General features: G+C 41.9%; 5 protein-coding genes across 12 annotated transcripts; 3 read left to right on the top strand and 2 right to left on the bottom strand.

Annotated features, from left to right (window-relative positions):
- Positions 1 to 83,101: 83,101 nt before the first annotated feature.
- HTR2C (5-hydroxytryptamine receptor 2C) lies at positions 83,102 to 307,936 on the top strand. Of its 3 annotated transcripts, none has more exons than XM_033072282.2 (5): positions 83,102 to 83,868; positions 229,410 to 229,790; positions 263,164 to 263,806; positions 293,345 to 293,545; positions 304,249 to 307,936. In XM_033072282.2, exons 3-5 carry the CDS (start codon positions 263,422 to 263,424, stop codon positions 305,079 to 305,081), a joined length of 1,419 nt encoding a protein of 472 aa, XP_032928173.1. In that variant the 5' UTR covers positions 83,102 to 83,868; positions 229,410 to 229,790; positions 263,164 to 263,421; the 3' UTR covers positions 305,082 to 307,936. The 3 variants fall into 3 exon arrangements, with proteins under 3 accessions (XP_032928173.1, XP_032928175.1, XP_032928174.1); XM_033072283.1 differs by lacking the exon at positions 83,102 to 83,868 and adding an exon at positions 222,124 to 222,281; XM_033072284.2 differs by lacking the exon at positions 229,410 to 229,790.
- Positions 307,937 to 308,042: 106 nt separating this feature from the next.
- Positions 308,043 to 341,129, bottom strand: IL13RA2 (interleukin 13 receptor subunit alpha 2). 2 transcript variants are annotated; one of them, XM_033072287.2, is made up of 12 exons: positions 340,980 to 341,129; positions 332,657 to 332,723; positions 332,179 to 332,291; positions 331,130 to 331,273; positions 328,231 to 328,382; positions 324,916 to 325,069; positions 324,223 to 324,343; positions 322,294 to 322,475; positions 321,088 to 321,245; positions 319,680 to 319,824; positions 319,002 to 319,104; positions 308,043 to 318,092 (listed from the first exon to the last, which is right to left on the bottom strand). In XM_033072287.2, exons 4-12 carry the CDS (start codon positions 331,209 to 331,211, stop codon positions 318,050 to 318,052), a joined length of 1,140 nt encoding a protein of 379 aa, XP_032928178.1. In that variant the 5' UTR covers positions 331,212 to 331,273; positions 332,179 to 332,291; positions 332,657 to 332,723; positions 340,980 to 341,129; the 3' UTR covers positions 308,043 to 318,049. The 2 variants fall into 2 exon arrangements, with proteins under 2 accessions (XP_032928178.1, XP_032928177.1); XM_033072286.1 differs by lacking the exons at positions 308,043 to 318,092; positions 332,657 to 332,723; positions 340,980 to 341,129 and adding an exon at positions 332,761 to 332,872 and having other exon boundaries at positions 319,019 to 319,824.
- Positions 341,130 to 348,362: 7,233 nt separating this feature from the next.
- LRCH2 (leucine rich repeats and calponin homology domain containing 2) lies at positions 348,363 to 390,917 on the bottom strand. 3 transcript variants are annotated; one of them, XM_033072204.1, is made up of 22 exons: positions 390,632 to 390,917; positions 377,554 to 377,698; positions 375,341 to 375,467; positions 374,444 to 374,549; positions 374,209 to 374,345; positions 373,851 to 373,984; positions 373,638 to 373,725; positions 373,238 to 373,349; positions 372,826 to 372,923; positions 372,648 to 372,715; positions 372,323 to 372,427; positions 370,585 to 370,662; positions 366,823 to 366,891; positions 365,486 to 365,534; positions 364,175 to 364,291; positions 362,242 to 362,286; positions 361,793 to 361,843; positions 360,694 to 360,751; positions 359,924 to 360,036; positions 357,914 to 358,051; positions 357,540 to 357,617; positions 348,363 to 355,618 (listed from the first exon to the last, which is right to left on the bottom strand). In XM_033072204.1, exons 1-22 carry the CDS (start codon positions 390,915 to 390,917, stop codon positions 355,499 to 355,501), a joined length of 2,322 nt encoding a protein of 773 aa, XP_032928095.1. In that variant the 3' UTR covers positions 348,363 to 355,498. The 3 variants fall into 3 exon arrangements, with proteins under 3 accessions (XP_032928095.1, XP_032928096.1, XP_042635650.1); XM_033072205.1 differs by lacking the exon at positions 370,585 to 370,662; XM_042779716.1 differs by lacking the exons at positions 361,793 to 361,843; positions 390,632 to 390,917 and having other exon boundaries at positions 377,554 to 377,660.
- Positions 390,918 to 401,981: 11,064 nt separating this feature from the next.
- Positions 401,982 to 414,016, top strand: LOC117002870 (UAP56-interacting factor-like). 3 transcript variants are annotated; one of them, XM_033072378.2, is made up of 9 exons: positions 401,982 to 402,080; positions 404,353 to 404,496; positions 408,205 to 408,347; positions 409,611 to 409,735; positions 410,558 to 410,639; positions 411,072 to 411,115; positions 411,198 to 411,272; positions 411,945 to 412,056; positions 412,813 to 414,016. In XM_033072378.2, the coding sequence occupies exons 1-9, from the start codon at positions 401,999 to 402,001 to the stop codon at positions 412,906 to 412,908; spliced, it is 903 nt and encodes a 300-aa protein (XP_032928269.1). In that variant the 5' UTR covers positions 401,982 to 401,998; the 3' UTR covers positions 412,909 to 414,016. The 3 variants fall into 3 exon arrangements, with proteins under 3 accessions (XP_032928269.1, XP_032928268.1, XP_032928267.1); XM_033072377.2 differs by having other exon boundaries at positions 410,555 to 410,639; XM_033072376.2 differs by having other exon boundaries at positions 410,555 to 410,639; positions 411,945 to 412,996.
- A 2,892-nt stretch (positions 414,017 to 416,908) lies between these two features.
- LOC117002989 (cyclin-dependent kinase inhibitor 1C-like) lies at positions 416,909 to 422,851 on the top strand. Its single transcript, XM_033072575.1, has 5 exons — positions 416,909 to 417,534; positions 418,285 to 418,321; positions 419,414 to 419,475; positions 420,445 to 420,565; positions 420,956 to 422,851. Exons 1-4 carry the CDS (start codon positions 416,909 to 416,911, stop codon positions 420,458 to 420,460), a joined length of 741 nt encoding a protein of 246 aa, XP_032928466.1. The 3' UTR covers positions 420,461 to 420,565; positions 420,956 to 422,851.
- The last annotated feature ends 143,030 nt before the right edge of the window (positions 422,852 to 565,881 follow it).

Genomic DNA, 565,881 nt, shown 5'->3' with positions numbered 1-565,881 from the left:
CTCAGAGTTATAGTTACTGTAGAACAGCATTCCCCCCCCTTTCAGCATGTAAAAGCAGCTGCAAGATCATTGTGTTAGGTCATGCTGTGGAACGCAAAATTGATTTGTTGCTTGAGCTGCCTCTCTCTCCTCCTGGTTTCAGAAGCCTCCCATGAAGTCATTTCCACTCACTGATGTTACTGGGAAGCCACAAACTTTGTTACAGCGTTAGTGAGGCGCTAGCAGCTGTCCAGAGAGAATAAGAGCCTGCAGCAGCGTTCCTGTCAAAAAAGAGCTGAAGTGCTTGACAAAGAGAAGCTCAACCCTCAAACTACAACAAGGACCTGTTAGGATACAGCCCAGACTGCAGAGCACCGTAATCACTTGCTTTGTATTAAAGTATTGACACAGACTCTGGTTGAGGTCAGCCCTTGCTCAAGGAGTGTCCGTTTGGACCCCCTGTGAGCCTTTCCACTCCTGGGGCTCCATCCTCTCTGTAAATCCAGGCAGAGAGAACAAAGCTCTCTTGCACACCTATTTTACCGTCACCTTCTTGTTCTCATCTGAGGGGAAGCAACAGTTCTGTGAGTCACAATGTGCTGGAGTCATTAATACTCCCACCGTACTTGCAGTGCTACTGTGTTTTTTCTCTTAATACCTGCAAGCTGTTATTAGACAGGTTTGCAGAACTATTAGAGCCTGTCCTGCAGCCTTTAGAGAAACAGTTCATTATATTAGATACTTCTGTGAAAGCCAGTTTGCCCTGCATGTAACTGCATTCTGCACTTTATAGAATCCTAAACTACTAAGTTAAATACTAAAAATGAAAAAAACCCCCAACAACAACCACAAAAAGGAAGCCCCGAAGACCAAGAAAGGGCCCAAAACAGCCTCACTTACCAGCAGAAGCAACTCCTTGTTTCACACTCTCTACTGTATGGAAGCAACAGCTGTTTGCCATTGCCAAATTTATAGGAGCAGCCTCCAGAACTGTGCTAAGGGTGGGTTTATATAAGGGCCCTGGCTAGGGAGTGGTCAGTGCTGGAACTGTGGGGTTTGTATGTCCTTAGGGGGTTGGTGGTATAGCTGTGCTGTAGTGAAGTCAGTAAGTAGTGTTGCTAAAAGAGGTGTTTTAATTATAACGGTAGCATTTTAGGTCTAGAAGAGTTAGTTTATCTACTTTAAGTATAATTTCTTTACTATTTGCACTTATGATTTGTTGTCTTGTACCTATTTAAGGTCTTTTCTAGCTGCAATCTTTGGGTACAGACTCTTCTGATTTATTAGATATAGCTAAGGTATTGCAGTTCTTAAAGAAAAAAAGTTTTAGTACTGTCTAGCATCTATTTTCACTGTTCCAGATGCCTGCTGTGGTTTTCTGTAATGGCTCTCTTTTAGTTACTAGTGTGTGAATTTTCTTCTGACCCTTTAACTAGTACAAAGGGTAGTAGAGGATTTCTAGTTAGTTTTTATTGTTTTCCTCTGTATTTTCTCAGAGCTGATGTGTAATCAATGTCTCTGGGGCTCAGCTTTTGGCTGCCTGTGGTTTCTGATATTCAGTATTTATGATCAAAATACTTATTTTGGGGGACAAAGGTGTCTGCCTCAAGTGGCTGAAGGTATTTGTGCACTTTTGAGCATAACACTTCCAAGTTTTTCAAGTTTGACTTTCATGGTTTGTAACCTGTAAAAACTGTGCTGTAAGAGATCCTTGCTGCTTTTTCAGGTGGAGTTGTTGGCAGTATGGGGAGGCTTGACGTTGTGTCTGAGCTGTTCTGATGAAGAGTTACCACTAGAACATGCAGTAGAAAGTTTTTTTTTTTTTTTGTAGCTGGTTTTCTGGAAGCTCACCAGGTTGTTCCTACTAAATTTTAATTAATGGTTTGAAATAATGATAGACTAATAAAATCATGCTTCTAGGTGGTTTTGCTTTTGAGTCAGTAAAAGCTTCACAGATTCAGATGTTACTAAGACCAGTTAAATAGTAACTTTGGAGGTAATGTGCTTAAAACAGCATGTCTATGTCTTTAGTTCTTTTTTTCCCCCCCAGTTTCTTTATATTTCCAATTCAATTTCATGCAGTTGTAGCTTGTGCACTTAAAAATGTGCCAATTGCTTTCCTGCACAATGTAGCTTTTGATAAAATTCCATTTTATGCTTTTTTCTAAGTTGTTTTTGGGCTTTGCTGTTAAGTATTTGATCCTGTGTCCAGAACAGAATGCCTTTTGTATGGGGAAATAAAACCAGGCTTGTAGTTCTTGCCTCCTGTGTTGCAGCACACATGCACTAGTACTCAGTGAGAGCCTGTAGGCATCCCTGTGTAGTCCTTTCTGGATAAGATACACAGAGACCCAATGGCAGTTTCTAGAGCTTACCTTATCTGAAGAAGGTGCTTGAGTGCCCAGAAGAGTTCTGTTCTTCTTTGGCAGAACTGGGCTGCTCTGTGGCTTACAAATGCACGGTGGGCTTAGGATTTGTGCAGCTGATGCCGAGGGTAATCTCCCTTCTTGATTACTGCAGGGTGATGCTGAAATAGGAGGGTTAGTTGCCTGAAATCCTGAACTCCAGCACTGTGAGGAAAAGAAGCACACCTGGGAAAAAGATCTTACACAGCAAACCCTTCAATGGCTGAAATGGTCGTTGAGATGAAAAATGCCCCTCATAAGCTTGCAGCTGTCATTGAAGCTACCACCACGACTTGTACCTCATTGCATTAGAGCTGTAGGATATGTGCAGCTATGGGAGGAAGGAGATTGTTGCCTCAGGTACTTGCACTTGTCAGGTGCAGTTACTGACAGATGGCTGTGAGGAGCTGAGAATATGCCTGGCTCAGCATGGAGGGCTTGTCTTGGCACTTGAGTTGTTTTGTCACTGTCAGCCTTTGTTTCTAGGTTTTCTGCAGGATTATACAGAAGTAGAGCCAGTACTGCATATATTTGAGACAGCCTTTACATGTGAAGTCTGGCATGGAAGAAAGCAACATGCTGGTTGGCAAAACAAATTAAAAAATGGTAGGGAGAACACAGGGGAATGTTTTTATGATGCATCTGAAATGAGCAAACCCCAACAGGGATGCAGTGGAGGTTTGCTGGGAGGTTTAGTTGTGTGATAAGATATCAGGAATAAAACTGCAGAACTTAGATGGGTGTTGCTGGGGCCTTGTGTCCAGGTGGAATTGCTTGGCACTGGTGTGTTGGGGGTGTTTGCCAAGGATGTTTTAACTTCTCAGATCAAGGCTCTTGGCTAATGAACATAAAGTCAGCAGTTTAGAAGGATTTACTGAAGTAATAATGTATGTTTTACTACTTTGTGTGCATTGTGTAGATATTTTATGTTATGTTAAATTCAGGATGAGCCTCCCTGGGCGTTAGTCATTTGGTTAACAAAGCTAGGTAATGTGACCATTAATATCTCTGTGAAACATTCTAATTTTTTTCTGAAGGTTTTTTCTGTTGTGTGAAGCCTAGAGAAGTCTTATGTTTTCTGTTTCTATAAAACACATGACAAAACAAACACCCCCACCAAACTCCAAAACACAAACACACAAAACCCAAACTTGCTCTAAATCTGTTCTGACTTAAGCAGAGGTGGCAGGTAACAGCCTGACTGCAAATGCTAAATTAGGTGCTTTTGTCACTTCAAAAATGTGGTTGCATGCAGTCACAGAGGGATTTGGAGTAGCTCCCTAAATGGCAGGGGTCAGGTAACCCAGATGGTTCTTTCTGGCTCTTTAATTTCCTGCCCCAGTGTCTTGTGTTAATGAAGTTCCTGGGTTGTCCTTTCATGCTGCTTTTAGATAAATGCCTTTTACAGCCCATGGGGAATCCTTGAGGAGTGCAGGTGGGATTATTGAGAGCAAAGGTGATTTTTTTGGTGCAAGAGCACAGGCTGTTCCTGTTGGTATTCCAAGTCAAGGGACTGTTTTTGCCAACCTGTGGTGCCAGTGGATGCAATAAAGTTCCCTTGCTGCCTCTTGAAGTATGTGGTGTGGACCCTGCTTGTGCAGCAAGTACCTCTCATCTGTCAGGTAGTTGGCTTTCACTTTTGTGAAAGAAGTTGTGTGTGTGTGTTTGAAAGCCAGGGCCCTAAAAATCTGACTTCTGCATCTTGAATTGTATTCCGAGTATATAGGAAGAAACTTGTCTGGGATTAAATGGAATGTGAAATGATGTTTAGCTGGGAAAAATATGGATTTACTGCTGGTGATCAGAAGGAAAACAGTTTCTGATAATAAAAATAAAGCATTGTGTTGAAGAAACTTAAACAGATACTTAATGGTGCTTTGATATGCAATGTGAAACATGCAAATGAGGTTGCCAGATGGCACATGAGAAACTCTCATTGATTCCAGCAAAATAAATAACACTTCTTGCAGTGGAAGTCAACAATGAGCAGAAATACTTACAATGCATTTTTTACAGTAGTAGGTTATTAATAAATAATAGATTCCAGGCTAATCTATCACTACCAGAGGGAGGTGCCATCATCTCAAGTATTGACAAAAGTTTTGGTTTTGGGTTATTTAATTTTTCAATTCATCATTAAGCAGTAAAATTAATGACTCAAGCCCCTATTTGAATGAAATTGTAACCTGGGTCCACTCTACTTGAATAGAAGCCCTCAAAACAAATATGAGTAGAATATTTCAGACATATGTAACTAGAAGAAGTATAAGTAATCTTGGAAAGCTGCCAGGACCTTAAAAAACCAGATGAGGTACTCACTCTGCATCAAAAGGCAGATCATACTGATGACTTTGAGAAAGCATTTTTTCTTAGTGATAAATTGAAATTTTTTTCTTATCCAGAACTTCTATACTTCAAGGAGCAGCATGCATTATTGCTTGTATTATTACTTGATTGTACTTGCCTGGAAATTGCCAGGATGAAGCCATTGAACTTCCTGCACACTAAGCAGTATACTTACTCAGCTCAGTTTTTAATCTGTTAAGAAATGCATTATTTAAAATTAAAACCTATTGAATATATAGTTAATTTTCCACCCCTATAGTCTGTGATAGGCTGGTGTAGCTTTTTTTTGAAAGAAATATATTTGAGTAATTGCAGAGGTATTTGGTAGTTTTCTCAGCAAAGTTTAGAAGTGTTCATTTGCCTTCCTGTGCCATCCCTGTGTGTGGATGAGTTGTGCCACTGGAGGCAGCAGGCTGGGTCTGGGGGAAGGCACTGCCAATATCTGTGTGTCCCAGCTGATGCTGCTGGAGAAACTGTTCTCCAAAATGCTGGAGTGGCCTTTGTGCTGGAAAGAGAAGGCTCCTGGGGAAAGGTGTGAGAATGAGATCATCATCATGGGCTGGAGAGGCAGAAGAAAGAGCTCTAAGCCAAACTCAGAACACAGGACAGCACTTACTGCAGGCCCAGATGGATTCTTTTGCAGCCCAACTCTAGCTGATCATGTGCACCTGTGTGCTCTGAGCATTTGTTAGCAATTTTGAGAGAGGCAATCTCTTTTGATTCATGGACCATCATCACACTGGGGATCTAACTCTCATGATTCTTGAAAATAATCACAGTGCCTTAAGATTGAAGAGTTTCAATGAAAGGATCCCTGAACTGGAAATAGGTTTTGTGGTAGGGAGCTGCTGTGTTGAAGACCTTATCAGGCAATTTTTTTGTTATGGAGTCTGGTGACCTAATGCCAATTCAGGGTTTGGTTCTTCCTGAGAGCTGGAGCAAGAGTCTCTTTAAGGTCTCCTACAACCCAAACCATTCTATGATAAATGTCTCACCATTCAGGTGAGAGAAGCCTCAGCAACCTGTGTTTAAACAAGAGGGCAGGCAGTCTCTGGGGTCTGCAGGGACCTTTCTGGGAGTACAAGCTACTGCTGGTGGTATGTCCATATGGGAGCTGCAGTGCCAGGGGGTGGATTTTTGGGAAGAATGATACTGGCAGGTGCAGCCAAGGGCCCCGCTGCAGTGGGCAGATGGTCATGATTCACTTCAGCACTTGAAGTAACCATTCAGGATGCAGGCATTATCTGGGATTTATGTGCCAGCAAATGACCAGCCATCTGATCTTTAAATCTGTTTGAACACCTAAAGATTAGAGAAAATGCACTTAGGAACAGTATGAATTTCTTAGTCACTGAAACCGATGAGATCAGTACCTTTTGGTATCTTAGTCTAATCACTGGGCTCTGCTTGTCACACAGTTCTGTGTTCCTTTCCCATGATCACTCTTTTATCGTGGTTCTTCTTGATACTGTTCTCCTTGTTGAGTGCTGTTATTCTTTTTTTTTTTCGCACAACACTGATGTGAGCATGAAAATCCAGATGAGCCAGAAACAGATGTCAGCTGAGTGTTGTGCCAGTGTGGCCAAGCACTGCAGCACTCTGAAAGTGCTGTGCTCTTAGCACTGTGCACCCTCCTGTTCTGCACATGCTGTGACAGACACCTGTGGTACTGGCTGGATGACTGGACTCAGACACAGCAGGAGCTGATGCTTCAGCAGGAGGACCCCAGATTACCTGAGCACAAAGACTGTGAGAGTAAAAAGCAAAGGGAATCCTTTGTTCAGGCTTCTTCCCTGGAAGCACCAGCTGGAACTGGATTTGTGTTACTGTGCCTGTGAGGAATCCTGTGTGAGTGTGGGGTGTGCAGGGAGCCAGGTGGGGACCCACTGGGTGTCTGGAGCTGCCACTGCAAAGGAGCTTCAGTCCCAGCAGTGACAGTCTGGGGTGGTGCCACTGTGACCCAGGAATGGCACCTGAAGGGTCAGACAGGGAAGTTTCCTTAACATCTGGGAAGTGTGAGGACACAGGGCCTGAAATGGAAGCTGACAGGTACACTGTCTTGAGGGTGGCTGAGTTTTCCTGTTTTGCTTCATTTCTCTCCCTAGCTGTCTCTCCCATTTTCCTGGTTCCTGTAGGAAACAGGTCCCTAGGATCAGGGCTTTGTACCTGGGCTGTTTGCCTTTGGAACAGAGGTCCTTAAGATCATTCTTATTGTTCCCTAATGTGCAGATAGTTGCCAGCACTGCTTTTATACTAAAAATGTACCTTATACGTATGTTATGCAACAAGTATCACTGTTTTTTGTACAAACATGGCAGTGCTGAGGATAAGAATACCTCTCATGTCCTGAAGTTCCTTATGTTTCCCTGTTTCTTGAGCCTACATAGGCTCATGCAGAAGTTTTCTGGAGCATGTAGTCTACCTGCTGATCACAGAATGATGTAAAGTGAATTATTAATGATATAAACTGCTTTGAAACTAGCTGAGCCATGAACCCAGGGCAATAATTTCTGTGTTACTCCAGGGTCAGGACCTAAGGGTGAAATAACACTGTGTTAATGTGGTGATAGTATAAAGATCAAACTGTAGTATCCTGGAGTTCATAAAGAGGCAGCAGCAGAAATGAAATAAAAAATAAAAGGAGCAGGCCCTACTTGTTTCTCTCCTTGGATTTGCTGTCAGGTTTGTGATGAAGCACCAGGGCTGGAACTGTTTTGCCAGAGATATCAGGCCTGTCTGGGATCCCCACTGTTTTATTTTTCTCTTTTTTCTGGTCTTTTACTTGATTTGCCTCTTAACCTTGCACATTACACCTGCCATTATGCACAGTTGCTAAACTGCTGTTCAATTTACCCCAAGTGCAAGATGTTTTATGTTGAAATTGTTCAGCTAAACTCCTATGTTGTTTCTTAGCTTTCATCAGCGCAAGTTGCTCTCTGGTTTGCAGTGGGGAGCCAGATTCAGAGCACTATTGATGTGTTTTCCCTGCTTGCAAGGCAGGGGAGACACAGTCAGGCATTTTAACCTCTCTTCTGTGAAGACATTGTAAAATATAAATAGACAATCTTCAAACACCACTGGTGAGTGTATCTTGAGAGTTACTGAATATATTATTCTTTCAGGAGTCTCTTGAGTAAATTGTTGAATAAATTGCATTCTCACACTGTGGTATTAGACTGCTGAATAAAACAACATAACTACATGCTGCTTTGATATTTTTATTAGTATTAGCAGGAGATTTGGGAGCATTTACTTATTTGTACTTTATCGTATGTTTGTGTTGCACCATGCTGTGCTAATTCAAAGGTCCCAAAGTGAGTAAAAACATAATGTACTACTTTTTGCTAGAAGTGTCATTGCATTAGGCACTGGACTAATCCCACCTGAGATGCTGAGTGGCTCTGAGTCATGAAATTAAAATGGAAATTTGATGAAAGGTGCTGAATTTACAGAACTCGTTACAGTGTTTGCAACCCATCATTTATAAGCCAGCCTTTTTTTCCTCTTGAAACATATGGATGACAAATGGAGAGGTTTTCTTCAGCTCTTCCAACAACCAGTGATTAAATTTACAGAACTGCTTTTACATTTCTCAGCTCTAGCTGATATAATAAAACATTTTATCGCTGACTGGGTGGTCCCCATGGTACTGAGCTGTATGACAGTTTTCAGCATCAGGCCAGCTGTTGTTTTTATTTCAGACTAAATCTTCTAAAGATGAATAGCATGTAAAATTAACAGTTTCTTGCCAGAGAAGTTTGGAAAGTCACATAGATTTTTGTTCAATCCTAGGGCAAATCTATAACTTGGAGTAGCTAGCCTGAGAACATAGTGATGGATTATCATATTTGATCACAGTTGTGCATTAAGAAGCCTGACGTGATAGGGAATCATGTGTCGTCCCTGAAAGAGATGCTGCATTGGATGGGGAGGGATTTCAAGTGTGCATTTTATTTGTATTTCAAATGCTGCTCTTCAGAGTTTGTTGTTACTAGGAGGCATCTTCCAGTGGTTCAAGATACATCTCAGGATAAACAAATTCTGACATATTTATATTTTTCCCTCTTGTTTTTTTTTTCCTCTCCCTTTAAATAAATTCTTGCTAATGAAAACCTTCTCCACCTCATAGTCACGTGCAAAGATGGAGCTTCTGAAGTGAGTGTCTAGAGGCTGGGGACAGTGGAGTGTGACATGGCATAGCGTGCAGCATGATGTGTTCTCATGCCTCAAACACAGAGATTCTTCAGGGAATGGCTGAGTCAGGAGCTGCTCACAAGACACAGCAGGGAAATGGCACTTCCTGGACAGTGCAGGGGACATGGACATTCTTACCCTTGTTTATAATAGTCTTTCTACTTGTATAAATTCTGCTTCATAAAAAAACTGGAGTGGAGAGTGGCTGTATAAGGAGGTCAGAGCAAGGGCAGCTGTGTAGCATCCTCTGTAAGTGGTTGGCTCTGCTGCTTCCAGCTGCTTTGCTCTTGCAGTTAGGTTCCAGCTGCAGCAGCACACCTGAGATCTGGTGTGCCATGGCCTGCTGGAGGTTAGAGCTGCTCCTTAAAGCCTTGCAGGCACTACTGAACAAGCTCTGCTTCTTACAAGGTATAATACCAACAACTGACTATTAAGCAATTCTCTGCCTCAAGCTTAGAGCTCCATCTGGATGTGAACTCGTCAGAAACTTTGTGTCTCAGAGGATCTGGTCTTGTGAGAAGTAGCAGCTCCTTGCTGTGTCTGCTTCTTTCCCTGCCTAGGGAAGCTGAGAAGGACGGGACTCTTGACTCTTTATTCAAGGACAGAATTGGTGTCAATTTTAATTTTTTAATTAAAGCATACTTGCTCAGTTCTTAAGTTAATAGCAGCAACCATGTGATCTCACCATGAGAGATTCACAGTCAGATCTTTTTCTTATTGAAACCTGTTGTTGTAAAACTATTCCTCAAATCAAGGAATTATTCAAACTGAGCCTGTGCTTTGGGCTGGCCATGTGCATAATTCCATTTTTATTTAACATGATATGTGCCTGAGGGAGACATTTCAAAAACTGAGAGCACAGGATGTTTAACAGCTCCTTCCACCTATGGAAATTCTTCAAGTGATGTCCTGAACAGGATAGTGAGGTCTGGGTACATTTATCAATAACAAGCTTTCTTTATTTAAAGTGAAGTGGCTGCAGCTGCAGTGCTTCAAGTGAGGTATTTCCTCTACACTGTGCGCAAGGGTAGTGAACTCTCAACTGAACAGGTACAGAGAAAGATGACCAAAGGAATAAATTGTCTGTTCCATGAGTGACTGGAAAAGCCTGGCCTGTAAAACTTACCAAAAAAGGTGAGGAGTGTCGCTGCTTTCCTTGGTACAGCAAGGAGTTAAGTACCAGCGAGAAACGAAAAAGTCACATTGGAATACAGCATTTCCACAAGTACAGGTAGGTACAAATAAATCAGGCATAATTAAATCAGTTAATAATCAGCCTAAAAATAGATTGCCCCAAGAATGTCTGTAAAAGTCTTCTACTAAAGGCAAAGGAGACACAAGTGTTAACTCCTTTGAGATGATTTTTGGACAGTTCAGGAAAAGGAGGGTATGATATGGAGCCTGCAGTGGTGGGGGCTCATTCTCAAGGGCTGGGAAATTCTGCAGCTCTTTACTGTGACAGCCAGTATCTGGCGGAGATATTTAAGCTAAAACATTCTCTCTTGATCTTTGAATCAAAACTGAATTAAACTCTCAGTGGGGATTGGGAGAAAAATGTGAAAATATAAGTGCCTTCCAAATGCTTCAGTTACTATTAAAACAGGCAGCAAAAGATTGTCAGCCGCATCTGGCAACAGCAAGTGTGGGGGATGCTAATATCTGTCCCATTCCCAGTAATTTTTTTGAAATACCAACATAGAATAACACTACTTAATAAAACTTCATAATTCCTCTCCCTTTAAGCACAGTTGAAACCAACTGAAGAGTTGCTTTGGGAACAGTAAGTCTTGTTGTGTGGTGTCCCTTTCCAAGGTTTTGGCATGAGACACACAGATCCTGTGAGCTTCCCAGGCTCACACCAGCATCACAGGGGCTGTGAATGAGGGGGATTGCAGTGTGTTTATTGCAGCCTGGGGACCTCCATGCTGCCCTTGATGGCTTGTGGGCTCTGATGTTGGTGCTGGCTTCTGGGTGAGATGGTGTCCCCTGGATTTAATGGTTGGGTGTTGAGATAATGGCATAAAAGCATTGGCTCCAGTGCATGCAGGAAAGGAAAGGCTGGAGTCTTCATGGATTCTGGATAGAAATCAGTTCAACATGCACAAAGGCAAAGGGAAATGGCCCAGGTGTCAACAGCTCTGGATTGAAATGGCTGATTCTGGACTGGCTGTGGCTGATAATGTTTTTTTGAGCAGTGTGTTGAGGGTGAAAGCTCCAGTGGCTCCTGACCAGTGTGTTGTGCTCTCCATGAACGTGGCTTTCTGGAGGGAGAGATGAAATGTTGGAAGTTTTAGCTTGCATCAGCCAGGATGAGGAAACTGCACTTCCTTAAGAGTGGTGTTTGGGTGCTCCCTATACCTCATCTGTGTGTGGCATTTAACAAATAAGCACTTACAGGGAGCATCCTTCATTGGGGATTTCCAGGTTGGTTCTATAGGAGTCCCCTGTTAGCCATGTTTGCTGCTGTCTGACTTAGTCTTTGGAAGACAAAAACTCTCAATCCTTACCCACATCTCTGAATTTCTTTATGCAACAAAAACCAAGCTGGGACAGAGGTGCTTGAAGATGTCTACGAGGAAGCAATTTAAAAGGGAAAGCACTACTCTACAAGCTAAGAAACCTTATACAGGATTCTACTTGATGATGACAAAAATCCTTTGGCCTGATCCCATGGTCTCAAGTGGAGAAGCAGCTTTATCCTGAAGTGACTTGCTGTGCTTAAGTTCAGTTTAGTCTGTAGTTGTGCTGGCAGGAATGCAGGAGCACTGGAAGGTTGCTGTGGGATGCAGCACAGGACCTTGATTATCCAGCAGAAGTTGGCTAAATGGTGCTTAAGATGCCTCCTAGTTACTCAGTGATAAAAGACAGCTACAAAGACCTTGGCTGGCTTAGGTTCCTAATTAAAAAGTGGGGGTTTTGCAGTGGGAAGAGATATAATCAATGTAAAAAGTTAAAAAACATTCCTATGGTCCAATCAGTGACTTCAGCAGAGTGTGGACACCAGGAATGTGCCTACACAGAATGTGCTGCATGTTCTTAGAGTACATCTTCTGGTCATGCTGCTTTTGGGAGATGAGTTAATTATTTTTTAATGAAAGACTTAGTAGTATTTTAAATCTACTTATGGATGTACTTTTGATTCAATGAATCAATTATATAAAACTAGTAATCAAGGGCATGTGTGCAAGGACATTTCTGGGTTTTATAGCTCAAGTGCATCTCAGCCATTAGTTTCCTTTAAATCTGCAGGTCCTACTTTATTAAAGAACTGGTTTTGATGTCTGCAAACATGCAGGTTCTTTGATTACAGTCTTATCTTCAAGACTGCTGTTTAAAAAAAAAATTCTAGTAAATATGTATATTCATACACCTCATCCATTTCACAGCCAAAGCACCATCATGGAACCTGTTCAAACAAACACAGACTGAATAGGGATAATGTCTTGATAAATACAATTTTGCTACCAGAGAACAGTGGGAAGACCTCAGTCTAAATATCCCCTTGGAACAGGCACACAGGCTGTGGGAGTCTAATGTAACTCTCTAGATGTTGTGCAAAACAACTTTACATATCTGCTAGATAAAAATAGTGAAATAACAAGGGACAAAAATTATGCACCAGAATTGCAGGATTTGTGAACAGAACTGTAGGTAGAAATGGATGGATTCTTTTGGTTTGCTGCCACCTGCCTAAATGAAAATCTGAAAAACCTGTCAGAGAAAGATGTGTGATTTTTGGCCTGAAATTTGTGACAGACTAATGTAATAGCTTAAATGTGAGGGAAAAGAATATTTTCATGGGGTTTGTGTGAGACAGGGTGTTTTAGAAGCTTTGAGCTGCTGTACAAAGGGCTGGATTCATTTGGTTAAGTAGATCCTATTGCTTTGAGCTGCCAGGTGGGAACTGTAGAAGGTCCTGCTGTTCCATGGTGCTCTGTCATAACTCCCAGTAATGATGCACCCCATGGGCAGGGGCTGAGGGGTTTTCCCAACTGTTATTGGATATCTTCTGATTTAATAAAACAGCTTCAGTAGCAGCATAATGTGGTTGTTTTTGATCAGTGTACTGGAGGGGTTTTACTGCTTTAACAGATTAAGATACCATACTACAGAGCTACTAAAATCAGCAGTTCTGCCTCAACTCTAATCTTGCATAATTGCAGATTTCTGGTCCTCTGTCTTCATGGGAGCACTATTTTGACATGGCTGGTGTGGTTAAAACCATTGCAGTTGTCAAAAGAAATGAGATCAACAAGTGAAGTGAAAAACATGTCTTTCCTTCTAGCTCACTTGGATTGTGCCATGTGGGACCATATGTCACTTGACCTTTATTTCCTTCAGCTAAATAGGATCAGTTATAATGAAAACAAGTTCAGAAAATAGATCAGATTGCTACACAGCTTTGGTTAAAAAAAAAAAAAATCAACAAACTTCTTGTTTCAACTCTGAAACATTTCTGTAATTGTATCTGTGCATTTAGGAATCCCTTCATTTCTGTGGCTACATTTTTCTGCTTCATATACATGGAAATTTGAGGTTATATGTGCATAAAGAAATACTGTGATAAGTAACTTGAATTTTATGTGGGCAAAGGAGTTTAGCAGCAACCCATACCCATGGTTAAAACTCACGTATTTAGATTATAAAAGATATTTCTATTACGGGATTCTGTAGTTCAAACATAAGTTCTAGAGCTCCCAACAGTTCTGTAATTGAGTATACAAGTTGCTGACTGCCCAAAGCTACAAGTGTGAAATGTGAGGGAGCTGTGGCTTATCTCCTGAACTGTAAGAATAGTAGAAAAATAGGCAGACTTTCCTGGGTTTAGAAGTTGCATGCTTTTTTGAAATGAAAATGCATATTTTCTGTTTTTAGCCTCCTTCATTCCACTTTTCTATGAAAGCAATCCTTGTCATAAAAACACCCCAAAGAAGCCCTGATGCTGTATTAATGATTTAAGACTCCAAAAGGGACCGCAAAGCTCTGAACTCCTGGGTAAGCTGGATACATTCTGCCAATAAGTTTTGCTTAGTAGGAGAAATCTTGTGGTTTTCAGTCAGGGGAAGGATGGTATAATACAAAATGATGTAATCCCACAGACACATCTGCAGAGGCTGCATTGCCTCTGGATATGCTCTTTCCTGTCCATAGAAAGCTGCTGTGGATTTTTTCACCTGTTCTTTGGAGTGCTGTTGAGTCCAGAACAATCATACTGTTTCTGGGGGGCAGAATCCAGCTTTTAAATGCTGTGTGTGAGTGTCATTATCTGTCTTTAATACCCTGCTGAACTGCTGTGTTGTGAGTATAATTATGTTCATGGGATGGAAGCTGTCGCCAGTCATAAATACCTGCTGTTTTGGTGAAATGGATAATGCAAGTTTTTATGCAAAACAAAGATCTCAAAGATGTGTGTGATGCTTATAGGTTGCTCCTAAACTAATGGGAAGCATTTGAAATGTCAACAGCACTGTAATTCGTGGCATTGCCTTGACTCAGCAGTTGTCAGGTTCGAGTACAAAAAGGTGAAACGCACTTGTCATCTGCCTTGCTGAAAATGTGGTGCCTTTCAAAAAGCAAAATGATTCACAGCACAGTCTGACCTGGTCTGGAAGAGTCGTGATGTACAGCAGGAAGTCCAGCTGGAGGCCAGTTACTCATGGTGTCCCCAGGGGTCAGTGATGGGGCCAGTAGTGCTCTTCGTTCCTGACCTGGATGACATGACAAAGGTATTGCTGTGCAGTTTTGCAAAGGATACAAAGTAAAGAGGAGGGACTGGGGTGCCAGGTGGTTTCCCTGCCATTCAGAGGGGCTGGGACAGGCTGAGAAATGGGCTGACAGAAATCTCATGAAACTCAGCAAGGGACAATGCAAAGTCCTGTTAGGCAGGAGTAACCCCATGTAGCAGCACTAGCTGGAAAGCAGCGTTGCTGATAACAGACACATTCTAGTGGATGCCAAGCTGACAGTGAGGAAGCAATTATGGGAAAGAAGGCCAGCAGCTCCTGGGCTGCTGTGGGAAGAGCACTGACAGCAGACCAAGGGAGGTGACCCTTCCTCTTTGCTCTGCCCTGGTGAGTTTGTGTCTGGAGCACTGTCCAGGACTGGGCTGCCCAGTACAAGAGACACACATTGTGTGAGTCCAGTGAAGGCCATGGAGGTGAAGGGATTGAAGCATCTTGCACCCAAGGAGAGGCTGGGAGAGCTGGGACTATTCAGCCTGCCAAAGAGGAGGCTTGGAAGGCTTCTTACCCATGTGTATAATGAATGCCTGATGGTGGGAGAAGTAAAGATGATGGAGGCAGACTCTTCTCATTGGTGTTCAGTGAGGCAATAAACACAAGGCAATGAAATAAGACGCAGTAAACACAAATTGAAATATAGGAAATTAAACATATGGTTTTTTTTTTTCCTCTGAGAGTGGTTGAACACTCGAGGTGGTGACTCAGAGGCTGTTGAGTGACCATTCTTGGAGCTATTAAAAATTCACCTGAACAAAGTAATCCATCAACTCTGACACTGCTCTGTGCAGAGGATCCAGAGGTACCTCAGCCATTCTGTGATTCTGCCTGGATACAACAATGTGCCTAAACCCTCCTGTGAAAGGTAGCAGTTGAGTAGGTGCACTAACAGTCTGAATAATCCTCTATTACTGTGAGTAATCATCTCTACTTCGATTTACAAACAGCCCTTTATGCTCCTGGGTGACGTTAATCTATTATCCTATTGCTAATCGCTCCGTTTGTTAGGAAGAGATAAAACTTTAGATAAAACTTACTTCATTAGTTACCAGTTAACAAACATTGCAATTAGAATCCTTCTAGCAGAAGGGAACATAGCTTTGTTGCACACAATTGGAGTGACCATGTGAAATAAGAATTTCATGACATGAGCATTACAGGGAGGGAACTGTGGCTGAAACCAGACCCCTTACAGTTCTGATGTGAATGACTGCTGGAATTGCATTTAATTTCTGTGTTCTGAAGCATTTTCCCCTTGGTGCCTGCAGTCTGCTGAAGAGCCTGAAGAGAAGCAAGCACTTGTGCACTAATAGGTTATTTCTTATTAAATTAAACTCAAGTGTTGCAGGAGCACTAGACTAGATGAGATCTGTTGGATCTCTTAGTTTTAACCTTCTGAAGTGGTTCACAACTGTTCTGCAAAACTGCTTTGTAGAAAATGTGTTTTGCTGTGGTGGAACTCTTTGGTACTTTGGCACTTCCCCCTTACCTGCCTAGGGAACTCTGCAGCTGTTAGGCTAAATCTGGTTAGTTTGTAGTCACATAGTTGTCTCCTATGCTGTACATTATCAGAACACCTCTTAACCACTACAGTTCCTTTCCTTGTGCTTGTTCCCTAATAAATTTAGAGGGGGAAGTGTATTGGATTTACATGTCAAGATTTGGTAAAATGATCGGTTTAATGTTTGCAGCTCCAGAAGAGGTCTTATGGGAGAACTGTGCAAAGGTCACATATAATCCCTGTTTCATGGTCTTAATATCTTCTGAATTTTAGTATTTTGCTGTGGCTGGACTACTGCCCCTGTAATTTCTCTATTCAGATTAAGGGCAGGTTGGAGGGGGCTTTGAACATCCTGGTCTAGGGGAAGGTGTCCTGCCCATGGCAGGGGACTTGGAACTGGATGATTTTTCAGGTCCCTTCCAACCCAGACCCTTCTATGATTCTGTAATTTTCTCAGCAGTGTGAAGTAAATTAAAATTCCGGTCTCACTGTTCATTTGTTAACTTCTTATTTTAAATGAGTCAAGAGCACAAACCCCCAAAATCTTCTTGGTCTTAAATGTCAGGTTTGAATATAGTAATTCAGAGTTAGTATTTAAATGTGTCAGAGGCTTAGTTATTTGTTCTCTGCATTATCTAGGAGAGACATGGAAGTAAAATATCTGAATCTCTATTCACTGCTCAGGCATTCATAGTCATCTGTGAGTTATTAATTTCATCTAGAAATTGCCTTCTCAATAGAACTTTTTAAAATAATGCTAATGAGATTGGTTTTACTGTGTGTTAATATAATTACAGATTTGAAAACTGGGCCTGAACTTTCTTTTTATTTCCCCCCGCATTAAAAAGGACCCTTTCACTTCTCTCAAATGAGGTGCATTGTCACTATCTAAATTACACTGGCTTTTAATAATTATTTTTAATATAATAGCTAGATGAAAAGGGTCTTCTACTGCAAAAAAGAAATAGTGAGGAAAGGCATCAGATGTACATTTTTAGTGTGCTAGAAGTTTTCGGAGAGTCTGTAAGGTTACCTAGTTTGTATATTGTGAGCAAATACATATACTCACTTTTTTTTTTGACAGAATAGATTTTAACTGAACTTAGCAAAGAAAAGGCTCAAAAAACCCCCACAAAAACTTAGTGAACTTTAGTAGCTTTCCATTTAGCTGAGTTGTTCTCGGAGCTGAGTCTCTCTCTGGGCTTTTTTTACAGCTGGGTGGCAGCATTTCTGCAGCAATTCATTTGTATCTAAATTAACTGCTCAAAGATTTTTTTTTTATGGATCAGATGTTACATGCTTTTTTCCTCTCAGCTGTGATTATTCTTTTTAGAGCAATATAAAACTTACCAAATATTAGTTACTTATCTGTGATAGTGAGTCCTAATGATGCTGCTCTGAAAATCAGTAGGTGCAAGATTTTACAAAATGAACAGGACTTTATAAAGCAGCACAGCAAGGACTCATTTACTGGCCATTCTGCCTCCTGCTGCTTGGTGTCCTCCCTTACATTCACAGTCTGTGTTCAGGATTCCAGCTCAAACACTGGTTTGCTTCATTTATTCACACTTCTAAAGATGAATTCAAACACACTGCCTCAATGGTCTGAACTGATAGAGTTTCCCCAATGCATTTTCTATTTATATATGCTGCTGCTCACCTCCATTGGTAAATTAAATCTTAATGTTTATGCTGAATTTTGCAAGCTTAAACTTTAAGATTTTATTATTATTTGTGTCAGAAGGAAAAATTTCCCACTACCGTATTTACTTTATTTTGAAATTACCATGGGGCAATGGCATATCTTTTTTATATGTCTTAAGCCTTTACTATAAAGCTTGCTTTTCCAGGTCATTTTTCTATCTGTCCTTTGAATTCATTCCTGTGTTATTCTACCCTTTGTGCAACTCCTTTTCTGAAAGGGTGTGGTTTTCCAGCAACATTTTACTAGGGTTATATACAGAATTACTGCCATTGCCTAGGTTTTAACAGTTATTCTGCACTTTGTGAAGGGTGCTCCAGACGTGCCCTGAGGTCAGTTGAAGCAAGTTACTGTGTCTGTGTGCTGTAATCCTGCCACCACTACCTGGAGTTTGGCTGTGTTAAAACAGGTTTAGATGGATTCTGACTAGTTGGCAATTCACATTCTCCTGTATCTTTTATTACCTGTCTTCATTTTTATGGTACTGAACTTTGTGTTAGCTGCAAACTTCATTAACAAAGATTTTATATTGCTCATAAAAATATTCAGCAGCACTTGACCAAGCCTGTTCCAGTGCCCACCCATCCTCTGGGTGAAGAAGAAGCCCTGGCTCTGGCACCTGTCCTGTAACCATTTTTTGACTTGGCAGATTAGACTGCCCTTTCCTTTCCCTTTGACTGGAAGGAGTGATGAAAAGGCTACCTCCACTCCAGAGTCATTTACTGCTGCTCTCAGAACTCTGTAATCCTTCTTGATACCTCTTAGACTGTATCTGGTGCCAACATTATATGGAATTAAATCTAACAGAAGAAATTTAAATATATGTCAAGATAGCTTGATCTACCAGATGAGTAATCTTGTCAGCTTTACAGGTTTGTTTGAGAAGATTTAGAAAGGTGTGGAAAGATTACGAAACCGTGTTGTCTGTCATTAATTACATTTTAGCTTTTAATTCTTTTTTGTTATGAGATTCACAGTAACTGTTCTGTAGACTAATATGTTATACAGACTTTAACTCCATGAGTGTCCTTGCCATTTCTACATCTTAAAACTACTCAGGGAGTCTCTTATGAAATTCAACAGTTTATTTGATTTATTAAACATTGGAATTTCACAGAATCAGAGAATATTTTGGGTTGGAGGGGACTCCCAGAGATCATCGAGGCCAGCTCCGGGCCCTGCACAGCACAGTCACACCATGGCCCGAGAGCATTGTCCAAGCGCTCTGTCGAGCTGGTGTGTGCCCACTGCCCTGGGGAGCCTGTTCAGTGCCCCACCACCCTCTGGGGAAGATCTGCTCCTCATATCGAACCCAAACCTCCCCTGACACAGCTTCAGGCCATTCTCCCCGGTCCTGGCACGGGTCACCACAGAGAAGGGATCAGTGTCTGCCCCTGCTCATGAGCCAGTTGTAACTGCAGTGAGGTCTGTGCTCAGCCTCTTCTCCAGGCTGGACAGACCAAGTGACCTCACCTGCTCCTCACAAGGCTTCCTCTCAAGGCTCTTCACCATCCTCGTGGCCTCCTTTGATGCTCTCTGACAGCTTAATGTAATTTTTTATATTGTGGCACCCCAAACTGCCCCAGAACTCGAGGTGAGGCCACCCTGGTGAGAGCAGAGCAGGACAGTCCCCCCACCACCGGTGATGTACCCCCAGGACATGGATGTCCCTCCTGCCTGCCAGGGCACTGCTGACTCATATTCAATTTAGAATCCTTCTCTGTTTGTCTGAGTGGTGCTTTACAGATTCATAGATGCAAATCTTTTGGATGTGCCAGTTGGAAACCACGGAGTCTAAATGGGTTCCTCCTTCTGTCACAGACAGTAATCTTTGTATTGAGTGTGTGATAGGCAGGACACACATATCTGTCTAAAAAAAGAGTCCACAATTATCTACTCTACTTTTCCTTAGTCTATATCCTTGGTTAGGATTTTATCAACTGCATTTAAAAATAATTCATCTTACTTTAATTTTGTTCTCACTGTATTTTAAAATGCTTCACTTCCCTTAAATGCACCAGTTTTATTTTCTCTAACTATGTTGGCTATTTTTATCTTATTGGTTTGCTTTAATTTCCTTCCTTTTAAATCCTTCTATTGATCACGTGTTTGAACTCTTAATTCTTGTTTGGCACTGCTAGTTTTTCTGTCCCACCATACTTACTGAGTTTTATGTCTGCTTTGCCATTTTAACATCCTCTGGCAGAAAGATGAAGTTGCCAGTTTCTCTCTTTACATTAGTGTGTTCATGGCTTTCTAACCCATTTGCTATTTTTGTTGTGTCTTTTTATGGCAAATAAATGACTATTAATGCACTCCAGAAAAATACTGAATATCCACAACAAAATTGCTTAGCTGTCCTAAAAAAATATATTTCTCTTGCACAAAGACATGATTTATTTTTTCTTTTACTAATCCATCAGGCTGGGATTGTGCTTTCAATTAAAATGGCTTAGCTGAAGTAATTAGGATTTGTTGCTGTCAGCATGGATAAACTTGATAAAGAAAGAGACTAAATTATCTCATAGGGTTTTGTCTTGACTGTTTTTGTTAGCAAGTCTAGATAAATAGCTTGGAGCCATTATTGCTGAAAAGTCAGTTAGTGGCTTCAAGTTACAGCTGAATGCTGGCACCATTGTACAATATTTGATATGCTACAAGACACTCTCTTCTCTGTGATACAGTGGTCATCCCACAGCCTGTGGCTCAAGACAGAATACTTTGAAAAATTGCTGACTTAAATGTCTTAGAGTGAACCCTTTCCTCTGTTCCCACACTGTGAATATGATTCTTTCTGTTTTGACAAGCTGAAATTTCTGTTGCCTTTTCCTCTGTCAGGCTGGCTGCTCAGGGATGCCCTCTGCTCCAGCTGCTTGCCAGTCACTCCACTGCAGAGCTGCTTTTCTTCTGTGAGATGGGTAACTCCTTTAATTCTCCTGACTGCACAAGGTGCTGGGCAGTCCCACCTGCAGGGCTTGCTGTGTCCACACACCACACCACAGCAGCTGTGGGTTTCCCTGGCTGGGCTGTGTGTGGTGTTGTGGATCAGTGTGTAAATTCGTGGCACTGCATCAGGAAGATGTCTGGCACAGACTTGGAAAGGTGATGGACTCATGAGTAGAAGCCACTTGGTGTGGAATGGGCAGTCCCATGGGAGCACTGGGCATTGTGGCCAGACTGTGTTTGCAGGGGCCAGTGGGATCAGAGAGTGAGGAATAACTGCTCAGAGCTTGATGTCCATGCTATGTGCATTTCAGATTGTCTGGGATTTTTTGGCTGTATTTTATTTTTTTTAGCTTCAGATTAGCTCTAGACTGAGTTTGTGATGCAGCTGGAGAGAGTTTCTAGGCCATGTGCAGCTGATTCAGTTCCCATGCTCTGAGATGCTACAGTATGCATCAGAGCACTCTAGAGGGGGTTTTTGTGAGGTTCAGTTCAGAATTGCACTCCTGTGTGCAATGAACTACAAAGGTGTTCCCAGTAAAGTTCCTTGGCACTGCTGCAGTGTGCATGATTACCAGGACTAAATTCTCAGACTGCAATAGATATCTCTAGTACCTCTGTGTAGCAATTACTGTGAAGTACTGAGACTGTTCTGAAGCTTTTTCTGTCAGGTCCAAGTTAAATTGGAGTTTGTATTTAGTTTTTTGTATTTGTATTGTTATTTGAGTTCATGAAACCAAATTGCAGGAACATAACATATCTGGGTTTTGGATGAAAGTTCCCCCAGTTTATATTCTAAACCACGGCAATTAATCTGCTTAAAACCATATATGCTTCATAAATATCTTGCATGTGTGTTGTCCTCAGGCCTACTACTATACAGCATCACATCCACTATTCTTTTATAATGCACCTTAGCTCCCAGACATTACACCAAGTAATGCATTATTCACAGCAGAGTAGTTGTATGAGTGTTTAACTGAGGCTGCAATAGATCTTTTACACAAATGTTATGTCTTGTTTCCTTTTCCATAGCAAATTTTTGCTTTCAGGAATGTGTGAGAACAGCAAGAGGCAGGCAGTGGGATTGCAGTAGTGCAATACATTGGCCTTAGAGTCCTCAATCCAAGACTGGTTCAAGCTTATAATTCACCATCAGAGCTGCCATCCTGCTATAAACATGAGATCTGGGTTCTGAGCATGTGCTGGGTTAACCTTAACTGGCTGCCACACTCCCACCCCTTTCTCCCTCACCTCCCTCAACAGGGCAGGGGTTAGAAAGAAAATGAAGGTTTTGCTTTACAGGTTTGTTTGAGAAGACTTAGAAAGACATGGAAAGATTATGTCAAGGTAAAGATAGGGAGATCACTCACCAGTTACTGTAGTACCAGTTGCTGTTTCTGCTTCTTCACTGAGGGAAGTGATGGCATAGATTTAGAAAATTTTACTGAAGGATTGGATACAGAAACTATCAATATTCTCAATGATCTGCAAATATTTTAAATTGACTACATCACATAATCCTAATCCAAATATGAAAAACCCAAAATCCTTTATTGAATAAAGGACTTCTTATCCATAAATTAAAGGGCTTAATTAAAATCCAAAAAAGGACTGTTTATCCATAAATAACAGGGCAGATGACTAGTGCTTCCTGCACCCTTTATGCGAGGAAGAATCTTCCTGAGGACAGGGCTCTGAATCAGTGATGCTGTTTTGCCTTTCAGAGTTGCTCAGTCATGGACTTCTGAAAAGTTTTTACTGATAAATATATTTCTTGTTTAAACTTTTTGTCCTGTTTTTGATGATACAGGTTTCAGAGTTGTCACAGGCTCTTTATGCACTAACTTCTACTATGAGATGTCTCATAATGAAGTCTTGGAGATACCACTGGACAATCCCAGTTCTCAAACTGACCACTTCAGTTAGTGGGAGAAGCATTTTATCTCATCAACTTTCCAAACTTGTCTCAAGTTTCAGGCTGCTACCAGATGTCCTTGCATCTCTATATGTGTAATTTCAAAGAAGTAAAAAGTAAGCAGGAGTTCCTCTTGCTGACAATTTAAAAATCAGGACGGTAAATTTTATTTTAGTGAAGTGTTTACAAAACTAGAATAAATTTACAGGGGGGAAAAAAATCATCAAACAAAAGCAGCTGTTCTGCAGAGAATATGCCTGTCATTAATCTATTACCTCACATTGTGTTTCTCTGCAGTGCCTTTTGGCAGCATCTCAGTCCTCTGCTTTTGGGGCTCTGTCTTTTAAAATGTATTCTGCTCTGGTCCCCTCTCTAATTGCACTTGAACGTTATCAGGATGCTGTTGAGCACTAATGAGTCTTCAAAGAAGTGAGTAGGGACTTTCACTTCCCTTTTGTTCATGCTAATTAAGTTAGGGAAATTTTATATTGTGCCTTGATTAATTCTGGGAATTTGTAAGAATGCAAATGAACATTGTTTATCTGGGGCTGATTTATCTTTTGATATGCAAACACACTTTGATATGCTGATTTTCATTAACACTATTACCTTCCTCTCTGAGAAGGACTTTGAATTCCAATTGCATCCAACTCCTTTCTGCACAGAAATTGTGATTTCTGCTGCTCATGTCTTATAATTGGATACAAATTCCATAGTGTAGAAGTTATCTTCTACAAATTTCTTCTTAGTCCAGCAATATCAGGAATTTAATCTTGTTTTCTCTAAGTCAAACTGTGATCTGTACTAGTTAAACAGATGGCAACATGGTTCTGGATTCTCCACAGCTATGGTCCTGGGAGGTCTTGATCATGGCTGGTTTTGCTTAATCTGTACCTTTTTTTAGTTAACTTTTTTTTTTCTGGACAGACAAGCTAGAATTTATACATGAAAAAGATGCAGTCAGTTTCTTTGTAGTTTCTTTGCATCTGCATGGGGCTTCTCACTGAAAATACATACGTAGGGCTGCTCATGATGCTACTTTTATTCTTAGTTTGGCTCTTAGTATCTGTTGAGTGTTCTATTATAGAGCACAGAGCTAGATAATGTATTCAAATGTTGTGGATATAATAAAGAAGGATTCCCTTAAAGCTTTTGCTTTCTAATTATACTCTGGTTTAGCCCACAATGTGTCCAGACATCTCTTCCTTACTCTGAAAGACACCCTAAACACTAGAAAGTGCCAAGGAAATTAAAGCACCCCGTCTAAGTAAACAACCACATGGCAGAGTCCATATGTTCTAAAATTAAGCATATCTATGTTTAAAACAATATATTAATTCTGCTACTAGAAAGGGAAATCAAACCAATTCCCTTGGGTGGAAAGAATCATGTTATATTTTGAACGACTATTAGCATAATAATCACTTCTTGTGGTATTTTTCAATTTGGTCTTTTGAAGCAAACCCTGGAAGAGTATTTGCTCTAAAATAATTGTATCACAGACTTTAAATGCAAGCTGCTTTTAGTGATGCTGATGTACCTTTTAAGCTGCCTCAAGTTAATGCACTGCCCCTGAATGAACTCTGCATTTTGTATGAGAAAGTGAAATCCAAGCTTTGTGTGCTTTATGGAGGTGACCTGCTGCGGATTATGCTCCGGGCCACGCGTGATTCCCCAGACATTCCTCCCTGCTGCCCTCTAGTCCTTCTGTCCTATGTCCTTGCTGGCCTCAGGCAGGGTTTCCTGCATTTACAGGGAGCAAATCTGCTGATCCTGGGACCCAAGGCAGAGGCTGAGTCTCCTTGTGTTTCTGGGGCTTTGTGACAAGGCTTACGAAATGATGAGCACTGAGTGTTCCTAGGAAGGGGCTGCATCTTTTAAGAATTAAGACTTAGTTACACCAGAGACGTGGAGATTTCCAACCAAATTAATCTGTGCCAAACCTCAAGGATTGTAACTCAAGGCAGTAAGAATTACAAATTTGCATAATTATTTTGGCCGATTTTGCGGTTAAGAAGGATGTTACATTTGGATTTATTTTATTCTCATTCTTTAGGAAAACAATTTTCTGGCTATAGGACAGATGAATCTAGTGAAGCAATTTTGGTCAGGACAGCTGATGCCAGTGAACAAGATGTGTGTTCTGGGCTTAGTAAAAACCTGCTCGGTACTCATAAAAAGCCTAAACATGCACCTGTCTGGAAGCCTTAGCAAAATGTATGGAGAAGTATTTTGTGAGGTTTATTATTTTTTTTTTGACAAGTTCTATTGCTGCTGTGACTTAAATGAACGGAATCTATCTTTCACAAGCAGGTGTTTCAGTGCCCTCCTACCCCTTGTCCTGTCTTGTGTTAATATTCAACTTTTAGGTAGGAAAAGTCTTGAAAGGCTTCAGTTTTTCAAAACACATATACCCTTGAAATTAAACATATATATCTACTTGGCTGACTCAGTGCAAAGTGTTCTCATCCTGAACTGAGCTGTGCTGTCACGCTGCTGGCCAAGGTCAGGCGGCAGTGACTGTGGTGCCAAGGTCTCTCCTCTGGCCTCTCTTAGCTTCAGGAGGAAATCTGACATTGTGAGCAGATGCAGCTGCTGGGCAGAAACCTAAGTAGCAGAGCAATGGTTTATCCTGGGATAGCATAGATGGAATTCAGAGAAGTGGTTAACTAAAATCTCATGGAAGCAGAGAAATAATGGTGTTGTGGTTTCTCCTCAACACCCAAAACTGAGAGCTCTGCTCCTTGTCCTGAGCTGCTGATAGATTTGTGTATTGTGTTTGTGTGACAAGGTGTTTTGGAAGTGGGGGGGTTACAGGGTTGGCTTCTGTAAGAAGCTGCTGGAAGCTTCTCATGTCCCATTGCCCCATTTTTCTGTACTCTTCTCTGTGTATCAGTTCAGGGCAAGTGAGGAATAACCCACTGGTGGGTTACTGAGTCTTACTTTTGTGGGTAACTCCTGCCTTCCCAAGACTTTGGAAAGGAGGTGGGGGTTCTGTGCTTGGCAGGGCAAACAGGGAAACATCTGTTCTGCTCTCTCAAATAGATGATACTATACTGAAAAATGCCATTACAGAAATATCAGTCACACTCTGACACATCTCCATTCAGAACTGTCTAAGTTTCTAAGATAATGACTCACAGAGTGTGACATTGCTGTATGTTTGCACTTCAAGTGTACCTTCTAAAATGAAGTTGTTCCTGCAAACAAAGTCCTTTTTAACATATTAAGGCATTATCTGTAAATTGACAGATTCACTGAGCTGGCAAAGCACTCACAGGGAGCAGCACAGAGGCACCCCAGTGTTCATCGTGCACCCAGTCACTTCAATCATCCTGGTGTAAACCACAAGAATTGCTTGAAATAATGTAGAGCTGTTATTCAAAAAGCAATTCATTCTGCGACCAAATACCTCTCAAAATATTCTTTTGCAAAGCAATAGAATAATATGAAGCAAGAAATAGTGGAAAGCAATGAACTTTTGATGTCAGTTTATTTTGAGCAAGCATTTCAGCTTCTGCCTAAGTATGTATAAAATGACAGATTGTTTACTTTTATTTGACATACTGTATTTTTCATTTTAAGTTTGCTTTGTAGCACAATGCTATAAATGCAATGAATGACTCAGTCAACCTATACTCGCTAAAAGCTTTTTAGCATATTTAATCATTGTCTGTTTGGAGGTAGCACAATTTATGTGCTAAAATACTTGTGTTGTGATATAAATTATGCTAAGTACAGTGGTTGAAGCAATCAGACTAAAAGTTGATCTATGTAGTGAGTGCTCTGCAGAAAGTAAAAAAATTTTTTTTTTGTTGAATATTTATGTGATCATGTCAAAATTATGCTTTCCCTTCTAGCTGAGAGCAGCCAGCAGTGTATTTGACTTAATTACTCATGAGGTGATTTTCCAAGTGCCCAGCAGAGATTATCAACACTGAAGGCCAACTCCATTTTCATTACCTGTTTTTTCCTGTGTATTTTGTTTCTTAGTTAAAAGAAAGGCACATTCAATGCTAGTGGTAAGAGCTGGGATTAACACTTAAAGCCTGCCAGGCAGAGCTGAGTTTGAGCTTGAGCAGAAGGTGAGTAAAGCATGCAGAGGTGCTCCTGGCTCTGCCACTGTCCTGTTGGGAGGGAGTGACTCTGACCACTCTTTTTGTTCCCCATGTTTTGAGGTGCTGCAGCAAAGCAAGCATACAGTTACTGTGTGAGTAAAATCCTCTGAGGACTGGGCTCTTTTGCCTTGTGTCCCTATTATCTCCTATAAAATGTACCAGGAATCAGAATTTAATCTAAGATATCTATTTATTCCTTAATTGGTCTAGCCTGCCAACTGGATGCTTAGCCACACTGGCAGCTTTTCTGACAAGCATGATTATCCACCAGGGTCTAGATAGAAATCGCCAAATAATTTAATAGAATTTGCTGATTAGCCACCTGCTTATCATGGCTTTCTTCACAATTGAAATCACTGTTGTGCTGATGGTACTATACAAACTTCTGTGGAATAGTGAAGATCACTGCCAGAACTGCTTAGATTTGATCTGCTGTGCTGTAGACAACAACACTGAACTAAAAAAATATTTGCTTGATGAATAGCACATATATGGTATTTTGTCTCATAAGGTTTGCTACTTGTTTATCTTCACCTGAATTATGTCAGTGGATTTTCAAATGTGGAGAAAGAAGTATTTGAATTCAGCCCCCATTCTAAAGCCAATGTGGGTGCTTCTGGGTTTGAATGATTAATCCCTCTTGGTCGTTGTAGTGGTTTTGGTTTGCCAATTTGAGATTTCCTGGCCAATGCACCAATTTATGTGGTGGTTCTAGTGCTGATCAAATCACTAGTGCACCCACTAGATTTTTTTACTCATTTCCTGCTGTGTGATAGGATTAGAAGGAAGCCAAAGCAGGTTCAAACTTCAAAGAGTATAAAGCAGAACTTTATTAACAGGACTAAAAGAAAAATATAAATGAATCAGAATCAAACCTTTGGAACACTTCTCTTGCCCCCTACACCCTCTTTTCTTTCCCACTGACAGCGTACAGAAACAAATCAGTCAGTTTACCATCTCTAAAATAGTCTTTCTGCAGTTCACTTAGGGAGAGGAGTCTCTCTTGTCATGCTATGGAGACTTCTCCATGAGAAAACAGTTCTCTCGTGGCTTTTAGTTTTCATGAATAGCAGCCACCTAAATCTGCTTTGGGAAGTCCCTCCCACAGCTGAGTTTATGGGGCATGATAACTTATGGGGTAATATTTTAAGGATGAACTGTTCAAAAGCAAAGGTTCTCTTCATCTATCTCTGAGATCATCTCCGGGAACAGAGGTGGTGTTCTTCCCTGGGGCCAAAGGGTCTTCATCACTCTTCTCTCTGTGTTCAAACTTCTCATGGAATCACAGCTGCTTCAACATCTGCTTACTTTAGCATAGATCCCTTTGCTCATCTCTACAATGTGAGTGCTTCAACCACCCCACACTTTTCAGTGAGTTACAGGGAAAAAACATCTAGGTATCAATCATATCTTCACCATAGCCTTACAAGAGAATTTCAGTCCAAGCCAGCACATCTTCTCATCCTCCCATCTGGGATTTTACTCTTCCTTTACAGACCTGGATGTCTCTATGTTGTTTCTCGGTATGTCTTCACTCTGTCCTTTTCTTTTACTTGAGGAAGAGAAGCTGCCAAGGTCCTTACAGGGAACTCTTTCCATAACTAGTTCCTTTCCTTCCTTACCAAAAAATAAATTAATACAAAACCAGCACAGTTGTCAAGAATTTATGTACTTATGGAGGAAAAAAAACCTCAGTGTTATAGTAAGCAGTACTCCAGCCTCATTTTCTTCTAGTTTGTCCCAAAACAATCCTTAAGCATAATCATCCAAAAGTGTTTGTACACTTGTAAAAGTGTTTTGTATACTTTACAGTGAGTAAAGAAACATATTTTCTTTTCTATTATGTGCAAGAAGGTTAAGTATTTAAGGAAATACTTGGTTATGATAGTGAGTATACTAAATGGGATTATTTAAAAAAATGTTGTGATGATTGAGAAGCAGATAAGTGATACCACTTACACATTTTTATCAGGAAATTCAGATGGGATGAAGATTTTTAGAACTGTCAGGCTGCAATGGGTGCAAGGAAAAATCACATTTAATTGCACCACATCCCACATTTATTGAGTAAAGTACTGGAGAGAAGTGTTTGTTCATTCCTTCTCTAATGGAAGTTGGCTGAGGGGGGGTGTGCTGATGTTTGGCTGGTTTGGGTTGGGTTTTTTTGTTCACGTCTAAAACACTTCCTAGAGCTTTTCTGTAGGTTTGTCAGAGCAGTCAATGACTTTAAAAGTCTATGTGACGTCTTCCTGTGCCTTAGGGAGCCAAAGCGAGTTTTTTTGTTAATAGCTCCTGTCTGCATTCAGGAACTGATGCTGTTATCTCCAAAATCAAAGCAAGAGATTGCATTTCCTTTCAAGGAAGCAGAATATGGTTCTGCTTTGTTTGTTTTTTGGTAATACACAATGTCTGAAGCTAAATGCATATGAAGTATCTTCACATAGGCAAATGAGATTCAAATACAGATTGCACTGCAAACCGGCCAGCTTTGATTAGGAGATGAAATACAGGTAAATCTCTTTGGCTTCCCCTGAAAACTGAAATTACTGTTCCCTACTTAAAAGGCATCAGCTAAAGAGCAACTGGAACAAAAGAATTGTTATTCCTGTCTAAAATGGGGAGTTATTGTCAGGCTTTTCTTATCATCATCAGAATCGGTTTTATAGAACAGTACAGCTGTCTAGATGATACATAGAATTACTTCCTTTTTTCATTATCAACTTTTTCTTTTTTACAGACAATATTTCTTTTGTTTTTGCTTTGTATCTCTCTTGCAGATGTTAATTGTTTAATTCTGACCTCACAATCCATTTTTGCACAATATTGAGTAGATTTGGTCTCAGTATATAGCTGAGATAGAAACTCATTGTTTCTTTGGGCAAAAATGAGTGTGTTGAGGTCTGTGATACAGCATATTGAAAAATCTGAATGCAGAACCCTCCATTAAAGCAGCTGCAAAATTCATTCATCCTAATCTGCGAGAAGACCTATCAGAGGCTTCAGTTGTCACTGAACTTGTTTGAATCACATCACAGAGTCAGAAACCTTTCTGAGTGCTGTGACAGACTGTGACAGAACTGCTGCTGCTGTAACTTGGAAACAAAGCACAAACATAAGCAGTCCACAACTGCAGTTTGTTTACTGAGGAAAACTTATTTTTGACATTTTAAGTGAACATCTTGTTGCTGGGTTTGGCTTGATTCACTGAGTTCTAATTGGGCTCCTCAGGGGAATCTGATGTTCTACATGTTGAGTGATAAAAATGTTTTCAGAGAGCTTTTATGCCAGCACTGAAACTTTAATAGTTTATTCAGTCCTGGAAACAGGAGGGAACTACTGACACATGCAGTCATGTTCTCTGGAGCAGTATTTCACAGGAAAGCAAGAGCTTCCACTGACTTTTATATGTGAAGTAGTTTAAATGTTGGAGAACTACAACAGTGCCTGCAAAACCTGCTTTTAACTTTATCCAGTTTCACAAAAGGGAGCATTGCCAACTGTCCTCGCTTTGTGAAGTTTGGTTGAAAAGAAAATATTCTGTTAGTTTTCATAAGAGCCCAAAACAGTTTCTGAAAACCTGCCTGTCTTCCCTGTTCAGAGAGAGGATTCATCACTATTGACTCTGTTCCTAATGTGGCTAAAATCAGTTCTCAAAGCCTTTGTGAGTTGCCTTCAGACTCTGGAACCGCTGTTTGAGGCCCAGTGTTGCAGACAAAACTACATTTTCCTCTACTTTTTCCTCTGTCTCAGTGTTTGGTCCCCAAGTTTAGTCCTTGTGCCTTTTCCCCTGCAAATAAAATTTAAAAATTGGCATTAGTATGAGCCAAGGACATTGATAGCCCTTATTGTAAATTAGCCAAATCTTGCCTCCTCTGCTTATAAATTTTGAAAAGATTTTGACTAGCAGACAATATCTGATCCCCTCAAAAGCCATAAATGCAAGATATTGTGGATTTTTCATTACCTTTTAAGAATTATGAGCAATATATGATGATTTTGGTTCTGAAACCTTGCCTGATGATCACTTGCAAACTGAGGTTCTTAGATACTCACTCTGAATTCTGTGCCAGTTGCATCTTTTCTCACACTGCTGCCAATTTTTTCTTGATCATAAAAAGTCCTTTAAAATCTGGCAACAAATCTTCTTTGTTCCTGTTTCTGAGCTTAAATCAAACTCAGAAAGGTTTTTTCTTTTTTTTTTTTTTTAAAGCATGACTCCGGCATTAGTCTGTAAAAGTTAATTGTTAAGGTTCTGGTTTAACTTGAATTTTCCTCTTTCACATGGAGCTCTGTTAAGGCAAACTCTTGCAACAAATATCCAGGAATCATTACAGAATATGCCCAAACCTGTCAGTTATCTTAGTCATGCTATAGTGCAGTTTTTTGAAGAAAAAACCCAAACTGTCTGGAATCTTAAAATGAATGACTTGTGATTTTTTCTTTAAGTGCATCTGAGTTTGAGAGCTTCTCTGGTGTAATTTCAGGTCAAGTGTCAGCATAACACCATGAAATCTCCATAATGCAATGTGAGTTAAAACGATGTCTAGATCAGACCTGTAGGTCTCTACATTGAGCAGGTACAGAGAAATCTGAATGTCTGGGAAAGTTTCTGTGTATATTGTAGTGTAAGCATTCTGTTTTTAGTTCTGAGGTGGTAAGTTCAACGTTTTTAAATTAAAAAAATGGAAAAATTCAAGGATGGAAAATAGATTTCCCCCAGGAATTTAATGAGAGTTAATGAATCATGCTATTAAAAACAAGGTTGGAGTTCAAATCCTGTGTTAAAGCAACATAATAAGGGGAATTTTGTTATAACTGTAAACTCTTGGTAGATGGTTTTACCTTAGGGCAGAAAGTTAAAACTGAAGTGAGACTACTGATCTTTGCTACAAAGTGACTTCAACAAAAATGCCCCAAATCAAAGGATAGCAAAGTTATTTTGCAGAATGAATGGTTTCATCCACTTAGTCTAAAGCCTGCTTTAGGCCACTCTTGTGTGTTTTGTTTTTTTATGCTCTCTGAAATTTTACAGGCACATTTTCCCCCACTCACCAGTTTTACCCCGTACTTTGGACTTGCTGTTGGACTCCAGAGCAGAGCAGGGGCACCGTGGGCAGCAGCAGTGCCGAAGGCTCCTGCGGAATCTTCTCTCTGCTTCACTTGCCAGTGGATTTACACATTTTTCTCTGTTGCAGATTTAATTTCCTCCCCATCATCATAACTTGTCTGTAGAGGATGACAATGTTCAACTGGACTTGAAAAGCAAAAGGAATCATATCCTTTTACTGCCTTACAGGCTCGTATCACCCTGATGTCCCTTGAAGGGTTCACACCTCTGAATAAAATTTTGATGGATCTCTTTGTATCACCAACTTAACAACTTCGTATTAGGTTATTAGTCTTCAGGTTTTGACAGGACTGTGAATATATTTTGCAGTTCTCATTTGTGCTGAGGTCTCTGGGGTCCCATGTAATGTTCACAAAAATCAATAAAAAGACTTTTGTTAATTCTTCTGTTGCATTTGGATTCCTACACTCGAGGATACAAAGATTTTGTAGGCCTCAGGGTTTCTTGGTTTTAGGATTTTATAATACAGGAGTTGTCACATGAGATAAAAGCAAGGTTCTTCTATCTCTGCACTCTGTCTCTAGCAATAGTCAGGACCAGTTTTTGAAGGGAGAACATGAGAAACATTGCTGGAGCAATAAAAGAAGAGCTTCCCCCAGAGGATTTTGTTTCCTCCTTCCATCTGTGAGGAGCTGAATAAAGACTTGAAGCAGGAGAATTTACACTCCTCAAAGTTTTAAATCTTATGACTAAAAATAATTTTTTCTCATCAAACTGGGGATATTTTGCCCTCCGCTCTTCCCCTGTTGTTAATTAAATCCTCTTCATCTGTCAATAGAATGTGAGGTTTTTCTTAGTATCCCATATAAATGGTTAAATCTGTTTATTTTATAAAATGTCCTAAATTCTGCATCATTTGCATTTATATCTCACTTGTTTTGTTATGTGTATTTTTCTTCCTCTTTTTTTTTTGTGATGTATTTTTCATAAGCACATTTTTTATACCTTTTTAATTTATATTTACAGAGCTTAGCAAATCACAACATGTTTCAAGCAATCTGTCTCTGCTTCTGCTGAAGAACAGTTACTGATTTGGTGAGAAGCCAACACTTTTAAGGTGGGTGATAAAGTTGTGCTCTTAAATCTATATATAAACGGGATTTTTATATACTTGTTATAGGTTATCTAGTTTCTAAGATACTTGCACTATTCTGTTGGCTTAGTGGTAGCTCTTGATCCATGTAAGCTGAAGTTCTTCTTGTATCTTGGGCTCAATCTAGAACATCAGAACAAAAATGCCTGCCCTTGGTTTCCACATGGCTGAGAACACAACATGGGGCATTCTCACAAGCAAAGCACAACTTGCAGCTCAGTCTGTGTGCCAGTGCAATAGCTCTTCTTCATGGGCATAACTGTTGAATTAGTGTCCTGCAAGGAAAAGATAATTATGTGCCTCTTTGTATATCCAGTAACTGATTTTTAGGAGTGAACTGAATCCCCTTGTGTGCAATGGCTCGGTTTCACTGATAAACCCAGGGAAAGCTGACCAAGGTATGATTCTGATTTGTCATTTTTATGCCTTAGACGATCCTGATGGGAACCTGTTGCTGTATGGGGCTGTGGAACGGTGAAAGAGCACACAACAAGACTTCCTTCATGCAGAACAGAAGCAAAAACCAAAAAGCCCTTTATTGAAGAGATCACCATACTTTTTATATTCTACGTCATGCAAGTGAGAAAAGATTTGATTTCATTGGTGCAAGGAAAGTTAACACCCCTTATCACATCTCTCATGCATCCAGCAGGTGTTTATCTTTTTTATAATTCTTTCTCTTTTTATGTTTCCCTTTGAGAAAGCTTCAAGGCTGGGAAAAAACCCCAGCTGGGACTGAGCAAGCTCTCAGCCTGGGAAAATCCTAATGATGGAATTTTCCCTGAGCATCCACAGGAACCCAGTGGTGGAAGTGAGAAGAGGTGAACAGCGCATAACTCACTGTTCTGGCCACTGTGGTGTTCAACAGGAGTTCCCTGCTCTCTGCCTGCCAGGATGCTGCTGCTTTTTGCACAGACCATCTCCTGTGAGGTGCTTGAGCCATGGGAATGTGCTGATCATCTCTGTCCCTCCCTCCTGCTCTCTGGAGAGCCCTCCTGTGTGGCACTGCTGCTTGTGCTGCCAGCTAGCAAGCAGCTGTCTGGGGATGGGCCAGTTTTCACATTACTGCAGGCTGTTATATATTCTGTGTGGATCCACTCTGTGCCTGCAATGTCACAGAATCATGGAATAGTTTGGGTTGGAAGGGATTTTCAAATGTCTCTAATGCACATCAAAGAGGTGGCTTTTTAGTTTCATGTAAATTGAATAGTGTGTGGATTAAGAAAAAAATAGATCATTTTTAATCACATAAGAATTGACCACACAAAATTGAACTGAAAGTTGGTCTAGCCCAATATCCTGGGATTTTTTTTTGATAGCAGACAAAAAAAGATGCTTGGAAAATAATCTAAAAATGGGACAATGGTGTAGTGGGACTTCCTCAAGGATGCCTTCCCTGTCCCTGGAGATTTGTGGCACCTTAATGGGTGGCCTCTTTCTATTTAATTGGTGGGGAATTTGGTGAGGTGCCACCCACAGAAGTTCAGGGACTTAACAGGGAACCTCATCACTGAGACTGTGTGTACATCAGTATCCTGGCACTGGTATTTGTTACTATCAAAGCAAGACCTTGTCTGATAAAACAAGGTATGATTGCTTGATATACAAAACATTGATTTCTGTCTCAGAGGAACCTCGACTCATGTTTTTCAGCTTGTTCAGAACACATACATAGTTACTTTCTTTTATCTTATATGCCATGCAGTTAAAAAACCATGGGTTTTTCTAAAGGAGGAAAACACTGATCAGAAGAGTGCTGTTACAAGACAGAAAATGATGCTCTGTTCATGTTTTGACTTTTTTTCACATTTGGACACTGAATTTAACAACCTCTTGACTTTTTCTTCTTAAGTCAGCACTACACATTTTTTTGTTCAATTAAAATAATGTCTTGGAGCTACATGGCTTCAGAAAGGTCATGTTGTAGAGCCTTATGCAGAACAACTGTCAGTTGATTCTCCATTCATTAACTCTGCAGAAGGAGGTTTTTCTTTCAAGATAAGAAAGAAATCAGTGGCACAAAGTTGTTTTTCTTGACTTCTGATTCCAATTTTTTTTTGCCCATAGTATGCAGCTTGTAGCAGTTTCTACATGCAATCTGTGTGATATGTTCTTTTTTCTGTTTTTTGCCAGAAAGACTTTTCAGGTGAGTCTTGATACCACCATCACAAAGGTTTCTCCTTCAGTCCAAGCTCCTTCAGGAGTTTACGTGCACTTCTGGGTCAGTACTAGACAATGCATTCATGGTTTCAGGAGCAGCAATCCCACCCCACTTGTCTTCCCATGGCCAGATTTCCTGGAGAGGTTGGGTGATGCTGGATAATTTGTGCTCCTGCCTGAGGTGATACAGGATCCTGGTGATGCAAGGGAGACTCAGGAATTTGTTGCCTCAGAGCTTCAGGAGCTGTTGTTTAACCAGCTGTCTGTGATATTTTAATTTTGGGCTCATTCAATCCCAGATATGAGATCTTTATAAGAAATACTTATCCTTCATTTGCTTTGAATGTCTTTGGATATGCTTTGAAAATTACATCTAATGTAAATCCATGGAAGATTTTAGACTTGAGAGAGTGAACAAGGGACAAATATTTAGCCTACAGCCTTTTTACAAGCAGATTTTTTTTAAAAAATTGATTTACTAGGTTTTCTACAGGAATGTGAAACATGGCTTTTCCTTTTTAACCTCTATTGGTCAGAATTTTTTCATTATTAGATTACTTCACTTTGAAATTTTATAACATGGCAAAATAATGTATGACTAGAACACTCAGTTATCAAATTTAACTCTCATAGGGAATAAATGAGCAAAGGCCTCAGCAGAACTACGAATCTATTTATTTTTGCAAGGTAATAGAAAAAGCAGTCAATATTTTTTGCTGTGCTTGTGCAATTTTGATTAGCAGCTTTTAGATGTGGATTACCTGGATGTGGCAATGATAGTTCTGCCTTTTGCCAAGTTTTTGCCAAGGTTAATTTGGCTCTGCTTCTGTAATCCAAAGCAAATGGAAATTTTCAAATACAAAACATGTCAGAGATCAACTCACTGGCTAACATAATTTTACATGAAGGATAACCTGTTGAGACAAAAATCATCAGTAAAATGATATAATATGGATAAAATGGTGTCAGTATGGAAAATACCAGTGTTTACTAAAATGTAATGGTTGATATCCTTGGCTTGATTGCAAAAATTTTTCATATTTCCCTTGATTTGTTGCAATGAGGGTACGTTTGGCTAGGCTGTACATGTTTTATCACATTTATTTACCACTTCTGGCAGCCAAAGATATCAGTGAAATTTAACTGACATGGGTAAATCAACGAGAAATATATCCTGCTCCAAGCAAAGGACACTGTATTTAGCACAGATAAAATCCTCTGAAGTGTGAGTTCTTAATTCACTGTATTTGCCCAGAGCTTTGATTCAGTTCCTGGCAAATTTACAGGTATGACATGATGGACCATTGCAGAATAGCAGGTTTAATTTTCTGATTTGTTGTTTTATCACTTTTCTCATTCTTTGGTGTGGGATTGAGCAAGTGGCTGTGTGGAGCTGAGTTTCATAATGGGGTTAAACCATGGCACCAGTGCACAGAAATCCAGGAATTCTTGTCTTCCAGTACAAGGAACAACTGGAGCCAGAGAAACACCTGCACTTCCTCCTGTGAGTCCTTCTTTGCACAGTGAGGAGAGGGGCATGACCTCAACTTTGGCAAGGATCTCACCCCTTGTTCTAGCCATGGCCCATAATGCTCCAGAACAAATGGCCTTTTGAACATTTTGATTTCATTGGATTGACATTTCCTTCCCAAAACCAGGACATTTCTGACTCCTAGTCCCTACTACAAGCTCAGTTTGCTAACTTTGTGCATAAGAAGTAGGAAACTTGATATCTACTGCAAATTACTTACCCTGGAATGTAATACAGTGTGTAGTGACATGAATTCATATCTTAATATGGTCTGCAGTGCTGAAAAATGCTTCAGATGTCTGAATATAGCATTGCAGCAAGTTCTGATGGCAAAAACATATTGCTCTTCTCTTATTTAATCTAATACTTGCTCTGTGACAGAAGGTTGCTTTTTCAAGCTATGAATCTTCCTGGTTTGGAAGATATAAAAATAATACTTTTACTGGTCTCTAGGACCTGCCAATAAATCAATAATAATTGGATTCTTTTTCCTGATACATTTGATCAATGAAGTGAAAAAATTCACAGTTTCTGTTTAGAATAAATCATCTTTATAAAAGCCTGATAATTCACTAAGTTTCTGTTAAGAATAAACCATCTTTCCAAAAGCCTGACCTTTCTGATGAGAAGATATTTTATCCTATGAGATTTTTCTGTGTGAGTGCAGTCCAAGTGTTCTCAATCAATTGCAGTAGTTTTCCAATTTAATAGATGATTGCTGGGTCAATGTCACATTTGTAACCATTGCCTGAAGATGTTTCTTCCTCTTGTCATCAAAGGAAGACATTAACTTCATAATATTTACATGGTTTAATACTTTAAAGGCTGGACATTTTACTCCAGAACAAACTGGGAACATTATTTTCACTTCTGAGTGTGGAGGTCAGGACTAGAGCAGATGAAGTGTTTGGAAATTCTGTGCCAATTGCTACAATATGCCTTGGGGTTTTTTGTTTGTTCCAGCAGTCTCTTAATTTTAATAAATTGGATAAGATCTCATGGAGCATGACTGGTAGAGTAGCTCAATCTGCAATGTGTCTTGAAATCCCATTGCCCTGGGAACCCCATGTCTCCTAAGCAGCTCCCTAGCAAGCACCCTGTGATGCAGCATTGCCAGCTGCTCTGGTTTTGCTCTCCTGATTAGAGGTTTGTTACACCACAGATGCTTACAGATACTTCAGGATCTTTGGATAGCAGTGGGAAAATTTCTAGCATTATGTAGTACAGATCACTTGTGGCTTGCTAATACCAATGGATTTATCCTTGGAAACAAAAGCTTAGTATCTATCTTTAAAGCATGCTTGCATTACTCTTACAAATATTTCCCCCCCCACACCTATTTGTTTATCTTATTTTTTATTTAAAAAAACCCCCAAACTCAGAATGTGTTTAACAATCATTCTTACTGTTTTGTGCTGTTAATTCTCGGAAAAGCAATGGTTTTTCGTAAGTCTCTGGAATGTTTGGTTGTATTCTGTGGTTTTGCTGAGAAGGGTCCAACAAAGCACGGCCCCACATCCCCCGTGGGCATTCCTTGTGTCCCAAAGCCGTGTGACTGTGGTGCTGTGACACAGGAAATGCTGTGGCTGCCACCAGGCAGGTTAGCTCGGGTCAGTGGGACAAAACATCTTCCAGCTTGGGGCAGGCTCTTGTCCTGCTGACTCAGAGCATGGGGGTGACCTCGAATAACTTCAGTCTCTGTTTGCTGTCAAGGACTCTGATTGCAGATTTATTGTGGTCAGAAGGTATGAGTGAACTTAAAAGCAGGTAAAGATGTGAAATGTGTAGGCAGATGGTGTGTGAACTACTTCTACCCCAGGCAGGGCAAAGCCATATTTTGGAGCATTTTAGGGTGTAGAAGAAAATCGTGGCTACTCACTGCTACAAAAGCAGACAATATTTGGAATTTAAACCATTTCTTCTTTTCAATTCACCAGCCTAGCAAATGCTGTTGTCAGACCAAGATGCCTCAGGGATGCAGAGGGACAAATAAATCCAAATGAAGAGGAACAAATATTCATAGAGCTGGAGGATGTGGAAGGTCCTGGTATGTTGGAAGGAAGAAGTACAGTGTGAGATAAAGTGAGGTTTGATCAATTCTTGCACACAGAATCAGTTTAAGGCAGAGGAATCTGCAGCAAGCTGCCACCCCAGTAATTGGGTTTCTAAAAGTCTTCCATTAATACAAGGTGCCAGAGTGCTTTAGAATTTGGAAATTGAGACTCCTGGTTAATTTATATTTTTTGTTTTCTGTTTCTGAGGGCTGTGGGGTCAAAGAACATTATTTTCCCAGAAGGAGAGAGGAAAAATAGTAAAATTAATATTCAACATGCATATTCACAGTATATGAGAGCAGATGATAGATGCTATGCATATGTGTGAAAGCTGGTGTCAAGAACTTGTGAGTTTAAACTTAAGAAGGACAAGGCTTCATTCCAGCATATGACTTTGTTCAGCTTTTTCCTCTGTACTGAAGTAGTTGGGAGCAGACAACAATTAGAATTTGTAAATATCTCCTCTTTCAAATAAACAAAAAGGGATGACAGCAGCTTCCAGTGCCCCCTCTCAAGTTTGCACTGAAAATTTAAATAGTCTTGAAGCATTGTTGAGAAAGCATGTAAAGGAAAAATGCTTTTCCCCGTTGCTTTGCTATTTGGCTTTACAACAAAGTGTGTTTGGTTTTGTTAGTAGTATGGATGGATTAGCTATTAATGCTAGAGTTTGATATTATTTATTATTAATTTATATATTTAATAGAAATATGAAACTGTCAGCAGCTTTCAAAAAGAAACAAATGGAATGCTAGGATTTATAAGGAGAGAGAAAATAAAGCAGAAAACTTTGTGGTCTTGGTGTACCTGCATCCTGAATACTGTGCCTTGTTCTGATCCCTTCTCTGTAAAAAGGATATAAAAAAATGAATCTGTCAACAGAACTTTTTCTCTAAAAAGGAAACTAGATGATGCCTGTCAGTAATGTTAGAAGCTTAGGAAATGACAAGGGAAGAGAGATCATAATTTTCCCAAGGGTTTTTCTTCTGCATGGATCCATAATTTATATTACCATTGTAGGGACTTCTCTTAGTCCCCTTAGTAATTGTGGGTTTGTTTACCAATTACAGAATGCAAGGATAAATCACTTTGATCACATCCTAAATCTTCCAGGTTGTCGTCTTCCCAAAGCAATTTACTCTGCTTCTGTTGCCCAGCCTCAGGATTCCCCTTAAAAATCTATTTCCACTTTAGAATTTGTAATCCATTAGTTCCATTCTGCTCTGCCACATAAGCAAATCTCACCCAGGACCTTGCCTAGAAAGAACTGAAAGGATGTACAAGTGTAAAATTCAGTGTCTCATGACTAGCTAATTAAGACTTCTTTTGAATTTGGTGTATTACTTTTACCAAATGTTAAACTCTGAAACAAGTGCTTCCACGGAAAAAACGTTACTTATCAGACACAGCATTTGTTACTTCAAATCAAGTTTTGAATTTCATGTGGTATGGGACTAATGTTCAAGAAAGTGCTTTTATTTTATGGATTCCTTTCTTTAGATTGTTGTGCTGCATGTGAAAATGATCTGTGTATCTTTTTACTACCAAACACATATTAAGAGCTCTATTGCCTGTTTTACTGTTATATCAGTATAACCTCAAATATTGGTTTAAGGGCTTCTCTTACTATAAAAAAGCAAAATAAGGGTATGGAAATATATGCAAGATATGCAAATACAGAGGAAGTGAAGAATGTTGGAGAGCTGTGATAGCTCTGTGGTAGGCTATAGAATCTCGTGGAGTTGTCACTGCCAGGGAGCCCATCCTTGTTCCTGAGATCGTGTTGGCAGCTGCCTTATGGGCTGTGCCATTGGCACCTTGCAATAACCCGAGCCTATTTGAAAAGTTCTGTCTGTAAGAGTTCTGGGAAAAGTCTGGGGACTCTTTTGAGCAGCTGGTTTCTGAGCTGCATACTGGGCTTCAAAGAACTGGCCAGCACAACAAAGCAGAGGGGGAGTTGTAGACCCTGAAATCTCAGCCTGGAGGCTGCAGATGTAAGATAAGCCATGTTCTGCTTTGTTACACTGCAGTAAGGAGCTGAGTGCTGCTACTTCTATAAAATGAAGCTGTGATGTGTGTGTGATGTGACTTGTCCCCAGCACTGCAGAATGCAGCCTCTCCCCTCTGCCAGGTGTGCAGAGCTCTCTGCTGTCATGCTGCTTGCAGGGATGCTTTCATCCCTTCTCTAGGGGCTTTTTTTGTGCCTGCCCCCTTTTTCTGCCTTTGATGCAGCTCTTTTAGACCTACATTGTGTCATATTTGAGAGTAGATCCAGCCACAAAGTCTTCCTAGTAACCTGGAGTTGAGGAAAGTCCATTTTCAAAGTTGTAGTTGTAGGGTTATAGAGTCATTTATGTTGAAAAAAGCCTCCCAGCTCATCTAGTCCAACCATTAACCTGGAAGTGCCAAGCCCACCACTAAACCATGAGCCCAAATACCACATTTACATCTCTTTTAAAGCCCTCCAGGGATGGTGACTCAACCATTTCCCTGGGCAGCCAGTGCCAGTGTTTGACAACTCTTCTGCTGAATATGTGTCTTAGAGCAAACAAATTGCAATTTGTGATTCATTGGCAGCAGATAAGAAAGGAAGAAGCAGTAATAAATTGATAAAGCAGTAATAATCCTGGCTACCTCCAAAATAAGAAAAAGAAAAATGAGGTTTTTTCCCCGTTGTTTTATTTTGTTCCATTCTTGATGCTTTTGTGTCTGGCAGTAAATTGCCACTGCAGATCACACCTCTGACTGTATTTCAGTTGTAAGAAACCTGGACCTGAAAGAAGTGTGATTTTCTGGAGTACTGGAGTGACCTGACTGCAGAATGTGCTAGCACTCTCTGTTCTCACTTCTGCAGTCAGACTTACTAGATTTGTGTGATGCCTTCAGGTATTACATGGACATTAAAGCCTTTTCCCACCATTTGATAACTTTCCTGATGGGCAACATGAAGGACAAGCAGAACCAGCTTTGCCCCCAGGACTGCTATAAAGTGTTGGAAACTTTGCTGTACTTCTACTCTCTGTGCTTGAAAAATCTTGCAAAGGAGACCCCTTTGCAAAATAAAGTTACAGGTTGGGCTCTGAACTCTGAATTACTTATTGTTCAGTATCCCTGCACATTCTTTCTCCTGTTAGAGGCACATGATTCCTCTGTGTGGAAAAGATTGTAGCCAAAGTGGTTTTCTTGACTTCATCAAACTATTCCTTTTAATTTTTCCAACCTGCAGAGAGCAGTTACTCTTTTGGTGGAAGGAATCTAGAGATGAATCTTGGATTGCATCAAAGAGGAAGAGGAGAAAGGACTTGAAATGAGCTACAGCAAAAGACAAAAATCCATACAAAATGTCGTTGCTGGGGGTAGGTCTGTCATATGCAGATATAAATAATCTTCATAAATCCAAATAAATGTCTCTTGCCTCAGATCTCTTGCCTCAGAAAGTTTATCTATTTGTTTCTTCACTTAACAGTGAGGGAAAGCTGAGATTTGAGATAAGAGCTTTCAAAAATAAGGCAGTTGAACCTGGGAACACCTCATCCCAGGGACAAATTAAGAATATTTTCTGCTGTTCTTGGGGGTCATCCTGATAATGTGCCAGGCTGCAAGAGGAACAACCTTATTGATTAAAGTGCAATTTTGTTGTAGTGAGTGCAAGCAAGAGGTGTCACTCTTGCAATAACAAGGTAAAGAACACAAACACAGCCCTGTTGAGGAATACTGTGCACACACAGTAAATGGAGAGGTATTCAAGCATAGAAACAAGGTGGAAATGGGAATAGGAAAAAAATCCCACAGGGATATAGAAATGGGCTTAGTAAGAGTAGCAAGAAGTATCTGGCTGTGCTTCTCTTCTGGGCAAGAAGGGGAAGAAAGTGGGAGAGAAACATTAACATTAAAAAGCATTTAATGTTAGATTCAGTATAGAGGGGATTGATGGACTAATCTTCCCAAATGGACACTGACAGATTAAAGTGTCTCTGGACAAACCTTAGAGGGTTTTCTGCAAAAAGGCACTCTGACATTCCTTGTCAGGACTGTAGCAAATGGATTTCAGTGGTCTGTATTTGAAAGAATTGGGATGTATGCTTGATTGGTGGCTTCCTTTAGAGCAGTTTTTTCTGCAGTATTTTAGAAAATCCAAGAACTTTACCAGATTTGAAAGCAAGTTTCAAATCTGAATTCTCATTAGTTTCTCAAGAAAATGCTTTAAAGCTTTGGGATTTTTTTTTCAAATTATTATTTTTATTTAAGGTTTATTAATCTCTGAAGATATTTTGCAGAAAAATTCTTTTGCTTACACAAACTTCCCATGAAACCCTGCCAGATTTACTTCAGCTTGTCTGGTGGGGCTGAGGGTCAGTGTTGACACCACTGTGTTCAAGGTCTAGATCCTGATCCAGTGAAATACAGTCAGGGCTCTGGACACAGCTGTCCTGGGAGATGAGGGATGCACGTGTTCCTGGGAGAGCAAAGTGCTTTATTTACTTGAAAAAGCTCCTACAGTTTCCAGAAGATTATTACTCACATTTTGCTCCTGCAGGAAATAAGGCATCCTTAAGGCTTTATTCTGATTCAGAAATCTTTTGAAATATCAGAATTGCTCTCAGAAAAAAGTTACCAGCCTTGTCTGGAAGCCAGTGATATTTGTCTGTATGCTTTATCTCTCTGCATTTGGCATAGCTTTGAGCTGGATATATTACTTGTTTTTTAATCTTACTATTATATAAAATATTGCCTTAAAAACTGGATAACTTTCCAGTAGTTATTTCCAGTCAGTACTTTGCTTAGACTGGATTTGTGCTTGTCACAGGATAACAGCCTTGTACAAACTTATATTGCCATAAAAAAGCACCTTCCTACTGGCTGGGCCTTGCAGAGGAAGGCTGCTTAGGGTATGGTTTGTGGGAGAATCAGTGGAATAAAGGAATGGTTCAATCTGATGTAAAATCCTTGAGAAAGGTTATAAGGGGTGATGGAAGCACAAGAGAGCCTCTGTTTCTCTGATTTGCTTTTTAAAAGGAAAAGCTCTAAATGCAAAAAATGCAGTTCTTGTTCTCACAAACCTTTCCTTCCTTGGTAACAGTTTCCAAGCTGAACTGTTGATTAAAACCAAATCAAAACTCACTTTAGTCTTTGAAATCACTTGACAGTTTTCCCTCTCCTGTTTTAAAGTCTGTATGGGTGGATTGATCTGTCTGGTTAATGCTGTTTCTGTAGTAACTCCAGTGGCAAGAGGTCTCATGCTGGGGTCAGTGGCCTGAACGTGGAGGGGCTTCCAGAGCAGGGGTAATCCTGTGTCACAGACCAGACTCCCAGGAAAATCAGGCTGTGCCCATTAATTCGAGTGTTTGCCTCCTGCTGCTCTGCTGTGCCAGTGTCAGCAGCACCAGGGGAGGTGTTGCACAAATTCCCCAGCACTGAGTGCAGGGACATTGTAGGGGTTTTATTTTTGCCTTGCCTGCTTCAGCTCCATCTGTGTTTCCTATTGGAGATCTGCAGCTGTATGGATGTTTGCAGAGAATTCCTTGGCAGCATGCAGTCAAACAGCAGCCAGGGAAACACACTTGGGATGGAGGAGTGATCCCATCTTTCTGAAATGACTTGTTTTCCTAATCTCATGGTACTGAGTCCAGAAGGACATTCAGAAGGAGAAAAATTGGTGGCTAGCAATGTTTCTGCTTTGGTTTAAGTGGTTACTAAAAAAAAATTTGTTTGGTTCTGGTGTTTTATTGCATTCAAGTATTTGTGTACTTATTTTATTTTTCCTATTTCCCAAGTGCATGGAAAGAATTTTAAATTTAGTGCAAAAATGTATCTTTTTTGCTAACGTGCAGACATGCATCTGAAAGTGAGGTTTTTGATATTCTGGATGGTAAGGTGAGAGCATGTTAAACAAACAGAAATTATATTTGACTGTGGGTGAGTGAATTTGTCTCAAAGTTATTGTATTGTTTTTAAAACAAATTTCTCTTTTCTTAAAGCTGTCTAGATTTTCAAAAGGAGCCTTTACCTTCTTCTTGGTCTAGTGATCCTAGTTTGCAGTCAACTCAAAATTATTCCCAAAATTGACACTCATAAAACAGTCCACAGATCTTTGCATAAGGGAGTCAAAAACATGTTTCTGTCTAATTCAGGAATTTACTGTCCAATACTTGAATTTACTGTTATTAATGGCACAGATACTAAGTGCCAGAATTCTGCAGTAGCAGAAATCTCTGACAGTGCCATGGCACAACAGAAGTCATGAGCACCTGCTTCAAAGGTGACTGCACTTTTAATTTTTGACCCCAATTTCTGGTGGACAGAAGTCTTGCATCTAGGGAAGTCTTAAATACAAAAAATTTTCTCAGAGAAATTAAATTTGCAATGATGGAAAACTATAAATAATAATAATAAAATCCCAAACAGCAGAATTTGATTAAAAGCGAATGAGGCAAACAAGTCTCAGTCTCTGTATGTCCAGGGTTTCCTGGGAGCCAGGTTGTGTGAATTTTATTGCACACAGATGGGGAGCTGCTGGTGTTTGAGTTGTGCCATGGCCTCAGCTTTCAAGGAATGTGGGAGCAGGACTCAATACAGGGAGTGCCTGAGGCAGGGAAGTCTGACTCTGCTCCACAAAAATTAGCTGTTGCTACTCCTGACTGCAAATTCCAGGCACTCATGATTCAACATGCACATAAACCCCTGCAGGATGCTGGTACTCGTTCTGCAGCCCAAATGTGTTGTCAGACTCATTGGGAAGTGGTTGCTTTTGGTGTGTTGGTTGTTTGATGTGGTGTTCTACTATCCCTGATAAAATCAAACGTGGAGTTCTGTATTTGCTGACTGTCCAGCTTCCCTGAACTTCAACACTCAGCAGAGAAATCAGGCTTAACTATTTGTCTCTAATTGTATTTTTCTGATGTATGATTGTGGAGATTAATTGGGATTTCTGTCCCATTGGGGAGAATCCATCTGCTGCCTCTGGATGGCAGGGATGGCTGATGGGTGCCCCCACAATTGTTTCCTATGGTAAGCATGCATGTGATGTCTGTTTTCCATCTATGAAAATCTACAAATCTTTGAAGCTGTAGAGAACAAAGTATTCTGGGCTGACACCAGGGACATGGAGGAGATCTCTAACCAGACTAGAGTTTTGTTGAAAACTCCCCCATTCTCCAAACTGAGGCTTATACTGACACCAACATTTTATTGTGGTTATTCAATTTGTTTTCCTTGGTGTGGAAGAGATATAAAACTGAGTATGCAAAGGATGGAGAAACAAATATGATACTAAATATACTAATACCTACTATAGAAGAAGCTTTCCTTCTTCAGGATTAATTATGTTGAGAAATGAATGTGAAACATTTGTGAAATGAGTCATTCAATTTTTCAGTCCTAAATTAGTTGGCTTAACTTAGGAAAGTACATTTTATGTTTACTAATGTGACTGCAGCTATGAAGAACATGGCTAAGGAAGCCTCTGTGATGTTACTGCTGGCTAATTTGGAAAACATTTCTATATGTGACTTCCATATGCATCTCTGCTGGGAGGGGAAATGAAAGTCTGATTGTACAAGTCCTTCATTGTTTTGGGACACTTTTGAATGGACTGAGGAATATACTCAACTTTGAGAGGAAAAATTTCCCAGCTGTGCTGAGTAACCCTAATATGCTTTCAGTAGTCTTGCAAAGTGTTATTCACGGGGATTATTTAGAGGTACATCACTCATTCTTGCTTCCCAGGCAGAAGGGGCTGCTTGCACAGAAGCCAAACATAATTTTTAATATATAGTTTTATCTCTTCTGAGGTAATCATCAGTGTTCAGGAGGCCCTGGCAATAAATACTGACCATTGCTGCAGAAGCCAAGGTCTTCTTGCTCTTTGCACTTTGGAACTGGAGAACTTGATAAAGAGGAAAGGGTGAAGAGGGCAATAATGCTGCTGAAGTTTTCTCTTTTTCCTGCTCTGGAAGAAAGGCATCCAAGGTGCTTTCCCTATGGCTTTGGAGTCACAGAGGAAAGGCTGAACTGATTGTTTGAACTGATAATTGATTTTTCTAGAGAACAGAAGGCCAAGTAGTGACTCATGGGCTAAATCCTGTTTGCAAAGCAGTCTTCTGACCTGAGAAAATGACAAATGGATGGTGGCTGTGTGACTTATAAGCTCCTCAGCATAGAGAAGTAGCATTGCTGCCAGTCCAGAGTGGTTCACATTGCTTCGGCTTCTGACATAAAAATAGTCCAGTCTTGGCTAAGCAACCAATTCCACTTTCTGGGATGATTGACAGCTACCATGGCATGGAAATGAGCTGCCCTGGCATCACTTCAGGTTTTAGTGCAGGTCCTGTAAGGACCTTGCCAATCATTGTCCTCAATTGTGCAATAAAGAACAACATCAAACTCAAAAAAACCCAAAAAACCCCCCCAAAAAACTATTGAAGTATTAGTATTTAAAATGGTTGCTCATAACAATCACTTGAGCATACAAAGAGAAGCAAGAAAGCTGCTTTGTTGTGGTTAAAATAAACCTCAAACCAAGGTGCTGATAGCTGCAGTGATGGGCAGAGCAGGAAACTGAAGATTAAAAGAGGTCCAGTATCGAAAGCTGCTTCAAGTGAGTTGTCTGCATGTGCCTGATTTTACAAGCTCAAGCTGTAAGTAACAAAACCAAAATAAGCTCTGTTTGTTATGAATCAGTATTGACTAAATGATTTATAGTGTAAGTAGCTTGTACAAGTGGCTGCAGATGCAGGTGGTTTTTATATTGCCTTTCTCGCTGATTGGAATAAGGTCACTTTGTCTCCATGTGACATTGGTTTGGATTAATTACAAATTTTCTATATACTCCTCCATCCTTGAGGTGCAGCGTGGTAAGACTTTTGGAGGTGGAATGATTGACACCAGAGATTAGCAGAGTTAAAGGCAGCTTTTTCATTTCCATCGACAAAATCACACCCTTCCTTGTTCTTCTGCTTGGCTAGTGCATGTGGGTGGCCCAGAGTTTGAGAAAACAATTTTAGAATTGAACAACATCTCAAATATTGATTCTAAACTGGGTGTTGCTGCTGTGGTTGTTGGGCAGGTGACTGTGGCATTGCAGAATGTAGCAGGAAATGAGGGGCCAGGGAACTGGTGCACCAGGTTGTCCATTCCTTCATCCATCTGAGTAACTCCTCTTTTCTTCAGGCCATCTCACCTCCCTACCACAGCAGTATTTCAAGAGTAGTAGAACTTGTGTCCTTTTAATTTTTTTCTAAGAAGGAAAAAGGAGCAGGTCCTTATTTTTGTTCCTGACAACAATAAAAAATTGGAAGCTTTGAGATTAATAAATCTGGAAAAATAAAACTATGCGCTATAATAAAGCACTTCTTAGCAATGCTTCTGTCAAGTATTGTAGAATCACAATATTTCATGATGTCATTTCCAAAATAAAATTGTTACTTTTTCAGGTTGGGTTCACTGTTTGTTGTATGAAAATTGTTTAGCATCAATACACCAAAAAAATCCATGTAAGCCATTCAAGGTATCAGAACTTCTAGAAAGGAAAACTATTACTAATTGTGGACTTCTCCCAACCTACATAAATTCTATTTTTGAATATATTCAACATAATTGCTCATTATGTAAGTATGTTAAAATGTACAACACCCTTACCATGTCTTCCTTCATTGAATGTCATACTGTGAATTACAAATCTGTTAATGTAGAAGTGTAACTTGCACATTCCAAATGCAAAGATCTATTTTCTGTTCCAAGTCTGTTATGAGACCATCTGTGATTGCCAGTTTGTAAGAAGTGGATAGGAGCAATATGAGCTTCCATGCAGGTTGTACATAAACTCTGCACTCTTTCTAACCACTGTAGCATGCAGTTTGTCAGCTTTAGAGAACATCGACCAACTTTTTGTCTTAAGTTATGAAAATTTATGCAGTATTTATGTTCCAAAGCTTTTTCATAACTGCTTTCTGACTAAGAAACCATTAGAGCCCAAATTACAAAAATCATAATTAACTGGGTATGTGGTATTGCTGTCTAGCAGTGATCTCTTTATGCAAGAGATGTGGTCTGCCTTACAAATGAGGATTTAGTCATCCTCTAAACTGGGTTAATAAAGGGAGAGACTCTGTCACTGCAGGGTGATCAGGTGTGATGTGGGTTCAGGCACTGGAGCAGTCTCAGCAGGCAGTGCAGTGCTGTGGACCCAGCCAGCACAAACCCAGCTGTGAGGCAGAGGAGCCCTGGGCTGGACTCTGTGCAGTCCCTTTTCTGGGTGTGCTGCACTGGCACTGCTCTGTGTAACCCATTTGTGCTGCAAGTGTAGCCAGCCAGGCACTGCTGAGCTACCAGAACTCACAGAGAAACTCTGGCATTTCTCCTCCTTTGCAAGACAGAATTATTTTTTTTAGAGTGACAGTTGTGCAATGGTTGCTTCTTTCACCTTATTTAGTTTATATTTTTTCCCCTTTTCACCAAGTGACAAAGCTGCAATGATCCTATGGATTGGCTTGGATTTGTGAAAGTCAAAGTACATGGCATATTTTAAAGCAAAGGATGGTGTAGGCTGTTGCCCACACCCCAGCATGTGTGTTTCTTAACTTTGACCAATGAGTTAACATCTCCAGTGCAGCTACATGGAAATATTTGAGTTAAAGTATATTTTTGCAGAAAGATAAAGTCAGGTGATCCCAGAACACTTGCCTGACCTGCCAGCTGGTAGAAACACCATGTTTCTCTCCAGCATTTCCATTCAGCTGCAAGAGGTCTCTTGTTGCCTATCAGAGTTCTAATTTTGCTGGGGAAAAAATGAAAAATGTGCGTCAATGGTGCCATAGTCTAAACTATTATGAACTGCAGGGTTTTTTTAGCATTTCTTAGTCAGTGTGGGTTACCACAGATAATAATAGTATCCTCTGCACTGTGCAAGATTGCTCTCAAATTTTAATGGCTGTTTTGAGCTTATTGGGGATTAGCAAAGAACCTTGGTGTGGGCTATATGAGGTAAAGATGAGTTTAGGATACATTTTATTTGAACATTTCATCAGACTTCCACTGAACTTTTTTAAGGATTAAGACATCTGACCTTCCACCCCCTAACTCATCTGTCCATCCAGCAGTAGCCCTCCTCATCCATGGGAGCAGTATTTGCTCTTCCAGCACCTCAGAAATCCACAAATGTTTGAAGCATTGATACCTTTCCCCTGATGTGTTTCTTTTTTTTTTTTTTTTAATAATCAAAATAACTCATGAGCTCTTCATTATAGCTTGACAGTGGCCCCATCTTCAGAAGCAACTATAAATTATGCATCTATTTTAGCCTTGTTTCCTGAGGCAATTCAATTTTTTTGGAGACATTGTCAGTCTGTCCCTCTGTGTTCACCCAATAACTTTTTAACCTGTTGTCAAATTACTAAAACCTGACAGAGAGATGGATATTCAACTTACAGTATCTGGAGGAATTCCATGAAAGCAGATGGCTAATTAAAGGAAAGCAACCCAATTAGTGTCCGTAAGGGAAATGTTTCATCATGTGCTTAGCATTTGAGTTCTTCATGGAATTTACATTAAATATCCCAAATATAACAAAGCTTTCATTAGTGCCAGAAATGTGTTACACATTTTGGAGTCACAAACCTACCAGTACTGTTAGTTCTGCAACTCATATTTTCTTGTTGCCATTAACTATTTGAAGGAAAACAAACAAAACTAGTTTGGAAGTAGATTTAAGATTTGTGTTTCCAGACCAACTACTTCTTTTACACCATTATTTTTGTATTATTATAGTAAAATATGAGGATCAGTGTGCCCTGGCAGCCAGGAGGGCTAACTGTATCCAAACCTATTTGTGATATTGATTATATCTTAATTATTAAAAAAAAAAATCTTAATTACTCCTTATAATTCCTCCCTTTTTGTTATATGTTATTCTTTTTCTTTTTCCCCCTGTCTTCTCATGAAATAAATCAGCTTGTGTTTTTATTCCACACTGCCCCAAACCAGCATCCTCCAGCACTTGTGCTTTTCCAGAACACTTCAGGGAAACTTGGGCAGCGAGGCCACTGCATTTTAGAGGCCTTTGAAGTGTCTGTAAAATGACATTTCTGATACAGCAGCAAAGATCCTTTTTGTCTGGCAGGTACTGGGTAGCAGAGAGGAGGAACACCTGTACTTGTAGAGTGTGGTTTCAGTGCTGGTGTTTGAAGCCAGTCTCGTTAATTCTTGACTGCTCCCGTCCCCATCGAGCTGGGTCCCAGAAAGGAGACATCAGAAATAAATTAGTTCCTGTAATTAGGATGCCTGACCTTGCTGGCAGAACAGCAGCTAATGCCTGAGGATTGTAAAAGCATGTGCCAGTCCTAGAAGCAAGTTTCTTGATAAAACTGCAAATTGTTCCTGTGGCAGGGAGTGGAGCAGAGCCCAGGGTGTCAGGGCGCATTTTGGGCACAGTGTGCAGAGCTGGGCTGCTTTGGCAAACCAACTGCTTGGAAAACGGGGAGCTTTGAAGATGCTCTGTGGAGCTGGGATTGCAGTTCTGCTGATCTGATTCGTGTTTCCTTGACAATAGGTATGAAATTATCAGAAGCCATCATTCTCTTCAGTTATGAGATATATAATGGTGTAAGATCAAGATGATGCTCTTTACTGCCACAGAAACAAAATGAAGACTTTTGCAGAATTGTGCTTAGTGAGTAAATCTCTCCAGAGAGATTCCAGAAAAATTCACATTGCCATTAGTTTACTGGTGTGGTTCTTGGGTAAAGGCAATCTTTGCCGTGCTGGAGAGAACCATATCCCAATATTGCCTTTTCTTTTGAGAAGGCAGAGTCCCAAAAGCTAGATTCTAGGTAGTATCAGACCATATCTCCTGGATTCACCTGTTAAGAGTGTCTCTTTCTAAAACAACTGTAGAAAAAGAGACCTTGAAGCCTGGGAGATGATATTTTCCTGAATTTATCAACGTTCCTGTTTTAAATCTTGCTGTTCTGGTGAGCCTTGCAGTGCCCTGTATCTCTATTTTTTTACGCTTCTCATTTAAGTGCTATCTTGTGATAATGAGTTGCACAATTTAATTGCACTATATAAGGCCTGATTTTTGTTTATCAAGTTAATAATTCACTTTGAGAGAATGTTACATTTTTCTTGAGTCCTGGGACCCGAGGAACAGAAGAGAGAAGTCCAAAAATGCTTTAAATTGGTTAAGACCATCTAGAAGTTGGGAGGGTAAATCTCCACAGGTGCAAGAAGTGCTATTTAGGAAAATTTGCTTTATTTGAAATGATGCTTTAGCCAGCATCAGAATTCTTCTAATTATTTTGACTGATGATAATACAATGGTGCCTCTGGGATAAAATATGAAAGCATCTTCCAGCATCCAGTACCTGTCCCTTGCTTCAATAGCATCAATTGATCTTGACTCTTCAGGAATCGGTGGAATTGCAGCTCCTGTGTAAAATCAGAGAGTGGGAAGTTGAAAAGCTTTGTTTCTGCTCTGTTTTTTTTTTTTTTTAAACTTGTCTTTTACCAGCCTGATTACCAAATGAAGCAGGGCCAGTTCTCTACTGTTTTCATGTCCCTGTGCCAAAGGCAAAAAAAAAAAAAAAAGTATTAAAGTGGAAGTTGTTCTCTTTCAATTTATAATCCCTTAATTTACACTCTGCACAGTTTTGAAGACAAAAGGCTTCAGTGCATGAAAGTATCTTGTTCTAGGTTACTCTCCTTTTTGGGGGTTTTATTAAGTAATTATGTTAATCATCGGTCTCCTGACTTCTGGTTCTTTCCCTTTTGCATCTAGGTAACAATTGTGAAGGAACAAAAAATAAGCATAGGTATAAATTTCTTACTCTCTTGATCTTTTTTAACATGCCATAATAATGGGGAGATTTTAATGATAATTAGTTAGGAGGGGGGAGGTTAGTGATTTTTTGTTTTGTTTTTAATGTAAAATAGCTATTAGCACCCTGGAGCTTGATTCTTTTCTAGATTTTACACTGGCTGTGAGGAGTTTTCATTCCCTTCTCTTCTGAAGTATGGTAGCATAGAAGAATGGGTTAAACTTAATCCAAGTTATTTTTGCAGTTTGAAGTGAACACAGTCTCATGGAGTAATAGCAAAGCTTTGATGCTGAGATTCTTTCTCTCAGGGAGATTATTTTAACTCAAGCCATGGTGGCAACATGGGTATCAAGCGGGTGGGGGAAGAGAATTTCCCATGAAGTTACCATTGTTGTGTATTTTGCTCCTAACCTCCCTGCATAAAGGGCTTTTTAAAATTTTATTTTATTTTAAAATTTATTTTTAATTTTTTTTTTTTGGGTGATATTTGCAATGTGAGGCTCATCAGCTCTGAAACTTTCTTCAGAAAGCTTGACAGGCCATTTCTTCCCACTTGATTAACAATTCTCTTACCTCAATCTATGCATTTTGTTTCTAAAAGTTATGAAAGTCAAAAGCACACATATCCAGAAACCAGTTTATTGTCATTGCTGTGCTGTGTGGCTGCCTGAAGGTACAGAGAGCTGGCACCTGCCTGGGCACAAGAGTTCACACAGCTTTAGAAATGCAGCTTTAGAAATGTAGTTCTAAAGCTGTCACAGTCTGTAGTCATTGAGGGGACCTTAAAAGCAGCTTTACTGCAACCCCCCACAAACTCTAATGTGGTTAGGAGCTGTACAGAATAAGAGAGAAAATGAATTTTTGTTATGGGGTTTCTGATGGAGTCTCTCTTGTACGTACTTTAAAAGCACTTTTGTGAAACAGCCTGGTTCTTGAGGGAGCTTGTTCAGAAGACACGATGCTCTTCGGTTGTGGAAGCAGAGGCCAGGAGCTGGAGGTGCTTTCTGTTGGATGTGTGCCTGTGAGTGCAGGGGTGGATGGCAGGGCTGGGGGAGCTGAGGTTCTCACCTGTGCTGCCATCAGGATGGGCTCAGTCAGTGCCCCAGCAAATCCTGCCGTGCCACCCCCCGGCTGTCCCCAGGGCTGGGGGATCAGTCACTGCAGGGGACTTGGCACAGCTCCTGAGCCATGTGAACCCGCCGTGTGCTGCACCCAAAGTAAAGGACAAGCCTTCAAGTTCCTAATTCTAGCACATAAAATTTGGTCAATGCCTCCCCCTTGTGCATGTGCATTAGGATACAGCTCGTGTTGTGCGGTCCCCTGCTGTGGCAGTGTCTCCCTCCTCGCTCAGGAATCATCTGGGGCTGAACTGGGGTTTTGCAGCACCTGTGGCTCCTGATCCTGGCTCTCTGTTGCTGAACTGGGAAGGCATCAGTGACTGTGGAATTACAGAGCAAAAGGGAGGATTTGGAATAGTTTTAATCTGAGCAGCAATTCCACCCAACGCCCCGTGCCTGTGCTATTTAACTACACATTTTCAGTGTGCATGCACATGTGCCATAATGCTGTGGAATGTCCTAAATAAACCTGAAAACTATTCTGTGGTGTTTCTTCCACAGTCCTCATAAAAGCTGTTTCTCATAGTCTGATCAGGTCTGTGCACAGATTTTTATTCCTTTCTCTTAGCCTGCCATCATCACTGATGGCTGATGACCAGTGATTCAATGAAATGCTGAATCTCTGTAGCAATTCAAGAATCCTGTTGTCAATAATAACTGGCTGCATTCATGTCCAGAAGACCTGTAGCCGTGTAGAACTGTGCATTGTCATTTCTGACTAGCATAAAATAAGCTTATGAAACTTTAATGCAGACCTATTGCTCAGAGGAAAATCCCCCTACTTGCATCAGGATGCTGAAATGACACAGCTGTTCGTTTGTATAGTCACCTGCTCTCTCCTTTGCCTGACAGAATTGTTGGAATCATGGCTCTGCTCTTTATTCCCTATTTCTGCTAGTAAATCTTCTGTGACAGGAGAAAACCTAAATGTATTGTGTTGGTGTAGGGAATTAGAATATTATTTTCTTTTTGTTACTGTTGTCTAGCTAGAGACATGTCTTTCCTGTCACAGCTGTTTCCAGTGAAAAACACACATACATTATTTGGTTATAATTTCTATTACTATGATGTGAACTGTTTGCACTTCTAAATGCTTAAAGGACAGCTGGAGATATTTGATTCTCAGGGCTGAAATTTTTACATACCTGTTACACAATATTTGAAACTCAGACCCGTTAACAGAAAAATCTATTCTGAAGTATAGACATACATTTTGCAGCACGGTTTTAATTCAGAGTATGCATTCAAGTGTTAAAGATACATCATTTAAAAAATGTATTTCATATACATCTGAATTTTTTCTTTTCTTTAAAGCTGTCATCACATTCAAAATTAATACAATGTAAATTCCAGAGTACTTAATGTCATTACATAAGTAGAAAGTTCCAAACATGATTGTGTTTATATTGATTTTGTTTTTCTGGGGATTGGATTCAGTGCATTAAAACTTTACACAAGAAATCAATCTTTTTTTTCCCCACTTACAGAGTCTTTTCTAATGACTTTGTTTACAATGTGACATTAAGAAAAGATGTACTTTCTTAGCTGCTTTGTAAAAGCTGTTTTGTTTTTTTTTTTTTCCTCACTATGATCTTTCCACAAAGATCACTCGGGAAGGGCAAGAGTTAAGCTGAAGTACTGGATTTCCAAAAATACAGGACAGACTGAAATACATCCCTTGGAGCTGCCCCTGTCCCTTGTGTGTACCAAACCCCTCATTTCATGGAGTGCATAAATCCAGAAAAACACATTACTGATCCCAAACCAGAACACATGGGTGTTCTGCTGTCATTTCCAGTGATGTATTTCATAACTTAAACATGAATTGTAGCTTTATATCTAGTCCATTAAGGGAAAAAGTAGCATTTCTTGTAGCTTCTCTAATGTGTGGTGACACTGTGGAGTTTTCATGGCAAGATGATCAGGGGTATTTTGCAATGGATTTATCTATTCCTATCTTCTTCACTCAACTTTTAAATTTTTTTTTTTTAAATTCTGTGGGGTATTTAATCTGTTCAGAGCTAAAGAATTGGATAGTTTAGGAAAAAGGAGCCTTGATGGGAAACTGCATTTCTGAGGCAAATATCAGATAAGATGTAGCTGTCAGATCTTCTAATTAGATAGGAGGAACTTCAGCAGAAAAAGAAGTCTTTGTCCCCCTTGACATCCATGTTAAGAAGTATTTATGCAAGAATTGAGTTTCTGCTGCAGAGAATGGAGCTGATGTTTGTGCTTCCATTTATTCAGAAGTGGACTTCTGGTAATGCTCACATCCTTGAGGAGGGCAGGTGGGACTCACCAGCAGCTATTCTGTCTTTAACATTGGATTATTGATATCCTGGGGAAAAAATGTAAATGTCATGTAAATCATTCCACATGAAGTTCAGTCCAGTGGCAGTAAGAAGTCTCATTATTTTGTTCTGGCCTTTGGTAGTCTCAAATGTGTACATAATTCCAGTAAAATAAATGGATGCCCTTACAGGCTTTTGGCTGTTTAATATATATTTCCTACTTCAATAGAACTGAAGCATTACAAGGACTCTACCCTATTTTTCAAATAAATAGAATTGTCCTTTTTTTTTTTTGTCCTCTATGCTGAAAACTCATTAATAATAACCATCAGCACTGAGTTTTCTTAACTCACCTTGACTGAGAACAAGAGACTCCACAGTCGTTAGAAGGTCTGTAGAAATGATGCAAATTTACCAGAAAATTCTTTTTGTAAGTATTACAAAATTAGATTACTGCTCCATTTGGATGAAATCTTTCAAATATATAAAATAATATCTCAACAGTTCATGATGTAATTTGGTATCAAAATAGCAGAAATGAGTGAATGTCACTCTTCCTGGGAATTACTTTTCTAGAACTCAGTAACTCACAGCTAGAAGTACAGACTTTACAGGTTTTTTTAAATCATGGTCTACTGGCACCTTTAGCTTAGATGCTGAAAATATATCTTTCTTCAAGTAGTTCAGTGAATTTCTTAAACTGTTATCCTAAATTTTAGATGTTGTCTCTCTCTTATTTTATTCTCACGTCTATAGCTTTATTTAGAATTACATTGTTTTCTGTGATTGTTAATGTGTTGTGTCTTCTGCCACTCATTTTGTCACTTCCAGTGTTCTGGTTCCAATATATGTGGTTTCCAGTGCTAAAATTATATGTCTTCAGTTGATTTGCATTCAACACTTGCCCACTTCTTAACTTTAATAATATCCCTGGCAGTGCTAGGTTTGCAGTTGGACTCCATGGCCTTAAGGTTTTTCCCAACCTAAATGGTTCTATGATTAATTTTTCCTTGTGAGTAAAGGCTTGTTGCTACTATAGAAAAATGTATTCTACAGAGTTGTAATAATTTAATTTCAGGCAGATTCTCTGATTGTTTGACCTTTTAAGTTTGCAGATACTGTGCTTATTTAATGTTCACTGTGTAGTGCAGGACAATAAATTATCACATCTTCTTCCCTGCTAAAGATATGTTATTTTCCAAAGTCTAGTGAAATGTCTGAGACTGAAATCACATAAGGAATTCAGTAGCCACATTTTCAGCATTTTAAAGTACATTATCATAATTAACTTCTCACCATATCCTTGAAGGACAGAAATGAAGTAATCTTGTCGTAACTGCTAGCACGTGCATTTTACAAATGTTTCTGTCTTTCTGTGGACTCTTGTTTGGAATGGATTCTCATTTGGGTTTCTCTGACAGCTTCCAATGCTGCCATCATGTCTGTAACATTAGAAGTTCACAGTGGTGTCTGTACCACAGCTGAGCTCCGATAGCCAACTCCTATAAGCCTGCTTGCAAGAGGCACCAAAATCTTCAGGTGGGACCTATGGAAAGCAGTGGATATTTCAGGTGAGAACCAGCTTGTCCTTGTGGAGAGCAGCTGGTGTGGAGACCAGAAGCAGCTTGTCTGATTTCTTGTATTCAGCCCTGGTGCCCCAGAGATTAGGAGAGAAACCATTTCTAAGCCATGAGGCACCAAAGCTTTTTCCTGTGCTTTAGCAGACTGTCCAACCTGGCACTGCTGGCAGCAGGGACAGCCTGCTTTACTTTCACAGGATAAATGCTAGCAGAGATTCACTCTTTCAGACATAACATATGTTTTGGGGGATTCAGAGGCAACCCCCTGCATCCTCAGCATTGAAATGTGGTAATACCTGCCTGCTGCTTGGGCGTTATTAATGTTTAGCCTCCTTATGTGTGGGGATTTCATTTCCTGAGAAATATCCTAGTAGAGAGTGACTAAATGGGTCTGACTGCAGGAGGACACTGCCCCACCTCTCCCCAAAGCCTGACCCTTGGGAAAACCCCTTTGCTAGCATGGTCCAGTATCTTGCTGAGTGGCAATCCCTGTTGGCAGACGCAAGGGATGTTTCAACCAAGGGCATTTGATGGGACTTTCTCTCTCATTGTCCATTTTCACTGACGCTTTCTACAGCTCCTGCACTCCCTGCCCATCCCCAGGGACCTGCCCTGTCACAGGGCATGCTGAGTGGCTCTCTGACAGCTTCCACAAGTGTGGGAACATGCAGCCTCCAACCCTGTGTCAATAGAGGGTCTGCTCCTGCCCCAGCCTTCCTGATAATCCGCCCATGCTGCTGGGCTTGGCCTTACTGAGTGCTCCAGTATCTTCAGCAGCTGAGGAGAACAAGTTATCACAGTGCTCATTAATGGTGCTATTAGCCCATGCAGGTCTAGCCAGCATGGCCATTAAACAGCTCTGAGATTTTCTACGGGTCATGAGAACTTCTCCCTGATTAATAGTGGAAGTTAGAACTTAAGGGGGGCTCCCCTAGAGAGCACAGTTTCTTTTCCTGAATTAAATGAAGGTCATTTGGTTCCTGAGGTCTGACCCAGATTTCCACAGGATGGTAGGCTTGCAAATCTTGCAGTGTTTAGGGACGGACAGAGTATTTTTCATTAGAACAGTACATCCGCTTTTAATGAAATTACTTTCCTTTATGTATGTGCATAAGTGTCTGCAAGAACTGAAGGTCTTGGAGACTGCATGTACTGCAGAATGCTTGCATCAGCATCTAGCATGTAGTCTCCATATAAAACTTGTGCTATAAAAACTGCCAAAAAATATCTATAGTGTTTGCTTTGGGTGAGTTCCAGTTTCTGTTCTACCCTGAGAACAAGATTGCAGGAGAGGGAGGGGATTGCATAGCAAATTAGTCCTTGAAATGCAGTGAATTGTAGGTCACTTTACCATCAGGCCACTGTAATAAAAAACTTAGTCATTTTAAACTATTTGTACCAAGGGATCCAAGCTGTGAGATGCATGGGATCTGCAGTACATCTAACAAAACTGTGTTCAGTGTACTTTGCCTTTTCCATTAAAGAGTTCTCCACAGAGCATTTTGTTTTAATAACCGTCCAAGTCATGATAATAAGTAAGTAAACTTAATCTGCTTTCTCTGACATTTCATTGTGGCACAGAATAAGTGTACAATGATAATTTATTTCTGGCTATGGAAAGACAGAAATATTTAATATGTCTTGGAGAAGTTTTAAAAAATCAGCTTAGACGGAAATTACAAATTTGTTAAGAAGCTCTTTTGGGTTTTAGATACATGCCCACTGGGTATGATATTTTATTTAACTTATAAAGCAGAGTAAATATTACAACTTGTTAATATTCTTACACTTCTACTGAAACCAGCAGACTACCAGTTATGCTTGGGGACAGCAATGAAAATAATTTTGAGTGGCACAGAAATGTTTTGTTCCGTGTGCAAATAACCCTATGCTACTTTTTAAAAAGTTTTTAGGCAGCAAAGGCCCACATCCAGGAAAACCAGAGACAGAAACTCTCTAAGGGGACCTGGCATTGCTCAGAGTTATACCACTGCATGGGAATCCAACCTTTAATTTTTCAGCCCACTGCTGTGCTGGCTTGCTCTTATAATGTGCCATGAAAAGCTCTTGGCATGATGACTACTCTCTTTGGTGCCTGTGACCTGGGAGGCTTGGTTTTGTCTTTTCTCAGACTTCCACATATTGGATTTTGGGTGTATGGGGTTCTAAGTCATCTGTGACTCTAAGATGCTCAGAATTCAGACTGGCCACAGCCCATAAATAAGCTCAGACATCTTATGCCTGTGCTTAAAGCTAATCCATGGCTCTTTGCTTGCATCAGAAACACAAATACAGATATTTGGGAGTGCTGCAGAACAGACAGAACTTCCCTGCCTGTGTCAGAAGTGAAAGGTTGTGATTTCACTACTTTCTGGTCTCAAAGGGAAGAGTATTCTAGTTTTCCTTCAGATAGAGGGTTTTCAAACTTGTTATGAGCTGTAGGTTATTTGAAAATCTACATGAACGTCCCAGAAAATTGCAGTTTTTTGCCAGCACAGGAAACTTCATAGAGCCAGGGTGGCTGCTGCTGCCAGTGCTTTTTTTTTTTGCCAGCAAGGACACTCAAAGAAGCTGAATTTGGGAATTAGTTCTGCAAAGATGTCTTCTCTGGTCCATCCCATAGCATGCTATGCCTTTGACATTGTCTTCTGACAGTGGAAGTAAATTCTGACCTTATCTGTAAGTATTGCTCCTGCTGAGTGATTGAGATTGATAACAAGAGCCTGACATTTTTTCACGGTTAATTAGTTTAAAATGAGAATAGCTCTTGTATTCACTGCTGACTATCAGAGGCAATAATTACAAGAGTATTTTGTATGAAGAATCCATATCCTGTTACCTTGGGCTGCTGCTGCTACCCAGCTAAACGTTTCAGGGAAGACGATTTGCTTTTCATGATGATCAGTAAAAATAGATTAATGGGAGAGTTCTTTTCAAAGGGTAAAAGGAGGGCAGGCTCCTGCAGGCAGCACTCATGGCAGTGCACGTGCTGAGCGGAGAATGTGCGCACAGACTGGGGCTCGCTGCCTTTTTGGCTTTGTGATATGAAGGCTCCTTTTCCAGGAGTGTCTCAGCAATTCCGAGGTGAATCCCATGTCTGTAACTGATTAAGCCTTTTTGCTCTTAATAAGGTGAATGTTAGACTTAGGGCTGCCAGATTTCAGAGTAGAAACAAACTTTATTAACTGGGCAAAATAACAGATACCAGACCCTTGACCTGCAAGGGAAAAGGAAATAAACCACCAAATTTAAAACAGAAGGATGCAACTTTCTGTCCAGTCATGTGGGCTTCCTATTACCTAATTCCTGAGATATTAAGGCATGCAAATGAAGTGATCTTCATTATGTACAATGATATACTTGTGAAGGAATGCATGCCTTGGGAAGCTGCAATTAGAATTTATATAGCAGTGTACTTTGACCAGTTGCTAATAAGTTTTCCAGTATTGGCATGAAATTAATGTAGATTAGCTAATAATAATAATAATAATAATAATAATAATAATATATTTTCCATTCCCTGAAGTACTTCTCATTTGGTTCCTGTGAGTGGTGGGATTATATATGATGCTGTTAAAGGGCACTCTGAAATGAAGTGTTCTAGAAGAGTGTGTTTTGATGGCAAGAGTTCTTGGTCCTGGAAGTAACTTCTGATAGAAATGCCATTTTACACTGAAATAAGTCTCATGTAAACAGCACCAGAGAGGGTCAGAAGTTTTAGTTGTCTATATAACTTAAACAAAACTGTCACCTGCTTTTTATAATAATTTTTTTCCTCCTAAATATGGTCAAAAGGCAAAGGAAATGCATGAAGTCTTTTTATAGTTGAGTTAGTTTCATACATCTTCTGGAATTCATGGAAGAAATGCTCCTTAAACTGCACTGTATCCTTAAAAAAACCCTGCATTTTGATTTAATCTAGCTTTGGTGTGTCTCTGAAAAAAAAGGAGGACCTATTATATATTTGCACAAATGAAGTGACTTAGCTTGGAACTATTGACCTTTGAGAAAGGAAGAAAAGGAAATATTTCTTCGTGGTTGTCTTCCATATAATGAGAGATCTGGGAAAGAGACAGTGATTCGTAGTCATCAGAGGTGTTTTTCTCAGCGCTTGTTGCCTCTCTGCAATAGGTATCAATTTGGTTAGAGTAACTTTGAAAGGAGTCCAGGAGATATTAAATTGTTTTGCTCCAATTGTGAATGATACCCACTGCTTTCTCAGCTTCCCAGTCACAGACCAAGCTGGGATACAAGTTTGATATTATTCTGTTCACTTCACAGCGATCCCATTGTTGGATTTGGACCAGGTTTCACTAAAAAAAAATTAAAAAAAAAATTTGACCCCATCACTGTCAACTGGTAGAGTATGAATGAGCCTTTCAAATGTTAATAACCTGATAAATGAATAGAGGAAAAAATTAAGGTTTTGGTGGGGTTTTTTCCTTTCTTAATCATAGTCTTAAGAAGATTCTCCATTTATTAATATCAAGAGTTGGCAAAAAGAAAATTTGTCAGAGGCATTTTTTTGGAAGAGATATAAGAACACTTAAATCAGTTTGATGCATATTAAAAGATAACTGTTCACAGCAGAGTATCTTTAAGAATGAAGGTTTATTGTACTCTTCATTTTCCAGAATTACATGTGCATTTTATGAAAAAAGTGATTCAATGTGATGTACCTGCCTTGGGAGGTAGGAATGGCTTAGAATTTGAACAGAACCTTGAAAAATGTGTTCTGAAAACCTGTCCTCTGGTGCCCTTCCCACCTGCCAATCTTAGCTGCAAGAGAATACTTTAAAAATATTTTATTTCCCAGACTGTGAACCATTCTGTGTAGATGACAAAAAAAATCCTTAGGAGCTGAACCGCACTTCCAGATTGTGTCTCTGCTGATTAAGCTGGGATTTTTAAAATCATGACAGCATTTCATTGCATAAAGTAGCAATTTCTCCTTGTAGCCTTTTCACTGAGGTGTTTGATATTGCTCCTGAAAGCCTGAATTAAAGAACACTGACTGGTGGAGATAGACAGTCCTTTTTCTTCACCTTCAGTTCCTTTTACACTGGGAACAACTCAAGAATTCCTTTAAACTTTCAGTCTTGGTCGTTTATATTAGGTATCCCTTACTAGAGCTAGAGAAATTCTGAATTTTTGCACCTTAAATAGTGCTGTATTCACAAAGCAAAGACCTTCAACTGGATGGGGCATCACTGCTGATTCTGCTCTCCTGGAGAGGAACCTCAACGTGCCTAACTTGAACTGGAGTAAAAGGTTAACACAAATTGCTCTTCTCCTTATTGAATCCAAAATAATTATATGGCAAATCCTCTGGCCAGTGACACATCCTCTTTAAAGGCAGCTGGATTTTTGTCCTGAACACCAATCTACTTTCCTGGGACATGGCTAGTTTCTGAAAATGAGATCTTCCAGAATTTCTTACTCGCTTTCATAGTGAAAAACAGAGATGACTGTAGGGAATGGGGTTTTAAAAAGCTCTTACAGTATCATCTACAGCTGTATCAACAAAAACTCATAATGTACAAATCACATGAGCTTCAGTGGAGTCTATTTATCACTCTTGGCTGTTCTGCATCCCCTCAGCTAGCACCCTTCATAATGAGCTGCTGAGATTTCCATGGTGATTTGCATTCTGACTATCTATAACTAGTGAGGTCAAATCTTTCTCTTAGCTTTATCTTTTAGCTGGTTATATTATTGTTTCCTGACTGCAAAACCACGTGGGTGTGTCTCTGGAGGGCCAACTCAGAACTGAAGGATAGCTGTAGGGCAATGTGTGACTTTTGTAATCACTACTGGACATGGAAGGTTTGCAAATGTGTTCTTTTTAATGCAATTTAGAAATCAATAGAATGGAAAAGCTAATTTTTAGCTGGTGTCTGAAGAGGTAAGAATTTGTGGACCCTCTGACATAAGGCACTGAGAGGCAGGGATGGAAAGTTGTAGTGCATCTGTCTAATAGTTCATTTTCAGGCATGGAGAGTCAACTCACTGTGTGTCCAATTTGAACAGTGCATTGGAATCCACTTGGTGTGGAGCTGCTCTCTGAGAAACCCCTTGGTGACACAGAGGGAGCACAGAACATCTTGAGCATTGCTTTAGGGCTATGATCAGCCCTTTATTTTTGCAAGCTTGTTGTTGGAAACTCAAGAAACATCACTATGTTAGATTGGCAAATTCCTCTCCTGACTTTCCTTCGTGCTGATCTGCTGAGTAAACTTACTGGTGGCAACAAGGTGAGTGCCTTTATTGCAGACAAACATGGAATGAGATCAAACCACAGATCATTGGGTTTTGATCAGCCCCAGAGGGAGCAAGTGGGTCTGACACCTCATGCTTGGCAAGTGGTCCACACCTACATGGGGGCAATGTTTGCTTTTGTGGAGTCCAGACTTACAAAATCAGAACTGCAGAGCATTTGCCCATAGTTATTTTCAAGCTGATGTTTGCAGGGAGGGTTGAAAATGTGGTGTGACTTACTGTGCATGACAAACAGCACTGCTCTGTAGGCACAGTGTGCTTTCTGGGAATCCAAGCAACCTGGGGGGTCTTTGGGAGATGAGATTTGAAATGGCTTCAGTGCAAAATTATTCTAAGTGCTTAGTGTTTCTAAAACTAATTATTAATCACTAGTAAGCAGTGTTTTCACCTGCACTGAGAGACTGCTGGCTTACAGAAAGGCTGAAGGCACTCCCTTTGCATGCCTCTAGGTAAGGGAGCTTTGGTGGTTCTTAGGAAGCTGGCAGTGTTTCTGGCTGAGGATGTTGTAGTTCCCTGGTTCTCTTTGATTTTCTCACAGCCTCTCCCCTGAAGCCTTGCCCTCAGATCTCCCTGTGCCACTTCTCTCTGGGTGGACTCTTCAGCAGCACTTTCCATCCTGTGCCTTCAGCTGGAGACTTGTGATGTTCACTGGAGCCCTCTCTGGGAGGGTGGCTGTGCTCCCCCTGTGGATGCAGTTTAGTGGGGAAAAGCCTGTCCTGGGAAAGCACTTCTCTTTATTTCAGACACCCCTGTTTAGGAGGAGCATATCTCAGAACCAATAAGCAGTGCACAGCTATATTTAGGTGCTGGACTGCCATCCTTGCCATCACTGAGAATGACAAATTTAATGTTTTTACTATGGGTCCACTTCAGAATTTTGTTTCTCATTTCTCAGCTCAGACATGAGAGAATCACCTTCCCAAGTCCTGTTACTATCTCAGCCCTCTTGAATCAAGTCAGACTCAAAGCTTCCCCCCTTGAAGCAGAGAAGGGCATAAATGGCAGCCTTGCTCCTTTGCTTCCTGTCAGTATGTGGGATTAATGTTACTTCTCAGTGACATTAATTACCAGAGAATAAGGAACACAGACAGCTGTGCTCCAGCCATTACAGACTAGATCTTTCAAAAGTGAATATAGCAATTCTTGATTCTTCCATACCTAAGAACAAATTTGCCATGCTGGAAGTCCCTTGTCATTTTTAACCAGCAGGTATATTAAGGAATGACAGGAATAAGTATTATTCCTTCCTTACTTACAGAGAATTCTTTTAGGGTTTTCTTTATGAAGTAATTCTGCAAAGTCCAACTGCCAGTGCATCACAAATATGATTTGGAGCCCAGTTTTGTATAGATTTGTAGTTTCTAGGTTGCTGTGTCCTGAAGTTGTAAGGAGTGCTCTGTTCTGCCCTCGCTGCAGTACTCATGTAAGACTTATGCCTGCATCTCCTGCCAATGAAAGTACCTCAGCAACCTCTCTTGGCAGCTGCAGATCTGTACTTCCTCCATCACTCCTCACAAAGGCAAAGTCAGTACTTATCCCCTTGGCAATAAATGGAGTTAAGCAATGAGGTGATAAAAAGTGTGGCAAGCACTTGACCCCAGAGCATGTCCAGGCCAGGAGGGCTGATTGTGGACACTAATGCCTCAGGACAGGTTTGCATACAACACCTGCTGAGCAGTTTTAAAAATATATATAGAAAGTTTTGTTGGCAAAACACTTTTCTAAAAGTTCTGTTAGCTCTGGAGGAAGATGAGCAGATGTTCACTCTGGACTCCTGTGGCTTTCATTCCTGGCACATGTCCTGTTGCAGCTGCTACTTGGGTGGCTGCAGGTCTTTGAGAGGTCTTGTTTCCTGCAAGCCCTACGCAGAGGTTTTGAATGCTATAGGAAGTGTTCCCCAGCACTGTACAAGAGTTGATGTTTGAATACTGCCCACAATTTGATCCAAGCACGTGGATCATGTTGCTGGAGCTGGTGGGCTCTCTGCCTTAGCTTTGGAAGCTGTTAGTGGCACAGATTAGCTGGTATCAACCTGCTAAAGGGGCTGGATTAAGATTCTTCCTAATGCATTTGGGTTAATCCTGTGTCTAGATGATACTGCCAGGGTCTGAAATCTGCTCCCAAGGTGCACACATTCTGCCTCTGTCACAACTCATCTCCCTTCTGCTCGTCTCCAGTTCTTGTTTCACTGCACTGTGTCCCTCAAGATTTATTTGTGGTGACTTTTTTTATTCTAAGTTTAGGTATTTTAGAACAGAATAAATAATCATTAAGTAGAAATAACTGTTTCATATTAGCTAGGACAGGACTAGCACTTTCCTGTCCAGAATCTTGCAGAGCACCTGTCTGCAAGGGAAGCAAGGTCAGGGGGGTGTCACTGCCACCTGCCCAGCAGCGAGTGGACAACCTTGATGTCTCCTCCATCATCCCAGCTCTATGGCCCCCAGACAAGTTTACTGTTCACAGCATTCCTGGCATCATCTCAGGAAGAATGTAGGATTGGAAATTTGGGCAGATCAGTGTTGAAGATAATATGCATTCCTCTGCAAAGGCAAAAATTTATGTGAACTACAATTATGAATAAATCTAGAAATTGATTGCCACAGAAATAACTGAAAGGAAAAGAACAAGTTAGTTCATTTGTTCATTAGGCTTTGTCAGATCATTTTCAGTAAGAAAGTTGGGGAAGGTTTCCAAAAATTTTGGAAAGATGATTTCAAATTTCAGCAACTATCTAGAAAGTTAGAAATCAGGGGTGTTATTTGAACTGCTTTTACAGTGACTATATTTGTGATATTAAAAATCTTTCCGTCTTATATGCGTGTCTGGAATCCCGCTATCAATTTTCAAGATGAAAAATCCTTGAAATTCATATGTGTCAGAAAGATTAGATTTTTAGTTCTGACTGCTTCCTCACATCATTCTTTCTGTCGATATTTGTCTCTAATTTAGATGGTGCAGCTCCTGTTGCCTTCAAATGTGAAGGATTATCAGATTGGATGTCCAGTGATTCTGTGCTGTACTGCCAAAGTTCATGTACAAAATCTAAACACAACGTATTTCTGAGTAGGAAAGTTACATATCCCTGTTATCTAATCCTTCAAACTAAATAGCTTCAGCTAAAACCTCTTCTTTAATACCAGGCAACAGGATGGTCTGAGCATAAATGAAATTAGAAAGTCGCCTACTGCATCAGTGTAAATTTGCCTACTATGCATCATGGATCAAGTGCTCTGAAATATCATCCCTGAGAATGAATGAGCTGAAGTCACCGAGCCAAATTCATTCTGGGTAGAGTGTCACATTAGGCTATTCTCATTCCTAATGTAGCTGTGAATTTGGCCCAAACCAAAATCCCTATAAATCAGAAGGAACAGAAAGGACAGATGCTGTATCTTGAAAGATGCACTCCTCTGGAAACTGTAGCTCCCTCTCTTGCCTTTTCATCCCAGGGAAGCAGATGGTTTCTCACTCACCCAGCTATGATGAAAGCACAATGGGTAAAAATAAAAGCAGAGGGCTGGATTTCTTTCTTGGCTGAGCTGCCTGTGGTGCCACGAACCCTGGTGGGAATGCAGGAAATGGAAATGAGTGTGAAGCACAACCCAGAGATCTACAAGAGAATTTGTATAACTTCCACTCCTGGAAGAGTGAGGGAGTATGCATGTGCTCAAAAAGAGAGATGAATGCACCCCACTCTTATGTCTCCTGGCCCTGGGAGATTGCTGGCCATGATGAACAATCCTCAGGAAGCTGTGATTCTCCAAGCGCTGTTCTTGCTCCTCCTCATGAGTAAGCAGGAAGATCACTAGCTCAGATTTTAATTAACAAGGGATTTAATTAACTTTTTGGCTCTTTGGTTTAATATTCCAGTATCTGTGTACATCCAGTTTATAAAACAATAGGGGGGAAAAAGTGTGCTTAGTCAAAAACCAAGCAGCAAAGAAGACCTCCTCTTCGTCATGTTCTTCATTTCTGAAAAGAAATATGAAAAGCATGTGGTAACTGATGTTCAATGCCAAGCAATGCTGAATTGACCCATTTAATTTTTGTAGAATTTGGAAATAAAGATCTATGGAAGCTTTCCCAAATACTTATTGAGAGGAAATAATTTTCTTTTTAACTTAGGCTTTTTTTGCTACACTTTGGTAAGAGGGGAAGTAAACATAAACATCATCATCATAGTAGTAACAGCAATAATTATAATAATAGTAATGCTACAATGATTCAAGTAAACTGCTGCTCAGTACATTTGTGTTTTCCTGTTCTTCCCCAAAGCTAAACTAACAAATTTGTTCACATCAAAGGGGGATACATTATTCATGTCATCCTATGTCCTGTGTGTAATCAGATGTGACAACTCAAGGTAACACATCCATTAGGACAAAGCAGGAGCAGAGATATGTTGATGAAAGAGGGAACATGCATCCAGCTTTGGGCATGGCTGTTTGGTATCTGGGAATGACAGGAAGGCTATTTTGGAACTTCAGAGCTGAATTTGGAGATCATGTGCTGTAATTCAGATTGTCTTTCAAAACCTTCTGTTTGTAAGTATGCTAATTGACATAGCTTAGTACTCAGACACTCACGGATGTATGACTCAAAGCCTTTTAATTGTGCCATCTGCCATTAGCCCTGTTCTGAGTGTACTTGGTCACATGCAGGTGATGACAATGGAACGAGGCTGAAAACTGATGAAGAGATGTGATTTGAACTTGTGCTAGTCTTCATGCTTCTGTTGATCCAAAAAGGACCCAATTTGTTCTGAGCTGCTGGTGACACTTTGTGATATAGTGTCTTGCTTTCATCCTTTTATTAGTTGGTAGTAGTGAGCAAAATGTTAAATCAATAGGTTATCGCTTCCAGCAGGCTAAAGGTTTTTGTATGGCTTTTGTAAGTTGTTAATATATGGAGCCTTGCATTACGAGTGAAGCATGAGCCTTCGTTTGGAAGATAGGGTATAAGTCTGGAGAGATTAGGGATCAAGATAAAACCCATCAATCTGTAGGAATGAGAGGTTTCTAGGAAGAAAAGCTAAATTCTGGCTCAGACTTGGAGGAACAAGAGCAGGGTAAGGAGTGGGGAGCAAGTCCTCGAATGATGGGGAAGCACCAGGGCTCTGCATCTGCAGGGATGGTTGAACAGCACCCAGCTCCTCACTCCCCCACTGCCCACTCTCCTGGGAACTGATCTGCATTTCAGAAGAAGCTGGGGTACCTTTAGGGCACGAAAGTCAGGACTCTTGCTCATCCCCAAGCTCCCTGAAGCTCTGTTGGTGCTTGGAGTGTTTGCTGTCAGTTGGGTACAGCACTCTGTCACTCAGACACACCAGCAGGTGTGAGAGGAATGTGTGAATGGAACAAGAGTCCTGGGTTTCACATCCCCCCAGGTAAGCCCAAAAGGCTCTCAGCCCCTGAGCAGGGTCACATGTGATTATATTCTTCCAAACAGAAGTTTTGCTAGCCTAAGAACATCCAGTGGGGAATTTCCACAGGGTGCCTAATGGAACTTAAATATTCCTTGCGACAAGGAAGATAGAGTTTGGATGCTGTGTGGAGCTAAGAAAAAGTAGTAAAGCATCAGAATTTATTGCCCAGGGAAATTTAGAGTCTTCACTGGTGAAGGTCAAGTTAAACACCTCTGGAAAGGCACAGGATTACTGGGGAAGGGGGCAGCCCTTGATCCTCGGAGCAGTGCCTTCCAGCCAGAATACTGTGTGCTCCCTGTATCAAGCAAGGCTGTTTTAGCACCTCCTCTTCCCAGTTTTCTTCTCTCCCAGTGCAGCAGCCCATGATTTTCATTCTTCCTAGTAAGATAAATATTTTATGTTTCTGACTGTTTCCTCTGAATTCTTTTCCATTGGTTCTGGTTCTTTCCTGAGCAGAGCAGAATGAAAGGATTGCTCTACACACCTGGTTTCTCTGTACACCTTGACCTGCTTTTCTGGGGTTTTTTTAAGTAGTATTGTAACACTACTTCGTGATGATTTTGTGCATGGTGATCTTGTGGTCTACACATGCACAGTATAAAATACAAATGTCAGAAATAGTAAGCAGTGTACAAAAAGAATCTGATTTGGCTTTTGTGTTTGTGGGGATTTTTCCTTTTTTTTCTTAATGTGGCAGATGGTTTCTATGCAGGATTAAGTCTAGATAGCAAAGCAATTATACTGTATATGTCAAATTTCCTCCTGGGTGTATTTATAGAGGTATTTCTGAAGCAGAATGTCTCCAGTCAGATTATTTAAAACAAACCAAACATCTTCATTGAGAACGAGCCGTAGGATTTCTGGACTCACATGTGTGCAAGGAAATACACCCAGGGTATTTTGAGAACAGTTCATATCTCATTTAGGGCTGTATTAGCTTTCATGGGATATCCTCTTGTTTGGCAGTAGTCAGATAAACAAGAAATGAAATAAAACTGCAGTGTATGAAATATTCCAGTACTGATATTGAGGGGTTTATTAGATTCATAGTGCATTTAAAGATCAGTAGAAAACCTCAGGCACTTGCCAATCAAACGAACTTGTGAGAGTGCCACTGCTCTGCTTTTCTTCTTGGTAAATGATGGGGACAAGCAGAGTCAGGTGAGTTGCCAACTCTAAGGGAAACCTAAATTTATATTGTAATTCAGAGATTGGTGCCTGAGGAGAGTATAAAATTATTTTCTTCAGGCTGTTGGTGGAGGAAGACAGATACAGAAGAGCAATGAAAGATGTGCTCCCACTTTCAGGAGTTATGTATTTCAGAGTACTGTGAACATATTGATTGGTAGACTTTAATACCAGATTCATTAATTTTTACTATATAGTGCTGAGGGGTTTTTTCCCCTTTTCTTTCTCTACTGCATTACAGAAGCTTCCTGTGTCAGTAATTAGGCACATGCATATTTTTCAGGACACTTGTTCTTGCACTTCTACATGTCACTGCTTAATATTAATTTTCTGTAAGTTTTTTTTTTTTTTTGAGGTGTCTTGCTGTGCAGCACAGTGTCTACCTCCCAAATGCTTTTTGGCTGCTTCCATGTTGTTTTTTTCTTTTTCCCCCTGTTACATCTTTCTTTTAGAATTGTGAACTTCTGATATGTGTTCAGCATTCCAAAAGTAGTTCCACCAGTGTGATGTAGGAACTGAATGTGTTCATGGTCTTCCTTTGGAAGTTGTCTTTTTCCTTGAGAAAGGAACTCGAGGCAGCCTATGAGTTTGAAGCTGTAAGTGCTGTGCCAGCCTCTTCCCTGGTGTCCAGATCCAGCCTCCAGCTGTCTGTCTTGGAGAGAGGCAATGTGCAGTGATGAGCAGATCTGCCTGGTGGGCGGTGCTAATGATTTCAGTGCAGTCTCATATTTGCTCATGGTTTGGAAAGAAAGAAACATGGCTAAAAGAAAAACTTTCAGCATTGGTGGCAGAAGTTATTGCTGGAAATTCTCTGGTAGTTGAGGTATGCTCAAAATCTGCTATAGCTTTAGCAAAGGTGTGTGACTCTTTTAAATATTAAAAAGAAAAAGCCCTTTCAAAATCCTGCAAACTACGTGGTTGTTATTGCAAAAGAAAAGCACTTTTCCCTCAAATGCCATGGTAATTTTCAATTAATTTCATATGGTACTGTCTGAGTAATAAAGTTATTAAATATTGACTGATTCCCTACTCTCCCACTGCTCTCAGTGTATCTATGAAGGGTTTCCCAGAGGAGCTTTTGACAAGCTTTAAACAATCAACCATGACAACGTGGAGGAAAAAGTATTGTTTAGCTTGCTAATCTCCTAACTCTTGTGATTTCAAGGCGATTTTAGTGCTTTTATCAGTGTGTCCTAGTTCCTGTTTCCCTTTTATAATCATTGTGCTAGCTTTGGATGTTGACAGGCTGTGGTACCTCATGGCTGGATGGTCTGACTTAAAAGCCCTGAGACATCTTGTTCCCCAGATACTACTCCTGCAGAGAGGTCCCTGCCAGTTTCCCAAGGCCATCCATATGTATGTATGTTTTTGCTTTTTTCCATTATTTTGGTTATATGATATTTTTCATGTTCTCATTCTCCTCCTCCCAACAAAAATCTGCCCACATTTCCTTGGAGGTTTGTCTGCCTTCTGTGGGAGGATTTGAATATTAGTTCTTCATCTTTTTTGTGTCCTTCTGTTTTTATTGCTCTGTCCTTTTGCTGATTTATGGCATATATGGAAGCCAAGATGCAGAAAAGAACATAAGTCATATAAAAAGAATGCACAAAGTTAATCAAGTTATTTTTACCTGTCCCCTGTCTAATATCTTGACATAAATGCAGATATTGCATTGGGTGATTGAACGTGCTTGTCTTATCTTTGCAAAAGGTTGCCACATCTTAGCGGAAATAATTATCTTTTGCACAGCTGTGGTGATAATTATAGTGTTACAATGAGTGCAGTTTCCTTGAAGTTATTGTGCTTAGCAACAGACCTGTTTCCTCTGTTTTCTGAGATTCAGCTGATTCACATTGATCTATTTTTCTTACAGGGATTAACTTTGGGTGGGAAAAAAAATCTAACTTGAGATGTTCTACAAATCATGCAGTCAACTTCCGTGTGTGTGGGAAAGCTGCAAGGTCAGAACAGCTAGAGTGTAAGGGTTTGTTCTCACCCTGGGAAAAACAACTTTCTGGGCATGATGTCTGCCCTGCCAGACTGCTGCTTGAGTCAAAAAACCAGCCATGAAAAGATGTAATTCCAGCACTGCTTGTATGCAGTATGAATGCTTTATTTTCAGTGTCTTCACTTCTTTCTGTCTGGCTTTAACAGATAAAAGCCAAAGACAAGCAAATGGCACTTTTCTGTTCTTTGTTAGTTATGGCAAAATACAAGAACTTTTTCTGTAGTAAACTTTTGAAATAGAATGTATTTCACAGTTATTTGCTAGTAAAATGTGCTGTCATCTTTACAATAGCAAGCCTTAGAAGAAGGAGCAAGCCTAGGAAAAAAAGGGACTTCTGAAATATGAACTCTGAGGGTATTAAATAAATCACTGTATGAATGACTGAACAGTCGTGTGCTGTTCATGGTCAGCTGATCTCCTTTCCATCCCTGCTTTTATTAAATGCCTTTTACTTTGTGCTTCATTTGACAGTAGATATCTGTAGATGGGATTAGGTAATTGACTGGATGCTGTGTAAACCCGGGCAGTTTAAAGCAAATGCTGTAGAAGGTCTCCAAAGTCTATTCTACCATTTCCATTAGCCTCTGTAAAATGTTCTGATCAGATCAAGATGCATAAGATATTATATGTTAAATTATGCAGCCAGCTGGCCGACTGTGCTGCTGGAGCCTGGGGGACTGACAAAAGCTATTGTTAGGGCCAGCCAGAGGTGCTTCTTCCAAAAACCTCTTTTCTGTTGTTGCTTTTTGAACTTTGCATATTAAAAGTTTTTCTGTTCAGCCTCTCCCCAAAGGCTGGAATTTAATTTTTTTTTTTTCCACAGGATGATTTCATTGATGGCATGAAACCAATTTAAAATAAAAGAAGCAGAGGACTGCATTTCCAGAGGATTTTTTTTTTCTTGGGATTTATGCTTTTGTGGCATTAAAAGCAGAAACTCAGTCAGAAGACAATAATCAACTGGGGCACTATTTGATAGAATCTTGAAGGAAAAGAAAAAAGAGCTTATTTGAAATCTGAATGTTTTAGTAATTTAGGGATAATCGAGAATCTGTAATGAAAACACCCCTTATCACAGCAGTTCCAAGTGGGTATTTAAAAAGAAACCGGCAGTGGAGGAAGAGCATATTAACATGAATGCAGCAAGAAGCAAGGAAATGAGGTGCACAGTGAGGGCACCCTAACACAAATTTGTTTCAAGCTTTTTTTTGTCCAGTGCAAATTGGGTCCTGACTGCCCTGACATACAAAGCAGACTGACCAGTTACATCTCTTGTTTGGTGCAAGGGCTCTTTGCAGCCAAAGCCTGGGTCTGGAGCTTTTTTTGGCACTGCCTCTGGAGAGGAAAGCTTTCTTGTCTGGAAGCCACAGTTCCCTTTCTACCTCAATGCTTTATTCAGTATCTCACTTGAATGAACCAGTCTAGGAAATATAAGATTCCTTTAATGTAATTTAGCAAAGAATGAGTTTTTAAAGCAGAGCAAGCAGAGGATATGTTCAAGAATGTGATGTGGAAAAGGAAGTGCTAAAATTCTTTGAATGAATCTTGCTAGTCTGGTCCCTGTGCTAAATCTAGAAACTGTACTGGGTTTATGTTTTCTGCTCTGATGCTGCTCTATAGGAAGCAATGAAGTCCATTGCTCTGGGTCCTACAGCTTCAGACTGGTGCTTCTTTTCCATGAAGACTTGTGCTGTTGTTTGACGCAAATTCCTTTGTGTCCTGCCAGACTGTGTAACCGTGCAGCACAGGTTTTCCTTTGTTTACTGCCTATTGGCACCTGGAAAGCAATTATCTCTTCCTGTCCCCAGTGCCTACAATGCCCATGCTTCCCTGCCTCCCATGGCTGACTGCTTGTAAAAGGAGAGTGCTGTACCCATCAACAGGTGTTAGCAGCATCTGCCACCAACGTGGCATCGCCCCATCAGCCCAGCAGCCTCCTGCCAAGGAGCTGGCACTCATTCCATCACACACACTCCCCAGCTGCATGCAGAGTCACTCTCCAGCTCGTGCCCTGATGGCACTGGCATGTGTCTTGGTGTGAGCCCAAAGCCACCCAGGCAGACGGGCTCAGGTGCTCCACGTGTGGGCAGCAGGGATGGTGCATTTGTAAAACAGGAGCAAGATTCCCATGCAGGAGAGCTTGGACTCACCTTTTGAATCCCCGTGGGTATCAGAGTATGCTCTGATCTGTGTTTCCTTGACTCTTTTTGCTGTTATTCAGTGCTGTGACTAAGATCTATATCAGCTCTTTTTCTTATCTCTGCAGAAGGCCTAATCTTCAAAATGCTTTTTCTATTTTGTTAGTTTTCTTTGAAAATGGAAGTATTAAATGTTAGATTGCTAGTGTATATACAGAGGAGCCTGCTTCCTGAGGGTAATACGCTATACTGAGGATGTGTGATGGCTTTTGTTGTGTTTCTGCCATGTCTTTGTTGCTGTGCTGTTTCCCTGTGGCTGTGTATTTGTAGAAGGCAAGGTGCTTTAGGTTCTTTTTATCACAAATCCAAGTAACTTGTGCCCATCATTCTCTCTTTGTCTTTCTCAACAAATTTTGTGTTCCTAGAGCCTGGGAATGGCCCCTAACCAGAAATGTTTGAACTCGGAACTGGCCAGGTTGGCAGTGTGGGTTTGGAAAAACTCAGTGTTGTGTGAATTCCAGTCCCATCTAAAGTGCCCCAGCTGTGAGTGTGTCATTCACTGCAGAAAAAGTGTAATGACCCTTCTATGAGAAAGTCCATGGCCTTGAACTACACATCATGTGAATGAGAGTCCTAAGTCTATTGAAGGGAGTGCAAACCTTAAACTTCTTGTGACCCCCTCAGATCTTCTTCAGGGAGAAACCAAAAGAGAATATGCCCCAGACAGATCAGTCTGGCCCATAGGACCAGCCATTTGAATGGCAGTAAAGTTTCTCATCAAACTTCTGACCCAAACACTGGAAAATATCCCCTGAATGATTTATTTTTTGGTTAATCGCATTATTCAGAAGAATGGCACAATAATCCCTCCTGGATGTTTTACTTCATGATTGCCCCTTCTCCAAAAACTTTCTGTTTTGTCTGTTGTGAAAAATATTGTTTGTTGTTTGCCAATTTCTTTTGTTAAATTTAGTGGAGAGCCAGCCACAAAAAATTAGGTGAGATGTAGTAGTTGCATTATGTTTGATTGTCTTCCTTTGGAATTGATATTCCAGAAACCCTGTTTTAGTGTTTGTAGTGCTTAGTGACTGAGCAGAAACTTGTAATGAGATAACAATGCTCCAGTTGGGACCAGCAGGCCTTGGAAGGTATGAGTTGTTAGGCAGAATTTGCAAGGGGTGGCCTGAACACTTATATTGTCCAGGCAATTTTGGATCAGTCATTTAGATTTCTGCATCAGCCTATAAGATTTTACTTGTATTAAATACTCATCTGAGTTCTGGTAGCATGATAAATCTGGAGGATTCTAATGGACTTTTAAAATATATGTGATGCTTAGCAAAGTGCTATCTTCCCCCTCATTTATTTGTAAAATCTTTTGCATTCTTAGTAAATGTACCCTTGAGAGATTAGCTGAAGCCCATATTTTTCCTATGGGAGATGGTGAAAGGAATTAAATGGAAGCATTAGTCTGAATTGTAAAAAATAACCAGTTGATCAAACTGAAAAAAGTGGCCATTCTTAATCCTGAATAATTCCCTAGTGCTAATACAAGCTTTCCATGTGCTAGGTGGAGCTAGCATGACATTTTTAAGGCAGCAATAGAGAAACCCATTCCTGCTATAAAAGGACAATGTGTTTATATATTTTAGATCATTCACTACTAAAATTAATGATAGGTTTCACCCTTCTGCCAAAGCTTCTTTGTAATTTTCTTTTTAGCCCCGGTTCAGATAAACCTTTTTAGTGCTCCTGGGTTAATGTGTCCAGGCTGAGCAATCACAACGCACCAGTGAGTATCCTGCAAAGGGGCTGGGACACAGAGTGCTGCTCTGGCCAGCTGGGAGGTGCTGGGCTGACCCCTCAGCCCACTCAGAACAGCAGCCTGGGACAGGGTCAGTGTGCTGGGGCAGCAGAGAGCTCAGGACACCACGTGTGCGGCAGTGCACTGACCACTGGGCTCCTCTGCAGTGTTCCCCTCCTCCCTCTGTTACCCACTGCCTAAGAGAGTGTGAAAGGGAGGACAGGGGGAGGTCAGGGGCCTCACAGTGTGTCACAGGTGCAGAAGGGGGTGGTGTCATCTCCCTGTACTCCAGGACATCTCCGGGGGCACAGGAGCACTTGGAATTCCTGGGGAAACTGAAGAGTGTGCAGAGCTGTCCAGGCAGGACAAGGCTGAAGTGAAGCTTGCTGAGCCATTTCAGAACAAGCTTTTGACAGCTGCTGTATGAGAAACCTCCCCTTCAGCCCAGCATAAACAGGTCTCCCTTCTCTGCTGTGGTGTGTCAGTTGTGATATCTCACTCCTCTCTCACTTTCTCAGCTGGGGTTTTTGGACCTTGCAGGTTTAAATAACACACTCTTTTGTGCTCTGGCTCCATCAGGTGCTGCCCAAAGCATAGATAAGCTCATGCTGCAGCTGAGAGACAGAGGGACACCCCCAGCATGCAGGTTCCTAATGCAGTTTTGTGTGAAGAGGAGGCTCACTGCTTCCACAGTCTGCTAACTGCTTTTTGATGCTGATATTGGTTCCCCTTTCATAAGGTCTTCAGGGCTAATATGTTATACCCTGCATCAAGAGAAGTCTTGTAACTGGTATTTAGGCCAGTGGAGTCCCAGGGAAGGGATGCTGCAGGGCAGACAGCAGCAAGGCAAAGGAAATGTGGGAATTGTCCTTTGGCTGCATATCAGCAGAAGTGGAACAGGAAGTTGGAGGTGTGAATCTGCTGGTCCCAGCATGGGCTTGAAAAGTTTGTTCTGTGATGCTTCCTGTGGCCTTCTGAACACCAACAGTATTTATCAAATTCTGGCAAATGCATAGGGTAGCATCCTTTTAGAATTCTTCCAAAATTCTATAAAAGTAAACCAGATACAAATAGAAAATTGAACTTGGCTATGAAGTTTTGTTGAATTTTTTAATGAAAGAAAGAATTTAATTACAAAGAAAATCCCCAGAAGGAAGATGAGGTGGGGAAGGTGCCAGAAGGTGTCCAGTGACCTGTACCACTGGGTGCTGGGGTGCTCCCCTGCCTTTCTGGATCCCTTTCTGCAGCTCTGGTCTGAAGCTGATGGCACATGAGCCCCTCATGTGAGTCTAACTAGTACAGTGTCTCTTCAAGACCTCACAGTATTTGCCTGGTATTTGTGTATCACAGTTGAACACAGAGCTTGCTCATCATGGTTGTCTGGACAGATCTTTTTGGAGTCTTTGTTGTTGCAGGCAGAAGCTGATGGGGACTAAGCTGCATTGGCATTTTTCAAAGCACCTCCCAAATATGTGTGGAATCTTGGGGTCATTCTAAAGAATGGGTTATGAACTTGGTTAGCCCAAAATAACTCATGAGCCAGCACCAGAGGAAGAGGGAGAACCCATGTTTCCCAGGTTCCCAGTTGCAATAGGCATTAGTTCCCTGTTTGCTCAGCAGAGAGACAAGGACCCTGGCGCAGGAAAGTCAAGAGATTTAAAAGTAGCATGTTCTTCCTACGACTTATCAGCTGTTCACAGCACATATGGCCAGAAAGGAAGCTTAAATAATTCAGTCTCACTCCTTTTTATCCCAGCTCAATTTAACCTAGTTGTCCTACAGTAAAGCTATTACCAGTGCTCACCTTCCTAAAATACTTCTAAGCTTCACTTTGCCTGCACCAAGAAACAGAGGATCGATCTACTTCCTGTAGTTTGGGCTCTGTATCCATGTTTAATCATTCTTGCTCCATTTAAATCTCAGCAGAGTTTGTCTTCCAATACCCAGGTGGTCACTTTGCTACAGCCTGTTTTCTCTTTGGCACCTTTGGGTTTTTTTTATTCGTAGCTGCTACCTTTCTTTTGTTACTGAATCAGAAAGAAGCACCACCAGTCAGAGCCATAGTCCCCCATTTCTGAATGATGATTTGTCTTCTTTGAGAGCTTCATTTTGAATAGATTGATTTGTACTTGTAGATAGCAGAGTTGATTTTGGATATATATAGGGTTTGGCCCAGATGTCTCTGACTACAAAGGATATTCAGTAGATATGAGATTATTGTCTGATGGACTATTTCTGTGACCCTATTCTATTGTTTAATTTCTCAAATACATTTGAAAATTTCAGAGAAATCAAGACTGACTTCTCAAAAGTAGTTCAAGTAGGAAGCCTTGATAAAGGTGAAACCAGCTAGCTTGTAAAAGGCAGCTAGGGGGACATTATAATCCCCAGGCTGGCCAAACATGCTCTTTTGACTCTATGCCAACACATTCATTGAATTCTGCAAACCTTACTCAGAGTGTAAATACTCTCATTTCTAAATCACAGACGCAAGGAGAGCTGTGGGATTCTAATGTCCAAATACAATAAAATATTTTCAAGCACAACATAAATACTGATTTAAAACAAAACAAAAGAAAACCTCAGTAAAACCACAATACAATAGTACACAAATACAAATCTTAAAGATTCATAATCAGTAATATCTGCTTCTAAATAGGCCAAGTCAAAAGAGTGGGGTTTTGTCTTGCAGATAGTGTGTTTAAAAGGATAATTTAGGTATCTAATGTCCTTAGCTTTTCCCTACAGTGAACTCCCATTCTAATCCCTGTGTATCTCCTTGGGGTAAACGCTGCTGACTGGTCCTATGATGTTTCCAGTGAGGTGCTGCAGCCTGGCAGTGTGGCTTGCCTGGATGCTAATGCCTTTTCTGAACTTCTGAAGTTTTTCCAATATAAATAAACCTCAAGGCTGGTGGCTCACCAGGCTAATGTGTGTGCAAGTGTTCAAAACTGTAAATGCTTTAGTTGCTCCTTTTGTAAGTTTGGCTGAGAAGTAGTTTCTGAGCAAGCTGGATACTAAAGCTCAGGGCTGTTGCTTCCCACACCCATGCTCAGGAATTTGCTATTGCACCTCTCTTCTGGCTGGAACCCCTCACTGTCAACCCCGTGGTTCTGAATGCAGACATCCATGGGGTCATGGCAGGTGCTCAGTACCTGGATATTGGTGGGGGCTCATAAGAAAAAATGAAGAGTGGTGATACAAAATGTTGGGAGCTGCTCTGTTAGGCAGCCTGGAGGAGAAGTTCAGGGAACCCTGGGGTGGCAGGCTTGGCATATTCCAGAGACTCTGTAATTTATTTGTAGCCAAGACCTTGTAGAGAATACAGAATTAGAGCTTCTAAGAGAAGCTTTCACCATTTGTCAGATTTTTTTCTTGGTCAAAATTTTCAGTTTATGGTCTGTAGAGGAGCTGTTCGCTGGAATGAGTATGGCTCTTACTGCATGCAAGAAAAGTGGATGCAAGGGTTGGGAGGGACAACCTCCCTGCCTGCTGCTTACCCAGGGTGTCCTGGCTTCTTCCAGTGCAGCTCTTGCCATCATTATCTGCAGGAGTTCAGGTGCTTGCCTGGGCTGGCCAATGCAGTGCTTCAGTGCATGAAGTGCATAAGTGAAACTCCAGCCACCCCCAACACTCTCCAGAAGGCTGAAATGGTTGTGCTGACATTGCTTTTCACACTGTAGCAAGCCCTTTCCTCCCACTTGTAAGGGTTTTCAGATGTGACCTGAAGGATGAGCTGACAATAGATGTATGAATGATTTACGTGATGTATGAATTGTTTACTTACCTGCTACAAACCAACCACGATCTTTTGCAACTTGGTAACAGCAGGGGACAAAGCATTTCTTTGAAGATGGATTAGTTTTCATGTACTATATGAATGCAGTAAAAGGATAATTATAAAGAGAGGTCAGATGTTGAATGTCAGGAGTAGAGCATGAGAATTTTGTAACATGTAGGCTGAGGTCAGTATTCTGGGATTTCTGAGCAGAGATAGCCACAATATTTACAGGACCCATGCAAGTGGGTACAGTTTCATCCTGCCATGCCTCCATCTCTCTTGTTCCTGCTGGTTTTATTATTTTTTCCAAAGTGGCCATTTAAACTGTGCTGTTATTTTTGAAGTCCTAGTAGGATCAGCATGCTGGATGCTCTTGAATGCGCCTGCTGTCTCTTGTTGCTTGTTTTGTGTACATGGACACATCTACCACCTGAGAGCTCTGAGTTTCAAAAGGTTTTAGAGCTGTTATTCCTCAGGTATCACACAGCAATGCACTTGAAAACATATTTCTGAAAGTTGGGAATAGTTATAGTCAGGTTTCTGACTTCCAGAGTTCTTTTTCTTTTATTTTCTTTTTTTTTTTTTTCTTTTTTAAACCCCCACTCTAATGGTGGCTGTGTTTCTTACAGTTTACATTTACTTATTATACATTTAAAGTCTTTGAGAAAGGCTACTTTGCAGTGTGATGTAATTAGAATACATATATTTGGTGGAATATGCAGTTTAGTGTAATTGTGATGTGAATTTTGGGTCTAGCAGTTGTTTGCAGACATCTTTAATGATTCAGCTTTCTGTAGTATAACACTTCACAATACAATGGCTTCCTTAAACTCAAATATTTTTTAGAATGAAGTCTCATATTACACTAAATCAAAAAAATTCTACCCATGCAAACATGTGCATAATTTTTAGTGACACATCTGGTATCTGACAGAAAGATATGACTCTGCTGACCTGAGTTTCTCATGCCAAAACACTCTGTTGTACAAGATGAAATAACTCAAATGAGCATTTGGTCTTATGAATTTAATAGGCAGTCATTTCCTCTGAATTTAAAGTTTGTTGGTCCATCAGGTCTTGCAGTTTAAAAAAATAATAGCACCTGTAGACAGAATATTTCTATTGAGGGTGTTGCAGAGGACTGCCTTTTTTCAGGACACATACTTGTAGTGATGTGCTGGCAGTCACTGTGCTCTGTTTGCATACTAATCAATGAGCTCAGGAAGCATTAAACTCGAGAAATCCTCAGCTATCTTCTGGAGAACAAATTTGATCTTTGATACTCAGGGGAAAAACTTAAGGAGTATAAAGCCTTAAGTGTCTCTGCCTAGCATTTTGATTACTACTTATACATGTTTTGTTGGTCTGGTGTTAAAAAGACTTTCTTTAAGATATGCAATGCTTAATAAAGACTATTTTGAACTAATTCGCTGTGGTATTTTTGCACAAAGCTGCATGGCCTGGAAACAGTGAAACATGCATTGCACTTGTTTCATCAGGGGATCATGTTTTAATAGCCCCTCTGTACTAGCACTACAGGAAAGTATTTGTTTTGCTGTGATGTATTCTTCCATCAGTGGTAAGTATTTGCTGGTTTTGTGTTAATGGTACCTTCCCTTTCAGACCATTTTTCAGGAAAGCCTGAAGTTACAGGATGCTTAACTTACTTTTCACCATAGCAATTTCTTTTGGCTTTGTGTGCCCAGGCTGAAATATCCACACTGCAAATAGCTTCCCTCACAGTGATGGAGGCAGGTATTGATCAGGTTAATTTTGGTGTCTCCATGGCCTTGGAGAATCAAAGGTGCTAACGGGTTGCTGTGTGACGCAAAGCGCTTAACGAGGTTCAGGGCTTCACACCAGTTTGTCCTGCTCAGAAAAGCATGTTATCTATGGCAACAACTGCTGCTGAGAAAAAAGTGAAGATTTTTAATAGGGCAAATCACCTGTTTTGCAGACTTCTGAGTTTCAGATGCCAGCTGTTAGGGGGGCAAGTGATGTGGGCTGGACTTACTGGCATTGTTATTGTTGTGTCTGGGCTGTGACGTGATGGAGGGCAAACCAGAGTATCCCAAGGCACTCAGAAGAGGGGATGAGGAGAAGCCAAGAGAGAATGTGTGGCATTCAGCTGGTGCACAGCCTGCTGGTCTCAGCCATGTGGCAGGAGGGAGGTGGCTGTGGCCCCACATGTTACAGCCAGTCCAAGACCTGCTGAACTCAACACAGCTTTAGGATGTGTGACACGTTGGGTTTCAGCTCCTCAGCTTCTGGCTGTGCAGAAGGGACATCCTTGCTGTGTAACACAAGGTGCAAAACTGCACCTGCTGCTGTGGTCCTGGCCAGTGTCCCCAGCAGGAGCAGTGCCGCTAACCTGACTGTCCTGCCAAGAGCAGAGGGACACCGTGCGAGTATCCTGGGTGTATTGAGCCCTCCTTGCCTGCTGGAGACAATGGCTGGTGCTGTGTGGGATTTGGTGGTATGCCCCATGAGCGGCTGGGATGCTGCTGGAGGTGCCAGGGACAGGGGCTAGCAGCCAGGCTGGGTGGCAGGGGCTTGGCTGGACTGCCAGGACAGTGGTGAAGGTGTGTCAGGCCTCACTCCCAGCCCCTGATGTAGGGACTCCTGCTCGCTGCTCCTTCCCTTCCTGACTCCTGCGGTGCTCTCTTTGCCGGACAGCTCCTGCCTGGGCTTCTCGGCTGCCTGCGGAGGGTGAGAGCCGGCACTGAAGCTGTGGGCGTTTGCATCCCCAACAAGCACATGTGAGCAATGTGCCTTTAAGACTAGCAGGAGAGCAATAGTATCTCCCTCCCTCCTGTTAATTGTAGCATGTTTTCAGCCATGCTTTCCAGTCACATTCGCAGGCTGTGAGGGAGCAGCGCTGCCGCTCGCCGGCCGGAGAGGCTGTGCCCGCCCGGTGGTGCCCGCAGGTGATGGGGCAGCGCCCGGCCCCGCACAGCGCTGTGCCAGCCCCGGGAGCCCGGCGTGCCTGACCTGGGGCACGCTGCTGGGCTCGCCACATCACCTGTGCTGCTCTCGTGTCCCTCGCCTGCCCGGCCGTGGCCTCCAGCCGCAGGGTCAGACCTCCGGCCGCCCCACCCTCGGCGGGGCTCCTGCGAGAGGTGCCGTGCTGGATCTGGGGATCTGCAGTGGGTGATGCAGTGTTTGCTGCCTGCCTGGGGCTGCTGGGGGCTGCTGTGGGATCGTCTGCCTCCCCGAGCACAAAGTGACTGCAACTAGCACGAGGTTGGGACTACTTCTCGGAAGATGCCCTGCGTGTCTCCGGTCACTCCTCTCCGGCCTCACCGCAGAATATTTGGAGTTGCTAGCTTTCCTCTGCAGAGGGGGGACAAAGGCAGAGGCCTCCAGAGGGTTAAGAGCATCTGCTTTTACGCCAAGTGTTTGAGCAGGAAATAATCTGCAGAGATACATGTGCAGCAATCCAACTGCTGCTGCTCTCTCAGGCTGCCGCTGCTGCAGTTCGCTGGGTGAGAGGAGCCGCGCTGCTCACAGAAGATGCTTTCTTGGTGTGTCCGAAGCTCCAGGCATGGCAGCAGAGCCCCGGCTGTCTGAGCTGGGGTAAATGTCTCCATCCAAGAGGAATTATGTTGACTTGCTGGCTCTGTCGGCTCGCGGAGGTAGGTGCTGCTGCCTTGTGCAATATGCCATGATCTTTGCCGAGGGGATACAGTCCTCTCCTCGGTCTGGGGTATAAAATTTTTAAAAATTTTCCATGGGAACAGGGCTTAATTTGCAATCTATAATACCAGACAGAAAATACGTGTGTGATTTCTTGCCTGCAGCAGGGAGGAGAGGGCAAAGGATACCTGAGTGATGCCTTTTCTGATGGGCAATAAAGTTGTTGCACTTAATTGAAACAAACTGCCCTCTGTCTCAGCGAAATGCACCTGAGAGCTTTTACTTCTTCCTGCTGTGTGACCTTTCCGTGGGGTTGGCTGCAGTATGTGGGTTATGCCTCGCTTCAGGAGCTGGGACACAGTGCACTCTACAGGTCCCTTCATTCTGCTCCTGTGGTCGTGGGGAGGACAGAGGGCACCCACACGGAGAAGGAAAATGCTGCTGACAAGCAGTTGGTGTTTTTGAGGAGTGAAATTATACTAAGAGGGAGAAAAAAGGTGATCTTCCCCGAGGAGAAGGAATGTTGAGGTCCTTAAGGGTGGTTGATCTTGGTGTCCTGAAGCAGAGAAGGAAATTTGTTTTAGAAGCAGCAGTGTATGAGTCTGGGGTTTGTGTTTTGCTTTCCCAGCCCTGTGGAGAGTTCTGTTCAACTCTAACTACTTTACCTTTGCTCGAGGATTTTTTGCTCCAATATCTGGGAGAAAAAAAAATCTTTCAATGCCATCAAATTTACTTAGGCTTGTTTTGAAAGTTGCCTTCTTGAGAAATCCCTAACAAAATCAACAGCAGCTAATACTGTTACCTTCTCACCATCAGGGCGTATTTTTTTGGTTTGTCTTGAGACCTCCATGGAAGCATTATTCTGTGAGGATTAAGCTGAAAGGAAAGTTTCCAGTTTTCTGTAAAAGCAGAGTGTTGGGCATTGGATATCTCTTTGACTTTGTTGGCCTGGTTGACTCACATGTGTAGGTTTGCCTGTTGGCTCCTGAGTGCAGACCCTGCCAAGGAAACCTGGCTGTGCAGAAGAGGAAAGTGCTGCCTGGATCACGCACCTGCATCATATGGAGAGTGGTTTGTGTTTGTTTTTGGCATTGCAGAGCTATTGATACAGCACAGCCAACAGTGCCATTGCTGTGTAACAGTTTCAGAAGTGTTTCTGTGGCATCCTGGCAGAACAAATGTGTCATTCATACTGCACTCTTCAGGAAAAAGAGCAGCACTGTCATCTGCACTGTAAATCTTTTTAGTCACTTTTATTTTCTTCACTCAGGTAGCAACATATTCTTAACTGGAACGTGAGCATTTTTGTCAGAGCATTTGTAGTTGCCTCCTCAGTTTCCCCAGGCTGTTGTGCTGTGTTTGACCCAGTACTGACATATCTCATAGAGAAGCCTGGAGTAGAATCTCCCTCCCTTTTTTGTCTGTTTATTTGTTGGGGTCTTTTTTGTGTAATTTGGACCCAAACACAGTCAAGAACATGTTTTCTTCTCTTTTTGCAAGACCAGGACACTTGTGTGTCCTCTGAGATTCTGTAGAGATCTCTTCTGCTCTGCAAGACCTCTGTGTTGGAGCTGGAGAAGCAGAAGTAGTGTGGTGGATTTGTTGTTATGCATGAACCAAGAAGCCACAATCCCTGCCAGGGATGGAGGCTGTGATGATACCTGGGAAGCAGCTGCTCTCTCTGTCCTGAGAAAGAGGATCCCTTCTCACCCACATACTAGATGATATCCAGTGTTCCATGGCAACACTTATTTCTCCCACAAAGAGGAGAAAATCTCCTGGCTTCACCTGCAGTGGTGAAAACACAAATGCACAAACATTCAGTGGAGTCTCACCAGTGTAGAATTGATAAAAGGTCATCTGAATGACTTCTCTCTGGAGCAGCACTTATAAAAGGTGGTGAACATTAAGTAACACCATTGCCTGTGCAGGAAACACTAGAAAAGAGTATATATTAGTCATTCCATTTACTGCTGTTTGCACACAGACAGAATAGTGATTAGAACTGGCTGAATCAAAGCAAAATGGTTCTTAAGATTTCAAAATTCAGAATTGATTAGGGCACTTGTTGGCCAGCAACTATTTTGGTCATCTTTGTGCCTCTATTCCAGCAAGTGTCTTTTTCAAAAGGTGCTTCTACAAGAACAGCAAAATGTTGGGGCGTATTTCCACGTGTTGTGTTCTGAAGGAGTGGATGGGGATATCTTCCTTACAGCCTTACTTGTATCTACTCAGGAAATCAAACCAGTATATTTGAACCACTGATTATTTCTGAGCAGCCTTTCTGCTCAGCAATAAAGTTCTGCATTAAACTCTAACCACGTGGAAGTTGAGAGCTATTTGTTAGAGTTAATAATGGTAATTTTTAAAATTGTAATTTATTAACTGGGGACTGGCCGGAATTTTGTGTCACACACACTGTACTGGTCACCTTCCTCTGCCTGGCAGTCACCTGGAGACTGAGGGCAGGGACTCCCCACTGTGCCCCTCTGCAACAAGGGGCTAAACTTGGCATTCTTAGGGGTGCAGTGATGGCCTGGCAGCAGAGATGCTGGGATCTTTGCAGGTTTGCCCTTTTGGAGACAATGCCTACCCTTATCCATTGGGTCCCGTGCCATGCTGGAATAGCTGGTGAGTCATGTGCTGCTCATCAGTCACAGGTGGTGCAGGAGATAGGTAACAGAGCAAAGAAAGAAATATTTGCTAGGGAGTGTTTTCCCTGGTTTCTGTGGGGATTTAAACAATGGCCTGCACTCTTTCAGCCTGCACTCTTTCAGCAAACATTGCATTTTTATGGTTTGTATGCTGCTTGTAAACCAGCTACAGGTGAGTAAAGCCTGTGGTCCAGAAACTGTTGAGTTGGAGATAAAACTGTTCCTTTCTGAGAGTGCCTGGAGTGTCTTCAAGAGTCTGTGCTACTGCATTCGAAATCTATCTGGCTTTGTACCACTTATAAAATGCACTCACGGTAGGTGGTGGCATCAGTCTCCTCTTAGTGAATGCAGATATTTATATTATGCAAAAGGTTTTCTCACTTTGCTGGATTCAGATGATGACTGGAGATACCGTTCTTGTTAGATAAAAAACTGAGTCTGACTTTAGAGGTGAATTCAAAGAGCAATTTCTATTTAATATATATAGCAACAAATAGGAGCAAAGCTGCTTAAGGAGTACTTTAATGATGAATCATTATATTGCTCTCACCAGTCTGAAAGGCAATAAAAGTAAAAATGGAGTGCTAGGATTTAGTTGCTTAGAAAATATACAGAAAGGGACCTGTATTGTAGAGAGGGTTTTATACCATATCAAAGAAATGTTTTGAGGTGCAAAATTATCAAGTGACTTTGCACCCCAAAGATGAAGCAGCTGCTATCAAGCTAAACAATAGTTTATTGTTCCACAAGGTAATTTTCTTTGGTTGTGACTAACCAAATTTAATAATTTATTGCTTTTTTTTAAACCCCTGACTGATTCCCCCCACCCCCAGATCAGGACAGATGCTGTCATAATGCTTCTTCAATGCTATAATTTTTATTACCAATCCTAATTAAATGCTGTAACTTCTGAAAATCAGATTAATTTGAACCATCAGCCCAGTGTAAATGCTGCTATCATCAGAGATCATAAAATGTTCAAGGCACCATAATTCTACTACATAGCTGCAGTGGCAAGTGTCCAAGGATCTGGCTACCTTTGTTCAGCTGACACAGACTGAAATGTGTGCACTTCTGAGCAGTGCAGCATGAATAGAAATGATACGTTCCTCAGCTGTTGAATGGCACACTCTAGTCATAAGTCAACAAACATTAGAGAAATGGCATCACCCCCCCTATCACTATAATACTCCTTCTGTGCTATAAATATTGTACGAATTCTGTGGTTTCTGCACAATCAATAAAGGGGAAAATAGAGGTGGGAGGTTGTTGCAGCAAAGCTGCACTTTATTGGTGAGCCAGGACACGATACGAGTTAGTCCCACTGCCAACCAAGATGTTTCCATCCTTGGGCCACGGTCCATGAATTCAAGTTGCACAGTAACTACTTCAGCTAATTTGCTCTACAGCCAGGACACACTCTGATCATCACTTTGGTCTTCTGGACAGCAGGACGCGTTCTGGTAACTTGGTTCCTTTATGACCAATTTCTGTATTTTGAGATGTTTTTCCTCCACAGATATTAGGTAACAAGTAATAAATTCTGATTCCAACTCAAGCAAAGTTGGTCTCCTTGCTCTGTCCCAGCTTTATTTGTTAGGTGTGACAGTATGGAAGATCTCACTGGTCATTACAGATGTAATTACCTGGCTCTGACAGACAGAAGGGCATTAATCTGACACTGCAAGCATTTTTTTTTGGAGCTTCATGTTTAGATTTTCTTTGCCGCAGAGAAAAACGCACTCTGAAGAAACCATTACCCTTACAGTAAGATGAGATGAATTTCAGGCTGGAAATGCTCAGTCCTCTCCAGTCCCACGGATGGAGCCTGTGTGACTGGCTCAGAGCTGGCTGTGGGGAGGTGGCAGCAGCACTGGGCGAGATGAACCCACCCCCAACAGCAGCTGGTCTCAGCCCACATTCAGCAAACCACCAGCCCCCCCTGGGATGCCCCAGGCTCCTTGGAAGGGTTAAACCCCCTGCAGGTTTAACTCTGCCCTGCTGAGTTGGGTGCATTGGCAGCCCCTGTGATGGAGTGGGGCTGTGAGGTGTGTGCTGCTGTTTGCTTCTGCGCATCCCCAGAGCACGTACCATTGTGCTTCTGCTCACTGGGACCTGATACTGCTACTTGCTTCTAGAAACCATCTCTTTAATTGGCACTGCTAGTCATGCTTCCCTCTCCTGTTCAACAGCAGCTTTATCTGCCAGACTTGTGTGTTCCAGGGTTTATGGTGAAACCAAAGAGGGAGAATCTGTGTCAGCTACAGACTGATGTGGATAACACATGTTTGTGTCAGTGGGTGTTGTGGATCTTCTGCTCCTGCCCTCTTCCCAACTCCTCAATTGCATGCAGGCAGTTACTGCTCCAGAGAGACCAGCAGAGTGAGATTTGTGCCATAAAGAATTTTATATTTGAGATTTACCTATCTTGTTTCAGTCAAAATGTGGAATTTTGAGCATGTTTTCATGCCAAGAGTTGCAGTGTTTGACCACAACTTTTCTTTTTTAGCATATACAACATTCAGGAAGTTCTGGGCAGACATTTATGATTTTAGAACTGCTATTGCTTGCAAAGCTAAAAAAACCTATAAAATGCAGAAGCATATTAATTATCCACACTTTAATATATATGGTGGTTTGCACACAGATATTGTGGACATTGTTATCTGGAATGCTAATGTTTCTAATGGGGGCTACTGAAACTCTTACGGTTATGGATTAAATTTAATATACACTCACTTTGAAAAAGCCAGTATTTTTATATTTTATGGTACCCAGTGCTATGTACTTGGCTTACAACAATAAAATAGCTGAATACTGAAATAAATGTACCAAACAGCTCTCTTGTCTTGATGACTTAGCTGCTTTTAAATGTTAAGAATCTCATTCTCTATTTTCTAAAACTGTGTGCAAATGTAAAACCTCATGTAAGCAAGTAGGTCTGAGCACTGTGGTGTGATAATGGCAAATATTCTCTCCTCAGTTCTGCAATGCATTCATGATCCTTGGGATCATCCTGATGACATAGGCTGTAGAAAATTTCACCCAGCAATTCTCCCTGCCTTTCAGAAGAATATTCAGGCTTATTTAAGAGTGTAGATACTGGATTTCAAAGGTATCCTCAGGGTAGTTGTTTTGGTGAGTAATTATTTCTGGTGATTTATAAAATAATAAATCCAATCTGTTTATTTTCTTGTTCCATAAGTTGAATCATCTTCGTCCTTTGTCTGCTTAATTAAGGAGCCTGCTGGTAATGCAAATCATTTCCCATGATGTGGACTAATAATTATTCAGCCTTCTTTTTTGCTGAAGATATAATATAATTTAAGCCCTTTCCACACAATCTGTTTTCAGGCACTTAAATTCTATGCATTTCTCTGCGGTTTTCAGCATCTTTTTGAGCTATGGGCATTAGAGGTAGCTTCTCTGGGAAAGCAGAATGCCAGATTTTACTAATATTCTCACTAGCACCATACACAGAAACATCATGACATTTCTAACCTTGCGTCTCTTCAAACATCTAAATGTGTCATTAGATCTTGTAGCTCCAACATGGCCCTGGGACCTTGTGTTCCATTTATCTGCTCTGACTCCCATATATATTTTAAATTCTTCAACTTTCAACAGTTCTCCCTTCTGTAAGTGCATTCTTTGATCTTAGACAAGTAGACTTGTGTTTTCCTCTGTAACAGGGTTTGATCTCTGATAGGGTTGGGCATGTGGAGAAGACTGAGTTGTTTGACTGTTCTTGTCTGAGTTTGGCAATATTTATCACTTAGGCCAGTTCTGAGTTGCATTGGGCTGTGAAAGTTGTCTCTGTAGGCCCAGTTAAAAGCACTTCCAATCACTGATGGTTCCTCATTAAAATTACATCTTGTCAATTATCAGTGATTTTTAAAGTGTGCTGTAGTAATTTCAGGTAATGATATTCTTACAGTCAGTGTGTGGTGTGTCACTGAGCTGCTTGCAAAAAACAAGTTTGCAGTGCTGGCACAGCTGTTGTTTCCACCCCCCCACCCCCCATCCGTTTATTAAGTAGATTAAAAAATTTGAGGATTATTCAAAAGGCTGATTGAGGTTCCCATCACAGGCAGTGCAGGAGGCCCTGCAGTCACAATGATTTCTGTTGCTTTCAGGTTCAGCTTCTTGGTGGCCACTGGGTGATGTTTTCCAGGACAGACTGAACAGGTTGCTGTAAGGTATTCCTAAAATCCATGACAAAGATAAAGCAAATTACAAAATCTGTTTTTGAGCACTCTTGTTTTGCTATGCTTTTTGTTGGTTCTGAGTTTTCTGCTGGTGTTTAAATACTTTTTTTTTTGTTTTGTTCCTTAGGAGTTCAGTCCTCAAGCAATTGCTCTGTGATGCTGCTTTGGGTCTCATGTCCAGGTGACCACTTACAGTTGCTGGACTAATATTTGTGGCCCATCCAAAATGCTCCATGGCTGGCTCCTTGCCTCATCTATGCCTTTTCCTTGATCATCTTTTTCCACTGTTCTGCCCTTGAGGTACTTCCCTTCTAGCAGGAATACAGAGTAAAATCTTTCCTCTTCCAATCACTGTGGAGTTGTTTTCTATTTCTGATCCCCTCAGTGCTCACCCTCGTATTTGTTATTTATTTAGCACCCCTTGACCTCATCTCTGAGACTCTATGATTCCACCTTGATTACTTCTTCCTCTCTCTTTTTGCCACCTTCATTTTTTTCACAGTTTTCTCTTGTGCAGTCCATTTGTTTCCTTGACACTAACAATTACTGACAGCCTGGTATCCTGTCTCCAACAGTGGCAAATAGCAGATGCTTAGAGAATAATGTAAAAAGCAGGGTGAGAATATAATAATCCTAATATATCCTGGCAGGAGTGATCCACGTCACGTCTGCCCGACTGTTGTGAATGTGTTTAAGCACAGCCCAGTGGGGGCTGTACCTAACACCATGTGGGTGAGGAAAGGACAATTTTACAAGATGGCAAATTTTCTTGTGTAACTACCTCTTTCCAAAAGTGCTGGCCTTTCCTTGTGCCACTGCTTTGCTTAGCTTAGCACAAACAGCCACACACTTGTTTCTGAGCCAGTCCTGAGGTATATTCACAGGACTCCTTGTGCCTGGTCGAGAAGGAGCTTGTGTTCTCTCCCTTCTGCCTCCTTGAGATGGTTGTAATGTGGCAAGATGAAGGGAAAGGTCCTTGTGTTTGGGTATGAGCTCTTATGTGATTGTGCTGCTTGACAGATTCCTCTGGTGTTCAAGCTCTGACTGGTTGCAATACAATCTGATAAGTGTGATGCTGAAAATCTATGAAAATCATTGCCACATAGGGAAGGGAGAGATCCAAAGCAGCAGAACTTATGTGGAGGGTCTGGGGCACTTTTCTCTCTGCATCTTTGTGGTCGCTTTGGGGTTTATTCTTTATTTACAGCTTATTTGTTTTCTCCAGTATTCCTTCAAACCTGAAACAAGGTCTGAACTGTGTGAAGGAGGTAGAAAAATGTACCTCAATTTTATAAATGCTAGGTTTGAAGTTGCATTTGAACATACCTCTGTTAGTAAGTAGAATATATTATCCAGGGGTCTGAGCAGCTAAATAAGATGAGTGATGCTGCAGGTGTTAGACCTTTATCTCCTAGTCCTTCATCCGATGCTTCTTCTGTTACCATCACTGTCCAGCATCCAACATCATAGTTCAATTTATCCTCACCTGATGGCCAGCTGGACTGAATTTTTGAGAATTGTATTCAGAGTCTTATTTTTTTCACATATTTGCTTTTGTGGTTATCACTTTATACGTTATCCACAAAATTTTTGGAGTCCCTGGAACTTCTTTAGGATAACATGTAAAGGACCAAAGGGAAGACAGGAGCACTTTGTTCACACGACTGCTTATCAGCACCCAGCTCTTCCCTGTTTGACCTCACCAGTAAGGAAAAGGGTTCTTCTGTTCATGGAGGAGAGCCCACAAGTCCCTGCAGCTCTCACTGCTCCAATGCTTGCCATGTGATTGCTGGATAAGACTGGGCATGATTCTTCCAGTCTATTTTCTCCCCTCTCCTTGCAGAAGCAGAGGAGAGTCTCCAGTGAGCTGTGCCAAGTGATGCCTGCAGTGGCTGTAGAGGATGTTCAGAACAGGGTGAGGCACACAGTGTGCCTTTCCCAGATGGAGGTTTCCAACTTTGTGCAAAGTTGTACACGCCAGAGCTCAGGAGTGTGTGCATATGCAAATTAGCTCGTTAGAAATTCAGGGCAGAAAGGCACATAGCTCCTTTGCTGCCACAGGGAACTGTATCCAGAGACTCAGGGTGGAAATATGCCTCCTGATACATGTTTTAGTTCTGTATAAATCATCTGTAAGTATAGCTCACTGTATTCATTTAGCTGGTGACACTGTTATTTAGGAGTGATACGAAACAGTCACAAAGTAATAAGAAATGCCTGAGAAGAAAATATGTGCCAAAGCTCTTAGGTGTAATGCTAATTTAAATAAAACATGGGCTCTGTTGGGGCTGAAGAATATTTCTCCTAGTAATCCTAATAATATTTAAGCCATGGATGGTTAAAAGTTATTTATTTCCCCCCCACCCCCCCCAAAATGAAGATGCCATGATTATTTAAGAATGTTTTAGACTGCCTTTTAGGTTGAGTTTATTCATTCTGTTCTTAAAAGTATGTTTTATTGGTATCTTAGCAGCAGGGACACCTGTGCTCATCTAATGTATGCAAATGTAGCCCAGCAGCTTACACCCCTAAACACGATGGAAAGCACAGAGAAGTTCTGCTCATCATGCAGCCAAGTCAGACATGGGCGAGGGCATGTTAAGCAGCCTTTACCTTAATGATTGTTAAAGCAGATAGAGTGCATAGAAAAAGAATGTGAGTCTTTGTAAAAGCTGAATAAAAAGAAATGTTGCAAAAAAAAAAAAAATCTCCAAATTGTACTTTAAGCCAAATTATAAATATGCTAAAAGTAATAGACATTTTACCTAGGAGGTGTTTATTGCTCTCACTCTTTATTTCTCTGGAGGTTATTCACAGTGGGGGCGTAATGCTGTAAAATCCTTTGCTGAAGTGATAACCTTGTGCTACTTGCAAACAAAATTTGGTTAGAGTTATTGCTGCTATCTCACAGTGCAGATACTTTCTAGTTGTGCTGTAAAGATTAGAACAAACAAGTCTTATTATCTTGAAGTGCTCATTTATTAATATGAAAAGACAAGTGTCATTTTTTTAATGTTAGATGACTGGAATTTGGGTTGGAGCATGGTTATGATAGGTCATGTTGATGTTGAGGAACACTCCTGGTGCAGGAAGGCCCCTGTGCAGCTGCAGGTTGTGGCCTGGGTGGGGGAAATGGCCAGAGCCCCAGGGGCTGGGAACCAGCACTGACCCTTCACCTGACAAAGGACAGGGACTCTGGTGCTGGCTGGGGTGCCCTGGCACTCCGAGGCGCTGCAGGAGCTGCTGAGCAGCAGCAAGACCCAGAGTAAAGGTCACCTTGGAATGGGTGCACAGAGTGTGAGGGCATAAAAGCCCAGGGATTCCTTTGCTGGAGTCTCTCCCTGGAGACACCAGTTCCAGCTGTTATCGTGTCCTGCACCACAATTAAATGATTTAAAAGAACCAGGTATTTGGGGACTCTTCTATGGGACACCTGGGGTTGGGCTAGTGAGGGAAACCTGTCTGTGTGTGTGAGGTGTGCAGGGAGACCTGGTGAGTGACTGGCCCCAGCAGGGACAGTCTGGGGTGGTGCCTGTGACCCCAGGAATGGTATCTAAAGGGTCACACAGGCCCTGACTTCATCAGGCCATGGAGTGCTCAATGAAGTCCTCAGCCTGAGGAACAGTATTTTTTTTTCAAAGTGAGATGAAATTCTTTAGTTTGTGGTGTACCCTGAAATTAATAGATGCTGTTAACTGGAGATTTAAACTTTGTCCCTGTCTGCTGCTGACTGCAGATTTTATGACAGTTCTCTATTTATTTCTCTAATTTGTGTTGTATGGTTTGTGTTCCTTTAGTCTGTCAAAGTAGGCTGGAGAGACTTGGACTTCCACCTAATTTTCTGAAGAGATGCAATGGATAAGGTATGGCTTCCCCCTGGCTCTTTCATCTGTGGCAGGGCAAATATTATGTCTGCCTGCAGCACTTGAGTGAAATCTCCTGTGGGTTGGGAAACAGAAGGTGTGAATACTGTGTTAATGATGCTAATTTGGGAGAAGAGATAGCCAGGAGGGCACGTTTTCTCCCTCCTGCTGAAGCAGTAAGCACTGTGTGCTTACAGGGGCCTCTTCTGTTGTGGTTTGGGCTGCCTGGGCTCATATGATTCCTCCTGTCCTCACAGCTCAGAAATCATGGTTTTACAATTCACAGTTTTAGAAAATGTTTATCTTAGTAGGAGAAGATGACTTACAGTGATTGTTTTATTGTTCTGCCATGTAAACTCTTCAGTAAATGCATATGATCATAGAACCCCAGAATTATTTAAGTCAGAAAAGACCTCCAAGATCATCAAGTCCAGTCTTTGACCAATCACCACTTTGTCAACTAGGCCATGGAACTCAGTGCCAAGTCCACTCATTTCCTGGATGCCTACAGGGATGGTGACTCCACCACCTCCCTGGGCAGCCCCTTCCAACAACTCCTTTCGTGAAGAAATTCTTCCTGATGTCCAACCTGAACATCCCTTGACACATCTTGAGGTCCCTTCCTCTTGTCTGTTGCTGGCTGCCTGGGAGAAGGGCTGACCTTCACCTGGCTGCAGCTGTCAGGGAGTGGTAGAGAGTGACAAGGTTACCCTGAGTTTCCTTTTGTCCAGGCCAACCCAGCTCCCTCAGCTGCTCCTCATCAGACTTGTGCTCCAGACTCTTCCCAGCTCCGTTCCCTTCTCTGGACACACTCCAGCCATTCTGGGTCGTTCTTGTGAGGGGCTCAGAGCTGGACACAGATTTGAGGAGTGGCCTCACCAGTGCCCAGTCAGGGGGACAGTCACTGTCTTGGTCCTGCTGCCACACCCTGGCTGGGACAGGCCAGGTGCCAGTGGCCTCTTGCCCACCTGGCTCATGTTCAGCTGCTGTTCACCAGCACCCCCAGGGCCTTTCCCACCAGGCACTTTCCAGCCCCTCTGCCCCAGCCTGGAGCTGCAGGGGTTTGTTGTGACCCAGGGCAGGACCTGGCTGACCTCACACAACTGACCCCAGCCTGCCCAGATCCCTCTGCAGAGCCTTCCTGCCCTCCAGCAGATCAACACTCCCACCCAGACTGGTGTCGTCTGCAGACTGACTGAGGGTGTCCTCAATGCCCTTGTTCAGATCATCAGTGAAGTTGATGCTGAGCCCCAGGGAGCCCCATGAGTGAGTGGCTATCACTCGATGATGGTGTGTGTGCAGAGGGTGAGAGACAATTTTGCTGTTGTCCCAGGCAATGAAAAGGTGCCGGGGCACAGATAAGCAGACTGAGGGAATTCCTATTTTTTCATAAGTGGAATCATACATTTCAGATTTATTTTCTAACCAGATATTTTTAAACCTATCCAAACTTTAGGGTGTTGTTTCTACAGTGGACTGCTTAACATTGCCACTCTTCCTGAGGGTACATAGTGTTTAACTCCCTACGTTTTATTAAATTTCCAAATACAAATCTCTATAGGTATTTTCACCTTTTTTGTAATACACTATTTTTACAAAATATTTGGAAAGCTCATATTTCACTAATCAATACGAAGCTCAGCATTAACATCTGACTTGTGTAGTGACTTGCAGAGCAGTGTGAAATGACTGCATTAATCTCACAGGGTGTTTACTGCTTCCAGTACTGACGTTTTGTAGGGAAAAAGAAAGACCTGTGTCTCATGCTATGCAGCAAAGCTCATTATTCTGGTGGCAGGTCTTGGGGATTCTCTGTATTTCCTTCAGGTCTGCTGCCTGTTGCACGCAGGCACATGTTTTGTTGAATGAACTTTCCTGACCAGTAAAACCAGTGAGGTCCATCACAAGCATCCCTTGGCTGTAGCACTGGCACACATAAAATAGCACGATGGAAAATGGAGCTGATATCTGTGCCTGCTTTGTGTTTCTGGATTTCACTTTCCTGAGCTCCCCCAACGGGGATGAAGCCAAAAGAAATGATGTCACTTTGTAAGACAAACAAATACTTACATTTCTGTGGAAGGCTTTCCAATGGATCACTTTTCAAGACTTTACAAGCTTGCCTAGTCATGTAGCTTTGATGCTCTGTTTGTCATCTGACTATTAGCTGTGGTTGAAGGAAGAACTAACTCCAGACTCTAAATGAAAGACTCTCAGTATATCTGTCATAAACAAGCAAAGAAACAATCCCCAATCTCTTCTTAGTCTCTAAGAAATGTTGCTCTACAGCTGCATCAGTGTTTTTTTGTATATTCTATGTCCCGAACTATTCCAGAAGATTATTTTGATCAGGAAATGACTACCAGGCACATCACTGCCCCAAGCAATGATGAATTCACAACCCTTTATACAGTCTGTAAGTGAGTTTTCCATGTTGTCTGACATTGATGCAGAGCACTTCATCTCCCAGAGATGAGGAAAAAGCTCACTGAAAACACTGTGAATAATAATTAGAGAGCTATATTCACCTCTGGTTTCTTTTTGAGATTTCTGTGAGAAAAATGGATACTGAGATAGAATTTTCTCTTTTGCTCTGTCTCTAAGGGACTTCTTTTTTGCTTCTGGCTGATTGAGGAAAAATGAGAAAATGCTGAAATTGAACACTAGACTTCCTAATAGTATGAAAAGCATCCTAAGGGGCTTGGATGTATGTCATAATGGTGGTAGTTTCTTTGATGATAGGTAGCTAAGGGGTCAAGCTTGAAAATCTTGATACAATTTTCTAAGATAGTTCAGTTTTGTCAGGATGACAGATTTTTGATTGGAGACAAAATATAAGGAATGAGGGGTTTATTTTGTGAAGATGATAGGAACAGGTATCTGTTTTTGTACAACAGACTCTGTTATCCTTTTCTTGTTTTGCACAAATGTGGATGCTGACTCCAGAAAAGATGAAGATCCAAGGACAAAATATTGCCTGGAGCAGTCAATGCCATCTTTTACAATGGCTGTGCTGCACTATAAAAATGTGTTGCAATGGCAGTGTTGGGGTGCATGTAATTCTGGAAATGCATTCACGTTTTAGTGTCTTCTAAGGCAAAATTGCCTGTTTGTTAACAATTGCTTCACAGTCAGGAAAACTTTTGAGAGTATCTGTGTCTACAGATTCAGTAATCTGTTTTCAGGAGTTTGGGGTAGTTAATGCTTGGGGTAGAGTTCTGCACAGGCAAAGGGTTGATTTTTGGGGTGATATGGTTCATGTCTGTGCAGTCTCTGAGGCTTGACATAGAATATAACAACTCCAGATTAAACATTTTCCCAAGTTGGTGACTTTTATGTGGATGGTGATTGTAAGCAAACAGGGGAGGATATTAAAAAGAGAAGCTTTATGAGGATATTGCGAATAAAAACTACGTGATATTTACATAGCAGCTACATCCTGTTAAATGCCTTTAAATATCATGTAACAACATCTCTCCAAATACCAATTACTGTTTCACTGTAAATGCAGTGGTTGAGGTGGACTCTGAGTCTCAAAATGCTGGAAGGTTCCTTAAATTAAAGACACTGGGTCTTTCAGAATAAATATTTTACTGCTCAGGTTTACACCAAGTGATTATCCACAGCACTGAATAAATGTGTGAAATCCCAGAAGCTGTGTGCAGTATCATACCCAGGAAGGTCCCTGGCAGCTGTGAAAACTCTGCTGGCAATCAGCAAGGGGTTACATCCTCAGGAGCCACAGTTTCCTACACATTATGTGAAGAGGAGGAAGGAAAGAGAGGTGCTGACCCTCAGTGCAGGAACTTCTCAAGCTGGCAGCTGAATATCTGCCAGAACTGAATGGAGGAAAATCTCCTTTGTCTCCTTTGAAAATTTACTGAAAATGTCCCTCAAAACAGCTTTAGCCCACACTGCCCTTCATTCAAAAGAAAGATGATAACTTTGTTTTCGGTCTTCTCATTGTACTCAGTGAAACACACAAATGCTGCCAGAATGCGAGTGGGCATCATGTTCTGAATGTACAATATTCTTTTTCTAAGAGGCTTTATTTTATGATTTAATTATTACATGACAAGGGTTTGTTTAAAGAAGAAGGCAATTTAATTGGATTTTCTATTTTACATGCAGGATGTAAAGAATTACTGGAAGGTGTTTCTCATAATGTTTACAACTCTCCTTTTATAACACGCATTTACACGTATTTCATGGCTGACACAGATGTACATAGAGAAATAGTACATATTTATAGACTAAGCTTATAGTTTAAGGCAAATAAGCAGGCCTTGCCTTTAGTAGAATGTTTTCCTGCATAAGGACTCTGATTTTAAATAGTGTGGATAATGGTGTCTTTGCTATCCGAGGAGTGTATGGTTATGACTCATGGTGTCATAAATACTACGGCTATTACAGTGAGCATCCAAGTGAAATTACACAAAATTATATATTTGCCAGGGTTCTTTTCTCTAACGGCCAAACTTCAAAATAGAAAGCTTTATTATTCATTTTGATGCGTCTGAACTACTGAATGTTCTTGCTGGCCCACTAGACAGTTTAATAGGGCTCCTGAACATCATCAATAATTCATGCATCTCTTAAACAGGGATGTGGTACTTGTTGTTCAACTATAATCTGAGTGTATTAAATTGTGAGCTACTATAGGATGGTCAGGGACGTGCTCAGTGCTGGGCCTATACCTTATAGATGTGCAAAGTTCTTGGATCTGAACACCCTGAGAGTGTGGTGCTCCCAAACAGGGAGCTCTCTCCTCTTTGCCCTCCCCACAACTGTTGCTTTTCCTGAAATGGAGGCAACTGTTAGCCAAGGATGGAGTGAACGTCCTTCATGCAGGTTGAATGATGTAAATAGAGTAAATCATCCCCAGCATATGACTCTCAGTGCTGGCTGGACCAAAACTGGTGGTCCAGGTGGAGGGGTGGGGAGGAAGCCTTTGCATGAAGGTTCAGGTGGCATTAACAAAAGTGAAAGTCAAACTGGAAGGGATTGTTCCAGTTCAATACAGAACTGAAAATCCAGTGATTCCTCTAGGATGTATTAGTTGATATATGTGAAGAAACCTAATGGGATGTGATTTTTTTTTTTAAAAGTATGTCTTTGACTTAATTTTTTTTTTTCTTATATGTCACACACACTGTGACACCCCTTGTGCTAAATACCACGTCAGATAGAAGGTGTTACAATCAAAGAGGATGAGAAAGGCTAAGGATGAATACAAGCAAGGCTATCCCTAGGGGTCTGTCACCTTGCCATGCTCCAGGGAGGTCTGCTGGTAACACTGGCTGTCTTTGATCTCCTTTTGCCCCTGCAGAACTGAGGCATGCACAGCACTGAGACACATGGCATATCTAGGATGGGCGTCTTGGCAGAGCTGAGAAGTCACTGAGTTCTTTCTGTAGCAATCCAGGCTTTTTCTGCAAGAACCTTCCTCCTTCAGACTTGTGCCACTTGAGCCATGCTCATGTCTCAACAGGAGTTGAGTATGAAGTTACAAAGAACTCAGAAATTATGGGTTTATTGTCTTGTGCAGATATTTCTTAGAAACTCTTGGCAGTGTTATTTTCGACTAAGAATTTGTTGCACAAAGAGGAGTAACTTGTCAGACAAGTGCAAGAAAACAGTACATAAAACCATTCAAGTGAAAGTTTTACTGTAGGTGGAATGAGTCTTAAGTCAAGAATTTCTTCCCTTTTTGAACTTTTTGTCCTATTCAGGCTTCTAAGAAAAATCTCATGCTGACTTGTTGAGTTCTGCATTGCTGTCTGGATAAGGGTCGACGTGTGCTCCTCTTTGTTCAGGATGCAGAAGACTCTGAAGAACTCCATGGCCTTGAAACTTTCAGGAGTGAAGCTATAAACACCAGGCAAACATGAGCTGTGGTGGTTTGAAAATAGCTTTTTTGCAGCTAACTTAGAGGCTGATAATGCAGCACAGGGTTGTACCTGTGTTGAGCTGGGGGGCAGAAGGAGGCTGTTCAGCTCTGTACAAGCCTGGCATTGCGTAAGGCTGGGGGAGATGCAATTTCACTGCACGCTGGCTCAGTGTGCCTGATGCCTTATGCATAGGGTTTCTAGCAAAAATGGGCTAGAGCTCCCATTTTTCTGTCCAGACTGCAATGAGGTTAATCCTAACAACATGCTGTTCCTCCTGGAAAGAGCTTTTAGGTGGAGGGGGTGTTTGAAAAGAAAGGTGATGGTTCTTCACTTGCTTTTGGCCATAATGGAGGAATTTAGATCTCAACATTTCTCTCTAAACTGCTGCCTTTCAGTGAACCTTTTCCTGTCTGGGTGAAGTGGTTGGGTCAAATGAAAATTCTGGCTCTGTGGTGAAAGAGCAGATGATGGCAGTGGTGGCAGTGATTATCAGTCATCTTGCACCTATGCCCTGAAGTGATGGCTGGTGGAAAAGGGAGGGTTGCTCCACACCAAGGGTTACTGTGCTTGCTCATCTGGGACACACAGCCTGGGCAAACCCAGTTTCTCAATAGGCTGCCAGCAGGGCATCTGAGACCACAGCTCCTGTACCACATTGAAAGGAGGAAGTTGGAACTACCAGCATTTGAACATGTTTCCAAGGCCTTTGATTTTGACCCAGGAGGGCTGAGTCTCACTGATCGTGACTGAGCTCCGAGCACTGCTGCTCCTCTGCCTATTGCATGCATGGAGCTGCTGCTTATGCAGTGGTACAGGTTGTCCTGCTTCTGTCCAAACTGCTCATCACCACTAAAACAGCTCTGAAATGTGATGGGATGAAACCATTTCAGGAGGAATTATTTTATTCCTATTTTCCTCTCTCAATGCTGTGACAAGCACTGGAGTTCCTCCAGACTGTCAGTGGGCTACAGCCTGGGACCCTCTTTCCAAATCTGTTTTCTGCTTTATTTCTTAGTGTCATGTTTTGTTTCCATGGTAACTCCCCAGCCTAACTCAAGTTATAATACTGTCAGGTGCATGAACAATGCTGTCATTGAAGAGCATCCTCAGCTCTGCATGTTTGCTCACCATGTGTTCTACTAGACAGTATGGTGTCAGGACAGGCTACATGGTCACCAAAACTTGATGGGAGCCTGAAGGCTTTGGAAGAGCTGCTGAAGCTAGCTGTTGCACCCCTGGAGAGAAGTTTCCTTTGGCTGGTGTTCCTTAGAGCTGTTGTGCCCACAGCGACTCTATTCAGAGGAAAAGAGGAATATTTTGCCATTTTCAAAAGAATTAGCTTGGGCTATGTGCAAAAGCTGTCTGCAAAATTCATATTGAAAAGAATAGATTTACAGCAGCATCAAAAGAAGTTAAACAGAAAATATGTTGTTTCCAGGAAAATCAGATTAACTACAAACTGTACCTTGCAGCGAAGAGCTGACTTCTATCACAGAGCATGGAAGTATGTGAAGCAATTTTTGTGTGCTGTGATGAATAAGAGCAGATGATTAGCATCAATATTTTTAATTCTGTTTGCACCCTGGAATCTGCTCATGGCAATAGCTTCCTTCTTTCAGCCCCATCTCTGTTTTCATTGAAGAGCATAGATATGAGAAAAAAGCTTACTTTTGTGGAGGCAAAAGTACTGTACCTAAAATAACAGTTTTCCTTTCCCTTGTGAAATTTTACAGATGCTGTTTTATTGGGAACCCCATTTTCAAAGTGCCAGCAGGACAAAACACAGTGCACAAGAAAATTTGCAACCCTTTAAGGCAGAGCCATTAGACTGTGAGATAAAATGTGGCTCTGCATCTCTAAAAATAATATATTTGCATCTCTATAAGAACTTCAATTTTGGTAGCCAGGAATAGTCTAGGCATCTTCATTGTAATTATTAAGAATTACTAGCTTGCACAATTACTGCTTTGAGGGAGATGTGAATGTACATGGTATTTTAGAGGACAGGGAGAAGTGAAGAATTTATTGCTATTTAAAAAGCTGAAGTTTACTTGTTTGCTGGCAAACAGTATAGGAATTCAAGAACTGTCAAGGTGGAGAAGGCTGTGTGTTCATCTTGTTTGGTGTCTCTGCTGCATGCTAAGGAAGGGGGAAACCTTGTCTTAGCAGAGGTGAGAGAATTTCTCCATTCAGTGAAAACCAGAAGATGGAAGACAGCAGAGATGCAGAGCATTTTTTTTCAGTTTTTAAAATTTTCTTTATTTTTTTTAATGGCTGTTACTTTACATTTGAAAAACCCTAAAAAGAAAATCATCAGTTTGTAAAGAGATCAGTGTCAGGAAGTTCTTTCACATAAATCTGCAGCTACTCTGGTTTAGGAACACATTTTGGTGCTCAGAAACTCCTTTTTACACTGTCAATCACACAGCCATAGCCTGAGGAGTGCCACAGAGCCCCCTGAGCTCAAGGAAAGGGACTCATCATTCATTGCATCTTGTATCATGTTCAAATAGCAGAATTGGTTCTCCAAGGCCTGCAGCCTGGAAGGTGGGAGCAGCAGGAGTTTCTGCAGTGTGGGGTGGTCAGGCCATGGATTTGATGATTTTCTGCTTATATGATACAAGAATAGTAATGTTTTCTGGAGCTATTGAAAATGCCCACAGCTCTGCATCTTAGAATGGGTTTCACATACCAAGTAAAACTGTTTTCCATTTTCTGTGCTGTAAAACTGTATCTGTGCACTCTGGTTCCATAACGGGATGGAATCTTTCCATTCAGCGGTGCAGATCAGCTCTGCTGGCTTTTTGTTTCTCGTTAGCTTATTGCAATGATTAAAATAGATGAGATAGGATGTACTTTTTGCATGAACACTGCCAGAACTGGCAGCCCTCCACAGGGCTGTACTAACAGGTGCAGATACTCCTTGTCAGCACAAAGGTGTCAGCTCACCGTTCCTGACTGCTTCTCTCATGGCTGGGTGTGAATGCTCCTTCTGCCTCATGGTGTACACCGGCATTTGGATATCATTTTGACCTCCATAAGTATCTCCTGCTGCAGAATGCTGCTGGAATAAGCTCAGAACATGCCTGTCTTCTGGTCCTCCAAAAGCCCCATTTTTCACAGCACATTTTCTTTTGAAGTCTGATTCAAAGCCCATTGTAATTGGTGTAGTATCCTATGCATTCTAATGCAGCCAAATCAATGGTCATGCATTTAGGAACGAAGAAAATTGCTTGCATCTGCAGGGTGGGAGGATTCAATCTTAGAGTGCCATGATGTTTGAAAGGGTCTTGGATGTCAGGCTGAAACCCAGCCACGTGTGAGCTCCAGCTTTGTGTGGCTGGATGTGGCCCTTGGCTGTACCTGTGGGGGAGGGATTGTTGCTCACATTCACCCTGCTGATGACACAACTGCTTAGACATTCAGCCCCTCTCTGATGTCAACATATTTTAAAAAAGAATTATAGAAATTCGTAAAGGGCTCAGGAAAGTCCTGCAAAAGTGACTGGGTGTCTGTAAAACACTCATTTTTTAACGAGAGGCTCAGTCTAGTTAAAATAAGGTTAAGAGGATACTTATCGGAGCTGTATAAACACTGCGGCAGGAGATTTATGGTTGCAGGAGGCTTTTTAAACTAATAGGCAAAAGTGGAACTGTATAAATCAGTGGATGGAAACTAAAATTGAGCTAATACATGTTGGAAGAAGTGTAGCCCTGAAAAAAATCCTATCTAAGAACAGAATGGGTCTTTGTCACTAGAAGTCCTTAGGAATATATCTATTTTGAAGGTCAGAATATTACTGACTTCCAGGGTAGCTGCAGGAGACTCTTATTAAAGATTTCTGGTTATACTATGTGCAAGACCTCATTAAATATTTAGACTCCCTACTCTTGGCCTTAAAACTTAAGTACTTGGCAGTCATTGATGTGAGGGAGCTTTGGAGAAAATCCTTCCTAAGTTTTAGACTGAATATTAGGAAAAAATCTCTTCCCAGAAAGAGCAGTCAAGCACTTGAAAAGGCTGTCTGGGCAAGTGGTAGAGCCACTGGAAATACTTAGATATGGCACCTGGGGGTGTGGTTCAGTGGTTGGCTTAGCAATGTTGGATTTATGGTTGGACTTGATGATTGCAGAGTGCTCATCACACTTAGGTGAAAATTTCCATAAGGATCCAGACTCCACTGGCCAGGATTGCTCCAGGATCCAATGATTTGAAAAAAAAAAAAACTTAGTTGGTCTGACTTATTGTTTTTGTTAATAACTTTAAACTGGTGTTTCTTGGCATATATTTTTGCTGGAGAAGCTTTTAGATGTAATGTTTTTAACTATATATAAAATTATCTCACTGGTGCTTATGAATGTTTTATCCCAAGAGCAAAATCTGTAGCTAAATATTCTGGGCAAGTAATGAAACTGTCTTTAAAGAAAACCTTTGAAAAGTACATATTAAGTAAGTGAAGAAAGGAAGAATCAATGATTTTTTTAAAATTTTCATTTGCAGCTCTCAGTTGTAGATATCTTAGATGTTGCTCACAGATTTAATAGGTATGAAATAATAAAGTGAGGCTCTTTTTCCCAGATTTTACTCACCTGTAAACAACTGTCATCAGATTTACAGTACACTGAGTGTGTGGCAATTGGGATTTTATACTAAGATCACAGTTTTGAGATTACAGCTTCTTTGGGGACAGCATTTACTAAGGCAAAAATAAATAAATGTCCTGTGCATCAATGTCCTTTGAGGAGCACCCTCCGTTTCTGAGTTCTGTCAATACCACCCTCAGCTGAAAGCACCACCCATGTAGGATCTCATCCCAGCCCCTCACAGACAGATTTCTACCCATGACCATGTGGCATCAGTTTGTGTCCTGCATCTTCCTTAATTGCTTGTAAATTCTATGCTTTGGAAAGCAGAAAGTAGTTTTGATTTTTGAAATGCAATTCTCACAAGGCAGACTTACCTTGAGAAGGGGTAGGCTGAATTCTTGCCTTGGAGATTTTTAAATTCACTAAAAATATTTAAGCTTCAGCAGAAGCAAAGGGTCTGGGTCAGTTCAGCAGTGTAACAAAATCCAAATGGGTGACATTTTTATGCCAAACAGAATTCTACTTCTGGAAAATAATAATAACAACAGTATTCTACCCTGCTTGATCTGCTTTAAAATGTTTCATTTGCTTTAATAAAGCCTTGGGATGCCATTGTGTGGCTGATGCTATTAATGTTGAAGACCAGTGCTTTTAACAATAACAATGTCTCTTGAAGTGCAGCATATGGGCACTATAGGAGTAAGAATAATATAAATTTAACTAAACTGGCTCAATGTGCCCCCTCCTGCTGGGAAAAAAGAACCAAACAAGCCAGAAATGAGAATAATGAAGAAGCAAAGCAGCTCATCATAACAAAAGCACAACGTGCAATCAACTGCAGCAGTCCTTGCAGAGAAACTGCCCAGAGATGCTTCCAGAGAATAAAACAGATGCAAGAAATAAAGGGAAGTGGGAATAAAGGAGCCTGTGTATTTAAAAGAATATGAGAAGCAGAATTAAATGCTAGCAGGTGATGGTGCTGACGAAGCTGCACACCATACAATGTAAATCTGAAATAGAGCCATGAGGCAGTGAGCAGAACTTACTGCACTTCTGTTAAGGGTGTTTGGCTATTTCCCTTTCCAGTTTCTACCCCTAAACTTTTTTGCTGTGCTTGGATAAAACCTGCTCTTTCCTTGACTAAGGTTTGTTCCTTCTGTTTGTTTCATAGTGGTTATCACTCACGCTGTTCTTTTTCAAGTATTTGTTGCAGGTGCACTTCAGGGGTTGTGGTGTTTGGGAATTCTGATGCCGAAGAGCTTGCCTGCACTTAATGTGCTAAAATCTTGGGAGCTATTTTTTTCCTGAGATTTCAGGAGATAATGGTAGCTTTTGCAAATATCAACTGCCATTTATCAGGCTGTGTTTGAAATCTGACTTTTTCAAGGTTTTTATAACTTAACATTTGAAGTATCTAAAATTCAGAATTTTGGTGGCTTTTTCCTTCACAAAATTCTGTCTTTTTCTACTTTGCAAAGCTGGCACAGCCTTCTGGGAAGGTAATTTTTGTGTGCCTAGAATTGATAATATGTGATTCCTAGCAAATTTCAGCTCCACTTCAAACAGAAATCCTTTTGATATAGGGTGCCTCTGTAGGGCTTTGTGGCGCTTGATCTCTAGGGTTATCTGTATTGCAGACACTATGCAAACATTTATTTAGTTTACTGCTATTGTGTATATTGTTCTTTTGCTGAAATTTTTGTGCACATCTTGTAACCAAAGCATCTGTGTGGAGTCTTTGCTGCAGGAGAGAGAAGTGTGAGGGTTTGTGCAATATTTTCCATTGTGTATTCTGTTCTTACTGAGTCCACAGCTTTAATTTGTCCTTCATGTTTTGTTTTTACCAAAGAATGGGGCATTTCTTAGCCTGCAGACTTTGTGCAGCTGCTGTTCTTCGCCTGCTGTTTTGTCCAAGGGACTGTAAGACAAAGTGAGTTTCTGCTGTTAAAAAATAAGGTCTTCCTGCCCTCAGTGACTGGTATAGTTTGCCTTGTTCCTGGAAGTATAAAGAATACAGCAATTGGAGTTGTCACTTTGGGGTGAAATTTGCTGTGCTGAATGTGCTTTGACTTCAGGCAGTGTATTTTGCAATTGAGGAAGGAAAAGCTTCTTGATTATGAATGTTAATAATTAAAGATATAGAACATCACTATTTTGAAAGCCTTTTCCTTAGAAAGAGAAGTTTTTCAGGTGACAAATCTATTGTGTGTGGGATTGTTATCATCATACTGGGTGCCATACTGTTGACTTGTGGGTTTCTATTTTTTTGGAAGGGTATGAGAATCCATGTTCAAACGGCCATTTCCTTTGATTACAAATAAAATATATCTGAAGAGGGCTGTCCTAGGCAGTACACTCTGGGCCTTAACCTCAAGTCCTTGCAAAGTGAAGAAAGATGTGATTTCCCAAACCATTACTGTCTTGTGGCATTCAGTTTTATTCTTATTGAGATGTACTTCAACTGATAATATCTCAAATGATTCCTGATATTGATTTGAGCAAATCACTGCTGTTGTGGGACTTAATTGCTGGATAATCAATGTGTAATACTGCTACTTGTTTTTTGTTTTGCCTTTAAACCCCACCTCCCTGTGAGCAGCTGAATTTCTGGCTGTGCCCTGGCAGCAGGGCTGGGACACAGGGCTGTGGTGGCCACCCTGGGAGCTGGGCACTGCCTCCCTGGTGTCCTGCACTCCCTGGGCTGAGGCTCTGGCAACAACTTGCCAAGGACATGGAATAACGGAAATGATTTCGGAGGTTTTCAGTCTATTTATAACCAGGAAAAAAAAATGCTCTTTAAAGGCAAAAATTGCATGAAATGTGTCCTGTCAAAATCTCACTCATCAATGTCAAATTCTCATGACATTGACAAAATAGCTATTTCTGCATGGAAAATGTGACAAAACTGAGTTTTGAATTCGCTGCTGACTTTTGTGTTTGCTGCTTTCCTTGGAATTAGCTGGTTTCTTTGGGAAGGTGTTAATTTTAAGCTAGCAACTCTAAAAATGGGTGAATTTTCTGCTTAAAGTAGTCTTGATGTTGAGTTTTTATTAAAATTGTAGTTTAGTCTTTATGAAGTACATGTCTGGGGAGCTAGGAGAACCGTGCATAGCAAATAGACAGATATTAAAGCACTGCATTTATGGGCTGGCCTGTGACTCTGAGCTGGAGCCCCTGAAGATGTTCTCACCCCACAATGCAGCAGGAGGGCAAAGCTGCTGCCAAATTCTCTTCTGAGATGGTAAGGCTGTCAGTTTGTCATTGTAATGTTGCCAAACATATGACATGCCTGCACTTAATTCACTTACTCATTATTAGACTCGTTGGACTTACTATGTACTTAAAAGTTTTATGAAAATTTTAATTTGTCTTGCTCAGTGGTAGGTAAGAATGAGTGTGAAGGACAGTGAAAACCAAGTAAGTGTGACTGTTCTGTGGATGTGGCCTCACTCTGAGTTTTTATTGACAAAAGAATAAAAAGGTAGCTGATAATCCTGACAGACAGTAAATTACAGGCAGGCATTTGTTTCTGAGCCCTACTGCTTTTGCATTTCTTTCTGTGTCCTAAGGGAACATCTCTACAGCAGATAAAAAACGTTTAGGAGTTAATGGTCCCTCATCTGTAAGATCATTTGCCTTTTAACCACACATTGAAAGCTGCCCTTTTAGAATGTGACTTCCTCAATTCTGTTTCAGAAGTCACTAAGTTAAGGGATCCAGGTCCAGTTTCCTGGAAAAAAGAAATATCTCATGACCCACAGAATTTTCTTCTCTGCTTCCCTCCCAGGTTTGCTGGAATCAGCTGCTCCTGGCCAGTGTTCCTCCCAGGAGAGGCAGGACCTGCCAGGAAACTGTCTGGAGGCTTTCCCATGCTCTCCCCGAGGGTGACTTTTATCCTTCCTTTGCAGATGCCTGTCCTGCTTGCTCGTCTCTCAGGTCCTATTCAGAAGCCTCATTTATTTCCATATATCTTTGGGTTTTTTTCAATGCAGTCATTGCAGCCTGTATTAGTGGTATTCTGGGTTTTTGTTTTGCATTCTCCATCTCTTGGCAGCAAGCCCCTCCTTTTGGTGGAAAGAGTGCTTCACCAATATTTGTCACGTAGATTGAGCAGGCTGGGAGGTGACAAAGGTGGCTAGCATCCCTCTTCTCCCCAGGAGGTGTGCTGGTGTAGGCTGTGCACACTCAGTGCTGTGGGCTGAGGTACAGCTCAGCTGGGGCTGCAGGTATGGCCCTGGACCACCAAAACCCACCACGGATCACACTCCTAGGAGAGGCATCATAGTTTTAAGAAGTGTGACCCCGAACATATTGTCAGGGTGTGGTGAAAGCCAAGGGAAGTTAAGTTTTGGTGCCAGTGTTGCTAAGGTGGCTTGGCTTGTGCTCCAGTCTGTGAGCAGAGTAGGATGGAGTGGGAAGGTGGTGGAGGATCATTGAAAAGACTGCTGCTAGCTTGGCATTAGCTGGTTCCAGAAGGAGATACATGGAAATTAATTCCTGGAGAGTAGATTTGATAAGTATCTTGAATTCTCCTGGGCTTGACTGGGAGCCGGTGATATTTAAGAATACGGCTGAGAGGTTCAAATAAAGGTTTGTCCCTTACACAGCCTTGCTGTTACTCAGATATCTGGGGTTTTGGGCTGTCAGTGGGAAGAAGCAAAGCAAGCAGATGATGCTGAATTATACAGGCAGTAATGCATTATCATATTTTTCATTCATGGCGGAGGTGGATGAAATGTCTGTAGAGATATATTTGAAGTTCTCCTTAAATTTTTTTAATAAAATCATGATTTGCTGGTTTCAAAGCAATCAGTTCCTCAATCTGTTTGGTAACTTGTAGAAACCAGGACATATTCACTTAAAAGACTGCATACAAGTTTTGCATCTCCAAGGTTTGTTGTAAATGGCATAAAACCCCCAGGCATCTTAGTATGGGAATTAAGATACAATCCTTCTTTGTGAGTATTATCCACTACTTTTTAATTTCATTTAGATAAGGAAATCCAATCTGCTGCAGAACACTGAATCCCAGTAGTAATAATTCTGGTACACATCTGTACATCCAGCATCAGCCTCAGAGCAACCTATAGATTTTTTGGTTCTGTAATAAAAGCAACTTTAAAAAAAAAAGAGGAAAAGCCAAATCCTGTAATCCTTTGTTCATCTTGAAGTAAAATTCTTCTGTGCTCTGTGTGTGTGAGAGAGACAGCTGCTCCACAACACACTAAAGCTTCGTGTGCTTCAAAGGAAGAAGCACAGAGTAAATATTTGTAGCTGTCAGTGGAGTCCTGTTGTTGGTGTGCAAACATTTGATCCTGGGCCTTCCCTGCTCATTTTGAAACTTTTGGGCTTTGTCGATCCCATGTGTGTGGCTTAAATATTCCCTGAGAACAATACAAGCTAACCTTTAATTTTTGAGGTCTGTGGTATCTGTTAAAAATGAAATACATTGTATTTGTGACTGTTTTAAATCTATTTCCGAGATAACTGTTCTTTTTGTGCTTTCACTTTTGATAGCTTTGTGAGGTAAAGTTGTCCCCTAATTAGGGGTAATGCAGCTTCCACAAAAAAAAAGTTATACTGATTTTTGAAGTATGCTTCACCCCTCAGCCCCCAAACTAATTTGGTACAACCAGGGATCCAAAATAACTTCTCTGAATGCTGTGGACATAAGCCTGTATAAGCCAATCTTTTATAACTGCTAGAGCAATAAAAAACACAGCTAAAAACCCATAATAGAAGTCATCTTCATGACAGAGTGGCAAAACTTGCTAGGAGTTCTCCCACTGATGACTATATTTATCTGTTGTGCCAGTGCTGGGCACTGAAGTGCTGCCTGGCCCAGGGCTGGCTACGGAGGAGTTGAGCTCTAAGTATGAAGTTTTATCCACTCCAGTATTCATTTATCCATTAAAAAATCAGATTATAATTAATCTACATTGGAACTGATTTTTAGTTGGAGTTATGTTTTTAAGAAGGGAAATAATCACATCCAATATGTATCAGTGCAGTTCATCTGTTGCTGTTTCCATTTAAGCCCTAATCTTTTCAGCACAAAAATGTTTATATGCCTAAGAATATGTCCATGCCTCCGGCACTGAAATCCTTTATTTTCCCATACTTACAGAAGACAAACATTTATAGATCCTCCTGCAAGATATTTCTGTGTTGCAGAATGCTTTGATAATGTCTGTGAAAATGTGTGTTTGGATTCTTTGTGATGACCAGTTTGAAAATGAAATTGCACATCTCTTTAGGGAAGAAACCTTGATAAATTATTTAAGCCTTTTAAAAATTAGTGTGTAATAAATACTGGCATGGTCTTGTATGAAGTTCATTCTCTTATCTAAGGTTAAACTATAAAAGGATATAAGCCTTGAACCTGAGTAGAACTGATGCATTCATAATATCCACTTCAAATGCTAGCTCAAATTTGTTCAAGCTATTGTGCAAAATATGTTCATTTCCCATGAAAACTGCTCTGAATTGGTAGCAGCAGCATAACAAAAGCTTGCAGGCCCATAGGATTAACACTACCAGGGTAAAATAAACATTTAGCAAACAGCCTATAAGGCTAAGAAGGGTGCACTCTCTCTATTTGTTTGGTTACTTAGAGTATTGGAGGTGTTCTGTCCTTGAGGCAGGAATCCTTGAATTTGAAAATGTCAGCATTAAGAGAATTTGGTGCCTCTTTGGGAGTTGGTTTCAGTGACTGGTTATCAGATTTGTGTTGGGGAATTCCACCAGGCTGGAGGTGCATGTTTAAATCCTTGTACTTGTCAATGCTTGAGAGCTGAGCCAAGCTTGGACTGCCCAACAACAATGAAATGAGATGGGCTTGGCCAAAACATAGACATGAGGAGATGAACATAGGCACTGGAAGAACAGGGCAGGGTTCTTCCTTCTACAGCATGTGTGGAAAACCACATGGCAAATCTACATTTCCAGTTATGGATAGCCAACAAATCTGCATAGCTGCAGGAGCAGCTGGGCGTGAGAAAGATGAGCCTGGGAGTACAGAGGAGTCAGGGAACGGAGCCTTTGTCCCACTGTAACTCCAACCAGCAGATTTCAGGCTGAGCATCAGACTCCAAACATGGTAAACTGAAGACTGAGGAGAAGAGACTGCTGATTCCAGTTCATTTATGTAACTCAAAGGTTTCATTCTCAGCATATCATCTTAAATGTTTTCCCTCCTTAAATGTCTGTGGTATAACTGTGTGCCATTCTTTGCATATACTTCTACCAGGATTTGTTTTGTTCTGATAGTCCTTGCACTTTTGCCCCATAATTAAAATCTGTGTGTGGAAAATTGAAAGAAGCAGATTCTAGTGTTCAGGATGTATAAGAGAAAGTCTTTGCAATGGTTATGGACCTGAATTTTATTGCATCCCCTTTCCATCCTTCCCTTTTCTTTGTCCAGATGCTGTGTAAATCTGCCAGTCCTTGGGGAATGCTTGTTCCCCATGCACAGTAGAAGGAGCTGCCAATGTGCTCTAGAGTATGAGTGGTAGCCTCAGGTTTCCTGCAGCTACAGGCAGTGCCACACTGCTGACTCTTTCTGCTTCATGTGGATCTTCTGGCAGTCATGGCTGTGATGGATCTGACTGAAATAATGAAAATCCCTGATAATCTGGGGTTGCACTGTTTTGAATGGTTTTTGCTCCATGACTGGGGGCACTCCAACCATCAGCAAGTACAGTACAGAATCTGTATGTATACGTATATATATAGAATACAGTATGTATTTCACTCTATTATTTTTCAGATCATTACCTTCTTATTAAATTCCTTGGTGAGGAGTTTCCTCTTCTTAATATTAATGTAAATTAGTACAGTAATAAAAGGAAGAAAAACCCACCTTGGGATGTCTACTATCTATTTTAAGTTGTATTTTACTCCTCCTTTCTTTCACAAGGTTCTCCTTCTCTCCCAACATTGTAATACATTGAAAAATCCAATGAATATAAGCAACTGCATCCAGCACTGCACTGAATGCATCCTGATCATAGGATTGCTATTTTTAAGGTGAAAAATAAAACAGTAAGCCACCTTTAGTGAGGTCATAAATTTTTGAAATGCTGTATCTTTTCTATGTTTAAAATGTGTCACTTTCTGTAGTATGCTGAGGGATCTCCTTCCATCTCATTCTGCAAAAAGAACTTGGGGAAGAAAATTAACAGTTTATCAAATACTGACTTTTAGTTGCTTACGTCTTTCTTTCTAGTCTGCTACAAAAATGCTTGGCTTTGCTTGTAAGAAATCTACATTTTGAGGAAATGCTGTCGAGTTAAAGTGATGCTGAGGTGTATGGATATGCACAGCAAAAAATGTTAGCTGAGGAGCTGATGATATCTTTGAAGTGGTGCAGTAATTCTTAAATAATTATTAAGTTTGAGGGTTTTTTTGATTGCTAATGAGGGATATATTGGCATGACCTATAACTTATTAGCATTTTGTTTTGTTGTTGTGCATCTTGTTTACTAGAAAAATTATATTCATTTCAGATTGCTCAGCAATAACTCTTTTCTATTTAATTAAATGGATCTTTTTCTTGTCTTTGCTTATTGTGTTCAACTGGAAAATGGAACAGCTGAAATGTGCTAATCAGATATTCTTTGAGAGCTGAAAATGTCTTTATTTGGGCTGAAAACAAGTTTTATAAAATCATTTAGGACTTCCTCAGAGAAACATAGAAATGTTCACTTTCAATTTGTCCTCTTTACTCTATTTTTGAGGGATAATGTTAGCACAGAAGAAATTTGTGTTTTTCCTTAAACTTTCTGGTGTGTCTTCTTCCATCTAGACCTCAAAGCTCTGAGGTTAGTGCTCATTAGATATCCTCAATATCTATGGTTCCTTTATTTGCTGCTCAGTTTTCTTTCTGATGTTTCTGATGTGTTTAGGTGTTGACTGCGCAAAATGAAGCTTCAGACCCCGAGTAAGAGTAGCCTGTCAGGTGGTGCCAGTGGATGTGGGATCTCCACTCTGCAAGGAACAATGTGGGACACAATAATTCTTCATAGAACGTTTTCCTCACTGCAATTTGGGATTATTTACTGAAATAGATGTTATGCATAGGTGTGGTAGCATCAGTAACTTCATTTTAACAAGTTGTAGCAACCAAGTCTGCCTGTAGCACCCCCATGCAAAATCAACTTGCTCATCTTCACAGTCATAGTACCTCTAGAGCAGCCTTACAGCTCTGTTGAGAAGGAAATAAGGTAATCTGTCAGTGTCTGGAGAGTGTGAGTGTTCCTGTAGTTTATTTGAAGCTGGATCCTTAGGAATCAGTTTATCTAGTGGAATAAATAGCCCCAGTGCTTCCTGGAGTATACCCAAGGCTCATCTCCACAGATTATTAAAAATAAAATGAAAGGTGGGAAAATCTATTTGTGCAGCATCTTGTTTGTGAAGGCAAAAAAATTCTTCAGAGAGACCTGAAACATATATTGATGTGAAAGACCTGGTTAAATGTAAATAAATGGGACAATTGCCAAAAGAGTAAACAAGTATTCAGAGACTGATGTGTGAGCTTGGGCACGTACTGCTTTGTGTTGATATATATATTATATTGATATATTTCCATAAAACCTCTTTTCCTACTTTCTTACCAGCAAAGATCTGATACTATTATGGTTTTTGTATTGGGGCCAGAGTGATTTGGTTCTGGCTGGGGCCAGGTGCCCACCAAAGCTGCTCTGTCACTTCTCAGATGCACAGGAGAGAGAAAATACAACAAAAGGTTTGTGGGTTGAGGCAAGGACAGGGAAATCCCTTAGCAGTTGCTGTCATGGGCAAAACACTCAGCTTGGAAATATCAGTTTAGTTTATTACCAATCAAATCTGACCAGGGTAAGGAGAAATAAAACCAAATGTTACAATACCTGCCCTCACAGCCCCTCCCTTCCTCACAGACTCTGCTTCATTCCCATTTCCCCTCCCTCCTCTCCAGTGCTGTTGATGGGCTCAGCCTTGCTCTGTTGGTGTGATGGCTCTGTTGACATGGGGGAAGTTCTGGCAGTTCTGCAGAGGAGCCAAATCTGTGGTCTCCTCCTGCTCCCCACCACCTCCTGCTACCAAAACCTGACCACACAAACCCAATACATTCCACCCCTCCTAGTTTAGTGTAAGTTTATATGAGTAATTCACATTTTCTGACACAGGACCCATGCTTATTCTTTAAATAATATCCCCTACAGATACCTGGACTGTTTCACAGTAGTTCTTGAATATACTCATGCCTTGAACGCTGGGAGAAATGTTCCCCTTGCATTGCTTGTATTGGGTAGAATTGTTCACCTCTGAATGCTTTGTCTACTGGCAATTACCTTTCCTTAGTTTGGGGAGGTGACTGAGCTGTGCCTGATCCTGAGGTTTATATTGGAACAAAGGAGTGGTGCAAATGTGTTCATTTGCACTCTGTGCATGTACAAATGAGAATGCACAGCCATCATTCCCAGGGGCAGGCAAATAATCCAGCTCTGATTCATCATCTGCAACCAGGAGAATTCCCAGTTTGGTTTATTCTAAGGAAGATACATTAAAATAGTCCAGATATCTCCCAGATGTGTTGTTACTGCCCTCATCACAAGATCATTGTCTGTTTATGGAACTTCTGGAGAAAATATTAACACAAAATAGAAATTTCCAGTATGAGCTTCTATGTACCTGCAAAAATATATAACTTTCATATACTATATCCCTCATTTCTGTTTTCTAGGGGAAGTAACATGTAGAATAGATCAATTCCTATGCAGTAAAAATTTGCTTTCCTTTTCACTGAGCCTGTTATTTATTTAGCAATTTACCAGTTTTTCATGACAATTAACACATTCTATAGTATGGATAATTTTACTGTCATTGTATTAAGTTTTAATAATACTTTAAAATGAACAGTTTTTATGACATATGTAATTTTGGTGTCCCATAAAAACAGTCAGGAGACTAGAACAAATTAATGGTGCTTACCAATAATGGATCTTGTCGAAATTAATTTTAAAATAACAATGATCATAGTAATTAGTTACAATGCGTTTCTTGAGTCAACCACTTTCTGTGCAATTTACATTTGATAAGAATGATGATTGTTCATCAGAATCTGTCTTGTGATCCTGACTAAATTTCAGATAACTGATAAACATGAATGCAAGTCCACAAAACCAGTGGATAAAGCTTGCAAAGTGCAATAGTTGCAATGCTTGTATAACAATTAAACACACCTATTAATGAGAATATTAAAATTAAAAAATCAAGTAAACATCATCTGAGGAGCAAAAGGCTGAGATTTTCACTTTATTGATTACTGAGCTCAGCTGAGGTTTTTACACGGATTCTCAGACTTGTTTGCTTTGCCAAAAGCCTGAGTTATGGATGCAGAGGATACCTGCTCTTGCTGTGACTGCTGCAGACACCGTGGTGGGCTGTGTGAGCAGAGTGCAGGGAATGCAGGACAGGGTGTGCAGGGAATGCAGGACAGAGATGTGTGCAGGGAATGCAGGACAGGGGTGTGCAGGGAATGCAGGACATGAGTGTGCAGGGAATGCAGGACATGAGTGTGCAGGGAATGCAGGACATGGATGTGCAGGGAATGCAGGACAGAGGTGTGCAGGGAGTGCAGGATATGGATGTGCAGGGAGTGCAGGACAGAGGTGTGCGGGGAATGCAGGACATGGATGTGCAGGGAATGCAGGACAGAGGTGTGCAGGGAGTGCAGGATATGGATGTGCAGGGAGTGCAGGACAGAGGTGTGCGGGGAATGCAGGACATGGATGTGCAGGGAATGCAGGACATGGATGTGCAGGGAGTGCAGGACAGAGGTGTGCAGGGAATGCAGGATATGGATGTGCAGGGAATGCAGGACAGGGATGTGCAGGGAATGCAGGATATGGATGTGCAGGGAATGCAGGACAGGGTGTGCAGGGAATGCAGGATGGTGTGCAGGGAATGCAGGACAGGGTGTGCAGGGAATGCAGGATATGGATGTGCAGGGAATGCAGGACAGAGGTGTGCAGTGACTGCTGCCTCTGGGAACCCCTCCAATGCTACTCTCAGGCTCAGCTGCAGTGAGCAGCTAACGTGGTGTAAATCTGCAGCTGGCTTTATGTTGCTCTGATTTACTGTGTACTTGCTGATTTATGCTCCAGGCACAGAAGAAAGGAAGATTCTGTTGACCCAGCCTACAAGTCAAGCTCTGAATGTTATGTCCTCCCCATTGCTGGTCTGTTGTTCATTGTGTGTTACTGGGCAGGGTGCTTCCCAGTTTGAAAACTGGAATTTGAGCATCAGCCTCCTGGATGTCTTCTCAAAGTTTGGTAGCATCTTTTTTCTTTTTTAATTAGTTGCCTCTAATAAGTAAACACTAGAATCAAACTTGCATTCCCTGAATTATACAATCCCCAGACGTTTTGTATCAAGGAGACTTCACATTTTAGGGAGGAAGAGTGGTTAATATCCATCCCACCCCAGGGGCAGCTGTGCCCTGTGGCACTGGAGGTTTGATGCTGTCATTTAAGGATCCTGCCTGACTTGAGGGCTTGCTCACCTTTCCTCCTCCTGGGTACAGCACTAGGAGCTCAAGGGAAATTCCTCCTTCCCAGGAAACTTCTTTTATGTCAATCAAGCAATGCTTTGTTCTTTGTGCTTCCAGTAGAAGAAAAAGGTGTTTGAATCTCATACTTCATACAGCAACTGGTTAGTAGCAAATAAACTTGCAGCATTTTGCATGTGGCATGTGTTTTACTGTAAATAGTAAGGAAACTTCTCTATTGTTTGTCCTGGAAGAGAAAAATCTCTTGATTTAGGAAACACAGAGTAGTTCTGGGGGGAAGAAACTTGAGTGCTGCTCCACAGCATCTGGCATCTCACAGGATTGCTGGTCATGGTTCCAGAGCTTGATAGGAAACTCAGAGAGTATCAACCATGAGTGTGTTATTGAATGTTAGATATTTTTCATAGCAGAATTACATGGATCCTAATTTTCATATTTTTGATATCTTGAGTAGGTGCTGTGGCCACCAGCATGTAGTGATGGCCCAGAGCTCTGTTCCTTCTGGACACTGGGTGTAGGTAAAAGGACGTGATGGGAAGCTGGAGGCAGGCACTGAGTGAGACTTGCACCTGCTAGGACTTTCATAATTGATATTTAGTTGTTGCATTTTTTAAAATGCATTAATTAAAATTTACAATTTTAATTAAAATAAAAAAATACAATTTTGAGTAATAGTAAACTAAATTCTTAGTATGTTTCGGCCAGTGAGAACAAACCAATTGTATCACCTTCCAGAAAGGCAGATATTTGTCCACATGTCACACTTTTAGACATTTTAAACAGAATGCATTGTGTGTTATAACTTCTGGAGAACTAATCTAACCACATAATCTATTTCATAAGGCTGGTGTTTAAACTTTAAATCACTGTTTTCAGAAGTTGTTTGTTTGGCCTTATAAATTCAAATACATCTGAAACTTGTCATGCAAAATTCAAGTCAGAAAGCAATTCTCTGCATTGAAGTCTCAAGAAAAAAAAAGAGGTAAGTAATTTTCTTGTGAGATGTTTACTATGAAGGGAACAGCTTGTTGCTATAGAATCAAAAATAAGTTTTTCAGATTTGATTTTTGAATGTCTTTAGCTGTTGCACTTAAAAGTGTGGAATGAATTATATTTGAGATTGGAATATGCTGCAGGAGCAATGAATCTAAACTACCTCTTTTAGAAGTGAACAGGTACTGCATTAATGCACATATTAGGTCAATCTCTTGTTGTCTGTCACAGTAATTGATGCCCATTACCTCTCCCTGAATGACACACTTGTTTCAGTGCGCTGTGTGACACCCAGCAGGAAAATGAGTCTTCTTGCAGAGACCTGGCACATCCTGGCTGCAGGCTTGGATTGAAAAACGAGGCTTTGAGGAAGGCTGGAGGGGCTGGAGCTCATGGCTCAGCCTGGAGGAGCTGGTGCCTGGGCTGATCCCATGGTCTGGGGAAGAAGCAAAGGCTCCCCTGGCACAGGGATGTCACACTGGGGGTAGGGCTGTTCTGGAAGGCACCAAAACCTGAGACCCCAGCACTGGGTAGTTAGCACAGCTTTTGTGATATTCTCTGATGGTGTTAATCAAGCTGTGATTTAAATCTTGATGGTAATGTGCTAAGATGAGTACTCTTGCTAAATTCTAACCTGCTTAATTATATTCTTCTTAGGTACCTTCCCATTGATATAGTTTTATTCTGCATTTCTTACCCTTTTTTATTGTATTGCATGAGATCTTGTAGCAGACTCTGAGTATTCCACCTCTCTTGAGGAATATCATTTGACTGGCATGTGAGATTAATAGGGATTCTTTTTCTCTAAGGAGATGCTGGACAGAAACATAAGGTTGTGCTGTAAGAAAATTCATGGAGATTTATGATAAAGCAACATTTTACCTCCTCTGATGGTCTGAAAATTCATTGCAGCATATGGCCTTGTGCTCAGTGATTTCTACTGTTAGCTTTGGTGCTGTTTACATATATAATTACACCATGCTCAGTGACTTCTACTCCTAACTTTGTTGCTGTTTACATATATTATCATTGATACCTAGAGAAAACAAGAGTCCATAGATTTCTGTGCTAAGATGCAGAAGAATGAGTGAACTATTCTTCTAAATGAGTTATTGGTGTGCCTGCTGACCCTAAAAGCATCATCACTTACATCTTCAAAATAAAAATCACAGTAAGAAAAGAGGTGAATACTTGAGGAAATAATAAAAAAGAGCTTGGTGATCAATGAATGCTTCCAGAGCTCTTCAGAAACTTAATAATTTATCAAAAATATCATAAAGGAAATACTATTCTAGGGAAGACTCTTTTATATCTACTTCATAATAAATAAACGAGTGGTTCATGAAATAAATAAGTCTACAATAGACTAGTTTGTCTAGCCCTGTATTTTTTGAAAAGGTGTGAATTATCTGACATAGGACTTAGACATAAAGAACTCTTTTAGCCCTGGTTTTGGATATGCAAGTGCTTTTCCCACTGGCTTTGCTAGGAGAGTGTGGAGTTTATAATATTTGTACGGTTCTTCAAGGATAATATTGGGTTTTTTCACCAGTTCTCCACACCAGCATTTAGGTCCTCACAGCAGCGAGCCCCTGCTGCAGTTTTCTTTCTGTGAGAGGTGGGGCAGGTGCCAAGGGCTCTGCACGGTGCCTTGGCCAGCACTACTGGCCTCAGGTTGCCACCCAGTCTGGCACTGATGGGAGGAATCCTGTGCCCAGAGATGATGGGAACAGTCTGGGTCACCACTGTGCTGGGAAAGTCTCAGACAGGAAGGCCCCATGCTGTCTGCACTGGAGTTTTCTTGCAGAAGTGCTTATTAGAGGAGAAATGAAATAAAATAGCATTCTCTAGGTGGATTTTGATATTATAGATTCTGTTTCTGTTAGTTTTTCCAACCACAAGTGTTGTTTTCCTATAAGTGTAATCATCTCATACAGGTAAAGCTGCAAAGAAGGCAAATCACCCAAGGTAATTAAAGCACTGAGGAGACCTGCTGGGCAGTGTCACAGCTGGAGCTGGCTGGAGCACCTGACACTGAGCAGATGTTCTGGGAGTGAGTCCAGAGCAGCCCATCAAGCTGTTGAACAGGGCTGGAGCCCCTCTTCTGTAAGGCTGGGAGAGTTGGGACTGTTCAGCCTGGAGAAGGGAAGGCTCCAGGGAGACCTTAGAGCCCCTTCCAGTGCCTAACGGGGTTCTGAGAGAACTGGAGAGGGTCTCTTGATATGGGCACACAGTGACAGGGCAAGGAGAAGATCTTTATACTGAAAGAGAGCAGGTTTAGATCAGATACTAGGAAAAAAACCTCCTCCCTGTAAGGGTGGTGAGCACAGGAACAGGCTGGCAAAAGAAAATGTGGATGCCCCACCTCTGGAAGTGTTCAGGGCCAGGTTGGATGGGCTTGGAGCAGCCTGGTCTGCTAGAAGGCATCCCTGCCCACAGCAGGGAAGTGGGAACAAAATTATTTTTAAGGTCCCTGCCAACCCAAACTGTGCTGTGACTCTGTGGTTCTGAGGGTTTCTACTTTTAGGTATTTATTTATTTTAACAGCAGGCAAGAACTTGAATTATGAAGTTGCAAGCTGGATTTTGATAGGCATGGGAAGACATTTGGTGGGGACTTCGGTTCACTTTGGGTCTTTGTGGGGTCTGGACCCACTGAATTTTTTATTTTTCATATAGCACATTCCTCAGCTCAAAGACTCCACGATGTCTCTGCAGGGAGCAGGTTTTGTTGCTTAAAGGAGTGGATATGAAGCACTGGTAAGAAGTTGGAGTGCCCCACGCTGTAGTGCCTGATGCTTATTGCATGGTGAGGCTCATTTGGAGGTGAAATCTGTCTGCACAGGCAGAGACTGCACTGATGCCCTGCTGCTGGCTCAGGAATTCACAGACTCCTAGAATCCTTAAGCTAGAAAAGACAAGTCCCACTGTTGTTGTAGCACACCCATGTCCACCACTAAGCCCTGTCTTCATCCACACATTTTGGAACGCTTCCAGAGATGGAGATTGCACCCTTGCAGAGTGGTGTCAAGGAGATTGCCTTGAGAATGGACATCCTGTATTCACTGAGGGTGTAGCACTGACAGGTATTTCCCTTCCTGTTTCATTCCTGGGTTTTGGCCCTGCCTAGTATGTAGAGGTGAGCAGGTATTTAATTTCTTTCTCTGTCTGCCTCTGGCCTCCTTCTCTGGCTGGTGTGGGGAGAGTTTGGAATGTGCCTTTTACCTTGAGCTGAGCCTAAAGTGATCTCTGCTCTCTCCTGTCTGGAGTGCCCTGGAAACAACGGAAGGTCACAGGATGAGCCACCACTTCCACCTCTGGTTTGGTGAAATCTGGAGTGAAATGCTGTCTGGTCATCACTGCCTCTCAGAAAGAAAATGAGATCATGTCGTGCTGACACTCTGGGATGGGCTTTTTAAATGGAATGATGGCTAGTAACTGTGGGTTATGCAGGTTCCTATTGAATTTATTAAATTTCTTAAGGTATGAATCCTCTAGGCAAGATTATGCATTACCACAGCAAATTATCTAAATGTACAAGAGTTATTGGGGAGTTAAATGCATCTGAGTTATGAAGTGCCAAACATCCTGGGAACAGACAATTCTGATTATGTCCTTTATTGTGTTAGAGCCATTTTATGGGTAATATGTCTGAATAAATCTGGAAATGTCAAACCTATGCATTAGCAAGAGATTTGTCTTGATGGTCCACACCACTGAACAGTGCACAGCACAAAAACTGGATTTGGCAACGTGAAGGGTTGGGAATGAAAATGAGAGCTCATTTGAAGGGACAGAACTTCTCTGCATTTATTATATTACATATAATATTCTGCCAAAATATAATGTCATATGTATTTTCTGCTGAAAACTGCTCTGTGTGGCTGGGGGTGACTGTTGTGATCCTACTGTTTTCTAGGGGATGTTCTAGAAATGTTCCTGTTAGTCTGAGAGTGCTGGTGAAGTGACTAATGTGGTCAGTTGAAATTCCCCTCTGCATTGCCTTTAAATTCCATCTACACTTTTCATGGGCTCCTGTCTTATTTCTGGTGATTGGAGCATCAGAATGCCATGGAAAACAAAGTAAATGCTTCTATCTCAGTACAGATACCTTGACAAGTGAATGCAACAGGTGGTTGTTACTCATCTCTTATTTGAATAGAGGTGGTCACTCCAAATACTGGCACAAATGAAAAAAAAAAAAGCAGCTAATTAAAACAAGTGGCCATATTTTAGTTTGGTGTATGTTCTGTATTTCGGAAATTATTTGGTGCTCTTTTTGGTTTTGGATTTTTTGGCTCTTTCCTGTTTTTTCTTGCTCTAGTTTAATTTCAATACAACTATGCCTGAAGGAAAAAGGAACCAGCTGGACTGCCAATAACTACCTGCCCTAGCAGTAAGACAGCATTGTGAGGGGGAAACTGCTCATTGCCTGGGAGTGAGATCTGAGGAGCTTCCTGCTTTCTGGGAGTGCTCCACCAAAAAATTACCTTTCTGCAAGGACTGTTGTGTGTGTGCCTGTCTATGAATCATGGCAGCAGAAATACTGAACAAACACCTGTGGTAATAACACAGCTATTAAGTGTCCAGCTGTTTGGGAATAGGCAGCCAAGAGAAAAGCTGAATGGCCTTTGCCAGAGATGCAGGGCAGCTGGGGTGCCTGGAGAGTGAAGCCTTGCTGTGGTGGGAAGGGGTGTGAGCTGAGGTCTGTCCTGAGTGCAGATGGGACACTCTGGATGCTCCTGGGGTGTTAAGAAGCCTTGCAGCACCAAGCTTCTGTGATCCTGTAAATTCATCTGAGCTTAATGATTATGTGAATAGGTCCTCAGGAGCAAGAGCCTGCCCCCAAATCATAGAACAGCTTCTCTCCCAGGTATGGGTGTGCAGAAATGCTGGTGACAAGAAGGAGGCACAGGAAATACATCTCAGCAGAACTGAGACAAGCTGTGTTGTGGATTTGCTGTCTCCTCCGTTATGGTGGAGAACTTTGTAGAAGGAGTAGTTATGTCTTAGGCCATTACATAAATGGCACTGCACATCTTGCCATACCATGCTATGCTCTAGTATCAAAGACTTTTATTGAAGTTATTTGCCATATGGGGCCCCTATTTTTTCATCATTCTAATTAAATACTGTAAACTAAGAAAATGAGTGTAAATACATTATTGTGTGAGACTAATAGATGCAACAGCTACTTTTGCTGTAAAACAAGGGCAGATGAAATCATCAAATTCAGCGGAGCTTGATTTGTTCTGTCTACAATCACATATTTCCTTTACTTCTCATCTGTATAATGCAGCCAAATGCTAAAATGTGCACCATACACAATATAAATAAGAAACAGGCACTTGAGAAATTATTTAGAAAGTGGTCGGCCATGAATGGCTTTACAAACTTGCTTTTTAGGGCTTGAGTAATTTAGCATCTCGTGAGAACATGACTCTAGTTTCTGGGTATGGGAAAACCCAAGAGGCCAGAAATTCAATTGTGGATTTCATTTGAGATTCTGAGGCTTTACTGGTTCCAGTAACAGGGAAAAGATACAAATTGCAGAGTATTTGTATTTCAAGTCCTTTTTTTCAGTCCTGTTTAAATATTTAATTTCCTGCATGTAAAACTTGCCTCCAGATAATTTTTTGTTCGTTTAAATATTTGTATTAAAAATGGGTGCCATCTTAAAATGTATCTTCCATAGAAATAAATGCAGAAATTATGACAAGTAGTTCTGTGAAGGAAGACTGTGCTAGTAGCACCTTCAAACACAGTTATAACTGCAGAGTAATCCTTTTGCAGTGCAAATGATGAGCTACTTGCCCAATGAATTTTCAAGTAACCTCCTGCCACATGTTGCAGAATTCCCTCTCACCCCAAGGGGAGGTGGATGGTGAGGATGAGTCTGAATAAGTGATGGCACCTTACCCTGGGGTCAGAGTCAGAAATGCCTGGCTTGAGGAGCTGTGCCAAGGGCATAAAGCTTGCAAGAGAAGGAGCTGTTGATTTAGTGACCTGTAAACTGGGAACGAGGACAGTCACTGTGGTTTGTGGTTATGGAGTGCTTAGAGCTGGAGCCCTGGTACATGCTGGTGACTCGGAGGGGCTGTGGTAGTATAGAAACATACTGAGAAACATGATGAATGTAGGAGTTCATGGTTATGACTAATTATGGCAATATAACAGCATTTCCTATGACACTTTAAATGTTCTTGGATGAGTGTTTGGTTATGTCTTTTAGTTACTCCTTGGTTAAAGGGAGTCCTTGAATAAGTAGCGATATTTAAAGCATAATTTACAAGAAGGATAAAAAAACCAACATCACTCTAGGGAATTTTCCCCATTTAGCCCATTTACAGATTCAATTGTGCAGCAAAATAAGTGCCCTAAGCTTAAAGATGCTGAAATGTGTGAGGAAGCTTTGCCACTCCACCTTGTGGAGTCACAAAATGCAGAGCTGTGATCTCACCCCCAGGGCACCTGGGGCATACACAATTCCATTGGAGTATGAGGAACTTTTCCTCTTCTGAGTGAAGCTGTTGCTGGTGTTGCAATCCTTGGTGTTTCTGTTTTTCAGACCAACACAGTTCAGCTGTTTTTTGTCTTTTGGGGGATAGAAAAATTATCTTCAGTTAGAAGCTTATTTCTGATTGAGCATCAGTCAGGACTGCTGGAGAATTTAGAAAATGGTGGAGTATATAGTTTTTTCCACTTGTTTTGTTCCTTTTCTAAGCCTTTCTTTCCTGCTTGTGTCCTTCCATTTAAACAGGCTGATGGTATGGGGAACAATAGCCAGTCTTTTCTGAGTGACTGAGGGGCTCTGCTGAGCTCCTCTCATGGAACCTCCCATAGCTGCAGCTGCTACTGTGTCCAAAGTTTCCAGAGATGCTGCATTTTTCTGAATACTAACAAAATTCTTTCATGTGTTTTAATCTCCTAATGGAAAAACATTAAATGCCTCAGTGAGACTTCATTGTCTTTCATTTTAAAAACTTTTTTCAGTATGTTTCCTATATGAGAATAAACAACAACAAAGAAAAGGATGGAAGTACCTCAGCAATTGCTCATGATGTGCAAATGTATTTGCATGCTCTTTTTTTAACCTTGTTTTTAAGCCTATTCTTAAAACATCTAATTTCCAACAGGAATGAAAGAAAAGTTTAAAAATATTGAAAGAGGAGGTAGAAGTGCAGTTGCTTTTCTTTTTGCCAAGGAAAGATTTCATTTTTCTGAAGACAGAGAGTAGGCGATGGTGAGGACAGCTGTGAATCATTCATCGTGTAGACCTTCAGTTGCTTGAGGAGATGCACATCTCAGCTCACAGCTGATCTTGTGCCCCAAATCTCCACGCTCTGGAGCAGTCTGTACCTTGGGAATATGAAAAAGGAGTAGGTTCTTGAGGAAGAAAACCAGCAAAAAAATGCATCTACTTCAGGTTATCTCTGTCTGACCTATGCCACCAAGCTCTCTGAAAGAAAGGCAGCATCTAGCAGATTTCTTGTCTTAAAAAATGGAAAAATTAGGCCAAGAGATTTCTTTTTAAAAATTTTTTTAAAGAGTAATTATGTGAGTTGGCAGGAACCTGCAGTGTCTGCCAGTTTGCACATAGCACAGAGAGTTCGGCATTTGCCAAGGTTTTGTTGTTTTTTTTTTTTGGCAGTTTTCTGACACTGGATGATTTGTATCTGAGTCTTATCTCCCTTAGTGTCTGAAATGGCAAAAATGCATCTGACTAATCAATGACATTGGGATGACCTTCTTGTGCTTGTAAGAATACCAAGGGACTTCTTCCTGGCCTTCAGATCTGCCTGTTCTCCCTGTGCTGGGAGCCTCATTGTTTCACCATATTGTGGAGTTGTTTCAGTGCCCACAGGAAGCATCAGAACTGTAAATTCTTCAGCTTGAAAGGTATCTTAGAAAATGCCACAAACGAAAAAACCAACCAACCCTCGCACAAGTGTAATGATGTGGTTTTTTTTTTTTTAATCAGAAGAAATCAAAACTCTTCTCAGACCCTGAATCAGACTCTCTGACCCATTTCTTCTGCTGTTTGTGTTCTCCCCTACCACTGTAATTATCTGAACAGCTGATTTATCCCATCCTACACTGCTTATTTCATTTTATTAGGCAGGAGAGGTGAGTCCTGTGCATCTTCCCAGCCAGAGGGATGGGAGCTGGGAATCATGTGCTACCTGGAAAAAGTTTCCTGGATATGTCCATGTGCATCCTCCAGCTCATCCTGAGTGTCCACACTCTCCTCTGCCTCTCCCTGTGCTCTCCAAAGGGAGCTCCATGTGCAGCTGCAGAGGTTTTGTGCTGCCTCTTCACTCACTGGGCTGCCACAACATTTTGGATGATACTGTGCAGATCAGGGCATCCCTATGGATCACCCCAGGCATCATGGAGTGCCATTTCTGAAAGTGTGCTGGCAGCATCTCTGCAGCTGTTGGTGCTGCTGAGGCATTGAGTGGTGGGGCACTCCTTAGTGCAAACTCTCAGCATCTGCAGAGCCCATAACCACACTTTAAAACACACTTTTAACCACCACCTTTGAGGGAAACCCCCCCAAAGACAGTAATCAGTCAGTGGAGTGAGCTGACAATGGTGGGTATTAATCCAGCCCAGTGCTGCCCATTGCTCACCCTGTCTCTGTAATGGCAGCAAGCTGTCAGCTCTGCTCTGAGAAATTCCCAGGGAATATTTCCTCTTTGAGGCAAGAGGAGCCATGCAAGCTCACACGACCTGTAGCATATTTTGGGCAAACAGATAAAAATTCCCAAGGGACTCATTCATCCAATGTTAACATTTTTCCTGAGGTTGGACTAACTTAAGTTATTGTGACCATAAAGCAGCAAAACATTTCAGTGCCCTAGAAATGTGACCCTGAACATGTATAAGATTGCTGTGTGTTTGGTTTTTTTACATTTGAAAAGTCCTTTCTGTGCCAAACATGGGTGCTGCAGTGTTGAAGTGAAGCTCAAATCTCTCCTGGTGACAACTGTAGTTAGCTTTAAAGTTTAAACCATCTGTATTTTATGAATTTAAAAGAAAATGATCGCAGTTGTGTTTCTGTGTATGTGGTCAAAGGCAGATTCTGCTCACGTGGTGATGTGATTCCACTGACAAGTACAGAGTTACTGCTGCTGTATCTTCAAATGTAATGAGAGCAGGGCTGTAAGTGTTCGAGTGAGTGCACAAAAGCAGGCAAGTTGTGTGTGCCTGAAGTGGCAGGGAGTGATCTCTAATTAATTGAATGACTGTCTCTTGTAGGCTGTGTCACCTACTACTGTAATATGGGATAAAGCACAGCTGCAAATGCGTGAAAAAACATAAATCCAAATTTGTACCTGTGTGGTTACACACCATGGCAGACAGGTTAACATATTAGATATTACTGAGAGGAATATCTGCAAGTCTGTGAACGGATTGCAGTCTTCACCAGGCACCAGTAATATTATATGGAGGAGGATGTGCAGACAGGGAGATAAATATAATGTTAAAAGACACATAGAATGAACAAGAATCACAATTTGAATTTTTGTTCATAGTTACCATATGGATTAAACGTTCTTTCAAATAAGTGTACGATAGGTACTTGATAAAAGAGATCATGAAAAGGAGTGCATGGTATCATGTACAAACAGAACATTTAAATGTTTTAGAGAGAAAGGCTTCCTTGGGTAACAATCTCGGTGTTTTTGGCTTTTTTGCTAATGGCAGCCCAGTTTGATATTGCCCTAACAGGGAAAGCTGCAAGCTGCAATGAAGGCAGCTATATATGGTGATTCTGGAATCAGGATTTTATAGAATTTACATGAGCCACTTAAAATGAAATACCAGCAGCCACTTTGCTTCCATCATGTGAAAGCATTGCACTCTGCTCCACATCACCTTTCCAGAGAGCTGGGTGGGAGAGGGAAGTGCCAGCAGTCTGCTGGGACAGAAAATCCTGGGAGTGCTGGCTGGCAGAAATCAGGGCTGCACTGGTGATACCCACAGTTTTGTTGGTGTATGTAATCTCAAATTAATCAATTAGTATTTGCTCTCCCCCCTCCTCCCCCTGCTCCCTCCTAAGGTCTGACCTAATACACAATTTAAGTACTTAGGGATGGCTGGAGTGTGCTCTGTAAAGTGTTTGTGTATCTGAATTACTTCAGCATTCAGGTTTAGTTTCTTTTATCCTGCATAGATCTCCAATACTTCCTAGCTGGATGTTGTTGGTAGGTTTTTCTCTTGAGCTGACACTAGAGAGAAAAAGCAGCTCTGGAGCTCCCTTGTAGCCCAACAGTTTCTTGTCTGCTGTAACCACAAATGCAAATCAGATGGTTTGTCAGTAGCTCACTTGCCATTCTTAATGTCATTGTGCAGATGGCTTCAGGAAAAGGGGGTTTGTATACAAGTGATGCCTACATCTTGATTAATTCTAGATGAGCTCAAACAAAAGCTGCTCACCCTTTAATAATGCCATGTCGTTGAGCTCACTCAGCAGCACATGCATGGCTGGGGACTGTGTGTGTGCCAGATCTGTCTGCAGCAAGGGAAGGAAATGCTTCCCTTCATGGTGGGAGCATGTCTGTGCCCTGTAGGATGGTGTTCAAATGCTGGGAGACAGTGCTAATGATGAGATAGGTGGAGAGGGTGTGGAACAACTTCTGTGGTGGGGCAGAAGTCTCTGGGATATCTCCTGAGTAAAGTGCAGGCAGCAGGGTCCAGCAAGGAGTGGAAAAGGGCAAGAGAAATCCTGGTCCTGACTTCAACCTTGTATCTCCCAACCACCTAGGGGCTGATGTCCCACCCTGACCTCATCCCCTTACCTCAGAGGTGAAGGATTTGAAGAAGGAAGAGATAAAAACATCCGCAGTTATTTGAAGGAAAAATGCCATTAAGAAGTTAGATTATGATCAAGGCAATATCATGCACTAATACTGTTGCAAACCAGAGGAGAGGTTTGAATTCCAGCAGCAACCTGCAGTTATGTTTGAGACATTTCTGCAAAACCATAAGGAAAATATAAAGAGGTGAACTCAAAACAGTGTCAACCGTGTTTGTGGAAACAGGCTTAAAAGAGTGAAAGCATTCAAAGGAAAACAAAAACAAGTCAAAGCACTAACCAGTCTGGTATGTAGTGATTGACAAGAGCAGGACAGAAAACCCTATAAACAGTTTTTATTTGGGATTATGCTTCATGTGTCCTAGCTATTGCAAAGAAGAATTATTACTGTTGTTTGACAGACTTGCCATCTAGCAAAATATTTCCCAGCATATGAATAATAGCTTAGCAATATGTTTGTGAATGAATAAATCAAGGTTGATGTGGTGGTAGTTTTCCAGTGAAAGTAAAAGGAATGTTTCTGGAAAACCTATTGAGTTCAAAAAAGCATCTTTCTATGTTTTAATCTCTACAGAAAGCTACCTTAGCAACATGGTTCCCTCTTCCTAAACAGGAAAAATGAAAATAAAAACTCAATGGCTTAAAAGGAGGAGGCAGGTTTGCTCTCAAGCAGAGGATATATAAGGGCTTTGTGTACAGGGAAACCTGGCCAGTTCCACTTGATTCTCTCACAGAATTTCAATTTATCTGTTGGGGTTGTGCCCCTGCTTCTTATAGCACAAATGTTCAGGTGCTAAATAATTTATGTAATTTGTATTTGTCATTAAAACTGGAGATGAGAAAAGACCTTTTGGTCTTTCTCCTGCTGCATAAAAGGCATATCTGTATGTCAGTGGGTTTTTTCTTTTTCTGATTAGGGAGATGATTTAATCATTTCCACTGAGTGGCTTTTCCAGGAATGGGAAGAGATAAACCCCTGTAGCTTGCCTGACATTCATCCCTCTATTCTTCTTTGATTATTTTTCTCCATTTTATTTCATCTTTTCTATATTCTAATTCCTTTCTGCAATCCCCTTAAAACATTTAGCATCCACTGCATGACTGCTGTGTCCACACGTGTGTGTTCTGCTCTCTTTGCACAGTAATCTCTGCAGCCCTGTAATCTCTATGGATGCCTAAACTAAACAACTAATTGTGTTTATCTGCAAACTGCTCTGATGACTTGGTCCACTGAAAAAGAGCATTAAGAGCAGGTGGTGAGCTGTGATTGCTGTTTCTGATTGGAGAAGAATTATGCATGTCTTTATTTTTATTATCTCTTTCCTCTGTCTTCCTGCCTGCTGTTGGCTCTGCTTTTAACCCTGCAGCAGGCCCTGCCTTTTTTCCTTTCCCTGCACTCAGACATGCAGTTAATGCTACAGAAGGACCCTGGTTCCCAGCTGCTGTACTAATAGCACAATTGACATTGAGGTACCAGGGCAAAACGTTTATTGAGAACCAGGGGAAGACATAATTGAATGAATTAATGATGGAGGGAAGGATTAAGATTATGCTCCTAGCTTCCAGACATGCCAGATATTTTTAAAGCAGTGTTTTAACAAGGAGGATGAGAAAAATGCTAAACAACTGAGATGCCTGAAGGGCTTGGTGGCTGTCTCAAGACTGGGTATGCTCCTTCCCTACAGGGAAACTCAGCTTTTTTTGGCTGGATTTCTAACATCATGTGCTCCAGGACTTGAGCAGACAGGGCTCACTGGTTCAGAGATTCCTTGCTGGGACACTCCAAACCCAGAGCAGAGTGAAAGGCCAGTGCTCTCTGTCTGCTGGGGTCTGGCTCAGAGGAATCTGCTGCACAGAGCTTTGACCTGGCTGTGCCTGCAGCTCGAGGAAATCACAGCTATCTGTGCACCACCTACAAAGAGCAAGTGGGAATCCTCCAGAAACAGAGCTGTTAAAAGCCAGAAATTCCTGATGTGAATAATAGCTAATTGTTATTACATTTCCTTTCTTATGGAAGTACTGCCTTGTGATCTGGCTCAGCTGGTGGGAGGAAGAGGTCAGGGCTCAATTTCTGTTGAATTCCTTACATGCAGAAGGCCCAAAATGTAAAACCTGTGAAGGGCTTTGTAACATCTCACTGCCTTTAGATCTTGGCAATGCTCGTGTCACTTTTCTAAAGGATCTCACCTCGCTAGAGCAGCTCCTCTGAGTGTGTTACAGCTTGTAACTGCTTGCTGTCCTAGCTAAATCCCTGGTAAGTTATGAGCCATGAAACAAAATGACACTTAAGGGTTGAAATCTATCTGACTTTCCTCAGGGTTGAATGTGCAGCCTTATGTTACAGTTTTAGCTGGACTTGGGTCCCCAGAATCCAGGAGCACCCAACCAGGCTGCCCTGATTCAATGCACAGTGTGCACTGTGTAGCCAGGTAAGCTCATCACAGCTGTCTGGTGGTGTTGTCCTCAAGGTTTTTCTTTGCAAACAATCCAGCTCTGCCTCTGTTCACACTCTGAATGCCAAGAACCTAATTCTGGGTTAGTTTCAAATTTTCACTCTTGTCTGATTTGGATGTAAGTGGAGCAGTTTGGTTTCGGGCAATGAAGCCAAAAATACAGGTGACTTGACTTCATTTTCTCTGCATTCTTTTTCTGAAGTACATTTTTATCTCCAGAAAGAGGAACATATTGCTTTGCAGAATGTAGAATCATAGAATATTTTAGGTTGAAAGGGACCTTTAAAGACCATCCTGTCCAACTGCCCTGCAACGAGCTGGGCCATCAGTCCTGTCTGGTTCCAGAAAATGTAGAAAGCGCTTCAGACCTCTTTCTTGACTCTTTTTTCATATTAAAAAAGGGGTAGTGAGGAGGATAATACTTTCTTAAAGTGTGGAAAAGCATTCCTCTACTGTTTTAAGCTGAGTATTTAATCTATTCAGTGAGCCCTGGCAAGAGGAAGAGCTTTCAATTCACAACCTCCTGCAGTCACCTTTGAGCTTTTTTCATGAACTCAGGCAGCTGACAAAAATGCTTCAATCCTTTCAAAGGGTGAGCCAGAATCCACTACATTTTGTTGCAATCTCAGCTTATTTTAGTCTTTCTTTTTTTTTTTTTTTAAATGAAGACAAATGCATTCTAAACTAACATGCACTGAAGTAACTATGTTCTTTTGATGAGGGAACAACCAGAAAATTGCAGATTAAGATAATAAAAGAAAATAAAGTGTCCCTTACATGCCTTGCAAATCTAATGAAATTAATTTTACTGGTTTCAGTTTTAAAAGGCAGTGAAAGAATATCTGCAGCAAGGCTATACCATGCCTTAGGAGGAGGAGTGGTGATAAATCTGAGCTTCAGAAGGGGTCTGCGTGTAGAAAAGCATTGGCTTGAATGGACCAGATTTTTAAAAAAAGCTGTTTGTGCCTTGTACAGCCACAATGGGTAGTGATGCCTGGGGGTTGTGCTGTGGGTCAAGAAATGTCAGCTGGGAGTCTTTTGGGAGCAACCCAGGTAAAGGTGAGCAGTGGCAGAAGCAGAGACTGACACACTGTGGCCAAGGGACTGGCATGAAGATTGGGCACAGACTGGGAGATGAGATGCAGGATAAGCTTCTCCAGGAACTACCAGAAGTCAAAAGTCCCTGGGGTCCCACTGGAGAAAATGACCAAGTAAAAAGTTCCTGAACACGTGCAGCTTTTGCTGCTGCTGCTATGGTTTGGTTTGGTTTGGTTTGGTTTGGTTTGGTTTGGTTTGATTTGTTTGGTTTAGTTTGGTTTGGTCGGTTTGGTTAGCACAGTTATTTCACAGAGATGGGAATCAGAGAAATGGATGTCTCTTGTCTGAGTTGATTTTTCCCCACTTGCTGCCTTTGTTTCCCTCCTGTTTCCAGTGGGTGTGCAGAGGATGGTGTGTGGATGCAGAGCAGTGGGTCTGTGAGCAGGGGCACTGCAGGTGCCCTGGGGAACCTCCAGCCCCTGCAGCCTGGGAACAGCCCACAGCCCCCCAGGGGAAGCCTGCAAGCATTCAGAAGGAGGAACTCACAGAATCCAGGAATAGCAGCAGTGAAGGGGTTTTCTGAGTCAGAGGATTATGCGTAATCCTGGTTTGGGACCAAGGGTTGACATGAGAGCTCTGGGACAGAGGGATGCCCCTTTTGGGCATGGGAGCTGCTGAGCTGGGTCAGATCTCTGATCGGGCTGAGCCTGGTCCTGCTTGGTCTCAGGGACCTTTGCTGCAAGGGGAGCAGCAAGAATCTTCCTAAAGGGAAGGATGGAACAGGCCTGAGGCTGAGCTAATGGTTCACTGCAAGGAAATCAGGGGCCTGCAGTCACTGAAGAGTCTTGTTCGTTGTACTGAAACCTAAATGTTCTTGTCAGGTGGTATCAGTGCTCCATCCTCTTTTAACTCCTGTTTCAATCTCAACCTCTTGTGTTTGGCACAAAGTTTGGCAGTGGATTAGCTGACATTTTATGTCCAATTTTAAATTGCTGGCTCTTCATCCTGTGTCTGTTCTCTCATTTCACAGCACAAGAAGAAGAACAAGCCTAGACATTTATGACTTACTGTCAGTAGGTTCCTTGCTGCTTTTGTGGTTTTATTGCTATAATTTCTGACATAAAAGTGTCAAAAATGAGATGGACAGCCTGTGCAGATGGGAATAAGCTGATCATGAACCTGGGCTGAGGAGCAGAATGGAAACCTGGCACCCAAGCTGCCCCAGGAAACCTCCCCAAAACACTGCATTGGTGTGAGCCTTGTTCAGTCTCTGATGGTTGGAATTTTTTCTATCTAGAACTGACATGAGCAGGGAAGAGCAGGATGCAAACTTCTGTTTCAAGAAAAGGCCAGTGATGCTGGCTGTCCCATAAGCTTTTTATTAGTGACTCATTCAACACTGGGAATAAACAGGGAATTGAATCAAGCTGGGCCTGTCTTGGACTTTTCCCCTGAATCCTATTTTTGTCTACAGAAATGCAAATCAGAAATACTTTGCTGAAACTAAGGAGGTACTTTATAATTTATTTGTCAAATTGGTGGGAAATTTCTGAAACACATGGTTCCAAAAGTGTCTGTTGCTGCTAAATATCCCCTCCCTCTGGACACAGAAGGCTATTCAGATGTGCCTGAGGATGTGATGAGCTGCTGGGAAGGGAATGTCAATCAGTGAGGCAGGCATGAATGGACTGGGCTTTCCAAGAAATGTGAAGGCAGCAAATATTTAGTATCATTAAAAGAACTAAGTTGACATATTAGATAATCAGCTTAGTAAAATCCATTTTGCAAAGGATCTGTTTCTGGAAATTAGGTGTTAGCATTTGGTAAAAAAAAGGCTAAATCATAAAACACTGCTATGAATATTATGAAAGTAAATCAAGGATTGTCTGTAAAGTCAGCTGCAGGCTTTAAGTCTGCTCTGATGCTGAAATGAAATATTTATATTCTTAAATTTTCACTTGCATCCATGCTCTACTCCATCCTGTGTGCTCACACAAGCAGCAAACTGAATTGACAAGCTGTTCAAAATCAAAAGTAACTTTTTTTCCCATGGGGGCTTGGTTGGTTTTAGCTTACTCCTAAGGCTCAGAATGAACCTCGCACATTGGTGCATAATGTTGAGTGTTTTGAGATTGCTGTTGGCTTTGTACTTTCCTGTACAGGTGTACATCATTTTTCTTAGGTGTTTGGCAGATGCCTGGCACTTGCCAGCAATGTTTGTACCCAGTGCCCTGTGCTGTGCCTGCCTCCCCAGCTGTGATTCAGAAGCTTTCTCTGAATCTCTGCTAGCTTCTCCTCTGGTAGTGAAACACAGCTTGCTCTGGAAAGCAAATTATGCCATGAAATAATACTTCATAGCAGTCGTCAGTGCTAAGCCTTTTATGAGCTGTCAACATTTAGGATTTGTCTCTATGTAGTGGCTTAGTTTTATCTGTGAGTGAGGCCAGATAAGAAGAGAATTTGTGAGCACAAGAGAATGAGTGGGTGGCTCTTGTGCTCAGAAATCTCGCTGTGTCTGTCCCTGCTCCCGCTCACAGCACGTCACCAGGTGAGGGATGAGGTTTTCCCTCTGTCCAAGCTGCTTGGGAAGATGTTTTGAGGTGGGAGTTGACTGCAAGAGGAGTCAAAGCACAGGTTAGTGTAGTGCAGAGTGTAGCAATCACCTGCCCCGGGTGTAAATCAGTCGGGTGTTCTCTCTCTGCCTGTGCCTGCACTGCTGTAACATGAGGAATAATTGCTCTTTGGCCTCCTGACTCCTCTGGGACTTTCATGGTACAAGGTTTGGATTAGGAATGAAGAAAAGAAGACTAGACTGACATATCTCTTTCAGTAATTTATTCTCTGCAGCTGCTTTTATGTCTGTCACTCTGATCTATGAGGTTTTCCATTTTGATGTGTAACCCAGCACAAGGATTGCCCAGGTTGAAGAGATGTGTGTAGCAATGACACCACCCTGAATTCTGCTCCAGGCAGAAATCAGTTTCTCTGTCTCATCCCTCGCTCCTGCAGGCTGTGGTTTTACAGCCTTACAGTGCTGTGAGAGCCCTGAGTGTCACTGGGCTCATGGGCTGGCACATTGCAGCCAGAGTGCAACAGCAGCATCAGTTCTGCTTCCTTCTAAATTAGAATAAACCTGTAAAAAAATTTCACTGTGAAAGACTGTGCACTTAATGTAACTGTTTGAGGGCTAACACCTCTCCTTCAAAAGATCTATTTCCTTACAGTGGGTTGAGCTTTTTGATCTCTTTAAGGTCACTCATTACTTACTGAAGTGTATTTTCACTTAATAATCTTCTATCAGTTGTTCTGTATAATTTCATTCAGGTGTGTTTCTGATGGTGGTTGTGGTCAGATGATGCCCTTGAAGTTATTAATTTGACTCTGCATCTTCCAGCATTTCCTTGTTTGCTGAAATGCTGGTAATTCCCATAGCCTGTCCTGTCCTCTCCTTACTGCATACTCAACATTACTCTTTCTACCTTTTAGAAAATGTATGCCTGTGGCCTTTTGCCAGGCACTGGTACTGTTGCCTGGTGAAACAGGAGAATATAATTACAGTTTTTTGAAATAATAATAATGCCTCTTTTACAGTGCTGAATGTAAAATACACTTATAGGCAAACATATTAGCACTTTGCCTGCTTATTATTGACAGCTATACCAATTTTGGCTGGTTTTCGTGTGACAGGGAGAGATTAATTTCCTGGTTAGTTCTGGAGACAGTGGGAATTACTGGGCTTTAGGGCAAAGCCCAAACAGGATTAAGTCATGCAAGGTGAAAATTTTCCTGAGGATCTATCAAGGGGAGTAAATGTGGAGGTGGGAGGGGTGGGGAAGAGTGGAAAGATGCATAAAAAGTTTCTCATGGATTGATCCCTTGCATGGGTGGCACATGCACGTTTCCTGCCTCCCTTTTTGCTTTGTCACTGAGGTGTGGGCTAGAGAAAGGAGGTGCTGTGGCAAAGAGCTGTGGGGCTGCATCTGTAAAACTCAGGGTGGAGAGAAATCCACTTAGAAGTGTAAAGGCACGGCTGTGTACTGCACCTTGGGGAAAGACTGTCAGTTTTGAGGTAAAGTATCTGTCAGAAGAAAAGCTGAAGCAAAACTAGAAAACTGTCCAAGGTGTCTAGATGCAGCCCTACAGCAAAAAACAAAATAAATGTGTACTGTTGTTAACAAACCCTTTTGTGACAGGAGGGAAGGGTTGATTAACAGCAGAACATCCAGACAGAGAGCACAGACAGCAATGCTGCTTCCCATGGTTTGCAGGGGACAACTGAGGCCTGCAAATGCTTACAAAGGTCTAGAGATAGGCAACAGGCTTGGTATAGCGAAGATATAAAAATAGATTAAATAATTTTCATAGTAATAAGTCTTGCTTTATTAAAAAAAAAAATCTCTGAAATTTTGTGAATTGTAAAGTTACGTCTTATGAGACATGCCAAGGCTACATTAGGGGTGCAGCCTCTGCACTGACAGCTTTGGCAGGTGGCAAGGGCTGCCTGCACTGATCTCCTGTCTGAGCAGTTTGGGTTGGAATGGGTAAAGAAGCCCTGAGTGAGCTCAGTTAATAAAAAGGAAATGATCAGAGCTGAACAGGCTCATTTTTGCTGGGACAGCTTAAAGGCTATTCATGCATACCTCAAATGCATGGAGAGGAATATAACCTCTGGTGGCAGACATGGTGACAAGCTGTCGAGGCAGTGCTGCAGCTCCAGGTGGGAAAGAACAGCCCTAGACCATCAGAAAAACTGGATTATTGGCTGCCCTTTCTGTGTCCACCCTGCCAGCAGCAGTCCTGCTGCTGTTGGGATTGCTCTTTATCACAGTGGTGGCAGTCAGTCCTGGATGCAATTCTGGAGCTCCTACAGGGATTTGAGCCTTTTTCTTGCACTTTTAAGCAGAAGCCCCTTGCTAGCCATATACCCTCATGACATTAATTTCATTGCTTTTGTTAATGCTCCTTGAGAGTAGTCACTTTAATTTTGCATGATGTGTTGTAGTTGGAGTATAAATATCTACATCAGTCTATGTGGTTGCAGGAGAAATTGAGCTGCAGTACCTCTGGGGGAATACAACTCCATGGGGACTCAGAGTAAATATTTCTTGAAGCCCATTGAAGTTATTTCACTGATTTTATGCTGGCTTGTGGAAGGAGCTAAGAGTCTGCCCGTGCTGCTGGGTGATGGTTATTCCTTCTGTACAAAGGAACCTGCTTTTATTTCTGTGTTGAATGAGAAGATGCTGCTGAATGAGCACAGCTGAGGGTGGATACAGTACCAAATTTTAGTTAAAGCTGCAGGTGTAAACCTGGGGCAGGCAATGGGTTCAGCCACTCTTTTCAGAGCTGCCACTGAAATTGGTTTCCTTCTTGGATTTCAGCTGGGTTTGCATGGCTGCCTGCAAGTGTGTCAGAACTGTGTGGGTTATAACCAAAATACTTCATAATGCAGCTCTGTATGGTTGGCTGAACTTTACATGGCTTAACTTTATGTAGGAGTGTTTCAGCAGTATCCTAGAGGTTACTACAGAGCACAGTCTGCTGTGGAAGCCATCTCCAGGGTGAAGTGCAGTGTTTGTCTGAGGTTTCTGTGATGTTGTTTTGGAGTAGAAAGTCTCATGCTTTGGCTTATAGTACTGCATAAGCCACAAGGGGAAAGAAATAGAACAGCATGTAGGGAGCTGCAGTAGAAAGTGAGAGAATCACATACTTGAGTAATTCATTAGGTGATTCATCCTGTGATAGTTCTTTGGATCTGGTATAAGAATTAGTACTTCTCCTTATGCAGTGGAGGAAGAAATTAATTCAAACTTTCTAGAACAGCATAAGAAGTGACTTTGAAGCCCTGTTAAATGTTGCTATGGTTTAGGAATCCAGAACATGGGGGCTGTTTATCAGTCTGGGCCAGCTGAGGGACTGCTTTGAATGAAATCATCTTGATCAGCACTGAAACCTGCTGATGAAAAGTTGTGAGCAAAGACAAATATATGCCTGCCTTTAGTTTCCTCTTTGATACTGGCTTCAGTAAGATGCTCAAAAAATACAAAATACATTGGTCTTGTTTGAATTAAAGCAGTCCAAGAATGCAGGTGGACTTCAGACAATGACCTCTTTATCTGCTGGCAAAAGGTGTTGCATTTCTTTCATAGAACAGCAAGGTAGATCAGTTGGAACAGGACTCTACTGCTCCTAAAAAAGCCAACACTGTTTTGTGCAGGAGAGAAAATCAGTTCATGAACAAAGAAAAGGTGGATCTCTTGGTCAGACTGTTGGATCACTCCAGCTAATATTGGCTCTCTCAGTGGTACAGATTTGGGTATGGAGTCCTTTCCTCCCTCCAAAATCAGAGCTGTACCTTCTTCCATCAGGAACCATGGCTCTAATTTCTCCCCCTTTCAGGAGGTCCCAGAATAAACCTTACCATCACTGCAGATACTTTTCTGACTGTACTTCTTAAACTGTCCCTCTCCTTTGTATACATGGGACCTTACTGCTGAGGGTATCAGTGTTCTCTGTCTTAATTTCACATTTTGGGACTAAAAGGTTTGTAGTTTTTGGAAAAATACAAAGTGAAATCATTGAAGTGTTTGTGTGCTCAAACAGTGATTTGAAAATATAACTTGTCCTCAGTCAGTAACTGTGTGCAACTTTTTGTAATATATTTGCAAACCAGTTTTAAATAATGTAGCTTCAACAGTCTCTGAAATCTGAATACAATGATCTCCAGTGAGTTTTGCAGTGGCTCTATAATTTTATAGACTAATTTTCAGCCTTTTCATTTGGTTGAGTTTTGTTTGGTTTATTGTTTAATTTTTTTCCTTTGTCTTGTTTTTTTCCTTGTTTGTTTGTTTGTTTATTTTTTGAGAGGCTGTTCATTTTGGTGGCTCACCTTTACTTTTATTCCTAGAGAAATTTATTCCCACCTGCAGCTTCTGCAGGTGTTTGTTCCCTTGTGGCCAAGGCAGCCCTCCTGCCCACACCTCTGCCTGGCTGCTGCCTCCAGCAGGTCCTGAACCAGTCCTCAGAACAGAGATTCCTTGAATCCTCCTGCTTCTTCAGACAAACCAAGACCTCTGCTTGTCCTGTGGCAGGATTTGTGCTTCCTCTAACCTGATTTACTGACAGCTGCCCTGCTCTTCAACCCTCCTGTCTCTGTTCCTTGATGCCCCTTCTGCCTCTCTGCTCACCTCTCATGCTGAATCCCTTCATCTCTTATGAATCTTGCTCAAGGACAGCATTGAGTTGGGCTCCTCAAATAGGAATGCTGTGATTTTTATTTATTTCTGGCCAAAGTTTCACTCCTCATCCTCTTTTGCTTTTCATCTTCAGCATTTCTGCTCCTCTGTCCACCCCTGGCCAGGCTCAGAGTGTGTGTCAGAGGGATCCCAATCCTCTCTCAGCATCCTTGCCTGGATCCCAGCATATCTGGTGCACTTACTCCCTCCCCTCAAAGCTGGGCTTGCTCAGGCAGAGGCTGAGGTGCTGCCCTGTGATATCTCCTCTTGTGCCTTTGCACTCACATCTTCTTGGGAGAGGTGCTGTCTCTCTGTTGGATGATGGTTTACAGTGCATTATGTGCACCATTATGGTTTTATAATGAAGATTTTGACATATTAAACACATTAACACTTGAAATGTGTTATACCTGTTTAGTTTTCGACCTCAGGGAAATTTTCTGAAGATGTTAGCTGTTTGCATAATAAACTTATGATGATAACAATATTTTACCAAGGAAGGAACAGATCTAATATTCCCTGTCTGAGGTTGTAACTCTGAGTGTGACTTGCATTAGAGTTTTGTGCAATTTGACAAGTTTTATGCTGATTCACTTTGCATATGGGAGAGCTGAAAGCAATTCATGTCAACCTGAGTGTGCAGGATGTGAGTCATTGCCTGATGGTCAATGCCTGGTCTGGCTAAGAAGAATATTTTCTATGAAATGAGTCTGTGAATCTTTGAAAATTACCTTTTTACATATTCATGAAAATTTACCTAAATTCATAGCAGCTTTGCACAGAAAGTGAATTGTGTTCTAGGAAGTTCCATATGGTCTGTGCTTTCATATTTGAACAATTACTGCATCAGAAATGTAAAGCCCCAAAACATGCTCTCAGACCATGGGAAGAAAAATCATTTAAATGCCATGTTGTGTGTGATCCCCTTGATCCCCTGCAGGCTTCTTGACATCTCTGTTCAGGAGCACATCAACATGTAGCCCTGAACTGTTGTCTTTTTATGCTTTATAACCCATCTCTGAGGACCCTCCTTAAACACTGATCTGGGTGTAAGGAACAGAGTGGGCCAGCTTGATTGCTGTGGAGAGCCAGAAGTGGGGTGTGTGTGATATTTAATGATGGACCTGTTCTTGGGATGACCCACTCTGGGTCAGTTACTACCCTGGAAACAGCATCCTAATCTGTCCCTGCTGCTTGCTCCACACAGGTCTGCTCTGCTGTCAGGTAAAGATCAATTTTAGCATTCCCAGGCCATGGGCAAGAGCCTCTCAAAGCTCTCCTGGCTGTTTGGAGTAGTGTACAGAGCTTTTTGGAGACAGAGCTGTGTTAACCCTCAGAGAATATTAGAATATTCTGCCTCAGGGATGGAGTTGGTCTCCTCCTGATAGGCAAGCAGAAATATTTTATGGCAGTGTGACTATAAAACATATCAGTGCTTGGCTGAAAAATCACCGTGATAGATGCTGCTGTATATTCAAATGTGCTTGAATTTAATCTAGGCCTTGTGGGGAAATAAGCATCCTCATCCCTAATGAGACACTAGGCTAGGAAACCAGTTTCTCTGAATGGTTTTAAGGGAGCTAATTTCTTGTGGAACGTCTGTCCCTTTGGGTGGCTGGCAGTGGTTAGCCATGGTGCCCTGGTTTTCAGGGAATACTGTCTTCATAGGAAGTGTGGAGCTGGAGCAGACCTGCAGCATCAGGTTCTAAAGTAGCATTCCTGATCTCTGGTGAATGCTTTGTAGTTGCAGATCAGCATGAGATGGTGCACTTCTTGGGCTTTTTTAACATTAAGGAAAAAAAAACCTCATGCCTCTGTGTAGAGGGTTAATTAGTCACTGGATGCAAGCCATTTGTGTAAAATGCTAAATATTGTTCTTCTAAAGAGTGTATCAGCTAGAAGTAGCCAAGTATTGAAGTGTATGTTTGCCTTTTCTCCCATGGACTAATTCATTAGGGTAATTACGATTAGAAATCTCCTACAGAGATGTACATGGAGGAGGAGAAGAGGGCTTTGGCTAAAAATTAGCTTAGTGGAAATCTTTTTTCCAGCTGGCTCTATTTTCAGTTCTTCCTTCCACTCAGACTTGCTTCTTCCCTTCCACTACTGATACTGGTAAATTGTTCAGTAAAAGCACTAGTGTTCTGTCACAGCACAGACAGAAGGTTAGAAAAAGGATGTTTCTACCTCTCCCTGCTTATTTCTGTAGTTGTGAGCTAAATAGTTACTGCCTTGCAGGCATGCAGGGAGCTGAGGAGAAGCAGGAAGGGGAACCACCACCCAGCATTCCCACTGTGCCCACTCAGCACAGGGTAGGTGGTTTACAGCTCTGAGAAGGGTGTTTTGATAATTTCTGTTTTCTCCTGTTCTGGCTGGGTGGCTCACAGTCACCTCTTGCATGATTCTCCCAGCTCATGGGAAGCTCTTTCCTCACCCAAGTAGCTCTTTCTCTCCTTGAATTTTGGTAGCCAGCTCCCTTTCTTTCCTATCCCTGCTCAGCTGTTGGAGATGTCTCCCCAGCAGCCCACTAGGCTGGGGTGGGATCCTTCCATCTGCTTTGAACTGCAGCTTAAAAGATGACCTTACCACATCCTGTAAAAAGATACAGGAAAACTCTGAATCATTTTTAGATTCTAAAAACTTGCCATGAAATGAGCCTGGATGTTACAGCTGTAGCTCTCCAGAGGATGGTTGGGATGAAGTTTTGTTGTGACACTGTGATCTCTGCCACAGGGGAGCTGCTGCTGTTTTCTCCCAGGAGTGGCTCTTCCTGTGTGCCACTCAGAGTGGTGCAGGGGCCACACCTGTGGCACAGGCTGTGCTTATATATATTTAATAACATCTGAGGAACCAGTTTTTGATCTGTGCTGCGTTGTAGGCTCAGCTTTTTCACTGTTCCTTTTCACACTACTCCTCCCACCACTCTCCCCTTGCCTTCAGGCCAAGGCAGAGCAGGATCTCTGGTCCCCTTTTCCATGTCCTGATTTCAAATCATGGTAAGGGCTGACTCCTGTGCTGCAGGTTTTGCTGTGTATTTGTGCCTGAACAGCTTTGTGCCTCTCACTTGTCTGCCTCCCTCATCATGCAGGCACACAGGCGGCCCTCTGCAGGAAGAATGTTAAAAGTTTATTATTTCAGCTTAAAGCCTCCAGCAATTATTTTCTTCCTGCTTTCATCATACTACATCTCCTGTGGGATGCTTAAGCTGCTGTGTAGAATGCAGCTTGTGTCTAGCTGTTGTCCCATCCCAACAACAGCCTGTCCTGTTAGCAGCTCAGTCTTGTTACTGAGGGTGCTCAGGTGTAAATGCCTTGGGAGGCGTTTGGGCAGGTAACTTGTATTGGCTGCGAGTTTTGATCCACTCAAACCAGCTGCAGTCGTGCTGGAAATGCCACCAGTGTGTGAGAGAGGGGTAGGAGCCTAAGGCTGAAAAACTGACAAGGACAGCCTCTGGTTCAGAATGCTTTGGGCATAAGGAATTTTCAACAACAGGCAATTTAGGAAGAGGTTTGCAGTGACATACCCAGCAGCCAAAATAATGAACCCCTAAAAAGGTATTTTGAGTTGTGCATTTTATTGTGTGTGTGTGCATCCTTGAATATCTGTTAGAGTTTAATGTTGAGGGCTGGGGGAGGAAGAAGCTCTGGGTGTGCAATGTGGGTTAGTAATGTTAACTGCAATTTCTGCTGCTGCTCCAGCATTGGGCAGGCACCCTAGGAGCAGTTCTGAAAAAGCTCAATTCTGGGTGAGTCCAGCTCTACACTGGACTCCTGTGTAAATGGTTTTCTCTTGTAAAACCATCTTTTGTTTATTTGGTTTTTTTTTGTCTGTGTCATCATTACCTTTTGAGACCACACACTCTAAATGAGCTAATTCTATGTCCCACGGTGAATTCTGAAAGTTTAGAGCTTAAGGAGTTGAATTGGGAGTGCTAAGATTAGAAGGGCATTTTATTGGAGAGGCTTGACAGGAATACCAGTTAAAAGTTTCAGTCTTCTCTCAGGTGAGGAATTTACATGAGTATTAATGTGGCAGCACAGCAGGGGAACAGCAAAATACACAAAAGTAAATTGGCACCTTTGCAGCAAGCCCTGGGCAAGGAGTTCTGGTGTGAGGTGCTGCTCCTGTAGGCACAACAGGGAGCAGCTCCATCAGAATCTGCTGCAGAAATGGGGCACCCCTGACCTATCATAAGAGTTTAGTGATGGACCTTCCTTGCTCCAGGCTTCTGTGCTTGTAGATCCCACAGTGTTAAAAAACTTTAATCATGCAGCTATTTTGCACTCTAATTGACTTTTCCTTGCTCCTTGGAGAACAACAGCTGTGGGGGTTACTCACTGAATGAATCATAGGAAAAATTAGTAGCTGTCTTTATGAATTATCCCTTCACCCTCTTACCAGATTTCTGATTGGGGTTTTGTGTTTGGTGTTTTTTTCTTTCTTTTTTAATTGTGTTTAACATTAGGTTTTAGCTTAATGTGAATGTCTGGGGAAGTCCTGGTGATTTAGATACATGTATAAATTTGCCCTCTTCTGTGGAACTTCAGGATTTTGTTGAGCTATTGCATAGAGTTTAAATGAAATGTATTTGCTTTTATATGTATAGTAGTTTATTCTGTTGGAAGAAACAAGAGCACTGCAAACCATTTTTCATTATAACACCTCTAAATTTTTGTCAAACTACGTCTTCATTTCTCCTTCAGCCTCACCTTTTCCTACCTGGCAGGCAGACACCTGGCTCACCCTCAGAGAAGCATCTCCAGGTGCCTCTTGTTGTGGTTGCAGATGATGAAGTGTCAGGAATGGAGGTGCTGACACTTTGTGTGACCATTCAAAGGGAGCACTGCTCTCAGCAGAGGGCTCATGTGCTGAGGGAATTTCTCAAATCAATCTGTAACAACGTGCCAGCTGAAAAATGTCAGTGGCTTGCTGTTGGCCAGCTGGATTTTCCAAGAGCCACCAGCCTGTAGCTGATGGTTTCCAGAGCTGAGGTCTAGTGCTTGAAATAAATAGATATAAAAAGAAAATCAAACACCAGTTATGAGCTTGCATGTGCTACATAAATGTTAAAAGCAAAACAAAAAACAACCCGAACACTGTTATTTAATTACAAAGAACTTTGAATTGCTACTGGGTTATTTTTGTTCTTGCTTTACATTTTTTATAAAATGATTCTTTTTTCATTTATTTAATTTTTAAAGTACATTTCAAAGTCTTGCCCTTGCATTTTTGCTTCCTGAGGGTTGCTGCCCTCCCTCCCTGGATCCATTAGAGCAGTGGCATTTCTGGGTTGAGCTGAGCTGCTGCCATCCCTGTCCTGTCTCCATCCCCTGGGATGGCTCAGGCAGAGCTGGGAGCCTGGATGCTGCTCTGAGCTCACTGCAAGTAGCTGACCTGAGGAGACAGCACACACCAGGGGGATTTCCTGTTCACTACCCACACTTTCCCTGGGTATTGCTGGTAGTGGTCTTATCTGCTGCAGAATTGTTTTAATTTTTCAATTGATCTGAGATTCAGCAGGAGGAAAGATGCCTCCTGGAAGCAGCTGGAGTGTGTGATGCCAAATTCTGTCCCAGCTGTTTTCAAGGATCAGTTTTGGTTGACCACAATCTCTCTCTGAGCAAAAGGGATTAACAAAAACTAATTTTTTTTCTCCCAGGATTTGAGCCACGTAAATAAACAGTTAATGTAGCTTTTCTGAGAAATGTGAAGGGATGTATTTACCTTCCCTTGAAATTTTTAAATGTCTGGGTTGTGGGGCATCTCCTTTCACTGAACCCTGAAGCAGCACAAGTGCTCCAGGAATTGTTAAAACACATCACTTGTGGTGAGCTTTATGTTGCAATTATCCACTCTAGGACTTTAAAAAAGTGGCTGTCAGAAGTGCTTGTCTTTATTGCCAGCTGGAAAGATAAATGTAACCTCTTAAATGTTTCTTGATTTCTTTTGGGTTGATGGATTTTATTTTTTTTCATTTGCTTGTTCCACCATTATTTATTTATTTTTAGCAAGAGAAAAATGATGGTGCTAAACTAACTGGTGGTAAACGAATTAGCTTTCCAGGAAGAAACTCCACTGCTTTGAATCTCATAATCTTGCAGCAGGACACGGGAGTTTTGTAGAATCTGTTGTACATTGCACAGTATGAGACAACAGGAAGAAAAAAATATCCAACTGGGACCTAACACAACACAATAACAAAGAGGGCTCCTGCAAACCTCAGTGACAGCAATTCAGATTTCCTTTCCATTCTTACACATGGGCCTGCAAACTAGAGGAGCAGAACTGTAGCCTGGGAAATTTTCCAGAATAATTTGCAAGCAAATGAGGGATGCAGCCCTGTCTCCTCTGGAGAGGCTCTTTGCCTGCCTTCATCCTGCTCCCAGTGCCGTGTCTCCCCAGAGGATGGGTCTGGGGAGTGTTTCTGAGGGGTTTCTCAGCTCTCAGCAAAGCACCAGGTCCCTTGGCAGACCCACTGTCCTTTTTTAGGAAGATACTTTCCCCCTTGTTCAGACATTGAACACAGTCTTATAGATAATGAGACAATGCTTCTGTATTAGGTCTTCTTTTTTTAAATTCAGACAAAACAGTGAAAGGTGATTTGTTGCTTCTCAGTGTCCCAGCAGATGGGTGGAGGACAGCACTGTCACAATGTTGTCCTGATCTCACAAATTGTCCTGCCACTGCTTTGATACCATTGTGATGCACAAACCACAGACACTTGTGATAATGTTCATCTTTTCACCTCTTGTCCTGGGCTTTAGTTGAACTAAGTACAGTAGTTTCACGAATACAAGCCGCACGGATTATAAGCCGCACCCCCGGTGCCTCGACAATGTTGCTGTCTTTGTCAATAGATAAGCCGCACCCCGAATATTAGCCGCACTTTCGTTCGTCGCGAGAATCCGTGCGCAGCTTTCACAAATTGGCCAATTAGTAACAGGATCGCGGCATAGCGGGCTTTACTGGCTCGGGGCGGGGCCAGGAAGGCTCGGCCCGCTCATGGTTGCCGACGGGGCCGGGTGGCCCAGCTCAGCGCCACGGCTCGGCGGGGCTGGCCGGCTGGTGCTGCCGCCGCCGCCGGGCTCGCTGGCCCCCCTCTCCCGTCAGCACCGCCCCGCTGCCGCGTTCGCTCGCCTGGCTGGCAGGGCTGCCGCCGCTGGGCTCGCCGCCCGCCCCGCTGCCGCTTTCGCTCGCCCTGCGCCGCGCCTCGCGAGCGCCGCGCCTCGCGAGCGCCGCGCCCGCCCCGCGGCGCTTTCGCTCGCGGCGGCGCTTTCGCTCGCGGCGGCGGCGCTTCGCTCGCGGCGGCGGCGCTTCCGCGAGCGGCGGCGCCGCTTTCGCTCGCCCCGCCGGCAGGGCTGCCGCCGCCGCCACCAGGCTCGCCGGCCGCCCCCTCCCGTCTACACCGCCGCCGCGTTTCCTCGCCCTGGCCGGCACTGCAGGCCCCCGCACCGCCGGGCTCCCCCACGCTGCTGGCCCCGATTATGCTGGGCTTCCCCCGCTGCCAGGCAGCCCCACCCGCCGGCCTTCCTGCTTCTGCCATGCTCCCCTGCACTGCTAGCCCCAGTTCTCCCGGGCTCCCCCGCCATGCTGGCTCAGGCTCTGCCGCCCGCCCCCGACACTGCTGGCCCCGCCTCTGCCAGGCTTTCCCACCTCTGCCGGGGCCGGCCGGGCTCCAGCTTGGCTTGGGGCTGCCGCGGGCTCTCACTTCCGTGTTGGCAGCTTTTAGAATTTTGTTAATAGATTAGCCGCCCCGGAATATTGGCCGCACTTCCGGGTTTCCACCAAAATTTTGGTCAAATTGGTGCGGCTTGTATTCGTGAAATTACTGTATATATGAGAAAGCACTGGAAAGGAATAGCCATTGAATCTTAATTTTTCAGGTTAAACTTCCAGGCTATTAAGGTGAACAGCTAGGATTTTCTGGTTGCACTTCTTTTTTACTTTTTTTCTTTTTTTTTTTTTTTTTGTGCCTGCAGGCAGAAAGGAAGTGTTCACTGCCCTACAAAATCCTTCTTAAGTGTGAATCACAGTTAGGATTTATTTTTAAATACACTGATATTCAGGTTAAGACAGAGAGGGTGTGCTTCTTTTGCCTTTGATACAATTACTTCTATACTTTCTACGATTCACAGTGAATTCTAGAGTAACTTCAAATCTTTGAATATTGAATGAAGTCCTGTTGAAGATTTAACAGAAAAAATTTGTTTGATCACTTAAGTTTCAATAAAATTCAGATATTCTAAAGGTTTACACATTTAAAAAAAGGCAGCAGAATTGCAGTTTTTACCATTGGCTTTTCTACATTTGGTCCCACTTTAATTGCCGAATTCCCAAAAAGCACAGGACACACCTGCAAAGCCTCCAGTCCCAGTGTGTCAGAGGATGTCCAGTGATGTGGGAACTGACTCTTCCCTTGAAGGGAAGATGCAGAGAGGTTTGGATGCCTGGGCAGCCTTCCCTGTTTTGTGAAAACCTACGTTCATGACCTTGAACAAGAAGCTGAGTCACCTGGTAGCTCATTTCCCATCTGGAAAAGGGGAATGATAAAAGCTCTGGCCACTAAACTGGGACAGATTGTGGAAGGATGAAAGCTGCTGCAGAAGGCAGGAGATCAGTATGTTCCATCAGTTGTGTCTTTGGGAAAATGTTACTAAACATTTTTAAAAACCCAGTTGGACAGAGCTGCTGCTTGGGGAGAAACAAGCAGGAAGGCAGAGAACAGCACGGGGGGAGTGGGGGTGGGAGCTCCCCTGGTGTGCCTGGGGGGTTCAGCTGGAGGAGCAAGCAGGAGGTGCCTTGGCTCCCTTCCCAGAGCCCTGGGCATCCCAAACCCAGGGGATGGATTTGGCTTTGCAGCCTCGTGGGGAGCTGAGGGCTGTGCCCTGAGTGCTCTTGTCCATGCTGTGCAGGGACACGGGACTGTTGCTGCACATCCTGAGCCAATTTTGGGTTTCTGTTGTGCTTTTTACCCATCCTCTGTTTTTGTAATGTGGTACAAGTGTAACCACTCAAAATCCATACAGACAGATTTTGCAGCAATATTGGTCTTTTCTAGTGAAAAGACTGGAAATCATTATTCTTTTTGACAGGCAAACTTCTCCAGAGAGTGAATAGGAAGCATTATTCTTAAGTAATGAGGGGATTAAATGAAATTTCTCAAAGCAGTAATATATTCAGCTTCAGATTTGAAATGTTCAAAACATTACTCTGTGACTGCAAAAAAATTACTTTGGCCAATGTAAAATGCCAGGGAAGTTCTACTCTGGATGGTTTGTGATCTGGAGAAAGAACATCTTGTCTTATATTAATGGTGCTCTCTCATATTTCTATATCTATGTTGTTATTTTTTATTTTATGAAAGTCAAATGCAACTACTTTCAGTAACTGGGAGAGAACTGCCTTGTGATAACTCTTTTTTTGCAGGTAGCAGAAAAAGCAAGTACTAGAGGTTGGTGTTAAAATTACCTTGCACCTCTCTTTAAGGATATCAGTCTTTTCTGCTATTCAAAAGGGAATCAGAACAAAAACATTGTGGGCAATATTTTATAATAGAACAACGAGCCTGAATAGCTAGATTTAAAACGCCCTGTTTCATAAATATTTCAAAGAATCTTCACAGATTTAAACTTTGTGGTTTTTTATCATTGCTTTCCTTATTATGCATCAGCTTTTAAGTTCCACTGTGAGAGAAAACTTCAGAGTGAAGGATGTTATTATCAGTATGCAGTGAAACTTTTATACACTGATTATAATGAAGCCTCTCCACATCACTTTCCTTCATGACTTTCATTTCTATACCTAAAATGAAAAGGATTAAACACACTTTTTGGTCGGCAAATATTTTTATAAAGTCAGCAATTGATTGCTGAGTGTCAGAGTGCTCCAGGTTTTTTCCAGACATGCCCAGTGATGTGTGGTGACCAATGGAGAGCACATCTCTCTGGCTTTAAGCATATCTGTTCTCATAAGGGCACCTGTAAGGGGCTGCTTGTGATCAGAGGCACTTGCTGCAGTCCATGGTTTTCTATATCACAATATTCTTCATGCTTTCCCATTTGTGTTGTTGCATCAGCATTTGTTTCAATGATTTGTTTCAATCAACTCTGCTGATGGTCTGGGGCTGCAGTGATCCTGAGAGCTCTTGAGTCACAACAATCTCTGGCATTTGCTCAGATAATCAATATTAAAAACCAAACGGCAAGAGAAGAATATACTGATATATAATATATATATAAAATTATAAATTCTGTTGAATGTCTTCAAAACAGCACACAATGATCTGCCACTGAATCTTTTATGCATGTCTTCACAGAGGCAATACAGAAATCTGAGTGGTAGGGGAAGAGTGTTGTGGAAAGCTTTCCCAGGTACCCCAGGGTGTGAATAATCCCCTTCGGGGACATGCTGTTAATGAATGGTCTAACATGGTCTGCCTGCACTTGCAATCCAGTAATTTCCTGTTATTTATGATGCTTTGTTAATTGAATTTTCTTATTAGTAATAAATAATAGCCATATGCTGGTTTTCACAGCTTTATTGTACCATAAGTATTAATGCAGTGCAGCTGGTCAGTGCTTTCATACCCCATGATGTGGAGTGTGAAGCTGGGAGGGTTAAAACAGTGATGGCTCAGCTCCTTGCACAGCCTTCTATGTTATGGAAAGATCTCTTTGAAACTAAAGTGGGGTATTTCTGCAGTTTTAAAACACACCAGGTATTTTCAGGCATCCGTTTTTGGTCTATTGCTAAGAAACAAACTTAATAAATATAAATGAAATTGAGCTTCATGCTTTTAGCAGACCCAAAGTGCTCCCTCTATGACTATAAAGCTGGTGCTACCATCCCATATACTCTCATTAGATGGACCAGAAAGACTGCAGAGTCATCTAGCTTTCAGATTATGGCACATCATGCTTCCCTTTGGCAGGCTGGAAATGATAGTAAGATTTGTTATTTACAGGCTTTTTTTCTTGGGGTAGAGCTGTCCACTTGCCATCAGAACAACCATGAGCAGTAAGTGTACACTGATTTATCTTACTTTTTTCTCCCATATAATATTTTAATACTAGGGTTCTTGGGCAGGTGTGTGATATTTATCTATTTTTAATTCTCCTGGCCTGTTTTCTGAGTGGAAAGGGCAGTCTGTCTGTCAGGCTGGTATGGAACATGCTCACAGCACCAGGCCCTGCACTAAAACACCCCATCTTTGGGAAGAGGTGGGGAGCAGGTCTATCACCTCATCCACCTTAGGTGTACTGCTTTCTTACAGCCACTATAAATACTGCTTTGATTGGCGTGGTGAAGGATTGTATTTTTGGTGCTGCAGGTACATACAGGGCTGTAGTTCAACATACTCAGTGCTGCTGATTTCCAAGTGAGCCATCCCCACCTTGACGTTCCAGTGCCTCCAGTGCAGCTGCAGGGGGATGCTGGGCAGGTGACACTGGCACCGTGTCCCTGCCTGGCCATGGGCAGCACTGAAGGTGGGTGTTACAGCTAATATGTCAAGACAGACACAGCTGGTATCACCACCAGCCCTTTCGCTGGCATTCCCACCAGTCCTTTATTAGCAAATTCTACGTGCCTTCTTTCACAGACCTTTCTCTCATGCAACTCAGACTCCTTTTTACAGGCAGCTTCACACAGTACTGATTCCTTCTCTTATAGCAGCTCCACACAGCACTGACTACTTCTTTTATCTCTGCATGACTGGCTAAACCTAAGCTGTCCCTTTCCTGGCCACCTTACCCTGACTGTCCCTTACACAACATCTGCTTACCTTATCTGTCCCTTGCACGACCTCATGTCCCTTACCTCCTCACAGCACAGCCAGGATGCTCCATCCCAAACTGTGGCAGACTCTGGGTCTCAGACTCCTGGAAAATGCCTGTAAGTATAGCCAGCTAACCCACTCTTTTATTTAACCCACTCCTTTATATCCCCCAAACTGATTGGGTAGACACAGATGTTTCCACTCCTTGGTAATCTGTAATTTGTCGAGTTTGTCAAGAGATTGTCTTCTCTACTGTCCTTTCAACCCATCTCCCCACAGGTGGGCAGGCTCCAGAGGAGGCATGAACATGAGAGTGGATGGAAACCTGGCTGTGTGTGAGCTGTGTGCTGCTCCCAGCAGATGAACTCTGGGAACAGATTCAGAAATGCTGTTTGCTCAGCTCCATCTCTGTTTCAGTCTGTGCCTCCATCTCCTCTCCTGTTTGGTTTGCTAGTCTAGTTTATCAGCCATCTCCCTCTGAAGTGCAGGATTAACTTTTGTGTGGTATTTCGAGCACTATGCTCACATTGAGGATACTTTGTAAGGTAAATAAGGCATACACCAATATCGGGGATGCATTATTAGCCCCTGGTGCTTTCACCTGACATCTTTTTCTGTAAAAAATGTTTGCCACTACAGTTTCAAAAATACCCTTTATTTTGTACAGCTTTTTAGTGGTGACTTTCAAGATCATCTCCATGTAGTCCTGGGTTTTATTTGTGGTCAGTAAGCAAGTAAGACTTTGATAAGTTCCTTTTGCTTACAATGGGAATGTGTTTCGCCACAGACTGAGCTGACTGAAACTGTTTCATGTTTCCAGTAGTGTAGACATGTAACAGTCTGCAGATTTGCTTGATAATTCTCTGGTGGGTGAAATTAGAAAAGAAAAAAATTGCGAAATTAAAAGATCATTTAAATTATAGCCCTTTGTTCTACCTTGTTAGTTAACATTCCAAACAACGATGTACAAACTGCATAATTTGTTGTGTGAAAACGTATCCAGTGTGGAACCATCTGTGTACTGGTTGACACTATTTATATCAAAAGGGACATTGCAAGGGCTGGAGGAGCCCGTATTCCCAGCTAACCATTTCCAGTGTGACTCTGAATTATTGATTTACATTCATTCTCTATTAACCTATTATGAGTTCATCTGCTGCTTTCAGCTCTCATATGATGTTGATGTACTTCTAATTTTCCAAACGGAATGGAGATTTACTTCAAAGATGTTGGGATGAATTGCTCTCCAGTGAATATCTGAAAACCTCTTGTGCTCCAGATAACCTCTTTGATTTGATATCTGCATTGAGAATTCTGGTACATAACAAGTCCAGCAGCAATTCCTTGGTAATCCTGGAAATGTCCCTTTCATTTCTGTGCTTCTCAATCTGCTGAGTAAATGCTTGTATTTCCAAAAAGAGCATTTATGAGATAATGTGCTCGGTGTCTTTGGATGGAAAGACCATCTGTCTTGGGCTGCAATACAGGATGTGACCAAAAGTATCTATTCTATCACCATCTGTTGAGACCAGGTGGGGCAGTGATCCTTATCTCTGTGGGAGATATTCTGCTAATGGGACCAGGTTCTAGGCAGTGTTCTTTATCTTTTATCTTTATCTTTATCTTTTCACAACCCATGGGTACACTCCACGAGCTGACCTGTGGCTCCTTTTGTGTGACCATGGGGAAGACATGGGAAAATGGGATGGGAAACCCACTTCTGTCCTGGCAGCACAGGTGCGTCAACTCAGGGAGGGAAACACTAACCAAGGGAGTTCTGCTAAAGTGAAGGTAGCCTCAACTTCCCATAATCAAGGTGCAGGGTATTACAGCAAGGAGGATAATCTGTCAGACCCACCAGAAGGAACCTCTACTATGTATGCCCAGGAAGGAAATAATAACCAGGGCTAGAGGGGCCCTGCCTCTAGCCAGGGAGAGGCACGGGATAACTATTGGATGGTGTGGGTCCGATGGCCTGGCACATCAGAGGCACAAAAACACAGGGCGTTAGTTGATACTGGTTCACAATGCACTCTAATACCACCAGAACATGTGGGGGAAGAGCGTGTTTCCATTGTTGGGGTGACGGGGGGATCACAGGAATTGTCTTTGCTGGAAGCTGAGGTGAGCCTGACAGGAGAGGGGTGGCAGAAACATCCGATTGTAACTGGCCCAGAGGCACCGCCCATTCTAGGCATAGATTTTCTCAAGAGTGGCTATTACAAAGACCCAAAGGGATACAGGTGGGCTTTTGGAATAGCTGCTGTAGTGGCAGAGGGCATTAAGCAGTTGAACACCTTGCCTGGACTGTCAGAAAACCCATCTGCAGTGGGACTCCTGAAGGTGGAAGAGCAACAAGTGCCAATTGCCACCTCAACAGTGCACCGCCGGCAGTACCGGACGAATCGAGATGTCGTGATCCCCATCCACAAGATGATCCGTGAGCTGGAGAGCCAAGGGGTGCTCAGCAAAACCCACTCACCCTTCAACAGCCCCATCTGTCCCGTGTGCAAGTCTGATGGAGAATGGAGATTGACTGTGGACTATCGTGCGTTGAACGAAGTGACTCCACCGCTGAGCGCTGCCGTGCCGGACATGCTGGAGCTCCAGTACGAGCTGGAGTCCAAGGCAGCAAGGTGGTATGCCACCATTGACATTTCCAACGCATTTTTCTCCATTCCTCTGGCAACAGAGTACAGGCCTCAGTTTGCCTTTACATGGAGGGGCATGCAGTACACCTGGAATCGTCTGCCCCAGGGGTGGAAACACAGCCCCACCATCTGTCATGGACTGATCCAGGCTGCACTGGAAAAGGGTGAGGCTCCAGAACACCTGCAATACATCAATGACATCATTGTGTGGGGGAACACGGCAATGGAGGTATTTGAGAAAGGAGAAAAGATCATACAGATTCTGTTGAGAGCCGGCTTTGCCATTAAAAAGAGCAAAGTCAAAGGACCTGCCCGAGAGATCCAGTTCCTGGGAGTAAAGTGGCAAGATGGACGGCGCCAGATCCCCACTGAGGTCATCAATAAGATCACCGCGATGTCTCCACCAACCAACAAGAAGGAAACACAAGCTTTCTTAGGTACCATAGGCTTTTGGAGAATGCACATTCCTGAGTACAGCCAGATTGTGAGCCCTCTCTACCTGGTCACCCATAAGAAGAACGATTTCCACTGGGGTGCTGAGCAGCAGCAAGCCTTTGCCCAGATCAAACAGGAGATCACTCATGCAGTGGCCCTTGGCCCAGTCAGGATGGGACCAGAGATGAAAAATGTGCTTTACACTGCATCTGGGAACCATGAACTGTCTTGGAGCCTTTGGGAGAAGGTGCCTGGGGAGACTCGAGGCCGACCTCTGGGATTCTGGAGCTGGAGCTACAGAGGGTCTGAAGCCAATTACACTCCCACAGAGAAGGAGATCTTGGCTGCCTATGAAGGAGTCCAAGCTGCCTCAGAGGTGATTGGGACAGAAGCACAATTCCTCCTGGCACCCCGACTACCAGTGCTGGGATGGATGTTCAAAGGAAAGGTTCCCTCTACCCACCACGCCACCGATGCCACATGGAGCAAGTGGATTGCCCTCATCACGCAATGCACCCGTATTGGAAACCTGAATTGCCCTGGGATTTTGGAAATAATTACAAACTGGCCAGAAAATGAAAATTTTGGTCTCGCTGATGATGAGGAACAAGAACAAGTGAGCCGCGCTGAGGAAACCCCACCGTATAACCAACTGCCAGCAGATGAAACACTCTACGCTCTTTTCACCGACGGCTTCTGCCGCATCGTGGGGATGAACCAGAAGTGGAAAGCAGCCGTATGGAGCCCTACATGACAGGTTGCACAAGCTACCGAAGGAGAAGGTGGATCAAGTCAACTTTTTGAACTCAAAGCTGTTCAGCTGGTCCTGGACATTGCTGAAAGAGAGAAGTGGCCAAAGCTCTACTTTTATACTGACTCATGGATGGTAGCCAATGCTCTGTAGGGTTGGCTGAAAGGTGGAAAAAGGCAAACTGGCAACGGAGGGGAAAACCAGTCTGGGCTGGTGATGAGTGGAAAGACATTGCCACCCGGGTAGAGAAGCTACCTGTGAAAGTTCGTCACGTGGATGCCCATGTTCCAAAGAGTCGGGCTAATGAGGAGCACCCACACAACGAGCAGGTAGATCAGGCCTCAAAGATAGAGGTGTCAAAAATAGACTTAGACTGGCAACACAAGGGAGAATTGTTCCTGGCTCGATGGGCCCATGACGCCTCAGGTCATCAGGGCAGAGATGCCACGTATAAGTGGGCACGAGACCGAGGGGTGGATCTAACCATGGACAGTATCTCTCAGGTTATCCATGACTGTGATACGTGTGCTGCCATCAAACAGGCCAAGCGGGTGAAGCCTCTCTGGTATGGTGGGCGTTGGTCCAAATATAAGTACGGGGAGGCCTGGCAGATTGACTACATCACACTGCCTCAGACCCGCCAAGGCAAGCACTACGTGCTGACCATGGTGGAAGGCACCACCGGATGGTTGGAGACCTACCCTGTGCCTCATGCCACTGCCCGGAACACCATCCTGGGCCTTGAGAAACAGGTCCTTTGGAGGCATGGCACCCCTGAGAGAATTGAGTCAGACAATGGGACTCATTTCAAAAACGGCCTTGTGGACACCTGGGCCAGAGAACATGGCATTGAATGGATATATCATATCCCTTACCATCCACCAGCTGCTGGGAAAGTTGAACGGTGCAACGGACTGCTTAAGACCACGCTGAAAGCACTTGGCGGGGGAACCTTCAAGAATTGGGAAATGAACTTAGCAAAGGCCACCTGGATGGCCAACACCCAAGGGTCCATCAATTGAACTGGTCCTGCCCAGTCTGAACCGTTGCACACAGTGGATGGAGATAAGGTCCCTGTAGTATGCAGGAAAGGTGTTTTAGGAAAGACTGTTTGGATTGGCCCCACCTCAGGCAAGGACAAACCCATCTGTGGGATTGTCTTTGCTCAAGGATCTGGCTACACTTGGTGGGTAATGCACAAAGATGGAGAAACCCATTGTTTACTGCAGGGAAACCTAATCTTAAGTGAGAATGGTGTGTAATGTGTCATTATGCAGATGGTAATAGAATAAGGGGTGGACAATATATTGGACTGCAATACAGGATGTGACCAAAAGTATCTATTCTATCACCATCTGTTATGACCAGGTAGGGCAGTGATCCTTATCTCTGTGGGAGATATTCTGCTAGTGGGCCATCCATTGAAACCAGGCAGGGCATTGTTCTTTATCTTTTCACAACCCATCCTTCCTTCAGCGAGTCATTTTCTGCTAATGGCCCATTGAGTCCCACTGTGTGACTGATAAAATTACTGCATCCCATTGGGAGATGCTTCAGCCGGGGAGAAGAGCCAAGCCTTTCCTACCCAGATAAAAACTGAGATTTTGGGACACCAAGGGAACCCTTTTTCTGCTGGATTCCAGAGGAAAACCTGACTTTTTCTACATTATCACTGGACCTTCGGAGGGAAACTGCACCTTGTACAGGAGCACTGCTCCAACTGAGCCACATTTGTCACTGCAAGAGGATGCAGCCACCATAGAATGGGACTGCTGCCAACACCCTGCCTGACAGGGTGTCAGGTTGTACTCTGACTCTGTCAGGGTTTGCAGTTTGTTTCTTTGTAGTACTGTATTTCTATTTTAATTTTCCTAGTAAAGAACTGTTATTCCTAATTCCCATATCTTTACCTGAGAGCCCATAATTTCAAAATTATAATAATTTGGAAGGAGGGGGGTTTCCATTCTCCATTTAGGGGTTCCTGCCTTTCTTAGCAGACACCTGTCCTCCAAACCAGGACTCCATCTCTGTTTAGTAGGGATATCTCATCTGCAAAGCACCTTGAATTTACTGGGTACTGTATGTGATGTAATTGCATTTGGTGGCTCTTTTAGTCTTACTGTGCTTGAGTGCATTTTGTTTTGTCCTAAAATACATGTTTTGCATATTGTGCAACCACTGGGGAAATCACAGAACCATACAGGAATGAAGTTATTTCTACAAGTGCATTTTTCCAGTTAACTTACATGTAAAATAAATTTGGAAAATGTTTGAAATGGAAGCTGTGACTTAGAAATAATTTTTGAGAAAATTATAATGCAGTAGTAGAGTGAAAGGCAAAGAAGTTATATGAATACTATAATGGAGAGAAATTCTATGTTCTTAGATTGGACTGATTTTGAAGACATCTAGTTTGATCAATACCGAGTGTGATACAGAATTTCACCTTTTCTCTGCAATTATAGAAGTATCACTGATATTTTGTGTTGTTGACTCAGTAAAGATGGTCTTACAGCACCCATGAAGAATGCAATTAGTAGCTCACAGTTGTCTTGGTTTTTTGGACAACTCTGTGTTTCTTTTCCTGTGGCTGTATAAGCCAGTGTGCCAAGTAATTCCTTCCTAATGGGGATGATACCCACAGGGCTCCTGGAGAGATGCAGCGGGTGATGTGGGAGGGCTCTGGTGACATTACTGGTGCCAGCTGCCTCTCAGTGCACCCACAGAGGTGGCAGCTGTGCATGGTGGCAGGGGACAGTTTGTAGCGTGCTGTACTGGCACTGCAGAGCAGGGAGAGCCTGCTCTGGGGACTCTGGTGAGACTGGAATGACTGGTCCCGGTGAGTCCCTCCAAGTGTGACAAAAGTTTGCCAAAGCTCTGGCTCGGTGGGAGACAGGGCTTTTGGGCTCGAGCCTCCCTCTGCACGGAGAGCTCAGCAGGAGCAGGGGGACCCTGCAGTCACCAAGACAATCTCTCCATATGCCCATGGAGGCTCTGGGTGTTCAGCCAAGAGCTGCTGGGATCACGGGCGCGTCTGTTCATGGGGCAGGGCTCCTGATGAACCAAGCCTTGTAATCCCACGTCCCTCTGCATTTCTAGCCTCAGGGGACACATCTTCCCTCTTGAGCGCAGTTACCAAGAGTTCCTCAGTGCTGCTACTGCTGCAGGGGCAGTGCCACTCTGCATGAAATCCCTCCTGGATGCTGCCACTGCTGAGCTGGACTGGAGGCTGACTTAACTTGCTGGTGTGAGGAGACTGATTCAGATTCTACTGTGCAACTGAAGCAGAACAGAAAGTGTTCAAAATGAAATGTGCTCATCCTTCCCTTCCCTACTCCCCAGTCTTCACCCTGATCTCCAGGAGCACCATGTGATGTCCAGATGGTTTTGTGAGTAGTTAAATTGTGAGGAAATTATCTCTTCCAAGTACTGTAATACCATGTAACCTAACTCAAATAAGTACTGTAGCTCAGAGGCAGCATCTCGGTTTATTCTATTAAAGTATAATTAATTGCCATTTTAATGGGCTACTAGGTGTATGTATTCACCCAGTGCATTGAAAAATAATAACAAAGCTTCTTATTATTCAATGGATGATGTTATACATCGTGGATGCAACCTATTAGTATGGAAATACTGGCACATTCATCCAGGATAATTTGTACGGTGTGTTTCCTGACCTAATAATGAAAAAAGTAGGTTAGCTTCCAAGTTTTCTGAGATGGGAATTAAAGCTTCATAGCAAGAAATTCTTTGATAGTTTTTACACAAATGGCTGAAACTTGCAAACCTTGCATATTTAAAATGGTTTATTCCACAATGATGACTTGGAGATATTTCTAATTAATTGGAGTAGTACATCACCACTGAATTTCCTTGGCTTTCCTATTATCTCACTGTTGTTTGCAATTTAATGGAATTAAAAAGCATTGAAAGATACAGCTATCCAAACATGGTGTAATCTGAGAAAATATGGGCTTATAAGGAGATTTTATAAAATGTAGTTTACAGAAGATTATGCAAAGCAGTTTTCTTCTTCAGGAAGCACTAAATCAAGCAATAAAGCATTTCAGGTGCTTTATTGTTGCTAGAGAGTGTATAGTGTGAGGTGCCTATAAATACTGAACTGCTAGGTCTGAGCCTGGCTAGCATTTTGCCAGAGGTGTATTTGTGAAGCAGCTGTTGTATTTATGACCATCTCTAAGATGGTTTCAGTGTTTAATCAATATCTGCTCTGCCATCAAAATGATGACCTTCCTTTTGGAGCTTTGCTTCCTTGCCAGCACAAATGTGAGATGAACTCAAAGAGGAGCACAAAGATTGCCATTTTGCATTGGAGCTGATGTCCATCAGATGCCAGGCTCTCAAGGTGCACCTGTGCTGCAGGCAGAGGTGTGACTGCATCACCTGCAGCTCCATTCCCTGCAGCCAAAGGCCCTGACAGCCCCCTGCCCATCCCTTTTTCCTTGATGTTTTCCACCTCTTGCTCCTCCAGCTGATGTGTCCCAGCTCCACATTGCTCTGGCTGCGGTGTGGAGGCAGATACACACTGCCAATGAGGAGGCAGAATAAGAAAACCAAACTTGCCCAGTGCTGCTGGGGGGTTTTTAACTCTTGCCCCAGCCCTTGAGATGTTTGGGGAAAGGCACTGAGCATTCAAGCCTTCATCTCTGGTTGGTGCTTTGTGCTCAGAACAGGTTAATTTTTGATGGGCTTCTCTGTGCATTGCTTACTTCCATTTTGTATTGTTCAGTGAAAACACATCCTTGAGCTCTCCTGCTGTGCAGGAATAAATTATTTTAAAGTCTGTGCACTTCTCCAATGCTTTCAGTAGCTCTTCAACTAAATCTCTCTGCCATGGTCTCTCACCCAGCAGATATTCTGCCCCAGATGCTCAGATAGTAACTTTTAAAATATAGCACATCTTGGTAGTAGCTGGTTGTCAGAACAGTCATGTTCTGTAAAGTGTTTTCTGAAAGAATGGTAATTGTGCATATGAAGCTTTCTTTTAGGATTTCTGCTGTCTTGCTTCACCCATTTAATATTTGACTGTCTTCCACCTGATGGCACATAGGTGTTCTTGAAGAGGAGAGACTTTGCCTTTTCTGCTTCTGATCTGTTAGAACTTTGTCTCCCATGCTAAAAATTGAGGGTTGTATATGCTGGACCTTTTATTTGCTTCATGAACACCTGTGGTCCACAAGCTGTGCTGAAACTGTTACATTTATATTTTTTTGAGAGGGGTAATGTCTGACAGAGTCACGAGACAAATTCAGAGAGTGCTAAACACGTTGTTGTTCTGTCCTCATGCATGGTTGTGAAGATGGGAGAAACATTTTATTGTGGGCCTGTTTGTAGTCATTTTTTTCAAGAAGTTCTGGGTGTTATTTTAGAATGAGAAATGCGTTGAAGAAAATCAAATCAGGTTGTGAAGAACATGCTGTTACTGGAAGGAGTGGTAGCTTGTATTTGCTTGGTGATTTTGCAAGGCTTTGTAATGGTGATAGAATTGTTGGGGGCTAGATAGGCCTGGTATTTGAGTGTTTTAAATACTTATTTATTTTTAAAAGTGGACTCAGATGCATTGTAGTATGACAAATTATTTATCCAAAGGTTACTTTGGTTTTGGTCTGATGAAATCCCAGTAAGAAGACAAAAACTATTAGGGACTTAGCTTCTGTAGAATTTCTAACAAGGCTTGATAACACAGGAGTTTTGGGGAGGAAAATAAGTTATCTGAAATCCTGTTTACTCATAGTAGTCTTTTCAGATTCCACTGCAGAAATGAGAATTGTGGTAGCATTCCCAGTCCTTGGTTTTTTGTTAGTTTGCAGAAATAAAATTAGATTGATCTCAGAGCAATCCATTTTCTTTCTTTTTAATATGACATTATTTTTTGTGTGAAATGACATGCTTTCATAAAAGTCAATGTTAGACTACTCTGAGGCACCCCATCTCCAGGAGAACAGGGAAACCTGGTAGGAGTATGGGCAGCTAAGAGAGCTGGGATGGAGCACTGTGGGGTGGAAGGCCACAGTGCAGCTTCAGGACATGCTGAAACCCCTCTCTTAGGGGGACAGCTGGCTTGCACTCTGTCCCAAAGCAGATGCCATGCAAAGATGCCCTCCAAGTAAGTCTTGCACTATTTCAAAGAGGAAAAAGACGCTCTCCTAAGCTTTGGAGATGAACTGTGTCCTTTGGAGTGAGTGACAGGCTGGGCATGGCCTCCTCCTCAAAGCTTTGGATTTGGGGATTTCTGTTGCCAGCATCCTTTAAAGGGTAAGGAGCATTGCTGCTCATTAATTAGTAAAATTTGAGCTGACTTCAAGTGGTGCTTGGAAACATTAACTATCAGAGTTTGGATTCATGCCCTTGAAGAAAAACGATTTTTATGTTAGTTTTCCAGTTTTCATTAATAATTCTCCTTCTCCTAAAATAATGCTTCAGCTCAGGAGGTATGAATATCTCTGGGCAGACGGGCCACTCTGAGGCCAGTGCTATAAGCCAGGAGTCCTTTGGGGACACATGCCCAGCTCTGGTGGAGGTGCTGGGCCTGGCATGGCCAGCAGTCAGGGAGGGTTTGCAAACCCCTGGGGAGCCCGTGCTGCTGTCATCACTGCACCAGGCACAGGATCAAAGGGACCAGCTCCTGATGGATTTCTAAATACTGCACTCCAGCATCCACCTCACAGTGGCCATCACCAGCTGTGATGGCAGCACCCCTGATCATCTTTCTCCCTGCATCTCCTCTTTCACCCCAGTGGCAGCTCAGCCTTTTCCTGGCTTTTTGAACGCTGACATCGCCACCTTTTTAGGGCTGCTGGAGCTTTGCCTTTCAGCTCAATGCTGAGGTGTGGATCTGATATAGCACTCAGCCCAAGGACCCCTCTCCAGGTGCCCTGGGTACAATCACTCCCGGCTGTTTGGATTCTGAACACAGGTCCTGACAATGTGCCCCACCTCCAGTTTTGGGCTGGGAAGTCTCTGGTCACATAACTGGTATGTATGGGCATGTGTTGACAGGGGAGGGCTGGAAAGCTTCCAGGATTTCCCTTATTCTATTGAAAAACTGATCAGTGTCCCTGTACCATTGCTAAAGCCGTCCAGAGAAAGGAATTGTGTCAGTGCCAAATGCTGTTGTCAGTCTGATCATGTGTGATTGATGAACAGGTCTGAGAGTAACCAAATGGTTAATCTGCCCTGTAGATACATATGCTTTTTAGATATAATAAGACCTGCCTCTTTTATAAAATTAGAACATGAATGTGCACAGGCATTATATAACTGAGGAGTGAATACTGTATATGGCAACATGATGGATTAATATATATTGAAGGCTTTGATTGTTCTCCTTTCTGTTCTTCTGGTAGTTAATGGAAACATATGAAAAGTTTTCAAATGACCTTTGAAATTAGCTTGTAACCTATGTAGTTGATCATAATTCTCCGTTCCCTGAGCCAGCAGTGTTTTAAGGATTCATAATTCAGTATTTCAAAAATTGTCAGTGGCTTCACTATATGAAATTTTAAACATTCTGAATGTACTTCTGGCATTCAGTGGTTGTACTTGTTCATTCAAATGTAATGGATATTCAATAGCACCTATTATCATCCTGATACAGAAAATATACTTGGGTAATTACATATGCCTACACTTGATATAAATTTAAATCTTTTTCTGCCAAGAGGTCTGGTAAAAAACAACACCATTTTTCACATTTTATGAAGATTCAATTCAGAATTTTTGAATTCATGAAAGAGAGGTTTGTGGGCGAAAGAAGGATCCACCTCCCTGGTGCACAAAGCAGGATGTCAGTTCTCTACTTCTAGCAAGCCTTCCTGTGCTCTTTGAATCATCTTCTGTATTTTATTGACTTGCAGAGATTGCAACCTCATTTCATCATAAGCATCTGAGTGTTTTTCTGAAGTGGACAGAAATGGATGATGTTGATAGTAACACATTCTTTATAGTTTTTTACATTTTAAGAGTATATATTTCACCTGCTTAACTGATCCAATATAAAAAATTGGATGCTATTTCCTACAGGCTGGCATGTCTGTGTGGGACTTTGGCACCGTGGAGGACAGGTGCTCCCTGGTGTAAAAGCTGAGCAGTGCTGAGTGTTGTCTCTGCAGAGGTCTGGGTCTCTCAGTGCTGACCAGGCAGGTGACTGTAGGGATCAGGAGCTGCTGAGAGGAGGCTCTGGTTGGGTTTTCTATTTTCTGCACCCCCAGCCTCTGAGCCAGGAACAAGCACGGTTCACTGAGCTGGTGAAGGATATCAGGGAGGGGAGCAGTTTTGCTGAACTCACAGTATGTTTGAGATTGGTTGAAACTCCTGTAAACTTTATTTTGACAATGGCCAAGCCATTCCTTTAGGTCAAGAATAGGAAACTGTGCTTGGTGTGAAAAGAAGAATTTTAATCAGACTTTATTTACCATTCTATGAATCAATACCTGGAAAGAAGACTTGCATTTTGGAAGCTGACTGCATTCATAGGAACTGCTATAATATATCTTATGCTCCCATAGCAACACAGGAGGGCAATGAGTAGGAAATCTCCAGTTATTAGAAAACCTGAATTAAGCCAAATGTTGAACAAATTGTGTTTGCACAACACCCAAGGTTCTGCCTTCTCTCTTTTGACCTCATTTCAGGTAAAGGGGTATCCTTGATTCTTGAGAATCAGACTTGACTGAGAGAAACAGTTTATTTTATGCTGAAGAGTATGAGAATAGCTGTGCTGTGGCACTGTATGGCAAGTCAGATTTGTGAACGTATATTTAGGCTGCTGAGTGTGCTCAAAGCTGTCTTGAAGAATATTTTAAAAGGTTGTGAGGAATGGTAAGAAAAACTAAATTCTCTACCTTGCATTCCCTATTTATGAAACAAAGATGCTTATGTTTATTTATTTCTACATAATGACAGATGAAACAAAAAATTCATTGAAAAAGTAGTTTTCTGAAAGGTGAGAAAATGACAAGAATGTAATATTAGCAAAGACTCAAATAAATTATTTGATTTCCACCTAATATTTGAGGACAGCACAGAGGACGGTTTTGAAAATATTATGAGGTCAAGAATTCTATATTGCTTCCTGTTTGAAATAACTCTCCATTAGGATAAAAAAGAAGAATACTTTCTATGGCATATTATTGGGAAGAAATTTCTGGAAAACATTTATTGGGACCATTTCATTTGGAAAACACCATGCCTTTACCCTAATGCCAGGAAGAATAATTCTGTGAGCTCTCAGGGCATGTGGAAAAAAACCTCATCTTTCTTGTGTTGACAGTGACAAAGTGAGAGATAGAAGAAGGAAATGTGTTGTGGTATTGCTTTATTTTTAATCTTATTTTTGCTGATCTTTCTTATTTTAAACTTTATTAATGTATCTATTGTAGTTTGATCTTTTGTCAGAGATTGCTAAAATGTCTCCAGACCATCTTTTCTGCTGTGATTTTATAAATACCTAGTTGCAATATCCATAGAAAACGTATGTGGAATTTAATAAAGTTTTATTTGTTATGAACTTATTTGCCTGAAGCACAGAGTTCTGAAAGTATACTTTTTGAAAGCTTTTGAAAAGCAGCACTAAATACAGTAATTTCACGAATACAAGCCGCACCAATTTGACCAAAATTTTGGTGGAAACCCGGAAGTGCGGCTAATATTCCGGGGCGGCTAATCTATTAACAAAATTCTAAAAGCTGCCAACACGGAAGTGAGAGCCCGCGGCAGCCCCAAGCCAAGCTGGAGCCCGGCCGGCCCCGGCAGAGGTGGGAAAGCCTGGCAGAGGCGGGGCCAGCAGTGTCGGGGGCGGGCGGCAGAGCCTGAGCCAGCAGGGCGGGGGAGCCCGGGAGAACTGGGGCTAGCAGTGCAGGGGAGCATGGCAGAAGCAGGAAGGCCGGCGGGTGGGGCTGCCTGGCAGCGGGGGAAGCCCAGCATAATCGGGGCCAGCAGCGTGGGGGAGCCCGGCGGTGCGGGGGCCTGCAGTGCCGGCCAGGGCGAGGAAACGCGGCGGCGGTGCAGACGGGAGGGGGCGGCCGGCGAGCGTGGTGGCGGCGGCGGCAGCCCTGCCGGCGGGGCGAGCGAAAGCGGCGCTCGCGAAAGCGCCGCCGCTCGCCGCGAGCCGCGAAAGCGCCGCCGCTCGCCGCGAACCGCGAGCCGCGAAAGCGCCGCCGCTCGCCGCGAACCGCGAAAGCGCCGCCGCGAGCCGCGAACCGCGAGCGCGCCGCCGCGAGCCGCGAACCGCGAGCCGCGAGCCGCGAGCCGCGAAAGCACCGCCGCGAACCGCGAGCCGCGAGCCGCGAGCCGCGAACCGCGAGCCGCGAAAGCGCCGCCGCGAGCCGCGAAAGCGCCGCGGGGCGGGCGCGGCGTGGGGCGGGCGCGGCGCTCGCGAGGCGCGGCGCGGGGCGAGCGAAAGCGGCAGCGGGGCGGACGGCGAGCCCGGCGGCGGCAGCCCTGCCAGCCGGGCGAGCGAACGCGGCAGCGGGGCGGTGCTGACGGGAGAGGGGGGCCAGCGAGCCCGGCGGCGGCGGCAGCACCACCCGGCCAGCCCCGCCGAGCCGTGGCGCTGAGCTGGGCCACCCGGCCCCGTCGGCAACCATGAGCGGGCCGAGCCTGCCTGGCCCCGCCCCGAACCAGTAAAGCCCGCTATGCCGCGATCCTGTTACTAATTGGCCAATTTGTGAAAGCTGCGCACGGATTCTCGCGACGAACGAAAGTGCGGCTAATATTCGGGATGCGGCTTATCTATTGACAAAGACAGCAACATTGTCGAGGCACCGGGGGTGCGGCTTATAATCCGTGCGGCTTGTATTCGTGAAACTACTGTACTTGTGGTTGAGGGGATGAGGAAGTTTTTTTTCCTATTTTGCAGTGTTGCTAGCAGTTGTCACTAATGTGTTTTTTAAAGATCCAGGTAATAGCACAAGTGCTGAAAAAAGAGGTGCAAGTGCAGCTGTTTCTGAAACTTCTGCTAAAGCACTGATAAATCTGTTGGCTTCCAGTAACACTGCAGTGCCATTAGACTGAAATATTGATAATTGCAATTAAACTTAGATTATTTCCCGTACACTTTCTTCTTGCAGTGCCTTTTGATGTACTCTCTTTTCTTAAACTCACTAGCTCTGATAGTAGTTTCTTCCTTTCTACAAACGACTCTTGGGCATTCCAGTTGGCTACATCACCTCTTTTTTTTTTCCAGTAAAGAACTTTTCCCAGAGCTGCTGCAGGGCTTGGGCCACCAGAGGCTGATTTTTCCTCTCTGAAGCAAGTTGAGACCTCTCCACTGTGGCTTTATCGTGTCCTCATTGTACATGCTGTGTGTATTTGTCACATACACAGCGCATGCAATGTGGACATAATGGAGCTCAATGGCCGCCTGAAAATAGAAAAATACCTGCAAGAATTGTTGTGGGCCTGGTAATGCTTGGGATTTTTTTGTTGCTGTTGTTGTCAGAGGATTTTACGGCTTGCTTGGTGTTGCATCTGTGCTGTTCTTGTGTATGAGATGGGGTCTGAAGGTTATACAGCAAAATGAAGCATTAGGCCTCACAGGGTCATTGCAGTTATCCAGGTCTCCACCAAAGAAATCTTCTTGCAGGACTTAAATAACAGCAGGGATCTAATTTTGGCTCCTAGTAGCAAGGTGATTCACTTTGGGTACATGTATTCTATTAGTGTTTTTTTGTGATATTTAATTTTTTTTCGCATTCTGTGCTTTGTACTATCACTGAGAATTTGGGGAAAAAACCCTGCATTTCTCATGTAACAAGAAATATTGTGCAAATCTCATACCAACATTTGTTTGAGGTTTTCTGTTGTTGCTGTTTTTTGTTTTGTTTTTATTTTTGGTTGGTTGGTTTATTTTAAAAACCCAAAATAGCAAGGCAAAACCAAATCTTCTGGTTTGTTTTAAATAAAAAACCCCTAAACCCTATCATATGTATCCTAACTTTTTATGATCTTATTCCATGAGAAGTTTTTTAAAGTTGTTCTTTTTTCAGGCAGTTCCACTCACTTGTCTACATTAGCAAACACAGAACCCTGTTTCATGTTTTCTCTGCCATGACTTAACACTTTTAAATGATGGGTTTTTTCACTAGGTGATTTTGACAAACTGAACATTTATGTGAATAGCAGTTACCCCTGGTAAGTGCTAAAATACAAGGAATTAGATATTTAAAAGTGAAAATTATTGCAGGGGCAATAAGTGACTTGTGGAGGCTGCAGAAGTGAAAGTCCATTCTCAACTGGTATAGCCTGAATTTGCAGTGGGCCAAAATCTGCTTCCAGGAGCTGAAGCTCTGCTCAAGAACAGGAACTGCTGTGCTCTTTTCACTGTGCTGAGATAAATTTAAAAAGGAGGGGTGTGTGGTGGCATGGGACACATTTTCAGAGACAGTGAGGATGTGCCAACAAACAAGTCTCTTGGGGGAACTGCATTGTGGGAGTATCATCTCAGCATCCTCATTGCCTGTCCTGAGCCTACATGAACGCAAATGAAGACCTGACATGAGATGATGAAAATTACTTTCTGGTGTTTTAAAAAAAGTGTATGCAGGTATTTTCCAAGAGGAGCTGGGATGTAACCCCTCAAAGCTCAGTCCTGTAGGTGTTGGCTGTGGCTGATGGGAGCTGGTGGAGATGCTCTGACCTCACTCTGTGTCCCACTGTGGTGAAGGACTCCTTCAGGCTTGGGACTCTCCTCTGCCAGGGTAGTTTTACTCTCACTGGATTATTTTTTATTCCTCCCTATAAATCACTATTTTCATTAATCCAATTGCTGGAAAAGGATTATAGCCTCAGAATAAAATCCAGTCGTAATTAAAAATGTAAAAGCCGCTTATGTTTTTAGGCCAAAGTTATTAGAGGAAGGTATCAACCCACCAATATTAATACCCCAATCTCAGCTGGGAGGCTGTTATCATGATGAAAGTGCCTGATAATGGCCTGGTTACTGAATATTTTATTGCAGATAACTTCTGCTTGTGTTTGCCTCTCATTTATGTGCAGCATAAGCTATCCACAGCAGCCTGCCTCTCACATGCTTTGTGGGCATCTTGTTTTTTCACATTTCAGGAAAAACTCTTTTTTTAAGGGCTAATCTAGCAATATTGAAGAAGAGTTTGTGCAGACTGTTCAGGGCACAAGGGCTGTGGGAATCACCTCTGTAAGAGGATTGAGGCGTATTCCAGTCTTCAACATCTGCATCTTAATCCATCTTTTCATAATGAATACTCCCTTATCAAATATCCTCTCTGTGTTTGTAGTTTCCATCAAACCCCTGTGTGGATAAAGAAAAACGGCAAGCTGGGACAGCTCTCAGCCATCCCATCATTCATGCCATGTGCCCAACTTTCAGGCATGCAATTGTCTGGGTATTCAGTTTGCAAGCCTGCTTTGTCACTCTTTGAGTAGAGCACTTTTTAATTACCTCTTTATAATTAAATCAATTGAGGGGCTAGAGTTACCTATTATTATTTTTAATGCAAAGATTGAAACTTTCTTTGACCTTTGTTTTCTTCAAATGGGAGGTGTTTCATTTTGTCTCCATTGTTTGGAATTAAATGAGTTTTCTGTGAAGGAAAGGATGCTGAAAGACTTATTCCCTGATGGAGGATTTAGATGAAAAATTGTGGACCCGAGTGACTCTCAAACTGCATTATTCAGAATCTCCTCCACCTAGACTGTGCTCAACTTCACACTCAAGACTCAAACATCCTTCACCTGACAGTCTGTGGCGTTGGCCCTCTGATGGTAAATGAGCTTTGCATCTGAAGCAGTGAAAGGAATCGTTTAGAGCATCAGTGCTAAACTGCAAAAGGGATGGAAACAAATTACCTCCCAAATGTCCATTTATCAGCCTCTGAGCTTACAGCGAGTTTTCAATGAAGAAAGCTCTTTCTGATGTTCCCTTCTGGTTTAGGTATGTTTTTTTGATGGTTTTTCTTTTTTCTCCTTCCTTGATTTCCTTTCCCAGTTCCTTTTCATGGAGATATTTTGATCTTTCCTTTCAGTAATGGCATATTTGTGATCTTTGTTCTCTTCCAAGTGGCCCCGTGTGGCTTGTGCATCGTTTTTTTGGGGTGTCAGAAGCAATGCTGACTTTCCTCTCTGTCTGATTTAGGGAAGCTGTCTGTTCTCTATCCAGTGGTGCTGGTGTCCCAGGCAGGTGCTGAGGTGCTGACTCCCTTGGCTCCTCTTTCTCTTGCTCTGTGCTCTGGGGTTTGGCTGCTCGTGTTCAGCCTGGCACTGGTGGTTATATTCTGGGGTGCCTGATGGCAGCACCAGCTGCTAGTCCAAGTTATTTCAAAATGTTTATTTACGTAAAATAAATTTAGTCTCTAGTTTGTGCTGAGGAATTCTCTGTATCTCTAGTCTGTTCTAGCAAGAAAGATGCTGTGCCAGAAAAAGAGATTTCATAAGAGGCAGCATTAAAGGACTACATGTTTTTACTGCTGTGCACAGCTGAGGAATTCCAAATTTAGTATTGTCTGCATGTGGTGGAAAAATACAAACTCGGGGAAAAAATAGCTAAAAAAAGAGAAATGCAGAGATTCAGCAGAGTGTTCCTTCATGTGTTTCCACTGTAGAAGTCTTGAACCTCAGTGAAGTGCTGATTTTTCCGCTGCTAACACACTTGCAGCTCTACTGGGTACACTATGAAATTTGTTTCCTGCTGTCAGCAGCCTTGCTCAACTCTTGTTTTTGGGAGCAGGAGCCTTTCACATGTGCAGGGCTGGTGGAGAGGAATGAGTGATTGGGGTCTGAAGCCTGTAATAGAGAGACAACTTGAAACTTTGCCTGTTGCCTAAATAACCAGTAAAGAACAGCACTGCAAATCTCTACCTTCCACATGTTCTGGTCCCCTTCCCTAAAACTGGATGTGGAGCAGGAATGTGAAGCACCAAGTGCCTTTATCTGCAGAAGTCTCTTCTTGCAGGGAGTGGGATGTGCTGGGGCAGGCACAGCTCAGCTGCAGCAGCAGGGTCTCCCGTTCTGCCTGTGCCCTGGCTGCTCTGCAGGAACCTGCCCAGGTTTGCCGTGCAGAGGGGCTGGTGAGTGTGCATTGCTGTGGGGAGCCCTTCATTCTGCACCCTTCTAATTGTGTTCTCTTGCTGGAGATCAGCTGGGTTGGGAGTGCTGAGCAGAGGAAGGTGGGTGTGTGTAAGAAGAGTTTGATGCTTGTGCTGGTTCCTGCCCTGTTGGTGTTTGAGAAAACAGCAGTGGGGTGGTGTGGTGTGTGCTGGGAGGAGGGGAAACCTTTCACCTTTATAATGCTGGGCCTCTTTTTGTCAAAGCTAAGCTCTGGAGCAGATATAGAATCATAGAAGCATTTAGGGTGGAAAACTGCCTTATGTGCACCTGTGTCCTGTAAACCTTCATTCTGCACCACTTCCTGGGCAATAAGTCCTACCTCAGGTACTGCAAAGCCACACACAGCTGCTGAGTCCTGTCTGCAGCACATGAAACATCTGCAGCTCCAGGCTGTGGCCCAGGATGTGCCCAGGGGAATGGCCCTGGCTGTAATTCTGCCTCCTTGGACTGCAGGCTGCAGGGGTTGAAGCTGCTTTTCAGTGTGAAGGGTGGGAAGAAATGAGCTGTCTCTGGCAGCTGCTGAGGCTGACCTTGTCTAGAAATTCTCATCTGCCCAGGGTGTCTCTGGGCACTGTGGTCTCTCCTCAAAGCTGCCCTTGCTGGCCCATTCCTGCCCTTGTGGATTGGGAGAGACTGGGGCTGCTTGTGAAGGCTGAGGGACAGAAATCAGGGAGAAATGGGCTTCCAGGGCACATTCCTGCAGTTCTGTGGAGGACAGAGCTCTGCATTTGTTTCATTCTTGTTGATTAATTGTTTTCTGATAGTTTGTCATTATTTTCTGTATTTCCCCTTTCTCCATCATTTCTTTCTCCCTCTATAGGATTATGCTTGGCACGAGAAATGTTGTGGCAGAACTACAAGATATTTTTGTTTTGAGCTTTTTTTCCTATCCATCAATTAGAAAAGCTGTAGGGCTTTTTAATTACTCTGACAATGAGGAGCAAAGTTTCTTTTGTATTTTTTTTGTCATGCTTCCTTGAACAACTTTAAAATTGTAATATTCTAACATTCACTGTGGGCTTTTTTGCATGATGCTGATAACATGGATTTGAAGTTGCATAGGTATATCCCCAAAGGCTGTGCACAAATGAATTCACTGCTATTGATGAGCATTCAAACTGACAAAAACACTGACATTGAGAGTTGAGTGTTGAAAAAGGACAGAACACAAATAATTTAAATATTTTTCTCATGTTTGAGTATATTTGTGGTGTCTGATTGAGCTGGTTAGCAAAATAAAGACAGATGGCAATGAATTCATTCCAACACGTTTTCATTATGGTACAGCTATTCCGACTTCTCACAGCCCCTGTGAAGATTATTTTCTTGTTTAAATTTCCCTTGCTGCTGCTGTCCACACCCTGTCCAGGGAATTCAGAGGTACTGTGATTAGAATATGCATGGAGAATGATTTTTATTTGCAAAATAAAAATTAAAATAACTGAATGAGGAGCTGCCTTTAACCAGATATTCAGTGGGGCAGTGAGTAAGAATTTAACTCTTTCTCCTTTAAAGTTCATATCAAAACTGTAACAGGATTAGAAGAGAGTTTATCATAATTGAATTTTAGCCAGGGACTTTTTGAATTTTGAAGATGACATGGTAATTTTCAGTCCTGCCTTCATTAGGAAGAGTGAGAACATTACTGTTAACACAAGACATGGGCAGCAAGAGCAGGCACTGGGCTGGCCTGCCTGTGCAATCCCCCCTGTTTGTCTGGACACTGCCAGGGCGATGGGACCATCATTTCTCTGTGTGGGAATGCCAGCAAATATGTTCTGATGAAAAGTTTTAACAGTTTGCAGGCCCCACCAGAAAAAGGGGAGGAGAGAAAATGCCCTGTAAGGACTATAACCATCTGTAATTGATGCTTTGTTCAACGACTCTGGTGTTCTTGGAGTTTCTACCCTAAATAAATTTTATCTTTAATGCTTTTTAACTTAATGCAATAATTGTATTATCCAGTAATTTAATCTATGGCTTTAAAGGAATACTTGAATTTTCAAGGATTCCACTAACCAGTCAGCATCTTGCCTCATTCCTGTGGCATATTTCAAAAAAGCCCCATTATCTTGCTGCTTTCCATATGCAGAAGGTATTAGAATCAATGTATATTGCTGGAAACAGCACTCAAGGTCTATGTGAAAAAGTGTGCAGAAAACACAAGAGTAAAGCAGTATTCACTGTAGTTTGTGTGGGTGGGGGGAGCTTGAGACATTTGCACAGTATTTGCAGAACTGCTCAGCTGGTTTGGTTCTTCTATGTCAGATTTGCTACAGAACTTATAGATGGAAACATGTGTCCTGAATAGAGATGATTCTTGTTTTCCTTTGCTGTTGAGCGTGCCAGCAGTGCCCAGAGTGTGGATGTGCTCTGTCATTGTCCCTCCCAGAGCCCTTCTCTGTTTGCCCCCCCGCCTGCCATGGGTGTGTGCATGGGCAGGGTGAGGAGGGGACACGCTGAGCTCAGCACTGCTCTGCAGGGACATCCAGAGACTTCCCCCACTCCCAGACTAGCTCAGCACCAGGAGGAAGCCTCGGGTCCCTGCATGAACAGGGTAAAAGATTCAAAAGAGGCTCTCTCCTTTGCAAGGAATTCCAAGGTTTATTTCTGGAGGGTTTCCAGGAGAAAGAGAGGCTGGGTACAGGGGCACAGGGACATTCAAGGCTCAGAGAGGGGGCTGAGGGAATTGGACTCCAGCCAAGCAGGTCTGGCTAGAGGGAAAAGGGAAGGAAAGGGGTCACACCATGGGACAAACTGCAGGGGTCTAGGGATAAACCATTTTCAATGCATCTAGAACGGTGAATTACAATACTCCTCATCTTTCCCTCCCTCCTGTGCTCCTGGGGAGGGCTGTCCTGCCAGCCCCTGCAAGGGAAGAATGCCCACAGGGTATAGGAATACTGTCTTAGTAGGGCTGCTCATGACCAGGGGCAGTGCCCTGTGCCCACCATAAAGCTTTGGAGCTGTGAGTGAGGAGGTGCAAAAGGAGAAGAATATTTATCTGTCTGTGCCTGCAGCCTCCTGCAGCACGGGGAGGCTGAAATCCTCTCTTCTGTTACTGCTTGTTCCTCCACTGGCAGAGCTCTGGAAGTGCCTGGGATTTCTGCAGGGTCTGGCCTGCCCTGCCACAGTCACAGCCTGTCCTGAGCCAAAGCAGTGCTCAGACTCCTCTTGAGTGAAGCTGGCTGCGGGACTGTGGTCAGAAGGCTCCAACTGAGGCTGCTGCAAAATCTGACATTTTCTGACTCTGAATTGACACCGTGTCCATTAATGGAAATGTTTTGTCCCTAGATGTAATAGACCAAATAAAAAGAAAGGCATAAATAGTGAGGTTAAATACTGCATGCTAAAAATGAAGTGCTGTTCTGTGCTGGAGGTGGTGAGAGGACCAGAAGTACTTTGATAGAAGGAAAGAGGTGGAAATTTGAGAGAGGAAAAAAAAAGTAAGGGCTTGTGCATATGCATCATTCTGTGGAGAAGAGGGTAGGAGGGAATATATTGACATCTGTAGATGCGAGCTAGGATTACAAAGCGCTGAGAGAGTCATGCTTAGGCTTCAGCAGGTATTTTGGGAGAGGGGAACAAAGTAATAGCAGTTCAGGGTGAGGCCAGTCCATCCAGAAGCCCTGTCCATGTGGATCTCCACAGGGATAGTGTAGGAAAAGCCCCATGAGACCTTCTTGGGGATGGAGACTGCCAGAAGTTCCAACTCCACTTCTCTCTCCTTTTACTAATGTGGAAATCAACCTGGCTCTCCAAATGAAACATCAGGGTGGCTGGGAATTAGAAACCACCAATAAACCCTGATCTAAGGGAATGCCAGCCCTTGGAGAGGTGGTGAGTTTGTCATCTCTAAACGCATTTTAGAGGGAAGAGCTGTTTTTGTGGGAATGTGAGGGTCTTCTCAGGGGCTGTTGCTGCCCTGAAGGCTCTGTTGCTGGTTTACTGGCTGTGTGTCCTGAGGGCAGTTTGTCCAGCTGTGTGCCTGCACACAGCTCCTGAGCAGGCATCCCCCTTCCCCATTCATAACAAACAGAGCTCAGTGTGCAGCTCTCCCAGTGCTGTGTGCTGGGACAAGGCAGCCATGGAAGAACCAGCGTGATGCTGGCAGGCTGGAAATGTGCTCCCTGTTTCTCTGGAGAGCACTGCCATGGCTCAGAAGTGCCAGCACTTTTTACTCTGACAAACCTAAGGACCTGGCTTTTATGGAAGTCTAGTCTATGGAAGAAGTGAGTTTTTAATTTTTATTCTGTTTTTGATTGCTACCAAAATACCATGCAGTTGAGGGGAACATGCTGTATCCTGTGTGGCTGTCACATATTTTGGTGTTTTCTGTAGAGCTCTAGCAGGTTCAGCAGGTGGTGTAGGCTCATTCAGTCCCGTCTCTATTGCATTTCCTACAGTGAACTGCTACTGTTCCCTATTTATCTCTTTTTTCTCCCTTCCTGTGTTCCTGACTTGCTTTCCATTCCAGATACCCATTTTTAGGAACTTTTGAGAAAAGGCTTTCACCAAGGCATGTGTCCTGTGTTTTGGTTGGAATTTATTTAGCTCATCACAGCCTGACTTGTTCATGGGAAGAGATTGTGTTGCCAGGTCCTAGCACTGACAGCATGAGAGAACATTTTCACAGGATAGAGACAGAAGTATCTCTGTGGCAGATAAAACCTACATTAGGCTTGTTCATGTCTTGAACAGGGTAGCAGAGTCACATTTCCCCCTGTGAAGATAACCAAACCACCGTGCTCAGGCAATAACACCAGCCAGGGGATCAAGTAGCTCCCGTTGCACTCTGTCACTGTTACCTGATATTTGCCCTCTTAAAGCTCATCTGGGCTGCCATGAGCTGTCACGTTCACGATTCTCTTACTGCAGGTGGTTCTGATTCCTGTCTCTCTTTGCTAATTGTCATTTTTGTAAATGGAGTGAAGACTCGAGTCGTTTAAGCGTGACCTTTGAAATGTCATTGCTAATTTATTCTCCCATCACTGATTGTAGAAAGACTTAGCCATGTGTTCTTTTAACCCACTTATTATGTAAGTTCACAGATCATGACATTTCTAGCTTTTTTTTTGAATACCATCTGCTTTTAGGGCAGTTGGGTGTTAATGTAAAGCTCCAGAGCTGGTATTGCCCTGGTTTGTGTGACTGTTGTGATACTGAGTTAGTCTGAGAGATCTTCTTCTTACTGTTTCATCTGGGGAGAAACATCAGGTATTTCAAAGCATCTTAGCTTTGAAATATCTTATATCTTATTTCCCTCACAAAGGTTATGTGTGATAGCTCAGTAGAGTGTCTGAGTGTTTATTTGGAACGTGTGAAAGATTTCAGAGAATCACGACCTTGCTGTGCAGCAGGTTTCTCAGTGGAGGTGCTTTCCCATTGAACAGCAAAGAAAGACAAGAACTTTGGGCGGCAAATGTGTGATTCATACCATTAAGGTGAAGTGGGGCACTTCATATCCTTGTCTCATGTCTAACAGGGAGCTGATGCTTCTGCTTCAGACACATGATTTACTTTTTTTCCTGGCCTCTTCTTTGACCTGCTGGCCAGAGATTCTGGTGCTGCTGGGGTTTGTTGATGGGTGTTGATGGTTCAGGAGAAGCCCAGAGCTGTCCTGGCACCCTCAGGTGGCTGTGGCCTTTGAGGATGGCAAGAACTAGAGCCAAAATCTGTGCCTCAGAAAGTTTGCTTTTGGCTTCATTTCTTCCTCTCCCAATCTTTCTATTTTTGATTGTTTGAGGGGGTGGGGTGGAGCACGAGGGGAATTGGGAAATGTCTGATTAGAAGTGTGATTTCAGAATATTATACATGATAAAAGCAAAGGCTGGGGGATATAAATGTAAGGGGTGCAAAAGTATGCCCTGCTGAGCTGCTTGTACAGGAGAGAGCCTGTAAAGGGTTGTGCTCAAGATCTTGGGTCACTTTTGAAGACATGAAATCTTCTTGGCACCTTAAGAAAGCAAAGCAAATATTATTTTTAGTACTCATTTATTGGAGCTGAGTGAAGCTGTACAAAATTTGCCATCACAGGCATGTTTTCAATGAAACTTAACATTTTCATAGGTAGATGTCTCTGAGAAATCTTATTTTTCTTCATATTATGCAATTCTGAACTGGAACAGACAAAAGAGTATTTTTGTAGAAATGCTTGCAAAAATAGTGCTCTGTGTCTGGACAAGATCTATGTAACAGTTGATAGGAGCAAAAAATGAATGTGGCACTTCAGAATCTGACTTGATGTGTGGGAACTAATTTTTATTTAGCAAAAATAAGATCACATGGATGCATAGATATTTTCTTTGTTTTTTTCCCCCCAGTTCACCTTACCAACTTGGGCTGAAATTAGACCCATAAAAATCACTAAATAGCTTCAAGAAACCCTGTTTGTTCATAGCTTTGACTTAGCAACCTAGAATTAAAGCTCATGTGTATCAGATGACACCTAAATTATTGAGGATACTCTTTTTGTTTTTTCCTTCAGCAAAACTAAACTTCTAATGTTTAGGGCAGCGTGTTGCTCCCACTTGTGTGTGTTATTTTTGCTGGATGATGCTTGCCTGAGCTAGCAGACTTTGCAGCAGTTTGCTTTCCTGCTTTCCCTTTGAAGTTAACCAGTTACCTTTGCCTCAAAGTCTGTTCATTGACTGCACTGAATTCCAAGATTAAACTCAAACAATGTGCAAACTGTTTATTTTTTATCACCAAGTATGGTATTGAGCATTCACACGCTAATTGTTTCTGAGTTGTAAGAGACACCCTGTTTCAAATATTTCTGGAGATGTTGCTTGCTTGGAGAATCCTATTTTTGATGGTGATTTTTATGAGTGTGACTGCATGGGGGAGGCCCATCGATTCAATGGGGTTTTTTGCTTCTTGCCATAATGTTCCAGGCCTGTCAGAGGGTGGGTGGAGGTGGTGCTGGGCACAGCAGCCCTGAGGAGTGATGTGTAGGAGGTCACTGGGTCTGCTCTCTCTGGAGGCAGGGATGCAGATCCATGTGGCAGCAAAGGTTATTGTTGTCTTAAACCCCACAAATCCACCTGAGAATGCTCACAAAGGAATTACAGTAATTTCACGAATACAAGCCGCACCAATTTGACCAAAATTTTGGTGGAAACCCGGAAGTGCGGCTAATATTCCGGGGCGGCTAATCTATTAACAAAATTCTAAAAGCTGCCAACACGGAAGTGAGAGCCCGCGGCAGCCCCAAGCCAAGCTGGAGCCCGGCTGGCCCCGGCAGAGGTGGGAAAGCCTGGCAGAGGCGGGGCCAGCAGTGTCGGGGGCGGGCGGCAGAGCCTGAGCCAGCATGGCGGGGGAGCCCGGGAGAACTGGGGCTAGCAGTGCAGGGGAGCATGGCAGAAGCAGGAAGGCCGGCGGGTGGGGCTGCCTGGCAGCGGGGGAAGCCCAGCATAATCGGGGCCAGCAGCGTGGGGGAGCCCGGCGGTGCGGGGGCCTGCAGTGCCGGCAGGGCGAGGAAACGCGGCGGCGGTGCAGACGGGAGGGGGCGGCCGGCGAGCCTGGTGGCGGCGGCGGCAGCCCTGCCGGCGGGGCGAGCGAAAGCGCCGCCGCTCGCGAAAGCGCCGCCGCGAGCCGCGAACCGCGAGCCGCGAAAGCGCCGCCGCGAGCCGCGAACCGCGAGCCGCGAGCCGCGAACCGCGAGCCGCGAACCGCGAGCCGCGAGCCGCGAGCCGCGAGCCGCGAGCCGCGAAAGCGCCGCGGGGCGGGCGCGGCGCGGGGCGGGCGCCGCGGGGCGGGCGCGGCGCGGGGCGGGCGCGGCGCTCGCGAGGCGCGGCGCGGGGCGAGCGAAAGCGGCAGCGGGGCGGACGGCGAGCCCGGCGGCGGCGGCGGCGGCAGCCCTGCCAGCCGGGCGAGCGAACGCGGCAGCAGGGCGGTGCTGACGGGAGAGGGGGGCCAGCGAGCCCGGCGGCGGCGGCAGCACCACCCGGCCAGCCCCGCCGAGCCGTGGCGCTGAGCTGGGCCACCCGGCCCCGTCGGCAACCATGAGCGGGCCGAGCCTTCCTGGCCCCGCCCCGAGCCAGTAAAGCCCACTATGCCGCGATCCTCTTACTAATTGGCCAATTTGTGAAAGCTGCGCACGGATTCTCGCGACGAACGAAAGTGCGGCTAATATTCGGGGTGCGGCTTATCTATTGACAAAGACAGCAACATTGTCGAGGCACCGGGGGTGCGGCTTATAATCCGTGCGGCTTGTATTCGTGAAACTACTGTATGTCTTCCTTGGTGGCAGGATTTGCAGCCCAGCTGAAGTGCACACAGCATGGGCGACTAACAGGAGGGTGTGAGAGCCATTGTGGAGCAGCAAAACTGTGGAACTCAGGATGAAATGAGAGTTTATGAGTTTTGGAGGAAGATGTGTGCAAATCAGGGCAAGGATGTCATGAGGTCATGCAGGAAGAAAATGAGAAAGGCCAAAACCCAACTAGAACCTAATCTGGCGCTATTGCTGTAAAAAACAATAAAAATGTTTCTGTAATTACATCAGTGACAAAAGGGGGCTATGGATGCTGCACCTTTACTGGATGCAAGAGGAAAAGTGACAAAGGATGAGGAAAGGCTCAGGTACTTAATGCCCTCTTTGCCCCAGTCTTTAATAGTTGTTCTGTGGGTGTCCAGCCCCCAGGTGGAAAAGACAGAGATGAGGAGCAGAATGAATCCCCCACGGTCTGAGGGTCAGTGACCTCCTGCACCACTTAGAATGCACAGGGGCCTGGGGCTGGATGGGATTCATGCTGGAAGAGCTCTCTGAGCCCCTGTCCTTCCCTCACCAGCATCCTGGCCAGCTGGGAAGGTACCCCTTGGCTGGAAATAGGCATCTCTGGTGCTCATCTACAGGAAGGGCTGGAAGGAGCATCTGGAGAGCTGCAAGTGCTTTGTAAGAGGGATTTTCTATGAGGTGGTAAAGATTTTCTGTGTGATCCCAGTTTCGTTTTTCCTTCAATAGTCGTTTCTAGCTCTTCTGATCTTTGTTGTTTAGCTCCACTACTCTTTCCTCAAGGGTTTGTATTTAGTGGGCTTCTCACATCTGTGCACTAAACCTCAGAGCACCAGAGGTGATTTCCAGAACTGCAGCAGTGCAGGGGGATCCCAGAGAGGAAATTCTGGCCCATTAGGATTACAGTGAGACTGTTTATCCCAGTCTGCTACAGGAGTGAGTGCTGAGGGCTGCATGTGTTTAACTACACCCAAATTACAACTTTCTGGCAGTGGATCCCCTCTAGCTGGCGGTGTTGCAAGTGCAGTAAGTTCATATCCCATCAGGATTCATTCTTCCTTCTGGACCAAGCAGACCAAGGGCCCCAACCTCTTGTTACACTCAGAGCAGCACCCATCACTACTTAGCTCAGACTCTCCAGGAGCTCTAGAATCTCTATCATTTAAAAAGTGCTTTGCAAGCTAAAGTTTTTTATAAATAGAAATCTTCCTTCTAATGTATCCACAGGGTTGGAGGATTGGATTTTACTTTTTAAAATCAAATATGAAAATTCATTTTTCAGAATTTTGAGATGGATCTAGTGAGCCCTTGTGGAGAAGTAAAGTGTTTGGATTCCCATGAGTAAGGTGAGAGAAGCCTGGCTAGGGCACCAGTGGTAATTGATAAAGTGATTCAGCACTGCTTTAACATTTATTTCCATAATGCATTTTGTGTACAAGAGCTGAGTAACCCTGTTTTGTGCATTTTACTTCACTGTATCACTGAGCCCACTAAGAGCAAGAATAAGGGACAAAAAGAGGTTACAGAAGCATGCTGCAGATGCAATGGCAATCTTTAAAGTCCTTGTTCCCACAAGTCTTTGTTTTTCCTCATGTTGGACCATCTGGTGGTGTCTCCTGCTATGATGCCTCAATAAAATAAAATAACTTGCTTCTGTGTATTTTAGGCATGCTCAGATATTGTGGGTTTGTATTGAAATCCTTTATAAAGCTTTCAGTTCCACAGGGACTTACACTGGTGAGACCTGTATAAGCTCACAGCTTTTGTAGCTCTAATCTTGTTAGTTAAAAGGTGGCATGCTGATAGTTTCATTTCACAGTTGAATTTTTTTAATTATCTCAGAAGATGGATTTTGGCTTCTCAATTTTGGCCATGTGGTAGCATAACCTACAACACAGTATGGAGAAAGAAACCTCAAATTGAATGTGCTTCAGGTCATTTTTTAGCTCTGAATCTATATTTATCTGCACAAGAAAGTTTTAACTTGACCTAAGGAAAAAAGAACAAATCAATAAATCCAATGAGGGTTTGCAATGTAGCACTGATATAAAATATGATTTATTAAGTCTGTAATCACAAAAAATCTGTTCTATACTGCTGCCACTGGGGGAATGTAAGAGCTGAATAGTTAAACACCACTTGGTTTAAATGTTTTGTGTTTTGGCTCCACTACAGGTAAAGAGTGATATTGAAATTGATATTGAACTAAAATATCCAAGTAAAAACTTTGTCAATTTTTAAAATACACATCCATCCATCAATATGTGTATATATATATTTTTAAATGAGATATATTTTACCACCCATATACAAATATGTATTTATTATGCCAGTATGTATCCAGTGTTCCCTTTATATCTATCCCTGAAGAATTCCTCAAGGACAGACTTGATCTCTGGGATATTCAAGACTCCACTCCCTTTATTTGAGGCACTCTTACCTTCAGCCAAGTGCTTCCATTCACAGGTTAGCCCTTAGCAGGACTAAAAGACTTTTAATTCGACTAATTAGTTTTTATATCTAAGAACTAGATCATCTTGCAACAATGGAAAATTTCTGTTCTCATTTGTGTCTTCCTTAGACAGAGAAAAAAATTATGTTCCTTTTCAATCCTGCCTCCTTAGCCATGTTGGTCATTCTCCAGAAATTCCTTCCTGACCCTGAAATGGCCCTGGAATTAAATGCTCTCCATGACTGAGAATTGACTGGCAAGTCAGAGCACTGACTTGTGTTTCTGGGCACAATAAATACGGTGTGTGAGTGCTCTGCCTGGGAATGATCTTTGCCAGGCACATTAGGTTATCAGAAATCATAGAAGGGAGCATGCTTCTGGAAGGCAAGCTGTGTAGGAATTTTCCACCATGTCTGTGTGCTTTGAACCGAGTTTTCAAATGGTTCAATAAATGGCTTTCCATGTCATATGTTAGTTTAGAAGACCACAGATTTTCCAGAGTGTGCTATGTGTTCTCTTTAGTGTTTAACGACTGTGCACTGTATGCAATGTTTAGGGTTGAGTGCAGAGTTCATGTTGGGTAAATGAGGAGTTGAGAGCTCATAAGAAGCTTCTATTTGCTTTTCTGGCTGACCTGACAAGCAGAATATGCAGTCTTGTGGCTTTACATATGCTTTGTCTGATTTTCAATGCAAGGACTGAAACCCTTGCAGCTCTCCAAGCTGCTTCCACCAGTTTGCAGCATTGGGCACCTTATCAGCACCTTATCAACAAAGGCTGTGCCTGGGCAGCTTCACCTCTGCCTCTCTGCACTTCACTTTCAGAAAGGGTACCTTTAGTTAAAGTTCCAGCCAGGGGTTTCAAACTCTTGGCTAAAACTGAATGAAGAAACGCTGTCATTGTTTTTCCTTCAGTATGTAAGAAGTCTTATTCTAAGTGAGATTTATTCTAGGTGAGATATCTATCTATCTATCTATCTATCTATCTATCTATCTATCTATCTATCTATCTATCTATCTATCTACATAAGAGCTGTTCATGGGGGTGGTATATGCCATTCTAGAAAAGATGGATCAGGCTGTGATATGGCTGGTACCCACTATTTATTATAGAACCATCTAATTTTGAATTTTATAAAATTTTGGAAGACATAGATCATGTGGGTTAGGTTGAGTTGGTGAGTAACAGAACATTGTTAAACACAAAATGAGAGCAAGGCCATATTTCCAAACTGTTGGTGAGGATTTTTTTGTTTTCGTTTTTTTGTGTGTTGTTTTTGCCAAATTCTGGAACACTGCTGAGTTTTAGGAATATCTTCACAGAACAGCAGTGTGACTTTACAGAGATAAATGTTACTTTTAGACTTCCTTGGAAGAAAAGCTGAATAAAAAAAATCTGTAGTGAAATAACAACTTGTTCTCTTTGCTGTTCTTCTGCCTGCTCTTTGTCATGTCTCTTCTTTTTTTTCCCCCTGACTTAATGTCCCACTTACACAGTGTGCTGCAGGGGAAGTACTTGAGCAGCAAATGAACTGGGTAGGCAGAAGCTTGATTTTTCTAGATGTTTATTGCCTTACACCCTACTGGCACTTGACAGCTTGGACTCTCCAAACTCACAAAAGCCATGGCAGTTGCATTCTCAAATCTATTTTTACTGAAATGCTCTTTTGCTCCTTATTGTTGGTGTCAAGCATGCTTAGGCAAAGTGGGCTCAGAACTGTGTCTGCTCTGGTTTACAGACTGCCAGGCTTGGTACAAGGAGTCAGTAAATAACATTTTAACCTATTGTTAAACAAGCTTTTGAAGAATTGTGACTCTGCTCTGATTGGTGGGAAAGTAAGAGGCTGTGTAAATAATACTGAGGAAAGGGTAATGGTTTTAAGATGGTCAGTAATGAGGAGAAATGAAGTACACATCACCACTATGTAGTGCCTGTCAGTTGGGATTATGATTAAAAGAATAGTTTACTATTCAACAGAACTGAAATCCAAAATATTACGTAGAAAATCTGGGGAAAATGGCTTTTTGACAGTTGTTCTTGTAAAAAGTGGAAGGTGAGCCATGCTCTCTGCTATTCCTGATACCTTGTCTGCTGGCAGAGGTGTTTAGCTCTTGCCTGGCTTGTCACCAGTTTTGAGATTTTGTGTTTAGTCTCTTCTCCAGTTTCGAGGAGAGAACATAAAAATTCTTTCACATTTAGTTTGCACAAGTCTGGTGGGTTTTGGAGTAGTTTGAGGGATCTGAACTTGCAGCTTGGCAACATTTGGATGCAGTTTCATAATCTGTTAATCACCATTCTGACCAGGTGAACAATGAATACTTTTAAAGTATTTTTGAACCACTGTCAATTATCCTAGATTATTTTAAGATTTTTATATGTGTTTCCTCCTGCCTCGGTCTATCACTGAAAATAATTTATTATCTTGTCATTCTAATATTCAGAAATAATTGTTCTGTCAGTTATCTTGGACGGTTTCTTGGCTTTGGTTTTAATTTATATGTTGTTCAGAGTTGCAAAATATTTTCATCTTGGAATTTTTTCAGTTATCTCTGAAAATACGAGGTATTTGACATCTCCTGGGGAATTATTTCAAAACACATAGCACATAAGAACCACTGCACATTGAACACCATATCACAGGGTGTGTTTCCCACTGCAGCAACTCATAACTGGTGAAATGGCAAGCCCTGAAGAATTCCTCAGTTATTCCTAAGGAGTTCTAAGCATCACTGATATGTACAGTTAAGGACATTTCTGCTCCTGAATATTTACGAAAATACCCTCTTATGACTTGCAGGACCTTGCTTTAATAACAGAAACTGAAATGTATTTAATACAGAGCTGCTGTTTTCAATCCTGAGCTTACACTTTTTTTACTCTGTTTTTCTGTTACTCATTTTCTAGATCAGGGCAACTAAATGCAAAATAATTTCTGAATTCTCTGGGAGGATTTCTGGACAGCTGCTGTGGAGTCTGTGAGCATACCTGTAGCTCACACTGGCTGTGGCCTCCTCTGGATTAATATCCATAAAATGCTTCAGCAACTTGAGCTGTGTGGAAAAGAGGATGTTCTGTTCACTTGTAAGGTGATTTGAAGGAAGTTCCAATAACATAATCTCTTTTTTTTCCCCCTGATGCTGATATGTCCCTTGATCTAAAAGAGTGAACAAACAGTGCTGCATCAAAAGTGACAGATTATAGTAAATTAGATGACTCTCTAAATGCCAAGGAAAAAAAAAATTCAAAGGTATCTAGAGACATTCCAAGTGCAGCCAAAAAAACTCCTCTGAGATTCAATCCATGAAAGGACAAGCTAATGAATTTAGGGCTTGTAATCCAAGATAAATAAATCAGAGCTGAGAGGGGGAAGGCTAGTAAAGCTCTGGGAAATGTAAGGGTAATAAAGGACTGACAAATAGGCATGACTGTGTGACATGATGAAGCAGCAGAAATGACAACTATAATAATGTGTCAGTGCTGAGTCCTGGAAGAAAAAAGCAGAATCCACTGCTGTGTGATAGCAAGGATCTGGAATAGCAATTTCATTCAATATTAGAAAAGTACTAGGGGAGGTTTGGGGGTTAAGAGGAGTTGTGATTACTCTGGGACAGAGGCATTGCTGGTGTGGGTGTATGCACAGATAAAGGCAGAGCCAAGGGATGTCCCTTCAACAGAGGGGAAAAGTCAGGTTAGAGGAGGTAAAAACTATACATTAAATAAAAGTCAGTAAAAAATGAGCCCCTTACCAGAAGGCATTCTAACATTTGGAAATCCTTTCAGGAGGTGTAAGGGCAGGTGTTCCCTGCCTCAATGCTGAGCTCTGGGAAGCATGCTGCATGATAGGATGCTCCATTTTAATTGTCATTTGGGAGAGGTATTGACTGGATGCTCTCGTGGGACTCTTCAGTCCCAGCCAGTGTATCACATAAAAGGAAAGGAAGGAACAAGTGTGAGTGCTGTGGCAATGGGGTAGAATTTGCTGTTTCCATAGATACCTGTGTCTGTACATGAGCACTGAACTGCTGTGGCTTTGCTTTGTGTGAAGAGCTGCTGTGGCTTGATTTTCTCCTCATGCAAACAGCTTGGAATATTTGGAAATTACTATGATAGCTTCTTATCCATGTATACCTCTACAATCATCTCATGAAATTAAGGATTGCAGCTGAAAGCAAAATCCCAGAAGAGACAGGGGGCATTTGTGCACTAAAATTAAAAATCCTAACTAAGATTTGCCAGGCACATGCAAGTAAAAAATTACTAAAGTAGGCAGCCCTGTATTCTTGAATTTTCCCATGTTTTGCATCTTCATGAGAGAAAAGTCCTTTCTTTCTCTGAGCCATCAGTGTCTTGCTGTTGTGGACCCTCTTTTTTGTAAATTGCTGTGAAATTAGCTAATGAAGAATGGCAGACAAGAGATGCTGAGTTCTGTCAAAAAATACATGTTGTGGCTTTCCTATTACTCCTCTTCAGAGGAGCCCAAAATTGCTGATTTTACTGGAGCAGGGTGACATGGAGAAAGGTGTCTGATTTAGACACTGAAAACCATTTTAAAAATCTAAACCTTTGTATTTCTGTATTGCTTGTAATCATGGTAGCTTGTCCTCTTGTTCGAGTATGCTTTTGAGGAAAGTGAGCTCTTTCCTTTTCATAGCCATAGCAACGAGTCATTTTTATGGGTGTTCAGACTCAGCTGTAATCTCTTTTGGTCCTAAAGATGGACCTGAGCTTGCACTGGAAGTCACCTTGCTGTCAGTCAGACCGTTTGGTGGCACCTCTGATAATATCTCTCTCTCCTCTCCGTAGGTCATTGCTTTTTATTCCTTTTATGTCCTCAGAGATGGCTGCTAATGAGTGGCAACCCTGTGTTATTATCCTCCTTTTCAAGGTACATACTTTGGAAATTCTAATGTTAGAAGAGAATAGAATAGAGTAGAATAGAATATAATATCCTGAGTTGGAAGGAATGCATGGGGATCATCAAAGGCATGGGACAGGAATCCCACCATGGCCCGAGAGCATTGTCCAAATTCCTGAGCTCTGTCGGGCTGGTGTGTGCCCACTGCCCTGGGGAGCCTGTTCAGTGCCCCACCACCCTTTGGGGAAGATCTGCTCCTCATATCGAACCCAAACCTCCCCTGACACAGCTTCAGGCCATTCCCTCGTGCCCTCTTTTAGCAGCAGGATGAGGGTGCTTATGAGCAAAACCTGGAGCTTCAGTCTGAGCTGGCTAAGCACAAGGCAGGTACAAAATTTCACCTGTTCTTTATTTCACTTACCTGATTCCTGGAGAAGTTGTAATCTGATATAATACACTAACTCTGTTCCAATGAAGAGAATTTTAAAAAAATATATATATATATTGGATTTAGTCTAAGACAAGGCTTTGTTTCCAGAACATGACTTTTATACTCCTACTCTTCCCAGGTTACACAAACATATTCCCTGACTTTTTTGTTGTTTTCTATTTTCTTCTCAGTCCCCTGGGGCTCCCCTTCAGGAGTTCAGATGGATGCTGGGCTTCTGTCCTTGGTGGTCTGGTGTGAGATGGAGTTCAGACCTCCAATTTTTCCTTTGGAAAGGCAAGCCTGGTTTGTTTTTTTTCCCTAAACAGCTCCTTGAAGTTGTATTCAGCAGTTAATGAACACTGATGCCTTTAACTCATAGCATGTGGAAGAGAAAAGGGTCTGTGACCATGTGCATCCAAGCCCAGGCATCTACTGGAATGATGAATCTAATTTGTGTTTGTATATAGTAAATGTTGAAATATTCACTCATACTCTTTATTTAGAAGTTTTGCTATGTGCACTAATTTTAGGCTTTTCAAAAGTTTTTGTTAATGTTTCTAATGTCTTGTAAAAATAGGTCTTAAGAGGAGGATACCTAATCTAATACCTACACTTAAATAAAGAGCACCAAAGAACAAAACAAGTAGTATTCAAAATGCAAAATACAATCTGCTAAAAATTATTACCATTTTGACAAGCTGAAGGGAAACTCATTTAAAAGAAATACCATCTTCAGGGCTGCATTTGGATTAGCTTCCACCTCATGTGAAATGTTGAAAGTTGCTTTCTCCTTCTCTTGATTCAGTATTAGCCCTTCTTTAGCAAAAGAATGTGTGACTCTACCCTCCGTGATATTTTTGATGACACTTTTGTAATTAATTTCCCCGGTTTTATGTCAGTTCTTCAACCATTTCATTTTTACATCTCAACACCATTTGATTTCCTCTTTTCTGCTTCTCAGTCCATTGAGGAATAGCTGACACATCAAGGAATTTGCAGAAATTAAGGTGCAAATGGCAATTCAAAGCACAACTCAGTGAAACAAGAAATAGGTATTTTCATTGCCAGGAAATGCATGATGACCAACATAAATCCAGGAGCCACCACAAATCCATGAGCCCCACTGGGCTGGTTTTTCTTCCATGCTGCTGGGGCCCAGGTACAATAATTATCCTTTGCTTATTTGCTCAATTTGGAAGGGAAAGCTCCTTTTAGGCTCCCTGACACATTCTTTACAGCTCTGAATGAAAGGTGGCTGTTCCCTGCCTACTGCCATGGATGAGGCTGAGGGTGATGAGCTGCCCTTGGCCAGGGTGTAACTGAGTTTGCTGCGAAGTCTGGGTGCTGACTCAGTGCTGCAGAAAAGGAAGAGCATTTCCATCCAGTCATCTCCCAAAATAATTAATCACAAGCTTCAGTTGAAGGAATAATAGGTCCAAAAGAGATGGAGAAGTGAGTCAGAACACTCTTCTTGCTGGGCTCCCTGTACTTAATGTTATGATTTTCAAGAAGACCATCTAGTCCCTTTTGTAACTTTAAGAAGGGTGGAAAAGAATGAGGTGAGATTTATCTAGCTAGCAGAGCAGCTACCTTTCATTTACTTCCTGCTCCACAGGCCTCAGAACTGTCAGCTAAGCTTAAGAGCTTATAATTTATTTCAGCTAGAAGGAAAGTAATTATATTTTTTCCACGTGCCACCTTTTACATTGCCTTGTTCTAAGAGACAGAGTTGGCAGATTAAGGGCCTTTTCTTTAATTTATGTTCATCAACAAGTTCTCATCAGTTTCTCTATAATTTTCTCTCTTGCACTGATAACTCTGAGCATGCATTGCACCCTTGGTGAACAATGAGGGGACCTAAATCTCTGCAGCATGAGCAGTGCTGGCTCCCTGAGAAGCTCCAAAACTACTCTGCAGAAATTTGGCCTTTTCTAAACCCAGGAGGTGTGCTTGGAGGAGAGCTGGCTGAAAACTAAGATGGCTTGGAGGACAGACCACCATCCACTGAAATGTCAGTGGTTTTTTCTGAAGGTGTCAAAATGTGCACCATGTTTTAAGTACAGGTTGAAGAGGGAGATGATGATTACAAATAGAAGTTACCTGGTGTCGGCTAAGGACAGGTAGCCCTGAACACCAATGTGCTCAGCTTGCTTGTTTTTCTAGTCCTTGTTGGCTGCCTTCTTCCTTTGCCTTGTCCTTTGCTTCTGCTTTGTCCCTGGCATATTTTCAGGTGTGATTTTTGCTGTACATGCATGGGTGGTGTGATCTGTGTGTATTTCTTAGCTGCCAAATGTAATCTGAAAAATGCTCAAGTGTGCTGTTCAATTCCAGATTGTGGAATTCCTGGTGTGAAAGCCAGGTGACCCTGCCTAATTTTCTTGTTCAAAAAATATTATCTTTCCATAAATAAGAGTGTCACAAAACTCACTTGTTGAAACCTCAGATAAAAAGAGATCTTCCCAAGTGTGCAAACTGTTGCTATTAATTTGTTTAGCATGTCAATTAAATTTTTTTCCCCTGAAGTTGCCTGGTTTTGTAGCTGAATAATAACTCCAACTGGTTTTAAAGTGACACAGGATCATCTTTCTCCATCCTAGGAATGTTTGCTTTATACCAGTGCTTCCCATTCCTTTGGATACTATGGCAACTGTATGTGTAAATTTTGTGTGTAAACCAGCAAATGAAGCATTATATTATGTAAAATATTAAGAAACTTTATATTGTGTGACAGGGAACTGTTGTTTCACCTGGATCTCTGTATATTCAGTGCCTGGATTTTATAACATGAAAACACCTTTTCCAGGGCTGTTTGTCAGTCAACAATGTAAAATTTGAGACACCTTTTTATTTTCGCCTAAAATTCCTGAACTTCTTTCAGTTGAGGAATGTGTGTCTGTTTTTGGAAACAGCTGTGGCAAATGTACACTTGGGGCTAGAGTGTGCAGGTTGAAGAGGAATACTACTTTTAACAGAGCTCTGGAATATATATATATGAGATTATTATTATTTTGTGGTACTGTAGATGGTCTTACAAATCTGTATCTTAAAAGTTTATTGAGGAAGAAGGTGCAGTGATGTAATTGGATTCACTGCACCTTAGGGGAACGTCTCTAAAGATCTCTCTTGTAGCTTGCAAGGCTTGGAGTGCCATGAAAATTTTGTGTGCTTTAAAAGGAGCTGTAAATGCAGCAGGAACTCACAGTGGGGAATCTGCCAATGGCAAAAGTATTGACTGCCCAGGATGGGGCTCCCCTAAGCAGAGACTTTAGTGATTAGAGTGAAAACCCCTTTTGTTTTAGGTCCATTGGCAATGTAAATGGTATGCGGATATAAATAAACTGCCTCGTGTTGTCACTAAAAAACTTGGAGTGGTGATGGCAAAGGTTTGGGTGTTATTCTAAAGAGGTACATTCTTCATCTTTTGGTGCATGCTTCGTCTTTTGGGAATCTGCAGATTGGAAGAATGGAAGAAAGGAGAGAGAAAGAAAGGAGAGAGACTGTATGTAACTGGTGAGGACAGGCTGAGGGAACTGTGGCTTTTTTAGACTAAAAGGGCTCCTCTGACTTTGCAATATATAAAGGTTTGTTTAGAAGGAAATTTCATGAATTATTTTCCAGCTGTTGCAGAAAATAAGAGAATTGAATAATGAATTTTGACTTAGGAAATACTCTCAATCTACAGGGACTGTGAAACTTAGAGCTGGTTGCTTGTGGAAGTCATGAAATGTGCTTCTCTGATTAATTCACTGTGTTAAAGCCCAGTTGGATGACTTACAGTAAAGGCAGATAATACAAGCTTTTGATCCTGCCTCAGAACGGAGGAAAGGGAAACAGCCACTTGAAGTCATTGTCAACTCTCAACTCATCTCCATCTGCATGTAAAGATGAGGAACAGATATTTACAGAGCTGCTGTAGGTTTGATTAACACTACAGAGGGCATCATTTTCTTGCCCATCTGTGTCAGAGCACCCAAATATGATACCACTGCTGCTCCAGAAAAGCAAGCCAGTGTTAAACTGGGTAGTGAACACAGGACAAAATGCCATTCTGCAAATAAGACATCTGTAGTCTTATCAGTGATGTCCTACAAAAATAAATCTACTTTTTGTCAATGAATGTTCAAAATAGGTTTAAAGTATGAAGATCCTGACAAGTATATATCAAATTTCTTATCTGAACAAGGAAGAGGTAAATTGGGCAGAAACATCCTAGCTGGTGTTATTCAGCATTCAGAGAACAATGCACAGGACCTCACTGGAAATGTAAATTGGCAGATCAAGTTGGGAGTGGAAGAAAGATTCCAGATTTAGCCTAGAAGTAGACTCCAGATATCTTAAGACTCCCTGTGTTTCCATACTTACTGAAGGAGCCAGATCCTAAAAAGAGATTAACATTTCACTGTGTTGAATTGCATGGAAATTTTGGAATCCCAGAGGAGATTGCTCATTTTATCAAGTCCAGACACCGTCTGTGCTAAGCCAGGAAAGGAACTGTGGTGTTGGTCCACCTTTGTCAGAAACAGAACTGTGCCCCAATGGGAAATATTTTCTGAACTGATTAAAAGTCCTGAAAAATAAAAGTTATGCATTGAACTTGTTTACAGTTTTAAAACTTCCAAACAGAAAAAGCAATTTAAATTACTGAGCACTTTAAAGATAATTATGTCAACATGAAGAGAGTCTTTACTTTAGGACTTCTTATTAGGAAAACAAACCAAAACCAACCCCCAAAAAGATTTTTGTTTTACAAATGTAAAATTGTGTCTTGCAGCAGCAGATAAAATTTAACAGCCACATTTAAAGATACTCAATTATTTTTGCATTATGTAAGATTAACACAACCCTAGTGTCAGGCCTCCAACTGTACCACCAGTAAAACAGCACTGGGAGAGTAAACTGGCAAACTGCATAGGGAAAGGAATTTATGGAAATGTACCTCTCCAGCCTAAACATCTGATGTTGACACTTCCCTTTTCATAAAATAGTTATTCAAAGCATTAACATTTTCTTTTTTCTTTTCCTGATGGCCTGTTTGGAGTGAAAAGCTAATATCAGAGACAATGTGTTTCTTCCCCATCTCTTTCATGACACCCAGGTTAATTCTTCTTCAATGTTTAGGAATGTAGCATGTACTGCCCCAAACTGGGGGTAAATTCAACAGAGCTGTGACAGGCATAAACCTGGTCTTCCAAATGTTGTCCCTGGGACATCTTTACAAAACCTGAAAAAATGAATTAAATAATAAGCAAGGTCCTTTTTTTAAAAAAAAAAAGGACATGTAAGGTTTTATTTCATCTGGAATACCCCTTTCAATCTCACTTTCTCCTGCTGGGTTTGTTTTATATTTGATTAGTTCTAGGAGATGGATTTTGACATTTAAAGTATGTGTAATAGAAAGAGAATAATGACATAGCAGGGATTACAGAAAAATATTTGCCCTTGAAAATGGTAATGCATTGTTAAATACCGGTTGCATCATATCTGAGTATAATAAAATCAAAGTGGAAATTGAATGATTGTGTGGGGAATGAATAGTTCTCAGTGTGTGACAGAAGAAGGGACCTTGGCAATTCTAGCAGTGCAGCACAGCTGAAAATGGATTTTGTAGGATGGGCTCATTGGGTTTTCAAACCTATATTTTGTTTTAAGTCCAATATTAAAAAAAAATAATATCTGTATTAAAATTGAAAAAAATTAAAAGTACTACAATTAAAAATAACCAATGATCTTCCAGTCAGTTCAGACCTCCAAAAATCCTTGGATAAGCTCTCCCCAAGAGCCATTGATTCCTCAAATGAGGGGTGTATTTATCCTGTTGGTGCTGCTGAGGGGTTTAAGTTTTGCTGGGGTTAGGAAACTGGAAGTTATTTGCAGGGTGGATCATACCTGGTTTGCAGTGTGGCTCTTGTGAGGGCTGTGTTGGCTGAGGTTGAGCTGAGGGATGGAACAGGAGCCCAGTGCAGGGAAGAAAGAGGGGAGAGTATTTAACCTCTGATAAATTGAGTGCCTGCAGTTTGGGATGCATTGGAGCATACAGATTTTTCCTCAACTCCTCTCTTTCCTGCAGGGTGGTGTGCAGGTATGTTAATTCCCAGTTTTCTGGTCAGGGATAAACTCTGCTGAGAGGAGAGGAATGGGTGAGGAGTCCTCTGGGGCCAGTGGGATTGGTCACAGGGTTTTGGTTTTGTAGGTGGTTGGGCTATTTTGTTGTTTTAATTCAAGCCATTGAAGTCAGCTCTCTGGAGAATTGCTGGCAGGATTTTAGTTTTCAAATCAACCTACTGTAGCTGGTCCTGTGCTGGGGCAGCACTTCAGTGGCTGATAATACAACACTGGAAAGGTTGGCTTTGCCTGTGTTTTTACTCCCATTAATGGTTCTCACCCTTCCACATAAGCTGAGTGTTGGGCCCCAGCTGCTGTGCTGAGTGTTTATGAATGGGCTGGGTCCTGTTTTGGGCTGGGCTGGGAATTACAGGTGATGAAGCCTCCTCCAGGTCTCCATTCCCCACAGCTCAGCTCTCAGAATACTGTTATTAATAAAGAGTATTGGCTGGAAGGGAAATTCAGGAGTTCTTTTTTCAATGATCTTTCATCAAACTGGAGGAAATTTGGGCTTGAATCTTGGATCTAAGCTCTTGATTAACTTATCTACCTTATTTGTCTGCTCTTGCCTTTTCTCTATCCTCTACTACTCTGGAACTTGCACACTGGTGGAATTTCCCCAGCACCTCTACCCTGCTGGATTTCTGCTCCTGGCAGGGACATCCCTGGGGTTCATCTGACTCCAGAGGGGAGAGGTTTGTTGTGCCTCTGGTGTGTTTAGGCTGTAACAAATGAAATGCATTTAAAGAAATGATTCCCTGTTTGTTGTGCTGGAGGCTTCCACTCCTGTTTTTAAAGATTTTCTTCCTTGCTGCTGGAGTTTCATCCTCGGAAGTCAGAGCATGAGTTGGTTATCAGCTGCCACAGGTTGTGTGGGATGTGCTCCCCATCTCTAACTGGGAAAATATCTTAAGGCTCTCCATCATCCTTTTCCTTTGTGGCAGGATTGGGGAATTACTCATGGCAGAAGAGCTGGCCCAGCTGTGCCCCTTCCCTTTGTGGACACATCAAGCAGTGTGTCTGGATCTATGCTTCCATCCTGTGCAATTCTGAACATGGGAACTCTTTTTCCTCAATTCCAAATGAAGGAGCAGACCTTTGGTAACCCCTTCAGAAAGGGACTTTGGGAGCTCAAGTCTCATAGCATTCCTTGTGCTGTGGTATCTGCCTTTCCCTTGTGCTCTGGCTGTGCTGTGACCTCTCTTGGGGAGACATTTATTTTCCTGGCCCCCTAGAGCAGGTGTCCCTCGCTATGGAGTTCCCCAAATGCACACAGGCAGCTGTTTACCCTGCCCCTGACTCACAGGAGTGTCTGCTCTGCAGTGCTCTTTTATGATTTCCAGGGTTGGCCTTTCAGATTTCCAAACACACTGATCTTGTGATGTGCTGTGTGCCAGCTGACTTCACTTTAAAACACAGAAGTACCCCTTCTTATTCATCCCTCTCTCCTGAAGCACTTGTGCTGTATCATTCAGCTGTGGAGAATTCTTAGCAGCTTTCAGTGTTCTGTCAGTTCCTGTTTGCACATGGCTGGTATTGAAAAGTTCTGTTATTTAAACATGCAGGTCTTTGCAGGGAAACTGACTTTCCTGAGTGACGTGACTACTCGTTGCTCTGCAGTGATTTTTTTCTTGGTGAAGGGGCAAAGTCCATAATTTCAGACAAAATGAATCATTTGCTCCCTAAGTGATCCATCAAGCTGTGTGATGTCACATGTTTCTGAGACTGATGTCTCATAGACCTGTTCCAAGGTTGGTACTTCAGCATTTTTGGGGGTAATTGTCGGAGAACTGTAGGTGTGTTTGTGGAAATAGGCAGGTTAATAGATCCATGCATGTGTTATATGTGTATATTAGTAAATATGTCCGTATAATATAAATATGTTTATTATATACATGTATATATCATGAATAGTCAAGGTTAGCATATGGAATCTGTGGTGGGATCTGCTCCTAGAGTAGTCAAAATAATAATCTTTAGGGAATAGGGAACTGGTTGGAAGGTGCTTGAGATTGTTATGAAATAAAGACTGAGTGAGACAAGAAATTAAATCAGACATCAACAGAGTGGATGGTGAGGCCAGAGGAAAGCCTGAACACTGGAATTAAATAACTCTGATCTGTGAGATGGTTCTCTCAACAGACACAATGGAAAACAAGAGTTAAAGGACATGTTTAGCATTGGGGTGGCAGGAACACAAAATGATAGTAACAGCTATAATGTCTAAATGTGGGCAAAAAGTATTGTGCAGTAAAAGATGGATTGTTAGACTAATAAATGAATACATGGTGTAAGGGGACACCTAGAATGCTTTGAATGTGTTAAATATGAATAAGCAAAAACAGTGTTGGCTCCAGTTTTGTAGATATTCCAGCTCATCTGGACTGCTTATTTTTGTGTAAGTATTCATACTGGGATGTTAATCAGCATATCCAGCCATTAATCTGTTTTATAGGTACAACATCACTGTTGTTGATGTCAAAAAATACATCTCTAGAAATGGCAGTGAGTCATAGTTGGGGCTATACAGTTAACAGTGGATACTTTTCCATAGTTCAAAAGGCCTCCTGCAAAAAATCAGATGTGCTGCAAAAGCTGCTGATGATGCTGATACTGGTTTAGAATGTGGTGTAGTCAAAGTGATAAAATTGACAAACTGCAGGGAAAATGCAGACAGGTTATTCCTTCGTTTTCCTTCAGCACACCTTCTGTGCTGTTCCAAAACTTTATACAAATGTCAGTAATATAGAAAATAATCTGTCCAAAGTAATTCTAGATTTTCTTTTAGTGAGTTTGGTTACTTTTTGCCCCTTATGGATTCATTTATGCTTGAAAACTCAGGGAAATTAACCACATGCAAGAGGACTATAATGTATTTTCTAGATTTGTGCTTTCTCAATGGGTCACAAAGGAGCTGTTCTGCAGAAATCTTGATCCTAGGAAGTGAATGTTTTTATAAGGCTCTTCAAATAGAAGCTGTGCTTCACAGAAAATATTTCCATTTCATAAGTCCCCCACTCCTGTCCCTTTTCATCAGTTAATTAAACTTTTATTGAATGTTTATAAAATAAAACCAAAACAATTTGACTATTTGGGAACTATTTGTTCCAACTACAAAGAGGAAGCTGGGGAGGAGAGCTTGGCACAAGCATTAATGCTGTAGTTCCTGAAAATTGTCCCACTTGTCTTTAGCCAGCTTATGAGTTAAAGTGGGTCTGTGTAAGGAGAGAGAGAAAGCAGAATGCAAATTGACAAAAAGGAATAAACTGGCAGTGAACCAGGCTGGGTGCTCCAAGAGGGAATAGCTAATTGGGTATCATTAGTAGCTTCATCTACTGGTATTCACACACCTGAAGAACACTGGCTGCCCTTTACACAGGCCTGGCTTGCTCTGCCTCATGTCCTGAGGAAGCACTTCCTTCTGTCTGAAGCCCAGGTTTGCTGTCAGACCCATTTCCCACCCAACAGGGCATCTTTGCTCAGTACTGTGCCATCAGGCACAGATCCCTAGCCCTGGGCAGTTCAGGTTTGTGAGTAGGCTCTCTGGTTTACTTAGGTGATGATTTAGTCCAGTTCCTTGTAGTAAAAAATGTCCCTGATATAAAAAATTAATAAAATAATCCTCCACCATACCACAGGAACAGTGGGAGAGAGACTGGAACTAAGAGGAAGGCCTTTGAAGCCAACATTTAATTATATTTGTGGCTTTTGAATGCAATGCATTAAAGTGGGAAAGGGAAGACTGTTTCCCTCTCAGTTTTTCAATAATAAAGGAGTAAAATGTCTCCTGTGTGCAGTGAGTGTGCTCATGTGGGAATCCTGGAGGCATTGCTGGAGTAAGAACAGCAGGATGAGAGCCCTGTGGAGCAGCACTGATGTGCACTGGAAGAGATAATGGAAGAGTGGAAAGTGCCATCATTTAAAGGACACATCATGAAGCAGTGTCAGGAGGTGTTTCTACAGATGAAGATAAATTGCCATATGCAGTCATCCCATCAGCCAAGAGGAAAAATAAATTTTACTCATGAAAAATAATAGACCTGCCTTTGTGGGAATGGTGCAATGCAGAGTGCAAAGTGGACTTCCCCCAAACCGAAACGTCACTGAGAGTTTTGAGTTTATAAAGGCAGCCAGGAAGATGCTTTGTAATCTCAGTTTCTGTTTTGCAGTTGTTTCTTTTTACTGTACAACGCAGTCATAATTCAGACTTGCCATGTTTTCAAAAGGGGTTGGCCTTTGCTGCCCTTGTTTTTCAACGACAATTAATGGGCATTTTGGACTTGCATCCCTAAGGTTGTTTTAGCTGTTGAATATGGCATGATTTCAGCCCTGCCTTCAGCTGAACATCTTTGCCAGTGCACCTCAGCAGCGCTGGAAAATGAGGTGGATTTTGGTAGTACTGTGTTACAGGTGTCCCCCCTTGGTTTTGCTCTGTCAGTTCTCCACCTTGGCAGGCACTGCACTTTCTGCTACACCCTTCTCTTCCTGGCACTGCACCTTTGTTCCTTAGTCAGGCCTATGGAAGGATTTTCAGAAATGTGAAAAAAACTCAACTTGAATTTTTACTGGGTCTTAACTTAAATGTTTTTATTATATGGATGAATGGAAATCTGGGAGATATTAGAAAAGCAGTGGCACTGAAATGGCCTCAAATTCACCCTTGATCCTGTAATTATGCTTTCCAAGATACCATCTCATTATCTAAAACTCAACTGTGTGATTAGTTATATCTCATTTTTGTAATTACAAGCTATATATTTGTCATATGTGTGGAAGCAGAAAACATTGCCATTATAAATCTATGGTTTATGCAGCTTCAGCAGGAATTGCTAATGAGCAAATCTTCCTCTCTGTCTCATTCTAATTTTTTTTTCCAAAAAGCTTTTCCAAATAAACTCCTGCAAATGGAAACTGAGCCTGAAAATTCAAATGGTGAAGTGCCTCCCTTAGGCCTTCTTCTTGCTTTGCTCTTGAGATATCTGTCTATGTTAATAGACCATGATAATAAATTCCCTGAATTTGTTTTGTTTTTCTGTTCTTAAAGATGTCATTTTTCTTTCTTCCACAGATAATAATGTGTATGCAAATCTCAAAGAAGATTAGTGCAGCTAAAAAACCAATAATCTTAGCAAGCATCTGTTGTCATAGGAAAACTTTGCATTCTGGAGGAAAGCAAAACTCAAATTCAGAATCTCTCTTCTTGTCTTACAATATCTGTGCCTATGTAGTCACCAAACTGAACTGTCCTGACTGAGTAGTGAGAGCAGACCATTTAGGATGTGCTTTTTCCAGATCAGCACCTTGAGTTTGGTGATTTGGTTTTGTTTTTCAACTGTCTTCTTCTTTCCCATCTGAATTATACATTAAAAAATCACTGTAGGTGTCTCCATGAAACCATAACCCAACTTCAGTGCCAGGCAGTCTTATGCACAGCCTTCCTTACCCTTAAAAGAGTTTCTCTGTGCTCCTGGTGCCACCCTAAATTATGTTTCCCCAGTCTTTCCTCTTATCCTGTGTGCTCTCTGTGGATTGTTTTCTTGTTTGGTATTTTTTCCTCCCATCTACCCATTGATTTTGATTTCTCTGCTGCTATTTTCAGTTCAGTTCAATTCTCACTGCTTGCCTGGATCTGCATGCCCACAATATGTTCCCAGCTCCCCACTGGACATCCATGTATGATTAATCCTTGCTTTCCAACAGATCACAATTCTTGTTTAAGATCACTTTTCCCTTCTTCCCTCTGAAATGCACAGTAGGACATTTCTTGTTTATTTGCACTTTTTTCCTTGCTCCTGTTGTTACTAAAATGCCAGCCAAACAAATTAATATTTGGAGCAGGGCAGCTGTGTGAAAGGTTTGAGCTCAGGATACAGTAATGAGCTGTAATACAACACTTCTTTTGCAATAATCTAAAAATATTAAGGAAATGTACAGAATACTTTTAAACTGCTGCTAAGTATCATAGCGTAAGAATTGAAATTCATAATCCTTTTTCTCAAGTTCATGCTGTCTGTGAAGATTAATACTTAGATCACTTTTTACATAAATACAGCACTGACTTTCAAGACTTAGTAGGTTTGTTTTTTATGGAGGTGATGATGTGTTTCGTTTTTGCTTGGCAAAACAGTGACAGCAATTTACTGGATTTGTTGCTTTTATGACCTGTAGATGCAGCGTGTGTGTGCCAGCATGCATAATCCCAATTTTATTCCTTTATGCAGTTAGAGTAAGAAAAAAGATTTAATGCTGTGATGTCATTCACACTATGAAGCCTTGCAATGAATGGTAGGAAAACAGCTGTAGCCACCTTATGGAAAAAAGAAACTTCAATGCAGCAGGAATTGCACGTGACTGTAGCATTGTGCTGCTGCAGAGGAGCCTTTGGGAATGTGCCAATGGATATCTCAGCTCCTGATATCTGGTGATTTCCTGAGGTGCCATGAAAATACATTGCATTTTTGGGTGTGTTTCCATTTTGAGTGTTGCCACAGTTAGTTGGTTATTTCCCTTCCAATGAATCTTTTCTTCCGGCTGACTGAATGATGTCTTTCCACGTCATTGATCTCATTTTGAGGTAATATTTTTGTCATTTTCACAGCCTACATTCCAATCTGATTCTGCAGTGTGCTTTGTGCATGGAGGGAAAACCAGTATTATTCCAAGGGAGTCCTAATGAAATGACAAAATATTTCAGCATTTCTGTTTATCTGAGGCAGACAGATTTTCTATATTCATAGATGGACTTGAGTTTGTACCTGTAGAATAGAACTTAAGTTTGTATTTATCTAAAACTAAAGTTCTATCCAAATAATATATTAAATTGTTCCAAATACACAGTATTGCTTTGTTGACAACAGATGTCTGTTCCGGAAACAACAATATTGGTGTCTAATTAGAGCTTACATTGTGAAAATTGTGTCTAGACTTCATAGAAGGTATTGTGATTTCTTCAGAAACAGAAAAAAGACCTGGAGGATATTGGCCCTGCTTCACAGGGCTGAAAAAGCCAAGACATTGTTTCAATTTATAGTTATCGAGATTAAGTAAAGAACTACAGAAATAATGTATTTTTTGTAGTCTACAGGCCCCCACTGGGCTGTGGGTTGTTTCTAGAGTCCTGCCATGCTCACAGTCTGCCCATGGCCCTGGGAAAAGCAGAGCATGAAGAGAAAAGTTTACTTTGCCAGACTCTTTCACTTTCCTATCACCCATCTTGTGTCTTTTTAGAGAGAAATCTGCTAAAATTACTGTGTAGATCTGTAGGGAAAAAGGTCAGTTTATGAAAATCTTTTTGTATATTTTAATTCAAATTAAATTCATATTTAAACTGTTCTGTTTAGCTAAAATGTAAATTCAGATGCTAAACTGAACCAATCTGTCTGCTGCATATGCTTTATCATCGAACTGTCTTGACAACCCTTGTTAGCATTTGCATAAACTGTACAGGCTAATAATAATGATGATGGTGGAATTAGCCTGTTAGTATCTTATTTTTGTTGTATAATTTTAATCTCTGTAGGAAGGAAAACCACTATATCTTTTGAATTAGTCAATGACTCTGCTTTACTATTATTAGCTATTTGTATTTATTTGTCTCCCTAGATAGCACAGCAAAGCCTGCTGGTTTCCTTGTGGGGAATCTTGAAAGCTTGTCTGTTGTGCTTGTCATCTCAATTATTATATCATTTAATAGTAATATTTTAGCATGTTTAACTGACCTTCCTCTGAAGTGTATTCAGTGCTGAATCTGGTTAGAAGTAATTTGCAAAGTAATTGTGGACAACATGATTGTGCATCTCATCTGCTCTGCATAAATCCACTATAAATCATGTAATGGACTTGTGCAGAAGTTGGTGTTGAGCTGCTGAGCAGCCAGCAGGGCTAGGGAACAGGGATAAGAGTCATCCTACAGCCTTTGAGGTCCTGAGTTTTTTCAGTTCCACTGCTCTCTGTCCTTTTATAAGATATCTAAGTTTGGTGGTTAACATATTTCTGTATTTTTCTATACTGGTGTACAGGTTTCTCCCTCACCCCTGTTTCTTATATCAGTAATGCATCAAGACAAAACAAGTAATTTTAATATTTTGTAGTTTGTGTATGTACTGTTTAATATCTCTAGAATGCAATTGATGAAAATTTCTAAAGAGAGATGTAATTGTTTGTTAATCAATGTACAAGAAAGGAAAATAAATTTTAAGTGGTTATATGAAATGTATACATATACTCAATAACATAATTTCGTCATGTAAAAGGGTTTGTTAAGCTAGTTTTAACTTCTTATTAGGATTTTCACATGAGCAAATAGCAGTATATAGTTTTGCCAACGCCCCTCATTTGACTGGTTTGAATTCAGTTTCCATTTCTCTTCTAAACTGATCCTTTTTTAGATAATGTGAGGGAGCAAGACATGTGACTGACTGAAGTTTGAAATATCTGCTTTATAATTATAGCTTTTAAATCATAGGAAAAAGGAGAGATTCCCTTTAATTTTAAACTTTATTTTTATGTGTAGGGAGCCAAAGTTGGTGGTTCCAAAGCACAGAAGTATAGCAATACATTGCTAATACCATGGCATGGTATTGTCACAGAGGGATTTATAAAAAGGAGAAAAAATTAAAAGATTTTTAAAACTCCACTGGCCATTTTGAATGATGTGAAAGAGAATTTCATGCTGTAAATCCTTGCCTACCAGCCTGGCTGATTTTGATCTGTGCTTTCAAGGCTGTGTTGGCCAGGCTCATTCTTTTCATCCTTGCCTTCATCCCAAGCCCTGAGCAGCCCCCAGCTGGGAGCCCCCCAAGCTGCTCCTCCTGCCCTGTGTCCCAGCCTCCAGCTGCTTCCTTCCTTCAAGCCTGCTCCCCTTCCCCATGCTCTGGCACCAGCCTGGGCACCCAATCCAAAACCATTACATAAGGAGTGTGACTGGTACAGTGCACAAGTGGTGTGTGGGTGCAGGCACATCTTGGGGAGAGTGGAGTGATGGGCTGAGTAAAAATAGGCATTGCAGTACGTGCCAAGATGAGTAAGTTACATTGGGCTGAACAATGAAACCTAATCCCCCTCTCCTGCCCACTTCCCTCCCCCAGCTCCTAATCACTGTAATCCAATCAAATAAACCACACAAGCTGAAAGGAAGTAGAAGCTGGCTTCTTTTCTGTCACTTGCCAAATATTCAAGCCTTTCACCTGATGTGAAGTTTTTGAGTTTGTAAAGCATTTTAATGAGCAGACAGAAAGCATTGGTCGGTTCTCTGAGTGTATGTACACACACACACAAATAAGAATCTACATGAAGGACTGTGATTCACTGCCTTGTTTAAGGATCATGGAACTGCTTTAAAAATATATTAAATAGCCAGCAGGGTGGAAGTTGCATATAGATTTGTTATCTGTGATGAACTAGTGTCAGATTGTGAATTTGATGAGTCGTTTTGTATTAGTTGTAATTATGGAGCATCAGTGCAAATAAATCATGTACACAGGGATATACCAAAAGGTAATGTTATTGATTGCACCTGACATTTGGATAATAAGTTCCTGTTGAAATCATACAAAAGGTAATTTTAAATCTTATATCTTTGTCAGAGTTATGGCTTTATGGTCAAAACATTAATTAGTTTTATCCTACAGCTGTGATGCAGTTTAATTTTGTAGTGTTTGAAAGACAGCTCTATGTATGAGAGGCTGAGTTAAAAATATTTCTCAGGGGACACTGATGTGGACAGTTGCCAAGCTGGACCTTCAGATCCTCCCACGGTTTTCAGGTGCAAATATCTACTTCTTAATATTGCATTGACTGCAAAATGCCTTGAAAAATCCAGTCTGTAGGGACTTCCATCTTGCACCAATCTATAAACCACTGCTCTGTGCTTCAGCTTTGGGATTTGTAAAACGTTTTCTGTATGCATTTGAATTTGAGCCAAAGGAGAGCTGGAACTTTGCAAACCAGCTCTCGTTACCAGCCAGCTCTGGCTCAGCTTCAGAGTTTGTACACAGAAGGAGTGTGCCAGAAGTTACCAAAATGAGCGTGGGTTGACTGGGAGAAGTTCACAGTGTTAAGAAGGGGTCAAGGAGCTTGGGTTTCTCCTCAAAAAGGGTTATTTGCTATAATGGGTAACATCCATCCCACTAAAGTGCCTGATGGTCCTTGAGCCCCAGGCAGCCCGGTGGAAAGCTCTGACTGGATGTGTGAGGGAACAGGTTTATTCTCTCTGACCAGCCTCTGGTGGGCATTGAACCCTTTGTTTTATAGCTGTGCTCTGCTTTGCTTGTGCATTGCAGGGAAAGGCCAGGAAGCTTGGAGAAAAGAAGGGACCTGACAGGTCTGAGCTTTCAGCAGCTTGTGAGATGTCCCCATCTAAGGAACAGCTTTGAGGCAGGTGATGAAGGGATGTGTGATGTGTCCACTTGCTGAAAACAGCTCTTTCAGGTCTGTGCAGTGCTGTTGTGCTGCCTGGTTTCCCTTGTGCTGTCGACCTGCAGGGTTGTTGCTGTGACGGGTGAGCTTTGTTTCTCTAGCAATTAGAGAAATCTGCTATTTACTAATTAGAAGTGAGATAGTGAAAGGTTTGGTGGGGTTTTTTTCTGAGAGATTTAGCAGTGGAGGTTAATTGTGCTCAATAGACCTGTGCATGATTATATAAATTATAAATTATTTAAAATGATGCTTGTGATTTCATGAGCTTGACTACTGAGCATCTTGTGGGAGGGAGGAAAACTTTTAATGGTTTGTTTGGCACAAAAAAGCTTAACTTGAATGCTTTGCTGTTCATGTTTGTAATGCATTCCCCTTGGTCTCTCTTTGCAAAATCAGTCAGTGGGCCAACACTTCAAATCTTTGAGATCCAGGCAAGCTGTTTTGACTTTATGAAATCTTAGCCTGGGAGGGATAAAAGGCTGCATGGAAACAAATTCAGGAGTTGTTTACTGGAGTTTACAGATAAACGGGCAACCTGGCCAGAGCCCAGCATGTACCTTAAAGGCATTAGAGAAAACATCTCATACCAACCTGAACTTGCCAGCAGAGGAGAAAAATCAGGTGGTATTAACTCACATGTGACTTCTTATTGTAAATATTGTGGTCATACTGGGATATTTTCTCTTAACTCCTCTCGGTGCTGTCTCAGTTAGAAGCACACGACTGACTCATTCCTGCATCTGGGTATTGACGTCATTGTGATGCACTTTTCATTTCTAGCATGAGTGTTCCAGTCTCTCCAGTATGGAATTCAAATGAAAACATGATGCCCTTTATTATTACTGAGAAGTAAATGAACTAGAAAAATTACATTCATGGGCTTTCCAACTCATTCTCTATTGCACTGAACATATTGGACATCAGAGCCTGTCAACACAGTCATCTGAAACTGTCTCCTTCAATGTTTCACTCCTAAGAGCCTGAATTATTCATCAGAGATTTTACTATGTTAACATATTCTTATGATCACGTTGACTTTAATTCCAGTGCATGAAAAAGGAAGTTTGCTGTTTCTCTTTGCACAAAAACAGATGACTGTATTAATGCTTTATCAGACACCCTTCTAAATCCTTTGTAGCAAGTCAGAGCAGAAAAAAGCACAAAGTAATGTCAGAGCACATTAAATTGTTTACAACAGCCAAGGTGTGATGGCGAAGCTAGCTAGAGCTAGTGAAGAAGTTTCTAGAGGTCTGGATGGAGAAAGTTGAAGTGTTTTATTCTTCATGATGGGCAGTCTGCAGCAGGATGCCTTCCATGATTAGGTCCACATGTGCCATGCATGTCACAGCACTGGGGCAAGGGAAGTCAGAAATGCCCTGGGCAAATGATAATACAGTAATTTCACGAATACAAGCCGCACCAATTTGACTAAGATTTTGCTCCTAAACCGGAAATGCGGCTAATAATCAGGAGCGGCTAATACAACCTCAGAAGTGCCTGCCAGAGTGCTGAGCCGAGCAGCTGCAAAGTCGGCATTTTGCGATTGTTACAAATCGCTACTTTGTTGCACCGCGGGTGGAGCCTGGCTCCCTGTAGGCAGCACGGGGGGCGGGGAGAGAGGCGGGAGAGCTCTCTTTCCTCCTCTGCCACAGCCCAGGGGAGAGACGGGGGGGGGGCCCGGCGCCGCCATTGCCGCGGCCCGGGGAGGAGAGGGGGGACCCGGGCCGCCCCTACCGCGGCCCGGGGAGGGGGGGGGAAGCCCCCGCCGCCATTGCTGCAGCTCGGGGAGCCGACAGGAGCCCCGCGCAGCCATTGCCGTGGCTCGGAGAGCAGACGGGGTGCTTTGTCCCAGCCCGCCGCCGCCCCGGCAGGAGCGGGGAAACTCCGTCCCTGCCCGCCGCCGGCGCCACGGGCGCGGGAAAGCTCCCTCCCCGCCCGCCGCCGCTGCCGTAGGAGCAGGGGAAGCTCCGTCCCTGCCTGCCACCGCGGGGCAGTGCCGACCCGGGGTGACCGAGCCCAGTGGCAGCGCTGGCCGGCCCCGAGCTGCAGCACCGTGCTGGGCCATCTGGCCCCGTCAGCGGCCCCTAGCGGGCCGAGCCTGCACAGCCTTAGCTCAGCCAGTAAACCCCGCCCTCCCGCGGTTCTGTTACTAATTGCACGCAGGTCCTCGCTGCGAACGACAGAGCGGCTTATATTCGTGTGCGGCTTATCTATGGACAAAAACCAAAATATTTGCCAACACCCAGAGATGCGGCTTATAGTCAGTGCGGCTTGTATTCGTGAATTTACTGTACTTTGAAGGTCTGGAGTTCTGGTAGTTACTGCAAGGTGAGTGGAGTTTGGTTTGGTTTGGTTTTGTGGAATTTTTTTTTTTTTAAATAACCTCCTTTGGTGACAAAATAAATGTATTCTAGGGAGTTTCTCTGAGCTGATCCTCAGGGGTTTCTTTATCACCAGAACTATGACAAGGGACAAAGCAAAAATAAAATGATGTTTTAGGAGGAGAAATTGCATTCTGTGGTGTCAGAGGACATAAAGGCTCTGATGACTTTTTCTGAAACCTTATCAAAAGTATAATTGTTGTAGGGCTATTTAGAGGCTTGAAAAAGAAAAGTTTTCAGAGTGAACATGTACACATGTACATAACATACATAATGGTGTCATGGTTTTAGTTTTGCCAATGTAAGTGAAGGTCAGTATCCTGGAACAGAGCTCTGAGCCAGAATCCATGCAATTCTGCTTGGAGTGTTCACTTGGAGAGAAGGACAATTGTGGGTTTATGTGTTCAGAATGTTTGTTTTCATGTAGCCATAAAGCATCATGAGGTCATTTCCAGGTCAGCTCAGAATGACAACTCTTGTCAAGGGGATGTGTGCTCCTGCTGTGGGGGCTCACAGGGTGCTGGCACAGAACAGGAATAGTGTTCACATGCTCCTACATCTGGGGAGAGGCCCAGTGCTGTGCACAAAACTAAATAAAGTGAGTATGAACACAACCCAGCAAGTGCATTTTGAGCTGCCTTTCAAACAACTGAACATTACTGCTTATGCAAGGAAGATCTCTTAAAAATACTGGTGTCGTTTAAATGTGGGTCGAGTATGAATTTCTTCGATACTAAATTTAAGTACAAACATGAAATAGGCCAAATAGCAGTAATGTGGGTTGTGTTTCTTTGGTTTGGGCTTCGATTTTGGGGGTTTCACTTGTTCCCCTGTTTGATTTCTTTCTTTTTCTTGGGTTTTGGTCTGAATCAGATTGAACCCTATTTTAAAAAAAACTTCCATGATTTGGAATTGCTTAGAAAACTTGTTTAAGGATTCCCAATTCACAGACCTTGAATAAGTTATATCCACTGACTTTGTCAGTTTAGAGGATGCCAGCAGAGGGAAGATGGGATGTGCTGAGAACACCATGAGGAGCTCTTGTCCACCTGTCCCTTCCCTGGCCAGTTTTAAGGGCAGTGATTGAATCCCACCCACAGACACCACGACCTGGGTAAGGTCAGGGCTTCCCAGTTCACACACAGCAGGATTTCCTTGGCTGCTGCCTGTGCAGGAGCCATGGGAAGGGGTGTCTGTGTTTCCCCATCTGAAGGCAGTGGGGGAGCCCTGCCAGAGCCTCCAGAAGCTGAAAATGAACTTTCCATGTCCTCCAGGGGGAAACCCTGGAAGCAGAACAGTGTCTTTTCCCACTGACTTTTGCTAGATGAAGCAAATCAGCAGTCTGGTAATTATAATCTGTCTGTTTTGAAAACTATTACTCTCAAGCATTCAGCAAGCACAGGCTTTTGATATGTATATTGACAATACATGCTAAAAGTACTGCCATTTCTTTGGGAATATTAAAGGAAAAACTATTTTCAAATTCACTGCCTAGAGATATGTATTTTTTTGTAGCAGACACATTTATGTAAAATCAACTTAATTTCCAATATTCATGTATTGTGAATGTGAATCCAACATATACATTTAATTATAGTTGGGAAGGAATCTTGTATTGTGCTGATTGGTATTGCATTTCAATAGTAACAAAACCATGACAGAAATGCATCCCTAAAAGTTTGCATGCTGCGTATTTTCACCTGAGGTTTGAAAATACTATCCTATCAAATATTTTGCATAGAAATTAGTAAGTAATGCCGAATATGACACCTTCTTTCTCTACTCCTACATATTTTGCCTGCAGAAAAAAAAAAAGCTAAATTCAGTAACAAAATATTCATTGCTAATTGCTACTTAAACCTCTGTGACCTTAGATTTTCTCTGGTGTTTAGCTTTGAATAAATTATTTTTAAAAGCCCTAAATGCATGCCTTAAGTTACTGTTTTTAGCATATTTCCAGGAAGTTTTGAGAAGCACAGACCATGGATGTATGTGGTGTAAAAGAGGTGGAGGAAAGGTGACAGCAGGTTTCCTGGGGCTGTTCTGTGAGGAAGGAAGGCAGTAGGCAGTGCTGAAGCCTTTATGGCAAAGAGAAGCATCAAAGCTCTGAGCCCTGTGTGGTGTGACCGCTGCCAGAAGAAATATGACAATTCTCAAAACAAAGCCACCCCCCTGCCACCCCCATATGCTCTGGATGTGAATATCACCTCCCTGGTGCATACTGATTGTGAAGCTCGCTGAGAAACACTCTCTTTCTCATTTCATTGAATGTTTTTTGGCTTTGTATTTTTTGGTTTTGCATTTGGAAGTTGTTAGTGTTCAGCTCACGCCTGACTTGTGGTTTGCTCCCAGACTTTCATAGCTTGCACTGCCTTGCCACTCTGACCTTTCAGACAGTTTTCAAAGTGTACTTTGAAGGTAATTGTTCAGATTTGATCTCATGTATGAGGATGCTCCTTGTATCTAGAATTTCTTGTAGTATGTTCTTGGGAAAGGAGAACCAGCAGTACCTCCCCTTGAAATCTGCTCATGTTTGCAAGGTGAAGAACTGGAGCAACCAGCACCCCTACTCTTCCCAAGGGCCAAAGTTTTGCCTCAGGATGAGAAGAGCACTTAGAACAATCTTCATGTGAGGGCACTCAAGGGACGTAAAGACAAAAAAGATCAAACCCAGATTCAAAATAAATGACAAAATGTCCCCTGTTCTTAGCTTTCTTATCAGCATTTTACTTTCTAGGAACTCCATCTTCTGCATTTTGCTTTGTACAAGAATAACTAAGTCCTGCAATAGTTTTCCTTTATATATTGATTTAAACTGCAAGTTTAATATATAAGTAGGAGATAAAATATTCTAGGAATGTGGTGTTATGCTAAAATAAGATTGAGAACTTTAGTTTGATGCATAACGTCTATTTAAAGTAGTCACGTAATTTATTGGAGCTGAGCTTCTACTGAAATAGTTCTGCAGTTTCATTATCACTTTTGTAGGCAGACCTCTGATCTAGATAACCAGGGGAATGCTATTTTGGAGGAAAATATTCTAAATGCCTTCCTCTTTCTGAATTACAAGGAGAAAAAAGGAGAATACTTCCCTTGTGAATCAAAGGATGATATTTATGAAGAATTCCAGAGCTTGCTTTTCTTGAAACTTAAAATAGAACATTGAGAGTTCTTCACCTTAACAAAATGCTAGGTTTCTAAAAACTGAAAGATTTCTGATCCATGTATTCTGGCAGTTTCTAAAATAGGGTTATTTTTGTCCAAACTGTGAGCCAGGTTTAGCAGTTCTGAACAAAGTACGTGTCTGTAGGCTCTGCATTTTGTAGTCCTTCAAATCATCCTGATATCTTAAAAGCTGAGATCCATCTCTGAGATACGAAATTGTTGGGGTTTTTGATAGAGAGACTTTTAGAACTGATTCAAAGCAGCTATAAATCAAAGCTGCAGCCTCTGTGTTTTCCTCTCAAAGGTGGCTTTGGAAAGCATTTGTTGTGACCCCAACCTTTCAGGCACCTGAAAACTGCAGCAAATTATAGAGAGTGGAAAATGAACACCTTGTGTCTGCATTGTAGCAGCAGTGCAGGTGGGCTCTACAGGAGTCTCTGGATGACTCTTGGCTCTCTCTGTTCTGTGCCTGTGTCTGCAGAGCTCTGGAAGAGCAAAGGGAGCAGAGAGGTGGCAGGGAGAGCTGCTGGAGACCTGCTCTGTGAAACCCACCCCTGCGGTGAGTGACAGGGATCAGATCAGATCTCAGAGCACACACAGCCAAGTGCCTGGGTTTCAGAGAACTGCTAAAACTTCTGTTCATGTGTTTGGGTTGTTTGCTTTACTTTGTTGTGTTTGTTTTGTTTTCTCTCAGCACTTCATGTGCTGCCAGTAGCAGAGCCAGGAAGCTGCTGTGATCTGCAGCAGGATTTTGGCAGTTTTTCTTGGTAGAGGTTAAAAAAGCTTGAACCCTTCCAGGCCTCTCCTTCCCTTGGTAGCAAAAGGGCAGTTAACCTCTTCTATCTGTAAATGTTTTAGTAAGAAATAATTGGGGAATTTGCCTAAAGCTCCATGCCATGAGAAAGTTTCATTGGGCAAAGTCATCCAGTGTGTTAAGGGATGGAAAAAGACTGAGGACCAAGGACAGCTGCAAGTCCACTCCTGGTTCTGACTGAAGACAAAGCTTGCATTACATGATTATTTTTTCCTCCAGAAAGAAAAGCCTGATTGCTGATCTCTCTGGCATGTTTCATAAATATCCATTGCATTTATCTGGTCTGCTGATTTTGGAGAAACATATTCTTAAACACTTTTTCTTTTTGCTAACAAACTTTCTGATGAAAAGTCTTCTACAGAAAGATGCTTCCTGGTAGTTTTTGCATTGTGGAAGAAGAAGGGAATAATCAATGCATATGGTATTTAAATAAACTGAGAGGGGACAAACAAAATCATTGAGGATCTTCACTGAGAGTTTAAGATTCTATCGAGTTATTGTGAAGACCACAGGGCACTGACCAGGAAGGTTTCATGAATCATCACACCAGACCATAATATCTGTGAATTAAATATATGTAGGTAGTGCTAGAATCTCCTACCTCTATTATTATTATTATTATTACTATTATTATTATTATTATTATTATTATTATTAGGCTATTTCTTCTTGGTACTGTGGGAACATTTAGTCCCCCATTTTCTTTTGAGACTCTCCAAACAATAGATGACAATTTATCTACAGTACTCTGTTCAGTAACCTAAATGTTCATTTTAGCTAACTGCTCCAGTGCTGCTAGCTTTCTAGCCTGAGAGAAATTGAAAAGCTAGAGAAGGCTATTCATAACTGCCCAGTAGAGCTCTAAATATTTTTATTTCAATCAATAGTAAGATGGGATATTTTGGACAGTTCTTAGCAAATAAATGATTTAGTTCATAGCTGGTTAAAAAGAATCTGGAAAGGAGAGGTCAGGGAGCTGCAAGGCCATTTGATTGTGCTATAGGGCTTTAATATCTCCCTGGTCTTATTTCAGATGCTCAGCATCACTCTTTGCTTGCTCAGCTAATAGTACACAAAGTGATCATTAATCAAAGTAAATAATGTGGCTGTAGCAGGAAACACAAGGCACTGAATGCAGAGTGTGTTTGCATTGATTCCAGGGGATTTTGGATAGATGGGTATCATCACTGCAATGTAAATAGATAAGGTTTCAGGTTCATGATTAGTTTTACAGATCACCTGAGCTATGATAATGGTATATGAGCCCTTAGCCTCTGGTAATGTTGCTGGTTTTTAAATGTGACTTTAACTATTTTTTCATTCCCTTACAGGCCAAACTCAGGCCAAGCAGCTGCCAATGCTCAGCCCTGGTGGGCTTCAGGATGTTGGGCTGCTGTGGCTTCAGTGCATTTGGGAAGGGTTCCCAGGTGCAATCTGTAGAGCCAAGGCTGGGAAAGGGAGGTGCTGCCACACAGAGTCTTCACTGTCAGCTTCACCACATCATCATCTAGTTTTGTGTCACACTCCTGGCAAAATATTAATGAAGAATCTAATGAGATGATCGTACATTTAATAATTTGAACATGATGCATAAATTTTACCTGTTGTCTTTGGGAGGTTGCAGCAGAAACAGGTGATTTGGAGAGATTGTGGTAATCAGGCAGCAATATAAATATATGTGCAGGATGGCAAGAGGCTTGTTGTGTGCTGAACCAGGGCAGGCACTGCAGTGCCAGCCATGGGGGAAGAGAAGCCCTGCTAAGCCAGCCTGTTCCACACTTGAGCTGAGAGCACTGGCACCTTCACAGAGAAATCCTGTTTTACCTCAGTGGCAGCAGCTTTCACTTACCCACAGAGAGAGAGGCCTATGAGCTAGTTACTTTAGGACTGGAGAAGAATTTTTTTGTTGTTATTCTCTGTCAATGATATTTTTTCTCTCTTTGGAAAAAACTTTGGAAAAAATAAAGTTTGAAGTGATGTAATTTTTTAATTTTTTTTTGTCTGGTGATGGAGTTGTTGGGAAATTGCAGCTGCCAGGCATTTCTCACTCAAGGCTCTGATGATTCATAAACTTGGGATAGGTGGTCATGTTAACTCTCCAGCTTCTGAGCTCTAGGTAGGAAGCAGGTAGTGCAGTCAGTCTGGCAGGGCTGCCTTTGCAGCGAGGAGAGGAAGGCTCTCTGCATGGATTGTAGGCAGGAAAGCTCTACTTTGCTACCTGGAGTGGTACTCTAGCCCAAGCAAGTTCAGAACTTGCTTGGATTTACACCCAGAATCAATAAAGTCCAAGCTCTTGGAGCCATAAACACTCATGAAGCAGACAGGATCTCTGGAGATGTCTGGTACAGCCCCATGCTGCAAGCAGAGCATGACTAGCTGAACTCTCTCAAGGCCTAATCAGTTGAATTTTGGATTATGGCCAAGGCTAGAGGATCTCATATTTTCATTTTTATATTGTCTAATTAAAGAATCTTCCCTTCCCTGGTTGTGCAGGTCACTGAATGTGATTTTACACAAACATTGAAATAACATGAACAGGATTTGATTATTCAGTAGCACATTAATGTGGGAAGCTGCCCAAGGATTTTACTGCCCTAGCTGTACCCCTGGTGAATGGAACTGCTGACCTGGTGTAGGGCACCAAGTGTTCATTGGACTGCATGGCTGGAAGAGGATTATGAGGGCTCCCACCAGTAAGCTTATAACCCAGAGAGAAAGATTTCTATTTCCCTCTTTCTAGTCCTGGCACTGGCCTTTTTAATTTTCCTTCTGGGTAGAAGATATTTTTTTAATCAAGACTTTTCACCTGAAGAGTGAAGTTGGCACTCAAGGACTGGGTAGATGTGAAGGAGAGCAACAAGTTTTAGATGACACACTTGGACAGCAAAAGGCCATTCACAAGCTCAGGTAAGAGGGAAACCTGGGGCTTCTTTTGTCCTCTTTTCCTAACCATCAAACCAAAATTTATTTTTAATACTTTCCTTAGAGTAGACATGTATTTTTATAAAAATACATTTTAAAACAAGAATTTGGGACATTTTCCTAATAGAAAAGCATCTTTGCTATTACCCTTCTAAGGGTGCATCATTACACATTTTATAAAGGTTTTAAAGGGCTTGAAGAATGTTCCCTTTGTAACTTGCACTGCATGTTGTCCAAAGAGTTACAAATTTCTGGAGCTGTGCATCCTAGCAAGTATTACTGAAGAACATTTCTTTTTGCTTAATGGAAGCATTGCAGATCTGACCTTATAATTTTTCTTGTAATACCCTACAACACGAATTGTTGTAGACACAATAATCAAAAGTCATCTGGTAATGTGGCACCCAGTTTGATGGGGGTTGGTGAACCTCTAAGAGCTGGACTAATGCAAAACTTTTCAATTAGGTGGATCACTGTGGTAGTTCCATTATCTACAGAGCCTGTCTTTGTTAGGTTGTAGGGACCTTGGTTTAGCTGAAGCTGCACCTCCTTTGCAGTTTGTCCCAGTCTCTGAGGCTGGCATAGTGCAATACTGAGCTGGATATTTAACTTTCTTCTGGGCTGTTGTTTCCTCCCCTGTGGCTCTGAAGTAAGTTTCCATTGCTGGCAGAGGATTTTGAGAATGCAGATATGTTAATGTTGGCTGGTTCGGATTCCTTTGCAGGAGAACCCATGGAAGGATTATACAGAATTTTTGGAAGACTGGAGCTTGTAGGACTCTGTGTTGGGTCCAAGAGGTCTTTAGGCACAGGCCATGATCTGAATGAGGAGGAAAGGTCTGTGCAGTAGGAAATGGGTTACAGGCCATGGCAGCTGATCTCCCTGGGCAGTGCTGGGAGGTGGAGGAAGCACTCTTGCTCTTTACTAATGTAAACCTGCAGCTGGTGCCCTCCTCCCTGAGCCTCAGATGCACTGAAAATCAATTTGATAGTATGGGTGGTCAGCTGAAGAATCCTTGGGTTTGGGTCTAGGATTTGCTGTGATGTGTTTGTTTGATGCTCTATAATGCAGCAGTATTGACTGTTCAAAACAGCTTCAGAATTCAGTGAGGGCAGCTGTAAGAGGCCTGTGCTGTCCAGGGCGGGGCAGAGGTGCCAGCAGGATGCTCTGGGAGCACAGCACTGTTCGCATGCAGGGCTCTTGGTCTTACACACTGGTGCACCGGAACCTGGCCTGAAGTGTTTTGGCATGCCTTGTGTTACACCAGTTTCTGTTTATGTAGAAGTTGGGGTACTATCAACCAGTATGAATTCAGAATATAATAAATGCACTGAGGAGGAGCAGCTAGTGACCGATTTCTACATACCAGGCCTGAGAAAATGTAAATATTAAGTCACTCATAACAGAGACTTCCTAGTGGTGATGTACCTGTGTTAAACCACAGCCCTTAACTTTGAAGAATATGAATAAATAGGTAATAGAAATAGACCACTGTAATCTCTCCAAGAACAGTAAGAAGATCTCAGGATCTGATGTTTGCTTTGGTGCCATAGAAATCAACGGAACAACTTGCAGAGACTTCAGAGAGAGAGGCTCTGATTGCAAAAGGACATTTTCTCTCCTCACCTGTAACTCAGAAGTCGTTTGGGGAGCTGTTGAGTGTAGGTGTGTAGCTGGCAGCATGTGGTAAAAGAAACTGTGGTAGTAGGACAAATAGCAATAAGGAGATAAGAATACAACAAAGTCTGAGATCAAGGGGAACATTCATGTGCCTGCCTGTCAAATTCATAGCAGAGACAAAAGGTAATGCAGAGCACTAAAGAGCAGATTATATTAGAGTGTCTGAACTGTCCCAGTTCACATATAGTGCCATGCAATGTGACTTTGGAAACTATTTAATTTTGCACTTTGCACACATGGGGTCCTGAAAACAGCACAAATATTGGAGATTTGCTTAAAACCATGGATTTTTTTTTTTTTTTTCCTGTGAGAGCTCTTTTGGTTGTTGTGGTTTAAAATAATTCATGTTTCCATGTTGACTTCCTTGAGCATTCTGGGAGATAATAAACTGCTTCATTTGCAGGGTGCTATTTCATATGTGGGTGTATGGGTCCCTCACATCCATTTTGCAGCTATTTGCTTTATCACTTACTTCATTTGTGCCTGACCCATCTCCATCAGTGGAGCTTGACATGTTCTGCAGAATTCCTCGTGGCTCTGGTGTGCAGGGAAGATCTCTTTCTTCCTTAAACTATAAATATGTGTGCCATCACTTAGCTTCTCTGCAGTGGCTGTCTATGCTATAAAGAGTTTTTGGGGCTCTTTGATCCCAAACTGCTTGGTGATTCTTGCATGTCTGTAGTGTGAACCACCCCTCAAACCAGGGGCTGGATGAGATTCCCTCAGAGGTCACAGAGAATTAAACATGAATCCTGTAATACCATCCAAGAGGTTTTTAGGGTCAGAGCTGTTTCAGTGGTTCTGGGACAGCTGAGGCTTTCCTGAGATAGGCCAACAGTGAGCTCAAACATTTTGGGGTGTCTTTGTGGCATTGTAAAATGCATCTAGTAGGGTGTCTGATTAATCTTGCTGGGTGAGGCTGGGAAAAGAGAAAAATGACCAAAGGAGTAAAGCAGAAAGGGTGAAAGGGAAAAAATGAGAGAATTTTCTCCCATGAGACCAGGTAGCAGAACTGTGCAGCTGGAGATGGCCCTTGCTTGTGAAGTAACACCAAATACCTCCCAGCTGTGGCTCTGGCAGTGCCTGAGCAGGGAGACATGCCATTATTGGAATTTGTGTGTGTAAGAAATGCTGGGTCCCTGCAGATGATGCTGGCTGCAGAATGCCCCCATGTGCAGCTGGTTTTTTTTTGTGAATAAACCTGCTGATCCTCTAGGTGAGTCAGTCATGGAGAAATACCTGGAAACTGGATAAATGTCACAGACACTGTGACCCCCAGCCAGGATGCCTCTATCCATCTCCAATCTGTGCTCTGTTGGCATTGTCCTTCCCTGAGGTGGGGATAATCAGACCAAGAACACCCTTAGCTCCTGTGGGAAGTGATCACAGCTACTGCCCAGTCACTGAGACTTGTCCCCAAAGGCAATATTCAATATGTCTATTGACAGAATTCCAACTTCAATAAAAGACAAGGTGACATTCCTGCGTCTTTTCTCAAGAAGTTTTACTCACCTACTGTTTCTCACCAACGGCAATACTGTGTCATTTTAAACAAATAATTTACTTACTGCTATCTGGGGCTTCTTACTAAGAAGTTTCTTTCCTGAGGGTACTGTGAGAGAGATTTCTTTGATACTGTTAACCTCAATGAAACTCTGCAAACTAGTAACTGAAAAGCTTTCTTGTACTCCTAGTGAAAGATTTAATTTTAAAATAAAAATTGAAATATTGACAAAAATACTGTAAAATACTATTGAAGGTAAGGAGTAGTAGCTGCATGCATGCAGCATGGGTCCTGTTTTCTTGTTTGAAGAAGTTATTTATTTATTCATGCACTCAAAAACAGCTCAATTATAAAAACAAGCCCTAGCATATTTTTTTTTTCTCTGAGTGCTTTAAACTGGGGAACTGCCTGAGTAATTTTCTTCTGAGTACAAGTAATTACTCAGGTTTGCACTTGCTGACTTTCCTTTTATTAAGATTTAGAAACAATACTGTATTTTGAATCCCATTATTCTTTTTATCCCCAGCATTGAGCAGAACATTAGTGAACCAGCTATGAGGCCTAGGGTGAACTCAAAAATATTTTCTTTGTTTGGGGAGGAAAATTGTGATTGACATTTATCAGTGGTTAATAAATTCAGTGGCTAAAGCCAGTTTGTAGCAGCAGCACAGATTGTTTTATAATGCTATTTCCTCAGTAAATGACATTTTAAAATTTCCTTGATTATTGATCTTTTTGCCTTTGAAAATTTCTAATTTATTTTGGAAGCTGGGTTATAATGAGCTTGCAGGCAGCTTATCACATAATTTCCAAGAGGCATCAACACTGGTCTGTGGTTGTATTTTTGCTTCTGATAGTGTGTGTTTGCTTTATGCTTTGCTAAGCATTAAGATAAAAAATACTCTTTATGGTAATTGGGAGTCCTGCCCTGCTTCCTTCCTCTGGAGGGAAAATGATGTCAGGGGTATCTTATCTATCAATATGCCCCTGAAAACCTGTGGGTGTCTTTGTGAAAACCTTGTAGTGGGAGATGGGAGTGGGGCAGTGACTGTGCAGCTGCTGTGCATGACTCTGGGATGATGAATTGCTTTGGTGGCAAAGGAATTGTCTTCATCCTGCACAATATTTCTTTTCCCATATCAGATGAGCTTAAAAAGTGAGCACCACATTCTCTGATCCTCACAAGGGTGAGGCTTCAGAACCTGAAGAACTGGATTTGGGGGATGAAAGTTTTTCTTTTGGGGTTCAGGGACTTTCCTTCCTGGGGCCACAGGCTGAACAATCCAGCAGGGCAATTGTGGCAGTGACCCTGAGCCTGCAGAGCAGGAAATGTGGAGCTCCCTGAGCTCCAGGAGGGCCCTGCCTGGCTCTGGGGCTTTGCAGCCCCTCTGCTGAAAGGAGCCCGTGGTCTGGCCGTGGCCATTCCCCTGCTGCACTCACACACGGCTCTCTAAAAAACAGCACTTGCAGGTGCATCTCCAGCAGTGTCCCCACATGGTGTGTGCTGAAGTAAATGCATTGTTTTGTTGAGTTACCTTTTATCTTACAAGCAGGGCTTTCAAATAATCATCCATCAAAAGCCATCATATTTTGGGAAGTGTTACACTCAATAAAATAGGCAACTGAAACATCATCTTCCACTAGTCTCACAGCAAGTACACTTAAAATTCAGGTTGTGTTGGGGAACAGCACAGCAATGAATACAAGGAGACAGGATTGAGAATAGATTTTTCCACGTTAGAAGGATTAATCTCAACTCTCACAGAAGATTTAGCTCTTTCCATGTAGGATGCAAGCCTTGTGGCTCTGAAATAATTAGCATGCAGACTTAGTGTGTAATACACAAGATAAAAATAGACTTTTTTAAAAATCATGATGTGCACAAAAAATATTATTTTGTTGAAAACCTAAGAGAAGTAGTTTAACAGCTTATACCCATTTGTTTGTGAGCTCATAGAGGAGATACAAAGATGACTAAACAGCTCTGCAGTTTTAGAGTTGGGATCAGTAGTTAACTTGACTTCCTTATAACAAAATATTCTTTACCTTTCAACAGCATATAGCCAATCAGTGAACGTTTTCATGCACCTACCTTGCTGGGGATGAGAGGTGCACGCACAGAGTTGTATCATGCTGAAGGCCAAATCAAAGCCTCAAGCCTGAAGATGTAGCACCCTGAGGGTGCTGTGGGCTTCCTTGAGCCTTAGGCTATAGATGGAGAAAAATTCGATTTATTTGTTCTGGGTCTTTGTAGAGACGTATTGACATAAATTACATTGAATTACCCACAGTAAATGGACTATTTCCCCCCATCTCTGGCCCAGGGATTGCACCAGGACTATGGCACCTTCCAGCAGCTGTACAGGAATGGATGCAATATTTTCTCCTATATTTCCCAACATGGCTAATAACTTCAAAATAACACCAAAGAGCTCTTTCAGTTATAAAGAGGTTAAGAAATAGGGGAATGGGTCTTTATAGAAATATGCATCTCTATGTAATAAAATATTGAATGTGATTAAGTGAATTCAGCCTCATAAAATGAATTCAACCTCATTTTTAGTGCTCTAAAATGATAATGTAGAGGAAAACCTATTCCAGACATTTCTTCAGGCATTGCAGTTACTTCATTAGCCTTTATTTCTTCTCACTTCTGCTCTCTTGACAGCTTTTCAAGTCTCAGGTTCTTCCTTTTTGGAATGCTTTGATATGCTCATCTGTTTGACAAACTGTTTAAGGTCTTGATCTTAATTTAACATTTGTAGATACCCACAGAGGGTTTTGTTAATGAAGTCTTTAAAATACTAAGTGAAGTTCTAGTTTTCTTCAGGAACAAAGTTTTATCTTTGACATTGTTTTTCCTTTGGAATTATATTCCTATTTAATATCTAGGAACTTTTTAGTCTTACAAAGCAGCAACGGGCTTGTAAGGGTAGGGATGTAATTAAATGAGGATTTTATATTTCTTTGGGGTACCTCTTTTAAAAGAATAGGAATACATCATAATTGAAAATGTCTTTTCAATGACAGAAGCCTTTGATACCACAAAGGCATGAGAGTAAGTGGTTGCCCAACCTCAGATTAGGAGTGCTCTTATGCTTTGATGGATAATGCTCTGTTTTCTGGATTGAAGCCATGGTTTTTGCTAGTTCATTTGGTGTAAGGTAATTAAATTGAACTAAGGGTTACTCATAAACTATATTCATGAATTTTAGCACTGCTGACAATGACAGCAACCTGAGTTCCTGAGTCTGTGATAGGGACTGACAGGAGTAATTCATTGCCCTGTTGCAGCTGGATCTGGCATTTCAGATCTCCAGTACCAGATGCAGTGGCTATAAAAGCCTCATTGAGGCAAAGGGAAGAGCTGTGTATAAGAGGGAAAGGTTGACATGGAGAGAAAGAAAACATTTCCAAGAGGTCTGTGAAACTAGAAAGCCTAGTATATTTTATTATTAAAAATTGGGTCTATTTTGGGAGCCCCTCTGTGGTGCTCAGGGATCTACTGCAGCCCAGAGATCCTGAGCAGCACAGCCACACTGTCCACTGTGACTTCACATTATCTGGAACTGTTTTCTGCTTGAATCACACAAAATGTCTCTTTGCTATAGTAATGTTTGCATTTAAAAAAAAATTACAAAATTGGGTAACAGTATCCTGGCAGTGTGAACAGCATAAATGTACTGTTGGTCATAGCAAAGTGGTCAAAATGTGATCTCTTTTGAAAAGACAAAACAATTTTCTTGTTTTCAAGGCAAAAATTTAGGGAAAACTTACTTCTGAAATGTGGAATTTTCTGTTGCTTTTAATATGCCAACAACTAGCAGACTTTTGGCTGGTGGGTTTTTTTTTTATTTCTTCTTTTTCCTTAGTGCTTTCCCTCATAAATATAATAATTTAAATAAATTACATACATTATCTAAAAGAATGCAAAATAACCCATTAGTTAATTTCATTTGGCTAATTTTTAAAAGAAAAATATTTTGCCTCTGGTTAAAGCTAAGGTGCAACATGCATAGCCCTGCTGCCTTTAAATGCTCATGCAGGCTCATTCTCTAGATAAGGACCCAGTGATCCTTAGAAGTGAAAAAGCTGCACCAAGAGGTTTGAAAAGGCTCATTAAAGTTCAATTAGAATATTCGTTTTAACACTAGGCATCCTACCCCTTTTATTTCCCAAGCACAAACAATAAAATTTTCATCACATACAAGTACATACTTAAAATGTGCTTTGGAAATAAATAATCTTCATGTTTAATTCATCTTCTATAATAATTGATGTCCATTAGGGATTTGGATCAGGCATTAGGTATACAGCTCCACAGTGTGGCATCAGATGTGTGATTCCCAACTGTCCCTACTGGGAAGTTTGTCAAGTGAATTGAAATAAAAATTATTTTCAGAAGAGTTATGATAGATTTTTCTGAAGAGTTCATCTGTTTTCTGAGCAGTGCAGCCTTGGCAGACACTCAAAAAAACTTGACTCAGCACCTTTACATTGAGGGATTTCATGATTTTTTTAACTACTTCTGTAAGTTTTATTCATTTAGCATCACACTCTTTTCAGTTACTGGTTCTCAGCCATGGGGAATAATCCCCTTCTCCTGCCTCCAACATTACAAACATTTAAATTTTCACTTGGCTGTTTGATTACAGGATATGAGTTTTGTGAGACTCGTGATGTGGTCATTTACAACATCAGTAAATCCAGATGTGAAATTTCAGCATCAGGCAGTTCCCATGTGTTGTGGCTCTTCAGGCTGCTCTTAATTCCTTTTTTTGCAGCGATAAACCTGCCAAGAATGCAGTGCTTGTTATACTGTGATGGATGTCTTGTGGAGTCAGTCCTTGTCCCCAGTGCCTGCCCTTTCCCTGCCTTTGTTTCCTCTGCAGTACTGCTTATCTGTAAGACATTGTGCAGCCTTTTGAAATGGTGCAAACCTTTAAATAAATGTGGTATTTTTGGCTGAATGCAGGCATGGGGACTGGTGTGATCGCTTTTTGTAGTGCTGGGTAGTGGCCACTGCCTTAGAGGGGCCTGTTCTACAGAGTGGACACTGTCTGCATGTAAAATTATTCATTAGAAAATGATTGGGAAAAGTAAATGAGTCCTGTGATTTTAATTTTTTTTCTTATTGCATTTATCACTACTTGCATTAATGCAATTAATGCAAAAGTATTTGGGGAATCTTAAAACATAGAAAGCAAATCATATGGAAGGTAATGACTCATGTCAGGGAAAGAGGTGCCCTTTGTGCTGTCCCTGCAAATCTTGGCTATAATCAGTTTAGGAGGGCTTTTAATTCCCAAATTGGTGATCAAAACTTTGCTGGCAGTTGCAGCTGCTTGGCTCTTAGTCCTTTGGCACAGGTCATTAGGGACTGCAGTGTTTTGGCTGCCCCACAAGACATGTATTTCCATGAGTTTTAAATACTATTCCATGGCACTGACCTTGCAGGAACATTCTGTTCCAGAGGAAGCTCAAATATTAAGTCTTCATAATTTTCACCGTAAATCACTTCATAACCCCACATTAAAAGGGAAAAACCTTCTTAAAGATATTTATTTCCCAGCTTCAGTTATAAAAATAATGTTCTAATCTAAAAAATTTAACATACTAATAAATGGGAAAATCCACAGAGAACCCCCTGATGTATAAAACTAAGCCAGCCCAGTGACTCAGATATTATTAATTGTTATTGCTCGATGTTCTTAAAGAACCTTCCCTGAGTCTTTTTTGAAAGACAAATAACTGATTTAAATAAGCTGCACTTTTCCTGTCCTAGGTGGGCTAGGTCTTAAAGCTGACAGTGCAAGGTGTGACCTCACAGCCATTAAACATTAAATAGGCATTTTGTGAAGGCAGTGGCAGTGACAGAGGCCCTGGTGTGTGTTTCTTCACCTCCTTGTGAGCACTAAGCAGATTATTTTTGTGAGTCTCCCCTGAAGGGACAGAAAAAAAGCACAGCCCTTTTGGTAGAAATGGCTCATTAAATTTTAGGTGACAAAATTCACTTGCTATGATCTCTTGGGTAAGAACACTTGGTCATTCCTAAACAGTTTTCTTAGCTCCGACCCAAATGTTTCCTGCTGATAGAAATGCCACTTCCTTCACTTTGCATATATTCAGAATCAGCACCTTACATGATGTCTGCAGCTTGGCCAGTGCATGTCATTCCGTGGACACAGTGAGCTGACACAGAATTCATTCTTCCCAGTGATCCCTTCTGGAGGATCAGCTCTCTCTTTGCTGCCTGTGCTGCTGTCACCCAGGATGAAAAGCTGTAGGTACCCCAGGGCTTTCAGTGACTTGGATGAGAAGTGCACAGATGCATCAGAGCAGCATGGGCAGCGACTTCTGGGAAGATCATGAAAAGCTGAAGCCTGGCTAATGGAGCCCAGCTCCTCTCCCTTCCCTTTGGCAGCCGTTCAGGTAACACAAAGTAAGTACAAAGCCTGGCGCCGAGACAAAACGCAGTGATTTGTGCTGTAAGTGTTCCTAAAGGCAAAAGGGATCGTTGAGGGCTTCCCTGAATTGATTCCTGTTTGAACTAAAGCCAGAGCTTAAGCCAGGCTTTGCAGAACTGCAGCTGCCTGCCCCGTGGCAGTGGCACTGAGGTCTCTGGCCAGGTTTGTGGCAGGGTCTGGGCTGAGCTGGGCACAGGGGGAGCCTGCCAGAGGGGCTCTGGGCTGTTTGGCCTTTCCTGGCTGGAAACACAACCTGGTGTGGTGATGGATCTTGCTCAGCATCTGGACCCTCTTGGGACCAGCATGGCTTCTGTTTGTGATGCTGAGTAAAACTGATGTGACAAATTCACCATCACAAACAGCACGCAGAGAGTTTTCCCACTTTGGCAAGGGGTCAGTAGGATCCAGTGAAAAACAGAGACTGAAGGAGTGGGTGTTTGTGATGAGATGATGTACCTGACATCCTGCTCAGCCCAGGCGCTGTCTCCTATTTTGGATAAGACCCCTTTGCTCCTGTGAGCTGGTTATGTGGGGGTGCTGGACTACATTTCCTGTCCCATCTGCTTTGCTTCTGATGGGAATAAAGTTTTGAAGCTGCCCTTTCTTGTTGATGATACCCTTCAAATCATTTCCGTCTCCAGGGAATGTGAAGTCTTGAGGAGGGGGGAGACTTTTTGGTGGCTTTGTTTGGGTTGGGTTTATCATTTTAACTTGAACCTTATATATTTATTTGAAATAAAAATGTTTGAAATATACTCCTTCAGAACTAAAATGACATTGCATAATTTCTATATTAAGATTTAAACTCATCATAATATCTCAAGTTCACTTAAACCAAATATTTAGACCTAAGATGTTTCCTATTAACATATAAAGAAAGCTACAACCCAGGGAATTCTCTGGCTAAACACATGAATTATGCTCAATTGCAAACCACTGTAGTTCATAAAAACAGCAGCTATCATCAATCCTTTCTTAGGTAAAGATGAGTTGAGGTCTTTTCTAATCTTTTGATCATAATGTGATTAGCCACAATTGCCTCAAGTCACTAATTATGTAGATAATTTTCTTCATGTGCTGACTCCTTTTTAAATGTAAACTCAATGGTTTCTTTTGTAGCCACTGCACCTATTAAAATGCTTTTTTCCCCCTGCATTGTAAATTGAATTCCATCTTTGATTCAAAAGAAACTTGACATAAGTTGGAGGCAAAATTAATTAATTATCTAAACAGCAAGAAATAAAACCAAAGGAAAATGATAGTTGCTAACATTGTGTGCTATTAGCATAAAAATATTTGAAGTTACTGTAATCTCTCAAGCAGTAGTAACCATTACCAGACAATCAGAATTAGTTTTTCTTTTCTTCAGGGAGAGATTAATAGGTAACAGGAATTACACAATAGGAGTAGCCACAGTTACTTATATGGAAATATTTTGGCTGCAGTCAGTGGCTCCTAGGTCAGACTCGTACTTAGATCATCCCTCTTGTTTGCATTATGTTCCCTCTAATGTTTTCTGCTCTTTGAATGCATGAGTTGGGTTCCACATGCATCGTTGTGGAGGTGAAGCAGGGAGCTGACACTGCTGTCACCCTTCCTGGCTCCAGAGCAGCAGGACCTTCCCTGTGCCAGTCCCAGGGCTGGGCTGCTGTGTGCTCATGAGCTGAGGGTCTGGTCCAGAAGGGAGAAGACACTCCCAGCAGAGCAGCAATGCCAACACCTTTGTCACTGGTGCATTTGGCTCCATTTGCAAGGCACAGTTCTTGCTCTCTTACACACAAGGATCTGGGCTTTGGACACTTGGGTCCCTTCTCTGTTGGCCTCAGGGTACAAAGTGTCAGGGCAGAAAGCACCTCCTGGCTTTGTAAACCTGGGCAGACCAGCTGAAGGTCAGTGATGAGGAAGGGACATCTTCTGCTCTGAGGCATTACAGGAGAGGCTGCCTCCTGTTATTTAAAATCCACTCCCTTTGTTATGCAAAGCATATAGTGACAGTAACAGGAAGTGTCATTAACCTTCCTCTCATTTGGGGAGGAACTGTTTGACTGCACTAAAATTATTATGAGTGATATACTGGATATAAAACAGGAATGTTAATTGGAAATTAAGCTAGAAGAGAGGTGTCTGTGGGACAGAGCAAAAGGTGACACTGGCATATGTCTCATTCTCTGTGCAAAGGACAGCAGGAAGGAGAATGACAGAGGGCAAAGCTGAAACCATGAAGAATTGCTGTGGGTTTAAGGTGCTTGTTGTACCCTACCTTGGTGCAGAGACTCTGCTCCTAGGCACCCAGTGCCAAACTTCCATGAAATGAAAATTCTGCTATGGTGGAAAATATTATTGCTGGCTTTTTCTAGCTGTGCTTTGCTGTGTTTAATTTTCTTTCCTAAGAGTGTTTTAAAATACTTAAATATCCTATATTGTCTATGCTGACTCCTTAGCAGGAAAAGAGCAATGTGCTCATGCCTTGGGGCTGTGGCTGTCACCAGCTGAATTGGTAGAACAGATTAAGGTTGGATGGCAGTTTTGGAAACCCTTCCTTGGACTGTGCTGCTCTGACTTGTTGGGTGTCCACTGGAGAAAATGCAGTTTTGTGTCAAAACTGTGCTTTTTTTCATCAAATGATCAGAATGAGGGTTAATCTTCTGCCCTCTTGTATCTATGTCTCTGTGTGATGCTCTGCTGTGGGGTGCTGAGCTGGCGTTTTGTAGTGGGATGTTTATTTCAAGATCAGAAAGTGGCTGCTGGTTCTGAATTAGAGACTTTTAAAATCAGGCCTCCAGAGACATGGAGCTATCTTAGCATCTTTTTAGCTGCCACAAAGCCGTTCAAAGGGAAACTGGAAGCCATTCTCTGCAAAATACCAATTTTCTTTTGCTTTAGTTAGTAACATTTAAAATTACCAAAACTGGGTTTAAATGTTCCTTTTCTTCTGGGTTTGGTTTTTTTTTTGTTTGTTTTGGTTTGGGGTTTTTTTGTTGGTTTTTTTTTTTTTGTTTTTTTTTTAATTGTTGGTTCCAAGTTCTGGGATAAGGGGCAGACACAGGCTGTCCCCCCACCTCTCACTCTGTCCCTTAAACAAAAAAAAAAAAAAATTTGCCCAATACAGTGTGAATTTTTACAATGTAAAAATTCAACCACAGGCATACTTTCAGAAATTGGAACAAATAGAAGAAATATTTTTATTTGTTTGTGGACTACAATGAAAAAACTTGCAGGTGACTGTGACATTTGTAACTTGTGGAGGCTCCCTGTGCTGGGGATGAGCTCTGGGGTGGGTGGGAGACCCTTTGGTCTCAGATTTATTTAGTATGAGGGAAGCCCATGGGTGGGATTCAGCTTTTGTAACCCTCTGCAAGGAATAAGTCTTTGTCTTAAATAGGACTGTAACACTCTTGTTTGAAAAGAATTGTGTGAAGCCAGCACAGTGACTTTTCTTCCTAAAGCCATATAAATCTCTGTGAGACTCTTTTGTCACATTCAGAGGTCTCAGAGAGAGAATCCTGAAGAAACTGAACACAAAATAGAAATAAAAATGAGGGGGAAATTGAGTAAAACACTCTTCTGTGCCTCAGTCACAGCAGTTCAAAATGGAGTTAAGTTTTCAAATTTTTTGTATTTTTTAAAAGATAATTCTGAGTAGTTGTGTTGCAGCATTGACTACAGTGCTAAACTCAGCCTGCAATATAGTGAAAAATATATTAATAATGGTAGAGTCTTAAATGCCCTAACATTATTCTCCTATTGCACTGACTAAACACTTACATTTTTCAAGGGAACAGCAACTTAATTCTTAATTAAAATCACTAAGCAATTGCAGATTACATTTAATTTAAATATTTATCGACTTTGTTTAAGCTTTCAAAATAGATTAGATTTGGAACAGCAAAACTGCTAATATCTGAATGATAATTTTACTTCTGAGCCCAATCAAGAAACTAGTCAGGAATTCAGCTAAGAATTTGCTGTCCTGGAGGAAATGCTTTAATAAGGCATGTACAGAGGGCCTTTAAAATTGATTGGTCTCCAGTAAAGAACAATGTATGATATATAATATGATAGTATTTTAAAATCCTGCATTTTCCCTTTGCTTTGTGGGAGTTGCAGCTCTTCTTGCTGCCCCAAGTACAACTGCAAAAAATGTACAGTGAACCAATGACAGATGAAAACATACCAACCTGCTAATCCCCTTTCTTTTTATAATGCTAACATGTTAAAAAATTGGAGCCCATGGTTATCCCAGTTGATTTAACTAGTCAACACATATAAAGTTAAGCATGTATGTAAATGTTTTCAGGGTAGAAATTTAAACCTTGCACAAAGAAAATTTTCACTGGTTTAGGGGTATTTTGTATATATATATATATACACATCCTTTGGCACAGCATTTTCTCCAGTAAAGCTCAGCCCCACCACCAGACCACCAAGGCCTTTTCAAGGACCAATTCAAACTCTTGGTTTCTCACTCCTGCCCTCCTCTAGGCCAGTTTTATGCCCTGCTATACCCTTTCATTTTGAGAAACAGCTTCTCTGTTGCATTTATCTGCCAGATCCTGCAAGCTTTAGGATGATTTAATGCAACTTGTGGGTTTAATTTTGCAAAAATGCTCATGTTGCCTAAATAACACAGTATCTATGGAATCTTTCAGGATGGAGTTTGAACCTTCTGGAAGCCTGTTTGGCAGTGTCTCACATTTTTCAGTGTGGATAAAAGTGCTCCTGAGACTGACAGGCTCTTTGTGCATGTCATAGGGATGTTTCAACTCGCCTAACAGTCTTCCCTTGGTTTGTTCTCTGTATTGTGAAGTCCATAAGAGCTGCAAGATCTTTTCTGCTTTTTGTTTATACTGCTAGGAAACATTATGTGAATTGTTTTAGAATGTGTTTCCTGTCTTATTGTACACTGCTGTTTAGGTTGGAATAGAGCATGTGTTTAATTTTTTTCTCGGCCTCATTACATTTCATTCCCTGCTTCACGCATCGCCTGTCCTGTTAGTCCATAAATCTGATCTATTCTAATCACTGTAAATTCTCTCTTTCCCCTAGCTGTGTGTCACCAGCAACACTAGTCACTTTGGAAATTGCTTTCCTGAGAGGTCATTTTACAAAAGATAAAGGAGGAGGCATTGTGCAGGGTGCAAGGCTGGGGGTTTCTCACTCCTTCGAGTCTCAGAGCAGCTGCTGCAGTCTGTCCTCTGCTCATAGGCTCATCTCAGCAGCTGTCACCTGCTGACAGGATCACCAAGATGAGTGCCTTGGGCTTAGACTGTAGCATGGCAAAGTCTTCACTGGGGTTTGTCATTTGAGTGCAGTATAAATTACACCACTTTGGGTAAAGCAGAGTTATCAGTTCAGAATCGTTTTTGTTGGAAAAAAGTCTTTTTAAATACAGAAACTGGGGTACTTAAAAACTGGCGGTGATGCAGAGCCAAGAACCTGCACTGGATGGTCCATCACAAGATCCCCTTGTACATGAGCACATTGTGCAAATATTCTGTGCCTCCTGCTTTACTTCCCCATCCCTTTGAAAAGCACTGACAGGCTGGTATTTGGTGTGTGTATATGACAGTAGGTCTGTGGGTTAGCTGAGATCAGTTACTTCAGTAATTTTCCCATTTTCCATGCTTACAGATGTCAGTGCTCCCCTGAGCTCTTGTTCCTCTGCTGACCCTGCTTTGGGGCTGGTTTGGTGGGGCAGTCCCTGCTGCAGCCAATACATCTGCTCATGGCCTTCCTTGTGCTGCTGCTGCATTTCCTGCTCCTTCCCCTCTCATTTAGCACTTCTGTGCTGTGCTAGATATCACAGGAGGCTCCTGAGAAGAGATTTTGAGTTTCTTGGATTCCTGCACAGCCTCTGCTTGGAGGATTCCTGGTGCTGCTTCCAGGCTCTGGGGTCTGTGTCAGGGTGCAGGGTGCCCTGGGGAGTTTTGCCATTTTGTTTCCTTGGCCTGTGCAGTAGAGATGTTTTGGAGCAGGAGATGCTCTGTTCCTCAGTGTCAGGCTTTTCCCTGACCTGGGCTCCCATGCTGGGTGACTGCCCTTGCCTTGATGCTGTGTTCCATGGTTTGTGTAGTGGTTCATGCCACAATTCACTCTTGCAGAAGAATGCCATCCACTGTCTTGGATAAATGAGTTTATGATTCATGAATGAGAAGAACACAACTAAATTTAAGTACTAGTGTTTATTTTTCCTGAATCCCTCCACCTTGTTTTCTTATTTCCTTCTGATTTTTCACTAATCAGGGAGAATAAGTGGGGATGGGAACCTGCCAATTTTTGGTTGGATTACTCAAGGGCAGTTACCACAGCCATGTGACACTACTACAGCAAAATTCAATTAGGATGCTTCCTAGAGGTTTTAAGTTATTAATGTATTTATTTGATTTGGTGAGCTTTAGTAGCTTTTTAATGACCTTTTGAATGTTTCTGGTTTTTAAATTACTCATATTACTTGCCTTTCAAGCCCAAGGATGCTGCAATACCATGTGTCATGCTATACTGGCTTTTTTCAGTCCACAGGGGACTGCTGAAGGTATAAATTCTCCCTGTTGCACAGAAATATGCCAATATATTCCCTTCTGCTAATTTCTCAGATGTGCTACTTTAATTAACAAAGCTAATGCTTAGGGATCTGATTGCTGAACAGCTCTGGTGACAGATTAAACCTTCCTGTTTGCAGCTGGTTTGTTCTGTCTGCAGAGGAGCTGTTCAAACCAGTGCAAGTTTGCACCAGTGGAACCCAGAGAAGAAATTCAGTGATAAACCAGAGTAAATAAACAAGTGGAGTAGAGGAGAGTGGTATGAGCTCTTGTTGGTGTTTGTGGGATGAAAACTGCTTGCACTTGAACATGTTAATTATGGGCAATTTTTCCTTGGTGTTGTGAGATTTGAATTACTCAGAACTATGTTTAATGATAAAATACTGAAACAGAACAAATTCTGAGTAAGCCACAGCTGACCAAGCTGTCCAATTAATAGGATTTTGTCTAATGGGCTCATTTAATTGGGATGTTTCAAACATAATCTAGAAAAGCCACAGACATTTAAATTTCAAGGATAAACATTGTTTTTCATTCATCTCTCTCTCCATCTCTCTTCCCCAGAGGTCTCCCTGGCATGTTTGAGTCTCCTCCCCAGTGAGCAGTCCAGCCCAGAGCCATCCACAGGTTCAGAGTGCTTTGAGAAGAGAATTCCTGCTGAGCCACAGGCACAGCAAAGCTGCCCAGCTCATCACCAGGCCTCGAATCTCCTTTGGAGCAGCTGCCAGAGGGGCTGAACTTCCCTGTTTCCTGCTGTGTGCCCTGATCCTGCTCCATGTCAGCAAGGGCTGCTGGAAATCCGTACCTCTGTGGTTCTGTGTGAGATCCTCACCCTGTCCTGCTCCCGTCCCTGCCAGCAGCGCTGCATCCCCATCCCCAGATGTGCAGGTGGCTGCAGAGAGCTCCCCTCCCTGAGCACAGGTGCTGCTCTCTTTCAAGAAAAAAGTAAGTGTTGCTCAGCAAGTGCTGGGCAAATGTAAAACTGCCTGTTCAGACAGAGACTGCTGCTCCTTGGGGGCAGGCGAGGGGAACAGGGCACTCCAGAACTCTGGCAGTGGCTGGGTTGGGAAAGGGCCAGCTCCAGCACACTGCTCTTAATTTGCCTGGCAAGGCAGCTCTCCCAGGTGAAGTGAGATGTGGTGAAGCCAAAATTATCTTCAGGAAGCTTTATTTGGTTTAAAATGCTTTGTTATCAAATAGTGCTTCTGACTTCTAACTTTTAACTAGCTTCAATTCACCTCTGTCTTTATTTTAAATTCAGTGGTACTTTACACAAAGTGTTCTCATCAGCCAAGCCACTGCTGAGTTTGTACACACAGTAGTTTAGTGTTCATCTGTCTCATTTCTTTACTGTCCAAGATGAATCTCAGGGGACTGAAGCTCTGAACCAAGTGGCTTCAGGCTATTCATCTGGAAAACAGAGCCACTTAGACCTTTGTAAAGAAAATAATTTAGTAATCAGTGAAAGAGGCCAGTCTCTAAGCCAACCAATTTGGAAAAATTGCCAGTGTAGTAACTACAGACATTTTATGACAAAAATACTGATTATGTCCTTCCATTATTGCGGAATTTCTTCTCTGCAACTTCAGGACTGAGTTGGTCTTTTACCAACTTCTATGATCCTGTGCATTGGAAATGCTTTGTAATTTGAGATTTATGCTGCAGAGCTGGGCATTGAGCTGCTGACCAGTGAATGGTCAGGTGAAGCCATTGGGAATGAGGAGGACACTGCTGCCTTCCCAGCTCATCCATCCTCCCTCAGGAGCAGGGAAGGACCTTGGTCTCTGCTCTCCTGTACACAGGGGAAGAAGGGGCCACTTCAGGGTGTGTTCCAGCCCACACAACCCACAGCACAGCCCAGCTTCAGGGGTCTCTAGGAACACACCTGTGCCAACAGAATGGCACTGGTCTCCTACCCTGCCCTCCAGGTGTGCTAGTTCAGGGCTTCCTCACCCAGACACAGAAGGTTATCACTCTCTTGTACACTGTTCTGCTAATTAGATATGTGTGGTAAGTCTTAGAACTTTTATCTATACTCAGACTTCAGGCCCTTATCTTAGAGTTTTTCCTTATTCTCATTGCAAGTGAGAAGATACCTGTGGTCCTGAGTACACTTAGCAGTGTTGTTTCTGTGCCTTCCAACCAGAAAGGATGTCCTGCAGTGCTGGATATCAGCCAAGCCCAAGAGATACTGCTTTCCATTTTGAAAAATCTTTCTGGCAAACATAAAGTTTGGGGTGAAAGACAGCATAAAATAAAGTGGAGACTGATCTGTAGATATTATGCTAATGCAAGGTTTTAGCTGTATGGTTTTTAGTTTGATTGCCCATGGTTTATAATATTTTGAAAGCATAAGGACTAGGGTAAATGATTGGGTTTCTGTACCTGTGCTAGTGAGACACTCACTGCTCTCTATCAACAGTTGTATGTCATTTAGGAAAAAATTTCTGCAGAGGTTTGCTATCCTGACTTTTTTGGTGTGGGCTGCTCCATGGAAAAGATGTAGGGCAGAACTTCCCACCAAGTGGGAGCAGGGGGACAGGTACCATGGGCTCTCCTATTTCAAACCCAGGGGATCTCCAGGCTCCCCTTCCCCCAGCAGTTCACAGCAAGGCAGCCCAGACTCAGCACACAGCTCAAATCTGCTGTTTTGCCATCTTGGTTTCATGTGGTAAAGGTTACTGCCGAGTTCAATTAAATACATGGAAAAACAAAAGGAGGAGTAGAAGTGATGTGCCTTGAGGCACAGAAGCCTTTATGGGGCCTTTCACAGGCTCAATTACATTGCTGGCATTATTTTCAGCATTGTTTTTGAGCAATGTTAGTGAGGAGGGAATAGAAAGAAAATAATTTTAAATTGATGTGCTCTAAAGGCTCATCTAGAAGGTTTTCACTAGCTTCAACTAAGCTCTGTACATTAATCTAAAACATAGCAAAATGGTTTATCTCCTTTGCATTTGTCTTATCTTTCAGCCTCTTGATTTTTGTTGTACTATCCTTGTCCCTTAAAATTCAACGAAGTGTTTTGTATATACTATAAAATCAGTAGTTATGGATCTTGAAGGATTTTTTGAGCAGCACTTCAGCAGAAAGACAAGGTCTGGACACAAGGTCAGGACTCCAGGGATGTCTCACTGGTGACTGGAGACTTGTGAAATCAGACTGCTGCAGCACTCTGATGAGTGGGAATGATTTGTTAGGATTTGACCAAAAATTAATGATAAAATAATTTTCTGGTGAGGAAACAGAAAAGCTTTAACATCACCAACCCATTATTGCTTGTGGATTTTAACAGTGAAGAATTGTACTTTTGGACAGGGTAACTATTTCCACAAAAATCCATGGTTGCTGTCCAGCAGTAAAAACACTGTGAAGAACAAGCTGTTTCTGGGGGAAGCATTTCTCAGTGACAGCTGCAGAAGAATTGCTTTGTGCTTTCCTTAGGAGAGAAAACACCCTTGTGCTCCACGTGGTCCTCTGCAGGACTCAGCTCCTGCCCTGCTGATCACCTGGTGGGTGGAGGTGGGCATGTCCTGCTGTCAGTGTTCAGAGACCAAGGGGAGGGGAAGCCAGCTCCAGCTGGATTTTATACAGAGCTATTTGTTTCCAAAAGTGCCAGCAGATTTAAATTACTGCTCCGGTTGTCAACAAGTTCCCCCTGCATATTCTGTTATGATTAAGGTCCTTAGAGGTTTTGGATTGCTTATGTTTCTCAGTGTAGCTGCAGATTGTGAACATAAGGGTTGCATCAAGTAATTTAAATAATTAATTGAAAGGCAGAGGTTCCTTTCCTTCTGTGCACTTTGGGTAGGAGCATTCCTGCTGACTCCACATTTGAATCACAGATTATTCTGAGTTGGAAGGGACCCACAAGGACCACGGAGTCCAGCCCTTCAGTGAGTGGCCATACAGGGATCAAACCCTGACCTTGGTGGCTTTGCCAGGCTCTGACCAGGTGAGCTGAGCCTCTGTCCTCTTGCTGCTGAAAAGAACAACATGGTCAGGTAGCTAAGCACTAACTCAAAACTTGTCAGCTTTTGCACTTGACACATTTCTCTCAGAAACAGCTGGTGCCTTGCTGCTCCCAGTGCCAGAGTGTTTTGTTTGATGACTTAATCAAACATGTTATTCTATAAGGAACCATTTGTGGATTTGAATACAGATGTAGAATGAGAATTTCTGTAATTTAAAATAAAAAGGTAATTTCCTCAAATTCCGAAACGCCCATGATGAAACGACCCATGCTCTGTTCCTGATTTCCTTTGAAACCAAGTCTAAGCAGGTTGTGTACCTTGTCTGAGCAATGCACAGCAGGGACTTTGCTATTATTTGGCCAAGTCATTCAGAGCATCAAGATGGTTGACTGATAGGATGCCCAGAGCTTTGTTTCTGAAAAAGAGAGAAAACTGTTCATCCTTCTGCTCCATTGCTTTTTATGCTGAGGAGAGATGTGCTTGGTTTTTTTTGTTTCCCCTCTTGAATTAATTGAAAATCTTTAATGCTGATTGAATTTAAAGTGTCTTCTCCGTATGTTTTTATGATATTGCAAGAAGCCTTATCTGGTACATCCCAGAAGAAACTTTTCATCCAAATTTATCTTCTGCTGTTCTTGGTTCTAGCTGGTATTAGACACTTCAACAGATCCAGTATATTCAGGTTTTTGGGCAGTATAAAAAGGTACATTTAACATTATTGACCTTTAATTTGGGAGTGGATGTAACTTAGGTTACATCTTTCATTCTTTCTAAAGGGATTGCACTTTTTTCTTTTTGCAAAAATTCAGTTGCAGCAAAGTGGAGGTCACCTTTTCATGTGACATGACCTTTTATTACTTGGGCTTCCTGCTAACCTTGTTCTCTGGGGTTATATGGCTGCAATTTTGAGGTTGTTAGAGTGCATGGGACCAAACCCAGGACTATTATGCTTATTCTGAAGACCTTGAGAGCAAGCTGGATTTGCATGTCTCAAGAGAGTTAGTTTTGAATCCTGCATGTACAATTTAAGCATTACTTTAGCTGCTAGACTGCCCTAAAACTTCAGCATTAATCTGGAGTTAATCAGTAATGCTATTTTTCACAAACTTTTGTAAATTTGCAGAATTATAGAACTTTCTCTGGCAAAGAAATTTCTTGATCTTGTTAACAAGGAAAACAAGAAACTTAAAGCTGACAAAAATGAAGTGTTGTTGTTTGGATTTTGATTTTATTTTTTATTTCTAGGGTCTAATCATAGCATGCTTCCTCAGTTTGCAGGCAAAGACATGAAATGTATCTCATCTACAACACCAGATTTGCCTCAGCCTCTGCTGGGGAGACTGGGTTCTCTCAGGCAGTTTTGTTCCTTATTTCCTTTCTTTTCTCTCTAGTATTTTCTGGACTAGGAGTGCCCAGTTGCCTCTTAATTGGCTTATTTCTTTTAATTGACCATCTCTCTTTCTGAATAGCAGTCAGTGCTGACCTGCTTTCTCTGCTGGAGATGCATATTATTGTAACTTGTTTGAGACAAGCTGTTAAAAAAAAAAAAAGAAAAAAAAAATTCTAATTTATCTGGCTTGTGGGTAAGCAGGATCTTAAATGCTGCAATTTGCTTCACAACTCCCTTTAATGAGCAGGAGAGGGCACCTACCTATTTCCTTGAGCTTAGCAACTCTAACATATCCCATGTGGACAGGGACGTATTTTTTCTAATGTCTTCTTTTCTGTACTGGTTTAAACACTTCATGGGCAAGTAAATCAGTAATTTCAAGTGCAATGTGTGATTATCACCTGTGGTCACACAGCAGAGTCACCTAAGGCTGTGTTTTAAGTTGAAGCCAGGGTGTGCTCACTGTACCTTGAGAGATGTTTCTTTCAGCTCATTGCTTAGCAGACCTTTCCAGAGGCTTTTCCTGGTTTATTCTTAGCTTCTCCTGACACCCACAAATGACTGCAGGAGGCTGGGTTGTCTGCAGTGCATAACAGCTGTCAGCAGGCAGGACTCCCTCCCCTCCCTGGCCAGTCCCACAGCTGCAGAGCCGACTCTCGCCCGGGTTTATTCCAGGCTGACTCACAGCACTCTGCAAGCTCGTGGGGATCCTTCTTCCAGGGCAGCAATGTATTCATGTCATCCAAAAGGGAAAAAGCTTCTGCTCCTGGGAGTTATTTCTGTCCATTTGGCAATCTGCTCTCTTCTTCAATTAACACCACAGTGCCCTGGTGTTCTAGCAGATTCGTTGCTGCTCAAACCAGGTGTGGAATAAAAACTCCTGTATAAAGCAGGTGTGTGACCATACAACAGCACTTAGGTGCTCATGGAGATGACTGCTGCAATCTATTCTTAAGTACACTGATTTTATAACTGGTATTTTGATCTGCCTGGAGAGTCTGGGAGCATATTCTCTCTGTCTCACCTCTTCCTGGGTTTAAGAGATTCTCTGACTGATTGTCTTCAGGGTTCATTCCTTGCCCTTCTACATGGTAGGAGGAGACATTAAGAGACCCTATTTGTTCCCAAAGCAGCTGATAGCTTCAAGAGAAATGACATTAGAAAGGAGCTTGCTATTATAATGGGAAAGTAGTAAAGACCCTATCTTAAGACCTTGTACAATGTTCTTGGGTTGGCATTGTGAAAGTATGAGGTGATATCTGCAGTGATCATCACACAGTGATTTTGGCTCTGTACTGCCACTCAGCAGAGAAATGCTGATGGCCCCAAACAAGGTCAAGCATATTGTCACTGTGGCCTGGTCAGTGCCTCAGGGACCATCACAGAGCAGAGATTTGGTGGAAATTGTGCAGACAATATAGGAGTATTTATGTAGCTATCCATCACCCACCACAATTCTTTGCCTCGCTATCAGGCCAGCGACTTCTTATCAAAGTCCTTGTTGCCATTGTTGTGCTGTAGTAGGAATTAAGATAGGACTCCTGAGCTAGGGACTGACAACTACCTACAACATTTGCCATGGCAACTCCTGTACTGAAAGTAAAGAGTGCTTAGTACTTAAGGCAGTGTTTAATATCCTGCTTAGTGACCTTTTTAAGAGAGCTGAAAGTGCTAATGGACACAGTAGTCTGTGAAAGGATATGTGCTTTTAATCAGCTTCCCACCAGTAAGATAATAAAAGCAATACTCCTTTCAGGATTCTGCTTCTATGATCTCTATCTCTATTTTCCAAGGTCACTAAAGGAGTAAGTAGAAGCAAAGATAATCTTCCAAGGAGTGGAACTGTAGAGAAGTGAAAAACATCACACCCACCAGATTGTTCTGCTTCCAGCTCACAGTGAGGGAGTCAAACCATGCAGAGAACAGACTCAGTGGTTTCACAGGGCACAGCAAATCTCCAGTGCAGCATGAACTTCAGCTTGTGGTCCCAAGCAGTATTTGATACTTTTAGACTGAGAATTTGGGCTTTTTCTTCTTAACAAACTATTTGGCTTGAAAGAGGGGAGGAAATTATTTTTATAGTTGATGGCACTGATTTGGTTTGGCTTCGATGAGTTTTTTTTAGTTCTTTAAAACCTCTGTGGAAAACACTCCACTTACCCTCAGAATTATCATCTGCCGCAGGTAAAAAGAAAACCTATCAACAAATCTTGGTGATTTTGTTAACATAATAGGTTGGATACAGTAGCAAAAAGATGTCATTTAAATATCCAAAGTTGTTTCTGTTCTCATCTCAGCAGCAGCCATCCATTTTCCCTTGACTTCATTGGGCTCTGTGTACAAGAACCAAATCAGGCTCCTTTCAGTGGTGCCCAGTGGCAGGACAAGGGCAATGGGCATGAAATGAAACACAGGAAGATCCATCAGAATAGAAGGGAAGAGTTCTGTACTGAGAGGGACAGAGCACTGGAACAGGCTGCCCAGGGAGATGGTGGATTCTCCTTGTGAGAGATTCAAACCCGCCTGGATGCACTCCTGTGCACCCTGACTTTGTGAACCAGCCTGAGCAGGGGGTTGGACTAGATGATCTCCAGAGGTCACTTCCAACACCAGCCACTCTGTCTTTTTGTGACCAAGCAGCAAATTTTATTCTTCTATGTAGAAAATGCACTGCATTTTTGTCTAGACCTTGAGTTTTCTTTCTTTAATGTTGATGTAAGTATAACAAGCAAGTCCTAGAACACTCAGTAGTAATTTACTGCAGATGTTTTGGTTAGTTAAAAGAGGTAGCAAAGTCCCAGTTTGCAGTAGATTTTTTTTCACTGCCACAGTACAGGACTTACAGCAGAACTCTTGCCCACACCCAGGTTTGTTCCTCATCCAGCTCCTGTGGAGCTCTGTAGGCAACTCTGCCTCGGTGGGGAAGGACTCCCTGTGATGGACAGTGTGCACTGACTGACCCCCTGTGATGGACAGGTGTGCACTGACCTCCTGTGATGGACAGGTGTGCACTGACCCCCTGTGATGGACAGGCGTGCACTGACTGATACCCTGTGATGGACAGGTGTGCACTGACTGACCCCCTGTGATGGACAGGTGTGTACTGACTGATACCCTGTGATGTTCAGGTGTGTACTGACCCCCTGTGATGGACAGGTGTGCACTGACTCCCTGTGATGGACAGGTGTGCACTGACCCACACGTGCTGTGTGTGTGCAGAGGGGATGCAGAAATGGAGAGCAGTGGTGACAGATTATGGGCAGCAGGGTTGAACAGTACTTCCACATGCCATGGGAAATCTTGGGATCAAATTGGAACTTTTCACATCAAATAAAGTACAAAATGCAATCCCTTATGATTCTAACTTGGGAACCTTTTTCTTTGATTTGCTGGCCATGTACTTTTTGTCTCCAGAGCATTACTGTCTGTGTTGAAGCCCAATTTTATTGCATACTATGGCATAATCATGACTTTTTTTTTTTTTGGTGTACCATGCTGTGAACATCCAAGCCAAATTGTTGACAGTCTTAATGTGTTTTGGAGCAAACGCATTTCCTGAGGTACAATGTGTCCTACCTTATCCTTCAGTTAATATATCAATTCTTCTGCCTCAGGCAGAGACACTTAGGCTCATTTCTCTTGGTTGTTGCTTTTAATTTGAATTCAGTTATGGACATTGAAGAAACCATCTCAGACATTACAATTGCTTTGAATTCACAACAGAAATGGTCCATGAGGCATCAGACTGTTTTCAGACATTCACACTGAATGCTGAAATTCAGGCATCGAGCTTAGACTGTGCCAGGCAGCTGTAGAGTATTGCACAGGGCAGCAGTGATCTTCAGGTTTCACTGTAGTTGAATAACATGGCTTGGGCTCCCCTGCTCAATTAACGCTGAGCATTTAGCTGCTCTTAAAAGGAAGGGTCCTGCTCTGCCTTCACTCGTGGCTCTATGCCCCCAGCACTTCTCTTGCATTAGATTTGCCTTCACTGAATTCATTAGTGGCTATTTCAACCTATTAATTAGCTGGGATATTTCCCAACTGAGAAAAACCAATAAAATAAAGACAAAAATTAAGGAAAAAAACCCCAAACCCCTGGGCTAGTGAGCTGATACAGCTCATTGCAAAGTGTTGAATTTAAGCCATGATGAATAGCCAGTCCAAAACCACCAAAATCATGTTTTCTCTGGGGTGTCTGATGGAACAGCACTGAAGCATGAAAGTCCTGCAAAATAGTCATGACTGTCTTAATTTTATCATTCCCTCTGTCCTTCTGTTACTGGGTCTTTCTGTTACTGTTTCTAGTCTGACAAACAGAGTGGTTATCAAAGAGTTCCAGTTAGATAGAAGGATGTGTTTTTCCTCTTGGCTGAACTAAAAGCCTGAAAACCTCAATTATGAGCAGTCCAGGGTTTCTGGAGAATCCAGGGTTGAACACACCTGGGGGAATTGTGTCTGCTCCATTGCTGCTCCCGGATTTCATTTCCAAGATATCAGGTCTTGATTTATCTGCTTGTAAATTGAACATAAGAATGTTTACATGTTGTACAGATACTGTGTGTCTGAAAATATGTTTGAGAGCCTGAGATACTAGAGAAGCTGTGTAAGAACTTGTAATGAAGGAATCCCACTAAATTAGCTGTTAGGCTTTCTGTGAAGTTTTCCTGTGAATATACCCATCTATTGGTGTTATAAAGATACTTTGAAATATAGTCAGGTGAATTAGTTCACCTAAAGAAAAAACATGTCTAAAATGTAGTCCCATTTCTCTCTGTATCTAACACAAGCTGATTTCTAAGATGTAAAGCCAAAAGAAACCCAGCTTGTGGTGTTCTCCATTTTGCTCTTCCTTTCCCACCCATTTTGACAGCTTGCATGGCTCCTGCTGCTGGCCAGGTATGAAAGCAGAAAGTTGGCTGTGTTAGTCACAGGACACCTTCAAAGCCTGGCTTAAAGCAAGGCTGCTGAGGAGTTTGTGGGGAGGCTTCTCCACCATGACCCTGCACCCCCTGTGCAGTTCACCAGAGCTGCCCTGGCCCTGTTGGATAGGTCCTGGGGCTGGTGAAAATCCATCAGTGTCATTAAGATGTGGAGCTGAGCTGATTAGTCATGCTGATTTACAGCAATGAGTAATGGTTGGTGAACTTCTGGGTGCAGTCTGAATTTTGGGCAAAGCTGTTTGATCTTTGGCACTTCCCTGGTTTTGCATATGATTGAAAGAGAGTGGCCTTTTATCTGTAGGTGAAGCAATTTTGGCTGCCCTCTGACAGCTTCTCACAAGGATACTGGGACTTGAGACAAACATGAATCAATTGGCTTCTGAGAAAAATTCTGAGAACTGGCTCTCTGCCACTCTGCCTGGAAATGGGACAAAAGTAATATCACTGCTCCATTCTCTTTCACTTTGCTGAAATTTTTTCTAGCCAAAATCCTCAGGCTAGAAAAACAGTCCAAAAAACCCTCAGCAGTGTGGTTTTGTTGTCAATAATGATGGGATTTAGGGTGACTGAAAAACCCCAAGTACTTGGCTTTGCTTGGTGAACTGAAGCAGACAAATATGGATTGAACAGTCAAGTGCTAATCTGTGAAGAGCAAGTGGTGTGATTTTTGCCTCGGGAAGAAATGAGGGTGGGGTGTGAGTGGTGCAGGGCTGGGGACTCTGGAAGCAGCGGCTCCTGCCGAGGAGCTTCACTCCCCATCACTAGCCAAGAACCTTCTGACTTGGGAAACTGTGCTTCAAGGAAGGTGCTCCTCCAGAGATGTGGTTTCAGGTTATTTAGCCTGCCTTGTGAAAGAGAGGAAAAGGTGAGGGCAGGTGACAAATGCAGCGGGAGCAGTCTGGGGAAACACTCCCCAGTGGTTCAAGACTGGGACTGCACCTGTGGACAGCAGAGGGTATTGTTTGTCAGAGAGGAAGATAATTTTCTTTTAATGATCCAAACATGCTTTTTACAAGTTTTAACAAGTTCTCGGAATCTGATTAAGAAAGCTTGTGCAATCAGCAGTGGGGCAGAGCCCTTCCTGGAGCTGCTGTGACCATGGTGCAGGGTCACCTGCGGGGCTCTAATGCCAAAGCTGGGACATTCCCACCTCTGGAGTTCACCCCTGGCAATCTGTGCATCTTTCAGCACCTTCAATTTTGTCTAATTTATTGACAGGATGAATGTGTTCGTATTTCATAGCATTTTCAAAGATACAAAACCAGGCTGGTTTCAGTGCTATCACTGGAATGTAAAAATACATGTGTGTGATTTTTCAGAGTCTTTTATACTCAATAATGCATTTTTATTTTTCCATTGTTGTTTAATTCATTTTGGATTAAAAGGATACCTCTAGAATTAAGGACATTCTTGGCAGTTCAAAATCACATTAATAATATATTTGGACCTTGAACAGAGGTTAAATTTTATTGTATTATTTACTTTTAGGCAGCTTAAAATTCTTAATTGTGAGAAAATTCTGCCTTGAGCAACTAAGTCTGTAATTCTAAATAAAAGTGATTTAGCTGATCTCATAAATAATTAGTGAAATTGGAAATCAGATAAACGCTGATTCATTAGCATCTGGTTTTAGATTGCGAATGTAAGAAAATATGAATGGGAAGAGGATGCTGGAAGTGTATCTGTTGGTAAGTAATAATTAGAGAGGGTAAAATAATTTATTCAGGATTTAAGATGGCCTTAGATGACAGTATTCAATTTTTTCCTGCAGTGAAACAGTGCTAAGGAAAGATTTCTGTTGTTGTAGAATGAAAGTGGGGGTCATCAGAACTGCTCTGAAGACCATAAACATATTGCATAAACTTAGATGAATCAGTAACTTGTATTGAATAAGACAAAATAAATTTATTGATTATTTTTGGATTTTCATCTGGGATTTTGGGGATTGTATTGTAGAACTGGTGAGAGCAAGATGAGGCAAATGAATTTGAAACACAGCAAAAACTGAAGGAAAAGCTTGTCCCACCCACTGCAGGGAAGAAACTTCATACCAGAATTAATTTCTCTTAGTTTGGTATCTGAAGTACAACCCACACCGTGGTTGTGTGGCTGCTTGGTGTAAGCTGCTGTGCTGCCACACTTCTCCAAGCAGGGTTTTCTTCAGCTTGTTTGTGGGCAGCTGGCTGTCTGTGAAGGATCAGCTGGTGATGTGGCCTCTGATCCTCATTTTTAACCCTGAAAATGTATGAAGTACTTCCTTCATCTCACTTTTCTGTGCAGCAAAATTACCTCAAGGCTAAGAGCTCTCTCTGTCCTTAACTCATGAACCATTTGTTATACTTTCTGTCCAGCTGCAGAGGGGGAGAGGCTCTGGAGGGAGTCTGGCACCCAGCCAGGGCCAACCCACCACAACTTCATCTGTGAAGTGCAGAATGACAGGATCCATGACATTGTGTGCCTGGCAGGGGTCAGTTTGTGCTTCAAAAATGTCTGAGAATCTTATATAAAACACCAGAAGAAATCCCATTGCTATAATAATTTTTAAAAAGTGTTGGATCTGCAAGAGATTCCCTGCAAACCAGCACCTTTGCTGTTTTTACAGTGCCTCTCTCCCACACCTTGCTGTGCCTTAGCAGAGAAGGATGTTGCTCTCATCTGTTTGGAAACTTTATTCTCGTTCCTGGCAGTGGGGTAGGTCCCCAGGTATTTCACCTGGGTCCTCCCCACCCTCTCTGCACCCCTCAAAGGTTTTATCTGCACAGTGATGGTTCTGTTCTCTGACCTGCATTTTGGTGAGCAAGCAGAGGTTGTGTGCATGTGGAAGAACTGAGCTTTAGCTGCCAAAACAGACTTTGGACAAGCTGAGATGTGTGCACTGGAGTCTCTGGGCCCCAGCTGGAGGTGAGGGGTTGCAGGGTGCTGAGGTGAGAACTCAGTAATGCATCCTGAAAGTCCTTGAAAAAAGGTGCCAGTGATACCATTGACTTAAGATCTGTGGGAAGCTGTTTTTAGCTCGTGCTCATGAGTTTGGCATAAGCTACAGATGGCTGATTTTTGTCCTCTGCTTTGTATCTAGTATGCAATGAGTAGTTTCCTCAGCCTGTAGTGAGACAGTGCTGTCATTGCAATGATCCTCACTATTGTTCTCTACATGATCTGTCAACCCAAACCCAACTTTAGGAAAATGCCCAGTATATTTACAGGATGGGGAAAATAATAAAGAAACAAGCTCTGTAGATAATTAGAGATTGAGGTCATGGGTCATACATTATGGAAATGACCAGTTCTGTGGGTAAAATGCAGAAGTACTGAAAAGTAAATTAACAAATAGTAATGGTCTATCAATTCAGTTGGCCTCTGAATCTCTGTGAGCAAATGTTTATGAGCAGAATTAGCCCATTTGGCTGCACAGTCTATGCATTGTGTACTTGTTTCCATTTGCAGTAAATTTGCACAAACCCCCTCCATTACAGCATTATATGCACAAATCCATGCCCTGGGTCTGTTTGGTGATGCATGGTGTCCCTTGGTGTTCAGGCCAAACTTCAGACTAGTTCTTGAAAAGGTGACCCAGCGAGTGAACTGCAAAGCTGTGCTCAAGTTCCACAGCTGTGGTTTTGAAAAGCAAAGTCCCAGCTCTCTCCTTCTGATACCTACTTACTTTTCAGTACCCTCATTGAAGAACTGGAAATGTTTGGAAAAACTCAGGGCATAATTCCTTCTTTAAAGCGTTTCTTTTTTTAGTTGGTCCTTTTAAGAGTAACTAAATACATCATCATATGCTTTCAACAGCCCAATTACAGAAATCTTTATTTTGCCCTTCTTATTATGTAGGTGGCCTTTATCAAGTTTTTCAACATAAGTCAAGAAAAAAATATTCACAAATTTTCATAAATCTGAAGCAATGTAGGTTTTAATTTTGCTGCTTCCTTCCTGCTCCCATCCTATCTGAAAATCAAGAGAGAGATGAAAAAAACCCACTCTTTCCAATTTCAAAAATTTATTTTGTAGATACCAGAAAAGGGACCTTACCAGGTCATGATTATCTTCATGTGACTCACACAAGTCAGTTTCCCTGGCTGAGTGTTCTTGAGGATGCAGAAAATCCTCAGTTCTTGCTTTCAGCAGAGGTTGTACCAGTTGCCATCGTGAGCAGCTTGAGGCAGTGAACTGTTTGAGCAGAGCTCCATCCCACGCGGGGCTCTGGCCCTGCACGCATGCAAACTGAGCTGTATCCTTTATGCTCCGGGGACTGTTAAGTTAAGAAACATTTCTCTTTGTACAAAAACTTTGTGAGTGATATATTCCAAAATGACATGAGGATTGTCACATTTTTGGGGCTCTGATAGGTTCTGTTTGCCAGGGAAAGCATCGCTCACAGGCAGAGTGACAGCCTGTGCACCTTGGGAACCAGTGTGTGTAAATCCAGTGCCACCGCAGAATGAGGCTCCCACAAAGGCAGCCCCAAATCTGTGCAAGTTAAATAAACTTTTGGGAAGTTCAGAGGACTCTTAGTTGAACCATAACTAACAGCAACACATTGAAAAAAAAATTATCAGGTAATTATTAGAGAACAATAACACTGTTAGGTTGATTGGGCTATGCACCAAAGGGCTGTCAATCATGGTTGTTATGAAAAGCAGAGCATTTAGAGGCTGTCAATCACACCTGTTTGTAAAAGCCAGAGGACTTCAGAAATTGTTACGCCTGAATTTACCAACTGCAGAAATAACAAAAGCTCCAGAGTCGCATGCAGACTGATATTGCAGTTTATGTAGAAGCTCTTGCCTAAGTTTATGCCTTTATTCATCTGAAAGTATCTTATGGCACTGGGAATTTGGAAAGGTTTATTTTTTCAACGAGCTCCTTTATAGCACTGATTGTTTGATGGTTTTGTTTGGTTTTTTTTTTAAGGGTGCTTAAGTGTGTCAAATCTCATAACAAAAAGTAACTTTTGTTACATTCCTTTGCTGTGAAGCAAAAAAAGTCAGAGTTAGTATCCAAATAGCAGAGAGCTGGTGATGAAGCCCTTAAGCTTCCTGAGCAGGTTCACACTTTACTGCATATCCAAAACACTGTAGCAAATACCAGCTGGAGAATTTAAAAGGATTCAGGAAATCCTTAACATGGAGGTACTCACCCATGAATGTTGCGGGAAATAACCTGACAAAGACCTGTGGTGTGGAAGAAACTTTACTTGTGAGAAAAGTGTTGAATGTATCTACTCGCGTGATTTAAATCAAAAGTAGAAGTTGTTAGCATGCTGTTGTTAGTGTGCGTGTGCTTATTGTGCTCCCCTTCCCTTCCCTTCCCTTCCCTTCCCTTCCCTTCCCTTCCCTTCCCTTCCCTTCCCTTCCCTTCCCTTCCCTTCCCTTCCCTTCCCTTCCCTTCCCTTCCCTTCCCTTCCCTTCCCTTCCCTTCCCTTCCCTTCCCTTCCCTTCCCTTCCCTTCCCTTCCCTTCCCTTCCCTTCCCTTCCCTTCCCTTCCCTTCCCTTCCCTTCCCTTCCCTTCCCTTCCCTTCCCTTCCCTCTTCCCTTTTCCCTTTTCCCCTTCCCTTCCCTCTTCCCCTTTAAATTCAAATTGTGGAGCTTTTGTGAGGAAACAGCTTTCTGAAGATACATTTCTGCATTTGAAAGGCTGCACTGTGCATCCCCCCACTGTGCCCTGCATTTGGAAGCCATCTCATTTTATACCCGAGGCAGGTGCTAACATGTGTCTGTGTGTTCAGTGTTTACAACACTGCTTGAAAACCTGTTTCTTACTGAATGAATCATGAGTTCCCATTACTATGAAAGGTTTCCACCAAGCAATCAGTGTAGTTTGGGTTTATCTCAGGACCCCTAGGGCTTTCAGCAGGTTTCTTGCTGCTCTGGGCCCTGCGGGAGGCCCAGCATGAATAACTGGCATTAAACACTACCTAGGCTTGAAGTTTTTTATTTATTTTTTCTCATATTGGGAGCTTCATGTTACCAGACCCAGCGTCAGAGGCTGAGTGCTGATACTTTCTACCCTTGCCAGAAGTTATTATTGCAATTATTACTTGGTGTCCTCGCTTTATTAATCCTGGAGGCAGTGAAGGAAGAGAATGGGAATGAAGAGAAGTCCCTTGCTCATGGCTTGGCTGTCTTAAACAGACGTGGAAAGGAAAGGAAAAGAGGATAACCTGCCCAGAGCACCCAGTGAACTGATGGCAGAGGCAGGAACTGCATCTCTGCAACATTCAGAGTTTCTTAGGTGGATATGGCCCACAGCACCTCCCCTGTGGAACGTCCTCAGAGCATCACCCTGCCAAAGCAGGAGCTGCACTCACACAATGGGTAGTTAATCCAGTCAGTTATTAATGCAAATGTTAATAATTGAACTCAAGGGGTTAATGAGTTTCTAGAGAAAAGATCAAATTATACTCTTCAGATGCGGAGTTAGAATTTTGCCTAATTAGAAGAAATATGTTTTTCCCGTGAGGGGCAGTTGCTGAAGTGACAGTTTGGAGTCTGTTGTGACAGCATTTGCAGAGATGGGTGCCAGCCAAAGAACAGAGCTTTTTTAGTATCTCTGATAGCATAGTAGTTTCTTTTGGAGGCATAATTATGTTGCATTCTTTGCAGAGTTCATCAGGGAAAGAAAAACAAAGAACTTGTGTTCCATGTGGTTGATGTTCACACGTTTTTATCTTAGTGTGATAGAAGAAGCTGTTGGATCCTGAGAGTAACATGGTGTCTCTCACTGCTAGCCTAATAACTCAACCAGTGCTAGATGGAAACAGCTCTTCTAGCCCACAGCTGTTTTTCAGGAGTCCATCTTTTTTCCCCTCAGTTAAATCTCAGAATGTGTAAAAATGTTTGAAGGCTTATGTAAACTAGAAATCTCAACTAGAAATAAATTTGTGGAGCTATTCCCAAGCAGCTAGAGTAATAATTGTTTCCTTCCTTACATCTTAGCATTTGCAAGCAAATGTGGTGCGAAAATCTGCGAGTGAGATGCTGGAGTGGTGCTGGCACCCCTAAAACACAGCCTGTGCCAGGGCCCGCAGGAAAGTTATGTGCAAGAGCTGCTCCTTTCTGACTCTTGTGTTATGAAATCTTCTGAACCTGGGACATATACTGCGGGGATTTTATGAGGTAATTTCTTTTAAAAGCCCAGCCAAATCTTTCTGCAACTCTCTGTTGGTTTATTTGCACTTGCAGAAGCCTTTTCCTCTGCCTGGGGCAAAAATAAACTCTTCCTGCTGCAGAAGCTGGACAACTCTCCAAAACTAGGTATTGCCCTCCAAATTTTGTAGAGAAGTATAATGTGGGTTTAGTCACTTGGTAGTGCTGCTCCAACCTTTTCAGGCAATTTGCTCTCTGCAACTGAGGAAACTTTTCCAGCATGCAGGAGTACACAGTGGAAATATTCCCTTGTTAAGTGTATTTTCTGTCTGTAACTCTAAGCTATGAGCTGTGAAGATAAATGATAGCAGCTGAGCCACATTTGTTTTGGAAAGAACCTAGTGTTACCCCAGGATACAGCTGTCACTGGAAAAAGGAAGGGTGGAAGTTACTTTATTAAAGCCACATAGGAAAATGGTGCTCAGCATTGAATTCTTCCCAAACCCTCTTCCAGGTGGAAAGGTCCTTGCACAGATAACAGGGATCAGATGAGGCAGAGATGGTGATAAGAAAAATGCCTCAAACTCAGAAGTCTACTCTCATTCTCATTCCTTTTTTACTTCTTTTGTCTCTAAGATTTTTTTTAGAAAAAAAATAATGCTGAGTTGTTTATTAATGACAAGTGGATTCAGATCAAAATCATGGATTATATATATATATCTATATTGGTGCAAATATACTTACATCCATGTACAGAAAACTTATTACCTTCCAGCCTGAGCTGGATGGTGATAAATTGTGAAGAAATCTTAGTTTGACATGGCAAAGTGTTCTGGTAGGGCAGGCAGGCTCTGATCTTAGATCACAAAAAAGAGTGCAGAGCTTGGTATTCTGTAAAAAACCTCAAAAGCACCAAAGGGAAAAAAAACACAAACCAACGAACCAGCTCATTAAATAATGGATATCCTGGCAGGAGAGTGGAATAATTCAGGAATTCCCTGATGGTTTGTTGCTATCACTATGTCAGCTCTGCAACTGAGGCATGTTGGAGCATGGCAGAAAGAGAGGAAGATGGTTAAGTGCACAGCAGGCTAAAGCTGATAAAAATCAGCACACCAGGCACACAGGGGTATGGCTTTGCTTTTGAGGGCTCTGTGTGAAGTACACTGCAGCAAACATTTATTAAATTCTTTCCTTGTCTTGTCCAGAATTGTTTGGGATTATAACTTTGCTCATGTGTTCTTTGTGTACAGTTTGTATCATTGAGGGCCTCCTATTTTCTGACTTCACAAAGAATGACAGAAAAATAATCATGCAATCAGGAGCTCACCTCTGGTAAAATGTGATCAGGGAGGTGTCTGTTGGGATAAAACAGTGCAGTGCTGGTGTTTGGCAGTGCAGCACTGGTGATCCTAAAGGACAGGGGTTTGCCTTTTTTTTATCTGTGTCTCTAATTTTTATTTTGGCTTCTTTAATTTCTGTTGTGATGCTGACAGCAAAGATTTGTTTATTCTCTGAAATGATTCTAATCTGAGGTGATCTCAGTAAGGAAACATGCTCAGCTGATGCTGACACAACATCTGTGTCAAAAGGCTGGTGAAAGCCAAACACACTCCTCTTTTAGGAGCTATAACCTATGGTTGTACTCAGGCTCTATGGACTTTGGCTCATATAAAGTTTCTGTTATGCTCTGTAAATATTTTTTTAAAAAGGTGTTCTAGATGTGGAGCTCTTAAAAAATCTGTCATAGAAGTTGTTGAGTGCAAAGTCACTGGCCTTAAGATAGCTTTTAGAAACATGAGTCAAGTGTCCAAGATCAGAAAATTCAGAAGATGGTGTACCCTGCTTTTATATATATTTTTGCTTTCTGTTTCTTAAGCCTTTAGGAGGTGTATTTTCTTGTTTTGTCTGCAGCCCTGAGACCTTCTGTCTCAAAGGACTGGAATTTAAAAACCCAAGACACAAGACTCTGGAAGACTTGCAAGGAAAACCTCTGGTAGTTTGCAGTACTGGATGAGTTTCATTTTTCCTAAAATAATATGAAAGCAGGGATGAAATAACTCACACTGCCATTACTTCTCATAGCTGGTCTGTGCTTTTGCAGCTTAAAAGAGAGGAAGCAAAAAGAATTCATTTGGTGATAAATAGTAGCAAATAGGAGCGAGAAGTATTTCAAGTTGTTTACAAGAATTCCTTATAATCTTTAAAAAAGAAATCTATTATTGAAATTCAGCCTTGTCCTGTATTTCAGTCATTCCTGTAAAAAAAAAAAAAAAAAACCAACCAAACAAAAAAAAACCTTATTCTGTGTTTTTCCTGTTATATGTTAAGACTCAGATCTGTGAGGGGCTATCTCTGCTCCTCTCCTGGGAGCAAGCAGAATGGAGCATTTGGCTTTGATGTAAGCTCTTGCTTTTCCTTGGTCTTTATTCATATGTTTTCAAAGAAGTGTATTATTTTAACAAGTAGACCACCAAAATAGCTCTAGTTCTCATGGACTAAGCCTTGTTTTCCCAGCTTTTTGTAGCCTGCCCTCCCAGCTCTCTGCTGGGTGTCCACGGGCTCTGGGCAGGGTGGTTTTGTCTCATCCCCCAGCAGCAGCAGCAGCAGCAGCAGCAGCAGATCTCTCTGCTGGCACTGGGGCTGGGGCAGGCTCTGGGTGGGCAGTGCAGCCCCTGGGCTCTGAATGAACCCTGAGCTCTCATTCAGAGCTGCCTCTCGTGTTTCAGGGCTTCTGCTCTGCAGCACCAGGATGATATTTTTGGCAGAATTGAGCCCTTCTGCATCCAAATGACTACAATAGTGCTTTTATCTGGGAAGCACAAAGTATAATCTACTTCAGTTTTCTAAATGGGTTTAATGCTATAGAAGCATCAAAGAGAAAAACTTTTGTTTTGTATTGTTATGCCCTATGAATTCTCAATGAAGTTACAATCTCTAGGTTTTGGTAGTTGGTTTTTTTGGCTTTCATCCTTGGTTCTGTGCTTGAACAATGTCTTTCCTCCCACACAGCTTTGCTTGGGAAGAGAAAGCAGGATTAAGTTAATGTTTCTTTATTTTCAGAGCTCTTCTCTGCCCAGGACAGAGCTGTCTGCAGGTTTTGTGGGGCTCAGGTCCCTGCATTTGGTGAAGTTTCCATGCCTTAGATCAGTGTATGCAAGGTTATAATACCTGCACCATCTCTTGGTCTTCAGCAAATGTAAAGTCTCACAACTTGGCAGTAATGAGAGAGGTTTAAGGTAACACATCTAAATTTGTGCTTGCCATCAGCTCAAACAGGATCCTCTTGTGTCCCATGCTTATTTTTGATTGCTACAAACTGCTGCAAGAGGATTTCTTGGTTTGCTTCAGCTGTGCATAGGTGGCTTTGTCCAGTGTTTCAGAGATATTTGGTTTCTAACATTTTCCATCTCAACAGCTCTCACAGCCACAGATAAACACTGAGACTGCAGCTAGGTTTGAAGCACTCAGTTTTGCTCAGAAGCTGTAAGCTGATATTTCTACCCACTGTATTTAGTGACAGCTGGTTGCCTGATCCATCCCTGAGGTTTTTAACAGCTTATATGATGCTCCCCACTTTGGTGAATATGTGTGCCTTCATCCAGTCCTCCTTTCTTGTGTAATGATGGGTCCTCCCAGGTTTTGCTACTGCTCTGGAATAATGTTCAGGTGTCTGTTTTTCCAGATCTTCTTACTTCCTTTGAAGCTCTTGTGAAGTGTTGTGCAGTAACACATCACCACCAGCAGTTTCTGCTATCCACCACTTGATGTTCTTGCACAAAGGGGTTTCCCATCACAGAGCATCACCCTGTTTTGTGTCACTATCTGTACTGAACTCCTTGATTTTCTGAGAGTTCAGGCTTGCAGAATAAAGTGCTTGAGTGAGATGTCATTTTTAAGGACATTGAGAGGTCTGTTATAATTTGGAGCAGAGCATTCTGCCAAGGGCAGTCTCATGGAAACTTTAACTCTGTAACTGGAAGCCTGGCTTGTGTCACACTCCACACAGGAATTTTCCTGCAGTAAGGTCCAGATGTTCACCTAGCCCTGTGTTAGGGGCTTCTGCATCCCACCTTCTTCAGCCTTAGGTAAGGGGCACATATCAAAGGAGTGAATTTGGTTTTATTTCTGGGAGTTCCTGAGACAGTCCACTAAAGGCCCTGTGAGCAACAGGCAGGAGTTCAGAACCATGCACTTCACACATCAGCCACACGATGGTCCAGTGATCCTTCCCCTAAAGCTGTTAAGGAGACCGCAAGGGCTGGTGGCAGCAGGGTGTTGTGCCATGTCCCCTTGACTAAAGGGCACAATTTCAGCCCCACAAACTGAGTCCCAACATCAACAGGCTGGGACATGCTCCTGTTGACCCATGTGGATGCAGTTGGTTTCAGCCTCCCTGAGCAATTACTGCTTCTAATTTCTATTTGGGATGCTTTAGCTTGATAAAGCTGAGATCTGAAAAATGTGTTGGCTACTTTTTTTCCTTTTATACCCAAATCTTCTCTGAGGGTCAGATGCATGTGTGAGAGAAACATTGTCAGTGTAATTTTTAAATTACATGATAATGTTTGTTAGGTCACTTGCATAGAGAAGTATTTTATTGCCTGTTAATTGATGGAAGTAACATAGTTGTTTCAGTTTTAGACTACTACTATCTATCAGAGCATATTTGTAGTGGTTACACTGCCTGGTGTAAAGTTGCTTAAGATATTGTTACTTATCTTTAGATATTCCCATGATCATTTGTTTGTATTGGTAGTAGTTTTGGAAAATGAAAATGTGAGAAACAATTTACTGTCCCAGAACTCGAGAGGTGTTTGTGTTATTGCACAAATATACCCAGGCCCTATTTCTTCATCTGTTCCAAGCTGGCTGATATGGGGAACAAGACCTCCCTTTATCTGGAATTGGCAAAATGGGAAAAAAAATTATAGCAATACAGGAATCAGGGCTTTGGGCTTTTGCTTCTTGGCTTTCCTGTTTGCTATGGGTCAACAGGTCAGCATAATTAATTAATCCAGCCTGCAGAGAAGTTGTATCTGTTTGTCACAAGGTGTGTGTGCATCCCCTGGATGCAGCTCAGCAGAGCTGACTCCCAGACACAGCCTGGCTGTGGTGGAATCCTCATCCCCACACTGACCAGAGAGGTAATTAATGGGCTCAGCATCTAGAGAGATTTCTCTGCTGCCAATTCCCTGGCTCCACAACCTCATTTGATGTCTCTGTGTGCAGTGCTTGCTGTGTGCTGTAGTTGTACTTATGAACTAAAGCAATTTCTATCTCAAACTGTCCCAGTGTTTGAACTTTGGCAAGAAAGGGACACACTCCTTGCTCAAAGACTTCTGATATTGCCTCCAAACACAATTTTGCTGGACTGACTGGACACAGCAAAACTCTCATTCACTTATAATCAGTAGTGCCAGCACCCAAATTATTTTGGTTTGTGATACTGAAGTTGTTGGAGATCAGAAGCCAGGATTGATGGACTTGCCCTGTTGTTTCTGATGGAGTATTTCCTTTGTGTGAAGGGCTTGCTGTTACCAGAGGAACAGAAGTGTTTCTCTTTCAAACATACTTTCAGGGTATGTGGATGTGTGTTGTTTTTCTCCACTTGACAATTGGTGGTTTGTCATTTCCTTAATTCTGAGCTGTTCACAGAGATATTACATTGCTGACAAAGTGGAAGCAATTTAATAATCACTTGCAAGAGAAAATCGACACCATTAGAGTTCAGCTGTCTTTGTTTCAGCCATTAAAATGCAGACACTACCTGATTCATATATAAATTTCTATGATAGTTTCATTATTTTTCCTCAGTAGGGTTGAATAAAAGTGTATTTGGTGCCCTCACTTTGATATACCCATGCTGGTGTGACCCCTGGAAGGAGAGCTTGGTCCCCTGACACCATTGCTTATATGGGAACAGCTCCCTTTGGGTCTCTAACCACTCACAGCAGCATCCACAGCCTGTCTGGAAACACTGCTGATGCACCTGAGAGATTTCACCCACATTTTAGGTAAACGTAGGAAGAATACTCCTTTTAGAAAGGAATTGGCTGCTTTGGATCCTGTTTGAATTTCTAAATACAAGTTTTCCTTCTTGGACTGTCACTGAGACTAGAGGTTGTCTTTTACATTTCTTTGTTAGCTTTTAGCCTTCATATTTTCTCTATTATTATGTGGCTGATTTTGTTTACAGCTTCTCTCCTATTTCCATGTTCTTCTCAGTGGTCCTAACCATTTTGTTAAATGCAGCCAAGCACCTGCCTGCTCTTTTCAGCACCTCAGGACTGCTCCCTCTGCTGCAGGTTCAGCACACCTCAGCTGGGATAAAATCCAAATTGTACAAAATCCTTATTCCATGGGTACATTCATAAGGAGAAGCAAGTTAATCCAAATTACATCAGCTTTTACAGACCTCCTTTGCCTTTCGTGTCGTGCTGGAAAATGAAGTGTTTTCCATTCTGTTTTGTCTCCTTCCTTGCATTTTCCCTGACTCATATATTGATGTCAGAGATGACAGTTTGTGTCAGTGCAATTTGCTCCCATGGAAATGACTCCTGCACACATGCGCGTGGCGTCCGGCTCCTCGCTCCTCTGCTTACATAATTTGGGGGCTGTCAGAGCCCTACCCCAGCATTGCCCATCTGTCTATTCTCTCAAAGTTAATGAGCCTTTTTCTTCCTGCTCCAGGCACATTACGCACCCTGACTTATTCATAGATGATGTCTATTAAAATTGTCAAATGCTTTGAAAATTAAATTATTTCTCTAAATAAAGAGCCTGCTTCTAATCACATTGAAGATGTTTCAACACAATTGGCCTGTTTTCTAGTGCAAATCAAGAGTGACTATACTGAGCTCTGTTTGCCCCCCTGGGCATGTCATTTAATTGAAAATACTTGTGATTTACTATAGTGTAAGAACTCAGGTATGTCCCCTAGCTTGGTCTGGGAGAAGCATCAGAATGCAGAATTTATCTGGAGTAAGGCATTCAGATTAAAGTGGCCTCTTATGGCATGAAACAGCCAATGTGTGATGGGGGGAGAGGCAGGTATTTGTTTGCTTTTGGAGTGATGGAGTGTACAGAAATCCTTTGCTTCATATATCCTATAGCTTGGATTACATTTGTGTCTTTCGTGTCCCACTTGTGCCTACATGTGTCTCAGATGCTGAAGTAATTATCTTTGTTTCTGACTGATAAACTCATTGTTTACAGCCAAATTCTTTTAATTATTCATGGCTTGTGTTATCATGTTTCATTATTATTTGATTTGTTCAGTCCTCAGTCATTCTGATGTTACATTCCAGCCTTTACTGATGTGGGAGTTGAGTCTTGGTTTTGAATTATCAATGTATTTAATTCCCAATTTAAATGTTTTGGTTAGGCAACGTCAAAAAGACAAACAAATAAACAAACAAAAAAACCCTAAAATTCACTATCAAGATCAAACCTTGCCAACCTCAGCAGACTCCTTACTTCCAGACCAGGGTTTGTTTTTTCAGTCTAATCCATTTTCATCTCCTTTGCAGCCAATACCGTGGCAGCTTCACAATTGCTTTGTTCATCTTGTTCTCTGGAGTTTACCTAATAACTTCCCTGGTGACACCATATCAAATGGTTTAATGAAGTGTGAGTTAGAGACACTGCCTCTTTTATTTTTTTTTTTTTTTATTTTATTTTCCTAAAGGATGAGGTGTTACAGAACAGATGAACAAAACTCCAAGACACAAAGCCAAGCCTTGCAATATACATCTGGGAAACTCATGTTGCCTTTCACAGCACTTTCCATGCATTTTTGTGTCTCAAATTTTCCTTTTAAATCTGTTCTGAATTTTTGCCTGGTTAAGGTCAAACAAAGAGTTTTATAATTGTGTGGATCATTTTCTAACTTTAAATGAAGGCATCACACAGACCAGATGCTTTAACTGTTTCAGTCTTATCTTTGTCCTTTTCTTGTTTTTCTTAATACAGTTTTTAAGAGTTTTATTTTCCAGCTACTTTTATCATTATAGTCTCCCTTAGTAAAGATTTAATAAAATATCCAGTTATAAAATGCTTGCAACAGAAAAATGTTGGCTTTTTGAATTTATACTGTCAGCCATCCCTTTTTGCATCCATGTGGGTCAGTTTTCCAACAGAAAAAAAAAGAAAATTAAAAGGAAAACCCCCTATGAGTAGCTGCATTTTCTATGTAGTTATTGTATCAGCTGTTGCTGTGCATGAGATAAAGATAAGTCAATTAACTTATGAATGTTTCAATGTTTCTCTGACACTGCACAGGTATGTGAAAACCCATATTTAATTAAGCTATTACAGTAAAAGCCCTGAGCCATTTGTCAGTTCATTAGGCACATTTTTTATTACGCTTTGAGCTTTATTTTCCTTCTCTTTGGCTTATTTGATGCTGTAATTTATTCTTTTTAAAGACAGCTGGACAGCAATGACAACAGGAGAGGCACTCTGTAACCTATATTAAGAGTGCACCACAACAGTAGGGAGGAGACCTCTATTAAAAAATAACTCCCTGAGCCTTGGATTAGAGTTCTGCAGGTTGAGGTGCTTACAGGGGAAACAGATTTAGGGGAGAAGCTGTTTCAGCTGTGTGAACTCCATGGTGAGCAGCCTCATGTTGGTGATGTACCAGGCTCTGCAAGGGCTCAGACTGCCCGAGCTGAGCACCCACAGGCAAATGTCAGGACAATTAATCCAAAACACCAGAGGTTTATGTCCAAAAGGGAGACAGAGGAGTCCTTTTACTTTATTTGAATAAAGGGAGAGGCCAGGGGGCATTCCCCTGGGATCTCTTAAATTTTTGGAGGACACAGCCTTCTTTTTATTCTATTTTCCCAGCCTCATTTCCCTCTCTCTTTCCCCATTGCTGAGGTACTTGAGAGGTGCAGACTTCCCAAACACCTGATACCTGAGATTCCCCTCCAATGTATAACCCTCCCTTTTAGTTTGTAATTCTTATAGAATTCATGGTTTTTCCCCATTGCTTCTTCCATCTTTCAATATGCAATTTCATTTATCAGCAAACCTACAGTGTGTTTGTAAAGGCCAATATATTTTTTATTCATCAATCAGTGGAATCCTTCCCATTCCTCTATCTCTCAGTGCTGGCTTTATCTACCAGCAGACCCACAGGTTGTTTGTAGAGACAAATCCATCATTCCTCTCATGAAGGAAAGGGGAGATTTTCCCCTGGATCTTGTGTGGAATGAGGTGCAGGGTGAGCACCATGTCACTGCATCAGAAATCGGTGCCTTCTCTGGAAAATGAGGGATCCCATGGCATGATTTCAGAAGGCACAGGGAGCTGGAATGAAGAGAAGACTCAGAGAGAAACATCAAGAGATTTCTTGCTTGATTAAGAAGCTGGAGTTCCTGAGCAATGAGTGAGTCAGCAGCGCTCCCCAAGCAGGGTGTGAGTGCTGTGTGTGCTCAGGCTGTGACTCACAGCTCTCAGGGCTCCCCTTCTATCCACACTGCCTGCTGCTCTCTGCTACTACTGCAAGCTCTGCACAATCACCAAAGAATGCCAGGCTCATTGATACTGGGTGTGATATTTCCCCTAAACCATGAATGGAATATAAATCCCTCGATGATTATTTTTTATTTAGAGCCATGTATGTATTTAGGTATTTTTGCTGTGGTTGCACTTAGTTACTCAACCACACATGGGATAGAGCACTGTACATCAAAAACTGCTGAAAATTGTGGAGTCTTCTGCTTTTAAAATAGGCCTAGCTTTAAAACTTGCAAAAAAAGTTAGCTAAAGAAAGTTAAGCAAGTGTTTTTGTTGCTTTGGTTTATTATGTTTAATTTTGGGTAAGTGCTCATTTCTAGACTTCAATTATGTAAACAAAGAGCTGCCATGCAAAACATTTGAGAGAAGAAAAATTGGTTTTATAGAGAGAAAGTTTAGAAAGAGTAAAAAAAAGTTTAACAGTAGTAAACTACAAGAACCCTGAAAAGCTAAGTGTAAAAAAGCTACCTCACAAGATTTTTTCACCAATGTCACACTTGATCTTTAACACATTGTGCAGCTGAATTAAAAAGGGACAGAGGCAATGTCACTGCTGTGGAGGCAGAAGCCAGATCCTTACAGCCAGAAGAGCTGCCTTGGAAATCCCGTGGGCTCTCAAACCCCCGTGTGCCAGGGGGAAACACCCACAGTACTGTTGCATTAAGGCAGAAGATAAATGTCCCTTGTGTTCCAGCTGGTCCTCAGAAATTAGAGATAGGGCTCAAACTGAGGTTATAGCCAATTCAGACTGTGGGCCTGGTCAAGCTCAGTGAGAACTTTCAGGAGCACAGCTGTACAAAAAGTGAAGTTACCAATCCAGGAATGTGGGTTTGATTGCATTCAATAGGACTTTGCATGATCCAGGTTCGTGAATAATGTGATTTATTGAAGCAAGAAGAAAGCAGGGTCAGGATTGCCATGATAAATGCACTAACTGCAGAGAGTTACTATGTGCTTCAAATTTCAGCCACTGGGGACATGTGCATTTAAAAAACAAAAAGGAACAAAAAACCAGAGAGGCAGGTTGGAATGCTATCTACCCATGGAAAATATGAACAACTAGGGTACAATCATTCCAAGAAGTTAGGACAGTGTGTGATGAGATTCAGATTTATTCTCTTGTAGTATTTCTGCATGTCTGGGCCAAGAGAGCAGGTTTATCATTGCAGGGAGTGGCAGAGTATCTACATCTTCTTGTGAGGTTCTCAGGTGCTCTTCCACAAAGGGAAAATAAAAAGGATGCAGGTCTTACTGCCAGAAGGTAGATTAAGATCTCTCTGTGTGTTTGTATTGCCTTGAAATGTCTGGAAAAGAAATTAATGCCTTTCTGACTCAGTATGAGGGAAGATACAGAGAGGGAAATTGATGCTGTTTGCTTTTGGACAGAATGGTAGTGATTCATTATTATGACCCTACAAAATATCATTGCTTGAGCTCGTATCTGAGAAAATCCATTTTCGTCTTGCTGTGAAAAAATGAAAAACTCTTTTTTTTTTACTTTGCAAGTAATTAAATAGTTATTTTCTGTGTCAGAATTTTAAAAAGACTGGTGAAAAACTGTGTTTTGGGAGGTTTCCCTAAGGTTTTATTAACTGTTTTTTACACTGATTTATCTCCAATACCTGTCGGGAAAAAATCCAGAATTTCTTGCAAAACAGAAGAGGAATCATCAAATTCTTCCTTGGAAAGAAACTCTAACCAAAGTGCTAATAATGTATCTCCAAGTTCAAGAGTAGCTCACGAAAATAGACAAATTAGGCGTAAACCCTTCTCTGGATTGCAACTTCAGTTAAGTTTGCCGTGGGCATCTACAGAATAATCATTGGGTTTTGACTTTTCTTTCCCCGCTGCAGTGACTGTGAAAATGCTGCCTCTGTGTTGGCAGTGGAGGCATTGCTTTCAAAGGGCAGGAGATTTCCTGATGTTTTTGGCCTTAGGGAAACCAAAGGAGACAGGATGTGCTGGTCTAATGCTGAGCTTGAGCCCCAGGGACAAGCATGGGCTCTGTATCCAAGGACAGGAGCTCAGAAGCATCCCCATGCTGGACAGCTTTGCTCAGAACACAATTCTGATCCAGTTATATGTGGAGAGACTCACAGCTAGCCTGTGGGCCACAGAGGGTTAATGAATAAGGGTTATTTCTGAAAAGTGTTTTATCAAGGCCTTTGGCCTGGAGACTGAGAAGAAGGAGAAGGAGATAAGCAGAAGAAAACCTGTGCTGTGAAAAGTATTTTTAGAAAAGTCTTGGGGGAAAACAGAGGTGTAGATGGGTTTTAAACCAATGAATGTTGTGTTGATCTATTGTGGCCAATGAACAAAGTGTAAACTTCGTGGAGGATATAAAAGACAGCAGGTTGTTGTAATAAACAGATATTAGCCTTCTGAAATGTAGTGTGTCTATTTGTGTGTCACGCCCGCCTCTAAAGTGACAATTACATAGAATAATTTCATCTGAAAGGGATTTCTTGAAGGTATCTACATCAAGGTGGCCAAGGAAGAACTAACTTCCAGGTTAGGTGGGGTGTTTGGGGGTAGGTCCCAGCTGTTCCAAGCCTCTGCAAGGATGGAGATCCCCCAGTCTCTGTGTCTCTCTTGTCTGACAACCTCCACTGAGATTTATCTATTTTTTTTCCTACTTCATACATGATTTCCTTATGTCTATCACTGTCACAACTGCTTCTTGCTTTGCTGCCCAAAGTCTCCCTGTTTCCCCTGTAAGCACCAGCAGGTAGATGTAGGCAGCAAATACATCCCTGTTCAAAGCTTTTTGTGCTTCCTCCCACATCCCCCTGGTCATCTCCATTGGACTTGCAGCATTCTCACACGCTGTTTAAAAATAGAAGTGCACAGAAATAGGGATGTTTCCTAGTGCTGCTACAAAAAGGAGAAACATGAGTTCCAACTGCCCAAAATAAAGAGTTCTCTTAATATAAATATCACTAAAATCACTAAAATGAAAGTGGCCTTTGCAAATTTGCCATGAAAATCTGTATTTTAAAGCAACCTTCTGTTCCAAAAAAAGTGAAAATTAAATTGGTAATGGATTAAAAAAATAATAAATATGCAAATAGTAAGAAATGCAGGGTTTAGAGTGAAGAATGAAGCCTTAAATCTGCCTTCTTGAACATAAATTGCATATTCTCTTATATAATTTTAAATTATTTGCCATTTTGAAAAGGGCTTCATGGAGCTATAAAAATTTATGTCATCTGACTGTCTGGCTCAGATAGTTGTGAACTATCTGCAACTGTTTTCCTGTCAAAAATTGCAGTTCAATTTAGTTGACTTCAGATTTATTTTTTCTCTGATATAGGTCTACCATCAAAGTCAAGGCTGAAGGAAAAACTTTTTATTTAAAAATGTTTGTTCTTTAGCAGCTTGTTGGCTTTCATCTGGTTATTGGGGGGATGTGAATGTGACTTGGAGAACTGCACACTGCCAATAGTTTGGGAGGAGAAAATCTCTCTTGCATATGGCCTTTGTAGCCATTGGATGTTTCTTGTTTTTCCTGTGGGGTGGGAATTGCTGAAAGTCAACACTTTTGATCATTGAGTACATCTGGGTTTTTTTACAGCAAGACTGTCTTAGTTTGAGGACAGGTGTTTACTAAGAAAGGTAGGAGCCTCTCTTTAGAATGGAGAATGTAAACCCCCTCCCCTTAAATTATTATAATTTTGAAATCAAGGGGCTCTTAGGCAAAGATATGGTAATTAGGAATAACAGTTCTTTACTAGGGAAATTAAAATAGAAATACAGTACTACAAAGAAACAAACTACAAACCCTGACAAAGTCAGAGTACAACCTGACACCCTGTCAGGCAGGGTGTTGGCAGCAGTCCCATTCCATGGTGGCTGCATCCTCCTGCAGTGACAGATGTGGCTCAGTTGGAGCAGTGCTCCTGCAGAAGGTGCAGTTTTCTTCCAAATGTCCAGTGGTGATGTGGAGAAATCCAGTTTTCTTTTGGAGTCTAGATGGAAAAAGGGCTACTTTAGTGTCCCAAAATTTCAGTTTTTATTTTGGTAAGAAATGTTGGGCTCTTCCCCCTGGCTGGAGCAACTTCCAATGGGATGCAGTAATTTTATCAGTCACACAGTGGGACTCAATGGCCATGAGCAGAAAATGACTCGCTGGAGGAAGGATGGGTTGTGAAAAGATAAAGAACAATGCCCTGCCTGGTTTCAATGGATGGCCCATTAGCAGAATATCTGCCGTTGAGATAAGGATCACTGCCCTGCCTGGTCTCATCCGATGGTGATAGAACAGATACATTTGATCACATTCTGAATTGTAACCCAAGACAAAGACTCACCATGAATTAATGTAGTATCCTCAGTCTGCCTGAAAGGTAGGTTCTTCATTTAGGGCTAAACTGACAGTCCTTGATTTCTTACCCAATTTCAAATGCACATCGTTGACATCCAGGGTGTCAGTCCCAGAGGTTTCCTAATGATTTCCAAGAGCTCAGGAGCTCTGCAGTCTGCCCAGGAGGGGCAGGATCCTGGCTGGGGCTGGGGAACATCTCAGGTGCTCAGCAGGCAGCTGTCTCTCTCCAGAAAACAGTGCTCTGAGCTTTGAGGGGTGAAACAACTAAAAATGAATGCATGTAATTCAAAGGAAAAAAAATAATTAAATAATTGTGTTTATTCCAAGAAAGGTTTGGTTTTATTCCTTTAGCAAGTGTAATGGTGGTAAATACACCCAAAGGCATGTGAGCCTCCCCAGTGCCCCACCAGTACAGATTTATTAACCTCTGTAGCTTCTGTTTCCCTCCAACTTACCCTTCTGGAATATCCAAAACTCTAGCATACCAACCTCTGCTTTAAATAATTCATGTGTTTCTTGGTAGACAAAAATGGTTTTCTATATTCAGTTTATTTTAAGCTGGACTTAAAGACTGAAGGTAAAGGATGTGCCAAAGAAATTGCTATTTTGCTTTATCAAAAGGCAGGAGTGACATAGAAAAGAACTTGGTTTTACTGAATGTTTAAATTATAATTTTGAGGACTGCCAGTAGTAGATTTAACTGGAATTGATGATTGACCACAAAAATCGGTATGTGTACTTTGATGTTAGCTATTGGGAAAAAAAATCTGTGATGGGCCCATGTTTCAATTTAAAATTATGGAGATGGTTCTTAAATAAATGCAGAATCCATGAATAAATTGTGAATTATTTTTCTGGTACAGTGGTATGCTTAGAAGACTGTAGCTGAAGGAATTAGTCATAAAGATTTACCTTGAGGAGATTGAGGGATGCAGTGAAAAGGAAAACTGATGACTTCAAGCCAGGATCTGTGTAAAATAATAACAAGAGTATTAGCAAAGCAACAGAACAGTTAATTCTGAAGGTGGAGCCCAGTCGAGCATTCCTGTAGTCAAATTCCCACATGATTTTTCAAACTGAATATGCAAAATGCAAGAAAGGATGACTCTGCTCACCATTTCAGTATACAGACTTAAGCAGTTATAAAAATAGACACTTTTAATTCAGAAGCCTTATCTTGGAGTTGTTTAGTATGGCATGGTTTTGTTTGGGGGCTGTTTCTTTGTTTTCATGATCTAGAGTTAAGTCATGTCCTGTCTATGATCCTTTGGCTGCCTGGTGTCTCCTTCACTGTGGGAAGGTGATTTGGAAAAATTGTCATCACAGCTTTGAATTTAAAGCTATGTTTTGTAAAAAAATTCTGAAGTATTTAGAAACTTTTTGTTTGTTTGTGTTTGAGACCAGCTAATTTGGAAAAAATAAATGGTCCAGTGACCACTTTTTCATTCATCTGCATGTGCAGCTGCAAAATTATTTTTTGTGCCCATCGTGCAAAACTTCTTCCTAAATATGAGGTTTAGAGACCCTCTGGGAGTAATTAACTTCAATGCAGAAGCAAATCTGGGTTCATTGTATGAACTGCTCATTTAAGAAATATTTTTGTGCACAAAGCCTATTAGCTTCATGAATGTTAAACATTTTATTATAGGATTCTGAGCACTTCCTATTTAAATGAAATCAAATGTAATCTCATGAATTACATCTAGCTTTTGATACCTGGATAACAAATTGCTGTGTCAGATGTGAGCCATAGTGCATTCAACAGCTAAAATCTGGCTTTTATTTTGTTATTTATTTAACAGTGATAGAACAGCCCTTTTCCTGTGGGCTGCACAGAGTTCAGCATATGCTGAAGTTTCTAGCCATTGATTTCTTCTGCTTGCTGGTCCACTTCCATACCACTGCTCAACTAAATGCTTTCCTTCTGTGCTTTTAGCCCTGTGTGGTTGTTAGGAACTTAACTCCAATTCAGAGGAAGTGCAAAGCAAAGCTGCTGTTTTCCATCAGTTGTTCAGTTGTACATTGGCAGTCAAAATTATTGAGTTGCTGAGGACATGATTTAACCAGGACTGGGAATACATGTCCTTAGCTTTAGTGGGTGCAGGCATGTGCCTGAAGTCAAGAGTACATTGAATTTACCAAATTAGCTCAGTGCATGAGGCTAAAGGACTACAGGAGCAGAAGTGGGATGTTCTCTTGCCTGTGTAACATGGGCAGTCAGGGTTCATAATCAGACTCGCCCTCGCTGTCAGCTCCTTTTTAGTAGCATAAATCATGTGAGATGCTGTAAGGAAATGTCTCCCTGCTCTGTGTGTGGGATGAGGGTGTTGGGACAGGAGTCCTGAGCAGCAGACTGCTGGGATTAGGCTTACTGCCCTGGCCATGTGCTCATGATCGGCAGGAAGCAGTGGCACAAACACAGATGAAAAGTATAAACAAGTAGTCAGCTTTTATGAAAGGTTTTCCTTTCTTTTATCTTTACTCTTTGTTGTCTGTTTGTTCCAGAAGGATCATACAATATTGCCTAATAGATATTACACCTTATCCAACATTCATTTCCCAATAGAAACCAAACTATAATATTTGTAATTGTAGGAGAGTTAATCATTAAGATCTCAGGGTTTTTACAACACCTTCATTTTACCTCAGAATATGTAAAATATATCCAAACCCTTCAATTTAAGGTGATGGATTACCCTGTGCTTGGCTGCACTATCTGGATTGGTTGGAATTTTGTGCAATTACTATTTTACACAACAGCAGAGTATCTGTGAAGTGGATATCAATTGAAACATATTTTGCTCTTCAGACTTGCTTTTGCAGGTTTCACAAAACATTTAATTAGTGATAATCAGCTTTTAACCAGCCAGAGCACACTGATGTGATTCTCTGCCTCTCTCCCCCATGATTTCAGGCATAGTCTGTACCCTTCAGATAAATTTCTTGCAGTCTGGAGAATGTCCTAGCCAGCAGAAAGGGGAAGGATAAGGATGTCAGTTGCATGGGGAGTAAAGAAGGTGTTGTGTATACTGTGGTTTCAGTGAAGAATACCCTTTTCCTTTACTTTTCAGAATGGTGAACTCAGAAACCAGCTGGAGGTTGCAAAGTCTCCTTTCCCTTGAGGTTGGTGGTCAATGGTCGTCATCTGCCATACCCAAGGAAACCAGAGGAGCTCCACGCTAACTCCTGCAAGGTCTGCCTCACTATGGAAGATCAAATGATTTTCTGGCTCAGGTTTTGTGATGTTCGGCATCTGCCTTGGACCTGGAATTTGGAAAAGGGATCGTCTCTGAGGCACGGTTAAGAGACAGAGAAACCAGCCCCAGACAATGAGCACTTTAAGTAGCACTGGAATATTACTCAGCTTAACAACAGTGTCTGTTACACTGGATTTTAGTTTGCATGGTGGTCTGATGGCTTGGTCCTTAAGCAGCAATTTGACTCTGAACCAGAGTTTGCCTACATCTGATCCTCTCAACAGCTCTGAGAAGGGCGAAGCCTCTCGGATGTCCGTGAGGGAGAAGAATTGGCCAGCCCTCCTGATCCTGGTTGTCATCCTACTGACCATCGGGGGGAACATACTGGTAATTATGGCTGTGTCCTTGGAGAAGAAGTTGCAGAATGCCACAAACTTCTTCCTGATGTCACTGGCAGTAGCAGACATGCTGGTGGGTATCCTGGTCATGCCCGTGTCGCTCATTGCAATCCTGTACGGTAAGTGCCTTCCCTCCTCGTTTGAATATTTGCTTTTGCAGGGAGTCCCCCGAGGCTCTGTGCCCGATTTTCCCTGTGCTGGTAGCTTGGGGAGGGTCAGTGTGTGCTTGGTCATGGGTCTGTGCTGAGGTTCATTCTCTGCTGGGAGCAGAGCTTGTGCTCAGGCTGCCTGGAATGACCTAGGAATAATTTCAGACCGGGCGTTCTTATTGCCGAGGCCACCAAGAGCATCTGAGACAGCGAGCCAGCTTTTTACCTTCTGGCTGGATTGCCTCAAAGCTGAGCTAGGACACAAAAGCTCACAGAAAAGCTGAGGAGAGTGCTCATTGTTCACGACCTACCCAGCTCAAAGCAAGGTCAGGGTCTGTCCTTGAGCTCCCACTGCTAGGATCAGTGGGATTCGAGCAAAAACGTGGATCAGAAAGGAGGTTTGCACTAGTAGATTTGACATTCAGATAAAAGCCTTCACTCCTGGCATTTGTACCTCAGCTTGCCTTGTGTCTTTCAGGGGGTCATTTTGTCTTTCTGTGCCTCAGTTTCCCTATCTCCAACCTGAGAATGTGCTCTGCTTTAAAGCACCCAGGGGCCTGCCTGGATAGGTGTAAACATTTATTTTTCCCCATTAGGGTCAGTGTGTTTGCACTGGAGTGGGGCAGCGCTCCTGCACTCGTGTGGAGTCACTGTTAGCACTTCAAAGAAGGAAAATATCAAATACATCTAACTTTCATCTGGCTGAGACTCCAAATCCCTTTGTTCAGTGTGGTGTTAGGAGCCTCCATCCCTGGATATTTCAAAGGGGTATTTTGCTCTCCTCTGATCTCTGATCCTCATGTTTCTATGCACATGTATCAATTTTATAATCTGTGTATTTCATAGGTAAAATTTACTAATTTTTGAAGTCTGTTTTCAGATTTTCTTAGAAAAATATTTTAATATTGATATTTCTTGGAAACAAATAATGCTGTTTACTTACAAATTTGATTAGGAATTGGTTTACTGTCCTATAAAATAAAATGTAGGGATATTTATCTGACTTCTTCACTTGCCTAAATGAGTAAGTCTGGCAGAGATTAATTTCTAAAACACATTGATCAAGCATACATCATTCCAAAGCTTATATAACTTGTCTACAGTGAGTTAAATCAATATGTGATTTAGGTACAGGCCTAGCTACAGAGATCTTATACACAAAGATCTTTTATTTTGAACTGTCAGAATAGTTCCATCTCTAAATCTTGTGTGTATTACAACATGTGTATTTTATTTTTAGCATTTTACTCCAGCTCCCTAGAGCTTGAAGGGGAGTATATAAATACTGAATTATGTGACTGACCTGCACTTGCATAAATTCTGTGTTAGCCAGTGACTCTAAAAAGGTGGATTTATGGAAGTGGTCTTCCTACATACATACTTTCAAGGTCTTTGGAAACTAATAGAAATGGATTTTCTGTTCTGCCTAGAAAATGATTACTTAAGGTAGTTTAAAGGTGTAAAGCATGCCACCCTTCTAGCAGCAAGGAAATATCACTGATTTGAAGAGGTATTGTAATTATCCCCCTTTTTTTGCCAGAGAACCAGTATTAGCTGTTGATAGCCCAAACATTTCTTCACAGACAAACAGTACTATGTAGATTTTTTGGCAAAAATTGTGATTTCAGGGAAGACATAGAAGATTTGTGGAAATAGTTTTAGAATTGAGGAGGCTGCTGGGGCAGTGCTGGGTGCTGGACCAAAGCAGTCATATCACCTTCAGGCTTTGTGAGGGGAGGAGGAGGAAAAATTCCATTTGGGGAAAAACAAGCCTTGGAGGAACTTATGGATTAATCTGAGCAGGACCCCAGTGAAATAATTTTTTAGTAGTATTTAAGCTACAAATTGTTGAAGTAAGGAGAGGGAAAATGTTTTTACACCAGCAGAATTCTTGTGAGAATAACGAGGATGCATGGCCATGGACTGAGCAGGGAGAGTGTTACTGCTTGGAATCACCATTGTGAATGTTCAGTCATTTTTGGTCTGCATATTTTACCTTGTTCATTCTATACAGTCCACATAATCTTACACCAGGCTGTTTCAAAGGCTGCCATGTGCTGGGAAATGTATGCAGCACATCTCTTACAGATTTGTAGAAGTCACTTTTAATTTATGTAATCAGAAAGGAACCTTAAAAAAGACATATAACAAATACAAGAGTGAAGAAATTACTTTCAAGTTTCCACATCATCTCTTCCAGGCCCAAAGATGAATTCTAGTTGACAGAGTAACTCATTTCAGAGTAGCCTCCTTCCCTTATTTTTGGGCTAATAATGTAAATGAAGTAGATTTCACTTCAAGCAGAACCAGAAAATTGAATACACACCCTCCACAAATACTTCTGGTTTTCGGTGGTCTTCTTAATTAAAAGAAGGAAAAATCAAGTTGTAAGTTAATTCAAGAGTGTTATTATAATGGAAGGGACAGCAGGCTGCAGCATGATGGATTTTTCACCAATTAATCAGAGCTTGGATATATTTATCAATTATTCCTTAAGTGTCTTACAGTAATCGATGAGTTGCATTTGACAACTGAGAACATTTTCCCTGCCATGCAGTTACTAAAGAACTAAGCAAATTGGAATGCTAATTAATGAGCCTGTGTTGGGGAGAGTAAATGCGAAATGTATACAGTGTTTCATCTCAATGGAGAAACGCCTGAATAATTAAAAATACTGGTATTTTTGTAAAAATACAGATAGGGCATCAGGTATCTTACACATGATGGAGCTTCAGAAAACAGGTGGAGATTGTGTTCCCACCTCTGAGCACTTTAGGGACAAGCAGCAGTGGGTTCACATTGTGTCGTGTGTTTATGAGCAAGGAGGAGGGGGCTGGTGAAGGAACGCAAGAGAACCTCATCAGCTGATCTGAGTGGAGGTTGCAGAGGGTATTAAGCTTTCCTGGTTCTTGCAGAAGGTTCACAGCAAGTTGCCATAGTGTGGCCAGGAAGCAGCCAGCAGACCCCGCTGTGGCTCCCAGTGATGGCTCTCTCTACCCTTTGTGACGCCGGGGGCTGCTCAGGGATGCAACTTTCATCAGCCCCAGCTGCCAGAGCAGATCTACACCCACATTATTGTTATTATTGATAATTACCATCATTATCGTGTGGTGACAGAGATGTGCTGAGCACTTGGGCAGACTTTGATGCTGGTTTCCCAGCAAGGGGGGAGCAGTGCAGTTCAGCACTTTGATGTGACATTCAGGTATCCAGAAATGATCAGGCATTTTAAAGACCATATCAAGTCATGGCCTTAAATGCATCTTGACTACACCAAGTTCCAGCTGACAGTTGCATTATTTTCAGAAATTATTATTTATTCCTGTTAGTTTTAAATGCACAATGTTTCTGTTTGTGTGTAGTAACCACTAGATTTTATTCTTCTGTTAGGGTGAGAGTGAATGAAACTCCTACACTGCTTGCACTATCTCTGTCATAAATTCAGAGATGGGATTTTTTTTTCTCCGATGACACCTTGTACCTGGGGTGTGTGCAGTGAAATTTATACCCATCAGGAAGTGTTAGTTTATCTTTTGACATCAGTAGGATCCATAGGCTGCTACACTGTGTACTCACCCAGCAGCATTTATTCTCTTTCCAAGCCCCTAAGCTTTCTTGTAACCTCAGGTAACCTAAATAATTCTGTGAAATCTGAAAACCTACTGCATCATTATTTACCCTCTTTCCAGATTATTAGATACATAGGAAACTTTAGTTGAGATAGTCCTGCTGCTGAATTTTCTCCACATGAACAACTGCCTGTTTAACTGATGTGACAAATGGGATTAAGTTGTGACGTATCTGTGCTGCTGTTGGGAAAGAAAGCTCTGTATGATGTGCCCTGAATCCATAGAACAGCTTCTTTTCTGCTACCCAAGGTTTAAATTGTGCTTAGAGTCAGAGGAGGGGGGGAATACTAAAGAGATACTCTCTGTATCTCATTGAATATGGGTCCCTGGTTGTAAAGTATCTTGAGGCAGCTAAATGTTAACTTGCAGGATTTTTCAGAGCCAGTGAAAATGTGGCACCCTATGATGATTCTCTGCTTGATCACATTTGGAAACAGCATTAGGAACCTACACAGCTTTGGCTTGCAAAACTGATGGCTTCTGGTCAAGTGAGAGTCAAAGGCTGAAGAGCTGAAATCAGCACAAGAGCTCAGGACTGGAGAGGACAATGATACCTGTCAAGAGGAAGGAGTGATGCTCCACACCCTTTCTCAGCAGTGATTAAATCTATTAAACTTACATTTCATCACCCTCTTTAAAAACATTTGAGTCAGAGCTTTTAATTGTCATATTGAAAACTGGATTTGTTCCACACACATAAATGTCCTCTTAATTTCATTTTTTATTTTGTCCAAGATTATCCATACTTTAAGTCTGGTTTATTTTATTTTTTTTATGTTTTTAATGTTGGACAATAAAGACTGGAGGCCAGATGAGTGAGGAAAGTGTCATGATCTGAGGAGTGCAAAGCACTTTGAAGGAAAGACCATGGTGCTCCATGGTACTTTAAAGTAATCTTCTCATTAGTCTTATTAAAGTAGAATTGCTTTTAAAAATTGTCAGAGCAATTTAACTTATTGTAGCCTTTTGTTATTGTTATTATTCTGATGTGTGTTTTTAGTGATGTCTGAAAATCTCTTCAAGATTTTATATGCTTCTGTTATGGGAGATGAGAAGCAGAATTTGATGTCTGCAGAATGGCACAAATATGAGATGGATACATTCATTTAGACTTTGTATATATTTTTTCTTTCCTAAATGATGAAATTTCACTTGCTCATCCAAGCAGCAGCCCCGTCCCCAGGACTTTCTCAACAGGCAGGCTGTGGATAGCTCTAGTGCAATATTCTCCACTGAGATAAATACTTCATACGAAACTAGCAAATTGACATGAATGGTTTCTATTCCTTTCCATGTCTTTCCTTTTATCTCAATTAATTTCGTAGAAAAAAAATCTTCTAGACACTCTTCTAGAGGCATGTTGCAGTTTAATAGCAGTGATGCTAAGAGCCCCAAAGCAGCTTGTTAGCCCTGATGGTGTGTTTAGGGTTGGCCAGGAATGAAGAGGAAGCAGAAATGGTGTAAAACCATGGATGGAGTTCAGCTGTTTATGTGGGCACAGGTACCCCACGATACAGACACGGTGCTTAAGGCAGTTTTTATTTTCAGTGAAGTAAAATTTCACCACTAACACTTGTACTGATTGTTCCTCTTGCCTGGGAATGTTCATTTAACTGAAGTGGCTTCCTCATGCACACCTTTCTAATCCCTGTTAAAGCTTTAGTCCTCACCAGGTCGAGTAAGAGAAGGATCCAAACTGAGCAGCCCATAAAACTGGGCGAGGGTCATCTCTCCCTCCTCCTGATGAGCTGCAGCTGTGCTACATAACACAAGACACAGCACTGATGGTGAGGTTCTGCTCTGGGAACATTGAAGTTTTTTCTGGTCAAGCTTATATCTTGGCTTGCTTTCTGCTGAATTCCCCCTTTTGGGAATGGATTTTCATTACAGGACTTGCAAGCAATGGAGCAGTCCATAAATAAATCGTATAAATTCAGGATAGCAAGTCAGAGAAGTCTGTCTGCAAACAGACTCTTGTCAATTTGTGGGTTTATTTTAATTATTTTAAAGTATTAAATGGATTTGTATTTGTCTTTTGAACAGTGTCTCAACCTAAATTTGGGTAGAGCAAGAAGAGTTAGAGTGCACTTGGATCTTCAGGAAAGCAGTTTTTCCTCATTTCTAACACCTGGAGGTGTTAGATCTGTCTGTCTTCTGGCAGATTAAATTATAACAGTGTTCAGCACTTGACCTGCCATCACTTCTTTGGGCAGATGGTCATGTACTTATTGGCATCTGAGCTGTTTTTAATCCTTATGCCGCACCTCTACAGACAGATTTAGAAAGCTTGTCACTTTTAATATAATAAGAACCAGCCCCATAAAAATTTAGATTTTAGTAAAACCTTGGCTTGCATTGTAAACTCCTCCTAAAAAATTCCATGGGAACCTGGAACTAAGTCTTCTGTATGGATGGTGTGGTTGCTCTTTTCTCTCCCTCAGGACAAATTTGTCCTTCCCTTAGCAGGCCTATGTGCTACTGGTAAATTTGCAGTATTAGCATGGTAAGCAGAATGTGACAGCCAGAATACACATCTGAGAGGAGAAAGCAGTGCCTGCTGGTGGTTCACCCCAAGTGCCATCTGAATGGCATCCTCAGAGCCCTGTGCCCCCCCAGCAAGGACAGCAAGGACCTGGTATCAGCAATTCCCCAGGTTTGTCTGGCACCATGGTTTGAGTCTTTCCTCCACCCCAAACCCTGACCCAGCTCAGGCTCTTTGCTGTGTCCAGGATGTAGGGGCCAAAGTCAGAGCAAGTGTTTGGGGCTACAATTCCTGGGTGCAGCCAGCTGCAATTATCCCCTGGCCTCTGGGATATTTAGAAATCCTTATCTGCACTGCTGTGTGTTAGCTGAGTGACCTGGGGTTAATAACTGGCTATAAAAAGTGCACATGTCCCTCCTGGCCTCTCAGCAAAGCTTTGTTATGTCCTGTCCTGCCCAGCTATGGACAGGCAGGTCACGTTCCACAGGGTGTTCTGCTCTGCACTTTCCTTCTGGAAATGGATGCTGTTATTCTTCATCAGCTGCTTTCCTCAGTGCTCTCTCTCTCCCCTGTAGCTGCTGTGGTGCAGCCTGGGCTCTGTTTTGCCATGCACCCCTTGATGTCCTGTAGGAAATAAGGGACTCTCTCTGACCAACTGCTCTGGAGGCATTCCAAGGAGCATGTCATGGCAAATAAAGCTGTTCAGAGTGCTTTTGTCTAATTGCACTTTTGATTGAGACTGTGGAAGTGTATCCCTGTCTGCAGCACTTCTCCTGGGAAACTGGAAGAGGGATGGGGTTATTCTCATTGCTGGTGAGATATTTTGCAGCATGTGGAGCCCAAGTCCCCATTCTGCTAGCTTTATGGTGATCTGTTGCAAAAATTAAAAATTTAGCCTGTAGCACAATGATCACCGGGGTGTATCAGACTATAATTTAAGCCATAAACTACAATTTCTGTCTTGAAAATATGTATTTTTTAATATAACTCCCTTCTTGCAAAAATCTGGTAACTTTCACATTTATTCTAATGCTGAATGAAAATGAATTTCCAGCCCTGTAACACTGCTGGGAAGTTCAAATTCTATGCAGCATGTCCAAACAGCAGAAGCCACTCCAGGGCCATGAAGCTGTGAGATCCAGCCTGCAGTTTGCTGCTGTGTGCCATGAGCTGGGCAGCTCTCTGGAGCCTTTGGGGAGCAGGAGCTGCTTTCTGTGGTCAGCAAGCACCTTCCTCCAAGGACAGGGCTCAGTGTGTCCCTCTGACAGCCATGCCAGCAGCTCTGCCTGAGCTCCCAGTGTGCCCCAGCTCACACAGGAGCTGTTCCTACAACTCCTTGCCCATTGCTCAGGGTCATTTGCATGCGGCAAGCCTTTTCTTATTTCCAGGAGGAAAGCAACGGACCCCTTGCCTTAGGTGTCTCTGATCTTTCTTCATCTGCTGCTGAGCTCTGGATGATGCAGCAGAGGGTTTGTGGTGCAAAGATAATTGTCACCAGAATAAATCAGTGCCAGCTTCAGAGAGAGTTTCAATGGCACCTTGCATTCTGCTGTGGGTAGGGCCTGGCAGTGTTGTGCCAGGTCCTTGTGACTCATTTGAGCTCAGCTATTATCCACATTTTGGAGCATTAGTTTATAGGACTCTGAAGACCAAATTCTGCTGTCAGATAAAAAGGCAGAGCAGTTGCTATTTAATTATTTTACCACCTGCCTCTTTCTTGTTATTTCTTCACCCTGTGCCACTTGTATATCATCCAGCTCTGACTTTGGCTGGCTTCTTGAAATAGGCAGAGATATTCTTCACTGTCCTCTCTGTATTTGTTCCATTTGACAAGAGGATATTGTCAAGCCACCAGCATTAGGAGAAAACACGAGAGAACAATAAGCATTCCACATTTGTAAACATGCTTTTTGTGCTCCTCTAAACCTCTTGCTGTTAAGCACCCAGCTCCTTTGCCTGCTGTGGGTTAATGGGGCTTTTAGCTGTGATCTGCCAGGGGTGAGGCTGCTGCCCATGGAGCTCAGGCTGCTCAGTCCAGCACAGAGGAGCAGAGCACAAACACTTCCAGCAGCCTCTGTTTCTGGTAGCTTCCATCGTGAGGGCTGCTCGTGGAGAAGGTTCTATGGCTGCTCTCTGTTGGCTGCAATAAAATTTACAGATTGCACACCCTGTGAGGCAGATTGTTAGATTTAGATGAATAACACCCCTCCAGACAGGTGCAGAGGATCCCAAAGCTCCCAGGTGTGCCCTCCAGTGCAGGGTGCCCATCAGGGAATGAGGGGTCTGTGCCAGCATCCCATCCTGGCACTGGGCAGATCAGGTGTGTGTGAGCCACAGCCCTGGCACGTGGCAGCACTGCCAGACTGGGAGCTAATCCTGCCCTTTTCCAGGAAAATGTGCTTGTGGCCCAGATTTTCACAGCTTGCCAAGGGATACTGCAGAGATTCATTGTTTGCCCCAGGGGTCTGACAGGTTTTTTCACGGACAGAGGTTCTTGCAGAAAGGCCTGAACAAAACCAGTTATTCTAACCTGCATGGAAGCATAAGACCTTATTTCTGAGATTTAAAGTGACACATCCAGTACTTACTGTTTTTGTCCCTAAATATGGAAAAACGAAAACCAGGAATGCTCAGAACACCTTAGATTTTATTTTCTAGATGGATTGCTCCTCTGCTTTGCTTGGTGGCAGCAGGATACAGGTAAATAACTGTGAGCATAGGGCACCTGGGAAATGGCTTCCTACAAATCCATGAGGGGAGATTCTGACTATGCTAGAGTCAGTGGGAACATTGACAGGACATGCAGAGAGGCTAGGACTTCTGCCAGAGCAATTTGCTGTCTCCTCCAACCTCTTTACTCTCTTCCTGCCTGGTCATGACTGCAGCTCTTGGCATGACTGCAGCAGCATCCTTCAGCTGAGATGGGTCTGAGATGTTTTGCTGCTCCCCCCTGAGTCTGAGGAAATCTCTTCTGCTCCTGCAATGCAGCTCCTTTCATGTCATTGCTGTTCATTAGGTTTCAGCACCATCATCCAAAGCATGAGCCAGTCTCCTGTTAGAGCTTTATGGAATTCACAGGTGAGAGAAATGAGCTGGCATTTGCCCAGGTAAGGTGACCCAGAGTTGCACAGTGTGAAACATTCAGCTCAGTGCTAAAGTGTGCTCCTGATCTGTGCAGGGCCTGATTCTAAAGTGTGTTTCTGTGGGCATCCATTTGCTTAATGTGGTTTGGCATGAAAACCTTCTTGTGATTGCCTTTGCATTGGCTTGGTGGGGCCGGTTTTCCCTAAGATACTTGTGTTTTCTTTTCCTACTGTGAAAGGAGTGAAGTCCTCTCTTCTGGGTTGGCTGAGACTGCTGAAGTATTTTGTTAATTCTATTGGTTTTGATTAAAAAACAAAAATATGTAAAAGATAAATGAAGCAAACTCACCTTAGAAAAATATTGTGATGAGCTAAATCACAAAGATCACAAGTGGAGTTTCCTGATCCCACAGGAATGCAGGATTGAAAAGAACTTTCTGACTTCCTGCTACCAAGTATGATTAAGACACTGAGCTGCTGCAGTCATATCTTCCATTTTCCAGAACCTCTTTCCTTCCAGCTGCCTTCTTTTGGGATGCTGAGGACAAAATATGTGTGTTTCAGTTATAGCAACAGAAAGCCAGGACAAATCTCCAAGTGACTTCTTATGAAATCAAACCCCTTAACTTACTTGCAAGAAGCAGTTTTTAAATAGAAAATCCTAACACTGCAGTGTGAAAAAACAGAGCCTCCATTCACCTTCATACTTTCTGAGAGGTAAATGTGCTTTGAAACTTTCCTTCAGAATCTGATAAACTGGGCTACTTTCCCTTTTGAGATTTATCCAGTGCAACCTGTTCCCAGAATTTCCTCTCTCACAGCTCTGCTGGGGCTGGCGAAGCCATCACGGGGTCAGCTGTGCCCATCATCACCACACTGTGTTAGGCTGGGCTCTGACACAAAGCTAGGAGCTTTGGCAATGAGAGCAGGCTCAGAGCAGGTCAGGTAACAAAGCCCCAGTGTGCTCCTGGTGAAGTGGGGGCGAGATGTTTTCAGCACGGCCAGCTCCACAGTTCTGCTGGAGATGTGGTGTGACCCCCAAGCACACCATGGAAGCGATTCTAGGTGAGCACAAGCCACATAAACTATCACCCAGGCATCTCAGGATGTTTCCTTGCATGCTGCCTCTATAAATGTGGAGAAGAAACTGCAGAGTCCACTTTTGCCCTGCCTGTTCCTGAGAGGTGAAGGGAAATATTAAAGTACAGTAATTCCACGATTATAAGCCGCACCATTTTGACTAAAATTTTGGTCCGAACCCGGAAGTGCGGCTTATAATCAGGTGCGGCTTATATACGGACAAAGAACAAAAAGTTGCTGTTTTAGTTTGGAGGACAGGTGTCTGCTGAGAAAGGCAGGAGCTTCTCTTTGAAATGGAGAATGTAAACCCCCTCCCTCCAAATTATTATAATTTTGAAATCAAGGGGTTTTCAGGCAAAAATATGGGAATTAGGAATAACAGTTCTTTACTAGGGAAATTAAAACAGAAATACAGTACTGCAAAGAAACAAACTGCAAACCCTGACGAAGTCAGAGTATAGCCTGACACCCCATCAGGCAGGGTGTTGGCAGCAGTTCCATTAAATGGTGGCTGCATCCTCCTGCAGTGACAGATGTGGCTCAGTTGGAGCAGTGCTCCTGTACAAGGTGCAGTTTCCCTCTGGAGGTCCAGTGGTGATGTGGAGAAATCCGGTTTTCCTCTGGAGTCCAGTGGAGAAAGGTGCTCCCTTAGTGTCCCAAAACCTCTGTTTTTATCTTGGTAAGAAATGTTGGGCTCTTCCCCCTGGCTGGAGCAACTTCCAATGGGATGCAGTAATTTTATCAGTCCCACAGTGGGACTCAATGGCCATTAGCAGAAAATGACTGGTTGGAGGAAGGATGGGTTGTGAAAAGATAAAGAACAATGCCCTGCCTGGTTTCAATGGATGCCCATTAGCAGAATATCTCCCATGGAGATAAGGATCACTGCCTCCCCTCATCAGATGGTGATAAAATAGATACAGTAATTTCACGAATACAAGCCGCACCAATTTGACTAAGATTTTGCTCCTAAACCGGAAATGCGGCTAATAATCAGGAGCGGCTAATACAACCTCAGAAGTGCCTGCCAGAGTGCTGAGCCGAGCAGCTGCAAAGTCGGCATTTTGCGATTGTTACAAATCGCTACTTTGTTGCACCGCAGGTGGAGCCTGGCTCCGTGTAGGCAGAACGGGGGGCGGGGAGAGAGGCGGGAGAGCTCTCTTTCCTCCTCTGCCACAGCCCAGGGGAGAGACGGGGGGGGGCCCGGCGCCGCCATTGCTGCGGCCCGGGGAGGAGAGGGGGGACCCGGGCCGGCCCTACCGCGGCCCGGGGAGGGGGGGGGGGGACCCGGGCCGCCCCTACCGCGACCCGGGGAGGAGAGGGGGGACCCGGGCCGCCCCTACCGCGGCCCGGGGAGGAGAGGGGGGACCCGGGCCGCCCCTACCGCGGCCCGGGGAGGAGAGGGGGGACCCGGGCCGCCCCTACCGCGGCCCGGGGAGGAGAGGGGGGACCCGGGCCGCCCCTACCGCGGCCCGGGGAGGGGGGGGAAGCCGGCGCCACCATTGCTGCGGCCCAGGGAGGGGGGGGGGGAAGCCGGCGCCGCCATTGCTGCGGCCCGGGGAGGGGGGGGGAAGCGCGCGCCGCCATTGCCGTGGCCCGGGGAGCCGACGGGAGCCCCGCGCAGCCATTGCCGCGGCTCGGGGAGCCGACGGGGTGCTTTGTCCCCGCCCGCCGCCGCCGTGGCAGGAGCGGGGAAACTCCGTCCCTGCCCGCCGCCGGCGCCACGGGCGCGGGAAAGCTCCGTCCCCGCCCGCCGCCGCTGCCGTAGGAGCAGGGGAAGCTCCGTCCCTGCCTGCCACCGCAGGGCAGCGCCGACCCGGGGTGACCGAGCCCAGTGGCAGCGGCGGCCGGCCCCGAGCTGCAGCACCGTGCTGGACCACCTGGCCCCGTCAGCGGCCCCTAGCGGGCCGAGCCTGCACAGCCTTAGCTCAGCCAGTAAACCCCGCCCTCCCGCGGTTCTGTTAATAATTGCACGCGGGTCCTCGCTGCGAACGACAAAGCGGCTTATATTCGTGTGCGGCTTATCTATGGACAAAAACCAAAATATTTGCCAACACCCAGAGATGCGGCTTATAGTCAGTGCGGCTTGTATTCGTGAATTTACTGTACCTTTTATCACACTCTGTATTGTAACCCAAGACAGCTGCTGACACCCGGATGTGTGGCTTATAATCGGGTGCAGTTTATAATCATGAAATTACTGTACTTTAGATGATTCCAGTGGAATAAATCCTATTATGTTCAACTAGTGTTGAACATATGGCCTTATATTTTTCCAGTTTACCCATAGCTCATATATTGCATCCAATTAGGGAGCTGTTTTTCATATTTTAGACATCAAATTGGATGGGTCTGTCTTGCTTGCTTGGAGAAATTGAGAATTGCCCAACCAAAATAAATCTTTTCTGTGCAAGAATGACTCATTAGAATAATTTTGAATGGCACTCATTTCAATGTTTTTACTTAATGCAAATAAAGTTTTAGATCCAATTATAGTTTTTATTTAATCCTTTTGCTCAAAATTTTTGGAAGTTGCAACAGGTTTTAAACTTCAAAGGAGTGCAAAACCCCCAAAATCTGTAGTGTGTATAGTTACATTTCTGCTTTATAGATCTCTCTTTTACTGTCGTCACTTTAAATACAGCAGCAGTTTTAATGCCATCAGTGCAATCTTCTCATGCCCAATTTGCTTCTAGATCAGTGAAGCTAAATGTGATTTAAAATGCATGAACCTTTATTTACTTTTTGTGACAATAGCCTGTTGGATCCAGTAGGAGTTTTGTAAGTGCCTTGCCTCATTGTAATTAACTGCTAGAGTTAAGTTGAAATGAAATATCAACTCATGTGCTTTGTAGCAAATCCGAAATTGATACAAAATGTTGGGAAAACCAGAATTGTTATGTATAAGAAGAAAGACCCTATGATGATAAACTGTTCCAGCAGTAAATTTGGTGCTTCGTAAAGGCACCAGGCAGATCATGGAGACACCAAATAAAATGAAGAGAGGTTATGATTCAGCCTCATCTGAGAGGAAGAGCAGCACCAGCTCCAGGCACTGGATCCACGTGAGACGCAGACACCCAGAGTCCTCCTTGGGTGTGTTCCATCCCCATTCTTAACATTTTAAAATCAAGAGAAAGGATTTAACTAGAATTGCAAACATTCTACCAAGACTGAGTTAATTTTAGTCTGTGTCATTGTACATACAGATTTATGTTCCTCATTATGTTCCTGCCTGTTCCTCATCTGGAGAAAAACCCAATTAAAATGTTCACTGCCTCCCCAGCCACACCACAGAGCTTCGTGTCCCAGCAGCCCAGTGAGCAAGGGAGCTGCCTGCATCTGACTGAAAGAGCAGCAACTCCTCTCAATCTTTACCCTAACAGTAGTTAAGTGAGAGATAAAATACTCTCCATTTAGAAACATGATACTTATGTCCCAGATTTTAAGACACAGCTGTGATCATGGGTGAACTGTGACAGAGGAGTGCATCTCAATGGCTTCAGCCACTCTGTCCATCCTGAACACCCCATACCAGTTATTGCTTTTACTTATGTTTTCTCTTACCCACAAGTTCCTTGTTTTCCTTCCTAGAAAGTGACTGCAGCTAAATCTAGCAACACTTCCGTGCACCAAATATCTGGGATGTATTGTCTCATGCTGAGAACTTTCTCTTGCTAACTTCAGCAGAGTGAAATTGGGCCGAGGAAGTAGTCAATAGAATGTGTTTCTCCACATTTGTCAAGGAGCAGCCACAATTTCCAGGAACGTTCCTATTGCAGTCTGCTGTAAAGATTAACACGTGGCTTCATTTTCCTGGCTGCAGCTGCAGATAGCAGAGAACTCGAGGGAAACCCAGAACTCCAAGGCTGGTCAGCTGTATTTCTGTTCTCTGTCTGGATTCAACATTGAAAAGCTCTTTCATCCTTGTTCAGTCTGTGTTCTGTGTTCATAGAATAATCCAGGTTGGGGAAGACCTCTGGGATCTCAAATCAAACCATAAAGCTGACACTACCAGGGGCACCACCAAACCATGTCCCTGAGCACCACATCCTTGTCTCTCTGAACTCTGACAGGAACAGTGACTCCATCACTTCCCTGGGCAGCCTTTTGCAATGCTTGACTACCCTTTCAGTGAAATTTTATTTTGTAATATGCAATCTAAACTTCCCACAGCACAACTTGAGACCATTTCCTCTCATCACTCAGGAAATTTGCTGTTTGATGCAGGTGGATGCCTCATCTGCATTTTGCTGTTTGGTGTATTTGTGTACATCCTAACATATTTTTTGCATTTACTGTATTATATTACAGGAAGCACTGTGTGAAAAGAAGTAAGATTTCTTTTTAGTGTATGGTAACTTTATGTGATCAATACAATAATATCATAATTTCTTGCCTTAAGGGCTTAACCTGAATGCTGGTGAAATGCCAAGACCTGATCAATAGACTGCTGCATTTTTAGAAGAGATGGATGTTACGGGCCACCTCAGCCTTTATGTTAAAATATATTGGCAAAATCACTGCCATTGGGCAGACCAATACATCTGTAGATAGCTGCTTTACACAATATGCAAAGAAATACAGAGCAGTGAGTAAAATCTCTACCACTCCCTTGAATATGTTGTAAGACAAATATCCCACTGTAATATATTAGTTTAAATTATGCATGTTTCCACGATTGGGTCAATTAACTCAGAATTAACTCAACTTTTTCATTCTACTTCCTTTCCCATCCATCAGTTGAATTGATATCATTAAAATTCTACTCAGCAAATTATTATTTTACTGTCTCTATCCAATTCTCATGACATATTCCTTGAAATTCTGGTTCTAGAGTTGTCTATTATTCATTAAAATACCCTCATAAGTTAGTTCACTTCCTTGAGACCTAACAGTAAGAGTAGCAGCAAGTTCTCACTTTGTGTTATATCAGCACATACTGGGAAACAGGCTCTATGTGATTCATCTGCTTGCATGGAAATTAAATGAAAATTACATGGATGGAAGAGGGACAACATGCCAGTTGCTCTGCCTTGCACTATTCTGCACACTGCCTCATTGACAAAATAAAATCTTTTCATGAATGGACAACTGACAAGAGGAACTGAAGGGATCCTTACTGGCTATTCTGCCAAATGGTCATTGAAAATGCTAATGGCATGAGGGGAATTTGTGCATGAGCCTGTCATGGGGCCTACGCTGTGATTTAAAATGCGTGCTACGTCAAAAATTTGGTTTCATGCATTAGTTTCAAAGACATATTCAATTTTTCCAGTCTCCCTGTTTTCTGGTTGTAACAAGTTTTCTTGCTGGAAAAGTTTGCTATTCCTGCAGGCAGTCTGATAAGCCCAGTGACAGCAGTGGGTTCAGTGAGTGAATCTCTCATCCAAGATGCTGTCTTGTTTCCTAGATGAAAAAAGTTCAGGACTAGAAAGTTCAATGAGTAATATACAAACATGAAGTGTTCCTCTATCAGCTCTTAGGTGTGAGATTTGATGGGCAAGGCAGGGTGGTTGATAAGGCTCTGTTGATTCATGGTTGTTTTTCTGGGTGGTTTGATTTCCATTTCTGTTGACATATTGGTGGGAGCCTCAGCTCTCCAGCAGCGCTGGAGTTATCGGGACAGACCAGTTGTTATTCTGACCAATACCTCTTCACCTTCTGATGTATAATTTGTTTTGCAGCGTGTTTATTTTTGGTAAGATTTGGGTGGTTTGCTTGTTTTTATAAATGTCTATTTCCATCCTCAATCAGAGGCAGCAGCTGTATGGAAAGGTCTTGGTGTTGCTGAGATATGGAAATTGTATGAGAGGCTTTTACCGTCCCTGTTTGCACCCACTGGGATGCAGGAGACTGTAACTGCGTGTCTGACACCCATGAATATTGATGGCTGGTTCTGAGAGGCAGCAGAGCTCTGCCCTTCTGCCTGTGCATTTGTTCTGAATGGGAATTACTTCTTGCTCCACTGTTTAAATTTTGGATTTTTTGGGTAAAATTTTGAATTTTCTGTTTGGATTTTAGTTGATTTCTTCTGATCAGTCAATTTGAAATTAGCAAAGGGAGATTGAATTTTAACACAGCAGAAGCCAAGAGCAGAGAGTCTGCCTCCTGTTCAGATCTGGTTGACTGTGTCCATCCAAGATGCCCAGCAGCAGAACAAGATTAATTAATTGATAGAACACAGCAAGTGGATGTTGACAAGCATGAATACAGGAAAAACAGCTTTCAGGATGAAGTCCTTTAAATATACCTTTTGCACCTTACTTTATCTGCTTTCCATAATGACTTTTCCAAGATTTTCTAGTCCATTTTGGGATAGGTGCCTCTTGCACCTTGGGAGTAGCTAATTCACAGCACTCATTCATTCGTGTTTGTGAAACTTTAGCCAACAATTAGAATTTTAGAATCACAGAATATCCTGTGAGTTGGAAAGGACGCTAAAGGATGACAGTGTCCAACTCCTGACCTTGCATAGGAAACCCCAAAAATCCCACTGTCCAAACTCTCCCTGAGCTCTCTCAGGCTTGGGGCTGTGTTTACTTCCCTGGGCAGCCCCTTCCAGTGCCCAAACACCCTCTGAGTGAAGAATTTTTTCCTAACATCCAACCTAACCCTGCCCTGCCCTGGCTTCAGGCCATTTCCTAGGGTCCTTCACTGGTCACCAGAGAAGAAATCAGTGTCTACCCCCCTCCTCCCTCATGCGGAAGCTGCAGAGACCTCAGTGAGGTCTGTCCTCAGTCTCCTCTTGTGGCACACAAAACTGTCCCCAGCACTCATGGTGAGGCCACCCCAGTGAGAGCAGAGTGGGACAATCCCCTCCCTTGACTGCTAGTGATGCTGTGCCTGATGAACAGCACCTATTTTATTATGTTTTGCTAGATTATTATGTTAACACATTATTTTATTATTGTAGTTATCACTGGGTTTGATTTGTAATCAAGTGCAAGATTACACTGTAATAATAGCATAACCATGATAATAAAATAATGTTGCACTTGATTACAAAGCAAAAACAAGCCTATCAAAGCCCCCAATGGTATAACTTAACTAAATAAAATTTCTTTAGTTTCCTTTACCACCTCATGAGACCACTATAATTTTCTGGGTAATAGTATTCTTCCTAATATATCAGTACACCCACGCTTCATTTATCCATGTTAAATTAAACTTCTACTTCATGTTAATGGAACTTACAATAGGCCTACAATTTCTGCAAAACTCAAAGGAGTACAAGTGTACCCAGAGGGTGGTCACATGTTAAGTTTCACTTTCTCTGATGTTACCTACCAGAAATAGGGTCCACATGCCAAAACACTGTTATGGGGAATGGGATCATTTGTCCTGAGCTGCAGTTCTCAATACAGATCTTCCCAGGATTCAAAACTGGGCATTTGCATCATTTGTCAGAGAGAGGCAGGACTGATACTGCTGCCTGTTTGTTTTCTTTTTGGCTGAGAAATGTCACCTGAATTTCAGGATGTGAGAATGGAGGTACATGTTAGCTTAGTCTGAAGTGTTTCTAAACCTTTGGATCTGTAAAAAAAGCCATGCTGAGTCGAATCTTATGTGTCCTCATCCAACAGTTTGGCAATTGGGCATTTTATAGGCTGTAAGCACTGCAGTAGGTAAACACCATAACCTCAGGTTAAATCACATTCCAACTTCAAGTCTTTTATAGTGGACTCAGAGAAGTGAGCAGTTTTAATTATTAACAGGATGTGCACAAAATGCTTACAATAATGGAAATCCTTAACATCATATTATGTGGTTTTACGAGTTGGATTGTGACATTAAATTACAAATCCGTTGCTTGGAGTAAAGGGATGATTTAAAATCACATTTCATTAGGCTGGTTGGGGTGTAACAGCTCTTCTTGGAGGGCATGCAGTGAGCAGGGTTGCAGGAGCCTGTTCTAGTCAAGATAAACACTGCAGCTTCCTTCACAGCCAGCCTTCCCTGCTTTCCCTGGGCTGCTTTGGATGCTTGGATGCTTGTGGCAGGATGACCTGCCCTGTTCACAGCAAGGGGCTTGGGACAGGCCAGCTTTCTCTGAGCATCATATCCAGGTGGGAGGTTGATTCCCAGCTAGTCTGAATGGAAAATCCTCCAGGAGGGCCAGCAGCTGAGCCCTCTCTCATCTGTGGTATCTCATCTCATCTGGCTGCTCCTGGGCTGGAGATGGAGTCATCCTGCAGGGCTGGACAGCTGCAAAGGGAAGCACTGGCACGTGCCAAGGGGAGGGCTGCAGGCATTCTTCCCTCCAAGGCTTGATGCAGAGACATCCCCAGACCATGATTCTGTCCACACTCCCCACCAAAGTGTAGGATTAAACACGAGCCTTTAATGTTGGTACTTTTTGCTGCCACAGAAGTGGGGTGGGTTGCAGCAGGGGCTCTCTGCTCACACACCCGTGTCCTGTGGGGGTCTGGGCTGTCTAGGAAAGCCTCCTGTGCTGCTGAGAGGAATGAGCTCCCTGGTAGCCTTATCAGCCAGTAAAGCTTTCAGACCTAGCCTTCTTGTAGAAAATTATTTTCCAGGCTTGAGGAAGGAGCCTCCAGGGTTTCCATTGTGGGGTAAAATGAGGAAACGTCAAAGAATTGTGGGAAACAGGGAAGAAATGGAGAAAGACTGCTAGGTAACTGATGTTAACTTCAGACTTTGAAACATTGTGCTGGAAGATAAAGGCTAATGGAATAATATTTTTCAAGTATTCTTCAGGGTTTAAGAACAGATCAAGTAGTTAAATAACTCATTCTATTTTAGCGGCACTTGTTTTCTTCCTCTCATTTCTACATCTTATTCTTCAGTCAAAAGACAGTTATCAGCAAAATTCCCTAATATTTTGTCTGGGTCACACCATACATCAAGAATCCTGGTGGATAACTGTGCATTTCTGGGTGCAAACTGGGTGTATTTTGCACACTTGCATAGTTCAGGTTATTCCCAGAGAGTACAGAACTGATTAGCAATATGTGCATTTTTTAGGTTGCTGTTAGAGTTCTTTAATTAAATGTCCGTCTCTTCTTTACATACAGGATGAATTTTCCTCCACTCCTGTTTCAGGGAGTGACCATGATCCTTCATTGTGCTGCCTTTTAATTTGGAAAGGTTGCAAACGCACAGATTTCTATGCTGAGCTGGTACATGATGATCAACAAATGCCTAGAGAAGTGACACTAGCTCACATGCTCACACACTTTCTTGGGATTGCTGCACATGGAACAGTGCTCATTAGCAAATTTCTCCCTTGAGAGAACCCCTGAAGGTGCTGTTCCAGTGTGCTGAACTCCAGCCTGACGTTTCTGAAAAGTGTTTCTGCTCTCGGTCAGGAGAGGGCACAGGGGCAGAAATGCTTTGCAAGTGGGAGTGCACCTAAGGCATGCAGTGACGGCAGGCCAGTAGATGGCACTAAGGATGAGGACCAGAATTTATAGGCTTCTTAGCAACCCCTAAACAATTGCTTTTGGCAGTGGCTGCTGTGGAGCACTCTCACACTGGCATTCCTACCTTTATAATCACGTAGAATCAGAGATGCCCATCGCCTTGGAGGAAGATAAATGTGGAATGTGTTTTGTTAGTCCTGAGAAATACCAAGAATGAAAATTATTAGCATGACCAAAATATGGCTTCCTTCCTTTGGTTGAAGTGGTTTCTTGCCAGTATCGCTCACCAACTGCTTGTACTGGCTTTTGACCTCATCAGACAACAAACTGTGCCTCACACTGCCATGAAGTGCAGCCAGAGCCTTAACCCACTAATGGCAAAGCTGATTCACTGAACTCCTCCAATATCCCTCAATTCCCCAAAGCTCTTGAGTGTGGGTTCCACTCTGCTTTGGCACAGGACTGGTACAAGTGCAGAGCTGCACTGAACAGGAGCCAAAACAAGAATCACATCCTGGGCACATCAAGCAGCCTGCAGCAAAAGGGAGGCAAAATCACTGACACTTTTCAACCAGCAGATCTCACATCATGCTCTATATCCCAAGCCATAGGGAAAAAAATACTGAGTGGACATGCCAGGTGTAGCAGACCAAACATCTGCATCTGTATGCCCAAAATCAGAGCATGGTTTGCAGTGACTATGCACATTCTTAACAAATTTGTAATCTTCCTGGAAGATTTATAAAAATGTTGGCTGGTTAAAGATGACAGATCTGTGTTCTCTGAATAAGGAACCCTTTATACCCAAAGAATACTTTATCTCTTACTGATATCAGGTATTTTACCACGATTTGGAAGCCAATTTGTCCAGCTGCATTGTCAGGAGGGAGCCCAAGCTGAGAAAGAGGATAAATCCCATGTAGGCTCCCAGGCAGCTGTCACCAGAGCACAAACATCTGAATTGCTTCTGAGTTATGCTGAAATAAAACCAAATACCTAAAAAACCATCCTCTCTATGGTTTTGTGTCCTCTCACTGGCCCTAGAGCCAGTCCTAGGATCGAGGCAGAGTCTAAACTTGATTTGGCATTAGGAACTCTGAGTTCAAGCAGATGGCTTCTGCTCAGCAGTCAGCTGTAATTGAATAATGCCACGTTCATTTTCAGTTCTGAATTTTAGTTTCCTCCAATGATCTGTAGGCTTTGGCAGATATTTCTTGTGATAATGGATCTTTCTCAATTTCTTCATAACTGGGGAAAAACCACCTGTTGCCGACACCTTTGCACACTTTGTTACGAGACAGATTATTTGAAAATATTTATATTCTCATGTTCAGAAGATATTTGTGTGATGTCTGTGTTTGCTTGTGGGCTTACTTTCCAGGGTGGTGTTCATTCAGCTGTTGCTTTATTGGTTGTTTGAATAACAGGTGAAGGCTGATCTCTGACCTGAAGGAGGGGACGCTGTCCGGATGCTGTGCTGACACATAGAACAAGAGTAAATAGAAAATGTTTACTGCTATGAATATTTTATTAGACTGTGGTTTCATTTAGATAAATTATTATGAAGAACCTGTAGCTCAGAATGTGTGAAGAGATCATAGTTCTCTTGGAGTTAAAATGCTGGAAGGAACCCTTTATATGAACTTGCTGAAACAATTCAATTAATTGTATCATTGCACCATTAATTGTCCCTATCACTCAATGCAAAAATTCCAGATGCAACTACAGATGCTTAAACTGCAAGCAGAGCCTAGAAATTTATCCTCTGGCTTCAAACATAATTTTTGTCTCCGCCAATAAATGGAAAAATCAATATAACACATGGATTTATGGAATGACAAATCACACCAGAATAATTTTATATTTCCATAAAAGAAGAGATTCTGACACTGGGATGTAAACAACATCCACTAAGTTTGCTTCTTAGCAAGTATCCCATTTTATTAACAGTTTTGTTTTACGTATAGTGTGTGGAAAGCTGGCTTCTTGCATTTAAAATAGTACTTAAATGGTATTCAAGCAACCTTTCCCTAGCTCAGATAATTATATCTGTTCTAGCTTTAATTTTCCTTCTCTCTTATACATCCTGTCAAGACTGCAAGTCATTGCAATACTGGATAGAAAGGAAAATCTAAGTTAGTTAAAATTCTTATAACAGCAGAGGGATGCAATTGTTTAATTTGCAGTAAAATACAGTCACATCAATTAATTGCTGTAACTTGTGAGACGAGAGCCAAAATATCATTGGAGGCACATTCATCTGGAGTTTCCCTCAGTGGTGGGGGGTGTCCAAAGGAGACCATGCTGCTCCCTGCCCAAGGGCCACTTGTGCCATTCTGACAACTTCAGGAGTTGAAAAACAAAAAGCTCAGAGGAAAACCGAAGCTCAGGAACAGTGTCACAGCCCCGCTGGATGTGGTCAGTGGCACAGATCCAAATAAATCCTTAGTGTGGTGTTGCATTATGGCAAACCAGATGTAGTCCCAGATGTTCAAGTCCAGTGTAGGAGGCCAGCAGTGATCTCTGGACTCAGGGTCAGTTGCTTTTCTTGCTTGGTGGTCTCCTCCATTCCCTTGGCCATCACATCACCTGAGAACACATCTTGTGCTAAGCACCTGTTGGGAAGCTCAAGCCTTTTTGAACTTAAAGCACAGAAGAATGCAGTCCTTCTCCTAAAAGTCACCATCATTCTTTGTATGTGGATTTTGTATTTGTGCTTGGCTCTGGTAGAATATGTGCTATTTAAGGGATCCAGATAGCCTTAGGACAGCCTTTCTTTCCTCTAGAAAAATGCAGACTAGAAACTTACAGGTAGACATATTTCTCATGTAAGTTGGTGCCCAGCAGTTCAATAAATTGGAAAAACATTAAATTCCACTCTATTGATGATAAAATCAGAAGGATTGGCAGTGCTGCCCTTGAGATCAGCTGTTTCTTTGGCCAGGAGGCTACATGTCCCTGAGCCCCTCTGTGGACATACTGGTAAACACTGATGACTGTGGTGGACCAAATAAGACATTCTGTACTTCTTGGGCATGGTGGGGATTTTCAGCACCCTCGGGTGTGTGACTCTCAGAGTGATATGGATGTCTCTGAGTCATTTGTCTATGTAAATCTGAGGAAAACAAACTAGCAGAGAAGAGATAATGTGGCTTTCCACTTCCTGAAGTGGTGTGTGAGGCTTAGAAATGCTTTACTTCCTAGATAAAAGAGAGAGAAGAGAATCATTTAAATTCTTTCATTCCCTTGGGAATAATGCAATGCAATAATGTTAAAACTGTATGTAATTGCTTTCTATTTTTGTAAAGCCTGTGGCAGATATGAAACTTTAAAGTGAACACTGGAAATTCTGGTTTGTACAAAACTCTTCATTTGCATCAATGGTGCAGTGGGGGTAAAAAGCAATGGGAAAGTGTAGGCTTTATTCTACAAACCACAACAGAGAGTTTCTCTGGAATGGATGAAAGAATCTCCAAGAGCAGCAAAGCCCATCAGAATGTGACAGATTTGGGGGATGTTCTGGGTTGCATTGTCTGCTGCTGCTCTTGGTCACAGCAAGGAAAGCTAAGTGAGCACTGCCATTGCATAGGGCACTCTGCTCATTTTGGAAATCCCAGGAATTATCTGAGGCATCTCCTGGATCTTTGCTGCTGACCTTTCCATGAGTCAGAGCCCTACCAGGGCAGTGGGTCAGGGTGTGGCCTGAATCTGATCCACAGGATGATCAAAAGGTGCTTCAAGCACACACAGTGTTGCCATTTTAACTGCTGAGAAATTGTGCTTTGTACTGGGATTTATTAAAACTCCTAGCTTTTATTCATTCAATTCATTAAAGTAGTTAAAAGTGAATTGTAACTAATTGTAACAGTAAATATCAGAAGCCTAAAATGAGAAATATTGCACGTATCAAAGTTTTTAGCCAACCCAATGAAAAAATGTTACAAAGAGGTTTTCAAACACATAGACATCTTTAGTACAGTAATTTCACAATTACAAGCCGCACCATTTTGACCAAAGTTTTGGTCGGGACCCAAAGTGCAGCTTGTAATCTGAAGCGGCCAATCTGTGGAAAAAAATTCGGAAATTTGCCAACCGGAAATGTGAGCCGGCAGCAGCCCCGAGCCGAGCCCACCCAGCCCCGGCAGGGCAGCGCTGGGCGGGGGGAGCGGACGCAGCGGGGGCCGGGCGGGCAGTGCCGGACCAGGGGAGCGGACGCAGCGGGGGCTGGGCAGAGCGAACGCGGCAGTGGCAGGACCAGCAGTGCCGGGCCAGGACCAGCCCGCCCAGCGGGGGCAGGGCCGGCAGCACCGGGCCCTGGGTCGAGGGGAGTGAACACAGCAGCAGCGGGACCAGCAGCGCTGGGCCAGGGCCAGCTCGCCCGGCGCCGGCCGTGCAGGTGGGGGCGAGTGAGCACGGCAGCGGCGGCTGGCCCCGAGCGGCCCCGCCGAACTGCAGCACTGAGCTGGCTCACTCGGCCCTGTCGGCGGCCCCCTCGGCAGTCCCGAGCGGGCCAAGCCTGCATGGCCCAGAGCTGAGCCAGTAAAACCCCGCGATCCAGCGATTCTGCTACTATTTGGCAACTTTGTGAAAGTTGCACAGGGATCCTCTCTGCGAACAACAGAGCGGCTTATAATTGGGTGCGGCTTGTGTATGAACAAAGAACGAAACGTTGCCGACACCCGGAGGATTCGGCTTATAGTCAGTGCGGCTTTAATAGTGAAATTACTGTACTTATTTTGTACCTGTTAGCTCTGTTTCTTTTATAGAAATAATACATGTAGTGTGCATATATGTATATATATGTCAAATGTCATAATGAGACAAAATAGACCTTTTTTCTTCCTGTCATTTTGAAGGATGGTTTTTATCAATTTTTATCCATCCCAATAGATACAAGGCACTGGCTAAACACAACAAATGTGTACTGAAACCTTCCCCAAATTCCTGTTCATGGCTGGAAAAGAAATGATTGATGCCAATTGCTGTGACTGTCTCACTAAAAACTCTTGAAGATACAGAGATGAGTTTTACATAATTCTGCACTTTATTGTTGTGTAAGCAGGTATTTTGTTGCTGTTATTCCAGATTTGTCCTAGGTGTTATACTGGAGTTTCCCAGGAGATATACTGGAGCAGATTGCACTGTAGAAGTACTGAATATGTACAAGGAACAGACTTTTTTTTTTTTTTACAACCATTCTCCGACAATCTGGAGTAATTATATTTTACCATTTTGACGTACTTAATTTTGCTTCCATTTACTGTGTTTTGGATTATTCAGTCACCTCCTTCTACAGTATCTGGCAATTCTGATTCTCATGCATTGAACAGTACAATGCCCATTACAGTGCTAAGCAACATTTTTTACTCATATGCATAAAAAATCTGATAAAAGTCACTCAGTTTCATAGCTGCTGTATTTCTTGATGGAAAACACAAAAAATGTAAGGAACTCTTATCTGACAGCAAGTTAACTAATGGTCTGTAACTTTGCCAAAATGCCTTTGAATTTCTTTATTTTTCTGCCAACAGTTTGTGCTTATCTCAGCTGTTCAGTGACACACAGGAACTGTGGTTTGCTTTTTCATCCTGGGGCAGGAGATGAAATCCCACCTGGGGACCATGACTCCTGGTTAAATATGAGTGTTTGTCCCATGACTCCTGTGAGGAACCACATCAACTACAGATACCATGAGATGCCATTCAGTCCTAGAGGCTGAAGCAATATTCTGCAGAAGTTTCCTTCCTGCAAGGATTTTTTACATGCTGGTTTTATTCTGACCAGAACCAGAAGCTAACACTGATCTCAAATATCACTGCAATAGTCTTCTATGCACTTTTCTGTGTGAATTTGGCCAGTGTAAACTTCTACCACTCACAAAATATCTGGAGGCCAAAAAAAATAAAAAAAAAAAAATCTGTGGTTGATTACATGCTGGGTAAAGAAATACCAACTTTTGTTCTGATCTGCTGCATTCATCTAATTCCCTTCAGCACTCTCCTGTCTGATCTACCTGCCATCATTAAATATATGATTTTAGGGGTTCAGATTAATTCAAGATACAAAAATCAGTGTTTCTCACAAAATAATTTGGTTTTTTGCTTACGCTGGTGTTTAGCACTGTTTCGTTCTTGGAGCCAAATTTGGTCTGAGATGAATGTTTTCCATTGGAAATGCAATTACTAAATCTTAGAGGTGCTGGGGTCCAAGAATTCATTCCACTCAGTCATCTGCTCTTCTAAATATAGGGTAATTGCTATTCTTTGGAAATGAAATAAGAGAAAAAAGAACAAATTAGAGAAATGTTACCCTCTGTAATTAGAGTGTTTCTGAGGATAAAATTGTTTTAAAGGTATAACATTATTAGCAGATTTTTTTTTTAAATCCTTGTTTGCATCTTGGCACAGTCACAGGGCACGTTTCCTATGTTTTGTACATTTATTCAAAACAGAATTAGAATAAAGCTGTTTTTCTTTTTTTACAAATTACTGGCTTTGTAGGCTGTGTAGGTGTTTTTCAAAGGCCTGCACCATGCCTACTTAAAAATAATTACATTTTGAGATAGACTATATATTATACCCTTCCTATTGAGCTACAGTGATGTGTTACAAGCTGCCATTCTACAAATTTCCAGAGTGACATTTTGTTATTGCAGATCATTTTAGGAAACTTCCTGAGAAAGTAAAATGTCTACTTGTACAACAGGCTGTTCAGCTAGAAGTGCTATGGAGTGCCCTGGGACAGGAAAGACTGACAGGATTTGGCACTAGGAGAACTCTCATCTCACCTTTATCTTCCAGAACATCCTGATAGTTTGCCTGGGCAGTAGTTCTGGGCAGCATGGTTGAGTGTGTTGGTGTCTGTGGTTCCTGCAGTACCAGGGCTGGCAGCAGGTGATGTCTCCTCTCCTCACACCTTTTGCTGCTGGTGGGTTTTTAGTTGTGCTGCTGTGCTAGTTCCATAGCAGAGGTTGTTCCGGGGGGGAATCAGTCACTGAAGTGTTTGGATAGCTTGAAGGTGTGTCAGTGGTGTCTCTGGAGCCTGAGCTGACCACCTGTGCTGTTTTAGAGTCTCTGTGTTCCAGCCCAAGTACTGGAGAAAGAGTCAGGAGACATCTTCTGTTGTTTCCACAGGTGGTTTATTTTATCTAATGTAAAAGTTCTTTCCCTGACCAACCGAGGTCCTCCCAGCAGGTCAGTCCCAGGCACACTGCCTGCCCCTGGGGTGGCATTATCTTTTTATACTATAAACTACGTAAACATTATTTACAATTATCTTCCAATACCTATCACTTATATTGTACAGTCTGGTTCTACTCTAAACCAATCTAAAAGTGCCAACATCACCCAAAATATTGATGCTGGGAAGAAGGAGAAAGAAGGACAGAACACACCCAAATTCCTCCATCTTGACCCCAGACTCTTATTATAAACAATCTTAAAAACCTAATTTTTCACCTTATAATAATCTAACTTATACTCTACTTATTTTTTGTGACTTGTAATTCTTCATGTAAGGGTGGTAATTTTTCCCAGGGGCTAAAATCAAAGGCACAGGGGCTCTGTGCCAGGGCTTCTGAGCCCCCTGCCGTGGTCTCTAGCCACCCAGAGGGATGTCCTGGATTCCCACAGAAGGAAGAAGCAAGAGAGGTTATTTATCACTCAATAATGCTGAAAAGGTGGTTGCTGTAGAAACCTCTTCCAGGTCTGGCAAATGTCAGGCATCAGGCTGTACCCACTGCAGCACCATGGATCAGGCTGGGGAGGCTCCCACGCACAGGAAGCCTGGAGGCTGCCTGTCTTTTTCTGGAGACACTGGGGGTTTCCTGGCCATCTGCCTGATGTGGGGAGTAGCCATCAGTGTCACTGTTCCCCTCTGCAGAGGCTGCTGCACAGTCATGATCACGCTGCACAGGCTCCCAGGGGCTGCTTCCTCCAGCAGGGCACGCTCAGGACCTTTGTGCTCATGGTTCATCCCAGCCTGCAGCACAAAGCTGGCTCTGGCAACTCAGAGGAGAAGTGGTGAGGGATAAAGTGTGCTGGATGTGTCTTAGTGTGGGTTGGCAATGAAAGCCTGGGGCTGTACAGGGGGCACAGCTACCACTTGTAGGATTTCTGACTTGTTCTTTCCCAGAGCATTCCCTGAGGCATCATTAAACACCAAGGTGTGCTTAGCTGCAGCTCTGAGCTCAGTTGCAGGCTGATGGCAATGATGTTCTCAGCTATTGCCAAGTGTGAAGGTGAGCAGGAGGCAGAGAATTTGATCAGTGTAACAAAGGGGCTGAGTCATATTTAATCAAACTTGATTCATTTGTGCAGCAGAGGTGTCTTTTAAAGTAAAGATGCTCCAGCCACAGAGTGCTTTACTCAGTTCCCTTTGACAGAGGCCACTTAGATGCATGCTGCTGTGGATTTCAGTCCACTCACAGTCCATTTAATAGATGTGGTACAAACTCCCTGAAATGAGTGGCTTATCTCTCCCCAGGGCTGAGCTCTGACTGTGTAGGTTTGGTGAGTACTTAGCACTTCGTCTGCTTGTTTCCCACTGGTAAAATGAGCTAATGTGTCCATCTCATTCTGCTGTGCTCTTTGTGAAAGGTTCCTGGGCTTCTCTGGGACATTTAATAATAATTTACTTGGTTCAGTTAATCTCAGGTTTCTGCATGAAGATATCCTGGGTCTCTCTTGGTTGGGTAATTTCTTTCAAACTACAATTTCTGAAACTAATGTTTCATCCTTTCCATTTGAGATCAGTAGGATGGAGCTGCACCATTCTTAATATAACATTGATTCTGCAGAGTGATGATTTTGAAACTTGGGTAAACTTCAAGATTGCTTTAGATATCCATGTTCTGAATGAAAACACAAGAATATCTCATTATTCAACTATCATGAAGTCTCTCATGTTTTCAGCTGCTTTAGATACTCTTGATTTGTTTTGATAAGAAGCCCAGAGCTTTGCAGGATGTGTTCTTGATCTCACACGATCCATTTTGGATGTTGATGTGGGGGTACCATTCACAAATATTTTTTCTCTGAGCTTTGATTTAAATATCAGTGGTCCTTGAGCATCTTTCTGGGTCACTTTTATTCTCAAGCTGTACTTCAGCACTGAGTAAACAGTTTAATAAGTGCAGGCACCCAAATGAGCGGCATGCCAGCTGCTGTCAGATGTGGCTGTTGAGTCTGTTCTGTTTGCTAACACAGTTTCTGTAAGGAATAACACCTCACTCTGCGTATCCTCAAAACAGTTTTTTGAATTGCAGCCACTCAATCCCAGAAGCTTTGTAAGGAGGCAAGTATTCCTTTGATATCAAGGCACACTGCCTGGGGAGAAAAGGTGAAGTAGTGTTATTTAGCGATGTGTTAGACTGTGCACAAAAACTGTCTGTGACTTTTCTCCTCAGCAGACAGAAACTGAGCTGGACGTGTCAAGGGAGTTTTAGAAAGGATCTGAGTGAAGTTAATGCCACAAAGTTCTTTGCAATCTGTGAAAACAATGTGATGACAAATTATAAAGGAATATAATATTTGGTTTTGTAAAGATATGGAAGAAAGTTTAAGAGTGGGGAAAGTGCTAAAATGGTGACATGCAGGCACTGCCCTTTAGTTACTGGTCACAGAAACCAGATGTATGGGAACTGGCTATGGGTTTATGGAGTGTCCAGAGCCAGGAACTGCCCACAGAGAAGTCCTATGAGAGGTTTCTTACCCACTCCTCACGCACATGCCCCTTACTGGTGTCACAGAGCTCAAATATCCCAATGGTTTCTCAGAAATGGTGGCCTAGCTTCCCAAATTATTTCCTTTCCTTTTTTTCCTTTCATTTCTTTTCTCTCTATGTTTCAGATTATGCTTGGCCTTTGCCTAAACAGTTGTGCCCTATATGGATTTCCCTAGATGTGCTCTTTTCAACTGCATCTATCATGCATCTCTGTGCCATCTCTCTTGATCGGTACGTAGCAATTCGCAATCCCATTGAGCACAGCCGCTTCAATTCCCGCACCAAGGCCATTATGAAAATTGCTGCAGTTTGGACCATATCCATAGGTAAGCAACGTGGCTCACGGTCTTGACTGTGTCTGAATGAATAATAGTGTTACTCCAATTTTCGTTTAGGGTATTTTATTTTTCTTAAGAGGTACTCAGATTAATTTACCTGGCCTGCATGCCTGAGCGAAATGACTGGAAATGGAAGCCTTTCCTTGCAGCTGGTTGGAGAGCAGGGTGAGCAGTCATTTTTCAGAGCCCCAGCCCTCTCCACGGCAGAGCACTGCTGCTGTGTCCCTGTCAATATGCTGATAACAGCAATACCAGGACGAGTGGTGCTATAAAACTGCTGTGTAAACAAAGCAGAGAGCAGCATTAGCAGAGCGGGCCAGCACAAACCGCACGGCTGCTCCGTGGCCGCTGCAGCTCAGCTCTCTCCAGTCCTGCCAATGGTTTGAGTGGAGCAGCCAGAGTTCTATCATAGGCTATCAGAGAGGGATTTACTGCTCCTGCTCTGCCTTTATAGCCTGTACATCCCTGCCACAGCTGGATTGCTGCTAGTACTGAGCTAGCAAGTTTGAAGTTTTAGCAAATGAGGAGTAGGCATAACAGAAGATGTGTTTGTATTACTTTGATAAAATGCAATAAATAAAGCAGCAGTAAAATAGGGGAAAAAACACAAAATGATAGCAAGATAACTCTGGAATAGTGATAATTAAGTGAAGAATTTTTTTTTGTAGGACTCTAAATGTGCTTTAAAAAGAGACATGTGAGGCAGGGACAGAATTGTATGACCACTTCCATCTGCTGTATTGCCTTTTGTGCTTGATTAAATTGCAGTCTTACAGAGATTTAACATTTAATTTTTACTTTATAAAGTGGTTTTTGCTTTCAGTGCTGTACTGCAAGAAAAAGCATGTTCCAGGTATTTGAATTTCTCTTGAGTTTTTGCCTGCTTTAGAAGGGGAATATAATTCTGGATGTCTGGGTGCTACAGGGACAAATTTTGAAGAAGTTTGCCTTGGGAAAAGGCTACGGGAAAACACAAAAATAAAAATTAGGGAAAACATTCTTTCTCTCCTCATTCATATAAAAATATCTATTAGAAACAAATTTTCATGTGTCACAGGCCTGCTACATTTCTGTAGGTGATACATTCCACAGTGAAATTGGACTGGGTTTAATCAATTCATTCAATTCCATAAAATTATTATTGCTATTATTTTAAACCGCCTGTGCTATTTGACATGGGAAAGAAAGCTACTGAATTCAGTACATAAGCAGTCACATGAGGACGAGTTCATGTGGGCTCAATCTGCACAGACAGCTCAGAATCAGAGCAGAATTTCTTCTCCACATTGCACTGGAATGCAGAGGGAAAACTGGTAGACACCCCCCCAGCTGAGATATATAAATCACATTGCAAAACCTGGGCAATAAAACTGTTCTGCTTCCATTTTTGGAGCTAACTTGCAGATTTCTGCCCGTGCTGCCTTAGATGTTGCAGATATATCCTTAGGAATTTTGGCTAGTGCTGAAGGTGGCTGTCTGCACTAGTGCCTTGGGGACCAAGCTGTGGTTTGGACTCTGGGTCCAAGGGTAAAGTAATTCCTTTGTGCATGATTCACTGATTCAGCAGACTGGTAAGAAAATCTGGTGCCTGACCCAAAGGTGTAAAGACACAGCCTGTCTCTTCATGGAGCTGCTGGGTGAGGATTGGGCTCCTCATGACCATGGAAAAAAAGCACATTGTGACCTGTGCTGTACCCTAAGGAAAAAGGTACCTGAGCCAAACCAAGTGAGGTGACTCTGCAGCCTTACAGGGCACCCACCTCACCCTATCCAGCTTCCCCAGGAGATGTTTAACCACTCTGCATTTATGATAGGAGATGAAGCAGGTGAAATGAGGCTTACAAGACATGGCTTGGAAAGGAGATGGAACAGCACTTTTCCACAAGGCACAGGGTTTGTCAGCCCTCCATAAGGCAATGGGTGTTGCAGCTGTTCCCCAGGGTCCCAAAGTCTTTAGGAAGAAGCTGTGAGCAGTTGCTCTGTGGGATGTGCGCAGTGCACAGCTCTTTGGGACTGTCCTGGGCAGCACTTCCCTCCCCAGGCTGAAGGGACACGGGGTGCAGCTGTGCCTTTGTGCCCTCCTGTGTAGGGGTCACAGCTGGGATGGTGTGCAGCATGTTTGGACTTTGTTTATGTTCTGTTTGTTCTCTTTGATGCAGCCACTGCTGGCCGAGGAGAGTCTTTGCTTGCATTCCTTTTTTTGAAGATACAGGCAGGATCAATACTCCCCAGACAGTCTGTTCAGAGCACTGAAATGCTCTTGGATTTCCACCCTCCCCAGTGCATATGATAGGGTTTAGCCTTTTATTCAGGCTTTCTGCAGTGTGTTATGTTAAATGGAGAAAGAAAAGTACTCTTGGTACGTATCTAGCTCATTTTAGCATAACTGTTCATACTTTGTAAATGAATTTAGAAATGTGGCCAACACAGGAATAAACTGAGCCTGGAATGAAAGAGAACTCACTCAAAGTGTATTGTTGCTGTTTCCCAGCTCTTAACTACCTTACCCGTCACTTGGAAAGGCCTGGTGAAATCCTGTGCTAATTTCAAGAGGATGAAATAGGTTAAATGAATTCATCCTCACTTTGGTGTTAAGTAACACAAAAGAATTTGTGCATTGTTCTTTGTGATTAAGTATCAAATTCAAAGCAACCCTTAAGTGCAGACTGGTCAGTTTGCATTTTCTAAATCCTGCTTCAGGCTTTTAAATGTATTCCATGCAAAGAATCCTGAATTCAGTTTCTGAATCAGAATTCAGAAGAAGAAGTAAAAAGCATGTAATTTATCTTAATTCAGTAGCTTTTGCATTCCATTTTTCTGAAATGTTAACGCTGACAGCAAAATATAAAAGTGGTTCTTTGCTCATTGAGCTACAAATTTGTCAAGTTGCACAAGCCTAAACTTATGATTAGGTTTTCAAGTAGGGGAGCAGACTCCTCCTGTCTCTTGACAATTTCTTTGTGAATAGGTCTTTTCCAAAGTCCTCTTTGTCCCAGATTAAAGCACATCACAGACAATTGTCCTGTGCTTTAACAAACATAACTTGAGCAAGACTCTTCAGTTAGAGAAAAAGGGGCTGCTGTGAAGGACTGGACTTGTAAAAATTAGTTTTGTGATAGATAGCACTGTGCTGAGGCTGGAAATAAAAACACAGACAACAGAAATATCTTCACAATTGAAAATGAGAATCAATTTTAGGTGTGAGCCTGCTGGCAGAATCTTGGTATTGTTTCAAGATTTCAGACTTTGTGTAGTTTCAAAGTTTTCCCCAGTAACTTGGAGGCTTGAGCATCTCCCCAGACTCCCTCTGCCCTGCTGTGAGGAAGGTGGCCTTGGGCCACCCTGGCAGTGAGTGGAGGTCCCCATGCAGTGCTCAGCAGCAGTGTAAGGAGCCAGCAAACCCTGGGTGCACACTGGGACATACAGGAGGAAGTGCTCACTGGCTAATATTAAAACAAAGTATCCCTTTGAAAATCCAAATGAAAGTATTTCATTGATGTGGGGGTACATACACATTGCTTCTGATATGAAAATAACTGAAACATTTAATTCTGAAGTTTCTTGTGACCCAAATATATGCCTGGAAGGGTTTTTCCTCTGCTTCTCAGAGTGCTCAAGGTTTGGTCATTTGTTATAGAGTGCTGAAATCACACATGCTACCAATTTTCCAGCTCACAGTTTTACATCCTCAGAAGCAGTGTAAATTCAGTTTAGTTCATAAGTGACTGAGATAAGGCCACCCCTTAAATTTTGCTCTGTGTGCCAGTGCCGTGAGCAGATGCCACAAACTGTGTGTGTGTGTGTGTGTGTGTGTGTGTGTGTGTGTGTGTGTGTTTGTGTGTGTTTGAAAACATTTTCAGTCTTTCTCTGGCTCACTAATGATAATATCATTTCGATTTCAGGTATGTACCTGAGGTCCATGTATACAATAAACTATTCAGGTTTAAAAATTAAATTTAAATCCCCATTTAACTTTCATAATACTTGATTTTTTAAATTGAGATCTATTCATAGAAATATGAAAGAGTATGAAAAGTATAAATGTGTGCTGCCAGGATCAGTAAACAATCATCTCAGACTAAGTGAACTTATATCCAACAGCTTTTTGTTTCTGCCCTGGGTGTTTGTCTCTCACTCAAGCAGTCCCATTCTTAGAGCCTCCAGGTACCAGCTAAGCCTTCCCCTCTCTCACTGGAGATGCTCCTCAGTCTGAGGAATGTGCCTGGAGTGGCATCACTGATCCAAAAGGAATTGTGGTCTCCTACGGCAGGGGGATATGCTGAGGGCAGGTTGTGCATGGAGACAAAGGGGACCTGGAATAGCCTCCCTCAGGTCAGAGTCTCACATTTAGGGCTCTAGTTTGCATTTCTGCCCATCAGTGTGTCTCTGGGATCAGGGGATTTCTCAGCAAGGCATTTCAGTGGCTCATGTGCTGGTGAGATGAGTTTGCTCCTGGAACCCTTAGTTCTGGGCTGGGCTGTAGTTGCTCCTGGGAGATTATGCTTTGGATAAGACCAAAACCCCAGGAATTTCTTTGCAGGCTTCAGGTTAGCACACAAACCTTTGGACGTGGTTCATGGGAAAAAAGCAAAAAACACTGCTAATGAAGAAGACAACTCATGGAAGGTCAAAATGTGCTCCTGGGATTTTGCTCCAACGTTTCCCACTAAGCAGGCTGGCTCTGTGGCTCATCACTTGGACAAAAGGAAGCAGTGCTAAAGCAACTGTTATTGCCAAAAGGTTAGACAGGCACCCTCCATCTCCTGGGAAAGCATACAGATTCCTGACTACGAGCACTGCCTTGGCAGAAGGACAGTAACAACTTATCTTCCTGAGAAATGTGGTTGCATACTAGTAAAGCCTAAGGAAGTGTAATATCTCTCCAGATTTTGGAGATTTAAAATATACTGTATTAATGTATTTTAAGTTATTTTTTGCCTTTTTATATTTGACAATGAATGTCTGACAGTGTGTGTTTGGCTAAAATTCTTCTCTTGTGAGCATGAGGGCTGTAGTTGATTGGCAGAGCTGCTGTGGTGGTGGTGATCTGATAACTTTTTTTTGCCTCACCAGAGGACAGAGATGGCATTATCACTGCAAGCTGGGCTTGCCTCTGGTGGAGCAGTAGAGCTGGCTTCTGCTCATAAAACTTTTTCAGAGCTGGTGGTGAGACAGAAATATTTGCTTTATGACCTAGATCAAAACACTAAGGCATCATCTGCCTGTTTCCCACTTGTTTGAGTTGTCTACAAAGTTATTTTATCTAAAGACATTTTTTGACTGAGTGTTTGTTCCATGATTCCCAAGAGGGTCATTGATCTCCCTCTCAGTACCAAGAGTTATCAAGGTGATAAAGATGTTGGCTGGAAACAAGCAGAATTCATAGCAAGGAAAGTAACCTGGTGTTTCAGGTGTTTTCAGGGTGCTTGGATTGGTTTGATCTTGTCGTAAGATGTCAGTGGAAGGTTTTCCTGGGACAGCGCAGATGGTGGCAGTGTGTGAAGAATTTTGACAGAAATTAGACTGACCGTCCAAACAGATCAGTTCCCATGAACAAGGGACATGCTGATGTTTGTGTCTGAGGTTCTGCTCCTGAGCTCCAGCCCAGCCATCACTGCATTGCTTGGGGAAGCCCAGCCCTGGCAGCAGCTCTGGTGTGAGCAGGAGCCCAATCAAATGCACAGGTGAAAACACTGGGCAAACCAACAAAAGTAATTTAGTGAAACGGAAGGGTAGGTGGGAAAACGATTTACTCCTTTAGTCTTATACTGTTGTTTGCTGGTTTTCCGTCTGGGCTCAGGTTGCTCAGTGCCCTCCCAAGGTCTGAGCAGAGGTCAGCAGCTCATCCAGGCACGGTCAGTAATGGCTCTCATCTCTTTGCAGTTGTGCTTGCTGTGAGCAGGGGGACCCTTCAAAGTTCATCCCCCTTTTATCTCTGGCTTTAAACCAATACAAGGCTGGCACAGTTGTTTTATTGGAATGGTCAGATAAAACCGGACCTAATCCAGCCCTGAAGGGGCACAGTTGCAATATTAGCACATGAAAGGCACTGAAGTTCGTCTGCTGAAACATGGGGACAATATGGAATTTTAGTGATTTTGAATGCTTCAGAAGCAACATTGTTCAATTTTTCTCTGAAGAGCTTTGGTTTCTGAACCCAGTGCCTTTTCTGGCACACTGCAAGTCAGAAGGCTGCTGGCTGTTGGGGTTTGCTTCTCGCTGTCTGAATTAGAGAAATGCGCAGGAACTTGGAGACATTTCAGTTAAGAAACCAAACAGATTTGTTTTAGTTTAAATATGAGATTTATTTTTGCTTATGTTTGTTTAAATATGAGGTTGAAGATATGGATTTGAATGTGTAGTGTTCAGCAGTGTTCTTGTTTCACGGTGGTATATTTTTGGCACCACAAACTTGTTTGGCATACAGCTTTCTCTCTGCCTTTTTCTTTTCAATTGTCTTCAAATGTCAGGAGAGGTCCAAAGCACCTGCAGCAGCAGAGCTCTTCCCATGGACATAGCAGACTTTGAACTCAGTGCTGACACTGGAGAGTGTCCCTCGCCTTCCCAAGCTCAGGTAGCTGCAGCAAAATGTGACCCCTTTTGTATTCAGCCCTGAGAATTCCACACATGGAAAGACAGAGTAAACCCGTATGCAAGCTTCTGTTTTCTTTAGTTCAGATAGCTGTCCTTGAAAAAAATGTGTTCTCCTAGAAGAGTGGAAATTACTCCCTTTGTTAGTGGAAATAACCATCAAAGACACAGCTATTCAGTAATCTCTCTGATCTCTGTCAGTCTCCTGGGCTTTCACTGAAGAAAACAAGGTATTAAACACACAAAATATATTGTTTTTCATTTAAATCTAAGTATCTGTGAATATAAATTTGGACTTTTTAGCCAACTTTTTCTCTGGTAAATATTTTATAAATATGCATTTGTAGTCATTGGGTTTTGTTTTATTAGTTTGGAATCTGTGAAGAGCATCTGTTACTCTGTGTCCACAGTATCATCTCAGCCCCATTTGGTGAACATTTCTACTGGCTTAAGGACATCTTTAAAGCTGACAGGCAGCAGTTAGGACAACACTTGTAATTGGATTTGTAATCCAGAGGATCCCTTTCTCTGTGGCTCCTGCTGCTCTGTCAAACAGAAGCTAAAGGAGGCTAGAGCAGGAAAAAAAATCACATTCATTTTCTGTGCTGTGGTGTAAAGGGATGTGCTGCTCAAGCTGCTGCCTGGCAGAAGGTGCCCAGAGCTCCCAGTGCTGTGTCCAGCAGGGACCTGGTTCGTGGCTCACTGACTGGTAAGGGCTGGTTGTCTCTTACTGCTGGGGCAAAACCAGCCTAGCTCAGACTTCAAACAAGAGGACTGTGATATGCAACACTTGAACCTTGCAAGTTTTTGCAGCAGCACTGCCTCTTTTGGGAAATTTGCTGCCACCTTAGATAGAAAGGGTTATTTGACACAACTGGAAAAAGCCTCTGAGGCTGGAGACTTCAGCTCAATAAGTCAGCCTGATGTTTGTTGATGAAGAGTGTGTCAGGGAGAAGCTCAGGAAATGCTCTGCTGGGGTTCAGAGAGCTGCACTGATGAAAGGCTGTGGGCAGCATCAGCTTCAGAGCCTCTTGCCTGGTTTGACACTCAGCCTCCTTGCACTGCTGTGGGGAGCTTGCTATTCTCTGACCAACTGACCTCAGTTCTTAAATTATGGACAGTTAAAACTGCATTGTTAGTGCTGTGGATTGCTTGAGTCAAGTGGAGCTGAATGCCTTCTCTGTACTTGTTCAAACAGCAGAGCTCAGACAGGCAGGCATCCGTGCTCATCCAGGAGCCTTGGGAGTGCATGGGGGTGATCAAGGCACCCCTGCTGCAGCAAGGGCCAGGCTGTGAGCTGTGTCTGCAGGCAGGTAGCAGTGCATCTGGGATTGTGGCAGCAGTGATTTTGCAGTAATCCCCCATGGAGGAAGCCCCTCTGAGGTGTCTGAGACCTTTCACATGTCTCACTGTGAGTCAGTCCCTGTTGCCCAAGGTATGTACAGAATTAGTTCCCTTTCAGACTCAATTGCGCAGTGGATTGGTGATAAATCATATATTAAAGAATGAGTTTTAAAGGAGAGGTGTGAGGTGAAGGAAGGCATTTGAGATGAGGGTAGTGCCACCCCCTGAGCAATGCTGAATCCAGCTGACAGCTGAATCAAAGGGTATTGCCAGCTTATCTGAGGGCATCTTTCTTCCTACTGCTCTTAATGATGGGATTTTCCCAGACTGGAAGAAAGTGCAAATAAAAACTTAGTGCTCTCTTTCTTCTGTGCATCCTCAGTTTGAAATCTCAATTTGTTATATGAGAGGTGAAGGCAACTTTCCATTACAGCAGCTGCCCCCTCATTCCCTGTCGTTGATGCTGACCTATCTCCTGCTCATGCCATCAGTGCCCTTGATTTGTATATCCATCACATCTCAGAACTAGATTATTCTTCCCAAATGTACTTTATGTGTGTCACATAAATTCCAGTTTAAATGTGAAGATATCCTGAAACCTCATCTCATTTCCCTTGGCTAAGGCAATAGCATCAACTTAAAGGATGACGACATCATGAGTGAACTTTCATTCATTTTGGAATTTTATTTCAAAGGGTAGGTGTTATAGAGGGTACTAAAGCATAAAATACATGCAAATACAGTCCAGGTGTAATGCCATTGACCTAATTCAGATTTCTTCTTGGTGTAAAGAATGCTTAGTCTTCCACCATTTCCCAAATGTCTGTGGTTTGATGGAGCCAAGACATTAGGATGATGTCTTCAATGATGGATTTATGGGGTGAAATTTGTTGCAGTGGCAGGAAATTGGCATAAGCAAGATAACAGGTAACATCAGAAAAGAGGCAGCTGCCTTGCCAAAGGTGATGAGCATTGGCATGTAGAGGGAAAGAAGAGCAAACCTGGAACTAATACTTGAGCTAAGAAAACACGTGCTACAGCCACAGAGGGCATTTATAATCGTTACTTTTCATAAGAAATTTCGTCACTTGATTACTGCCAAATGGTAATTTTCTAGTAATGACAAATTGCAGATGAGTTCCCCAGAATCTTGAAACACTTAACTGGAGTAGGAAAAAATGCCCTTGTTAATCTCTTTAGCATGTAATTCTTCCTGTTTAGAAATTCAAAGTCCCGCAGGATTAGCTTTATGACCTGTGATGTTCACAGCAACTCAAAAAAAGCAATTCAGGCACACAGTGGCCTCTGTGTTCATTATTTCTTGGGTAGAGGAGCTCAAAGAGGGCATGGCCAGCCACAGATGTGTCTGAGGAGTGGTGCTCCATGCCTGCCAGGTGCCCAGAGGGGAGCACAGAATTCATGCTGTTGCTCTGTAGCTGCTCAGATGTGCAGGAGTTTTTTGTTTATTTAAAAGGGCAGAAAGGAACTAGAAATAAAGAAAGATAATCAAAGGCATAGAATGAGGTTGGCATGAGGAGATGGGTGAACAGAATTGCATTCTTCAGCTCCAAAAGAGATGTCAGACAGGAGAGATGATAACTGGTCTATAAAATCACTAAGAAGGTGGAAAAGGTGACCAGATTGTGATTATTCACTGTTTCTCACAGTAGGTGAACTGAGAGGAGTCAGAGGAAATTATCAGGCAGCAAATTTAAATGAGTGAAAACACTTTGTTCAGATGAAAAGCAGATAGGTTGAGGAACTGAACGCCACTGAGTATTGTGGAGTTAGAAATGAGATGAAGGATTCATAAGATTTATTATGAAGATAGGTCTCTCAAAGGTTATTTTAAAAACGAGGTCTGGATGCAAATTCTTGCTTTGGAACCTTCTAAGGTATAATGCTTACAGCTGCCCCATTTTGTACCTATTTTGTACCAGGGCCCTAAACTTCTGCTACTTGCCAAAGACATGAGACAGAACTAGATGAACCCATGATACTCTAACTAGATCTGATCCACCACATGTTTTCCTGTACATTCAGGTTGTGGTATCATATGTTGTTGCTTCTGGAAGGTTTTGGGTCTATCCTGACGTGAGACTGAGCTTCACAGATTAAGGGATGAAGTTTGGTTCTTAGTAAATGTGAAAAATATTTGAGTGATGTCTTGCAGAGATCACTTTCTGTTTGCACTGAGATTATCTACAATAGTCATGAGATCCACAACTTTGCTTCCATGTCTCTGATGCCATGGCAAAAGTGGCTATTTTTCTGTCAGGATTATTTTAATTACTGTAAGAATCTTGTTTTTGAATCTTCATAACTGTAATGCTTTCTTATTTCGAAAATTTTTCTCTTTAAAATTTGCTCTTTTCTATCCTATGTCAGTGATTTCAACCCCTCCCCCAAACTGGCAGGTATGGAGTAGTCAGCTGAACACAGCTGAGTAGTGACTGCCTTTGCTACACCCCCAAATTCTAATTAATGCTAGAAAAGCAGGAGTCAGGCTGCATTCACTGTGTCAGCTATGGAGCACAGCAAAGCTGCTGCTGTTCCTGGAGGAGGGTGTCAAACCCTGGAGCTGTGCTCCCAGGGGTGTTGGTGAATGTTTCCCCTTTCACCTGGAAGCAGTAACTTCTCTTGCAAGCAGCTTTAGGCAGTGAGCTGAATGCATGCAGGACCTGCATGGTCTCTGCTGCCTCTTTGGAGCCCGCTCTGTCCAGGTAACAGTCTCCTTCTTGGTTCCATTTTTCTAGGGATATCTATGCCCATTCCGGTCATTGGTTTGCAGGATGACTCCCGGGTGTTTGTAAATGGGACCTGCGTCCTTAACGATGAGAACTTCGTCCTCATTGGATCCTTCATGGCTTTCTTCATCCCTCTCATCATCATGGTGATCACGTACTGCCTGACTGTCCAGGTGCTGCAGAGACAGGCCACGGTGTTCATGTGTGGAGAGGTGCCCAAGCAGAGGAGGAGCAGCGTCAACTGCCTCAAGAAGGAAAACAACACCGAGAACATTTCAATGCTTCACAACCACGAGGGCGCGTCCCACTTGAACTCCCCCGTAAACAAGGAGGCGGTGCTTTTCCGGAAAGGAACCATGCAGTCCATCAACAACGAGAGAAGAGCCTCCAAGGTCCTGGGCATCGTTTTCTTTTTGTTCCTCATCATGTGGTGCCCATTCTTCATCACTAATGTCATGTCTGTCCTTTGCAAGGAAGCCTGTGATAAAGACCTGTTGAGTGAGCTGCTTGACGTGTTTGTGTGGGTGGGGTACGTGTGCTCTGGGGTGAATCCCCTGGTGTACACCCTCTTCAACAAAACCTACCGCAGGGCTTTCTCCAATTACATCCGCTGCCAGTACAAGCCCGGTAAAAAGTCAGCGCTGAGGCAGAATCAGTGTCTGAATGTGGCTTCAACAGCTTTATATGGGAAAGACCTGACTTTAACTAGTTATCGAAATGGCAATGAATTCAATAGCATGGAACTAGATGAAGCTGAGGAGGGCCTTGAGATGCAGCCAGGGACTTCAGAGCTCTCCATAAACAGCTGTAATGTTGTAAGTGAACGAGTGAGCTGTGTGTAAAAGGGACTCTCACAGACCTTTGCTACGGTGTATCTGTAGCCAAAATATATTGTGTAAAAATGTAAGTGTCGGTCAAAGGACATGTAAATATTGCATTCTGAACAAAGCTTTCTTTTTCTTTTTTTTTTTAAAGAGAAAAAAGAGTTGTCTTTCCAGTTCAGTCCTTAAAATAATATATATTAATATACTGCAGTGAAGTTTAAGGTTCTATATTTACTGTTAATACTAGATCAGAACTATTAGTTACTTTGCATATGTCATGGACAAAATGTTTGAATTCTTCTTCCAGTGCATGAACAAAAATGCTGAATATTTATCTCAGGTGGAATTTGCTGGAGTCCAGAATGGCACGTTAATAGTTATATATCAAATACATGCTATTAGACTTGGTCAGTATAACTTTTTTTTTCAAGTTGACAGTAAATATATACTTTAAATCCTCACCCCTATTTGTACCGTGTAAAGACTCTACAGAAACCTGGCAGAGAGACATCACAGCAGTGTGGTGGCCATGCAGGCACCTGGCCAGACATGTCCTGTTATGTGTAGTGGATTCTGCCATACTGGGGCACTCATGCACTTCAAGGGACCTTTGTTAGATTCTGGCTCCCTCTCCAATCCTGCTGTTTTCTTTCCATTCCTCAGGAGGCTCTGGCTCCCCTAAGAAAGGTAGGGGATGCAGTTTTGCAGTCCTGGCTGGGATCACTTCCAGCCTTGGAGAAGAAGCGTGAGAAAGAGCGATCCGCATTTATCTGTTTCAAACATTCACTAAACGGAAGGCCTAGGATTCATGAAAAGCCCTCCTTTGGTCTTGCAGAGAGCCATCAGCTCTGGGATGGAGCCAGCTGTGCTCAGGGCGGCCAGCCCTGCCCCACAGATTGCTGTAGGATCAGGGGCTTTGGTTCATCTCACTTTGGAAGAGCCCAAATCTCTGCTCTTCTCGCATCGAGTTACTCTTTAGCTGGTTTAGCATTTGTTTTTATTTTCCAGCACAGTGCTGGTGGTAGAACAGTGCTTTGGGGCAGAGCAGAAGGTTCTCTGTGTGTGGTGCTGGCCAGGGTTGAGCTGTGAGGAGCAGGATGTGCCTCCATGGACAATCCCCTGGGAAATGGTGGAGAGAGGCTGAGCGAGGGTCCCTGCTCCTGCCCCAGGAGGGGGTGGGCAGAGCTGAGCAGAGCATGAGATTGGAAACATTTGCTGGTGACATGGCTCTAAAGCAAATGGTGACCAGGGACAGCAGGAAAGCAGACCTGGAGCTAGTCTGCTTGGAGTATTAATCTGGAGTAACTTTTAAATTTGATTTATTCCATTTTACCCCCAAAGTAAATTAGAGTATATTATATTAACACCACTTACATCTTTAATGAAAGCATCCACATTGGGATTTAATGCATTTTAAGTAATCTGTTTTTAATACACACCATGTATAATTTGAATTAATTTTCCTCTGCATTCCTGTGTACACAAACCCTCTGAGGCACTGTGTCTTTCTGGCACTGTGCCTCTGGGGTGATGCCTCTCATGCAGATTTCCTTATGTGGAGTATTGTCTAATGCCAGATATCACACATAAGGTTTTTATATCTTCATTAACTACTACACAGATGCTGCAGTGCCCATCTAACATGGATGCATTTAGCATCACTGACAGCCTCTGGCTAAGATAATTGTCAGAACAGAGAAACTTACACTAGGCATGGATAAATCACATTTTATTTACATTTGATTGTACTCTTAGCTTGCTGTGTTCATTCCATTAAAATTAACTTGTAGAAAAACTGGAAAATTCTGCCAGTGCTTGAGGTGGTGTTGTGCTGTTGCACTACTCTGTGCAGCTACAACCTTGCTGAGGTCACTACTGAAACACAGCGTTTGGGCTGTATCTGCTGCTGGAGTTGATCCCAGATTGATGCACTGGAGTTGATAATCTTTTCTCTGCTGGGATAAATCCATAGTAGTTTCCTGCAGTCAGGTGAGGTATCCCACTGCAGAGTGCAGCTCACTGCTTGCAGAACGCAGCTGAGCTGCTCCACGTACCAGCCTGCAGATACCACCATGGGCTTGGATGCTTGGGAATCCACTTGCTTCTCCAAAAAGGTCAGGTAATCAGCAGGAAAACCACTGGCCAGAGACACAATCTTGCACCTTCAGTGACTGCCCTTTACCCCGAGTCAGATTTTATTACCTCAAACAGTACAGAAAAATCAGAAAAATCACAGTGCATTTTATTTTTTTTCCCCTTTGGGTAAATTTATAACACATCTCTTCCAAACACATGTATGTGTGTATATATATCTATGCATGTGAGTTTGTACTTGTATATATATACACACGTATGTATATCTTTAAGAACCAACCATAGACTTTGAAAGCATTTAGCAATAAGTTGAATTAAGTAGCTTCTAGCACATGTGTAAGTTTTGTGAATAGCTCCTTTTCCACAGCATCCTCAAGCTCAGTGTAAATGTTCACACAGGCATTGTCTTCGCATAGGAGCCTTCATGTCTCACCCTTGCCAGTTCTGTTGTATGGGCAAAAGGGGAACCTGCTATATTTGGATGTAAATAATGAGAATTGAACAGAGAATTTTCAGAATTTTTATAAGTGTTTTTAAAAAAATTCAGCGCCAGAACTGTAAATATGCCAACCTCAGCTGGACCCGTTCTGATGTCCATCTCTTGTTTGGATGAAGAGCCAAGGGGACTGCCTTACAGCGCCTGCGTTCCTCCCAGCCAGCAGGGGAGAGCATTTCTCTGAATGGTTAAATACTGTCATGTACCCAACTTTCTTTGGGTCATTCACATCAGGGTTTTGTGATGCTGCTATTAATTTATTAAAGAAAGTTTGTTGGTTTAATCATTCTTCTTTTTTTTTTTTTTTTTCCATGGTCTATCAGAAAATAAATAAGTGAACATGCCCTCTCTTTCTTTCATCTGTCCCCAGTTAAAATATGTCCTGGCCAAAAACTAAACCAACAACAAAAAACAAGGATAAGGACCTCTACTTGGAGTATGGTCCACAGCTGCTTAATCCCAGGGATTAGTGTCAGCAGATGTCCCAACACTCCCAACCCCAAAACTTGTTAAATGTGAAAGCAGTGATAGAGTATTCTCCCTCTTCAAATTTCTCCCTCCAGGAACAACTGTTAAAATTTACATTTTTTAGGCTATGTGAATTTGAAGAACTGATGTAGTTCTCTGAAACTTAACCAAAGCAGGTTGCCCCCACAGCTCCTTTGCTTCTCCTGAGATGTAACCATTAACTGTGGTGGTGCCTCCAGAAGCCCTGGCTGGGGCTGTCTTGTGGGAACACCTGCTGGAAGCTTTGTGTGAGTCCTCAAATCCCAGCTCAGGTACGATTTTGTTTTACAGATAGTGTCTGTGGTAGTGTTTTGCTTTGATTTGGACTGAAGAAGTGTTGATAATTTCTGGGAAATGGTTGAAGGCTGAGATGTGCTGGCTGCTTTGCTTCCCAAACCAGATGTAGCTGTGCAGGGAGTCTGCCCATGGGACAGCACACACGCAGAGGCTCTGCCCCAGCAAACAGACCACCCCCTTTGGAACTGGGGAATCTGCTCCTGGGGGCAGCCCAGGTCAGAGATGGCATCTTCCTGAGCTGTAGGGTTTGCAGTCTTCCCTGCCCGAGGCCAGAAGCAAGGCTGGCCATGGTGCTCATGCACAAACTCCTGTGGCTGGGCAGCCTGGTTTCCAGACCTGAGCTGGCTCATCTGCATCTGTTCCATGTTGGCCCACAGAGCCAGGTTTGGGGTGTAGCATCCATGGGATCAGCCCTGGTGGCTTTGGGGATCTGTGGTGCCTCACAGGCTGTGCTTTGAGGAGAAGGTCAGCTCCTCCCATCCTGTGCTTGCTGAAGACAAGAGCAACTACCCAGAGGCTGTGGCATTTGGGAGGTGACACCGTTCAGAGCCAGTGCTGAGCAGTCTCAAGGCATCCCACCTCAGCATGGCTCTTTATTGTCTGAATAACTGTGAGTCTGCAATAGTTTTCATCTGAGTGATAATTTAAAGATGTAAATGTTAGATGTGTGAGTAAGCACTGTGAACAGTGTGGTTCCTGCTGTTTTCTCTGCAGAGACACTCATGTCAATCCTTAGAGCCTTTCTTCTGGAGAGCCCTGTGAAGAGTTTCCTCACTGGTGTGGAAGGTGCCTGGTGCTCTTCCCAGTCAGGATCCAAGGTGTTGGAGCCATGAGGGCCCTGGAGAGACACAGATTCCAAAGAAGAAACATCTTTTAAGGAAGAAAAGCAAACTGCAATCAGCCCTTCAGAAATATCATTTAACTTTGAGCTACTGAAGGGTGTTTGATACTGTGGCAGACAAATTGTGCATTCCAAAAGCAGAGCTTGTCATGTGACAAAGGAGCAGATGTCTCTTGGATGGCTGTCCTCCCTGTGTCACAGTGTCATTAGGATAGCTGCATGCCAAGAACTGCTCTTGGCTTTGTCTCCATTTCAGGGGAAGAAAAGGCGTCAGAGTTTTTCCTAGGAAAAGGCACACAAAGGAAAACCAAGCCTTTGTGCAGGTAAAGCAGAAGGACAGAGACAGATGTGTGCACACATCTGTGCACATGAACACACAAATCACAGAGACTCCAGAGAGCCACGGATGTCATCACACTTTATTCTTCCTTCGAAAAAATGGGAGTATCTGAAAAGCTGGGGAGGAAACCAGTAATGGGGAGATCAAATATATCTGCTGGTGTGATTGCCAGATGGGGGCTGTTCCAGTGATAATGTAGTTTGTGGGGGTGCATGCATTAAAAAAAATGCTTTTGGTTTTTTTGTTTTTAATGATGAAATGTTATTTTCTGTTTTGTCTCTCCCTCGTTTTTCTGTAAGTCTCAGGTCTTCTGCTTGTTTGCTCTTACACACACTGAAACCTGTGCTCTGAAGCTGTCAGAAAACATCCATGTGATGCGTCATTCCCTCTCAGCTGTGCAGGGATGCTGCAGTCCCATAACATGAAGATGGAGAGGCTTCAGGTGAGAGATTTTAGATCTATAAAAGACAGACAATCAATGCAACAAGGCACACTTGCTGATTAAAGAACATCTTTAATGAACAGTCAAGTGCATGAGCTACACACAAAAATTTTGCTTAAGCCTGTCCTAGATCCCAGGTTTTGCTGACAGCAGGAGGGTGTGTGGGTGCAGGTGGAGGGATGTGGCAGCAGCAGAGTTTCTGCTCCACATGGTCCCTCCAAGAGGATGCTGTCTCAGGACCCAGCACAGCATCCCAGCACACTTCCAAGGGATTCACTCCACCCTTCCCAAGCTGTAGCACGAGCCCTTCCTGGGCCAAGGGAACTCCAAGGGTCTGTGGAGGGGCTGGCAAGTGGGTGAGTGCCTGGTGGTGACAAAGGCCAAACAACTCTAGTGGCTCTGGGGTGGTGACAAGAGAACTACACAGACTGCTCACAGCAGGCAATGAGTGACAAATTATTGTGGAAAATCGAGCCTCTGGAGCAATCCTTCTTCCATATTGCATCTCTCATTAATGTTGTCTTATGCTCTGCTTCCCTTAAACCAGAGGATCTCCTAGCAGATAAATGCAATTTCCCCAGCAGTTTCCTGGGAAAATAGGAGCTGCTTTGTGACTTTAGAGGGTACCAACTCTTAAGTGCCTTGAAAAATGAATCATGCAGCACCACAAAGGGGCATGTTAAATCCACTGTTCTGAATTTTCCTGTGTTTGAATTGTATAAATGGGATGAATTAATGTTTAATTACAAGATCATTAATTACTAGATTATCCAAAGTATATTTTTAATAGGATCTAATTGCGGCATTTTGAGTGATTTAAATTTATGATACACACATAAAAAATCTGTAAACTAGTGCCTGCTATACCACTGCCTGGTTACATTTAAAATTTAGAGCAGCTTTACATCTGTGTGTGCTGCTGATGTTGTCTCCTCCTGCAGAAGGACAGGTGGGTGGGTGCCAGTGATGGATGCTTATCAAAGACACTGAAGATTTTGATCAGGGTCCTTTTCCCTGACTGACAGCTAGAGCAGCTCTTGTGTGACATAGGGGGAGGAAGATTTCAGTGCCTCTCCTGTGGACCCTGCACTTCCCAAGGATTGTGACACTGCTCAAAGCAAGAGGTAAGTGCAGGGGCCCAGCAGAGATCTCAGCTGTGCTCGGGTTCCTCCCCGACAGTTCATGTCCCACCATGTCTCCAGAGAAGATGCACAGGTCACAGTGACTCACCCCTGAATCCATGGCAGGGCCTGGCCCCCTCAGTTAAATATTTCTCACCTTTTCTTTATGCAGTACAAGGCTGGAGCACAGGTGGGACCCCCCTCAAGTGACCATTTGTTCTCTCTTGTACCTTCTCTGGTGTACTGAAGAGAAAAGTGCCTGAATCCTGCAGCAGTGATGGCATTGAGCAAGGTGCAGGGATTTGATGGATTTGATGGATTTGATGGATTTGATGAACAGCACAGCAGTACAGGGAGGTAGCAGACCATGGCCAGGACTGGTGCATTTCCTTTGCCAGACCTTTACCCTTGAGGGTAAATGCACATGATTCATTTGGTCTGTAGGTAGTTGACACTTTTGTTTCAGAGAATGGATGGGACTGTGTTGGGCCTGAGCAGCAAGCAAAGGCTGGGGACACAAGGCCAGGCAGGGCCTCTCATGAGAAGAGAGCAGAAACCTTGGCTTTTTCCTCCTAACAGACAAACATGGGTGAAAAAAGCTCTCCATCAGGATATCAGGGAGTGCTTGTTCTGACTGAGGAGAGAAGGGAGCTATTTAGGCTAGAGGAAGGCACTGATATACAGAAATAAAGCAGGAATTAGAAGCAGGCTTCCAACAAGTGGGGTATTCCAGGTCTGGGACTGCATTTCCTGGTGAGATGCTTATTGAGGGCTCAGGTCTTGCATTCCCACAGGGATTTATCCCATAGGCACAGCAGGAGGGCCCAGGGCAGCTCATTTGTCCTTCTTGCTTTGGCAATGCTCAGGCACCAGGCCCGCCATCTGCACAGCAGCACTGCCCTAGAGACAAGTCCCAAAGTGTGGGAGGAACAAACATCCTGAAGAGAGAACACTATTTTTGGGCTATGGTCCTTCCAAGTCCTAGCAAAGCCATGGAAAATGCTACAGTTTTGGAGGAAGGCAGGAGAAGCCATGCCAAGTCGGTGCATCTCCCACACGCAGGACAGCATGAAGCCAAGGCAGGGCAGGGGCTGTGTGTTCCCAGCCCTGAGCCAGCCCCAAAGTCTATGAAGCAATCTTTCACTTGCATTCTCAGAAGCATCCAGAATCAACCAGCTTGGCTAGCCCAAGCCTGACTGCTTATCATGTGTTTTGTTTTATATAACAGCATTTTCATGGACATTCAGTGTTACTGAAGATGGTCTCTGTCTGCTCAGGAGAGCAACAGCATTGAGGTAATGTCCTTTTGGGCTGGCTTCAGCTGGTGTGGTTGAGCAAACTCTGGTGAGAAGGCTTTCAGGGCTGAGCCTACTTTGTGTTTGCACTGCCTGACTTTTTAAAAACACTGTTTTTATTCCTGTAGCCAGGAGGTTTTTGCTCTTTTCTCTGTTAAGTAAATTGTGCTGTTGGCCTTTTAAGCTCTCTGTTGTTAAAAGTGAACTTTGGTGAACCTGGAAGGCAATAAGGTTATTGTTTTCTCAGTGTATTTCTAAACAATTTGGCTTCAGGGGCACAAAGTTCTGGGCAGCTACCAGCCAAGATCAATTTGAGAGTCCCAAAGGTTGGCACATATTTCCATTTCAACAGCTAAGAGCTGGAACATCATCAGATAAAAGGAAGGACTATTCTCTTCTGGGCTTCATGCATCAGGTGGGGACCTCTTGGTGGCACAGTGACTCTCTCAGGTTCCCTGGGCAGCCCTGGCTCTGCAGACTCTGAGAAAGTACAAAGAATGTTTGGGTACTGAGAGACAGGATGGGATCCTGTGTCTGCTGTCTCTTGTTTCCTTCTCCTGTGTAAATATTCTGTAGCCATGTCATGGCACCCTCACCTACACCACTGCCTGGATGCATTTGTTAAAATTAGAGCAGCTTCCTACCTGTGTGCTGCTGAAGTTTGTGTCTCCTGCAGGGCAGCTGTTGCTCTGGGTAGTTTAACACACTGTTGGCACTGTTTGCTGTTCCTCGTGTGCCATGGGCATGCAGGGAGGGTGCTTGGGGTGGGTGACACAGCCAAGAGCAGCTTTGGAGGGAGGCTCTAATCCCTAGAGAGATCAGGCCCTGCATGTTTGCTTGCTATGCATGTTTTCTCCATTACTGCATGAGTGAAGAGAACTCTGCCACTCTTTGTTTTTAAGTCACAACAATATCTAGATAACATTAAAGGAAGATATTCCCTGGTTTGTAAAAAAACACCTGATATTAAGTACTTTTTTTCCCCAAATGAAAATAACTCCTTCAAATCACTGGTGCTTTGGCAGGTGGGACATCCAAGCACACCAAAGGTGTGACATGCCTTTGTCACCTCCATTTACAGCTTCCCAGGCAAGGAAACAAAACCCTTGGATTGTGGATGATCGGTGATGGCCGCGGTTCAAATCCCCTCACTGCAGCTGCAGGAACCTTTCACACCTTCCATCAAAGGCAAGGCAGTGCAACCTCCTTTGGCCTCTCAGAGAAGTCAGAGGTGCTGTGCAGGCTGTCCTTGCAGTCAGATATGAGTGCATGCACCACAGCAGCGCTGCCACCATGCTCATCCAGCCTCCCAGCTGAAGGAAGCAGCCACACTCAGCTCTTCCTGGACTGAGACCCACTTAACACAGAGATTGTTTCCTGGGCAGACCCATCAAGAAAGAAAATACTGAAGCCATGTTCAATATTTTTAAATTTGTTTCCTTTATTTTTTTATTTTTATTTTTTTATTTTAATGTGTCTGATGGTGTGAGACTTGCTGAAATGGCGTTTTATTTCCTGAATGTAACAGTCCCATGTTGTGTCTGGATGCAGATCCACATAGGAGGCAAGCAGCCCAGGATGGCAGGGACATGAATCTTTGATTTTGGGCTAAGCCTTGTGGTGTCTGTCATTTTTCAGCTGGTTGTTTTATCTCTCTGTACTCTGGGAAGGGTATCTTGACACAGACAGTTTGCAGAGCCATTTCAGCTGTTCAGACAGCTCAGCCACAATATGTTGCCTCAAATTGTTCTGTCAAGTACATGCATCAGCTGTATTTGCTTGCCTTGAAGTTGTGAAAACCAGAGACCCTCCTGAGAAAATTTAGTTTCTACATAGAAATAAAGAGGTTGACAATGTTCTCAAATGTACAAATGGCACACAAGGCAGTGAGCTGCAAACCTGCCATGGCCTGTGAAGCTCTTTAGATTTCAGATTATATCACGAGTTACTGCAGTCCCAAAGCCTTGACATCTAGAAGCTGCAGCCAGAAGGGCTGTGATGTCCTTCCAAGATCCAGACACTGCCTGGAGCTGCAGTGCTCAGGGGTGGGTGCTGAGATCCGTGGGGGCTCAGGGCTGCAGGAGCTGGTGCCAGAGTGAGGCAGGGACACAGTAGGGTACAGTCAACCCTAGTCTGGGCTGATGGCACCTTTCTGTGGATGCTCAGTGGCACGAGCATGGGGAGGGCAGTGGCAGGGGCTGGTTCTGGCTGGCACATGCCCTGGGGGACACAGATCTGGTCAGTGCAGCAGCACTGGTCACAATGCCACACGGCACAAGGTGTTACCCCTCAGTCACACCAGGGCTGAATAACGGAGCAAAGCTGTGACACATCTCTGCTTTGCAGTACAGAAAGAACACAACTCCTCTTTCTTATGGTCACAGAGATATTATCCCCTCTATTTAATTTTCATGCACTAAATACCATATTCTGGCGGCACCAATGCTGCACCTGCTTTCCATGTCCTCTGCATCCAAGCACAGATGCTGACACCCAGTGGCCATGGGATTTCTAGCGCCTGTACAAGATGGAAAATTTCAGCAGAGATGCCTCAGCCGGTGAGATACAACATCCACCTCTTCATTTCCTCAAGTGCAGGAGGAGTGAAGAGTTCCTGAGAGATCACAGGATGGGTAAGTCTGGAAGGGAACACTGGAGCTCATCTTGTTCAAACCCTTCTCAAGCAGGATCTCCAAGCACTCTTTAGTCAGGATTGTATCCAGACAGCTTTTGAGTATCTCCAGAGGAGGCTCCACAACTTCTCTGGGCAGCCTGTTCCTGTGCTCTGTCTCCCTCATAGTAAAGAAATTCCTCCTCTTGTTCAGGTGGAAATTCCTATGTTCCAAGATGCCAGCCTTGCTTTGTGTCTTGCAGCCATTGGCAAGTTATAGTTGAAACACTTGTACTGAGAGGCCACTCAGAAAAATTAAAAAATATGAGGATGGATATGAGGAAACAGAACGTAAATTGTTTTTCAAATTATTCTCTTGGTGGCAGCTTGAAAATACACCTCAGTGACAGAAGAAGGGCAGTTTTTGAGTTCAGAGACCTTGGTGTTAATCTTCCCTGTTTTGGTACTTCCCAAAAGCAGGTAGAATATGACAGTCTAAATGGATTTGCATTTCCCTGCAGCATGCACAGGATCGTGCTTTTGTATGTGTGACAAGTATTGACATTCTCTAGGGAGAAAAAGCTGTGTAGGAAAAGTTGGGTTTATTCTTCAACAAATGGCTCTAGACTTTATCAGTCAAAGACAGAAAGAAGACTCTAAACTCATGGGTATGCAAAGACAAAGACATGTCTCACCAAACATGTGGAGCTTAGTGGGGAGCCCAGACATGAGCTGGGAACAATAGGAGCAGAGCATGCCAAAGGAGGGATTTTAAAAGTGCTTTACTGAAAAAATAATTATGGACTACATGTAAACGAATTAAAACACTCTAATGAGACTACTGTGTGAAAAAAATACAATGTTGTAATTCTATAAACACAAGATAAAAAAAACCTACTGAAATTTTAGTGAGGTTCAGGATGTTAGGAAGGCAAGTGACCATCTATTAAGGCTGGATTTTGCAAATGCTGCAGATGTGATACTGTGGGAAAGCATGTGGGAGTGTTTTGCTGCTGCTGCTGCTGCAGTGAGGACCCTCTGCAGGGATGAGTTTGGGGAACAGGGAGCCCTGCACTGGGGCCAAGCCCAGCTTTCCTCATCTAAATGCTCCTGCAAAGCTACAGCATACAGATACCATAAGTAGATGTACTTAATTTATCATTCTGTTACTAGGCAGGTTTCTAGGCAGGCTTCAGCCTAACTTTTATATTTTGTGGTTACTGAAATAGCTCTGATTTCTTCTGGGGGGAGTTCTAGCTGTGGAGGTACAACAGCCTTTCCTTTGCTCTGACTTGCACCCATGCACTTTAACTCTTCTTCCCCTCTTACCTTTTTTTTTCAGGTAAAATTAGACTAGGGGATTTAGCCCAGTTTAAACCCATCCAGTAAGCTGGAGCTGCTGCAGTATTTGTCCCAGTCCAAATGGCTGTGCCCAGCATTCCTACCTGGTAAAGTGGTGAGATCGAGCCAGATGTACCCAGGACAACAGGCTGGGCTTGGCTGCCTGCCCTACCTTTTCCCTTGGGGACATTCACAATGCACTCACGTGTTTCTAGCAGATATTTTAACTGTTTAAGAGTCTCACAGAACATCAGAGGCCTGATGGCAGCTCTGAATATCCATGCCCAGTGCATGCTCACAGGTATTCTTCCAAGTAAATCCACCCCATGGTGGCTGCTCAGGAGACAGTAGAGGCAGAGGTCATGTCACAGCAGAATTACAGCAACCCTGAAACTTCATTTCTGCTTCAGTCTGTGCATTGACCATTTTTTCCCTGGTTCTTTCCTCCTTAGGTTGTTCTCCAAATTATATTGGGCTGTTGCCCATTTAGCAGTGGAAGCAGCTGATAGTGACTGAATAATTTTGCAGTTGCATGTGTAAGACAGCAGTTATTTTGTTTCTGATTGGATTAGTATGGCTCTTTACATAGCTGATTGACACAAACTTGATTTTCTCTTTGAGCTTCCACTGTTCATTAGAAATTCCCACTTTGAATAAATGCTCCTTCAAGAAAATACATTTTCAGGGTTGCTCCAATGAAATGAAATCACATTAAACTCCTGTGTTTCCCTTGGTTAGTTCTTCAAGCAAAAAACCCAGAATGGGCTTGGAAAAGGGTATCTCATCCAGTGATGCTTTTAAGTTTGGTTTTTTTTTTTTTTCTATTATCATCATAGGGAGTGATTCCTAAAAAATCAGTCTGCAATTTCATCACCTGACTGCATGGTCTTGAGGAACATCAGGTGTGTTTTATTAAATTCTGGTGCCAGTGCTCAGTTCCCAGAGAAATTCCCACATTTGCTGCAGTGACTCTCACTTCTCTGAATTATCTGTCCTTTGCAGTAGCTGTGGTCAAGCCTCTTTATAGCAAAAGTTTCTCTCAAGGCTTCTCCACCTGAGCTTTTCAACAGACAAGGCATATCAGCTGATGAAATAAATAGCTCAGGTAGCTCCTCTTGAGCATTTAGAGGCTCTCAGCAGGCTGAGTATTTAGGAACAGGGAAGACCTGGTGAGAGCAAGGTGAGGCACAGGGGCTGGATGCAGATGTTTACATGGGTGTGATATTGTGTGCAAATCCTGCTGACAGATTTCTGGAGTCCTTACAAAAGAAAAAAAAAACCCAAACAAGCCCACAGAACAATATGTTCTCTTTATTCATGGCAGTTTCCACTGCCTCTTTTTTTCTCTCTTTTCCTGTTATCAGAAGCACCTTGCTTCAGAGTCAGTTTAAATCTCTTCCAGCTTTCCTGCAGTCAGTTTAAACCCCTCCAGTTTTCCTTGGCCCTTCAAGGACTGGGATTGCAATGACTGCCCTCACAGGTGGGAGCAGGGAGGGAAGACCCATCTGGGCTGCAGAAAGCTCAGGGCTCCTGGCTGTCCTTGGGATGGTGTTCCATGAGCAACCCACCAAACACAGGCAGTACAGCAGGCACAGGCAGAGTTAGAGTCCCACAGATGTCTGCAATGGCTTTCCTGCTGGGGATCTGAAAGGGACACAGGCTGTTATTTCCAACACTGAGAGAGATGAGGACATGCTCCAGCACCCCTGTCAGACATTGCCACGTCCCAGTGGCAATGCAGGAAGCATTTGCTTTCCACAGATTTCTCGCTAACATCTACACTTTGTTCAAATTTCACAAACCAGAACATTTGGAAGGGCGATGCAAAGCAAAGATGGAGTGTGGGACTCCACACATTTGACTGCCAAACAGGTGTCAGTTCATCTCTGGGGACCACACAAGGGTATTTCTAGAGCCAGTTCTCCCTCAGGAGTGATGCCTTGAAAGGCATATTAGAAAAGCTTCCTGCTTGCTTATGCTACATAGCCATCAGGAAAAGAAAATAGTTATCAGTACTGGGAGATCAGTTCTCTCCAAGTGACCCCTCAGACTTGACTAAATTATCATCAGTAAGAACAGACAAATTCATCCACTCGTCTGCTTTCCCCTCGTGCCATCACAGACATGAATGTAAACAGCTGGCATGTGAGTGCCAAAAGAATGAGGACTCAGCCCATTAAAATGGCACTCCTTTAACACAGCTAGGACAAATCTCTGCTCTTGAGTGGTTTGGGGAATGATAATAGCTTTATTTATGCTGCTGTGCATGCAAGGAACTGCTGCATTTAAAGAAGCAATCTGAGCTCTTACGAGCTCAGAGTCTCTGCAGTGAGTTTATGGGTTGCTGTAGGGGCATTTCATATCAGAAATAGACACATTCAGGAAGGTTGTTTACTGAAAATGAACTATTGTTTGGTGTCCAATCTTAGAGCATTCATTAATGTTTGGCCCTTAGACATTTGATGTGATGTTTCAGTCACAACTGTATTTATAAATAGTTCAGAGATGCCAACAAAAAAGCACATTGCTTGGACAGGCTACCTTGGTGCTTACCTTTTCTTGCACTGGCCAATCAACATAAATACTACGAGGCTAATTGACAAACTCAGGATGACTGGAATGAGGATAAATAGCTGCTTGTCCTCTTTTCTGGGCACTGCAAAGATAAATGGCAGGAAATAAGATGTTAAAATGGATTATATTACCTCCTACAAAGCTTGAGCTCAGATGCAAACTCATCTTGTCCACATTACCCTAGATGTTTGTATTTATTTATTTGTTAAGAATGTGTGTTACTGGGTGGGGTCACATCCTCCTTCAGGGATGGATATCTCCAGCACATGGATGCAGTCGCTGCCCTGTGCCTCTTCCCAGCCTACAGGGTTCAAAGGAGCTGATCTGTGTGCAGGACAGCCAGGAGGATCCCTGTGGAGGGACTGCAAGCACCCCGTGCCCTGTCTTGCTCAGCAGCCCCTCCTCCATCCCAGCTGTCCCCATGTAGCAGGGAAAGGTGCTGCTGCAGAAGCACTGATATTTTGGGGCTTGCCTGTGAGTGCACTGGAGATGCAAAGCTGTAGGAATGGCTGTGCTGGAGCAGGGTGAAGGTGTAACCAAGCCAGCATCCCACCTGCAGTGCTGGACACCAGCAGATCCCCAGGGCAGCCATCAGCACTTGCCCCAAACAGGTTTTATAAAGGGTATAAAGAAACACCTTTACTTTGAGTTCCATACCAGAGAAACAATCCTGTGTCCATTCACTCCAAAAGCCCTGGTCAGCACAAAAAACGTTTGTTCTTCCCCTGACACGAACACACGAAATGTGGCTTTGATTTGCTCTGGAAATTGTTAAAGTGGTTTCCATTTGGGTCGACACAAACTGCGAAACAAAACAGAAAGAAGAAATATCAAGGAATTATGTGCCACCACCAGGATCTGTCTGGTGTGGCCTGATGTTCCTGAACACTGTCCAGGCTCTGTAAACCTTTGGATTATCTTTTGGCAGTTTTAGATGATTTCACAATAGTTTTGTACAAGCTAATGCAAATAACATGACTATGAAGACAAATCTACTGAAAATACTTTCTGGAGGTGTCATCATGTATGTTGTCATTTATGCCTGTTAATCTATGGAATCTAAATTACCTAAGAAGACACATGAGGAGAATATGGCAATTAAAAAAGAGATGTCCCCTATGATTAGTCTTTTTTAGTTTTGGCTCCAAACTGCACCTGGATAATATACAAGGAGAAAGCACCATGCATAAATGATGTGTTCTGTCCCAGGCCACTCCTTTTGAGAGATTAGAATTACAGTTTCACTGGCCCAAGTTATGCCACCCTATTCAGGGAAACAAATCACACCGACTTTTAAATTTCCTCGACGGCAGTTTTCTGAGAAAACAGGCAGGAGGTCCGAGGAAATGCCCACTTGGAGCCTCCTGCTGGGATCTGTTTCTGCTAAAGCAAAGCTGCAGCTGGAGGTCAGGGAGTTAAGGAGGAACATGTGTGGTGCAGCAGCCGGCCAGGGATGTCCGCCGGCAGCGTGCAGCCTGTCCCAGGTAACTCACACCCTGTCCCGGGATAACTCACACCCTGCTGCAGCCTGTCCCGGGGTAACTCACACCCTGTCCCGGGATAACTCACACCCTGCTGCAGCCTGTCCCGGGGTAACTCACACCCTGTGCCGGGATAACTCACAGCCTGTGCCCAGGATAACTCAAGCTCTGTGCCAGGATAACTCACACCCTGTCCCGGGATAACCCAACCCTGTCCCGGGATAACTCAACCCTGTCCCGGCGTAACTCTCACCCTGCTCACACCCTGCTGCAGCCTGTCCCGGGATAACTCACACCCTGTGCCCAGGATAACTCACACCCTGTGCCCAGGATAACTCAAGCTCTGTGCCAGGATAACTCACACCCTGTCCCGGGATAACTCACACCCTGCTGCAGTCTGTCCTGGGATAACTCAGGCCCTGTGCCAGGATAACTCACACCCTGCCCCGGGATAACTCACACGCTGTCCTGGGATAACTCACACCCTGTCCCGGGATAACTCACACCCTGCTGCAGCCCGTGCCCCCATCCCGGCTCCTGGCCGCCCCCTTCCCCTCCCTGGGGTACCCGAGTGCTGTCCTTACCGCCCAGGCAGCCGCGGCTCCCCCCGCATCTTCAGCCACCTGCACCTCGTACTCCAGGCAGTGCCGGGGCACTCGCCCGCCCGGGGGGCTCCAGGCCACCAGGAGCTCCCCGGCTGCGGACACGGAAAGCGCCAGCTGCTCCGGGGCTGAGGGCTTTGCTGGGGGGAAAAGAAACACAGAAGGTGAAGGGTGCGCTGGGACAGCTCCTGGTGGAAAGGCTCCAGTTAATCCCCGCCAGCCTTGCCCCTTTCCCCGCGGAGGGGATCCCTGAGCCCTCCTGGCTTTCAGCCACGATACTGGAGGAGCAGGACGTCCCGCGTCTGGAGGATGGGTTATTTATTCATTTATTCTAACCTGGCACACAGCTCCGTGCCCGGGGCTGCGGCGCAGGGGTTTGAATCCCGGGTGTGAGCGCAGTGCCCGGCACGGTCCCCGTGCAGCCGGGGCAGCAGTGACCCCACAGCCCTGCCGGCCCCGCGCTCTCTGCACCCCAGAAAAGGCTCTGCTTTCTGCCCGATGCCCAGAGCCGCACACAAAGCACTTGTTGGATTTGGAAATCCTGCTCAGTAGCCCAGTGGCTTAGCTGGACAATCATCTATTTCTCCTGCTGGCAGGTAGCGAATGCACCAGCATGGTGAGTGCCCAAATAAACACCAAGTACGTGTAATGTTTGTACATCACGCTGTGCTTTGCTCCCTTTCCCTGTCTCTCCTGGGTTTGAAATCCATCTCTGCTCTGACAGACCCCATCACACCTTGCACTCAGCTCACCCCAGACCTTAGCTTGGTTTGAACAGCAAAGCCCAAAGATCTCTCCTGTGCTTGCAAGGAGTGCAGCAGTTGTTTCAGTTCCAGCAGGAGTAAATGAAGATATCTCTGTGACTGTGCTGCTGGAGCCAAAACCCCAGAGCTGCTCTGCCACGTGCCCAGCAGGCCATTTATGTCCCGAGTTGTCCAGCTGCCAAAAGCAGCGCTTTGAGGCACATACTGACCCTCCAGGGTTGTGCTGGGTGGTGCTGCTTGCCTGCAAACACTCCTGGAACTGAAATACTGCTTGGCACATGCCACAGCCCCTTCCCTGGGGGAAATGCACACATTAAACCACCCACCTACAAAAACACCCATGTAATTGAGACCCCCAATGCAGGAAGCAGGCCTGGGCTGTGTGGTGGCCACGAGGGTGCCCTGCTGCTGGCTGCATCCTTACCGAGGTTGTGAAGGCGAAGGGTGGTGTACAGGGGCCGCACAGCCGCCGCTGCTGAGCCATTGACACAAATGTTCAGGTCGCGGTACTCAGCCTGGCTGAGGTTTTGCAGCACGCAGCCCACGTTCATCCCGTGCTCCTGGATGTAGTGATCACACTGCACTGTGTGGTCCAGCCCCTCATACCTGGCAGTGTGTGGGGAAACAGAAAACAGTAACCAGAGCAAATTACTACTTAGTAGGACATTTTTTATAAGATTGTACCTAAGCCTCAGGTATTGCCCATATCCCAGCCTTTGTCCAAAGCAGAGCGCTGTGCATCAGTCACCTGGACTCCTGCTATGGCAAAAGTGTGAACAAGAGGAAAAACCCAAATTAACATGCACAGACAGCTTCTCAGGTTGGTTTCTAGGCTGTGCCAGGCTCTCCCCAAGCCCATTCCTGGAGCACAAGAGGTGCCACTGTGTGACTGGAGCTGGGGAAGGATCTGGCCTCTACTCATGGAGACAGTCCTGCTCCCCTAGGGCCTTCCTGCACCACCAGCCACAGACACTGGAGTTGCAGAAAGGTCCCCTCCCGAGCCAAAATGAAGTGTTTTTAGGCAGGTGACATGTGCCATGGATGTACTGAGTGCTGCTGAGCTGCTCTGGCTGACTGCAGGGAGCTCCCACGGCTCCCCATGGGCACATGGAACCTCAGGGTGCGAGCTAGGAAGGGGTTTGCTCTTTGTTAATGTGCAGCCACAACCCTGTCCCTTCTGCCTTTGGGGGCCACTCCCCAAAGCTGAGCTGCTGGCTGCACCCTGGAAATACTGACTGGTGTTTCATATTACCTCTTAAGACTCCTGCTGCTTTACGTCCTCAGGGTAGGGTTGAATTTGGCCCCTGTACTCCAGACCTAATGAAAGTCTCCCTCCACAGCACATTATGTTTGGGGGAAAGAATTCATGTTCTAGTACTACAAAAATTTGCTCACAGGGATCAAAGGATGCCATGGTGTCCACCCAGTCTTATGATAAAATGGGATCCAGATCCAAATGCCTGGCTTTGCTGCAGGCAATTGAATCAAGGTGGGCTTTTTTAGTGTTTATTTTCCTTTTAAGCATGAATCATGTGTTTTCATGGTTTCCTTCAAGCAGATCCTTGCAGTGAGCAAAATGGTTTTGAATTGATGCTTCTGCTTTGAAGACTATTCCCAAGAACTACACGAAACCTCTTTAAAATGCAGCTACGCTTTTCTCCACACAGCCCAGTGACACAAAACCCAGCCTAAGTCATCCTTTCCATAATATCATAGGAGCTGGAGCACAAATACAGTATTTACTTCATCCCAAACCACTAATTTTAGCTAAGTTTTTCCTGCAGAACAGAACTCAGGCACCACTTTCAAAGAAACAACTGAGAAATATGTATTATTACCTTGTGGCGTTATGTTTGCTTGTATGAGATGTGCTGAGGCTATGAAAATGCATTTGAACACTAGAACTCTAAGTTGCTGAAAAGCTCCATTCTGTGTCTAGGGTTCATTGAGCTTGGTAGCCTTGTGCTCAATCCTGTCCAGTGGAGATGTATGCTCTGTGATCATGGGGAATGTGCAGCCAGAACTACCCAGGTGTGTTCAGCAAAGAGAAGGCACAAGCCTTTATGGTGAACAACATGCAGAAAACACCTCCCAGGGATGAATAAAAGGAAAGGAGGAAGTGAGAAGGCATTTCCTGGCAAAGATCAGCACGGGCCTGATTTTAAGAAAGTAAGAAAGGATTAGGTTTTCTTGCCAGAAGCCATGTGTTGCTTGGGACATTATTTTGGCTCATTCTGGGTGAATTGGGCAATAGCACTGCCAGCTAGAAAAGCATATTTACTGTGGGATTTTTGTACTTTGAGTGGTTCACTTGACTGCCACCTGGATGTTTTCCTATTTTGTTGTTACATACCAATAATATAGCCCATAATGTACACCACGAGGTGTGAGGAGACCTGGCTGCCAGGTGCACTTCAGGTATTCCCAGTCATGATAGATGCAGTGGAAATTCTGGACCTCTGATTCAAGTTTTCCTGTCAAATGAGAAGGAAATAACCACTATTTAACAATGTACCAGTCAGATGCAGCCAAAATACAGTTTTATGCCTTTGAACAGCCATGTGCTGCAGTTGAAAGATAGAAAAAGAAAAGAAAAGAAAAGAAAAGAAAAGAAAAGAAAAGAAAAGAAAAGAAAAGAAAAGAAAAGAAAAGAAAAGAAAAGAAAAGAGAAAAGAAGAAAGGAAAAGAAGAAAGGAAAAGAAAGGAAAAAGTGGCCAGTCAGCATTATTAGTTTTGCTGCCAAGTGCTCTGTATCTCATAAGAGCCAGTCTATCTTAAAGGAGAAAGATGCTTAACTGACCTTTTCATTCACCAGTGGAGCTCCTGCAGGGCTGCTGAGCAGAGCTTTGGCAGGGACAGAGGGAAACAAGCCCCAGGTATGCAGTAACCACAACCACAGCCTTTGGTAGCACAGCTGCTCTACTCTGTTACACATCAGCAAGCCCTGCAATAACTGATCATCCAGGAACCCTCAAGCCAGCACTTGTTCATGCAACAGGCTCATGCAAAGCACAAAACTGTACCAGGTGCCACAGGCTGTCCTAACCTTGTGATGGAATCTGAAAGGTTGCATAAATCCAGTCACTCTGCACCTCCACGTCACCCGTGCACCGCCCTTTGAGCAGGGTCTGCAGCCTCACTTCAGCAGTCCTGCTGAGGTCAAATCCAACTCTGAATTTTAGCTTCCTAGTAAAAATAACCTGGTTGAAAGACAGACTTTTTAAGCACCTCTTCTGTCACTAAGTGAGCTGCAGAATTAGGTACCCTTGCAATTGCTCCAGCTGCAAATAGTCTCATTTGTGTGCTTTACAGTCTCTTTATATTTCTGTCCTGCCTCACTCCTCCAGCATGAATTTATGCCTTCTGTGCCCAGCCCTGCTGGCTGGGAGTCCCTTCACCCCACAGGGCACAGCAAGGACAAGGCAGAGCAGGCTGATTAATGGGATCCCCAGCAGCAAGGAGCACTGCAGACAACCTGAGGAGGATACCACCACAAATCCACACAAAAGCCATCTGTTCATGGTGTGAAATAATCAGAAACAGAAAGAACAATGACTCTTGCAAGGCTATTCCTGTGGGAAGCACAACCACCTCCAGAAAGGGTGGACCAGCAGGCAGGCAGTGCAGCACAGCCTCACCCACCACTGTGAGCCACCCAGCTTTGCCTTTTGTGGGACTTTCTGAGCACCCTCTTTGAAGGTTTTTCTGGTTTTTTTTCCCCAGACTTACTCCCCTTCCTTCACTTTATGCAAGAACAATGAATTTAACAAGGTTTAAAACAAATGATGAGACAAAGTGTTGCATTAGTCCACATAGGACAGAGGTAACGTGCTATAAAATGCATCTGTGCCACAAAATGCATCCGTGTGCTGCAGTGGGAACAGCACTGGCATAGCCACAGTCAGGCTTCCTCTGCATTCCCCAAGTGTGAGAGCAGTGTTGAGCGAGGTATTTCTAACAGATATCAGTGATTTTTGCTTCTGCAGATGTGTAGTGGATTTTCTTCAGTCTGACTGTTCTTCATTACCTTAACTGAGGTCAAGATTTTGGCAAGGTGCCAGAGATAATTTTGCTCTAGTCTGTACATCTGCCTCATATAAGAAACTTTTCTTACTCATGACTTCAGGAATTCAGATTTTTTATTATTATTATTATTATTTTTAAACTGCTTATGTTTTTCTTTGAGATTGCAGTTAAAATCATCCTGGAGGAATCTGCATAGCTGGTGCATCATGACCAACATCAGGTCCAAGAACCCCTTTCCATGCCCTCACAATTGCAATCTGTAGCTGAAAGTGGATTTTTCCCTTCTGCAGACTCCTGTGGGATGGCTGGGCCTAACCCCATTTCTGTGGGGCTGAGCACAGCCTGGCAGCCTTGGCTTTTCTGCCCCAGGCAGGTGAAGCAGGTGACTGTTCCAGCAAGGAGCTGGGCTCCACAGCACTGCCAGCTCCTTCTCTCTTCCTGCTCTCTTGAGCTGGCAAGCCCTCTAGCTCTCCTGCCTTGGGATTGTGCAAAAAACATCCCTTTTTCTTTCAGGATTTCAGTCTGTATCTTAGGTTGTTGAGGGGGATCCTCAGCATATTTTTATGTGTTCCTCAGTACTTTGTGCTAACCAAACAGCCCCCACTGCTGGGTTTCTTCTCTCCCCATTCCATTTACCTTCCTAGACCTGCAGCAGCTTTCATCTTCTAAGCACTCACAAAATAGATTCCAACAACCCTTCCTGTGCTGCTACAGCCCTGCTACACATCAATGAGAGATGAGTACAGTAGTTTCACGAATACAAGCCGCACGGATTATAAGCCGCACCCCCGGTGCCTCGACAATGTTGCTGTCTTTGTCAATAGATAAGCCGCACCCCGAATATTAGCCGCACTTTCGTTCATCGCGAGAATCCGTGCGCAGCTTTCACAAATTGGCCAATTAGTAAGAGGATCGCGGAATAGCGGGCTTTACTGGCTCGGGGCGGGGCCAGGCAGGCTCGGCCCACTCATGGTTGCCAACGGGGCCGGGTGGCCCAGCTCAGCGCCACGGCTCGGCGGGGCTGGCCGGGTGGTGCTGCTGCCGCCGCCGGGCTCGCTGGCCCCCCTCTCCCGTCAGCACCGCCCCGCTGCCGCGTTCGCTCGCCCGGCTGACAGGGCTGCCGCCGCCGGGCTCGCCGTCCGCCCCGCTGCCGCTTTCGCTCGCCCCGCGCCGCGCCTCGCGAGCGCCGCGCCCGCCCCGCGCCGCGCCCGCCCCGCGGCGCTTTCGCGGCTCGCGGCGGCGCTTTCGCGGCTCGCGGTTCGCGGCGAGCGGCGGCGCTTTCGCGGCGAGCGGTTCGCGGCGAGCGGCGGCGCTTTCGCTCGCCGGGCGGCGCTTTCGCGAGCGCCGCTTTCGCTCGCCCCGCCGGCAGGGCTGCCGCCGCCGCCACCACGCTCGCCGGCCGCCCCCTCCCGTCTGCACCGCCGCCGCGTTTCCTCGCCCTGGCCGGCACTGCAGGCCCCCGCACCGCCGGGCTCCCCCACGCTGCTGGCCCCGATTATGCTGGGCTTCCCCCGCTGCCAGGCAGCCCCACCCGCCGGCCTTCCTGCTTCTGCCATGCTCCCCTGCACTGCTAGCCCCAGTTCTCCCGGGCTCCCCCGCCCTGCTGGCCCGGGCTCTGCCGCCCGCCCCCGACACTGCTGGCCCCGCCTCTGCCAGGCTTTCCCACCTCTGCCGGGGCCGGCCGGGCTCCAGCTTGGCTTGGGGCTGCCGCGGGCTCTCACTTCCGTGTTGGCAGCTTTTAGAATTTTGTTAATAGATTAGCCGCCCCGGAATATTAGCCGCACTTCCGGGTTTCCACCAAAATTTTGGTCAAATTGGTGCGGCTTGTATTCGTGAAATTACTGTAATAATTTCATCAAAGAGCTGAGTTAGAGTAAACCATATCTAAAAGAGAGAAGTAAATGGTAATTAGAAACACGCTTCTGGATAGAGGGAATTTTAGAGCATTAGAATAATTAATGAAAATTAATTTTTATTTGTTCACCACTCTGCAACTCTAAGTATCTGTTGTTTCAGTTCAAGCCCTGTAAAGAAGCTTTAGAAAAGTGTAAATATTTTTCCTTTTACAGGGAGGAATATTATGGAATTATTTTGGGCAGCAAAAACTCAGCCCTGTGACAGATGGAACCCCTTCCTTGGCTGCTGCTGCTGTTACATTTCAAAACACATTCCCATTCAAACCACTGAAACAGTTTTTCTTGGAAAACCCCTGTTTTTTCATGGAAAACTGGAATGGCTTTGGTTCCACTCCTTGAAATGTAAACATAAACCTGTGCAGGAAGTAAAGGCAGAGCAATAGCCCTGGTTTGGGAGGATGAATTCCTGCTTTGCCTACCTTCCAGTCTCTGTCCCCAGTGCTGCGATACTCGAACTGGTATTTCACTGTGCACTCGTTGAAGGCTTGGACATGGGCTGGAGGCTTCCACTCCACATCGAGAGAGCCCAGGAGCCCAGGGTCAGTGATCTGAAGGTCTCGTGGCGGAGCAACTACATTAAAAACAAAGCAGAGGGTAAAACAGTGTAAAAGGGTAAAAGAGTGTCAAAGTGAGGAAAACAAACCCAAAGCAGCCGTGAAAGTTGTTGGTATGGTATGCTGCTATGATTTGTTGAAATGCAGCTGCTGGCTGCAGCCCTGGCTGTTTAAAACCCTCTTCTCAACAAACACACACAAGCTCTGCTCCTGCCCATCCCCCAAAAACCAGTTTTTGCTGGTGCTCAGAGAAAGCACTCAAAGATCATTGAAAAGGGACACAGAATGCTACTTTTTGACACTCTTTTTCAAGATACTTTAAGCAAAACTGCTTTCTGGGATGACCTTTCATGTCCTATATTTGCTTACCTTCAACCCCTGATATTTACCAGCCTTCAGTTCACTTATCTCTACAAACATGTTCAGCACACACACTAACACAGCATGACAGATAAAAGCATGCTGTCAGGGAGATTTATGTTCCCTTACCATAATAGGCATAAATCACTCATATTGCTTTAAATATTCCTTTCAAGTACATTATAGATTATTGGGCGGGGGGGCCCAAACAAACAGGAAAAAAAAAAGGCAAAAACCAGAGAATTAGAATAATTCTTATTTTGAACATCTATCAGCTGTACAAAAATGTGCCTTGACAGCTGATCTGGTTTTTATAAAGGTATTTTAAGGTGCTGATATATGTCAATAAATAAGGAAGTATGGGTGAATTCCGTACTAAGACATGTTCTAAAGCTCTATATGGAGTTGTCATTCACATGACAAAACCTGTTTGGCTGCTCAGTTTTATTAGCTGAAACAAAGTCAGTCTTTGTCACCATCTAAGGTAATTTTTCTCCACTGTCTAGAGGTGATATTATTCTTTTGATTTCTACATATTCATTGCTTGATACACTTTCTTTCACAGGAATTTGGAGCCCCTCTCCTGGCAGTGTCAGTCCAGCATCACCACCATCATCCCTTTGAATCTGGCCTCCAGTTCACTGGCTTCTCTGACACCTTTCTCACGTCTTCATTGGATTTACACCATTTTTTCCCTTTTATTATTTTAATAAATCCATTGTGAAAGCACACCATAAGGATATTTTTCAGTGCAAGATAGTGACATAAATCCAGCTTTAATGTGCTCCCTGGAAAATTTGCAGGGTACATTGCTGGACGATTTGTTTCTTCTAGAGCAATTTTCCCAAATGAAACACTCCAGGCAGCAGTTTGAAAATCCCACTTTTCTCAGTATATGAAGCTCCATGGGAGATTTGAGATTTGTTACTACATTAAATGGTGAAGTAGGAGATGTATTTAGGATGATGCTTGACCAAGTGCTTGGAAGGCTCCTCCTGAGTGTACAAATGCTGAGCCTGACAGCAGTGCAAACAAGGAAGCAAAAAGCTGCTAGCCTTTGTCATGATAAGCTGTCAAGACAGGATTAGATTGGTCAGAATTGGAATTTCTGACTAGATAGGAGAATGCTCTGAAATTTATTTATATTGTGAGTTTGAGCAAAACAGCAGTATTTTTTCAAATAAATTGTAATTGTAAACAGTAATTCTTGCAAAATAAATTTTGACTGGATTTTGGAGGGAACAGAAAAGCTTCTCTTTGGGACGTTTCTTGTATTCTGGGATTTGATTGTTTTTTAAATGTCAGCACTGCCTCTTGCAGTTTTTCATTTTCACAAGAATACATTCCCAGTCTCACTCACATCACTCATACAAAACACAGGACTGGAAATGCTCTCTTTCATCATGCACTCTTGAAGGAAAGCTGCTCCTGGATGTTTCTTGGACAAAAACGAACTAACAGCATCTCCCCTGATGTTTGTGGTGGTGAGTCAGTAATGCTGAGCTGGCAGTGAGAGAGCCACAGCCCTCACAGCCACCCCACCAGGCTGCTGGGTACTGCCACCAACATCACAGCTCTGGTGACAAACCCCTGCTTGTCCCCAGCTGCCCCACCATGCCCTCTGAGACACTGCAAGCAGCAGCTGGGGTTTGCAATTTTCCACCTATTTTGCCAGTGGAAAAACAGCATCATGCCAGGTGTCCCCCCCATATGTCCCCCTCAATGTCTGCACTTCCCTGTGCTGCTCAGAGAGGTGGAGGTGACACTTAGGATTTCTGGAACCCATTTCAAGGGCAGCACACTCTGCACCAGGGGGCTGCTGGCAGCTTTCTGTGTGTGCTGGCTGGACAGACAGGCTCTCAGTGGCCTCCTGGGCATGCTCTCACCTCTGCACCATGCACTGCTTCCATCAGGGAAGGCCAGAGCTGCTCACCATCTCCCTGGGTGCCAAGAGCCAGCTGCCAGAAGAGCCTGCAGGTGCAGCAAAGAGGTGCTCGAGGGCTTCAAGCAAAGGGTGCTTGAAGTGCCATTGCCATGGATGATAGCTGGCAGAGCAGTTTTCTCTGGGAGGCATTACTCTCCAAGTGCAAATAAGCCTTGTGTTTCTCACACCTAGCACAGTCTGTCTGTCTGGGACCATGCTCAGGAGCATTTATAGCAGTGTTTATATTTGATAACTCTCTCTCAGATATATTTGCTGTGCACCAAAGGCAGTCTCTTCCCCTTCCAAATTCACTCAGAAACACAGCCACTAGACACAAGATATATTTAGATGGTGGATTAGAGGTTGATAAACCAGCCACTCCCACAGCAATCACACACAGAGAAGAAAAGCTCTGGCTGAATGCCGAGCTCCCCAAAGGGCCCAAGCTAAGATGAAGCAGTGACAGCAGCTGGGCTTTACCTGTGCTGGGGGAGGAGGAGGAGGCCAGCACCCAGCCCCACACCAGAGCCATGGGGAGCACGGGAAGCCTCCAGGGAGCCATCAGGGGTTCCAGTGGCCAGGGGCTGGTCAGAAGAGCAGTCCTGCAGCTCTGATGTGATGGGGCTGCGGAGACACAGCAGAGTTCAAAGGCTTCAGCATTATCCTGGGGCCCTGCTACTCCTCTGCAGGCTCAGTACTGACAGTAAGCATGGCTTTACTTGTTTACCAAGGCTGATTAATCATTTCCCAGAGGACTTCTTTCTGCAACTTTCAGTAATGGCCAAACGTGGCTTCATTTGACATAGTTTGTGGCCAGCTAAGTGCACTCTCCAGAAGTGTGTCAGTACTTCAATCACCAGCCCTCTGTCTCACGTCTTCTCTGGAAAGTGATTCAACCACTGCCACAGGAAGTGCCTTGGACCAATGATATCTTCATTTTTAAAAATGAAAACAGAATGCCTGAGCCTGGCCTTATCCAATAAACAGACACATCTTATGCAACTATCTCCACCTATTGCCTTTGCTGTTTCTTGGAAGGTCTTGGTGGGAATGGTAGAAGTGCGTGTGAGAGTTCTTAGTTGTCATGGCAATATTTGAAGGGGACAAATTTCTATTCTGTGCAAATCTGCTGAAGGGAAGACGGGGACTGAGAGGGAGAGGAGAGGAGTTTCCAGGGTGGGGGGCTACTCCTTCCATCAGATTTCAGGCTAAAGGTGAGTAGAAATTGCTGCCTGCAGTCACCCCAGCTCAGCATGCTTCTGTGTGCCAGAAAGCACATGGATTCTCACAGGGTTTTCATTTTTTCATAGAGATACAGGTATGGGTATAAATTACATAGATATGGAGGACAAGAGAGAGACATAGATTAGATATAGACACAGACCTAGGTATATAAATAGGTATAGATATAGGCATTAAACTTCCTGGAACCTTGAGGCCACTGCTTGAGCTCCACATCAGTAAGAACTTGGCAACCTCAGTATAAGCATACAATTAATCACTGAGATCTATTCTGAAAACGAACTCACTTGATAATGCCCACACAAGCCTGGCTTAAGCAGGTGAAATCCCAGGTCAGACTGACACAGCTGCTTCCTCTTCACCACCCACAGCTACCATGCAGCAATGTGAAACTTGGGCTCTGCTGAACGACAGAACTTCAGGTCAGAAGGATCTATAGAAATCTGAGGATTGGAGCCAATAAAAACCCCCCATCACTGAAAGAAGTGGCTCAGGGGAGCCAGAGGAGGAGGCAGGTGGTGCTAGCCAAGGTATCTGTATATGATTACAATAAATCAGAAATTCAAGCTGGCAACACACAGCAGCAACTAAAAATATGCAACAAGTTTAACAGCAAATTTTCAATTTAAATTAATATCAAATCCCCCAGTCCATCACATAATTGTAACTATTACATCACATAAATCCATCACATAACATATTATCATAACATCATAAGTAATCATAAGTATAGTTATTACACAAGTATTATTATTACAGCAATACCAGTGATTTTTTCTGTTCCACTATGAAACGAGAAGGCAGAAGAAATCATGGGAATTGCTTCTTTAACCTGTAAAACACAGAATAAAACTAGTGTCAGTACAAACCTGGCTGTAGGCAGTGGGTCTGTGTTTCAGAAAGGTCCGAGGATGCAGTGGCAAGCAAAGCTGCCTCAGAGCTGGGAGAACAGCAGCTCTAACTCAGAGCTGGTGAGGAGCAGCATCCAAGGACAGTGTGTGCATGTTAGCACAGAAAGCTTGTTTTCATTTCCAGAATATTTGAATATATTCATATGATTTCACAAGGCAAGTAAAAATAAACAAATGCTTTCACAGAGAGGTTTAAAACCATCAAAGTGCTCTTACCTGGACGTCTAACTGCGTGGGAGCCCATCTACCCCTGGAGTGTGGGGCTGCTCAGCAGCTTCATGGCTCAAAGCTTTGTATTTCACAGAACTCCTGTGTGATTTAAAGACTCCTCTCTGTTCTCCCCAGGGATCAGATGTTGTATTGTCGTGAAATGGCATTGGCCACACGGCCTCTGAGGCTTTACTAAGCACCAGAGGGAGTGCTGCAGGGATTTATGAGGTGCTGGTGTTAATTGTTGCTTTTATGTGCTCAAGTGGGTCAAAGGTATGTTTGAAATATTGAAGTGATTCACCAAGATGAAAACCAAATGGCAGAATCAGTGCAGGCTGTCGGCTGGAGGTGGTGACACACAGCTGTCCCAGCAGCTGGCAGCCACAGCCCCACAGCTCACTGCAGCCCCACGAATTGCCTGAGCCCTTGTGGCTGCACCAGGGGTCCCCAGGGCCACCCCCAGTGGGACCCACCACAGAGCCTTCCCATAAGCTTCTGGCTCTGGGACAAATCCAGCCTCTCCTGGCTCCTGCAGGAAATACAGTGAATTGTCCCTGTCCTCACTCCTCTGCTGGGGCCAGGCAGTCAGCCATGAGATTTGTACAGCCTTGCCTGTCACCATTTCCTTCATCCCTCCTTTCCTGCAAGGCCTCCCTTGCCCAGCCTGGAGAACTCTGCCAGGAGCAGGTGCTCCACAGCCACACCTGGCTTAGCCCAGGTGAGAAACTATTGCCAAATACACCTTGCTGAAAAAGCATCTGATGGTTCTTGCTGATCTGCTCAGGATTGATTGTTCAGGGTCATGGCCAGTCACAGATGAGCCAGCCAAGGCCATGTTGCCTCAGTGAGCTGAAGGAATTTGACTGCAGTAAGTGCCCTCCAGGAGGGACAACGGGGATGTGTTGGGAACAGCAGAGCTGTGGTGCAATGCCCTGACAAGCAACGGGCTGTGGCTTCAGGCTGGCTCCTCCCATGGCCAAATTTAAGCATATTGAGAAAGAGTTCAGGCATGCAAACAGCATGGGAAATGGCATCAGGAACTGAAGGAGTGCTTCTTGTCAGGAACAGAAGTGTCCTCCAAGCACCCGAACAAGACTTTCGGTATCACTGTTTGATTTGCTGCCTGAATGAATGTGTTATCACTTCCCAGCTGTCATCAGTGGGAATGTTTTGGAGCAGCAAAGGCAGGATCAGGCCCCTTTCCTGCTGCCAGGTGTCCTCTCCATTTCTGTATGTGTGTATGCTGACACTGTCGCCTTGGGAGCCCTGTGAATTTTGGGAGTAAGGGTTATGGGTGAGTTGTCTCTTCACTGAAATTGCACACTGCTGACTTTTCCTTCTTACTTCCTGCAAAGGATGGGGAAAAAAGTGTCTTACTGCTGGTAAATGTAAACCCTGCTTACAGAGTTATGCAAGATTAGAATTTAGCGTTCATGTATTCCCATTGTGTAAGCTATTTAAGCAGAAAAGTTCACACTGGACATTCTGAAACAAATAAGAAACATTTGCCAGTAGAGTGAAAGCCAGTTCCTGAATGCTGGAACTGGGTCAATTCCTGAGAAAATTAGATTGGAAAAAAAATGCATAGCTGGGATTCGCAACAATAGGGCTCCACCACACATCCAGCAGCACTGGAGCACCCGGGAAGGAGCAGAGAGTGCAGGTCTGTGCTGAGCAGGGCCTGCTGATCCAGCTGCTCTGGCCATATCCTGCCCCAAACAACTCCCTTTGTGAACTGCAGGTGCTTTTCCCTTCCTCTCCTGTGCCATTGTGCTGGCACCTGCTCTTCCTGTTCCTCCCACTGCCAGTGCTGCTCCTGGAGGAGCTCAGCTGAGGACACACAGAACAGGATCCATTCCCCATTCCAGCAAACCCAAGGGGAGACACTGCCCATGGTTGAGAGAGACATCAGTGGCCAGGGCAAAGTTCTGCACAGCCACGTGCTCAGACCTTGGTACCAACCTCCCTGACTGTAGCTGTGAGCAGCGTCCCAGCAAGCTGTGGGACAGGCAGGGACAATCCCTGTGTGTGTTGGACCAGAGCCTCAGATTGTTCTGTAAATGGGATTAAGCTTAAAAAAATAAAAAATCCATCACAAGGTGATAATGACAAGCTCATGGAACAAGACATAAATAAAACCAGACCAGCTCTGGCTGCAATGAGCCAATGAGCCAAGCCTGGTGGCTTCACTGCTGGCTGGGCTCAGCCCCTCCTTGCATTCCCCTTTCCTTGGAGGCCCCTGGTATCAGCAGCAAAACTCCCCTGGGCCCAGCAATGAGAAAGGCACAGGGATTGCTTCCCCTTTCATTGTCTGCCTTCCCTGTTGCAACCGTATTTGGAAGCTGACTCGTCTGGTTTGCACATGAATTAGATTTTTTAGGATTTGTCAGCTGGGTGACTGACTCCTGGAGTCACTGTGTGCTCAGAGACACCTCACAGGAGCTTCCTCCTCCTCCCAGAGCCTGGTCAGCTTCCAGAACCTCATAGCTGCTCCGTGGGGGCAAGATTAATAAAACCACTACAGCCCAGGGAATGCAAGCTTGTAAAGGTGCCACCAGGCTGAGTAAGAGATTCCAAAGAGCCAAGAATCCCCTGAGCTGGGTTCTTGGACTGTGGAAGATATGCAGCTGCATGCAGAAATTAAAAAGCCCTTCTGTAAAATTCTGCTTCTGTTTGAGGAAATAAAAGAACAGCAGCATCATTGCTGAAATACTTCATTGCAACTGGCAAAGATGTTGACAAAAATCTTTAACAGAGCTAAATATAAAAAATGGGACAAACCCTTTTTGGTTGAAATATGTATTTGATATATTCATCCCATTTGTGCTAAATTGGTTCTGTCAAGCAATGCATTGTAAACCTAGGTTAAAATATTGGGAAGCAATAGCTCAAAATAAAAGCTTTCAACTTTGCAACCTCCATGTTTAGAAGCAGCTTCCTAATCACTGAAATAAAAATGGAAAGGCTCCAGCTATGAACAGACCATTTGGTACAAAGCAGTATGTTTCATTTGGTCCAGAAGGATAGTTTTGAAATTGCCAGTGCCATGGAAAATGGATGATTTATAAAAGCCTCTTAACTGCCCTCATGTTTCAGGGAAATCAGTCTCTTTTACAGAACTTGCATTAAACAAGCTCTTTCCAAGGCACCAAGATGAAGGGCTCGGTAATTCCAAGCAGACCTGTGGCCTCCAGCACAGTGTTATGGATTCCACTGGAGAGGGGATGTCACCACAAGGACAAACGCTAGGAAAAGGAGCAGGGGGCATTGGCGACAGACCGAGTGTTGCAAGAAAAAATTCCTTCTTTGGATCCATAAATTAAACACTTATGGCTGTGAAGGGATTTCAGGAAATTATGGAAAGAATCCAGACTCTCTAGCAATGCCCAGTGTCAATATTTATTTTTCTGATGAGTGGAGAACTCAGTTTCTTTGCGGATGGCTGCTATCCTGGCTTAGATGGCATCTTTTGAAGGGAAGCAGCTGTTTGAATGTGCCTGTACCATGTGAGTCATCAAGGCAGCTGTCATGGGGCTGACTCCACTGAAAACTTTGTTTTCTGTAATGAGTGCTTCTCCCAGAAAGACCCATCCAGCCCAAAGTCAAATGTCCCACACTCCCTTTCAGATGACTCTGGCAGCCTCTCTGCTGCCTGAGGCACCCCTTACCCAAATCCCTCATCAGTTTCCTGCAATTCCTGATGAAATGGTTTCTGTGTTCTGTTCTGCTGCCTTGGGAGCACACCCTGACCAAAGCATCCACAACCTGCTGGCTCCTGTCTTCCCACTGAGTCATCTTTTGCTCCTGGAGCAATTTCTTCCACAGCCTGCACGTACCCTTTGCTTACACAAGGACTTGCTCTGACTCTCCCTCTGATGCACCTAGGCTTAGGTTCAGCAGAGACCATGAGAATAATTTAGTTCTTGTCATGGCCCCGTGTCAGGTTTAATAAAGAACTCGGTGAGTCTGCCCTGGAACAGCAGTACATGTAAAACTTTTGTAGAAAAGAATTACAAAGCAAGCTGAGGAATTAGACAGCACTGACCAAAGTGCGTAGCAGTGCCTGGGAATCAGCCTGCAGGAAAAAAAGAGCTCCAGGGGCTGGGAGTGTGCAGGGCAGGCTGGGGACATGCTGAAAGGGGAATGGGAGCCTGGAATGCCAGGGCCCGAATTCTGCCACTAAATGCACCAGGGCATTACAGAAAGAACTGAAGACACAAAGCTGGCTGAGCAACAACTGCAACAGGCCATGAATACATCCAGAGGGAGATGTAAAAGAAGGTAAAAAATATCTCCAGAGCAGAAAGGCTCTGCCACAGCTCCCAGAGGGAGAGGGGGAGGCCAAGAGCCCCTGTACCTATTTGTGCAGACAGAGCTCTGCTCTTGGCAGACCTGGCCGGTCCCAGCACCGTCAGCACTGGGGGCAATGGGGTCCTGCCAGGGCTCCTGCCTGGCTGCAGTGGGCTCTGCCAGGGGATATGGGGCTTACAGGGAAGATGTGTGTATCCCTGTTCCAAGAAAGGTGCCATTTTCCCTGGTGCTCCTGTTCCCTCTGCCTGCAGACTCGGCTCTGTGCTGCCCAGAGTCAGGGGGAGCTGCTGCTTCCACACAGGCAAGCCCACGGCAGCTCCAGGACCACTTCCTGCTCTTCAGGCAAGAGCAGGCACAAATAACACCTTGTATCCAATAGACTGAGCCCCGCTGGAGCAGAGAAAATGAAGACATCCAGAGATAAATCGTTCTCACCCACCCCTTCTGCCCCTGCCTATCCTGCAGGCTGAGCAGGAGCCAGCCACCCTCCTGGGCACCAGGCTCTGAACGTGTAGTTGTTCATTAGGAGTTAGAATACACTCTCCACTTTCATCCTCCCACCAAATCCACCAGCCTGCTGAGGGGGCAATTGCAACTGGTCCCCCATCTGGCCCAGCCAGAGGCTGCCTTAGGAAAGACTAAAATCTTCCCACCACATGGCTTTGAGCCTGGCTTCTAGACTGAGTTTACCTGGAAAGGCAAAATTCTTAAATCTTGGTGCAATTCTGAACCCAGTCTGAGCTGCAGTTTTGGGAGAAGGCAGAGCAAGCTCCCAGGCTGGCTGCCATCCTGCTGCTGAAAACCTGAGTGCAGCACTGTGCCAAGAGCCAGCTGCTTTTCCGTGAGAGCAGTTTTGTCACTAGAGTGACATCAGTGATGGCAGCCAGGTGCTCAATCTGTTCTGCAGTGCTAAACCCTGGGAGGGGCTGGCACCACACTGCGACTCTCCTGCCATGACCACACTCAGCCTTTTTCCTGTGATGAATGCCCAGGTCTCAGCCCAGCCTCCTCCCAGCACATCCTGCTGGCAGGCAATCACCACCTCCACTGGCCACCTGCCCTCCTGGGTACCAATATTATCCCAGCAGCATTTTCCCCCAAAAGTAAGCACACAGTAATTTCCCGATTACAAGCCGCACCGGATTATAAATCGCATGTCTGGGTGTCGGCAACATTTTGTTCTTCCTCCATATCTAAGCCGCACTGGATTATAAGCTGCAGTTTTGTTCGCAGCGAGGATCCGTGTCCAACTTTCACAAAGTTGCCAATTAGTAACAGAATCACGAGATCACGGGGTTTACTGGCTTGGCTTGGGGCCGGGCAGGCTCAGCCTGGTGCTGCCCCTCATGGCTTGGCCCTGCCACACGGCTGCCTCCCCCTCGCGGCTCAGCTTGGGGCTGCTGCGGCTCACGGCTGCCATGGTGCGGCTGCGGCTTGCGGCTCACACTTCCAGGTTGGCTCGGGGTGGCCGCGGCTCGGGGCTCCTGCGGCCGCCCGCTCTCACCCTCCCTGTGCGGCTCCTGCCGGCCAGGGCTGCCCCGCTCCCGCCCTCCCCACGCGGCTCGGCTCGCGGCTCGCACTTCCGGGTTGGCAAATTTCTGACTTTCATCCATATATTGGCCGCTCTGGAGTATAAGCCGCACTTCCGGTTGGGACCAAATTTTTAGTCAAAAGGGTCCAGGTTATAATTGTGAAATTACTGTACTTTTGTGGTAAGCACTTCCAATCTTGTTTTCAGGCTGCTCCAGAATTAGATAGACATAAAAAAAACCCAGGTTGAGTTGTTATTAAGGCAGAAACATTTCCCATGAAGTGCTGTCCCAGTAACTATGAGAACAAGGCTGGCAGCAGGGCAGCACTGAAGGCTCTCCCCAAGAGTATGGATGGGGAAGGCAACATGATGGGCAAAGCAGGGATCCTGGCAGGCAGGGAGCAGCTGACTTTGGCACAGGCAGCAAAGGGAGACAATGCTCTGTTCAAGACATCTTAAAGTCAGAACAGTCTCCTGGTTTCTTTACCTTGTCTTTTAAAACTGATTTGTCCTCCACAAGCCTCCAAGCTCTTGGGATAAGCAAAATTAATTTCCCTTTCCTTCTCTTTCAAACTCCACCCAGAGCCCTGGACCAGAGAGTTTATGGAGATGTTGGCAGAGGTGTTCTGGCGCAATCACTGTGCAGTGGGACTAATAAGTGAAAAAACAGATACTCTGTACAGTTGAGCACACTCCTGGGAGGCTGGCTGGGAGAAGTGGCCAGCCAGGGAGCCCTGGAGGCAACTTGCAGCCAGAATCTAATCCTGCCTTTGCTGCTGAGAGCGGGATCTGGCAACCTCCAGAGGGATGGGCATAGGGTTGTGCCTGAGCAGGGCATCTTGCACATGCAGGAGAAAGGACAAGCTCCAGGCCATCCCCACAGACTGGTCCTTGAACCCTGAGCTGCAACCCTGGGCACGTAAAGCAGCATTTTCCCTGGGGATAGGGGGTTTTCCTGGAGTCTGAGGGGACAGCAGTGCTGGGTTGCTCTCCTGTGCCTTCCCAGTCCTGTGGTGATGAGGGATCACCAATGCAAACAGCAGCCCAAGCCTTTATTGCTCACATCAACAACTTACAGTAATTTCACGACCATAAGGCGCACCGGACTATAAGGCGCACTTTTTTTTTGCAGTGAGGAGCCGCCCCCAGCTCCCCCCGAGCGGTTGCTGGCCAAGGCTCCGCCTGAACCGGGCAGCCACCGGCCCCCGGGCCTGCCTGTACCCGGCAGCCGCGGTACTGCTGGCTCCCCACGGCTCGCAGCTCACACTTCCAGGTTGGCAAATTTCCAAACTTTTGCCCATATACAAGGCGCACCGGACTATAAGGTGCACTTCCGGGTTTGGGTGAAAATTTGAGTCAAAAGGGTGCAACTAATAGTCGTGAAATTACCATACTGGTGATGAAAGCTGCTTTGTGAGATGTTAGAAGTATGGTTTCGCCTGACAGTGGACAAACAAATTAAAAAATAAAAAAGAAAAAAGAAAAAAGAAAAAGGAAAAGGAAAAGGAAAAGGAAAAGGAAAAGGAAAAGGAAAAGGGAAGAAGACAGTCCAAAAATGCTGAATGGATTTATTCTTTTCAGAGGCAGATCTCTGACACCTCCCCCTGGAGAGAAATGTTAGCCCAGAATAACTGCTTGGCCAGGACAGACAGTCCTTCCATGGTATCTGCTGACAGCTCTTATCAGCAAGCCAATGCTGGATTAGGACAAGCCTAAAGCCAGTTAATTGTAGGAAAAGCTGTTTAAATCTTCCCATAAAAGAAAAAATACAGGAAGATAGTTAAGGAATAATCACTGGAAGGATTTCAGAACAGGCAGAATATGGCTTAAAAGGGATGAGGCACATACACCATTGTGCAACAATGGTGTAAACACACACATACATACACAGCTGTCTGAAAAGCTACAATTCAAACATCACCCTGCACTCTGAGCAGATGCATCCAAAATTATTTTGAGAACACAAACATCAGTGACACTTAAAAATAAAGAGATGCTGGAAAACTCTTTCAAAGAAATTAGGATATGCATAAATCCATAGTCTGCACTACAACTGAACAGCTATGGACAGTTTCAAACAGACACACACAAAATAAAATCATAGTATAAAGTAATTATAACTTACCATCACACTTTGGGATTTTCCTTTAAGCCAGGTAACTTATTAGACAAAATACTTATTAGCTCTTAAAAAAAGAAAGCTGGAAGGCTGAAAAAAAAAAAAAAAGTCCTGCATATGTTCCTGTTTCTAGAGAGTGAGCTTTGATCAGCTACATCCGAGCAGGCAGCCTGGGAGTGTGCTGTGTGTAGGATGCATATGAAGAAATAGGGCAGGCACTGAGTGCTCACAGACGTCAGGCTCAGCATCCCCTCCCAGCAGCACGGCTCACTGCACGTGTGGGGTGTAGCAAAAACCCCACATCATGATCTGTGAGGGACTTTCCTGTCAGTGTTAGGAAAATTAAGCCACAAACAACAGAAGTTTTTGTGCAAAAAGAAGACAGAGGAGTCCTTTTACAGTTTGTTTGAATAAAGGGAGAGGCCAGGGGGCAATCCCCTGGGATCTCTCCAATTTTTGGAGGACACAGCCTCCTTTCATCCTAATTTCCCAGCTGCATTTCCCTCTGTTTCCCCACTGGCTGAGGTACTTGAGAGGTGCAGACCTCCTGGAAGGCCTGATACCTGAGATTCCCCTCTAATGTATAACCTCCCTTTTAATTTTTAATTCTTAGAGAATTCTTGAGTTTCCCCCCATTGTTTCTTTCATCTTTCAGTATCCAATTTCATTATCACCAAACCTACAGTTTGTTTGTAAAGGCCAATATCTTTTTTCCATTCATCAATCAGTGGAATCCATCCCACTGTTTCATTCATCTCTCAGTGCTTGTTTGTAAAGACAAATCTGTCATTCCTCTCAACAGGATGCAATTTGATTGGGAAAACCTCGATGATGTGACCTGAAGAGCCCTGCCTGGCTGTGGGACATGGCAGGACAGCACAGGGACAGTGCCACAGGCAGGGCCCAGCAGGGAGGGGCTCCTGCAGTTGGGGTCTGGGCTCTGGCTGGGGGGCTCTTGTGTCCAGCAAATGGAAAACCTTGGCAATCCTGGCTGGTCTCAGAGGTCACAGGTCTCACAGCTCCCATCACCTGAGATGTGGTGACTGCTGCAGCTCTGCACACCCTGAACTAACATCAGCATCTCAGCTGGGCACAGGTGTCCACAGGCAGATGACTGCTGGGCTTCTTCATTTATGGGGGAAAACCCTCCCTAAAACAAATACAAGTGTCAGAAAGTAAAATACTTTTTATCAAGTCAGAAATTTTGTTCTTGGATTCTACTGGGTCCTTTCAAATTGGATGGGGTTTCTTCATCAAAGAAAAATCTCACTCCATGGTTATTTCCTGTGAGATATGCTTTGACCAAGGTCCTGACCAGATGACTGCAGCTTTCAGACAGCAACTTGACAAATGGAAAAAACTGCTTCAAGCAGTTTCAGGCAGATGTGATGCTGGTGGGATCCAGCTGATTCACTGGGAGCTCAGACTTCACATCCTGAGGAAGGTACTGGCTGTGCAGCTATAAATCGTTGTGCTGAAGAATGTACTCACAGGACTGCTCTCCAAGGCACAGCTGGTGGGTCTTCCCAGCACCGACTGGCAGTGAAACCAGGAAGAAGTTTGATCTCACCAGGTTTGTGGATGCTCTTACATAGGTTTGTTCTGCAGCAGGAAATATGATTAAGATATATGATTAGGAGAAAAGGGTACACACCAGCCTCTTCTGGTAGCACTGAAATCCCCTGTACAGGAGCATGCACACATCAGAGAGCAGTGAAAAGGGAAGCAGAGAAGTGATCCAGGGAGGATGGATGAGCTGCTGTGCAGCTCTGCCCTCTGGAAGGCACTGCTGGCAGGATGCCTTGGTCCAGCAGCTGCTGCAGGGCTGTGGTCTGCAGGGGGACAAGGCGGGGACACCCAGGCCCTGCTGAGGGGTGGTCTGGCTAATCCCACTCAGCTGTGCTGGGAAAAGTGAGCTGCACTTGGGCAGTGGGAGAGACCAGCTCTGGCCGGAGCTGTCCCTGGGATGTTGGGGCCAGATGTTTTTGCCAGATAATTTACCAACAATTTATAGTACTGAGAGTTACCACTGTTCAAAACTCTACAAAAGCACAGCAAATGTCCAAGGCCAGAGCCCTGAAAGGGCCATTCCCACATAAGTGTCCTGAGGATCCTTTTCAATAGAGGCTGTGTTGGGTTTTACTCTTAGAGAAGTTCACCAGGCACCATTTGCACTGACCACTGCCCTTTATCTTGGGTTAAAGGAGTTTAAGGATTTTACATCTCTGCTGTGAATCAACACTTACAAAACAAACCCCAGCTGGGATGGTTTAATTGCAGATCAGCTGCTGGTAAGAAAGAAAGAGTGCTTCAGTTTCACCTTGAAGGCAGGGCTCAGTTTAAAGATAAACAAAAATATTGGCTAGCACCTAATATCTGCCATGCAATGCTTGGGAAATACAGAGGTCCCACAAGTACAGGCTCTTGTGGGTGTGCAGGATTAAGCCCAAAGAACATCCTGTTATTTCCTAGTTGTTCCCTCTTCTGACTTGTGCTGGTGTTATGCTCTGTTCTTGGGGCTGCCCTGTGTTAGGGAGGACTTTGTGGATTTCAGTAACACTACTCAAAAGATTTACAACAGAAAAAAAGTATTTCAACAGGCTTTAAGAAATATAACAATAAATCCTTCATCAATGTATTAATCAACTGCCACTTACAAGATAGATTTAGCTTTAGATTTTAGGGGGAAGATTTGTCTTAAAAGAGCAAAGAAAAATATTTAATGAAAGGATCTCAGTCATTTGTACACACTCTGGCTCTGTGAAAGATATTCCTTAACCCTGTGGGTGCAGCAAACTGCACTCTTGAAATTGAGTCAGGCTCTCCTTAATACCCCACAAAGTGGCTGAGCAGTGACTTTTTTAATCCAACTACCAGCCCTCAAACTTGAAGAGTTGCCTTCTTCTGAAGCATCTCCCAGTCCTATACCACCTGTCACTGCAGAAAGCCCCCGGGAAGATGCCATGGGAACAGAGGCACCCTGTGATGCTTTCTTTGTGGAGTCCTACAGCACACTAAGTCCCTGAAGGCCTGAACTCCCTTGCTCCATGCATTGGCTCAGCCCATAACAAATTATATGGCTCATTACAACCCAAAATATAATTAAATAAACCCATATAACAGGAAAAGGATAAGCAGGGTAAGTCTCCACAGACACTCATCCATTGAAGTGATTATGGCTTTGCTGCTCCAGGGCATCACCTTTAATTCCACAGGCTGTGATTGCAGGCAGCAAAAGAGAGCTGGACCTGCAGTCTCTGCTGGGACAAGAACTGCCAGCTCAGCCTGGTGCCCATCCTGCCCTGCCTTGGGCACAGGGGTGAGCACTGGGGATCCTGTGCTGGCTGTGAGTGTGCTGAGCAGAGCAGAGGACAGGGGAGAGGACACACTGTTTGTCCCAGAACAAAAGGGACATTGCTCCAGTTGAAGCTTATGAACCATAGCCTTGACTTATCTTCCAGTCCACAGCATGTCCCTCATTGGTTTCCTGTTGCCCAGTCTGGGAGTATCAAGCATGAAACAAATATTCCTATACTTGTAGGTTCTATTTCTGTGAATGTCTGGCACAGAAAACATTAATCAGAGGCCAGAAATATATCCCCTGCGAGAAGGACTGGACACAACAGTTAACAGACACAAGTTAACCACTGTCTTCTTCCTGCTGGGTTGGAGGCAAATAAATAAACTCAGCCTTAATCACTTTTCAAATGCCTTATTTTGACTTGCAGTTTGTCTCCTGCACTGTCTAAAAAACTTCTGGTCTGCAGTAGCACTTCTTGTGCGTGCTTTTCATGGCACCAGAATGCATGAACTGTCTACTCACAACTGTGAGTGTAATATGGGGCAGGGTAAAAATGCCTTTGGATTCCTCCTTTGGTCCATCAGAATCAGAGCATTCCTGTGAGTGCAAATTAACCAGCAACTGAGATAAATTTCATGTCAACACAGCTGTTAATTTGGACAATATCAGAACATGTGATGCTCTTCCTTGTGAAGAAACATCCCACTCTGTTCTGCCAGCTGACAGGAGTACCTGTGTGCTCCCTAGCTCTTTTCCTTAAAAAATTGTGGAATTTGTCACAAACCAGCATCTACAGCTGTCTAAAGCCTGCTGGCCAACAAGGACTGCCTGAGGCACCACCCTGGGGAGCCCAGAGCCAGAAGGCAGGACAGGACACTGCAGATCAGAGCCGAGGCTGAAGGGACTGCAGAGGAGATTGCCTATTCCACCCTCCTGGCAGAGATGGGTCAAGCACACCAACAGGTGGCAGCCGGTTTAAAATCTAAGCAGAACTTGTTTTAGTCCTGTTGAAAACCCACATGTTTTAGTGGGGGAGGTAGGTGTGGAGCTCACCTGAGTTGGTGAGGGGGTGCAGGGATGCCAAGGCTCAGTGACACGCTGGAAGTTATCAGAGCTGATACTCCTTCAGGCAGCCCTGAGCACCACCCAGATGTGCATTTTTAACTGCCACATCCTTTGCTTGGATTTGCATGTTTACGAGCTAGGAAGGGTAACAGCTTCAGTGGCATCAAGGGTTTATCTGTAGAAACAAGCTGCAAAATTGGCAAACAGCAGAATGCTCTGTAGATTTGGTGATCAGAGGGCAGGAGCAGCTCTCTGGCCAAAATAAAGGGGCTTCACTGCAGAGCTCAACCTGTACTCACAGGGGAACACAGGATTAATTCAAGTTGCAATGTTGTCAAGCAGATGCAATCTGTCAGAAAGTGAAAAATACCTCATGTTTTTACCACTGTTGAGTAAACTGACAATTTATACATGAATTTGTTATGGTTTGTAAAAAGACTAAATTTTAAATAAATTTAGTTTTAAAATTTTGTACTTACAGAAACTAAATTTACCCTTCTGTGCATAAGGATTTCTTGTTTTATGTGAAAGTCCAAGTGAGAAAAGCCAGATGGTGGTAAGGTTTATTTCCCCATCTGTACCTGCAGGAACAGAAGTTATAAGATCTGTTTGATAGATGTCTTCTAAGTTCATTATAGCAATTCTGAGTTTGTTTTCTGTCAAAACAGAACTCCTTGAAATTTGTTGATGTCTGAAAGGTCAAATAATTGAGCCAAAAAAAAAAAATCTACCTGTTTGTGGGCACATAAATCCTGAAAGAATAAAGTATTTTTCCTAAAGAAAATGTTTGTCTTTTCAATTTATACATCAAACACAACTCCTGAATTTGTAATGAAAGCACTTTGAATAAAATGTTATCAAACATATCAAGCAAGTTATCAAAAAGATATCAAGCAAGTTATAAAAAAGAGCATACATCAGAAGCAGTCTGTGTGCTAAAGCTATTTCTAAGCCAGTAGCAGAAGTAAAAATTGGGAATGGGAGTGTCAAAGTTCCCAATACACAAGTAAGGCTCAGTGGTGCCATACACAGGCAATACACAAAACCTGATTATCAGAGCAGCTTGGCACTGCTCGCAGAAGAGCAACAACACTGAGTAATAAATCATGGTTCAATGACTGGGGGGTCTATCTGCTACTTCTCTTTTGTAATCCTGTTCGCATATATACGAGGAAGAAACCTCTGGGAACTCCCCTATCATTTCACCAGAAAAAAAAAAAAAAAAAAGAACAAACAACTACTATTCCTGGGAAATAGAAGTTTATCTTGCTTGAGCCAAAAATTACAAAATGATCACTGTCCTTACTGGAGAAAGAACAGAATGCACTTACTATTTCAGTACACACTGAAAAGTGCAAGCTAGACACATCACCCAATGGTTCCTGGAGAAGAGCTTTCACATAAACATTATTTGGAATGAATTCAGTACTACTTATCTATTTCTAAATTATACCCCTAAAATTTTTCAGAGATAATCCTGCTTCCTTTTGCTTCTGTAACTTAAGTCCTGGAGAACACAGGGAATGTGGGATGATTTGTCTTATTAAGTATTCTTCAGAAGTTCATGCACTTGGAAGCTTCTGCTAGGAAATTCAGTGTTGGCTGTTGCTGAGAGCTGGTGATTTTGGAGAATCAAAAGGGAGTGGACGAAATGAACACCACAGCATCAGCTCATGAATTTATACCTATCTAGAATGTCATATTCTTATTAACACAAATTAACATTTTCACTGAAGATATCAGTATTTCTCACTCAAGCTGCGAAAGGATTTCAGCCTCCACTAACTGTGGAGAAGAAAAGTATCTGGAAATGCATTAGGAGAGAAAGCAACAAACATCTTTGGATTGCTGAAGAGTTGGAAGTTTAGCTCTGACAGTTTCATGGAAGATAAAAATATTAACATGTCATTGTCTTGGTTTCAACAGGGACAGAGTTAATTCTCATCTTAGACTCATATAACCATTAAGGTTGGAAAAGACTCCTGAGATTGAGTTCAACCATTATGACAGCACCAGAGTTCACTGTTAAACTCTTTTCCCAGTGCCACATCCACACAGCTTTTGCCCACTTCCAGGTATGGCGATTCCACCAGTGCCCTGGCCAGCCTGTTCCAATGTTTGCCCACCCTTTCAGAGAAAATTTTCCTAACATTCAATCTAACCTCCCATGGCACAACTTGAGGCCGTTTTCTCTTGTCCTGTCACTTGTTACCTGACTCCCACTTGGCTCCACCCTCTTGTCAGGCAGTTGTAGAGTGATAATGTCCCCCTTGAGCCTCCTTTTCTCCAGGCTGAGCCCTCCCAGCTCCCTCAGCTGCTCCTCCTCAAACCTGAACTTCATAGAGTTCACCTTGGGACAGAGGCTTCTGAATGTGGCATCATGGCTCTTGAACATCCAAAAAAGTCTTTTCTTAAGAGAAAAGTTTTATTCAGAGCTGAAAACTGAACAACAGACTCACAGAACATTTCAACTATAAACCTCTCACTGGTAACTGCAAAAAAAAGCTCTAGCTGCTGAGATGTTTTTGTCAAGAAACAGTGTTCACTTTCTTCAGAATGCTGTTCCTCAATTTCTGCTTTCCAGTCCCCATATGTGCCTCATCAGAAAACAAAGAGCAGCTGGGTGTGTGCAGATGCACAACGACGTCTCACAGGGCAAAGCACCTCTCAAAAGAGTATTTATTTTCAAATATTCCAGTCTAAAATGAAGATTGTCTATATCTTTAAATAATCTAAAAGAAATTAAGGTAAAATAAACTTGGTCACATAAAACACTCTGTTAATCTGCATTTGAATAACTCAACTACAGCTGCAAAACCTGGAAGCTGTGTTTCCCTAATGCTGGATCAAGCAACTGATGACTACAAACCACACAGATGATCTCTGCTATTGCCAGAGCCAGCCCAGGGAACAGAAGGGAAGCAGATCACCTCTGTTGGGAGGAATTTCTGTGCTGGTTTAAGGTTATCATTACCAAGACTCAAAAATCTACGTCCCAAATCTATATGCAAGAAGACACAGGGTGATTTTCACACTGAAGTGTATGAAGTACAAAGATTGCTGCAAGTGAGGACATCTGGATCCCCATATATTCACACCACTGTTGGTCAAAACCGAAATCCCAACATACTCCATATGTGGATGTGTCCTACTTGCTGAAGCAGGAGTTAGCTTTTTTTTTGTCAGAGGATGTATTCCCTGACATAATGAGGCAGGTTGCTTATCTATCAAAATGACAACATAGACATTTGCAAGAACATACCACAAATTCTCATTATTTACTACAAATATATAAACTGAAATGAAATCAAATTTAATAACTTGACTACATGAAAATTATGAAACAGTTTGTATTTTATACACAGCGTATGTACACTGGTTTTGGAAATGTGGTTTTATCCATGCAAATTTAATACAAAACACTATTTACAAAAAAAAAAAAAAAACCCAAACCAAAAAACCCACAAAAACCAAAACAGTAAGAACATTTTTCAAAAGGAACATGTATGTTGGAAGCTCCAGCAATAATGAAAATCCTGAAAAAAGGCTTAATACAGTATAGTACAAGTAGACAATCTTCAGAAGTATGAAAGATGCACTTTACAAGAACATGAAATGCAAAATCAATTGAAATGCACTATCAAAAATTTTGCAAGTATATATACAATTTGAGCATCTATTTTTAATGATCACTCTCTGGCTGTGCCCTCAGAACTACTTCTGCCACATCCTGCACACATTTACATGTTGACCATTTGGTTACATTGCATTTTCTGAGTTTTATAACCACAAGTTACAAAATAAAATAACTGAATACCAACTGAATTGTAAAACAATCACATTTTTCATTGTTCTAGACATTCCAGAATAGTAAAAAGTATTCACATTACTCCCAATGTATTCCACCAACCCACCCTTTTTCACTGCACCTGTGTGTGCTCCTCCTGGGAATCTCAGCCTTGCCTTGCTGCTGTGCCACAGCCAAGAGCAGCTACAGCCAGCAACTCCCATGGCTGCAGGAATGCTTCGGGCATCACAGTTCTTCAGCAAACAAACACAACTGCATCAACAGCTCCGTGTGAAGAGCACAGTCCTGCACAGCTCCAGAATATGGATTAATACTGAACAGCTACTGCAAGTTCCCGTGCCAGCTATGGCACACCACGCCCTACACAAATATAGTAATTTTGGAAATATTTCACTGGTTCACTCATTTTAAAAACAATGCAAAACCATATCCTTGTGGAATTTCCAAATACCTTCTATTTTACAATCTGCCTTCATAAAACTAGGATGGAAAAAGTCCCATTTGCCTTATTTCACACAACTTTGAATGAAGTGAGGAAACCCTCCTTAGTGCCAAGAATTTACTTTAAATGACTGACTTCATGGAGTAATTGAGTTACAAATCTCTGGAGGGAAACTCTGGTCTCAATGAAGCCTTGGAATCATAGACTTATTTAGACTGGAAAAGACTTCAAATGGATCAAGTTCAACCGCAAATTTAACACTGTCAATATCAAAAATTTTCCAAAACAATTTGCTGTCAGTCTGAGCTATTCTTCTCCTTCAGAATTTCCTAAGATACTAGAGCCACGTAAAACTTTTTTTTTTTGGTTTTACTTAAGATTAGGATTCTAAAATTTAAAAAATACTCTAAAAATTCTTTTTTTGAAAATGCAATTTGCTATATATAATTTGAACTAAAAGAGATTTATTAGATGTCATTTTATGGTAACTGGTGTTCCTTCCCTACAAACTGATCAAGTAGCTTGCAGCAATTTTGCTGCCCTTTGCCTCTCATGCTAAAAAAATAATGGTCAAACCCAATGAGGGAACAAACATTTCATATAACCACAATTTTAAGATAATATATTGCCAAAATTGTACTATGTGAAATACCTAAAGACAAATGAAGCAAAGAGCACTTCTATTTTGCAACAAACACAAGAGCCAGAAATGCTCCTGTGCAGTGGCAAGTTTAAATTAAAATTCAATTAATCACATATATTCCCTATTTAAGCAGTGAAGATCAGCAGAATTTTTCTTCACAGGAAAAGAGAAATATATTTTACAAAACAAATACCATAACACTGTACCATAACACTGCTCATTAAGAACAGGCAGTTCACCTTTCCCTCTGTGTGTAAATGAATTACACATGACTCAGTGTGTTGTATACGGATCAAACTCAGCAATGCTGATTGCATTCCCTCTCAGAAGTGCACAAATGCCACATTAACTGGTTCAGAGCCACAGTGCAATTTTCAGTCAGAAAAGGTCTGTGGTTCCCAGGGCAAAGGTTTCCTCTGCCTCACTACATCACCCACTGCTGGTGAAATTTAAATATTGGTGAATATCTATTATTGATTACTCTCCAATTATCACTTGGTGGTTTTGCTCAGGTTACAGCATCTCTCTAAGAGCAAGGAGGTGTTTCTGTCAGCAGCTGTCCTGCACAGGCCTCGCTGGCACAAGGGTAGGGGAGCACAAGTGGCACTCTGCTCTCTGCACCATCAGCCACGCTTCCTGCAGCACTGGGATACAGCCGTCCAAACCAAACACTGCAACATAAAGATGGCAAATCCCTTCTTGTTCTAAGCTCTACTGAAAGCTCCATGCACTCAAGGATCCTTATCCCTCAGCTAATAAACGTCCTTCTTTACTAGGAGTGAAGGCTTTTCAAGGTGAAATCAACTTAGAGCACTCTTCTGCTTGCACAAATTGACTTTGCCTTTCCCATTGCTGGTCTTAATGATATTTTTTAATTCCAAATTTGTGTGTGTTGGTGTGTGTTTATTTGCTTTTGCTTTTCAAGTAAAGTTCCTCTAACAGAAACACAGACATTAGCCTTTAGTGACATTTGATTTGCCAATACCAAACCACATCTCCCATCTGCAGAAGTGCTAAAAATTTCCACAGGTTGTTTTCAGTTGAAATCAGCACAATCAGCCTTTCAAATAAACATTTAAGGAAACAGCAAAAGGAAGAAGTGCTCGACCTTTGTCCTTCTCTTCAGTACCAACATGACACATGAAAGTTCCATTTTAGTGAAAACTACAGATGTCTTCATTTTTGTTTGGATTTAACTATAGATTTATGCTAAAATCTGAGGAGACTGCCACTAAATGATATGGTATTTGAAATAAAGATTTCAGTACAGTAAAAGGCTAATAGTTGTCCTCACCTGCAACTTTATTGAGGTAACATACCTTCCTACCTCACTTCAATGTAATTTTTCTTACCATCTAAATAATGTTTGGCTTATCAGAAAAAAATTTATTAAATGAATCCACATTACATTTTAGTACTTCCTTTGACCTACCAGAGATCACTATTCTAGCCAAGAATCTGACACTGAAGCTTGCTGGTGCAAAACAAGCTTAAGCCACATTTGCTATAGTCTCCAGCTCAGGTGTTCTACAAATCAAAAAGGTGAGAATCTACTGAACTCAAGGGTAAAACATGCCTTAAGTAAAGGCTATAATTAAAAAAAAAAACAAAAAACAAACAAAAAAACCCCTTATGATTCTCGTCAGTTGTTTATTGTTTCAAATCCATTCCTCCCTATTTTATGCTCATAGTTCTTGGTTAGATTTTGGAAGGCCTCCAGATGCAGGGGTCTGGATGGTTTCTGATTCCCAGTGCTGGAGAACAGATGAAAAGCATTTCTGAGATACTCTCTGGGAAGACACACTTCACAACAACTATTTTACCATCACTGCTTTAAGACCTCACCATATTTGGGACATTATTGCTCAAGTGAAAGATCAGTCACATGTTACATACTGCATCCAGTGACATAAAATACAGAAAAAATACACAAGGTCAGAAGCCCTGCCACTATGCTGATTCACTCTGTAATTTATAGTTCACGCCACATTATTGCAAAGTTTATTAGGAAAACTTACTGCACCCTCCCTAAAGCTTTTAATGTTGACCTTTCTTCATGTCCTAAGTGCAAATGGAACAAGTGCAAAAGGAACTGAGCAGGCCTCTGTTTTTAACTACACCATAAGCTGTATCAAACACTAAGTAATGGCATCAAATGGAAAACGGCTATCTCAAAATGGAAATGTTTGGAACAGGGATTCTGGAACCACAGTAGTTCACCAGTGCCACTGAAACAATTTATTTAAAAAATTAAAGAGGAAGGAGGAAAGTGGCCCAGAGTAATCAACAACATGAATACACTAGATCTGAGAACAAACAAAAGTAAGACTCTGGGAATCAAAAGGAAAAGAGAAAGGAGTAGAGTATGCAAATTCTTGTAGAGAAAAGACACAACTATTTCCATAGGCTACCTGGAAATGAAAATCTAGAATTCAAACCTTTTTAGCATAATTTTTGAAATCACTCTTAAAGAAATTTCAATGGGTACAACCCAATGTTAGCAAGGCTTTAGATGATGATGATTATTATTATTTGTAAAAGCAGTTAGAGATGAGAAAAAGATTTATCCAAGCACAGTGGATCTTTTCTCAGACTGCTCCTAAGGATACTTAAGGGCTTTAATCTTTGCCATGCTAAAAGGAAAGTCTTGGAAGAATCGATTATCCTTCCCAATAAGCAAGAAGGCAGCCCTAATAGTTTCCAAGGAATGGCAAAGCAAGACTGTTGCTAAGAAGTCTGTGGGGAACAACTGTGGAGTACTTAAAAAAAATAAATATTTTTGGATTGTTTTCAATTTAAAATGAGTACGGAAGTTTCATATCCAGTTTTCAACTTACTAAGGAGTTTGAAAAATCCCTAAGTAGTCAGCAGCTGCCATGCTACATCAAGTAAACATTCTTAATGTTTACACTGTGATGCAACTTAATAAAATTAATTAAAGAAGGAAAAATGCTACCCTAAGTTCAGAATATGTTTTTAAACATGACAATGAAACAGCAGTGGAGATCAGTTTTCAGGTAAATTGCAAGTGACAATTTATAGTTAGCACTTCCATGGCTAACACTGAACTAGAACTTTGCTCTGGTAGCAGCAACAACAGTGAAATGAAAGATAAGGACATAACAATCTTTTCAAATGGCTGGTTTTTTTAATGTAGCAGGCAAGCATTTTGCTTAGTGAATTATAACTTTTTCATTAGTTTTTTCATGACTTTTCAGATAGTGCCTTTAATAAAAATCAAGCCTGAAGTTGTTAAAATAATCATTAAGAAGAGATACAAGAACCAATTAGAGATAGATTTGAAATACACTATTTCAAATGTCAAAGCAATCCATTTTCCTTAAACACATATTTATCTAACCTAAGATTTATATCCAGGACTTTGCAAATTAATTTATACACCAGCCTCTCCATAAGCTGTTGTTTAAGACAGCACTATATGAACAATAGTGGCTTTTAACTATAACATGTACACTAACTTGTTTCAATGGATTTAAAAATAAGCGGCATTTTTAAATTTATCATCAGAAAAAGGTTATTTTTCCTGTCATCTATTGCCTATAAGGACTACAGTAGAAGGATCAGACAATACTCCTCCCTCATTCTTTTATGAATTATCTTACACGGGGTCTTGATCAATCGGAAAGAACAGAATCAAATCTTAGCACATGTTTGGCAAACACATCCCTCAACTGAAAACAACTTAGCCTGAAATAGGAAATCTGTGGCAGTCAAAACACTTTTTAAATTGAACTACCTATTCATGAAGAACTAACTAATACAAACAGATCTACAACCAAAATTATGGAATTATTTGCAACTTGTTTATAGAAGAACTTGACTGTGTATGGTTTCAAAATGTTCTCAACACACCAAGAATTTGTGCAGAAGCAAACAAATACATAAACTCAGAAGTTTCAAAAAACCAACACAGTGGAAATGTTTTGTTTTCACATTTATCAATCGATCTAATGTCTGAGCACAGTGACATGTGTACAAACTGACCTGTGTGCTAATGCCACACATGTAAATTACACAATAAACCTTGCAAACACTAAGAAGATAAACACTGATGCTTCCCAGTTAAACTATGGATATACCTGTTGTAAAAATGTAATGTGAGATCAGGAGAAACTACACAAAATCCTGAACATCACAGCGTAAACCTGAGATTTTGGCAGTTTTATCAAAATGTCCTAAACTACTCTGTATGAATCACTAGTCCCCATGTCTTATTCACCATGTGTATTTGTTTGTCCCAAACAAAGAAAAGTAGACAACTTTGTATTTATCCAACAATACATTAAAGCAAAAGTAATAAGGTATTATCAAATTAAATATCATAAATAAAAAGTATTTACAGTATTTTCTAATTATTAGACAACAAATAACCAATGAAATTGTGCAACAAACTTAAAACACCCAACATCAAAAATGTGAAGTATTATTTAAATCTTCACATACTGATTTTACAAAAAAAACCTATTAAAATATTAAAAAATTTCCATTTTATCTATTTTAAACAAAGAAATTTCAAAAATGTTTAAGACTATTAAGAGTTATCAATTACACAGGCACTTCACAGGTAAACAATCTACAGTACAACTGAAAAAAAATATTTGGCACCAACCTAGAAGACTGGAAAAACTCAATAAACTGTGTCCTTTTCTCACTGTATCCTGTTCTGTGTAATCACCAGACACTCAGACTCAATACTGGCAATGCTAGAAGTGCGTAAGTTACAATGAGGAGTGCAAAAAACAAAGAACCCAAATATTAAGCTTTCAGAGAGTGAAAGGGGATTACAAGTGATCAGTTGCTCACGTTTTTACCATCATACCATAGCTACATTTTTGACTTATCTTTAAATCAAATGATTGACTCGAAAAATTAAAGTGACTGGGGTGTGCTTTGTATTTTCAAAAGTAATTCAAACAACATTTTCAATGTAAAAAAAAGAAATTCAGCATTTAACTCGAACACTGAGATGTTAAATGGCAGCTTCTAACTTAACTAGAAAGAGAACCTGATACTACCACATTCTCTTTGTGCATCTAATTACAAAAGAAAAAAACAGTTATGTTCTTTTAACTGTGAACTGACTCAATGGTTTTCACACACAGCTCCAAAGTAAGGCTCTCTACAGCATCAGGACAGATTTTAGTTTTTGATGGCTTAGGTGTTCCCGTGTAGGAGGCTGAGGTGCCTCAGAGCAATCCATTTCAACAGAGCAAATGGGAAGTTGTCTAGCTGCCAAGAAGTTGTGTCACATGGAAGAAAGCTGAGATACTTTCAATGCAGGCAACTCAAGTAGAGCTTGAACTGTGAGGCCAACCTTCACCAGACCCCTTTCCTCCAGAATGTGATGAGGCAAGCAAAGTCTCTCCTGCAAAAGAACATAGGACATTTAACCAGTTCCATGCCTTTGTCCCCAGGGCAGGTAACAAACACATTCTCTGAAGTCACACATCAGAAAAAACACCTTTGGCCTTAAAAGTCATATGTGGTTCTCTACAGCAACCGGAAGGGCAGAAATCTGTTATCATTACCATCTGTTTAAAGTGTCAAACTATGACAGTGGCAGAAGATACATAAAAGACTGTTAAATTCATAAAGTAAACTACTTTCTTTTCATAAGCAGAGTAAGAAAATCAAGCTGGTGGGTGCTGTTGGCTCAGTGGCCTTCTTCCCCCTTCCCCTGTTTTGCAGGCTTATTTCCAATCTTTCCCTTGGAATAACTTAGAAGTGCTGATAGACTCAATAATGAACCATTCTCCAACAAAGTCATCATTCAGTCTCAAAACTCAGCACAAGTTGGACAATCTTCCCAACTGCCAGTTAGTGTTACAAGTACAGTAATTTCAGGTTTACAAGCCGCACTGACTATAAGCCGCATTGCCGGGTGTTGGCAAACATTTTGTTCTTTGTCCATAAATAAGCCGCACCCAATTCTAAGCCGCTCTGTCGTTCACAGCGAGGGCCTGCGTGCAACAAAGTTGCCAAATAGTAACAGAATAGTGGGATCGGGGGGAGGGTTTACTGGCTCGGCTCGGGCCGTGCAGGCACAGGGCTGTCAACGGGGCTATGTGGCCCAGCTCGGCGCTACGGCTCGGGGCCGGCCGCTGCCGGGTTCGTTCACCCCGGCCCGGCACTGCCCTGCAGCGGCTGGCGGGCACAGAGCCCGCCGGTACCCGCGGCGGCAGCAGCAGGTGGGGATGGAGACCACTGGTACCCACGGCGGCAGGAGGGGAAGGAGCACCCCCCACTCCCGCGGCAGGCGGGGACGGGAGCCTGCCTGCTCCTGCAGCGGCGGCAGGCGAGGACGGGAGCCCCCCGCCTTCCCCCCAGGCCGCGGGGATGGCAGCACGGGCCCCCTGTCTCTCCCCTGGTCTGCACTGCCTGAAGGAGGGTGTCCCCCACCTTCCCCCGCCCCACGCTGCCTGCACAGAGCCGGCTCCACCCGCCGCAAAACAGAGTAACCAATTTGTTACAATCACGAAAAGCCGGGTTTTCCTGGTAGTTGCTCGATTCAGCACCTCGGTTTGCACTTCTGGGGTTGGAAATGTCAGAAAATTATTCACACATTAGCCACCCCTGAGTGTAAGCCGCATTTCTGGGGTGAGAGCAAAATTTTAGTCAAAACGGTGTGGCTTGTAATTGTGAAATTACTGTAATTAACGAAGTAAATCTCAGCACCTCTAGCTGCTGAATGGCCTGTGGCTCCATATGAGACAGACGCTATGGCAGAGCAGTAAACCACCTTTTGAATCCATGAACTAATTTTATTCTTGCACTAAAGATCAAGGGAATTTTTCTGTCCCATAACATGCAGAAATGGTTGGATTTTTAGGTCTTTTCCCCCTCATAAAAGGAGGTAAGAGGATAAACTTGGGCAACAGAAGCACAAGTAATGGGCTGCAACTACAGCCATGCTAAAAAAGCCAGTCATTCAGCCTACAGACTTCTGTAAGTGCAGAACATTTCCCAGGCAGACTGAACTCATGCCAAAGTGAGTTTCTAAACTCAAGACTTTCAAGTAACAAAACTTCACCCTCTCAAGTCCATTCCTTTGTTTAGATGACAGTATATTTCACAAGAAGGTCAGTGTTGTTTTTACTATTAAGAACTGACTAGAAACCCATAAAGCAGCTTCCTCAAGTTCACTCCATAAGTCTGGAATTAGTGAGTTCTCTTGTCAGTGTCATAATGACTATTGTTCCCTAAATAAAGCCCCCCTGACCCCCCAAACTCTGTATTTACTGACATTTTCTGTGGTTATTAATAAATCACTAAAGCAATCAGTGTACCTGTGGAACGCCCAATTTTTTACAAGCATCCAGGAAGTTTTCAACATTTCTTCGGCACTTTGCCATGCTGAGTTTAGGCTGTGAAGACAGGGTATTAGATCTTCATCAGACATTCATGAAGGAGTGTATATTTCTGATGCAAATTCATATACAGTTACTAAAACACAAGACACATTCTATGAAGACTCAGTACGAGGAAAATAGCTCTTAAACTAAACTTCTGAGCCTCAGTTAATGCTTCTTCCAGAAAAACTGAAGTGAGTAATATAACAAATTAATGTGGTAAACATGAGTCACAATGTTTTATAACTGATATTCAAAAGCTTGTTTTCATGTAAGATGTACTAAAAATGAATGAATTATTTATGCCTCACCACTGCTGGCGATGGGACATGAATGCTGGCAACAGAACGTGGCCTTATGTGATTGGCTAAATGGCAAAGAACCACCCCATCCATCAACGCTGCTCCAATGTCATCTGGCAAAATCACCTTCAACCTGGATTCAAGATTCTAGGACAAAGGCCATAAATAAGTTATTCTCAACATTAGTTAATTCTTCATTTTAAATCCAGGGTATTTTTAAAAGCATGCAGATGTTTAAAAGGAACATTTTAATACTAAAGTGAAATAAACAGAACAAATTTACACTTTACTCAGTATGAACATCTTTTTCTCCTTGTAGGCCCTGTGCTCCTGTTGTTTATACTATTGGGTTTTTCTTGTGTTTTGTGCGGTTTCCTTAAATGACACAACAACATACATTGAGAAAGACATTCTGCCAACAATGACAAGAAAACACAGCTCTCAAACCCTTACAACAAACTCACTGCTCGTAACAGGAAAGCACAGAACTCAAGGACAGAAATGTTATGCTGAATATGTCATCACTGCTTAGTGGACAGAATCTGAAAGTTGAAACCATAGAGGATTTTATGAGAAGGAAGAAAAGAAAATAAAAGGAAACACAACTGTGGGAAAGGCAATATTTCACTTGTACAGATGTAAGTTAGGCTGGCCAAGGCCCCACTCTTCTGTTGCAAAACAGAGAAGGCAAACAATGATTTTTCCCACCCCAAAACAAGACTTTACAGTTCAGGAAATGAATCAGACAAAACAAACATCCTTCACAGAAGTCACACCACAAATCAGCACTGTCCTGAAAAGCAGAGCAGCTATGATTTAGTTAATTCTAGCTGTTAAATGCTGTGAAAACAGAACTACACACACACAAAAATTACTGTAATTTCACGATTACAAGCCACACTGACTATAAGCCGCATCGTCGGGTGTTGGCAAACATTTTGTTCTTTGTCCATACACAAGCCGCACCCAATTCTAAGCCGCTCTGTCGTTCACAGTGAGGACCTGCATGCAACAAAGTTGCCAAATAGTAAGAGAATCATGGGATGGCGGAGTTTACAGGTTTGGCTCGGGCCGTCAGGGCTCGGGGCTGGGCCAGGTGGCCCAGCTCGGCGCTGCCGCTCGGCGCCGGCCACCACTGGGCTCACTCGCCCCGGCCCGGCGCTGCGCCACAGTGGCAGGGGGGCACGGAGCCCGCCGGCACCCGCGGCGGTGGTGGGAGGCGGAGATGGAGCCCGCTGGCACCCACAGCGGCGGTGGCAGGAGGGGATGGGAGCCCCCCGCCTCCCCCGGGCTGGGCTGCCTGAAGGAGGGAGCTCTCCCGCCTTCCCCACCCCCCGCGCTGCCTGCACGGAGCCAGCTCCACCCACAGTGTAACAGAGTAACCAATTTGTAACAATCGCATAAAGCCGGGTTTTACTGGCAGGTTGCTCGACTCGGCACCTCGGTTTGCACTTCTGGGGTTGGAAATGTCAGAAAATTATTCCCATATTAGCCGCTCCTGAGTGTAAGCCGCATTTCCGGTGTGGGAGTAAAATTTTAGTCAAAATGGTGTGGCTTGTAATCGTGAAATTACTGTACTGTAAATCTGAGATGTAGATGCCATTCACAGCTATAAAATTTGTAGTACATTCTACACTCAAAAAGTATTTGGTCATTTAGAAAACAATGATTATTTTTCTTCAGATCTCAGGTCAAACACTAGCAAACACAAGCAGATTTATTGTCTCCCTAAGAAAATTTAAAGCCTCAGAAAAAAAATATTCATTTCACTTTGTTTTTTATAAAGAAAACAACACAACTAATTCCCAGTTGGTATTGCGGTTTGACCCAAAGCAAAGTGTTTGGATCCAAACAAGTACCAGTGTAGCCTGTTACATGAAATTCCCTAGGAAGAAATACCACTACAGGGATGCCCTTGTACAACTGCAACAATCTGCACCCATTTTAAAATGAAGGTTTAAATTGTGGTACAGAGCACTGTAAATGCACTGCACCCAAATAGTGAGTGATGGTACCTACACTGCGAAGCTGTCTGATTTGCTCCCTTTCTTCCCTTAAATGCTCCATTTTCCTCCTCATAGTAAACCCAGGATCCACTGCACCATAGTCCTGGCGTGAGGCACGGCTGAAAGCTATCAAACATGAGGGATGTCAGTCAGCAGAATTCAGATTGGAAACATTCAAAAACTAAAGATCCGTAATTGAGGCTAAAAACAGGAAAAAAAACTGTGGAACTTTTAAGAACAAATAATATTTAAGTATACTGATAAAAAAGATGCTGCCTATGAAACATCTTCAAATAAAATGCAGAGATCAGCTTGAAGTGTAAATGGATAACTAGAAAATATGGAGACTGAACTGACTTCAATATTGAAGTATCAGTATGGGACATACAACTCCATCTGCACTTCTTCAGGAGTCTCAATCTAGCTTTGAAAGTATTTGCATTGTGTTTTATTCTTACTCAAGCATAAAGCCTTTAAGCCATCAAAACTCAAGAACAATTGTGTACTGATTCCTTGTTCTTTGATAGTGACTAAGTATGCAGAAAATAAAGAAATGGAGGGGAAAAACTTAAAAAAACCCCAATAACCCCCCCAAAACACCCCAAACAAATCACTCTTCAAGTTGAGGAGCTTCCAATTATTTGTTTGCCAAAGCAGCTGTCTGTGCCTTTCCCAGTACTATGCAGTGAAATTGAGTGAACTGCCGTACTGTGACATCTGTTACGTTTACTGCCTCTTGCAGCCTGGGAAATAAATACACTGTGTTAGAGAACAGCAGCTTACCTGACCTTGGTTTGAGCCCAAACGGACCATGAGTGTTACTATCTGTCCTTTCATAATCCTGTTAAAAGAGATGAAGTCAGTTTTCTACTCATTTGTTCCCATCAAGATACTGTTTAAATTATTCTTGCCTAAGGAGAGTCCTTCTGCTTAACTGTAAAAGTCTTTTGAAGAGGACAACATAAAATAAATTGAATTGATGCAACCTTACCACATACAGATAAAACTGTCATAATGAGAAAGAAAAACAGCATCAGTTTATCTAAAATCTATTGCAAAATATTACAAACTACTGCAAACCATTCTGTGAACAGAGTTTAAGCCAACTGTAAGCAGATGCAAATATTCTCCTAATGTTTAGCATCAAAATATTTCTTAAAAAATATCTATTTCCAACTATGAAGACCAGGTTTTTCTCATTTCTCATTATCTGGAAAGGGAAATGTACTCAATATCTTGGTATGTACATGAGATACTCTTGTTTCATTCCAGTGTATTCTGGGAGATGTTTTAATTCTGCTCTCTCAGGTTCCTTACTGACATGAGGTGGAGATGTGATAATACTTGCTTTATTTTGAGCTAAGCAGTGCAGTGCTGTCACAGAGAGACTCCAGGCACAGCCACCCCTGAATGAAGGCTGCACCACCAAGGTGACACCCAGGACTGAGGAGGAAACTCCTTGAGAAGTTTGAGTTCCTTGAGAACCTTTGGGTTCCTGGTGATGTATGAAGTACTAAACCATAAACTTCAATTCCTCTCAGTGACTATGTGCCCTGAAGTTCCTTAGGAAGGCCTATAAAATATGGCAAATCTGATTTTTGTTTCATTAGTATTTTCATCAGAAAAGACAATGGAGACAAAGCAATGCACCTCTCCTCATACCAGCCAAAAAGAACTCTTCAAGAGGAGATCAGAGTTGCAAAGATAAAACAAGTTGTAATATCTGTCTCTAGTTTCTCTTTTTGAATTTTTATGATAATTAAATAATTCTAATTGCAATTTCAAAGGAAACTAACAGCTTTGTACCTGCATGAAAACCTGGTGACAGCAATGAACACAAAGAAATGTTTGTTGAACGAAAAACAAACCCACAAACTTGTACCTCAGACGACACAGGAGACTGTGGGGACACATTAGTATTATCACTGTCTTGCTAAAAAGAAATCAAAGAGATGAAATTATAAAAATGAAAATGATGATTTAACAAGAAACATGAAATTATGAAGTACACAAGACATGTAACATTTGTTAAGTATGCTACAAACTGCCAGCAACTAAATTTTAAAATATATAAGGCAAGGAACCAGTGTTTGCTGTTTACATCAAATACTAGTTTTACATCACCTCTGCTTGATAGGTGAATTAATTTTGCTATTACCAAAGCAAGCAAATGTCCTACTGCTCCCCAGCAGGCAATTGTGGTAATTTTTTTCAAATAAAGGAGTATAATCATTATTTCTGCTATGGCTTTGGAATGCAAAGTTAATTTGTTCAAAAATGACAAGAAAATAAATTTATTTTTTAATATTTCACACAATTACTACATCTCACCTCATCGTTTTCATTTCCACTTGAACTCTTTCTGGAAGACTTATACTGCAAAACACACACAATTATTACTTTAAAATGAAAGCATGGTTTTCACTTGAACTAAAAGGCTTGCTTTCACTCAGATCATACTTATTACTGATGAAGCTGCTGAGAAAAAAAGCCATGTTACAGAAACAAAGGAGAAAAAAGAAACTAACCAGAAAAGAACATTTTGACATTTCTAGGTGAGACAAGACCTTCATTAGTTGAAGAGATAAGTGCATTTTAAAGCTAAACACTTTTATAATGTGAGCTCTGCATGTGACAGCTGATCCAAGCAAAAAGATCTTAACTGCTAACATGAAACATTATTTCTTAGAAAAAATTATGCAACCTGTGAAAGCTACTTTTGTAATATGTTTTATGTGACTAAGATTGCTTACATTTCAGGAGACTGACTTGACCTTGTAAAAAATTAAAATATATTAAGGTTGCCTTTAAAACTTCAAAGTCTGATCACACCCTTTTATGTATTTAAGACAATGTTTTTCCCACAGGGTCTGTCTGATTTCTTGTGTATTGCCTTTACCATTGTCCAACTTCCCTGATTATGCTAAATTGGAGGAAACTAAGGAGGAATTGAAGGAAAAAAATTACAAAAGTGGCATTTAAAAAATAAATGTATTTCATTGTCTACTGATCAAGTGTACTACACAGTAGGAAAAGCCCCATTCAGACTGAATGAAAAAGACCCTCACTACAAAAGTCTAAGTTTGTGGGGTGTATGTGGCCAGGCTACTCCTCCTTACTCAGGCAGGTTAAGTAAGAAACAACTATATTGCCACTGGCTTCTCACAACAACACTGATACCTATTCTTCTTTCCCCAGTTTGCCATGGCAGACAGATCCTAAATGAAACTATAAACAGTGTGTTTTGTTACTGGTACAGGCTGTTTAATTCACTGAGGAGACCCATCTAGAGTTGTATGTGATGTGATTTTAGGCATCTGCTTCCATCACAGAGCTCATACCAACTGGCACATTATGAGGAACCACTTCTGTATTGCTGGCACAGCTCTTTAACCAGGCAAACAACTGAATTCTGTTTTACTTAGAAGTTTCTCTCCTCCTCCTCCAATGCTACAGCAAAAAATTAATTTCAGGATGAAAACCCTGGAAAGAGGATACAACTCCATAATCTCTTCGGGGAAAAAAAAAAACCAAAAACACTTCTGTAATCACAAAAATCAATGTATCTGAACTGTATGGTATGCTCTGCTCTCCCAAGAATTTAATTTCCTTGAAGTTCCCTGGCATTTCACAAAGATGTTTGATGGCAAAGACCCAAGAAACTAATTTCATAAGTTACAAATTTAATTTTAATTCAACCTAGCACTGCTCAGAACTCTCCTATTTCTCTCCATAGCCCAAAACAAATGTTACCCAACGCTGCCAGAACTTCCCCTCTGTTCTGCAGAAAGCAGACACTGGCACCTGCTGACTGAGAGGACTCACTACAGCAGCAAGGAACACAGGGAAAATTTTCCTTCTGAAATGCAAACTAATGCCAGGAGACCCAAAAGACATAAATCATTCCTAGAACCATGCTGCAAAATAAAGGGCAGTATATTTTTTTTGCACTAAAAATAAGTGCATAAATAGCTAAATAAAAATACCTCCAAATAGATGGTGAAGGACCAATGACAAGAATAGTTTTGATTTTGCCAGAAAACAACCATGTATTACTTCATTTTATTTAAAGGATAAACAAAATCTTTGACCAATTTTTTTCCTCTTGATTTTCCTGTACTCTCAAATTATCCTAAATACATACATATTATATGCTACATGCATATTTAAAAGCATCACAACCTTTGAGGATTTACCTTTACTTAGTTTTAGTTTCTTCTACTCTTATTAAAAAAGTACCACCCACCCTCATTCCCCCCATTACCTTGAAATACTCTTTTCTAATTTGTTTACTTCTCCTCCTTTCTTCATTCTGCCAGATTACTGGCTGTGTTTCTGGCCAATGCTGCTCATCCACTGAATCCTTCTGGTTTTCCAGTGGCTGTAAGAGTCAGAAATACTTTTATGTAAAATGTAAACCTACCTCTTGTATATTAGCACAAATTACTAAGAAATACAATTGTTAGCTGTTCACCTGCCTCAATCTAGCTTTATGACTATCTGAAAGTTTAAGTGTCTTAATGGTGACTCTAATAGAAATCACTTATTTCTTTTCAAATTCTGAAATATATTTCACAGAAGAAAAAGAATCTATGAAATAATTCTTCAGAAAATAACACTTTTCAGCATTGAGACTAATTTTTTAGGTAGGTTAAGAAACCACCAAAGACTGCCAGAAATACTCCAGTGTCAAGTGTGGTTAGCCACTAGCACATCTAATTTCTCACTGTGAATACTCATCACACAGAAAGGATGTCTGAAAAACACAAAGGATGGCTACAAGAAGACAGTTCAAATATTTGTTTGCTGTTCCTACCTAAAAGATTATACACCTCAACAAGCTGGAAGAGAAATCTCTCAAAGTACTCTATTATGCAGTACATACTGAGAAAACAGTTAAAGTAGATTGATTCTTAATAATAAATATATATGGCTGTCTACTTTATGAAAACTGAAAGTAGACAGTCTGAATGGACTGTTTCCTAAGGACACCACAATATTTCTGTTTCTTCTTAGAAGAATATGAGGGCATTTAAAGTAATTGTAGATAACTAACTGATTCAAGTAATACAGTACTCTCTACAGTTTAACTGTCATTTTGTCATATCATGCAAGTTTTTCATTGAGGTATGGGAAATGAAAGGCCTACATACTTCAACCTACCTAGAAGTTGCAGCTAAAAACCAAACTGAACACTGTGGTGTATTAGGATATATATAATAGAAGTTATATCTATTATATAGTACATTATATAATAATATATTATGCCATATAAATACCTTTATACAGAAAGATATACTAAACTCAAGGAAGTAAAATTTATGCCTCATTAGTTTCAAGACCCTAAAACTGGTACTACTTGCTTTTTAAACCAAAGGCCTCCATTACAAGCAAGTCAAATGGAGGCATAAGACCTCCAAAGGGTTTATATTTTTCACCACAATTAAGACACCTTCAAGAACTATGTGTATAAGCAATCATACGAAAGCATACAAGTTTTCTGTCATAGAGAAAACTAAGGAAACAACAAAATCAGTCAAATATAAAGCCACCACATTTACATTTGAATATTTACCTGCCAGTTGTATGGGGACACTGGGGAATTCACTTCATTTGTTGAGACACTAAAAAGTAAGATAAAAGACATTATGAAGCACGCTACTTTTCTGTGTATTTTAAAGCAAGTTACTTGAAAATACATTAAAAAATTGAAACCTTAAAAAGTGGCTTTTCCACAGCACTACAGTATTTTTGGCCACCTGTATAAGATGTGGTTTAAAAGTATAACCACTTAACTAAAATCTGAAATCATATTTCACAATGGGTCTTCCACACTAAAGTACTTTATTCAGATAAAGCTTCTTTTGAATTTTTCAGTTTGTTTTGGTTTTAAGTCTCAGAACTGCCTGTTTTATTAACAAAAAAGGAAAAGTGAAATTTAATACTTCCTGGATCATCCTATAATAAGGAAGCCTAACAGGTGTGCACACTTGAATAGGTGGCAGCAACTCATATAGAAGAACCTGTGGTAAGCAAGCAAGGACTGGAAGGTTCCAAGCAACAGCTGCAGCATGAGTCACACAACCACAGGCCACGTGTGCAGCCAGCTCTGCAAAACCACAGGTACCACTACGAGGAGACAGCCAAAATAGGATGTGTCACACTGCAGGAGCTGTCCTGGGTCAAGATGCTCCCCTGAGGTGTAGCTGAACTGCAGAGAGCCCTTCGCATCTCACTGCTATCCAGCACCACCAGCAGAGCTTTTTTCTCCCCAAACTGGGGTCTGGACATTTCCCATTTCCCTAAAGACAAGGCTTTAGGTATTTTTGATCATTGATAGTTTCTAGTTTGTTTGGCTTTTAGGGTTTTTTTTGGTTTTTTTTCTTTGCTTTGTGTGTGGGTGTTATGCTTCTTTTTGTTTTTTATTTCAAAGAAAAAGCCTAAGTACAGCTCCTGCAGACAGTGGATTCCTCAGTAACAATAAAGGTGCTGTAGGCTGGACTCCCAGCAATGTTTTTCCAACAGCTCTTAAGAGCAAAAAAGGACTGCCAAGGAGGAAAAATTAGATGCCTAAGCACAGCTCCAGTGCCACCCTGCATAACACAGGATAAGACACCTGCACAGCACCATCACCTATGGGAGGAGGTACAACCTTCCACACTGGAATTGGAGGGCTAAAACATAAATGAACTGTTGCCATAATCAGACCTACAAATTTGTTTCTGGATGACATCAACTTTCCTAAATGCTCAGAAGAACAGGGTTTTTTTTAATCTGAAAAAATAGATTACTCTTGTAGCTTGAATTTCATCATGAGCCAAAAGCATTATGGCAGAAGATGGCAGTCACAAACAAACAAAAATGAAACTAATAAACGATTGAAAGCTGTGATACATTTAAGTATATCAATACCATTTTTCAGATTCCATTGGTTGCTTTGGCCTGTTCCTTGTGTTTACTGAAACTGAATGATTAAGAAGCCTAGAAAAAAAAGAGTATTTAAAATGATTTTCTTAGAATGTTACTTTCACTGCATCACATTTCCTGTAAATAAAAAAAGTTTTGTTAATTGGCATCTTCCATAATACTAAAATGTGGGTGTACACATACGAAATCCAAGCCCATTCCTGCTTCCATTTAAATTAACACCATTTCCAGTTCTTGAAGTATTTGATGTTCTGTATTTTAAAGAAGCAAAACTTGGTGATAATTCAAACCAAAATGAAGTCTCCTCTTATTTTTCTGCCTAAATAGATACAATTTCAACTGATCTCATACCTTTGTAAAGTCATGCTGCTCTCAACACAAAAGGCCCCACTATTCACTAAAATTAGAAGATGAAAGATAGTCAACCAAAAGCAGACCAGAAAGTACAGAGACAGACTGAGCACAAAAAAAGTCAGTCAGGAGGGGTAGATGAGAAGGTGACTGAGAAAGAAACAGCACAAGTGCAAAGGAAATGGAGGTAAAAAGGTGAGGTGGAAAATTGAGAAACACAGGCTAAGAACTAAATGAAATATTTAATGGAGAATTTAACAGAAATTCCATTTTTCTAAAGGGTAAACAGCCAAAAAAGCCTAAACTTACAGAGATTCAGAAATATGTTTTTGTCTGGAGTGAACACATAACACATGTGCGTGTGCACAGGAAGATGACACAAGCTACTATGGATGTTTCATGTGTTAAAAATAACAAAACTATCAGTAACACTTAAAACTGAACGTTTTCAAGTAAGCATCAGCTTGAACTTAAGTGACAAATTCTGAACTCTTGAAGGTAGCAATAGCACCCTTCAACACTGACTTCATGTGCAGAAGTGCGATGGAAGTGTATTTACAATTGTACTATTGCAGAACTATAGAGAGAACTATAGAACTAGAACGGGATAGAATTATATAAAGTAAAAGAATGTACTAAGAATCAAAACACAACCAACTACTCAGTGGAAGAAAGTAAAACAATAGTTTTTTATATTTCTTTACCATTATGTAGTGCAGCACAGTCATTAACTTTAAATGACTGATAGTTTTTCAATCAAACTTCTCTGATTACTGTGGTAACTTTGAGCTCAGTAATCTCATTTGCAGTATAAACCTCTCATTGTGTGACCCTCAGTTTAATGGGATTATGAGAAGTTAAGCCTGAAAACCTGCAAATGTCCGCAAAAGTTAAAGCCTGTAAAAGTTAAGCCTGTAAATGTCCGCTACACCCAGTCTGTAGCATCTGCTTCCTATGTTTTGTGTTCAGAAACTAAATTTTGAGGGGGCATTCTAGAATTAATTTATACTACAGCCTGAAAAAAGTGTAACCAAAATAAACATTCACAGCATGGGTTATCACTCCAGAATATGCTATTATGTTTTACAGAGAATCCCTATTTAAACTAGCTTTGTCTTCAACTGAAAGCAATTAGAAATTCAGTGAGACTTTGTATCAAGCAACAATTACAAGTAAAAAGAAAATTAGCCTGAGTTTGATGCAACACTTGCACCAAAAGTGACAGTGTAGTGTAAATGCAATGATTGTATATAATACAGGCTATTCTATTTTATTCTATTTTTATACTTCTTACATGAAACACAAGAAAAAGCTATTCAAGCTAATTCTAACATATATATACACTATACATACACTTTTCAGCTATGTTTCACCATTTCTGTGCAACATGTATATAATTAATGACTAAGCCTACCATGAACTAAATTTATTTAAGCAAAGTATATTCTTATACTTTCTAAAGTAAAACCAGTAATTTTTGAAAGATCCTGTTTAAAAACTGAAGAATATTGATGGGGAAGTAACAGCAAGTTCAGTATCTGATGTGTTGCAAGCCCAGTTACAGAAATCTTAATTTCCTGTGGAACAATGAACTTGAAAACTTTTAACTAAAGGAAAAGTGAAGAAAATTAATTTGAATTTACTAAATTACAGACAATTGGCAAAGTAATTTGTTCAGCTGGAAGGGGGTTGGGGGAATCACTGCAGATATGTTAATTACTGTCTTCCAGGAAATACAGTGCAAAGCAGTGTATGTAAGATGAAAGTAGAAGTAGCTCAAGTTCAGAAGTTAAACTCAAGTGTGGCGTTGATGATCCAACAATTTCAGCAACTGCTGCCATTTATCCCACCACCCATAAAATCCAAACCTTTTATTGCACAGGTCAATTATTGGGCCAAACACTGATGATCTGAGAACTAAGAACCCGCATAGGACACCTGTGCTAGAACTGCAGTAATTTCCCATTTATGATTCCTACAAATCACACCAATTCTGTTGTTAGAGGTAGCACACAAACTAATCTTCTGAAAGGGTTCTAAGACTCACAGAATTTTTAAAATCTACATTGCTCAACACCACATATTTATATATTCTACTTCTATATTATGCAAGCACAACATCTACTTGAGTAGTGGACTTGGTTTGTTAATTTGGGATTTTTTGGTTACCGTACTAATTCTTGTGGGTTTGGCATTGGCTAAATTTTTTAATTTTTTATGTGTGTTTCAAAAAACCACAAACTTTTAAATTAATATAATAGTGTGTCAATATTAAAAATCAAACATTAGTCTTTATTAGTTCCAAAAGAGGTTACCCAGGTTTTAATAAAAAACTATTTTTAAAAATTTATACAAACTACTACAACTCCAAAGTGCTTGATCAGATGAGAGAAAAAGGCAATGGCATGACCAGCAATGACACTGGAAAATATTTTCTCAAGTTTCAGCATTTAAAGAGTGGAATCTCTTCTCAGCTACTTATACTTTGAGATTTTGTGCAAACATAGCAATGATTAACGAACACAAATGAAGGGAACAATGGCAATGTTATTTTAAGGTTCACTATCTTCCAGTTTTGACAAGCAAGTACTACCTTGAATCTCTAAAGTGTAAAAAGATACTAGAAATCCTGCGTAGTGTCACAAAGATGATTTATTTTCAACTTGTTCCACAGTAGCCCACTTACTTCATATCTGGTTCTGCTTAGTGACTGAAGCTGTGCTCTTCTGTATTTAGAGAGTTTTAGGAAATCACTGCTACCAGGTAAGAACCCAGACTTAATTTTAATGCAAATTCAAACAGACTCATTTGGAATCAATGGAAATTATTTAATCGAAACTACCTACCTACCATCTTTTGAAAAACATAAGGAGTATGTAGACTGAGTTACAGAGCTTCAATTTATAAGGCAACAAGATCCGAAATCACTTCATTCAACATCTACATGTTTGAGTACAATCTAACCTATACTCCAATTTTATGTTACTGGTGAGGTTTGCATATTACAAATACTTCCACCATGGGTCAAATGCAAAGCAAATTATCTCTGGTCACGCTGACTTGAAAATGATCACTTTAAAACCAAAGTATCAAACAACAACACAAAAACACCTAGCAAACACAACCCCAAAAAAACCTAAAAGCACCACTTTGCCTGAGGTACTATATCTGAGGTTGTATACTTAAAGAAAAATAAAGGCTTTAAGGTTTGGACTCAAATTATTCTTTGGAGAACTGCCTAATTAAATATCAATATTTCATCCTAAAGAACAAAGAATATATTGCAAACTGTTTTTGATAACAAAACATCTTAGGCTAACTCAGCCAATCCCTTTAACTTTTTGTTCAAGAAATGGCCAAGAGCATTTCTTTTGTCCACATTTTAACTCTTTATACCTTGAAGCACGTCCTGCCGCCCTGGTCCTCTGGAAGAGCTTTTCACTGAATGAAGTTCTATAGCTTAGTGGCCTTCGTCTGTATTCACATTTCATGCACACCAAAGCCAAAGACGGAAGGAGGAAGCAGGACAGGTTGATGGGAGAGGACAGGGAAGTCATTAGCATAGCAAGCAAAAGGAAAGGAGACTGCATAATATTACAAAAACATACACTGAACAAACAGAAACGTGATTAGTAAGGAATTATTTTGTGATGCTTAACTTCCCTGAGGGTTCTGTTCACTGACTGGCCGTATTTTCCACAAACAAGCATAGAAATATCTCACTAAATACTAAATAATATTCTTTTTGCCAGTTAAAAAACCTCACGGATTCAAAATCAGGGCGATATTTTCTATTAGAGGAGATTTTGAGCTCATGTATCTAAACATACATAAGCAAACTTAAAAATAAAAATCTAAACTAAGAAGTAAAACTTAAGAACTATTAAGATTGCACATCTGCATAACTCAAGACAAAGCAGAACAATTAGCAAGACCACTGCATTAAGACAACATATGACAGGTAATATTCAAGCTGCAGTACTCCAGAAGAGGAGTGGCTTAAAATATTTCAAATTATTAGAAAACTGGGAAATACATAATCAAACAAGAGCCTCAAAGAACATAAATAACCATCACAGAAAAACCTAATATAGAAAACATAAATAACCATCATAGAAAAACACCCTCATTCTCTGTTCCTTAATAGGAGAAAATTATGCATTCTTGGTCTTATTTGCAGGTACTGAGAACACACTAGCATTAAGATTTCATTCTTATTTTCCCCTTCCTGGGAACACCAAGCAATTCTTGAATACAGGGCTTGGATTTCTAAGCAAAACCTATTTTATCTTTCACACATGCACACTACCTGTTACTATATTTACCTAATATAAAATGCTGGTGAGTTTTTAAGACCCTGCAATTGAGATCTCAGTTTCTTTGAGGGTTCCATATGTATTTCAACCATCTTAAAAGCAAAGCAGGAGGGTCTCATAATTACACAAACTTGAAAGAAAACAGTATTTAAGTTGGTAAGAACTTTCATCCATTACTGTGGGATACTGAATGAGTGTTACAAACTATTTTAGTTCAGGAACCATTATTAAACACAAATTCTACCTCAGAGGAGCTCACTCTCCAGGTATCTTGCAGCCATTTGCCTGCTTGGTAAAGGAACAGTACAGAAACTGTTCCCATGCCAGCCTGGCCATTTCCACATGACTCCAGCAATTCCTTCCTGTTCTTCATTTTACACAGTTGCTAACTTGTTCTATTGCATTCCTTTAATCTGCTGCTTGTTTCATGGCTCCTTTTCAAAAATTGTTCTGTTGAGATGCTCACAATGAAGCAGAGAAAGGCAGGCATTTGAAATGATTTATTTTTATACATAGATATTGTCATTTGACAGGATAATGTTCAAACAAATTTCAGTCCACAGGATATTGACTGAAGGAAGTACCACCTAAATTAGCTTGTATTGAAATAAAAATAACCTGTCACAAACAAACTGTAGGGAGGCTGTGTAATTCAGACAAGAAACACAGTACAGGTATCTTGACAGAGTCTGTCACTTCACTCTTTAGCAGCTGGACAAAACTGTTCTCAAAATAAGGTGTCAAAAGCTTTTGGGTGTAAGAGAGGTTAAAGAATAAATTAATTGTAACAGAAGTTATTTTAACTAATATTGTTATACCTGTGTTTTTGTTCTTGCTGCAACAACTGAGCTGCTATTTTTCTCAAGTCAGTCACTTCTTTGAGTTCATCATCATCTTCAGCCAGCAGTTGTTCTTTCTGAAGTCTGAAAAATTAAACATTAGTGACCTGCCTGACTTCAGTGAAGCAAGACACAGAAATGGCTCATTATGGCAGTAACTAAGCAGTGCATCCTGGAAGCTTATTCTCTCTCCAAGAAAAATACTCTGAGAATTCTTTCCTCTATATACAAGGAGCTTAAAAAAACCCCCACTATCACCCCTGCCACTATTAATAAAACCTCAAAAAAGACAAAGAAGATTTACCTTTTTTCATCTCTCCAGTCCTCATTTTGTTCTGTTTTCTGGGATTTCTCAGGATGTTTTCCCCGTTCCTTCAACAAAATGAAAAAAAAAAAAGTTAGAATTTAATTAAGGGGGGGTGGAAAAAAGAAAAAAAATTGAGGTCACTGAACAGTTTTTCTCTTTTCTCAGTCTCTGGTACCTTGACATAGGAGAGCAGGGGGCCAGTCTGTGCATCTCCCTGCTCAGGAAGAGCTCCCTCCTCTGCATTGGGATCAATGTAGTCAAACGCCTCCTGGTCTAGGGAGGATTTATGAAGAATATGAAAAATATTAAAAACAGTTCTCTTGACCAAATGTTATGCCTTAGAGAAATCAGTATTTATGAAAAATGTCAAATAAAGATAACACATAGATACTGTGCCTTCTTAAGAAATAATCTTTTTTTTCCTTTCTCTAAAGCCCTTTCTGCTTGTGATTATAACATTGTTTTCTGAACTGATGAACATGCAATACCCACACATGATCCTGTAATTTCGTGCCATTTTCTTACACTAGATTACCAAAGCAAAGTATCTCTGTTACCTGAAATGACAAATGCACAACTGCTATTACCTTTCTGTGGATCGAGTTTACTTCCCATTACGTGATTGTCGTTCCTTAATGTCTGCTCCCTTGTTGACTCTGACACCTGGGAGTGAAGGCTGATTGTATCATCATCAGATGGCTGCAAAGACACTCACATTTAGTACAGAACTGACATGGAAATGGTATTTCTATATGATTTCCTATATTCCCATCATATTAACTACAATCAACCTTAACCAGAAAAGTTAAAGAAATATATAAATAATTTGCGTTTGATATGGCAGTGTAAGGGTTTAAACTCAACTGCACACATACTGAAAAAATATTAAATGCAACTCACTGAAGTATTTCTCAAATGATAAAAAATACAAAGGAGAAAGTTCTAAAAAATCAGAAATTACAAATTCAACAGTGAAAAAATACTCACTTCCGTAGTGGACAACCTTTTATCCCCATTATCACTTCCAATGCCAGAGTCTGGTCCATGGTTTTTATTGGGATAAAAGTCCTCCATGCTATATTAAGAAAAACACACAAAAAAACCACACAAGAATGAAAGAAACAGTAGTTTCACCTTCCATAAAAAAATAAACATCCTTTGCAATATATCTTCTCTATACTCAAAAACCCCAGTACTCACCTGTCTGTGAGTGGCTGGGAGGGGATTCGTTTACCTAACGATGGAAGATCTAATGAATCTGGTTTTTTATCTATTCTGAGGCACGCCTGAATACTGAGGAATTTAAATATATGTACTTTGCCCTTTAAACATATCTGTAAGGAAACAGAGGAACAACAAGAAGTCTTAATTACACAGCAATGTCTGCTGAGAATACACTCTAAGAAATACCTGCTGCACTGCATTTACAGCCATAACATCCCCAAAGGAGAAATACAAGAAATATAGTTAAAAGAAAAGAAAACTTGATTGGTATAACTTAGAACAGCTTCCTCTAAGATCCTAATGCAAATTTCTGTACTTGTGCTTTAATACTAACCTGTGCTGGTGGTATCTGCATTGGATTGTTATCCAAAACTATAACTTGTAAGTGACGTAACTTTCTGTAACAAATGGGAATTTCTGTAATTTTATTACAAGAAAAATCCAGCTTTACCAAGGGAAGGTCTCCTAATTCTGCATTCAGGAAAAAGCAAACAAAAAAAGGAATCAGTTATCTTCTTAACACTTTACCTAATTTGCCTACATCAATGGAAAGAAGATGAGTAGCTCACCATCTGGCAGCATATGGAGATTATTTCTTCTTATGTTCAATTCTCTAAGTGACTGCAATTTTCCTATTTGCTGGGGAAGAACTTGAAGTTCATTACAGCTAATATCCTAAGAAAGATATAATTAATAAATCAACTGAACATCTTAAATGCAATTACACAGAGGAATACTGTGATCAAAACTATTATAAAGCATACTATTAAAAGAAAAGAAATTCAAGAATAGAAATCACACTATTTTGCATTTTCCATGGAGAAGATATACCATAACAGAACTTGCTGGTTTTTAAAGTATTTAGTGATCCCAGAAATTCAATTCAAGAAGTTATATCAATGAATACTGTAGCCTAGGAATCAGAAGTTCCTGGTACAGCTCCCAGATCTGTCAAAAACTTCTTGTGCTATTGCTGGCAATTGAATGGCATGCTGCTCCTCTTCTAAAAATTCTTTTTCCTTAATAAGCCTTGAACCAACCCATAAAACTAAAAAAGACAGCAATAGACAGCAATGTACAGACAGCAACAGCAGGCTCACCAGTTTTTTGGATACAAGCACTAGAGGGTGACAAAGCTGCATCAAGTGAACACAGACTACAGCTACTTCTGACACTAATTTAATACTCATTTATGTAGACCAGAGTGACTGAACAATCACAGAGTGTTTCCAGCCTTCTTATGTTCTAAACAGGTATATCACAGGTACTGGAATGAAACTCTCTCTACTATGTCCTTAATTGTGGGTTTGACAACCCTGAAAAATAAACCAAAATAATCAACAAAACACAGAAACATAATTTACACTTTGTATTTCTATATTTTAAATAATATTAATAATTTACTGTACTGAATATATATAGTGCTTGTAAGTGCACTCACTACACAGATTCACAGTTGTACTTACCAACTCCATTAGATCTCTCAGCTTTCCAATTTCTTCTGGAATGGAGACCAGCTTGTTATTACTGACAACCAGAACTTTCAGTGGAAGATCAAACAGGTATTTTGGCAACGTTGACAAAAGATTTCGACTTGAAAGCAAGAAAAAGGGACAAGCAAGGCTGGTTTAGAATATCTTTTGTATGTAAATTGTACAAATTTTCTCCCATCCCAGATGACTTTTTCCACCTATTACAATTTCATCCACAATGTCTGTCACAAATCCCTTGTCAGGTACAGCCTATTTCAGGCACATGAGTTTAAGATCCCCATTTCACAGGACAGAATTTAACACCAAAATGCACAGAGAAATCTGTTAAAAGAAATGTTTGCCACTTGCTTTGATCCTGCTGATAGAAGAACCTTCAGAAGCACCACTTGATCTGAGAGTCTGCCAAGCCAGAACTTTATATAAGGCCATTGATTCTCATGCCATCTTGTGCCCCTCCTGAGCCATCACAAAAAGCCCTAAACGTTTAATTATTTTGCTGAGCAATAGGCTAGAAAGTAAGCCTTAATTAAAATGTATTTCTTCTGTGTATATCATTTTCCAGGTGTATGCATGTATATTTGCTCTGTAGACATGAAATACACTGTTTTCCACTATTGGATTTAAATCTATATTGAGAAAACTACCCACGTTGAGGGACTTCCACTGCCATAAAATGTTTCTAATAAGGTACATTTTAAAAAGTCATTGAAAAACAAGCTCGTTCAGATGTGATATGAAAAAAAGTCCTTTCATGTATAAAAGTAAAAAAAAAAAAAATATCACTAATTGTTCTTGATTTAGGTAGAGCTAGCTTTATTTCTGACCAAAAAAACCAAAAAACTTTTAAGTGCTGATACTTGGGTTCATTCTACATTAAGAAAAATACCAGAAGTTTTAGCACTTAACTGACATTTATTCAGAGTGCTCTTTTCATAACCTAAAAATTTGGGTTCTTTTTAATGTTTTCTCCATTATTAGAGTTTATAGAACTGCAACATTACACCACAAAATGAACAGAAATTTCTAGCAATACTGTTAAAAAAGCAATGTATTCTTTCTGTTAAATTCCAAATGAACAATACAGATAACGCCTATCTATATAATCAAGTCTCTTTTTATGCTGCATTTCAGGCAGATATGCCAGGCTTTTTTGGTTGAAGGCATGAGAAGCAAAAATAGAAGGTGCAAGTAAACTTATTTTGAACTGACTATTAAAACGTGGCAATGAAGCAGCCATTCATGTTGCTAACATAGATTTCCTCTGCTTTTTCAGGTTTTGGGTTTTAAGGAGCTGCCTTCTCTACTATGATATGCTCAATATGTTTCTTCCACCATCTGAAGCCCCAATTAGAATGTGAGAATATGTGGTTTTCTCCTGTAACAAAGCACCTGGGCTAGGAAGGCAGGATTTTAGCCTTTCTCCAATGTTACAGCCCACACGTGCCTGCACTGCAAAATCAGCCCTTGGACAGATACACAGAAATGAGGACAAAGCACAGCTTGGCAAAGGATCACCAGGAGACTCGACTCTTGAAGGAAGAGTTAGAACTACACAGCATTTCTGTGTGAAGACTTGTATTCAGTACCTCAAACACCATCAAAAGAGTAGTGGGCTGCTGCTGAAGAAAGGCCATATTTCTTCCAGAAAATATTGCAGTTTTTCATCTCATTAATCCTCTTTAAAATTGTGACAGGCAAAATACTTATGAATTAGTACTGTAAGAACTGATATTTGCCAATTTTGAGACACAGTAGGTTTTGGGGATTTAAATAACTCTTAAGAGAAAATAGCTCTCTGAGAAAACTGCTTTGGAATTGATGCAGCCAGTATCAGAAACAAGGAGTATTGTGAAAAACAGGGTCAGGAGAGTTTTCTAGATTCCCTCTCCTTCCAGAGCTCATATCCATCTTCTGTTCTAGTGAGAAAATCCAACCATATGTTCTCCAAGTTTAAAAAGAGCAGTACAGCAGTGATGTAAATAACATGCTAAATGAGCAGGACTTTCTGGTCAGAGTAATTTAGCCTCTTGATAGCAGCAAAATTTTACAGTTGTAGTTACTGAACACTGTCCACATAACATCAGAAACAAAGAAAACTCTGCAAACACAATGACCTGATGAAGCAAAACACCAACTCTCTAAGGAAATATGTTATATAAAGGCCAAAACCAACCACCATTACTCACCTAATGTTAAGGTAGGTAAGCATTTGTAAATTTTTAATAGATTCTGGAATGGATTTGATGCAGTTGTGATACAAATTTAAAGTTTCCAGAGGTGCAAACAGCCAGACATCAGGAGGAATTTCAGTAAATCTGTTCTTTGAAAGATCTAGAAGCAAATAGAAAAAAAAAAATCCTTTTTTAGTCAAGACTTCCCCTGCAGTAAGGGAAGATAAAAGTACCCACTGTTATTCTTGTCATGCTCCTAAAAATTTAGGTGTTGCAAGAAGTGCAAAATAATTCAGTTTTACCAGATGCTACCGCATATAATTAATACACAAAAATGTCTTAAAATACTGAAAGATTATTGTTCAATATGCAATTACAACAGAAAGTAGAAGAGTGACAGGAATTCAAAAATACATTTCCTACTACATAGTTACGGTTGCAGTGACACTGAATATCAATTATGACTGTCCCTCCTCTATTGAGTCTTTGTTCTGTGCAATTCCTAGGTTTCCTCCCCCCCAGCTCTAGGCACAACAGTAAATCAAGGTACAAACCCAATGTTATTTCTCCTGTTTGACAGCTACATTAGAATCATTGTACAATGTATCTGCAATGCTACAGCCAAGCTTCCAAAGCACCCTTACACAGTAACTGACCTTCTCCAGCTACACATTTGTAACTTAACTAAAAAGAGGATAAAGTTGCAAAAACCAATGCAGGTATTTATCTGTAAAAGTGCAGATGTAATGTAACCTGGCCTAAAAGCAGAAAGAGGAGATATCTTTGACCATGGAAACAGAATTCTTGAGCTAGACTTATTCTGACAATGCATGACTGCACTATGCAAATCTGCATGCAAGGGTTATGACAAGACAGAGCATTACCAAAATGCACAGCACCTCTGACTAAATGAAACCTTGAAAAGAACCAGAAAACACAAATGAAACGTGATCCAGAATTGTGGAAATTGCCAGCTAAACTAACAAAAGCTATGCCATCAGAAATCCACCAAACTACCTTGAAAGAAAGAGAAATTTACTTGAGAACAACTGTCTAGTCTTCTGAAAGGAACTCTGCTTGTCAACCCAAGACATTTCAAAAGGATGTGGTTTCTCAGAAATGCTGAACAAACTCTTCTAACAGAGAAGTAATACAGATCCCTTGCTATTTCAGGTTTTACTTCTCAGTTTTTAACACTCACATGGAATAACTGTTTCTGCTTAGCTCCCATCACATTATCACTGGAATGAACAGTTCTACAAAAAGTTTAGAAAACGGTTGGAAAATTGGCTCCAAGTCATTGTCAGGTTCAAAGAGAGCTCAACAACCTGAAGTTTAACTGGCAAACCAGCTATGAGCAGCATTTCTCAGGGCCAACACTGCAATCAGCATTGCTTAGCTTCAACAGCAGCAGCCTGGCAAGCAGCAGAGAACGTGCCTTCAGGAAGTGCACAGACAGCACCCAGCTGGAGGATGGATGAGAGCCAGGCCCTCACCTGGCACACACCCAGTTTGAATAAAGGCTCACCTGTGGCAGAGCCCTGCTCACACCGGCACGAGCTGCAGCACAGAAGGGTGGAGGAAAGCTGCGCAGAGAACACCCTGAGATGCTGCCACACAACAGGCTGAATGCAGGACACCAGGGTGCTGAGCAGAGGGAATGGCCTCCACAGTGTTCTGCAGGTGACCAGCAAACAAAATGGACTGGTACAATGAAACACCATTTTCCTGTGGTGTTATTTTTGGCAGTAGCTTTAGCTTTACTTCTTGAAGTCTAGAATATGTGAAATTTTGTGTGCTATCTGGCTGTTACTCCATTATTTCTAAAAAACATTCTCAAGTAGCCCAAACTCTTCCTATAAATCAGGGTATCCACTGCTGATGCAGAATTCTGCAAACTACCTGCAAGAGGCAGAAAAATATGTTCCTGGGTTGAAGGAGTAGCATTCCTAATCAACTGTGAGAAAAATAGAATAAAGTTCACTAAAACTGAATATCACCCCAAAACCTAAAAAGCTTATTAAAAAAATTAACATGCTTGATAAAGTTTTCACAACCGGTGAAGTTCATTTTTGGTTTTCCACTACATCAGTTTTCAAAATGTTACAGAAAAATGACAGCTTTCAGATGGAAGTTTTCTGCAAAACCCTTCTTAAACAAATGCTCTCTTGTTTTAATATTCAGCAGAGTGTGACACCTGTGTGCAGAAGAGATGCCCACAGTTTTATTGCTGGCCCAGTTCTACAACCTCCACCACATGCTGAACTCTTGAATACAAACCCATTCTGAAAAAGACCCCCAGCTTTAAGCCTCTTCCTGACCTGGCTTTATTAGCAGCCGGAAAGGTGACTGAAGGCTGGTATAAAGTTCTAGCCTACAAAACAAATGACAAAATCCCACCCTACAGCCACTGGTCCCAGGAGCAGCACTGTAGGTTAGACCTGAACAAGAAAGCTCAAGGGCACCATGAAAATTTTGCTGCTATATTTGCTTCCAGCCACACCTCAACCACACATCTTGGAAGTTTAAGGTTAAAAAACACCTGTGCTATTCCTTCTGCAGAAATAAAATCTAGAGGCAGGCCAGACAATAAGCAGAGGATGCACCAACCCTCCCTCCACAGGGAACATAAACCAGCTGAGGCTTCCAGCCTGGCCAGGCACAAATCACATCAGCACAGTCTGGATGGAGCCCCTCAGTGTGCCCTGGTACAGAACCCACACAGCTGCACAAAAAATACATACCAAGGTCACTTTATTTGTGTATTACTGTAGAAACCACTTCTCTGGAGACAATGGCTGTGAAGACACTGTGGGCCAAGGATTATTATGAAACCCAGAAACCCTATTAGAATAGGAAATGACACCTGCTATCTCTCTACAATAAAATTAAAAAAAATAAAGAGGTAGGAGATAGCACAACTTCTATTCCAAGCAATTTTTCCTTCCATCATTGCAAAACAGCATTAGAATAGCTCCAGGGGTTGGTTCAGATTTTTATGTAGAGAAAGATTAGAGTATCTATAGTTTTCCATAATGTTCTCATACTGAATGTACTTGCAGCTTTTTAAAATCAAGTAAACTATTTTTATCCAAACTAAAGAATGATTTCTACTCCAAAACATTTTCATAACAAGCAAGAAGTTTATGAGATAGTATTGCCTATTATGGTAAATAAAATGTAGATGTGAAACTTAGGTAATTTAGGTACTTTCTGAAGACTAATACTACAATAAATGACCAAGAAAATACAGTCTGAAAAAGAAATAGAGGGCTCCTCCATAAACAAGACAGCTTCTATCTCACTTGAAATGAAAGCAGGCTGCTAGCACTTGAGAATAGCTTTGTAAGGGTTAATACACTGGAGAAGCAAGGAAAGCTGCTAAATGCAGAACCACAGATGATTTAGGTTGACAACTCCTCTAGAAGTGAGAATGTAGGAATCCTTTCCTTAACCAGCTCAGATTGGAAAACTCTCAGAGTGTTATGTGAAGACTAAACAGAAGACACTACCCCATGCCTACTCATGAACCACAGGGTATTTCAATACACTACATCTGCAGGAACAATGAAAGTGAGAAGCACACCATTACTAAGGTTAAATCTGAAAGAGGAACTAGAAAAATAGGAAGAAGCTGGTTTTCCTTTAGTTTTCTTGACAGAAAAAGTAAAGTCTTTATTCACTATAAGACAGTGATTAAAAAACAATATATAGAAAGATCTAAAGGAAAGAATTTCAGGAAATCAGTCTGGAAAGGAAGCTACAAAAAGTGAGAAGTTATCTTGTATAAATTTAAGCCATGATTAACAGGGAAAGCAAAAAGCTCAAACTGTCAGATTACAGCAGTGTGCAGCCAGGTATTTCAGCAGTATTAACATCACACTTGCCTTGGTTTTGCACTTTTCCCTAAGCAGCACTGCTTACCATCAGAACAGGATGATACAATGGACTGGCCTTTTATGCAAACCAGTACAATCATTTTATACTCACATATTACATGCACTACATGTTGAACTTGAAATACAAGGCTCAGCTAGGAAATTTACACTGAACCTCATCCTGGTATTATATTTTTCATAAAAATATGTTGCCGATCCAGAATATTGGTGTTAGCCTTTTGTCTGCTCCAAAATGTTATTAAGAAACTAGGTCATAAAAATCCACACTCCTCACTCCTCAAAACCCAGAACTACTCTCCTAGCTATACAGATTTTCCTAGGTAGCTTTTCTAGTAATGCTTTAGCCTAAGCTAACCAAAGTCTAAGAACAGTTGTAGCTGTAAAATTAGTCCGACAGAAGAGAACAGATGCTTAAAAACAAGTGTTAAGACCTGATCCTAAAGATACTCTTTTAGTCAATCTAAACATAAATTACCACACAGAATATGGGTAAAACTCATTTGTCTGTCACATGCAAGATGATTCTGGATAAGAAAAAAGTAGCCTCAAACACTACAGAAACACCTGCACGTGGTATCTCCAGGAGGCACAAGCTGTCAATGTCCACAAACCACTGACTAAAGAAAGTTATGTTACATAGACAATGAAACTGGTTTGCTCATGCTAAGTGCAATTTCTGTGGTTAGTCACAACACACACATCTCTTCCTGCCCTGATTAGTTTCTCAACAAATTGGAGAAGGAGCCTCAGGAGAAAGGAACTCTAAAGCTTCCCAAGCTCACCTCAAATGGGATGTCGTCCCTCCACCATTTCCTTCAAACTCTACACATCTACTTGTAGTTTCAGTTCCAATCTTAATGCATGAGTAGTGCTGTTACACAGAAATGTTTTAAAATATTCCCTTCAAAGGAAAAACAAACCTAGATAATAATAAATATCAGAATTCTTCAGACTTACTTATGTTGCAAAATGAAGTACTGAACAATTAAAACACATCCAGACACAATGATTTCTCATACTGATATAAACAGCAACCATTTCACTTGCAAAGGAGACCAAAAATTTCAAATTTACTGTCACAGAAATTTCAAGAATTACAACACCATAAATCCATGTAACTGCGAATTTCACATATAAATCAACATTTGCTCTCCAACATTAAGAGCAATGGTAAAGGACAACATAGAACAAACTGAGCACCCATCAGCTCTCAGCTCAGGAAGCTGAGAATACCTGCCAAAACCCTTTAGCTCTCAGGAAACTAAGCTGACCACAAATTGTCAAGGAAAGCTGTGTACATTTGAAGTCTATTCTTAAAAAGCTTATGTAGCAATATTTAACTTGATTTTTATCTATTGTATATACTCAAGTCAAGTAGAAGCAGTCTGCCTTCCGTTCAGAAGAAAGAAAAAACACTCCCAGGACTAGAGGTGGCTACAAGTAGCTTTTACTTTTCTTCACCTGGGCTTTTTACAGCATGGAATAGCTTCTGGTTTTGTGAAAAGGTATTACAAACAGATATCAAAATGGTATTCGGATTCTAAATCAAACAACTGAAGATATAGGAAATAACTGCTTTATGGTTATACCCACTCCTAAATTTAGTTACAGACTTAATCTGTGCAATTAAAAGGAGAAACAAAGAAACTACACAACAACGTAATTGAGGTTTCACATCAAGTACAGAGGAAGGGTAGAGTACAGGCAATCAGAAATTCCATCTGACAGGTTCTGAGTTCTTGGTTTTCATGCTAATCAGCACTTCTAAATAAAAATAAAATATTTTTTTTAAAATATACTTTTAGTACTTTAGAGATTTCAATAAAAAATAAAACACCCTGTCAGACTGAACCACAGTTCTTCCATATGAAATAAATATTTCTGTAACTGGAATACACCAATGGTTGTCTCTCACACTTCTGCTACCAGGGAGAAAAAACTGAGATCTAGCATACTGGCTCAGAAATCAAAGCAGCCTTAAGGAACCCACTATTCCAGCCCACTGTCACTAAGCCCAGTCTCCCAGTTTACACTGGGACCTACAGTGAACATGTCTAAATTAGCAGTTTGACTCAAGCAATTCTTGTTTTTCATGTAAGCTGCCTCCGCCCATCACATGTTGGTTCAAGTATGTGAGGTTTTTCCTGAAATCTCTACCAGCAGAAAACTAAACTAGCAGCTCTATCTAAAGGCTGGAACAATTGGGGGGAATGCTGTGAATGCTCATGCTGATCTGTAGTGTTGTCCACACAAATCAGATTTGTTACTCGAGTTGCAACAAGCCAATAGTTACACACTTGAGAGAGGCACCGATTATTTATTTCAGAGTTGGGCAAGCCTGGGTGCTATGGGGTATTCCACAAGTCAAGCACACCAATTATCAAAACTTCTTACTATTATATACATTATACCAAAGAAAGGAATTAGTGTTAATTTGCTACACAGTTCTCTTAATAATCAGTATTCTATCTTGTATCGGCTAATGGCCTCTCCTGCTTCCCACGCTGATTAGTCCATGTGCCCAGTCTCTCCTCCTTTGGGTCAGTGGCTTTCTTGGGTTGGTGGTCCATCAGTGACTGTTGTCACCTCCCCGTGCCAGAATTATCTTTTATCCACTCAGAACTGTTTCAGCAGAGAGATGCTGAGTTGGATTTACAGGCTTCATTCTTATCTCAGGAGTTGTGCCAATTGTCCTTGTGGTCTGTAAATTCTGCACTCCCTGTGCCCACTATCAGTGTTACATCATTATCCCCAAGCCTTGTTTTAAGCATCCCCCACATCTGAGATCACTGAAGCCTGTCAAGCCCTAAATCTTCACAAGGCAATTTTTAAGCCAGTAATCTATGGGGTTTTTTTAACACCCAGACATCACTCAGGTTTCACCTGTTAGATGCTGTTTCACGGATTAAATTTCCCTCCTTGCCAAGCAGGCTTGAAAGTACACAAAGATCAAAGAACATCCTTTCTCAAGAAAATTTTACATATTCCACATTTTGTAACATGAGGATGAACTCAACAGATGAATTCAGGGAATTCTTCATCATGTTGCAACATTAGAAAGATCTAGACATTTCCAACACAAGTTAATACAGTCCAACTCTGGAGTGTGTTCAGCTATTTTAGCACAGTATGATTTAAATGGAAAATAAAGCACACATCACCAGGATCACTCCTCAGTTTGGCACATGAAGGTGTAAATTCCATACCATGTCAAAAGGACATAATCCATTACTTTATGTTAAGGATTATCTTCCTCTCCATTACTGAAGGTGTCTTGGTTCTGCAAATCTTTCAGAGTTTGAACTGGTAAGTAGAAAATCCCACTAGAAGCCTTTTTTGTTTTGGGCACTTCAGTATTTAGTCTAGAGTATAATTTCTAAAATGCTTTACTACCAGAAAAAGTGAAATGTATTTTCTTGACAAGTCAGCAAGACTTCTTAAGCTGGCATATTATAGACAAGGCATCTTCCTCCCACTTAAACTCACTATCACTTATTGGCTTAATTCTGACAATTCCTGTTTTGGCTTCAAAATTCTTTAATTCCAAATTTCTGTTTCACAGACAAGTAATAGAAGGGAAAGTAATCCTCATTTGGCAATGAAGCAAAGCCTGGGTTTGTTAAGGAATACTTCAAATATACACAAAATTCCCAAGACTTATACCAGCCTCTGTATGCTCAGCAACACACATGCAAGCCTTTGTCCTGACGAGCTTACAATCTAAACAGACACGATAAAGCTATAACCAATCTGCAGCAATCAGTGTTTACTACACAGTTTATCTTTTGTGCAGATAAAATGGCTTGTCACCGGATAAACTAAGCAGAAACAATTTTTAAGCTAGCTAAACTGCTGGAAGACAAAGAACACTGGAGAACAAGGCAACTGCACTAAAATGAAAGAAGAAACTGGGCAGCCCATGGGCTCTGAGTGAACAGGGTCTAGCAACAATCCCAGCATGTTCTGCTGAGACCTGGAGGCCCCCGTTGCAGCAACTCCAGCATCTGCTCTCATTGGCTGGTGCCTCCTGCTGACTCTGGTCTACTCATGCCAGACCTCATGGCAGCATTTAAGAACAGCCACAGCCTCTTCTATTAGCTTAAAGATAATTCTCTAGTATCTCTCATTACTGCATGTACCAACCTGAAGCATTCTCACAAACCTTTTAGTTCTAGGTCAGTCTTCAACAGAAGAAGTTCCTGTCACACATCCTGCTTTCACCTGTGGAACGGTGCTCAAGTGACAAATGGCAGGAGTGCTGGGTTTAATACCCAGATGGTCGGGGATTTGCTCCCTACAGCTACACCTGCTGCTCAGCTGCCAGGGAGCTGGGGCTCAGGGCTCCTTCAACCTTTTAACTACACAAACCTTGCTTCAGAAGGCATACTTTGACACTTGGAAACACATTTGTGACAACCACGTCTGCCAAGCACAAAACTATTTTAGTTCTATACCAGAGAATAAGACTTTATTTTTCATTTTCACCTGAAGTGTGTGACCTCCTCCAGACCTGTCAGCACATTCTCCCAGCAAGTGGCAAACAATCCCAGGCTGGAAGAACGATGAAGATCAGACTGTTAGACAGCCACAGAACAGCAGAGAACTCAAAAGCCTCTTCCCACTGTCATTATTTTATCACAAAAAAGTATCAAATAAATTCACATCTTCCAGCCTTCAGGAACTCCAGCCTTCAGCCCTGATCTAGTTACCTTTTTGCTAAGGACAGATTTCAGCACTAAATGCCAGCCTTGCTGGGAATATGAGTATGTACTCTTGAATCAGCTCCAACCAAGCAGCACAACTTAAATGGGAAAACACACTTCACCAAAAAGAGTATCTCAAAAAGCAAAAGCTACTCCATTTTTCTTTATTGCACAAGGTTTTGCAATACAATTCACAATCTAAACTATTTCCCACCTCTGCAAACAATCAGTAAAAAGTAGAAACACATATTTAAAAAAGCTCCTGAGTTGATCAAACACAGAAATATTACAGATGTTAGATGATGGATATTACAAAACAAAAATTGCCAATGGTAAATCTAATTTTGATGGATGGGGATGACAAAGAGTCAAAAAAATGTCAAAAAGTACACATTGCACGTTTTTGCAGGTCAGTATTTTAGATAAGGCTGTAACACTAAATTTATTGGGTTTTTAAAATATTAAGATATAAGTGGCATCCTTTTAGGCAGCCAAATAGCAATAATCAGCTCCTTTAACTTCAAATCATTGAACTGAACTTGCTCACCACACCAAGTCCCCTTAACAAGGTTCCTTTAGAGTGCCTTCAGCAAGAAAGCCTCAAGCACACAGAGTTCACTTCCGCCCTGCCCGAACACTGGACAGGCTGTGAGAACACTGCTGAAAACTTCCCTAACTGTTTAGAAACTGCGTCATTTCCAGATTTTGCATCAGATGCATTTCAGAGCACAAACACCAGCCCCTCTCCCCCAAAACCCATAGAATCCGAGTTCCTCTTTTTGTTCCAATCTGAAGGAAATGCTGCTGAAGAACCACATTTTGCAATGTGCTTGATTTCCAAAATGTAATCGAGATTTAGGATATCATATATAAATGCTAATTTTTTTTTAGTTGAATACTGGATTTGTTGTTGCTCTTCAGTTATTGCCATCCTCAATTTACTCAACATTGGCTCCACAACAGAAATAATTTTATTCAGAAAGGAAAATGTAAATGGTTTAGAAGTGCATACTGTAGAGGCAGAACTGCATTATAAATTAACATTCTTATGCATTTCACACTCAATATTAAGCCTTGGGGCCTTAATCTGCAATCATGTGAATGACAATATACCTTAGAAGGGCCATAAACAGGACGAAAAAAAGTGACAGACTCATGACAATGGTCTCCAACAATGCCATGCCAAGACTGGCACTGGCCACAATAGGAGGGCTCACTCTCAAGTCATACTGGAATACACTCATGTTACTCCTCCATGCTATGAGGAGGGAGAAAGGAGAAACTTCAACATTCTATTTACAGGCAATCATTCACCTACTTATAACTGCCTGGGAGTTCCCCCAGAATTAAAAAATGGCATTTGAAACTGTTGTGACAAAACCATAAACAAATAAGCCTGATAGCACCACTGGAGCTGTTGGTCACACACCTTTTGTATTTATTAAATTCATTTTAAAAAGTGCTTACTAAAAGGGGGGCAAAATGCTAAAGGCACAGGTTGACTTAGTTCAGTCTGACAGTATAGCACAGGAACCTATCTTTAATAAAATAAAACAGCAAACACACAACTCTTCAGCTAGCAGACTGTGATTACACTGATGTGATAGACTCAATTACTTAACTGCCAGGGGACCTAATGCTGCTCATACTGAAGCAAAATTACACATAAAATTACCGGAATATTCAAGATATCTCTTGATTTCTCAAGAACTATGATTTTATTTTCTCTTCAAAAGTTCACTAAAAGCAACAAAAGATCTGTTTGGGCAGCCATAAGACAAATTCAGATAAATAATAAAATAAGGATTTCTTGGCGAAAGTGCTGCAAGGACAATTCACAGTTAAAAACAAACAAACGAAAAGACAAACAGACAGAAATGGTCACTATGTTTTAGACATATCATTTAAAATACAAAAAAGAATGCCTCGGTATTTGCAAATTAAGTATTGGCAAAGCATTATGTAAGTTAGATGCAAAATAAAAACCCAAGCTATTTTTGATAAATCAACAGAAGTTGTGCTTCAACACAGCTCTTGCTGAGTTTACTGATACAAAGATAGAATATTCTGGGTTTACAGTAACTCTGCAGATCCTACTGCCTAAGGGTTGGTGATATGGGAAAGAAATTGTTTACATCCACACTGGCCAGAAGCTGGGTTTTTTTTAAATATTTGTTTCAAGTACCACAGAATTGAATTTCAGAGTCACTGACTTAAAACAGAAAGTGAAACTGCAAAGATTTGTGACCCAAGCCCCCATCTCCTATGCCTCAGCCTGGAACCTCATGGGAATATTTGCATGTGAAACAGGGATAACTGCTAAAGAAATACCAATGACTGCATGACTGTTTCCTCTGAGGAAGCTGCTAATTCCCCATTGAGCTTCAGGCCACACTGACACTGTCAAGGATGTCCATGATTCACCAGCACAGTACTGCTTGACAAACATTTCTACAGATCAAGTCAAAATACAGATTACAGGTCTTTTGTTTACAAGCATCTTCTGAAAGACGTCTAAAATCTGTATTTCACCAGGATTCATTCACAGGCCAGGACTACATTAAATCAGGATTCTCCCAAGATGGTACTTACATAGACCCAGATTAACTGTTTCAGTACAGGATTTTAGAGCAGCAAGCAATAAAGCTATTTCTGCAAGAGAGAGCTCTTAAAATATTTTCACACCATCATTCAGAATAACAATTCAATTCTGATGGGAATGACTGAGCTTTACTACATCCTAAAACAGAAAAAGAAGATCATTGCACACAGCTCTGACTGAATGTTGAGATTCATAATAAATGGACAAAAAAACCTACCAAAAAGCACAGCAATAATTAGAAGCAAACAAAAAAATACATCCTTGATGGACCAGCTTCAAGATACAGAAAGTCTTTTTAATAATAGATTGCCTATATGCCTACAATGTTTCTTTCTTTCTGAGTGATTTGGTTATTGAATATCTACAGAAAGCAGTGACCGACAACACTGCTAAATACATTTTAATGCTACTACCAGGAAAACTCCAGCTTCCATTATTTCATGGAACCTTTTTTATTTCCAGGTACCACCATGGACAGTCTCCTATTCCAAACAATATGCCAACTATTCATAACCCATAGAGAAAGAAAATCCCCCAAACAAAATGAAACAAAACAAAACCCCCCACAGCATAAATTCACTCAAACAACATTTTCAAAAGCCACTACTATTTGTGAACAAAAGATCCTGGGCCTCTCAGTAATATTTTCGTCTAGCACATTATTTAAAATTATCCATTTTCAGCAACTACCCCAGCAGCAAAAAAACCCACAAGGAAATGGAGATGAGCCACAATATGAGAGAACCTCCGTGGAAAATTCAGCTTTGTTTTCTAGGAACCATACAGAAAAGTGCCTCCATGTTATGTCACCTAAAAGCCTGGGTAAATCCATGCCCACACTCACAATACCCAAGCATTTATCAATACAGCAAGCCCTCCACACTCACTGCTGAATGCTCACACATCCCTCGCAGCCGCACTCGGAACCATCTTCCTGCCGAGCCGGGACCGCGGTGCCCCAGGCGATACAGCTTTTATTGCAAGGGACCCGACACCTTTGGAGGTGCAACCGAAGCACAACACGGAAGGGAGAACTCAAGCGCTCCCCTCACCCTGCACACCCTGCTGCGGGCACACCAACTGCAATTCCCCATCCTTAAGGCACGTACAGACCGACAGAGGGGACAAATGCCCGATTCCCTGAGCCCGCCCCGCTTCCCTGCAGGCACACAGACCGCAGCACCTTCCCCCCGCACGGCCCCGGCAGCGCGGGCACACCGAGAGCGCCGGCTCCGCTCCCACCACCCTGGGGAAAGCGACTTCCAGCCCCGGAACACCGAGCAGCACGGTGAGCTCGGACACGCACGGCCGGGCGGTGAAAGGAGCCGCTCTGCCCGCAGAGCCCTGTGCACCGGCGCGCACACACACACACACACACACACACACACAGAGCCCGAGCCCTGTGCCTTCCACACTCGCACACACCCCGGTGCTTTCCACACGCTCAAACAGAACCGCTCCGCGCCACCTCCGGCTGCCCCGCTCCGCTCGCACACAGCGGGCTCAGCGTGCCCCGCTCACAGCCCGCACCTGCACGGCCGCTCGCCCCGCACTCAGGCGGCAGAACCGGCCCCCAGCGCGCCCGCGGGGCAGCCCCGACACCGCAGCCCCACATCCTCCACACCCCGTCCCGCTGCCCGTCCCTGCCGAGCCTCCCCACTGTCCCCACTGTCCCCACACAGCGGGGTCCCCGCTCCTCACCCAGAGCGGCCGCTCCCGTGTCCCCACCTCGGCTGCCCCCACTGCCCTCCCCTGCCACCGCGGGGACCCCCCCGCTGCATCCCCGCACCACGGCCCCGCACCCGCCACCGCCCGGCCCCGCCGGCCGCCACAGCAGGTACGCGCCCCCCGCCCGCAGCCCCGGCCCGGCACTGCCAGGACCCCCTCACCTGCTTGTGTGGTGTCGCTCAGGTCGCAGCCGCTGCCGGGGAAGTCGCGCAGCTTCCTCCCGCTCAGGCACAGGATGCCCGAGCTGCCTGCCTCCTCCAGGGCCCGCTCCAGGCTGCGCACCGTGTGCGACTGCGGCAGAGCTGCCGCGCCCCAGTGCGGCCCGGACGAGAAGGAGAGAGTCAGGTGCGCGGGGATGCCGAGCCCCGCCGCTCCGCTCCCGGGCGCCGTCCCTGTCCCGCTGCCCGCGCCGTTGTTGCCGCCGCCGCCCCCCTGCCCGGCCGCCATCTTGACCGGCCCCTCCACAACAACGGCCGGCGCCGCTGCGCAGGCGCCGCGGGGCCCGCAGGGGGCGCCGCGGGACGGGGCGGGGCTTCGCCGTGCTCCTCGGCCGCGCCGACCAATCCGCGGAGAGGGGGCGGGGCTTCGGCAGGGGGCGGGGCTGAGGGAGGAGTCGCGCGGCTGTGTGCCCGGGGCTCGTGTGCCGCTAGGGGGCGCTGCCCGGGCTGAGGGATGGGGAGCGGGATCGGGATCGGGATCGCGATCGCTGTCGCTATCGGGAGCGGGATCGGGACCAGGATTGGGATCGGGATCGGAGCGGGATTGGGACCGGGATCCTCGTGGCAATGGGGGCATGCCGGCAGGGATGGTCCCGCAGCCAGGATCGGAGCGGGCGCGGGGGCCGCCGTTCGGGACGGCGCGGCCCTGCTGCGAGGCTTCGGAGCCCAAGGAGCTCCGGCAGCCCCGGCTCGGCAGCCCCGGCCCTGCCCACTGCCCTCACGCACCGCTCGGCCTTGCGGCCGCCTCTCCCCGGCACCGCACAGCATCGGCCGCTCCTCGGGCCCGCAGAGCCTCCCTGGCCTCTGCCTCGCAAACCCGGCCAGGGCAGAGCCGGACACGGACTGCGGATCCTCGCGTGTGGCAGCGAGCGAAACCACCCAGCCATCGTCCGTGGCAGAACAAAGGGAAGACGAGCGAGCGGCTCACCCTGAAATGGGGAAGGCACTCTCTCAAAAGCCCCACAGACACGAGTGCCCGTGGCTCAGAATGTCAAAGGGCACTGAGGACACACAAAGCACAAGCCCCTTGCGAGATCCAGGGCCCTGTTACCCGAACAAAATGCTACAGAACTGCTGGGTTACTGTAGGGATGGGTAATTGCCTCTCCTACCATGTAATCAGGCCTTGTTGGGTGCTGCATATTTATCTTCCAAAAATTGCTCTGGACCTGTGATCAGGAAATGCTAAAGAAAGCCCCATAGACCCACATTTTTATGCAACTGCTGTGTGCTTGATAAACTGTGTGTTTGATTTGCTTTTTAAGCCTTGAATCTCATGAGGACCTTTGCATTCTTGAATTGGTTTGGATTGGCTTTTTGTTTATTTTTACATGCATATGTCATGCCTAATTTGGGGATCTAAGGGAAATTCCCTCTACAGGGGGTATGGAAGAGACTGGCCTTCAGCCAGCAGCACATCACTGACACACAGCTGAGCCATTATTGATCACAAAAGGACCAGACCTGAAATAGCATGTGGGGAATGTCTGGGTGAGATTCAGTAGAGCCAATGAGCCAGGATCAGGGAGCAGCTCCTGAAGAGTGAAGGGTTCATCCTGCAGTGCAGCGCTGTGTGGGTTTGGGGATCACCCTGTCCTGGCACACAGACTGCCCTTCCAGCAAAGAGCTCTGGCTGCAAAATGCAGCTGCGGGGGAAAAGGAGTCCCATTGTCACCTGCAAGTAGTGCGGCTGTCTGCTTCCTCTGGCCTTAGCTGGGGGTGCTTGTGGGGGCTGTGGGATTCAAGCTCACAGATGAATATCTGTGTTAGTCTGGCTGGGCCAGAGCTTCTGCTCTTGCCCTGAAAAAGCTGATCATTCCCTGGATTCACAAGAAGAAAATACAAGGCAAACCTGTATAAACACTGCTGGCTGCTGCCCTCGGTTAAGGTTCCAGCCAGAGAGGTTGCAGGGTGAATAAACTCAGACTGGTGTTGGGCCAAGTGTGTAGGATGATTTTTCCTGCAGACATGGAGCACGAGGCACGGTGGCTCTGCAGCTGCCAAGAGTGAAGCAGAGCATGAGCCAGGACCAGCTCCAGCACATAAATTCTACTAAATGTTAGAGATAGTTGCTCTGATTTCCAAAGTGTGTGGCTCAGCATAGGGCCAGCTCAGAGATGCAGATTGGTTGTCCTCCCTCTCAGCCACATCACTCAGCCTCTCATTTTTAGAGCCCAAATTAGATGGAGAAAGAGGTTAAGCTCTATTTGTATGAAATCGTCTAGACAAATTGCCAAAGGATTAAAACTTTTTTTGTCCCCAGAGTTCTCACATATGAGGGGCCTTTTTATCTGTAACCAAATACTCACTATACCTGCAGGTGCTCTTACCAAAAGCAAGCCAAGCTTGCTCAGTCAGCTCATACACGCTCTCACATCTTCAAGGGAACTGAAGTTTCCCATACAGTAGGCTGCAATCAATGTCTCACGCTTTTCCTAACAGGTCACCAAAAACTCCCAATCCACAAACTGTCTTGAGCACATTGCTGCTTACTCAAGCAAAAGCTTGAAAGCTGATGGCACGTTCCTGTGGTACTGCAGATTTACCTGTGGGGGTAATTTATCACCTCCAGAACAGATGTCTGGAATGCTCAAGACTAATTACTATTATTTATAATTGATTTCACAGCCTTTTGACAGTTCTTTCCCCCCATGCCCTCCTTTCTTTGTCATTTCACAAGCAGAACCAGGGTTACTAGTCTAGGGGCAGAAGGCTCCCTGAACACACCGTCCTGGCACAATGAGCAGTAAGCCCTATGGCTTACTATGACTTACTGTGCCATCCCTCAGTTTCTCCTATAAAACAGAGATTATTGCATTTGCTTATTTATTATGGAAGTTGAGTACAGGAAGAGGTGGAAACGCTGAGATGTTGTCATGAGACTGCACAAGACAAGCATATTTTCTTGCAGTCATGCCAGACAGAGTCAAGTTTCAGGAGTTTGAAAATTTCTGAAAATCCCACACTTCCATGAAGAGCTTCTACTTTGAAAGTCTTTGTGGTTACCCACATCTGCTCCAGATGAGTTGAAAACTCATAGAGATATGCCTTCAACAAATTTCATGTTAATGCCTTGAGGAATGAGATCAAGATCAGGCTTTGATGTAACTTTCAATGTGGAATTCAAGATGTGTTTACTCACAGCTCTTGCAGTGAGGTAGCCCTTGGCACAGCTGCCAAGCTGTGCTCAGAACAAGGGACTGAGAGCTGCATGCCCATCCTGCTGCTCTGCTGCTGCACCTTGTCTCTGCGCTGCTCAGCATCATCGCTCACACACCCGGAGTTCCCCAGGGCACTGCCTTCTGCAGAGAGCCAGACGAGATTATCTGTAACCTTGGTGTGAAATTGGTTGTGACAGCAGGGACAGCAAGAGAGGAGTCCTTGGTTACCTTTGTCACTCTGCAGCGTGTGCTGCAGGCTGTCCCAGGGCAGGCCAGCTCTGTGGTGAGGACATCAAAGCACAGTGACAAAGCCAAGGTGCTGCCCAGGGCATTGTGCAGTGATGCTCCCTCGACGCCTCCACAGTGCTGGCAGGCCTCTGCCAGGCCACACAAGCTCTGGGCACCTATGGCCAAGCAACAGGGATTGTCAACAGGACAACCCTGAAGCTTTCAGTGTTCCTGAGTTCAGTACTTGAGGTGAACACAGAGCAGGGCTTTGTCAGGCCAGACTGCCATTTGCTTAGAGAAATTAAATCCTCCTGAAATGTCAGCACTGATCTTTTTAGCATCCTTTAGAGACTTCTTTTTGCTTTAAGCAATTAAACAAGAGCTTTCCTACTGTTCTTGCTGTGCTTCTTTGGAAGTGCACTCAGTACTCCTCCATGGGTGAGACACTGAGGTAACACAGTCACTGTTCCTTCAGCACTCCCATGATCCTGGTGCCATCTCCTTGATGCCTCTTCACATCCTTTGTGTTTACTCTGCTTATCAGCACATGCTGTATGTGTCATGGATATTGCTTTTCTTCTTTGAGATCTGCAGGTGTGTACAGCTTCCCACAGGCAGTTAAAATAATCTCCAAATACCTGAATTCAAGATTTCGTACTAAAGTGGCACCATCTGGCCCATTTTGAAAGTGAAGCAAGCAAATTATACATATATTTCTTCTTAGATCAAAAGACAAATGCCACTCTAACTCTGCTAAAGGGCAGTCATTTATCTGAAACACCATTTTAAAGAGCTAGAAGTAGCTCAGAATACTCCAGCAGTGGATGCTTGAATAGAAAGGAAGCAAGCAGGATTCTGTTTAGCTGCCTTGGAAGGCAATATTTGTTCTTAATGTCTTTTTGTACAGACCACAGTAAGAGAGCAGATCCATTAATGAGAATATTCCCAATACCTTTCCTATTGGGAGCATCTGATTCATTGCATAGCTAGCAATGCTTCATTGAGCATGAGGAAACAGAGTTCTGAAGGCAGTGGGAGGGAAGCATCTCTCCTTAAAGATGTCATTTCAATCCCCACCTACTACAGCTTCATACACTGGAAATACCTTCTTGAGGTGCTGCAGAGGCCTTTGTCCTTTCCTGATCATTTTGGTATAATTTCAAATAAGATTTGTCCTTTTATTCTATTTTGAATAACTTGTTTGCTGTGCAGTAGCATACTTGCCTTGCTTGTTTCTTGGAGAGATTAGAAATGAAGCCCTTTCAGTGAAGGTTCACTTTAACAGAGAGATCCCTAAAAGCAGCATGAAGCAAAACTACTCCTACATGACAACAAGCAGCACAGCAGAACCTGTGGATCTGCCTTTACTGGAATGTGGCTTGGCTGGTTACAGATTGCACTGAAGCATCCAACTCCCTGTCGTCCTGTACATGTGCTTTTTTATGGGATGACACTGCAGAGGTACAGAGATACCAGAGGTACAGCCTATTGGTGTTGTAGCAGTGATTTTGGATGTGCCAGGTTGAGATGACAATTTTAATACACAGAGAAAAGGCGGGGGGCGGAGGGGTGGGGGAGAAAAAGCCAACAACTCCTCTCTAAAAAACTCATTTTTGCTCTATGCAGGCTGCATCTGCTAAATTTGAATGAAGCAAAGCAAGGATTTTGTCATTATCCATGGTTGATCTTGTTTTCCCTGAGCAGAGCTCAGTGATGTGTGTACCTCAGCCACTTTATAGCACAGAGTGGCTAAGAAATACACAGCAGTCTTCTTGCATAAAAACTGAATTATCTTTATCAATGTAGTTCATTCTGGGAATGGCTAAAATAAAGAAATATTGGTGCAACTAGAATTTTCTTCAAAGAGCCAGAAAAAGTGTTTTGTTTTCTTCCATCTTCTCAAGAAGATGATTTTCAAGTGGCAACATATGGTTGAAAGGCCATGTCAGCATCTGACAATAAAACATACAGTAATTTCACAATTATAAGCCGCACCATTTTGACTAAAATTTTGGTCCGAACCCAAAGTGTGGCTTATAATCACGTACGGACAAAGAACAAAAAGTTGCTGTTTTAGTTTGGAGGACAGGTGTCTGCTGAGAAAGGCAGGAGCTTCTCTTTGAAATGGAGAATCTAAACCCCCTCCCTCCAAATTATTATAATTTTGAAATCAAGGGGTTTTCAGGTAAAAATATGGGAATTAGGAATAACAGTTCTTTACTAGGGAAATTAAAATAGAAATACAGTACTGCAAAGAAACAAACCCCAAACCCTGACACAGTCAGAGTACAACCTGACACTCCATCAGGCAGGGTGTTGGCAGCAGTCCCATTCCATGGTGGCTGCATCCTCCTGCAGTGACAGATGTGGCTCAGTTGGAGCAGTGCTCCTGTACAAGGTGCAGTTTCCCTCTGGAGGTCCAGTGGTGATGTGGAGAAATCCGGTTTTCCTCTGGAGTCCAGTGGAGAAGGGGGCTCCCTTAGTGTCCCAAAACCTCTGTTTTTATCTTGGTTGAGCTCTTCCCCCTGGCTAGAGCAACTTCCAATGGGATGCAGCAATTTTATCAGTCCCACAGTGGGACTCAATGGCCATTAGCAGAAAATGACTCGCTGGAGGAAGGATGGGTTGTGAAAAGATAAAGAACAATGCCCTGCCTGGTTTCAATGGATGGTCCATTAGCAGAATATCTACCATTGAGATAAGAATCACTGCCCCCACCCTCAACAGATGGTGATAGAACAGATACCTTTTATCACACTCTGTATTGTAACATGCGGCTTATAATCAGGTGCGGCTTATGTATGGACAAAGAATGAAAAGTTGCTGGCACCCAGAAGTGCGGCTTATACTCAGTGCGGCTTATAATCGTGAAATTACTGTAAGCTTTTTCTAGTGGTGGTTCACCAATTTTGGAGCAAGCTGTTGTAGCTGTACTACTACCAGTGTTCCTCATGAAGAGTTGAGAATGATGGTCCTGGGGTTCTCATAAATTAAAAGGCCCAAACATCTACCTTGTGGGCAAAATACAGTGTCACAAAAGTGATCAGAGCTTTGGCCCGTTGAATTAAGTGATTGTTCTGGGAGAGGCTGGAAAGCCTCCATACCCTCAAGACAAAAAATGTGTGCATGCAGATTCCTTGACACATATTCCTACCTAGGCTTAGTTCCCAAGAAAAAAACGAAAACATTTATTAGCAATTGAGTCATGTAGTTTGGGGTCCATTTCACTGAAAGTGAACAGTCATATATTTTGCAAGTTTGTATTAAATAACTGTGATATAAGGTACCCCTGGGAATGAAAGACAAAGTGACCAGTGTTAATTTTGAGATCACAGTGTAAGATTTGTTACAACAATAAATCATGACAAGTAGTTAACATGCAGAAGATTCACTAAATCTATATAGAGACCGAGAAAACATTTCAGATAATACAAGTGTTTGACTGCTGGCATGTGTTCCTTTCTCCCACTGGGTTTATTTTTGTTAAGTTTTAACTAAAAGCCTTCTAGGGTTCCTTGGGGTTTCATTATATGACAAGAAGACCATTGGATAAATTGAAAGGTGCAGTGCCCCAAAGTGACACTTGCTCTTTTGGAACAAGCTGGTCCTGCCTGTGCCTAACAAGGGGAAGGAATACCTGGTGCCCTTGGCAGAGGTGGCCCAGTGCTCTTTGAGGGCTCAGCTTGGTGGTTTGTTATCTCAGTATCAGTGAGTTAACACAAAACACTTCTAGAAGAAAGCATAGCATAAATACTTTTCCCCACCCTTTCTTAGTTTCTTTTTTCATTGTTCGTTTATTAATCTCGCTTTTTAGTTGTGAAAGTCACATTCCTGACATTCCTTTCTTAGGATGTAGGGTCAAGTCTGTCTGCCAGACACCTGCAGTCCTCTCCAGTGCAGGGGGATTGTGCTTTAGAGGAGGTTCTGGCTCTTCAGGCCTTTTCACCAACTCCAGAATGTGTCACCTACACTGTTGATGTGAGAAATTACTCAGGACTGAGATGATGGCAGTGCTTAGACATACTAAGCAAATGGGACACTTGCCAAGATATTAAGAGGTCACAGACTGGCAGTTGAGAGATAAGAACATATCAGCTCATACTTCCCAGATGAAGAAATATAGCTTGGAAAGGTTTTATCATTGCCTTTAAAGCCATGCACTTGAAGGAAAGCAGCTAATTAAACCTCTCAGCTGCTGAAGTGGAATTTACTGCAAAAGCTGTGTTGTAGTTCCATGAAAAAAGACCTTTAAATATTTTAGAAGTTGCCATTTCTAAACTCTGCTTTTGTCTTCTTTGGTCTCAAATGTTTGTTTCACTAAATGTGATCAAATAGAAACATTGCTGGAAATCTCTCAGCTGTTGCTTCCAGAGTTTCTGAAGATACAAGTGTGCAAGATCATACAGAAAGCCAGGAAAGCTTCCATGACACTGACCTCACAGAGTGACCAGCTCCAGCTGCTGCCCTGTGGATTCAGCTGGGTCATTCAGCTCATGGCTGGCCTGCACCCAAGGAGACTCCAGGCCCTGCTGCAGTCCTTCCCTTGTGTCTCTGGACAGCTGCTCCTTTGCAGGACACTGCCCAGAGCCCTGCTCCAGCACCCTCCCTAGGTGCTGGAAAATGATACTGCTGTAACCTCCTCTCCCAGTGTATCTATAAATCTGGGCTTATATGGATACTTCCAGCCCTTCCCCAGCAGCCACAGCTTCTGTGGATACTCTGGCCAAATTGCTGGGAAATCTCAAGGATTCTCTTTGGAGGAAAGCTCTGGACTTTGGACTAGGGCAGCGTTAGAGCCAGTTCCCCAGAGAACAGCAGAGCCCCCAGCACACCTTGTGTGCCACAGAACATTGCAAACAGGGTATCATGACCCCGGCTCCTCACATCTCACATCAATCTCCTTCCATGGTCATTCTGCAGTGTCACTGCAAAATACAGCAAAGGTTATTTGTTGCTCCCTCAACACTGCTTTATTACAGTAATTTCACGACTACAAGATGCACTGGATTATAAGACACAGTGTCAGTTAATGGTAAATTTCCAAACTTTTTCCATATATAAGGCACACTGGATTATAAGGCACACTTTTGTTTTTGGAACGTTGATCCGCGCGCAACTTTGGCAAACAAACAAATTAGTAATGGAATTGCGGGGTCGCGGGGTTTACTGGCAGGTGCTCGATTTGCAAACATTTTTCACGGATCGGCGTAGCCTTTAAACGCAGCCTAAAAAGAATCAAACACTTAAAAAAATACAAAGAAAAATCACTCACTGTTATTCAACTTTTAAACAGCTTTGTTTTTCAGTCGGCTCTATTCATCTTCCATGAAACCTTCAGACTCTTCATCCTCCGTATCGGAAATCATTGATTGGGCAGAGGCGGCATCCAGTGAACCTGAATCCGTATCGTCCGTATCTTCATCCTCAGAGTCATCAGTTTCACTACTCTCGATGCTGTCGCTGGTCAGTCCAGGAATGATGTCGGCCTTCACAAACCCCTGGATGACAGTTCTGGCAGATACTTTATGCCAGGCATCCACTATCCACTGGCACACAGTGGCATAACTTGCCCGGCGTTGCCTCCTGGTCTTCGTGAAGGAGCGCTCTCCTTCCACCATCCAGTTTTCCCATGTGATTTGCAGTTTCGCCTTGAAGGAACGAATGACGCTTATGTCCAGTGGTTGCACTTCTTCGGTGAAATCACTCGGTATTACAGCAAGCTCCGAGTTCATCTTTTCCACCAGGGCTTTCACACTTTTTGTTTTGTGGGCACGCATGGAGTCGTAAACCAACAATGCCGGCAACGCATGAGAAAATCCATCCGGTCTCTGAACGTAAACTTCTGCTAGCCAATTCTTCATTATCTCTTCATCCATCCGGCCTTTCGGATTCACTTCAGCAATTATTCCAGCTGGAAATATTTCTTCAGGCAATGTTTTTCTTTTAAAAATTACCATTGGGGGTAATTTCTGCCCATTCGATAAAACACCGAGAACTACAGTAAACGATGTCTTTTCGCTCCCTGTGGTGCAAACTGGTACTGTGGGTGTTCCGGTTCTCTCGACAGTTCCAGTCAGTGGCATATCAAAGGTGAGGGGGACTTCGTCCATGCTGATGATGTGGTCTGGCTGTATATTTTTTTCAGAGATCTTGCTTTTGCAGTAACTCCGGAAATTGGCCAACTTTTCCTCGTAATCCGCTGGGCACTGCTGAGGAACCGTTGTCCATGTACGGATAGAGAGCTGCCGTCGTTTCATGAAACGGAAGCACCAAGATGGCCCTGCTTTAAAGTCCTTTATACCCATTTCATTCGCAATCGCTTTGGCTTGCATCCGAACGGCGACAGCTGAGAAGTTTCTGCCAGCTGCTCTTTGTTCCGAAATCCATCGCTCCAGTCTGTCTTCTAGTTGCGGCCATCTCGCTTTATTGCCGCGGAAACTTTTCTTCGTCTTCCTTGCAAGATGTAGGTCATCTTCTTGCTTTCTCCAGTTGCGCACCATGGACTCATTAATGTTGAATTCCCTAGCTGCAGATCTATTTCCATGTTCTTTTGCATGGTTGATTGCTTTTAATTTAAAATCTGCATCGTAAGCAAGTCTTCTTCGTGGAGCCATGTCGAAGTCACTCTCCCCGTTAACACCCACCCTCAGTAACGCCTCCACCCACGCGTAGGCAAGAGCTTTTCTCCGATTGGTTTATCGTGGTCAGAAACACGTGATTCGTCTAAATTGCCACGCCCAAACAATCCTGTAGTCTAAACAACGTAGGCGAATCCACTTCAAGACATTTTTGCTTGAGAAAGGTGAGGCGCAGTGTCAGTCAGCGGTAAATTTCCAAACTTTTTCCATATATAAGGTGCACTGGATTATAAGGCGCACTTCCGGGTTTTGATCAAATTTTAGGATTTAAGGTGCGCCTTACAGTTGTGAAATTACTGTAATTTTCTTTCGTGAAAGAACAACTCCCTAAACCAACACTTTCAGAAGCACTTCATCTTTCCAAGAGCTGTACACATACCAGGAGGCAATTCTTGTCCTGGTTGATCTGCATGTAGAAATTTCTCTCCCATTTGAAGTGCAAGATGGAAAGGAGAAACTGTCTTGAGAACGCCAAACATGCAAATGTTCACTATTACGTACGTGGGGACAAAGTTCATTTCACAGCATTTATCATATGGAGACCACAGAGGAAATCATGCTCCTCAAGTGATGCACGGCAGCCCTTTGGAATACCTTGTTTCTCCTACCTCTTTTTTATTTTTTCACCTGTCTTTAAGTAGAGGAAGATGGTTTAGCTCACATTTTGTATTCAAACTGTAGGATAGCTTTGCCATAACCAACGTGTCCGAGACTGAAAGATCCCCTTGAAGAATCGGAGTTCTGTGAGTGATGCTGCCCCAAGACCAGTCCCAAATGGGTGCTTCCTCCTCCAGGTGTTCATAAACACAAGAACAGACCTCAGGCACGAATACGAGCCACGTGTATCTCTGTGTGTAGAATTGCCGTGGTTTTCTAATCTTCAGACCGAAGAAAGATCATTCCGTCGTTCACATGTCTCAGAATTGACTGCCGGGTTGTTAAGATACATCTTCTGCTGCCATAAATCGCGGAGGAGGAGGATTCGGAGAGAAGAGGCACGGTGCTAAGGCAGAGAGAGAGAGGAGGTGCTGATGGACAGGATCGCCGGGGAGGGTGCGGAGGGCAGGGAGCCAGGGCAGGGCTGAGCGCAGGCAGGGGAGCAGCGCTGGTGCGGGGACAGGGAGGGCCGGAGCAGCCGGGCCGGGGCAGCCGGGAGAGCCGGGACAGCCGGGAGAGCCGGGACAGCCGGGGCGGGCGGAGGCCGGGAGAGCCGGGGCGGGCGGAGGCCGCTGCGGGGCCGGCACATTCCGGGCAGGCGCAGTGAGCGCACAGCGCGCCGGGCCCATGGCGGCGGCGGGGCCGCAGCCCGCGCCGGGCCCCGCGGCGGGGCCGCAGCCGGGGGCCGAGGAGATCGACATGTCCCTGGGTAGGTGTGGGGCGCTGCCGGGCGGCGGGGCCGGGCCGGGATCCGTGCGGGATGGGCCGGGCCGGGCCGGGATCCGTGCGGGATGGGATGGGATGGGCCGGGCCGGGCCGGCTGTGTGCGGGATGGGCCGGGCGCTGCCTCGCCGTGCCGGTGCCCTGTCCGGGAGGTCCTGGCCCTGGTGCTGGGCTGGCAGCAGCCCGAAGCTCAGGGGAGAGCGGCCCGGGGGGCTCACGGACAGCAGCCCCTGTGACATGGGAAGGGGAGCCATGGCCTCGCCGTGCTATTTATAGCAGCTTGCTGCGATGCTCGCCATTCCTCTGGCACGGGCAATGTGGACTGTGCATAAACAACCAACAACCGCCCTGTCATGAACTCCCCAGGCCTGCATTCTGACGCATGGACAAAACATCTTGGTGGATTATCGTGCTGGTGGGCCTACTGTGAAAGAAAAGTCCACCAGCACCTTTTATTATTGGTCAGCTTCCTAACTGAAACCTTGTGCCATTTCTTCCCAGCTAAGAGCCATTTGTTAGGAACAGCAAACATTTCCACTGCAAACTAAACTGATCCCTCAGCACCCTTATCTTAGTGTCTCTGTGAGGAGCTATAACAACAGCAGATCCCTCATTTTTGGTTTATTTTTCCTCCCATAGGGTTGTACACCCTTTTTCTCTTTGCTGATATGTGATGCTCCCCTTGCTTTTGCTCTCCCTTAGTGCTGCTCTCTGTCAGATCTTCTGCGGTCCAACTCCGTATTCCATCCAGAATACACCTTACTCATGATAGGAGAGAGAATTAGAAAACGAGACGCCCCTGGTGAAGAACTTTTTCTATTATGTGTTTTTTTCTGTGCTTTCAGATACATTTGTGCCTTACATGAGTTTGCAGTCACAAAAAAAAAACTGCAGGAGTTGCCTTAAAGCTCCCTGATGGATCTAATTCTGCCTCGAGGGCATAGATGTACCATAAATGACCTCTCAGGATCCCCTTGCAGCCTCGTGTAGTAGTGCATTACATTGCTCTGTTAATCCCATCATGTTTGTGGGCACAAAAGGCAGGGTAACAACTCATATCCAAACAAAAAGACACTGAAAGGTGACAAATCAGGCACTTGAGCATTCAGCCCCTCTCATTTCCTCAGGCTGTGGACAGCCCACCCTTGGATGGGTGTGGTCACCTCCCTGAAGAGCATGCTTTCAAAATGCTTCAAAGCATCCTGTGCTCCAAATCACAAGTGTCCCAAAGGCACTTTTAGCTGAGACCATTAGCAAATTCATCCCAAGTACATGGTCCAGCATCTCCCAGCCTATTATTTTCCTGGCAGACTTGAAAGAGAAATCACAAAAGCAGCCTATTACATCTGCTCTAATTTATTTTCCTTGGGCTTTGTATTCATTTGGACACAGGAGTTTCTTGATGGGAAATGACAAGGAACCAGTGCTGGAGGTATTCATGGGAAGCACCCACTGAAAGCTGATGGTACTTTTGTCCTTGGCCTCCAGTGATACATTAAGGAGCTGGAATAGCCGCTGCCTGCGAAAGGGCCGCCGGTTTAGACACTTCGTTTCTTGCTAATTTGTTCAAGCTAAAACATTCTGCCTGCAGTTTCACAGATGTGCCTTTATTATTTGCAAAGTATTTTCTGGAAGATTTGAGGTTAAAGGAAGAAAATGCTGGAAAATATGAATTAATGAAGTGGTGTCCCTTTCCCTTTGCCATTCCTCTTCATCAGAACAGCTTGAATTAAGAAGATCCTGTTGATTGCAGATTGAGAGTGGAGGGGCCTGAGTTGTGTCCTGATAGAGCTCTGCATCTAACAGTACTTTGTGCATGATCCAAGCAGCTGTTACATCCTCCCTCCTTTGGCCACCTTTCCTACAGCCACTCAGGTCAGGCCTTCTCAAAAAGGTTCTCTGCCAGCACTGAGCTCCTGGTACCCCTGCAAAAACATCTTCCCTTAGGCTTGTGGGCAGCCTGCAGGATCAGATCCCTCGGTGCACAGGGTCTGAAATCTCTGTCCTGCCTGTGGTGGGGACGTGCTGGATGGTAGCGCATTTGTAAATCATTTTCTGCACTCTAATCTCCAGCCTGCAGGAGCCCAGTAAATTGATCCTATACTTTCTAAGCTAAGCTTAATCTTTCATTGTCTGTCCAGCGTAGCTCGCAGAACAGCAAGCTCCGTGTTTACCGCGGACAATTCCAAGCACCCAAAGAGGGAATCACTGTTGGTGGAAAGTGCAGTTTCTGTGAATTTCTCCTCATTTCATTCTAGATGACATCATAAAGCGCCACAGGAAAGAGCAGACAGATGCCAGCACCACGGGCGACAGCAGAAGGCAGCAGGTCAAGAACAGGAGTTCAGCCTCCGGGTATGGGCGGCCCCGGTATGGTGCCTGGAAGCAGAGGAATTTGCAAGGTAGATGGGCACTTGAGACAGCAGAGGCTGGCACGGCTGGAAAATGCATTTTTTAGCAAAATCCAGCTCTTAAATCCTTTCCCTATCCAATTTCTGTGTGCGTATAAGATGCACTCAGGCTCTGATTAGCTTTTCTCCCTACAACAATGAAATATCAGGGCCCTTTCAGAGCATAATTCATCCATTTCTCTCCCTTCCACTCTCTCATGAATTACTAATTTAAAGTGACTTAATATCTATTCTCTATTCCCCTTGGCTTTGCATATTTTAATTATGCCTCTTCCTAATCCTCATTTTCCCAGAACAGATTTAAATTATCCAAATTACCCCTTCAGTAACTGTATTTGATAGCTCAGTTATTGAAGCCAAATTGTTACTTTTGCCAAGCATGCTATTTTTATGGTGAGGTTTTTTTATAATACTGAGTGATAACACCTTTGTTTTGTTCCACTGGGTTTTACCTACAAACCAAAATTATCTGCTGCATGAAATGCCATCTCTATGAACGTTTCTTTTTTAAATTACTGCTAAGTCACTCCCTGAAGATTTTAGTGATATTTTGCAGAAATACCTTCGCAGTCTTATATTGGAGTGCCAATCACATATCAGGACTGGGAGCGATCCTGCTTGTCTCTGCTCTACCTCCCGTCTTTGTGTTCTTGGTGTCCACCACACAGTGCCTTACTGAGGATTGTTCCAGTTCAAAATATAAGGATGATAAATGCCCTTAGCAAATTGATTTTTCTGTCAAAACCCACAGGCTTTGATATTCTCCCACACTCAAGCAATTACTGCATCCAGAAGCAAATCCAATAAGATATTTTTCCCTATTCCTTAGATGGGAGAACTCTTCTGTTAATTTATAGAATTATTTATGCTAGTTTTAGTATTTCATACATTTTCAGTGAGCCTGAATTGAGCTCTGCCAAGTGCAGAGACCTGCCGTGCTGTGTGGTGCTGATTTTCAGTAGCAATTTGGGGAAGCTCAGCATGACTGGGAATTTAGCCCATAATTCATCAGGGGCTCAGTTCACTGTGGTCCCTGCTGAAATGCAGTCCCTTCTGGGCTGAGATGTGATAACTATTATCAGAATGATCTGAGGAGCCCAGCACTGTAATGACAGAGGAGGGGGAAGGGTATTATGCTGATTAAACCAGCAAGAAAAGTGCTGTTAATCCCTCTTGGAATATGGCTTAAACCTCCCTAGTGGGGGAAAGATGATTTTTAATGATGAGAAATTTGAATTTCAAATCTCCTTGGAAAAAAGTCTGTCACTCATGGGAACTTGCGCCCAGCCTGGACTGGCTGAGCAGAGGTGCCTTTTGGCCATCCCAGGTGTGCTCAGAACCAGGCTCTGAGCACACACCCAAACATGGGATGTGTGTGAGGGAGGGGGGTTCTTCCCCAGCTCCTGTCGCTGTGGGGTTTTATTGAAATGTTCTTACATTATTAAATATCTGCCAGACCTTCTGCAGACATGAAGCTTCCCACGTGTCACACTTCAGGACACAGATGACAGAGCGAGGCCTTGGTCCCAGCTGGAGCGCTGGGGTCCCCCTTGGAGGCTGATGGCTCTGTCATGTGTTATTTGTGTTGGGTGAGCTGTGCCTGAGTGCACTGCTGAGCACAGGCTCTCTAATAGGAACAGACTGACACGGGCATGATTTTCTAGTCAGGGCTGCCTTGTGCAGCAGTCCCTCCCACTGCCCTGATGGAATAACCAGGAAAGGCAGCTGAGCTCAGTCTCTTGTCCTCTCCAGAGTGTAGGAGAGCTGTGCAGCAAGGCTTGGTGGCCAGCAGGAGAGCAACCCAGCAAATAGGCAAGAAATAGAGACAGGCCCAGGGTGGGGGTTGAAGAGAAACAAGGCAGGGCAAAACCAGACTGGGGGAATGGAAGCAGGAGAAAAAAAATCAAAGGAACATTGACTACAGCAAGTCCACATCTGGTCAAAAAGAAACAGTTTTCCAAAACTGAATGTTTCTCATGAGAGGAATATTTACACACCTGCACTTCTGCAAGGAGAAGGCATTGTCTCCAAAGGAAATAACTGGCCCTAGAGCTTATGAACTGTGTTGTGTTTTTATACACGTTCCCAGCCAGCACTTCTGGCTGAGGGGCACTAAGCACCCCAGTGTGGTGTTTGGGATCCGCTTCCCAAGGGCCTGTCCTGGTGCCCTTTTGTTTTAGAGCCAGAGCAGCTCAAATCATCTTCAAGTGTGTTCCAGTGTAAGCGGCTCAGGCTGGTGCTGGCTGGTGTTATACCCTGAGGCTGGAGCTTTCATTCACTGTGGCAGTGGTAGCCCCTCACAGCAATTCCACTGCTGCCTCAGAACACTTCATTTCCAGTTGCTTCAAGTCAGTATAAATTGCTGTCACGTAGCAGTTGATGATGTGAGATCAATATATGCACCTCACTGCTCTGTGGTGTGTGTCAGTGAGGTTCTGCTGTGAGATCCAGGGTTGGAGTGTATTCTCACTGCCCTCTGCCATGCACAGCTTTGTGCCTGATTTGTACACCCCCAAGGAGTGGGCACATCTCACTGCTGTAGCAGCTGTTGGGGAGAATGCCCTCAAAACAGGGGCTGTATGCTGAAGTGACCTTGCAGCTGCAGATAGCAGAGTCTGAAGTAGCAGTGAAGGAAAACACACTTCTACTGCTGTTTACCCTCTGTGTGCACTGAGAAGTAGATCATCTGGTTATAGATAACAGAGGTGTTTGGTAGACTCTGAGGTACCCTTCTGGACATGCTTGAGCTCCCTGCCTTGGTACCAGAACAGAGCATGGTGGTGACTGCAGGCAAACCCTTGGTGTGAAGGACAGCTTGGTGATTCTCCAGCACTGGGCCAAGCTTAATGATGCTGGTGAGTGTGCCCAAGTGGTTCTGCTTAGGTGTTGTTTCAGGAGTCTGCTGGTTTGTGAGGTAACAGAAATAAATTCCCTCTTGGCATTCCAGCTGTGAGTTTGTGATTGTTGTTGTTGTGCCTCTGTCAGCTCACACAGTGACTCAGAAACTTGCTGTCTCATTATGGTTATAGAATTTTATTATGTGAAGTAATTAGGTTTGGAAGCACTGTGCCTCAGTCTTACAGGGTTTTCCTATCGCTTAATACTTCAGCACTCTTCAAAATCATCATTAGACTTAGGGGAGAAGGTTAAATGCAAGATGGACAGAGTGTGTGTGTATCACAGACACAGAGCAGCAGGAGGTGTTCCCTTCAATAGAAGTAGTAATGGTGTGTCAAGCTGAAAGAAAATAAAAGTATATATATATAAATAAAAATTATACTATCATGTGGGCTCTCAGAGCTATTTCAGGCTGCTGTGGGGTTGACTTTGGGATGCTCAAGTCATGTGTATATTTGTATCTAAAGGTTTTTTCTGTTTCATAGTTAATTCATAGCAGTGTGAGCTCTGACAACAGATTGACAGGTCTCCTGATGTGGGTGTTCCTGCCTTTATGAGGAATCAGAATTGTGAAAGGCTTTTCTCTTCTGTGTTCTTTCACATCAAATAATGTGTATGGCAGTCTTATATACATAAGAATACTAGAGAGACATTCGAAAAATTAATTATTTAATATGAATGAGCATGACTTTTGCACCACTATTTGTGTAGATACTCCTGTATCACATTAAGTTTATTTACAAAACTGTAGTCATAAATCGAATTCTGAAGCATGCTAAAGTAAGAGGGCTTTGTTTTTAGGACCTAATCGTTTCAGAAGAGGGTTTGGACAGCAACAATTCAGTCGGAGACAATTCAGGAATACTTTGCCTGGTCGCAAGAGGAGAGCAGCTGCTGCATTCGATGGAGTGAGCCCTTTAAATCGCCAGGCATCGCCTCAGGAGGTAGGGGAATAAGGAAGGCACAGCTTTTCCCAAATGTCATGTAGAAATCTGCTTGATTTTTATGATCTTGGATCAGCCCAATCTACATAAAAAACACCATCTTTTAATGCCTGTGCACAGCATTTGTATGCATAGGTGAATATAGACATGCATGCATATTGAGTAGCAATTTTCCAGTTGGTTTTATAAAGCTTCTGACTTAGCATAATTTTACTGATCCATGGGTATTGCAAAAAAAGATTTTTTAAAAATTGGTCTTAAAAGGTTTAAAAATATTTTCATAAAAATTAATTCCATGGCATTTCATCTTACTGTTATCATTTAGAGGAGGTGTGCTAAGATTCTTTGTTATTTGTTCTCCACCCAGAGCATTTTCCAAGTTTCTGTGAAGTCAAAGGACAGACTTGGTGACTTGTCAGGTGACTCTGGTTCAGAGGCACACTTTCCACCAGAGACACTGATTCCCAGTACAGATAGTGTGACAGCCAGCAGGGTTTTCCTGCACTGATGAAAATCCACTCAGGATGTCATAGATGTTCAGTAAGCTTTTTAAAAAAATGCAAGTGCTGAACAGGATGGCACATTTAGTGAATGTGTTGTAGGGGTATAAATAAGAAAGCCCTAAACTGAGCATGCATGTGCAAGGAGTGAGGTTATTCCTGAAAAGAAACACACTCAGATATTGAATGTGACTGGTATTTACAGGAAGTAATAAGCAGTTGCTAGGAGGCAGAATTCTACTGTAGCTTCCAGTTTGCAGGAATAAACCAAGGGGGAAGAATAAGGAAATACCCCTCAGTTAGTGGGTACTAACAGTGATGGTGGTTGTCCCACAGAAATAAACAGCCTGGAGCCCAGGACAGTTTGTGCTGAAACTGCAGGACAGACACTGCTGAGGGGTCTTACGGTGTGTTTCATGCATCAGGGTGTGCTCCAGGCAATGTGTCCAGACAAGAAAGAGCTGATGATCAGAAGGAAACCTGAGCAGGGCTATAATGCACAGCTTCTGTGAGATTTGCTCTGTTTGGACTGTTTTTGTTTTTCTTCTTTGGTTTCTGCAGCATTAGAACGAAACATTGTCCCTGGCACTTGTAGTTCCATGGCCAGGAAGCGAGGCACAGCCCCTGACTGATTGTTGACAGCAGTGTCAGCAGCAGTCAGCGGACAGCAGGACCTTGTGTGCTGTCCCTTGCTCCCACCCCCTCTTCTTGCACCAAGATTGTGCTGCAGGTGACAACTGCTGAGGTCTCACTGCTCTTTCAGGGCAACAAGAAGAGCAATGCTTTTGCCAAAAGCAGCAGTGGGCAGCAGGAGGAGCAGCCACAGTCATCTCCAGGCCCCAAGAGATTCAGAGCAGATGCTGCCAGCATCCGCACCCCAGGGAGAAGGTAAAATCTTTGGTAACTCTGGGTTATTTTGATTTTCAGTGTTTTTTACCTGTGCAGCTCATGGGATTCTTCTCTGAAATGGCTGGGCGTGGCTACAGCCATGTGCTTGTGCCGCACCAGAAAAATACCCTGGGTATGTTAGGAAGGCACCTGGAAAGCAAACAGTCTCATGCTCATAGTTACTAATGCTGATATTAATCTGTCATTTTATTTAAGGAAGCACAGAAAATGTTGCCTTTGTATTTTTATTAAACTTTGTCACTTTGGGAAACACTTTTGAAGGGTGAAATTGAATTTATTTTCATACAGGCAGGAAATAGAGACTCCAGCCATAAGGGATGGGCAGAGACAGGGAGTCTGTCGCACTGAGGGGCTGCAGGAGCAGACTGTGCCCCAGGAGCTGGGAGGAAGGCAGTGTGCCAGGTGCTGGGCACTGTCTCAGTGCTTGTCTCATCGAGATCGTTATGTCCTCTGAGCTCAAAAGGAAGCTACTTGCAATCCTTCCTCTGCTCTCAGCAGAACAGGGACTGAATAACATCGAGAGGTCCTTTCTGACCTGATTTTTTTCTATGATTTTCCTCCCATGTTTTTTGCTTTTAATGGCCAAAGCTCAGAACACACAAATTGTTGCCTCATTTGAGCAGAAAATCAAGTTCCTCTGAAATCCTTTGCTGGCAGAAAAACCTGTTGGGCTGAACTTGGTAACACACAGTCTCATTTGCTTCTTACATTGCTTTTTAAGACCAGCTTGGTTTAGGTATTTTGGCACTAAACATTAGAGAGACTTGGTATCACCCTTACCTCTTTCTCCTTTACCAGCAGGCCTTTCTTGCTGAACAGGGGACCAGCGTTCCAGCAGAAGCATGTGCAGCAGTGGTTCTCCAAAGCCCGCTTCCAGAGAGGGGTCAGTATTTGAGACATCTCCTCTGCACTCTGCTGGTAGTGACAAACCTTCACATTTTACCAGCCTTTGCCCAGTTGTAGCTTTGCTTCCAAAAGTAACTGGGGGAGAGAGGTGGATGACTTGAATGCTGCATGTATGGGCAGGAAAATATTTCCAGACAATTTTTAATGCAGCTTGGTATTCTGGCAGCTGGGAAGTAAATCCTGGGAGGGTGATAAAAATAAACCTTGCAGTTTATAGAGCAGCACAAGCAGGGCAAGGTAAAGCTATCCCATACACATCACTATGCCTGTGGGAAGCCCCAAATTAGCACGTTTCTTGACAACTCACAAGGAAGGAGCTCTTCAGATAGACCAAAAAAATCCTGGAAAAGGAATCACAGTTTCTGAGAGCTAATTCTTTGAAGTAATTGTTTTTAAATATATTTTACAGCAGATGGATTCTCAAGGAGAAGGAAAACCACCAAGGATGAGAAGGTAATTGGTGAACAAAGGCACAATGCAAATAGGACCGTGCTGTTTCAGGATTGAAGCTGGATGAATCTCCCTGTCTCGGCAGGTGGCAAGTGAAACCCAGCCCGGGAGCAATCCTGACGGTTTCTGTGGTTAATCCCCAGGCGGGCCACAGCAGCGCGTAAGTAAATGAGGTGATTTGTTAGGGTGGGAGCCCTGCAAAAGCCATTGCAAATCCCTTTAACGTTATTGCAGCTTGGCTTCTGTAATGAGTGCACACTGAACGGTTCAGACCCAAAATGGTTAGCAAATGGTGTCTGGTTCCTTTCTCAGCATATCTGAAGGAGATAAAAATCTCCTGTATTTACCTGTAATTACATGGTAATCTGTAATTACCGTGCCCTCGTTTGTTATGCAGAATGAGGAGAAATGAAAGCACCATTGTGGGAAGAGGTGGCAGGCTGGTTGTGCTGGTTGTGGGGTGTTGGGGAAACAGTGTGCCCCAAAGGGACACCTTGTGCTCGCTGTGTAGGAGGAGCTAAGAGGCTGGAAAGGGGCAGCTGCAGGACCTGGCACCCGGCTGGGGGCAGAGGGAAGGAGGAGTGAAGGCCCTGTGCATGTTCTGAGTGCAGCGAGCACCCCTCAGTAACTTGGATGGGACAGACCCCAGTGCTGGAACTCCGGCTGCACGGCTGCTCTCCTGACTGGCTTTTAACTCTGCCGGGGGTCAGACACGCCATGGGACGGGTGGAGTTTATGTATGGGTGTGTCCTTTACTCGGTGCTGGTTTGCAGAGGATGGGAAGTGAGCTGCCTTTGCGTCCTGAGTGACTGCAGCGCTGTGCTTTCCCCAGGCCTGGATCCAAGCGCCCATTCCTGCGAAGCCAGAGACCCCCAGCACGGGTGACCAAGCCCCAGCCCAAGGGGGTGCTGCTGAGATTCAACTTCCGTGCCATGGCCAACCAGGTAGAGGATTGTCGACAGGACAGGAGGCATCTGGCTCTCTGCAGCAGCCCTGCCACTGAGCTCTTAACATCACACTCAGGTTTCTGGGGCTGCCAGCTGGGTTTATCTAACACAACCTGTGAGGAAAGTCCTGTAGCTGTGTTGGCCAGGTTGTTCACAAAACAGAAGGCACTTGAGAAGACTTTTCAGCAACTACAGACTCAGCCCAGTTTTCCCCACCCTGATGGCCTGTCTTGGCCTGTCCATGTGCTTGCTTGGAGCAGGGAGGTCCTGCTGATGAGTAGTCCTGGTCAGAGGGGACTGTTTCACTCTCAGTGCTTCCCATTCCTCAGAGACACGTGGCACTTCTGGGCTTTGCTCGCTCTTTGCTTTGGTGCCCTTCTTGGTGTCACATTTTACACTGAAGTATGGTCCAAGAGCCCTGGGGCAGCTGAGAAATCCTGCTATACCTTCTTCATTGCCGGCGTTTCTTGTCTGGACGGTTTGGTTTTACCTGATGCCTTGTGCTCAAATGCCATCTGCTTGCTCCTGTTCTTGCCGAGGATGCCCTGTGTCTTGGGGCTGGGAGCTGCTTGGAGATTTTCCAGCCGCACACAGTCTGTCGAGCTCCCTGTCTCTGTGTGCTGAGTGGTTTAATTGACTAACCAGCTGTGAAACACCAGCCTGACTGATGGGCTCTAATCAATACCCCGCTACAAGTTTGGCTGTGCTTTGCCACAAGACAAGGGACTGACTCGCTCTCGCTTTCCCCTGCAGACCAGCCTGACGCTGGATGAGAGGTTCTCTGGTCTGAGGAATAAGAGGCGCTTTACAGCAGCCAGGAGCGCCGGACGGACGGTCACCATGCCGTAGGACCACGTGCTCGTCACGGGGACTGCCTGTGACAGTCCAGGCTCCATGACAAGGGCTCAATAAAAGTCGCTAGATTCCCTTTGAGATAGCTGATTTGGCAATGTGCTGTCTCCTTCCTTACACACAGAGTGAATGAGTGATTGAGGGCAGGGATGAGGCAGGATGGAGAGCACAGGGCAGGTGGGACATGGGCAAGGTGGTGGAGGGGCATGGGGAGAGATGGATTTTCTGGGAGAGCTCTGCTGGGAAGCTGCAGGGCTGGCACCAGCCCTGTCCCCCTGCCAGGGTACCCTGTGCTGACCAGGGTGATGGCTGATACTGGGAGGGTGTACCACAGAGCCTTCCCTGCATTGTCTGGTGGGTGGGACAGGGTTTGAGCATGCTGTGCCTGCCCACATGGGAGACAGAGGGAACTGGGGGTGCTCTAGCTACCCACAATTCCCAGCATCCACCTAACTGCCCAACCTGTGCTTGCAGGCATCCCTGCCCAGAGGTTTGCAGTGTAAGACCCCTCCACCCTGAAAATCTGTTGCTTTGCCCTGACAGTCAGGCCTGAGCACCTTGCATTTCTCTGTGGATTGCTGTGCTGTTCTGACTGCTGCTGCGGGATGGGGTGAGACGTGCCATGCCGTGCTGCTGGAGTCACTGTCCTCAGCACGGAGCACAGACAGGCTGCCCCAGCCCAGATCACATTTTCCAGTGCTGAGTAGTTCTGCATTAGGGTTTTTGTAGTTGCAGCTCCACCCATGCTCCAAAGCAGCAGCATAATCAAACCAGCAGCAGCATTCTGATAAACATTTGCTGAGATGTTAATGAGCTGGGTTTAGACATTTGTTAATGAAGCCCTGCATCAACCCTGAGCAGCTGCTCCATTCTCCATCCACTGCTGGAACACAGCACTGAACATGCTGGACACAGCCTGTTACTGGGCTCTAAGCTGTACTTATAGCAGGAAATATTTGATAGACTGCTTTACATTTTACACCGAGCATCTTTAACAAGAGACTGGACTTGGAATTGGTTTTATAGGAATGTGTGAAATGTTGTTAGTTGATGAAGCAGTGATGTGTGAGTCCAGTGCACTGAATAAAAAACTTTAATTGTCAAATGTCACCTCTGTTTATTTCCTTTCCTTCAACAGCTCTTTGGTGCAAGTTCAGCTTCTCAGTGTGACACTGCATGGGCTGGTGCTTTGGAACTAACTGGTCCCCCTTGGTGTCCACCTGCAGGCAGTTTACTGCTTTAAAAGCTGGCTCCAAAGCAGTGTGAGTTTTCAATAGGTATTTTGTAAAATATTTGCTGTGATCTCTTACACCTTGAATGTTATTGGCAAAATTACCAGAGCAGTCCTGGCTCTGAGTATGTTCAAAATTAGACAAATGCCCAACGCCCAGGTTAGTGAATTCTGGAGGAGACATCACCCCTTCATGCAAATAATCTGTATGTCATGGGAGTTGAAAAGTTGAACGAGAAATACTGTCACAAATGGCAGTATCCCTAATTTCAGTTGCTACCTGACTATAATTATGGACAGAAGATGGCAGACTGACTAGGAAAACCTGAACACTTCTTCAATCAGGTTGGAAAGGCATGGAGCCATTCAGTCCTGGAAGAACAGCCAAGTGGGAAACATCTTCCTGCTGTTCAGATCGCACTCTGATTCTATTCTCTAAAGAAATGTTTTTTAGCAATCTGTACCTTATAATTTTTTAACCACTCTTTAAATTAATATTGAGGGCTTAGGTGATAAAAACTGTTTCTTTTCCAAGCTTGATTCCCTTGCAGTGATGGGTGACTTTTTAGGTAGCAGGAGATAAAACAGACTTAGCACTGATTTCACAAGTAGCCAAAATGCATAACCATCATGTTAAAAACATACTGGGAGAGGGAACAGTGTGAGCTCAGCCCCACAGACATAAAATACCCCTTTCTGTCAGAGTACTAAACCCACAGAATGATTGTCTCTAACAGAATTATCCCTGCTGTTGTGCACAGGGTGAATTGCTGCAGGGGGCTTGCCTGTCCTTTGGGGAGGGTATTTGTGTGACACAGTTCAGCTGCTTCCTGAGCCATTGCCAGGGCACACGTGGCCTGTGCTCATGCAGTGACTGACAGTTCCTGTGCACTGTCTGTGCTGGACAGGTGGCTCAGCAGTTCCCCACCTGGGGAGTGGCAGCAGCTGGCTTTGGCCAAGCTCCCAGCCAAGGGGGCTGCACACAGACTGGGGCCACTGTGAAGGGGCAGCTCTGTCACCTGGAAAACGTCTACTTTGCTTCAGGCCAGGCAATACCACCTCCAGAGTAACATTTCTAATGGTGTCTGAGAAGTTTAAAACTGTAGAAGCAATTGCACAGGGTTAGAAGAGAGTCACCACAGTGAATCACAGAGCAGGGGGGACAACAGCATAGGTGTGTGGCCCTGCTTGGTCACTGCACTGAACACACAGTACCACTGACCTGTGTCTTTAGTCACTTGTGTCATTGTTTTCACAGCACTTGGTTGAGGATTCTTCCAGTATTGCTTTTTGCTTGCAATTTATCTGTGATTCCAAAGGGGCCCTGCTGTCTTTCGCTCTTGGCAGCTGCAGAGCCACCGTGCCTCGTGCTCCACGTCTACAGGCAAAATCATCCTACACACTTGGCCCAACACCAGTCTGAGTTTATTCACCCTCCACCCTCTCTGGCTGGAACCTTAACCGAGGGCAGCAGCCAGCAGTGTTTATACAGGTTTGCCTTGTATTTTCTTGTTGTGAATCCAGGGAATGATCAGCTTTTTCAGGGCAAGAGCAGAAGCTCTGGCCCAGCCAGACTAACACAGATATTCATCTGTGAGCTTGAATCCCACAGCCCCCACAAGCACCCCCAGCTAAGGCCAGAGGAAGCAGACAGCCGCACTACTTGCAGGTGACAATGGGACTCCTTTTCCCCCGCAGCTGCATTTTGCAGCCAGAGCTCTTTGCTGGAAGGGCAGTCTGTGTGCCAGGACAGGGTGATCCCCAAACCCACACAGCGCTGCACTGCAGGATGAACCCTTCACTCTTCAGGAGCTGCTCCCTGATCCTGGCTCATTGGCTCTACTGAATCTCACCCAGACATTCCCCACACGCTATTTCAGGTCTGGTCCTTTTGTGATCAATAATGGCTCAGCTGTGTGTCAGTGATGTGCTGCTGGCTGAAGGCCAGTCTCTTCCATACCCCCTGTAGAGGGAATTTCCCTTAGATCCCCAAATTAGGCATGACATATGCATGTAAAACTAAACAAAAAGCCAATCCAAACCAATTCAAGAATGCAAAGGTCTTCATGAGATTCAAGGCTTAAAAAGCAAATCAAACACACAGTTTATCAAGCACACAGCAGTTGCATAAAAATGTGGGTCTATGGGGCTTTCTTTAGCATTTCCTGATCACAGGTCCAGAGCAATTTTTGGAAGATAAATATGCAGCACCCAACAAGGCCTGATTACATGGTAGGGGAGGCAATTACCCATCCCTACAGTAACCCAGCAGTTCTGTAGCATTTTGTTCGGGTAACAGGGCCCTGGACCTTGCAAGGGGCTTGTGCTTTGTGTGTCCTCAGTGCCCTTTGACATTCTGAGCCACGGGCACTCGTGTCTGTGGGGCTTTTGAGAGAGTGCCTTCCCCATTTCAGGGTGAGCCGCTCGCTCGTCTTCCCTTTGTTCTGCCACGGACGATGGCTGGGTGGTTTCGCTCGCTGCCACACGCGAGGATCCGCAGTCCGTGTCCGGCTCTGCCCTGGCCGGGTTTGCGAGGCAGAGGCCAGGGAGGCTCTGCGGGCCCGAGGAGCGGCCGATGCTGTGCGGTGCCGGGGAGAGGCGGCCGCAAGGCCGAGCGGTGCGTGAGGGCAGTGGGCAGGGCCGGGGCTGCCGAGCCGGGGCTGCCGGAGCTCCTTGGGCTTCGAAGCCTCGCAGCAGGGCCGCGCCGTCCCGAACGGCGGCCCCCGCGCCCACTCCGATCCCGGCTGCGGGACCATCCCTGCCGGCATGCCCCCATTGCCACGAGGATCCCGGTCCCGCTCCGATGCCGGTCCCAATCCCGCTCCGATTCTGATCCCGCTCCCGCTCCCGCTCCCGATAGCGATAGCGATCCCGATCCCGGTCCCGGTCCCGCTCCCCATCCCTCAGCCCGGGCAGCGCCCCCTAGCGGCACACGAGCCCCGGGCACACAGCCGCGCGACTCCCCCCTCAGCCCCGCCCCCTCTCCGCGGATTGGTCGGCGCGGCCGAGGAGCACGGCGAAGCCCCGCCCCGTCCCGCGGCGCCCCCTGCGGGCCCCGCGGCGCCTGCGCAGCGGCGCCGGCCGTTGTTGTGGAGGGGCCGGTCAAGATGGCGGCCGGGCAGGGGGCGGCTGCGGCAACAACGGCGCGGGCAGCGGGACCGGGACGGCGCCCGGGAGCGGAGCGGCGGGGCTCGGCATCCCCGCGCACCTGACTCTCTCCTTCTCGTCCGGGCCGCACTGGGGCGCGGCAGCTCTGCCGCAGTCGCACACGGTGCGCAGCCTGGAGCGGGCCCTGGAGGAGGCAGGCAGCTCGGGCATCCTGTGCCTGAGCGGGAGGAAGCTGCGCGACTTCCCCGGCAGCGGCTGCGACCTGAGCGACACCACGCAAGCAGGTGAGGGGGTCCTGGCAGTGCCGGGCCGGGGCTGCGGGCGGGGGGCGCGTACCTGCTGTGGCGGCCGGCGGGGCCGGGCGGTGGCGGGTGCGGGGCCGTGGTGCGGGGATGCAGCGGGGGGGTCCCCGCGGTGGCAGGGGAGGGCAGTGGGGGCAGCCGAGGGGGGGACACGGGAGCGGCCGCTCTGGGTGAGGAGCGGGGACCCCGCTGTGTGGGGACAGTGGGGAGGCTCGGCAGGGACGGGCAGCGGGACGGGGTGTGGAGGATGTGGGGCTGCGGTGTCGGGGCTGCCCCGCGGGCGCGCTGGGGGCCGGTTCTGCCGCCTGAGTGCGGGGCGAGCGGCCGTGCAGGTGCGGGCTGTGAGCGGGGCACGCTGAGCCCGCTGTGTGCGAGCGGAGCGGGGCAGCCGGAGGTGCCCGCGGAGGTGGCGGGGAGCGGCTCTGTGTGAGAGTGTGGAAAGCACCGGGGTGTGTGCGAGTGTGGAAGGCACAGGGCTCGGGCTGTGTGTTGGTGTGTGCGGGTGCACAGGGCTGTTTGTATCCGAGCTCACCGCGGGCTTCGATGCTGTGCGTGTTCCGTGTGGTGTGATCGCTGTCCCCGTGTTTGCAGCGGCGCTTTCGACGAGAGGACTCCAGGTGGGAGATCGTGAAAGCAGTACGCTCTCATTCAGGGTTGCCTTGTTGTGTAGGATTTTCCAGCACAGTTTACTTTCCTCACAGTATCTGCTTAATTTTCCCTCTCCCGTTTCAGGGCACCTCACACTGGCTACCGAGAAGCTCTTCCTTCGGTGAGTGGAAAGGAGCCTTTGGTGTGCTGCTGTCGACTGCCAACGTGGTGGGCTGACAGAAAATTCCTGTCAGTGTCTTTGCAGCAGCAGAAGCTACGGGATCCCTGGCTGTTTTCTCCTTTTTTGTTGAAGAGCTTTTGAACAGCTGCAGGAACAATTTTGCAGACAGAAGATTGAGTGCTGGTTTTAGCCATGGTGGGGTATCTAATTCACAACCCTAAGTGGAAATGTCTACTTTAGCCCACTGTTAGTTTGAACACCCCAGAATGCTATTTCTTCTTAGTGCAGCTGGATGTGTAGCTGACCATAAATAAGGCCTTAAATGTGATATAGCTTCCCCTCATGCTACTGTCTGTCCACAAAGCACAGAAGCTGCATTAGGGTCTCCTCTAGCTCTGTCAGCCTCCAAAGAGGAGGCTAGAGAGGAGGAAGACAGGGCTGGAGAGGCGGAACAAAGTGAACTTCTCTCTGTTCTAGGAGAGGACGGTGAGGTTCCCACAGTTCTTGAAGTGAATTTCCCACCTTTCTGGAAGATGATGGCAAGGCTCCAGCAGTGTGAATCCAGGATGGTGGATTTGAATGAGGAATGGGAACATCCTGCAGCACAGGAAGAAGGACAGCAAAGATCTTGCAATGTGGGAAGAAGAGGGCAAATATCATGTGATGTAGGAAGAGGAGGGACTACATCTGTGTGGGAAGAGCACCATGAGCATGCCACTGTTTGGGAAGAGGATGGAGAAGTAGCACCGTTTTGGGAAGAGGAACCTCCGTCTGTCTGGGAAGAGAGGTGTCATAGGCTGAGCATTCTGACAGCAGCACAGCCCTGCAGCCAAAGGGGAGAGGAGAGAGGTGCCTGATACAGCTGAATACATCTGCTTTCTGTCTTGTCTGCCAGAGCAAGGTGTGGTGTTTGTGTCTGAGCATCAGCTGTACTCAGTGTTCCTCTGCAGCTGAATGTCACAGAGTAGTTAATTGCTCTTGCCTACCTGAGTACAAGGGGCTCAGAGCCCCAGAGAGTGGGGCTGCATTTTGTCTCTGTGGAAGGTGGGATCTCCATCTTGGAGTGACTGCTTTTCCTCTTGTTTCTTCCAGGGGACACTGAGCATGGGGGAGCCTGCCAAGAAACACTGTGAAGTTGACCCTGTTGGACAAGGGTAAGTTCAAGTCAGTGACTTTTACACAAGCAAGGGCCAGGTATTTTGCTGGAGGGCAGTGGTATCTTTCAGAGCAGGACATGCTGGCACGGTCTTAATCTCTAAAAATGTTAATGCATCAGCTGGTGGAGACTGCTGAGACCCAATTTATCTTAGTCCCAGGTTAGGAGAGTAACATTGTTTAGCATTTTTTCCATCCTGCATTTCATCCTTGCTCCCCAAGGACAAGAAGCATCCCAACATTGTCTGCTCTTTGGACCTGTGAGCGCTTCAGGTATTGTCCCATGGTCTGGTCCTGAATCAATCTTTTCTGGCAGATGTAGTTTGTAGCTTGTTTAGGAAAAACCTGACTTGGCCACATCTTCCCAAAACAACAGCCTATAAGTGCACTGCATCCCTGTTGTTCTGTTGCTTTGGTTTAGTTTTTTTTGTTGACCCTATTTTTTGTGCCTTATGAGAAATGCTGATAAAGCATGGTAGAAACTATATCCCTTTGCTTCTCCCCTACTCTTTTTCCTTGCTGTGGATGCCAGGAAGATGAGGTTCTTATTTCAGGAAACATCTATTTTACCCATTTTTCAATTGCCTTGCCTGTTTCTGAAGGTTCTTCAAGCAAGGTTTTCCAGTTGACCCCTTTAGTGCTAAGTGGTGCACAGCCTCCTCCTATGCATAACTCTGAGAGTTGTGGAATTTCTGAATTAAGGTGGGGAACCTTAGCTAGTGGCAAGACTGATCTTGGGTGTTCGTAAAGTGCATTTTTCATGTGCTTTCCATGTAAGGAATCTCCTTTTTCACAGATGTCTCCTCATTTAGACTGTGCAGATTCCAAGGATGGTGTAGCGTACAGGAATGTCTCTTCATTTTACTCTGTGTTCATTTACAAGTGACCTGGAAAAAAACCTCACCTGCAGTCTTCCATAAGGTGATTTAGCTGTCCATATTCATCTCCATGTCACTGTCTTCTTTCAGCTTTTTACCTTGTTGATGAAGATCTCTGGTTGGTGATGGAGTACATGGATGGAGGAAAATCACAAGATGTTGTTAGACAGACGTGTCTGGCTGAGGAGGGATGGCAGCTGTCAGCCGTGAGGTAAGGACTCCTGCTTATGCTGCCCATGGCTTGGACATGATGGTCCTTTGAAAGAGATGGTGAGAACAGGAGTGACTTCATGCTCAGAGCTTTGTTTCTGTGTTGTTTTTGTGCCCTGGAAAAGAGAGAGGGCATATAAACATGAATGGTAAATGAACTGCCTGTCAATATCCCTGCACTTCTGCTCTCTTCTATTGCTCTTCCATACTGTTGTTGTACTCTCTCTTTTGATTTTATTTTCTGCCTTGAACCCTTTGCCTGGAGATTGTCTGCACTGCACTCCCTGCCAGTCAAAGCAAAGTTGCTGGTGGCATAACTGCAAACTCTCCTTTCTTCTGTTGTCTATTGAGGTTGCTAATTTTTACTCTCGTGTTTCTTGTTCTCTGTCAGTATCTACAAGCCCTGGATTTCCTTCATTCGAACCAGGTGATCCACAGAGATCTGAAAAGCTCCAGCATCCTTCTGGGAATGGACAGCACTGTCAGGTGGTCTGACCACTGTCAAGGGCAGGTATCCTTGGTTAGGCACAGCGTTTCTGGGATGTGGGTGTGGGGCTGCTTCCCATTGACAGCCAGTTCCCCAGAACTGGTGCTGGTGGAAGTCCCCAGACCCTGCTGCCAGCTGGGAGCAGCTGCAGTGTGCAGAGAGATCTGCAGAGGAGCAGGTTGTCAAGAGGGGCTTTGCTGTGTGTATGTCCCTTCTAGAGGGGAGTGTGCTAAAATCTAGAGCTTCAAGTGAATAAATAAAAGCCATTGCCTGAAACCTGAGAGTATCTTTAAGTGGCCAGTTGCATATTTCCTTGGCTATAGCCCTGAGGACTTCTGCAGCTGGATTCAGTAGAGCATTCTCAACTTAGAGCTGGGAATTATTTTTCTTGGATTTTTAATTTCAGCTAATTATGACAATGTTTGATTTTGGCTTCTGCACTTAGCTGACCCCTGAGCAGGATCAACAGAGCTCCATGGTAGGCACTGCTCACCAGATGGCCCCAGAGGTTGTCAGTGGTTCTCCTTATGGCCCCAAGGTAGACATCTGGTCCTTTGGAGGGACAGTGACCCAACAGTGGGTGGAAGGAGAACTTCCTTACTTCAAGTAAACTGTGACCATGGTAAGAGGCAGATGTTGAAGTGTTTGCTAGGCCTGTGTGCACAGGGGTGGCTCTGCACTGGGATGAGCCACTGGATGCTTGTGCACATGGTGGAAGGGAATTCCCAGAGGACTCACTGAAATTGGCTGTCAGGGCAAGCTCATTTGCATGCAGCTGTGGCGTCAAGGTTTGGGTTTTACTGTTGGTACAGAAAAATTATCTCTGAGCAGCATCTCTGCCCAGGAGGACACTTGCCCTGGAGCCTGGGGCTCAAAACCTGGGGTTGCTGTGAGCAGCTGTGGGTGTGAAGGGAACTGGTGCAGTGCTGTGTTGGCTTTTCCCCAGGCTCACGCTCTGATCAGGCAGAACAGGTCCTGCAGCTGTAGGCCCAGGCTGTGGGCTTTGCTGCAGGACTTCCTCAGCACAGCCTGGAGCTGGGCAAGGAGCAGTGCTGCTCTGCCTGGGAGCTGCTGCAGGTGGCTGCAGGGCAAACAGCAGCACAAGGGAGGGGTTTTTTTTGTCGGGCCCCCATCCTGTAATCTGCAGTCTTGGTGCTTTTCTAATGGAGAGCAAGCAGAATTGTAGACTGGTTTGGGTTGGCAGAGGCGTCTCAAGGACATCTGGGCCAGGTGCCCCATAGTGAGCAGGGCCATCTTCAAGCAGATCAGGTTGTTCACAACCCTGCCTGAGCTGACCTTGAATGATTGCAGGGGTGAGGCACCTTCCACATCTCTGGACAACTTCCGTCAATGTAAGCCCACTGTCCTCACATTTTATCTGAGTCTGCTGACCCTCCCTTGAGTTTAAAACCACTCTCCCTTGTCCTATTCCAACAGGGCCTGTAAGGAACTTGAGTTTGGAAAGTAATGCTTCATTTCTTTAGTTTTTATTCTTTGGGCGGCATCCATTTTTATCATCAGCCAAGCCTCTCTCTAGCCTGACACCTCTGATCACTGCAGCAAAGCAGTTGAGGAGCGGCAGACGCAGCGCTAGAAGACAGCTTTTTGTTTGGCTAATTAGGTTAATTAGTTTGATATGGTAGTTAGGACAGCTAGTTTTTTATGCTAGCTAAGAAAGCTAATTGTGGTAGTTAGGACAGCTAGATTTTTATGCTAACTAGGACAACTAGATTGTTATGCTGGCTAGAATAACTAGTTTTTTATGCTTGTTTTTTGAATAAAAGCTCTGTTAAACCTCAACTCCCTTGAAGTATCCCTTCCTTATCACCCTGTGATTCAGCTGACAGGAGCAATGTGAGGAGAGAGTGGGCCCAGCTATGCCCAGAGCTGAACCCCAGCATGTTGCATTGCACTAAGTCATGGTTTGTATTTCACTGAAATGATTTGTTCTGTATTTCCCCCGGGGTTTGTGGCGTTGGTTCAGCCCTCCCTTTGTCCCTCCCCACTGGCAGGATCTTGTTGTGGTTCGGTTTTTCCCTCCCCTCTGCCCGAGTTTAAAATTCCCTGCCATACCTTTGTGCCCTCTCTCTCTTCCCTTGGAATTGTTGGGGAATAAACAGCTTGGACTGTGTTACCTCTGTCCATGTGGGTTCCATACTCTCCCCTGGTCCTGAGCTAGCCAGGGGGATCAGAGGGAAGAGAGAAACCCACACCAGCAGAGCCCAGAGCAGCCTCACCATCTGCAGAGCCAGCCTGGAAGGAGGCCCTTGTAGAGACCCTTCTCGAGTTCATTCAACTCTTGTTTACAAACTTTGGGTGGTGAAAAATGCCCCCGGTGCTGGAAGAGGGCAGAAGGGGCTCGGGGAAGACCCAGCTGTACCATGCAAAGGAAAAGCGTGGCCGAGAAAACGCATGCCTTTATCCCCTGCGACTTTGGCCAAAAGCTGGAATCATAAAGCAGGTCAGGCAAGGGCGGGGGAGGAGCTCGGACCGCTTTGTCCCTGCACACCACAGTGTCCTTCGTGCAGTTCTGATCCCCCCGGGCTCTGCTGGTCTCACGGGTTTGTGGTGCGGCTCCTAGCAGCCCAGGCCTATCCTGGCACAGGGTGGGTGCTGGAGGCTGTTGGCAGGGAGATGCCATCCCAGGATACACATTTGGTGGCCACCTGTGAGCCGAGAGAAGCATGGGTCTGAACTCACCACCCACTTTGTCCTCCTTTAAAGTCCTCCCTCCGGCCTCGCCGCTCCCACTGCTCCGGGAGCAGGTGCTGCCGCAGCCGCCGCTCCCCACTAGGAAACGCATGCTGTGCTGCTCCTGCAGGGCCTCCTTCGCCTTCCCTGCGGCCGAGATGTGTCTGTCGGCGCTCGGCCCGGCTCCAGGGACAGCCCCCGACCGCCCCGGCCCTGCTTCTCCCTGGGGTGCCGGCGGCCGGGCTGCTGAGCAGTGGAGCTCGGGCCCGGCACCCCGAGCTGTCCGCAGGGCCTGTGTCCCCCTGGAGCCACGGCGAGCCAGGCCCAGCCCAGGGACAGTGGGTCAGGTCCGGATGCCGTCAGCTGCACTGATACCCGCCCAGCAGTGCCGCAGCCAGAGCGGCCGGAGCCGGCGGGGAGGGAGACCCTGGCACAGGGACCCTGGCACAGGGACAGGAGCAGGAAGGGCAAGAGTGACGGCGGGAGCGGGGCAGTGGAGTCGCCATTGCTGCTCCACGGTGCTGCCGGAGCGCCGGGGCCCTTTGTCCGTTGGTCCATTTGTCTGTCGGTCTGTGTGTCCGTCAGTCCTTGTGTCCATTGTCAGTCCCTGTGTCTGTCAGTCCGTGTGTCCATTGTTAATGTGCCCATTGTTAGTGCGTTTGTCTGTGTGTCCGTGTGTCCGTTCCCCACCGGCCGAGCCCCGGGGGCAGCGCTGGCCATGCACTGGGGCTGCTGAGTTGGGGGGATCCACCAGGCTCATCCGTGCATAGTTAATGCATTATTTGAGCCCAGTTAAGGATGCTGTGATTGATAAATCGACAGTAGATACCTGCCCCCCTTGGGTTTTTAACTATCTAATGAGACGCTAGGTTAGATGCCTTTATGAGGGCCTACACACGCTGATTTACACTTTCTTGGATGTAAAGATCCTTAATTGATAGGAAGAATTTGAACCGTGGTAATGCACAAACATGCCACGAGATGGCAAGTTATGACTACATTAGGTACCTCACAACTCCAGCGAGGCAGTCACCAGGAAAAACCAAACTGCAGTCACTGGGATGGGGAAGGAACGTTTACAAGAAGAATTTTATGAAATCTAATGTTCCTTTTCTCAAGACTAAAAATAGTTTGGAATCTATTCCTTTTCTATGCCTTTTAACTTGCTGAGGTTCACTGACACACAAGGGCTATATTCCACAGTAGTTTCTGGTTTGTTTGTTTTAAAAAGTGAAAATAAAAATAGAGATAAAACCAGAGATTCTGTTTCTTAAATATATGCTAAGTATTTTGGGAACTACTTGTTAAAGTAAAAAGTAATGAACCTGTGTTTATTGTTTCTTTTTGTGGGAGACAAGTCAAAAGTTAGAGATCAACTTGATTGTATTCAAGAGTAGGAATACAAGAACGTTCCTACCTCTCCATTGCAGTTCCTGTCTGATTCTTCCACCATCATTCTTGCCAGTGGAGGAAATCTGTTCAGTTTTGGCCAATGATGACTCACAGGTAAAATTCTTTGAGAGAGAAGTTACCAATCAAAATGTGAGGTAATATAATTACTGAATAAAAACAATTATTGCACATCTTACTGAGCTAACATTTCAACAGAAAGGGGGCTACATTCTACACTTTGTTAAGCCAAGTCTTGATCAAAACACTTGGAAGTCAGTGTAACAAACAATGCCAAGGCTGTTTATCAACCAAAACTGCTGAAAGGCAAGGCAGGGTAGATGTAAAAATGTGGAAGTTGCAAGTGTCCAGATTAGGAACCAAGAGCAAAACCCTGGTTATATTAAAGCCTCAGGAAATTCTGCCTTCATTTCCATGGCTTTCTCATTTGCATGTAGTGTGAATGACCTCTGTCAACATTTATCCCTGCCCATGTTTGCTACATTCACCTCAGGTAATATCTTTGCAGTTTGTCATGTCTGGTAGGATTTATTCTATGCAATATAAATCCCCTCAAAGTGCTGAGACCAAGCTCCTCCAGCAAGGAATAACATTTTCTACACTCTGTGAATCTGAGTGACAGCCAGTATCACAGTACAGTGCATCCATTCACGAACATTTACATCATTTATATCCAGCCCTTCATCTCTCAGCAACACTTAAGTGACTCAGTGACTAAACAGCACTGCCAAACCCCTGTGACAGTGACAAGCAGTGATAACCACCCTGCTGACAGCCTTTCTCACGTGGACTTCTGGGCTTGTTTAAAGAGCATCATGAGCAATACTACACCTCCAATACAGCTCCATCGCTGCTGGCTTATCTGAGATAAACCTTGAAGGTCAAAGAAAACGTAGCTCTGTTTTTGGAATAACAGGGGTGTCTGTCAGGCTTTATTCCAGTCCATAAGTGTCAAATCAACGTCAACAGAACCAGGGTTTTATTAAGGGCTTAACTTCAAATGTCATCGAGCATCAACTACTCACAGGAAGTTGAGCTGCTGGTGGTGTCTCGCTTCCTGTGAAAAGACAGGACAAATTAGGAGAGGCTCTAAATTGCTAGAGAAAATAAAATTATTTACTTGTTCATCATTTGTTAACTCCCTGCTTCCTTGTATTCTGGTTTCTTTTTACAGCACGAAATGCTTCCCTTCTGTTTGTGTACATACAATATATATTCATAGAAATCAACATACACAGGCCTTCTTTTCCACAGAGATTTCAATAAGGTGCAGTTATAGCTGCACGTTTTATATTTAAAATACTCTGTAATCTGCCCATTTCTGAATTATTTAGTAATAGTTCTCTTTAGTTACAAGAAACAAAACCTTTACATTTATGTACAGATAGCATTCCATTAGCTGTAGTTGCAATTTGCAATTAAAGACATTTAATCCTGAATGCTAAGAAGCCTTTGGAGACCATTAATTTGAAAATTTGTTTACAACTTTTGAATAGGATCTAAGGATGCTAACTTTTAACCCTGAGAAAACCACCTCACTTTTTATTTAAATTAAACTTTCATGGACTTAAAATCCAATTTAAATATTCATGACAAATATGCTCCTTATTTAGGGAAAAATGTATGCACTGGAAAGCATACTGATTAAACTCAATGTAGTTTTAATGGAAACAGGTAAGCACTTGATTAGTGGCCAGTAAAAATCTGTTTTAATTTGCATAAAACCTCATCTTCTCTTTGAACCCAAGGTCTAGCTCATTTATGTAGCTTGACATAAATAATTTTAGTATTGTTATACCATTGCTAGTGACTTTCAGCAGAATCTCATCACATATTCTGACACAGGGTTTATAACTCGGATTTTAAAAGAGAAGTAAAATACTAAAGGGTGAAGAAAAATATTTTTTTTTGCTACTTATTTAATTTTTAAATTGTTCGTGCTGAACTGTGAGTAATTGTTTTCTTGAAGCTCTTGGTTCCAAAATATCTCTTGCTTTATCAGCAAGCCTGGTTTAACACAAGAGATTTGTAGATAACAGATATCCCGTAATAATGAATTCAATACATTACTCTCAGTCACAGCCAGGCAGCAAGTGAACAATGTCAGCCACTGAGGAATCCACCTGTGTGTGTGTGAACAGACAGTGCCAGTCACACCTGTCATTAATTCACTACTTGTAGCAGAAATAACCTGACACCCCAAGAAAATGATTTGGCAAAAAGGAAACACTTCAGAGTCATCATTGAAGGCTCCAGCAGAGCAGAGCTGACTGGGAAAACAGTTTGCTGTTGTTGTTTATTTGTTTTTAGACTGAGCATTTGTGCAGTGGCATCTTTCAGTTTAGGACTCTGGATATATCAAACAGAATAAGTTTTAGCATCAGCTATCAAGTTTTTATTTAATATGTAAGATTCAAAATTCAGCAGTGAGACAAATCTTCCAATTTTTCAGAAATCAATATCGAGTTTACCTTAACAGTACTTCAGAAGCATTGGAATTTGTCACTAAAGTGGGTATCTGTGCTAGCTCATTCACAGCTTATAACTCAAAAATGTATTTTTAAGACATGTTATGCAGTATAAAATATTACACACAAATAAGCTTGAAACAACAGGAATATTTTTCATTAGCAACTCTCATCTCAGAAGGATCATCTTGTCTATGCATTAATTCCATGCCCTTTGTGCAAATGAATTTAGATCTTGTGTGCTCTGGGTTGGTGAAGTACCAAGGCCTGAACAAGAGGCCCAAGCCAAAGCTGACCTAGATGAACCTTCCCACTAAATGTTATATAGATATGGTTGCTCATTTACAAAGTATTGTTATATGTATATGTATAAAGTATGACAAACTATTGTTATATGTGTTCATTTATTGGCAAAACGTGTTCACCTTTCTACATCTAGAAACAGGATAAGGCCACATCTGGCCTAATTAGGGGGTGTAGGATCAAAGACAACTCCCTTGGGTCCTCCTTGAGCCCTGGCCAGGCTTTGGGAGGAAGCTGGCAGGAAAATGAAATTAGAAATTAAGTCAGCTTGTTTGTTTGGCTGTGTAAAAGCTGGACCACTGTCACAGCAAAGTGGGACAGCCTTGTGGCCTGCTAAAGTGGAGGCACTGCAGGAGTTCCCAGTTACTGGTTCTCCAGTCCTTGGCTGTGACAGCTTCCCCCCACAGCTGATGTTTCTTGAACTTGGATGATGTACCTTCTTTGGGGTAACTGGTGGTGTGTCATAGTCACTGCAGGCATTCTTTGGTAGCAATCATTAGCCTTGCTTAGCTTATCCCTTTGTAATTCTTTGTTCATGGTTAGGTGCATTGCTTAGCTTATCCTTTTGTGATTCTTTGCAGTTTTTTATCATAGCAAACGCCACTGTTCCTTAAGTTGGTGTCTGTGTCTCTGGCCCTACCCACCAGCACAACAGTCAGGGAATGCACACATATTCCACTCAAAACAAACATTTCTGTTTGTTTCATTGCAGTGTGAAAATTAGGTTTATTACTCAGCAATCAGCATTTTAAAGATCTAATTATTTGTTACATTTTATTTTTTCATACATGCTGAAGTAATTTGTCTGCATTTAACCAGAGAAAAATCTATCAGTAGCTCCCAAATAGATTATGAACTACTTAGCAGATTTTTGCTCTTAACTATCACCAGTGATTTCAAAAGTAAACCCCAATAATGTAATCTCAGTTAAAATAAAATAATCTTGACTCCCCAAATTAAATTTATCTATACCCGGAGGGGAACTTACAGATTTCTCTCTGTTTGATGCTTAGGTATGTTTTCTCTTGAAGATATGAAATCATAACCAGTACAAGCCACAAGGTGACACTTTAGGACTACTGGAAAGAGATTATCATCATGGCAAAATAAATAATTTTGACATTGGAATGAACTGGGCCAATTATGAAGTACACAGCAAGTGTGAAATTGGTCTCGGTCTTTTCTGAAGGGGATTGATTGCTTGGCTGCAAAGAGGCAGGCAGCCAAGGGCTGTATTGACCCACAAGAAGAAGAAAGGAACTCAGAAATTTTTTATTAAGGGGTCTGCTTTCCTGTTGTCAAAGCCATAAACCAGTTTTATTTATGGAGAGGGAAAGCAAATCAGAGCAGTGTGCATAACTTGGAAGTCTTGTATTTTCAAGGAGAGCACCCCCAAACTTGGCACTTGGATGTGGCAGCGTGAAATAAATGTGTGTGTAGCTGGAAATCAACTACACATTCAGCAAGTCTATAGATCACTGACACTTGTTTCAGCAGCTGTTCTCTAATATGCCACAAGTGAAAGAAATTAAGTGAGAGGATATAATTTTACAGTGTGCCCTGTGGACAGCTCTGCCACAAGCTACAGAATCAATATTGGGTTCTAACAGCAAAGTTGCTCTTGGAAAATTCTTACTCAATACTAACCAATCTTTCCAGCACCAATTCTCAGGAAATTTTTGATGTAATTTCATTAAAATCCCAAATCTTCTATAACTAATAGTGCCATAAATACTGAGCACAAAAATATACATATTTCCTTTCAAAACAAGGAAAGAAAAACCACCTGAGAACACACTTGTGATTCTTCTTCAGGTCTTTTCCAGACCTTTATACAGTTTCCCAAAATTAGGTTCCTCAAAGATGCCAGCATAGGCAAAATTTATACACTTGAAATAAGGTGCTCATGACATTCTAACAAAGTGCCCCAGGCTCCTCAGCTGAGCAGGAACTAGAGGTCCCTGTTGCTGCTCTGACAAGCGATCCTGGAGCTTGCCTAAGTTCAAAAAGCCAACTGAGGTATCTTATGTAGCTCCTTGAAAAAGAGATGGACATTATTTTCCTGTTTATCACTTACTTTCTACCAACTTGATTGTCCTGCTGAGACAGGTAAAGAGATAAAAGAACTTGGGAATTTCTTGGACATTATTCTACTATGTTGGAAAGCACAGTGCAAATCTATCCCAAATATTCTTCCTAAAGTCACAGCACTTATAACATAATGGTGTGTAAAGGAAAAAGTCAGGACATCACTTTTTAAATCTCCAAACATCATAAAAAAGCAAAAGTAAACAAGATTAACAATAATTTTCTTGGATATGGATAAAAGTTTAAGAACACAGGAATACCATTTATTCTCTGTAAATCAGAGATGTATAGATTTTAAAACAGATTTTTTAATGTTAATTTTAGTGCATTCTTGTTTGCTAGGTAAGTTTCCTTTCCCTATCAATTTTACCATTTTCCATTCAAGAGCTACTGATTTTCTTCTTCCTCCCATTTTCTACAGGGAATAGGCTATCATGGCAGACTTTTGTTTATTTGTTTATGTACCTTTGCATTATTAATAAGCCCTGGGAAGTGGATTTGTTACTTAAGCTCCCTCTGCTGGCTCTTCAGCAACAGAAACACAACAAATGAAAGGTTTTTCACTTGCACTCCCTTTTCATTAATCTTAGAGCTGGGAAACTGCACTTGCCAAAGTTATCACCTCCTTGACAAAGTAGGTGCAAAAGACTTAGAATACTAATGCAATCAAGAGGCTATGGGAAGTAGGGACAATAGTATCACGTATAAAATATTACTTGCCTGCAACACTCAGGTTCAAGCAAGGCACCCACAAGCTGAGAAATGAATTTCCTTCTACCTTGCATTCTCACCTGCTAAGGATTTAAATACCAGTTTTGTTATTGACAGTCATAATTTGTCACATTCTCTTATTTGGCAAAGCTTTCTCAATTATGAATATTTCACTCCCCCCATTTCAAAATGGTACCACAGTGCACAATATATACTTTGAATATTTAGGTCTTCACAAAGACTTTGTACAGACTTTGCAGTTTCTCAAATTGAAATGAGTACAGCTGTTCACAATTTGAGAGTGCATCTTTAGAGAGTAATCATATTTTCAGTAGCTCATCTGCAAGCTTATTTTTATAGCTTGTGGCAAAATCTAACCTATGACCCCTTCTGGAGTCACCACCCTATAGTTATCAGAAACATGACTCCCCATATTTTCAAGCATTTTAGTTATTCACAGTCCCAATAAAAATATAGGCACTGTCCTGCCTTGGAGTCTCCAGGAACATCTTCTGTCTGCGATCTTTGAGTCAGATTCCCTCTAACTCAAGCATGCCTGTTAAATGGTCTCTGGGTGGGCATGAATTAGGCTCAATGACAGAGGAGCTCCTCCAAAGACTCAGTCAGAATTTTTTTTCCCCTAGTAATTCCAAAGGAAGCCTGACATGATTAGTCTTCCATTTTAGGTGTCTCATCATACTGGGCCAATATCATTCTACTTGTCTGTTTGGCAATGAGGAAATGAGGAGTAATATCCTCTCTACTGTCCTAGCAGAATGCTGATGTCATTTCAAAAGGATCAGTATTTTACCTTAACATGTGCTTTGAAATTACATTGTTCTTTTTGCTGTGCTTTTTTTTTTTATTAGTTGCTGGTTCTTCATTGCAATCTCAAAAGGTATAAAACTCCTTGTAAGACATTAACGCATTAAACATTTCTCTTGGTTTAAAATAAAAGAAAAATAAAGAAAAAATACCTTACAAAATATCTTTTCCTCTGAATTCTGCTCCAGCTGTTCCACCAGCTCTTCAAGGATATGACTTCCCCCCTGCGCCCCTCCAGGAAAATCTAAGTCTTTTAAAAACAAAATAATATTCTAGAATCTGCAAAGAAAAATCCAAGAATACCATCTAATCTTCCTCTTGATTCACAGTTTCATCACTTGATTTATATTAGCTCTGCACCTGCACTGAAAGGATCTGGAATAATTTGAAGCATATTATTGAAGCATGATAACTAAGCTATGACAACAAAGCACCTCAAAGGCCCCTGCAAAAGCCAAGAAGGGTTAAACACATATATTGAAATAAATAGGGATGTATAAGAAGTTAAAATCCATAGGAAATAAAAAATGCGGTTAATTTGGTATTTGTTTTATATTTCAGTTATATTTAAGTTCATCAAAAGGACTGCCTGTAGACTTATTCTCTTGAGGAAAAGAGAAACACTTCAAGTTTGTTTCTGTCCTCAGTAAATAGTCTTTTAAGGCTTGTCTGAATATTCTTCCTCTCCAAGAGTTTTAAGAAATGACAACACTCTTCCCAGTTGCTTTGCTAGAAGCATAAGGAATAGGCAGAGGGTTCATAGTGCTCTTTCCCTACTCTGGACAGAAATCCCATCCCTCAGATCTTCCCTGCATCTTTTCCCCTTCTCTTCAAGAGCTATTTATACACTGTAAGCTATTTATGGCTAAACTCATCACTTGACCAAAAGCAATGGAAGTTTTCCCATTTATTCAAAGAATGCCTAAAGGTTTAATTGGGATGGCAAACTGGTTCCTTCAAGCGTGACAATCAGGTTAGACCATCCAGTAAATGGGCTACTTTTTATACTAAACTTATCTTATTCCCCACCAAGTTTCATGCAGGTCAATTTTTCATTACATGACACTTGTACCTAAGAGGTTCTTATGAATATGCCTGTATTTTGACACAATCACAATAGAAAGATACTTTTAAAATGATAGTCATATTGTACAGATCATCACAAAAGGCAGGGATGCATGAGGAAGAGCAAGACAGCCTTGGCTTCAGGGCCTTCTGACATCAAAGAGCTCCGATCATACTGCTTTGCTTTTTAGAATTCCCACAGCCCTGTTTTTAACCACAGTAAACAGTTGCTGAAGCCTTTATGAACCATATGTTCAGGATGGCAAATGCTCCACTCTAAGAAAAGCCATAAATCCATTTGCATTTTTCAAACTCCACAATCAGTTCATTCTTCACTATAAATTGTCAAATGTAAACGTCTCTTTCCAAGAATACAAATGGAATTTGTGTTTTATTGTACATTTCATGCTGATGCACAGCCTTGCATCGCTTAAAGCACTGGGGTTATGAGCACCTTGAGATTTACTCTGGGCTGGAATCATGATGATGGCTTAAGACAACCCCAGATCAATGAATATATAGTTCTTTGTACTTCCATTGAAGGCTCCCTCTGTCATACATGTGTGAATGTCGTATTTTTTTCGCCAGAATTTACTGAATTTCTTCCTAAACAAAAATTTGGCTCTGTTTCACTGTTGTATTTAGAAATAATGATGATTGTTTCAAACTAAGAATTTGGAGTATTTGGCTTACCAGGATACTTATAACCATGTCCATAACATGGTGAATATTCATCAGTGTCTTATATTATTTCGAAGGTAGCACATGCAGTTTAAGAGCCACTGCCACTGATGACCTCTCTGATTCCATTTATATTTTCTGTTTATGTTGTATGTTCCTTTTCTGTTTATCCTCTGAACTCCTCAGACTAGGTGCAATCTCTTAATCCATCTGTACAGTGCCCAGCATGCCGCAGGGTAGTGCCTAAAGTAACATTAATGATGATTTCCAGTGGTTGCCATCTATCAGAAGCCATTTTAAGGCTTCCAGCAGAGGTCACAATTGCTCAGCAGTTTCTGGGAATGCTTTTCTGTACAGAAAACTAATTTCTGAAATCAAGGCTACAAGATTTTACTGCATAGCTGAGACTTCACTGCAACCAAACGTGCATTAGATTATTTATTGGTAAGGGAAAAGAAATGTATCTAGCTAATAATTGCCTCATATTTTGGGAAGCTAATGAAGTAGCTTTGGTCTCTTAGAAAAATAATCTGCCATAAAAGATGAAGTCTCTGAACTAAAGCAAAACATTTAATAGATTAAGAGCATATCAGTAGTAATTTGCTTATGAAAAGGACACTTGTATTAGAGAGGAAGGCTTTAATTTATGAAAAGTTAAGGTTTTCACCACTGACAATAAAAAACTACTTATAGTTTAAACTCTGGATTTTCATATTTGCTAGCAGCATTTTCTGGATTCCTCTATTATATCATAGGCCTGCTTTGTTTTATACAAAGTCAGATTATTCTCACTATTACTGGAAGTAAACTAATTATTTCTGCAGTAGAAAAAAAGAAAGAAAAGCCTCCCAAAATATCAAAGTGAAATCATGAAGAAAATGGCACCAGGCTTTTTTTAGAGTTAAAAAACCAAACCAAAACAGTACAGACAAGGGGATTCTAGCTGAGTCAGTGAAAGTGTTGGGATAAAGCAAGATCAGAAAGAAAAGCATCTGGTTAAAGAGCAACTGGGAGTAAAATGTGGAATTAAAATGAAGGACAAAGAAAAGTAAAGTAACCTGAATAGAACTAACAGCGCAGTAAGTCATACAGACTGTAAGATATTTTCCTGCTAATTTACACCTTATTCTTAACCCTGGTCAAGGCTGCTGCTCACTAAAGATTTACCCATTCATGCAGCTGTTGTGGCAGTAGAGGCTCTGGTGTTACTTTTTCCCTCCATTGTCTGACCACCTCCCCGACCATAATTTCTCCTTTCTGTCCTCCTGCCTTTCTCTTCTGGATAACTTTCTCACCCAATAATTCCAACTCCAATTTACCCAGTGGTTTTGAAAATCCCATCTCATCCTTTCCTGTTTTTAGCAATCAGTTCAGTTCTTGAAATAAGTCTTTAAACTTTAGCTATGCACAATTCTAAGTGAAATGGCAATGTGGATATTTCTGTGTTTGACAGTCCCCATTAGAGAAGCAGAAGTAAGAAAAAGAGTGGGATATAGTTCTTGAGTGAAAGGTCACTAGAAAGTAATGAGAGCTATGGAAGCTTCAAAAAATCCTGCCTCCCTGCATTTTATTTTCAAAACAGGTAAAGAATTCGAGTGAATGAAATGTGTAGAATAGCTAGGCAATGGAATTCATATCACCAAAGTTAATTCCTTTCTTCATATCACCACCGAAAGGCAAGCTTCAATTTTAATCCTGGCCAGCAACAAAGTGGTTTTGTTTTTGTTTTTGCTTTTTTTGTTCACATTTGCAAGGATGAGGAATAATTATGTGTATACCTGCCACAGCAAAGGTAAAGTATCTGCCAAGCTCTTTTTGATATTACAATACATTGGGGAAAAATAAAGTCTAGCCACATTTTATTATGCATTTATTTATCAAGAATCTGTCATGCACACCCACCCTACCAGATTGCAGACTTGAAAGGAAGAACAAAGCATGTTTGTTTTGGGTAAAGTAATCTGCACAATAACTCTATTGCTGTATTTAGCAAATGACTTGCATCCTCTGCAAGGGAAAGAAGGAAAAACAAACCATCAGCTCTGAGAGAATGAGATTTATTTCATCATTTTAAAGTTTCTTGAATGTAGTTTACAAAGTGATTCAGTTTACTATTAGTTATTCAGTCCTCTCCAAGGACTATCAAATATAATAAGCTGCATAAAACTGTTTGAATTTTCCTTCCATTTCCTTTATGGATTGCTGTTTGAAGTGTGTACAGAAACTTCACTTTTTTCAGGTATTAATTCAATGAAAACAGAGGTAAGCCCAAATCAAACTAACTACTAACAGGTTCCCAAGTCTATAAAATATTAAAATGTTTGAGGGAAAATGCTGAAAACCACCCTGTGATAAACAGCTCATGGACCAGTGTCTCACTGCATTTTTCAGGACAGTTCTTATGGAGCTGGATACTGAATATAACAGAACTGGTAAAATTCATCAAGTTTTGAACATCTGTATTTGTGTTTACATTTTTATTTTATAGAGAACCTTAAATCCATCTTGGAAAACTTCTACTATATTAAGCCCCCTAAACTGATGACACTAATATTTTATTGATAGATGAACCAGAAAATCAGTCAAAACTTATTTGGAGCTGATGATAAATGTTATTGTACAGATCATGAATGGCAGTTTTCATACCAGCCCTAAAAGCAACAGAGGACTTGAAAGAAAACATTTCTACCACAAAATCTCTTTGGCTACTTCAAGAGTAACTGCATATCCAACAAAATCCAGATTATTACTTTCTAGAATTATTTTATATAACAATAGAAAAAATATTGTTTTTCTTAAAAAACTATCCTAACTTCAAAAGTTAATGTCTCGGAGCATTCATACCTATCACACTGGAGTCTTCACTGGAACATGAGGGTGTGCTCTGATGGTGCAGCAATGTTCTGACCAGAGAATGATGTGTAAAAATAGAATTTTGACAAGATCTCACATCTCCGTTGAATTCTCCCTCTCCTTGTTGGTTCCCCTAGAAGTGCAGCTAAACAGCTCTGCTGGCACTTATTTAGAAGCACAAAGTAGCCTCTGGCATGAAATGCCTCAGAACAAAGTTTTTTGTGCAAATCTAGTTCTTTGAGGTGTGGGCCTGTACATCAGTTACTCTAGAAAAAGACAAATTCTGCTTTTTCTGCAACTGCAAGGTTCTATCTGTGATGCAAGACCCAGGGAGATAGGTAATGTCAGGCTGCAATGCAAGATGGAACCAGCAGTATGTATTCTATCACAATCTGTTAAAACCAGGTGGACCAGTGCTCTTTATCTCTTCCATGACTCGTCCCTCATAACTCCGGGGGAATGTCCTCTGTTAATGGGCAATCTGTTAAAACCAGGTGGGTCAGTATTCTTTATTTCTTCCATAGGCCATCCACCCTCCAGGGAGATATCTTCTGTTAATGGGTCATTGAGTCCTACTGCATGACTGATAAAATTACATCCTCCATACCTAGATAAAATCTGAGATTTGAAACATCGGAGCAGCCTTTTTCTACTGGATTCCCAGAGGAAGACCACGCCTGTTGGAGTGTGAGAAACAGAGGCCTCTCTGAGTTCCTCAGAGAGAGATCAGAATGCAGGAATTGAGTTAAAACCTTTAGATAAATTAAAGTATATTAAGCCACTCATACATGAAATAGAGGTGTAAGCTTAAGTTTTAAGTAAGTAAGTAAGTTTAAGTAAAGATGTGTTTTAAGTGCCTTAAAGAGCGGAAGCCTTAGAATCTAGTGTAAAAAACAAGCTTCAAAAACAAGCTTCAGTGAGAGCTCAAAAACATGATTCTAGACATAATAAAAATATAGTAAAAATATTGGTTGCATTCTTCAGATAGAACAGATAGGCTAAATGCACAAGTTATGTGTAAACTTTCGTATTAGAATTAGAATTCTAATGGGTTTAGAAGAAATATTTCAGATACGTGGTTTTAGCTCATCGGGTAATTTGTATTGGGGAAAGACTCTCTCTCTCCCCCTCTCTCCTCACCACCATTATCACCACCTGGAAGAGGACAAGAGCTGCTGCTGCAACTTCTGGCTCGGCTCAGGCCTCTGTACCAGGCTGCAGCTTCTACCTGTCTTAGGCTGCAATACAGGATGTGACCAAAAGCATGTATTCTATCACCATCTGTTGAAACCAGGTGGGGCAGGGATCCTTATCTCTGTGGGAGATATTCTGCTAGTGGGCCATCTGTTAAAACTAGGTAGGGCAGTGTTCTTTATCTTTTCCACAACCCATCATCTCTCCAGGAAGATATTGTCTGCTAATGGGACATTGAGTCTCACTGCATGACTGATACAATTACACCATCTCATTTTGAGATGCCCCACCCATTTTTGTCTCAGACAAAAATCTGATTTGGAACACCAAGGCAGTCTTGTTTTCTACTGGATTCCAGAGAAAAACAAGACCTTCCCACATCATCATTGCGCCTTTGGAGGAAAACTTCACCCTTCTACAGGAGCACTGCTTCAACAGAACCTCATCTGTCAGGAGGATTCAGCCACCATTTAATTTTTTTTTTGTAATACTGTATTTCTATTTTAATTTTCCCTGGTAAAGAACTGTTATTCCTAATTCCCATATCTTTGCATGAGAACCCCTTAATATCAAAATTATAATCAGAGGGAGGGGATTTACATTTTCCATTTCAAGACAGACTACTGCCTTCCTTAGCAGACACCTGTCTTTTTAAACCAAGACAGGTAATAATAACAAAACCAGACAGGGGAATGAGATTCCTCATGCACTCCCCACTGACGGAACACAACTGCACTGGGCAAATTGGATGAGTGATTCTAGTCCAGTCTCTGTGAAGCTGCATCTGAGGGAATCCAATTCTGGTCATGTTGAAAAAGGCTGTAATGTGGATTCTCAAATTCAGGCAAAGAAAGAGTGCTCTTTTTAGTAAGAACAGCAGCAGAGTGAAACAACTGCACATTCACACATCAAGTAATTCAGTGACCTTTAGACGCACAGATTTTGATCTAGAAAACAGTGTAAGAAAGTGAATGGATAGAACACAGGTGCTGCTTATTTACAAAGCTTAGAAGGAGATATCTTGCTCTCAGGTAACTCCAGGCATTGCTGGCCCTGCTATTTTGAGCTGCTAAACAAAACCCAACTGAGAGAATATGAGATCTCAGTAGAAGCAGACTCTAAAACAAAAATCAAATGGAGAAGAAGAAAGAATAAACAAGTGCCTGCAGCAGTCTGAGCACAGACTTGTGTCTAATATGTTACTAATATGACAGATCCTTCTGCAGAGACTGTTCTTAGCAAGACATACCCCAAGAAGATGCTCATTCCCAATTGCTGTGTAGTGCATGGTCCTGTAGGATGCAAGATGGCAGAAGGACTCCTAAAGTTCACGGTACACTGGGCATGGACAGCAAAGCATGAAAATTCTTGGCACATTTTCTCCACAGAGCATGGTAGTAACATAAGATAGGATGAATTGTGGAGCTTGTAACAGCCTGAGTCCAATCACCAGTGCTGAGATGCCTTAACCTTGGACAGAGCTTAACCTTCAAAGAATCTGATGGAAGCCAAGCAGCAGATTGTTCTCCTGCCCAGGGGAAGGCAACACTGACAGAGTCAGCTGTGTAGGAGCACCACCAGTGTGATTTTCCCTGGAGCAGTGGGGCTGTAAAGGGAAGTGTCCCCTGGGGAGTGGGGCAGCACCCACGGGGACTGCCTGGGAGGGAGGGCCCTCACCCCTCTCTCTGCCTCTGGTGAGTGATTATTGTTTTTCTGCTGGATATCCCTGAGGGATTCTTTGGCTCTTTGGCTGGAACAGTCTGATCTGCCAGCTGCTCTTGAGTGGGAGGTGTCCGTGTGTGTGTGAGAGGAGCTTTAGGCTATCTTTCCTGTCCATGCAGTAACCATATCCTGGGCACAGCAAACTGGGAACCTGGGAGTTCATTGGAGCATTGCTGTAGATACATCTTTTTTGTCAGTTTTGGCCATAGAATTTGGTTGTGAATTAAAGTTTGTCCAAGTTCGTTATTTGTGTTAAGCTGTTTTTCTGTACCTCCATGACATCAGTACATAGTTCATGTAGAGGATGAGAAAAATCTTGTTTGTTTATGTCCTTTTGGCTGAGAAACAATCTTGACCATATAGCATTCAGGTGTAGCAAGAAGTGCTGATTAATCTCTCTTGTAGACAGACCAGATAGCCATGATTAGCCAAATTGACTTCCCAAGCCTGCTGTCTGAAAACATCTATTATTGGAACTCAGATGGAACTGAGGAGCTTATTTCTCATAAGGGATTAGAACTGCAAGTGCATCTGCAAGTTTGTGAGACAGGCTAAAAATAGGCTTGTTACTCATTGTAAACAGAGGAACACAGCTGAGTGGAGGAAAAGGGATCATTTCATCCCAGTGCTAAAACTGACATTCCTATTGACTTTTTCAAATGGTGACACCTAGCTTGACTTTTTAATTAAAAAGGAAATCACAGTAATTCAAGACCAAATGTTGAACATTTGCTTCTAATTTTCACCTTCAGTTTAACATTCATTAACAAATATGGTGAATATGATTGAGTGATTATATTTTGAAGACAAATTGCCAAATTCTACCCATTTCTTATGGTCAGAACTGGAGGCATGATGAGGAGTTGAAACATGTAACCCTGAATGTTTATGATGCTTACATGCACTCTTTTGCAGTGATGTCAGTACACATAAAATTTGATAAATTTTGAAAAAAAAATAAGGAAAAATTTGTAAATGTGTATGTACATTTGCATATGTGTGTCTCTCTCTCCATATATAAGGTATTCAGACACACAAATGCACTCAGAGATGTTGTATGAAACGTCACACACAAAGCTCAGCTGTCAGTCCAATTCCACCATTCCCAGCCAACTGCTGCAGCCCTGGGCTGTGAACATCAGCTGACCTGAACTGAACATCACTGTGTTTACATGAGGAGTTGAAGAGATGAGGGAAATTATCTTTTTGTATGCACGTTCAGTTATGTGTCTGCCAAGACTGGTTTTTGGGCTTAATTTCTTCTATTTAATCTCCCCTATTAAGTTTCAAATCGAGATCACCATCCAGATCAAGACAAGTTTTTTATATACATGGACAAGTGAGAAAACAAAATCATTGCTTGTCTAGGTATTTTAAGTTTGCAGGAGGTTTCTGGAACAGCATTTGTTTTAGTAGTGCCAATACTATGGGTAAGCAAATTCTGAAACAAGTACATTGTTACTAACAAATCTGCAATGAAGAGATATCTCAGTTCTGCAGAATCCAGTAAGATGGAATGACTTGCTCATAAAGTCCCCTTTAAAAAGTGAAAAGCTGACCCTAGAGAAAAAAAATATTATTTCAGTTTAAATTAAAAAAAAAAAAGGGGGATAAGATAGACTTAAATGGACGGTCATGTATTATTTTCATCCCCAATATTATGCTACAGTTCTCTATTGAAGAAAATACCTACCTATCTCAGGCTACCTATCCATCAGGCTGGAAAACTCTGATAATCTCTTTATGAGGAAAGCTGAAGACTATATATGGAACAAGGCTTAACAAGGCCATGGGTATCACAGCAGGGTATAAAGGTAGATTGGTCTAGCTGGAGAAAGACACAGAACTAATGGAAATACTGCTGTGCAAAAAATTAGCTTTATTAGACTGAAATTTTAAGAATATGTACGCAATAAAAGGATTTGAGTTGTTCTTCATAACGGTTCCCTTTGTACTGTGGCCAAACAAAAGAAAGCTCTCCATTTTAGAAGCAGTTTTAACAATTCTTATTTTTAACTGCATCAAAAGACAAAAATACAAGGAAAGAAAAGCATTTTATAAACAAACATTGCAAAGCATGACATCACATAATGGAAGACTTTTTATTAATTTGAAGGGTATAAACTTAAAAGCAAGAGGAAGCTTTTAAAAGCTCAATTTAAAAAATATATTTAGAATACTTCAGTAATGATTCCACCTGAATGCTAATATGAGATGAGGGCTAAAAGCTTGTACAAAGAAGTATGTTTACTAAATGGATACATTGATCACTCAACTTTAGACAGCATTAAATTTTAATGACCTTCAGTGATTTGAGAAGCCTTAGTTGTTTATGTAAGGACTGTAAAAAACAAGGTGCATATTTATATTTACAGACTACTCATCTCTTGGTAAATGACAACATTTTAAAAAGATATCGAACAAAAACAGAACAAAGGTGCTTCTGATCAACATTAATGTCCATCTTGTGTAAGCCAGTGATAAAGAGAGTGATAAACTTTTCTGTCCTGCTCAGCTGAGAGGGAATGATGCAAAAACATACTTTTAACAGACTCTGTCTGTTGCTCTTACTCTTCACTCACAGTATAACTTGAAGGGCCTCATTAAGCCTCACTGGCTCAACACTGAGTACTGAGCAAACCAAGAGCACTGAAATGCTCAAAGTCTTGACTAGGACTGAGCAATCAGACAAACAGAAGAGAATGTTGAGGGGCAGAATAGTCAAAATTATTCCAATTACCAACTCGAAGCCAACTGAAAGTTTGCTGTGGAGAAATGTGTGCTCTTGATTTTCAGGGTGAATGTTCCAAGACTTTACTAATTCAAAAGCTGGAACTCTCTTTCTGGCATGGTTGCATGTGGCCACGTTCCTGATTCCCTAAAACCTCTCCCACAGCTGAAGAACTTTTAAGCCACTCACCTAGAATGGGAAGAAGAAAACTAATTTTCAGTCTGGCTAATATATTGGAATAAAAAGAATCTTACTTTGAATATTTGCAGCATTGCAGAATACTTGTACCAATCTGCTCCCTGGCTAATTTTGTTGCTTACGTGGTTTCCTTCTATCGGTTACCCAAGGGGATGTACACATGCATATCCACATAATGTGCTAGAGCTCATTGAAAAACCTCAATGCCATGTTCATGGCTTTTCAAATTCATGAACAAAGTTGAATAACAAATTAAGGGGAAGAAATTATGTGGGTTTTCTGTGTTTTGTTTTTTAGTTGGTTGGAGGTTTTTTGGTTGTTGTTTTTAAAATTAGGAGCAGTGGACAGACTAGAAAACAAAATCTTAGCAGTGCTTGTTTTCATTTCAGACAGTCCATAGCTGGAGTGATTTTAGCTCTGCCCTCTTTACCAACATCACACTTCGGGCCACACCTTGGCCTTCTCCTTGCTGTTTCTTGGGTGCTCCGTGCAGACTGGCACTAAACAGAGCCAGCCCCTCATACTGGCATCATTTGGTCCAGACTTGTAGGCTGCTCCTTGGCTCTGGGCTGCGATTGGAAGAATCTGCTGTGTCCAAATTATTTTGTGGCAGTTGAGCTGCTTTATTTGTCTTGAAGTCCCTTAGACTTTAAAAGACTAAGACCTCTTTTTTACCTCAGACAGTCTGCAAATTACAATTAAATTTACAGCTATTGTTGAAATTGCAAATTCCAACTGCACAGGTTTTTAAAATTACACTTCAGCAGACTGTATTTAAAATAAAAGTATTTTCAAAACTGTAGATTTTTTTAATGTGCTACAATGTAATTGCTGTTTTTCAAAAGATAAACCATCAACATATCTTTGGAAAAATAATCCAGGAGTTTTAATCTTTTAAGACTGCATACACTTAGGAAAAGAATGAACAGATAAATAAACTACTATCATTGTACATGAGTTATCTAATGCAGAAATAGTTATTCAAATAAACAATTCACTGAATTCAAGGAGGATTTTGGGGGAAAATAGTACTATTTATATTAACAAGGGTCCAGAGATTCCTATAGCTGATATATGTCATTTTGCAAACATTAGCATGCCACTATCACAGACTTTAATGAGATCTACCTGCAGCAAAGCTGAATTAATGCTTTATGGAAGTGCTGTATACCCATATTTTTCTTTAATGTCCAATTTTATAATACTGGAGTGTTATCTATATTGCTAGTATAGGTAATATTATGCAAATAAATATAAAAACTCGATGTGGAAATGAACAAGTCATAATAGATTTTTTAAAAAATAAATATTTCAGTAAAATGAAGTAAGTTCCTAATGAAAGTAACAAAATAAAATGCTGGTGTTTGGATTAGTTTTATAATTGGACTTTAAGGCAAATATTACAATTATTGTTCCAACCACATGCTGTGTTTTCTGGTGAAAAACTTCCCATCTTAAATATCCTTATTTAAAATCAATTCTTCTCATTGCCTCAAACAGAGGAGGAAATTGATCTATATTAAAATCTATGCTCAAAATGCCTTCTTCCTAATATTTCCTCTTCTCTACTGGAAATATTAACTTTCTGTTTAACCAGTAATGTACGTTTAGATTTTACTAAAAAAAAAAAATCCCAAATTGTCAACTAAAATTCTTCTTAATTGACCATTCTGCAGAAAACACAACTGGAATGTGAACAGTGGACTTTGAAGAATAGGCATTTTTGAAATTTTTGAAAGCCCTGAGTTGCAGAAGTGGGAATGGTAATTGCTATCATAGTATAGTGAATAAACAAGAGAAATTTGCAATTAATTAGTTGGAAATAATCTACAATATTGCTGTTGCCATGAAAATTTATTCTTGAGTAAATTTTTTGTAAGCAGAATAATAGAAGGTTGTACAAAGGCTGCACAGGCTCTAGGCTACAATCTGAGCTCTCAAGCATAAGCAAATCTTTTAAACATAGGTTCAGAGATTGACTATTTAATGTCAATATACTTCTCAAAATTTCCTCTATTGCATGAAATAGTAGGGCAACAAAGCTGAAAATTAGCCGCATATTTTTGGAATTATATTGCTTTTTCCACCACGGCACAAACCGCTTTTTTAATAAAACAAAGAATTTAGCTAAAAGTTCTGTGTGTGACATGAACTACCTCAAACTTCAGAGCCGTTCAAATCTAAATTTAGCTATTCTGTTTTTAAAAACTATAAGGAAAATAATAAGTCTCTGAAGTTTATGAAATCATTATGCAGTACTCCTGACTATATTTGTAAGATTCCAAGAGATCTAGGGGTAGAACAAAACAACCGCAAATTAAATGTTTGTTGTTGTAGTGGATCACAAATTAGAATGATTTCCATGGCAACGCCTCTAGTCTTCTTTCTTTTCTTTCAGGAAAGATTGCCACATTTTGTTTGCTCCTTATTTAAAATGCAATCTATTACATGCTACTATATGAATAATTTCTTCCTTACATTCTAAAAAAAACCCCAAACCCCAAAACAAACCAGTGTCTTCAATAAGCCATGTTAAAGGTGTAAAAGAAGTCCAAGAGTTACACAAACCCGCCATATATAATAACTAACTGCAGAGAGTATGTTTACAAAACTAATGCGTATGGAATATGTTCTGCTTTTTCTTGGATTTTGTTTGGGGGAGTTGGATCATGTGTAACAATGGAGTAACGTAAGTTCCGATATAGCAGGTTTGGGTACTATTTTTCACTGCAGAAATTTAGAACACTACAGAACTTGCTGATCACCTAGATCAGAACAGACTTTGCCACTGACAGCGTCTTCCCCGCGCACCTCGCTCACGGCTGCAGGTCCCGGCACGCAGCCCTCAGCACCACAGCCCCCAAGCCCCGCCCACCCCACTGAGGCCTGGCCAATCCCAGCTCACCTTTCTCCACTCTGTCCAATCACAGCCGCCCTTTCAACCGGCCCGTGGATCCGCCCGCTCTGCCTGCTCAGCCCTGCCCCTCAGCCCGGCTCTCCTCAGGTGCAGCTCCCGCTTGCACGGCCATGCTGCCACAGCCCTGGCCGGTGCTGCTGGGGCTTGGGAAGGGCCAGCAGGGCCTCCCGTTCACACCCCGGCTGGGAGCGCTCCTAGGGGAAGGAGCAAGCACCGAGGAGTGGGTGGGAGTGGGAGCGAGGCCTGGGGGGACAGCGGGGTTTGGGGAGAAGAGCAGGACAAGAACAGGTGGGCTGCTGTTCTAGGTCACAATGTAAAGATGTGCCCAAAAGTATGTGTTCTATCACCATCTGCTGAAACCAGGTGGGGCAATGTTCTTTAATTTCCCACAACCCACCCTTCCTTTAGGAAGATATCTCCTGTTAATGGGCCATGGAGTCCCACTGCATGACTGATAAAATTCCATCATCCCATTGGGAGATGCTCCAGCCAGGCAGAGGAGCCAAGCATTTCCACCTAGATAAAATCTGAGATTTGGAACACCAAGGCAGCCTTTACCCAGTGGTTTCCAGAGGACAACAGCTACCAGACATTTCTACAGGATCACTACTTCAACAAGACCACTTCATCTGGACTGCTACTGCCACCCTCACTAGCGGGGTGTCAGGTTGTATTCTGACTGTCATTGGTTTTCTTTTGTACTATTGCATGTATTTTATTTCCTTTTTTCCCCTTCTATTATACTGTATTTCTGACCTGGAGTCTCTCACTGGTTTGCTTTCAAACCAGTACAGCCGTGATTGGCTGGGCTGGTGGGGTGGGATGGGGCTGGCTGTGGGGGTAGGCGCTGCTGTCAGTGTGGCTCTGGGGTCGTGTTAATGTGTGGGGTTGCTGCTCTAGATTCTGGGAGCACTGGTGAGCCAGGACTGGAGTCTTGGGTGGATGCTGTCCCAGGGCAGTGCTGCTGGCCTGGCCTGGCCCGGCCCAGCCTGAGCTGGCCCCTGAGTGCCCAGTGGGGAGTGACTGTGACCTGCTTGCTCCGCCTTGCCCGGGGAGTCAGGCAGCAGCACCAGAGTCTGGTGCGGGGCCTTCGGGGGTGGCAGGGGAACCGGCTGTACCATGGGGAAGGGGCTCACTGAGTGAGAGGGCTGGGATGTGGCTCCACAGGGTTCTGGAGGTTAAAGTGGTATCAGAAATAAGGGCAATAAAGCCGTTTCACTTTATTATTACTATTTTCTACTACTACCACCTTTTCATGTTATTTTAGTGTTCTAGTTATTATTTTATTAATATATTATACTATGCTATTACTGTATTTTTAGTACTTACTTTTTTTCCTGTTACTTGATACACAGTGCCTATTAAATTAAGGTGGTAAGGCTGAAACACCAGTTGTGTTCACCAAAATGCCAACATGCAGCCCCTGGGGCTGGAGCCAGCCCTAAAGTGATGTGGATCTGAAATAAATCCTGTGGGGAAGTGGCTGCAGGAGGTGCTTTGGGGCCTCCAGCCCCTGAAGTGGTATTAAGCACATCCCAGGAGTGCGGATCTCAGGGCTGTTCAGATCCACCTCCAGGGCCCCTTTTGGGTTGAGAGCCAGTGGTTAATTGGCCACTCCCAGGAGCTGATGCCCATTGGGAAGGGACTGTGGGCAGGTGCTAAAGTGGGCCCAGAGTGGGTGTGCGGTGGAAGGTGTGTGTTGGGGTTTGGATATCATTTGCCACCAAAGCAGAGGCCCCCTTGGGGATGGGAGTAAAAGCTTATAGAGATATTTAAATGATGACAGTGTCTGATTTGTGGCCTTGTCAACAGCCCTGAGGTGCAGTAAGAACCAGGAGCAGCTTTTAGCTGTAAGCAGTGGGAAGCTGAGGAGCTGGAGCTCAGATAGCAGAACTGGCAGAGACACAAAGATAGTAGGGCTGGGGACAAAACTATTGTAGGATTAGGATAGGGAGTGTAGGGACTGGGATAAGAACTGTGGGGTTTAGGTAGTGAGTGTGAGACTCAGTGACTGTGGGGCAGGAGTATGGGCAGAAGGGCTGGAGCTGAAATTGTAATAGGATAGACTCTGGAACTGGAATTATAGGGCTGGGATAGCAGATGGGGCTGGACCTGAAATGCCACAGAGCTGGTGTTGAAATAAAGCTTGCGGAACTGGAGCTGGATTCACTGTAGGACTGGGACAGAGACTGTGGGACTGGGATAGTGACTCTGGAGCTGAAATTGCAACTGTAGCAATGGAACCAGACTGAGGAACTTGCCCTGACAACCGGGAGTAGCTTCATCTGACAGCATTGGAAAATGCAGAGCTGGAGCTGAAACAGCAGAGCTGGCAGTGGAATAAAGCTTGTGGGGTGGAGCTGGAATTACTGTGGGGCTGGGGTGAAGACTGGAGCTGGGATAGGTGTGCAAGGGAAGGGGAAACAAAGCAAGGGAGGTGGTGTTGAGGCAGGGCCTGGGAAGGTAAGGCAAGGCAAGGCAAGGCAAGCAGGTGCAGGAAAGGAACGACAGGGGAAGGGACAGGGGAGGAAACTCAAGGGAGGGTTAGGCAAGAGAAGGCAGTTCAAGGAACAAAATTCAGAGGTACTTAATGCATTACTTGCCTCAGTCTTTAATGTCAGGGCCAGTTGTCCTTAGGATACCCAGCTCCCAGAGCTGCAATGTGGGGATGGGGAGTTGAGTGAAGCCCCTGGGGGGGGTTGGACACTCATGGGATCCACCCCAGAGTAATGAGGCAACTGGTGAGAGAACTTGCCAAACCACAGATGTAAGAATGCAGGAATATATTCAGTTTACATTTAAAGAAAACCCAAGCTCTCCTTGTTACTTGCTGTATACAGGGTACTGAAAAACATAAGGACATACAGAAATGTAGTCATTAATGAGATTTTAATCTGGCAGCCTACCTTGAAATAATGCATTTATTAAAAATTTAAAGGAATTCACTAAAATAGCAACTAAAATATTATCTTGTGTTCACAGGGATCAAGAGTCTAAGGTGCAGTTTTTGGAGTATAATGCAATTGCCTGTTACACCAGTTTAACAATAGGATTTAAACAGTTTCGATTTCAGTATCCATGCCTGCTGCTTGAAGTAAAACCTCTACTAACTGATCTAGACATTGTCCTATTAGAAGGAGACATGAGAAACTTTGCTGATATCTTACAGTTGTACAATCTCTACTAGAACACCCAAAGGCAAGGTATACACTGCTTTAAAACTACTAGTGACAAAAAATCATGTTTCTGCTTAATGAAGAAAATAATATATGACTCATCCAGAATAATGGGAATATATTACAAATTCCAAAGCAAGACTTAATGCATCTCTGATCTCCAGATAATTATTTTTAATTAAAGCAAGTAAAGTGAGAGCAGATAGAGCTATAAGGGATAATTACTGAATGAGAAATATGCCAGTCAGATATTTCTGAGCACAATTATTCAGGGATAAATTTGCCATGTTATGTTGCCTTTTATAAGATGTTAGAAAGAACCTTACCAGCACACATACAGACTCTAAAAGGGCCTTGAGAACTTTAAGTTCTTCCTAAATTACATTAATAATAGGAGTTTCTCAAATATACTGAACAGCAAATAGAACTATTAATCTCAGAGGCTGACAGCATAAATTTCACCCAAGATTTAACAGCGAGAGAGAAAAGGCCACCTGGCTACTTGTTCCGAGTGACCTTGCTGCTGCTCTGCACTTGGCTGTGGGGAAAGGGATTTCCCTTGTAAAACAGGGTTTTTTAAGAAGAAAGTGCCTCCAGTTTTTTTAATAAGCAGCCTCATAATAACCAATTAGACAAAGCAGCACAGCTTTAGGCACATCACATTACTGCTCTTCTCAGAACAACACAAAGCTCATCATCAGGTGGCTAAATTAGAAGTGTGGGCAACTTGACACTCTCTGAGTCGAAAGGGAGTTTCCAGATTCCATAAAGGGGCTGTATTATCTCAGGCAAAGGGATCCAGGAGTTAAATTAACAATGTAACCCCGAGCCACTGTAATCACACTCATTCCAGTCCTGCTGCCCTTTTCCCCAGAGAGGAAAAACACAATTTCTGCTGCAGTTACTGTCAGCACCAAGCAACCTGTGACATTATGGTCCATGAACGGGACAGATTTCAGCTCATCTGCTGTTACTTTTAATTAGTTTGTTGTACCAGTTTCAGCTTTCTCAACATTTCCCTATGCTTTAAGAACAAGCAGTATATTAATGGGGGTACAAGAGGGTCAAGTAGTGTTCAGCAATTCATTCATAGTAGCAAGAACTTGTCTCGGTCTGCTTCAAGTACCCTACTCATAAATATTGCTTCAACACTCACTATGAAAGCCAGCTAGGATTTCAAATGTGATTCTGTATTACAATTACATGATGTTTTGCTGTGTCATAGCCAGTCACAAGCAACAACACTTTTAGCAAGCCTTCTTTAGAACACGTAGAACATTGCCCTGCCATGAATCTCAGTTCTGATATGCAGATATCTAATTTCTAGCCAGTTCACACTTCTCAAATTTTGGGCCAGCATTTTTCTCTAAATTCTCTTGCATTCCCCTCTACCCTTAAGGAATGATTATGTCTTTTGCCAAAACAAGCCAAGTTCTTTTTTTTCTTTCTTTTTAAAACAAGACAGTTTTGTTACTCCTGAAAATGTGATGAACTCTGTTTCATCCTTTATTCATCATTACTCAGCATGAATGATTGGAATTTATACAGTATCTCAGATTAGAACAGTAATTTTCTGCTAATGTTCAGCTGTAACTCACCTGCTACTTAAACAGTAGCAATAAATTAATACAGGATATTTCACGGAGTTCATTCCAGCTATAGGCTGGTGTTGCCATTTTGGTTCAACCAGGCAGAAACACCAATTTTGTGTAGTGGTTTCGGTTCAACAATTTGAGATTTCCCAGCCAATACACCAATTTATGTCGTAGATTTGGTGTTGGCCAAATCGCCAGTGCACCCACTAGAATTATTTACTCATTTCCTGCTGCGAGATAGAATTAGAAGGAAGGCAAAACAGGTTCAAACTTTAAAGGGTGCAAAGAAAAACTTTTTTTACTAGAAACTATAAGAAAAAATAATAAGAATGAGAATAAAACTTTTAGAACACTCCTCCTCCCCCCACAACTTCTTTTCTTTCACACTGACAAGATACAGAAACAAATCAGTCATTTTACCATCTCTAAAAGAGTCTTTCACCAATTTGCTTGGGAGAGGAGACTTCTCTCTTCTGTCTATGGAGATTTCCCCACAAGAAACAGGTCTCTCGTGGCCTCGATGTCACAGTGATCAGCTGCCCAGGAGAATGGAAATCTGATCATTGTGTCAAAACCCCTTCCTCGACTCAGTCTTCCCAAAACTGTTATTGAGGACCATGTCAACTTATGGGGCACACTTTAAGGATTATTACAGTTAAAAAAACCCCCCGTCTTCATTCATCTTCATCTTCATCTATCTTCATCTCTTCTTCATCTTCTTGATCTTGATATTCATCTTCTTCTTCTCCTTCATCTTCTTCTCCTTCATCTTCTTCATCTTGTCCTTTATCTTGTCCTTCATCTTCTATCTTCTTCATCTTTATCTTCCTCTTCTTCTCCTCCTCCTCCTTCCCCCCCCTCCCCCCCTCCCCCCCAGGGAACAGCAGGGATCTTAATCTCCTCTCTATTCAAACTTATGGGATCACAGCCATTTCAACATCCACTTACTCTAGCACAAATGCCTTTGCTCATATCTAGAGTTAGAACATTCATCCACCCCATAATACACCTATATTTGTTATAGGGAAACAAGACAATCTTCTTCATAGATTAAAAAAAGAGAAATTTCAGTCCATGACTCTCCTCCTTCGCTCATCTGGAACCTGACTCTTCTCTTCCCTTTGTCTGACCTTGGTATTTCCACACTGTTTCTGTGCATATCTGTATCTTGGTCCTTTTCACTCAGGAGGGAGAACAAAGTGGAAGTCTCATTCTGGGCAGTCAAAGAGTCAATATGTTGCCTGGGCAGTGGCTAGAGCATTTGGGGTGGAGTATTTCAGGCCGTATTGGGGGCTGGGCCAGGATAGCAGGAGCCCAGTGAGAAAGGGTGGTGTCTGCTCCAGCTGTATGATTGTTTTCTGGTGCTTGCTGCATTCAATTCTAGCTGTGGACTGGTGGTCTTCCCACCCCCTGCCCAGCATGCTAAGGGTGGGGGTGCCTTGCTGGAATGGGGCCCACCTGTGTCTCCCCTTGTAGTAATGCTGAACAAGTCTGGGCCATAGTGACATGTCTGAACAAGTCTAGGCTGTGATCTGTATCATATGCACCAGCCAAACTATATTTAGCTGTTTTTCTCCATATTTTGCTGCTTAATTGTTTTTCTGTATATTTTTTTGTTTAGACCAATGTTTATAACGGGTGCACGGGATGAGCCATTTTTAGGTGTTTTTCTACAACTTGTTAAGAGCCTTCAAGGCTACTGAAACATAAATTGTGCTAAATTGGGAGAGAAGAGAATGAAAAACAGCGTACCAAGATTAAAAGACCTAAGATAAAGGTGGGCAGTGAAGCTCTGGACAATGACCAATCATTGTACTTGAAGGGCTCGTGCAAGGCGCATGAACAGCACCAATCAAGATGAATCAAGAGGCACCAATCAAGAAATACACGATCGTGTGGACAGTAGTCTCAAAATGTATAATTAGGGCTAAAAGTAACCAATAAATTGGCTTCTGCATAATCATATTGATTTGCTGTCCAGAAGTTTCTCCTGCATCCCCCAGGGCACACGGGCACCGCGGCAAGGTGGGCCCGGCCGGCACAGAGCCGCTCCAAGCCAGCGGCAGGGCAAGGTTCTGCCGAGCCCCAGGCTCCCTGGCCGTGCTGGGGAGGGGGACTGGGGTCTTAGCAGCCATACAGGCCTTCCCTTCCCCTTTCTATCGGGGTCCTGGCTGAAAATGGGGCCTGGATCAGAACCTGCCCCTGGGCTGGGCCCAGCCAGGCCAACGGGCACACAGCTGAGGTGTTACCTCTGCTGAGGCCGGAGGGGAAAGATAACTTTCCTGGGTTTTTTTGGTCTTTACACGTGTGTTTTCACAAAGATGCATAAACTTTCTCACTGGTGTACCAATGCATTAATATTAAAAATCAGACACAGATTGGCACTTGTCAGGTCCAAAGGAGGCTGCCCAGGTCCTGGCAGAGAGCTATTTCAGGAAATGTATACACACCACGATGGCTGGGTAGGAACAAATTAGGACTAACAATTCACATCTTGTATTGTAACTTTTTAAATGTTAATTACTAATATCATAATAGCAGAATACTACACTCTCTGTTTGATGTAAAGACGATGCATTTCAGAATTATTCCTATGCATGAATGATATTGCTGTTATGAGACTTCCAACTGATGGGGATATTTTGTTCTCAGTAACAGCTGTGGGAATTACTGAAGAGCACAAGAACAGAATCTGTCCAGATAAACTTGTCTTGTGTTTTTGCTGCATGGTGCTGAAAAGGTTTTTTTACTAAACAAATTTAAAGCAATCCATTAAATAAATTGCACAATGAAATAAACCAATCATTTAATAAACACTTAGGACTAGAACTGATTGGGACACATAAAAAAAAAGGAAAGGCTTTGGAATATGTGGTTCAGCTGACGCCAAAATATTTCAGAGGTGGTATCTGTTCTGTTACAGGAAACATTTATTGACAAAAAAATTTGCAGTGAATGTACCAGCAGCCTGCCAAACTCAAATTTACCCTGGTTCATGGAGTGACTGCAGTGGGACTCAACAAGGGGATCTAGTCCATATGCCAAAATGCTGCCTCTTAACTAAAGTCGATATTAGCTGAGTAGGAATTAGAAGGTCAATTCCTCTTAAAATTAAAAGAGCAAAACATTTTCCTTCATATTTGCCCTGGTTTGTAAAGTAAAAGCAACAGCTGCATGAAGCTGTTTAAGATGGAAGACCTCCTGCCTATGTGATGTATTACGCAATGCATAGAGGGCTTGTCTTAGAACTAAAATGTGAGTGGAGGGTCAAAGAGAATAGAACATAAAATACACGTTTTAATGAATTAGTGTAAAAATACAGTTTAACTTTATTCAAAGCACAATGCATGAGACTGCTTTCCAAATTTCAATTTTTACTGGCTTCAAAAAGAGAAAATCACAGCAAGTACACAGGCTGTGGTTCTCATACTAATGTGGAAACTGTGCTATTTTGACTTTGTGTAAAATAAGTGTAAATGTGCTCCTGAATATCTGTTACAGATTCTCTTTAAATGGAAACGTCAGTGAAGAATTCAGAGATGAAGTGAGAGCAGCAACATTTCCAAGCCCTAATGTGTTTGTGGAGAGCACAGGAATAATTTCTCTGGAACACAATAAAAGCCCCTCAAGGTTAAGTTAACAGGGGAATGTGAGTGAATCACACACCAGGAATACTTTGAAATCTGGCTTCTATCTTAATTGTCACAAATGCAGAAGTAGGTTTATTTCTGTCTGTAATAGCTGCATTTCCTGTACAAACATCACTTTGAAGCTCCATCTGTTGCTAAGGACCTTTTGAAAATGTAGGTTTCTTGCTTCATTTTTATGAGTCAGACAATGTACATTGTTGGTTTAAGCCAATTATACACAGAAATGCTTCCCAGATAAATGTTTACATTTGTAAATTTAAGTTCTTCTTTTGCAAATGGTTGCTTTTATAAGCTGAAAATTCACTTTCCAAAGCATTTATACTAATGAAGCTCAATACTTCAAATAGCCACCAAATGCAAACAAATAGAAATGTAGCACAATCAGTGTGTGTCTGTGCATTTTACAGACACAATTATTTTGTACAATATTTTCTAAGGTCTGAGTAGGAATGACAAATGAAATAGCCCAAGATACACTATTTATTGCAATATTAAACATATGTGTTTCAAAATCATACGCTGATTCTAGAAAATGTAGAGGTACACATATTCCAAAATACAAAATACAAAAATGCCATATTTAAAAGCCTTCAGAAGATTAGTTAATGATCTGATTTTGGCCTCCTTTGAAGATTTTACACTAGGTTAAAAGTGAGTGGAAGCAACAGGTTGTTCAGGGGTAATAGCAATACTATCAGAGCTGCTCCTGAAACAGGTGTTCTTAATCTCATTTAGCATTTCAAAAAATTACCTGAGTAGAACACAATGAAACCTTAGAATATTATTCTTCACTCCCCAACCAAGCCACATATCCCGTAATAACACTACTTTACTATTTATTGTTCCTGTAGTTACTATACTATTAAGTTTTATTGTATGTTTTGCTATTGGTTTTGTGCTCCTGGGATGCAGTCAGAGGTGAGGAGCCTGGGAAGCTGAGGAAGAGTGGAGGCAGCTGGAGGTGTGGGGAGCAGAGGGCCCACAGCTGCCCTGTCTGGAGGGGAGGGGCACTGGGGAAGGATCAGTCCCAGAAAATGAGCTGAGGGCTGGCTGGGAGCAGCTGTGGGTGAGAGTGATTGTGAGGCTCCTTGGTAAAATGATTAATTATCTGATACACTGCTGGGGAAGAAGCCTGGCTGTTGAAGCACTTTGATGTGGCTGATGACTGGTTCTGAGGAGATGGAGACACTGGGATTTGCTGCTGTTCTGAGTTGTTTCCAGAACTGTCTCATAGGAGCGTGTAAGTGATGTAAACCAATTAATCTTATTTACTAGTGAAATGATGTGGATAAATAAATCCAAGAACAGCATTAGGCACGTCTGTATTTATTTTAGCATCATCTAAATATTGTTAGTCTAAGAATTGTTGTGCTGCTAATTATTTTGTAATCATATCTGTGAAAGGACACAGTATAGAGAAATTATTTTCCATAAGGTTTTGACAGAACAGGTTATGAATACTGTAGAGGGAGGGCTTTCTTACAGCCAGACTGATCCTGCTGATGCACTGTGGTACTTTTGAGTCACAGGCTGGGGGTGGAAGTGCTATGTCTACATCAAATGGCATTGAAAACCTTTTCCCTGCAGAATTCTCCTTGTTTTCTGCCTTTTAATTACAGAAAAGAGCATTCTCTTCCTCATGGCTGTTTATTTTGCAGTTTGTTCTGTTTTGTTTGGGTTTTTTAACAAGTCAGAAAGGAACTTTCTGTTAGCTTGTGCTGGTACTTGCCACGTTATCCTGCTTAAGTCTGCAGAAATTGTGCCTTTCTTTAATTGTGGAACTCCTTTGCTGTGACTGAGAAAATAACTATGGCTACACGTCTATTAGAAACAAAACTTTAAATTTAAGCAACCAGGCATCACACGAGACCTGTGCCACAAGGAGAGCCTGAGTTTTTAGGCAAATATGTTTTCAGGTGCTCTCTGTGGTACTATATGTGTGTGCACCTGCAGTTCATGGTATGAGTCCTTTGTTGGTAGGGCTGAAGATGAAATTCAGACTACAGTATTGTGTTTTGAATAGTAACATGCTTTTTGGATAGGACTTGCTGAAAAATAAATTTAAATATCAAATATACTAAATTTCAGGTTAAAAAAACTGTATGTGTTATATGTGTGTCTGAACAACAGCATGTATATACTCACTCAAGGATTTCTCTAGAAAAGGAACCACTTGCCTGGGTACTCAAATACCCCTCTAGATTTAAATGCACCACACAAAGCAGTTGCCTTGCTTGTCATATGCTACTTTTTTTTATTTGACTAAAAGTTCTACATGTTGGTATTTTACTTGAAAGCTAAAAAGTTTGATACAATGATTAAAAACCACAAAAAACTACAGAAATCTTTCATGAGCTATGAGAATATAGAAAAATTTAAACCATAGCAGACCAGGTACCTTTGCATTTTAAGCCACGGCTCTTTAGTGTTTCAGGGATATTTTTGGGATAATACCTTGTCTCTGTTATTTCAAGTAACCTTCTTGCACTGCTAAAGGAAATAGACTTGACTGATACCTGACTTCAGCATCACCTTTTGAATCCCATAATCTTCTTCAATTACTCCTACTGTGTCAGGTTATAAGTGGAGTTTGTCTGGCACTGGTATTGTGAGAAAAACCAAAACAACAACAAATCCCCTATCTGTTTTTTTTTCAGCAGCATTATTGCTTTTTGTTTTCCTCCTCCATAACGTGCAGCATGAGGTGCAGGAAGTGTGCTGGGAGTCCTTGTGAGAACTCCAGAATGGGGGTTCTATGGATGGATTTTATGTGTTTTGATGAGATTTGCTAATATATAGGCAAATATTCCAGCAAGTATTTCTGACTCAGTTGATTTCAAGGCAGGGGTTTCATATCTGTTGGAAAATGTTTTGTTTCTTGAAGCATCCCTGTCACCTCCTTGTTTTTCCATATGGATTTATGAGATGCTGAACCAGACTTTGGGAAATCTTAGTTGTGCTGTCTCTTGATTTCTGTTTGTGTCAGGACTATTAAGTGTAGTTTTTTATTCACCTGATGCCTTCCCAGGCTACGAGGGGAAACTGCCTCTTTCTATCAGAGCCTGCCTCTTTCCCAAGCTTAGTAATATTTCAAGAAAGCCCTGAAATTTGCTATTAATGTTGTTAACAAAATGAATATTTCATACCAAGATGAACATGGGTTCTGAGTCTAAAAGACTGGTGTAGTACCAAACTTTAAATTAGGAAATGAAATATATTTAAATTATGTTGAAGAAGGCTCTGATTAACGGCCATTAGCATTAAACTAGGCATTTTATTAAAAACACATGACATGTTCATGAAGAAGTCTATATCTATCTAGAAGTATTTTTCTGTGTACATTTGTCTTCTCCTTTATGCAGTGACATACTGAAAACCTTACAGAGAGCTTTATAAGTGCCTGCACAGCCTTCCCAGTGCCAGGATGACAAACCTGCCACTCTCAGCAGCTGTTTTACCTGATGCGGCCAGAACTGGTTTTAAAATACATGAATTTTGTGATTCTGTGGCAGGCTATGCCAAGGTAGTAGGTAATTTATGATGCTCTCTCTGTATCCTATCCCTGTGCAACTCATCTTGTACTTTTCTTGCTTTAAGGAAATATAATTAACTTCAGAGTAACCCATTGCCTCAGCATGCTCTTGTTTAGAAATAGTGTGCAGCAGCTTCTACCTTGTTGTCCTGTACCTAGACCCCAGTGAGGTAACATGGACTGTGATCTACCCTTTAGCTGTGGAATGGCACATGTTTTGTTCATGTAAGTTTTATATTTTATGTTTACAAATATGCCTTTTAAGGCAATGACCTTTAAAAGTATATGTGCCTTTGTGAAGGTACAGGCAGGAAAATGAACATTCAAGAAAGAGAAAAATAATCTGCAATCTTTTTTTCCCCAGTTTACCCACATAGTGATTGTAGAATTTTATTTATGTGTTTTTAAGAAGTTGACAAATGCACTCCTTGGGTGAACAAAAAGTAATGAAACCTATTCCAGAGATATAAGCTGAAATGTTGCCTGGTTTTGCTAGTGGTGAGATAACTAAGCGTTGAAACTAGAGGCAGCAAAGTAAATATTTCATATTCTAAGACATTAGGTGTCAGGGAGATAAATGAAAATTCAAATGAAACCTGTTAGCAGTGTGTCAACTTCAGAAAGTCCACAAACAATAGTAAGGTGGTGTTATTAGTTTGGTTTTCTGCATGTAAAATAACATTCTTTGGAGAGCAACTTGACATTCACATGGCTGGCTCATAGCTGGGACTATTAAATGGGACACTAAATGCTGGTGGAGTATGGCTGGTGCAAATTATTCTCTAAAGACATATTATTCTCTAAATACATTTTCTTGTGGAATAAAATAAGCAGAGCTCTGCATATGAACCGATCAGATTTGTTGGGTATTCTTTGAAAGCAGTGCATTTTTAGGAACCACATCCCCAATCCTTAGGACACAATGTAGATCTGAAACCTAGGTTGAGTCTTTAAGTTGAAAACTTTATATTCTCATGAAAACCTGTGTGTGGTGTACAAATAAAGCATACAGTATTTGAACAATAATAATCATAATAGCAAACCAGATTAAGCAGAAAATCCCTCAAAATTAAAAAATCAACAGAAGTGTTGTTGCACACGTACTTTATTTAAAGATTGCTATCATTATTTGTCTGTTACAAGTTTTAGAGACAGAGCTTATTACAGCACAGTCTCCTGCACTGCCAAACAAAGAGATGAGTTTAATGCATTCTTTAGGAACAGCAGTTGTGTGCATCTTGATTTAGGAAGAGAAACTCATCTGTTTCCATGAATTATGGGGCTTTGAGTTGCTTCTTTAAAATCTGGCTGCAAATAGAGCTGGCAGTTTATTGAGGCCAGAGTGGAGTTTCTGCTGGCTGGTGATAAGAGCAGCCTGGCAGCACGGGCATCTGATAGAGGGAGGACAGACTGAATGTCAACACCTAATGTGAGCAATGGCAGGAAGTCACTGAAAGTAATGGTTTGCAAAAATTTCACTTGGTTGCTTCCAGTGTGGTTCATTTTCTGCCATCTGCTCCAAGACATCAAAACAATAAGATGAAACATGCAATTATCTGCATACGTCATTTGCATAATGAGGATATAGATGTAAGTTGTCCTGCCTAACTGTTCAGCCTGGGCCAAACCACGCTGTTTAACTTCTCAGTGACTTCCTCACAAAATGTCAACACATGGCTGAAATAGAAATCAAACCTAGATACTCAGAGCTAAGAGTAAAGAGTCGTGCAGAGGATAGAGAGGGACAATTTCAAACATGCCATATTTAGTTCGTTTTGGGTTGATTGAATAATCCACTGTGGAGCAGCTTAATTTCCCATGCTTTAAAAAAGTCAAGAACATCTAAAACGTGCTGTGAGCCTGTGAGAGTGAGTTAAAACCATTTACAGGAGTTCCCATAGAGGCAGAGAAGTTGCCAGCAATCCCATGCAGCATCACCAGGAAGCAAAGATCTGGGGGAAGCTGAAACGTGTCCATCAGGGTAGCTGAGGCTGGGGCTGTCAGAGGTAAGGCAGCGCAGGAGATCAGCCAGGAAACACCTTCCTCGAGGCTGCACTCTGGTCACAAGGTATTTTTATTTTGCTTGTTTTTCTACTTGCTTATTAAAGAGGAAAAACTCCAAGAGAACTTTATCCTTAATGGCTGTCTAAAAAAATCACTTGAACCCCCACGGTTGCAGCTATGGATGCAGGGAGTCAGAGAAGTGATGTTTTTAACCCTTACACTGCCTGTTTCAGGCATCACTGCACTGTCAGTTCAGTCTCACTGCCCGAGAATGATGCTGAATTTGAAGTGCTAGCGGTGTAGCCAGTCGATTGAAAAAGAAAACACGTGGTTTTAACATATTTTTGCTTGTTGTCAATCCGTTTTAAAGCCAATTGTTGGCAGGGCAGGGTGAGCTGCACCACACGGTGGCACTGACGTCTCGGCGGAGGCTGAGTTCAGGCACTGCCAGCATCCCAGCAGTGCAGAACCGAGCTGAGAATCCCTCCGAGCTCCCTGGGAAACACCAGCGCTGTGCAGCAGGCACAGCCAGGCTGCGGGTGCAGCACGAAAGGAATGACAGCAGCAAGGGACATCCCAGAGCATCCTCAGCTGAGGGATGGCGTTTGGGAGGGTTGTGCTTGCAAAAGAAGGGGAGCAGGGTTTCAGGGGCTGTATTTGCTCTGTAGTAATGCCTTCTCTACTGACTTTGACGATTAGGGGAAAAACCTTATATTTTGTTGCTGTATAGCTAGGAAATGGTGAAAGAACACAGCAACTCAGCTCCTCTTCCACGCGTAAGAAAGAGCGATTTATTGAAAAGCCATGGCATTTATATAAGGGAGATCACAAAAAACAAAGTGGAAAAGACTCATTGGTCAAAGAGGGCAACACCTCTTTGAAAACACGCTGTCTGCAAAATATCATGAGACACTCACGCAGCTCGGTGGTCAACACCAGGTGTCTGTCTGTGTTTTCTTTCACCCTTCCCTTGTTTTGTTTCTGAGAAAGATCCCCAGCCTAGGAAAGATCCAAGCTGGAGCTGAGCTAAGAAAAGTCAACAACCTGGGAAAAAAACTAGATTAGGTTTCTCCATGAGCCTTCAGTAGTGTCCACAATATTTCACCATTATTGTGTTCTCTTTTCTCTCTCTCTTTCCTTTTTTTTTTCTTTTTTTTTTTTTTTTCCTTTTAATAATGCTTTTCTAAAAATACTGGTGAAAATAAAATGAAAACAGGATACTTTGACTCAGTTTTGATTAAGAAGCTGATGGGCGAAGTGTTCAGACTTGTATCCCGTTTGGTCATCCTGAGTACAGGACTGAATAACTTACCATCACGTTTTCATAAGACACAATGTGAATTGCTCTTTCTTGTAATTTTATTTCATTTTACTGACTGGATTTCTCCCTACAAGTTCATATGGGGAACTAGGAAACAGCTTTGAATTCTTTAGTCATCTGATCTTATTTTCATCTCCAGCAAACTTCCTTGTAGAAGGATCAGAGAAGAGCTTACAACATAGCCAAAATGATCTCTTATTCTGTGATGGAATTGTTTGTTCTTGGCCTTCAAAAATGTTTCTTTAAATAGCTTCCAGCATCCTGGGACAGCTTGTTTCCAGTTCTCACTTACTGAGAACTGTCTTCCCAAATTGAAAATTGTTTTTATTGCAGTATTATTTTTTTGGACAGTGTTTTAGTGGTGTTTTATTATTACTTTGTACCTGTCATCCAAGTTATTCACCACTTTGACACCCTTAGCCTTTCCCTTGCACTTTGTATGATATCCAAAGGACTTCCCATTTCACCATCATCTGTACCAAAACCCCCAGGAACCTGTGGAATTCAGCAGTCCGCAGATTAGTCGTGCTGAATTGCTTGTCCAAGATCGATCCCTACAGACCCTGCTAAATCAGCCTTTCTCATTGTAGGATCTGCTGTATGTTCTCACCACTGATTGTATCTGGGATCTTTTCCTATTTTATTCCCTGGTTGATCATTTTCAACTGGTACCAGTCATTCTTTATAAACTGGATCTCAGAGTAAACATAATCCCCTTGGCCACGCAGTTTTTTCTGTTCAATCTGAAGAAGAGAGAGCTTTGGGGACACCTTATTGTGGCCTTTTGTTTTACAAAAGGGGCTTATAAGAAAGAAAGGCATTTTACGAGGGCCTGACAGGAAAATGAGGTGTAAGAGGGTAGATTGACTTGGGTATATGGGTGGAATTTTTATATGTTGAAGGTGGGGAGACATGGGCACAGGTTGCTCGGAGAAGCTACAGCAGCCCCATCACTGGAAGTGTTTAAGACCGGGTTAGAGGGACTTTGAGCAACGTGGGATAATGAAAGATGTTCCTGTCTGTGGGAAAGAGGCTGGACTGAAGAGGTTTTGGACTATAGTCTTTAAAAATTCCTTCCAACCCAAACCATTCTATGATACTGTTAATATATTGTCTTAATATAACAGTTGAGAGAAGCATCCATGAAAGCTCATCAGTAAGAGGGTTACCAAAGTGTTTATTTCTTTTCAAATATCAGGACCCATATATTTACTTGGCATGCAGTAATCGTAATTCATGTTTTATGCAAAATATGCACACACATTTGGAAGATCTGCATGTGTCACTGAAACAAACCTAAAATTAATTGCTGCAGATCAGAGTTAGTGCTATAATGTGGCTTGGCTTGTAAAGTATCATGAGACTGTTATTCTGAGCTTATGTTTTGGAGGTGGAGAAAGAGTGAGTTCAGTAAAGGGTTCTGATTTATATGGTGATTTTCCCCCCAGCCTGCTGTGGAGTCTTTAAAAAATGTTGATTATTTTGCTGAGATGAAGGAGAGACAGGAGGTTGTTTCCCATACAGACGGGGAGAAGTCTGAGAAGAAAGATTTGTATCCTTCTCCATGTTAAGCCCAGACATCTGCCCATGCCTGGGACTACTTGGGAAAAATTCTTCCAAGTGATCCCCTTGCTTGGCTACACCGAGGTGGAAAAGGATAAAATAATGGTTGCTCTGAGCTAGATAGATGCTAAAATGGTCTTTTAGACCTGTATGGCACTGTCCTTCTTGAATGTGGCAGCCTCAAAGGGATCTTGCTGGCATTTTGCCTCTGAGTTTTCTTTTCTGAGGTAATTCCTCTGAAGCTTGTAGGTCTAATATAGGTCTTGGATTTGGATTATGTTTACTGTGAACTTGCAAATATTTAGAAAATACTTTTTCATAAGCACAGAGGATGTTTCTAAACTGAACTGACACATCCCAAGTTCTGACAGCTTTTACTTATCACACTTACATTGTTTTCACATGTCAGAGGAGGGAAATGTTACTTCAGAAAAACATTAATGTTCTGACAAGGTTTTTAAACCTCATAATTAAGGAGGAAACTACTAGATATTAATGTCCTGGATACATTGTACCTGGGCATCTTACAGACAGCATCTCAAAGCTGGTTAACCATTATATGCTGTTTTCTTTAGTGACAAGCATATTTTCAGACTTACACAGGAAAATGTATAAGGCCTGTGTGATAAGAATTAATCAGAATACTGAAGATTTAAGGCTTAATTATAATTCTGTTCCAAAGCAACGGACTGTGTGAACTGCTGGTACTAAACTGTACTGTGCAAACACTGCATACTGATGGAATTTGCTTGTCAACCCCAGTGGCATTTCTTTGCACTGAGCTTGTTGTTCTGTCACTCAAGTGCATCACGGGAAAAGATGAGTATCTCAAGGGAATGTGATCTGCATTTTTAAGAGGAAAGTCAACCTCAGAGATGCCACAGAAGGACTAACACAGATTACTTTGCTCTAGAGATAGCTGGTTTATTGACTGTGAATTCTGCATGCTTCCTAGGTGATGACACATGTTTAGTTGCTAAAACTTCAGCTGAATGTATCAGTTTTTGTGTTTCATTGCTGATAAAATGATTGGTTAAAGAGTGCAGTGTTATAGCATAAAAAACAGTCACTAAATCCAAATGATTCTCAAAGATTGCACAGCTATTCCAATATTTATTTTCTTTTTTTTTACTGCTCAAACCTTAAATTTGTGTATAGTGCTCTCCTCCCACAGAAAAAGAACGATAAGACTCATGACAGGTGTTTTAGCCCAGTGTGTACAACAGCAAACTAGATTAAAACAGTCAAAGTAAAGGAAGTAAGGCTTGAGCAAACTTTTCTGCTTACAAGTTAGAACAGTAGATTATCTTCAGAATAAAGAAGAAAGGGCAAGTTGAGGTCAGGTTGTGACCAAAAACATTAGTTCAGAGCTAAAAGTTGGTGAGGTAAAATGATACAGCAGCTTCTCAATGTGGTGAGATAAATTCTTTAAAACTCCATTGGCATTAGAAGGGCAAATGTATGTCCTTGGGTGTGGGCTGCAGGGATGTAATCTGTCTCTTCAATGCACTTGATGATGAATACAAGCTTTTTTCTGGTTTTCTGCTGACAACTATTACTTGACTTTTCAAATTTACCTCAAGACTTTCTTCAATTATGTGTTTTCATGTTACACATTAGAGTTTCTAAAGAAGCAGCAGAGATGTTTTGCCTCTCAGCTATTTGTGCTGCAGAAGGGCAATTAAACTGGGAATATTTATGGTGAAGTTTTGTACCTTTGCTTTAATAGATACAACAGTGCCTGATTTTGCTTCTCTCTAACTTTATGGGAGACTGTAATTGATTTTGCTATTGGGAAAAAAACTGGGCCAGGCATTTTGAGCTGTAAATATCATTGGCATTTTGAAAATGGAAGTACTGTTAAATTGCAGTGCTGACAATGGATTATCCCACATTAAGCAGGTTTCACCAAGTTTTATGTGTAGCCTAGTCATTATAATTCAAGATTTCTATGTGTGTGGGAAGCCGAATACACTGTTTTTTACATAGTCCTGTATATATGTAAATGGAATTGTGGAACTCCCTTAATGCTTCAATAAATATGCCAAATGTCTGTAGCAACCTGCTGTTCACTGTGCCCAGATTGCTTCTTTGTAAGTAGGTATCAATCTTCAGTACTTGCTGCATTCAGCCTCTCTTGGTCCCTGATCAGGATCCATCTGTTCCACTGTATTTGGTAGTGTGGGGTTTTTTTATGATAGATATAGGTTTCAAAAATGTTAATCTCCAAGTGGTGCCTGATCCCTACTGGGTTGTATTTGTCAGCATAATAGTTTCAAATTGCAAAGAGATAAAGTCATGCACTTCCAGGTAAGAAAGTGTTCTGTTGCTTGGTACATTTACATAGGCAGGGAGGATTTTTGGTTTTGGTGACAATTTTTTTTCTCAGTCATACCTTTATGAAGCCTAAAAACTACCACTTGTTTTTATTTTGAATAATTGGAACAAAGCTGAAATGTTTTTTCTATATGCATATTCAATATTGGAAGATAAGACAGGACTGGATGCATCCTGGGAAAATAATTTATTTGATTTTTAGACATTGCATCTTTTTCTTTGGTCTCTACTTTCTCCCAGAAGTGCTGGACCATATCTATTAAAATGTGAAGAGTGTGGGAAATCTAAAGTGAGCACACGGATACATAACCTTTGAGGATTCATTTCCAAATACGATTTTGTACAAATGAATTGTTGAAGCATCGGTTCAAATTTGGAAAACATATTATAGATGTGCAAGTAGGTAAACATACTGGTTCTGCTGGGAATAGTTTTATAAATGTGTTTGTGATGTACTGCCTGCAAAAAAATGCAGTTTTGTTCCTGATCTGACACGCTTGCAGTAACAGAAGGCAGTATCATCTGCAAATAGGCAAATGTTATGTGTGATTGTGAGTTTGACACTGTCAGCATCTGTGCCTTGAGTCGTGGTTCACAGAAATTAAAGTCCATTAATGTTCTGATGTCACTGGGAAGGCAGGGCTGCTTGGCAGTGTGTGGGTGTGTGGAACTCTCCATGAACGTGAGCATGCCCAAAGGGAGCCCAGAAACAGCCATGGGAAACAGTGCCTGACATTTGGCCTGGTGTGAGAATGGTTTGCAGGTGAAGTTTCCATTGGAAAAACAGTATTAAGGATTTCTATGATTTGAAATTTATATGAACATTTTTAAAAAATGAAAAGAGGTAAATAAATTTACATGGGTGCATTTGAATGCCAGGTAAGACACATGTCTAAATATTGAAGGATGCCAGAAGATAGCATTTAGTCCTTTCGTTTAAATTGAATAGCCTCAAGCATTCACTCCATGCTCTGAATGGTCATATACCTGGATATACTTAGCAACCCAGAGGCAAGAAATTTATCCTGAAGCTTTGTAATAAACTAAGCTTTCTCTTTCAATAATTTATGCAAATCAGCATAAAATTGAAATTCTAAATTGAAAATATGCTTGCATATTTTAAATGTTTTCAGGTTAAAAATGAATATTTCATACTCACATATCCCTTATAAATAACATCTAAGACTTGGTTAATAGGATACATAAAACATCTGAAAGGCACAGCAGGACTGGCATGTCAATGGGAGGGACTGGCCATGAATTCTGCAATTTTACAGTGCTGAGAGAGGTAGAGTTGTTCCTTTGGCATTCACAAAGGGGAACTTCCTTTCCTAGCAAATAGCAAAGACAGGGTCGCTACAGACCCTGCACAGATCTGGACTGTCTGTCTGTGTGGTTGGGAGCTCATTACATCCATCACTAATTAACTGCTCACTCAGATGTCCAGCATGGTGGGGCCAAGGAGAAGCAATAACTCTGCTGGGTCCTTTGCTGGTGGGGCTGCATGGGTGACACATCCTGGACTGGTTGTGCTGTTCTCTTTGGGGTTCTTGGCTCAGACAAGTCTTCAACTGCTTTAAGGCATTCTTCTCTTATTTTTTTTTTTACCAGTCACAAAATAATCTGAGTTTCTTCATCTCCTCCACCATAAACTTGTGTTTCAGGGGATTAATATTTATTATAAATCTTTGTACACCACTGACATTTGAAATAGCTGCTTCAGCTGATAGGTTCTGCTCTTGGGAAAATATTTCCATTTTTTAAAGTTTAGTCATAAACTTGGCATCTTAGTGGTTTTTTAAAATTGGCCAGAGTGGTGGCCTTATTTTTAAAAATGTCAGGAATATTTCAATATCAAAATGTTACTTTTAATTTCTAGGAGAATACTAAATTCAAGAAGAATATATTTTGAGGTACATTTCTTAGGCCTCTACAAATTGTAAAATTATTAAAACTCCAGTAGACCTAACCAATGTTGAAAGCAGAGAAGAATGTAATTAGAACACAAAGGAAAGCAAAACATTAACCCTCCTCCAAACTATAGGAGTGTTCATACTTTCATTTTGTTATCACTTTCTCTTCTAGTTCATCTGACACTGAAAAAAGTTTCTAACGTAAATTTTCAATCCCCCATCCCAACTACATACTCAGATGTAATAAATACATATAAAACACAGTAAGAATACAGGAAAATTATTTCTTTAGTCCTTCTGCTGTGATTCAGGTCAATATCTACAGTCACAGTATATAAACAATATAGTCAAACTGGAGGAATGCTCACTGAGGCACAAGCTGGTTGACTTTTACACCCCAGAATTGCTCACATTCATCTCAGTCCTGACTTGCAGGTTTGACCTCTGTCTGCCACAACAGCACTTCTTGCACTTTCCTTTGAACTATCTGGCTCTTAGGAGGAATAGGATCCTGCCAAATGTGCCAATCTAATACTGCAATTCTTGCATTCCCTTTTTTTACAGGGAATAGAGTCAATCTATAAATAACTTGGAAATTCTATGTTGTTCTTAATATGTGATTAATCATATTACAAAAAAAAAAAAAAAATCCTGCTAGTATATGGAAAATAATTTTATTTACTAGATTTCCTGTAAAAGTAGAATAGGAAACACAAGTGGTTTTTTTCCTCCTACCTAACAGCAAGCTCTGTATCACAAACTACTAAAATATGATATTGATAAAGAAAATCAAGTATTTATTTCTGAGTGGCTGTTTTTAAGAATGATTTTCCCAAAGTTCAATTTTGCAGTTGCCTTGTATAGTGGCATGTAAAAACCAACTTTGAACATGTTTTAATCCTGACATATCTCTAGAGGGAAAATGATAAAGAACCCACTAAAGATTATACCTGAAATTCCCGTGAGCTTTTGTAAAACCCTGTAATAAGGTGAGCTTGTGTGGACCGAGTGTTTAGGTCTAGTATGCCTGAAATTTGCTTGAAACAGCATGGAATTCTCTTTTGATGTGGGGAATTTTCACCAATAGCACCTAGTAAAGTTACTGCACTTTGTGATGCTGGCCCTAATTTTTCCCTAGCATAAAAAGAGAGAAGGAGTCTTTCATTTTCCTAAATACTTTGTGGAATTACGATTTTCCAAAGCAACAAACCTACTTTGTCATTCATCCTCTGCTCAGACAGGCTACCTATAATGTATTAATGGATTCATTTTTCCTCTACCACTTTTACAGAAGCACCTTTCCAAGCAGGAAGTTTGAAGCCAAATCTTTTTCTGTAGCTAAAACCAATGAGCGTACCACAATTTGAGCCTTCAAAAGTTCAGCTTTGCTTTACTTAAAATATGTTTAGTTATGGAATGTTATGGATGTTTAGTTCTTTGCTATCACATAGCTACTTTTTAGAGTCCCTTAAGTTTATAAATATCCAGGTCTGGGACACCCAATACAGGAAATGAACCTGCTGGAATGAATCCACTCAGATGCTTGGAGGGCTGAGACACTTCTATGGTGAAAGAGGCTGAGAGTCAGTGTGGAGAAGAGAAGCTCTGGGGAGATCTTAGAGCACTTTCCAGTACCTAAAGGGCCTACAACAGAGCTGGAGAGGGACAAGGATGGGGGATGGCCTTCAGCTGAAGGAGAGAGGATTTAGATTAGATGTTAGGACAAAATTTTTTTCCTCTAAGGGTGGTGGGGCACTGGAAGATATTGCTCAGAAAGGTTTTGACTCCCCACTCCTGGCAGTGTTCAAGACCAGGCTGAGTCTTTGAACAGCCTGGTCTGGTGAAAGGTGGGGTGTTGGAACCATGAGTGGAGGCTGGTCCCTTCCAACCCCAAACCTTCTGTGATTCTGCATAACTGCTCAACAGCTGTTTGCTCCCTGGCCTGTACTGATGGATTTTTCATCCTCAGCACAAGACACTGCATTTGTCTTTGTTTCAGCAGGAGACTCCTGTCAGCCTGGAGCTGCAGCTTCTCAAGCTCACCAGCTGATCAAGCACTCCTCCCAGTTTGTTCCTGTAAGCCACATTTCAGGGTCTTTCAGCCTTCAACCAACAGGCAAACACTGGTCCAGTGTTTTGATGTAGATCCCAGCTGCTGTCACCCTACTCTCTTTCTCAGTTGCAATGAATGCTCATAGTTCAAGCCTTTGTGAGTTGCTGTTTCTCTGCAGAAACTCAGAAAATCCTGAGTTGCTTTGTTCAATTTCTTCTTGATTCTACTGATGCCAGGAGCTGTAGGATGCCTCTCTTTCCCCGGACATCCTGATTCCAAGATGCAGGGATGATGATGTTTTATGCTGTTTAGTGCAAGTCAGTTCATACCTCCTGAAAACGCTCTAAGCTGCTTCCTTGCCTCTTTTTGCTTGGGACCCACAAAGTGTGAGCAGCTGCTTTGGATGCCCAGTGTGATGCTGTGTGCTCAGCAGATATCTGTGTGTGAGTACACATCATTAGCAGCTGTGTGCCAGGCAATGTACATCAAAGAGAAAAACAAAGTGTAATGGAGTTTCTGTATCAGTGCATTCCTCAGTTTATCCAATCTAGTATTTTCTCCTCAAAAAGAGGTGATAAATAAAATCAGAACTTCTGTGTGATTGAAAAGTCATCATGCATTATTCAGATGAGCAATATCATTACTGGATGTTATGTCCTGATCTTGCTGACTGGAACCACACAGCTACCCTCACTGGGCTAGTTTGTTACACTTTGGCTCTTTTAATAACAGCTTTTTTATCTCTTGCATTCAGTGGTTAATGGTATTTGTACAAGAAAAACTGCTCCTTGGTCTTCAAAACAATTTTACACTAGTGTGCTCATCAACACACACTGAAATTCAATGTGAGTCACTGTGCTTAAAAGGTCCTGAAATGTAGAAGTAAAACAGTAACAAATGGAAATTAAAAGTGGTAGAAGTACACAATGTCTTTTTTAATAGCTCTGAGGGATGATGTGGTTATGTAGTAATGAAAAGTTACAGCTTCTCATTCTTTTTTATTTGAGACAGTGAAATTGCATCTGGAATTTCAGAGCAAAGAGTGGAGCACCTCCACAATTCAGAGACACCATATCAAACCTTCCCTCCATCTCAGTAGCTACTTTTTCTGTTATTTGGTAGTCTATAGAACATATTGTTAGATTCCTTTGGGAATTCAGGTGTGACTTCCAGAGGAATTGAAGAATTTAGGTACTCATGCTTTGAGCTCCTTTGAAAAGCTTAGGTAACTCAGAGGTCAACATTAAGAACTGGGCCATATGTTTTCCAAAATCTATTCCAGTGCTCCAACATCATCTGATGCTAGAGCTTTGTAACCATATCACAGTGGTTCAAATTCAAAACTTGAATTGCTTCCAGAACCACATTTTTAGCTTTTAGGAAAGTTTAAGAGGTTCTTGTTTTCTACCTGATAAAAAAACAGGTACAACAAAGGACCTCAAGGGAATACACAGAATTTTCTTGTGCTTCTATAACTTAGAGTGCTACAAAACAGTAAACAGGATTTCAGAGTTGTAGAGTAATGAGAAATCACCTGCCTCTGACTGACCAGGTCCTCATCTGGAAGGCTGCACTTTATCTCCTGGGTTTAGCTCTGGGCCCCACACTTCAGGAAAAATGTTGAGGGGCTGGAGCTTGTCCAGAGAAGGGAACAGAGCTGGGGAAGGCTCTGGAGCACCAGGAGCAGCTGAGGGAACTGGGATAGTTGAAAAGGAGTCTCAGGAACACCTTCTCACTTCTACAAATCCCCAGAAGGAAGTTGTGGGCAGGTTGGAGTTGAGTTATTCTCCCAAGAAGTGCCAAGAGCGGAGGACACCGGCTCAGTGTGCACCAGGTGCTGAGGAATGCAGTCAGTACAGGTGAGCTCTGGGTGGGAGCCCCAGAGGAGGGGCTGGGAATTGCCTCCCTTTGGATAGCAAAGGACACCTGTGGCTCATGGGCCTGTGAGGACATAAAAGCCCAGAGGTTCCTATTCAGGATCCCTCCCTGGAAGCACCAGCTTGAGCTGTTATTTTATTATTTAGTTGTTGCACCAAGGGTAAATAATTTTAGGGCTCTGGATGACTGAGAGACTGCTGTAAGGACCCAGATCTTGAGCTGTAAAGGAAACCTGGTGGGAGTGTAGGGGGGCCTTGGTCCCAGCTCAGCAAGTGCTGATGTGGCTCCTGGATACTTGGACAGGGAAGTTTACTTAACACAGGGGAAGCTTAGACTGGAAGTTATGAAAAATTTCTTCTCTGAAAAGATGGTCAGTCATGGGAGCAAGCTGCCCAGGGCAGTGGTAGAATCACTGTGGCTGGAAGTGTTCAAAAGCTGCATGGATGTGGCATTGGGGATATGGTTTAATGGTGCACGCAGTGCTGCTGGGCTAATGGTTGGACTGGATGAACATAGAGGTCTTTTCCAACCCTACCAATTCTATGATTCTATGGCTCTGTACCAGCTTTCCTTTCAGATTGTGAGTAGTGATAGCCCCACAATAAAATTGGTTTTAAATTGTAGAATTTAAGAGGCAATATAGCACTCCATAGAAAATAATTTAGAGAGTCATCAAGACAATAAGAGAAGGGTTTCTAGGGGTTTCAAATTTCATTGTTCTTTAGTGCCTTTCCATTGGGCCATTTTTCACATCTTGTGTGAAATCCAGCTGAAGGCAATTTGAATGATTGCATTTGCCACAGTCTGTTATCTCAAAGGCCTCCCCTGCAGTATTCTGTTGTCAGCTTCAGCTGAGGAACTGGTGGGTTAATGAGGGAGACTGAAATACCTTCTGATCCAGACAGGTGGTATTCCCAAATCAGGTATTTGCCACTGCCTGCAGCTGGGATCCTTTGGTACCCAGAGCTGTCATTACAGAGCTGCTCATGGACTCTGAGATTTGGATACAGAAAGGGAAGCAAGGACTTCAAAGCTATGCTGTGCTCTGAGTTTTTATATGCAGCTTGAAGATGCCAGTATTTCTGAATATGCGTGTGTTTAATCTGAACACCATATGGTTTTGCTGACCTATGCAATGTTGATATTTCTACCCTAATTTGTATGTGTTTCTCTGTGCACTGCCTGGTTTAGTTCTAGGAAAATGGTTAGAGTGCTGCTGAGTCAGTGCAGCTGGGATAATGAGTCGACCTACTTTTCCTGTCTCATTGGGACATCCATGCATTATTGGAAGAAAAAAATTAATTGCTAGAGATAATCCTTTCCATGGTAAAGTCAATGTGGAAAATCATTTCACCTATCACTATATTTGTCCCTAAACCCAGACATAAAAGCAGCCTACAGCAATAATACTAGGAACAGCACTAGTTGAGAAAAATATTGAGGTAGTGTTCATGTATAACAACTGTGCAGCCCAAGGTCATAAAGCAAGTACACAAAACACCAAAGGGTGGGCTGCAGCAAATTACTTTTTGTAAACTTTACAAAGGAATGGTGAAGAAGTAGCAACGCTTAATTCATTCAGTATCTTTTGACGCAAGCTATTCACTTTTAAAAAGAGTGAGGATCTATGCAAAAAAAATCTTGATCCTTATCTACAAGTCTTTAATGTGCTGGCTTTAAAGTAAAACACTGTGTTCTGTTACTCTGTGTGTAAAAGTGTTGCAACAACTAGAATTTACTTCAATAAAATAGGTCTGAAATCAGGGTGACTTCCAGGTTCATAAAGTTTTATACATTTAGTTACCCACCTGACTGGCTGGAATTTACCACTTTATCTGGGAGTTTTTTCTGACTTTGTGGAGTTTTTTCAGCCATGTAACTCCCCTATGGTAATGATGGTAAGAGAGAGAGCACTGAGATTTAGCATAGCTTTTTTGATGGTGATAGACACACCATCAGACTGGGGATTTCTATGCTGTGTGCGTGCTCGGATTCATCCCTAAAATAGCCCTGGGATATTTGCCAGGTCCAGGGAGCAATGTCCAGTTTCATGCAGAGGACTGGCTCAGGTCCTAGCAGCAGTGCAGTGCATCCAGCACACCCAATGTGCAGCACCCCCAGGGCAGTTATGCCTCCAGTTCTGGAATGAGGCTTATGTTAGAGTTGGCTGATCTGTCCCAGCACGGTGTATCCTCACACAGCCATGAAATATCCATAACATGGTCTGTGCAGAAAGATCCCTGCATCTTGAGCACCCTGGTCAGGCAAGGGAACAAACCTGAGCTGGTGTGGAACATAGTACTCTAGAAGAAATGGCATCAAAATGATTAACAAAAAAACAAACAAACAAAAAAAGATGTGGCCAAAGCACAAGAGTTTATATGGAAATGTGAGCATGAAAATTACCTGGATGGCAGCCATTTCACTGCTGAATTCACCCTGATACCCTGTTTTCCTAGAGCTCATAAAAGGGTATAAATTAACAATGCCAGCTGTCTGCATGGAGCACATTTCTGGTATTAGCTATGTAACAGTGTCTCTTCTACAAAGCTACTCAATTTTCTGTGCTATGGGCAGAGCTCTATGTTCCTGCCAGGCTACCAGAATATCTGCTCCTCTCCTGCCAGCAGAGTCTGGCAGTAAACCCAGTGTGCCTGGCATGGGAAGATCAGCGCAGATTTTCTTCCCTGTGTGGCAGAGGTTTGCCTGCTGCTCCGAATACACCTGGGCCATGTACCCTCATTCTGGGATCTGCATGGAACAAAGAGGCTGCTGCTCATCCATTCTTTTAGCAGATGGAATTTCATGGGTTTTAGCAACTTAGAGCATCTCTTGGGCAGTTTATGCCCATGCGCAGTGATGCCAAGGTTACTGGTGTAAAGTGTTGAGATACTTGTCCTTCCTGGATCCTTATCCCATGATCTCTGTAAGGTTGTGTCTTTCTCCTGAAAGCCTTTACCTGGGTGAGGAGTCACAGCCTTCTCTGTTCCTATCAGTGATTAAATTTACCTGTTTTGTCTATGTGTTCTGTCCCGTCTCTGGTGGGAAAGGGGCAGATATATGTTTCTTTATCTCCAAGGACCACTTAACTGATGCTGCATTTCAGCACTGAATATTAAAGTCCCAGAGATATTTTATGTAGGAAAACAATAAAGTGTTCATAATTCTGACTCACATGAGAAATAAGACAACTGTACAGTTTAAATTAAATCTTCAGCTAAATCTCACACACATGTAAAGCTGCTCCGTATTATTAGTTTTGCTCTTCCACTGTCCAGTCATTTTCTTCGTTCTCCTGAGATCTCTGCCTGCAATTTCTCCCTAAACTCAGCATTAGATATTGTATTTCAATGCAGTTCTGAAAATTGTGCATTTCTTTATTCTAACCCATGTTTCAGACAGACTGGAAACACACTCTTGGACACTGCTTTATTTGGAAGATTTTAAGGCTGTTATAAATGGTAGAATCCTCTTCCCATGCTAGAATTGGACAAACTATGATGGGGGAGAAAATCACTTGTTATTCTTAAAACACATTTCAAATTAAAATAGGTGCATATAGTGAACAATTTATATTTTAATATTAATTTTCTGTTGATTTCTGCCCCCTCCATCAAAACAGACATGCTCAGACATCCTGGAGCTCTGAAAATTGTAATATTTAGTAGTGTTTGGGAAATAATACTAACATTTTTGTTTGAATTCTGTTCAAGATTTCACTTGGACTGTATGCTGGTGCATTAACATCATAATAGGAATGAATGTAAACATCAATTGTATAACAGAAATAACAGGTAGATACACACAAAATACGTTTTTAAGTTTTCTGAATGTGAATGGTTCACATTGTCTGAAAGTGTTCAAGAACCCCCACAGATCTCTCTGAGAAAAAGGTAGCACTTCAGAAACACGGCCAGAATTCTGTCTAAGGAGAAGATTCTGGAACTGTCCCAGGCTAGGGAAATTACCTGAAGTGACATTTGGTTCTTTAGGCCTGGGGGGTATTTTAATCCTGAGAGGATTTAATCTATATTATGGGCATATGAGGAAAGAAATGATGAAGAATATGAGGAAAGAAAAAATAATTTTGGATTAAGAATGTTCATGGTGTGCTCTCCTTGACTTTGGCTAAATTCAGTCACCCTTCATGAAGGCTAAATCTAATTCAGGTATGTTTTTCCCCTTATAGTTTCACTGGTCTGCTTATATCTTTTATGGTGAGTCCAGGGTAAAATTATCCTGCTTGAATGTAAAATGCCTCCTGTCTCTTTGTGTATTTGCAAGAGAAATTCTTGTTTTCTTTGTTAGGTTTTGAGCCTTGTCTTTATTTCTATGATATTTTTTGCTATTCGCATGTTTTTCAGTGATAGTTTGTATTTGCAAGCACTTGCATTTTCAAGAGCAACTGCAGTGAACTCTGTTTAAATGCCTTGCAAGGCATGTTTGGCGTGATTGCAAAGAAAACAGTCTAATTGTAAGATATTCCACTTATTTTTAATTGGAGTTTATGCTGAAGTGTAACTGAGGTGCTCTGATGGGTAATGTGTCACTATGTATGCAATGAGTTTTCCTCAGTAAAGCCAGATAGAAAAGTTACCAAACAGGCAGAGATAAATCACACCACTAGTAGTTTCTGGGCACCATAAGAGAGCGTTTCCTCCTCAGTTTTGTTATTTATGATGCTGATAATAGGAATGTTAGGCTTGGGTCTGATTTATGCTTACCAAACATTATTGAAAATAACACAAGAGATTACTGAAATGGAAAGTTTTTCTTTGCCTTAATGGTTAAGAAGTGCTTTTTATTTTGGCTCTTTCACTTTTGCATGTGCATCCACTTTTCACTTTGCCTTTTTTTTTCTCAATGCAAAATGTTCCTTTAAGCCTTTCAATGTCAGTTCTGCAAGAGGATAAAACAATGTTTAAAATCTCTCTAACTATGAAACTGTCTATTTGTCCAAACAAAAGGCCAGTGTATTACATTCCGTGGTGGTGCAGCATTTATTTTTGTTCTCATAAAAAGACTTGCTTAGCTAATGAAATTTAAAATGAAGACTATAAGTATTTAAATAACCTGATCTTTAACTTTCATACTCTAGATACATCTTATGCCCACTTTACTGGAAATCCAGTCTCATTAAAAGATGAATTTATAATGAAGCTGAAGAAAACCTCTTATGTTTGCAGGTCTGTTTGCAAAACTATCAGGAATTTCATAGATTTATCACAGTAGTTCTTGCAACTCTTACTGCTACATGTATAAACCATAGTTCCAGCTATTAGAGCTATTCTTAAAGTAAAACATATTTTTCTTTCCCCTTGTTCTATCTGGAGAAGGAAAAAGTTGTGCCATCTTGTTTTCCTGCTGTCACAGACATCCATTCTATGTGATCTCCCTCCTGTGCCCCTCTAGTCCTGCCTTGCCATAGAAAAGCTGTGGAAAGATTTTTCTCCAGAGTTACAGACATTTTCTTGCTTACAGAAAAATTTATAAGGGAGTACTTCAGAAAAGGCTTCTGGACTTGTGAATCTCTTCCTGGATGCAAACTTACGTTCCTGATTGTTGAGATACTCAGAACAGTATTACTCAAAATCAGCTTCATCTATTATTCAGGTTTTGATGAGACCCAAATTCCTCCCCTGTATTTTAGTGGGCTGGGTGAAGAGTTAGTCATGGAGACTGAGAGGCAGAAAAAAATGTGGTGCTCTTATAGTGCATTGTCAGGAATACAAAAATGATTTCTTGGGTAAGAGAATCAATTGCATTGTCTGAAGCCCCACACTGAATGACAGTGATTCTTCCAGAGGACACAGAACTGTGCAATTATCATTAATAATGTAGGGGATTAAACATTTTGCAATTGATTATACAGTGTCAGATCTTAAGGCTTTTATTTTATTACTTCAAGAAGTCCCTAGTTCAAATTTGTCTTTAAAAATACTGATATTCTATTGTATGCACAGCCGGTCTGCGTAGCAACCTGCTCCTTTGACGTGCTTTGCCTCTCAGTCCACTTGCTCATCACTCTATCCCTTGCATATCTCACCTTAAATTAACTTCCAGATTCCTGAGGGGTGGTAGGGAAACAGAATTTGTGTTTGCATTTTTCAGCACCATTCAGTACAGTAATTTCACGACTATAAGGCGCACCCTTCTGACTAAAATTTTGGCCCGAGCCCAGAAGTGTGCCTTATAGTCCAGTGCGCCTTATATATGGACAAATTTCGGAAATTTGCCAGCCTGGAAGTGTGAGCCGTGAGGGGAGCCGGTAGGGCCACAGCTGCCAGGTGGAGGCGGGGCCGGGGGGCTGTGGCTGCAGGGTACAGGCGAGCCTGGGGGCCTGGGGATGCCGGGTGCAGGGGGGATCGGGGGCCCGTGGCTGCTGGGTGGAGGCGGGGCCTCGGCCAGCAACCGTGTGGCGGTGGGGGCCGGCGGCGGATCCTCGCTGCAAAAAAAAAGTGCGCCTTATAGTCCGGTGCACCTTATATATCGGCAAAAGTTCGGAAATTTGCCGACACCTGGAAGTGCGCCTTATAATCTAGTGCGCCTTATATTCGTGAAATTACTGTAAATGTAAACCATGAAAGGGCTTTGTGTGCCCCCTGTGAAATGACGAGGGAGGAATGCCCAGGAAATTCTTGATTTAAATAGGAAGGGATGACCCCTATGTGAATCCAGAGAAATGCTGCACTGTTTAACTAAGTGTTGCCCTCTGATGTGACTAAGATGTAAGTTGTGCAAGTTTTACTGTTCAGCAAAGCAACAGGACAATTGATATGTTAGCTGCTACAAGTGCTGGTATAATTTGCTGCCTGGAAGGAAAATTTTGAAGCACTAATTAAAGCTCCCTATTTTACAATCTTTTCAATAGCTTTATTTTTAATATAAATGCGAATGAACTAAAAACTGAAAATGCTTATCTTGCCATTGTAGCTTGTATCTTGTAGAAGAATTACAGTTTGAGAGTGCCTCTGATAATATCAACAGCTCTGCCTGCTGAAGGGGAAGGAGGGTCCTGGATAGAGGGGGAAGTTTAACTGCAGGTTACACAGCAGCCACTGGGATAGAAGCAAAGCTGCCCCTCCCAGGATCCTGGTGTATTGCTGGGGCTGCTTTCTGAAGGTGTTGGCTATCACAGTCAAATTATTTTAGTTGTTTTGGGAAGAGGTGTTGCCTCGGAGTGATGAGTGTTTTTCAAACATGGCATATTTGAATGTGATTACCATGTTTGTGCTCTTCTTGCTAGTGAGGAACTTAATTAAAATCAGCAAGTATTTAGCATTCCACTGTTTCATAAATTGTTGGCAGAGATTCAGGGGTCTTGCAGGGCAACTGGGAAAATTGAAGATGTTCAAGGACTAAGAGAGGAGCAAGGATAAACCAGCTTAGCTGTCTGCATGAAAATGCAGAGATGTACAGGAAAAAGCAATGGTGCCATATGGGGGCTATACCATGTAAGTATAACTGTGCTGAATTGCATTCCAGAATAAATAACCCACATCTGCTTCATGATGTTTGTGGCTCAGTGTGGCCACAGCTGCATCTAGATGTTTAGAATTCTGATATTATTTTTAACTGACTAGAGCAATCTTTAAATTGGCTAAGTATATGAGCAGATTGAATGGAACAGTCCTATTTTACAAGGAAAATTGCTCTTCAGCTTAAAATTTTACGGATATGTACTAGGATTACTTTATCAAATTATAATTATGATTTATAAAACGTAACAATATCCTTTTGCTGTAAAGTTTATATTAAAATGTGATTAGTATTTTCCTTCTGGAAACTTATTGTAACTAGACAACACTTCAATAATTGGTTTCTGTTCACACTTTCCTTATTTTTTTTTTTTTGGTGAAAAATGCTACCTAATCTAGACTACTCTCATTATCAATAATCCAAGTAGATTTTTCATTTTTTTTCATGTAAGGCCAATGAAATAATGAAAGGAGCACCCTATCTGGCTATTAAGGTCATGACTTTATACAGTGCTTTCATCTGAACAATCAGAATTTATGCTGCATTTTAAAGAGTATCTTGAATGATATGGTTTGCAATTTAGATTAGTTTACCCCTGAACTTTCCTCTAAAGTTATATAATGTCTTCAATTATACAAAAAGCTAATAAGTAATTAATCCATTTTGCACACATAAAACCTCTAGGTGAAATGCAGTAATTTGGAAAGTACTGGTAATAAATCCTATATTACACTAATGAAATAATTAAATGAAAGTATCTCCTTTATATACTTCATCAGAGATTTTGTAGTGTACTTCTTTTCACTGCATACAGTTACTAATGGGAGAGGGGATTCTATCTTGCCACTTTCATAGGTGGATTTTTTGTTTTAGATTCTGCAAGCATGCTTTTCTTAGATTTTAATTAAAATATTTGAAAACTATCAGGGCTGAGGTGAATACCTGATAAAACTGTGGAGTGAGGAAGTAGAAACTGTTTCTCATGAAAATTGGGTGCAGTTCAGGGTGCCAGCTGTCCTGTACAGAAAGAAAATGCAAATATTTCTATATCTAATCCAGTCATTAACCTGAAAATTCCAGCACAAAACTTTAAGCCCCTGTACAGGGCTGGTTGTTGTCACAGCTGCCAGAGTTGTGCTGTGTGACTTCACCTCCCTGCCCTGCTGCATTTCTTGGGTAGTGGGAGATTGTTACAGGGAGAGGGGCACCGGGGTTAAAATGCCTCTCTTCAGGTTGAGGATGATAAACTGTCTCATCAGGTGAGAATGTGGTCTGGGAGAAATTATTGTAGAGTCCTTTGAGACTTGTCACAAAATGCATGAGAAAAACATGAGATTGCCACAGGATGGATTTTATAACCCTGATGATTTAAATCTTCTAACTGGAAGACTGAGACTGGTCTTTTTTTTCTTTTGCTTTTTCGATGCACTAAGTAAATACTCTCCCAACTGTGTAAAAATTACTTTTTTGAGTTGGAGCCAAAAGGCAGCTGAACAAAATATTTTGGCCAGTGCTGTCCTTAGAGCAAACGCCATTCAAGTGCCTTTCAGAGCAGGAGCATCCTAGTTACTTGTAGAATCTCTCAGGTGCTTTTAGAATTTCTTCTGCTGGACAGAAGCAGGTACAAAACCATCCCTGTCCTCACTGCTGCAGCTCTGGTCTGTGTAACAGAGAGGCTGTTTTCTGTCTCTAATTATTTTAACCTCTGTCATTTTTGAGCCCTCTGAATAATTTATTTCCAAACTTTAAATCTGTAAAAACCTTCTGTGATGCTTCCCAGTTGTGTGATCACCTTGTCACTGGTCCCTCTGTTCCCCACACTGGAAGATGCAGCTGTGCTGCTTTTTGCTCAGCCCTATGATGTGAGCTTGTATCACAGGCTGGGGATAATGGAAGGGCAATCACCTCCCATGCTTCCATCCCTCAGAGAATCCACTCTCATTCAGGTGTCTCTCTATTCCTGCTGTGAGCAGATTCCTCCCACACAATACCAAAGCTATCTAGGAGTGCTGTTCATTTCATCAGCATTTCCTTTTTGTTGCCCATTTGAGTTCTGCAACTTCTTGCCTCAAAGTCCTTTCTTTTCTTCATTTTTTTTTTTTTTTTAGTTCTCTTTTATATTGCTTTTTCTGTTTAGAATGGGATGCACTTCTCAGTCCTCAGGAACACATTTCTTTTCTATTTTCTATTATTCCCCCCAAAATCAGAATTTGATGCTGATTGCTTTAGCTTGAGTACTTCATTGTGTTTAAGCAGCTGCTCAGATTTAAGTATAAGAAGTTAAATTATTAACATTTTAACACATGCTTTTCCAATTTCACAATGGATGGCACCTTTAGCTTTTCCCTGAATGGGAAGCTAAAATCCTCAATATGAATATGGGTTGAATTAAATCTTTAGTGAATATTTAGCACATACCTATAATAAGTATGTATTTAAGTGCTTTCCTAAGTATAGGTATTTTACCCTGATTTGAAATTATTCCCAACAAGAAATATGCTCTTGTTTCTCTAATTAACTGCAGTTACTGACTAGAAAAAATATATAGTGCTTTTACAGATAATTAGGGGAGGGTGTTTTGCTAGTTCACTTCTCTATTTTCTCATTAGACAGGCATCTATTAAACATTCTCAGGTTCTGTAGACAAGATTTTTCTGCTGACTTTGTACAAGTGTAACTTATTCTTATACAGAGCTGGCAGCTAAACTTTAGTTATAGCATTATTTTGTTATTGGATGCTATTCCTGAACCGCTCTTGTTAAAGGAAGGGTGTATATATATTTACTTATCTGTCTCTTTCAGTGATGGAAGAGAGCATTTGAAAAATAAGGACCAGAACTGTAAAACTAGTGTTTAAAATTCGATTTTAAGACACTTATTGCACATTATTTTTATATGCACTGAATATAGACAATTATTACTTCCCTCCTACCCCAAATTTTTTTGAACACTCTGCTTTGCTTTCTTGAAAATATTTGTTTATGGACAGCACAAAAATAAAAATAAATTCACACTATAGTGATAGAATTAATAAAAAAGTCAAGTTGAAAAATTCTCTGAGAATATTTCAGCTTGATTTGCTTTGAAAAGCTTGCTTGTCTGAGTAGAATGACTGGTAAAGGGTATTGTACAGGAAAAGCCCTGTTATGAATGCCTGAAATTTTTGAAGTTATTTTTGAAAAGATTGATTCATATTCAGATTAGCTTCCTGCCAGATGGAGGGAATTTACAGTAAATCAGTTCTTGGCAGGAGAGAAATAAAAAAAATGAACAACATCTGCTTATTTATAAAAGTTGTCCTATTCTTTTTCTATATTGGTGGGGCACAAATTACCTACCAAAGAAAGTTTTATGGCCAGCTGTGGAATGCTAAAGCTTACAGGGATGAGAAGGCATTTGTGTTTACAAAAGAGGTTGACATTGGATCATGTTTGCAGGTTGTACACAGCACCTTTGCATAGCACAGCCACTGCTGCTCAGCATCTCTGTCTGCTGAGCTCCAGCTCTGGGTCTTGGTGCAAGAAAAGCCTTGCAGTTGCCAGAAGTTATTTTAGGCTGTGATCTTGCAGACGTGTGTCTGTAGGCAAACTCAAAGTCAAACATTCCACATCCACAGAGGAGGAAGACTCATGAGCATGCAAAACCTTAATAGCCTCCTTTTGACCCATGCAGATCAAACTGTCCTGTGGTCCTATTAATATTTCTGTCCCCAAGTTCACACTTTATAAGTTGGATATTGGAGAGCTCAGATATTAGGTCAATATGTTTGACTGCTCCTTTGTAATGACCTTACTGTGATGGATGTGCCTGGGTTTTTAATAAGCAGTTTGTTTACACTATTGACATTTTAATGTACATGTACATAAAAAGAGAAAGCTCAGGCCTTCTTGGTGTCATTCATGTCCAAATACTAGCTCAAAGCTGCTGCAGTCAGAGGTTAGATGACTGAAGCAGGAGTTAACAGCATCCTTCTGGTATGAAGAGCTCACAGCAATCCTTCAGTAACTGCAGCTCATGATCAACAAATGCTGGAGGCAACAAGCAATGACAGGGCAGTCATGATATTTCCCATACCTAACCTGGTTTACCAAAAATACCATGCTGTTCTCTACCCACATATTTCTGAGTAGAAATATATGTAGAATGGTATTTTGTTGTTTAAGTTTAGAGATAAGACATCCTTGGAATGTTGGTAATTTACTTCCTTTACCTCATTAACCAGCAGATTCCTGAAGGAACACCTGGGCAGAGGAGCAGAATGGAGACAAAGCACCATTGAAACTGGTCCGTGCTCGAAGATCACTGGTGGCTGTTCACACATTTATCGAGGGTGATCCCTAGGTCAAGGTCACTTGAGCATTGTAAAATCCTCAGCAACCTCCTGCTTTCAGCCCATTTCTCCCAGCATGGCCCCCTCTCTCCTGTGTGCCCTGTTGGCCATGGGCTGTAGGATCTGCTGGCTCTGGGTGGATCCTGTGCTCCTCTGTTTCTCCTCAGCTCAGGAAATCCCCTGTGTGCTGCAATCCCCTGCTTTGTTGTGGGATGCAGCTGCTCAGGGTCTGGTCACCTTGGTGAATGAAGTCACAGCTTTCATGTCTTTGTGAGATTTACGTGGAATGTGATCATCTATGGCAGATTTAAGATTGAAATTTTTTCTTCTCCTCTTATTTGTGAAATTCTATCATCCTGACCTAGAACGCCAGACATTTTGATTCCCCCCAGTTAAAAATGTAATTATGTCAGATATTTTATCAGCAAATCTACAAGGAGATATTATTGCTTTCTATTTTTCAGACACAGCCTGTCAAAGGACTTAGAATTAGCACTCTTGTCCTTAGCCAAAAAAAACCAAGGTAATAATCTCAATGATGTTAGCCAGAAATGGCTGATGAATGAAGCCTGAAAAAATGCAGTCATTAAATTGAATTTTCTCTTTACTGAATGTATATGTATAATACTGCTATTTCTTTTTAGGCAGTAGCAAAAATGTGCTAATGTAATTTGAAAATTACACAGAAAAAATGAATATTTTCAAATAATTCCCACCTTATGTTGGTGGTTGAGATGCAGAAATTGTAGGTGTTCTATAAAATGACTGTATTTTGGAGACTTTATTTGAAGTTTAAAATGAATTAAAAGATTAGACCATGATTAATGTATAACTAATTCAGTAAAATATATGTCTGTAAAGAAAGCAGCTTTGTAGAGCAGTAATCTAGCATGAAATCCAGTGGATTTAAATAGGTAGATTTTAAATAGCAAGAAAAGACAATGACTATCAAAAGTGAAGCAGAAAAATTCTCTAAGGACCAAAGGACAGTGCTAAATTAAAATGTTGTTACTTTAGTTTTAAATTGCTTTGCAGGCTAAGGTCCTGTGTCTTTTAAATAATTGGATAACAGGGGTGTTCCATGTGGTGGATGCTGTAGGGAAGTGGAGCTAAGCAGGGTGTCCAGTGTTTGCATGATTTACCAAAATATGAGTATTGGTCTAACACTGATACTCAGCTGTGACAGACAAAAGACTCTCTAACAATTTAAAGTTACAAAGTGAATGTTTATTCAGCGCTGGGCAGCAGCGTGGGGTAACCCTCTAATACACACTGCAAAATTACATGCGGTCACAGAGTCTATTTATTGACAAAAGGTTCAAACAAATACATATTCATAATACCAGCCCCTCCCATCCCTGCTTCCTATGGTAATTAGCTTGAATAGCTATTAAGCAGCGTGGTTGGCTTCTTGAATTAAGTCTGGGGTCGTTTTTGTGGGGAGGGGTCTTAAAAGGAGGAAGTAAGGTGAGTCTTCCTCACCCTGACCTTTTCTATTAGTGACAATACAAATGGCTTTTGGGGCAACTCCAGTTTTGCGAAGAATGAGTTTCTGGTTGCAATTGTTTGTGTTCTTTGGACCTAACTACTAGTTTCATCCTTTCCCATTGTAAGCACAAACATAAATTGACAGGCAATCAATTATTGAAGTTTCAGGTAACTATCTCAAGCCCAGTTTCTTCTAACTTTTAACTAAAATCCTAATTTCTTTAAGATTAGTGTTTCATGCAGAATCGTGTCATCTGAATCAGAACCTATTCTGCAATTTCTCCTTATTGATTTAAAGCCTAATCCTGCAAGATCCAAACATACAAACCTCACAGCAAATTTTCAGGGGAATCTGCTACCTTTTAGAGAAGTTAACTGAAACTATTCTAAATATGTGGATGTTAAAGGCAAAACCAGAAAGAGATAGGCAATGCTTCTCCATCACGTATCTTCAGTCTAAAGTTGAGTCATTATTCACATTTTATGGCAGTGAAATGGAGTCAAATAACTACCTGGAGCACCCACTGCACCCAGAGCTGCAGGGATGTGTCTGTTGAGTTCCAGTGTGTGGTTTGGTTTGGTTTGTTTTATTTTTTCCCCTCTATGTCCTATTCTATTCCTGTTTCTCAGCCTGTAAACCTCTTTGTTTACAAGTAATGTGTAGAAACAATACTTGCTCTTAAATATTACAGGTGGTTGTTTTTGCCCTCCATAGGGACAAGAGAGTTCCAAGCAGTCGGTAAAATCAGCTCCTAAGCACATTTCCACTTTCACAGTGTGTAGTTATGAACACAAAAGAAAAGGGGAGGAAGCTGGGGACTTTGTGGTTAATAGGAATTATAATTTTGTGTGTGTTTCTGAACATTAGATTTTTGCTGAAGACCAAGGCACTGTAGGCTGTGCAGCAATTATTTTGTATTCTATCAGGGAACACAAAACACATCTCTGACCTTGAGTATCTTAGAAATTGTATTCAAGAAAATGAAAATTCATTTATGCAAATAATAAAGGACAATAATTAGATAACATATAATTTAATGCTTGGAAGATTTCTAAAAATTAATTAGAAATTACTAATGTTGTAAAATGTCAATTGCTTTTCACAAATGTATGTTTTCTTTCAGTTCATGTTTAAGGAGTTTAATGTATACATTGCATATGGTAACTCATTTTCCTTCGGTAAAATGCCGGAGCATATCAGCACTTCAATTAGAGAACGTTCACTGATATCAGGTCAATTAATTACCTGAAAAATCTCTTGGAAGTGTTTTATTATAATTTTTTTTGCAGTGACAAAAGCAAGGGGCAAGGTTCTGCAGTTAAGTTTGCAGCTCTCTGGCATTCTAACTACTCTTTCAAACATTGTTTGCTTCTTCAGAATCTCCCTCCTTGTTTTTGAAAGAGAAATAATGCGTAAAGCTGAGTAATTTTGGGGCATGATGAAAAATGGATCAAAGCAAGCTGCTTTTTCATGGGCTTTAACAAAAGCTTTTATTTTTAAATGACTGCTGAATCATGTTGCTGGGCGTTGATAGGCAAACACTGAGAAGAATCCTTTGTTGTCCATTATTGACATATGGATTGGCTAGACATGAAATTCTGCAATTTTGTTCTCGGTCTGCAATAACATTTTATTAGACATTTTATATGATAAGTGAAGCAACACTTTTGAATCCTGAGCTTTCACTACATATTCACTTACTCTCTGAAGTGTCCTGGAGAAAATTTGGCTATAGGTGTATTAGGATGGGCAATGAAATTTGAACTGAAGTTAAAATAATTCAAAATACAGTTTTCTTAGTGCATATTTAAAATGAAAAATTAAACTCTTTAATTTTAAAATGGCCTGGCCCAGTGTTCAGCAGGAGTTTTCTAACTAAAGGCAAAATCAGTCAGTATTCCCTTTGAGATTTTGTTTTCTTTTAAACAGTAAGTATCTGCACTTACTGGTGTTACAAAAATCAGATTCTGAGGATAAAAAAAATTATGCATTATGTAAATATACTGGAAAACTCTGAGTTCAATAAATCACACTTTTTTATTTCCTGGTTCTTTGTTCTTATTCCTACATGTTAATTGAGGGAATAAGCATGCCATAAATGGATGTATAAATATATTGGGTGCTTTTCAACAAGGTAATTTTGACATAATCTTACTTTCCTAATTTGAGCTAAGAATGGGAAAGTTTGCTCCCTGTGTTTGAGCAAAACTTATATTTATAATAAGAATCAAGTTAGCTACTATTTGCAGCTGTAGAAAACTATTAATTAGCAATAATAGCAAAACAATATTTTGACCTTCCACAATCTAAAAGTATACAATTATTAATTAACATATATTGATTATGTTTAGTAACAAGAGGAGTCAATAGTGCAAAACACTTCTATAAATATTCATGTGAATGTTAAGTGTGCCTGTTTCAGGTGTCTTTGTGGCTTCCTGAGTTCTCTTGCGCTGGCTGGCCTTTTGCCAGACTAAATGCTTATAGGAGAAATGAATCTTAAGACCACATATTTTAGCACTTAAGTTTGTTTGCCATCAGAAATTCCTTCAGGCATCTGTGAAGACTCATGTTTATCCACTTATGGAACCAGTGCCTCCTTAGGAAAGTTGACATCTGTTCTGAAAAAAATCCCACATGACCACCTGTGGCAAAAAACTTCTCAAGATCAGATAGGGTGTGGATGACAGAAATCTCCCATTTCTGATGATACCTCTGTCTTTTTAAGCAAGGAGGTGTTTTTTTTTCCTTTTATCATTATTTTCTGTGTGTCTCACCAGCAGTAACAGAGTGACTTAATCAAGAGAAAGCAAAGACACTACTGGAAGCAACAGAATCCTAATATTATAACAGAAAACAATTCTTTTTGGTATAATTTGTAACTTAACTCATAGAAACGCTTAACTGGTCAGCATTGTCATGATTCTGAAAGGTGTATGTAGCCATACCCAAGTTCATTTACGCCTTCTGCATGATTGTGAATCAGACAAGTTTCATACTCATTCCATTTCCATTTTGAAAGGATGCAGTAGAAGTGTAAAAATCACAAGATGACAGAATTGTGAATGATTCAAGTGAATTTGCTTAGGAGAAAAAGATATTATTATTGAAATATTTTGTTTTTCTTTTCTTTAGCAGAATGACATGCTTTTAAAATGTGAGAAGTTCTGTAGAAATTGAACCACTAGTTTGTTTCCCTGTTCTTTTGCCATGGATACAATATCAAAAGTTTGAATGGTTCTTTAATATACTCTATTAGAATTATTTCAAACCACTGCCATTCTCTCCACAGTTACAGGCTCCTTACCTTCTTCTGAAAACATTCATTACTGGGATATTTACCATAAATTTTATTTGAATTTAAGGTGGATTTTGCAGTGTTTGTCCTTCTCTCTGATATAAGATTGAAGAAAAGTGTAGAAAATGTAGATAAGAGAACTAAATACCTCAACTGATCAAAGAGATGTGAACACCAGGACACCTGTAACACATCCTGTGCCTTTTGGCTCCTCCAGTGCCTTCATTCAGAATCCCTCTGGGCCTTGCCTCTTGGAGGGACAGATGGAGTGATGTTCTGGCTAATGTGAATGTTTAAGACAGCTTATTGATGATTAGAAACTTATAATTTGATAATACAGGGGCATGCCAGCCTCAAAGAGTTTAAACACAAGTTAGAAAATTTTAAAATTTCTGCTAACTTTACATCTTTGTATGGTGAAGCTATTAATGTCCAGCAGTGGCTTTTCAGCAGCCATCCCTCCTGTCACTGTGCAGTCTTCAGCACCTGAACTTGGGTAGAAATCACCATGAACCCAAGGAAAGGAGCTGAAGTACAGTCCTGAGGACGTTGGGACATTGACATCAGTGCCTCACAGTGCATTTACAGTAGAGCACCAGTCTTTCAACTGGAGTGAGGCTTCAAAGATCTCTGAGAGAAGCCAGTAAAACCTCAAAGAGCAATTGGCATCTTTTTTCCAACATCTCCTAATTAAATTCCATTAGCTTGCAGAACTCATAAGTTCCTTTGGAAGAGTCTGGTGTGGCAGTAAAACTTTTTTTTTTTTTTCCTGGTGGAAAAGATCTTTCCCACAGTATATTCAGTTCATTACTTGCTTTTAAGATAAAGTTTGTGGAGTGCAAGGGGAAGAGGTTGATTTATGCCTTACCTCTATCAGATATGCAAAGAGCTTGTGCATCTGCACTCTGTAAACATTTGGAGCAACAGACAATTTTGTTTTCTTTGTTATTGCTGTGTTACATGAGTACTGCAAACACATTGCCAGTAATAAAATGTTAAAAGCTTGCCAAAATCATTAGGTTCTATACACTTATTATTAAACTGAAGAAGTGGTGCATGTTTATCACCAGCTGCTTTTCCGAATGTAGTAAAGCACTAGAGAGGCAGAGTGCTGAATCCAGTAAGTGTTGAAGAGATAATATCACTTGTCTTGTAAAGAGTCACAGATTGGTAGAAACGTTTTCAATTCAATTATGGCTTCCAACCTCAATTACTTCAAGAATTTTTCTTTTTAATTTATGGAGATGCTCAGAGACAAATATTCTTTTATGTAATTATTTTTCATTCGATGAGAAACAGAGGAAGCAAACCCAATATGGTCCAAATTTTGCATGCATAAGCCAGGTGGTAAATACACATTACTCTCAGAATACCTGCTTGTTTAGGAACAGTTTATCTGTAATGACACTTCCAGACTAAGAAATTCTTTCCTCTGGATGAGTAGTTTGCAATAGTGCCAGAGTGCTCCTTTGGGGACCAGCCCTTTCAGATATGATGGCTCAGTGATGGCAGCACAGTTCCTGTGTCTCTAGGTAGAATAAGGAACAGTGAAATTTTTACTTTGCTGCTCATCCATCCAGGCCTTATGCAATGGGTGATGAAATTGCACGGCTCATTTCCTGCCTCACTGGAGAAAAAGTTTTTCACCTTTGCATATGCTGATAGAGAAGGTTTTAGTGAGAAAACCAGGGGGGAAATGTTTTGTTTCAGCAATAACAGGAAGGGGTCTCTGTGTAGTTACCTTGTGAGAGCTCTTCTCAGCCCATTTCTGAATGGAGGTTGTTCTGTCTGAAACTAAATGGCATCTGGAGCTCCCTAAAGCTATCTGTGGATTGTTGTGCTTCTTCACTGGCCCCAGGACAGCAGCTCCTCTTCCCAAGACTGGCAGTGTTGCTGCACTTGCTGGTGAGTGAGGATTCTTGAACATTAACGCAGATTCTTGTGGAGAGCAAAGGATCTGTTAACCATGATACTGCTAGAGTTGAATATTCAGAATCTGGATAAATTTTTAAATGATGGGTTAGCTAAATTGTGAATATGGATAGTTTTCCGTCCTTCTTTCTTTCTGTTTAATTTTTTTACCTTTCAGCATTTTTGCTTTTCTTTTAAAATTTCTCTCCTTTTCATCTCATTCCCTTTATTTTTCTGATAACATCTGCACTTTTCTGTGGAGTTTACCCTTTGGCTGAATTTGATGGTGAAGTAACTAAGGGCAAAGTGTTCTCTAGATTATCTGAGCTAAAAATTGATAAAATTAAAATATGTGCTGGCAACATCTTTTCTATTGGTAAAGTTAGTTTAAAATGTGTTGTTGAGGAAAATCAAAGAAACTTCAATGATAGTCCTTGATGAGTGAGTTGCTTTAAAAAAAAAAACAACCTCTCCATGATAAAACATAACCAAATAACAACAAAAAACACCCCAAACAAAGAAAAAATCCACAACCTTTTGAAACATTTTATATTCTCCCCCTTAGATGAAAAAAAAAAAGGTCAAAAAGGCAACTTAGAAGAACATTTCAAATAGATCATAGAATGTCATGGCAATTGTTTGGACGACATAGAATAAAAGACCAGTAAAGCATTCTGTCTTGCCAAATGACTTTCTGGGTGCTTTTCCTATGTAGTTTGTATGTGTATATACTGATCTTTTAACAGTGTTAGCTGATGTCAGAAATAATGCAGTTTCAGAGACTGGGATTTCCAACTCTCTTGCCTTCAACTTTGCTATTGGAGTGTTGTCAATGAGCCTTTGTGTGGCACTTGTCTTTTTCTCTTTATAGTTGATAGATTTTTCCATTTAATGCCAGCAGGAATTTAAGGTTATTGTTAAAAAGGTTCTGTATTAGACTATGTGCTGGTATGCTGCATAGTCAACATCTGCAGAAGTCAGATTTGTTTTTCTGTGAATCATTAAAAAGCTTCAGACTTTATATTTTTCTCCCAACTGGTTCTATGAGTTGCTGTAGTATGTCAGTTGAATAATCCATGTAATCCATGTGTAGAGACTGCTGTGTAAAGCTTTGGTCTTTTCAGAATATTTTTTTCCATTAAGTTCATTTATTCAGAAAGTATTAAATTTTTGTTAGAGTAATAATTCTGTTGTTTTCCTGTGTATATATTGTCCTGCCCTCTCACCAGAAATATTCACAAAAAATGCTATTACCAAAGATAAACTACTAAAGGACTGTGACCACATTAGGGATGGTTAAGAAGTAAACTGAGGTGTTTGAAGAGTTGTTAGAGGTGATTTCTGAACAGTGAAATAGAAATGCATATGGCAAACCATGTAGTTCCTGGTGGCACATGAATTGGATGTTGATACTCAGTGTCCTGCCAGCCTCAAGGCAGGGAAACACATCCAAAGTGGGGCTGATGAATTTCTGGGTTTATGCCAATTTAATTCCACTATGATGTAGTGAAATCTTTCTGAACTTTAGTCACCATTTAACTTCATCTGGCAACTAAGCCCCACAGAGATGCTCACCCTTTTCCCCTCCACCCCACTCTACCTCCCACCATCCCTGTGGCAAAAGCTGGAAAACTTGAGAGTTGAGATAAATGCAGTTTAACAGTAAAGCAAAAGCCATTCACACAAGCAATGCAAAACAAAGAATTCATTCACCACTTCCCATGTGCAGGGGGTGCTCAGATATCCCCAGGAAAGCCGGGCTCTATTGCTCGTAGTGTGACTTGGGAAGACAAATACCATCATTCCAAACTTACTTTTTCTCCTTGGTGCCATTTGATCTGGGATTTCCCCGGGTCAGCTGGGGTCAGCTGTCCTGGCTGTGTCCCCTCCCAGCTCCTTGGGCACCCCCAGCCTCCTTGCTGGTGTGTGGGGTGAGGAGCAGGAAAGGACTTGACTCTCTAACCCCTGCTCAGCAATAACAAAATCGTCCCTGAATTGTCAACACTGCTTTTAACGCAATCCAAAACACAGCCCTGTACCAGCTATTATGAAGAAAATTAATTCTGCCCCAGCTAAACCCACCAATCTGACTTCATAGAAATTTGACCAGAATCAATTAGAGAGTTCCTGTCTCTGCCCATTGCAAAAGAGTAACTTGGGATCTATCCTGATCTATTAAAAGGATATTTCAATGGAATTAATAAAATTTCCATTTACAGGCATGAATTGGGTCAAAGCCCTCTCAAATGAGTATCTCATTTTTGAAGTCAGTAGGAGTTAAGTGCTGCTTGTCACTGCCCTCAGAAATCATTTCCGTGGAATAAATGTGTAGCCATAGTGGAGTGTCTGATATGCACCACAGGACTTATGTAATCATTTAAATTCTCATGAGATCAAATTATCTTACTCAGAGGTTTTTCATTTATGTTCATTGTTGAACCAGAAACAAGATCACACCAACCTGACAAGTTCCACCGCTGAGTGGGAAACGTTGGAAATTTCCCAGGCACAAATTATTCTAAAAGCCCTAAAAATCCTCTTTTGCCTTCTCTACAAGCCCTAATTCTACCAATTACAAGCATCATTCTAAAACACATGAAATACCTGTAGCAGATTTGGTATCCACCACCCAAAACCTTGAAAAGGCAGTGTGATGCCTGTGGGATTTTTTGGCACTCGAGGCCCCTTCCCTATGCAGAGGAGCCATTACCCCTCACAGAAAAGACTTGGGGCTGCCACAGGTGGGAAATTTTCTGCTGCAGTGATCCTGTTCAGCATCCCTCTTGCAGGAAATGAGAGTTCTGCTGGAGCTGTTAATGCCTCTGTAGTTCTCTGCCTTTGAAAGCCAGCCCTGAGGAGCCATAGTGTGGATAAAGCATTATAGGACAAGTGGCTTATCACAGCTATCATGAATAATGCATCTTGGCTTCACTGAATATGTCTAATGGCACTGCTTACATTTTTAAGATATGTTTCAAAAACAGTGTATTAATAAACATAAAAGGTATTTTTCACCTCAGTGATAAAGACCACTGCTGCAATGCACATTTGTGGCATAAGCCATATTTCTGCAGTTAGATTTATTAGTGTGAAGAAAATTGCTCTTCTGAAAAACAAGTAATACAGGCACATTATTACTGTTGCAGAAGGTGCTATTAATCCACACCCTGCCTCTCCAGTTACACAGACTGTGTTTATTATCTGCAAAAAGAACATGACTGTAGCTTTCTCTAGCAAATCCTGGAAGCAGCTGTTTTATCATGAAATTTTTCTTGCTTCCTCTTTATTTTCATGGGATACTTTAACTTCTTGATGCAATTTTAGGAGGAGTTCACTTGCTATACATAAGTAGAGGTGTATGTTGACAAAGATTTCAGTATTTTGTCTTCCAAGCTTTCCTTATTGATTTAAAGAAAATAAACAAAACCAAAATGAGAATGCCACTGTGCATGGTGCAGAGCTGGAGAGAAAGAATTAATGAGACATTTGTAAGAGCTGCCAGAGAAACAGCTTTGAAATCTCAAACAGAGGCTTAGTGCAATCAAGAAATATAAAAAATAAGTGGGAGCAGGAGCAATAACATGATAAAATAATCCCATTTACCAGATGGTTAGGAGAAACCATTCTGGGGTGGCCTGTTGAACAGAGATACTCCAAAAAAGGTCTGGTAATCCATGTGTGTGGAACAGGAGATAGTGAATGCACCTCCTGTATTTCCACTGCAGCTCTCTGCAAGTTCAGCAGCAGATTCCTGTCCTGAATCCTCTTCTCTGCAGCTGAACTAATTACACTTCCCAGAATGTGCTCAGCATTAGTGAGGTCCTATTTGGGTAGCCTTTGTTTCAAATGCAAAGAACAGCAGAATTTGATGAGGTCCTGACAAAATGCACGTTCCTGAGCAGTTAACAAAGTAGTCATGATTTACTTGGGCATTAATTTCAATCTTGTGCCTCCTGTAATTCAGCATGAGAAATGATTATTACTGTCATGTCCTTTCATGGTGTGAGACAAATAACACTGCACATCTTTTCCCCCTTTTTTTAGGATTAGTTAACATTTTTGGTCCACCTATTTTTTGCACTATTTTATTAGTAATGAGAAAGAAATTTTTTAGGGTTCAGTTGTTTTAAAGATAGCTCGTGGCTTTCTGTTTTCCAGTAGCATGTGAATGACTCTTGCATTCAGAGTCTTCCTTCATGATTCCCACTGCCCAGATACCATGTCTGCCAGAGCTTAAGTTAAAATGATGGGTGAGGTTGAGCACAGGCTAGTTGGGGTGCAGCTGCTCACATTTATTTACTGCAACTGGGAGAGAATATTTCTCCACAGCTTATTTTGCTAAGTATAAAACAGACAGGATCAAAGCATTCCCAAACAAGACCCTAATGGGTTTCTTTGAAGTGAAACTGTCTGAATTATTTATTTTTAGTCTTATGGCATAATTGGCTTAGAGAAGTAATGCTGTATCTAGTTGTAATTAAAAGAAGGTAACATTTTAAATAATAATAAATAGTTTCTCTATTACTATGACGCAGTGATAAAATGGGTACAAACCTTATTAAGACTTGTTTTTGCTCAATAACAATGCATGGCTGTAATTGACTCTTGTTTGATCCAGCATTTCTGTAAATTACAAAGAGCAAAGTTATCAGATGAAATAGCATAGAATGTATATTTCACAATCCTTTTTGAAATGCTAATGTTAAAAAGCATATCTCTTACATGTTTTTTTCAAGTTATGTTTGATATTTGTGCCTCTTGCCCATCGTTGCCTTCAATTACAAGTCCACTTATCAAGGATAACCTCTGTGTTATTCATACCATAATTGATAAATCTAATCCTTTCATTAAGATGAAATGAAGCCTTCCCTAATAGCAGTAACAGTGCCACATGATGTCTGGGGGAAAAACATAGTGCTCTTGACTGTTGTTTTGACTGCTATAATTTTAACAAAGACACACAAAACAAATTTGTAGCAAAAATGCAAGTTGCCTTTTTCCCTTCCCCAAAATGTTTTGTTTGTGGATCTGAGGTAGGAGTGAATTAAAATAGTCTCCAGTAAAGTCAGTCAGCTTTTCAATGGCAATAATCTTGGGTTTAGTTCACAACATTTTTAAGAAACGTTGCTAATTTAATTTTGATATGGTGAAAGGAATACAGTTCCTTCTTCGCCACTGCAATATGTGGGAATACTACCATAGCTTAAGAAGCATCTGCATTGAGATTTGCATCTTTACTCCTCTGTTCTGTGCGTGTTGGAAAGGTGTAGTGGGCAGCCAGGCTGAGCTGTGGTAGCTGCTTGCCATGTTTGTCTCAGCAGGTCTGAACCACACAGGTGTGTTTGTAGTCCTTGCAGGGAGAGACTGTCTGATCAGGATGTGTTCTGCAGCTGGAAGTGAAAGCCCACAAGAATTAAATTTGATTTTTCATTTCTGGCTACATCTGAAAGTATCAGTCAGGGAATTTATATTGTAGAAAGGAGCCTGTGGGAATGTAAAGTTGGTGGTAGAAAGAAAAAATGATCTGAACAGCAGATATTTTGTAGTATGCCACACATCTGCTAACCCAGGTGAACATATTCCCAACTCCAGAATTGCTGTCAAAAAAGAAAGAATGATGACATAGCAAACAGTATTATTGTTGTTCACTTTGTACCCAACCAATTGTATCATTTTTACCAGAATCACACCCAGAAGGCAAATTATAATATTTACATAGCAGAGAAGAACACACAGACTACCTTAGAAAAGTGCACAGTGTAATGACAGATTAGCTGTTGACCTTACTGAAGTGCTTCATATGTCCTAATGCCTAGTTTGCCTTTATTTTTTATGTAAATTTTGCCCACTCATTAGTTATTTCGGTTCTTATGCTCTGAAGCTCCCAGCAAGGCTTCTCATTTTGTCCAAGCTGTTAATATTAATATGGTTGTGCAAGTGCCCAGTGACAGCCTAGTTGGGCATCTGCTGGCATCTATCTGTGTAAGCAAACTCATTTTGCTGCTTGCATGTGAAAAATGCATATTGTTTGCTATTGAAATTTTTTCTATCTGTATGCCATTCCTCTCTTTACAGGTACCATCACATCATTGTAGTTCTCTGAAATTCTAAAATACGTGTTACTCAGCTTTCCCCATCAAACCCCGAGTTTATTTTCCCCTCTGCAGTCTCAGTTGTCTGGATGATGCCTTGTTTTCTTAGAAGCTTTAGTATGCAAATGAGGGCTTTAATTCTTGCCCATTCCCCAGCACCTTCTGGTGAAAATATGATCTTTTTGAAGGTTTGGGAAATGGCAAAGCACACATAATGATGTTTTCAGCAGCTTAAACCAGCATTTGCTTCTCAGACTGCAGCTTCACAATGATTAGGTGGCAGATTTTCTAGATTAATTCCTGACCACTAGAGCACTTTTGTTCTCTCTCATGCTGTTGGGAGATTTATTGATTTAATTGAAGGTGTTTTCAAGTTTTTCAGCCGTACATATGTATTTTCCTCCTTAAGCTGTTCGCTTTACTCATTTTTATCATCCTGTGGGCTATGACTGTTTTTTTTCCCCAGAGGTTATGAGCTAAAACAAAGGCTCAACTGCTTTTCAAGAATCTACTTGTAATTAACTCGGCTTTAACTCACCCTTAACAATAGATCAGTAACACCTATACCTGCCACCTAGGGAACTTGCCTGGGGCTATATACAGATTAGACACTAGAATATGAAGACAATTTAATTTAAAGAAAACAGAAATGGGTCATTTTAACAATGCATCTTTGCATATTTACTTGAAAACCTTGTAAGACGGTGATATTTGCTTTTCTCTTCTGCCAGGTTTTTCTGAAAATTAATAAAGCACAAGTTAATAAAACAAATTAATTGTAAGGATGGTGTCATACCAGTACAAGACTCTCTACCCTTGCTCTCTTTTTTCTATGTTTTTCGAATAATAGTAGGGACATAGTAAAAAACCCCACTGGTTTTGTTTTAGACCAGATAGTGGAATTATTCAAAAGTTATTTGCTGTTCCTCAAAGTGTTACTTCAGGTTATATAAAGGTTTGATAAATGTAATGCAGGATCTGTGGCAGCAGTCAAGAACAAGTAGAAAAATACAGTCTGCTCACCGCTCTGCACAATGTTTGAAATCGTACTCGCTCATTTTGAAACTCCACATTTTTGTTCTTATTATAGAAATCCTTAGCAATTTGTAGTTAGGCAAAATTGCCAACTGTAATGATAAATAATAGCATATGGGTGTATGCAAATACAGCAAACACCCTTTCATTCCATATGCAGTAAGATACAATTCCCATCATCTCCATTCCATTAGCATTGCAGATACAAAACTTGCTGTGCTGCCAAGAGAGTTTACATGGTTTTGTTAAAATCAACAGAAACTGTGCAGCTGAAGTTTTAAGAAATCCTGAGTTTTTCTGCTCAAACATGCCTATTGTTTATTTTTCACATTCCAAATGAGTCAAAGGAGGACAATTTGGATTCCCATTACCAGAGGACTTTTTATCTGCCATAACTATGGTTCAGTAGGTGTCCAGATTTATTCAGACTGCAAAAATATTTTTAGAAAATCTTAACCCTTTTCCCTCAGTTGAAAGAAAAACAGGGCAGAAACCGTCCCCCCCCCACCCAGTGATGTATAATTATGAAAAAAAAATAAGAATCTAAGGGAACAGATTTACTGAAGGCAATAACTGGGAGCGACAGGTGCAAACCTATCAAAGAATTCAACACAGAAATTTCTGGGTAGCACTTCAATTTTTTAAATTCCCATCATTACAAAGAAATTTGAAAAAGTTCCCTATGATGTAAATGTATGTTATTAATATGCTTTGTTAAAGAACAAAAGTGATTAAACTGGAAAACTTACTGAAAACTTCTATGAAAAGAAAATTGAGGTTAGAGAAATATGTCAAAGTTGCCAATCAATAATAACAGGGAAATCATCTGCTAGACAGCCTCTGGTGAATCCCTACATGAGATTTAATATACTTTCATTACTGTCTCTGCCCCGTTGAGGGGCTACCCTCCCTGCATAGCCCTGGTCTCTTTTGGCCCCTGGTCACAGATTATGGGTTAAACCACAACACAACAGCATGAGCTGAGACCCTGGGGATGAAATTATGGAAAAGCACCTTAATCCCCTTTTTCCAGGTCCAGGAAGAGGACTGGAAGGCAGGTGAAGACACAACAATCTTGGGCTCACAGTGGTAAATTCTTTGGCTATGACACACAGCATGAATTCCCATAAATTTAGAGTCCTCTGGATGTATCTAGATCTTTTCTGTGCATGTGTGAAGTGGCTTGGAGATCTCATTAGGAAATTTGGGAAAAATGCTTTATTGAAAAAGATTACTATAGATTTTTCAATGCCATATTGGTCTCTGTTTAGAGAAAAACCTTACTAAAATAAATAAGAGCGAATTTCACAAATCCTGCAGTGTTCAGGATTACCCTGGGCACTGTCAGTGCTGTGATATATGGGAAAAGCAGAAGTATAAGTATGCACTGATGCTCTCCCACACTACTTCTCCAACTGCTATGTTTGCCTCAGGTCTCACTGACCCAGAAACAGTGTGGTTAGAAACTATGGATTATTCCTCTATGAATTTTCTCAGTTGGTTCTTGAATTCAAGGGAACATTTTGCTTCCTCAGCATTGTGCAGCAGAACCTTTCCAGGCTTAAATGTATTTGATTGGAAGAATATTTTTTTTAATGTTTGCCTGTCCCTCTGTGATGTTTTATTTAATGCAGTACCACATTAGCCATCCTCAAGCCCTCTGCTACAGAGGCAGATTTAAGTGGTAACTGCACCCTGTAGTTACAGAATATTTATTTTCTGTTAACTTAGTTTGGATTGCCGGGTAAATACCATCTGGTTCTGGCAATTTGTTACTGTTCACTTGTTCTGAAAACTCTTCACATTAATATTTCTATTTGAGGCAAATCCTCCAGTGTGTTGTATTGAAATAGCCTTCTCAGTATGAGTGACTCCCATATCTCCATGGTGAACATGGCTGTGTCTTTCATGAACATTTGTCTCATATTGTGATCATCAGATCCTTCTGCATAGCTGCTGACAGGTTACCTAATAATGTACTTTAAAGAAGTTTTGTGTTTAGTTTTCATGCCTTCTCCAGACTGTTGGTTTGTTTTATTGTGATATCACATATAACTTGCTAGAATTTGTTTCTTATATGGATAAGATTTCAGATTTTCATGAGGTTGCTATTACAGTAATTTCACGATTACAAGCCGCAGTGACTATAAGCTGCATCTCCGGGTGTTGGCAAACATTTTGTTCTTTGTCCATACACAAACCGCACCCAATTATAAGCCGCTCTGTCATTCGCAGCCAGGACACGCATGCAACAAAGTTGCAAAATAGTAACAGAATCGCGACATGGCAGGGTTTACTGGCTCGGCTCAGGCCGTGAGGGCTCGGGGCTGCCGATGGGGCCAGGTGGCCCAGCTCAGCGCTACCGCCCAGCGGGGCTACTCGGGGCCGGCCGCCGCCTCTGGGCTTGCTCGCCCCGGCCCAGTGCTGCGCCGCAGTGGCAGGGGAGCACGGAGCCCACCGGCACCCACGGCGGTGGTGGGAGGCGGGGATGGAGCCCGCTGGTACCCACGGCGGTGGCACGCGGGGATGGGAGAGCCCCGCCTCCCCCCGGGCCACAGGGCCAGCAGGAGGAAGCCCCCGCATCTCCCGCGGGCTGCACTGCCTGAAGGAGGGAGCTCCTCCGCCTCCCCACCCCCTGCACTGCCGGCACTGAGCTGGCTCCAGCCGCGGCGCAACGCAGTAACCAATTTGTAACAATTGCGTAAAGCCGGGTTTTACTGGCAGGTGCTTGACTTGGCACTTCGGTTTGCTCTTCGGGGGTTGGAAATGCCAGAAAATTATTCACATATTAGCTGCTCCTGAGTGTAAGCGCATTTCTGGTGTGGGAGCAAAATTCTGGTCAAAACGGTGCGGCTTGTAATCATGAAATTACTGTAACTTGGAATGTACCATTGTGCTTAATGGTGTCATAATTTTTCCCCCCATTTTTTTTTTTTAGTAGCTTATATACATGCATTTGAACTCTCAAACATGCAGTTTTCAAATGCCTCCTAACACCTGAAAACAAGAAGGTAAAATTGATTCTCGAGGCTGACTGGCTTGCCTTCACAGGGACTAGAGCTGTCCATAAACTTCTGATGTTTGTTCTATGCTGTTCACTCTTTACTTCTTACATGGATATCTGAGACTCCAATCCAGCAACATTTGCACTTGCAACTAAAATTACATCCCCGTTGCTTGAGATTGTTACAAATACTGCCTTGGATAGTGTAGTGGTTTCAGTTCAACAAACTGAGATTTCCCAGCCAATACACCAATTTACATCGTGAGTTTGGCATTGGCCAAATCGCCAGTGCACCCACTAGAATTATTTACTCATTTCCTGTTGTGAGATAGGATGAGAAGGAAGGCAAAAGAGGTTCAAACTTTAAAGGGTAGAAAGAAAAACTGTATTATTAGAAACTATAAGAAAATATAATAAGAATGAGAATAAAACTTTCAGAACACTTCTCCTCTCCCCACAACTTCTTTTCTTTCACACTGACAAGGTACAGAAACAAATCAGTCAGTTTACCATCTCTAAAAGTCTTTCACCAATTTGCTTGGGAGAGGAGACTTCTCTCTTCCATCTTTGGAGATTTTTCCACAAGAAGCAGTTCTCTCGTGGCCTCGATGTCACAGTGATCAGCTGCCTGGGAGAATGGAAATCTGATCATTGTGTCAAAACCCCTTCCTCGACTCACAGTCTTCTCACAACTGTTATTGAGGACCATGTCAACTTATGGGGCACACTTTAAGGATTATTACAGTTCAAACAAAAACTCTCTTCATCTTTGAAAACAGAGGTCTTTCTTCTTCTCTTCCTTGGGGAGCAGCAGGAATCTTAATATCTTCTCTTTATTAAAATTTCTCATAACATCACAGCCACTTCAACCCCTATTTACTTTAGCACTAATACCTCTGCTCGTGTCTACAGTTAGAACATTTCATCCATCCCACAAATGCATTTCTATGAGTTATAGGGATACAAGAGTCTCTTCTCCACAACTTAAAAAAAGAGAAATTTCAGTCCAAGAGTGAGGCATCTCCATCAATCCCTTCCATCTGGGACCTGACTTCTTCCTGTTGGAAATAAGTACACTGAAAGTAGGTATGCAGAGTTTTCTACTAAAGGACTGGTGGGGATGCCAGTTGTGTCAGTCTTGACATAATTATGGCACTTCCCAGCCAGGCTCAGGCTGGTGTTACTTGCTGAGAGGCTGGAAATGAGAGAGTCCCAGGGTCTTTTGTCTTTACATGTGTGTTCAAAAAGTCGCAGAAACTTTCTCATTCTGTCAGTATTAAAAATCAGATATTGATTGGTTCATGTCAGGTCCAAAGGAGGCAATACAGGTCCTGACAGGGAACTATTTCAGCAAATTTATACAAACTTCCACAGGTAGATCATGGTGCTAAGGAGTGCTTGCTATTGTGCCTCCTGTCTTCAGCTCTAAAGGCAGAAATGTATTTATAACTGAGATGTGAATCTGATTCTATGGAAATGATCCAGGTTACTTTAAACACTTCAAATTGTTTGGTTGCTCTGGTTATAATTCAGGTATATTTGGAAGAATAGCTTGAGGGATCATTCTTGGCTATGCCTGCAGACTGGGGGATTATTAATCCCTCATGGAGGAAATATTTATAGATGGCTGAAGAATGGTCTGGGCTTGGAGTTTTATACTCCAGAGTAGCATGTGTGATCATAAACTTGTCATTTAAAGAATTTTCACTGCTGCTGGAATTCTTCCATTTGGAAAATTAGATTAGTTTATGCTTGATACTAAAAAAGAAGCCTCCTAAAGACACTTGTGCAGTATATTGTTTTATTAGGCTACAAGTTGTCCATAGACTGAAGCCAAAAGACAGAAGAAAATTCCAGTTTCTACACTGCACTATAAAACTCTCTTTTGAGTGGTGAGTTTATCAACAAGGTTATTGCTGAATACTTTTAACAACTTTTTTGGAGACATCTCTGACAGCTAGAAAATTGTACACCATAGGAAAAAAAAAACCTTAGATGATTTAATGTCAAGGACAGTATCCCACATATTTTGAAGATGTCAGCAAGTAACTGGCTACAAGTTCCTGTAAGGTTGTTGTGTTCCATATTGAGCATTAAAGTGGCTGCTAACTGACAGCAATGGTTCCCTGTGCTGTTCATCAAAAAGGATTATGCAAGACAGTGACACCTTTAGTGCAGTCAATGAAGTTTGTGAAAACATTACCTTGAAGAAACTGTTTTTCAGTGACCATTAATGATGCACTGAAAGTGGTTTGTGATTTGTTTTTGTTCAGGGAGTAAGGAATCCAGTGTCCAGGTTCACTGACTCTTTGCTAAGAGGCACTTTGTCTCAAAGACAGTAGCAATAATTTGGAGAATGTCCTGGAAATAGTTGCCAAAACTGTAAATTGAACTGTGGTCTGAGTGCTGAACTGCTGCCAGTTCTGGGCACTCCTTGATGAAGATCAGTCACAGTTCTTAACTTTGCTGTTCTCCAATGTCATGTGGCTTAGCAGAAACGAGTCTGACGGGTGTGCAACATGGCTGGATGAGATAAGACCTTTTTATTTTAAAGAAAGGTTGGAAATCTTTATTAACTGAACAAATTATAGGTTTTTGTCAGCCTATGTTTTACCATAGGGATATGATATTGTGTAAAGATGTCAGAAGTGTGAACTTTAGGAAAATACCCAGGGAGACATTTCAATAATATCATGGCTGACATTCTTTACATCCTTGAGAGCTGATCATTAGACTTTGAGTTTTATGTTATTAGACTTTTATCAGAAAGAACTGGGACTAGTGAGATGTAGCTAAAGATTATCTCATTACAATATTATGTGTCTTGTGATTTTTCTTCCCAAGGTCTTAAATTTTATTGGAAAATTTCTATTTTGCTCAAACTGAATTAATTTTTGAGAAACAGCTAAATTTCTGAAAGGCAGAAAGCAATTTCATTTCCCAGATGTGCAACTTGGTACAAATCGGTGTAAAAGATGGAGTCACTGAACTTCCAGGGAAGAAAATTGACTTTTCCCTCCTGTTCATGTGTTATGAGGTGTTTTGTGGTTGTCAGGCTGTACTTCTTGGGTTATTCTTTCTCTGTATGTTTCTAAGTTCTTTTCTCAGTGTTTGACTTCATCAAACTGAGCTTTCAGAAACATGTCAATAGCAGGCAGAGGACTGGGTGAATCTATCAAAAAAGAATAGGAGATTTTTATTCAAGTTAAGTCTTCAGAGAAACGTGAGCAGCACGGAGAATAGTGGCTTCTGAAAGTGCCAATGCCGTTTTAATATTGTTATTTCAATGGTTTCTCCAAACTACAGTTATTGCTTAGAAAGTTTATGTTCATAGTGCTAAAGGTTATTTGTTTCATTTGGAAAGGATCCAAAACCTGTTTTCTAAATGGCTATTTTGTTCTGCACAACCTACTTCCCAGTATTTTAGCTTGAATAGATATTTTTAATAGATATTTTTACCATACACTTTTTTCTGAAGTAGAGATGCTTTTCTTAACATGAAAGTTTGCCAACATTGCTCCCACTTATAAACAGGGAGAGGAACTGCAATTTAGCAACTATCAGGCTTTTTGTGACCCACTTCTGATGCTTTGTATAAATAATGAAACAGCTGGTAAATAAATGTATCTGTCCTGTCTACTGTGCCTTATAATGTAACACATTCTTATTCTCAGCTTTGTCTAAGCCAAATTGTATCCTGAGCTACCTGCAATAATAGTGTTGCTGCTGTATTTGGTCTGTAAAGGGGCACTAGAGGTGGACATAGAAAAACAGTACTTCCTATGTCAGCTCTGCCACTTAGTTACTATGGACAAGTAATTTTACCTCTTCAGTAATCTTCAACCTTTTTCCATCTTGGCACAATAGCTGTATCTTATTATGCTCTTAAATCTGGAATGTATTTTGACATACATGATAAAGTCTGTCTGAAAAAGGGCTAATGAGCTGATTTGAATTAAAACAAATACCCCCACATTGTTACAGGCATGAGTGGTATAAGGGCTGGATCGAGTATTTGAAGTGGGAAAGGATTGACCATTCTGGACTTGTTTAGGGTTGTGGTTTTTTCTTTTGTCTTTTTTTTCTTTCTTCTTTACAAAAATACTTTTTTCTTTGATTCATAGTAGGTTTTCTTTGTGGCTTATCACTCTTCTCCAGCTAAAGGTTTTCAGCTTTTCACAGCTTGTTTTTAGGAGTCCTTTCTTTTCCAAATGAACCAATGTCAAGATTTTCATGGGTTTCAGTCTTCAAAGAGATAAGACCAGTTGTTGGTTGCTGTAAAGTTGTTTATTGCAGAGGCACATCAGTTTCAAAGGCAAGAGTCCAGAATATTAAAGTCCTTGCTAAAACTGTTTGGCACAGAGTCCTGAGTAGAAGCAGGAGCAGCAGCTCCCTGGTGTTTCTTCTTCTGTTCTTCTCTTCTTGTTCTTCGTCATCTTCCATGTGTGCTGGCAGTGATGATGATAATGGTGCAGGATAGAGGATGCTGTTCTCACCCTGGTAGAAGGTTTTTTATTCATAAATCATCCAATAAGCTAAAAACACAAACCTAAAACATTCTTTCTAAACCTATTAGAATGCTAGTTCTACAAAATGAAATCGTAATGGTTTGATAGCAAAATTACCAAAAGACTCCAAGTCAGAAATACAGTTTAATAGGAAAAAAAGAGAAAAATAAAATATATGTGATAGTACAAAAGAAAATCACGGACAGAATACAACCTGACACCCCGCTAGTTAGGGTGGTGGTAGCAGTCCAGATGAAGTGGTCTTGTTGAAGTAGAGATCCTGTAGAAAGGTCTGGTAGGTCTTGTGCTCTGGAAACCACTGGGTAAGGGCTGCCTTGGTGTCCCAAATCTCAGATTTTATCCAGGTAGGAAATGTTTTCCTCCTTCCCCTGGGTGGAGCATCTCCCAATGGGATGATGGAATTTTATCAGTCATGCAATGGCACTCAATGGCCATTAACAGAAGATATCTTCCTGGAGGAAGGATGGGTTGTGGGAAAGATAAAGAACACTGCCCCACCCAGTCTTAACAGATGGTAATAGAATACATACTTTTGGGCACATCTTTACATTGTTACCTAGGACAGAAAGTGGTATTAATTGTTACATATAACTTATGCATATAGCGCTATCTATTCACATAAAAGGTTCTATCTGTTCTATCTAAAAAATATAAGCAATCTTCATACTCTGTTTTCATTATTTCTGGGGCTAAATTTTTGAACTTTTCCTGAGGCCTAAACTTTACACTAAACTTTACTTTCTAGGGCTTTTTACTTTCTTAAGGCACTTAGAACATGTACTTACTTACTTACAACTTAGACTTATGATTCTATTTCTTATCTATGTGACTTAATAATATTTCTACTTAATTAAAACTAAACCTTACATTTCTACTTCATGTCTGTGTGGCTTAATGTTTTAATTTCTCTAAAATTTTTAAATTCAATCCCTGCATTCTGATCTCTCTGAGGAACTCAGCGAGGCTTCTGTTTTACACACTCCAACAAACCAGAATGAGGCTGCTCAGCTGGAGGGCTGGGGTGTAGTCCAAGTGAGCTAACCTGCCATCTGCACCTTCCCTGGTGAGGGGCTGTGACTTCAGAATTCCTGGCAGAGCTCATGAGAGGCTCTGCTGCCCCACCTCACTGCCTGCCCATGCAGGGACTGGAGCTGAGTGCTCAAAATTAGCTTCTCTTGGCTTTACTCTCCTCCTGCACAGATGTATCTTTTCATCAAATGTGGCTTTGGTTTTACCTATTAATCCTTTATTTTAGTATGTTAATTCCTTAATCATTGGAATATTTGACATGGCAAAATCATCTTATTTTCTTCCATCCAATATTTGTCAGTTATTTAAAGAAAGGTTTACACATGGTAAGAGCACTAAAAAAATTCATGGGTGAATTTAATGGGTAAAATGATAAAATAGTGACAGCATATTTTAAGAACATTGAAACTGTTCTAGAAAATAATTCCAATTGTGGTCTACACAGGGAAGACAGATCATTCCTGAAGTATTAGAGTCAGTTGCAGTAAATTATTACAGTAAATATTATGTGCTCTTTACAGCCATTTAATATAATCTCTGCATGTGTAAATTGATGTCATAGTTCTATAAAACCACTGTTTCTCAGCTCACATCTTCATGTCTGAAAATCCCAAACCATTCCGAATTAAATGTTCCAGTAAAAGAATGTATGAAGAATTCAGCTACTTTTTCTTTGGCAAGTAATTTATTACATGGGTAACCCAAATTAGTTTGCTGTTTGATTAATACAAGTATAAGCAATACACCAAGAAGGGAAAGATTTTTGTAATTATTATCATGGTAAAGTGAATTATGTGAAATTGCAGTCAGCAAAGAGGATATTGTTCACACACTGTGCCCTTGAAAACAAATGCCAGATATATCTGAAACATATGAACAAATCTGAAAGCTAATATGGACCTGATCCAAAGGCCACTGAAGCAAATGGAAAGATTCCCACTGACTCCAATGAGCTCTGGCTGAGGGCCAGTGAAAGTAACATTCAAGTCACCAAAGAGCCGAGCTGCCAAAATGCAATTGGAAATTTTTCTTGTCCCTTGCCAGGCTCCATGGGAGAGACATCAGCTGTCTGGATTCTTGCAAGACAAAGCATATATTTGGGATGTCCATCTACTGTACCGGCTATTTATAAATGCTGAGGTTTTTTTATAAGGCTGGTTGAGGTGGGAAGGAACTACAGTCACCTGATGTCATCTCCCTGCTCCAGCAAGGTCATGCCAGAGCACAGGGCACAGGATTGTGTCCAGACAGTTCTTGAATATCTCCAGTGAAGGAGATTCCATACCCTCTCTGAGCAATCTGTTCCAATGCTAGTCCACTGTTCAGTAAATAAATTCTTTCTCATCTTTAGGTGGAATTTCCTGTGCGTCATTTTCTTCATGCTGCCTGTTCTGTTTCTTGGAACCAGCTTTTTCAGAGGCCTTCTTTTTCACTAGCATAAAGCATGTCTGGCATTGTGCTAAATGTTGGATGTGTTGAAAATTTAGTTTTCTTTCTCAGTGTCATTACTGTCTCACTAACTGTGTCCTGTGGACAATGACAATACCTGCAGGTTCTCACTATTATCAGGCCACAATATACACACCTTGCTCATGGAAATTCTACCTAGTAGGTGCCTAATCAGCTCTGTTTTGGAAGTCAGGTGGAAAGGTTTCCCATTTCATTGCTAGTTGCACATTTACTTGACCATCTGCCAGGTTTGGTGACTCTGTTTTAGTAATAGCATATTTTTCAAAACAGGCTTTCTTGATATTAGGCAGTATTTTAAATCATAGTTATTTTCTGGCACCTTCTGAGCTGCAGAAACTTTACTGAGCATTCAGAACTGTGGCCTCTAAGTAGTGGTTGAATAAAATGAACTCTTACTGAACCAGTTTTTTGACTGGAATTGTCCTTTTCAGTGAGGGATGCAACACCATGTTAAATATAAACTTTGTTTACCCTGAAGAGCAAATTTTGCTTGTTATGCTGAATTATGCTAAACAGAACTATATGGAGAACCCCCTATTTAAGTTAGACAAAATGCCAATCAAGTTTCATTCTGTTTTTGTTCTTTCTTTCTTGTGTTCTTGCAAAATCCTCACTTGTGGCCAGCTATCACAATAAGATACATCACAGTGCAAACGTGTATTTCCAGAGCATGGAAAAAACATAGAAAAATGGTTTCTTCAACTACACTAGAAGACATTATAGCCATGATAGAAATATATATATATATATATATATATATATAAATATATAACTATTTCATTTAAAACTTTTAGAATTGCATTTTTAAATTAGAGGGAATTTTACAATGGTTCATGATTGTCTATTTGTATTTTCTTCTGACAGGTTTCTTCTTTCTGTATAAAATGGAAGGTTCAGTTCCTGTATTTATCCATTAAGGAAATCCACAGTTTACCTAGTAATATGCAGCAGTTTTCAAATCTGTAGATGACTCATGAATCGCTCTTCCTTGTGGCCTACAATATCACATTGCTATGTTCTTTCCAGTTCAGCTGGAAAAAAAATCTTTAAGACTTTATTCCTGAATTCTGCCAACAGAGAAATCTCCAACTGTTAGGTGTTTTGAAAAATGAAACCTGAATATAATTCCAAGACCAGAAACTTGAGTAGAATATCATTATCTGAAAAATACATAGTACTTTAAGGTTTGTCTAAGGTTTGAAATAAGAAATACTCACTTTTCTTACAAAAAAAAATGTACTATAATTTATATACAGGGGAAAATAAATGGAGATGGGCCTGTTTTTGGTGTATGTGTGTTAAGATAGATGTATTGACACATCTGCAAAACAGCCATCAGAGTTTTCTGCATGAGGTTTGAGAAATCAGTGGCCAGGCTGGTCTAACCAAGAATGGTCCTGATGAACTGGGGTCCCTGTCTGTCTGCAAATGCTGTAAACAAGAGCACAGAAGCAATGGTGAGGGCAGAGGGAAGCAGTAATCCCGACCCTTTCCCTGTGTATACATGACCAACTTGTACACTTACTAAAACCTTTGCTGTGCCCCTGGGCAGCCACTTGCTGAGTTGTACAATCATCAGGTATAATATGTTGATAAAGCTGTAAGTGCCCTTGATTTAATTGCAAATCTTTACTGTCACACTTGTGTCCTGATTGGATGCATAGTTTTACACTCCAGACACAAAATTTTCTATGCTTTGTGTATTTTTTGTGAAAAACATACCTTACATACTTTACAGATTCACCTATGCATTCTGCTTGTTAAACTGCTCTGCTTATTAGCAACCATAAATGAGTAAACAAGAACTTCATCAGCAATTGAGGGGTACACCTTACTTCCATTGCAATGCTAATTTTATTTTGTAAAAATTCACTTTTAATGCTGAATAGTCTTTCAGAGCCTCTGTTTAGTTGGGAAGATTACACTTATAAACAGATCATGGAATTTAAGAAGATATATTTGTGCTATCCTAAGTTTGAATGAAATCCTATTTGTTGAAAACTAATTATTCAGTGATTACTGAACAGCTTGCCACTTTCTTGCATTTTTTGTGTAAATTTCTCTTAACTAGAGTAAATGCACACTACTAGAGATTTGTATGTTATCAATTCATGCAGTTCTTATCTCCTGCTGAAATTGGTTATTCCTGGAATCAAGCTTAAGCATTACTGAACTTGTAGCAACACTACATTTTGACTGCTTCTATTGAGTTTAAATATATGTCTCTAGTCTATATTAAAATCCTAATTTCATTGTTCCCAGGTTTTAATCTGCTTTTTTAAAAGAAGTAATTCTACATAACTTTTCAGTAAATAGCTTTATAGTTTCTTCTTCCAAAGGTACCTATTCCATAATTTGTTTTATTTTTTTCTTTGTTGGTCAGCTAAGATTCAAATGTGAAAAATGAAGCAAAATTATTAAAATAAACTGATCATGGGTATCAGACAGTTGTTCCTTGCTAAGTTTTCAGTTTTACTGAACTGTTTGCCCAATTAATAGTTTCAGTATCTGAGACATCTTAAGATGAAGAGTGAAGCAGCTCCAATTCTCTCCTTGATAACAGTAACAACTTTTGTCTTTACTCAAAGAAAAGGGTTTCATTTTCTCCTTTAATTTTCTCACAAGTGGGTTAAGAGAGATGAGTGCATCTGTTCATGTATTTTAGCAAAGCTGGAAACTCTCAGCTGTTCCTATGATTGACACAACTGTAACTTAAGGACTTGCAGCACAAGAATACTGGCAGTCTTATTTGTTAAAAAATCTCTCATATAAAAGATATATATTGGCTTAGATATGGTTAACACAGAGGCATCAACGCATCCCCTAAATGAGATTTTTACCTGTGGTTCTTGGGATGGCTGAAAGACAGCAAATGGCAATAAACAGAGGACATATTAATACGATGATAAGAATGTTGATAAGCACTGCTTCTTGCTCTTTCCCTGCCTCTTCTGTAGTCCAGTAATAATTCTGAGTGTGCAGTAGAAGGATTTTGACATTTGTATTATGGTCACTGTCAAGTTATTCCTCCTTCTCTCCTGAAAATGCAGCTTCAAAAAATAATTATGGTGAAGTAAAGAGGCCAGATCAGGCAGCTCTTGCTGTGCTTTCAGACAAACTCTTGCCATCTTCAGGCTGATTCATCTACTCTGAGTTACACACTGTTAAAAAACCCACACAGGCTCTGGGTGACACAGAGAATACAAAATATGCTAAGGTTGCTTTTCAACTCCTTAGAGTTATTTTATCTCTTTTGGCCTCAGTAAGGCAAATCTAAAGTAATGTACCTGAGAAAAACAACTGCTTGACATGCCAAGAGCAGAGGGTATTCTAGGGCATGGTAACTCTTGTTATCACATGCATAATTTCCACAGGGAACCTAAAGCTAAGCCTGGCTATATATTCAAGCATAGATTTTAATAAGGCAGGTGCTTTACTGACATGCACTAGTTCAAAACTCACATAGGCAGAAAGACATGAGACATTGTTTCCCTCAGATTAGTTAGGTACAACATTTATTATTCCTGCATTTGGTTTTGCAACACCATCAGATCTGCAATTACCACACTTGAATTGTTCTAGTGAATTCTACTGTCTAAAAATATGTCAAATTTTGTGTCAAATGTGAAGACTGAAGTTGTCATTTAACAGAAAAATGTCTCTGCTAATTGCACATTTAAAGCAAAAGAAATAACAGAACTGATTTAACTCATCTTTAAGGAAAAGATGTGATTTGATTCATATGACAACAGGTTGAGTTTGGTACTACTACTTAATTTAACTAAGACACAATCAAATCATTGACATACAATCAACTTTCACAGCTCATTGAATAGACGGTTGAGAGGACAAGTAGTTCAGCACAGTTCCTGTCACTTCTTGATCATCAGGAGGTCTTGGTGACCTTATAAAAGGTTGAAAGTCATTCTCATTCCAGGCTTTTTGATAACTAAAACCACTTGAAAATGCTATGCCAGTTCCATTCCAAGAGATCCAGTGATTTCCAATGACAATAACTGAGCTGTCTTCTGATCAGAGTAACTGTAAAATTTTGTGATGTCTCTATACCCATCAGAGCACTAAAGTCTTTGCAATCATGCTGAGCTTTGAATGGGTAGTTGTGCTAGATGTTGTCTTGGAGTCATGATTGAATGTTGTATGAGATCAATGCCTTGTGTGCAGCAACAGCAAAACATTCTGGGATATCTAGATCAAAGCAGGATTTGATTTGTAGATGAAGTTTATGTCCTTATTGTGTTTTCCCTGAAATGAATCTTTTGAAGTAGCATGTCTCTAAGCACCCTACAGGTCAGCATTTATCTATCCAAATGTTTTGGTGCAAGAAGAGATCCTCTTAATTAGACCTTACCTCTCAGCTAAGGATTCACAAGATGGAATGCTACAGCGAGGCCAATGGAACTGTCCTTGCCTAGGACAAGGGCAGTTAATTTGCTGTGACTAATTGGAAGACATATTTGCGTATTAATATGCAAAATGAGAGTGCAAGCTGTGGTTTTGCCAACCAATGCAATCATGTAAAATATTGATGTATAAGGTAGCATACTCTACTTTGTATATTTTGTTATATCAAAATGAGGCAAGTGGATGAATTGGGGATGAGAGATGCCCACATTAATCAGCATAGAAAGTGAAAGGATGAACTGAGAAAAAGGGGAAAGACATGGCCAAAAATAGGTAAATCCATAAAAAGTATCTATACCTGTATTCAAATAATACAGTGCTAAAGAAGTGAACAATAAAAAAGTACCCTTGTAACCCCAGACAGCCCAGTCAAGGCCATTATCTTTGCACCAACATGTGGATTTGAATTGCATCCATTCCTGGATTTCTGTACATCATAGGTAGGCAATGGGACACTCCAACCAGGATGTTTTAATAAAAAAACCTGACAGGTAGAGAAGACCTTCTTACAGTGTCTAGGCAACATTTCCTTTCGTTTTGCACTGAGGCCTCAAGGGGTAGAAAGGTAGGAGATGCATTTGAGAAGCACATTTTTTATTCTGGTAAAGCTGCTAATTTAGGCTTAGCTAAGACTCATGTGAGATGGGCACAGTTAATGAAACAGCTTTATGAAGCTGAAAAATACAATGACTTGCAATTTTCCTAAGCTCTTTTTAAGTAGGGAGAAAAGGAAGCCCTCCTGCACTTCTCATCTGGAACATTGAAATAAAGTACTTGTCCAAAGACTCTCCTTGTTGTGAAATCCTCTTTGTTCTTTGAACTACTTTAGCAGTATTTCCCTCACAAATGTTTTTGCTGTAGTAGATTGCACCATTTGATGCATCTTGCCCCCAGGTGCTGTTTGCTCCAGTAACAGGTGGGGATCTCTTTAAGCAGATGAAGATGATGCTGGTCAGAGGCTGCCCTGACAATGTATCTCCCTTCTGCTCTGACCTGCCTCGCTCCAGTCCCCTGATGTGTCTGTGGTTTGTGTCTTTGCTCTTCTGTACAGGTGCTTGTCTCCTTCACTTGCATGCTTAATAGAAAATGGATTCTTGAGGTGCATGTTTCCAGATGGAAGTTTTCTTGTTCTCCCATGATCTCCTGCCTACACCAGGAGCTTTCTGTTTTGAATCAAAGGGTAGAATACACCACTCTGGTTTTTCTTTTCAGGCACCTGTCAGTGTTACTGCCAGCTCCAGGAACTTCTGTCTCATTCTGCCCACGTCTCTGAGTGCCAGTTCTGCCCCAGCTCTTCCAGCTGCTCGTATTCTCCACGGAGCTAATAACAATCTTCAACAGAGGAGGAAAGAAAACTCCTCAGATCCCCAGGTTTGGTACTACTGCACCTTCTTCTGCAGCTGTGTCCTCAGGACAGCTAATGGCAGCAGGCTGACATCACTGCACTGCAGAAACTTGCAATTTCCTTGGTGCCACACCTTTCTGCCCAGCACACGTTCAGCCTGTCCTAGTGTCTGTGGTAGACTTTCACCTCTGCTATCAGCAGCAATACTGGTGCTTGTTTGCTCATTCACATAACCAGAGAGGGGAAGAGATTGTAATGGAAGAATGGAAATACATTGAAACACTAAAGAAGATACACAAAAATATATATCTATAAGAAAATTACACTCTTCTATCTTCTCTCATTCACAGACCCTCCCTGTTGAATTTGGAGATGTAATGATGGTCATTGCCTTTTCTGTGTGCTTTGTGCTATAGGGCTCAGATTTCCTCCTCAAACATACAAGATATTTTGAAAATATTGTTCAATCTGACATGTATCCTTCAACATTTATATAGTCATTCGCTTCACTCACCTGGAAAGTAACTTACCTATATTGTTTATTTATTGTTATTTTTTGTCAGTGAAAGCGACTTGAAACAGAACTGCTAAGACTAAACCACTGTTTTTTTTTCTGTGTTACTTAATAAATATTTGAGTCTTAAGCAGTTATGCTTTGTTGTCTTTAGACTTTGAGTTGGTATTTATACAGTTAGATATAGATTTATAGTTGGCTTAACGAAGGCCAGTGAAAGTGGAATTGTCAAAGGCTGGTTGGACATAATCTGAAGAAACATTTAAAATGCTATCAGGCTTTAATGTCTGTTCTTCCTGCAGTCACAAAATTGCTCTCTCTCTTGATCTATTTGCTTCTTTATTAGCAACCTAGAATCAGATCAACTCAGGCAAGATTATTTCTGCTCAGATTCTAATACTTCAGATAAATTTATGTCTGTGAAAACTTGTAATTTTCCATGTTTTGATCAATGTGCACATTCTGAACCCATCCTTGCTAAAGCACCCTTTGCTGAAGAGCCTATGAGCTGGAAATTATTTCACTTTGAAAAACATCCAGTATATTATTAAAACCATTTCCTTTGTCATATCCCTACCCTGTTACTCACTGTTCTCTTCATAGGGGCTAATTAAACGTTATGCTGCTAATCAGTGTTGATAGATACAAAGTACTGTAATGTCTTCTGGCTTTATGGATTATGCTAATGGCCATCTGCCTATTATTGATAATTTGTTCTTCAGTTACTGCAGGGGGAGGAAGGACTCTTTGGTTAACTGTAAAAGGGAGCTATTTGGTTTATGATGCATTCAGCTGTATCACCAGTTGTCTTTAGCCATTAAAGTTACTATAACTGCAAAAATATAGTTTCATCAAGGTCTGAATTTTCTCTAGTTGTTGTATATGTAATTTGTATGTTCAGAAAGCTATAATACATCATGAGTGATAAGAGCTTGATGGCAATGAACTTATTAAGTACTCAATGTGTTAAACCAAAGGTGGATAGATACATGATTAAATTTAATACTGCAGTTGTCTAAAATGCTATTGACTATGAAGAGTAAAAGGCCATGAACAAAATCTAACTAAATTCTGTAACACAAATCTCTAAAATCTGTATTTATAGAGACTTCCTAAATAACAGAATCTGAGCATACTCCATCAACAGCAGGAAAATATCAATTATAAAAATTTGGAAGCTGTGCTCAGAGAGGCAATGTGTGTTCCTGTTTTCATGTAATGTGATAGACAGGATCAGATATTCTGCTGTATGAAACATGTTGGATAATAGTCCTTTAGCAGCCTATTAATATTTACAAAGCCATCTCAGGTTGTATTGAAGTTTTACTTAGCTGCTTTCTCAAGCAGAGCAGAGAGCTCTGACACACAGTGAGAACAGAGGAAGCTCTGATGCTGTCAGCAGCAGAGTTAGCTGGAAAATATCCACAGCTATTTCAAAACACGAAAACACAGTTCACTTTTCTGTAAAATTTTTTATTGCTTCTTGATGATCTACTGCAATATAAGGAAAAACTGAACTCAGAACTCTGGAATATTTAGGTAGGAATTTTAGGTACAACACAATAGAGTTTTTCAACAAAATTTCCCCTAAAACTGTTTGGGAATCATGTCAACACTTAAAAATAAAGGAAAGGTTCTAAGCAGTAATCACATTAAAGAGCTTACCCATTTGACTTTTCTTTCTTGAGGAGCTATGTAAGTGTGAAGCTTTTGAGCAGATAAAATTTCACTTTCTTCCAAGACCTTAAACTAACCTAGAAATCCTTATTGCTGAGAAAGGGAAACCTTCCAAAAAGAACTTGAAAATTCACTGAGGGAGACAGGATTGTTATGTGGAAGGGGATAGTCTGATTGATGGAATAGCAATTTTTGGCAAACACATTCAGGGGTAACCACGGAATGTTCTGTAGCTACAGCTTTTCATTTGACTTTACAAGCAGTGTATGTGAATAGAAGATATCAGTAACGACCTCAGGACTCCTTGCAGTAACCAAAACTTCACAAAACCAAGCGTTTCTATCGGGATGCCTGTCAATGAAGGGCACCACTGAGACTTCCCCTAGGCAGTCTGAAGAAACTCAGCTTGAATTTTGAGAGTGTTTTGAAGAGCCATTGAAATGCTGTATCACTAAACTGAAGCACTGAACAGTGCCATTTTCTCTGAATACAGCTCTTAAAACTAGGAGGATATGAACAGCCAGATCTAGCACAAAATTAAATTATTGCCACAATATTTCTCTTTAAAACCAGCTAATATTCTCTCATGCAGCAGCAAAGCAGATTTCCTACATGTTTCTCACAAACTTATACTTTCATTAATGAATCAGCCTTACAACTTTGCAGAGATTTTATGTGGATTTCCAACCCCTGATGGCACTACCAAGTTATTGAAGGTCTAATGAACCACGCCTGGAGCCTGATGACCCTCCGGCCCTTCTAACCCTGCCCTCAGTTTTTTTCCGAGGGTCCTTATTAAAGCTCACTCTTTTCTGTATTTTATGTATTGCATATATGAAGGATAGGCCCAAGAAGCTGCACCTTCACCCTGTAATTATTTTATTTTTAGTTGTTTTATTTTCCTTTTCTTTTTTAAAATTAATTTAAAAAATTTTGTTTAGTCCTGTAGGTATCTTAGAATCCCTAGGTACTTGTAGGTATTGTAGTTGTGTAGTATTGTAATTTTCAGTTATACCTCATATTTGTCTGCTATGGCTAAAGACAAAAACACAGTCATCAGGGATTCCCCACGACTGATAACAGGTTTATATCCTAACAACATGCCCATTTGCTTCCCTCAGGGTCATTCCTGAATCCAGCACATTGCTGGAACTTCCACAGAGGAAAAAATATTCTTTAGGCTCGTATTGTTATATCAAGCTGACCATTTGAAGACTACCCTAAAAACATTTTTGTCTGCTTCCAGAAACTGAAAAACAATATATAAATCAAGAGGTATTGTTTAATCTTAGTATTGAAAGAACTAACTTTGTAAAGAAGTGACATTTGAATAATAATAATAATAATTATTATTATTATTATTATTTTGTCTTTTGAGTACTTTCCTGCTTGTGGAATTTTATTTTCCTAAGCAGGTGATATTTGTTGTCGGTAATATTTATTATAGACCTGCTCTAGGAGGTGTCATGTGACAAGAGTGTAGCAGAAGTCACTGACTCGGCAGTGCTGTTCTGCTTTGAGGAGGATAATGTGTACAAGAAGCATAAACCATGATGCTGAATGCAGAGGCCGAAGGAAATTGGGTACCTCAGTAGAGGATACTTGTATCTCCAGGAGAATTATGTTTGTGCCTCCAGCTCTAGACAGACTATCCGGATGCACATTCCTGAGTAAAATATCCCAGCATGGTACCTGTTAGCCTCTGTTGTAAAGAATGATATCTGGCTTCTCAACACAGCTCTGAGAACAGCTTCTAGACAGAGCTGCCAGTGGGGAGGAGGGAAATAGCTCCTAGTTGGAATTCCACAGGAAGAAGGGAACTCCCTTCATTTGCTTCTTCAAGTGCTTAGATTGCAAACCTGGTTCATAGACCATTTATCTGCTGGGGAGGGCAATATAGACACTCTTTTGAAAATATAATCTGGATAGCACCAAAGAAATCAGCTCTTGGTTGTGGAAAAGACCATTAGCAGATGTAAAAGGCTTATTGGCATGAGAAAAAGTCAGTTCAGTGCGTTTATTATAGAAAGTTGTAGCAGGCTGTAATGAGTGATCAAAGCAGCCATGTTCTTGTGTATTGACACCAGTGCTATGTTTCTTTGTTATTAAATGTAGTAGTCCTCTGAAGATAAGCCAAGCTGCAAAACATCCTTATGAAGGTACCACACATATGATGGGACAGCTGCAGGACTATTCACTCAATGTTTTCTTGGGGGAAATAAAAGGACACATTACACCTAGATGAATATTTTTAATTACTTATGACTGAAGTGGGCTACATCTGTTATCTATAGCAGTATAAAGACTGTCAAATAAAAGACTGCAAAGTTTACAGTCCCCTGTGCAAATGAGCATCTTAGGGGATTGGTTAAGTCAGTCAAGAGAAATTCAGTGCTTAAACTAAAGGAGAGTCACAGGAGAATAAATGTGAAAGCACTGTAGATAGCAAATTGATCTTGACATGCAGCATCTTTTGTCCAAACCCAGTGCATTTATTTGGATACTCATGGAGGGAAATAAATGCTGAGTAATTGACTTGAAAGCAATTTGTGCTGGTAATGATTTTTGTGAAATGTAGCTTTGAAAAGACTCAACTTGTCAAGGAACAAATCATGCTTTCTTTGACCAGCTGGCAGTAGAGTCTGTGAGCAGTCAAAGAAAATGAAGTAAACAGAGTGGTTTTAGCCATTTGTTGGTATAGTAACCTTATGAGATGTGTTTATCAGAGAAAACTAGTTGTTGTCTTTTAAATGAGGCAACACTTCATATGACAGAAATGTAGCTTTAGTGCAGTTAAGCCAGAGGTTAAACAGTCATGGATTGTTTAAGCCTAATGAAAAAAAAAAACCATACTGTTTTTAAGAGTATGCTCCTGTCATGCCTAATTTCTCTGTCAGGCAGCATTGTCTGTGAGAAACTGAGCAGCTCATTGGAAACACATCCCTCTATTTCACAGCTCCGTGTTTCATCCTGCAGTTTTTGTTCACAGTCATTTGCAAAATAACCTGTTTGCCCCCTCTGGGGGTAGCAGCAGGAAACAAATCTTGTCCTGCACAATGCAGACTTGACTGCAGTTCCACAGGGCAGCCTGTGCTAGTGGGGGAGCCTGCTCTCTTACCACTGCTTAGAATATTGTAAATTAGACTGTCAGGTTACCATGGATTTTTAAAAAGTCTTCCTTGGTGGTCTGGGCTTGTTTTCTCCTGTGGTCAGTGTAGGCTTGTGGCTATTTGGCTTTGTGATGCTGAGCTAGATTCTTGCAAGCACAACAGGGAATTTTAGTAGGAGTTTCTGATGTTTTTTCTGGCTGAAGAGGAGCAAGGCCGCAGAAACTGAAAGGAATGTGATGCTGAGGATGCTGAACAGAGCATTCTCATACATATCTAAGTGTTGTTCACAAGCTGATTGCAGGACTACCAGAAGATAAATTTATTTAACTTCTGTAACATTACACTACCAGTAAGTATTAAATTTACCAGGGAATGCTATATTTGGCTATGCCTTGTTTTGTACCAATGGTTGAGGAAAATGTGTGCAAAACCAAAGGATACCAGAGTGAAAAATAACAGATGACTCCTTAGACTAAAGTTTGCTGTGAGGACAGGGTCGAGGTGTCACACAGTGAAACCTATTGATCCTAATAGGATACAGCACTTTACCACAGTCAGCATAACAGTTCCCAAATTCCTGGATTCTCCTGAAATATAATGGGGGAGCAAATCACACTGTGCACATTCACACTATGGCACTTAATAGGAGAGACCTCTCATCTGGTAATCAAGTGAGACACAACTGTGTTAAACAGTGGCTACCAGAAAAAGAAATTATTCAAATACAATTTGATGGAAGTCTGCCAAAGGTGTAAAGAATTCCTAGTGCAGAGTTAGATACTTGCCCCTTTTTCCACATAGTCTCGTTTAGTTTAAGGAAAACATTTCAAATAAATGAACTGGGATCTTTTTTCCCATATCACTTTTTATCACTTTTTTTTTTTTTTTTTTTTTGTGTTTGTTAACCCAAGCACATTTGTATGTGTTTAATTTTGATTTTGATGGGAATTTGATGCAGTATGAAGTGAAGTGCATGTACTTTACTAAGTGATAATCTTGGGAAAGTCCTGATCATCTCCCTCATCTGTAATCAGCCTGCTGCTCCAAAGAAGGCAAAATTGATAGACAGGATGCAGGAAGCAGAAGAGAGCAGTGCTGGACTAAGCTGGCCAAGCCTGAGGGAACATGCAGAGAGCCACCCAAGGAGTTGGAAGAAACCTGGAGCAGCAAAATCTTCTCCAATGCAGAACTGGAGTATGAAAAAAGTTCACTACCAATTTTATCTTCTATCAGCAGAAACAGAGACTGAGGTTGTGGGAACAAAGCTTCCTGAAGTTTTGGAATCTGTGGCAATGGCTGAAGAATTTCCTTCTGAGATGAGTGACCAAGTTGTACATAAGCAACTGGTCACTAAGTACGTATGGTGTTAGCTTTTGTGTCTGTGTGGCAGCAGGGGATGCAGCCATGTCACGACTGACTAGTGGACCTGAACCTTGAAAACACTTTAATAATGTACAGTTTTTCAGGTTTCAGTTAGTAGCTTTGGCTTGGGCTTGCTCTAATAAAATATCTCACAGTTCATCCTAAGGACACTTTTTTGAGAGGATCACATCTTGGTCAATACTAATCTAAAATTCAGTTAAACTTTTCTTGCTGCTCTTCCTGATCAGAAGTTTTGCTGAGGTGCTGCAGCTGAAGGCTCCAGTAGAAAATTACAGTAATTTCATGACTATAAGGCGCATCCTTTTGACTAAAATTTTCCCCTGAACCCGGAAGTGCGCCTTATAGTCCGGTGCACCTTATCTGATGGACAAAGTTGCGAAATTTACCAACCCGGAAGTGTGAGCTGCAATGGGGGGGGCGGTGCCGCGGGAACATCGAGTCACGAGGGGGGGCGGGAGCGGGCGGCCGCAGAAACCGTGAGTCGCGGCCACCTTGAGACAACCCAGACCACGGGCTGCCCCGAGCCGCCCCGGACTGCCATGAGCCACATCCACCCTGAGCTGCGCCTCGTCAGCCGGCACCGCGGGCAGGCGGGAGTGCCGAGGCTCATGGCACGGGGAGGGTGCCTGGGACTGTGTTTAAAGGCTACGCCAATCTGTGAAAAATGTTTGCAAATTGAACACCTGCCAGTAAACGCCACGATAGCAGGATTCCGTTACTAATTCGTTACTTTGTTGCGTGCAGCGCAGCTCCTCGCTGCACAAAAAAAGTGCACCTTATAGTTCGGTGCGCCTTATGGTCGTGAAATTACTGCCTGTCCCTTTCAGGTCTTGTGTTGCTACTTAATCTTTATTACTTTATCAGGAAATTGCATCACTTACCATGTTGACTTTTAAAAAGATGAACAGTGTTAAAAGCTTAGGATGCAAACAGCAAATATAATGATGTCAGTATGGTCTTAATTTCTAAGTAAGTATACAGAAAAGAGAAGCTAATGCAATAAGTCTGTGTCTGACCTGCAATGACTTCCACTTTTAAAAACCTTAAATACTGTTTTGCACAAGACAGCTGCATAAATCTTTGGGCAGAAAAGTGAGGAACAACCTGAAAACCACAGGGTGCATGTTAGGCAGACTGAATGTAATCAGCTAAATTGGGACTTGGCTAGGACACTGGAATTAATTAAAAAAATATTATATGGGGGTTGAATGATCAGAAGTGAGGATGCTGGTGGATGCCACACTGGATTGAGGGCAGGGCAGGCAGAGCACTGATCTGCTCTGGGAAGGAGCATTGGCTCAGAACTGACTCACAGGAGGAAGGGAAATGTCTGATTTATGTGGAAGTGTGGCTGGTGTGACATGAGAAGTAATTTTTGGACTGTTGTGAGAATTAGGCTTTTTTAGTCTGCTTCTTCTGCACCAGTAAAAGAAGGCAGGCAACCCACAATGAAGCAGTGGACAAGATGTATAACTGGAAATGAGAATACCTTGCTTTTTCTTTATTGCTGGGCTTTGGGGAAAAAAGGTACTTAAACCTGGTGATTTACTTTGCCTGGCCAGAAAATAGGATAACAGCACTTTCTTATTAAAAACAATCTGAACCCTTAACTCCTTGCAAGGTGGTGTGACATTTTGGGAGAAATTTTTCTAAGATGTTAAGTAAACCAGTCCTGTTCAAGCCTGAGTGTCTTCAAGTCACAAGCTGTGAAGTAGCTGTGTCCACAGGGAACTAAAGCACACGCTGGGAAACTGCTGATGTATTCACTTCAATTTCTGGAAGCATTTAATGAAGGAACTACTGGAGAAATGAGAAAGAAGTAAAGTCCAGACATCTAGAATGTCATTTTTCCTGAACTCATAGTTGGACATGATATTAATCTGCCCTATTTTTTAAACCAACATCTCAGATCTGGAGCTAACTTCCGAAACAGGAATGTGTTTTTTTCTCATTTTCCTTCTCCTTACTGAAACTTAACCTGGGGAGAATGTAGGGACTCAAAATTTGGTAAATCACAGAAAAGATGCAGAGGAATCCTATTTTTTATTCCAAAATTCCTCTACAGAGAAGCAAGGCAGAAAACTAAGTCACTGTAATTACATTTGTCCTGTGATTCAAATCTTTTGCAATTCCTGTATTACATTATACATTTTAGAATTAGGGCTATGGGGTTTTTTTTGCATTCTTTCTGCATATGATTTGACATGACTCTGCCTCAGTGTTGGGATTAGGGCATGAAATTAGTGCCTTATTTCTTTTCTCTGCATGTGGATTTCAGGTTTTTTCTGTTTTATTCAGAGCAGTAGCACAAAGGGACCTACTCTGCTGCTTTTGCTGAGCACCAGCAGAGCCTGTCAGAGCAGCAGAGCATCTCTGACATTCAGTACACATTCTAGGTGCTTTAGTGTGCATGGCTAAAATGAAATAAAAATTCATGCTTTTCCAGGGAGCTCTTTCATGTTAAAGCCAAAGAAGAGAATTTTGTTTTTTTCTTTGATCTGCCTCCTATTGGTAATGGATCACACATTCAACAAACTAATATGCTCATATGTCAAATACGTGGTAATGGTTGTCCTATCATTCTGTTGAAACATACAGCAAATTTGATTAATTACAAGTTAACATTAAAGAAAATTCAAATTTTCTCTGTAATGCAGTTTATCTATTTTCTCTGTTAGCCTCAGGACTTAATGACCTGGCAGGTATAGTAATTTCACGATTATAAGCCGCACCTGATTATAAACCGCACATTACAATACAGAGTGTGATAAAAGGTATCTATTCTATCACCATCTGTTGAGGGTGGAGGCAGTGATCCTTATCTCCATGGGAGATATTCTGCTAATGGGCCATCCATTGAAACCAGGCAGGGCATTGTTCTTTATCTTTTCACAACCCATCCTTCCTCCAGCGAGTCATTTTCTGCTCATGGCCATTGAGTCCCACTGTGTGACTGATAAAATTACTGCATCCCATTGGAAGTTGCTCCAGCCAGGGGGAAGAGCCCAACATTTCTTACCAAGATAAAAACAGAGGTTTTGGGACACTAAGGGAGCACCTTTCTCCACTGGACTCCAGAGGAAAACCGGATTTCTCCACATCACTGCTGGACCTTTAGAGGGAAACTGCACCTTGTACAGGAGCACTGCTCCAACTGAATCACATCTGTCACTGCAGGAGGATGCAGCCACCATGGAATGGGACTGCTGCCAACACCCTGCCTGATGGGGTGTCAGGTTGTACTCTGACTCTGTCAGGGCTTGGAGCTTGTTTCTTTGTAATACTGTATTTCTATTTTAATTTTCCTAGTAAAGAACTGTTATTCCTAATTTCCATATTTTTGCCTGAAAGCCCCTTGATTTCAAAATTATAATAATTTGGAGGGAGGGGGTTTAGATTCTCCATTTCAAAGAGAAGTTCCTGCCTTTCTCAGCAGACACCTGTCCTCCAAACTAAAACAGCAACTTTTCGTTCCTTGTCCGTATATAAGCCGCACGTGATTATAAGCCACACTTTGGGTTCGGACCAAAATTTTCGTCAAGATGGTGCGGCTTATAATTGTGAAATTACTGTACTTATCTATTGTGGTCTGAACTTGTACCCTAACACTTACTATAATTTCCAAAATATCTTTTCATCTTATCTACTCTTGTAATTTTTTGTTTTGTAATGAGATTTTGTCAGAATATCCATAGAAGAACTCTTTTTCCTCCCACACCAATTCTTGCCACTGCACAAGCTCAATTTGCTCCATGAACAATTGCTTCTGAATGCATTGAGGTGCTTTTAGTAATTTCTTAGCCTATAGCATTGAAATACAAGTGTTTATATTTCCTATATCCTCCTTGGAGAGGCATGATAATGTTTGGTTTAGAAAATAAGACATGCTTGACTCAACTTTTCTTAAACTATTGATTTTTCATCTTGAACTTTTGTTGTTTGATTTTAAAAAAGAGGACTCTGTTTCATGAGGGGAATGTGTAGTTGAGAAGATGAATTTACCAGTAAGAATTTTAACCTGAGTACAATCAGACATCACCAATTAGTCAAATGGTACTTTTTTCTGTAAGATGTATTAACTGCACAGCAAATATGAAGCAAACAGTCCCTATGACAGGTCTTATCCATCAGCTAGAAATGAAATACAGAAAGGTCATGCACGTTGCTCAGCTGAAGCAGTACTCTCTCCTATTGCAAATCAGTGAGGGTGGTGTCAGATTTGACATATGAGCATATGTCAGATGGCCTTAAAAAAAAGGAGAAACCAGGGTCTCCAGAAAGAGCAGAGACAGGGTATTATGTGTGGGGAAATAGAAATCCTGGGGATGGGAGTGGTACATTGTGTCTCTTCCTGGGTTTATTCAAGCAGCTGAGCAGCTTGAGGCAATATGGAAGAAATAAAAGCTTGACAAAACATTGCTAAAATGGGTCTAGAGGAAGAGAGAAAATGACAGGTGAATAGAGTAAGCAGACTGCCAGAAAATGTTTCAAACCAAGTGCATTTGGTTTTTTTGTTTTCAAAACTGAGTGTCTTGAAGACACAAGATACAGAGCAGGTCGTTGGGCAGTTGCTTGGGGTAAGGGAAGGGAGAGATGAACTGAGACTTTTTGTGCATACCTCGTGTGGGAGAAGCCCTCTGCTTGTGTATCAGACTGGAAATGGATCTCTGTTGGCAAAGATTTCTCTCAGTGAAGAACCAGAGAAAATAAAATTCCATGTCCCTTTTCACTTAAAAGCACTGCAAAAGCATTGAGAGCCAGAAAAGGGGTATTCATAAAGAATGTTATGAATTCTTAAAAATGGTTGTTGAACTTTCTGCACACTTGGAAGATACCCTTTTACCTGGATATTTCCAAGCTTAGTCCAGAAAAATCGAAAGAAAACCATGTCAAAACAGACAATGCATTACATTTTCAAACTGTGCCACATATTCACCTCCCAGTAACAGCTATCCATGGACAGGCTGAGACAGAAGCCATATAATAGAAGACAAAATAATACAAGGGTATATAGTTATTTTCTGTAGGACTGGATGCTATTTGGTAATGGGCAGTTGAGGTGAGTGTGTGCCTGGAGGATCTCACACATTTCTGTGCCCCCAGGAGGCACCAGAACCAAAGACTGAATTTCTGTGACAATTTTGAGAGTATTTTGAATTCTTTACAGGGTTAAGGAATTTTTCAAATGTAAATGAGGCTTTATACTGAAACTTTATGAATCTATATGAAAAGGAAATTGTTTCACAAGATTTTAGTACTCCTGTCCCTAGATGTTTGTGATGAGCAATATGAAGTGTTTCAAGATGACACCTATCATTTTGTTTTGATAAATCCCCTGTGGTAAGTGCTCTGAAGTCGAGAGAAATACAGTAGTGAAGAACTGTTGATGGAAAACACAAACAGCAGTGGGAGGATGGATGGACTGAGTTGGAAACCTGGCTAGATAAATCTAAGGCAATTTAAAGGAATTAAGAGCATATAGTAAAATTGACAAATGAGTGATAGGAAAACCAGATTGGAGTTCAGTGCTGGGAGAAGAGATAGCATTGTGGATAACTGATAATATGGAGTGTAATATGCCTGGTGAAGCACAGCAGAAGAAAAGGTTTTATTTCTGTGATTTGATCTTGGTGTTTATTTAGACAGTGTAATTTGACAAACTGAATCTGAGAAAGGACAGTAAAAATAGAGCAGTGTGCAAGAGGCTAGAGAGGAGGAATACACGAAGTTTATAAAAGGCACAAGCAGCCAGGAGTGTTGTAGTTCTCAAAGAAGCTTCCTGACATCTCAGGACTCCTCAAAAGCAGCCTGTGTGCTGCTGAGTCTGTGGTGGAGCCTCCAGAAGAGCTGGTGAAACCTGCCCAGGTCAGAGCACCTGAAGGGAAATCCGAGGCAGCACAGGGGGCTGAGCAGGGCTTACAGGAGAACTCAGCTGAGAGTTCATTATGGCAGCCACTGGAGCTTAGGGAAGCCTGCAAAACTTTCCGGAATCCCTTTGGAATTGCAGGCTGGCTGATAATGTGCCCAGGGTTCCAAGCCTGCCGGGAAGAGCTTTCCTCCAGGTAGGAAAGGTAGCAGTCCTCTGAAGGTACTGTTGTTTTCCTCAGCCTCTCCAAGGACCCCGACTATTCTGAGGTGATTGGCTTGGAGCTGGGTCCTGTATCTTGGCAAAAATATGTGATATTCCTTATAGTGCTGTCAAGAAAGACATGCTTTAAAAATTCAGGTCTGGCATGAATAGAAGCAGTGTCTGGACTGCTTGATTCCATGATCTATTTCAAACATACTTGACAGTGAAGCACACTATGAATGTTTTCAGGCTTTTTCCCTAATAATTTCTGATGCTGTCACCTTATTTATATAGCTGAGGTTGGCAGCTTGTATGTTTCCATGAAAGTGCTATAGAAAGTGTCAGGGAAAAAAATAGCAGAATTCAGTTTAAAAAGGCAATTAATCAAGAGACTTGAACCTACTGGAAATGACGCTTCTTTAGTTCCAGTGCTCAGGAAATTTGTTACCTACTAAATTTTAAAATATAAGGTATTTTATGTTAAAAATTGAAGAAAACAAGGAAAACCCCGCTGGACTGAAATTGGTCAACCCCTGAAAAACCCTTGCCTTTTCACATGCCAAATGCAGTGCAGCCAGAACAAAACAAAAGCTGTCTGAATGAACCTGAGGTTACCCACGCTGGGTTAAGAGAGACAGAAATATTCCCAATAGGACATGGTTGTTTTCCTTCTCAACCATCCCAGCAAGTCATGAAAGAGAACTCCTAGGGAGAGCTCATTTTTCAGGCATTCTGCAATTGTCATCTTCTTTTATATGTGCTATAGAAGTGTTCTACACTAGAAAAAAACTGAAGAGCAGCTTTTGAAGAGCAAGGACAAATCAATCAATTAAAAACTGTTATGAAGATAAGAGCAAGGCTGCCTGCCTTTCATGGTATCTTTGTTCAGCACCTAAAAGTGAAAGGTTCAGATCTAACTAGTCTCAGGCACAGTAATTTGAATTTATAGTTGTTTGTGGCTTAGCAGATGATGTGGAATCTGGCTATACATATAATTTGAAAGGAATCCACTGAAGTCTCAGCATAAAAATGTGTTTGGAGAAACTGCCATTGTATTCCATGACAAAAGTGATTGTGTGCAACTAGCTCTTAATTCCAGTTTTAACAGATTGGCTTGATTTGTCATTCTAAGGACATTAAAAGATGACCATTAAAGAACTTGGAAGCAAAGGATGTGTTTCAATATAAATAAACATTGAATTATTATAATTATTATAACTGAAACGATTAGGTTATTGTATAGTTACTATAGTTATTAAGTTTCTAAGTTGCTGGAAAATAAGTACAAATAAGTGAGTAGCATACTTTTAGTATCAGGATTTACTGCCTTTTTTAGGATTACCTTTCAACAGTAAATTGGAGAAGAAGAAACAAAAACCATACATGCAGAGCTCTGTTTTCTGTACTGGCCCTCTTGCTTATTGCCAAGAATTTTCTGCACAGATTATGAAAGGATAAAGTACTAATTATTTTTGATGTATTTTAATGCCATAGGACATGTATTTAGTAAAGTTTAAAAATGAGTTTGAGGAACAAAACTGAAAGAAACCTGAGTGTTCATGATCATATTTGTGAAAATCACAAATAGGCACATACCTGTCTCTGAAGCTGAGAAACATGGGAATTAATATACAATAAGGTTGTTTTTATTAAAAAACCTTTAAGTTAGTTTTCTAGGCAAATTCTAAATTTGGAATACCTAATTTTTCAAGGGCCTTCACTTGCAAAAACTCTATGAGAATACACAGAATATCCTGGGATACACAGAGTATCTGGGAGCACGTTTTCAGTGACATGCTTGCATGCTGCAGATATTTGCACGTGTGCATTTTGTGGAAGCAGTTGATTTGCACCATTTATTTCCCATTTTTGTATCTGCTGGTGCTAATAGGCTTTTTACATCTCCAGCTTGCTGGTGAGCATCTCCATTCCTCTAGGGGTGACCTTGCAGAGCAGGTGTCTGTGAAATGTGGTGACCTGAGGCTGTGTCAGTTGTTGGCAGTGCTGGGGCCCTGAAAGGCAGCACAGTTTGCGTGATCACATCCCACACCCATCCCTGTTCTTGCCAGGAAACTCATTTGCTGGAGTGTATGCTAAGAATGCAATCCCATCAGCACAAACTGCAGTAGATCTTCCTCATCTGAAAACTCAAATATTATGTACTTCAGGTAGATAATTAATGATTGATGTAGAGAATACCTAGTGTTGGTTTTCTGTGATTTTTTTTTTTCCAGCCCAAATTTTTCTGAGGGACTTCAGGATTTCTCACGTGGTGCTGGAAATATTCATTCTTCTATGGGTTTTCTGTGGCAAGGCAAGCTGTTTTTATCTTCAAACAACCTACAGCAGGACATGCCCTGTGCAATATCACTGGGTGCCTTTTCAGCTTCTACCTGTTGTAATTTCAAAAAGCAGGGCAGCAGAGCAGTATATTAAATTTGTGTGCCTATCAGATTATCCAGGTTTGCCTCTTGCCCTTAAACACACAATATTCTGAGATGGTGATGCCATCAGAGACTTTCAATTCAAGCATCTTGTTCAATTGCCTGAAAGTATTATCATGAAATGAACAGGTTGAGAAAGAAATAGTTTCTTAAATTCAGCTGTCTCCAAAAAAATAAATGTAATGCACCATAAATGAGGTTCTTCAGTCAGCAGCAAGATGATGCCCATCATTTCTTTGATCTGGCGTGATTTATCACATCAAGAGGGGATATATCAAATTAGTAAAGTCTCAAGGGATTTTACTATTCCACGGGGAAGAGAGGCAGAGTGGAGCTGAGTCATGTTCATCATGCCTTAATTCTGCATTTTGATAGTTCACACTTCACAAAACAGTACCAGATTCTAGATAATATAATTGTCATAACCTTTATTTTGGGAATTGCTAGGTAATTGTGGATGAGTGTACACCATAACCCCTGTTTAGAAGTCACTGGAATGTGATATTTCCCTGGCATTAAGTGAGAAGGGGAATTCGAGCAGATCTTTCCCCTTGTGGAATGCCTTGGGCTGGCCAAAGCCATGGAGTGATGATATCCAGTGCAAACAGCTGCATCCTTGTCACTACAGTACTACAGCAGACAATGATGAGGTGCTGTTTTAAACATATTGAACTTTAGGATGATTTTTTTTCCCACTCCATTAAATTTGATCTGTTTGGGGCTGCTTAGGGATTAGATCAATAAGCAAATAAATATTAGAGAATAAAAGCATGCTAAAAAGACATTAAGTATTTTAAATATATTGAATTTTTAAGTCACTTAAGTTTTGGCCATACTTTTTCCTACTTTGAATAGCTAGATGCCTGCATTTGATCTGGTTTCCATGTTTTGCTATCATAATTTTCTGGTCACAGAATTGTGGAATTATTTGTTACAGTTGGATGTCTGGAGGCCAGTCTGTTGCTCAAAACTGAGTTGACTTACCACTTTAACTAAAATTTTGTCTTTCTTAATCCCATTCTTGAGGCAAATGTAGAATAAAACCATAATTGTCATTTTCTCTAACAAAACAGTGGCAAACATCCTTATTGATACTGAAAACATTAAAAAAAGTTAGTGAAAACAGTTCTGAGATTTTTAAAAATAGTTTTTCTTTATTTGTTTAGTCCCTTCAAACTTGCATAGTTATTATTTCTGAAGTTTTTCCTGTTCATCTTAAGGTTCCTTGGCATGTGAACTAGAGCTAATAAGAAGCAAGAAAATAGGAACTTTTTCTTCTGTTAAGGGTTTTTTGAGTCCCCACTTCTGCAATAGTTGTAGAACAAGGGTTCTGCTTTTTCTGGTAGCAAATGCTGTTTCAATACTGATATTCTGAAATAAGGTGCCATACATGGAAAAAACCCCTAAAAAACCAAAACAACATATTTCACAGGCTCAACAAATGGCATATGAATGGGACTCCTGAAAATAAAATCAAACTTTATATGCTTCTGAAGTTTTTCTGTTCTGACTTAGAAACTTAGCCCTGAGCTTACAGTTCCTGGTTTATGTTGACTCACATAAAAATATACAGAAAAAAGCAATCCAGGGCTCAAGGGAGGAGAGAAATAGCTAAAATAGAAGCCTGAGATACAAAAAAACCTGGAGTTACTAGTGGCTTTAGTTATCTGCTTGTTGCAGAATATTATGAAACTGAGACAAATACTACATTTAAATGAGAGCTATTTTATTAACCAGTTAAATCAATTAAAACTCCACCAACATTAGAATACAGATCCATGGTGTCAAATGGAATTGATGCTGCCCAAATGACTCAAGAATTCCCTGGACTTTAGAATGATCTGCAGGTTATGGTAAAAACAGGTTTTCAGTTGTACCTCCTTTCATGGGAGTATCCAGCCACAGTTTTAAATATCTTTTCAAAGGCTTAGATTAGAAAAACTGTCTAGGGGTGAGTTTTCATAGCTAGATTGAATCTGGCTCTTCTGACTGTTTCCAAGTATGCTTTTTTTGCTAAAAATAGTGATTCTCTGGATGTTAACACTGTTAGAAATATAATAACAGAAATATCTGTTGGTTTTTTAAAAAATCTTTTTCCAGTCTGATTTCTCTGCTATATATCTGAATTATTTCTCTGCTAGAGACTGCTTCTGCTTCCTCTCACTTGAATGTGTTGGTTTAGTGGCAACTTGTTAATGAAGCTGAAGTGATTCAGTGAAATCAAGAGGAGAGAAAATGGCTTTATGAGGATTATGTTTTTCACCTACCAAGGATGCATGTAGTCCCCAAGTTAGACTTGAGTCATTATTTCAATGATTTGCTACTTCCTAATAAGATAATAACTAACAGAAAAACCCAACCTGGTTCAATCTTGTCTAAAAGAATTTTTCTGACAGTGTATCTATTTGGATTGTACCCTAAAGTCCATTCAGACAGGTTGAACTGACAATTTGGTATCAAGTCTTTTTTGAGTGTGGGTAATCTCTGTGAACAGCATGGTAATATTCAGTCCTAGTCACTTTTAGTATTTCTCTATCTGTAGAAAGGCAGATCTAAATTATTAGTTGGAGCTACAAAGAAGAATGAACTAATTTTGGCCATGACTTCGTATTCACAAAAGATAAGACAGAATGAATACATTAGTATTTTTTTTTTAAAGAATTTGTTCCTCTTATTTTCTCCATTTTGTCTTTCTGGTTTCAAGTCTATCTGCACATAACAAATATACAAAACAGCACTTGAATGTGAACTATATCTCAGAGCAAATACCTATTTATGTTAATTCCTAATTGCTATCATTGTGTGCAGTTGAAATGTAATTCATATAACAGCTCACAGTTACAGGTGTGGCAGGAAAGGGGAAAGTGTGGCAGTATGGGGAAAACTACCTTTACATTATTCTTTTTTCTAAAAGAATACTTTTTAATTTTTATTTTTTTCAGACTTCATTTTATTGAAAAATTGACCACCCACACATCTCCTGCTAATGCATTTCCCTCTGTGAAACACTTGGTTTAGTTGGTGTCACGTGTGGAGGATACTGATGTCTTCTGGTGCTGTTGCACCTGTTTTCCAAAGGAGAGAACGATGATCTCCAGTGGTCTTCCTTTTTCCTTTTTAAGGTAAATGTCAAGTTTTCCCTTGGTTTTGTAGTGGTCCATCCATTTCACTCACCCCCTGTAAGGTTCAAAAGCTTTTCCCAGTTTATTACTTGCATCAGATAGCAGCTGGCATGCTTGAGGTGTTCTCCCGAATGGGCGCAGCAAGGCTGTGCCAAAAATGCGATGGTTCCCTGCTGTGCTTGTTTGCTTCTACAAAAATAATCCAGGTCTGCTCAGCCCAGGTGACTTCAAATGAGTTTTCTTTGGTAAAGTGACAGAATAACACATTAGCATTTCAGTGAGGCACTTGGTGATTCATTTTCTTCTTGAAACTTCCTAATTTGCTTACATCATATTGTTCCTTTTCACAGAAATTAAAGTTGTGAAGAGACTGGAATTTATATTTCAATTGATGTGTTTATTCTTACTGTATTACATATTTGGCTCTTTTTCTTCTCTCCTCTTGATATAATAAATGGTTTATTCACACAGTTCTGCTGATTTTTTTAACCTTTTGAGGTGTCTGAAAAGTAATTCTGAATTTTGAGACTGTCCTTTGAGATCTTCAATTTATTCCAGACCAGACAATCTGAATTCTGAGAGTTTGAGTGCATGTCTGCATTCTTAAAATTGAGCTGCAGCACCTGTGCATGGCTTGGGAGGAGAAGTTTAGAGTTTAGGACAACAGAGAGAAACCTGCTGCACACAGATGATAAAAGGTTTTGACATAATTCCTCCTGAACTCCCAGCTGCATCCATAGGCTTCAAGAGAGTTGCAGTGTTTTAACTAAGGCTGCTGCCTAAATATCAAAGTAATCTGCAGCTGGTACATGTTTGTTTTAAGGGAGAGTTTTGTGCCTCTATAACAGATTCAACAAAATTTAACAAGAATTGCACTTAGTGATCCCCTCTCCCAATCCTCCTTCAGATCATGTTCTTTCTCTTACCAAGTTCCAAGTTGTTTTTTGGGTTTTTTTTTAGGGCCTTCCCACTGGACTAGAATATGCCAATTAACTCTATGAGCATTCCTAGGGGGATTTTTGATTTGTACTTTCCCCCTAGCTATCATACTAGACAATGTTGTGAGCCAGTTTTCAAAGCTGCTGAAAGCTGAGAGTTCCTTGTAGAACAGAGAAACTACTGGGGAGTTTAGGACCCTTTGAAAGCAAGGCTGAGTGTTTATCTCTGATCAGTGGGCTCCTTCTGTCAGGATTACACTGCTATTGACTGTAACATTGGCTTGGCTCTGAACCCAGCACAACTCAATTAGCCAAATTTTACTTCCCTGGCTTTGCCTGCCTGCTTTCTTCTCTGAGCTTTCTCTGTTGATCAAGCTCTTCTGAGCTAAAAAGCTGAGCTAGCTAAATCCCCCCTGTAGCTTCATTCAGGATTTTGTTATGACTCACGGGACTTGACAAAATGAAAAACAAACAAATAAATGAGCTTTTCCTGAAATGCTATTCCCTAAGTGACTTGTTTCACCTCTCACAAAGAAGGTGCAGAGATAAAGGAGAGTTTAGGCTGACTATATAAAAATCTAGAATTAGAGATAAAATATTTTATTCTGCTAACCCTTCTCTTTCAAAGGAGCTGTCTGACCTGCTTAAAGAAGAGTATATCCTCATCTATAGTGTAAGGTGACTGAGTAACAGAATCATATACTACTAAATAATAAATGGTGTGCTTTCTTTTTCAATCATATTTGGGTATGTTCTGGTTGGGCTGTACATTTAGAGAGTTGTCCTTGCTATTCTTAGAAACAGATGCAAAATGTTTGCAAAAAGCATGTTGGAAATCTCTGCTTTAGTGTTGCTACAGCCTCCTGCCTGTAGGATAGAGAGTTCTCCTGGGGCTGACTGCCATCCTGGATTGCTCATTATAGAGGAAGAGAACCTGCACAACATCAAAATGCAATTTTTTGCCAACTTTGTGAAAAATGTGGATCAAACATATGCCTGCTAAAGCTCCTGGGGATTCCTTCAGTGCTGAGGCTCATTGGGGTAGTCCAGTCTGCTGCTTCAGTGATGCTCAGGGTGACAGAGGCAGCACAGCAGCTCCTCTGCCAGATGTGCTGGATATGAGCAGGCTGCCTGCTGGCCCAGAGATGCCTGTTTTCCCCAGCAGTTCCTTGGACTGTCAGGAGAGACAAATTCTCTTATTTCTCTGACACTGACTGGGTAAACAAACATGCAGCTCTGGGATTATAGCTAAAAGAGGAGGAATCAAAAGCCTGACCTGTGCTATATATACCTTCCTCTTGAGGAAGCATAGCTTGTCCTCAGCTCTCACTGGAAATTCTGTTTTTATTGCAGGAAATGGGCAGTTTTACCTGAGGCATGAGCCTTTGGAAAGATGGAGGAGGAACAGTAGTCATATTTTGCTCCTTCCTTTTAAAACAACTGGCCACATAATCTATACATTTCTGCTACAAGAATATGTATTTTTCTTTAAAATGGCCAAATTTAGGAGCTGCCCTCTGCTCCTAATTGGCAGGCTGCAGGAGCTGAGGTGCTGGGAGGACAGAACTATACTCTGGAGAGTATTCTCTGTCTCTTGTGAAGGTAGAGAGGCTCTGCCTGGAAAAGGGAGGTGGTCTGCTTCTGTCTGACTTCAGACATCATAAAACCCAAGCCCACTTCATCTCCTGATCCCTTGCTGCTCCTGTAGCAGCTAAAGCCCTCTTGTCACAGTGCCCTCTCTTTTCCTTTGCATTTCCTCCTTCTCAGCATTCCAAGTGTCCTGCTGGGAACATGAGCATGCCCATATGTGATTTTCAAAATAAGACTGGGAAAGCATTGAGGTCTCCAGACCCTCTGTAAGGTCTGGGTGTGAACCTGGACAGGCCTTTTGTGGAATTATTATCAGCAATGTATAAAAATAACTATCATTAAATTCATAAAAGTTGAAGCTTTCTTCCTTATTTTGCCCCACTGCCTCTCCTCAGATTTAAGACGAAGAAACAGCAAAGAGAACGATGGTAGCCTTAGGCAAAGTGCTGTGGAGATGACACTGGAAAGGAAGAAAAGAGAAAGCTGAAAACTTCCAGCACAGTCTGTCAGCCTTGGGCATGGAATATGAACCTAACAGGTCTGGAAAGACTTCACCAGTGACTAATGATTGTGTTCTCTGAAAACCTTTCATAATATCTGCTACAAATTATGTTTTTATAGTTAAGTAAGTACATGGGGCAACTGAATGTGCTTTCTGCAATCTCTTTGTACGTGCACTGCCTGCATTTTTCACCTGCCTGTGCTGGACAGCAGCTATTAAACTGTGGCTGTGTAGGAGCCACTGTAACCCTTAGATATATTTTCTTCTTTAAAGAAACCTTATATGCAGGCAAGCCTCAGGGTGAGCTGTGAAAGTGTGAGAAGTGGCTAAAGTAAGAAGTATTTCAAACTAAGGCCATAGTAATAAAATAATTATATCTGGTATTGGTTGACTTAAATTGCTGGCTAAAACTGTGCTGCATCAAAGTGCTGTGACAGCAGAATATCAAACTCATGCCTTTAAAATAAGTCCACTTTGGAGCTTCTGGACCATATTCACTGATGTGTCACTTTTGCTTATACTGGTGTGAAATTAATTATAAGCAAGCATTTATTGCAGTATGGCAGAATAGGACAACTGTGTCTTCATTTATTACTGTGCCAGTGAGACTGCAAGTAAAACCTAATTCTTCCCTGATGGAGATGTGCTGAAAATGCACTGAAAGCCTCTGAAGGAGTTCAGAGGTTTGCACGTATTTGAAAAGTGAGTTAGAGAATGCTATTTGTTTTTTTGTTTTTTTTTTTTTCTTGGAGATCATGCTGTATAATTGCAATATGGTCCTTCTGGAAAGCTCTTAGGATCTGGTTACAGCACCTTTGTCCTCTGCTAAAAGTGTCTGACCCAATACCAGAGTGAGAAGGTGGGGTAAGAAGTGCATGGCTGAGCATAAGTAAAGAAATGGATAATCTTTCTTATCATATGATATGTGTTAGCTATTTGCCCAGAAGCCTCAGAATTATTTTTTTTAGCATCTAGGTCTAATGTCTAGTGTGAAAATGAGATTTTAAATATTGCATGTTTACTTTAGTGATAGTGTATAATATTAATTCATTGAACATTAGGTGGGTGTTGTTAAATGGTAAAAATGGCAAATAAAACACCATTAATTAATTGAAAAATGAATATTCAATGGTTCCTTTTCACCTGAATATACTTGAAGAATCAAAAATTCCTAAAAACAGCACTCCCTAAAATTACCCTTCAACTATTGTTACCTTTTCTATCAAATCTACTCATTGGGTAACCTAGGAAGTATGTAAGTCAGCTGTTCTGTTTCATGGTGCTTTTTGTTTCTTTGGAATCACTAGCAGTTTTACTGGAGTAGAGGAGGGAAACCTGTACTTTATACGGTGATAATATGATCTGGTAGGTTCTCATATGCAATACACATGCAAATCAGAAGCGCTTGAAAGGATTTCAGCCACTTTTAGAATTACATCAGGGAGAACAACATAAAGACACTTGCCCAGATTCACTGCACTTACTAGAAAATGCCTCAGAAACCTCCCTGGTGAAATGCAAATGAGATTCATAAGTCAATACAGGAGATGCAACAGAACCAACTCTGTGAAGATCAACTTCCCAGAGACATCCTGACACATCAGTGTTAACGTCCCTCTTTGAACTTCGTGCATTATAAATTCATGAGTCTCAAATCTGTGGTATGTTATGAATTTGTAAATTGAAACGGTGACCTTCTTAACTTAAAGCAGCAAAACCCACACAAGAAAGCAAATCTTTATAGAGCTAGCAACTGGGATGTAGCGATGAAAATAAAAGTATGACATGGTTTTTCTTCTCCTTCCAAAGGAAGCCCTATTTTAAACATAACTTTGGGATTTTTAGATTTTTATTATTGTGTTTTCCAACTTTCATGATGGATGACTGTCAAACGTCCCATGAGGCTGTGGCCAATAACTGGCATTATGCTGCAGGCTCAAATCAAATCTTAACAAGGCTCCTACATGGCTCAGTCCTTTTCTTTAGCAAACACATAGCAGCCTTTCTCTGCCTATCAAGATTTAACAACCAGGTGCCAAGATCGCTCTGAACTGGTTATTAGAAGAATATTTTTGCTTTTGTTCCCAGGAAAACCTGTCTCTGCATAACGCACTGAAAGCAACAGGCAAACAGGAAAGCAAATGTGGGCTTCTCTCTGGAGTTATATTTGAGATTTGTGCACATCATGTGTTTATAGAATCTCTGAGAGCTTTTTACCTAATTATTTACTTTATATGCATTGGTAAAGGAAGGGATATATAATATACTACCAGATTTTTTTCCTACTGCAAGTACATTGTGGAAGCAATGAGGTAAAAAGGTTTTATTTCTGTCTTTTCCTGGGTGGAAAAGTTGAGGTGGGATGAAAGGTGGGGAAAGATTTCTTTGTGAGCCCTGTGTTCACCCTATATGCCTGCATTTAAGCACTGAATCTTGTGTATTGGGTTGCAGCATTTTCAGTATCTTTCATGTAACTAAGAAATAATAATGGTTATCTCATGTTTTCATCTAAAGCCTTGTTGAAGACAATTCAAGTTGTGGATATATTGTGGCTTGTAGACACTTCAATGTTTTCCAGAATGGCTGCTACACTTTTCCTTTAAACGTTTTCCTTTCTGTTTCTATTTTCCGGCTGCTTTCACTTGACTTTAAACTGCAAGTTTTTTGGGGGCAAGTAGTGTCTTTCTCTCTGCAGATGTGATTAGTACAAAGATCAGTCTGTTGGCTTTGGGGCTCTGAGAAACAGTCAGCTTTAGCTGATAATTAGTAAAGCAAATAACATTAGGAGTGGAAAGATGAAGCTCCAACAAAATTGGGTTAAAGATGTGACAAGGAAAGAAAAGAGAATTAAACAGAGTAATGAACCCCATAGGCTGGGTAGGTGACCTTCTACCATGTGCTGTAGCAGTACACAGGTGTGGAAATAATTGACATAGCTTACAGGAGAGTCAGACTAATGTAATGATTAAATAAATCAGAACTCATGCTAGCCACAGTCTGCATTCTTTTGCATTATCTCACAGCCTTTCTCTGCTGCTGGGAGGGCTGGAGGATGTATGTGGAGAAAAGGACATGGTCAGACTTCTATTGGTTTAAATAATAGAGCATTTATTCCCTTGAGCTGTCTCATCTCTGTTAATGCTGAGTTAATTTAATGTTGCTGTGGACACCCTGATGTTCTGATCTTTGTTGTAGGTGACAAAAGCAATATCTTTAAACTATTTGGAAGAGTGGATAATTTCTGTGTGCTTTCATCTAGGTAAACTGTTTCAATAGAAGTTAGCATCAAATATGGATATTTACCCCTTAACTTCTCTTGGAACATAAGCTGTTGCTTCTTCTTATTCCCCTAAAGACAACAGGAAGGGCATTTCATTGCTATTGCTGTACTTACTATGTATAAAATACCCACATACACTGAATTACTCAAATGTAAGCCTCTGTATCTAGAACCAAGTATTTTCTGACTAAAGAAAAGTCTTTTCAATAGATTTTAAAAGGTAAAGTAGTATCTTTGTGCAAGGGGTTTTGAATATACAAGATTTCCTTTTAAAATACTGTCTCATTGTGAGATTCTTTTTGGTTGAATAGATTTTTTTTTCCTCTCCCAAAAGAGCTTATCTTGGACTTTAAGACAGACCTTTTCTTGGCAGGAATGGACTTTTTCCTGATTACCAGTAGCAATTATGTTGTTTTGAGATGTATTCTGGAATTAAAGGACATTAAGCACATCATATATTCCATGATGTGTGTTGTTCAGTAGAGTGTAGCTTCTAGAACAATGTCACCTTGATTGCAAGAAATAGTTTGAAAATACGATTTCTGAATGTGCAGACATCCATAAGAAGGAATAAGAAATCCTTGTGAAATCTGAGGCAAAATATGTATTTTTAACAGTGTACAATTACAAATGCAATTATTCTCATGGCATATTTAATTTTATTTTTAGTTTTTTTTTTTTTTAGAGAGACACTGGGTAAGTCTGGCTGATTTACTTTATGGAAAACAAATAATGACTCCCAAGAGGAATTGCAGTACAATGTTGGAGGAGGCTTCAGCTTGAATCTCCTCCCAGCCCTTCACCTTGTCTAACAGCAGACAAGCTGGAAAGCTTTCAGCACATTTAACATAAGTGAGGTGCACACTGGAAATTCCTTATGGCAGAAATCCTGTGTGCTTCTGTAAAATACTCTGTGTAGCAGTGGGTCTGTGCTATACCAGGACCAGGTAGAAGCAACAAGAAAACCCCTCTTGTTTGGGGTGAGAGTCCATCAAGGGAGTCTGATGAAAATGAGGAGAAATGATGTGCCAACAGAGAGCTGTGGATGAGTCACTGTTCATGAGGAACCTGCCAAGCCATTTCTAACTGGGGAAGAGAAGGAATAAAGCACCTTTAGAGAGATGGAGCAGAGCCACGACAGCCTGGGTCTCCAAATAAACACCATAAAACTGCAAAGATTCCTCCAAGTCAGGCAGGGAAGGGGACTTGTACACCTGAGAGCTGTGGATCTGCTGTGTGGGAGAGAGATATTGGCTGTTCCAGGAAAAGCAATGCATCCCAGCTCCTCAGAGAGGTACTGAGGTGGGGTCATGCTGTCTGGGCTTGTAGCATTCAATGCAGGAGCAGAAATGCTTGTGTTGGACAGTGCTGTATTTTGTAATTAATTCCAGCTATGGCAAGAGCCAAAATCCTTTGTGCCTGTGGGAGCCAGAGCTGTGTGTACCCTGGTTTTCATGAGGTTCTTCTGGTTAAAAAGTTAATCAGAAAAGGCAACCAGAAGCCAAGACAAGCACTGAAACTCTCCTTGTTTCAGGCCAGGTGTTGTGCCTTGCAACACTCAAAAATTTCCCCTGGCTGCCCAAGGACGGGGGGAACCTTCCCATAGCCAAAAAGGGAGGGAATGTGCATCAGAATGACACAAGGACTAAAGATTTTCATTCCCCCTCTTATCAATAGGCAGAATCTGAAGTAAAAGAGGTCTTGTAAGGGGTTGCATTCCCTACTGGCATGGAATTGCCTCTGACTGCAGAACTAGGAACAAAAATTCACATAGAGTGACTTAACAAATTTAAGAAAAAATGTAATTTCTTTTAAAAATTTATATAGAAGAACCTAATTCTTCTTGATTATTTAGAATTCTTTTTGTTTGTTTGTTTGCTTTTTTTGTTTTATTTATTTATTTATTTATTAAGGGGGAGGGGTGGCTTTTTTTGGACAGATTCAAACTCCAAATATTAAAAGTACAAATTTTCTTCCTTTCTGATTAAAATTTTAAAGAAATTAAAGAACTGATGTATGCATAAATCTAAAATATAACCTCAATAATATTAAAGGTGCAGGCTACACTTGAGGAAATCAATAACAGTAATTTAAGAATGCTCTTTTCTCTACATGCATACATGCTAATTACAAATATATGGCTTTTATCCTGTAGAAGACTAATTGAAGTAACTACTAATTTATGCATAATGTTTTGTAAGGAGTTTTGTTGGACTATGTAGTGTGGCAAGGGAGGAAAATGGATTGTCAAATGATTCTCAGTAAACAAAGTTCTGCAGTTCTAAGCACAAGGATGAACTAAGGGAATTTTTTAATAGAGCACATGTGGGTAAAGGCTTTGATTTTTGCATAGGTTGTGTGTGTTTCAGGGATGTTAGTTGTCCCCAAAACACTGGTTCAAACAAGACTTTATAGGACTGTAGCTCCTTGTGGTCTAATTCAGACAGCAGAGCTGCACATTTTGACTCTGCATAGATTCAAATGTCTCATGTCCCAGTGATTCTGTGGTTGTGAGTCAGTGGAATGGGTATGAACACCTCTTTAAGAATTTCCTCTGAGCTCTCAGAATATTAGGAAGTCTCTATTCATGAGACCTTTATTTCAGATTATTTTTAATGTTAATAATAATGTTAATAATAATAATGTTAATAATAATAATAATAGTAATAATAATAAAAATAATGATAATAATAATAATAATAGGAACAACTATCAGTGCTTCCTGACACTGCAGTAAGGCAATAGTTATGTATGGGTTTGAAAAAGAACCCATAACAGATGATACATGTTGGTAAGAATTACTCGTTGAAATTCACTCTAACTCACAGGGATGCAGGAGCAGCAACTGAAAAATCAATTGAGTTGTAACAAAACAAAACTTGAAAGGAAAATATTTGTGTGTTGGAAGCTGGACCTTGTGCAAGCAGGTGGCTTGATGCAGAATGAATAACTAATCAACAGAAGATTGAGTCTTTGAGGCTGTTTCCAATAGAGCTTTTCCTGTGTAAGCACTTATTGGCTGACCTCAAATAAAGCAAATCATCCCTTTGAAATAAAAGCTTTCTTGCAGGGCATTTTATCCCCAGGTGACTGGTGTATTCACAAATTAATAAATCGTGTATATATCATGTAGATTTGCTTGTATTGCAGTATTAAGACTCTTTAAAAGTATAAGAATGTTCCTATTAGTGTGCAGGGAGGGCTGTGTGGGAGAAAAACTGAGGTGGTGAGTAACTGGCAAAGATCAGAAAGGACAGAATAATATGGCTGCTGGACACATGGGTACAAAAATGATCATGCTCATAGGATGATCATCTAACCTGGTCAGCAGCAGGGAGAAAATTACTTGGGTTTACAGATCTAAAGACTCTGAATATAGGAAAACTAAAATACACAAGTTTGGATGTGGTGTCATCTGGTAGTTTTTAAAGCGTCTTCTGCAACTTTTTCCAGGGAGTTTGATTACATTTATTTCAAATTTGGTGTCACTAAACCTCAGTCTATGGGTTTCAAAGTACCTCCAAGCAGAAATGTGTAATGCTTTGTCAGGCAACACTCCTGTCCCCTCCACCTCTGCTTTGAGCTGAAAGTAACAGATAGGAAATAAGAAATGAGGAGAAGGAAAACACAGAATTGCTTAAGGTAAGAAAGGGCTTTTAACACAGTAAAAGTAAAAAATGTATAAGGGTATGTACTCTGGAAGCCAACACCCTTAGCTCTCTCTTGGGAGCTTGCACACCCATGAGAAGAAAAAAAATAAACTATGCTTATGGACAAAAAAATCTGGAATCACAAGGCTGCTATGCCAGAGATGGACAAAAAGGGCTTGAGTGCTCATAAGCCAACAGAATTTATATATGGGTTGGGAATTTGAGCACTAAGTTAAACAGCAAAATGATGTAAACAATGCAGTCTTAAATAGTTCCATTACACTTGTCTTGGAGGGAAATAGAAGAATGAAACCCTAATCTAAGATCTGATTTTAGCCAAAAATCCTTGCATAACCAGTGGGTTTAACATTTTTGAAACCAGTGGGTTTAACATTTTTTTTTCCCTTTACATGACCTTTTATTTTCAAAGCAGTATGACTTTTCCTCTTAGGAAAAAAATAAAGCCTGCAGCAATCTAGTTTTAGAATACAGTTGATCTGAAGAGTTTCTCTGAACTCTCTACATTGTAGGTGACAAAGCTTGGGTTATTGTTGTGATTACACCTTACCCTGTGTGTCGAATGGTTTAGTGCTCTTCATAATTGGACACACTCTGTCTCTACTGCATCCCCGAACATGAAACTCAGCCTTAATATCCACTTGAACATCTATAACTATTTAAGAGAAGATACTAATCATCACTTTGAATTTTTTCTACCTGAGAGCCTTCTACTTCACTGAGCAGGATGTAATTTTGTCAGTAAAACTAGCATTACTATATACCTTTTGCTTTGAAACCATTTACTTCAAACAGATATTTTATTGTTTAACAGAGATGCAAAAAGAGCCAAGTCTATTTGTAACTTTGTTAACCAGAGCCAGCCTGTCACTATGCTGAGCATTATGTAATGTTAGCAAAATAGAGGCAGTGCCTACACATCTTATGCTAGCTTCTGCACTTTATAGAAAAACAAATATCGGTTTACAAAAGCAAATATCTGCAGAACAAAGAGCAAAAGCTGTAATTCCCACTTTGCAATGCTGGTAAATAACAGCAAAAGCATTTCAGAACCATTTCAATGCCAGTGCTGGTGTGCTCCAGTACAAACAGGGCTGCAGGTGTGAAACAGAGCACTGACTGCACCCTGCTCAGCAGTGTGGTTGTGGGGCACCCCAGATTTCTGCAGCCACTCACTGCTGCAGCTCAGCCTGCAGTGGGGTTCAGGTTTAGGAACCTCTCTTTGTTACCCACTACTCTTAGATTGCTTGGATAACATCAAGGAATAGAAGAAAAGAATTAGAAATTATCAGTATGAAATAATTCTAATCTTACTACAGGAATCTCGACTTTTTATTTATTTATTTATTTATTTATTTATTTATTTATTTATTTATTTATTTATTTATTTATTTATTTATAAATGAGACTGTTGACAGTGACTGTTGTCACCTTTTCACCTTTTCCTCGAGACTTTTTTGTGTACTTTCACATTCTGTCAGCTTTGGGATGTTTCACTAAATATTCATTGGATTGTTGATCATTATAATGTAATACATAGAAAACACAAAATTGCAGAAAAAAAGGGAAGGACTTTGAAGTTTTTTTTCTTACCTTTTAATGTGTTCCCACTGAACATAAGATAAAAGCAGCCAAAAATATTTCCACACCCAGTTGCTTTGTAGAGTTTGCTTGATCCTCAAGAGGAAAAAAAAAACTTCTGCACCAGGTCCCCTTCTCCTTTTTGGGTAATGCAACAAGATTTTTCTAGGATAATAAAAAAAAGATAGACACTCTCTAATAGACTGAACATGATCCTGAGGAGTCCAAGCATTTTTTTTTTCTTAATATAGGGCAGAATGTAAAGTTTAAGTATAAAATTGAGCTACCATCAATCTAATTTTCAGACAATGTTGCCAGTACTTTCTTTGCATATTATGATGGTCCCACAGGACTTGGATCAGGACCTCCTACATTCCATTCTTTTGTCTCTTCTCAGGTGTAAATATATGCATGCTTGGTCTTTTTACAGAGACAATGAGTTCAAAAATTACATTGATCCTATATTTTTGCAGTGTCCTGGTGAGCAAAAGTAAGGGTATTTCTGCTGCTTCCTTCCACTGCCTGCATAAGAAAGATGGGGGATGTCAGAAGGTATAGAAAGGCCATGAATAATTTGATTAAGGAACTGAATTTAAGTATGATCTATGAATCTGCTGTTATGAGTGTTTGGGATCTGGGTTTTTAATATAGTTGTATGGCAGACTCTGTTGAAGGTTTTATTTTTTTTGCCCCGCTCCAAACTGGTGATGGGAACTGTTAAGATTTCTTAGGACTTCTTGTTAAAACTGCAAGTTTCACTGTCTTTCATGAACTGATCAACTTACCTGAAACTATCATAAAACCTTACTGGCACCATAATGCTCTTATTTGTATTTGCTATTAAATTTAAAAAGAAATTTTAATTTGAAAGGAAGTGGCTCTGTGTCATGACCTCTTTCCTTGGGAGCTTGTTCCAGTGCCCAGCCACCTTCTGGGTGAAGAACCTCTTTTAATGTCCAAAGTAAATCTCCCCTGACACAACTTCAGCCATTCCCTTCGGTCCAGTTCTTGTCACCACAGAGAAGAGGTCAGTGTCTGCTCCTCTGATCCCCCTCACAAGGAAGCTGCAGACTGTGGTGAGGTCTGTCCTCAGTCTCCTCCAGGCTGAATAAGCCAAGTCACCTCACCCTTTGCTCATATTGATTTGCCAAGATGTGAGTATTGGTCTAACACCAATACTCAGCTGTGACAGACAAAAGGCTCTCTAACAATTTAAAGTTATAAAGTGAATGTTTATTCAGCGCTGGGCAGCAGCGTGGGGTAGCCCCCTAACACGCACTGCAAAATTACAGGTGGTTACAGAGTCTATTTATTGACAAAAGGTTCAAACAAATCCATATTCATAATACCAGCCCCTCCCATCCTTGCTTCCTATGGTAATTAGCTTGAATAGCTATTAAGCAGCGTGGTTGGCTTCTTGAATTAAGTCTGGGGTCGTTTTTGTGGGGAGGGGTCTTAAAAGGAGGAAGTAAGGCGAGTCTTCCTTGCCCTGACCTTTTCTATTAATGACAATACAAATGGCTTTTGGGGCAACTCCAGTTTTGCAAAGAATGAGTTTTTGGTTGCAATTGTTTGTGTTCTTTGGACCTAACTACTAGTTTCATCCTTTCCCATTGCAAGCACAGCTAAGCAAACATAAATTGACAGGCAATCAATTATGGAAGTTTCAGGTAACTCTTTCAAGCCCAGTTTCTTCTAACTTTTAACTAAAATCCTAATTTCTTTAAGATTAATGTTTCATTATGGTTTCTAGAGCCTTCACTACCTTTGTAGCCTCCTTTGGATGCTCTCTAACAGCTTTATATCATTTTATTGTGGCCCCAGGACTCGAGGTGAGACTGCCCAGTGGGAGCAGAGCTGGACAATCCCTCCCTTGGCAATGCTTTCCCCACTGCCCTCCAGGACAGGGATGTCCCTCCTGGCTGCCAGGGCACTGCTGTGACTTGTATCCAACTTTCCACTGACCAGGACCCCCAGGCCCCTTTCTGCAGCTGCTCTCCAGCCTGACATTCCCCTGAGTCCCTGAGTCAGTCCTTGGGTGTCACCACTGGGAGGAGATCTGCTGTGGAGCTGAAATTACCCTGTCTTGGTAAGTGCTTGAATTGGAATCACAGATACAGATATTTCAAGAGAATTTGCCAGTTTTATAATTGCTGTTAAATTCACAACTTAATGGACAGAAGTTCAATTTATATTTCATTATTATGCTGTGATACTCTAGTAATTTTTTTCCTATTACAAATATGTAACTAAAACTTTCTTAACTGTATTCATCTTAATTCCATTACTCAATTTCTCACAATAGCTGAATTTTCAGGAAGCATTCTCTGATATGTTACTTAATAGTTTAGTTTTTTGTAACCTTTTATTTTTTTTTTTACATTTTCAGCCACTATTTTATTGTGCCTTAAAAAAAAAGCAAAGCTTAAAACCCATGATTTTCAGCCTGAGAGAATATTGAAATGAAAGTACATATAAGAAGGATCTAATTACAACATACAAAAATAGAATGCTGTAAATCCTTCATTTTTAAAGAACTTTGTTTTGGATTGAAATTTAATCAAATTGCACTTTGAGTGTTTGAGTTCAAACAGAGAGGAGGGCTCAAAATATTAACTCACATCCTATAAACCCTTTCTCCTGTGATAAGGCCTTCCTCACCTGAGCAGTCTGACTGATGTCAGCGGCTCCAGTACTCATCAGCCTCAAGTGATACAGCACAGTTCCCTAGGAAATGAGCCTTTTCAGCTTTGGCAGACCATGTTATGGCCACATAATGTGCCTGCATTAGTCTTCTGTTCTCTACATGACATAGGGAAAAGTTTCCATGGCCAGTGCAATGGGAGTGCAGGCTCTGGCAGTCTGGAAGGATTAAAAGCAGTGATTGCTTTGTCTGTGGGGGAGCCCAGGCTGAAAACTGGTGCAGTGAAAGGGTCTGATGAATCCCACCAGGTATTTGACCACAAAACAGGAATAGGAGTGGTTTGGGGAACATCCACTAAGAAAAGCCCATAAACCCAATAAACTAACACCTAGGGAATATAATTCATCCAGTTTTTCACAGTCATTCCAGAGAGACTGGCAGACAGAAAAAGAGAGAGAGAAATGGGGAAAAAGCAGATTTATGACAAAACAAGTCACAAATGTATAAATAGGGACAGATTTGTTAAGAAGCAGTTATTGATTCTTCCTCCTTTTCCTTCTGCTTTGACTGATACCTTCTATTCGCTCATACCACACAACATTATTAATTTCTCATTTTTTTTACAGTAATTTTCTAATTTTCTTTGGTACTTAATGCATGACCCCTCAGGTTTCAGCTCAGCTTCCACTTATTCTTCAGAAGTGGCTTCTTCTGCCCTGCCTCCAAGTAATTAGCTGACTAAACCTGAGCAAACTGTGGGGAGCAATAAGGAAACATGAACTGTGTGTTTTATTATTCAGACCTTGCCTACATCCTCTATGCATGTTGCTTGTCAGTGTTCTGCACAAGCAATGAAAACAATTCAGATAAATAATCTGGTCAGAGGTTGCTTAACTCCAAGACAGGGGATAAAAATGTGGACCAAGAAAACAGTGAGATTAAATTAAAGTGTAGATTAAGGGGGAAATTCTGCAAATACATTTTATTCTTGTTTCTGCTGTTTGTTCTTTTGTTGAAATAAGGAAGATAATACATTTAAACTCATTCTGAAGCTCTGTGTTCTATTTGCAGAGGATATATCTTGAGGTTGTTTTGCTCTCTTTTAATGTTATTCAATTAAAACACTGTTTTGAAGTGTAGAGTGTAGAGTTCAGTCCGAAATATCTTAAATTTCTTTCCCTGTATGTTCAATGAAATAATTCAGTAAATTTATCTGAATTTAAATTTTTTCAAGTGTCAAATGCTCTTTCTGTTCAAAAATTATATACAGTGTCAAAATATCCAAGTGTAGTAAAAGATGTGGTTAGAAAACCAAAATAATTCATAGTTAAGTACAAGCCTAGTGTTCATGCAATATTTCTAGTGTACTAGAACATAGTACAAATGCCTAAATGAGATGAATCACCCTGAAAAAACTGAACTGAAAAATTGCTTTAACCTTTTTGAAACAATGCATTTTGACATTTCCAAATGAAACAAGAGCCAAGATTTCATGCAGACTTTTCCCACTGAAGCCGTCATAAAAATCAACAAGTTCTCATGACGCATTTTGAAGGGGAATGCATTATATTTTAAAGTTAGCAAATGGTACTGCAGTTAACCAGTATTTTTGTTACTTAATTCTACTGCTGAAGAGATTTGGGGACTGAGAGCATGGACCTTGCTTGTCCTTTAGTTCTCAGGTTTTTTTGTTTGTTTGTTTTTGTATTTTTTGGGGTTTTTTTTGGTTTTTGGGGTTTTTTTTGCATGTATTTTTTGGACTACTTTTCACCTTTAGTCGTCCAAGTCTACTTTACAGCAAGGACAACTAATCTGAGACAACTTCAGCAGGTCCAAACGACCATTACCCCCCACAGAATGCAGTGCTATGATGGTTATAAAGAGCAATTATACATCAGTCCTGTACATTTTAAATTTTACCCATGATATTCCTCTTCTGTAAGAAAGCATTTGATGAACAAGGGTTGAATGGACTAGAGGGGCATTTTTGAGAGGATGAGTGATAACCTATCAATCTGAAGTCTGAGTATGTAGATGCTGGTACTGCACTTCTGCTCCACAGCTGGTTTCAAGTCCCCAGATGACTTTTCATGGAGAAAAATGGAATCTTATTTTATTTTTAATAGTAAGGGAACGTGATAAAAAAAATGTTTTCAAGAGATTACAGTAATTTCACGACTATAAGGTGCACCCTTTTGACTAAAATTTTCCCTCAAACCCGGAAGTGCGCCTTATAGTCCGGTGTGCCTTATCTGATGGACAAAGTTCAGAAATTTGCCTACCCGGAAGTGAGAGCTGCGAGCCACGGGGGGAGCCGGCAGGGCCATGGCTGCCAGGTGGAGGCGGAGTGGAGCGGCGGCAAGCACGCCCCGGCCCCGTGGAGATGGGACGACCCCTCCACAGGCATAGTCCAGCCCCGTGGAGGCAGAGCCACCCCTCCAGAAGCACTCTCCGGCCCCATGGAGGCGGAACGGCTCCTCTACAGGCACGCCCCTGCCCCATGGAGGGGGCACGGAGGGGCAGTGGCCATAGCCCGGCCCCGGAGAGGCAGCACGGAGCAGCAGCGGGCATACCTCGGCCCAGGTGAGGTGGCACGGAGGGGTGGCGGCCATGCCCCGGCTCCACCGGATACAGGTGGGCCTAGGAGCCCGCGGCACCGCCCCACCGGGTACAGGCGGGCCCAGGGGCCTGTGGCACCGCCTCTGCCGGGTACAGGCGGGCCCAGGGGCCTGTGGCACCGCCTCTGCCGGGTACAGGCGGGCCCAGGGGCCAATGGCTGCCGGGTTGAGGCGGGGCCTCGGCCAGAAACCATGTGGGGGGAGCAGGGGCGGAGCCTCGCTGCAAAAAAAAGTGCGCCTTATAGTCCGGTGCGCCTTATATGATCTACAAAGTTGCGAATTTTGCCGACTCCTCGGGAGTGTGCCTTATAGTCCAGTGCGCCTTATGGTCGTGAAATTACGGTACTCTTTAAGCCATTTGCAACCATGTACAGATGTTAAAGTTACAATCGATTGGAACATTCTCTCAATTCCTCTGTAAAAATGGTGCTGTAGCTGTTTCCTTTTCTCTTCCTTTTCTCTTTTTTTAAATCACAGTAACTTGCTCTTGCAGTCAGCTACCGGTTTGACAGAACATGACTGGAAATGATTCTGTTCTCTGCTTTACTTGTCTAAAGCAGAAGTCCTGCCACTGCAATAAATGCAGCCACATCATGGCAAAAGTGGCTGATCTGCTAAATCCCAGGGTGGTGTTGTACAGAGAGGAGAATGACGTGGTTTTTCAGAGCTGAACCTGGATAACAAATCTTGTATTGATTATGGCTAATCTCATATCTTGGCAGAGGAATGAAAGTGGTTACAGAGTGGGTGCTAATTGAACAGAGTGGCTGCTTTTCACATCTGAAGAGATCAACTGCTGTTTCACACAAATGCATTTTATTTCTGGTGGCTTTGACAAAAATAATTTAAAGAATATTTTTTAAGACTTCCCACAAGATTTCATTATATGAGAAAGACCCAACAACAAAACCAAATCCCAAATCAGTGTGTCATGTGTAATAAAGTAGCATACCAAGGAAGGCACTCTGGATCAAATCCAAAGCCCATTTTAATGAATTTAGCTTTTCCCCTTGACTTCTCTTAAGTCTCAGGAGCTCTTACTGAAGAAAGAGCTTGAGAACACTTGCTATTGTACAGGATTTAAAATAGGTCTTTCTTTTTTTTTTTTTTTTTTTACCTTCTCATTTCTTGTTATGTTTTCTAGTTATATTAGATGAACCTATGACTCTCTTATTGAAGAAGGGGTTGTTGTAGGCTGGGAAACGACAAGGTGGTAAACTTCCAAAAGGCAGATCAATGATGTGAAGGATTTTTATGCAGAAACACTTTTGGAACTGTGAGATGAATGGTTTGGGGTGGGAACTATTCATAATAGACCTCAAACACTTCAAGATATGTAATTTCTGGATATGGTGTTCCCAAAAAGGAAATTAAAGGTGGAAAGTGATTCAGCTGTGTGTCAATGATGATTTAGGTCAGAGGAAGGTGAATGACACTGTCATGTTGAGCCCTGTTTTATACGGTAATTTCAAACTGTGATGAGAATAGTGGGGTGGGAGATCACCTCTGTACACAGCAGATTTGAAATTTACATTGACATGCTCTTTTGCTCCCTGCATGTGGATCTGTGAAAGGGTCATAGAAGCTTGAGTAGATAGAAGAGCCTTTAAAATCATATGATAGAAAGTCAAAGAGGTCAGCAGTTAAATTTATTCAGGTTTCTTGTCCCCCTAACCTTACTTGTGCTGGTGGTTATGGGGGAGCAGCTGGGGCTGCCTTCCTCCCCAAAACTGTGCAGTGAGATGAGAGCACACAGTCAGCTCCTGAGCTTTGACTAGAGTGAATTTCTCTTGCACACATGCAGGTAGACAAACATTCTCCCCCTTTCTGCTTAGATCTTTGTTACTGATCCATAATGCTGCTTCATTTGCTTGTGATGACCATTTGCTGCTGCAATGTGTCTTTTTAAATTCAGTTTGTGCTATGAGAAATTCCCAGACAGCTGCACAAATGTCATCCAGATACTTCTATAGGAATTACATTTCTGTCTTTTATGTACTGTGGTGGAAAATCTGCCCTGAGCAGTTTTACACAGGTATTTAACTTTTTAAAGGGAAACAAGAATTGCAATTGTAATAATGATAATTTTTACTGGCATAGATTTGAAAACATTCCCTAAGGGTGTTTTAAAATTATCACTTCTCTTTTGTAAATAAGGAAATAAAGCATTGGAGAGACTCTAAGAATGGCCCAAGAGCCAACAGGAATCTGCTCTTCCAAAGAACCTAAAGAGTTAACATTCAAGAGGCTGGATGATATAAATTTTTATAATTCTGATGAAGTCATCTGTGTCCATTTCTACAGACTGGAAAGATAATATTGAGCTCCAGAGTATTGATGTGAGCTTCTGTTCACTCAATATTAACTACAATATTAACTACAACACAGCCCTCTCACACCCTGTCTGTAAAATACCTTTAAAACTGCTCTCAAAGTTTTTGCTGAGTTCTTTTCTAAAATTTTTAACAAAACTAAGGACTTCTGATATTTGATATTGTCCTTTGCTGGGAAGGTAAATTAAATTAACCAAAGGAAGAAAAAGTGATTAGGCCTGAAACTTTTGTTTAAATGATGAACCAAGGAACAAAGTGCAAAGATTCTTAGATCCCACTTTCTTCTCCAGGTGTGCTCCAATCTGGAATGCCTATGCTGGACTTGTATTTGATTTTGTTTTTCAGTAGATACCATTGTATAGTCATCATTTCATCCCAGTGTTCCCCTATCAAGTACACCACAGACAATATAAGTTTCCACAGGTATGTCTGACTATGAAAGCTGGTTTGTTGGGGGAAAAATAGGAGCTCCACACACTTGGAATTTGTAAATAGGTATAAAGGGCATCTATTCTCAGCACCTTTTAGAGAGAACGCCTGTTTTACATATTTGCCTTATGTATGGCATATATAAATATACAGTGCAAGGAAACAGTCTCCACTTTGCAAACATCAACGAAAAAGCATCCCTTAATGCTGTGGCTGCGAGATTGATGACATATTTTCTAGGATCCATATTAATGAATGACTTCTCTCCATGGTTTGCTGTGCTGGAAGATGGGAATGGCATTCACTTCTGCTTGGCTGGTGCTGCTATTGTTATTGCTTCTTAGTGTCACACTTTGCCTGGGATGTGGCACCATCTCACTCTGCTTTGTAGAGCCGAGGCTCACTGGAGGGGAGACTGAAAATATTCAGGACTGTATTATGGCTGTTCTAATCCTTTTTTTGAGAGTCTCTGCTCTGCCACAGTCTGCTTCCTGCTTTCACACTTCTAACCCAGTTGGCTGCTCACCTTCTACTTTGGAGTATTTTCTTAACAGCTATTCCTTTGTGGAAGGTAATAAATTTTAAGTGCTTGCAGGTACCAGTGGATGATGCAGACAGGTGAGCACACCTTTCCTGGGCTGCTCCTATCTGAGGACCACATATAGAATTTCTCTGAGGAAAATGAGTACATTGAAAACTTTACCTAGGGAAAAAAAGAAATAATATCCTGGGCTTTTTGCCTGCTAGAAAGCTTCCAATCTGCTCTGTGAAATGAGTTTTTTACACCCATCTCTCTCAAACAGGTCAGTGCAGCAGGAGGGAACTCTCAGTGGTCAACCTGCCAGTGAAAATTCTCTTTCAGCTGCTATCTCTCAGGTCTTCTTGCTGAAGGTCAGGGTTTATTTAAGGATCTCTGACCCTGCATCTGAGGCCTCTTTTCTCTGTGATAGCACTGAGTTGCCTGGTCTCAACCATAAGGAGCTATTCAGGAAGTTTCTCCCTTTTTTAATCTTTTATTAACAACCAGTGAGCCTGGCTTCATCTGACCTTTCTGCTTCTTGCCTTTATTTATCTGCCAAACGTCAGCCCAACACTGTCAGTGAGTCTTGGGTCTGTTTTGAGGAATCCTGGGAAGAGCTCGTTGGGATAACTTTCTCTTTTGGATGCCTGCCTTGCAGTTTCTCTTATCTCAAGACTTCAGAGGAATGCCTCAATACAGGCAAACCCCTTGAAGTTACAAGTTATGGTTAGTGCATTTTGCTTTAATAATTCTGTCCATGCTGCAGGGATTTTGTCTGTCCCCACTGGATCCTGCAGTCTATACCTGCTGAAATGTTTGAGGTTTCTTAACTCATCACTCTGAAATAACAATAATGTAGTATTGTTCCTCTGGGACTACTGGGGTATATTTTATCCCAAGGGACAGATTTTATAAAGCTTTGCAAGAACATGGAATGGTTAAGCTGAGGTTGGTCCTTGTCTTGCTCAGCCCAGTGCTGATCAGCTCTCTCTGTGTAACTGCAAATTTAATTACTTCACAAAGGCTTTGATTTCACTCAGCTCTTTGCTGGCCTGTTCCCTTGGTGTCAGCAGGGATTGCCTGTGCTGCTGGGAGCAGACAGTCCCACTCCTGCAGCTGGGGCACCGCCCATAGCTCAGAACGGAAGCAGCCCTCTCACCTGCAGCACCTGATTTAGGTGCTGAGGCAGGTCTGGAAGGCAGTGATTGCTGCCAGCTGCCCTGAGATGCAGCCACCAAACCCTGCTCATTGTCTCCCAGTGCCATTTGGTAATCGTTGGAGAATAAATCCATTAGAAGACCTTTTGGATATGAAAATTATAATTTTGCAAAACAGCAATCACTACAAGCATTACCCTTTAGCTACTGACAGCAAAGTTCAAAAATCTCATCATGTGCTGCTTTTGCAGCAGCTGATAAAGGTTAATAAAATGGAGGTTTAAAAGGCAGAGTTTCTAAATTTTTTATGCTCAGAAAGGATGATTCTCATTTTATTGGATTGACTTAACCCACACTTTCCACTCACATGGAAGCTGCAGGACTCTCAAATTCCTTCTTGCATCACGTGGAACCATAAACTCTAGTTCTTGCTGCTGTCACAGCTGGCAGAAAGGAGATTGCACTGTCTGAAGTGAGCTGGTGTCTGTAAATATCATTGCAAGATAAGATTTGTGCAGTGGCCTCTGGAGAATGGCACATCTGCTTCACTGAATTATTGATGTTAATTCAGAATTGGATCCTGTACAACATTTCTAGTGGGAATTCTTAATGCAGTGGAGTATTAAGATTTTATAGTTTACCTTTATTATGCTCCCGTGTCTCTGAACGTGCTAATCTGTGGTATAAGACAAAGATGTGTTGCAACAGGAAGAAATTTAGAATTCTTTGATTTAAGTTGGCCCTGCTGTTTAGAGTTAGTGCTAATTTCATGCCAGTTTGAGAGGTCTGTGCCTCCTGTTCCATTTCTCATTAGTGTAAGGCATGCTGAAACAGGCTGTGTGCATTTTTACAGGTTGCCTTAGTTTTACATGCTCCTCAAATGTGTACTTTGAGATGCTGCTGTGCCTTTTATATGAAAAGAGAAATGTAAATATCTTGAGTTTGTGGTACTACACTGAGTTCTACTGATTCAAGACAAAAACAAGGATTTCTTAAATTGGGCTGATTATATTTAAAATTGAGTCCCTTTTTTGTCTCTGCAGTTGTAGACATGAGCCTGACCTGAATCACTATGCCAGTTTCATAGATGGTTTCTTTTGTTTTTATTGTGGGCCATAGCTAAGCACCAAGGATATTTAGGATAACAATACTGAGAATCTAGTTTTGATTGCTTTGTTCATTGTATTCACAAAGGCTTCACATGTGAGACAAGACTGTAAATAAAAGGCTTTAATTTAAATCAAAGATATAATTACAGAAGTGGTTGTTAATACTGATTTAATAGTTGATAAAACACATGAGACTATTTAATTTTTTACATCAAGTTCCACTGATTAATATTTGTGTCAGAACAGAATTGGGACAGGATTTGTATGGTTGTGGTCCCTGTGCAGTTTGTGCATTATAATTATCACATATTAATTATTCATTTTGCATGGTCCATCCAAATCCATCAACTTCTCCTAAAGCAATGGCTCAGATCAAAATTGGCTGATCTGCCCTTTGAGAACCAACAGGTGTTCTGCCTTTTCTTAAAACATACCCTCTGGCCACTGTGTGGGAATGAACTGTGTGCAAAACAAGGCAATGGTCAGAGCACGTCCCAAGAGATGGCATTGGGGTGGGGCTGTGGACTGGATGAGGGAAATCAGCTTTCAGAGGTGGTTTGACTGGCAATTTCAGTTCTCTAGAGCATTCCTAATATCATAACACACTTTGTTTTGTAGATTATATGGCAAAACAACAACAAGGATTTGCATTGAATAATGACTTCCATCTGTGCCCTCTTAGAGTGCTGAAAATGACTGTAGTTATTATCATGCCCCTATACAAGATGAGTGCAGGGATGGACAGAGACATTAAGCAACTTGCTCAGGGCTGTAAAGTGAACAAAAAATTCCTAAGAAAGCCTAATGTACTGGTTTTTAACCTGCTGTCTTGCTAGTAGACTTTACTGCTCTGATGTAACTTTGACAAAAATAAATTATTTTATGTATTCTATTTACTGTATTTTTAGATAAAACATGAAGTACTGACTGAACTTGACCAAATGGAGCAGTTGATAAATACAGAATAATTTTTTTAATATACATAAACTTGATATGTGTCTTATTAAGATTAAAATAAGGAATAAACCTGTCAGATACTGTCATCAGTAGCACATGGGATTTCAGGTATAACAGCAGCAAAATGTAATGATAATGATAAATGCAATCAAAGTGTTCTGGAAATGAATGAATGCTCTTGCCTGCAACAATTTTCAAGAAAATTTACATTTTTAAGACCTGTCCCTTTGTTATTTCAGCCTGTTTGCAATAGCATAGGAGGAGCTGACATTACAAATAATTGTTGCAGTGACAAAAAAATTGAAGCATTTATCCCAATATGCCAATTAATATTTGGAGGCTCTTCAGCACATTTAATGAAGGCTGAAGATAATTACCCTTGTTATCCCAACGTCCTCCAGATCCCTCCCCCAAACACTGTTTTGATGTTTAAGATTCTTTTTCTTTAATGCAGTGGGTTTGCTTTTACCAAACTTGGGGACTTTTGATACATAAATGAGGTTTCTGATGTTGCAGATGAGTTCATGCTTGGAGATAAACATTCATACAATGAGCAGGTCCAAAATGGGGAAACCGTTACCCCATCATTGTATAATTTGAGTGGTTTATGTGTTGGAATGATGGCACCTATACATACTGCTTTTCCTGATGCTGCTGTGGTGAGTGCACAAATTAATGGCGTTTGATCTTTTCAATTTATAGTCTCTCATCTCGTTTATGTTTGCTATCAAAAGGATAATTTGTAAAGCAAATGTTCTGTTGACCTGAATTGGCAGAAGTATTTTTCAATCTGCCAATTTTTCCATTTAAATGAAAAAGAATTAAATTTATTAGCTTATAACTCTCTCTTTCCTTTAATGATGGGTTTATCATTCTATTTAGCATTTACTCAGACAGTGGAGTAACCTTTTAAGACTAGAAGAGCAAAGCATTTGCATCTGCTTTTAACCTGATGTCAACAAAAACTGCAGATTAGGTTGATCTCTTTTGGTTATGGCTTATTAGAGCAAGAATAAGACATGGGTGACACCACAGCAGGAATTTGTCTTGTTTCAGACATATGGCAAAACCCAGCTCTGGCTGATCCAAGTAGGAATGGACATAACTGTATGTGTGAACTGAGAAATAAAGGGAGATAAACACATCTCTCCGCTGGATGCTGCACAAGAGCTGTCGAGCCTTAACTGGGATTGTTTATTTAAGCCTGACTTAAGTTATGGCTGCACTGACACAAAGTTCCAGGTGTTCCAGTTTCTTTCTTGTGGCTTGTTTGCAGCCTCTCTACCTCTGTGGTTCCACTGAAGATCTACTGTTCCCTGGAGTGACACTGCCGTAGATTTTCTTGTATCAGTGCATTAGCGTTTGTCATGAGTTGTTTATACCATAAATGTTTTTCTTTATGACTTTTTTCTGGCTCTAGACATCTTAACAGCACTGCTACAGCTGTTAAAAAAATAAAAAAGAAGGGAAAGTTTGTTGGGAGTAAGGCAGCTTAATAATATAATTTTGAATTAATTCCTCAGAGAAGAGCATGTTTTTTAATATTGCAGGACGTACAGTGTAATGTTAAGTGCAAGTGGTGAAAAGACATATTTTTCTTGACTTTAATGGCTAATATTATTGAAAGAAAGCCAACAGATGCATCAAAGACTTTATCCAGAACACGTTCTGCACAAAAGTACTCCTATATATGAAGATGCCATCTTTTTTGTTTTAAATGAAATATGAGAGATGTTTTGGGTCATGAATAATAATAATTCAGAGGAACAAAAGCCAATGGCAGAAGTGCTAACATGTACAAATGAAGAGGTGCTGAGTGCTCCTGAATGATGATAGATTTTGCTGTCACTTTCCTGCATCAGTATCTGCCTCCCACTGTCCTGACAAAAACCTTATCTGACTTTGCTCATGTAGACTCTTACCTGAACTTCTTTATTCCCAGAGGAAGCAATCAGTGAAATTGCACACACATTTCTGCTTCTCTTCCCTTCCATCTCCTATGATATTTTCATGGGTTTATGCTTCTGTATTTCTGCTTCACACTGAGCTGATATACTGCTTAGGTTTTTCCAAATTCATTCAGACATTCCAAGTGATCTTTTTCAGTCATGCTTTGCAAGTTCCCACAGTGGATGAATTCCAGGCAATGTCTGCCTAGCACAGTGTCCAACTACTGTTGCAAAGTCATCCAACAAGGGTTCCTGTGTCACTGACTTTATAAATGTCTCTGCTACTTCCCTGAAAACTTTCTTCTTCTCTTTTTTAGTGATTTTTCTCCCTTCTTATTTTGTGTAATGACAGTTGATAAACAAATGTTATAATACCAGGCTTTGTTTACATATACTTAAATTAGAATTAACCTATGGATTCTGAGGTGTTGAGTTAAACTCAGCTCTATTGAAAATGGTTGTTATTCTAGCAAAGTAAATTTAAATTGTGGTTGTATTTCATGTGCTCCTGACAGAAGCCTGGATTTGATATGATACCCAATCCAAACATAAATGACTGGCAAATACAAGACAGAAGCAGGTCTGGTACAGATCCCTCTGGCTGTGGCAGGGCTACATCCACAGTGCTGCTTTTATTCCTGTGATTGGAAGATGGATGAGACACTAAGTGTTAATAAAACAATAACAGAACCTCTGTAGACTGCAAAGAAGTGCAAACTTCAATTTTCAGAAGCAATGTTTGAAATTGTTTTTAAAAAGACAAGAAAGCTGTAAATTTCAAAATGGAACATGAGGTCTTGCTGAAATGTAATTGTGGGTAACTGCAAACACCTATAGGTAAACCTGAATAAATCTGTTGAAGCAGGTTACACATTTCAGGTTTGTGGTATAACTCAAACAATAAATCTGTTTGGTTTTTTTTTTTTTTTTTTTTTTTTTTTTTTTTTTTTTTAGAAAGGGTAACAGAGGACAGGTCCTTGTTTGAATTTTATTCTATTGAATATGAAACTCTCTGGAATACACTACTCCAGAAAGGCTAGCGTTTAAATACATAAATCCACTGAGTTCTTTCAGAGAGGTTGCCTGACAACCAGAAGGCAGAGGCTGGTGCCCACAGGGGCTATAAGAGAAGATTCTGTGCTGGCTCAGCTCCCTTTCCAGTGCTAGTGTTTAGATAAATAAAAAACATTTATAGCCAGAAACATTATCACCCCAAAGAGACTCACAGTCAAATGCTGTGACTACAGCAATCACAATAATGTGATAAAAAAGTACCAGAAGTTGCACTTTTCATATAAAATACTGGTTGTAGTCATCTTATGCAGAAGATTCTGTTTTAAAGATTGATATGAATTTCTAGTAAATCATACTTAAACACCCAGAATTTTTAAACTTATAAACTAACCCTTCACAAGATTGGAAACAAAATATTAATATCTTCATATTTAATATTCAGTGTGGAAATACCAAACATTTCTGAAATAGGATGCATTCAAGAAATATGATGCTGTTACAGAGCTGGAAGGTTAACTCTGTTCTCCTGTGTTATGTTCTTTAGGCTCAGCCATACAGAAATCTTCAGTTCTAATCACTCAAGTCATGAATAAAATAGCATAAATTCAGTATGATTAATTTTCAAAACATGGCTGTATGAAGTAACTAATATTAAACACAAGTTTCATGTTTAGAATAAATAAAACCTATTTTTTTGCTTTTGCTTGGGTTTTTTTGTTACACATGGGAGCCTGTCTCCTCTTGTTCATGTAGATTGTGATCTCTCAAAGTGGTTTCTGGAGCTGCTTTTCATGAAGTGTGGGTGTATAAATCTATCAGATCTTAAGTCTTAAGGTTGGAGATGAAAGCTGTCCATATTTAAGTCATTATTTATTTAACCTATCTACTCAGTCCTCCAAATTTGGGCTGAACCCTTTATTTGAAACTTATTTTCAAACATAAAAATAAAGGCTTCCCTTGAAGCAGAACAGTATGCAACTGAATATTTTTATACAAACTCTGTTTCAGTGTGCTTTTCTCTGTCCCTAGGAAACATTAGAATTTTGGATCTTGAAAACCTTTGTGCCTAGGTGCCCAGGGTCTCCATTAATTTGACCATATAACCATATCAAGAAACAAATAGGAAAAAATATCCTTAAAAAGTGTCAGTAGAAGGGAACACAGTGAGAAAAGGCTCTGTTCTAATGGTTTCTGCATGGGGTCTAGATAGCTTTCTCTAAATGCCTGTTCCCCTCACATGAGGCACAGAAATATGTTCATGACTCGAGGGACTTCCTGAGGTGCACAAAACCCAGAGGGAGAATCTGGGTCTTTGCACTCCTTTCTTTTTGGGTGCTGTGGCAAAATGTTGGCTCATTTCTCCTTTCATTAGGTATTCAGGGTCAGTAAAAGTAACACATGTATGCCTTGAAATTTCATTCCATTCCATTCCTCTGTTTGCTGCCATCATTGAGAGAACACTCAGACACTGTTCCCTGTTCCCTTAGGCTGCTACATTCATTCATCCTGGAACACGATTTTTTCCCCTTCCTGTTTGGTTATCAGCCTAAACTCCCAGCCTGTGGTAATGAAAAGTTATGGGGAGAAAAAGATGTGCATAAAGAAGTGTAGGACTGGAGATTAAAGTCCCTATTGTAATTCATGTTATGCTAATGAGGCACATAAGATCATTCAGAGCAGGGTAATTCAGTGATAATACCAAGAAGCTGACATAATTTACTATGGGGAGCCTTTACTTAATACATCATATTTCAGCAAGAAACTCAATAAAAGGAAGCTTAACACATAAATACCACCAAGAAGCGTAGAAGATAATGCAGCATTTGATCAGACTAATACACAAACACTACTGTGAAACCTAATTTCTAACAAGTTACCCAGGAACCAAAGCATACATATTGCTTATTGTTGTTGCTGAAGCAGTAGCTTAATAACTTAGGATACCAGAAGAGGCACAATAAGCATTTCCTATTATTTATACTCCCCAGTTGCCTATAATGACCATATAACTTAATATTTGATTGAATGGTCTGAATATGAAAGCTATTTCCCTTGCAAATTAATCCTAGCACTCAGCTGCAGTACAGCAAGAAGTGTTACCATGGTACTGTCATGAGGCTTATCCCATGACATTTACCCCCCCAGTTTTATTGATGTTTCCCTTTTAAAGCCTTTCAGTTTCATTGACTAATAAATATATATTGCACCATAACATGTTTTGACTTCTATTCCACCACGGGTCAAAAAACCATCATTGTTGGCTTGTTATCTGCTCTTATTAGCATTATGAGAGTGTTTAATATCTCCCTGAAAACCAGCAATGTCCATTTGAATGAGATTTCATCATATTGGTATGGTCCCTGTAGAAGTGTCTGTCAATACTGTGGCAGAGAAAGGGTGGAAAAAAAAGGTGAAAAGACTTAATGAGATGATTGAAGAGTGATTTAGTGACGTGATTTAAGGGTTCTGACTCACTGGCTGAGATCCATGTTTCTCTTCTGCCTTATGTCTGGAAGCTGTGACCTTGCATGTGGAAATAGTGTTGATCTGGAGGTGTCACCGTGTAAATAGTTGCAGAGAAGTGCCAGATTTGATTGATATTTTTTTTCCTTTTCCTCCTCTAAGTGGTTTTATTTTGGTGAACTTCCAAAACCAAAGTTAAATGAAGATTAAAAAGCTTGCCAGGTTATTTTTTGCCTCACTACTGAGAATCCTGACTTCTGAAACTGGTGGACTCACTCAGTCCTGGTGGGCACAATATCTCCCAGCTAAAGACAGGAGGGCTCCCTAACAAATCCTGACTTTACAGAAGTTTACCCTGAAAACTCTAAGAACCTGACACTAATTCAGGGATTGCAATGATTTAGATTCTGGTGAAGATCTGGAAACCTGTGGGAGTCTTGGTCTGGGATTTCTTACGTCCATACAGAAACTTGATGTGATCAGCTCCTTATTCTGGGGCTTTTGATTCAGCCATTACTTCCAAAGCTTCTACATTTTCAAATCCAACCAAAACCAAATCTGGTCTGACAGGGAGCCAGAGCATTCAGCTTCTAGTGCTGTCATAGGGTCAGATGAATCTCATTCTTTGTGTCAAGGCCTTCTAACTATCCTAAGATCATTTATTCCAACAAAATCAGAGTGTCCTTTCAAAAATCCCCTAATTTCAGGAACATTGTCCTGAATGGGTGATCAGGACTCAAGTGGGCAGAAACCAAGGTGCATCCTGCATGGAGAGAGGTCAGGTGGGGAAGCTGGAGATGTAACACTGAATTCATACTGTGTGTAACATAAAGTATTTCAGAATGAGCCTGAGCTGGTAATTTTTAACTTCTCCACAGGTCTCTACAGTTGGTGGAGTGCTCTTCATCTCACAGCTGCTCTTCTGACACACTTAGATCTCAGCTCAGTCTCCAGGTTTCAGAGGGGAGACCCAGGGGACTCCTGATGTGGCCAGCATTGGGCTGAAGCTCAAGGTGTGCATGTCAGTAATGCAATTTCTGTTGTTTTATCTTCCTTATATGTCCTTCCAGATGAAGACAGTCAAATGTATTCATGCATTATCTAGACTTTTAAAGAATAATTTAGGGTTGGGTTTTTTTTGCCAGATTTTCAGTCAGTTGTGAAAAAATAAAAACAGTTGGTCAATATTCAATATTCAAATGTGATTAATTATGCCAACTTACTTCCCAGTGTCCTGGTTCATCCACTGTCAGTAAAACACTAATAATATAATCCTTAATCCACTTCTAGTTCTCTGTGTGAGAATGTAATACCCTATGATTTTTTTCAAGCATCTCTATTTTTCCAATCACAGGAATTTTTTTCCAGGACTGTGTGCACATTTGTAAGTAAAAATTGATTCAGGGACAAGAGGTCTGTTTTCAAAAATCTGCCAGTTCAAGTGTCTGTGTATACCTTGCAATGGGTAACATGAAATGACAGTGAACTAATTTATGCTAGATTAGTCCATCAGTTTTCATCTCAGGGAACTGTGATAGTTCTGATTTTGATCCCTAATTAAACTAGATAACGTAAAACTAACACCATGAAGGTTATTTTTGTGAAGGAACTACCAGCCACAATGCAAAGCAGCTGTTACAAAACAGAAGTTAAAATTCAGAGATGGTAATGAGATCTGAAAACTAACCTGGCATTTCAAGGTTCTTTATATTCATAAGTTTGTAAAAAGAACATGTTCAGTTTTTGAGTACATAGTGTTTTATGCAGTCCTGAAAACTCATTTGTATTCACTCCATGCTATTTATTATTATTATATATATTAAATGATTTTTACTTATATATATACATGTTCATTATATATTATATTATATTATATTATATTATATTATATTATATTATATTATATTATATTATATTATATTATATTATATTATATTATATTATATTATATTATATTATATTATATTATATTAATTATATGGACTCCATGCATATAAGTAAAAAATATAATTGGTATTTCATATGATACATATTAATTCTTAAAAAAAGACAAAATATGTTTAAATGTATTATTTCTATAGTGATAGCCATTTGCATGGGACAAGCAGACAGCAGATAATATTTACAAAATATTCCTCTTAGTGTCCATAAAATCTGAATTTTTAATGGTAAAATAACCAAAAAAACCCCAAACAAGCAACAACAACAAAAAAAACAACCCAACCAAAACCAAAAGAAACCCAACCAAAAACTCCAACAAAACCAAACAATTTCTCATGAGTATAATTTGTTTTCAAGAATAAATTTGGTCTGATTCTGATTCTACAATTATTTTTTACAGACAGAATTTTTCTTTTCAGAGCAGAAAAGCCTGTGGTCCAGCTCTGCAGTGGAAATGTGAAGTTTAGCCCTGGGGCTCCCTCCCTCAAAGGTCAGGTCCCACCAGTCCTGCAGTCAGGCACACTGTGGGTACTGCTGACAGCCAGGGGAAGGTACAGCTTGGATTTTCTCAATCTGCTCAAAGAAAATATAAAAGAAATGATTAATAATAAAGAAAAGCGCCTGCAGGGTGCATGAGAGACGTGGCAAAGGGTGTTACCTTCCTTGCACCAATGAAATCAAGTCTATCCTCAGTTCTACGATCTAAAAATGTGGTTTTGTTTCTTTACTAAAGGGCTTTTTGCTTTCCCTCTGCCTGAAGGAAGTTTGTTGCTCCATCCTTTTCTCCACTCTCCTAGCCAGCAGCAGCAGCACGTGAGCAGGCTGCTCGTGTCCTCTCATCAGGCTCAGTTGTGCTGTGGCTCTCTCCAGCTCCAGCTCTCTGTGTCCCACCCCATGCCCTGCTCCCTGAGGAGCTGCAGCAGCTGTGCCACAAGGACCCTTCTCCTCTCTGTCACCTCAGCATCCCTCAGCCCTGGTTTGTGACCTGCTCCTCTGCAGCAAGTCTTGGACCCTGCAAGAGAAAGTGTTTGATGCCTCTGGCTGTCAGTGCAGCCTCCCTGGCGGGTCTCTGGGGCAGAGTCCCAAACCCATTGAAGTGAAAGGAGAAATCTCTTGACTCACTGAGTTTCAGTCATTCCATACACTCCTGCTGACAAATGTTTTCAGATCTGACTGCAAGGACTTAACTATCCAACCGATAGTTTCAAAACTTTATTTTAATTTACTCTCTTAAACCAGAGAAGAGTCTTATCCTTCACAGCTTCTGAAGGCTTTGCACTGACAAGGGATCTGACAGATTGATTTGTGCCCAGGCCCTCACCTTTGCCTGGATGCCAGACTCCCACAAGAGTGCACTTGGCAATGAAAGCTCAGAGCTGATCAAGGTCAGAGGGTCATGCAGGAGAGAAGTGGCAGCAGGCTGGGACGTGGTGATGCCTCAATGTGTGCACCAATAACTGCTGTCAATAAAAGGCCTCCTCCTGCCAAAGGACTGGTGTCTCTTCACTCAAGAAGATGGATTTTAATGTGTTGCTATAAATCAAATAACTTAGTGGCCTCAACTGAACAGGATTTGGTCCACTGGCAACGTTAAACAATATTTTTTGGCATGTAAGTACCAGGCATTTAGTAATATCTCCTTTAATTAGTTTTGTATGTTTGGTTCTGCTGAAGCTTTCACTTTGCCAGGGGTTTTCTTTCTTCTTCCTGTATATTTTTACTCAATCTCAACACATGATTCTTCTCTGCTTTTCATTGTTTCCCCTTGACACACTAATCAGGCTGCCAAGCCACTCTGTCTCAGCAGGGCCAGCATCCTTTTAGCTCCACTCCAATGCCTTGCCCTGTGTCTGTGCCTGTGTTCTTCAGATGTTTTGCTTTGACTTTGTGTTGCACCATCTTCAAGAAACCTGTTTGACTATGGAGAAAAAGGCATGCAATGAGGCATCAATAAAGGGACAAAGATCAGGTACCCTGAGGAGGTAGAACATCAATAAAAAAGAAGGAATGAATGCCTCTGAGGAAGATAAAGCAGTGTAATTCACAGCTCTGGAGAATGCTAGACAGGCATGAAATGTTTGTGAGGTAAATAATAGCCTAAGATCAAAAAAAGCAAACAAAAGCAGATGAAGCACAGTATCAAACAGAATTTAAATAAATCATTAGAAGAAAAACCTATTTCTTGAACCATAGGACACTAAACAGCATTTAATTAAAAATGTGTGTTTGATCTTCTCATGTGATTAGTTTTGCATTACCCTGCCATTTATTTTGGTGATATTGAGGCCAAAGGGGCTGGTGTCCTGGGCTGAACAAGATTTAAATAACAGAACTTGTGCTGAGGTTAGTGAAAAAACTTTGATTTACTTCAGTGGAACCATCAACTTGTCTATTCTTAGACCTGGAAAGCAATTTTTACTTGACACCTGCTGTTTTATCTCACTTTCTCTCTCACTTAATGCTGTCGCTGGCAAACACAGGGACTGGAGCTGTGCCTAATGCCCTGCTGGGGGAATCCTTGACCCCTTTTGTAGGCAGGGCTGCCTTTGGATGGGTGAAATCTAGTCCAGAGAATTGTGCAAAAAAAGTTAGAGGAAACCTTGGCCATTGGTCATCTTTCCTCAGGCTTCACAAAGAGCAAATCTAAAGTAGCTCATACTAGTGTACAGCTGGAAAAATAACAGCTTAATAGCTTTTGATCTATTCAGTAATATGTGGTGATTTTTTAAAAATAAAGTATCTAAAGTAATACTTTTGCATTTGTTCTTCAGCTTACATCTGAAATGGGCAGTATTAAGTAGGCCAAAGATCTTTCCATAAGTCATTGTTTGCCCACATTAAATCAGAAACTGTCCACCTCATATTACCTACAGGATGTTCCTCATTTGTATTATCAAAACATTCAGATGATTTCTTGGTAACAACTGCAGGAATTGCTTTTTATGTAGCAAATGTTTTACAAATATTGATAGTGTTTTAGCCCCAGGGCTTTGCTAGCACGTTATAGATGAGAAGAAAAAAGCAACTAAAAGGAAAAGCATACTAATGTTTATTCTACAAAGTCAAATAAGTGATTTAGTGATTGGTAAGACCCCTATAAATCACTTCAGACTATGTTTCAGCAAGCTTTTGAAAATGAATCTGCTCTCCTGTTTAACATAGCTAGGCCTGCCCAGAGCACTGGCCTGACATAAATCAACTCTGTTCATACCCTGACTGCTGTGAAATGCAGGTCTTGATTCTCAGATTGCCAAATCCCTTCCCTTAGGGAAGAAAGCTGAGTGCTGTGGAGAAGATATTCCAAAAAAGCAGCACAGGTTTGTAAAGCCTTTGCAGGAGAGAACAGATCTATCATTCACCTTTCTAGGTGTTACACAGCATACTTGGTGCTGATGATATCATTAAAAAGGGGGTGTTAGGTCTTAAGAGAGTAATGGGCATATTTTTATGAGGATTTAAATTAATTTAGTAATATTATATTAATAATATTTAGTATTAATTTAGAACATAATTAAAATAAAAAGGCAAAAAAAAAAGCCTATATGTAGATAAGCAACACTGGAACTCCTGAAACAGAAGATATAATTGCATTTTTATGACCCAGCTCCCATATTTTCATTTTCTTATACATTTGTATACCCCAGCTGTATGCCCAGCTAGGAGTGAGGGCCAGAAAGCTCAAGTTACTTTGTGATTAGTAAAATCAGTCAGATGCCTCTGGGTATGATGGCAGTGAGTGCTGTGTGGCAGACAGTATTCTGTTAGATTAAATACCATTTTTGTAACTGTAACGAAGTATCTGTTTCTCAGTTTCTCTAACACTTGCTCGAGGTACATTACCCATATAATTAAGCATGATTAAATGATAATTGCAGTCTTTTTGCAAAGTAATTCCATGGCTGTTTATGCTTTGCAGAAAATACATGGCATTTATTTTGCACGTGTCAAGGAAAAACTCTAAATGTTAAAGAAGTTGCTAAGGAATAATTGCCATAAATTTACAAAGGAATTACTAGGTAGCGTATGCCTGAGATTAAATGCAGTACTACACAAATTTCTGTCAAGATGCAATTGTATTTTCAAAATGGCATTACTTTTGTATTATTTCTGAAAAAAAAAAAAAAAAAAAAGAAGTAATGGTAAATGGAAACATCTGTATTTGGTTATGGGTGATAAATTATTTAGGTAAGCTGCCATGTTCATTTATTTGTAAAAGCCTTTCTGTCAGTGCTACAGAAACCCCTTTCTACACCTAATTCTGGAGACACACAAAGGATACACTGAGGCTCTTTTGCTTTGATATTTCTTCTTTTGAGCAAGGATAATACAGTAAGCAAAGGGTAGGAAGGTCTGTGTCACTTTGTATGTCAGGAAAAAATCTTCATCAACACTGGCTTCATCTGCTTTAACTTCTTACTTTGGATCCAGGGTACACCTGTGAAATAAATTTTCCCAGCTGCTGCTGTGGAGTCTCCTGGCCTCTCTTGATGTGAGTTGTGGAGTGAGATTGTATGCTGGTGCTTCCTAAAATCTCCTTTCTGGAGGGCATTTCAAAGGAAAATGAATTTCATATAAATCTGAGGGAAACAATCACAAAGTAATCTTTGTGATTAGAAGAATCTCAGTAGCAGAATGTCTTTGAAATAGATTTGGATATTTATCATTGTGATTTATATTTTCTTTGAGATAATGGCATTTTTTGGGTAAAGGATTGTTCTCTTCCTCTTTGGGAGCACCCTGCTTTCTGAAAGCAGCTTGTATTTGGGGAGTCCTTGTGCCTTATTTCACAAGTATTTAAGCATAGGCTCGGTTAGGCTGATAATTTATTTTAATTTTATTAATTGTAAATAGTTTTGGTCATAGAGCATTTCAGCATAGGGCTGAGACCTGGGGTTGTTTGAAGTCTCAGTGCAGATCAAAATTGATATCTGTTTCATGGGGGCTGTGAGGATGGAGGGCTCAGGCTCCTCTCAGCTGTGCCCCCTGACAGGACAAGAGACAATGGGCACAGACTGAAACACATTAAAAAAACTGGTGAATTTGAGAAAATAATTCTTTTATCTTGAGGGAAGTTGAACACTGGAATGAGTTGGCAAGAGAGGCTTGAGTTTCTCTCCTCATACCAAATATTCTTTGGGGTGTCTTGTTGCAAAATCTTACTGGAAAATGGTGCAGAATGCACAGGTTGGTGCCCTCTTTTCTGCATATTTCTTTTCAGGTTGCTTTTGCTATGAAGGAGACTTATGCTCTTTCTTCTCTAGTGCTTCTCTATACTGAAATTACTTTTTCCTGTAAGATTTGTTTGCTTGGAAGGGATGTCAAAATTTACAGAAACCAAGATGAGTATTAAATACAATAAGTCTGCAGGTGAGATATGCTGTGCATATCCTGCCACAGTCAAATGAAGCATTGCCACTCAGGTGCCTAAATCAACTAATTAATCCATACTACATTAATTATGATGATGAAAAGATAATCATAGCTTACTGGCCTAAAACAAATGCA

Source organism: Catharus ustulatus, chromosome 14 (assembly GCF_009819885.2).
Source record: "Catharus ustulatus isolate bCatUst1 chromosome 14, bCatUst1.pri.v2, whole genome shotgun sequence".
Classification (NCBI taxonomy): domain Eukaryota; kingdom Metazoa; phylum Chordata; class Aves; order Passeriformes; family Turdidae; genus Catharus; species Catharus ustulatus.
This window is presented reverse-complemented; position numbering and strand designations above follow the sequence as displayed.

What these genes read in the sequence shown, in the direction of transcription:
- HTR2C (XM_033072284.2), top strand. Translation starts at nt 263,422, where the DNA reads ATGAGCACTTTAAGTAGCACTGGAATATTACTCAGCTTAACAACAGTG. An exon ending in GCTCATTGCAATCCTGTACG is followed by an intron (nt 263,807 to 293,344) that starts GTAAGTGCCTTC and finishes TCTATGTTTCAG; the next exon opens with ATTATGCTTGGCCTTTGCCT. An exon ending in AGTTTGGACCATATCCATAG is followed by an intron (nt 293,546 to 304,248) that starts GTAAGCAACGTG and finishes CCATTTTTCTAG; the next exon opens with GGATATCTATGCCCATTCCG.
- LOC117002989 (XM_033072575.1), top strand. Translation starts at nt 416,909, where the DNA reads ATGCCCCCATTGCCACGAGGATCCCGGTCCCGCTCCGATGCCGGTCCC. An exon ending in GAGCGACACCACGCAAGCAG is followed by an intron (nt 417,535 to 418,284) that starts GTGAGGGGGTCC and finishes CTCCCGTTTCAG; the next exon opens with GGCACCTCACACTGGCTACC. An exon ending in ACCGAGAAGCTCTTCCTTCG is followed by an intron (nt 418,322 to 419,413) that starts GTGAGTGGAAAG and finishes TGTTTCTTCCAG; the next exon opens with GGGACACTGAGCATGGGGGA.
- LRCH2 (XM_033072204.1), bottom strand. Translation starts at nt 390,917, where the DNA reads ATGGCGGCCGGGCAGGGGGGCGGCGGCGGCAACAACGGCGCGGGCAGC. An exon ending in AAAGGTTGTCCACTACGGAA is followed by an intron (nt 373,350 to 373,637) that starts GTGAGTATTTTT and finishes GTGTCTTTGCAG; the next exon opens with CCATCTGATGATGATACAAT. An exon ending in TGTCCCCATACAACTGGCAG is followed by an intron (nt 364,292 to 365,485) that starts GTAAATATTCAA and finishes TGACTCTTACAG; the next exon opens with CCACTGGAAAACCAGAAGGA.
- LOC117002870 (XM_033072376.2), top strand. Translation starts at nt 401,999, where the DNA reads ATGGCGGCGGCGGGGCCGCAGCCCGCGCCGGGCCCCGCGGCGGGGCCG. An exon ending in ATCCGCACCCCAGGGAGAAG is followed by an intron (nt 409,736 to 410,554) that starts GTAAAATCTTTG and finishes CTCCTTTACCAG; the next exon opens with CAGGCCTTTCTTGCTGAACA. An exon ending in AAACCACCAAGGATGAGAAG is followed by an intron (nt 411,116 to 411,197) that starts GTAATTGGTGAA and finishes CTGTCTCGGCAG; the next exon opens with GTGGCAAGTGAAACCCAGCC.
- IL13RA2 (XM_033072286.1), bottom strand. Translation starts at nt 331,211, where the DNA reads ATGGCTCCCTGGAGGCTTCCCGTGCTCCCCATGGCTCTGGTGTGGGGC. An exon ending in CTCCTCCTCCCCCAGCACAG is followed by an intron (nt 328,383 to 331,129) that starts GTAAAGCCCAGC and finishes TTTTTAATGTAG; the next exon opens with TTGCTCCGCCACGAGACCTT. An exon ending in CCTTCGCCTTCACAACCTCG is followed by an intron (nt 321,246 to 322,293) that starts GTAAGGATGCAG and finishes TTTTCCCCCCAG; the next exon opens with CAAAGCCCTCAGCCCCGGAG.